This window comes from Meles meles, chromosome 16 (assembly GCF_922984935.1).
Source record: "Meles meles chromosome 16, mMelMel3.1 paternal haplotype, whole genome shotgun sequence".
NCBI lineage: Eukaryota > Metazoa > Chordata > Mammalia > Carnivora > Mustelidae > Meles > Meles meles.
This window is the reverse complement of record NC_060081.1, coordinates 35,568,301-36,145,016: the sequence shown is the minus strand read 5'-3', so window position 1 is coordinate 36,145,016 and position 576,716 is coordinate 35,568,301. Positions and strand designations below refer to the sequence as shown.

Below are 576,716 nucleotides of genomic sequence, written 5' to 3'. Positions count from 1 at the left end.
CAATGAATGAGTCCCTCACAGAACTGATGCCACAGTGGAGTGGGGAAACAGCCAGTAGCCCACAGAGAAATAAGCCACAACTACACTGTGAGACTGGCACAGTGGCAGAACCAGACAAGGTCATGGGACAGGGAGAAGTGGAGGTTCGGGGTGGCCCTAGCTTAGATAGAATGATCAGGAAAGACTTTTCGAAGGAGATGCCTCTGATATAAGTCTGGAAGGACCTAGAAGAGCCATCCTGAAGGAACAGTATTCTGAACTCTCTGAAGGAGGATGGAGCTTGCAGGTGTGAACAAGAGAGATGAGGCCAGGGAAGTTGGAAGGTAGTGCATGAAAGAGATGGTGTGGCCAGGTAGAGCAGGGGAAATGTGCGGGTGGTGATGCTGTGACCTTGGGGGCATGCTCAGGACTTTGGATGTTCTTCAAAGAGGATTCATGGGAAGCACTAAAGGACTGAAAGCTGGGCGACATGAGTTGACTTTGGGTTTTAAAAGACTCCTCCATCTTCAATCTAAGATGAAGAGCAGGGTAGGGAGTGGTCGTGGTGGGGAAACTTCCAATCCTGGAAGTCCTGTAGTGTCACTGATGATGGCAGTGGCGGGAACCCCAAGGGCGACAGAGGAGATGGAGTACAATACATGGTTTGGAAGTTCAACTGACAAGACTGGCTGGTGACGTCACCACAAGAGATGCCAGAAGGAAGGGTTTCAGGCTTAGCATCATGGCCAATGAGCAGGGTGTGAAATTTGGGTGAGGAAGGGATTTTAAAGATGAAGTGCCGGGGATTCATTTTAGAAATATTAATTTTGAGATATCATTTGGATATCCAGTCTGAGATTTCAAGCTAGCATATTAGATATGGGTGTATGATGCCTTATCCACAATTCAAGAATCCATAAATCTCTAAGAAATGAAAAAATTTTCATCACTCTTTGACAGTAAAATCTGACTAAAACCACTCTGTGTCTCCTGACAGTCCTGGTTTAATCCACTGAGAATGTTCATACATTTGAAGCACAGCTATTGATATATTTAATTACAAGGTGATTTCCCGCACCCCACTGGGAATACAATGTGTCATGCACAGCAGATTAATTTTATAACATCCCTAATGTTGAAACCCCTTTTTCTCTCCTTGCCATGCCTCTGAATTTTTTATACATCTGAGGATTTCTATAGAATTCTGTAAGTCAGTATAAAGGGCAAACATGGAGATATGTGTTTGGATCTGGATCCTCAAGGGACAAGGAAAAGGGGCTGAATTTGGAAAAGTCATGATCAATTTCTTAGAGTTTTTTTTTCCCAAGCTTATAAACCGAGTTTCAAGTATTTATTTAACATTATTCAAAGGTCTGGTTATTAGTGGCTTTTATTTTTACTTTTTTTTCCTGAAGTTTTTAAAGAGGTTTTTAGCAAGAAATCCCTGACTCCTTGAAAACTCCCATGTGCCCTGAAAAATTGGTGGGAGGATATCAGCTTTGCCTGGGATCTCTCTACAGAGTACCACCAGCCCTGGCAAACAGTCAGTTAAACTTAGTACCTATACTCTGATTTGGCAGTAGAAGGCATGTCTTCAGATTCCATGATCTCGATTTTAATGGTTCGGCCTATCCCTTCGACCAGAACTCTCAGGGAATGCTTTTTATGATATCTGGTTACTAATCCATGTCTCTCAATTATCACCCAGGGAAACATTTTGGGAAAAAAAAAAACTGAAATGATGTCACCAAGCTGGATAAATCATATGTGGTGTTTTGTTTTTAAAATATGTTTCCCCACCCACATTTAATTTCTACTAATTTTAGGGCAATTTGAAAATACAGAAAAGACTACACAGAATAAAACAAATATTGCCTACAATCCCATCATGGAGAAAACCTTTGTGATATTTTGATATTTTCCTTCTAGTTTTTGTCTTAAAATGTTGGCTCTGAATCTATGTAGTTCTGTATTCGCATAGCTGAGGTATTAGAGTATATTCAAGTTTGTGTTCTGTTTTTCTTTCAATATTCTCAGGTTGTCATGTTTCATTCTCAGGAAAGAAACCTAAAAATAAAATGAGGGTGCCGATCTATTAGTTCACACTGAGAACTGGATGAGCAGGCCTGTCTTCGCTGAGACAGTGCACACACCACACATGCTGCCAAGAAGCTCCGTGAGGATAAAAAAGACAGAATAGAACAGGAATATAAACATCATTTCACAGTGGCATCTGCGGGAACTATGCCTTCCTTAACCATTTCTCTCCCTTGGCTTTGTTTCTTACTTTCGTGTGTGTGTGTGTGTGTGTTTGTGCACGCGCGTGTGTGTGTGTGTCTGTGTGTGTGACTCTAATTCATGTCTGGCTATATATCTGATTTTTTCCCTTAGGATAAATAGTTTGAAGTCAAAGACCTAGGTCAGAGAACATGAACTTTTTTGCTTAAATTTTTTTTTTCGTTACGTCTTTCTCATGAAATGATACATTAGCATTATAAAATTTGGAAAACACAGAAAAAGGAAAATGAAAACATAAACCACAACTAGAGAAAGTGGTCACTCCTGTGTCATGTGCAGTCCCCTGTGATTTTGTGTGCCTGCGTTTCTGCTTCCTTCATTCATGTTATGTGCTGTCAGGTTGTTACATTGTGTTTTCCCCCTTTATCATTAGATATTATTTGAAAACACGATTTTTATGCTCCTCTCATTCTCCCAACTCATAATATATTTGGCCATTTCCCTTTGATTGGGTCTACTGAGCTGTTTTTAACTTTTTGCTATCTCAGATACTCTTGCCATAAACATCCCCACATTAAATCTTTGAACCTCTTCCAGCCAAATCCCACCATCAGGACCAAGGGCACTGAAACCAGGGGCAGGGAAAGGGGCTTCTTCAGGCCGCTGTCAGCACATTTGTGTTTGCTAGGCAATTACAACTGCAAAGAGATACTTCTCCGGGTGGATGGATCACAGATATGTTTCCTCTGAAAGAACTGACTATAAACCAGTGCGCCTTTCTTAGGGCTGACACAGCCTCACCACACACACAGCTGGATGAGCAGAGTATGGGCTAGATTTGTGGGCCCACCTTCTTGGCCATGTGCTTTTGTTGCAGTAGACAACCCGTCCAACCTTACATAACAGTTGTGATACATGTGACTTTTTATCCAAAGACACAGAACTAGTAAGTAAATGGCAGAGCTGATTGGCAGATCCAAAGCTGATCGACTCCAAATCTGTTGTTCCTTTAGCTGTGTTGTTCCTCCTGACCAGACGGAGAAGCCAGTGAGCTAGGGTTTCTCTACTTCCTTATGCGTGATATTCATGACATGGCACTGATCATAGTACATTTAGTTTTTGAAAAAGCGGTCACCACAGGATTATCTAAACATTCCATTCAGGCAATCACATGTATTATCTGGCTTCCTAATTTACCTAAACTTTGTAAAAGTCTGAAGTCTGAAGTTATGGACTTCAGTTAAAAAACATGTACACACACACACACACACACACAACATAAAAACAATTAAACTAACTGTGGTCTTTAGGATTCTTGGAAAATGTCCCCTCAACCAATTCAACTGGGGAAAATGTTAAAAAAAATACACATTTGAACACGACCTTAATATTCATAATACATAAAGTGAATAACCGTAAGTCAATTTCTTGAAGGATCACTGCTGTTTTTGACATTCCACCAGGATGTTCTGGAATTTTATCCTGACCTCGTCATAGTTTTCCTTTTAAAATTTGGAAAGCAGCTTCCACCCAAAGGCAGACCGAGGATGAGAAAATGACAGTGAAGTGAGAACTGAAGACTTAATGTGTCCATTTTATGTTCTTTAAACCAGTCCTCTCTGTTGTGTATTTTGGCATGGTTTTTAGACATATGTTAGTCGATCTTTGCAAAGTTAGAAGTTGATTCAAAGCCAGATGTTAAGAAATAGACTGAGAAGGCAATTGTAATTTTTCGTCCCTAAATTTTTGTACAGGAACTTCATTGTAAAAATTGTTCTAGATGGATGGATGTCATTGAAAACTGGGCAAAAAGCATGGCTCTGGTGGCGAATCCCTGGGATTATTTATTAAACAGTGCCTATGCAGCACCAGCGGGACACAGTCTGAAACATTCCTTTGGGTCTGGCACTGGTGTGAGGTGGACTTGCTCTGCATTCTCTTTGAAATTTTTATTTTGAAATAATCTTAGGCTTAGAGAAAAGTTGAGGAAACAGAGCAAAGAATGTCCTTATGTCTCCACCCATATTTTCCAAATTTGAACACATTTCCTAAATTGTTCTCTCTCTGTCTCTCTGACTTTTGTCTCTCTTCAAGTGAATGCTTTCTAAAACCAGGAATGTTCTCTCAGGTAGCCATGATATAATAACCAAAATCAGGGAAATATTGTGACTACAATGCTATTATTTAATCTGTTGTTCTTATTTTAATTTTGCCTGGTGGACACTACCCCAACAGGGGAGCAGAGTTAACATCACCCCTAATGAGGCATTCTGACAGCCTTAGTCTGTCATGTGATGCTCTGAGAGGGACACATCATCACATCTGTGATGTTCTTTCAAAAATGCATAAGCTGCATCCCTTCTTTTTTTTTTTTTTTTTTTGCTTCTTTTTTAATTTATTTATTTTTTCAACGTAACAGTATTCATTGTTCTTGCACAACACCCAGTGCTCCATGCAAAACGTGCCCTCCCTATTACCCACCACCTGGTTCCCCCAACCTCCCACCCCTGACCCTTCAAAACCCTCAGGTTGTTTTTCAAGAGTCCAAAGTCTCTTATGGTTCGCCTCCCCTTCCAAATTTTTTTTTTATAAACATATAATGTATTTTTATCCCCAGGGGTACAGGTCTGCGAATCGCCAGGTTTACACACTTCACAGCACTCACGATAGCACATACCCTCCCCAATGTCCATAACCCCCTCCCCCTCTCCCAACCCCACCTCCCCCCAGCAACCCCCAGTTTGTTCTGTGAGATTAAGAGTCATTTATGGTTTGTCTCCCTCCCAATCCCATCTTGTTTCATTTATTCTTCTCCTACCCCCTAACCCCCCATGTTGCTTCTCCATGTCCTCAAATAGCTGCATCCCTTCTTGAGGAAACATCAGCCAAACCCACAGTGAAGGGCGTCCTGTCACACTGCTGAGCAGGACTCGTCTCAAGAGCCCGTGTCACCAATACAAAACAAACAAGTAGCCACCTGCACAAAAACGAAAGGGAGAAGCTGTTCCAAATGAACAGCCACAGCAGTTCTATCATTAGTAATTAATTGCTTGAGCAGGTGATTAACCGAATGATTTAAAACTGGATGGGGTCCCAGGAAATCAAATCCTCTATTTCTTAAGGAACATGAACTGGCACTTAGCACAAACACACGCACACTTGGCCCCCCCGTGAGGCGGCGCAGACAGCTTTGACGCGCGTGTGGACAGTCCCATGTAAGCTGTCAGTCGGCGGGTTTGACCGGCAGACTCAGCCCTGCAGCCCGGGCGCAGGATCCCGCCGCCGTGGAGCCCAGCGCAGCGGCGGGCGGAGGCCAAGGGCTGGGGACTGGTGGCGCCGCAGCCCTAGGACGGAGGCTTCGCGCGCTGTGCAGCGCGTCCTGCCCCTGGCTCCGGAGCTGGAGCGAAACCATGCCCGACGACAGCGCACAACTCAGGCAGGAGAACTTCCCTTTTCCCTCACGGCGCTCTGAGAATGATCATATTTGTCCAGCACAATAACCAGGGAATTTAGGGGCATTTACAGAGCACTTGGTGAGATTTTCATGACATGTTCTTTATATTACACAATCATGATAAGAAAAATAAAATACGACCCTTTTAGAAAAATATTAAACATAATTTAGTATAAATCTTCCACATGAACTATTCCCCCCGCCCCCCAAGTCTTTAATGAGAAACTTGAACTTGCCCCTGTGATCTGACTTTAAATTTGTCAGGTTTATGCTTGATATGGCTTTATGAAATTCCTCATCAGCCTCAAAACCAGGTTCCTTGGGTCTGAAGCTTATACAATTTCAGAGAGTGGGGAGACTTTAAGAGAATAGAAAATAACAATGATCAAACCAGGTAAAAGAAAGTTAGTATTTACTTAGAATGAGAAAACAAGTCATAATAAATTCCTGGAAGCTTAGAGATAGTGGTCTCTCTCTCCTCTGTAATATATTTAGGCCTGTGTTGGAACTGCTCATACAGAAAGCTTTCTGTTTAGCACCTGGCTTCCCCTCCCAACCTAGAATATTCTATGACTCCCAGCAATTCTGCCAGCACTCAGGGGGGCTGGTGAAAACAAGGCACCCTGGACCTCAAACTCGAGTAGCTCCACAATAATTGTAGCATTTTATAGTCACTCCAAATAAGAGAGTTTGTTGACTCAAGTAGAGAATACAAAATGGCCATTGTACCTCCATTCAAAAATGTACAACAGTTGAACTATTAGACTCAAAAGCTCCTGCTTTTCTTTATTGGAAAAATGAACTGTTATAATTTCTTAGGATAATGAGTGTGGATTTCCAATCCGCTCAATTTCTATGTATCAGACAAGGACTTTGAAAGAATGGCAATGATTTGTAGGACCCACGTGTCTAGTTACAGGAGGCATCCAGCATCTGGTTTGGACAAAAAGGGTACTTCGGCCACTTCATTTCTGATGTACTAGAGCTGAAGTGACCTGGAGAGGACACCCCACAGGCCTCCCAGCTCCCAGCTCCAGGGCCAGCACTTCCAGCCCCAATGCCTCCTGGGGTACCTGTAATACAGCCTCTCCCACAACTCCTTGTTCTGTTCTTCTGGGCATAGCCTCAACCTGCACAAGGACCTGGCAGGTGAATGGGCATAGACTTGGCTCCAGCAAGGATGCCATTCATTGTGTGGGGACTCCAAGGAAAACCAAGTCCTACTTTTCCTGGGCTACTGTTCTACATGCCCTAATCAGGCTGTCTTGGGGTCAGATTCAACCAAGCACAACTTCACCTGAGGGGATAGAAGTACAACGGGGGGTGGGAATCTCTGGGAGAGCGGACAGCGTGCTTTGTAGTTGCAGAAGGCTAGGTAAAAAATCAGATAATGTATGTGAAAGGGTTTTTTCTAAAATGGTCAATTAGCCTCAGACAGATTTCTGGTCAAGATTTTTGGGATAGAAGCTCTTAGGAAGAAATGTCTCTGATGTAGAAAAAAAGGCAGAAGAGTAGCAACAGAGTGAAAAACTGAGGGTTTTGGAAAGGAGGGGGATAGGAGAAGGGGTGAGCTTGATCGTGGGTATTAAGGAGGTCAGGTATTACAGGGAGCACTGGGTGTGGTGCATAAACAATGAATCTTGGAACACCGAAGGGGGGGGGGGAGGAGGAGAAGAAGAAGAAGAAGAAGAAGAAGAAGAAGAAGAAGAAGAAGAAGAAGAAGAAGAAGAAGAAGAAGAAGAAGAAGAAGAAGAAGAAGAAGAAGAAGAAGAAGGAGAAGGGGAAGGGGAAGGGGAAGGGGAAGGGGAAGGGGAAGGGGAAGGAGAAGGAGAAGAAGAAGAGAAGAAGGAGAAGGAGAAGGAGAAGGAGAAGGAGAAGAAGAAGAAGAAGAAGAAGAAGAAGAAGAAGAAGAAGAAGAAGAAGAAGAAGAAGGAGAAGAAGTAACATTAAACAGATTGCCAAACTCTGAGAGTGAAAGAGAAATATATTTCCCAGCAGTTTCCATCCCGCTATTGCAGTATGGTGTAAAGGACAGTATGGGTATCTGCCAGTTTGGGCAAATCACTTAGGAAGTCTGTCGCATTATTTGTGAAACCAGCTTCCCAAGAATCCTATCTCAGCCGTTATGAAGATCAAATGTGAGACATTCTTTGTAAATGGGTAAGGAAGTTTTGTGTTTATTTTTTTTCTCTTTATGTGACCGTAGAAATGTCCGCTGTTCAAGTTCACCTATAGTAGACCATTGAGAAAAGCCACACATTTTTATTATTACAACTCATTTAATTCCAGAAATAAACACCTACCCGCGCTAAATCCCTTGAGAGATGCTGAGAGAATCATGTTCTGTCTCCACCTCTCCATTGTGATGATCATTTTCACACAGGTTTACCTGAGTATCCGGAACAGACTAAAAGGGGGGTGGGGTTTGGAATCACAACAATGGCACATAGTTGCAGCCTTAAGCAACATATAAGGATGAGAAGCTATTTGTGGAGAGGATGGTTGACTTCTTCACAGATTAATGGCACACATCTATGTACTATTTTGTTTTATTTTGGATGTATCTACTGTAACACTAGCTGGGGGAGTCATTTTTCCCTTTTCCTAACTTTCCTGGGTCTCAATCTAGCTCCTGCCCTACAGGCATCCTCACCCCCCAACCACATGCCCAAAATGGCTCCTCAATTTGCTGTTCCCAAGGGGGCGGCTCTGAGCTCGGTTCTCATTTCTTCTGAGTCAGCCTGGATTTATACAGCCTTCCTGTAGGGTTTCCTGCTGCACGCCGTTGCAGAGTGTTCTCAAACTTGCCACAGTTTAATGGCCAAACCTCATATTTAAAATATTACGGATACAAAGAGAGGAAAATAAATAATTCTCAATAATGGACCACTGAGACCTTGTGGTGGTGTCAGTTTGAAAGCGTGGACAGTTGAAGTATCGAATCTTTAAAATGGAACTTAAAGAGCAGGGTGGCTTTGCTTCGGGAAGGCCTCCGTGTGACTCTCCTGCCTCTTTTGGGTCTTGGGGTGAAGAAGACCTTCAGGCAGAATTTTATTTAGAAACCAGAAGCCAACAAGCAATAATGGCCTCCCAAGAGCATTTCTTTTGCCACAGGTGAAATGAAAGTGCAGGAACCCCACATTTTCAGAAATTTTGTTCATATAGGATCACTGATAACCATCTAAAATGAAAGAACAAATACAGTTGTCTTACTTCCCTGTCAGCATTTCAAGAATTTACTGGTAACTTAGCCAGATTTTTAACTGTCATGTTACAGTACACCACATACAAATGGGCAAAAGTGTGTTAAAAATTGGAATTTTAAAAGTTTTTAATTTGAGGGGAAAATGGTTTACACACACGAATGAAAAAGGAAAAGCGGTTTATCGTGAGTCAATATAAATTTTGTCTAGATACATTGGATATTTTCTTTCAAATTCTTAAATCCTATTGATATATGTTCATTTACTATTTCTGATCTAATTTGTGGCAGGGGTCCGTGTATATGCATTGTTAGAACAGGAAAAAATAATGTACTGATGGTAAACAGAATGCAGTTTTTTTTTTCTTCATTTTTTAACGTAATTTTTTTGGGAACTAACTCCTGCAACAATTTCCATCTGCAACTTTATCTTCAGAGGTTTTAATTAGTTTTTAATTTCACCACTTGATTTTGATGAGTGCTGTTGGCAATAGACTCAGATGGCAGGGGACAGGTTTAATCAATTGCAAGTGCCTCCTATAACCTTCGGTTTGGGAAGTAAATAAGAGGAGAACAGAAACTCAGTTGCACATTCTCTTCTCTTTCAAACATATGTTCTTATTTAATAAATTCTCTCTCAAATAAAATAAGCCTATAGTTATTGGCGGTCAGTTTCATGTAATAGGAGCTACTACAGTTTCCCATTAAAAAAAAAATAACAAGACTGCAATAAAACAAACAGTGAGTCACTTTATTGGGTATGAAGTAATAAACCAGTGGTTATAATGATAACTTCTATGACGTGCTTTAGAGGAAAACAACCTTGAGTGTTTTGTTCAGTTTGGGGCAGGACTTCTCAGCTTCGTGGTACAGAAATCCGGTAGGTGATCAGATTCTGTCACTGCTCTGTGTTCTCAGAGTGACTGGAGGTCTTGGCTCTCAGCAATTATCCCAGCCATAATTAATTCATAATGAAGTGTGTCGTGTGTTGCTTAACGTCTCAGTCTTCCATGAAACTCTGCAGAGGGGCAAGAACTAGTTGGCTTAGGTAGTTGAATTCCTGCCTGCACACATGAATGATTGGCATCTATGTGTGGGAGAGAGACAAGAAGAATGAGGGAAGAAAACAGAAGGAAAGAAAGAAGAAAGGAAAAGACAGAAAGCAACTGAAAAAAGAATGAAAGAAAGGCATGATAAAGGCAAAGAAGAAAAGAGAAAAAAATTAAAAGAAGAAAGAAGGCTCTAACTCATTAGCAACCTGCCATCTCAAGATTCTGCCAAGCTTAGTTTACTCTTCACAAGATCTGTATCAAATAGGTCTTTCTAACTTTACTTATCTTGTAAAGGCAACTAAACCACAGCACTAGTAAAGGGTTTCCAAAGCCTGCTTCCAAAGCCCCCTCTGCTGCACCTTGCCGCCAGCATTCCACAGCCTCCCACAATACAGAGGCAGTAAATGAAAGCAAAGGCATTTCAACCATGAAGTGTTGCTGAGTGCTGGGTGTTGGGACGCGCCTCATCCCTGCGAGTTCACACGGCTGGAAACTCACAGGGTGACCCATCCCGGGCATCAGTGTTGAAGACCGAACATCATTACTCCTGGCAGGAGCAATACTTTGCGGACAACCTGGGAACTGTTGCTGGATGCGGGTTCTAGTCCCCTGGAAATGATATTGAACGCCCAGAGAAGTTCTCTTAAAGAAGCAATAATTCGCGGCTGGATATTAACCAGATCTGTGACATACAGTACTGCCACATCATCTTCTCGTTTCGCTCGCTCTAACCCTGCAGAACGTTTCTAATACAGCAGGGGTGTTTGGTGAAATACGACTTTCTGATTGAATGAATGCCTGCAGGCCCCTGTGATAAACAGCAGTTCAAGCACACTGTGGCTTTTAATGAGGGACAAGTGCCGAAGCCTGCAGATGACTTTGTAGCACGCACGCCTTTGTTTGCAACCCCCTTCCCCTCCCTGGTCCCCCAACCTGATTTATCTGTTTATTTTTCATCACGTCTGACTGTGACCAATAGCTTTTGTATGGCGAACATCAGTGTTTTTGCCTGCTTGTAACATTCTGTTTTTTTCTCTGTCTCTTTGCTCTCAGATGACAAGCTATTTTTGCCTTTAAGGCAGTTTTATAGAAAAGAAGTTTTAAAGAAACATTTACTGTGTGGCAGGATTGATATAAACCCATTGGCACGGAATAGTTGAAGTTTATACACCTTATCGCTTTAGTTTCCCCCTTCTTTTTATTATCCTTTTTTTGGGTTCCTATTACTAACATATTTCATTTTCTTCCAGTGTATTTTTCCAGTACTAAAGCTATGCTTTTTTTAGGTCTACCTAGAAAATTTTCAGTTACATCATTTGCACAAATATGTTGATGTTAACATTGAAAAACCTCTTTGCTTGCAGTTGTATATTTTATTTGGCTAAAAATGGCTCATGTCTAATACATTACATGTCCTTTGGTGATACTATTTAAGCGAGAAATTCCAAAACTCACAAATACCGAATAGCCAAAAGTTCCAAAGCTGTGCATGAACACTAAACATGCAATATATCTCCTCCTTTTCCAAACAGAAATAGATTTCTCTCTGATTTGTTTGATAAATTTGACCCAAGATTTCCATTTGGAGTTATTGGAGTTCCTACTGTTTTTCTGTGTGTTGGTGGGCCAAGGCCTAATCACCCCGAAGCCCCACGGAGGCCATAAATTACAGCGATGAGGTGAAGCTTTGTATTCCTTCGGCTACAGAAGAAGGGCCATTTTGCTGCAGCCTATTTTGACAGGCATGAATTTAATTCATTGTTTTATGACAGATGGGAAAAGTGTACATGCTCATAGTACTGATTTATGGTCATTTGGGTCTGGAGGATTCTATAATTTGCAACTAATGTGAAAACAGATGGATAGGCAGACACCAAAGGTTAGGCTGACCCGTGGGTTCTCTCCCTTGGTTACAAATGGCGTCCATATGCGTCCAATCTCTCTGGGTGAGGTCTTCGTCGGGACGGCCAGACTGTAGAGCCCGCTGCACTTCTTTTTTCTTTTCCTGAGTAAGTCAGTGAAAGTGAAATTGGGGGAACATTTCTAAGCCTCAGTATTTCAAGAGTCGTTCTGTGCCTCTGGAACCTGTGGGATTCTTCTTTTTCTTTTGTTTCTTTTCAAATTAAAAAGCACTTTTCTAAGGTATACGCAATATGTTCATTATTATCCAAACAAGTAATACCATCTAAAGGCATCGGTGGCTGTTTTCATTCCAATTGACAAATTTATTTTAATAGAATGATTGATTGAAAACCAGCAGTTGGGGAGTTTCAAAGGAAATACCTTGAGCTCGGGACGGGCATGTATTTCTGTGAGAAATGAGTTTGTGCTTTGATAAATGAATTTCTACTTTACAAATGATTTTGCATTTTTAGAAAATAAGTGGATTATCAAGTGAAATTGTTTGGTTGATGCTAAAAGTATTTAATACATTTTTGACTATTAGATGATTTTGCCAAAGAAGAAACAACAGTGATTGTATCTCTTTTTGAAGAAAGAAGGAAATTTTAAACCTTCAGTAACAAGGTAAATCCACAGTTAATTTTAGTTGAATTGGTACTTGCAATCCATGTAAAGATATAACATTAAGAAGTCATGTATTATGTTGTTGCTTACCATCTTCAATTGGCATAACATTATTATTAGCTTCATTTTATAACATTTCAACATTAAAACTGAACAAGTTGTTAATTTTAGTTCTGGAGATGGAGTAAAGTTGTTTAATTCTGTTTCATTTTGAAAACTGGAAATATAGATTTCTATTCCCTAAACCAGGAATAGAAAATTTAGGTATAATTAAGAGCTGGCTTAGTCTTGACAAAATCAACATTTTGACAATAAAAGCCAGAAGACATAGTGATTTACAGTGTTAAAATATTGTTTTGTTTTATTCTGATTTAAAATTGCATGTTAGCCAGTCCAAGGGCTCCTCCTGAGGTTTAACCAACACAAAACTATCCGTTGGTCCAGTTAGCAGAACGTCGGCAACTTCATGGGGCTCTGTGAAGATGGCCATATTAACCTCACTTGACATACCCACCTTTGTACATTTACCCTGGGAAGGAAAAATTTAACTCGCTGGTAACTAATTTTAAGTGGCATCTAGAAAAAAATAAGCCAAGCAAACCAAATTAAGTGTTTTCTGACAGCTGTGGTCTACTTCACCATCAGGTCCTCTTTAATCACTGAAAGAAAATCATGTGCATGTACTTTTAAAATGCTTCACTTCCTGAAGGAGCTTCAGACTCGGGATGCCATTTCTGTTTCAAACAGTAGCTACCACCATCTCGTCAGATGTGGGTCAGATGTGGGTGGCCTCATCAGAAGATACTAAAAAGAATCATGTGAAAGCCAGAGAAATGAGAAAGGCCAAGGTCTGGCCTTAAAAAAACTTTCTCTTGGCCCACATGTTTAATATTTGTTGAGCTTTCAGATTGTCGATGTAAGAGCAACCTTATTTGCAATGTCACTTGACAGCAAAACAGGTACACCCTGGGTGTTATATGTAAGTGGAGAATCACTAAATTTTACCCCTGAAACTGGTATTACACTATATGTTAACTAACTAGAATTTAAATAAAAACTTGAAACATTTAAAAAAAAACAGGTAGGAGAGACATCTTTTTATTATGTACTTTTTAAAGTGACTGTGGTTAATTTCATGTATGTATTCATAACGGTTGCTTGGATAGGGCCCTATCTAAACCCCACCAGGGCTGGGAAATGTGGGAAGGTGGCCACTGAGCCATCTTGTTGAGGCATCACCCATCCCTGCTCCCAACCATCCTGCACCCACACCTGTCCCTGCCTGTACTTCATTTTCGTTCATCATCCAGAGCTTCCTCTCCTCCCCAACCTCTTCAATTACTCGGTGGCATCAGTGCTAGAGGTTGGATGGTGATCAAGAACTCCAGGAACCCTGATTTTGTGGAGTGCATGGTCTCCCTTGAAGAATTTTACTCTCCCTCTTGGCATTCCCCAAATTCCCAAGGCATATCTCTTTTAAGAACTTGCCCTCTCAGGTGGTTGGTTATTCCCATCTTTCTCTTTCACTAGGGACCTCATTTGATTATATTAATTTTTTGAAATCCATTACCTACCTCAGTGCCTGGGATGTTAACAGTTGTTCAATAAAAATTAATGGGAAGTTAGATATGTGAAAGAAAACCAAATTCATCTCCATAATGATCACAGTCAGGCCGCATGAAGTAAAGTAAAAATAAATCCATAACATATACATACTAATAAAATGATTTCAGTAATAACTACATATGAAGAAACCAATTTTATATTTATTGTACTTTTTGAACTTTTGCTTGCATTTGTTTTTTATTGCTCAAATAATGCATAGTTACATCCTTATTGGCAGCATTTCCTGCAATTCACACAAAGTAAAAGTTAACTTTTCTGACTTCCTCCTCTTCCCACATTTTGCTCCTGAGGACAGAATGGCTTATTTTGCCATTCCTGTATCCATGAATATTTAGAGTGAGTCCGATCTTTTATTATTATAAATTTAAACAAATATTCTTATATACTCTGTGCAAATGTGGCACTATTTCCAACTGATATACATAAAAGTAAAATGTGGGGCCAAGGGGAAATCTGTATTATATTTTAATAGATGCTGCTAAATTTCGATTCAAAAAGACCACTCTTACTTTCATTACAACATTATCTTGTTGTTTTTTTTTAATGTTGTGAGTGTGAGGGATCTAAAAGAGAGAGTTGATAATTCTAATTTGTATTGTCCTAATGGTATCAGGGTTTTTTTTTTCATTTTTATTGATTTATAGAGGTTCTTTATATATTATAGACACTGGACACTTTATATATTTTGGATACATTGACATATGTTGTTAATATATTTCCTCATTCTGTTACTTTCCCCTAAACTTTGTTGACTATTTATTGTTCACTGCTTTAAACATTTATGGGAAAAATACTTTCTGTGATTTTTACATGGCTTAAGAAATTCTCTTTTGCCAGATTATTTTAATTAGACATTTTATTATAATACAATTGTGTTGATATTTGTTTTGGTTTTTGTTTTCTTATTTACATGTAGATATTATTCTGGAATTTATTAATGTGTATTGTGTAAGTAGAGATTTTTTTTCCTACTCAATTTCCCTGGTATCATTGAATAATTCTTCTGTCTCTTACTGATCTGAAATGCTACTTTGCCATAAATTTAATAAACATTATTTTATTCTCATAATTGTAGTAAAATTAGCAAGTAAAAAGCATACAGATAAGAGGAAAATTACCAGTAATCACAATACTTTAAACTACTTGGAGGGACGCCTGGGTGGCTCAGTCAGTTAAGTGGTTGCCTTTGGCTCAGGTCATTATCTTGGGGTCCTGGGATCAAGCTCTGAGTCAGGCTGTCTGCTCAGTGAGGAGTCTGCTTCTTTCTTTCCCTGCCCATCTCTGCATGCTTTCTTTCTTTCTCTCAAATAAATAAATAAAATCTTTAAAAATAATAAAAAACAAAATACTGTGTAATACTTAGATGACTTCTCTCCATGCATAATATGTTTATACGGCTGATATTTTATCCATCCCCTTCTCAACATATGATATATATTTTAATATATCATTGTCTTAGTAATTTAAATAACAATAAAATATTATGTCTGGTATCAAGTTAACATATACTTCTGAAATGACAATATGCAAAAATAAAATAAAATAATAAAATAAAATAAATGACAATATGCAAAGTTAGTGATGTTGGAGTTTGATTGGAATGTTTACATTGCTACTGGTAGCAATTTTTTTTGTTTCTATTCAAATGCTCTGGAATAAACTCATAAAATAATTTAAGGGTACTATAAGGTTTTATGCTTTGATCTCTAGTTAATTTTTAAGATATATATGCAAAAGGAATAACCAGACATGAATTCAAAAATTAATATTTAATACATTGCAGGTACATTTTGTAAGACTTAAAAAAGCATGTGAACACTAAAATGTTCAACAATGAGGATGGTTGGATAAATGAGGGTACATTCCTGGGATGGAATACTATTGACTTAGTGCAATGGGGCTTTGTAAGCCTGGCTTGGCAGTCATTGGTGCTCTTTGCCAAATGTTCTCAGCTCCCTACCTCCTGGGCATGTGGGAGGCTCACACTTCCTGGACACCTTGCGTTTGGGTGGGGCTGTGGGACTGCCTGACAATGAGTCATGAGCAGAAGCGACACGCATCATTTCCAGGCCGGAACATTTAATTGCTAACGGGAAACACTTCAGGTTTAGCAAAAAGACCAACAATATTTGAAATGACATGGCTGACTGATGATAATAAGTAGAGATCTTCTGCTAACCAGAAATGGAAATATAGATTGGAGAGAAACAAACATGTGTTGTTTTAAGCCACTAAACACTACTCAGTAGCCATTGATTAATACAGATGAGAAAAGGTTCACAAAACAATACCAACTGGAAAAATAAGGTAAAAAACGTGTTGCATATATATGAAGTCAATTTTGTGTGTATATGTGTGTGTAAAATAATGTTACAAATAGCTGCACCAAATTATTGTTTTTACCTTTGAGTGTTGAAATTATTAGTTTTATTTTCTTATATTTTTTTCTATATATTTTTTTATATTTATAATATATTGTAATTTTAATTTAAATTAATTTTTTTTGTTTTTTTTTGTTTTTTTTTCCATTTTATTTATTTTTTCAGCGTAACAGTATTCATTGTTTTTGCACAACACCCAGTGCTCCATGCAATACGTGCCCTCCCTATTACCCACCACCTGTTCCCCCAACCTCCCACCCCTGACCCTTCAAAACCCTCAGGTTGTTTTTCAGAGTCCATAGTCTCTTATGGTTCGCCTCCCCTTCCAAATTTTTTTTTTTAATAAACATATAATGTATTTTTATCCCCAGGGGTACAGGTCTGTGAATCGCCAGGTTTACACACTTCACAGCACTCACCAGAGCACATACCCTCCCCAATGTCCATAGCCCCCTCCCCCTCTCCCAATCACACCTCCCCCCAGTAACCCTCAGTTTGTTTTGTGAGATTAAGAGTCATTTATGGTTTGTCTCCCTCCCAATCCCATCTTGTTTCATTTATTCTTTTCCTATCCCCCTAACCCGCCATGTTGCTTCTCCATGTCCTCATATCAGGGAGATCATATGATAGTTGTCTTTCTCCGATTGACTTATTTCACTAAGCATGATACGCTCTAGTTCCATCCACGTCGTCGCAAATGGCAAGATTTCATTTCTTTTGATGGCTGCATAGTATTCCATTGTGTATATATACCACTTCTTCTTTATCCATTCATCTGTTGATGGACATCTAGGTTCTTTCCATAGTTTGGCTATTGTAGACATTGCTGCTATTAACATTCGGATACACGTGCCCCTTCGGATCACTATGTTTGTATCTTTAGGGTAAATACCCAGTAGTGCAATTGCTGGGTCATAGGGTAGTTCTATTTTCAACATTTTGAGGAATCTCCATGCTGTTTTCCACCAACTTTGGCTTTCTTTTTCAATATTCCTTTGGCTATTCGAGGTCTTTTCTGGTTCCATATAAATTTTAGGATTATTTGTTCCATTTCTTTGAAAAAAATGGATGGTATTTTGATAAGGATTGCATTAAATGTGTAGATTGCTTTAGGTAGCATGGACATTTTCACAATATTTATTCTTCCAATCCAGGAGCATGGAACATTTTTCCATTTCTTTGTGTCTTCCTCAATTTCTTTCATGAGTACTTTATAATTTTCTGTGTATAGATTCTTAGTCTCTTTGGTTAGGTTTATTCCTAGGTATCTTATAGTTTTGGGTACAATTGTAAATGGGATTGACTCCTTAATTTCTCTTTCTTCTGTCTTGTTGTTGGTGTACAGAAATGCAACTGATTTCTGTGCATTGATTTTATATCCTGACACTTTACTGAATTCCTGTACAAGTTCTAGCAGTTTTGGAGTGGAGTCTTTTGGGTTTTCCACATATAGTATCATATCATCTGCGAAGAGTGATAGTTTGACTTCTTCTTTACGAATTTGGATGCCTTTAATTTCTTTTTGTTGTCTGATTGCTGAGGCTAGGACTTCTAGTACTATTTTTTTCTATATTTTACAAAACCAACACATATTATTTTGTTATTATAGAGTTGACCTTTAAAGCTTTATAAGCATATAAAATGGTTACATAGTGTTTCAACATGTGAATATATACATAAATTTGACTTCTTATCGATAGGAGTTTTAGTTATGGTTTCTACTATTTTCATAAGATAGTAATTGTTGTCCTGTGTATGTAATTCTTACTCAGCAGCTAAGGATTGTCTATGGGATTTGTAGTAGAATTAATTATTCAATGATTATAGATAATTTTAGGTCTATAGAAGTGGTATTTATTTGCTTTCATTAGCCGTTGTATCAACTACATTTTTATCTAGAAGTTTATCTATCATTCACAAAAATGTCAGTATAGAAGTCTTTCTTTCTTTCTTCTTTTTTTTTTTTTAAGTAAAACTTTATATATATTAGAGAGTGAGATAGTGTGGGGGAGGGGCAGAAGAAAAGGGAGAGAAAATCTTAAGCAGGCTACATGCTTCTGGTGCTTAACCAACTGAACCACATAAGCACCCCTGTAAAACTTTGTATTTTGACAAGGAAAATCTTCTAATCCTATTTTCTTAATTCAATGTGTCTTAAGACATCCAAGGCAAAGCACCAAAATTATATTTTACTTCCAATCTGTTGTGGACTATGATGTGAACCTACAGCACATAGCCAGGACCTACATGGAGCCACTTGTGTGTAAATCATGTGAGTCTGACATCACCTAAACTTGTCTTTGAATTCAACAAGTCCATTGATGACACTTATGAATATCAAGACAATGCCAAATTACTTGAAAAATTTTAAACATTTACACTCAATATCTGTATTTGTGTGATTTGATAATAAATAGCTCACTGACCAACACCAGCCATGATCAATACTTGAATAGCACTAATTTGTGTTTCTTTAATTTTAATTAAATGCAATTAAATTTAATTTTTACTCCATTTTTGGCAAGTTATTCTTTCATGATCTTTGTTCCTTTGTGTGTTGGATTCGTAGTTCTTGTCACTTGTGTGAGTTTGACATCTGCTAAGGCTTTTGACCCTTTTTGATGGTTGTACATATTATGTGTTTGTGGGCTCTTTGTTTATATCTTATCATATCAAGGAAAGAATTTGAGTGCCCATCTTTTCATCCTGAGTGTATGGAGAATAAATGCCATGCATTGTAATGAAAAGACAACCAAACTGGCTGTTCTAATTTCACACAAAATAATCTTTTTTTTTTTAAGATTTTATTTATTTATTTGAGAGACAGAAATCACAAGTAGGCAGAGAGGCAGGCAGAGAGAGAGGAGGAAGTAGGCTCCCTGCTGAGCAGAGCCTGATGCGGGGCTCGATCCCAGGACCCTGAGATCATGACCTGAGCCGAAGGCAGAGGCTTCAACCCACTGAGCCACCCAGGCACCCCGAAAAACTTTTTGACTTAAGATTATTTTGTGTGAGGGGCGCCTGGGTGGCTCAGTGGGTTAAAGCCTCTGCCTTCGGCTCGGGTCATGATCCCAGGGTCCTGGGATCGAGCCCCGCATCGGGCTCTCTGCTCTGCAGGGAGCCTGCTCCCTCCTCTCTCTGCCTGCCTCTCTGCCTAGTTGTGATTTCTCTCTGTCAAATAAATAAAATATTTAAAAAAAAAGGTTTCAAGAGACGAAGAAGAACACTATATATTATAAAAGGGTCAATTCATCAAGAAGATATGACAATTTTAAATTCATATGGATCTAACAACAGAGTCACAAAATACCTGAGGTAAAAATTGAAACAATCAAAGGGAGAAATGGAAAATTCAATAATAATGGTTGAAGACTTTAATAATGGATAGAACAATAAGATGGAATTAACGAGGAACTAGACAACTTGAATAACAACATAAACCAGTAAGACATAAGACTGAAAGAACATTCCAATCAACAACAGAAAAATACACATTCTTTTTTTTTTATTTTTTTTTTAAAGATTTTATTTATTTGAGAGAGAGACAGTGAGAGAGAGCATGAGAGGGGAGAAAGTCAGAGGGAGAAGCAGACTCTCCAAGGAGCAGGGAGCCTGATGTGGGACTCGATCCCAGGACTCTGGGATCATGACCTGAGCTGAAGGCAGTCGCTTAACCAACTGAGCCACCCAGGCACCCCGTACACATTCTTTTGAAGTACACATGGAACAATGTCCACAATAAACTGCTAGGCCCTAAAATAAGTCTCAGTAAATATAAAAGAATTAAAATAATACATTTTTTCTCATAATACAATGGAATATTAGAAACCAATAAAAGAAGGAAATTTGGGAAATGCACAAATATACGGAAATTAGAGAATACTCAAAAAATCAGTGAGTCAAAAGAAATCAAGGTGAATACAGAGCCAAGCATTTGTAACAAATACAAGAAACCAAATCCAACACCATATAAAGAAAGATTATACAGCATAACCAAGTGAGATCTATCTAAATGCAAGGTTAGTTCAACATACTAAAATCAATAAAAAATACACAGTGTTAATAGAATAAAACAAAACCACAAGATCATTTCAAGAAATGCAGAAAATATACTAAAAAAAAAAAAAAAAACCCAAACCCAACTCTTGATTTCAGCTCAGGTCATGACCTCAGCATTGTGATATCACAATGTGTGATAATAAACACAATGTGTTTTATTCTATTAATACTGTGTATTTAAAAAAAAAAACACACTCTTTCATAATACCCAAAAACCAAAAAATAGAAGGAAATTTCTTCAACTTGATAAAGGGCATCCATGACAAGACAGCTAGCATTGTATTTAATAGTAATAATCATAATTGGTTGATTACTACTTGTAATCTATTAGTACTTACTTAGCTTTTACTAAATTAGAATATTACTTGTTGTCTCCAGCAAGGTCTAATGGGAGTGGGGAGATGGGGGTAGGGGTGGGTAATCACTGTGACAAGTACAGAGAGCTAGGATTTGAGTCTTGTCTCTGCCTCTCACCAGCCAGTGAATTTGGGCATCACTTAAATTAGCTGAGCCTCAGGCTTCATACCCATAAAATAGGTCATACTGAGACTTTCCCTACAAGCTTCTAGGGATGACAGCATCATTTGAAGTATGCAAACTACCTGTTGGACTTGGCATAAGGTTATAAGAATGTTATTTTCCTTGAGAAGTTTCTCATTTAATTATAAAGAGAATGTGTAACTGGTTGAACCATTTCTATATTGGGTTGTTTGCCTTTTTTGCTATTGAGTTTTAGACATTCCTTTATTTACTCTGGACATTAAAACCCTAACATATATATGATTTCTATATATTATCTACCATTGTGTGGGTTTTTCTTTTTACTTTCTTTTAAATGTCCTTTGAATTGCAAAATCATTGATGGGGTCCAATGTATGTTTTCCTTTGGTTATTTGTGTTATGAGATCATGTACAAGACATCAGTGCCAAACCCAAATTCATAAAAGGTTTCCCCCATGAGCACCTGGATGGCACAGTCGGTTAAGCATCTGCCTTTGCCTCAGGTCATAATCCCAGAGTCCTGGGATTGAGCCCTGCATCCGGCTCCCTGCTCTGCGGGAAGCCTGCTTCTCCCTCTCCCACTTCCTCCTGCTTGTGTTTCCTCTCTCACTGTGTCTCTCTCTGTCAAATAAATAAATAAAATCTAAAAAAAAAAAGAAAGAAAATTAAAAAAAAGAGATTTCCCCTATGTGTTCTTCTAAATTTTAAATTGTTTTAATTTTTATATTCAGATTATTGATCTAATCTGAGTGAATTTTTGTATATGGTATAAAGGAGGGTTCAACTTAATTTTTTTGTTTGAATATTCAGCTCCAGTACCATTTGTTGTAGAGATCATCCTTTACCTCCAGCACATGGTCTGTATACCCTAGTTGAAAACCAGTTGGCTGTATAAGTATGGTTTTATTTTGGACTCTCAATTCTAGTCCATTGATCTATGTATCTATATCAAGGAAGTACCACACTGTTTTCCATACTATATCTTTGTAGTTAAGTTTTGAATTCAGGAAGTGTGAGACCACCAATTTTATTCTTTATTTTCTTTCTTTTTAATTTTATATTTTTAAAGATTTTATTTATTTGAAAGAGCACATGTGCACACACAAAGGAGTAAGCTGGGCAAAGGGCAGAAGGGGAGGGAGAGAAATAAGCAGACTCCACACTGAGTACAGAGCCCCACCCGGGGCTTGATATCACAATGCTGAGGTCATGACCTGAGCTGAAATCAAGAGTTGGGCATTCAACTGATTGAGCCACCCAGGCACCCCATATTCTTCATTTTCAGTATTTCTTTGTCTATTCAAGGCCCCTTGAAATTCCATAAGAATTTAAGAATCAGTGTCATTTGCAAATAACTTCTCTCATTCCGTGGATTGCCTCTTTGTTTTATCGACTGTTCTTTTTTGCTGTGCAGAAGCTTTTTATCTTGACAAAGTCCCAAAAGTTCATTTTTGCTTTTGTTTCCTTTGCCTTTGGAGACATATTTTTAAAGAAGTTGCTGTGGCCAATGTCGAAGAGGTTATTGCCTATGTTCTCCTCTTGGGTTTTGATGGATTCCTGTCTCACATTGAGGACTTCCAACCATTGTGAGTTTATCTTTGTGTATGGTGTAAGAGAGTGGTCGAGTTTCATACTTCTATATATAGCTGCTCAATTTTTCCCAGCACCATTTATTGAAGAGACTATCTTTTTTTCCACTGGATATTTTTCCCTGCTTTGTCAAAGATTATTTGACCAAAGAGTTTAGGGTCCATATCTGGACTCTCTACTCTGTTCCACTGGTCTATGTGTCTGTTTTTGTGCCAGTACCATGCTGTCTTGGTGATCATGGCTTTGTAACAAAGCTTGAAATCAGTCAATGTGATGCCTCCAGGTTTATTTTTCTTTTTCAACATTTCCTTAAGGATTCAGCATCTTTTCTAATTGCATACCACATTCCATCCAAATTTTAGAATTGTTTGTTCCAGCACTTTGAAAAATGCCAGTGGAATTTTGATTGGGATGGCATTGAAAGTTTAAATTGCTCTGGGCAGTATAGGCATTTTAACAATGTTTATTCTTCCAATCCATGAGCATGGAATGCTCTTCTATCTTTTTGTGTCTTCTTCAATTTCTTTCATGAGTGTTCTGCAGTTCCTTGAGTACAGATCCTTTACCTCTTCGGTTAGATTTATTCCAAGGTATCTTATGGCTTTTGGTGTTATAGTAAATGGAATCAATTCTCTAATTTCCCTTTTTATATTTTCTTTATTAGTGTATAAGAAAGCAACTGATTTCTGTGCATTGACTTTGTATCCTGCCACATTACTGAATTGCTGTATGAGTTATAGGAATTTGGGTTTTCCATATAAAGTATCATGTTATCTGGGAAGAGAAAAAGTTTGACTTCTTCTTTGCAAATTTGACTACCTTTTCTTTTTGTTGTCTGATTGCTGTTGCTAGGACTTCTAGTACTATGTTGAACAACAGTGGCGAGAGTGAGCATCTTTTTCATGTTCCTGATCTCAGTGGGAAGGCTATCAGTTTTTGCTATTGAGAATGATATTCACTGAGGGTTTTTCATAGATGGATTTTATGGAGTTGAGGAATATTCCTTCTATCCCTATACTTTGAAGACTTTTAATCAGGAAAGGAGGCTGTGTTCTGTCAAATGTTTTTTTCTGCATCAATGGAGAGGACCATGTGGTTCTTCTCTCTTCTTGATTTGACAAAGGGCTGATATCCAAGATCTACAAAGAACTCCTCAAACTCAATACCCCCACAAAATAAACCCCAAAAACCTACCAGATAATCATGTCAAAAAATGGGCAGAAGACATGAACAGACACTTCTCCAAAGAAGACAGACAAATGGCTAGCAGACACATGAAAACATGTTCATCATCATTAGCCATCAGGGACATTCAAATCAAAATCACATTGAGATATCACCTTACACCAGTTAGAATGGCAAAGATTAACAAGTCAGTAAACAACAAGTGTTGGAGAGGATATGGAGAAAGGGGAACACTCTTATCCTGTTGATGGACATGCAAGTCGGTGCAGCCGCTTTGGAAAACAGTGTGGAGATTCATTTAAAAATTAAAAATAGAGCTACCCTATGACCCACAATTGCACTGTTGGGTACTTACCCCAAAGATACAGATGTAGTGAAAAGAAGGGCCCTCTCTACCCCAATGTTCATAGCAGCAATGGCCACAGTCACCAAACTGTGGAAAGAGCCTAGATGCCCTTCAACAGATAAATGGATAAAGAAGATATGGTCCATATATACAATATTATGCCTCCATCAGAAATACTGAATACTCAACTTTTGTATTAACATGGGTGGGACTGAAGGAGGTTATGCTGAGTGAAATAAGTCAAGCAGAGAGAGCCAATTATCATATGGTTTCACTTAACTTGTGGAGCATAAGGAATAACATGGAGGACATTAGGAGAAAGAAAGGAAAAGTGAATTGGGGGAAATCAGAGGGAGAGATGAACTATGAGAGACTATGGACTCTGAGAAACAAACAGGATTTTGAAGGGGAGGTTGGTGGGGGGGATGAGTGAGCCTGGTTGTGGGTATTAAGGAGAGCTCATATTGCATGGAGCACAGGGTGTGGTGCATAAACAATGAATCTTGGAACACTGAAAAAATAAATTAAAAAAAAAAAGAAATCAGTCAAGCAAACAAACAAACAAAGAATTTAAGGATCAGCTTTCCCATTTCTGCTCCAAAAGATCATTGGAATTTTGGTAAGAATTGCTTTAATTCTGTAAATCACTTTGTGTAGCATTGCCATCTTAAGAATATTGTATATTCCAACCCACAAATATAGATGTTTTCTCATTTATTTAGATCCTCTTTAGTTTCTTTCAGCAATGTTTAAAGTTTTCAGTTAACAAGTCATTTGGCTCCTTAAATTTATTCCTAGATACTTTATTATTTTGGATCCTATGATAAATGGAATTGTTTTCTTAATTTCCTTTTTGGATTGTTCATTGCTGGTGTGAAGAAACACATCTGACTTTTGCATTCTGATCCTATACTCCAAAACTTGCTAAAATTATTTGTTAGCTACAGTAAAGCGTGTGTGTGTGTGTGTGTGTGTGTGTGTGTGTGTGTGTGTGTGTTTTGATCTTTTCATTTTGTTTTTACATTGTTTCTCTGTTTTTTTCTAGTCTTTGATTCTGTTTAAGGCAGTTGATTTAAAATCTTTGCCTAGTAAGTCCTGGGTTTCTTCAAGTATGGTTTCTGTTGATCTGTTTTTTCCTATAAATGGACCATACTTTCTTCTTTGTTTGAATGTCTTATAAATTTTTTTGTTGAAAACTAGACCTCTTAATATTATAAGGTGGTGGGGCACCTGGGTGGCTCAGTGGGTTAAAGCTTCTGCCTTCGGCTCAGGTCATGATCTCAGGGTCCTGGGATCAAGCCCCACATCGGGCTCTCTGCTCAGTGGGGAGCCTGCTTCCTCCTCTCTCTCTGCCTGCCTCTCTGACTACTTGTGATCTCTCTCTGTCAAATAAATAAATAAAATATTTAAAAAATATATTATAAGGTGGTAACTCTAGAAATCAGTTTCTCCTCTTCCCCCAGAATTTGCTGGTGCTGATTGTTGTGCTTTTTTAAAGCGGTTTATTAAAGAGTTATGTGTTTATTGTCTTTTCCAAACTATTTTCACAAAGATTTTATTTTTGATTGTAAGTGGTGTCTGAAGTCTCTGATTTATTGTCTTGGCTGTCAACCAGTGACCTGACAGAGACTCCCTTAAATGCCGGCAGCCATAAAGAGGAGGGTGGAGGGAGAGAGAAGAAGAAAAGAACAAAGAGAGAAAGAGAAAGCAAAAGAAAAAAAAAGAGAAAGACTTCTTTCCTGGTCTTTGTGGCTTAGTACTCCTTTATGACTAACCTAGGTCATCCATAACTCTGCCTTATCCTTCAGGCAACCTGGTTTTGCAGAGCCTGTTGATCTGCAACATGAGTTCTTCAACTTTGAAGAAGCTTGTTCTTCTTTTCACATATTGTGTTGCTTAGGCTTTTGCTTGTTTAAAAGGTTCATTTGCAACTCTGATCACAGCAGCCTTGTCCACAGATCCACTCCGCTCCTTATTAAGCCAGTTGTTCTTCACAGCTTGGCAAAGAAAATCTACTCTAATGAATGTAGCAGGCTGGTACTTCATTTTTCTCTAAACTTTGGTGTATGGAGATAATAGTGTAAATTCCTAGCCTACTAAGTGTAATGGATGATCAGGCCAAGTGTTGGATAGCCAGAAAGGGGAAGTAATTTCAGGACCCGTTAATGGCACAGCTACAACTTAGATTCTGAGTTCTGACTGTGGCTGTGTAAAAACACAAGCCCAATGTACCAGGTATGATAGATTATACTTCGTAGAAATGATCATAACAGTGTTCCCAATCCAGATGCTCTTCAAGAGCTTTGCCTTTCCCCATTAGGAAGTGGAGTCTATAACTCCTCCTTTTCAAACCTTGGGGGAGATATTCTACAAATAGAGTATGGCAGAAGTGATATGTATGATGTCCATGGTTAGGTCAAAAAAGGCAATCTAACTTCTGTTTGGCTCTCTCTTGGGACATTCATCCTCGAGAGATTAAGACTACTATGAGTAAGCCTAGAACCTATGGGGCCCATGTCAAGAGAAAGACTGAGGCCCAAAACCCTGAGTCAGCCATGAGACAAAGCCATTTCAGAAGCGGATCTTCCAGCTTCCAGTGAGCTACTATTGGGCGGGGAATATGATGTGATTTGAATGAATGACTTTTCCACACTGAGCTCTGCCCAAACTGCAGATTTGTGGACAAAAAGAATGATTTTTTTAAGTCATTAGGTTTTGTAGTGATTTGTTAGACAGCTATAGAAAACCAAAACAGCAGGTCTTCCACATTTTTAAGAAAAAAACCTAAAATCTAAATGTTCAAGTGAAATTTCTAAATTTTATATATTAGTAACTATTCTAAATTTAACGTACTATCTGCAAGTCACAAAAAAACATTTTTAGATCATTTTAAGGCCTCTGGCCACAATTGACAGTTTACACAGTATCTCAGTTAATTGTCACAGTAGTAATAAAGATGCCTGATAATTGCTATTACATTCATTTTTCAGATAACCTAAGAATCACTGAATAAACCAGTTCAAAGTGACACAGCTGGTAAGAAGTATAGTCATGATATGAACTCAGCAAAATCTATCTGCTTTTCCTTATACCATACCACATTTTTAAGCTTAATATAGAAAATAGATTATTTCCTGCTCCATTTAATCCTTGCATATCTAACTTATTTAGAAATAGTCCCAAGGTGATTTAATTTCTTTCACTCTTTATCCTATTGGAGCTGTTTTCTTTTTCTTATACTTCATTTCCCCCAAAACCCTCACCTCCAGCTTCAATCTTTCTCTTGGTTTCAAGAAAGAAAATGATTAAGCCAAGGAAGATGTCGATGACTCTTCATTGATTTACAATGAGATAGGGTCATGGTGTGGGAGCGTCATGCAACCAGCACCGGCCAAGTTAGAATAGCATACCTCCTAGCTATCACTGGGAAGAGTTTTTCATGCCTTCAGGATTGCTGTCTCATGATTTTAAAATTTATTCTTTATAACCAATTATCATTTCCCAGATCCCTTTTGCTATATGAGTTTAATCAAAATGTGACCCAAGATTCAATATCTGGAAGTCTGTGTCAGTATATCTATTTACGTATAGGTGAAAGACACAAAAAGAGGTAGAGATTATTGTTGTTCGGTTATTTTTGGGGCGTCAACTTTGAAAGATAAAAGAGGGAAGACAGTGAGAGCCACCATTATTTCCTTGGTGATTATAAACCAAGAAAAAGGAAGAAATGCCTATCATTATTTTTTGGACAAAAGCTTTATCTTGGGACAAACTCAACTGGATCAAGAAAAACTTTTATACCTCAAATATAGTGTGATAAATTGGCTTTCATGATAATGGTCTTCTTTTCTTTTTTTTTTTTTTTTCTGTCTCATGTATGTTATTTTATTTTCTGTTTTATTTGATTTTATTTCTTTTCAGTGTTCCAGAATTCATTGTTCATGCACCACACCCAATGCTCCACACAATACGTCCCCCCCCCCCATAATACCACCAACAGGCTTACCCAACCCCCCACGCACCTCTCCTCGAAAACCTTAGTTTGTTTCTTTTTAACTGTCTAGATACTTCGTTGGTTCTTCCTTAGTGCATTTTATTCTGGTTAGTATAGGTCCGAAACACATTTTAAATAAACTCCTCAAAAAGTTGATCTTGTAACTTCTAAAACTACTTAGTGCAACTTACATCATTTTGGTACAATTGAACTCACAGATCATGGGACATGGTTTTTTGAACTGACTGCGGGTATGGAACCCAGGATTTGGGACTGGTACTACTGCTTTAACTTGGAAAATTCCCAATATCTATGGGATTTTCTACTTGTAATAAATGGATTATAACAGTTTATCCACAGGCTGTTTTGAGAATAGAAAAAAAAATATGTCACTGTGTCAGTCAATAAAATTATTTGAAGTAGAGTCTTTACAAATTCAAAGTGTTATTATGCTTAATTATTTTCTTTGGAAAAAGCCTGACATCAGAGGCTATTTTATATTTCTGTTCATTAAAATATAGTACTTCAATGTGAAGTGATGGGTATGTTTATTTTTTTTTTATTTTTTTAAAGATTTTTATTTATTTATTTGACAGAGAGAGAGATCACAAGTAGGCAGAGAGGCGGGCAGAGAGAGAGGAGGAAGCAGGCTCCCCGCGGAGCAGAGAGCCCGATGCGGGGCTCGATCCCAGGACCCTGAGATCATGACCTGAGCCGAAGGTAGCGGCTTAATCCACTGAGCCACCCAGGCACCCCGATGGGTATGTTTATTAACCTGATTGTGGCAACCATTTCATAACATATATGTATATCAAATTATCATATTGTATACTTTAAATATATGCACTTTTATTTGCCAGTAAAACTTCAATAAAGCTGAAGAAAAATAACAACAACAACAAAAAAATCATACTACTTCACAAATAAGAGATTTTTTTTGGCAACCCATCTCAAATTCTGCTCAGGGAAAAATTTGGTCTTGAGATTTGGAGAAAACCAAGATTTTTGGTTTTTTGTTTTGTTGAGAAAATTATTGTGTGATAACATAAGTTTGTGAATTATCTGATCATATAGCATCAGTGTGGAATGTATTAATGTTAAGTAAATATACACATCTTCCCTCCCTGCTCCATGGGAAGACCTGTCTCCCCCCTACTACATTGTTTTTTTTTTTTTTTTTTCCCTGAAGAGTGAAGAGCTTTGTTTCTTTATTTATTTTTTTTTTCAGCGTAACAGTATTCATTCTTTTTGCACAACACCCAGTGCTCCATGCAAAACGTGCCCTCTCCATTACCCACCACCTGTTCCCCCAACCTCCCACCCCTGACCCTTCAAAACCCTCAGGTTGTTTTTCAGAGTCCGTAGTCTCTTATGGTTCGCCTCCCCTCCCCAATGTCCATAGCCCGCTCCCCCTCTCCCAATCCCACCTCCCCCCAGCAACCCCCAGTTTGTTTTGTGAGATTAAGAGTCATTTATGGTTTGTCTCCCTCCCAATCCCATCTTGTTTCATTTATTCTTCTCCTATCCCCCTACCCCCCCATGTTGCTTCTCCATGTCCTCATATCAGGGAGATCATATGATAGTTGTCTTTCTCCGATTGACTTATTTCACTAAGCATGATACGCTCTAGTTCCATCCACGTCGTCGCAAATGGCAAGATTTCATTTCTTTTGATGGCTGCATAGTATTCCATTGTGTATATATACCACATCTTCTTGATCCATTCATCTCTTGATGGACATCTAGGTTCTTTCCATAGTCTGGCTATTGTAGACATTGCTGCTATAAACATTCGGGTAGACGTGCCCCTTCGGATCACTATGTTTGTATCTTTAGGGTAAATACCCAGTAGTGCAATTGCTGGGTCATAGGGTAGTTCTATTTTCAACATTTTGAGGAACCTCCATGCTGTTTTCCAGAGTGGTTGGACCAGCTTGCATTCCCACCAACAGTGGAGGAGGGTTCCCCTTTCTCCACATCCTCGCCAGCATCTGTCATTTCCTGACTTGTTAATTTTAGCCATTCTGACTGGTGTGAGGTGATATCTCATTGTGGTTTTGATTTGTATTTCCCTGATGCCGAGTGACGTGGAGCACTTTTTCATGTGTCTGTTGGCCATCTGGATGTCTTCTTTGCAGAAATGTCTGTTCATGTCCTCTGCCCATTTCTTGATTGGATTGTTTGTTCTTTGGGTGTTGAGTTTGCTAAGTTCCTTATAGATGTTGGATACTAGCCCTTTATCTGATATGTCGTTTGCAAATATCTTCTCCCATTCTGTCAGTTGTCTTTTGGTTTTGTTAACTGTTTCCTTTGCTGTGCAAAAGCTTTTGATCTTGATGAAATCCCAATAGTTCATTTTCGCCCTTGCTTCCCTTGCCTTTGCCGTTGTTCCTAGGAAGATGTTGCTGCGGCTGAGGTCGAAGAGGTTGCTGCCTGCATTCTCCTCAAGGATTTTGATGGATTCCTTTCTCACATTGAGGTCCTTCATCCATTTGGAGTCTATTTTCGTGTGTGGTGTAAGGAAGTGGTCCAATTTCATTTTTCTGCATGTGGCTGTCCAATTTTCCCAGCACCATTTATTGAAGAGGCTGTCTTTTTTCCATTGGACATTCTTTCCTGCTTTGTCGAAGATGAGTTGGCCATAGAGTTGAGGGTCGATTTCTGGGCTCTCTATTCTGTTCCACTGATCTATGTGTCTGTTTTTGTGCCAGTACCATGCTCTCTTGATGATGACAGCTTTGTAATAGAGCTTGAAGTCCGGAATTGTGATGCCACCAACTTTGGCTTTGTTCTTCAATATTCCTTTGGCTATTCGAGGTCTTTTCTGGTTCCATATAAATTTTAGGATTATTTGTTCCATTTCTTTGAAAAAAATGGATGGTATTTTATAGGGATTGCATTAAATGTGTAGATTGCTTTAGGTAGCATAGACATTTTCACAATATTTATTCTTCCAATCCAGGAGCATGGAACATTTTTCCATTTTTTTGTGTCTTCCTCAATTTCTTTCATGAGTACTTTATAATTTTCTGTGTATAGATTCTTGGTCTCTTTGGTTAGGTTTATTCCTAGGTATCTTATAGTTTTGGGTACAATTGTGAATGGGATTGACTCCTTAATTTCTCTTTCTTCAGTCTTGTTGTTGGTGTACAGAAATGCAACTGATTTCTGTGCATTGATTTTATATCCTGACACTTTACTGAATTCCTGTACAAGTTCTAGCAGTTTTGGAGTGGAGTCTTTTGGGTTTTCCACATATAGTATCATATCATCTGCGAAGAGTGATAGTTTGACTTCTTCTTTACCAATTTGGATGCCTTTAATTTCTTTTTGTTGTCTGATTGCTGAGGCTAGGACTTCTAATACTATGTTGAATAGCAGTGGTGATAATGGACATCCCTGCCATTTTCCTGACCTTAACGGAAAAGCTTTCAGTTTTTCTCCATTGAGAATGATATTTGCGGTGGGTTTTTCATAGATGGCTTTGATAATATTGAGGTATGTGCCCTCTATCCCCACACTTTGAAGAGTTTTGATCAGGAAGGGATGCTGTACTTTGTCAAATGCTTTTTCAGCATCTATTGAGAGTATCATATGGTTCTTGTTCTTTCTTTTATTAATGTGTTCTATCACATTGATTGATTTGCGGATGTTGAACCAACCCTGCAGCCCTGGAATAAATCCCACTTGATCGTGGTGAATAATCCTTTTAATGTACTGTTGAATCCTATTGGCTAGTATTTTGGCGAGAATTTTTGCGTCTGTGTTCATCAAGGATATTGGTCTGTAGTTCTCTTTTTTGGTGGGATCCTTGTCTGGTTTTGGGATCAAGGTGATGCTGGCCTCATAGAATGAGTTTGGAAATTTTCCTTCCATTTCTATTTTTTGGAACAGTTTCAGGAGAATAGGAATGAGTTCTTCTTTAAATGTTTGGTAGAATTCCCCTGGGAAGCCATCTGGCCCTGGGCTTTTGTTTGTTTGGAGATTTTTGATGACTGTTTCAATCTCCTTACTGGTTATGGGCCTGTTCAGGTTTTCTATTTCTTCCTGGTTCAGTTGTGGTAGTTTATATGTCTCTAGGAATGCATCCATTTCTTCCAGATTGTCCAATTTGTTGGCGTAGAGTTGCTCATAGTATGTTCTTATAATTGTCTGTATTTCTTTGGTGTTAGTTGTGATCTCTCCTCTTTCATTCATGATTTTATTGATTTGGGTCCTTTCTCTTTTCTTTTTGATGAGTCTGGCCAGGGGTTTATCAATCCTATTGATTCTTTCAAAGAACCAGCTCCTAGTTTCATTGATTTTTTCTATTGTTTTTTTGGTTTCTATTTCATTGATTTCTGCTCTGATCTTTATGATTTCTCTTCTCCTGCTGGGTTTAGGGTTTCTTTCTTGTTCTTTCTCCAGCTCCTTTACGCGTACTACATTGTTTTTGAGCTTGGTCATGTGACTTGCTTAGACCAATGGGATGGTGAGTGGACATGATACATGTTACGTCCAATCAGAAGATTTAAATTCAAATCATGTGTGTGGTTTGACTTAGTCTCTTGCACTTCTGCCCACCATCGTGGGAAAAGCCTTCTCCAGGTAAGCACTGCTCCTTCAGCTTGGTTTACAGAAAGATGTGCATATGCACCAGATCTATGCATGACCTTCAGTTTCTATCTGAACCAACACAGCTGACCTGCAGACTTGCAAGAAATACTTAATCATAAGCTACTAAGATTGGGGAGGGGGGGAGGTTGTTATGCAACATTTTTGTAGTAAAAGCTGATTAATTCACACATTAAACACCTTTTTATTTACAAGATTTCTCAGGGCATATGTTATGTTAATGATAATTGTGGATCTCAAAATTAATTGGCCCTATACTAGATTTATGGGTTCCAAGGAAACACTATTTTAAAATACAATTTTTAGCATGGCTTCCCCCCCCCCCCCCCCGCCCTCCAGCATTCTGTCTTTTCAAAAGTGGAAAGGTTTAAGGTTATAAATCCTATTTTGGTACAATTCAGTGTTAGCCATGACTTTATTGTATGGTAACATCCCCTAGTATAGACTAGTAATCTAATATAGGGGTCAAGAGCAGTAGCTTTGTAATAAGACAAGCCTTGCATTTAAATCCCAGTTTCATCACTTAGGAGTTAAGGAACCTTGGGGAATTCATGTTCATTCTCTGAAACTTAATGTCCTTATTGGTAAGCTTGAGATCATAATAGTGACTACATCATGAAATTGTAGTGAGAATTAATTGAAATAATAGATTTTGCACAGTGCCTAACCCAGTGCATGAACTTAATAAATAGTAGCTAATGCCACTATTTTTTAAAGCCCGATTGTATAAAATTCTGTTTAGATAAATTGGAAGTAGAAAAATAGTAAGACTAAAGAATATAGAACAAGTTGATTTTTTTTTATCAAAGAATAGATTATTCAGGAAAAATTATCCTCTATATCATTTGAGAGTCCATTTTTTTCCCATTTTATTTATTTTTTCAGCGTAACAGTATTCATTGTTTTTGCACAACACCCAGTGCTCCATGCAAAACGTGCCCTCCCTATTACCCACCACCTGTTCCCCCAACCTCCCACCCCTGACCCTTCAAGAGAGTCCATTTTTTGACTGAATTCATCTGTCTGGTTTCCAAGATACACTTTCATATTATGGAATTCAGGTTTTCCTAATGTTCACCCTCCTCCACAGACAGTCCCCTGTTCCCTCAATGCAGGGCAAAAGTCGGGCAAGACAGTGACAGTTGGTATTCTGCCCACCTTTACTTACATGAATGGAATAAGCACCCTGCCTGTAGCACCCCAGGTGGTTCCCAGAACTCACCATTCCTACAAACCACCTGCCCAGGCCAAATTAGCAATTTCTCCTCCTATTAAAATCCAAAGATGGAATTTGGAATCACATGAAAAGTTCCAACATTCCAAAGATTGAAATAGAGCTTCTTAACCCCTGCTATGATTACTCTGCTTTAAGCGTTAAGAGGAAATGATCTTTTAAAAGGTGGAATAAGCAAAAGGGGCAAACAGTCTCTTCTGGTCTTTCTTGGGGATTTTTAAGGCATTTCCCCAAAGAGCCCTGCAGGCCCTCTAACTTTCCAAAGCTTGTTCATTGTGCCAGAGAGGCATATGTACCTAGAATTGCTCATTGGGGTAATATTTAAGTCAAGGCTAGATTTCAAGCTCAGTTTAAGCACAACATTTAATTTTTTTAAGAAGAAAAATTTGCCTGTAAAAATGCTGCTTTTCTTATAGAGAGATCCATAAGCATGCCTTGACCTTCACAATGAGGAAAAAAAAAAGAAGTAGACTTTTATTTCTAAATGTAGATGCCCTGAGTCAGGGTGAGTAAGCTAAGCGAATCTATTCATTTTACTGTATTTATAACTCTTCTTACCATACACTGAAATTCTCCATAATTTCCAGTGATTCTTTCTCATATTTGGCACCATTTAAATCATTCCCCTCCTACAAACAAACAAATGTTAAACTCAAAATGGCATGAGTAAATGGCCTTGGGAATTTTATAAATTTAATATATATAACATACTGAAGTTTAAAAAATAGTTCTGAAAGCAGACACACTAATCAACCAAATTAGTTAAGGTAATGAGTAGCGATATGAGGGTAACTTCAACTCTTAGGGATGATTTGTTAACACATTTCTCAATAACTGAAAGTGATGTCCCTTTCAACTCTTCTTGCTGGGAGGAAAATTTATAATGTCCGTGTCTACATGAAGACAATGGAACATTTATAAGACAGTTAAGCAGGTGGCAGCTGGGATGTGTCATAGTACAGAGAATTTTTATGTGTGATAAAACATACATAATACAGAATTGACCATTTTGATCATTTTTTAGGGTACAGTTCAGTGGTATTAAGTGCATTCACATTGTTCTGTACAATCACCACCATTCATCTCCAGAACCTTTTCGTTATCCTAAACTAAATCTCTATACCTATTAAAGAGCAACTCTCATAGCCCCATTCCCCCCGCCTCTGAAAACCAGCATTCCACTTCTGTTTCCATGAGTTTGCATATTCTAGGTACCTTAAATAAATGATACAAATACCATACAATATGTGACCTCTTGTGTCTGGCTTATTTCACTTAGGATAATGTTTTCAAAGTTCATCCATGTCATAGCACACATCAAAACTTCTTTTCTTAAAAAAAGCTGAATTATCCATTGTATACGATACCACATTTTGTTCGTCCATTTATCAGTCAATGGACACTCTGATTCCTTCTACCTTTTAACAGTTGTGAGTAATGTTGTCATAAACATTGGTATATAAATACCTCTTGAAGTCCCTGCTTTCAATTTTTGGGGGTGTGTACCAAGAAGTGGAGTTGCTGGATTATATGGCAAATCTTCATTCAATTTTTTTCAGGAACCTTACTGTTTTCCATAGCAGATGCCTCATTTTACATTCCCAAAAGTATGCACCAGGGCTCCAATTTCTGCATGGTCTTGTCACCACTTGCTATTTTGATTTTTGTTTTTGTTTTCTTTTGTAATAGCCATCCTAATATCTGTGAAGAGTTATCAAACTTTTGATTTGCATTTCCCTTATGATTAGTGATACTGAGCATCATTTTAAGTGTTAATTGTCCATTTGAATATCTTCTTTGTAGAAGTGTCTATTCAGCTTCTTGGACCATTTGATTGTTGTCAAGTTAGCAAAATTTAGATGAATAGCCTAGTTGTGGTGGATTTGTCATCTCAGAAATTGTAATAAAAATGGAGATAAATATTGTAATGGGTCATATTTTACTTCATTGTTGAAATGATTGTTGAATAAATATAATACATTTTTAGTCAGTGAAGGGAGATTTATTTTTCATGGAACTCATTCCGTACAAATCATGTACTTCTATATTTAGCGGAATTCTCCCCTTCCACAGGTATTTCTTTTGGACTCCTATAATCAGAGAACACAGTCAAGAGAAGTGTTTTCTTGTGGTATTTCTCCTCTCATCTCTTTCCTACCTTCTGTTTGCTCATTTCTTCTTGCTGTGAAACAGCAATGTTACCGGCAGCAGGATCGTTTCTGTTTGTGTTGGAAGCAGACCTCCCAGCCCAGTTGGGGTGCAATGGAGCCACATTCAGTATCCTCCTGGCCACACAGAATTTTGTCAGCATGCCCTGTACCATGCCTTCACCTGACTGCTTGTTCATCTGGGCCTTGGACAGGTCTCCTCATCACTTCAAACCCCTTTCCCCGTGTGGGTAAATCTGTATCTGACATCACCTCACAGAACTGTGTGCTGATGACCTAAGGAAACTCCTGCAACTGCCTAGACTCCTGGTCCTTCTCTGTTGCACCCTCACCATTACCTGCACAAAATGGACCATCTGAACCTCTGTCCAGCACACTAACTCTCTACAGCATCCAACAGCCTCACTGGAAATTTTAACAGACACATAAAACACTTACCCTGAGTCAGGCACTTTCCTTGGCAGGTAATAGTAACTCATTGAAATCTTATAATAACCCTATGTATCCTATTATTATTCCCATTTCACAAACGTGGAAACTATGGCAAGGAGAAGAGAAGCAAATTGCCTGGGGACACACAGCCAGTAAGAGGTGGAAGCCAGGCAGTAGCTCCTATGACTTCTTAACCACCACTACAGGCTGCCTTTGGGATTTGCTTGACCTCAAAGGAAACTTGTCCAGGTCCTTCTCCCTCCCGGTCTCAACACCTGCCACTCACCAATCCTCCCCCCACCCACTTTAAAGCAAGTCACCAGGAGGAATTATTGCAACTTTGAATCTTTTTATCGAAGAATACACTTTAAGGCTGAAACATAGAACTTGGCATTAAGGATATTATTATATCCTTCTCTCAGCTTCATCCAATCTGCTGTCATCCCTCTTCCTCATATTCTTGATTGATGGACTGATGAGCCATTGAGGAATTGCTAAATTGAAACAAAACGCGATCAGGGTTGAGTTAATCTTACAGCTGATTTCTATGTAACTCTTGTTTCTCATGAGATGAGACTCACAAAGATGAACCATGAGGATGGCCATATGTGGCCACAGACCAAGACAAAAATGCTCCAATTGTGATTTATCTTCTTTTTTTTGGAGAGAAATTATTAGGAAGGGCAAACATTTTAAAATAATACAGTGATTATAGTCTGTGGTCAGGGATCTAGAATATTAATATGTGACAGCATCATAACTGAAAATCCCCTGCTAATTCATCACAACTTCTATTTGAAGTTCCCTCAAATCACTGAATCCAAAGCCAAACCATGTTGTCCCAGATTCTCCTGCATTGAAGATCTTTGCAGGATGCCACAGTCTGAATTTATCAAACCACAAAGGGATTTCAGTTCTTTCTTCCAACCCCCAGCTTGGAACTGAATCTCAAGAGAAGGCTCCCAGCCCAACAGTGTGGACAGGTCACACCTGTCCTCTGGTGAGAGAGGAAAAAAATGAACAGTTTCAGAGAGATGGTAAAAACCTGGCCCCAGCCCGTAGCCCGCTCCCCCTCTCCCAATCCCACCTCCCCCCAGCAACCCCCAGTTTGTTTTGTGAGATTAAGAGTCATTTATGGTTTGTCTCCCTCCCAATCCCATCTTGTTTCATTTACTCTTCTCCTATGGACATTGGGGAGGGGAGGCGAACCATAAGAGACTATGTACTCTGAAAAACAACCTGAGGGTTTTGAAGGGTCAGGGGTGGGAGGTTGGGGCAACCTGAGGGTTTTGAAGGGTCAGGGGTGGGAGGTTGGGGAAACAGGTGGTGGGTAATGGGGAGGGCACGTTTTGCATGGAGCACTGGGTGTTGTGCAAAAAGAATGAATACTGTTACACTGAAAAAATAAATAAAATGAAAAAAAAAAAAAAACCTGGCCCCAGGAATAATGGCCATCTGAGGGACCAGCTGTAAAAAAGAGGGAAGGAGTCCAGATGGAAGGAAAATGTCAAATGAGGAAAGAGAGAAGGAAGGAGAGCAAGTATGGACAGAGGCCATAATGAATGACAGAAAGGACTGTCAGACCTTTCTGACATGACAAAAACTCATGTCAGCACCCTGCCATGAGTTACCTCTTAGTTAAATGCTTAAACCAATGTAGAAACTGAGGCACAGAGAAGAGTGGATGGAAGATTGCTCAGCACCGAGGCAGAGAGAGAAGTAAAGAAAGGGCTACTCTGCTCTGCAGAATGACTTCTGATGCTACAGTTTGCAGTGTTGTTCTGGGTGTTGTAGCAGATTCTCCAGGGTACATAACAGAGGAGAGGCGTTAACTGAAGAGAAGGGATGGCATAGTTATTATTGACAGATGATATAACTGGATTTTTAGAAAACCTGAAAAATTAGTTACAGTTTTAGAATACCCAAATAAGGTGATGTTGCCAGATACAAAGCAAATACACCAAAACTAAATAGCTTTCCAAATATAAGCAACCTTTATTCAAAAAGGATAAGAAACTATATGAATCACATGAGCAAAAATACACACACACAAAAAAAAGACACAAAAGAATGGCTTTAAGAATAAATGTGCAAAAGTAAAACAGAAACACCACCACAAAATTTGCCTGAAGATCATAAAATCTTAGTAATTGGAAAACACAGTGTGAGACAGAGGATGAGTAGATTATGGCACAATGTCAGTTTTTCCCAAATGAGTGCATCAGATGAACAACTTCCATTAAAATCTTGATGGAATTTCTTTTGAATATGTTAGAGAAATTTTTCTGAAAATATAACGAGACCAGAATAGCCAGGACTTAAAAAAAGGAAAACAAACAAACAAACAACACTGGGCGTGGCTCCTCTTAGCAGATACAAAATGCAACACATAACAGTAGCTACCATGCATAACCCATCTGTGATAAATACCATGCCGTGACTTCCCTGAACTACCACATTTCCCTTCCCCCAACAACCTTATGCAGAGGGACCACAAGTACTCCCTCCTAACCGGAGCCAGGGAGTTTGTGTACCACTTCACAAAGGCACACGATTAATGTTGTATAGCACCCTCTAATTCAGTACCCACCTGCCATGCTTTGAGCTACAAAAGTTGCCATGCTTTGAGCTACAAAAAGTCAAGCCAGGTGGCATCAGTGCCTAATCAACAATGAGTCAATGGACCAGAAATGAGTAGCCTGGATTCACTGTTAAAAGAACCACCCCACCCCACCCCCCAAGCAAAGAATATCTTTAAGAGGTGTTGAGCAATTTCTTGTTTATTTTAGAAAAAGAAAAGAAAACATTCTCACATTATGTGACCTACTAAAACAAAGTCTAAGTGGATTAAGGAGCGAAATGGGTAAAAAATGTGGGGCGCCTGAGTGGCTCAGTGGGTTAAAGCCTCTGCCTTCGGGTTGGGTCATGGTGCCAGGGTCCTGGGATCGAGCCCCGCATCAGGCTCTCTGCTCAGCAGGGAGCCTGCTTCCTCCTCTCTCTCTGCCTGCCTCTCTGCCTACTTGTTGTGATCTCTCTCTGTGTGTGAAATAAATAAAAAACTTAAAAAAAAAAGAAAGAAATGGGAAAAAACGAAAACAAGTACAAAAGAATCTCCAACACAAAAAAATATGTGAGTCTAGCCGCTCTCGTGTTGGAGAAATGCTTTCTATGAAAGAAGTCTGAAGGGAAAACTAAGAAGAAGATCTAATGATTCAAAATGTCAAAGATATCTTAACCAAATATCTTAAATTGGTTAAAATTGTAATCAAATATACATACTGGATGTAGAAAGTCCCCCTATAGCCTAATAATATGTATCAAGCTGATTGAAAGCTCTTGTCCTGTGATTCCCTATTCTTGTTCAAAGACTTCACTCTTAGTGAAGCCATCAGCAATGAGGCCAAAGATGAGAAGGTCTGCCCAGCAACAAACTTGGTAAAAGTTGCTAAATAGTCTGACTGGAGAAACAAATTCAATAGGAAAAAAGATTAACTAATTCTGGTGCATTTCTCTGATACATAAGTTGCCATTAGCATGGTGTTTTCAAGGAACATGTAATGACATAGGAAGCTTTCAGGACAAAAGTTTGAGTATATGTACATCCGGAAAAGAGAAAAATAATTGTCAGATTACACACTGAAGGGTCAAAGATGGTGATGGGAGGGGATGGGGATTACCAGAAAGTCTTCTTTTTTTTTTTTAATTTTATTTAAATTCTAGTTAGTTAACATACAGGGTAATAGTTTCATATGCACAATTTTGTAATTCAACACCCCCATACCATGCCTAGGGTTCACCACAGATGCTCTCCTTAGTCCCCGTCAGCTGTTTATCCCATCCCCCACCCACCTTCCTTCTAATGACCACCAGTTTGTTTTTTCAGTCTGTTTCCTGGTTTGTCTCTTTTTTGTCCCTCTGCTCATTTGTTTTGTTTCTTAAATTCCATATACGTGTGAAATCATGCGGTATTTGTCTTTCTCTGAATGACTTATTTCACTTTGCATAATACTTTTTAGTTGCAGCCATGTTGTTGCAAATAGCAAGATTTCATTCTGTTTTTATGGCTGAATAATATCCCATTGTCTTAATCTTCTTTATCTCCTTTATCCATTCATCTGTCAGTGGACACTTGGACTGTTTCCATAACTTGACTATTGTAGATAATACTGTTATAAACATAGGGGTGCATGCATCTCTTTGAATTAATATTTTTATGTTCTTTGGATAAATACCCAGTAGTGCAATTGCTGGATTACAGGGTAGTTCTATTTTTATCTTCTTGAGAAACTTCTATCCTGTTTTCCAGAGTGCTGCACCAGTTTGCATTGTCACCAACAGTGCAGAAACTTTCCCCGTTGTCCATATCCCTGCCAGCACCTGTTGTAGAAAGTCTTACTTTTATGTTCTTTTTTTAATTTCTGTAATATTTTAGTTCTGCACACTAAAAATAATCCACATTTGTAATTGGAAAAGGGGTAGAAATTTAAAACTAAAACACTAGATTCAAAATTGCATATCAAATATGACTTAAATTTTGGTTATTCATACATAAGTGCAAATATATTTTTATTTTATGTATTTATTTTTAAAAGATTTTATTTATTTATCTGACACAGAGAGAGAGAGATCACAAGTAGGCAGAGAGGCAGGAAGAGGTGGGGGAAGCAGGCTCCCTGCTGAGCAGAGAGCCCGGTGTGGGTCTTGATCCCATGACCTTGGGATCATGACCTGAGCCGAAGGCAGAGGCTTTAACCCACTGAGCCACCCAGGCAGGTGCCCTTATTTTTAAAAAAATCATAGTGATTATCAGAAAGGAGCATGATTGGTAGCTATTTCTTTTCTTTTTTTTTTAAGATTTTATATATTTATTTGACAGAGAGCACGTGCACAAGCAAGGGGAGCCACAGCAGAGGGAGAACCAGGTTCCCTGCTGAACAGAGAGCCTGACATGGGGTTTGATCCAGATCATAACAGGAGCTGAAGGCAGACACTTAACCAACTGAGCCACCCAGGAGCCCACTTTCTATTTCTTTTTTACTAATTTTTGTACTTTCAAAATCTGATGTGTATTATCTTATTGTTTTAATATGAAAAAATAAGTAATGTGCTAATGTAAATACAAATTTCAAAATTGTTCAGCTTTTCCACTTCCTGCAAAGCAGATTTTTGTGTGTTGTTTTATGGCATGCATGAACAAGCCATTTCACATGCTTGTGTCTCTGGTTTAAGTTATACAAAAGCCATCCCATTTTCCTTTGTAAGGGTGTCATTTAAATGTTCAGGTGTAGGTGGGTACAGTATGGGTGGGGAGGAGAAGGCCCCTTTCCCCAGCATCACATTCAGGAGTAGTGGTGGCAGGTGGGTGGTTAGGAAGCCAGTGGGACAGAGCAGAGACCTTCACAGCTCAGGAGGACATCAGCAGAAGAATGTGGCAACTGGATATTACAAGAGCTTGACCCAAGGAAAACTTTCTGGACAGAGACTGTGTAGAATTTTCCCTTCTCCTGCACTAGGGAGAGGGCAGCATTGCTGGCAGCGTCTGGAGCTGCAGGTGAGACAGATTTGAACACCAACGGGATGCGAAACCCTTTACTGAATTTTTTTACAGTAATGTTCGTATTTGAAAACACAACTTCCTGCTGTAAGTTCTCTTCATCCCACCTGACGCAGTCAGAGTGAAATGAGAGAGGGCTGTGGGGTTCTGTAAACAGTGAGAGATGCAGAGAAGGTAGGAGTAACTATTCAGAAGAAGAGAGGAATGTCGATCTGCCCAGCACTTGTCTCTCCGTGTATCAACATCCCTTTCCCTGCAGAACATGTTTTCCTACCTCCTCACACCCCGGACTCTTTTTACCGACTTTTCTTTTCACACCATGCTAATTCATGCCTTGCCTGCCTTTTTTTTTCCTGCTGTGTGGCTGAGAAACCTCAAAGTCAGTAGGTGGTCATGGAATTGTGCCCCAGATCCTGTAAGGGAAGTAGGTGCGGAGTTGACATGACTCAGGACAGGATCTTTCAACACCGGTTCTGGGAGCTTCCAGATTATAGAACACACATCTTATCAGCCGCGAACACACAGGGGCACCTCGTTTGGGCCCCAGGCAGGCACAAAGGCCAGACAGCACCTGTGTTCCACAAGGCGGCCTTCCTCCCCTACCCACGATCAGCAGAGACGTGTCTGCAGGCTTGGCAGCCTAAACAGGCAGGACGTTTCCAAACATAACTTGCCATTGAAGAGATCAGCGTTATTTCGTCTGCACGGGGGGTGTCACTGGCAGCCAGTCTCTCTGACTTCAGCTGACACACTGCTGTGGCAGGCAGCCAGGCCAGGTTTGGCCAACTCAGAAGTCTGGCTGGGGTTTCCTTGCCTCTTGAACACCATCAGGAAAGAGCTGTTCTCGCAGATTGCTCATTAATTGGCCAAACAAACATTTTGTTCTCTAGTGCGATCTGGGTACCAATTTCAAGGCACAGATGCATATTTTTAGATCTTCTTATGTGACACTTGGATCTTCTTGTCATGCAAATTCTTTTTCTTTTCTTATATCCCCTGGTGAAATATTTTTCTCACAAAACACTAACCTCATGTAGCCAGTCTGGCGGGGAAACTGAACGACGAGGATGGGATTCGAACCCACGCGTGCAGAGCACAACGGATTAGCAGTCCATCGCCTTAACCACTCGGCCACCTCGTCACTTACATTTGTGTCCTCTTTTATATATGATTTAAAGAGCAGTCAGAAGAGCTGTTTATTACCCCAGTCCCGGGAGACTAGAGGCCCAGCGGTCGATCTGGGGAGATGAAAGATTGAATAGCTGATTATTCAGGCAGTGTTCCCCTCAATACATAGAGTATTCCAAGTGCTTTTACCCTTTGTAAATCTGTCCAACATGCCTGCAAACGTGAAAGTATAAGCCTTTTTGCTTTCCATGAAAAAAGCAGGGAAATTAAAAGGGAGAAGGGAATAAACAATCCTTAACTTTGGCACAGTTGAAAATAGATGTCTTCTTGGGTAATATTCTCATTCTTTCCTGGGTTATGGGGGAGGGTGCTTTTAAACACCCGTAGGCCCAGGCCATACCAAAGAACAATGAAATCACAATTTCAGGAATTTGAGCTTGCAGATAGCCACGGTGAGCAACCAAGTCCGAGAACTATCATTTTGTTAACCTTTCAGGTGCCCTGGACTCTCTGTGTATATGAGTGTTTGGAGGAGAAGTCACCTCAAGCTGGCATCTGATTTGGTCCTTGGAGGAGGAGAGGGAAGCTAGTGGTGTAGAAGGGCAGGGTCCATTCCAGCCCAGCAAGGCACAGCAGCACAAGCATGGGGACCAGAATTCTGCTTTGTCACAGCACAGCAATCTCATTCACTGGTAACTCCAGAGTATCTGCAGACCCTCAGGAGACTTCCAGGAGCCCCTCATGGGGCTCTGCTTGCATCACTGCCTATGAGGAGTCTCTAAACGGCTCTGGGTGCATAGTGACATGGGTCATATTTGATCACTTCTCACTCACCCCTCACCTCCTAGAGAATGTCATGGCTGTCAAGGACTGCATCTTTCCTGTACATTCTCTACATCACCTATGTTTTAGGATCCGCTAAATATTTTTAAGGGAATGGGTAGATGAATTAATCAATTGATGTAAATATTTCCTTGGTTTGTCGTCAATTCATTTCAATTCATTATATGTTTATTAAGTGCCTTCTATGGAACTGGCCCCTTGGTGTAGACTCTGGAGCTATAATTCCAAATAGGAGGGAGCCCCTGCAAATCTTTGGTGTCTGAAGTTTCCCCCAGGACCCCTCCACCACAAGGCTTCTCTGTCCTGTAACGTGTATGTTAATTCCCATTCTTCCTTTGATTTTTCTCACACCCCTCCTTCTCCATGGAAGGTTTTGGACAGAGAGAAAAAAGTGTATTTGGGATTGAATCAGCTTCTGCAAATGGGTGCTGAAAGCCCTGCTTATTTTAGTGCACATGTTTTACACCAGGGCTACCTTCAGGAGTCTCTCTACAACCGGCGGGGGTTGGGGAGTGAGTACTTATTCAGAAAGGAATAGAATTTAATATAAACATTCCTTGCCCTCCCTCCCACCCTCACCCTCCAAAATTACCTGACACTGAGGGCAAGAACCTGGTCTCAGATTGTCTATAAAACCAGCTGTTCCAATATCTGAACTCACAGAACTGCCCTACAGTTAATTTGGAATTTGGACTGAAATCATGTTCCAAGTTTTGCCCTAATTCAGTCAGCCAACAGGTATTTCTGGGTCCTTCTTGGAGGCCCTGGTACTGTACCCTTAGGTTTTATTTCTCTGGGATCCAAAAAGGTGAAATCTACAAAATTAATTCACAGGTTACAGCAAAATGTACAGATTGATGTATTCCCTTGCCCTGTGAAGACTCTGTGTACCTTCTCCTGCAGGATACACGTGTTGTCTTTCCTTAACAGAACTTTGCACCCATCCAACATAGGTGCTTTCTTTGGCAGTAAATGGATTCTTGTTTGAGAAAGTATTGCTAAAAGATCTTGTTACGAGGGTGATATTTGAAGCCTACATGGAAGTCAAAGATTCACCTGGCCATGACTTGGAAGGAAATGCCTTTGTCTGAAATCTCTGAAGACTGTTTATGCCCTGACCTGTTGGAAGAGATTTCCAGAGAGCTAAATGTCATGAACTTTAAGGTCCAGGAAATAGAATCTTGTTAGCAAAGGCTTGTGTTTAATTTTGTCTTACCTCCTATAATGAGGAAAAAGTCACCTAAGGTTACATAAAGACTCCCCTATGTTATTAGAGATCTTAGAGCCTGTCTTAAAACAGTCCCATCCAGGAAATTCCAAGTCAGGCATAAAAGTGGTGGGGACCGGCCTGAAGTGTGATGAACTTGTGTATAACAGGTGTTTCATTTCTAAGAAAACTGACCAGTTGAAAGCACAGTAGGTTATTGATAAAGTAATGATAGAGGGGCGCCTGGGAGGCTCAGTGGGTTAAGCCTCTGACTTCAGCTCAGGTCATGCTCTCAGGGTCTTGGGATTGAGCCCCATCGGGCTCTCTGCTCGGCGGGGATCCTTCTTCCCCCCTCACCCCCGCCTGCTTCTCTGCCTACTTGTGATCTCTCTCTGTCAAATAAATAAATAAAATCCTTAAAAAGAAAAGTAATGATAGAACTTGAAGATTGAGTGCCTATGATGACATTTTGACAACATATATATAACATGTATGCACTTTATAATATGAGTTGTTAGAATAGTTGTGGTTTCTGCAAATTTTACATGGAAAAACGGGGATGCTTGGTCTTGGCTAATTCACCATGCAGGCCTCTGAAGAAGAGGCGAGCCACATAGCAAGTGCCCACAAGTGTAGGTGATTCAAAGACAGTGAGTGTGTCTTTCATAACTGTCCCATAATAATTTATATTTACTTAACAATTGTGGGAGTCGATCTCAAAGTTTAGGCATACTGTTTTTTTAAACGCATGGTTTGTTTCAATACTTATGAGCCATAATTAGAAATAATATATGGGGGTGTATTTTGCTTTCTTTATTACTCTCTTTTGTTTCCTAAAATTTAAGCTGGGCCCATAAGAACAAAATGGGAAATTTTCTTGGTGGAATATCATAGTGACAGAACTACCACGACAAAAAAAGGACTCTTAGGATAGTATTTGGATAATTAAATTCTAATGTAAATGATGCTGTCTTCAACCCTCTGTTCCAGCACTGAGAGTCCCTCTTCTCTATGTAGCAAGTAGACAGTACACTAGTATGTAACCAACCCTGGTAATTTTCCCCCCAAACAGTATGCCATAGGGGCATCTGGGTGGCTCAGTTGGTTAAACATCTGCCTTAGGCTCAGATCATGATCCCAGGGTCCTGGGATTGAGCCTCACATTGGTCTCTCTGTTCACTGGGGAGCCTGCTTTTCCTCTCCCTCTGCCTACTGCTCCCACTGCTTGCGCACTCGCTCTCTCTGTCAAATAAATAAAATCTTAAAAAAAAAACCAAACAGTATGCCATAGCTCATCATAAATATTCATTAGCTTTTAACTATCTGGTGAAATACAATTTAAAAATACTATAATATCCTAAAAGCACAAAGAAAATACTTTTCATTTGAGAAAAGCAAACAAAGCAACCATTTCCTTAATCCCTTTTAAATTTTCTGTAGTTTACATTTTTGAGAATGCATTTCCTTCTAGATTTTAAAAATAATGTAAATATTTATGCAGCTAGCAAGATATGTTAAATTGAATATATATTATATTTGTATTTCTTTTTTGGTGGTTCTGGACTCACTTTATGGACAGCATAATTTTGCGAGACTCACACAAACTACATGAAAATGCTTTTAAATTTATCCTATTTTGATTTCATTAAAAATGAATTTTTCAATGTAAACAACAACAACAAAAAGATATGGCATATCTCCTATATGCACCAATCTAGGGTTAATGTAATTTCTGTAACCAAGTTCTGCAGGTTTGATTCCCAAAACTATGTTTTAAAATCCTTTTCCCATGCCCCAAAGTCCATGTCCACATTCTTGCTGCAAACGCACCAACCCTGCACGGTGCTGTATGTCTTGAAGTGAAAGTTTGAAACACCAAAGGAAAGTTCATTAGAACGACTTTGTAATCGTGAAAAAAATCAAATATAGGAAATGTTCAAAGTATTTCTATTTGTCTAGCAAGAGAATGTTAGAAAGCAAACCGTGATTCTGAATCATCACCAGTTTGATTAAAGTTTCTACCTCTTCAGGTTTGAGAATTTTTTTTTCCCTCGGTCTCAGAAAGCTTCCTAACATAAAATGTATCTATGCCAAGGTGACACTTAACACTGTGTTTTTTTTTTTAAAGATTTTATTTATTTATTTGACATACACAGATCACAGTAGGTGGAGGCAGGCAGAGAGAGAAGAAGGGAAGCAGGCTCCCTGCTGAGCGGAGAGCCCAATTCGGGGCTTGATCCCAGGATCCTGGGATCATGACCTGAGCCGAAGGCAGAGGCTTTAACCCACTGAGCCACCCAGGTGCCCCTACATTGTGGTTTTTGAAAGGTGGTGGAGGAGTTCCTGGAGGAGAAAGAGGCTGACACAAAATACAAGTGTCATTTTCCCTGGGAAAAGAGTGTCACAGTTGTCCCTGTGATTTTTAGCAGTGACAGCGTTTCAAAAGATTACCTTAAAACTGAAATGGGACTTCTGAGTTTAGAACTGCCTGTGTAAATCTGGGGCTGCATTGCGCAGTTTTTCACTTTCCTGTGTAAACCGACACATCGAAGAGACTGTATATTCTCTCCACCGCCTGCCACCCTTGCCCATGACACGGGCTTCAGAAAACAGAAAGGTGGCCCCCAGGCTGACTCAAGCTCTGGTGTCTGAGAATCACTTGGGGCCCATCCATGTTTTTTTTTTTTCTTTCTTTATTACATGTTCTATATTTCCAGGTGGATAAACACCCAGTTCAACCTTTTGTTTACTTCAGGAGGGAGGTATCAGAACCACAACAAATAGAAAGAACTTCCCTCCACCTGCTTGGCAGGACGAAATAATCCATAGCGAATTCCCTGTGTTTCATTTTCTTTGTTTTGCCTTAAGAACTGTGCCCCCTCCCCAACCCCGCCATGAAAGTACTAAGTGAACTAATTGTTGCATTGTTTTTCTTGGCGTGATTTTTGTGTTTTATTAGTTTCTCCACTTCACATCGCTAGTGATTTAACTTCACCCCAGCATCTGAAATGTTGCAGTTCGATAAAATAAGTAAATTAATAAAGTATAAAGTGCTTCCAAGCCGGGCAGACACCTTTTTGTATGCTGTGATTTTACTGCTCTTCCCAGCTGATATTTATAACTCGGCCATATGTGGTTATAAAGATTTATTATGAGCCTGTGGAATAAGTTCTGTTAATGTGTACAGAAAACGTCCAAGTTTTGACTCTGTAAGCCTTGGGGATTTCTAATAAGATGAAGCCATTTTGATCGCCAGCCAAGCAGTGTGCAGTTGGAGTGAGGCCTCGGACTGACAAAGGGCTTAACTATGCATCCTAGACTATACTTGCCCTGTGTGTGGGTTTGCTCAAAATGTTTGCAGAGCTCAGGTAGGTATTTTTCTTCCTCATCACCATCCTCATCTGAGAAGAGTTAAAGTTTGAGAGTCTGTTGACTAAAAGTCAGAATGGAAAATTTTAAGACGATAAATAAAGGCTGAACTAAAAATGCAGGGTAGAGCCATCAGAAGTATAATGAATAGGGCATCTGTACCTGACCCCCCCACCCCCTCCCCACCACCCTTGTCTGGCCAGAAGCTGGTGACTCTGAGTTCATCAGGAGACAGAAAATTGCAGACATTGGCGGGTACTAACCACCCCCGCCACCTCCTCTTCCATGGCCAGTAGAAAAGAAGGACTGGGCCTTTCCTTTCATGCCTTCCTTCATTTTCTGAAACTTCTCTTGCCCTTAATGTATATGTGTATTTTCCAAGGAAATTCATGCCATGTGGAAAAGAGAAAGATCTCAAAATGAAACAACAGAGTGAGACAGTTCAAAAAGTGTGCAGTAATTTTCTCAAGCTTGACTGCATTAGAAACACCTGGGGAAGGCTTTAAAGATAATAAAATGTCCAGTTCATATTTTTCCCCCCAGAATGCTGCCTGGGAATTTTTTTTTTTTCTTAGAAGATCCCCAGGTGAAGAAAGAGAAGGAGAAGGAGAAGGTCTCCAGGTGAAGAAGAAGAAGGAGGAGAAGGAGAAGGAGAAGGAAGGAGAAGGTCTCCAGGTGATTCTAAGGTGAAGCCCAAGTCATGGCCCACTGGTTTAAACCCTAATTCTAAGTGAATTTTCACAGAAGTCTTGAAAATAAGTAATATTTTTCTATTGCCAGAACTTGACAATCTCCGAAGATTGCTTGGGAAGCAATATTTATTAACAAGGAAGAGCTCAGGTGCTGGAAAAAATCTGCTCTGACAAAAGAAAGCCTAACACCTGAGAGAAAAGATAGGACCTGAGCTTACCAGAGTGGGAGTCTTGAAGTTTCTGGAGGGTGTTGTGAAATTTCTGCACAGCACCATGTGTTTTAAAGATTTTATTTATTTATTTGAGAGAGGGAGACAGCATGAGTAGTGGGCAGAAGTACAGGGAAAAGCCAACTCCCTGCTGAGCAGGGAGCATGACTCGGGACTTGATCCCAGGACCCTGGGGTCATGACCTGAGCCAAAGGCTGATGCTTAACCAACTGAGCTACCCAGGTGCTCCTACCCTTTCTTTGATTAGTGTGGTATATCATGTGGATAGGCAATTATTTAAAAATAAAATCTTTAAAACATAAGAATAAGAATACAATGGATTTCCCAGGGTTGTTAAGGATTAAATAAGACACCTATGAGGTGGTAAACATGGTGCCTGGCACGGAAGGAGTCCTCAATGAATGGTTTGATGTGCAGGGAAAGTGGTAGCAGCAACAAGAGCCATCCAGCGCCCTTTTGCACAACACCATTTCCCCTTTATTCATCTCCTCCTCGGGTGCCCAGAAAGTTCTAGATCTTTTCCCAGTTTTAGCTTACAACTGAATTATTCCCCTCTAGCTCTTTTTTCTAGCAGATCTGTGAAGTGCCATATTAGATTGTGCTTAATTAATTAACCCTCAAATATCTGTATATGATGATTTAATATATGATTCCATTATCATCAACATTAAGATGATTTTGATATTTATCCTAAATAAGCAATGAATATAGACTTTTGGGTATTCAGTAATCCTAGACTGACAGTACACAAATTCTTAGTACCTCCCTTCTGTATACTTCTGACCAAACAACATTCTCCAAAGCTTATCCATCCTTTATATAGGGAGCTCTGGACATTAGCGGGTTCATGATTGGACCATGTGATCTTTCCTATCAATTTCCTTTCCAAAACATTCTGAAATCCATCTGTCCTCCCAATTTCCACTGCTACCACCCCTTCCCGGGCCACTGTTGTTTCCAGAGTTAGTCACCACAAGCTTCTACTTTGTCTTCCTCCAAATCCAGTTTCTGCCTGAGTTGTCACCCCCCTCACACTGCCCTCCACGCAAAGCTTCCCAATGCCTTTCCACTGCCCTGAAAATAAAATCCAAACCCCTCACCTTCCATGGGCAATGTTGGGTCTTCTTAACCCCACTTGCCGTGCTCTCTGACGTCAGTGTGGATGTTCCGCTCCCTGGCCAGCTCAGGCTCTTTGCTACTGGGAGCCTTTGCTCTGCTGTTCCTTCCACCAGGCATGCTTTCTGCCTGTTTCAGCCTATAAGTCTCTGATTAACTGGAACTCTTCGCACAGAAAGGACCTGCTCTTTCAGATTGCTCATTACTTGGCAAAACAAACATTTTGTTCTCTAGTGCGATTTGGGTACCAATTCCAAGACACAGATGTATATTTTTAGATCTTCTTATGTGACATTTGAATATTTTTGTCAGATGAGTTCTTTTTTTTTTTTTAAAGATTTTATTTATTTATTTGACAGAGAGAGATCACAAGTAGGCAGAGAGGCAGGCAGAGAGAGTGAGAGGGAAGCAGGCTCCCCGCCGAGCAGAGAGCCCAATGCGGGATTCTATCCCAGGACACTGAGATCATGACCTGAGACGAAGGCAGCGGCCTAAACCACTGAGCCACCCAGGCGCCCCATGAGTTCTTTTTCTTTTCTCACATCTACTGGTGAAATATTTTTCTCACAATGTCCTAAAACCTCACATAACCAGTCCAACAGGAAACTGAATGATGGGGATGGGATTCGAACCCATGCTTGCAGAGGACAATGGATTAGCAATCCAGAGCCTTAACCACTTGGCCAATGTCTAAAGCAGACCATCCCTTTATTATTTTCTATCTCAGCCTGCCATTCACCCCTTCATAACAATTAAAATTTACAGTCATCTTGTTCATTTTGTCTATTTGTATATTTAGCTGTTCTTTGTCTGCCCCTTCCATGAGAAGGGAAGTCCTTCGATTACATGGACCAAGACATTTACTATTTTATTCACAGTGTCTGCAATGTGCCTGGCATCTATTGAGCAGTCAAGAAATATTTGTTAAATGCTAGCAGAAATAAAAGGAAATACTCTCTAGAGGTGCCTGGGTGGCTCAGCGCGTTGAGCCTCTGCTTTTGGCTCAGGTCATGATCTCAGGGTCCTGGGATCGAGCTCCATATCGGGAATCTCTCCTCAACAGGAACCCTGCTTCCCCTCCCCCTCTGCCTGCCACTCTGCCTACTTGTGATCTCTCTCTCTCTTTCTGTCAAATAAATAAATAAAATATTTTAAAAAAAGAAAAGAAAAGAATCTCTCTTCTTTCCTGTCTTTTAACTTACCAGTCTTTGTTCTGCTGTTAGTGCAGCTGAGATGGAATCCAGGTGACAACCTCTGCTTTACCTTCTTCTAGAAGTAACTCAGGGCCATTTTTAATTCTCAATGTTTGGACTTGGGAATTAGGAAATAAACTCCAGATAGTATAATAGCACCAGTGGACACATGCTGAGCTCTATGTGACATGCATCATGTTAGACATTTTCCTCTTTAGTTCTTATAAGACAGTGAATCAGGAACTGATTCTTCCCATTCTATAGCTTAATTAGTACACTGGGGCTCAAAAAGGAGAAAGACAACCCAAGATCATGTAACTGATGTGCTGGAAGTAAGTATTTTGACAGCAGATCTTCTATCCTGATCCACTTCCATTCACTCCTCAGGAGGCACTACAGTTTTATGAGTATACTTTGCAAATTGGCTCAATGACACCAAATTTTACATGATGGTGAAATGGTGGTTACATTAAGAATGCTAGTTCCTTCAATCTTCCCAATCCTGCATCTGCACAGTTGTACATTTTTAAACCAAAGTAAGGGTTTTTACATTTATTTCCTTTGAATAGCATCACATTTATTTCAGTGAATCAGTCTGCAAGTTTTTTTTTTTTTTTTAAATTTCAGTGAATGTTTAGAATGAAAACGACATAAATTCCAGAGCCACACAGGCGTGAACTCAGACCCTGGTCCACAGTGGAGGGTGTGTGGTTTGGACAAGTTAATTAAACTTTTTGAACGTTGGTTTGCTCCTTAGTAAGATGAGAGTGCCAAGGTGTAGCTTTATGTGAGAGCTAAAAAGATGGTATCTGTAAAGCACATGGCCATGCACTTTACACGCAGGCCCTCCATCAATGTCAGCCCCTGCTCCTCGGCCTGTGCATCAACTACCTCCTCCAGCTGTGTTATCCGGACTTTGCAGACAGTAGACTCTTTTTCTATAGATTTTATGTCATCCATCAAACAAACAGGCTTTTAAGAGAAGCTGTCTCTTCCCCTCAACACTGCCCTTCATCCCAGGGATCAACCCACACACAGTTGTGATCAGAATTGCCTTGATTTGCAAGGAACCTGAGCAACATTACCCTACTGCAGCTGTGAATTTTTTCCTCTTGATCGTGTTAATATCATTACACTCTATCTTAAGCCGCTTGGATGTCTGAATAAATGTTGGGATAAAGTGTGGTAAAATGAATCCTGAAAATGAATGTGTCTATCAATGTGACTAGGAATTCAATCCAGGAGAAGTGAAAATTTGTAAACTCCCTTTCCATGTCCAGAAGTGACTTCATACATAGGACAGTCATCTGTCTATTGATCCTGACTTGGAAAAGCACAAAAATGTCTCTTGTAATACATGGGAAAGCTCCCTAGCAGTTTGCCTACTATTTCGAAACTTTACTAGGATTTGACAATTACTGAAGGGTAAGGCCATAAACGTAGAAGGCTTTGCCATTTGCACTGAATAATTTGTCTGATTAATTCATAATTACTCACTGTCATCTAGCTGAAGTCAGGATTGATAAGTCATCCTAGGGAGAAAGCAATCAGTGAATCACAAAAGCAAAGGAAAAAGAAGTTTGGGTTTATAAAACCAGAACAAGTCTCAGTAAGAAAGGATGGCACAAAGGAGCTATAGAAACACTCGGTGATGAAGAACTAGGGGAGGAAGGAGTCAGGGAACATGGTAGACCAGGGCCAGGGCTGTGGCAGGGGAGGAGAGACCCAAAGCTAAGTAGTTGGTTTGGAGAACCCATGAGAACTCTAACACATTGCTCGAGGGGAGGATAAGCTCATACAACCACTTCGGAAACCAGTTGGTAAGTATCTACTTACAATGAACATAGGTAGTCCTATGGGACATAGCAGTTCCACTCCTGAGTTTATTTCTAGCAAAAATCAGTACAAATTTTTCTTTCACTAGAAGACAGATACAAAGTGCTCACAGCAGCACTATTTGTAATAGTTCTATATCAGTTTGCTAGGGCAGTTGAACAAAATACCATAGATTGGGTGGCCTAAACAACAGAAAGTTGTTTTGTCACAATTCTGGGGCTAGAAGTCTGAGAACAATTGTTTCCAGGGTTGGTTTCTCCTGAGACCTCTCTGCTTGACTTGCAGATGGCTGTCTCCTCCTTGTGTCTTCACATGATTTTTCTTCTGTGTGTGTCTGTCCTTTTTCTTAGAAAAGGGAAAATCATATAGGATTAGGGCCCACCCTAAGGACCTTATTTTTCCTGACTTACCCCTTTAAAGTCCCTGTGTGTGTGTGTGTGTGTCTGTGTGTGTGTGTGTGTATAAATATATATAGTCAGATTGTAAGGTCCTGGAAGTTAGGATCAATACATGAAATTGGGGGGGGGGGTGTTGGGGACACAATTCAGCCAAGTTTCAAACTGAAGCAACCCAAATATCCAACAACAGTAGAATAAAGATACACATTCACACAACTGAACACTATACCACATGGAGAATGAATGGATTACAATTATAGGCAACAATATGGTTGACTCAAAAGTAATGTTGAATGAGGGGAATCAGACACAAAAGTGTATACTGTAGCAGCAATGGCCACAGTTACCAAACTGTGGAAAGAATCAAGATGCCCTTCAACAGACGAATGGATAAGGAAGATGTGGTCCATATACACGATGGAGTATTATGCCTCCATCAGAAAGGATGAATACCCAACTTTTGTAGCAACATGGATGGGACTGGAAGAGATTATGCTGAGTGAAATAAGTCAAGCAGAGAGAGTCAATTATCATACAGTTTCACTTATTTGTGGAGCATAAGAAATAACAAGGAGGACATGGGGAGATGGAGAGGAGAAGGGAGTTGGGGGAGATTGGAAGAGGAGATGAACCATGAGAGACTGTGGACTCTGAAAAACAATCTGAGGGTGGGAGGTGAGAGGTTGGGTGAGCCTGGTGGTGGGTATTGTGGAGGGCACATTTTGCATGGAACACTGGGTGTGGTGCATAAACAGTGGATTCTGGTACACTGAAAAGATGCTAAAAAAATAAAAAATAAAAAAGTATATGCTGTATGCTCCATGTATATTAATGTACACATACATCTACATGGCCTAGACAAGCAAAACTAATCTTCAGTGCTTAGAAATCAGAAGAGCTGTTCTTTGGGAGGTCAGGGGAGGCCTACTGGGAAAAAGAAGACAGCTTCAGGTGTGCTGATATCTCTGTCTTGAGCCAGATGTACATTACACAGGTGTGTTCACTCTGGGATGAAGTTTCAAGTTGCACACTTATGATCTGTGCATTTTTCAGTGTGATGACACCTCAGCAGAATGGGTAGAAGAAAGAGGACTAAACAGTTGCAAACAGAGGCAAAACATCCAAAATGTGTCTTCCAAACTGGTCAAGTCAATCACTCAAAGTGGGTTTTGGAGTACTTTCCTCATCCTTTCCAAATTGGGATCTTCCAAAAGGGCAGGTGTCTGTCCTAATGTAAAGACCTTTTGAAACAGTCTTCCTAGGACCAAGACTCTTTCTTAAGATGTTATAAGACACCAAGGTGCCTTGGCAGGTCAGTTGGTTAAATGTCTGACTCTTGATTTCAGTTCAGGGTCATGAGATCGAGCCTTATGTCAGGCTCCATGTTGGGTGCAAAGCCTGCTTAGGATGCTCTCTCCTGACTTTAGAAGAAGGAAGGGGAAAATGAAGGGGGGGGCAATAGCGGAAGGGGGAGACAAACTGTGAGAGACTGGACTCCAAGAAGCAAACTGAGGGTTTTAGAAGGGAGGGGGATGGAGGGATGATTTGGCCTGGTGATGGGATCAAGGAGGGCACGTATTGCATGGAGCACTGGGTGTTATACATAATCAGTGAATCTTGGAACACTACATCAAAAACTAATGAGTACTTACTATATGGTGACTAACATGACAGAATAAAAAAAAAATTCTCTCTTCTTCTCCCTTTGCTCATCCCTCTGATCGCAATTTTGCTCTCTCTAAACAAATAAATAGACATTATAGGACATCAAGAATAGAAGGATTAAAAGTCACTGGCAAGAGACAAAAACCAAGACTGGAATGACTTCTCATTGGCCACATGAAATACTAGACAAAATTGGAGCAAAGCACTGAATATTGTAAAGGAAAATCATTTTGGATATGGAATTCTATGTTCAGAAAAACTATCAGACAAGTGAATAGGAAAATGAAGTTAACTAGCCATGAGAATCTCCAAAGTTTATCTTACATGCAACTTCCTTAGGAAGTTAATAAAAGTGTACCCCAGCAAAATAAAGAAGAAATTTGGGCACCTGGGTGGCTTAGTCGGTTAAGCTCTGCCTTCAGCTCAGGTCATGATCCCAGGGTCCTGGGATCGAGATCCGCATTGGGCTCCCTGTTCAGCAGGAGCCTCCTTCTCCCTCTCCCTCTGCCTGCTGCTCCCTCTGCTTGTGCTCTCTCTGTCAAATAAATAAAATCTTTAAATAAATAAATAGGAAATGTGGGGAATAGTGGAAATAGTGGGCTCTAGCAGAGAGAAGTGGAGTCATAGGATTATAACTGTGTCTGTAAATCTGGGGGAAATCTTTCCAGGTTGGATCTGAAGGAAGCAGGCTCTGAGAGGAAGCATCTGAGGGATGAAACGTATTAGAAAATCACCATGTAATGGACCTTTTGACTGAGAAGGTGAGACGATGGAGCAACTTAAAAATATGATGGACACGTGACTCTTTTGTCAACAAGAAATACAAAAAAACCAATTAAAAACTCTAGGAAAAACAAATAATAATTAAATAATAAAGTCCTGTTCTTAACAGAAAGCAAAATAAAAAAGTGGCATGATTTTGAACTACCAATGGAATGTATGAAAAGAGAAACCATTTGGCTTTGATCTTAGAAAAAATTTTATTTAACTGGCACTGGACCCATGTTGAAGAAATCGTAATATTAGAACAGTACCCGGTTTGGTGGCAAATGGTATTTTTATAATCATAAAATGCTTATTATACCTACTGGCTTTCCAATTATGGATCCAGACCATGAGCAATTCATGGAAAGTTCATTGTTATTACAAAATAGGAGGCAAATGTGAATAATCGTGATGATGTTGTGAAATCAGAGAACTGGTAGAAGTTTGGGGGCTGGTGTGAGAGGAAACAGCAAGGAATAGCTTTTGTTTGGATAAAAGCAGTATGTGTCAAATAACTACGGCAAAATCATGGCTTAACTGACTAAAAGTAAGAATAAAAGCATAAGGATATTTTAAAAAATCGTAATGGAACAAAAGGGAAAAAAAACCTAAAAGCTAAGACTGTATCAATCATTGTGAGAAAAAGCAAGGAGAAAGAAGGTACTAAACTAGCTCTCATATTGAAGAATCAACATGTTTTTGTTTAACTTTGTTAAATGTTAAGGCATTTAATGAGTCAGTTGTCACACCACTAGAAGCTTGAAATTGGCCAGGGTGAGAATATTTACATACAATACAGGAAGTGGCAAAAGTTAGAAATTAGGAAGCAACCATGATAGGAACTAAAATCTGTATTAGTCAAAAGAAATTGCTTCCAGGGCACCTGGATAGCTCACTCTGACTCTGGATCTCAGCTCAGGCCTTGATCTCAGCATTATGAGTTCAATCCCCTTGTTGGGCTCCATGTTGGGTTTAGAACCTACTTAAAAAATTGTTTTTAATTAAAAAAAAATTAAAAATTACCTTCGGGAAAGTTAAGTTTGAAGGGGTTAGCAGAACATGACTATTTACTCATTGGTTTCTATAAGTATTATTTTATATGTATATATATTTATTACATATTATTTATTTCTATCATATATTACTTATATTTATTATATCATTGTATACATTTATTTTTAATATGTATTTTTTAATCTTTTTTTAAAAGATTTTATTTATTTATTTGACAGACAGAGACCACAAGTAGCCAGAGAGGCAGACAGAGAGAGAGAGAGAGAGGAGGAAGCAGGCTCCCTGCTGAACAGAGAGCCCGATGCTGGGCTCGATCCCAGGGTCCTGGGATCATGACCTGAGCCAAAGGCAGAGGCTTTAACCCACGGAACCATCCAGGCACCCCGATTTTTAATATGTATTTAAAACAAGTATTTCTTTTTAAACCACCAGGTACTGGATTAGGAGTGGGACTCAAGGGGCAGGTAACCAGAGTTAGTGACTAATTAGTACAGGGAAGCCTATGGAATTATCAGAGTCAGAGGTGCGGGGCGGGGGAGAGAAGGACACTCCCTAGCAAAAGAAAGCATGGGCAGAGGCCCAGAGGCTAGAAATAAATAGCTAAGCGAAAAGTTGGGGAACAGATCATGAGGATAATGAAAGGTAAAGTTGAGGGACTCAATCTCAGAGAAAAACAAGGCTCTGGTTATTTTTAGGGCACTTGATTTTTTCAGATATTATGTAGAAAGGCTTTGCTGTGTTGTGTACATTCCTGCCTGCTGTGTGAATGCTTTTATTTATTTATTTATTTTTTTAAATCTTCCACCCTGAAATTGAAATGCATTTTACAATTCTGGTCAGCCTGGCAGTAGTAAGAGCTTGTAGAATAAACGTATGAATGTCTTCAGCTTGGAAGAAGATATTGAAGGCAATAGGGGAACATCCTTTTAAGAAAGGCTGTGTCTTCAATGTTCTCAGTGGTATTGGGGATGATATTGTGTGGAAAACAAACAAACAAACAAAACCTATAAGAATATCAAAGTCTCCCAGGTTGAAAAGTGATCCAAAACTCAAATGAACAAGTCTTAGTAAAACATCATCCCATTTACTTAACCGATGTTGCCTACTTTCCGTACATTAAAGAGTGATATACAATAAAAAAATCTATGTGTAAAAGTCTTTTAATGAAAAATCTGTGTAAAAAGTCTTTCAATAAAAAAAAATCTATGTGGGGGTGCCTGGGTGGCTCAGTGGGTTAAAGCCTCTGCCTTTGGCTCAGGTCATGATCTCAGGGTCCTGGGATCGAGCCCCGCATCGGGCTCTCTGCTCAGCGGGGAGCCTGCTTCCCTTCCTCTCTCTCTGCCTGCTTCTCTGCCTACTTGTGATCTCTGTCAAATAAATAAAATCTTAAAAAAAAATCTATGTGTAAAAAGTCTTTAAATCTCATTAAATTAAATTAAACATAATTAAAATTAAAATACCGAGGAATAAGAAATACTTGTATCAAATTTAATTGATAATATTTTCCTTTGGTGGAACATAAAATTATATTACTAAGAATTATAGCATTTTATAGTCAGTGAAATTATACACACACACACACACACACACACACACACATATATATATATTTTTCTTCTTTGTTAAAGTAGAATTATCTCTTTCCAAACTTGCATTTTTTTTTTACACTAAGTACTTGTTTGACTGAATCAAATTAACAACAGTTGTTAAAACAGAAGCAAAATGTTCCTGGCTAAATTCACTCACAAGAATGCTCTGCTCTCCAGGACACTTTATTCCCTCATCCTCCACTTTCTCTGTTGTGAGTTACTACAAACCCTTCTCAAGTGGGGAGTCAGAGAAAAATTGACAAAACGGGTGTCTGAAGAGTCCCATTACCTGTTAGTGCGTAGGAGGGTGTAGTGGGGGGTGAGTATTCTATCCCAGCTTTCTGTGTGTGAAGTGATCCTGGGACTTTGCTCTCCTTCTGCTTGCTTCCCAAACCAAACAAACCCCAAATAGCAGCCACTCCTGCTGGCTTAGTAGTAGACTGAGCATTCAGAGCTGCTCCCTCCGGCAAGGGGGACATGAGGTTTGCACTCAGAGCATGGGACTTGCTGGAGGAATTCCCCAAAGGTGGGGGCTTGTCAAAGCCCTAAGTACATCAACTGCCTGAGGCACGTTAGGAAAATAAATGATCTCGGGGTCTTGGCTTTGGAATGTCATTTTTCCCCCCGATACCTGTTTTTGAAAGGCAGAGGGTGGCAGTAAAGCCAAGTGGGTAGGAACACTGGGCTCAGGCTTCAATTCTGTCTGCCCTTTTCACTTATGGACTATATAAGTTAGAGCGCTCAACTTCATTTTCTCTGAGACTCAGTTTCCCCATTCAGAGACAGGGTCAACAATGCCTCTTTTGCAGGATAAGATTGAAGAGTAAATGGGGTTCTGCACATGGGACACACAGCGCAGTTCTCTGCGTGCACAGTGCCCCCCAAGCGGCTCTTGCTGTTGATCATCAGAAGGAGGGAAGCAAAGAAGCTGAGTAGTGATAGTAAAGGATTAATAATGAAGCGTTATTCCTTTTAGAGATTGAAAAGACCTGAGAAATAATCTAGTCCAAACCTCTCATTCTATAAACAAGGAAAGTGAAATGCTGACCCAGACTATGACCTTCACAAGACCCAAGGAAAAGTTCAGTGGCAAAGCTGGGCCACCTCTGTACACTTGGGAGAAATTTCCTACAAGTAAATGGCAACCACATAGGGACTTGGACCAGCTGGATTTTTAAATTTTATTTTAATATCACAGATCAAAAGAATGTGGCTCAATCTTTTTGTGTTTCTGGTGTAGGCTATTTTAGTCAAAGTCACTTTAAAAAGCTTAAGCTTTCTTCCTTTTTAAAATTGGAAATTTTTTTTAAGATTTTATTTATTTACTTGACAGAGAGAAAGTGTGAGTGCCCACGAGCAGGGCGAGCAGCTGTAGAGAGAGAAGCAGGGAGGCCGGTGCGGGGCTCAATCTCAGGACCCGAGGATCATAACCTGAGCTGAAGACAGACGCTTAGCTGACTGAGCCACCCAGGCACCCCTTAAATTAGAATTTTAAATACAAAACTCAGGTGAAGACAGGAATTCAATTTTAAAAGGCCAAGACAAAGACTACCAAAGAACTAGAAGATAAACATTTTGTCTTTCACAGGAAAAGAATTCTTCATTCTGTTGTACAGCCAACCATCAGCCAACTGACGAATGATACTGTCATTGGCATGGTTTTCCAGTGACATGAAACCCTGACTCTGCGGGACGGGCTCTGGTGGAGAAGCCATGGTCTGCCTCTGGGACTGAATCTGTTGCATAATATTCTGAACCTTCACGGCTTCTCTTGTCCTCTCCGTGCAACCTGCTCAGGTTTCTTTCCGAGGATTTTGGTTTTGAGATCCTGGCTTCAGAAACAAACAAACGAACACCTGATAGGATTCAGCACCAAATAAGGACTTTCCCCTATGTAATGTTAACCTGAAATTTGTTTTCTTTTGACTTTATATCCAGAGTCACACATTTGACGGGTGCATCAATAAACAGACAAATGGATTACTTAGGAAATGATATTCTGAGGCAGGGGATACCCAGCCCGCCTCATTTGCTGGTTTCACTGGCAAGAACAAAGGCTGTCCCTCTGTTTGTTCCTGTTTGGGCACATGGATAGGGGGCCTCTGGGCTACACTGCACTAGACATCTTCCTGGACCTAGATCCCTGCAGCACTCACTCTACCTGCTGAAGGTGGGGCTCCTCTCACCTGGGAGTCTCTGCCTTGAGGTTTGTCCTGCCCACACAGCAAGCCACAAACAACCACAGGCTGAAAGTGTGTGGATAAAAATCATTATCGAGGGTGGTCTACACCAACCCCTGCAGCTCTGCGGAGGGACTGAGAGGCACTGCCCAGGGTGCATAAAACCAGGCCTATAACTTCTTTCCCACCTCACAATCCCTCACTCCTATAAGGGATTCTTGAGTTCACCTTACAACTAAACTCCTTGCACTTAAATCCTGGTTTCAGGGTGTGCTCCTGGGGGAGCCCAGCTCAAGGCATAGCTATGCGCACTTACCCCCCCCACACACACATGCGCACACACACACACGGGCACACGTGCACACATGTGAACATGCTTGCTCTCTTGAGCACGGTCTTCATGCTTTCTCATGCCTGAGTCCCATTCTCCTGTCACTTGCCATATTTAAAAGGGCGTCACAAGTGCTATGATACACCACTCAAGATGCCTGTCTGTCTGGGATGTGTCCTCTTTTCTTCCTGCTTAAATGAAATAGTGCAGATGACAATGGTATAAACAGACCCTTGTGGTTAAAAAGAGTCCAAATATTGGTGTCTGTAAGCACAGCATGTAAATGGATCTAGCTTTCTTTCCAAAACACCTGACGCTTTGCTTTAAATGTAATGTTAACCACTAGTTTCTATCTCATTGATCTCTGCTCTAATCTTGATTATTTCCCTTCTTGTGCATGGGGTTGCCTTCATTTGCTGTTGATTTTCCAGTTCTTTAAGGTGTAACGAGAGCTGGTGTATTCTGCATTGTTCAATTTTTTTGAGTGAGGCTTGGACGGCTATGTATTTCCCCCTTAGGACAGCCTTTACCATATCCCATAGGTTTTGGACTGATATGTCTTCATTCTCATTGGTTTCCTTGATTGTTTAAGTTCTTCCTTGATTTCCTGGTTGATCCAAACATTCTTGAGCAGGATGGTCTTTAGCTTCCAAGTGTTTGAATTCCTTCCAAACTTTTTCTTGTGATTGGGTTCCAGTTTCAAAGCATTGTGGTCTGAAAATATGCAGTCTTTTGGTATCAGTTGAGACCTGATTTGTGACCCAGTATGTGGTCCCATTCTAGACAAAGTTCCATGTGCACTTGAGAAGAATGAGTATTCTGTTGGTTTAGGGTGGAATGTTCTGTATATATCTATGAGGTCCATCTGGTCCAATGTGTCATTCAATGCTCTTGTTTCTTTATTGATTTTCTGCTTAGATGATCTGTCTATTGCTGAGAGTGGCACGTTAAGATCCTCTACATTTAAAGTATTCTTATAAATATGACTCTATTTTGATTAACAGTTGTCTTATGACTTTGAACCCAAAATATTTGCATCTTGCAGTTTCTGTCTACAGTCTCTGAAACAGCTGATGGGGCAACATTCTTCATTTAAGGTGGTGAAAGGTGGGGTAGAGAGTGCTGAGGTAAAAGGCAGGAGGTGAAAGGGAACAAAGGGGAAATCAGTGGATTGCCTATAATGCTATGAGAGACATCTCTTTTCATCTACTGTGACGGCTCCAGGGTGGGATCCAGGGAAAGAAGAATGGCAGATTGCAGACCACTCCCACCTCCCCAGAATGACTCTTCTTTGAACTATGATCTCAGAATGGCTGTTTGTAATAAAAAACATTACCAGGAAACATTGGATCCTCCTTGCCTGCTGGTATTAACAACCATATCAGGATTCAAAAACGCTGCTACATATCGCATTGGCTCTTCCCTATTTGAAACTGCTGAGCATTTACTGAGGGTTTACCACATGCCAAGCAGTGGGATAAAGTCCTCTTAAAAGGCTGATTCAAATAATCCTCCTCAGAGCTCTCCAGGGGCTCTGCTAAGGTGATCCAATCTGGATGAGAAGGCTGAGGCTCAGAGAGGTGAGATAATTTGACCAAAGCCACCAGAAAAGCCTGATGGAGATGCAATTTGAACTCAGTCTTTCCCGTTTAAGTCAGAATGCCAGCTGCTCCTTGCAAAACAACTCCATACCCCTCCCTATCTGACCTGATGGCTGTATGGAATACACACTCTTGAAAGGACCTCATGCCTCTTGAGAAGGGGTGCATGTGGACTAGGGGGGAAGTGAAGCTACAGTTATAGACAAGGCACAATTTCCGGAAAAGTCACATAGTTGATGGTTGAAATGTTACTTTTACATTAAAGCAAATGCACTGTGGTTGCCAATACCAGGACTCAAGACTTTTGACAGCATGTTGAGCTTGTGTTGAGGGCGCATGTCCAGCAGGTGACCCAGCCTCCAGGTTCTACTCATTTGAGCCCCTCTTCCCTTCCCTTCCCCTCACCCCCACTCCAGTGTCACGAAGTACCCACGAATAGTCACACCACCTGGAGCCCATGACCGACCTTAGCCCACTGTCGGTCATTTGGAAAGATGCACAGCTGCATGTCCACAGAGTGACCCAACAGCCTCTGGTATCCAGGACAGGGCTGCAACTTGATGCGGTCATTCCTTCAGTCAGTTCACACTGAAATCCCTACCTTGTGTCTGGCACTTCACCAGCCCTAGAAGACTGAGCACTGAACAAGGTGGGTATGGCCCCTGATGCTTGGGCTCGGTGGCAGAGACAGATATCAGCCAAAAAATTACATTTGTAAATAGAATACACAATTGCACATTCTGAGAATAGGAATGCGGGTAAAGATTCTGTTGCGAGACTGAAACTTAGAAATGGATTTGACTGGGGTGCCTGGGTGGCTCAGTGGGTTAAACCACTGCCTTCGGCTCAGGTCATGATCTCAGGGTCCTGGGATCTAGCCCCGCATCAGGCTCTCTGCTCAGCAGGGAGCCTGCTTCCTCCTCTCTCTCTCTCTCTCTGCCTGCCTCTCTGCTTACTTGTGATCTCTGTCTCTCAAATAAGTAAAATAAAAAAAAAAAGAAATGGATTTGACTTGGTGGACCTGGAATGCTTCTTAGAGGAATTAACATTGAATAAGGTTCTAGAGGCTTGGTTGGTGAAGAATACACCAACTGAAGGCTGGGATATGTGGTTCTCAACCCTGGCTGCACATTTCAATCACCAGGAGGACATTAAAGACATATTTCTGCCCAGGCTGCACCCAAGACTGATTTAGATCAGAATCACTAGGAATGGATATGGGCACCTGGATTTTTAAGCTTCCCAGGTGACCCTGATGTTCAGTCAAGCTTAAGAGACTGCAGACCAGAGCAGGCTCAGGTGCAGAGGCTTAATGCCAGCGTGTGTCTATAGGGTACATGTGATGGTGGGGTGGAGAGGTGGGTAGAAGAGGTCAAATGAGCATGGGCAAACTGGGCAGGAGGCCGTTCCTGTGTCCAGCCTCAGGACAAAAGTGGTGTCAGTGTCAGAGCTAAAGAGAAGCCAACTCCATGGGGAAACAGTTCGGATGGGATCTATCCATCTAGGACTTGACATGCACTGGGTGAGAAGCTGAGGGAGTGATGGGCCAGTCACGACGCCTGCTAGATTCTCAGCATGAGTAACAGGCATGATTTGCGTTCTGTTTGCTAATTGATTTAGTGTCATCCATGATGAAAACCGAGAGGGCCGTCAGCAGGAAGCTCACCTGCAGTAGCAATAAATAGCCTTGCTCCTGTTGGGCCAGCTCTCTGTGGGACTGGCTGGGCAGCAGGGAAGAGGGCTGGCTTGCCTGTAATGACCTCCAATGTGGAAAGAAAAAGAACTTTCACATCCTGACTCTAAAACTCTCTCTTCACCCCGTGAGTCAGTACATAAACTTTAATTCAGACATTGGCAGTGCTGTCAACAGCTCGTATGTCATTAGCAGAGAGCTGCTGAGGCTCCGTGTGCCAGGGAGCAGGCTGCTCCTGCTGCCTTCCCTGGAGGTCAGAACCTCCTTTTTTTGTGGAAACCTCAAAGACAAGGTCTTTCTGGACTGTGGGAAAGAAGCTGAGATATAGAGCTGGTCTCTGTCCAGTGGCTGACCCGTCCAGGCCAGAGCTCACCCTCTCTGAGTGACACAGATGTCACTCCGCACACCTGGTGAATGTAACCATGGTGCTGGAGGCCTGGGATAGATCTCAGGGGGTCACCACTCATAGCCCAGGAGCTAAGCAGGTCATGCTGGGAGAAGGCAGAGTATTAGCCCTGACAAGTGAGGGTACAGGTGCTACCTGCAGTAACAGCACAGGTAGGAAAATGAGCAATAGCCGCTCCTAATGTGGTTGTTCTCAAAAACTATATCTGCCAACTCCTCAGAACTGCTGGAGGTAGGGGTTGGCAAAGCCTGTTATCCGTAGGAGAAACTGAACTCTGCAGCCCGATTCTACTTGATAGGGAAATTTTAAAGAAACTTCCAAAGCCCTTGACATGAAAATAAAGCTCAGCACAGGTTGTTAATGAATTGAACCCATTGCACACAATATGAGTCTTTATAAGCTAACACCAGACCAGGCAAGTCCCAAGTTGTCCATGGGTGAAGGGAGGGAGAGCATGAACTGTAATTTAAATTGTAACACTAACTGCATATCCTAGCTGAAGAAATCACCCAACAAAACCACCCTGAAAGGTTTCTAAAGTAGAAGGTGGTGTAGCTATTATAAAATGATGCTGAGGAAAACCAGAAGCATTTCGAAGGTTTTGAAGTCTCATTATTTTTGAAACAGCCTAGGCTTGCTGCTATATAGTTTATGAGCCTGAAAATGAAATTACAGGACGTAAAATATAAAAAAAACCCTAATCAATATCATATAACCAGGAAGCTTGGAAATTTAAAGGACTTCTCATGTGCTATAGTTGAGGCCCCAAATGCCAGAAGAGAGCATATAGAGAGGAAGTTGGAGGTCAGATTACACCCCCGTTACCTTGTCCAAGTGTAACGGTTTTCCATCAGTTCGATTTTGAGGCCTGACGTCCAAGACATGGATGACTTCAGCTGCTTCACCTCCCCGTTCTCGTTTGTATTCTTTCTCATTGCAGGAGACTCAGTGTGAAATGATCAGTTACTTTATCATTCAGAATTTGTAAGGCTTCTTGATCTTACTTCCACATGAGTAATAAATTGTTAAGAGATGTTCTCTGAAGACAAAGAGAGGATAAAGTTTTCCCTTTCTTCCACCACAAGAGATGATTGAAGCTCTTCATACCTGCTCCCTTCCACCCTCCAAGGGTTCAGGACAGCTTTTCCAAGGTGGGGCTTTGGTGGAAAATGTTGGCAACAAATTACAGCTATCACAGTTCCTAGATGTGTGACCTGGGACAAGTCACTTCTTGAACCTTTCTTTTCTCAACTAATAACAGAGATAGTTCTCTATTCAGATATTACCCCTCAGAGACATCTGACTCAGCCATCTGATCAATAATGGCCCCATCCCTCCATTTAAAAAAATACCCTTAACCTGTTTTATTATTTTTTAAATTTTTATTATGTTATGTTAGTCACCATACAGTATATCAGTTTTTGATGTAGTGTTCCATGATTCATTGTTTATGTAAAACACTCAGTGTTCCACGTAGTACATGCCCTCCTTAATACCCAACTGGGCTAGCCCATCCCCTCACACCCCTTCCCTCTAAAATCCTGTTTGTTTCTTGGAGTCCACAGTCTCTCACGGTTCATCTCCCTTTCTGATTCCCCCTCCCTTCATTTTTCCCTTCCTTCTCCTAATGTCTTCCATGGTATTCCTTACATTCCACATATGAGTGAAACCATATGATAATTGTCTTTCTCTAATTGACTTATTTCACTTAGCATAATCCTCTCCAGTTCCATCCATGTCGATGCAAATGGTGGGTATTCATCCTTTCTGATGACTGAGTAATATTGCAATGTATATATGGACCAACATCTTCATTCACTCTTCTGTTGAAGGACATCTCGGCTCCTTCCACAGTTTGGGTATTGTGGAAATTGTTGCTAACCTGTTTTATCTTTAATCACTGACATTCGACTGTATTTCTCTTTCTTGATGTGTTAACAATAGAAGGCAAACCCTGTGTTCCCTCCCCTGGAACAAGGCCTCATCTTAGAAACAGCAAATGTTATCATGAATAATAAGGTCAGGTAATAGATACATGTAGAGTAGGAAAGCTGTAGGATAAATGCAAGAAATGACAACATGTATAGGAAGAGAAGGAGAATACAAAAGTCACAGTGAAGAAGTAAGAAGTGTGGTCAGAGTGTCAGGAGGTAACTCAGCAGAAGACGGTACCATGGGAGCGGGGAGACTGAAGGAGGAGGGCAGTGATAATGCGGCAGAGTCCAGATACTGCAGATGTGGGAGGCCTATTCCAGTCCCTCAATGTCCAGTTGTGAATAGTAGCAAGGACATACATTGGTCTCTCTTTCTAGTTCTGTATCCAGAGCTCCTAAAATCCTTGTACCTCCTTGGTGATAAGAGTAGTTTTGTTCTCTAGGCAGGCTCTCAGATGGGGGCTGGTCACCAGAAAAATCAAGCCATGATTGGAAAAGGGAGACAGATTGAAAGTAGAGTTAATTATTGACCGTGCTGGTGCAATGGACCCTCTATTTAAAAAAAATGGGGGATTTGGAAAACTGGATCAATGGACACATTAATATCCTGGGAAGGTGGTGCACTCTAACTCCACAGAGACAGAAGCTCCCTGCTCAGGACTCTTCCAGACCCCTCACTCCATGTACCTCTTCATGGGTGTTCATTCATTTCCTTCATTGTGTACTTTATAATAAACCAGTAGATATTCCCTGAGTTCTGTGAGCCATCCTAGCAAGTTTTAAAACCCAGTGACGGGGTTGTGGGGACCCTGATTTTAAACCGTAAGCACAGGTGACACCTGGAATTGTGACTGACATCTAAAGGGGGGGGGAGGCAGTCTTGTGGGGCTGAGGCCTTAATCTGTAGGGCCTGCACTAACTCTGGTTAGTATCAGAATTGAATTGAATTGTAGGACACCCGGATGATATCATGGAATTGCTTAGTGTGGTGTCATTGCACATCTGGTCACAGAAGTGTTCTGTATGAGTGTGTAAAGGACAACAAAACAAGAGTGTTTTCTCGGGCATTATTCAACATCAATGAGTATTTGTGCATTGCCATTATGTGCAATACCAAGTACATGGGGCACATAGAAAGAATGGTTTAACTGTTTATCATCAGGTGGGGAGAGGAGTGGACACTGCAGATGTCCCACCCTGTGCCCTTCCCACCATCCCTTGAATCCAACTGCTCTGTGGTCCACAATCCCAGGGATACTGGTGGCTTCCTACCACAAGCACCCTCTTGTGTCCTTTGTCTGAGGGTTTGCCCTCACTAGTTTCTTCATAGCCATGTGTGACTTCACTGTTCATGAAAGCCAATGCTCCTGGGAACAACAGGGTCATCCCTCAAGGCAGATAGGAGTCACCAGGTCAAGGCTCTAGGCTCCCTGACCTTCAGTGGACAACTCTGGGATGGTCTGTGAAGTTCCTCAGAGGTTCCTGGTTGGGCCTGAGCCCCAAGTGCCCATGTAGTACTAGCTCACTAACACACATATCATACAGTTTTCTCCCTGTTCTGTCTCATTTTCCTCACTCCTCCCCCAAATCGTTGGGATCCCCTCCAAATAGACAACCTGCCCCCAAGTCTTTATCTCAGGACTTTCTTTCAGGGACACCCAAACTAAGCATGTAAAGAGTAGTTGATAACCTAGAATACATGACATTATTCTGAATAAATAGAATTAATGTCGCCTAAAATAAAAATTGACATTTCTGGGAAGATGACAATAGTCTCATCTATGACCATCAGTGGAAGAAAGTTTTTTATGGCAGAACCTTGAAGGGTTCATAGAATTTTTGTAGTAGAATGGGTGGAGGTGGATAAGAAGGTATGGAACAACGTGAGAAAGGAGAGAAGATGAGGGAAAGTAGGCTTTGAGAACAGAAAGTTGATATTGTGATGAACAAGTTTGATATAATAAATAGGAGAAAATCCCAGAAGTACTGATTGGGGCTGGATTATAAAAGATCTTGGAGCTTTAATCATCAAGACAGTATAGTACTGGCACAAAAACAGACACATAGACTAATGAAACAAAATAGAGAACCCAGAAATGGACACTCAACTCTGGTCAACTAATCTTTGACAAAGCAAGAAAGAATATCCAGTGGAAACAAGACAGTCTCTTCAACAAATGGTGCTGGGGGCTGAAGAAGTTTGACAGACACATGCAGATGAAGGAAAATGGACCACTTTTTTTTTTTACACCATACACAAAAATAAATTCAAAATGGGTGAAAGACTTAAATGTAAGTCAGGAATCCATCAAAATCCTAGAAGAGAACATAGGCAACAAATTCTTTGGCCTCAGTTGCAGCAATTTCTTGCTATACATGTCCCCAAATGTAAGGGAAACAAAAGCAAAAATAAACTATTGGGACTTCATCAGGGTAAAGAGCTTTTGCACAGCAAAGGAAACAATCAACAAAACTAAAGGGCAACCTACAAAATGGGAGAAAATATTGACAATGACATATCAGATGAAGGCCTAGTATCCAAAATCTATAAAGAACTTATCAAATTCACCCCCCAAACCCCAGGAAATCAGTCAAGAAATGGGGAGAAGATATAAATGTTGTCTCCAAGGAAGCATACAAATGGCTAACAGACACATGAAAAAATGCTCAACATCACTGACCGTCAGGGAAATACAAATCAAAACCACAATGAGATACCACCACAGACCAGTCAGAATAGCTAAAGTTAACAACTCAGGAAAAAACAGATGTTGACAGGGATGTGGAGAAAGGGAAACCCTCTTATACTGTTGGTGGGAATGCAAGCTGATGCAGCCACTCTGGAAAACAGTATGGAGGGTCCTCAAAAAGTTAAAAAATAGAGGTAACCTATGACCTAGCAATTGCATTACTTGGTATTTATTTCAAAGATATAGATGTAGTGAGAAGAAGGGGCACATGCACCCCAATGTTCATAGCAGCAATATCTACAATAGCCAAAATATGGAAGAGCCCAGATGTCCATTAACAGATGAATGGATAAAGAAGATGGGATGTGCGCACGCACACACACACACACGCACGCACACACACTGGAATATTACTCAACCACCCAAAACAATGAAATCTTGCCGTTTGCCATGATATGGATGGGTATCATGCTAAGCAAAATAAGTCAGTCAGAGAAAGACAAATACCACATGATTTCAGTCATATGTGGAATTTAAGACACAAAACAGATGGAAATAGGGGAAGGGAAGGAAAAATAAAATAACAGAGAGGGAGGCAAACCATAAGAGACTCTTAATTATAGGAAACAAACTGAGGGTTGCTGGAGGGGAGGTGGGTAGGGAGATGGGGTAATTGATGATGGGCACTAAGGAAAGCATATAACGTAATGAGCAATGGGTATTGTATGCAACTGATAAATGACTAAATTCTACCCCTGAAACTAATAATACACTACACCTTAACTGAATTTACATTAAAAAATAAAATGAAAACAAAAACAAAGGAACAAACAAGAGAGACAAAAACAAAACAAAAGAAACAAACAAACAAAAGATCTCAGAATTTAGCTTAGATTTTAAAAAGTTGAAACCATAGGAAATTGGGAGCCATGAAGAGTTTTTGAACAGTGGTTTGACTGTAATAACGGAAGAGATTTTGTATTTTACTGGGATGGAAGGATCCCGGTATAGAAGAGTGAAGAATCAGATCATAAGGACCTGCACTAGGGTGGTCTTTCTGGGAATGTATGGGAGGGATAAATGTGAGGGAATAAATGTGAGGGACCATAGCATACCATCTTGTTAGAGAAGATCTCATAGCTCCAGGTGCTGGGAGCACTGTGGACAGAAACCCTTCAGATCTCAGTGGTTTCAGGGGGACCGAGAGAACCATATCACTCAAAGCCACCTGTTTCAGTGGTTCATGCATAGTCTAGGAACATAAAAGACTGGTCACCTCAATCCACCTGGATGAACTCTGATGGGCCATTTTTGCTCCAGGGCTGCCCATCCCATTGACTAAGGTTGACATTGTTTTAAACTATTTTAAACTATTGACATAGTTTTAAACTATCCGTCTGCCCACTCCTCTTCCTTTCCCTCTTCCCCTAGGTGTCAGTCCCAAAGGTATTTCTTAATAATAAACACCTTGACTCCCAAACTACACCTCAAAATCTGCCTCTAGTGAACCCAACCTGTATCAGGAAGAATACAAAAGGATGGGGGTAGTGAGGACAAAGTTGGTGATTGCATTTGGAGGGCAAAGAAAACATACGTTGGCTTCCAGAATAACTGGGAGGATTTGGTAACGAATGATACCATCAGCCAAACCCAAGGACTGAGTGTAAGGAATTGATTTCAAGAGGATTTGGTATGTTTGGTTTTAGATATGTTGAGTTTATCTGTAAGGGATTTAAAGAATCCGGGTGATTTAGTGTCCCCTAACATGGAGTCAATGGTTTTACCCTACTTCCTGCAACAGTTCTGGCCCCATGGCCACAGACTGGGCCAGTCCTGGTTCCTAGCCCCAGGAATGGTCATCTGAGCTGATCAGAATCCTTCAGTAGGATTTCCTAATTGGGAAGAAAGTGTCATTATCTCCTCTGGTCCTGAAGCTGCTGATTAAACCCCAGATACCCAGGGGCCATTATGTCACTTGTCACCAGAACAAGCCCTTCATGGGAATAAGAGTAAAGATGGCTAATTCTGGGACTGCATTACATTGTATAAAACTCCATCTTAGCAGACTGAAAAGTCGTACGTTCACCTCAAAGAAACACATGGCCATATTATGCAGAGAGTCACTGGAAAGTGGCCTGGAAATGGTCCTGGTGTGCAGCCCTTAAGAAAACATGGACTTCAGTCCCTCTACCACATGGAACCAAGTTTTTCCAATGACGTGAATGAGACTAGAAAGAGGACGGGGAGCGGTAGATGAGAATGCAGCCCAGCTGATACATTGACATCAGTCTTGTGGGACCCTGAGCAGAGGACCCAGCAAGTTTTGCCCAGACGCCTAGCCCACAGACACTGTAAGTTAACCAAAGTATGTTTCCCTAAGCACTAAGTTTATGGTGTTTGTTATACAGTAGTAAAAAAACCGTTATGCTGTCCTTCCCACATCTATAACTGGGAAATCCCACTTTCTCCATTAAATTTATACAAGTCAATTTTCTTCTCTTCCAACCAAGGGACTTTGAGAGATGAGTGGATCATAGATGTCTACAAAACTAAGCCACCTAACAAAGAAGGGAGTTATGAACTCCAGGAAGACAGAATATTTGAGATGCATTGTATTTTGGCTCAAATATATTTGATGACCTGCTCTGCAGGAGGAGATATATATATATATCTATATATATATATATATCCAGACAGCCCGGGTCTCTAGAATATCCGGGCCAAAACAAACACAATCTTGTTATTGTAAGCCATAAAACAATGCATATCTGTACTAATTGAGTGCAAAGGGGAGATAACTTCATTCAATTACTATTTCCTGAACATGGACAGTGACAGGCACAGTGCTAGGGTGAGGAGACCATGGAGGGTGTGCTAAGTTTCTTTCTTGCTCAGTTTATGGATTGATCTCCTGCTGTCTTTGTATTAGATGCTCTCGCTGCAGCACACTGGGCCTTTTGCTGCATATATGGCATAAGGGGTAGTCTGTGTCTCAGACAGCTTGGGCCCTGTGCTTCAACAGCTGTCTTATGGAGCTATGCTTTATTATACTAATTTCTAACTTGACTCAAAACCCCAATACAAAAGATGAGGAGAGGAGAGTTTTAAACTATCTTGGGGGAAAATGTTAGGTGGGAAGGTGTGGCACTTGTAAAATTCTTTATAGTACTGTAAGGACCTGGAGTTGAAGAGGATTGGGGGCAATAGGGGATTTTCCTAACCTATCGCTTCCTATTTGGACTTTGTTCTGAGAAGGAAAGAACAAACTTCGGAGCATCTTTAGTGTGGCTCTCTACATTACCATACACCAGAACTTCTTGTGGATTTATTTAAAAATAATGATTATTATTTAATGAGTCAGGATAGAGTTTTAATTCTTACCGATATTTTTGAAAATCTCCTTATAACAAGACCTCTGGTCTTGCCCAGAGGATCCTTCACAAAGCTGATCACATATTTGGATCCAGCTGCCGGTTTGTTGGAAATTTGAGGAACACATTGGGGGGTGCAGACTGCAAGATCCAGACTCTGGAAACTCTTCAGATCAGACAGACTGCTTCTTTGGTGGCTAAATTAAAAGGGAAAAAAAGGATGAAGAAAGATCTTATAAATCAAAAAGCATTTAAACAACATTTCAAGTTTAGAAAATGCAGGGAAGGAATTACTGTCAAAGAAGGTTGAAGTGGACCTTTAGAGGGGAGGTGGTGCTGCGGCTGGGATAGACACATGGAAGGCTCTGGCCAAGTTCTCTTTTTTTACCTGAGTAGCAGTTACAAGAATGTTCCCTAAATTATATGTGCTTTTTGTGTAATTTTCTGTATTTCTGTTTTATTTGATACTAACAAAGTAAAAAGAAAAAAAATCTCTCCTCAGGTGAGTTTGATTTAGAGGTAGGGATGACTTGACTTGCTATATTCCAGCCATAGTACATACCACAGGATTAATTTGAGTTGATTTTGGGTGGTATATTGGGTTATTTTCATTTTATAATTTAGGAAACTGAAACTCAGCAAATTTGCCTGATGTGTTATAATATAGTTAAATAGCTTTGAAAATTCCAGGTTTCTTCAGACTCTTAATTATAGAGAACAAACTGCTGGTTACCAGAGGGGAGGTAGGTGGGGGATGGGTAAGATAGGGGATGGGGATTAAGGATGCACCTGTCATGATGAGCACCAGGTGATTTACGGATGTGTTGAATCACTAAATTATACACCTGAAACTAATATAACACTGTATCTTAACTAACTGGAATTAAAATAAGAACTTTAAAAAAAAGGAACATTCCAGTTTTCTTGTGGGGACCAGATGAAGAAGCTCGGGTTAAACTCCTTCCTTTGGTTTCACAGAACCCTAAAACATAAGAACTGGAGGGCACATTACAGGTAACATACCATAAACACCTCTGCACTTTTCAATGAACATACACAAGTCCAGAGAGAAAAGACCCCACACCTAGCTAATTATTGAGAGGGCATGTGTCCAGGTTTTCAGAAGTGTGCCTCACACTTTACTGACATTAATTCATTTAACCCTCTGCCACTTTGTAGATGAGTAGTAAATGGAGACCAAGGAGGTGAAAGAACTTCGAGTCATGGCTTGAAAGTGACAGAGTTTGTTCTTGATCCATGCTGGGGTTCCCAGGTCCAAGCACAGGATTCTTAAGCATATTCCAAGAGGATGTATTCTGCCAATGACAACCTAGAAAACCACCTTGGTGAAAGTGTTGGTCTGTGCTGGGCTGATAATTCTCTCTTCCCCTTGACGCTACCCCAAATCTCTTGTCTACTTCTCTACTCTGCCCAGGGCCTGACCCCCAGACATTGTCCAGTCATCAGGTTTCCTTTCGGCTCTGCATGGGTTCAGCCAATGTGAGGCTCTGGCAAGAGACCAGAGACTGGGAAAAGAATGGATGGGGTATTTCTCTGCCTGCCATCCCCCTGCTTCCAATCAGGTTGTGTGGCAATGGGCCAAGTCCTCTATCATGCAGTTCCCTCCCTTATGCCACCTCTCACAGGATCTTGCAAACACCAACCCATCTCCTCGCTCCTTTAGGCCAGAGGTAGTAATGACTCCCCCACGCTGCTCATCTCTGGATGCCTCAACCTTCTTCTTGGTTCCCTTAACTGTGCACACACTTTCACAAAGAATCTTAACATTAAATCTTTTTTATTTAAAACTTTCTGAGTAGAAGTCAGTTTCTTACCAAGACCGAGAGACCAACCACATGTAGATGTGTGGTAAGCATGAATCTTAGTCCACAAACTTGGGAATGAAAATCATATCATGTTACTTCATTTTCTTTTGTTGAGTTAAATTCAATCTGACTCCAGGATATCTGAGATTGGCGGGTAGGGCACCCAATGTAAGGCATCCCCAGATCTCTATGAAGATTGCAGGCGTCTCAAGTTCAGCAAAATATTCTGTAAGACCTCTCTATCTTCAGGATATGAAGGTCACCTCTGTGATTCCACTGTCCAGTGCACACAGTCCCTTGAAGTCTGGAGGTCCTGCTGTGCTGTGGCACAGCCATGCTGAGCCTCGGGGCCTAGGTGCAGCCTCCTCAGATGGGCCCACAATCATACTCTGGCCTCCAGTGGTCCTGGCACTCCCTCAGGGCCCTGTGGAGCAGTGGACAAGTCCTTGGAGTCCCTGAAACCCTAGGTGTCTTTCTGTTCTCTGTCTCAATTTGCACACCCAATTTTGGCCTAGCCTCCGCACCTCCTCTTGAATCAGGAATGATCAAAGATTTGGGCTGTCTTCTTGACTAGGAGAAGAGAGGAATATACAGAAAGAACAAAATACAAAGGTAATTGGAGATCAGGCTTGCAATGCACCATAAAGACAATGTTTAGTGTACTCCATCTCTTCCTTAATAAGCTCTTGTGGAACCAGACACTGTTCTCACTCTCTTGGAAATAAGTATTAAAGGAGAGCAATAGCTGATTAGCCCTACAAACCTGCCATGTGTCAGGGCTTGTGGGAATTTCTCTGCCTGCCTGATAGAAAGAAACCCAGGAGAGCTCATGAGCAAGCCAAAAGTATTTCCCTCATTGTCTTCAAGAAAGGATTAATTCAAGATATGATTTCAGAATCATTTAGTGGCACCAACTGAAGATAAGCTTATTTTATTTAATTCCTTTTTTCTTCTTTTTGTGAGGGGGCTACTCAGTTTATTTCATGCTCCCTGAAGGGGAAAAATTAAGAAATGAATGATATTTCAAAAGTAAATACCCACTTTTTAAAATACATGATGGGTATAAGTTTCTCCCCTTAGTTCTGGAGAAGGAAAAGCACTATTGAATTCTCATAAAAATCTTTGTTAAATACCATCATAAAGGAATTTGACAGTGTCTCTCTATTAGGTGCCATTATTGAGAATTTTAATAAAATGTGAATAAATTCATGGACATAGTAAACATTCCATACATGTACATTCAAAGACTTTGTCATCTCAGGGAGGCTGTTGGTTAGACAAGCATAATTATGAGACTTAATTTCCAAAGCTAAAGAAAGTTACCTGTTTAAAAACAAGTTTCTAAAGTAAAATAATAATTCAAATCAAAGTTTTATTGTTTCTAATGCCTGTTATATTAATGTACTTTTTTGAATTGAAAAAAAAATCTGAATTTTTATTTGCTCTTCCAATAACACTGTTATGTGTATGTGTGTGTGTGTGTATATATATATATATATATATATATATATATATATATATATAATTTTCTTGTGTTTGAAGAGTTTCTCAAGAGAACAGATAACAAACTTACAAGGGAAAGGCAGAGAAGTTCCACACTGAATTTTTCCTTCCTTGTTCTTGTCCCTTTGCTTGGGGCCAGTCCTATATTTTGCCTTTGTGGAGAGCAAAGTAGAATAGTCTGGGCAAGCCATTGCACTTCTCACTTGGCATCTGGTAGAGGAGGAACAGTGGCATGGAGAATCTTGGGAATATTTTGAATTGATTTAATCTACTTGGGTATGGAAGAAAATTAGCTTTAGAAGACCTAGCCATGGCATCACGTTACCTGATTTCAAGCTTTACTACAAAGCTGTGATCACCAAGACAGTGTGGTACTGGCATAAAAACAGACACATAGGCCAGTGGAACAGAGTGGAGAGCCCAGATATGGACCCTCAACTCTATGGTGAAATAATCTTCGACAAAACAGGAAAAAATATACAATGGGAAAAAAACAGTCTCTTCAATAAATGGTGCTGGGAAAACTGGACAGCTATATGTAGAAGAATGAAACTCGACCATTCTCTTATACTGTACACAAAGATAAACTCAAAATGGAAAAAAGACCTCAATGGAGACAGGAATCCATCAGAATCCTAGAGGAGAACATAGGCAGTAACCTCTTCGATATCAGCCACAGCAACTTCTTTTAAGATATGTCTCCAAAGGCCAAGGAAACAAAAGCAAAAATGAACTTTTGGGACTTCATCAAGATCAAAAGCTTCTGCACAGCAAAGGATACAGTCAACAAAACAAAAAGGCAACCCACGGAATGGGAGAAGATATTTGCAAATGACAGTACAAACGAAAGGTTGATATCCAGGATCTATAAAGAACTTCTCAAACTCAACACACACAAAACAGATAATCATACCAAAAAATGGGCAGAAGATATGAACAGACACTTCTCTGAAGAAGACATACAAATGGCTATCAGACACATGAAAAAATGTTCATCATCACTAGCCATAAGGGAAATTCAAATTAAAACCACATTGAGATACCACCTCACACCAGTTAGAATGGCCAAAATTAGCAAGACAGGAAACAACATGTGTTGGAGAGGTTGTGGAGAAAGGGGGAACCCTCTTCCACTGTTGCTTACACTGTTGTTGGGAATGCAAGTTGGTGCAGCCACTTTGGAGAACAGTGTGGAGATTCCTCAATAAATAAAAAAATAGAGCTTCCCTATGATCCTGCAATTGCACTGCTGGGTATTTACCCCAAAGATACAGATGTAGTGAAAAGAAGAGCCATCTGTACCCGAATGTTTATTGCAGCAATAGCCACGGTCACCAAACTGTGGAAAGAACCAAGATGCCCTTCAACGGATGAATGGATAAGGAAGATGTGTTCCATATACATGATGGAGTATTATGCCTCCATCAGAAAGGATGAATACCCAACTTTTGTAGCAACATGGATGGGACTGGAAGAGATTATGCTGAGTGAAATAAGTCAAGCAGAGAGAGTCAAGTATCATATGGTTTCACTTATTTGTGGAGCATAACAAAGAACATGGAGGACATGGGGAGATGGAGAGGAGAAGGTAGTTGAGGGAAATTGGAAGGGGAGATGAACCATGAGAGACTATGGACTCTGAAAAACAACCAGAGGGTTTTGATGGAGATTGGGGAACCAGGTGGTGGGTAATAGGGAGGGCACGTACTGCATGGAGCACTGGGTGTGATGCAAAAATAATGAATACTGTTACGCTGAAAATAAATTAAAAAGAAAAAAAAGAAGACCTAGCCACGTGACTTTGGACAAGTCACTAAATTCTCTGGAACTTCATGTCCTCATCTTTAGTTCTAAAGACTTTTGTGAATCTGCCTTTCAAAAAACATAAACATAGTGGAAAAGTTCAAAGGCTTTGAAGTCAGATAGGCTGTTCAAATCCCAAAACCAGCTTTTTTAAAAAGATTTTATTTACGAGGGGGGTCAAGATGGCGGGGAAGTAGGAGGAGGCACCATTTCAACCTGTACCCTAAAGTGAGCTGATTACCTACCAAAGGTAGGCACCATTTCAACCTGTACCCTAAAGTGAGCTGATTACCTACCAAAGAACTCCGACCACCCATGAAATCATCCTGAGATCAGCCTGGATCTCTACAGGAGCAGAAGACGCCAATGGCAGGTAAAGCAGACTGGGAGCGTCGGACTGATATCGGAAGATAAACAAAAGGGGGAGGGAGCCACCAGAGGTGACCGATTGGAAAGTAATACCCCAACACAAGAATGCTCTGCGTCTGGGGACCAGCATTAACTTGGAGTCTGGTTGAAAGCACTCAAAAAACAAAGAGCAAAGGATTGCGGGGGGTAATAGTGGGAACCTGGGCGGTTAGGGTCAAGGACCTAAGTCCCCCGACCCAAGACAGCCTCCCCTGGCGCTGAGCGAGAGAGAGTGCGGTGGAGAAATCAGGTCTCTGTCCCTGAGCCGCCAGTGCGCCTGAACGCCAGCGCGCCCGAGAACAAGCGGGGTCTGGCTCCCGGGAGGGGCTGGGAGCCTGGCCAGACAGCAATCCTGAAACACGCGCGTCCCACACCCTCCCTTGGGATACATGCTCATAGGCGCCAACCTGGAGCTCTGGCATCCGGAAAAACCAGACATTCCCAGCCCAGGACAGCGGGAACATCTCAGTGTGCGATCTCTGCTCGGAACCTCTCTGGCAGTCTGGAGCTGCCTAGACAGCCACCGCTGCCCTGGTTTTGGGTACAACGAGGAGCTCCTGCATCCCCAGGGACAGTGACTCAGAAACGACTCTGCCAGCAGCTCTTGCAGAACATTCTGAGGCTTCTCTCTGAGAGGGAGGTCGGGGTGCAGTTTGCTCTCCTCTAAACCTCCAAAAACCATCAAAAGCTGTCAAGGCGAGAGAAAGCAGATGAAAGAACATAAAAACCCCCAGAGAACAAAAGCCTGAAAAAAACAGTTTCCTCAGAGCTCACCCCCTTGAGGGGAGCGGGAGGACCTAACTCAGGGAACATCATTGTCTGAAAATCCACGTGGCAGGCCCCTCCCCCAGAAAACCAACAAGGAAGGAAGAAGAAGAAAAAAAAAAAGACTACAAGAGAACAACCACCACTACTTCATAAATACAACTTTTATTTTTAACTCTTTACCAATATTCTGATTCTTTTTTTTATACATACAGATAATTTTTTAACCTATTTACCACCACACAGATGTCCAGTACATCAAATTATTTAATAACCTTCTAACCTGAACTTTTTGATGCATACACCCGTGTTTTTCTTTTGCTTTTCTATTTTTTTAATTCTGTTTTAACTTAGTTTAGTATAGTTTATTCTTTTTTAATTTTTATTTTCTACTATACATATAGAGTTAAACTTCAAGGTAATCCCCTTTCCCCAATCAATGCTACCCCTATAGGCAAACCAGTTTCTAATCCCCCTGTAACTTAGGAAAGTTGAGTCCCTTAACAAAAACATCAAGATACCTTCAGGAAGAATCAAAATAACCTTCCTCACCCACACTGAGAATTTATAACCACTCTCCCAATTTTTCCTTCTGTCAGTGTTTCTGTGAATTTGTGTTTGTCCTGATAATATATAAATCTTATACTTGGGGTTCTTTCTGATGAGGTTCTTCACTTTTTTTTGCTTATATATATATATTTTTTTTTCTCTTGTCATATACTTTTATCAGTCTTTTTGTTTGTCTGTTGTATACTTCATAAATCTTACCTTGTGGCCCATTTGGGCTGAGCCTTCTCTTTTATCTTCCCTTTTTTTCCCTATCTCTCTCTCTCTCTCTCTCTTTTTTCCTTTTTTCTTTCCCCTTTTTTTCTTTCTTCTTCTCTATTTCTTTTTCTTTTCCTTTTTTTCTCATTTGGGTGGGGAATCCTGATTGCACAGAAGCGTTCCAGGGTGCACATTGACTGCACCACAATCGATAAGTCCAGCTGCATCTGTTCAGTCATCTCTTTCCAAAATGACTAGGAGGAGGAATACCCAACAGAAGAAAAATACAGAGGATGGGCCTTCTGCAACAGAGCTAATGGCTATCGACATAGACAATATGTCAGAAAAGGAATTCAGACTAACAATTATCCAGGCAATATCTAGGTTGGAGAAAGCCATGGATGACCAAACAGAATTGATTAGGGCAGAACTGAAAGCCACCAGGGATGATGTTCACAATGTTAGGGCAGAACTGAAAGCCACCAGGGATGATGTTCAAAATGCTCTCAATGAGTTCCAATCTAATCTAAATTCCCTAAAAGCTAGGGTAACTGAGACAGAAGATAGAATTAGTGATCTGGAGGACAAACAGATAGAGAGAAAGGATCAGGAGGAAGCCTGGAACAAACAGCTCAGAAGCCAGGAAAACAGAATCAGGGAAATAAACGATGCCATGAAATGTTCCAATGTCAGAATTATTGGAATCCCTGAAGGGGAGGAAAAAGAAAGAAGTCTAGAAGATATAGTGGAAGAAGTTGTCTATGAAAATTTTCCCAATCTCACGAATAGAAACAACGTTCATGTACTAGAGGCAGAGAGATTTCCTCCCAAGATTTTAAATTCTCGAAAGTCCTCACGACACCTTATAGTTAGAATGAGGAATTATGTTTCAAGAGAGACCCTCTTAAAAGCAGCTAGGACAAAAAAGCTCCTTATGTACAGAGGAGAGCCCATTAGAATAACGTCACACCTTTCCACAGAGACCTGGCAAGCCAGGAAGGGCTGGCAAAATATATTCAGAGTACTAAATGAGAAGAACATGCAACCAAGAATACTCTATCCAGCAAGACTGACATTTAAAATGGATGGAGAGATAAAGAGCTTCCAAGACCAGCAAGGCTTAAAAGACTATGCAACCACCAAGCCGACACTGCAGGAAATATTAAGGGGGGTCCTATAAAAGAGAAAAAATCCTAAGAATATCATTGAACAGAAATATAGAAACTTAAAGGGACTATCCGCCAAGATGATCTAACAATTGTTAATATCTATGCCCCCAATATGGGAGCACCCAATTACATAAGAAAACTATTAATCAAGATAAAGAGTCATATTGATATGAATACAATAATAGTAGGAGATCTTAATACGCCTCTCTCAGAAATAGACAGATCATTGAAGCAGAAAATTAATAAAGAAATAAGAGCATTGAATGAAACATTGGACCAGATGGACCTCATCGACGTATACAGAACATTCCACCCTAAAACAACAGAATACTCATTCTTCTCAAGTGCACATGGAACCTTCTCCAGAATAGACCACATACTGGGTCACAAAGCAGGACTCAACCGATACCAAAAGACTGACATTATTCCCTGCATATTCTCAGATCACAATGCTTTGAAACTGGAACTCAATCACAAGGAAAAGTTCAGAAGGAACTCAAACACCTGGAAGCTAAAGACCACCTTGCTTAAGAATGCCTGGATCAACCAGGAGATCAAAGATGAACTTAAACAATTCATGGAAACCAATGAGAATGAAGACACTTCAGTCCAAAACCTAGGGGATACAGTAAAGGCGGTTCTAAGGGGGAAATACATAGCCATCCAAGCCTCTCTCAAAAACTTTGGAAAATCCAGAATACACCAGCTGTCTCTACACCTTAAAGAACTGGAGAATCAACAACAAATCAAACCAACTCCACATGCAAGAAGGGAAATAATCAAGATTAGAGCAGAGATCAATGAGGTAGAAACGAGAGATACAGTAGAACGTATCAATGAAACTAGAAGCTGGTTTTTTGAAAGAATCAATAAGATCAATAAACCATTGGCCACACTAATCCAAAAGAAAAGAGAGAAAGCCCAAATTAATAAAATGATGAATGAAAAGGGAGAGATCACAACGAACACCAAGGAAATAGAAACAATCATCAGAAATTATTACCAACAGTTATATGCCAATAAGCTAAGCAACCTAAATGAAATGGATGCATTCCTGGAAAACTACAAACTCCCAAAATTGAACCAGGAAGAAATTGACAACCTGAATAGACCAATATCTAGTAATGAGATTGAAGCAGTGATCAAAAACCTCCGAAAAAACAAGAGCCCAGGACCTGACGGATTCCCTGGGGAATTCTACCAAACTTTCAAAGAAGAAATAACACCAATTCTCCTGAAGCAGTTCCAAAAAATTGAAGCAGAAGGAAAACTTCCAGACTCTTTTTATGAAGCCAGCATTACCCTGATCCCCAAACCAGGCAAAGACCCTACCAAAGAGAATTTCAGACCAATATCACTGATGAATATGGATGCAAAGATTCTCAACAAGATCCTAGCAAACAGGATCCAACAGTACATTAAAAAGATTATCCACCATGACCAGGTGGGATTCATCCCCGGGTTGCAAGGCTGGTTCAACATTCGCAAATCAATTAATGTGATAGAACAAATCAATAAGAGAAGAGAGAAGAACCACATGGTCCTCTCAATTGATGCAGAAAAAGCATTTGACAAAATCCAGCATCCGTTCCTGATGAAAACGCTTCAAAGTATAGGGATAGAGGGAACATTCCTGAACTTCATAAAATCTATCTATGAAAGACCCACAGCAAATATCATCCTCAATGGGAAAAAGCTTGCAGCCTTCCCGTTGAGATCAGGAACATGACAAGGATACCCACTCTCACCACTCTTGTTCAACATAGTATTAGAAGTTCTAGCAACGGCAATCAGACAACAAAGAGAAATAAAATGTATCCAAATTGGCAAGGAAGAAATCAAACTCTCTCTCTTTGCAGATGACATGATTCTCTATATGGAAAACCCCAAAGACTCCACCCCCAAACTACTAGAACTCATACAGCAATTCAGTAACGTGACAGGATACAAAGTCAATGTACAGAAATCAGTGGCTTTCTTATATACTAACAATGAAAATACAGAAAGGGAAATTAGAGAATCGATTCCATTTACTATAGCACCAAGAACCATAAGATACCTGGACATAAACCTAACCAAAGAAGTAAAGGACCTGTACTCGAGGAACTACAGAACACTCATGAAAGAAATTGAAGAAGACACAAAAAGATGGAAGACTGTTCCATGCTCTTGGATTGGAAGAATAAACATTGTTAAAATGTCTATACTGCCTAGAGCAATCTATACTTTTAATGCCATTCCGATCAAAATTCCACCAGTATTTTTCAAAGAGCTGGAGCAAATAATCCTAAAATTTGTATGGAATCAGAAGAGACCCTGAATTGCTAAGGAAATGTTGAAAAACAAAAACAAAACTGGCGGCATCACGTTACCCGATTTCAAGCTTTACTACGAAGCTGTGATCACCAAGACAGCGTGGTACTGGCATAAAAACAGAAACATAGACCAGTGGAACAGAGTAGAGAGCCCAGATATGGACCCTCAACTCTATGGTCAAATAATCTTCGACAAAACAGGAAAAAATATTCAATGGAAAAAAGACAATCTCTTCAATAAATGGTGCTGGGAAAACTGGACAGCGATATGTAGAAGAATGAATCTTGACCATTCTCTTACACCGTACACAAAGATAAACTCGAAATGGATAAAAGACCTCAACGTGAGACAGGAATCTATCAGAATCCTAGAGGAGAACATAGGCAGTAACCTCTTCGATATCAGCCACAGCAACTTCTTTCAAGATATGTCTCCAAAGGCCAAGGAAACAAAAGCAAAAATGAACTTTTGGGACTTCATCAAGATCAAAAGATTTCTGCACAGCAAAGGAAACAGTCAACAAAACAAAAAGGCAACACACGGAATGGGAGAAGATATTTGCAAATGACAGTACAGACAAAAGGTTGATATCCATGCATGGAGCACTGGGTGTTGTGCAAAAAGAATGAATACTGTTACGCTGAAAAAATAAATAAAATGGAAAAAAAAAAGGTTGATATCCAGGATCTATAAAGAACTTCTCAAACTCAACACACACAAAACATATAATCATATCAAAAAATGGGCAGAAGATATGAACAGACAATTCTCTGAAGAAGACATACAAATGGCTATCAGACACATGAAAAAATGTTCATCATCACTAGCCATCAGGGAGATTCAAATGAAAACAACATTGAGATACCACCTGACACCAGTTAGAATGGCCAAAATTAGCAAGACAGGAAACAACGTGTGTTGGAGAGGATATGGAGAACGGGGAACCCTCCTACACTGTTGTTGGGAATGCAAGTTAGTGCATCCACTTTGGAGAACAGTGTGGAGATTCCTGAAGAAATTAAGAATAGAGCTTCCCTATGACCCTGCAATTGCACTGCTGGGTATTTACCCCAAAGATACAGATGTAGTGAAAAGAAGGGCCATCTGTACCCCAATGTTTATTGCAGCAATGGCTATGGTGGCCAAACTGTGGAAAGAACCAAGATGCCCTTCAACGGATGAATGGATAAGGAAGATGTGGTCCATATACACGATGGAGTATTATGCCTCCATCAGAAAGGATGAATACCCAACTTTTTTTTTTTTCCATTTTATTTATTTTTTCAGCATAACAGTATTCATTCTTTTTGCACAACACCCAGTGCTCCATGCAAAACGTGCCCTCCCCATTACCCACCACCTGTTCCCCCAACCTCCCACCCTTGACCCTTCAAAACCCTCAGGTTGCCCCAACCTCCCACCCCTGACCCTTCAAAACCCTCAGGTTGTTTTTCAGAGTCCATAGTCTCTTATGGTTCGCCTCTCCACCCCAATGTTCATAGCCCGCTCCCCCTCTCCCAATACCCCCTCCCCCCAGGAACCCGCAGTTTGTTTTGTGAGATTAAGAGTCATTTATGGTTTGTCTCCCTCCCAATCCCATCTTGTTTCATTTATTCTTCTCCTATCCCCCTACCCCCCCATGTTGCTTCTCCATGTCCTCATATCAGGGAGATCATATGATAGTTGTCTTTCTCCGATTGACTTATTTCACTAAGCATGATACGCTCTAGTTCCATCCACGTCGTCGCAAATGGCAAGATTTCATTTCTTTTGATGGCTGCATAGTATTCCATTGTCTATATATACCACATCTTCTTGATCCATTCATCTGTTGATGGACATCTAGGTTCTTTCCATAGTCTGGCTATTGTAGACATTGCTGCTATAAACATTCGGGTACATGTGCCCCTTCGGATCACTATGTTTGTATCTTTAGGGTAAATACCCAGTAGTGCAATTGCTGGGTCATAGGGTAGTTCTATTTTCAACATTTTGAGGAACCTCCATGCTGTTTTCCAGAGTGGTTGGACCAGCTTGCATTCCCACCAACAGTGGAGGAGGGTTCCCCTTTCTCCACATCCTCGCCAGCATCTGTCATTTCCTGACTTGTTAATTTGAGCCATTCTGACTGGTGTGAGGTGATATCTCATTGTGGTTTTGATTTGTATTTCCCTGATGCCGAGTGACGTGGAGCACTTTTTCATGTGTCTGTTGGCCATCTGGATGTCTTCTTTGCAGAAATGTCTGTTCATGTCCTCTGCCCATTTCTTGATTGGATTGTTTGTTCTTTGGGTGTTGAGTTTGCTAAGTTCCTTATAGATTTTGGATACTAGCCCTTTATCTGATATGTCGTTTGCAAATATCTTCTCCCATTCTGTCAGTTGTCTTTTGGTTTTTTTAACTGTTTCCTTTGCTGTGCAAAAGCTTTTGATCTTGATGAAATCCCAATAGTTCATTTTTGCCCTTGCTTCCCTTGCCTTTGCCGTTGTTCCTAGGAAGATGTTGCTACGGCTGAGGTCGAAGAGGTTGCTGCCTGCATTCTCCTCAAGGATTTGGATGGATTCCTTTCTCACATTGAGGTCCTTCATCCATTTGGAGTCTATTTTCGTGTGTGGTGTAAGGAAGTGGTCCAATTTCATTTTTCTGCATGTGGCTGTCCAATTTTCCCAGCACCATTTATTGAAGAGGCTGTCTTTGTTCCATTGGACATTCTTTCCTGCTTTGTCGAAGATTAGTTGACCATAGAGTTGAGGGTCGATTTCTGGGCTCTCTATTCTGTTCCACTGATCTATGTGTCTGTTTTTGTGCCAGTACCATGCTGTCTTGATGATGACAGCTTTGTAATAGAGCTTGAAGTCCGGAATTGTGATGCCACCAACTTTGGCTTTGTTCTTCAATATTCCTTTGGCTATTCGAGGTCTTTTCTGGTTCCATATAAATTTTAGGATTATGTGTTCCATTTCTTTGAAAAAAATGGATGGTATTTTGATAGGGATTGCATTAAATGTGTAGATTGCTTTAGGTAGCATAGACATTTTCACAATATTTATTCTTCCAATCCAGGAGCATGGAACATTTTTCCATTTTTTTGTGTCTTCCTCAATTTCTTTCATGAGTACTTTATAATTTTCTGTGTATAGATTCTTAGTCTCTTTGGTTAGGGTTATTCCTAGGTATCTTATAGTTTTGGGTACAATTGTAAATGGGATTGACTCCTTAATTTCTCTTTCTTCAGTCTTGTTGTTGGTGTACAGAAATGCAACTGATTTCTGTGCATTGATTTTATATCCTGACACTTTACTGAATTCCTGGACAAGTTCTAGCAGTTTTGGAGTGGAGTCTTTTGGGTTTTCCACATATAGTATCATATCATCTGCGAAGAGTGATAGTTTGACTTCTTCTTTACCAATTTGGATGCCTTTAATTTCTTTTTGTTGTCTGATTGCTGAGGCTAGGACTTCTAATACTATGTTGAATAGCAGTGGTGATAATGGACATCCCTGCCATTTTCCTGACCTTAACGGAAAAGCTTTCAGTTTTTCTCCATTGAGAATGATATTTGCGGTGGGTTTTTCATAGATGGCTTTGATAATATTGAGGTATGTGCCCTCTATCCCCACACTTTGAAAAGTTTTGATCAGGAAGGGATGCTGTACTTTGTCAAATGCTTTTTCAGCATCTATGGAGAGTATCATATGGTTCTTGTTCTTTCTTTTATTAATGTGTTGTATCACATTGATTGATTTGTGGATGTTGAACCAACCCTGCAGCCCTGGAATAAATCCCACTTGATCGTGGTGAATAATCCTTTTAATGTACTGTTGAATCCTATTGGCTAGTATTTTGGCGAGAATTTTTGCGTCTGTGTTCATCAAGGATATTGGTCTGTAGTTCTCTTTTTTGGTGGGATCCTTGTCTGGTTTGGGGATCAAGGTGATGCTGGCCTCATAAAATGAGTTTGGAAGTTTTCCTTCCGTTTCTATTTTTTGGAACAGTTTCAGGAGAATAGGAATTAATTCTTCTTTAAATGTTTGGTAGAATTCCCCTGGGAAGCCATCTGGCCCTGGGCTTTTGTTTGTTTGGAGATTTTTGATGACTGTTTCAATCTCCTTACTGGTTATGGGCCTGTTCAGGTTTTCTATTTCTTCCTGGTTCAGTTGTGGTAGTTTATATGTCTCTAGGAATGCATCCATTTCTTCCAGATTGTCCAATTTGTTGGCGTAGAGTTGCTCATAGTATGTTCTTATAATTGTCTGTATTTCTTTGGTGTTAGTTGTGATCTCTCCTCTTTCATTCATGATTTTATTGATTTGGGTCCTTTCTCTTTTCTTTCTGGCCAGGGGTTTATCAATCTTATTGATTCTTTCAAAGAACCAGCTCCTAGTTTCATTGATTTTTTCTATTGTTTTTTTGGTTTCTATTTCATTGATTTCTGCTCTGATCTTTATGATTTCTCTTCTCCTGCTGGGTTTAGGGTTTCTTTCTTGTTCTTTCTCCAGCTCCTTTACACGTAGGGTTAGGTTGTGTACTTGGGACCTTTCTTGTTTCTTGAGAAAGGCTTGTACCGCTATATATTTTCCTCTCAGGACTGCCTTTGCTGTGTCCCACAGATTTTGAATTGTTGTGTTTTCATTATCATTTGTTTCCATGATTTTTTTCAATTCTTCTTTAATTTCCTGTTTAACCCATTCATTCTTTAGAAGGATGCTGTTTAGTCTCCATGTATTTGGGTTCTTTCCAGCTTTCCTCTTGTGATTGAGTTCTAGCTTCAGAGCATTGTGGTCTGAAAATATGCAGGGAATAATCCTAATCTTTTGATACTGGTTGAGACCTGATTTGTGACCCAGGATGTGATCTATTCTGGAGAAGGTTCCATGTGCACTAGAGAAGAATGTTGAATACCCAACTTTTGTAGCAACATGGACGGGACTGGAAGAAATTATGCTGAGCGAAATAAGTCAAGCAGAGAGAGTCAAGTATCATATGGTCTCACTTATTTGTGGAGCATAACAAATAACATGGAGGACATGGGGAGATGGAGAGGAGAGGGAGTTGAGGGAAACTGGAAGGGGAGATGAACCATGAGAGACTATGGACTCTGAAAAACAACCAGAGGGTTTTGATGGAGATTGGGGAACCAGGTGGTGGGTAATAGGGAGGGCACGTACTGCATGGAGCACTGGGTGTGATGCCAAAACAATGAACACTGTTATGCTGTAAATAAATAAAAAATGAATAAAAAAATAGATGCATACATTAAAAAAAAAGATTTTATTTACTTTTTTGACAGACAGAGATCACAAGTAGGCAGAGAGGCAGGCAGAAAGAGAGGAGGAAGCAGGCTTCCGATGCTGGCAGAGAACCCGATCACAAGACCGTGGCATAATGACCTGAGCTGAAGGCAAAGGCTTTAACCCACTGATCCACCCTGGTGCCCCCTAACGCCAGCTTTTGAGTGTTGTGTGACCTTGGATAAGCTATGGAACCTCTCTGTACCTCAGTGTCTTCACCTTTTAAATGAGAACAAATGGATTATGATGATTGAGACAATGCATGAAAAGACTTAGTACAGTGTCTGGCATTTAGTAAGAGCACAGGTGAGTTTTCTTCTTCTTATCATTAGGGGCTAAAGCAATAATGCTTTTAGTTGCAATGGGTTATTGGCTGCCAAGTAAATTGTTACACATAGACCCTGAAGATGAGATGTGGAAAAAGCCACATCTCATGTGGGCAATAGATTCTGATGGTCACCTATTTTTATATTGCCTGTGGAGGCACAAGATTCATGGCAATCCTAAAAAGATCACCTCACCTGAATGATTCAGTGGTCTGAAATTACACCCCAGGATGTCCTTGAGTTAGTATTGTTCCGTTTCTCAACCTGAGAACTCCAAATATTTAACCAGTTGAGTCATCCCCCAATAGAGTGAAATCAGGCATCTTCAGCAACATTAAAAATCCAGTTTAACTCTTTAGCTAAGATTCACAGGGCTGGAGCCAAATCAGAATTAAGATACAAAAAAGAACATCTGAACAGAAAGCTGCAGTTGAAGCTATAGAAGACACAAGATAGAAATGCCACTGGGGCACCCTGGTGGTCCAGTATGCTGAGTCGGTGGCTTTTGGTTTCAGCTCAGGTCATGATCTCAGAGTTCTGGTTCGAGCTCCATGTCAAGCTCCCCACTAGTGGGGAGTTTGCTTGAGATTCTCTCTCTTCCTCTGCCCTTCCTCCCTCACTTTATGCTCCCCACCATTGCTTGTATGTGGGCTCTCTCTATAAAATAAATAAATTAATCTTAAAAGAGAGAAAGAGAAATGCGATTTGAGCTTGTATGCATTTGGTGGTCCTGGTCCCCCTGCCAATCACCTACACCTGTCACTAAGGAAGCTTTGGGGCAGAACTTACTCCCCTACTGGGAAGATAGAAGGAGAAGGATTCTGGTAGCTTTACGTGTATCTGTTGAGAAATAAATGGACAAGCTCATCTATGCACAAACTTCCTATACACTTTGTAAGAGGGAGGTGATCCCTGAAGGCTGACTCTGAACATGACAACCTGAGCATGGACTGCCCTTGAGACAGTTTCAGTTTCAGAAGGTCATCTCTCCCCGGGGACAGGATACCCTGACGGTATCACCTCTGCTTTTGTTTGTTTCTTTGTTTGCTTGTTTATTTACTTATTTCCAACTTTATTGAGATATAATTGACATACAGGTTTATATAAGTTTAAGGTGTACAATACACGTGCCTGATGCACTTATAGACTGCAAAATCTGCTTCAACCAAAGAGTGGCACCCTTAATAGGATAATTGCATCTTGGCGTGAATTTTTTATCTTATTTTCTTCTAGGTCCTGAGGTAGGACTCAGAGAAAGATACAGGTGAGGAGAGGGCAGAAATCCTGGCCATCAGAGGACAGCTGTGTTGGGGTCCACCCTGAAGGTAACATCCAGCTTCCCCCCAACTTTGATAAAACCCCTGACCAGATCTGAACTATTTATGGAAACCCAATCTCTGACTGGTTGCTCCAATTGCCTTCATACGGCAGTCTGTTACACATTTCTAATGGTCTTCGGTGGGTTGATCTGGTGCAGGTAAGCTCCACCTCCTTAAGGAAACCAGGTAAACAACTAGAATAAAAGCAGCATACCGCCTTTGGGGTGTCCATGGTGGACGTTTTGACAGCAGGCTGAGTGCCCCAGACCGCCTCCCATGGAAGCCTGAACCGGCCATGCAGCTTTCTCCTTTTTCTCATAACCATGTCCACTAACGAGAATGCTAATTCACCAGCTGCCTGCCTTAACAGATTTAAGAACAAAGGGAAAAACAGTACAGAAATGAAGTGGCGTCAAATAGAGGTTAATGTGGAGCTCAGGAAGGCTAAGAAGGATGACCAGATGATGAAAAGGAGAAACATAAGCTCGTTTCCTGATGATGCTATCTCTCCACTGAAGGAAAACCACAACAACCAGGGCACCATAAATTGGTCTATTGATGACATTCTTAAAGGTCAATTTGGAGCAACAATTTGGAAAGCCAGCTCCAGGCTACTCAAGCTGCTAAGAAACCAGGCCCCATCTGTACCTCAGTGTTTATTGCAGCAATGGCCACGGTCACCAAACTGTGGAAAGAACCAAGATGCCCTTCAACGGATGAATGGATAAGGAAGATGTGGTCCATATACACAATGGAGTATTATGCCTCCATCAGAAAGGATGTAACAACATGAACAGAACTCGAAGAGATTATGCTGAGTGAACTTTTGTAGCAACATGAACAGAACTCAAAGAGATTATGCTGAGCGAAATAAGTCAAGCAGAGAGAGTCAAGTATCATATGGTCTCACTGATTTGTGGAACATAACAAAGAACACGGAGGACATGGGGAGATGGAGAGGAGAGGGAGTTGAGGGAAACTGGAAGGGGAGATGAACCATGAGAGACTATGGACCCTGAAAAACAACCTGAGGGTTTTGAAGGGGCGGGGAGTGGGAGGTTGAGGAACCAGGTGGTGGGTAATAGGGAGGGCACGTACTGCATGGAGCACTGGGTGTGGTGCAAAAACAATGAACATGTTACGCTGAAAATAAACAAATAAAAAAAAAAAGAAAGGAAACCAGGCCCCCATAGACAACATAATCTGGGCTGGTTTGATTCCAAAATCAATTCCTTCTTGGGCAGAACTGATTGTAGTCCCATTCAGTTTGAATCTGCTTGGGCTCTCACTAACACTGTTTTTTGGACATCAGAACAGACCAAGGCTGTGGTAGATGGAGGTGCTAGGCCAGCATCCATTTCTCTGTTGACATCTTCCCATGCCCACATCAGCGAACAAGCTGTATGGGCTCTAAGAAACACTGCAGGTGATGGTTCAGTTTTTCAAGACTTGGTTATCAAGTATGGTGCAGTTGATCCGCTATTGGCTCTCCTTGCAGTTCCCGATATGTCATCTTTAGCATGTGATTGCTTATGTAACCTTACTTAGATACTTTCAACCTTTTTCGCAACAAGAATCCTGCACCCCCGTTAGATGCTGTTAAACAGATTCTTCCTACCTCAGCTCATCTCCTGCATCACAATGATCCAGAAATCATGGAAGATACTGGCTGGGCCATCTCCTACCTTACTGATGGTCCAAATGAATGGATTGAAATGATTGCGAAAACAGGAGTTGTGTCCCAGCTTGTGAAGCTTCTAGGAGCTACAGTGAAATTGTCTACTGTGACTCCTGTGCTAAGAGCCATAGGAAATATTGTCATTGGGACAGATGAACAGACTCAGGTTGTAATAGATGCAGGAGCCCTTGCTGTCTTTCCCAGCCTGCTAACGAACCCCAAAATTAATATTCAGAAGGAAGCCACATGGACAATGTCAAACATCACAGCTGGCTGCCAGGACCAGATCCAACAAGTTGTGAGTCATGGATTAGTCCCATTCTTCATTGATGTTCTCTCTAATGCAGACTTTAAGACACCAAAGTCAGGGCTGTGACCAACTATACAAGAGACAGGACAGCTGAACACATTTTGTACCTTGTTCATTGTGGCATCATAGAACCATTGATGAACCTCTTAACTGCAAAGGATACCAGAATTATTCTGGTTATTCTGGATGCCATTTCAAACATCTTTCAGGCTGCTGAGAAACTAGGTGAAACTGAGAAACTTAGCATAATGATTGAAGAATGTGGAGGTTTGGACAAAATTGAAGCTCTACAAAACCATGAAAATTAGTCTGTGTACAAAGCTTCATTAAACTTGATTGAGAAATATTTCTCTGTAGAGGAAGAGGAAGATCAGAATGTTGTCCAGAAGGTACCAAGTCCAGGATCACACTCCTGGGACTTTTAACTTTTAGATGAACTGTTGAGGCAGAAAGTTGTTTGTTATATACTCTGCTTGGTAGAAGTCTGTCTTGCTGTTTCTCTACTGAGAACTCATTTTAAATGGGTTTTGTTATTTCAGGTCTTTTTACAACAGAACTCTACTTGACCAGTTCCAAACTGTACAAACTGCATGAAGCTCCTCTTCTCAGTGGATTTCTTATTTCTGTGTGGAATCTCCTATCTTGTAGAGTCCTGTAAATAAAGATTAAATTCCTCTCTTTTCTAAAACAACAACAACAACAACAACAAAACCACACTAGAATAAAAGCAAATGGCAGAATATTTAACAAAATGACAGAGGAAAGACCACAGTAACTTTCCGTTTATATCAAAGTACAGAATGCCCAATATTTTAAATTAGTGTCCAAATGAGGCAAAAATAGTCATCAATTCTCTATGAATTATCAGTCCATGGATGGCTTTCAAAGCACACAGGTTTTGATAGAATGTTGGGTTTGATTTCTAGACCAATGAGTTAACATTTTTGGAAAGATCCCTTTATGTTAACTATAGATAATAATAATAATAATAATAATAATAATAATAATAATAATAATTCACTTTTTAAAAAAAGGTTTTATTTATTCATTTGACAAAGAGAGACAGATCACAAGTAGGCAGACCAGAAGGTGGCAGGGGGTGGGGGGAGGAGGGGAAGCAGGCTCCCTGCTGAGCAGAGAGCCCGATGCTAGGCTCGATCCCAGGACCCTGAGATCATGATCTGACCTGAAGGCAGAGGCTTAACCCACTGAGCCACTCAGTTACCCCAATAATTCAGTTTTATAAGGCAAATTTCAACTCTTATGGCAATACTAGTGATCTCAAGTTCAAGTAGCCATGCTTGAATTTTTCCTCTCAATGTCTATGCTTTTTGGCACTGATGTAGACCTCCCTCATCCAGCCCCAGTTTTTAATCCCCTCCATCCAGACACTTTCCTTGAAGTCACTCTAACCCCTGTGACTCTTTAGCCCTCTCTCTTGTCAGTAAGATGGATAATAGCTCACAAATGCTCACAAATGCTTCAAGATCTCACAAGAATGTAGTTGGCATCTTCTCTCTTCTCTGACCTCTGGCAACCAGAATTGCTTTGATATGAAGCAAAAACCACTTCTGTACCCAGTGTGGCTCTTCTTCATGTCCTGCCCTTTCTACCATTGCTTTGTGTACTTAGCATCTCTAAGCCCCCAGCATTTAAATCCATGAAAGGGAGCACTGGAGCCTTCTGTGTCCAGGGCATGGTGCTGGAGACACTCAAGGACACTCTTGTTCCCACATGCCTAGCAATCCACAGGCTGGAAAATGCACTTCCAGGCAAGCTGATTCTCTGGGAAAATCAGGAATGATCTGTTTTTCCCTTGGCTCTTCGCCCTATCAGCTATTAAAGGACCTGAGAGAGAGATCCACATGGAAGTATTTCCTTTTCTTTCACTCTTCAGAAAATAACATTCTGAATTCTAGAGAGGAAGAGTCTGGAGAGCAGAATCCTTAATGGTGGAAACCCAGACTGGGAGGAGGTAGAACAAAAATAAAGCAGGTGAAGAGAATGCTGAGGGCATGGCCTCCTGGCTGGTGAGTGGTGTGTGTCAGTAACATTTGGTGTATGCACTGGGCCCATGCATGTGTGTTGCTGAAGTCAACTTCAGCCCTGCAGAGTTTTGTCTTTGGTGGGGAGGGAGTGGCACAGGGCTCAACCCAGAGGTCAGGCAATGGACCCCAAAAGTACCTAGGTTCCTACACAGGACCAGGAGCTTCTCTTCACCCCATCTCATGCTGATAAACACCTTTTCCACTCATTGTAATTATTCTTGTATCCAGAGGGAAACCAGCTCCAGAAAGGTGATGTTCACTTCTGTTCCCATGTCACTCAGACAAAACTGAAATTTGAATTCACATCTGATTTTCGTTTCAAAGCCTTCTCAACTCTTTCTGTCATTCTGGTGGTTCTCAAATTGTTCCGGTGTCAGAGAAATTGGAAGGCGTGCACTTTTTCTGCGTTCTGTAGATCACTTTGAAAAGACTGATAGGTCAAACTTACCAGAGCTCAATATGCTCAATGTGCAATTTCCATGCCACCTCTTATAGATTGCAATTCGCAAGCGTTAAATGGTTATTTAATATTTACAGTAGAAAAACAGACTGGTATGATCCATCCTTCCTTCCTTCCTCCCTTTCTCTCTCTTTCTTTTTCTCTTTCTTTCTTTACTAACACAGGGCTTGAACTCATGATCCTGCAATGAAGGCCCGAGCTGAGATTAAGAGTTGGATGCTTACCTGACTGTGCCACTCAGGTGTCCCTCGATTGGTATGGTTTTTATATGACCCAAGAAAAGAGGTCACCACTGAAAATGAGAAAGAACAGAAGCCCCATGACCAGCTTGGGGACCCCTAGTTCTTAGGGAGAGGATTCTGGGAGACCACTCCCTTCAGGCCTGGCTCTTGCTCACCGCTGGACAGAAGCAAAGAGAGAGAGAATCCCAAAGGCTATCCTTCAGTCCCCTACTGCTGACCTCACACCCCATCACCACAGTGGTTCCACTGGCCCAGCTTTACATGCCCATCTGAGAAGCAGGTCTGTGCCTTTTGTTTTAGATTTTCTCATTTCCTTTTTATACAAGTCACTCACAATTTTTGTTAGAAATTTAGAAAACCCAGGTAAACAACAAAATATAAAGAAATAAGTTGTAAACATCCTCCACCAATATATCACCACAATAAACATTTGGTAATTTTCTGTGCATATACATTCTGTGGGTTTTTGTTTGCATTTCTGCCTTTCTATGCCAATGAACACATAACTGCATCTGTGTTCCTCAAAGACAGGTTCCCACCATATGTGCAGCGAATTGCCAGAAGTATATTTTAAAAATGCATATTCCCAGACTTTTCATTCTACTGAATCAAAATCTTGCCCAGCATGGGAGCCAAGAATCTGTTTCTAACAGAATTTTGGAGTGATCGTTATATGCTGACAGCCATCGTCTGCGTCATGTGCCAGAGTACTCCAACTTATATGCCAGAGCCCGATTTATTTAGTCAGTGCCCTACTGATAGACACTTGATGATTTCAGATTTTTCCCAATGATCCAGTCTACACCGACGCACACATATCTTTACACATTGCTTTCTTTAGACACATTCTGAAAGCGAGGTTGGTGGATCCTGAGGTTATAAGATACACTTTAGCTTCCTGTGCCTGTTGCCTGTGCCTGGAGCAGAAGTATTGATGTACGGTGTTCCACACCCACTTTCACCCTGAAGGCACCACAATGTTTAAACCCCCACAATGCCCAGAAGAAAGCCTGCTGAAAGTTGGAGGCTGCAGAGCTGAGAACACCAGTCTGTCAAAGCTGCGGAGCCCAGAGAGGAACCTCTGGTTATATCCTACTTTGTCTTAGACTGTGTCTTGCCCAGGAGCTGTCACTCCCCATGGCTCCTGCACCTGCTGCCCAGAGATGGCCCCAGGCTGACCACTCCCACAGATCATCTGATGGGCACTGAATGAGTATATCTCCAATGGGGGGACCTGGCGAGGGGGTCTTTTGGATCCTGCACCCAATTCCAATGTGTGTGTCTTCCCCCACACCAGCAAGCAATTCTTGGGACACCAGCTGGGTATCTTATAATTTAACTCAATTCTGACACTACCTACCTTGAGATAGCCACAGATTCCACAGGCTAAGGGTTTAGACCTATGAGACTGTACCTCACTCCCTTCAGACATCATCTGCAAGCAAGTTCAGACTATCTATCCCATATACTTCTGACCAACCAGTTATAAATCAGAGGTTCCCAAGACTACTACCTCAGGTTTAATTAACTTGCTATACAACTCACAGAACTCAAAGAAACTTCCTGCTTACTAGAGCATCCATTTATTACAAAAGGATTTAACTCAGAACAGCCAGATGGGAGAGAAGCACAGGGAGAGATGTGGGGGAAGGTGAGGAGCTTCCAAGCCATCTCTGAGTATGCCACTCTCCCCAAATCACCCGTGTTCACCAAGCCCAGAAACTCTCCAAACCCAGTCCATTCTGGGTTTTTTTTTTTTTTAATGGTTGATTAAATCATTGGTTTTTGGCTATTTGATCTCTCTCTGTGGAGGTCAGATGTGGGACTAAAAGTTCTAACCCTGTAATCACCTGGCTGGGTCCCCTGACAACCAGCCCCCATCCTCAGGTGGGGTCCAAAAGTCACCTCACTAGCATGACAAGAGTCACATTTATGTCTCTCATCACTTAGGAAATTCCAAGAGTTTTAGGAGTCCTGTGCCAGAAATGGGGACAAAGATCAAATACACATTTCTTATTATAAATCACAATACCACAGGAGTAATGTGGAGAAGGAAAGTCACCCCCACTAGGAGTTCCCTGGTGGGCTCACACTCCAGACCTGGCACCTACACCTGCAGGACTTCTGCACACCTGCCTTCCATCCCTCCTTCTCTCAGCAGACATCATTATACTGTGTCTGCAGGACACAGCAGTGTCCACAGCTGTGCCTCTGGCCTGGAGTTTCTTGCACTCTAGCTGAGGAGACAAATTAGAAAACACCAGAATTCCATATGAGTGGAGGCCCAGCCAAAGTGTGGCTTATTATCCAGGGAATAGGAAGAAGCTGGGACCCCCTGTGAAGTCATCAAAGAGGTAGCCATTTCTCTGATATCTGAAAGGGAAAACTTCATTTTGAGAGGAATGTTACCAAAAATATGAACCACATGAAAGCATAGAGCATATATATAATGAAATCATACTTTACAGACTCTGGTAAAAACTGGTTTTCTCCCTCAACAGTATGGCATGGTCATCTCATGTCAATACATTTATGGCCTCCTTTTAAAATTGTTTTTATGGCTACTGAGTAGTCTATATTACAGGTGGTCCATGAGGTATTTAGGCTAGGGCTCACCCTTGTTTCAGATCAGTATTGTATTACAGGTTTTATGGCCAGACTCCCCTCCTGCTTTATCAGATATCCCACCTGGAGCTGCCCTTTTGGACACAAGTTCCCTTATCAGCACCAGTGTGTCTCCTAATGAAGACCTAGTATCTTAATAGACTGCTGGATCCTTGAATATATTTTCAAACCTGGAATGGAAATGCCAGGAAAATCAAGTTTACCCATAGCCCTTTTAATGTTATAGGTGAGGATACTAAAACCAAAGAAACATCTTTCTGAAGCATGTTCTAGACAAAAATATTGACCCAGTGGGAGCAGACTTTCAGGGTGCTGACTACTGCTGACCTCTAATGGCACAGTCAGGTACTACACCAAAAGACTCTTGGAAGGTTGTGAACTTGTTTGTGGTTGATCCAACTCCAGTTGTGAATTCTGAAGGTCTTTGAATAGGTGCCAAGTTTGCTCACCATTAGAAGGGGTTTAACCGAGTGGCATGGCATTGATTCAGTGAGTCATGCTTCAAATGGGACCACTAATTTTTTGGCTGGAGCAGATGATGATCATTGTCATAGATTTATAATGTTGCATATAGTGTAAAATACACAACATTGAACTGTTTGCATTGACTCACTGACTAGTTATAGATAAGGTGTTATCTTCATCCTATGGCTCTAAAGTCCCACTGTTTTCTAGCACATTTTCAGCTGCAGTCCAGAAATGCATGTGACCATTCATTGCCTGTCCAATTAATTTTCCATTCTGGTGGAGATGTCTGGCAGAGGCCTTTAGGTCCCCAGCAAATGCCAAACTGACATCTGAGGCCAGACATCCTTGGTGCCATATACCAAGGTTCAAATGCTCAAGGAAACCTCATATGATCAGGCAGTGTCCTTCCACTTGGAAGGAAACTGGCAACAAGGAGCTCATAGATGCCAAATGACAGCTGAAGTCAAAACCTGAACTTGGATGGAGCCAGAGTGCCTGCAAAGTCCTCAATGTGGGTAATTTGTCTGAAGATGCTGGGCAAGGGGAGATAGGCAAACTTTGGAACTGCATCATCTTCAGTGGAAGGGAGGAGCAGAGGAAAGATCAAGAAATAAGACTGAGACCATCACAGAAGTACAGCCAGTAGGAAATGCTCAGGTGGGAAAAGGAGGCATGCAGAGTACATTTTCATAAAATGTGATGGTGTTTTAGGGATGTAAGTACTCATCTTTTTAAATTAACATATAATGTGTTATTTGTTTCAGGAGTACAAGTCTGTGATTCATCAGTCTTACACAATTCACAGTGCTCACCATAGCCACATACCCTCCCCAATGTCAATCCCCCAGCCATCCCAAACTTCCCACTCCCCTCCCCTCCAGCAACCTTCAGTGTGTTTCCTGAGATTAAGAGTCTCTTATGTTTTAGTGATCCGAAGGGGCACGTGTACCCGAATGTTTATAGCAGCAATGTCTACAATAGCCAAACTATGGAAAGAACCTAGATGTCCATCAACAGATGAATGGATAAAGAAGATGTGGTATATATACACAATGGAATACTATGCAGCCATCAAAAGAAATGAAATCTTGCCATTTGCAACGACATGGATGGAACTAGAGGGCATCATGCTTAGTGAAATAAGTCAATCGGAGAAAGACAACTATCTTATGATCTCCCTGATATGAGGACGTGGAGAAGCAACATGGGGGGGTAGGGGGATAGGAGAAGAATAAATGAAACAAGATGGGATTGGGAGGGAGACAAACCATAAATGACTCTTAATCTCACAAAACAAACTGGGGGTTGCTGGGGGGAAGTGGGGTTGGGAGAGGGGGAGGGGGTTATGGACATTGGGGAGGGTATGTGCTATCATGAGTGCTGTGAAGTGTGTAAACCTGGCGATTCACAGACCTGTACCCCTGGGGATAAAAATACATTATATGTTTATAAAAAAAAAATTGGAAGGGGAGGCGAACCATAAGAGACTATGGACTCTGAAAAACAACCTGAGGGTTTTGAAGGGTCAGGGGTGGGAGGTTGGGGGAACAGGTGGTGGGTAATAGGGAGGGCACGTTTTGCATGGAGCACTGGGTGTTGTGCAAAAACAATGAATACTGTTTTGCTGAAAAAATAAAAAAAATTAAAAAAAGAGTCTCTTATGTTTTTGTGTCCCTCTCTGGTTCCATCTTGTTTCAGTTTTCCTTCTCCTCTCCTATGACCGTCTTGTTTCTCAAATTCCTTATATCAGTGAGATCATATGATAATTGTTTTTCTCTGATTGACTTACGTGAGCACTCATTTGAGTGTTCTGCTCTCAAACTTCAGGGTGAGACTACCTGAATTTGTGTTGAGTTTTTTTTTAATTAATTAATTTATTTTCAGCGTAACAGTACTCATTGTTTTTGCACCACACCCAGTGCTCCATGCAATACGTGCCCTCTCTATTACCCTCCACCTGGTTCCCCAACCTCCCACCCCCCAACCCCTTCAAACCCCTCAGGTTGTTTTTCAGAGTCCATAGTCTCTCATCATTAGTGGAGGGAAAGCACATGGATTTCACCAGGTAGCAGTTGTGTGCAGCATTTGGACTCCAGAGAGATACTCTGATCTTTATGTGCCTGAATAAGGCTCTGTCTGACAAGGAGATCTTTCCCTCAACTTTGATGAGTTCCCTTCACCCTTTGGCATAAGGGCATGGCTCTGGTGTAATCAAATAATTAAGACTGATTTTTGAAATAAACAAATCCTTAATGGGTTATGACTGCCATTTTTTCTATGTATTTTTAAATGACATATATGTGGGCTAGAATATGTACTCACTGTAAAAAAACTAAGGAATACTTCCTAAAAATATAAAGGAATAATTAAACCACTCAACCCTACTGCATGATAATGTTAACATCCAATATTTTGATATTTTGATGTATATTATTGCAGTTCTTTTTATTTGTTTAAGATTTATTTATTGGAGAGTGAGAGAGAGTGAACACAAGCAGGAGGGGCAGAGGGAGAGGAAGAGAGAATCTGAGGCAAATGAACATGCAGCCTGATACAGGGCTCAATCTCATGACCCTGGAATCATAACCTTGAGCTGAAGCCAAGTCAGACGGTTAATTGACTGTACCACCCTTGTTCCCCTTACAGTTCTTTTTAAATTATTTATATCTATTTCCAAATTTCTATCTATTTTTTTATTCACACGTGTATCTATGGAATTGGGAATCAAATCAACTATAGGATTTATTTTGGTAAATAAACTGGTTTAGATGCTTATTCTTTAATATGATTACATATGAATTTAAGAAATGTACAGTATTCCATCATGAGCTTATAACAATTTAACTATTATTCAGATATTTTCATCGTTCTATACTGAAAGGAATCCTGAGTTGAGCATCCAGTAAGTTTTCCTATGTTCAATGGCTTTATACTTTATTAATAATTCAGAATCATTGAATAAACAAAGAATAGCAGTTTTCTTGATCCCCTCAATCAGTGGATAAAGATGTTTTCATCAAAAGCAACGAGTGGTTTTCCTAAGGTGACATAGAAGAAGTCAGTCAGTGTTATCAAAAAATTGTTTCAAATGTAATCATGTAAGATGATCAATAGGGAGGTGAATAAGTGCCCTTCCACAGCTCATTTGCCTGGACCTGAACAAATACCCTCTGATTCTGGACCTGAATAAATACCCTCTGATTCTGAACCTGAGAGGAGTGTGTCCCATTGAAGGATGTGATGAAGTTCCAGGTGAACGGGGAGGGGGCCACATCATGTCTGGAGGCCATTCCATACTTCACTTCACTTCATCCTCACAGCACACCATGGAGGCTGCTCTTGATTTTTTATTTCACAGTAAGGAATCTGAGGACCAGTGGCAAAGAGAGGGTGCTCAGGAAGAGAACAAAAATGAGTACATGCATGTACATGCCAAACACTCAAAACCATGACATTATGAGAGGGCAGGATGTATTGGAGATCAGGAAGCCTTTTCATTCTCCCCCCTCTTTTTTTCCCCCAAGGATCCAAAGACACTTAGCTAATCAGGCCATAAATCCCAAAACAGTGCTAATAACAGAGAAGGACCTAGTGAAAACTAAAAATTGGGTTTTCTCCAGGAGATTATCTTCCATATCTGGCTCATTTGAATTTGCAAATTATGTCCCCACTCCCTTTATTTTCTTTAATGCATCTTCCTCAACCTTGACTTTATTTATAAATGCAAATAAGCTAACTAGATGTTAAAGATCTATTTAGACTAAAATGTGAATGACTACTCAAAACCAATGGGTATGCTCATTAAGAAAAAAAAAAATTTCCCATACTTTTAGAGAAAGACTATTTACCCAAGATAGTTGAAAAAGAACAGAGATAGTTGGGAACTATTCATTAATGGTGAGAATTTAACTATAACAAAAGGAGAAAAAACTCAATAAAGACTGAAAAACCAATAGGTGTAAACCAATAAGGAAAAATCATGAGTAGGAGAACAGAGCCAGATAGGGAAAGGGTGGAGTTTTTAATATGGACCAAACTGATAGGTAGCCAACTGGAAAGAGTAGCTATTCAACAGGAAATTCAAAGCACTACAAGATCATATTTGACATTTACCAGTCAAAATTCTTAAAAAATATTCAATAGGATTAAAACTTGCTTATAGGTTCTCCTAATGACAGAATTATCTTAATCACTGTGGTCCCAAATAGCTGTGATAATCCTTATATTTATGACCTATGACAACATGTACTTTATATTACCAATAAATATTGTCAATAAATATCCTCTGAATTGAAACTCAGATTCAGGCCTCTGCAACACAAGATTTATTTCATTAAAATGAATATATATGGCATATTTATATAAAATATAGCATAGTGAGAAAAATGCAGACTCTGAATTTAGATAGATTTGAGTTCAGCCTGAATCTAGTATTTATTAGCCAGAACTGTTGGCAAATTATGCCACTGCCATTAACTTCCATCTTGGATTGTGCAATATGGAAATAACAACATCTACTTTCAGGACTATTGTAAAAGTAATTGGTAGGTTGTATGACTGAGAGGAGACAATTCATTTTCTCTCATTGAATCTGCAGGAATTTGGAAGTATAATTCAACCCCGTATGTCCTGGTAGGTTTGAGAACACCCACATGGATAATCCAAAGTAGAATGGGTGGAGATCTGAGCATGGTAATTCTGGTAGCTCTGGAGCAACTGCGGTCAGCTATATGGTTTCTGTACAAGCCTCCAACTCAAGGAGTAAGGGAAGGATGGCCACATTTCTGGCTAGCCCTGGTCCCTGCACACTCCAGATACTGCCATGGTGTTTCATTCCTCATTTGCTGGAGCTGATGGGACTAATGAAGTTGTGGTTCTTTGGCTATTGATTCAAACAGAGACTTGTCTGTACTCATCAACCATTTCTCCTGGTGATGGAGGTGTATACTGTCCCTGTTCCAAGCCTCCTTTCAACCTGCCTAAAATTCTTCAAGATGAAGAACCATTTGGAAGAGAAGATACCAAATCTTGTGAGATATATATACATATATATATATATATATATATATATATATATATATATATATTTTAATGGAGAGTGAAGGTGAACATGCAAACGGATAGCATTCTGTCGGAAAAAGAAACCAGACCCTTACCCAATACTGTCAACAACAGAAGTGAATCAGCAGCAGTTAGCAACACAATTTATCCTCCCACTTAGTTTTGTTTCATTTCCAATAGTGAATGTATGTGGTAAAGGTAACTGGGTTTTTCTCCAAGCATCTCTGAGAATGAGGCCAGGTTTATGGATTGCCATCTCATCTTTTAAGTGGAGAGATTAAGCCAGAAAAAAAAAAATGTCCACATTCACACCTGGGTCAGAGCATTGGAACACACAACTAGAAACATTCATCAAGATTTAATCAAAATACTGTGGAAAAAACAAAATTCAACTGAGTAAATTTGAAGATTTAATTGGCTTTAGGAAGCAATTCACAAATCAAGTGTTATGCCAACCAACAAGTACAGAGATGCTCCCTTTTTACAAAATGGAAGATTTTTATAGGGAGGAGGGAGGGGCAAGAAGTTACTGGCAAAGAAAAGAAAGGATTGTTTCAGGCCAGGGCACCTTTTAGGGGGAAGAGAAGGTAGGATTTTTTTTCATCATGCAGATGAACTCAATGGTGCTGATCAAGAATTTCAGTAACTAAAATTTACCTGCCTGGGATAGGTTGAAATCCTAATTAAGTCTTAGTTTGCTGTCCTGGAGGACAAATGACTCCAATTTGGGCTTGTTTCTTCTGTTTTAACAATTCTATATAGTTGACTTAGTTAATCAATAAAAACTGGGCAAAGTGACATAACTGCTCCACAAATGGACTTAACACATGTCTGAAAATACATATTACATTCAGTGAAAAATTACTCAATTTTACTGTACATTAGGACTTGCTTGCTTTTTGAACTCTGCAAGTAGGATATGGAGTTTAATTTTCTGTTTACTATGTACCAGTTTCACTAAGACTCATGCAGTTATTAAGCATCTGATTTTATATTTTATACCTTCTATTTTTTATTATCTAAAATATATACTATTTCCCCTTAGCCAAAATGATAATTTTCCACTGAATTCCACCACGTAGTCTGTAAATGTATGAACAAAATTACATCTTTTTCCTTGATAATGAAAAGAACTTTCACTCCCTACCCCCTCACACAAATGCCTACATGGCAAAAATGAGCTTTCTGTATATATTAAACTGTTTGCAGTTTGTACAGAGCAAACCGTAAGCTGGTAAAAATCCTTCTAAAATTGTGAGTTAACGAAAACATTTTGCTTATTGGAAAAATCCAGTTGTGCTTTCTGGTGTCATCGAAGTAGTGACACCAGTGCCAGGCTTTGAGACAGCAAATAAACTTTGGTATGAAAAAAGTTAACTCCAATACAGGTGGTGGTGAGCTACAAAGCCAAAACTCTTCCTATCTTAGCACTGAATTCCTGGCTCTGCTTTGTAATAGCAAGTTGCAACAATCACAGGAAGTCTTTTTCTCCTTTCTCTCCCTGTCTGTCTCTGTCTTTTCTTCTTGCCTCCTTTCCTCTTTCTTTCCCCCTCCCTTCCTCCCTCTCTCCTTCTCCCTCTCCCCACCTTCCTCTTCCTCTCTCCTTCCCTCTTTTTATTTCCCCCTCCCCACACACAAAACTGATAATCATATCAAAAAATGGGCAGAAGATACGAACAGACACTTCTCTGAAGAAGACATACAAATGGCTATCAGACACATGAAAAAATGTTCATCATCACTAGCCATCAGGGAAATTCAAATTAAAACCACCTTGAGATACCACCTGACACCAGTTAGAATGGCCAAAATTAGCAAGACAGGAAACAACGTGTGTTGGAGAGGATGTGGAGAACGGGGAACCCTCCTACACTGTTGGTGGGAATGCAAGTTAGTGCAGCCACTTTGGAGAACAGTGTGGAGATTCTTGAAGAAATTAAGAATAGAGCTTCCCTATGACCCTGCAATTGCACTGCTGGGTATTTACCCCAAAGATACAGATGTAGTGAAAAGAAGGGCCATCTGTACCCCAATGTTTATTGCAGCAATGGCTACGGTCGCCAAACTGTGGAAAGAACCAAGATGCCCTTCAACGGATGAATGGATAAGGAAGATGTGGTCCATATACATGATGGAGTATTATGCCTCCATCAGAAAGGATGAATACCCAACTTTTGTAGCAACATGGACGGGACTGGAAGAAATTATGCTGAGCGAAATAAGTCAAGCAGAGAGAGTCAAGTATCATATGGTCTCACTTATTTGTGGAGCATAACAAATAACATGGAGGACATGGGGAGATGGAGAGGAGAGGGAGTTGAGGGAAACTGGAAGGGGAGATGAACCATGAGAGACTATGGACTCTGAAAAACAACCAGAGGGTTTTGAAGGGGCGGGGGGCGGGGTGGGAGGTTGAGGAACCAGGTGGTGGGTAATAGGGAGGGCACGTACTGCATGGAGCACGGGGTGTGATGCCAAAACAATGAACACTGTTATGCTGTAAATAAACAAATAAAAAAAAAAGAAGCATATAATATTTATTCTAGTGAATGTTTGAGATGGCCGGAGAGCTTGTTCAGGTGCTAACAGTCACACTTCTTGATTTGTTCAATGTTTTCCTCTCAAAATGGGTAGTCCCCAAAGCAAAGAGAATAACTCAAAAATACTATAAATTTCCAGAACCCACACTTATGCAAAAAGTGTGACCGATTCAGTCACACAACTGGTTAGAATGCAGAACAAACCCAGGGACGCCAATTATATGTTACCATGCAGATCATCCAAAAATACAGGCCACTATTGACTTTTTAGTTTGAATATTGTGATTTTGGAGACAGAAGGAAAAACGAAGATTCTCCTGGGAACCTGTTCTGCCCCCTGCTCAAAACCTGTATAGTGGACAACCTCATAAAGCAGGGACACCCAGGAGGCTGCTACCTTCGAAATGGAGAAGCAGGACACCATGTTGCATCCTTATAATTGGGCGAGCACAGTGAGAAGTGTGAGTTGGGTCATGAAATCTCAGACTCATTACAGCATGACCAAAAAACATTACAGGGATGGAGACTGTCTGAAAATCCTGGATTTGGATCCTAGATGGAAAGGTAGCAGAGAGCTTCATTTAAAAGTGGCCTTCATAAAAACAAAACCAAACAAAAACAGCACTTTTTGAGTACAAATGTAAAACACTCACCTGGGAGATGTTACCTTTGAACTTTATGTTCATGTTTTTGCTCCAAAGTACATACACAAAGATTCTGCCACGAAATGGGGGCTGCCACTGGTACAGTCGAAGGGTGGTACTGGAAATCCAGGGTCACGCTGGAGCTGGCCTGCCTTGCAAGGGCAATCACATCATTTCCCCCAGAAAGGCAAACAATACCTACCCATAGTTTTTCATGAATGTGCATAATAAAAAAAGAACTTAGAATCAAACAAAGAGGGAAATATATGGAGATGACTTGGACTTAAAAAAAAGGACCATATTTACATATATTGGTGCTATCATCATGATTAATCTAATAGGGAACTGTTCCTAAAGAATGAAGTTTTTTCGTCTCACAAAATTCTTAAACTGGTAGTATTTGTGAGCACTTCTAAAGCATATTAGGTTTGGCAATTTTCACTGTTGAACTGGCTGGCCACTCTACTGCTTATTGGGGCCTTGGTTCCTCCCATTAATGCATAGCCAGGCTAACAATAAAGAGAAAACTTCAATAATGGGAAGGAGTTTTACCCCAGATTGATGTTCAAATCCATCTGACCATGACTTTCTGGAGGCAAAATATACGACGTGACGTGACAATTCTGTTCTTGAAATCAGGGAGCATGGTGTACACCAGCCCACTCAAAACTGCATGAGTGACTGGGTCATCTACACTTTAATCGGTTTATATGAAATGCTTCCTGTTGCTTCTCCTTAATTCGAGCTTCCAGCAGGGTGTTGACAGTTATGCAGGCTTAGGTCCATGGGAAAGGAGATTGGTAGCACGTCACGTGCAAAGCATTTGTATGAAGACCTTCCCTCTCTCCCCACTCTCTCTTCCTCCCTCTCTCCCTCCCCCTATACCTCTCTCCCTTCCTCTCTCCCTCCCCCTATCCCTCTCTCTCTCTCTCTCTCTCTCTCTCTTCTTTGACTGTTGGTGACCACCCATGCTTGAGCCGTGCTTGGCTACTTTCCCACTGATGACTTTTCCAAACCCTGTCAGCGGTGGCTGGCAGTTAAATATTCTGCCGCCAACTTACAGAAAATGCAAGTTGGATTGCCTTCTTTTTTCCTTCAAGCTTGCATGTTTATCCTTCTTCACCTTGATTCCTGGAAGAGTCAAACATCTGATCCTCAGGTCAAGCCTGAAGGAAATGGTTGTCCCAGCTGAAAATAGCCTAGATCCCAATTTGCTCTTGAATGCTCTTGCTCAAGATCAATGTTTAATATTTTCTTTAAGTGAGGCAGTGTCTCTTAAAAAAAAAAAAAACAAAAAGAGGTGTTTGACCTGAACTTTAAAAAGTCCAGGCAGCACCGATGTTCAGTGGAGAGAATATTATTCCCTTTGCATGTGCCTAATGAAAGAAATAATTCTGACATTGAATATCTAAGTCCAGCTGAGACAGGAAGACAAGAGGAGAAATGAGGGATAAGTAAGCTCTTCACTCCAGCAAAACAACTCACCACTAGGCAGTTAATTCCAGATCATACCATGCTGCTATTCCCTCTCTCAGGAAAGATGCTTTGCATTATTTAATGAAGAAAGGTAGTACTTTGAACTCCAAGAAAATCAAAATGTTACAGCTTTGAGGTTTTTATTTATTTATTTTCGTGAATAAAGCTAGCTTTTTTTTTTTTAAACTAAAAAGCCAAGTTGTCTCATCTTTTAAGAAAGCAAGTTCAAACATTTGGTACAGATGAAGGCTGGTCTAGCATTTAAGCAAATAATCTCAGTGTCTAATGGTTATGTAATAAAAGGCATTTGATTCAAAACAGTATGCTGTGTTGGTCAGCAGTATATGCTTCCACTAAATAACTGAAATACACAAATTGAAATAAAGTGAAATTCTTTTTCCAGAGTTAATGAAAGGTTCCTGTTTGTGAATTTTAGGCTTTGAAGTCCAGACCTTCCCGACAGCAGCAGGAATTTACTTGTGATTTATCGCTATTTGGACAAGTGGCGAACAGAGCGTTACTCTATGGAAAGCTGACATTCCCTACCTGTCAAGGCGGCTTTCCTGAAACCTCTGACACTGGCTCCCTTGGCTACAGCTCCTCCTTGGGCTGTGCACCAGGCGGGGCCCGAGTAGGCTGTGTGGTTTGGCCTGGTATCAGCTCTCCTCCAGGGTGCTCCCCTTTCACTGCTGTCACTCTGTCTGCGCACCCTAGGCCCTGGCAAAGCCTGCTTCCTCTGTGTTGTCTCCTCTGACCCTTTCTTTGTGATAGTAAATACAGGAACTAATTCTCAGGCTAGTTTTGCCTGCATAAATAAGAGAGGTTTTTTCAGACCCTTCTAGAATTTTCCCAGGTGGCCAGTAGTCTACTCCAGTTACATAAATAATGGCTGAGTTTCCTTCCCCATCTTTAAGCCTATGATGTCTATCTGGGAGAGGACCATGCCCTGTATCTGTCCAGACAGCAGAAATTGATAGAGACCAAAGAGCTTGAGTGGGACAGGTGGTTTCTAGAAAAAGAGCATCTGATGTCCAGAGGACGTCCTGGGGCATTGACAGCCATTGCTGGGTAGGATCGAAGCCAGAGACTCAGGGTGAAGGTGAGGCTGTGTTTGGACACTCCTTGTGTTGTGGTGTCTGGCAACCCTCTTCTCATATTCTTCTACAATGTGCTTATAAAAGAACAACAACAATGACAACAAAACTGATCACAATACATTCATCAAAGCTCAAGTGTGTTACTGAGTTTTCCTTTCTTATTTTGATACTTGCCTGGAAGAAATACAATTTTAACAACCGTTAATATAAGTTAGTGTCAACAAGACATGGGATGATAAAATTTACTTTCCAGTTTTTTGAGTCTCTCGTTTTTATCTATCCCCACATCACATTTAACCTCAATCAGCTGACATTTCTGATATATTCCTGTACAAATCCTTTTAAGAGGTGGCATCCTGGATGCAGAGAAAGCCCAGGACAAGAACCATCATCAAAGCCTCCAGGGTCAAGATGGAGATAAAGGAATGAGTTAAAGGAATCATGAGTGATGTTGCTTTGGAGGAGAGAGGCACTGGAAGGAGGTGAAAAGCTGACTGCTGTTCAAGGGCATCATATCCTGGCTTTGTCCCTTACCAATTACATGGCCTTGACACACTGAGTGATGTCTGGAACCTCTGAGCCCTGGTTTACACGTCTAAAAAGTGAAGATAATGTGGTACCTACTGCACAAGTTGCAGGGAACCTTGAAAGTGACGATTGTGCTGGGCTTAGCAGTCTGTAAAACACATGGTAGGTGTCCACAGTCGTAATTGCTGGAGTATCCCAGAGTCATGCAGAAAAATTTCACTCATGAGAAAGGTGTGATTTTAGTTAGGAAGAGAGAATGAGTACAATGTGTTCACCTGACTTCATGTCCCAAAATTACAACTTGTTTTCCAGGTCTTTTGGAAACATTTTGCTCATTTAGGAGGAAAAAAATGAGCATATTCATGGTTTTAGTGGAATATTTAAAATAAGAGGTACCATGCACAGCTTTGTTACATACAAAAAGCCTAAAAGAGAAGAAGAGGAGGGCCAGAAATATGTTGTTTGTTTAATTTGAATGGAGAGTGAAGGAAAGGGTGATTGTCAAATAGTTTAGAGTCCTGTCATTTGGCTGAAATTCATTTCCAAATAAAACTCTCTACAGCATCACTCTGGCCCTTCTTCCCCTCCCTTCCTGCCCTAACTCATTCTTCCCCAGAATGACCATCACCTTTCCCAAAGCACAGCCAAAGAAAAACTGCACTTCTGTATTTCTAGCTGAATTCCTAACTAAAAACATATGAACCCTTAGAACTGAGCTCTGAGTGATAATTCCAAGCTCTAAGACATGTTCTGAAGGAATAAAACTCATCAATGACTTGTGAATGTGTTGATTATAACTCAACCATAGAATTAGATCAGGACCTTTGAATATGAAACTGGGACATTTAAATTTGAAATTTATGTTTCTGTGATGCCAAATATTTGGAAAGAAGGGCTTTTCTGGAAGAGATGTTTTTCATTCGTATTGGATGAGTTGGGAAAATTTTGAAGATTTCTTTAGATGTTGATTAAGACAGTAGAGTAGACATTTGATTCTACATGGAGATTTAGGCAAAGCAGAATGCATCTACAACGTGGAACTCAACCGTGGCTCTTGAGCAAATGTTGTATATGGCTTCACTTTGAATGCTAATGATGAATGCTTCCAAGAGTCTTAACACTAAATGAGATGAGCTAATGCCTCCAAATCACTGCTTACTCAGCTGCTTCTGCACAAGGTACCTGGAACTCTGAGCAGATTTTTTTTTCTCTTTATGTATCTATGTTGTCATTTTTAATGCCATTGCTGTGGATTATGCTAAGAGATAAAAAGTGTGGAGATTTTGAGTAGGAGGTACCTCAAGATACTCTTAATAGTTGTGCAGGCACCCAAGCCCGGCTTGATGAAAGGATAGAAGTTAACTCTGGGGTGGCATATTCCCCATCAGAGCATCCATCACTGGTGGCATTCCTATCCACTATTTTTCTCCCAGGATTCTGTTATTCCTCATTAGGACAAGACTTCCCAGGAATGTGGCTGGAACATCTGGTAGGACTAGAGACCAGCTTCACTGCAGAAAAATCTGTGCTGCCCTTGTAAAAAGATATGTTAAATTTAAGAAGACTGGAAAAGTGGAAATGAAATTTTGGCACTTAGAACAGAATTCCAGAAAGATTTGCATAGCTGATCATTGATGCCATGACTGTGCATGAGGTCACCTAAAGAAGGAACAGGGAAAGAGAGGAGGTATACAGGTAGAAAATACCAGAGTTGAAAAACTCCTAAGTGTCAGATATTGCACTACGTTTGTAATGGATCAGTAGAATAAGAACACTGGAGAGACTCCAGCAAGTCCAACATCAGATACTACGGAGGGGGGAGGGGGGAGTTCGGGGAAAAAATCTGAATTTGGATACCTGATGCCCATCACAGGTGTTGAGGTTAGTAATATTCTGCTGCCCAGTGTAGAGTCTCTTCAATTTGTGCTTGGTCATCTCCAGAACACAACTTGAGAGTTTGAAGCCATGTTTCACTTCCTGAAATGGCACACATTTCTAATCATCTTTAGGACCTCTTCAGAGAAGTCATTCAGAGCCTTTGGAGGTCAACTGCAGGAGGTTCATATTCCAGAAAATTCTAGCAGGTCATTCTCAGCCCGATTTAGTGCATTATCAAAAACACAAACCACAGTTTCTTCACCATGGCAATTTCACATTCTGCGACCATGTTTGTCTATTAAATGCCAGGTGTTTCTGAATCACAGTGGCCTTTTATTCTAGAACTATGTACCAAAAAGTTTAAAAAAGTAAAAAAAAAAAAAGTTTGCACAGATTAACTGGAGAAATTCCTGCTAGTATCCAAACTTCATGATATCCCAAAGACATTTTTCCTTGCATTTGTTCACAATTTGAGCCCTATTGCTTCTAAGGCATTGCCCTCTCAGTACTGCTGCTGATAATTCAGTGTTGCACTCTTATGGCTGTAGCTGATCCCTCACCTAGTCTACAAGCTTGGAAAACTATGCTGAAGCTGACAGCTGAAGCTGTCATTCCAGATGACACTCTGCTACTATCATTAAAGACTTCCATATTGACACAAATATTTAGCTACTTCTCTCTCAATGGTTAAGTTGCAAAATAAGTGACACATCATTCCATGTAGGCCTCGGTCTAGTGGGCAGAGAATAACTAGCTGGTGGGGGGATTGCTCGGTGGCTTCAGGTCACACGCTGGCATGAATCATCTGCTTTAAAAGATAACGCAGGGGAGCCTGGGTGGCTCAGTTGGTTGGGTGACTGCCTTCGGCTCAGGTCATGATCCTGGAGTCCCAGGATCGAGTCCCGCATCGGGGTCCCAGTTCCATGGGGAGTCTGCTCCTCTCTGTGACCTTCTTCCCCTCTCGTGCTCTCTCTTACTCTCCCTCTCTCAAATACATAAATAAAATCTCTAAAAGAAAAAAAAAGATAAGGCAGTTTCATGTCTCTTTCCAAATTCAGCTTCTGTTTTCTACATCAGAGCTCAAGCAAAATATTTGGGAAGACCTTCCTAGAAGAATTGTTTTCATCATTGATGCCTAAGCCTGGCTGTGTATCAGAATCACATGGAAAAGTTTGTTTAAAATTATGGAGCCTCTGGAGTTTCCAGTTCAAAAACATCTAGCCCAAAGCCTGGGAATCTGTATTTTTAACCAACGTTATTTGTGCATGGCTCTGGAATCACATCGAACATGTAAGGTTTTCTAGTATATAGGATCAACCCAGAGGAAGAATGCCTGTAGGCTCAAACATATGAGCCTTCTGTAAGTGATGCAGAGTTCCATCTCCTGGTTGGAGTTGAACTGGTTGTTGCATTAGTGACTGTCCTTTGCAAAGTCACGGGTCACACATAATTTCCTGGATGTGATCATTACTATAACTATCTCAGTTACATAAGGATCATAAAAAGGGCCCTGGAACTTTTTTCATTACTCTCCACAGCCTTCAAATAAATGCTTACTGGAAAAACTAGAGCAAGTACCTATGAGACCCATGGTCTCAGTATTTATAACCAACTAGCCCTTCAAGATTGCTCATTTCTTAGGCCACCACTTTGGACTCAAAAACTGAGTCCATCCTCTGGTCAAGTGATAACATCTTTGATGTCTCAAGGCTTATTTTAATCAACACTTCAAAACCGATGAGACCCAGAAGGATGTGTTCTAAGTGTTGGCTTGGCTTGCTCTAATCATCCTTCTTTCCAATAGGATCTGTTGCCTTTGCTAGTGGGATTGACTCATCTGAGCCAAGACCATGACATCTTTGACATGGGTGATCCAGGTGGGTTGGTTGATGTCACTGGGTCAATGTAGGAGAAGTGTGTTCTTTCCAGATTGTTTTTGATGACATCAAAACCATCAAGTGTGCCTCCTTCAAGATAGGGTTTTTCAGAATGTGGCTCATGGACTTCTTTGCATTAACATTCCCTGGGTGTTTGCTAAAAACCACTCCATTTTTGGATCTCTATCCTGGCCCACTGAATCAGAATTTCTGTTGCTCTCTGAAGTCTGTATTTTTAAACAATTTTTCTGGGTAAGTCAAATATACAATAATGTTTTGGAACTAGAGCTCTAATTACAGAGTCACAGAGTGAAGGAAGCGGCCATCCGCCACCTTTCACCGCGTCCGTCTCTGGAATAACACAGAGAAAGCCATGGAAAGAAGTGTTCCACTCAAGTGCTTAACTGTTAGCTTAAGGGTGTTATTGCCAAGTCCTAAACCTGCCACACCTTCCTGCTTAGTTGCCTCAGTAAAAGGCACTTCTACTCCTTACAGACCTCCTTAACTCTCACTCAGATCCAACGTCCAGAATTCACCCAAAAATTCTTCCAGTTTTACCACCTTCTCCTGCCCTGGCTATTGCAATAGCCTCTGATGGCCTTTCAAACAGCCAAAGTGTTCGTTTTAAAACACAAGTCGAGATATGTGGCGGCTCTGCCTAAACAATTAGATGATTCCCAGTATCTCTATAGAATAAAGTGTAAGATCCTTTCTGTGACCTCCAAGCTCCTACCTATTCTGGGCCACATCGACCACTCAGCCACAATCCCCTGCCTTTCCTGTTATTGCTGGAGTGCATGAAGCATGTTGCCATCAGGACCTTTGCAATTGTTGTTCCCTCTGCTGTAATGTTCTGTCCCCTCATATCATCCTGGCTCAGTCCCTTGTTTCATTCTGGTCTCTGTTCAAATGATATTGCATGGCCTCATCCCTGTTGACCCATCTGAGGAATATGAACCCTCCTTTCTCCTTACCTTGCTTTGCTTTCATTCATAGCAGTTGGTACTTTCTAACATGAAAATTTTATTTATCATCCTTTCTGTCATACTGGAGTGTAAAATCCATGGAAACAAGGTATTTTTCTACTTCTGCCACTGTTGATTCTTCTATGCCCCAAACAGTGACTGACAGATTATTGAGTAAATAAACACATGAATGGGTGTTTGGACACCATGTTTTGAAGTTGCGTTGCTGGAGGACTTAATGAAGGAGGCACTGAGTTTGGTGTTGTGCCTCAATTACCTTGCTGATGTGTGGTTCTTATTATAGTCTCCATAAGACAAAGTGATTGTGACCAAATACTGACCTGGAAACCCTCCCTCTCCCTTTTGCTTTGTGGTTGTTTCTGGAGTGGTGTGTAACAGTGATTGAGAGTTGAACCTATCCACAGTATATCATATAGCTCTAACCAGGCCCTGTTCACCTGAAGGCCTGCTCATCTTTCACCAGACTTATTTCCATCAACACCACAAATGACATTTCAGAAGCTTGCTCCACTCCTAAACTCATTTCTGTGACTCCCTTTCTCACATGACTCATTCCCACTCTGCATTCCTAACACTTTACACACCATATCATGAGTTCCTTGGTCAAAGTCATTCATGCTCCCTTTTCCCATTTGCTGGTCTCTTCTGTCGCTGGTCCTACTTCCACACACTTAGGCCCATTTGGTCAATTCCCCTACCAGCTTTCCAGGAACTGTTCTTTGCTAGGCTGGAGGTGCTCTGTGTCCACCTGCAAGGCCACCACTCACGAGCCATGAGCACGAGCCCTGGTTCTGGAGTGTGTAGCTTTACTGCAGATTAGCTTCTGGCAATGCATTTTAAATTCACTAACTTCAAGTGGCTTTGGGTGGCCTCAGGCATATTTTTCCACTTCTAAGTCAATTCAATACTCTTTCTAGCACAAGTTTCTGTGCAGCCTCTATCAATACACTTTGGGATATTTACACTGAATGTTTTATTAGGTTATGTAATTTGAACAGAAAAATCAAGGAAGTGTGTGAAGTGGCTTCCTATAGTTCCATCTGCTCTGATTTGTCAAGAAAGAGATAAGATCGGTTTCTTTTCCTCCTCTGTTCCTGGTGTTTGGCCCATGTTCTACACTCCCAACATGAAACGGACTCTGTTCTGCCTGTAGGAACCCAGAACCATGCCAAACGAGAAACACGAACGTGGTTGTGATGCCTGAGGTCCTAGTCTGTGATCTTTCCCACAGCTGGCATGTTCCCTCTGAGGCTCTGAGACATTCCCCATTAGCTCAGCAATGGGGACTGAAAGGCATATCTGATTAAAGAGAGGGATAAAAGTCCCTTGCTGATCCTTAAACTGAGTGCCAAAGAATAACCTTTGTACAGAGTGGGATGGGAGCTTATGGTAGGAGTCAACCCCAAGACTCTAGGGGGCCACACCCGCTGAGGCAATGTGGCAGGCCCAGCAACTTCTCTGTCCCCTCAGCACGCTGTCCCAGCATGGTGGCAGTAAGAAATCTGGAGCTAGAAACATGAGGAGCAGAAAAATCTAGGTGGGGCTGGCAGTCACTTCCTATCCCCACTTACCTGCTATGCCATGGGGTGCATGGATGAATTTGAAATAATGTGGCTGTGAATGTGTCTGGTGACAGTGGTGGTGGGAGCAGAAGTGCTACCACTGCAATTTCAGTCTTTTTATTTTGACTCAGACAAGCAGTGCAATGTTTAACTTTCGTTGGAAGGAGGACGGTAAAGTCATCAAATGAACATCAAGGCTTTCTGCCTTTTGAAAGTGAGGACTGAACCGGTACTCTTCATCTATCTCTGCCTCAACAGCATCCACCCATCCATCCCTTGGGCAGCCATTGATTCAGCATGTCTGTGTTTGCATGTGTACACATGTGTGTGTGTGCATGTATGTACACATAACATGTGTTTATGTGTCCCTGTGCACCAGTGCACCTGTGTGCCCATATGTGTTATCTACTATGTACCAGGACATGTTGCTGCTGGGATCCACTTCAGTCTCCTGTCTATAAATGCCCATAACACATGTAGATTCAAACTCATATACATAATCCCCATCAACACACATTCCTGCTGCCTCTAAATCCTCTTAATAGAGATTGCTTTGTTTTTGTCTTGTGTGTTGCTCAAATTATTTTTTTTAATTTATAATACATCTGTACTTTTTTTCATTTTATTTATGTTTTTTAGACTTATGCCAAGTGTCCTAGCAGGCAATACCACAACACACAGAAGCAAGTATCTTGTGGCTTCTTGTGTTACAATGTCCATTTGCAGCTTGATCTGACCACAGGGAAAATTAGTTTGCCACATTTAAGGTTTATACACTGCTTTGACATCTACAAGCATGAAGTTTGGCTGTCCTCATTATGCGATTATAAGGGTCTGGCCTAGGACTTTGGAGTCAGTGAGAAAGGAGACCAACTTCCTTGTTATTCTTCATTAATTCATTCTTTGCACAAATATTTATTGCGTGCCTACTACATGTCAGGCACTGTGCTTCCAGTAAGAAGGAAAAGCAAGAAATAACTACATATTCCTGCCTCCAGCAACACTAAGGGAACCACTATAGTGTTATGTATTCATCATCACTAACAGCCAATGAAATGAAAACCCCAATCCGAGGATATGCTTTTCACAATACCAAAGAGTTAAATACAGAGCGATGTTTTAGTTTAGTTGGTTTTTTTATATACATATCTTATACTGATGGCTTTTCTTTTCATTTCTTATCCCATCTTTCACTCAACAAATGTTTATTGCACATTCACTATATGCTCAATCTACTCCAGTATGGAACAAGTCACATATATATCTTCTATCTTTTGGAGTTGTCCAGACCAATGTTTAAATGTTAAAACACCACACAAGCAAAATCAAGGCAAGCACAAGAGCAAGTGTGGCCTATCTAGTGTTTAACATTTAGATCAGATTGTCTGAGTGGGGGATGGGGGCCAAGATTGGGAAATACGTAAGTGAATAATATACAGTATAAACTGTCAGAAAGGCTGAGCCTCAAAATGTGTTAGGACAGAAAGATTAGGGGAATATAAGACGGCAGGGGGAAGTCATATGGCAGAAAGAATCCTGCTTTCTGTCAAGAAGCACCATCTTCCATTGGTCAAGGAGAAGAATTAAAAAGAAAAATAAAGGTCGAAGAATAAATGGTGACAATGAACAGATTATAGTCCTCAGGAGGAAAGAAAACCGAATTCAAAGGCAAAAGATTCTCTTTGACGAGGCAAGAGATTGTTATTCCCTGAATGTGGCAAAAAAAGGAAGGGGTCAGTAATGATAGAAATAATTTGAACTGGAAATAAGGAAATATGAGAAAATTCAAAATAAAAAAATAAATTCCAGCCTTTCAAGAAGTAATAAGCTCACCTTCTGTGCAAAGGGCCTTAGAAATGGGGCCTTAAGGAGAAGGGAAAATCTGATGCATGGCAAACTTGTGAACTGATCTCACTAATGATCTCACAAAAGACTGGGCATTTACAAATTTCATAAACTAAAATGTCCATGACTCTGAATGTCATTCAGGTGGCCTTAGAAGCAGTTCACACAATGAAAAGACAGACACACCTAGAACAATCTGCAGAAATAAATGCACAACATTGGGGCGCCTGGATGGCTCACTGGGTTAAGCTTCTGCCTTCAGCTCAGGTCATGATCTAGGGTTCTGAGATGTATTGGACTCTGCTCAGCGGGGAGCCTGCTCCCCCCTTCCTCTCTGCCTGCCTCTCTGCCTACTTGTGATCCCTCTTTCTTGGTCAAATAAATAAATAAAATTTGTTTTTAAAGAAATAAATGAACATTATAGAAACATGTACATCATGGCCAATACCCACATATGATTCAGAAAAGTTAGATAAGCTTCAGTGTCCCCTTATTTGCAGGGAACCAGAAGCTCAGTGTAGTAGAGTGGAAAGACCATGGGCTTGGACTCACTCAGACTGGATTAGCACCAGCTCAGTCATTCACCAACTGAATGACCCTGATCAGAGGACTTAGTAACTGCCCATCTCCTCAATGAATATCACAGTGTTTACCACATGGACTTGTGGAAAGGTGAATGTAGAGGTGAAGCACTCAGCACCAAACAAGTCCATTATATTACTTCTTTGTCTATGATGTTTCAGATTTTGTTATAGGGCATAAGATGGCTTTTAGGTTCAGATTTATCATTGTTCACAGTAGCCTTGTGAAGATGATACATTTACTAATAATCTATGCTGTACATGTCTTAGATACAGTTGCTGCAAGCTGCTCTGCCTCAACTTACATTTGTTCAATAGGGTCTATTTTATCTATTCTTTCTATCTATCATCTATCTGTCCATCTATATATCTTTTTATCATCTATTATCTGTTGAGGGGGGACTTGTTAATGGTTATTTCCTTGGATTTGGTTACTGTTATGCTCTATCTTCTCACTTCCACTTAAAAACCTCTTTTTCCCCAGTTCTCAGCAATTATGTGAATGAATTGTTAAAAGCATAGATAGTAAGCATGCATTTATGAGCTTCCATGATGGTTGTATTACCTGTAATCTACTATATAATGCTTGAGTACAGAGAGAGAGAGAAAGACGTGAAATCATGTCCCTGTTACTTGGGTTGAGCTACAACTCGAGTACTCATGGTGCTCCAGTCAAACAGCCACACTTGTCTCCCATTAGAGATGCATTCAGTCTCCAGAGACAGTAATGGCAAGAGCTCCTATTATTTTTTACATTTTTTACATTTTACATTGCAAACACTATCTGAAGCTTGGTTATTAGCATGTGTACTTTCAATGAAGTTTGTAGCCTATTAGTAAGTGGATACACATTGAAAATATGTTCATATTTGGTGAAACTGAAGGTAAAAAAGGTATGTGGATAGGCAAAATATTGCAGAGACATTCTCCTGCATAAACAGGGACATGCAACCAGAGAATTGACAATTCTGAGGGTTGGCTTGATCTTTTCTTGTTCTACATGCGGCCAGGGATCAAGGGAGTTCTGTCTACCTGAAGTCAGTCACATTATTAGCAAAAGCCTGTCTGTGAAAGCATGGATGGCCACCTTAGCAAACATTCCAAGTGAGGCTGTGGTTGTAGTACCTACAAGGACAGAAAGTGAGAACTTCATTGATCCAGCAGAACGGCTTGTATCTTCTGGGCTCGTCTGACAAGAACTGTTTAATTTTACAAGTCTGTATATGTGTCAGAATTTTATCTGAAACTGGTGATCATTGTGGCCTAGGAGCCAGGTTGTAGGAGGAGAAGAAAAAAAAAACCAAAAACAAAACAAACAAACAACAACAACAACAATAACAACAAAAAGAAAACAAACACAAAACCCTGACTTCTGTGTAATCAAATCACCTAAGATCAGCTGGCAATACTCATAAAGCTAAGTAATAATAACAAAAATAAACATGAAAATACCACTAATCCTATTCAGGCAAAAATCCCCCTTGAATTCCAGATAGGAATTTTTCTGATAAGATCAATATTTTGGCCAATGTTCTAGATCCTTTCACATTCAGGTGTCCATGACTGTTGGGTGATTTCAAATTGTTACATTTCTGGTTATGTACATGCTACCTAAAATGTGCTTTTGCCTTTCCTTTCCAATCAGTTTTCAGGCTGGATGAAAACTGCCAGCTAAATGAGAGTCTTGGTTTGTTTTAATATTTGACATTCTCCACCCAAATCTTTGCTGCAGAGATGTTGGTTTGAGTTCTGTGGGGAAAACACAATAACTCTTTTGTTCACTCAGAACCATAAATGGTGCTCAGCAAATATTGGTCAAATGAATGAAAGAAACAGTGAATGAGTGAGTATTTTTCTCTCCTTCTCTTCATGCTCTTGAGTGGTTGGCTAAACATCTGTTCCATGGAAGTCTGTAGGGGAGGGGACTGGCAGATGGATACTGCAGCTGGATGCTGCAGGGATCCCATCTTGGGCAAGTCAGTGTTGATGAATCTTTTCTCCAGTTAGGGCTCCACAGATTCTTGGACAGAACTTCCCTGAGACTTACCCAAGTCACAGATTTAATGACTTTAAAGAAAGTGTGAAGTCTCTGGAAACAATAATGCACTACTTAAGGGGGAGAAACTGAAATTGTACAGATAAAGAGCTGCTTAAAATAAAAACAAATACAAGAAAATGCCTTATTCCACCAAGTTTTGGAAGTCAAAGATCTTATCCATATTAAACAAAGAACCAAGGTATGATTTATCTTGTGGCTTCTTCAAGGAAGGCACAGCTTGAAATTCTCCTCAGGATAGCTTATAAAATCCCTTGGAGAGTACTGTCTCCTAAATAAGAGGTGGCAAATTTATGGTGCTTGGCTGAACCCAGCTTGCTGTCTGCTTTTTTAAATAAAGTTTTATTGGCACACAACCATACCCATTCCTTTAAATTTTGTCTGTGGCTGCTTTCCTGCTGCAATACATCATCAAGTAGTTGCAACAGAGACTGTTTGGCAGGTGAAGCCTAAAATATTTGCTATCTGGACCTTTAAAGAAGAAGTTTGTTGACCTCATCCTAAATGTCTTCAAGATTTATCCTTTAGCCACAAGTAATAATGTCCTTCTCTATATAATTAAAGTGACCAAAATAATTATAGAAGGCATATAATATGCCTTAGAAGTACTGGGATTAATTATTTAGTTATGAAAAGGGCTGGAAGCTTTATTGGTTTGTTTGTTAATTTATTTATTTTAAAAGATTTTTATTTATTTATTTGAGAGAGAGAGCAAAAGAGAGAGAGCATAAGCCAGGGGAAAGGGAGGGGGAGAAGTAGACTCCCTGTTGAATAGACAGCCCGATGCAGGGCCTGAACCCAGGACCCCGGGATCATGACCTGAGCTGAAGGAAGACACTTAACTATCTGAGCCACCCAGGCACCCCATTATTTGTTTATTTAAATTTTGCCTCATCCTAAGAAGGATTTGAAGTGGTTTATGAAAACACATACAATATGATTACCAAATTGAAGTGTTCATAAAACCCTAAACATAGAAGATATAAATTAAAATAGAAGGTGGAAATAAAGTGGGAGTTTTGCTGTTTAGATTTTATCCTTGAATTCTGCACGATTTTATGTTACTATTAAACCCATTGTTTGTTTTTATTTGTTGTTCCAGCAGATCTTAGTTCTTTCAAGACCTTTTCAATTATCAAATACTTCAGTTTATTAAATAGTATCACAAGTACTCATGCACACATTACCCACATTTTTCAAAGTAGCATCAAAAAATGTTGCCATATTTGCATGGACCTTCTTAAAATAAGACATACAATGTTCATTGATACCATAAGTCGCCACTATCGCGTTGACTTCTTTCACCAAAGAAACTACTAGTCTGAAGGTGGTTCACATATCTCTGATCCATATCTTAAAAATAATTATATATATATATATATAATATATATACATATACATATATATATATACCCATGTGTCCTTTATTTTTTAATTTACATGAATGAAGTATTATTTGTATATAATATTTCTGCAATGTGCTTTATTTCTCAATGTTAGGCTTTACAAAGTTATCTATGCTGAAATAAGTAAATGCAGTTTACCGAACTGTGCAGTAATTAAAATTCACCTCCAATTTAGTTCATTGCCAATGAATAGATATTCAGATTATTTCAGTTTTAGAGTACTAAAATACAAAAAGTACTTCTGTTGAATCATTATTGTGTATACCTGAAAGTAATGTCACATTGTGTGTCAACTATACTCAAATAAAAAAAAAATCTAAGAAATGGCAAAAAAGAGAACAAAAGAAAGAAAGAAAAGAGGGGGGGAAATTGCTTCAGTGAACACTCTTCCTTATGCAACATGGGAGTTTCTTTAGGGTTTATACTTGGTACAGAAATAAGTAGATCATAGCCAAATTTTCCTTTGAACTGGTAATATGATTTTACACTTTGACTATTAGAGAAGTATCCCATTTCTCTGTATCCTAAAGGATAAATCCTCAAAAAGAGGAAAGAAATGAACAGAAACAAAAAGTAAGAAACAAAAAAGGAAGATGCAGCCGGAGATGTGTAAAAGCCCAAACCTGGAAGCTTTTCTGGTACCCCTGAGAGTTCTGACTGTACTGTGTAAGGAAAAAAAAGCCTTCAGAATCCCTGATTTTGGCTCCTGACTCAGACTCACAAGTGAATATTATCTTTTCTTCTTTTCTTTCTTGAATCTTAAACACATTGCTAAAGCAGGAGTCTTGAAAACTGGCAATAGCCTCAACTATTTATTGATTCTGATCTTGGGAATGCTAAGAGTCAGGTGTTTGTGGCCTCCTGCTGGCCTCAGTTACTAGGAGATAATTTGCTGAATATCCTCTTGCCTTCAACAGCTATCAGTCAAGAGTCCTATAAGATATACTACAAAAAATACTATGTACTGTACCTTCTAGGTTCATGGAGAAGCCACAACAGTAGACTAAAATCTGTTTTTAAAAATGATAAATGATTGTTCCACCAAGTTTGGATGCAGATGGGTTTGTCTAATCCAACACAATTCCTTGGTTTGGTATCTCTTGTCATCATTTCTTTCTTTTTATCCCAGGGGTCTCTCACCATGCTGGATAAAGGCAGTCTAACCTTCTTCTGAAGTTCTGATATTGTCCTTATCTTCTGAAAGCCACATAGGAGGATGGCTATTTGAATAAGGATGAAGTCACAACTCTTGGATACCTGAGCTGGTTCACCTTCCTTAGAGTATTCTGGAGATACTGTCCCCATAGGAAGAATGTTCAGCACCTTTCTCACAGTGGGCGAATCCACTTGTTTCTTCCAGTCTTCCTAGGTCAAATAGCCTCCACAGATGGAGCTAGAGGCGGAGCAATCTAGATCTGAGGGTAGCAATAAGTGGAAAGTTATTATTCCAGGACCTCTGAGAAGGTGTGTGCCTACGCATAGAGCAGGGATTCTTTCACTTGTGAATTATTTCATTTTGTATTTCTACATTTGCAACTTAAAGAAAGACACTTTAAAATAGGAGAGGGGGAAAAAGAACCCCAAACCTAAAGAAAGCAGTTGTAGAATAGGGGGTTGGAATTGGCCCTAGGGGTGACCGAAGACTGGAACTCTGTCTCCTGTCCTTGCTCTCTTTGTGTGCTTGCCTTTTCATCCCTGGCTGGTTGTCAGAGGAAGCTGGAGTTAACGGCTTCTCCGGAATGCTGGGACTTGCCTCCTTGCAATGCAGGTACCATGAAGGAACCAGGACCCTCCAAATCAATTCCAGTTAAAGGAATTTTCATAGAAGATTTGGATTGGTTCAGTTTAGGTAGTTGAGCCCACCAGTGTCCAGGATATCAGAGACTCATGACCGATAGTCTTACAGATTCAATGGCTGAATAGGAAAAATACATATTTCACCTGAAAGAAAGTGCTAGAAAGACAGACACAATCATGGATGTCTACTGCCTGTTATAGTACATCTTGATGGTGCCACAAGAACTTTATGCCACAGCATGCCAGAACTTCCAGATTCAGATAGCTTTGCCTTGATCAATGCGGCATAGAAAATAATTTCCACTATGCTTTGGTCTTCCAATTCTAATGACCACCTTCTTTGTGTTTTTGGTCATTTCCAATAACTGAATATGCTCTGGACTTTCTTCTTACCTAAGAGTCTCCTTAAGCAAAAATTTAATCCAGTTGTCACCCAAAGCATTAAGGTCCAAGGGCTTTGGTGAGGCCACAGTGCTTTGTCATCTCTTGTGGTCAGTGAAACAAATTTTCAAGTGCTTCCTTGCTCTATAGTAATGAGGGCCATGCTGCACGACTTATAGCCAAACAAGATGGGGGGAAACACAGCAGGGACACTCTTAGATAGTATATGCCATCCACGGGATATGCTTTCCATAACAAATTCAACTTTACATCTGAATTCATGGCTGAATTCAACCCATGTGGGTTTCACTAGCTGCTTCTTTCCTAGGCCAGATTTGTATTTTATGGTATTTCTTGGAAGAAACAGGGAAGACTTCATCTTGAGAATATCTCTCATTTTATAGATGAGAAAAGCATGGCCCAGAGATGTCATATGACATGGACAGAGCCATTTGGCCCAAAAAGAGTGGACCCAAGGTCTCCTGAGGAATCTCATAACAACCAACATCTATTAGATACCTGCTGTGTACATCATCTGGGCCTTTGGGTATGGGAAGGAGAATAAGAAGGCTAAAGCATGACCCTCTTTTCCTGTAAGCTTCCAGATTAGGGTCCCCATGCACATGAAAACTCTGAGAATACAAATATACAGTTGACATTTTTTCCTCTAATAGAGGACCTTACAATTAGTTAAATGAATTTCAACATGAAAATTATCACAACCATTTATCCTATATGTAGAACCTATCACATAGATTAAATAAATTCTTTGCAACACAGAGACCCCTCATAATACTTCTCACATATTACCTGGTGTGCTTTGGTCATGGCTCTGCACATAGAACATTGAATAAACGTTGCTGACTGCCTGACTTATGACCACCAGCCCCTCTTGACCACATATGGTGTCAGAGTTGGGAGCTGTAGTTTTCTAAGGGTTAACTGGGAAAGGAGTGTGGGATTCCAGGGCCTGCAGTTGATTTCCAAGGGTCCCTCCTTGCAGGGCGAATGCCAGCACAACATCTGGTGTGCACCTGAATAAATCCAAGAAGTTTCCTTTTCAATATTGTATAAATTCTGCACCTTGACTCATGGCTATTAAACCCACTGTGGTAAGATCTCCAGCAAGCATGGCAGTATTTCATTCATGAGGGAGGACCACTCCAAGAAGAGCAGCATGAAGCCATCTCTACCCACCCTGCACCCCAAGACTCTGGAGAAAGCTGTCATCTAGGCTCCTTATGCTAATAATCCCATTTAGCTTACTCATTTTTTAAGGCAATTTTTCCATTTAGAAATAAACCTTCTCTTATGCTCTCTTGCCCCCAGATTCCTTCTCTCTCTTTCCTCCAGACTCAGTTTCCTTACAAAAGTGACAGCCATGAACACCCTATCTAACACTTCTTCAGCATCCTGGTCAACTGAGACTCATCATCCAATGTGACTCAAAAGCAGGCCCTTTGGAGGGGTGCTGGCTATCTGCCCTTCTTCTTTCTGCTTTTCTGCTCCCTTGTGCTGCTAAACAAAATTCTTTGAAGGGCTCCTGGCAGAGTTGGTAGTCCACAATCCTGACCTCCAGTCACTTTTCCTGAATGAGAGTTAAAACTAGAATTATAGAATATTAGGGATCAACAGGTTCTAGAAGGTTATTTAGTCTCCTTCCCCCATTGTGCAGATGAAATAAATGAGGTCTCCAGTAAGATCTTACTCCTCCCCAGGCCAACAAGGGTCCTCATGCTTCATGGTCTTGCATCCTCTCCCCTCTACTTCCATGTACCTTTCTTATTGCTGCAACCATGTGGTGAACTCCAACTCACCATGTCTCACTAAGCTGTAGTGGTACCACTTCTGAGAAATTTAATTTTCTCCTTCTGCCCCCCATCTCACCACTCTGCCCTGGAATTCATTATTCTCTCTTTGGGTTTCCTAGTTTTGCATACACATCCATTACAGCTTCTCACAGTGCATGACAGATGCTGTCTTACTTCCCCACCCCACATGAACCGCCCCCCCCAAAAAAGGGGGGGGAAAACGGGCCCTGAGACAAGGATTCTAATGCTCAACATTTGACTTGGTACAAAACTTCAGGAGCCATTTAAAGAGATGGGAAGAAAGGAGGACCTCTAAAGGGTGAGGCATGAAGCAAGTTATGCCTGTGGACAGTGTAGTTCTTTGTAAGAACACACCTCAGAGAACTGTCCCACTAAAGAGCAAGGAAGCTGGTCCACTGATCTAGTGAACTAGGTGCCTCATTTTTAGGAGGTTGTTTCTGGAACATGAACTCCCTGGCATGTATAGCCCCCTTAAAATTTTGGGCGAAGAATACTCTCAACCAGAGAAAGTTCTTAGACACAAAGACCTCGAACTAAATACTGGGAACCTCAAGCATGGGCTAAGAGTCCAACAGTGTTTTCTGAGACACTTACTTGTTTGTGTGCCCAGAGGAGTAGAGCCTGGATGATATTATCTCAGCATCCCCAATATATGGCTCATAACAGGCATGCTTCTTATTTTAGTTGAACTCAAAAATGGATTTATAACCTTACAGAATGAAGAGACAGATGGAGATCCTGAAGCTGGGCTCTTGGCTCAATATTTTTCAGGAAAAGTTTTCAGAATTTTCAGCCAAATAACCCTCTTCTAACATCAGAGGATTTGGATATATATTCCTGGGAGTCTTGGGGCACTTAATCCAAAGTAGCCTGTCACCACCAAAGGGCTTCTTTGGGATATATATATATATATAATTTTATATATATTTTAATTTTTACAAATTATATTCTTTCTATAGCATATCCACATTTCTTTTAGTATTTTTAAGCATTTAAATTACTGGTTTAAGTTATTAGCTATTGTTTGTGCATTTTTGGTGAGAAATTAATGATCTAGTGTAATTTGCTTGGGCTTCATGTATCCCCCAGCTCATGACATCCCCAAGGGTGAGGGTCACAGTACTCTTTCATGGGGGAACTACATGTGATGACTGCCATGAACTCTGACACCTGGGACATTACCTGAGACATTACCAGGCCTCCTGCCCTCAGCCCTGGTCTCCATGCTGATAAGGGAAGCATTGACTGAGGTATTGTGCTATCCCACTGTTCCACTTCATTTTGTATAAAAGTGGCCCCATAAATGCAAACCTACTGTCCAAGCAGTTGAGAATCTAGGTAGTGCCAAAGTGGGGAGAGTGAGGAACATGTATATAAGGAGTAAGATCTAAAATGTCTTCTCAGAAGGGTTGCCTCCATAAAAACTACCATTCCCAGATCTCCCTTTTGGGTAATGGAAGAACTAGACCACTTTTCAAACATTTCTCCTTCCCCTAACACAGTGTCAAGCTTTCCAACTTCTGTCTTCCCTGCTCCACTCTTTACTCTGTTCCTTCCCCTCCCCCCTGCAGCAGTCTTGGGTTTCCCCATAGGCCTGGTCATATGTTGGTCACTATGTCCACCATATGGGGGACACTTGCTCCTGTTAAACCTTAAGGGACCCTGTGATTACAAGTACTCAATGTCCTTAGAAAGAATTGGGGGGTTATAAATATAAATGCTTCTTTTTCCCCATATAGTCCTTGTGACCAGAAGCAGAACCAGGAGAAGAAAACTCGAAATCCACTTTCATTTACCATAAAGCATCTGATATTTCATCTTTAGTTTGAATGTTTAATATGAGCTAAAATTAAAAATTAAAAGATAGCTTTAATAGTTAAAGTCTTATCAGATGCACGCACACCCATACCCGCTCTCACACATATGTGTATATGTACATCTATGCACATGTAAACATATATGCATTGTGTATTTCATACACGCACACACACACATGTATTCTATAAATAAGATTTGCTGAGAGGAAGCTCATGGAGCTGATTCTCTGCTTTATGTGCCTGACTTTTCTCATCTCCAAAACCTTCAGTGACCATTCTTCCCTCAACTCTGATGTCACCACATCCAGGAAGTCTTCCTTGAAACCCCTGCTAAGTGGAATTTAATGTTACTCTTTGTTCTTTCTGTCTTTCCTTGGTGCCTGAATGACGGCATATTAGAGGTAGATGCCATCTCAGATTGAATTCCCCCCAAAAAGAGACCATAAGACAAGGATTCCAGCGCAAGTAGTTTATTTGAGAAGAGAGTGGTCCCAGGCAAGTTTGCTCAACACTGTCATACATACTGTTCTGTTGTTTCAGTCCCTCTGAGAAGCAGACCCTAGGGCAGCTGTTCTACTCTCCAGGGCTTTGCTGCCCACAGGCTACTTCACCCAGCTTCACTGCTTCTAACCTCAGGTGTTGCAGGGAAAAATTGCTTTGCAAGTATGTTACTTGGCCTGTATAGGACTGCAGGTCACTTTGTTCTATAGATTTCTCTCAATATATTCCTATCTGCTCTTCATATTTCAGAACTGTCTCAGTCCTGGTGTGCCCAATGTCCCCTCGCGAATTCCAGAGCCAACATGTATTTTGTTGAGTGGACACTCACTATAAATTAGGTAGGGAAGCCATTGTGTTTGGGGAAAAAATGTGTCAAGAATAGTCCGTAGAAAAAATATACTAAGTTAATAAATTTAAACGAGAGCACGCAGGTAATGCAGACTTTGGGGATGACAGTCACTACTTGGTGAAGTATCAATGGTTTCACCTTCTTACAACCCTTAGTATTAAGAGAACCCAGCACCCAGTATTTTAATGAGTAGAATTAAAGTTTTGTAAAGTTTTTAAAAATAAAATCTTCACTGACTACACCCCTAGTTACTCTGATACTCTGTCCCTGCATTATACTTAGAAACAAACAAACAAACACGTAAAGAGTTAAGAGTCACTGGGCACAGGACAAAACTTGTTCTTGCTTTAAGAGAAAGCTCAGAGATTTGTGCAAGAAGAAACATGAAAACATAGGTGAAATAATGAAGAACAAACCTTTGGATTTTGTATAAATAAAAAATGAGGCTTTTCAGACTGGAGAGCATCTAGGTACAGGGCATGTCTCTGATTTCTCCACCTGAGTGGTGGCTACCAAGGCCAATCAAACACGTAGTTGAACTTTGGATTTCTCTCTCCTGTTCCCACCCATCTTTGCCAAGAGACTGCCCAAGAATAAAATTAACACAAATGAAGCAAGGCCAAGTAATGGAGGTGCACATCATAATGGTGTCATTTGAGAACTTGGATCTTGGTGATGACTTGTCATCGTCATCCCATTTCTATGCATCAGTACATTTGTCTCTTTGCTTAAGACTATTTAGGTTGGGATTTTTATTCTTTCTGTTGGAAGATTCTATCTAATATATTCTCAATTTGGATGAAAGTTCTGGAGGGAGAGTGATAGTTCTTCATAAATCCAGAGATTTCAGAAGAATGTGATGAAGAAAGCACAGGATCTGATGTAAAACACACAAATATTTAATAAATAGGAAGTCCCAGTTTTCTGTAAAGTACAGCATCTAGATCATAGCACTAGTTGAAAGTTAAGTAAGATAATACATATACACATATATTTATATACATATATGTGTACATACACGTGTGTGTGTGTATGTGGACCCAAGAAAATAATCCATGACCCCTATGGTTTACTGTGTACATGAGGGAAACTCAAGGAACCCCAGCCCAGTCAGTGCAGTGACCAGAGAGGAATCCCGTGGTTGTTTGTGTCTACCATTTTACCATTGAATGGGATCAAATTCAATACCCATGGCCACACTTGTCAAAATCTTCAGAAATTCCCTCAAAGTGCTCTAGAAGCCCACACCCCATACTTCAACACTAACCCTGGTCTGTGACTTTCCCCCTTTTTTCCCCCCTCTACCCTCACTGCTTTCTGGTCCAGAGTTATATTTGAGAGATAGTGTTTGTTTGTTGAGTGAACAAAGGCTCAAAATAGCAGACTTACTGGGTCATCTTAACAAGAACAGAAATGATGTCCTTTCCCTACATAAATGTTGTAATCTTAATAAGAACAGAAATGATGTCCTTTCCCTATGTAAATGTCAGTGGTTGTCATTGTTATTATTGGTATGGTGGGACTAAGAATTTCATCAAGAGCAGTGCCTTTCCAAGGAAAACAGAGAAAGCAGCCTCGAGGGCCTGGCACGATGCTGGAACCTCTCTGAGGAGCAGGCAAGAAATCAACATGGCAGTCTGCACTGAGACTGCAAGACAGGAATGGACGCCTTGCTAATTACACACCCAGCTGTTCCTCAATATAGATTTAGGCCATGTTGTCTCCATAAAATTAGTAATACTTGTCCCTAGAAGGTATGCTTTCTTTAATGCTGATCAAAGGGGGCCTAGCAGTGGAGTTGAGAAGACAATGAAAACAGAGGAGCAAAGGAAGCGCATTCCACCTCACTCACCGGAATAAACCATCCTTCCATCTCCCATGGTGGTGAGAGAGGAAGTACCCACAATGCTGCTCATGCTGGGCTTGGCCATGATGCACCACCCATGGCTCAGATTCAGATGTGAATGAAGAGGGAGATCACTTCCTGGGTGAAGGATCAGGTTTCCTGAGCAGAGAGTAGAATTTCAAAGACAGCTTTCAGTAGTAATATATACAGGGAGCCTCTCCTTCTCCTTTCTCCCATTCCCCGACTCCTGCCTGCCATCCTTGTGCCTCCATATCTCAGGGCTGCAGAGTCAAGTGAGATTCAAGGAGTCTCTACAGAAGAACCTGAAGCAGAGGCTGCCGGTGACTGACCCAGAGCCCCAGGGGTGTTTCACTGGCTGCCTGGGGGATCTGTTGGAAGGGCTCTCCACGGCCATGTTTCTGGGCATCTGTTCCTGTGCCGGCTTCCCAAAGAGCTACCTGGAGCCAGCGACAGACTGATGAGATATCTAAGAGCCCAGCTCACTGGGCTTCAGGCAGGACAGTCTTTCTGTACCACTTAATCCCAGCTCAGCTCCCCATGGGGACCAGAAAATGCAGGGTTTATGTTACAGAGAGCCCCAAACTAAAGTCATATATTTTTTGACACTTATACCTGCACATAGGTGCAGTCAAAAGTGGGATCTGTGAACTACCAGTTACAATGTGTCCCTCATTGCTTAGATAATGGGGCTGCAAAGTCAAAAAATTCATTTTTATTCTTGGTGGTTACACCATTTCCACAGCTCTTTGCACAATGTTAGTTGTGTTACCAGCCTTCATGGGAATCTGACGACAAAACATTGTTCAATGGCACAATCTCACTTGTATAAATTGGTTGGCACCAGTTACAGAGCGCTTGCTGATGTGGGCCTTCCCTCCACCCCCAGTGGAGACTCTGGTTTTACTTTTGCTTCCATGTTTTAGAGGTGCCTGGCCAGTCAGCCTTGTTTTCTTTGTATGATTCTAAAAATAACAACTATCTGCTTTTATGTTTTATTGAAAACGGCCCCACCAATTCACAAGGAGGCACCTCCTTTTAATGGGTGCTAATTCAGTTCCACAATAGCAAGAGCAGAAAAGATAAGTATTTTGACATATGTTATTTTAAAAGTCTTTGGATCTGAGAAGCCAAAGGCAAAATATGCTCAGAAATGAATGAAAACATGTGAAGCCAAAATACGCATTTTGGCCTCTGAGTCCGAGCCTGCTTCCCGGAATGCCCTGTCAAGTAGCCCCTTCACCAAAGGATTCTTCTACATCAAGTCTTCCAAGAAACACCATCTGGTCATTCCAATCCCACACATTCCTGCTATGCACAATCACATATTAATTACATTGCATATTTGCTATTTAATAATATCACATAGAGAAGTCACATGGAAGAGCTTCATAGAACTTGTTCAGAACCTAGCCCCAGGGTACACTGTGATTCTGAGCCTCTGTTTCTTCTTCAGTTATGTGATCCTGATATTTCACAGGGCTGTGTGTAGGATTATGTGAAACACTGTCTTGGAAATCCAACAGAGTAGACCCTCAGTATGTATTTTCCCTCCTCTCGTCACTGCCTTCTTTGTGGGTTTTTTTGTTTTCTTTGGTTTTGGTTTTGAGAATGTGTGTGTGCAGTGGGAAGGGGTAGAGGGAGAGGGAGAGAGAGCTTCAAGCTGGCTCCATGCCCAACATGGAGACTGATGTCGGGTTCAGTTTCACTACCCGGAGATTATGACCTGAGCCGAAATCAAGGGTTGGATGCTTAACACACTGAGCCACCCAGGAGCCCCTTTCCTTCTTCATGTTACTCCTTATTTTGTAGATGAGGATATGTGTATTGTGGTTTTCAACTGTATAGCAAGCTACTTATGAGTAGGGGATCTGAGCACAAGTGTTTATTTGAGAGGTGATCCCAGGAGGGAAATGAGAAGGGAAGGAAGGATCTATAAGGGAGCTATCAAGCAAGTTCGTACTTTGTTTGGGTAATTGGCCCCTAATGCTGCAAATAAACTCTGGAAAGTGACAGAAAACATGCATCTTGGTTTTTCAATCCCAGGGGCAGGGGGCTGGAGTATTAGCGCACCAATCTCCATCAGCCTTTTGGTTAAAGTCTGTCCCAGGATCCTTCCAGCCTTCTCTGTTCTCATACAGAGGCAACTTCCAAGGCTCCAGAGAAAGAGTAAAGTAAGTTACTCTTTACTTAAGAGGAAAGAGGAAAGAGGCAGCACTTCTGCCCTCAGGTGGTCAGGCCAGGAGGAAATGGGCTGGTACTGCCAGTATCTGCTAGAGTGACTTTGAGAAAAAAAGTTTATGATTATGACTGGCTCCAAAAGAAAAGTTGGAATATAAATATGGACCTTTATGCAATGCATGGGGTTAGTTGTGGACTACTTTTGCTGGCAAGGAGGGGGAGATTTCAATCCTGCAACAAAGATCTTACTTAAATCTGACTGGAGGACTTCTTGGAAGGCCCAGTTATCTTCACTATATACAATAGAGAAGTTAAAAGGCACATATGTATGTGTGTTTATATGTGTATATATGTATCCATGTAAGAAGCTGATTGCAAAAGCTCCTCATAAAAGTTTAGCCAAGAAACCAATCAGGCTACCCAGAATTATTATAAGGAGATGGATAAGTACACACTGAAAAAGATGACAAAGGGTGAAATGGTGAGTCCTGACCCATGCAAAGGGGAATCCTCAGGGAAAGAAACATGGACGTGAGCATGGAGGGCTGCATGGCAGTTAACTAGGTGAAAGGTGGAGGTGGAGATGGGGTCAGGGGACCATATATATCTTAAGAAGAGAGGTCATGGTGTGAGAAGCCCCATGGCAGGAGGGAATGTGGGAGGAAGCCAACATGAGAAATGACTCCAGGAGTTTTGACTCCGAGTCCCAAAGTAACATGCATTAGCAATGTGACCTTGGCTAAATTATTTACCATGTCTGCATCGAATCTTCTGCATCTGAACAATGAAAAAAAAAATCCTACTTTAGGGCAGTACCAATAGCAACTTCTGGAATGATGTTCTAAATCTGTGTTCTATATCTGTGCTGTTCAGCATAGTAGCCACTGGCCATCTGTGGCCGTTGAGCCCATGAAATCTGTCTACTGAGCCTGAGAAACTGGTTTTTATATTTTATTTAATTTCAATTAATAGAAACTTAAATAGCCACAGATGACCAATGGCTGTCGTATTGGATAGTGTTGCTTTAGAGCATGGTTTCAGGGACGAAATAAAATTCTTCCTTATACCTGAAGCATCTGGCACAGAACAGTGCTCCATCCACCTTGGTACCCCACTTGTGGTGAGATCCTGGTTTCATAAGCCAGGTTTCTGTATCCAATGCTAATTTAAAATTGCCCCTTAAACAAAAATGCATTTGGTTCCAATGTGGCTGCTGCCAGTAATCCCCACTGGTAGTAATGACGATCCTGGCGCTGTTCCAGCAGCATGATTGACTTGGCCAGTTGAAGACAAAATTCAAATGCCAACCACTAAACAGTATGAAATATCTCAATTTTAACCAAAACTGAGGGGCAAGAACTGTCTCCAAGGCTGCAGAAGCAGGGCTCAGCAGATGACCCAAAAGACAAGAAGAAAAGCTCTGTTTAAAGAATAACAATCAGTGGCTGAAAGCTATTAAGTTCGCTCTTCTAGTTCAAAGGGATTTGAAATGGCAATTTGTCAGGCAACTGTTGTCACTTTAGATGCCCCTAGTTGCTTTCTTTGAAGCCCTTGATTGACTACAGGAGGCTACACTAGATTCTTCTAAGGACAGGATTTCCATAGTTGAACACATTTATGTCACAGTAATTATGACTCTTCCCAAATTTAATCAACAAAAGGCAAAAGAGTGCAAGTTTGAGAAAATATGCATGTGTTCTGCAGAGTTCAGGGGATGGTTGGGGTGACTGTGCACAGACTCGGACAACCAGCTAGACAGTTTCAGGCACTCACTTGTGCTGATCAGATGCTATAGAAAGTTTCTTTGTAGGCGAGGGATTGACATGAATAATTTCTGGGAGAAACAGCCAACTGAGAAAGAAGCAATTTAACAGTATTATCTCTCTAGCTAGCAGAGGTAGGCGTTTAGAAGGTAGGAGTTTAGAACAGAGTTTTGGAAAGTAGATGCAAAGGAAATGTGCCCCTGTGAAACAGCGGAGCTATAAGTGGAAATGGGTACAAAGGGAAATGAGCAAGTGTGAAAGGGAAGGGTAGCTAGTGCCTTCCTGACTCAGACTTATTTCTGGAAATCTGCAGAACTGACAGAGAATGGGATAGACCTCAGAAGCCTTGTTGCATTAGAAAGAACTATTTGCAAGTTAATTTACTAGTGGTGAAGCTTTCAGTAACTTACTCATCAGCAATGGGAAGTGTGTCCAGGGGTGTGTGTGGTGAGAACTGCCAGACTGACAGTCCAGCCTAAGCATCACAAGGAAGGTCACACCAAAAGGACGGAAGCTCAAGGGAGGCAAGCTGTCCTCATAGTCCAACCTCTTTCTAAACATCTATAAGCTCTTTAACTCAGGCAACCGCAGTGTCCTAGACAGGAAGAGGGAGAGGGATACAGACAGTAAAGATGGGATCTCAGGGGCCCTGAAGAGAGGGCCAGCAAGGTGGACTCCTGCCCAGCAGCTGTGTGCCAGATGTCCCTGCTATGCAGCCTTGGGGACACATTCATGGCAGATAACTAAAGAGAAACTCTGGCAGAAAATAAACCTATGATATCTGCATACGAAATGTGGGGACAGAGCCAGGAGCAAGGTCAAAAAAGAAACTCACCAAAGGTAAGGATGAACAGATGCAAGATAAGCGAAGCAAGGAGGGTTCTGGAAAGCTGGGATGGGAGAAAGTCACGCTTCTAGATGCTTTACAGGTGTGCTGTCCCAGGTGTGGGGAGCCAAGCCACAACATTTGCAATGAGAAAGCACAAGAGCACACAGTAGGAGGCTCAGAGGTCAACACCCCCAGCCCAGCCCCCAACATTCAGCCCTTCACACATGTAATGTGTTCATGCCATCTGCATAAGGAGTGTGCCCAGCAGTGTGATGCCAAATGGGCCATGTGAGTGACCTGAGGACTGCTGAGCAGTGAATCTCAGGTGTCTGAACAGTACCTACTCTCCCTGAGCAAACCAAGAAGAAATTAACCTCAACATGAGATTCTCCCTAAATTACCCAGGTGAAAAAAATAACAAATGACTATATACATAGTAGAAGTCATGTGATCTCAACATTTAATCCAATTAGCTGGCTGTAAAGATAGTTAGAAGAAGAAATGTAAGACTTTCATGTTGACAAGCTAATTGGTTTTCGTTCTGGAAAAAAAAAATGTGTCTTCCAAATAAGAAAAGGTGATGGGAAAACATTTTTCCTGGAGTTTCTATCATCAATTTCCTAGGCAAGAAAGTTTCCAAGAACCTGAACTGGTAGGCCAATGGCAGCCTTGTGCAGGATTTTGAAAAAGCTGAGTGTGAGATGCTAAGAATCTCGCAGATGAGCATTGTCTCCTGAGACATTTGCACGTGGCCCCTGGTTAACAAAGAAAGTGGTAGCTTTGTTCAAATTAAAAAACAAATAAGTCAATCGGAGAAAGACAACTATCATATGATCTCCCTGATGTGAGGACATGGAGAAGCAACATGGGGGGTTAGGGGGATAGGAGAAGAATAAATGAAACAAGATGGGATTGGGAGGGAGACAAACCATAAATGACTCTTAATCTCACAAAACAAACTGGGGGTTGCTGGGGGGAGGTGGGATTGGGAGAGGGGGAGGGGGCTATGGACATTGGGGAGGGGAGGCGAACCATAAGAGACTATGGACTCTGAAAAACAACCTGAGGGTTTTGAAGGGTCAGGGGTGGGAGGTTGGGGGAACAGGTGGTGGGTGATGGGGAGGGCACGTTTTGCATGGAGCACTGGGTGTTGTGCAAAAAGAATGAATACTGTTACGCTGAAAAAATAAATAAAAAAAAAATGAAAATACATAATATTTAAATTTTTTCTCTGAAAGAAACTTTGACCATTTTTGAGATTTGAGATATAGCTTTTTCACTGTAATTTTTATGTAAATACAATCTAAATATAAAATTAAAATGTTGAATTTTTATTTGAAAAAAAAAAAAAACAAAAAAAAACAAATGTAAAGCCTCACCGGCTCACGAAGGGGGTATATTCTATTATAATAATAATCATTATTTTTATTATTTTAATTGAGATAAAATACACACACAAACACATAAAATACACATGAAGCACACCATCTTAACATACCATTTTAAGTGTGTGGTTCAGTGGCAGTAAATACATTCTCATTGTTGGGCAAACATCACCCCTATACATCTCCAGAGCTCTTTTCATCTTGTAAAACCGAAACTTCAGACCCCTCAAACTACAAAACTCCCCATTCCTTCCTCCTCTCAGACTCCAGAAACCACCATTTTGCTTCCTGTCTCTATGAATTCAACGACCCTAGGTGCTTCAAGTAAGTGTTTAGTATCGTGTGGTATGTGTCGTTTTGTGACTGCCTTGTTTCATTTAGCATAACATCCTCAAGGTTCATCCCTGTTGTAGCGGGTGTCAGAACTTCTTTCCTTCGCAAGGCTGAATAATAATCCATTGATGTAGATATCATATGTTTATCTGTTTATCTGTCCGTGAGACACTTGGTTTGCTGCCACTTCTTGGCTATTGTGAGTTATGCTGCTATGATCATCAGAGTGCGAATATCTTTCCAAGACTCTGCTTTCAACATTTTTGGGTATACACCCAGAAGTGGAATTTCTGGATCAGATGGTAATCTTATTCTTAATTTTTTGAGGATCCTTTTTACTGTTTTCCATAGCAGCTGCTCATTTGACATTCCCATCAGCAGTGTACGAGGGCTTCAATTTCTCTGCAACTTCTCCAGCATTTGTCATTTTCTGGTTTATTTCATTTAATTTGGGTTTTTCGGTTTGGTTGTTTTAAATAGTTGTCATTCTAATGGATGCAAAGTGATACAAAGGCAGTGTATTTAATCATATGAAACTTCCAGAATTTGCTTCTTCCTTCATTGATTTATTCATTCTTTTACTCAACTATGTATTTATTTTAGGGTCTCATCTACTGCTTATAGCCCTTCAACCAGTTACTACTTCAAAAATTGCATAGATTTTATGCATCAAGATATGGTGCAGAAGAAGAAAAGAGAAAATAAAAAGTAAATAAATTTTACATATCTGATGGAGATAAGAACTGATAAGTAATGGGTTAGGATAACATCACAGAAAAGGGGAAAATTAGGGGATGTTTTAAATTAGGAGGTCAGGACAGACCTCTCTGATGAGGAGCCTATCTTGGAAATGGCCCACAGAAAAGGGTTCCAGGAAAGGGAGCAGCAAATGCAAAACCTACAAGGAGGAAAAAACACTGGTGCCTTGAATTTCCGTAGTTAATAATGATTTTTACCAGGATTTTCTTGTTTAGGACATTTGTGTTCACAAGAATGTTGGATCATAACCAATGAAGGGCCTTGTGCTTACATATTCATATGTATTTATACATATATGTAAGTGTATGTGCACATGTATACATATATATCTTCCCCTTGATGTGAGCTGGTTCGTCTGTTTAATCGGTATACTCTTGTAGACAAGCTAGAGCTCGTCCCTATGCTGGAGAGCATGATGGCATAATGTGGCCTGGGAGCAAACTGGATGTCTGGGTTGAATTCCAGCTCTGCTGAATGCTGACTGTATGGTCATGGGCAAATTACTTTTTTTCTCTGTGCCTTAATTTCCTCATCTGTACAATGGGGATAATAGTAGTACCTCTGCCATTGGGTTATCATCCTGATTAAATGTGTGAATATATGCAAATGTGTAGAAAAATGCCAAACATAGAAAGCACAGTGCAAGATTTAGCTATTTTTTTATATGCTTATCATGCTACCAGGACACTTGCATGCAAGGACACAGGGATTAAAGACTTTAAAGGCAGTTTATTTTTATGCTGCTTGAATATCCACTTCCCCTAAGTGATCTTCTAGATTTTAGCACTCCAACAACACAGAGGTTGCTACAACCTGGGAAACCTTTATGTTTCTTGAGAAAATCTTTTGTATATTGAGTGGAAACCTATGTCTTCCTAGTTGTTTCTTCCTTATTTGGCTGTCCCTGGTGGCTACACCAAACAAAGCTAGTCTTACTTGGACAGGAGAATATTTCAAATACTTCAAGATGGCTGGCAAGGCCTCTGAATCTTGTCTTCTTCAGGTAACAACCTACAGCCTTTCTCTTGGCTTTGCTTGTCTTCCATTTCCTGGCCAGTGTCCTTGAAATGTGCTCCCACTGATATCCATACCAATTAAAATATGGTGCCCAGACTAAATGTAATTCTGTAGGTGTGATCTGAGCAAGGCACACTTATGACCTTCTTTATTTAAGACCCAATAGTTTTGGTAAGTTCATCAAATCAAATATTGAAGTCAAATATGTGGCCACCATGTCTCATGATTCCTCTGAGAGATCTTAGGATAGCAAGTACCACTGAGAATTCTTCACAAACACAGTTTCTGGGTCAACTCATCACCATTTTTTTTTTTAACTCAGGGTCATCACATTTGAGTCTCCAATACAAAAATGTAAAAAAAAAAAAGTGTTCATCACTCAAAACAAAACAAAACAAAAAATCTCTGCCAATTGTCTTCAGCAGTTTATCAGTGTTTTGAATCCTAATTTTGTTAGACAATGTCATCAATAACCTGTTGCATTATTACATAATCTGAGAGACACATCATGGGAATTTTCACCTAGGTTAGTAATAAAACACATAAATCAGCGAGGCAGAGTTCAGAGCTCTGGGTCACACTGTTGGACTCCTTCATATGGGTTGATGGTGCTCCCTTGGTATATAAGGTGCATAACCTGTCGGCTCATTACTGATCCAAAGGATTGTCGTAGGATTCTGCCTACATTTTCCCTTAGTTTCCAAAATGCATCATTGAACACCCTGCCAAATATCTGGCCACAGGGACTTCTTGGCCATTTATGTATCAGCTGAAAATGCCTTCTTCAGCAGTGGACAAAGGAGTGTTATTGAACTCTTGTTAACAGCAGAGTACAACAGGACCAGGCCATTCCACGGTACAAGGTAACTTACATAAATACCACGTGCTGTCCATGAGTATAGAGCTGTGGTTCTCTGACTCAGAGGATCAGAATCTGCTGGAGGGCTCACTGACATACAGATTGCAAGGCCTCTGCCCCGGAGTGTCTGACTCAGTAGGCCTGAGACAGGGCCTAGGAATCTGTATCTCTAACAGGTTGCCAGGTAATGCGGATGCTGTGGGTCTGGAGTCCACACTTTGAGAACCACTGACTTAAGTGAACTTTTTTTTTTCTTTCTTTCTTTTTTTTTTTCCTCCTGACACTCTTAGGATGGAAAGGAGTGAAGTCAATCCCAAGTTCTGTTCACACCTTTGAGATTCAAATAGGAAAATCTCTCTGGCAGAGGGCTGAGTATTTATTAACACCATCTTTAGATTTTATTGAAAAGGATGGTGATTTGTTGTCTCTTTTTTATTAGAATTGTGAATTTTAAAGTTTATTTTTTATTTACTCCTTCATAAATAAAGCTCATTGATTAAGTTCTGGCAAGAAAAGAGGGGTCTTCTCTGATCTTTGGCCAAAAGTTTCCTTAAAATATAATGACCCCTATATGGTTTAATCCAGTATTCCTTTAAAGAAACAGAAATAGGGGTTGGTGTGAAATTGCTATTTCTCAGTAAACTCATGCTAGCTTCTTGTGATCAGATTCCTTTTAAAGGGGAAGCAGAATGAATAATCTGTTCCAGAATCTTGCCTGCAACAGACATTTTAGATGTCTGCTCCCCTAACCAATGTTCACTCTGAAGCAAAATAAAATTTAAAGGCTTCTCTTTCCTCCAAACTGTCTATCAACTTTGCACCATCATTTCTGAGCAATGGGTTTCTTTCTTCGGTCATGCTTTTGCTCTTGTCCTGTCCTCAGACCCCTTGTTTACCCAGCATGCATGGTTCTCTGCTCTTTCAGGACAGCAGATCCACCCACCTTCACAAGAATCTTCTTTGTACTCTAGTCCATGTCCCAGTGGAAGGAAGCATTTCATGGCCAGGGAATCTCCATGGGCTCTGCTTCATTTCTCCACACTCTCAGGGAGTGTCACTCTTCAGAGCAAGCAGGCACAAAGAGTCACATCTCCCCAACTATCTCCATGACTGACAGGCACAGACGGACTCAAAGATGGGAAGACCTGTTGGACGGTCTTCTGACTGAGGTCCACCTGGCAATGGCAGTCTTGGTAAAACGCACTGCAAGATCCCAAAGTAAAAGGATGCTTCCCCAGAGGCCCTTCTCCTCCTTCCAGTGAGCTCCTCAATTAGACCCATGCTCGTCCCTGAATCCACACACGTTCTGCGCCTTCTCCCACGGGCAGTCTTATCCCAGAAATCTGCAGGCAGGCACCCTGCTTTCATTTGAGTCTTTACTCAAATGTCTCTCTCTCTTAGTGAGATGCATTTCCTGAATGTTTTATCTAAAATTGCAACTGCCCCTCCAATTCTTCCAATTCCCCTTCCCTGCCTCATTTTTCCTCCTTAGCATGTGTAACCATGGAAAAAGCTTATGATTCTACTGTTTTATCCTATTTATTGTCTACCTTATCACAGGGATTATTGTCTATTTGTTCCACTGTTGTGTCCTGAACATTTTTTTTAGATTTTTATTTATTTACGTATTTAGAGATAGTGAGAAGAGTGGCTGAGGAAAAGGAGAAAGAGAATCTCAAGCAGGCTCCACACTGCTCATGGAGCCCAATGTGGGGCTCGGTCTCAAGACCCTGAGATCATGACTCCAGCCAAAATCAAGAGTTGGATGTTTAACTAACTGAGCCATCCAGGTTCCTGAGCATTTAGAAAGTGCCTGAGGGCAAAGAGAGTACTCCTCAGTGGCTACTGAATGAATGAATGAATGAATGAATCTCCTCTGAAAGGAAATATGGGAATGGTAAGCACGGTGAGCCTACCAGCAGACCTGTTCTCAAACACACTTATTTTTAGCTGAGAGGTCGCTTGTAAATCAGGGATTCAACCTGGCTATCATAAAAGTCTCCATGTCCGTGTCCTCCACCAAAAGACACGGGGTACCCCTGGAATTACCACTACTCCAGTTTGAGGGCATTTAGTCTAGTTAGCCCCAAAAGGCCTTCTAGCTATTAAATTTCCTGAAGCACCAAGATGAGGACAATGCAATATGAGCCTGCCCTCAGAGAGGCCAATGTCCCTGTTTACCCCTCCCTCGTCAGACTGTGTAAACTAGAATCAGATCTTTCCCACTAAATACAAAAAGACTTCTTAAAATTCTGGTCAGAATCCACACAACACATGTGGTGTGTCCCTACAGTGTCAGACCATCAGTAAGAATGAAATTCTGTTAGCCCCGCTAGTTATCAGTAATTATTACTCAACAAGCTCTTGCTAAGATCTCTCAGCTGTCATCTCATTTAATTGGTTGGGTAGTGTAACATCCATTTTAAAGATGAAGACACTGAGGCTCAGGGAAGTCACATCACTTTCCCAAAGATGTGCAGTTAGTGGAAGGATGGAGTCATGTTAGTCTGTGTGGTATAAGCTCTGGGTCCAGAATTCAGCTCACCCATCTTAGGGGACAAGTCACTTCTGAGGTATTATTATTAAAGACATGGTTCTGCTGTGCTTCTGGGTTTGCACGTGGGGCTAATTTCAGGAAGATCCACCAGGCTTCTGTGATCTACATTGAGGCATCTGGTCCTTTCAGGAGCCCATTTATGGGCCAGTGATGGAAATTACTGGGGTCCAAGGAGAACATCTTCCCTTCCTCTCCATCAAGACTTGGCACCAGCACTTTTCACACTGAATATGGTCAGTGGACCCAAAGGCACATCTGTGTTTCTACGCAGCCTCCCCTTCATGTACACAAATAAAATAAGGGATTGCCAAGTAGACACCTGTATACACAGTCACCTTCTTTGACCAGACAGATATTTATTTGCTGTTGTATAAATGAGGGAAAGTTGCACTCAGCCCTGAAAATTTGGCTACCCTGGTCCATCCTTCCTCCTCCCCAGTGATTTCTTCACCGAGAAGGGCCACAGTCCGTGACACTTTACTGTACTCTGCTTAAAGCCCAGCTCGCGGTCCTGGGAAGATCTGTTTTGCACCTGTGCTTGAGTCTCCTAAGGTACTCAGGCTGCCAGGGAAATCCTGTGCCTCGGTGCTAAATCACGTCCTACATGACAGGGAGGAAGCGCTTTTAAAGGCAGGTGTTTTAATCCTGTCACACATTGTTTTATGGGATGGCCCTTTAAAATAGACCCTGTGTAATGGGGCTTACTTTAAAGGGGTGGGCCCATCTCACTGGACTGAGAGTGGGAAAGATGTAAAAACAAGGCAAGGATGTAAACCAGGAATGTCAAGTTCTACCCCTCACCCCATAGTTTTACCCCCCACACAGAAAGCAGCAGCATTGGAGAAGTGTTCATATTCTCCCTCAGCAAACTGTAAATGTTTGATTTGTGGGCTGTCATTAAAATGTTAGCAGAATATCCTAAAGGCATTGCAGAATATTTCAGAACGTTTCAAAACAACATTTCAGAATTGCTAGAAAGCAACTTATTTCTTCACAGGTGATATTTTAAAATGAAAACATTTTAATCGATTCCCATTTAAATGCATGACTTCTAAAATCGGTAGAAGAGATAGCATTTTTTTTAAGTATCTTTATTTGTATTATTTTATTTATTTATTTTTTTTAAAGGCTGACTGCCATATGCAGAACCTCACTTGGATGTGTCTGGAGTCTTGGAAGCTTGTCTACCCTAAGTCCTCTTACAAATCGACCTTGAGAACTTCTTTGGAGGTTCTAGCAGGGGAGCGCTGGTACTTGTATGCCCTTCACCAAAGAACAGTCCTCCTCTATCAGGAATGGTCATTCTCTTCAACTGAGTGCGCAGCTTTGGGTGGGACACATATGAAGCTGTGAAGGAGGAAGGGGACACTCGTCTAGCCAGCCAAATCAGCCAAATCAACCCTGACAGATGTCACAGCCAGATCACCCTCACATCTTAAAAGTATGGGTGGCTCAGTGGGTTAAAGCCTCTGCCTTTCACTCAGGTCGTGATCCCGGGGTCCTGGGATCGAGCCCCGCATCGGGCTCTCTTCTTGGCAGGGAGCCTGCTTCCTCCTCTCTCTCTCTCTGCCTGCCTCTCTCCCTACTTGTGATCTCTATCTGTCAAAATAAAAAAAAAAAGAAAAAAAGAACAAAAACAACAAAATACAAAACTCACTGTGTTTATAAATAACATTCACATACCATGTCATCAGTAACCCCCGGAATGACCGAGGGGCCGAGAGGGGAAGAAGGTACTGCTGGATGACTCTTGAACCCTTAAAGCAAAATAAGAAAAAAAAGCAAGAAAGCTCATGACATCAGGATTTGGGTTTAAGACCCCATCCTTTCTGGGGATATTGTCCACCATGTGGCTGCGTGCCATGTGTCGTGTAGACACTCTCATGCCATTGTTAAGGGACCCAGCATCTTGAGATGGCCCATACTATTTCTGGAACTCGGCTTGGGAATTAAATACTTATTCCTTGGGTTCATCTGTAGCTTACCTATAGCTTATCCCCCTCATTAAAAGATCATTTCCTTCTACTTAGCACAGGGATTGCTATTTTAGAAACACATCTAATGAACTTTTTCCTAACTTTCCAACCCCCTTCTTGCAAATTCTCCATTACTGTCAATCACGTGTTTAATTCATGCCTTTGCACTTTTTCTCCCACTAGCTTGTTTTATTATGCTGTGGACACACATCTGCTCACCACGTTTCTGCCCACATCACATCATTACCTTCTGAGCCATGCCTTTGCCCATTCAGAGCTGGGAGTGCTGGATTTTTCCATGCTCTAAGGAGTCTGCTGGTGCTTGCCTGCATAAGTGCCCGCAAGCAAGCCTGGGGTAAGGTAGACATGGGAGGGACTTTGCTTGTTTACCACTGGGTAAATAAGGATGACTCACCAGATGACACAGCAGGAATGGGTCACACTGCGTCTCACTCAAGACCTTTGTCTTCTTAGGTGTATCTGTCCTTTGAACTGTGACAGAGGGAAGCAAGGACCACATAATGGAGCCAATGAGACCAGGGTTCCCTATCTGTGGTGAGCCACTGGATTGTAAAGTAAGGACGCCTTTGTGTAGGTGAGATTTCCCAGGAGAGATAATAGATGATGCATTGAAAGGGCATCAAAGAAATCACTGGAGAGGCTAGATTTAATGACAATTGTCTGTGCTGCCATTTGCTTTTTACCTCAATACTCAATACCCTCCCAAGATTTATTCATGTTCACGCAGCTGCCATCCATCCCTTGACACTAGAGAGTGATTTTTCCTTTTTCTGCGTATCTCATAGATTATTTTTCCATTCTCCTTCCATGGGCATTTGAGCGGCTTCCTGTTTGTGTGTGAACGTATGCACATGCACAGTCACAGTCACAGCTGCTATGAATGTTCTCATATGGGCAGAAGAGCAAGCTTTTCTCCGAGAGATAGATGTAGACGGTGGGATTGCTGGGTCATGGGTGTTCACAGCCCAAACTTTCCTGGGAAATACCACATTGTTCAAGAAGTTGCAGTAAGCAACAGCCTGTTTGCAAATTGTTCCAATTTCTGTACACCTCCACCAACTTGGTCTTGTCAAGATTTTTCACTTTTTGAGTTTTGTGAGTGTGAAACGGTATTTCATCTGATTTTATGATTTGTAGTTTTTTGTTCCTAATTAGATTGAACATTTTTGATATGTTTATTAACCATTTGAGTTTTCTCTTCTATAAAGTTCCTCCTTAGATGTTTTGTCCAGTCATCTGTTAGGTTTTCTTTTTTCTTTTCTTTTCTTTTTCCCTTTTGCTTTTTTGTCAACATTTTCAGCATACTTTATATATACAAACTCTTTGTCTGTTTGTGTGCTGAAGGATTTTTTCCCACTCTTTTTATTGTCATTATTTCAATTTCTTATTAATACTACTTGGCAATTCAGTTATAATTGAATTTGTTTCTTTCTCATAGCTTGTGCCTCTTATGAACAAGAACTGCTATGTACTCCAAGGCCACAAAGATATCTCTTATATTATCTGCTAAAAGTACTGTGGTTTTGCATTTCACATTTAAGTCTTTAATCCACCTTTTAGGTTTAGTATGGTATGAGGTTGTTTTAACTTCATTTTTTCCTATGGATGACTATCACCCCCCCCTCATTTGTTGAAAGCCCTTCTATCGGCTCTGATCTGCAGAGCTGCTCTGCCTCAAATCAGGTTGCTTACATATGCGTAGGTATGTTTCTGGGACCTCATTCAGTGCTGAGTTGTTTTGCTTGTGTTTTTGTTTTTTTTTTTTTTTTTTTGTCTATCCCTGCACTGATACAATATTTTCTTAGTTACTGTGGCTTTAAGTAGGAATTACTTTCTGATGGGGCAGTTTTCCCACATAAGACCGTATAGCTTTTTTGTGTTTTTTATTAGATCTGCATGGATGTTAGAATCAGCTTTTCAAGTTCCTGTGGTAATTTTGAGTGGGACTGCATTGCACCAATAGGTTCTTAGAGGGTGTGATTGCTTTTTCGCAATCTAAATGATCTCCTGTTGTTTATGTACAACATGAACAATGAATCTTGGAACACTGCATCAAAAATTAATGATGTATTTTATGGCGATGAACATAACACAATAAAAATTTAAAAAATAATAATGAAATAAATTGATCTGCTGGTGAAGACTCTAAAGAAATGTTCCCTTAAAGTCGCCTTTGAAGCAAAAGTGAACAGTGGATCATATGAGAACAGCCATGGCTCCAAGTTATGCAGAAAACTTTGTACGCCTCAGATCCCAAATACCTAGAAGTGATTGTACAACAACCTCGAGTGTTTCTTGTATCAACCTGAGGCAAGCCTTCAGCAGCGTCAGTGCCTCATGTTTTGTAGAAATAGAGAAAAAATACAAGAAAAAGCCAATATTTAAAAGAGGATGATGTCAAGGAAAATGAGTAAAGGTAGATTATGAAAATTAAGATAGTTATCTTATTAATAGAAATTGTTTTATAAATCATGAATAGCAGATAAGTTTGTATTGAATTAAGCTCAATTTAATATTCCTTATGTATTTTTTTTCTGGAAACCATTTCCATAGGCCATATCACACAAAAATAATAATTAATTTTTCATATAAAATACCATTAAAAATGTTTGAGTAATATGCCTGACAATTGGGGATTATTGGAACTTCTATTGTCTGGCAGTAGAATGTATTTATTGTGTATGAAATTTAGTTTCCTCATTTGGAAAATGGGGTTTAATAATGCCCAACTCATGAAAGTGTGATACAAATAAAATAGATGATATATATTAATGGTTTCAAATGTTTCTTTTCAAGGAGGTTTTGTTGAAAGGGCCTCCCCCTGAGCTCCATTTATACATTAATGATGTAGTGATGCCTCTGTGTCCGGTTACTCAGCTCCCTCCTCCCCTCCCCCACCTGCTCTAGTGTCTGAGTCGCCCCAGAGCTCCTTGGAACTTGTCCATGTAGAAGAATCATAGTACTGAGTTGAGCTCAGAGCACAACAGAACAGCGGATGAGGCTAAGTAATTTAATGGGAACAGGATAAAATTACTGGTCAAAAAATAAAAGAAAGGATCAAAAAAGTAAGTGAGGCAGAAAAGAAAAGACATGAATCCACTTTGTGTCAGGAAAGACTTTTTATTTGACAAAAGAGAGCCTCTGGAGTAACTGTTGTTGAGGAAAGTGAGAAGGAAGGGAAAATAGGTGTTAAAGAAATATATTATATATATATATAATATATATTTCTAGTATACAGACAGTCCCTGACTTACAGTGGTTCAGCTTACCATTTTTCTGCTTTGCGATAGTGCAAAAGCAATACGCATTCAACAGAAAGTGTACTTCAATTTTTGAATGTGGATCATTTCCCAGGCTAATACTAAGTTATTTGGTACTCTCTCATGATGCCAGGCAATGGCAGTGAGCTCCAGCTCCCAGTAAGCCCTGCCATCACGAGGGTCAACAACCAATATACTTAACGACTGTTCTGAACCCATATAACCATTCTGTTTTTCACTCTAGGTACAGTATTCAAGTCAATTACATGAGATAGTCAACACTTTGTTATAAACTAGGATTTGTGTCAAGTGATTTTACCCCACTGAAGGCTAATGTATGTGTTCTGAGCACATTTAAACTATTCTAGGCCAAACCATAATGTTCACTAGATTAGTTGTATTGAGTGTATTTTGGCTGAGGTAATATTTTCAATCTACAATGAGTTTATCAAGATGTAATCCCACCGAAAGTTGAGGAAGATCTCTGCTTCCTTAGGGCACTGTTTAAGAAAATGAAGTAGAGATTTAAATTGTTTTATAACTGGATTATTTTCCTTTGGTTGTGATTCTCTGCTGTAACTGGACCTCAAGGTGATTGATTCTTATATGGGTTATGTATGAAACTCAAAAAGGCAGGGCTATTCTTTCTAACAAGTGAGTGAAAATTGGAGGACAGGTCTCCTCAGAAATTGCTCTAAATCCTTGCGACTCCTTAAAAGGCTCGATTTATACTTGAAAATACTTTGTAAACTTGAAAGTGACATGTCCACAAGGCATGATCAATTATAAGAAATGACTACTGCTCATAATGCATTCTTATTTTATTTTTTTTATTTATTTGACAGAGAGATATCACAACTAGGCAGAGAGGCAGGCAGAGAGAGAGGAGGAAGCAGGTTCCCCGCAGAGCAGAGAGCCCGATGTGGGGCTCGATCCCAGGACCGTTGGATCATGACCTGAGCCGAAGGCAGAGGCTTTAACCCACTGAGCCACCCAGGTGCCCCCAGAATGCATTCTTCTTAAAGCAAAGTCCACATCTCCTTGTATTGCTTACTAAAATGCAGCTTCCTGAGCCTGTCCATCCCAAACAACACAATCAGACTCTACCTTTTCAGCAGGTTCTTTTTATAATTCTTATATGCTTTAACCTTTGAGAAACACAATATTTGTGGAATTGAGGATTTGGAAGCAGACGGGACTTGCAAAAGCCTATTCACCCTAACAGAGAGCAAGGCTTGTGGCTTTTATACCTTGACATAACAAGTGTTGACCTATTGCCAAGTGAAAAATTATATTCTTAGTCCTCAATATCCTTTGTGAAGCAAAAGTTATTGGTGGAATTGCAAATCCATTTGTGCATGGGGTTCTGTCTTAATCCTTGGGTTTGCACATATATGTACTATCATTTGTCAAATATAAAAGGATTTTATTGTTACTCATCTAGAAATTATCAAAATATTTATAGCTATTTATAATAGTGGAACCAAAAGTTTTTGGTTCAATTACAATAATGTGAGGTTTTTATTTCATTAATTTTTTTCTATTTCTTCTTTTCTTTCTTTTTTTTTTTTTCCTAAGCTACCGGCCAAGGGAAAACCTCTGACATTGCCCAGAACATTGCTCCCTAGTGTCAGAACAGCTGAAGAGACATTGTCATTGGGCCTGCAAAGTGTTCCATGGATTTGTATGGAATTGCCTGATCATGTGGTCTTGGCAGAGAGATTCATGTTACCCCACTGCTTCTAGTCTCTTTCTGTATGCACTTCAAAGTTGCAGTGGGTGACATACCACAGAAATTCCGAGAACCACTTACTTGCCTATTTAAGTGATTCCTATGAAATCATCAGAAAACAATCAGGAATATGAGAAGGACTCAACAAACACACCATAGTTTGCTTTGTACCTTGCTTTGTACATTATATAGGAGGTTTCTAGTACTTTTGAACTTTGAGCAAGCATTAAATGACATTTATAAAAAATCCAGCTTGTTAAGTACTACAGTGAAATCATAGGAAAAGATTTGACCTGGATTTTTACAATTTTCAGTGTGCTAAAAGCAAAAAGCAGACAAAAAGCATCAGGCAAGGGAGTCCTGCCACTTTTATTGGAAGAAAATTCAGTTTGCCAACTTTTAATAGGTTAACAGTTAGTTATTCATACCCACAACACAAATCATTACAGATTAAAAGCTTAAAGCTTCCATGAAACTTTAGTGTGGATGGGAATGGGATTTTGAAAAGACTTTCTTTTCTCCTCTCCCCTCCTGTAAGTACCCTCTCGCCCCCAATGCTAGTGCTCAGTCCTACCCAGGAGTTTCAAGGGTTTCTGGGCTTCTTTTCTCTTTGAATTTCTTTACCTCCAAAACAGAGGCAAAATATCTCCAAGGGGCACCTGGGTGGCTCAGTGGGTTGAAGCCTCTGCCTTCGGCTCAGGTCATGATCCCAGGGTCCTGGGATCGAGCCCTGCATCGGGCTCTCTGCTCAGCAGAGAACCTGCTTCCTCCTCTCTCTGCCTGCCTCTCTGCCTACTTGTGATCTCTGAATGTTAAATAAATAAATAAAAAATCTTTTTAAAAAATCTCCAAAATACTTAAACACTATGTTTTCAGTGTGTTGCAGATAATCTTTTCCCCTCTTTTTAATCATTCACCTAAACATTTGCATTTTCTAAAATTGGAATCAGAATGTGAGGATGAGGGAACCATTCTCATGGTAAGGAATCCAACCCTTGCTGAAAATGTATGCTATGAGAGGTTCTCCCAAACCAATTATTCTCTTTAGATTCAGAGAGCTACCTTCTTTTTTTTTTTTTTTTTTTGCTGAGAGAGCTACCTTCTTAAGCAACTAGCATTTTGTAGTTAGCAAGAGAATTTCCCAGAGGGAGCTATGCTGCTAAAACTACTGGAGCCAGTGTGCCACCTAGTGGTCTTTTTACACATTGCAGCTTCCTAGGAAAAGGGATTGGGGGGACGGTTTGAAGAAACCTTGGAAATCACCTTCAGCAAATCCACTGTACTTGCGTCAGGTTAGATTCTCACAGAATATTAAAATTTGCTGTGTATTGTAAATATTCATCCACTTAAAAAAAATAAAACCATTGTATATGGCCTTCAAATCCGGTCTTTTATTATACCATCTATATAATCTGTCAAGAAACAGTCAGTGGATCTGGTTTGTTATTCGTTTTTATTTTTCTTCTTTAGTTACTAATAAATATTTGAGTGGTGTATATCAAGGGCAAAGGGCATCATTCAGTAGTATTCCTAACCCTCAAAGTAAACTCCTGAGATTAGGTCAGGGAATCCCCAATCAGCCTTCTAAATGTGGGAGCTGCACAAGGTCATTTCATAGAATATGAACCACACAGTCATTGAGCTCAAAGTTAATACCATCACTCCTGAGCAGATGGACATCGTGTGTGTCCTAGCAAGATGCCTCGAGAAGGACACAAGTTTGCTTCTGTGATTTTCCTGCCCGAAATGAAAGGCATTAGAGGAATCCAAATTAAGTAACATTCCACAAAATAGGTGGCTTTATTCATCAAAAACATCAAGGTCAAGAGACACAGAGGCTGAGGGACTCTACCACATTAAAGATGTCTTAAGAAAGATGACAAGTGGACCCAAGTATAGTTAGATCCTGGACTGGGGGAAATAGCTTAGAAGAACGTTATTTGGACAGGTGTTGACCTTTGAAGGTGGACTCCAGACTGCATAATAGCAAATTAAATTTTGTATCCATATTAAGTTTTCCTACTTTGATAGTAACATTGTGGTTATGTAGGAGAATGTTCTTGGTCATAGGAAATATGCACCTTAAGAAAACCTGTGAGAATGGAATCAAAACTTGGACCCAGAGCAGGGAGGTGAATTTGCTTGTAAGTGGTGTCTTGGATCCGCAGTTCATTCTTCCTGCCCTGGTCTAGGGCTGCCTGGCCTGGGGCCTGAAGCCCTTGTGCCTTGACTTCCTTATCTGACACAAGAGGAGACAAATTTTCTTCAACTTGTTCTATTTAACTTCTCTCCTAGGGATGCCCTGGAGACTAAATTAGATCACAGTCTAAGAGTGAGTTAAGAATGTGCTGGGGGCGCCTGCGTGGCTCAGTGGGTTAAAGCCTCTCCCTTCAGCTCAAGTCATGATCCCAGGGTCCTGGGATCGAGCCCCACATCAAGCTCTCTGCTCAGCAGAGAGTCTGCCTCCTCCTCTTTCTTTCTGCCTGACTCTCCGCCTACCTGTGATCTCTGTCTGTCAAATAATAAATAAAATCTTTAAAAAAAAAATAAGAATGTGTTGGGGCCCTGCCTGCAGAAAGGGGTACAGAGCCCCTCTGATGGTGAGGGTGTGAGTAGCCAATAGAAAGAACATGTCCAAGTGTCTTCACAGAATGAAGTCAGATGATGAGACAGACCTGGTTATCAGTTATTTCCGTCATGTACACCAACAAGGTTCTCAGTCCCTGCGCATTTCCCTCCACGCTATCTCATCAGACCTGCGCAGGACTTTGCGAAACATGGGGATGAGCTGTTATAAATGGCATGTCATTAATGGGGAAAGTAGGGCTCACATATGAATAGTGATGTCTCAGTTTTGTTTTATAAGTTAGTTCTGAGCAGAGCCGGTGCGGGTTCACAGGCCAGTTCTCTCATGGGTGTTCACTGCTCCTTGGTTTGATGCAAGATACCCACTTACACAGTCACCAAGGTACTGCAGAAAGGCCCTGTCTTTGAAATGTTCCAGGAGCTGGTTGCCCTCTTGACTTCAGCCTGAGTGAGTTGCTTTACCTCTCCAAGCCTCATTTTTTATGCTTAACCACATAAGCATGTCCGTCAATGATACATAGTATCAGTTAGTGTATTTATTCATTACAATGTACTATAAGTGTAATACAAATGCGGAAAAGTGCCCTATACCAAGTACCTTCACAAATGGAGCACACTCGTGTAACCACCACTAGATCATGAAAATGAAAGCACCCGAATGCCCCTTCACGTGTTTTTAATTCCTTAAATGGTATTCTTGTGTTTGCCTCCTTTTACAGCTTGCTCTTTTCTTTCTTTTAAAAAAATATTTTATTTATTTATTTATTTGAGAAAAAGAGAGAGAGAGCACACACATGTATGTGTGCACGTGGGCACAGAGAGGGGAGAGACAGAAGGACAAGCAGACTCCTTGCTGAGTGGGAAGCTGAACCTGGGGTTGGGTCCCAGGACCCTGAGGTCATGACTTGAGCTGAAGGCAGATGCTTAACTGACTGAGCCACCCAGGCAGCTCTACAGCTTCCTCTTTTCAAAGAGCATCACATTTCTGAGTTTCAACGGCTCCATTGAATTTAGTGTAAACTGAGAATAACAATTTTCTATCGTTTTTATTTAGCAATTTGTCATTTGATGAAATAAGATCATGCCCAGAGGAGAGAAGGAGTGAGGGAGAGAAGAAATGAGGGAGAAGCCGTGATGGGTGGGCATGGGTATCTCAAGGCATTTCCCTCCAGGCCAGCACAGTGAGTGACCAAACTCAGGAATGACGTGACGCATGACCACCTCCACCTTCATGGTTCTGTATTCCTGTACTTTGTTGGCGTGACAGGGAAAATTCTGGAATGTTCATGCACATGAGCATTCTCCAGCAGGTCATTTTTAGTACTTGAAACCACCAAGAAGAAATATTCATTCCCTATCTTTTCATCATAACTCATTTTCAGATTCCAGGGGATACTTGTCAAGCATTTTATTATATTTATTTTCCTTTCTGGCTAATCTTGTCCCTTGTGGCTTTCTCAGACAATGTGGAATAGGTAAAATTTCTGCCAGTGGTCCTAGCCACTCATGCTGGAGGGCAGTGGGGGTCACTCAATTGTAGCTGAGGTAGAAATTTGACCCCCTTCTCTATGTCATAGTGAATATAAGACCCTCATGAAGACATTCTGCCTAAAGCCATATCCAAAGCAAACAACATTGGATATTCCTGGTCACCACTTGAATTTTCTCCTGTCTGAAAGCTCAGCTGCAATGATTCCAGTTTCCCCCATCCTTTCTTTGGTCGCTTGAGGTCCTGGATAAGCCAGGAGAGGCAATCTAGAGCCTATGGGATGTGTTTGGTCTGTTGTCCCCTAACGAAGCACACAAACTTCTGTCTGCCTATTCCTGGGTTCCTCTTCCCCTTCCTCTCCTTCTTGGAATGTGTGCTAGAAAAAGTCCAGGGGGCTTGGAGCCAGAACAGATAAGGATCAAATCATGGGTGTCCTCATACCCAGATGACTTTGAGATGTTAGTACAGAAACCAAGGAGTTATTTCCTCAACTATTCCCATCTTGTTTGAGAATTCAATGACATCTTGTTTGAGAATTCAATGAAATAAAGAACAGAAAATCCAGATCCTAGAGCCTGACCCATGCTAGTTACCAAGAGATGTTATTTCCTTTCTTACCTTTAAAATTTTCACCTGCCTTCCCCTACCTCTCTCCCTCTTTTCTTCCTTTCTTCTTTTTTTATTCTAAAGCAAAGTATTATGTCACTAAATCTAGGTGACAGGTTGATGGATATATGCTATATATTAACCACATCTCTCTATATATTTGAAATATTTCATAATTAAAAAATAAAATATGAAAACAATACCCACTGGGGGGAAAAATACCTAAAGGCCCATACCCAGGAAACTGAGGCAGCATCTCTGAAACTGGTACATTGACCTTTTTTCAGAAGCTCACAGATTATTCCATTAGGTAGCCGAAGTTGTAGATCACTGGTCAGTCCCTCCATCACAACGGCTGATTTTTTTTTTAAAAGATTTTATTTATTTATTTGAAAGACAGAAATTACAAGTAGGCGAAGAGGCAGGCAGAGAGAGAGAGAGAGGAGGAAGCAGGTTCCCTACCGAGCAGAGAGCCCCATGCGGGGCTCGATCCCAGGACCCTGGGATCATGACCCGAGCCGAAGGCAGAGGCTTTAACCCACTGAGCCACCCAGGTGCCCCACAACGGCTGATTTTTGAGGAGAGCGATTCTGTTTGGTCCAGCTTGGGTTAGGGAAATGTGTCCAGGTCAGCATAGGTAGGTTACACAGGCACATGTCAGAGGAATCACTGGGACATATCTTTGAAGATCCCCATGGTAGCATAAGTAGAAGATGTCCATTTGTCTGGGTCAGAGAAAAGGGGAGGATTTGCCCTGAAGAACACAAAAACAAGTAAGTTCAGTTTACGTCTCCACTCAACCCTCAAGTGCAGGTAAGGGGACCAGAAGTCTGGAAAAAAAAACATGGGCAAAATTTCATGCTGGGTGTCCTGTGAATGAACAGAGGTTTGGAGATCAGCTTCAGCGCCAAAGTATCCTGTGTTCTGCTCTAGTACAGACCTAAAATCCCGGATCAGGTACACAACTCCCCAGACCTCAGCTTGGTCATGTGCCACATGCTGGGGCCCAAGATGCTACTTTTTACCGTTTCTGGACCCCCCAGAGTCAGAAAATGTTGGAGACACTGGGAGATGACTCAGAGAGTGAGAGGTGAGGTAGCATTTTATTTTCTGTACCATGGACTTCCAGAGAAAAACAAACAGCAGTTCCACGTGTGTTCAGCAAAAAATATCAGTGCTAAAGGCAGACTTGATTTAGCAAAATCATGAAGGAGTGGTCTGTTGCCTGCAGCCCCACTACCGCCACGACAGGGGTTGTTATAGAACAGCTGCAGCCAAGTTCAGGAATGACAGGGTCCAGGTGATGCAGAAGGGAAGAATTTTAAGCACAGTCTTAGAGGTGGAGAATGATGACTATAATGTGCTGGTTGTCTCAATTCAAACCAACCAGAACATTGTAGAATATTGTTACCAAAAATATAAGGGTCATTAAAATACAGGAGTTGTTCACAATGGTTTTTGGTTTTTATTCTTGGGTCTGGACATTTTGAGAACCAATCTGTGTGCCTTTGCATGGTATTGGTGAGAGTGGTGACCACGTTCAAACACAGCACAGAGAGAAGCCGTGTATGGGAGGCACCTGGGTGGCTCAGTTGGTTAAGTGCCTGACTCTTGATTTTGGCTCAGGTATTGATCTCAGGGTTGTGAGATTGAGGCTTATGTTGGGCTCCACGCTGGGCTTGGAGTCTGCTTGAGATTCTCTCTTTCCTTCTCCCTCTGTCCCTACTACCGTCCAACCTCCAACCCCTCCAAAAAAAAAAAAAAAAAAAAAAAAACTGTGTATGTCTTTGTGTTTTCATATGCATGGTTTTGGGGGAAGACACCACATTTTTCCAAAGGCCCTGCCTTTCTCTTCAACAGAAAAGTGATAAAAATAAGTCGCCAATCCTTTGTTTCTGCTATTATTAGTTCCCAGGTAATTGGCCCCTGATACTCTTGGCTAGAGGCCAACGGGTAACTTCAGGTGTGCTCCAAGAACTAAAGAATGTCTGATCCCAGTAGCTGTCAGGTCAAGTTCCTCGTGGCCCTCCCTGTACGTGGTATCTTCTCAAGACAAAGCCAAACCCTGGAAGTTATCCCTTTCTAAGCCAAGTCTGCCAATGTGGAGAATTTAAGCATTTTGAGACTTCATTTCTTTCCCACTCCCAGATTGGATTTCCTTGTGTTCCTATTCTCATAAGATCCTTCTCTGTTTTTGTGCCTATTTCAACAACATTTAAATCTGTCAGCATTTGACCATGCCCCGTCCCCCACTAGTGTGTGGTATTTGGATTTTTAAAGGTAGAGGGGATGTTTTAGTCAAAAGTAAATAAATAAATTCCCCACTGCCTCTCCAACTGGATTTGTGTGATTGTGTCAGACAAAATTGAGGGTGTATTTAAGTGCATAGCATGTATGTGTGTTGAGAGATGGTCTCTGTACACACTGAAAATAAGGATTGAACTCTTTATGGTCTGATAAGTGAGAAATTAGCAGAACCAACTATCTGAGGAGCCAGCACCTCATACTATACTGTAAGAAAGTAGAATTGAGAAGATGTAAGCATTAATAAGGAGATCTTCATTTGAGAGAGCACAGATTTGCCCTAGCTCTGTTCATTGAGAAGGTCTTAAGGCAATGGATTTCCCATAGTATTAGACAAATCAGCACCCAGATCTCAGATACTAACCACCATTCACCACTAAAAGGAATCCAGACTCTTTGGAGGAATGATTTGGGTGAAAGAAAGGTCAAAATGAGCCTGAAACATGAGCTAGAAGGTAAGGAAGTACTCAAAGAATGATGGGGGCAGGTTGGGTTAGTCTGCTCTGACTGCCATCACAAATTACCACAGACCGTGTAGGTAAAACAATAGAACTCTATTTTCCCACAGTTCTGGATGATAGGAAGTCCAAAATGAAGGTGCCAACAGAGCTAGTTTCCAGTAAAAGGTCTTTTTCCTTGGGGAGCAGATGATCACCTTCTTGGTTCACCCTCACATGACCTTTTCTCTGTGTTTGCATGGAGAGAAAAAGAGAGAGAGAGCACACTCTGTAGTCTCTCCTTCCTCTTACAAGGACACTAGTCCTCTCAGATTAGGGCTCGACGCTCACAAGTTCATTTAACTGTTAACTAACCCCTTAAAGGTCTTGTGTCCAAATAGAGTCACAATGGGGCTTAGAGCTTCACCATATGAATTTTGGGAGGACACTGTTCAGTCTATAACATATGCCAAAAGTACACAGGATTCAGTATGAAGGGGTTCCCAGTGGCCAAGTATCATACTGCTTGACTATCAAAATTAATATTGACAGCAATGAGGTAAAACTGAATAAAATAAGAATCCACACTCTCATACAGAAATAACTAAATTAATGAATTTTCTTAAAAAACTGAGAGAGAAGAGAGAGGTCTTCTTTGCAATAGAAAAGCAGCTAATAAATGTATAAAGAATGATGGAATTAGACAATTATAGCTAGCTTTTATCAATCATCTCAGAAATACTTAATACAGGCAAAAGTGTCAATGGCTGGTAAAAGTAGTGAATAACATTTTGAGGAGCAGAATATTCACATGATCTCAAAACACCTCTCCTAAGATATATATACCTTACAAAGGCAAAAATTTTACTTGGCAGGGGAGAAACATGTTAAGTCAGTGATCAGAGCTAACTGACACGGGGAAAAACTGTATCATGTGCCTCCTGATACGATGCACTTAGAGCAAGACATCATTTCTGGGATACTCCTGTCAAAATATGTACTGGAAACAATTAATAGACTATACATTAATTAAAAAGTAATAAATAAGTAAACAAATAAATGAAATATGCACATCTTGATTCTCCTCATGAGGAACGATCAGACAAACCTAAACTGAGCAACATTTTATGAAACAACTTGACTGGGTAATTCCAAAATGACAAGATCATGAAAGACAAAGACAAGACTGAAAAACCATTCCAGATTTTAAAAGAGTCAAGAGACGTAACAGCTGCATGCAGTGTGTGATCTTTGATTAGGTTCTGGAGCCCTGAGCACACACACGTGCATGTACACAGGCACACACACAGATACTATAAAGGAGATTAGGACAGCTGATGAAACTTGAGTGTGGACATTGGGGGTAGAGAACAGTGATATCTAACTCAATATCCTAATTTTAATCATCATACTGTGGTTATGTAAGAAAACGCCATTGTTCTTAGAAAATATATCTTATACGATTTAGGGGGTAAAAGGAAACAATGCCTATAACTTACTCCCAGAAGACTTAGGAAAAAATGTATGTATGTTTAAATAGATACATGGGTAAATAGGGAGATATATGGATGGATGAATGGATGGGTGGATGGATGGTTGGATAGATAATGTAAACAGAACCAAATATGAACTACCAGTGGACTTGACTAAAAGGTATGTGAGAGTTCTTTGCACTATTCTTACAACCTTTTGTAAATTTGGAATGATATCAATTTCTTTTATAAGAAATTGAGTCCCAAGAAGTGGAGTGACTTAGGATCAGATAACTGAAAGAGGCAAAAGGGGGCTGGAACTGAGATGACATGCCTTTGGGTTTCCCAACCTCATTCCTTGCTTGGGTGAAATGAGTCTGCCAAAATCTGATATCTGGTTCCATGTCTTCCCCATTTCTACCACCCAGTAACTCTGAGGTCAGTCTGAAATATTTATCCTTTCCACTTTGGGAATCAAAACACTAAACAAAAATAATTTTTTATGCAAACTTACTTCTTTCATGAGAATCACACTCACCCAGGGGCTCCTTGATGCAGCCTCAAACACCAGTTTCTCCTGAAGTGGGTTCAGTGATGCCCCACCTTCCAATATATCCCACTTCATAGCAGTCGGTCTGTACCACAACTTCATGAATATTGTCACTCTGATCCGATTTCAGACTGAAATTTTCAGAGAAGTAAAATTCTAACGTACAGAATCTCATCAGGAGAGATGGGGGTTTTCTCCAACTTAGGTGTGTAGTCAAACAACTCATTCCACACCCAGGGTGTAACAAGCATCATCTCCCTAAAATGAAATGAAGCCAGGAAGTTAAGATAGCCAAACACTAGTGTTTGTTATCATTATAAAATAGAGAGGGATTTGGGTGAGTTTTGTCAAAAATTTTGGTTATCAACAGCAACCATTCCACCATTATTGCTTTATACTTTTAGTTGTGTGGGTCTTAAATGTCTCCTTTAAACTGCAATCCTTAGACAACCCCCTCACAAATCTCTTTCTCCAGAACATAGCTTAGTTAATAACTTCATGATAAGTTAATACCAAACCAGTAAGGATGGAATAACAGTTAGTTGACAATAAGTAGGAAAGATGGAGTTAAGGCAGAGGAGAAAACTGATCTCTGGTCACCAGGGTGGGAAGTCTAGATAAGCCAATTCTTTGGATTTTCACAATTTCATTTAGGCCAGGATTAGGATGCGCTGAAACAAATACATGTGTTCTCAAGTGAGCATATTTGTCAAATTTCAATAAGTGATCCACTTAGGATTTGTGCTTTTTATTCTATGTAAACTTTCCTCAAAGGAGGAGGAGGAGGAAGAAGAGGAGGAAGGAAAAGAAAGAAGAGGGAGGAGAAGAAGGAGGAAAAATGTTAGGAAGAGCGGAAAGAGAATTGTGAACAGATAGGCTCCATATGCATGATATAAATGCTGAAATGTTTAGGGGTGTCTGAAAATCACTTGAATCATACAAAAAAAAATGATGGACTAATGGAGCAACAGAGAGAGATATGATACAGCAAGCAGCTCTATCAAAATGTTAATTATAGAATGTATGTAGTCGGTAGATCTGTATACTATTATAACTATAATATTTTTAACTATAATATCTAATAATTAATATTGAAAATTTTTAATTATGTTTAAAATTTCCATCTTGAGGAAAATATAGGTGTTCTACTAAGATACTAAAAATACTAAAAGTTTATAGCTTTAGGATATTCCAACATCAAGCAATATGTGTGCCATTTGTCCAGAAGCAATCAGTCCACACAGGATTTTTTCCCTAACATCAAATCTTTCTTTCTCTGTTTAGTTGTAGAATGTTTTATGGTATGTTGACTCTAATTGGAACCAGGTGAAGTCATGTCCCTTTATCCAATAAACTTCATTTCTAGTATAAATAACACCCCATTAAAATGACTGTACCAACGACAAGATGACCTGTTTTGTTCCAGCTGGATCCCTCATGCCTAGAACAAAACCTGGAACCCAGTAGACCCTGAGTAAATACTTCTTGGGAAGATGAATTGAAACTTAGAAAATAGATGAAAGCATTAAAATGTGATTCTTTTATTTTTTTAAGATTTTATTTATTTATTTGACAGAGAGAGAGAGATCACAAGTAGGCAGAGAGGCAGGCAGAGAGAGAGGGGGCAGCAGGTTCCCCGCTGAGCAGAGAGCCTGATGCAGGGCTCGATCCCAGGACCATGAGATCATGACCTGAGCCGAAGGCAGAGGCTTAACCCACTGAGCCACCCAGGTGCCCCAAAATGTGATTCTTGATAGTACCTGCATGACATTTGTTAAACTAGAGTGAAGTAACAATCATAAGTTTGCCTGGCTGAAGTGTCATGACCAGGGATAATTGAAACTTAACACTGAGCCTGTAAAAGTTCATTATAGAAATCATACTGGTAGCTATGCTATTGTGCACAAGGCAACTCCTGTGGTTCACTGCCATGAAATGGGTCTGGATTTAAGCTTTTATCCAGTTATTCACTGTGTGTTCTTGGGTAAGATGATTAACCTCTCTGTGCAGGAGTTTCTTCATCTACATAATGGATACAGCTGGAACTACCTTAAAGAGTTGTTTTAAAGATCCATGAGTTATTTCTGAGAACTTGGCAAAACCAGACAGAACAGGAGTTCAAAACCAGTAGCTTTTCTTAGGTAATGAACATAAATCAGAGTTTGGACCTATGGACGTGAATACATGGTCCCCAAGATCAGCCTGGGTGAATCATTCAGATGGACATTTGTAATTAGATAGCTTTGGGAAAGGGCCTGCACAGTGTGTTTAGCCAACCCTGGCAGCAGAATTCCAAGAGCTCCAGGCAAGAGCCACATGCCACAGCCAGCTTGTCATCACAGTATCATCATCAGGAGCCTCCATCAGGCAGTGTGAAAGGGCTGCTGGTTATCATCAAACCTTGGCTCAGCTCCACCACATTCTTAGAAATCACTATTTCAAATATCAGATTCACAAATGAACAATCATCAGTAGAACAACTCAAGTTCCTCTGTGTCATTTCCCATCTTCCTGTTCATTTCTGCTTTCTGTTTCTCTTCACACTCCTTGCCCTGTGGACCAAACTCATCAATGGAGAATACGGGTTTTCCCAAGCACAAACCCTGGAGCAATGGTGTCGTGCACTCTACAGAAATGATCTTCAAACTGAGATGCTCAAAGTCCTGGAGGAATCTGAACACTTTCCTACAGGTGTTCAGGCAAGGGTTGTGTAAGAAAATCTGTGTATGTCTTAACTCCCAGCACAGTATTTCCCAAAATTGATCTACATTCTCATTTCACTAGCATGCATATCTCACTCTTCAGGGAAGCTGGCCCCTCCCCAACCTTCATCAATCTGTGCTGCACTTCTCCAAGGTGAGAAACTCTGAGGGCATCCTGCAGAAGGGAAATGCTCCTTAATGGTTAACACAGCTCTTAAAAAAAATCAAGGAGGAGCCCTGTCTTGGACTAGCTTCTCTTAAGAGTGAAACATGTCATTAAAACACACACATTTGTATCCGAGTTGGGATATTCTGAATTACATGTGACAGATAAATATAACACACTAATGGAAGAGACCTGATGGTACAGATATTTAATACAAGTGGGTCATAATACCATTTGTGTTGCCAAACTTAACAATTCCTAATGAAAAGTCCTTTCCCCACAGAGACTGGTTGTATTATTTGCTCGGATCCTTTCAACTATAGCTTCAAGTGCCATATCTCTTATAAAGACTGGCATCCCAGGAAAGGTCTACTTCTCCTCTTTACTACTGATGTTACTAACTGCTTGACACAGTTATCATAACTACAAAACCTATTGATTTGCCACTCTAATTTGATTGACAAAAGAGGTAGACCAGTTGTTTATGCACATGTACTTTTAAGTTTGGACCGAATGGTTTGTGCTAATTAGACACAGAACAAAACAAACTCCAAGTCCCTTGAAAGAATGATTTGTTTTATTTAACTTGGTTCCTGTCCCCTTGCTTGGCCTTCAATATGCTGTTGTAAATGGAATGAATATATTACCAAGTGGTGTGGCTGAGTCACCATCACGCAACCCAGCTGTAAAGAGAGTAACTGAAATATTCTTTCAGTTCAGTCTCATTGGCTTAACGTAAGACACCACCCCCCTCCGGCTTTTACTACCAGCTTAGTGCTCCCTGTTCATTTTGTTGCGTATACTCTGTTCTATTTCTGCTAAACAGGTATTATTGACCTATTGTTTGATTTCCAGTGGCCAAAGCTTTGCTGGAAAATGTACCTGCTCCTCATCTCTTGCTGCTACATCATCTCTTAGTTGAAATGTCTTGGAGACAAATTGAGAGTAACTGCCAGTAGGGAACATTGCCAGTGTGAGGCACAAACCACTGTCCAGACAAGAACTGGGAGGGGATGATGAAGGGGGGGTGGGGGTTAAAATAGCAGTTCTCTGACACCTACTGGGCCACAGCACTCTGCTGGGTTCATTTTGGGGTTTTTGAAATAACAGTGTGTTTGTTTTCTTCTGTGCTTTTTTAAACAAGCCCCCATGAAGCAGTGGGAAAAGTATGGATTTTAAAGCCCTTAAATCTCTACCTGAAAATCACCCCAGACTACTAGGGAACTAGTGGAGTGGTTAGAGGAAGGTGAGATGTGGGTCTAGAAATCCTCAACCTCAACCACCTAAATTCCTTTGTGAGCCTGGGTGTGTTTCTAAACCTTTCCAGTTCCTGGTTTCCTCATCTGTAAAGTGGAGGTAAATGGCACAGGCTCTCAAAACCCTTGGTTGTTACTACTAAACTTAATAGTACACTTGAGTATTATTATTAGTCTTAACAATAGTTTTAATGATACTAGCTTTAATTTAAAAAAAAAAAAGTAAAAGAAAAGATGCAGTCAATACCCTGACTCAGTCCTGAAAAGTGAATATCAAAAGCACATTTTATTATTTTGCATTTTTTAAATCAAATGGATATCTCTTCCAACTCTAACCTCTTCCGTTCTCTTTTCTGCCCTTTGGAGGCCATTAATCTCCTATTTTCAGATTGATTTAAAAAAGCAAGCCACAGCACCGGGGCCTGCCCTCATTCCTCAGCTGAAGTGATTTCAGTTTCCTCTAAAATATTAAATTTTTCCTTTGCTCGTATTTACTATGCACAGATGCAGAAGGAGAATTACTCAAGTTTTGCAATAAAAATAAGTTTAGCTTTGCGAGCACCTGCTTTCTGCCGTTTAATAATGCCGAGCTCCCTTCTTCTGTGTGCTTCTGTTTACTCTTCTGCAAATTATTTTTGTTCTCAGTTGACAAAGATAAATGATGGGATTAATATATATTGAAGAAGTCTCTGTGAACAGTATGCCGGCCCAGAGGAAGGGTGGGTATTATTTCCCTCAGGTAAGGCAACACAGCAAACTGGATTAAGAGTAATTTGCTGTGGGGTTTATAGATGATCACGATCCATTAGTGGTACACCATTTATGAAAATTGCTTTTTCTTAAATAAAAATTAGAATGACTTTCATTACCTTGTCAGCACTGAGCCATGCCAATGGCGTTTCCTCCAAGGAAAAACAAAACACCGATGACAAGGTTTAGATTTTTTATTTAACCTCAAAGCAATCTTCAAACTGTTGAAAGTAACAGCGGGTGGGAAAAATTTGTGGTAAGGAAATTTTGTTTATAAGGTTCAGGGATACTGTTCAGTTAAAGTTGAAAGCTGTAAAAGAAATGACTTCTAAGGAAAATGAGTGGAGTGAATCCAACATTGTATCTTTTGATGATTTTTTTTTAAATTATACAAATCTATGTGATTTAAGCAGAGATTTTGCAAAATGATATCAGGGCTTTCGGTGTATGGTGTTTTTATTCAATATTACAGAATCTTTTTGAGTAAGAAAAGTAATATTTTCAACCGATTGATTCAAATTTTATCTAAACATCCCCTTATTTTGGCACCCTCCAGAATGCATCCCAGCAACTCACACAATTGCTATGATGTATAATAAACCTTTATTTACATTCTTGGCTGTCCTATGATAGAATATTTTTCCCTTGTTAAAAATCTACTCCTTTATTGTTGTGCCTAAAATAATTGTTAAAGACATTTTGACATTTGAACAGTTCTTTTTAAAAATTGCTTTAATAATGATAATAAAAATATGAAAGTGCTCATTATTTATGACTAAGTTTGGGATTTGTTGTTGTTGTTATTTACCTTTCCTGTTTCAGTGTGTGAGGAAAATAATTTTACTCTTTTTGTTTTATACTTCCAGTTTGCATGTTGGGGTGGGAGTTGCTATCAGGCCAACACCTTCAAAGAGAAACAAAAAGAATCTAGGGACCAGCCATGTCCCTACATTGTGCTTATACCAACCTCAGTCTTGCCAAGATCAAAGGCAGCTATGGGGGGCACCTGGGTGGCTCAGTGGGTTAAGCCTCTGCCTTCGGCTCAGGTCATGATCTCAGGGTCCTGGGATCGAGCCCCGCATCGGGCTCTCTGCTCAGCGGGGAGCCTGCTTCCTCCTTCCTCTCTCTCTGCCTACTTGTGATCTCTGTCTGTCAAATAAATAAATAAAATCTTTAAAAAAAAAGAAAGAAAGAAAGAAACGAATGTGGATTGGCCTATGCCACACTAGTTTAAAAAAAAAAAAAAGGCAGCTATGGATTTGGTACAAGATTATGTCATGGGTGGTTGCAAAGTCATGGATTCCTTACAAGAGAATTGGGGTGTGGATCACGAGCATGATTCAGAAAAGAGAAAGGGAGACTTATGTGTTCAGGGCATTTGGGTGAGGTTAAAACAACACACATTTCTGCCTTAAGTTAACCAACTAAACACTGGACTTCTCTTGAGGCTGGAGAAGTTATCAACAATATCCATTTTAAAAATAGAGACTCTAGGGGCGTCTGGGTGGCTCAGTGGGTTCAGGTTCGGCTCAGGTCATGATCTCGGGGTCCTGGGATCGAGTCCCGCATCGGGCTCTCTGCTCAGCATGAAGCCTGCTTCCCTCTCTCTCTCTCTCTGCCTGCCTCTCTATCTACTTGTGATCTCTCTCTGTCAAATAAATAAATAAAATCTTTAAAAAAAAAAATAAAAATAGAGACTCTAAAGGTTTCACTGTATCTGACACCACCTTGGGCCAGAATTGATCTGGTATGACCTTAGTAGTTCTCTTGAGTAGATGGTACTGGTCTGCAAGCATCTGCTGAGGAATGGTGATGAAGCCTCCTAGTGCAATGCCTTGTTCCCACCTCTCTCTATTTATCCAGATCTTGGGCACACGAACCCCAATGTCACCAACACCTGCCCTGTCACTTGGGCCTGAGTTAGCACAAATAATATAGACACTGGGTGAGAGACTCAATCAACAAGAGGAACAGAATGGAAGGATTAAGCAGATTATAAAATCCCAGGCCGCTGCCTTCGGCTCGGGTCATGATCTCAGGGTCCTGGGATCGAGCCCCGCATTGGGCTCTCTGCTCTGCAGGGAGCCTGCTTCCTCCTCTCTCTCTGCCTGCCTCTCTGCCTACTTGTGATCTCTCTCTGTCAAATAAATAAATAAAATCTTTAAAAAAAATTGGCTTTATTAATTCAGTAACTTTTACTGCATCCAAAGGAACAAAATTTTGGCCAGAGCCTTAAGAATATCATACCAAAGGAAATTCCACATGGGCCTACAATGTAATCCGTCTTCTCAAACCAAAATGTCCGCAACTGAACTTTCCAAGGCTGCGCTAGGAGATCTGGTCAACGCCCAAGTGAGTCAGGAGATCCGGTCAACACCCAAGAGATCTGGTCAACACCAAGTGAACTTTCCTGCTCACTGCAGGCTGAATGATGACTGATAATAGAACTCACGAACAATCAGGTGGTGTTAAGTCTCATACCCACTTGTCCCCTCCCCCATGAAGTCACAAAGGTAGGTCATTCAGTGCTGCATGTATACAACATCTGAGGAGAGACCGGCATGAATGAACAAGGCCTTGTTTAGTGCAAAAACATGGAGTGGTTTTCTGTACTAGCCTCTCACAGAGGAACAAGATGGAAACCACAGCCTTAAACCAATTCAGGAGTTCCCCTCAAGAAACTGGGAGGGCCTTGCTGGGCTGAGCTGGGGAAGCAGCATTCTGAACAGGGAACATGAGACTCATAAAAGACATTAGGTCCCTTGAAGCCCTAGATTTCCTAAGATGGTCACTCAGTGGCTGACATGGTGGTAGAAATATGGGTTATGGATCCTGGGAGCACTTTTATTGTCACTACTCCTTTCAATGTTGGGGTTAAAGTTCCTGGTGAAACTTGCCTCCAAGAACCCTATAAATATTGATTGAGGGAATGAGGGATTAATCATGCCATCTTGCACAGCTGGGATTCAGGTCAATGGAGCCACAAAACCTGGATGACAGGCATCAAAAAGGGCCCTGTCAAAATAAAAGCAAAAAAACAAGAAACACAAAAATCCCATACCTCTGAGAGGGTGGGAGAACAATGAGGCACAAACCATGGAAGGCCATGGTCGTAAGAACAGGAAAAGGAGCCAGTTTTAAAAATCCCTTTGCCAGGACAACTCAAGAGGTAGAGTCTGAATATCTTATAGCTTAGATCATCTTCAATATTGTCTTCAATTTATTTTGCATAAAATAAAAATGCATACCAATAGGTGTTCTGAATCAAACTACATGCACAAAAAATAATTTTGTTCAGGACAAAGAAATCCAGTTGCCACCAAATTCTCATTTTTTTTTTTCTATTTTAATTTCTGTCCTATCATCTACCTTTTTGTGTCTTACTTAAAAAGGCACATCATTAAAAAGTAAAGTATGTGGAGGAGTCAAGATGGGGGAGAAGTAGCAGGCTGAGACTACATCAGGTAGCAGGAGATCAGCTCGATAGCTTATCTAAACATTGCAAACACCTACATATCCAACGGGAGATCGAAGAGAAGAAGAACAGCAACTCTAGAAACAGAAATCAACCACTTTCTGAAAGGTAGGACTGGCGGAGAAGTGAATCCAAAATGACGGGAAGATAGACCGCGGGGGGAGGGGCCGGCTCCCGGCAAGCGGCGGAGCAACGGAGCACAAAATCAGGACTTTTAAAAGTCTTTTCCACTGAGGGACATTGCTCCAGAGGCTAAACCAGGGTGAAGCCCACATGGGGTCAGCGTGGCCCCAGGTCCCGCAGGGTCACAGAAGGATCGGGGGTGTCGGAGTGTCGGAGAGCTTGCAGGTATTAGAACGGAGAAGCCGGCTGCAGAGACAGAGCCGAGGACTGAACTCTCAGCTCAGGGTTACCTGGAACTGGTCGCGGGCTGGGTGAGCTCAGAGCGTGGCTAGAGGCTGGGGATACGGGAGTGATTGGGTGCTGTCCTCTGGGGGCGCACTGAGGAGTGGGGCCCCAGGCTCACGGCTCCTCTGGGCCGGAGACTAGGAGGCCGCCATTTTCATTCTGGTCCTCCGGAACTCTAGGGAAAGCGTTCAGGGAACAGAAGCTCCCAAAAGCGAACCCGAGCCGATTACTTAGTCCAGCCGCCGGTAAGGGCGGTGCAATCCTGCCTTGGGCAAAGACACTTGAGAGTCACTACAACAGGCCCCTCCCCCAGAAGATCAACAAAATATCCAGCCAGGACGAAGTTCATCTATCAAGGAAAAGTAGGTTCAATTCCTAAGACAGCAGCGCAATTCCAGAGGAGGAGAAAGCAAAGCACGGAACTCATGGCTCTCTCCCCATGATTCTTTAGTCTTGCAGCTACTTCAATTTTTTTTTCTTTTTTCAATTTTTTTTCTTTTTTCTTCTTCTGCTAAATTTTTTAAAACTTTTACCCTTTTCTTTTTTAACGTTTTTTGACTAGTTTATCTAAATATATATATTTTTTCTTTTTTATATTTTTTATTTGTTTTATTTTTTAAATTTTTTTTCTTTTTTCTTTCTGAACCTCTTTTTATCCCCTTTCTCCCCCCCACAATTAGGGGTCTCTTCTCATTTAGTTACAGCGCATTTTTCTGGGGTCTTTGCCACCCTTTTAGTATTTTATTTGCTAGTTCATATCCTCTTATCTGGACAAAATGACAAGGCGGAAAAAATCACCACAAACAACAGAACAAGAGACAGTACCGAAGGCTAGGGATCTAATCAACACAGACATTGGTAATATGTCAGATCAAGAGTTCAGAATGACGATTCTGAACATTCTAGCCGGGCTCGAAAAAGGCATGGAAGATATTAGAGAAACCCTCTCTGGAGATATTAAAGCCCTTTCTGGAGAAATTAAAGAACTAAAATCTAACCAAGTTGAAATCAAAAAAGCTATTAATGAGGTGCAATCAAAAATGGAGGCTCTCACTGCTAGGATCAATGAGGCAGAAGAAAGAATTAGTGATATAGAAGACCAAATGACAGAGAATAAAGAAGCCGAACAAAAGAGGGACAAACAGCTACTGGACCATGAGGGGAGAATTCGAGAGATAAGTGACACCATAAAACGAAACAACATTAGAATAATTGGGATTCCAGAAGAAGAAGAAACAGAGAGGGGAGCAGAAGGTCTATTGGGGAAAATTATTGGAGAGAATTTCCCTAATATGGCAAAGGGAACAAGCATCAAAATCCAGGAGATGCAGAGAACCCCCCTCAAAGTCAACAAGAATAGGTCCACACCCCGTCACCTAATAGTAAAATTTACAAGTCTTAGTGACAAAGAGAAAATCCTGAAAGCAGCCCGAGAAAAGAAGTCTGTAACATACAATGGTAAAAATATTAGATTGGCAGCAGACTTATCCACAGAGACCTGGCAGGCCAGGAAGAGCTGGCATGATATATTCAGAGCACTCAACGAGAAAAACATACAGCCAAGAATACTCTATCCAGCTAGGCTATCATTGAAAATAGAAGGAGAGATCAAAAGCTTCCAGGACAAACAAAAACTGAAAGAATTTTCAAACACCAAACCAGCTCTACAGGAAATATTGAAAGGGGTCCTCTAAGCAAAGAGAGAGCCTAAAAGTAGTAGATCAGAAAGGTACAGAGACAATATACAGTAACAGTCACCTTACAGGCTAATAATGGCACTAAATTCATAACTCTCAATAGTTACCCTGAATGTTAATGGGCTAAATGCCCCAATCAAAAGACACAGGGTATCAGAATGGATAAAAAAACAAAGCCCATCAGTATGTTGCCTACAAGAAACTCATTTTAGACGCGAAGACACCTCCAGATTTAAAGTGAGGGGGTGGAAAACAATTTACCATGCTAATGGGCATCAGAAGAAAGCAGGGGTGGCAATCCTTATATCAGATCAATTAGATTTTAAGCCAAAGACTATAATAAGAGATGAGGAAGGACACTATATCCTACTCAAAGGGTCTGTCCAACAAGAAGATCTAGCAATTTTAAGTATCTATGCCCCTAACGTGGGAGCAGCCAACTATATCAACCAATTAATAACAAAATCAAAGAAACACATCAATAATAATACAATAATAGTAGGGGACTTGAACACTCCCCTCACTGAAATGGACAGATCATCCAAGCAAAAGATCAACAAGGAAATAAAGGCCTTAAATGACACACTGGACCAGATGGACATCACAGATATATTCAGAACATTTCATCCCAAAGCAACAGAATACACATTCTTCTCTAGTGCACATGGAACCTTCTCCAGAATAGATCACATCCTGGGTCACAAATCAGGTCTCAACCGGTATCAAAAGATTGGGATCATTCCCTGCATATTTTCAGACCACAATGCTCTGAAGCTAGAACTCAATCACAAGAGGAAAGCTGGAAAGAGCCCAAATACATGGAGACTAAACAGCATCCTTCTAAAGAATGAATGGGTCAACCAGGAAATTAAAGAAGAATTGAAAAAATTCATGGAAACAAATGATAATGAAAACACAACAGTTCAAAATCTGTGGGACACAGCAAAGGCAGTCCTGAGAGGAAAATATATAGCGGTACAAGCCTTTCTCAAGAAACAAGAAAGGTCTCAAGTACACAACCTAACCCTACACGTAAAGGAGCTGGAGAATGAACAAGAAAGAAACCCTAAACCCAGCAGGAGAAGAGAAATTATAAAGATCAGAGCAGAAATCAATGAAATAGAAACCAAAAAAACAATAGAAAAAATAAATGAAGCTAGGAGCTGGTTCTTTGAAAGAATCAATAAGATTGATAAACCCCTGGCCAGACTCATCAAAGAGAAAAGAGAAAGGACCCAAATCAATAAAATCATGAATGAAAGAGGAGAGATCACAACTAACACCAAAGAAATACAGACAATTAAAAGAACATACTATGAGCAACTCTACGCCAACAAATTGGACAATCTGGAAGAAATGGATGCATTCCTAGAGACATATAAACTACCACAACTAAACCAGGAAGAAATAGAAAACCTGAACAGGCCCATAACCAGTAAGGAGATTGAAACAGTCATCAAAAATCTCCAAACAAACAAAAGCCCAGGGCCAGACGGCTTCCCAGGGGAATTCTACCAAACATTTAAAGAAGAACTCATTCCTATTCTCCTGAAACTGTTCCAAAAAATAGAAATGGAAGGAAAACTTCCAAACTCATTTTATGAGGCCAGCATCACCTTGATCCCAAAACCAGACAAGGATCGCACCAAAAGAGAGAACTACAGAAAAATATCCTTGATGAACACAGACGCAAAAATTCTCGTCAAAATACTAGCCAATAGGATTCAACAGTACATTAAAAGGATTATTCACCACGATCAAGTGGGATTTATTCCAGGGCTGCAGGGTTGGTTCAACATCCGCAAATCAATCAATGTGATAGAACACATTAATAAAAGAAAGAACAAGAACCATATGATACTCTCAATAGATGCTGAAAAAGCATTTGACAAAGTACAGCATCCCTTCCTGATCAAAACTTTTCAAAGTGTGGGGATAGAGGGCACATACCTCAATATTATCAAAGCCATCTATGAAAAACCCACCGCAAATATCATTCTCAATGGAGAAAAACTGAAAGCTTTTCCGCTAAGGTCAGGAACACAGCAGGGATGTCCATTATCACCACTGCTATTCAACATAGTACTAGAAGTCCTAGCCTCAGCAATCAGACAACAAAAAGAAATTAAAGGCATCCAAATTGCCAAAGAAGTCAAACTATCACTCTTCGCAGATGATATGATACTATATGTGGAAAACCCAAAAGACTCCACTCCAAAACTGCTAGAACTTGTACAGGAATTCAGTAAAGTGTCAGGATATAAAATCAATGCACAGAAATCAGTTGCATTTCTGTACACCAACAACAAGACAGAAGAAAGAGAAATTAAGGAGTCAATCCCATTTACAATTGTACCCAAAACTATAAGATACCTAGGAATAAACCTAACCAAAGAGGCTAAGAATCTATACACAGAAAATTATAAAGTACTCATGAAAGAAATTGAGGAAGACACAAAGAAATGGAAAAATGTTCCATGCTCCTGGATTGGAAGAATAAATATTGTGAAAATGTCCATGCTACCTAAAGCAATCTACACATTTAATGCAATCCCTATCAAAATACCATCCATTTTTTTCAAAGAAAAAACAAATAATCCTCAAATATATATGGAACCAGAAAAGACCTCGAATAGCCAAAGGAATATTGAAAAAGAAAGCCAAAGTTGGTGGCATCACAATTCCGGACTTCAAGCTCTATTACAAAGCTGTCATTATCAAGACAACATGGTACTGGCACAAAAACAGACACATCAATCAGTGGAACAGAACAGAGAGCCCAGAAATCGACCCTCAACTCTATGGTCACCTAAACTTCGACAAAGCAGGAAAGAATGTCCAATGGAAAAAAGACAGCCTCTTCAATAAATGGTGCTGGGAAAATTGGACAGCCACATGCAGAAAAATGAAATGGGACCACTTCCTTACGCCACACACGAAAATAGACTCCAAATGGATGAAGGACCTCAATGTGAGAAAGGAATCCATCAAAATCCTTGAGGAGAACGCAGGCAGCAACCTCTTCGACCTCAGCCGCAGCAACATCTTCCTGGGAACAACGGCAAAGGCAAGGGAAGCAAGGGCAAAAATGAACTATTGGGATTTCATCAAGATCAAAAGCTTTTGCACAGCAAAGGAAACAGTTAACAAAACCAAAAGACAACTGACAGAATGGGAGAAGATATTTGCAAATGGCATATCAGATAAAGGGCTAGTATCCAAAATCTATAAGGAACTTAGCAAACTCAACACCCAAAGAGCAAACAATCCAATCAAGAAATGGGCAGAGGACATGAACAGACATTTCTGCAAAGAAGACATCCAGATGGCCAACAGACACATGAAAAAGTGCTCCACGTCACTCGGCATCAGGGAAATACAAATCAAAACCACAGTGAGATATCACCTCACACCAGTCAGAATGGCTAAAATTAACAAGTCAGGAAATGACAGATGCTGGCGAGGATGCGGAGAAAGGGGAACCCTCCTCCACTGTTGGTGGGAATGCAAGCTGGTGCAACCACTCTGGAAAACAGCATGGAGGTTCCTCAAAATGTTGAAAATAGAACTACCCTATGACCCAGCAATTGCACTACTGGATATTTACCCTAAAGATACAAACATAGTGATCCGAAGGGGCACGTGTACCCGAATGTTTATAGCAGCAATGTCTACAATAGCCAAACTATGGAAAGAACCTAGATGTCCATCAACAGATGAATGGATAAAGAAGATGTGGTATATATACACAACGGAATACTATGCAGCCATCAAAAGAAATGAAATCTTGCCATTTGCGACGGCGTGGATGGAACTAGTGCGTATCATGCTTAGTGAAATAAGTCAATCGGAGAGAGACAACTATCATATGATCTCCCTGATATGAGGACATGGAGAAGCAACATGGGGGGTTAGGGGGATAGGAGAAGAATAAATGAAACAAGATGGGATTGGGGGGGAGATGAACCATAAGTGACTCTTAATCTCACAAAACAAACTGGGGGTTGCTGGGGGGAGGTGGGATTGGGAGAGGGGGAGGGGGCTATGGACATTGGGGAGGGGAGGCGAACCATAAGAGACTATGTACTCTGAAAAACAACCTGAGGGTTTTGAAGGGTCAGGGGTGGGAGGTTGGGGGAACAGGTGGTGGGTAATAGGGAGGGCACGTTTTGCATGGAGCACTGGGTGTTGTGCAAAAACAATGAATACTGTTACGCTGAAAAAAATAAATAAAATGGAAAAAAAAAAGTAAAGTATGCTGGGGCATCTGGGTGGCTTAGTTTGTTAAGCATCTGCCTTTGGCTCAGGTCATGATCTCAGGGTCCTGGGATTAAGGCCCGTGTAGGGCTCCATGCTGGATAGGAAGACTGCTTTTCCTTCTCCTCCCCACTTGTGCTCCCTCTTGCTCTCTCTCTCTCTCACTCAAATAAATTAAAAAATCTTTTAAAAACTGTATTGAGCTTGGATTATGGTAATTAACATATATTAAAGCAGACAGTACTAAATGTTTTATTTTTTTTTTTAATTTTAAAAAATTTAAAAAATTTTTAAAAGTGTTTTCATATGTTGAAATCCATGACTACTCTCTTATATAGTCTAGGTCTCCTCTTCTGGTAAAAGAGCTCCCTTTGTCCTTTAGGGAAGGACTTGTGATTTGACTGGTACTGGCTCACCTACCAGGGCTTAGCACCCTTTCCAGGCCTGGCCATTGTCAGTCCATGGTCCGTAGTCTTCTGCTGGAAAGAAATTTGTTCTCCTGGGTAACAAGGCAGGAAAACCAAGCCTCAGGATATTGATATTCATCCTTCCAATAATGTGAAAAAAACCTGTCTAATAAATCCAGTAGTGTAAAAGTAGAGAGGAATGATGGGGGAAGAGAATGGCATCCTTGGGCAGCTGGCTCCTTCTATGATTGAATTCCCCATTTATGTGAACCGAAAAATTTCCCTTTCTGCTTCAGCAAACTTAAACTGAGTTTCCTTTCCAAATGAAAGAGTCCTAATTAAGGCATAATTTGATAGCCACTTATTAAGCCTACTTACACACCACACACACAGTCCTAGATGTTTTGGTATAAGAATCATCTTATTTATATTATCTTAAAGTGGATGCTTTATTGTTATTATCAACAACCCTTTGAAAAGAAGCACCCTGGGCCTCCAGAGAGTAATTCGCTCCATTTTATAGAGGAGGAAACTGAGGCTCAGTATGATTTAGCAACTTTCCCAGCATCTCACAGCTCAGTCTCCTAGTCCAATGCCTTTATACGCCCAAGCCCTGTAGACATAAGACACACTAGGGCTTCGAAGGAGCTCTCCATCTTTTTCTGTACTAACAACTTTATGTATAGTAGAAACCCATTTACAGTTAAGTGCTTGGTTGGGTGACAGAGAATATGAGAGGAAGGGCTTGCCCAGGCTGTGACAGCAAGGAAGGCTGGACAAGGCTTGGCTTTTCATCAGGCCTGATTGCCCAGAAAGGCAATGCCCAGAGGAGCTGCTCTCAGAAAGAGGAAGGCAGAGGTGAAGCCTGGAAATGGGCATCTGGGGTGCCTAACACCACTGCAGGTGGTACTCTCTCAAATGATCCACGTCATCTGAACCTCCACTTCCTTAATGACACACCTGGAAAGATACACTCTCCCTCTGCTACCCTCTACTCCTGCCTCTCCCCACTCCCATTTTCCCCTCTCCTTTCCCTTTTTCCTCCCCTCTGTCTTTGCCCCTCACCTCTCTTTGTCCTCCAGTGTTCTAGTGCTTCTGGATCCTGAGGATTACCAGCTCCAACAGAGGACACTGGATTTACAATCAGTACACTTGGTTCCCAATCCTGTCTCCACTTACAAATGTAAGTGATCTGTATCGAGCTGTTTAGCCGCTTTTAACTCAGTTTCCCTGTAAAATGGACAGAATTTCTTCCTCAATGATTTTTCAAACGAGGATTAAAATTTCCTCCCACATTAATTTTTGGCCCATCCAGCTCATGTTCTTTCTACTTTTTGCTTTGAATGAAGTTTCCAGCACAGTCTAATTATTTAGCACCAATCTCAAACCTTGCATTCCTTCCACTGATGAAAATTGCCTCCATGATCTGAGTTCTTATCTCCTGCTTGTTTCCCAAATTATGCATGCTGTGTGGGTTCCTCACTGCTCCTATGGTCTCCACATCACCTGGATCATCTGGGAGTTTGTTAGAAATGCATACTCTCAGGTCCCACCCTGGGCCTTCTGAACCAGAGTTTGCATTTTAACTGGGCCTGGAGAGGCAGATTTGTGTGTAAAATTTGAGAACATCTGGGGGCACCTGGGTGACTCAGTAGGTTAAGCCTCTGCCTTCAGCTCAGGTTATGATCTCAGGGTCCTGGAATCAAGTCCCACATCAGGCTCTCTGCCCAGCAAGGAACCTGCTTCCCCTTCTCTCTCTCTGCCTGCTTGTGATCTCTCTCTCTGTGTGTCAAACAAATAAATAAAATCTTTAAAAAAAATTTTTGAAACATTTGTCAGAGGCTGCAGCTTTCTCCCCATTCAGATCCCACAAACCCACTGTCTGCTCATGGCTGCCCTTAGCTGATCCTTCCCCCACTCCCATTAATCCTACTCACTCTTCCATTTACTGCAAACTCCTCTTCCAGGAAGCCTGCCCGGTTACCTGCCCCTGTGACACATTGCACTTGTCCTGGTGACATTTAGCAGAGTTATAATAAATAATTATTAGAGTCACCTCTGTGGTGATAAAATTCTGGCGTATGTTATTCATCATATAACCTCTATATCTCAGGTTCCCAATAAATACTTCTTTAATAAACTAATGGTGAATGAAGGAATGTGGAATAAAGTTTACTGTTTATCTAAATAGCTGACAGGTAAGACCTGAGTAAATGTATGTTTTCATTTTTCCCCATGTCCCACAGTGTAGCAGGTATATACACTCTGTGTATGTGTCAGTCAGCATTAGTTGGGTGCCGTGTAACATCAAAGCCACACACACAGTCCAGGTGCTGCCCTCTGGAGCTCACAGAAGCGTTTCTTACATCAGTTTGCTCTTCCATCATTCCAATGAAGAATCACAGCCTCCCCACCTATGCTCAAGAGCACATTTGTGGGGCATGTCTTCCAGCGAGGGCTCGTCACCCCAGAGGGTGATAAAGAAAGTGCATGCATTTGACCTGACCACATGTGTGGTGTGTACTGCTTGTCACTAGGTACAACTCAGAGGTAGGAGACATGAGACCACTAGGTTAGTCCCCAAAATCCTTCTCAGGGTTGAAACAAGGTATCATGTCTCCAGAGGATGTTTTGTAAGTGTCCTTTTAGGTAAAGATCCACATAGACTGGAAACAGTTTGGAAAGTTGTAATTATGATTTATCAGCAGGGCAAAAATTCTGTATTTTCTAAGAGAAGCTCTCAACTTAAGTCAAGCAGATCTTTAAAAAAAATTGATATATCCTTTCTTGCAGTAGAACTACATTTAAATCATGATAGATAAATTAAAGGCTTGAAATGGAAAAATGTTCCATGCTCCTGGATTGGAAGAATAAATATTGTGAAAATGTCTATGCTACCTAAAGCAATCTACACATTTAATGCAATCCCTATCAAAATACCATCATTTTTTTCAAGGAAAAAACAAATAATCCTCAAATTTATATGGAACCAGAAAAGACCTCGAATAGCCAAAGGAATATTGAAAAAAGAAAGCCAAAGTTGGTGGATCACAATTCCGGACTTCAAGCTCTATTACAAAGCTGTCATCATCAAGACAGCATGGTACTGGCACAAAAACAGACACATAGATCAGTGGAACAGAATAGAGAGCCCAGAAATAGACCCTCAACTCTATGGTCACCTAATCTTTGACAAAGCAGGAAAGAATGTCCAATGGAAAAAAGACAGCCTCTTCAATAAATGGTGCTGGGAAAATTGGACAGCCACATGCAGAAAAATGAAATTGGACCACTTCCTTATGCCACACACGAAAATAGACTCCAAATGGATGAAGGACCTCAATGTGAGAAAGGAATCCATCAAAATCCTTGAGGAGAATGCAGGCAGCAACCTCTTCGACCTCAGCTGCAGCAACATCTTCCTGGGAACAACGGCAAAGGCAAGGGAAGCAAGGGCAAAAATGAACTATTGGGATTTCATCAAGATCAAAAGCTTTTGCACAGCAAAGGAAACAGTTACCAAAACCAAAAGACAACTGACAGAATGGGAGAAGATATTTGCAAACGGCATATCAGATAAAGGGCTAGTATCCAAAATCTATAAGGAACTTAGCAAACTCAACACCCAAAGAGCAAACAATCCAATCAGGAAATGGGCAGAGGACATGAACAGACATTTCTGCAAAGAAGACATCCAGATGGCCAACAGACACATGAAAAAGTGCTCCACGTCACTCGGCATCAGGGAAATACAAATCAAAACCACAATGAGATATCACCTCACACCAGTCAGAATGGCTAAAATTAACAAGTCAGGAAATGACAGATGCTGGCGAGGATGCGGAGAAAGGGGAACCCTCCTCCACTGTTGGTGGGAATGCAAGCTGGTGCAACCACTCTGGAAAACAGCATGGAGGTTCCTCAAAATGTTGAAAATAGAACTACCCTATGACCCAGCAATTGCACTACTGGGTATTTACCCTAAAGATACAAACATAGTGATCCGAAGGGGCACGTGTACCCGAATGTTTATAGCAGCAATGTCTACAATAGCCAAACTATGGAAAGAACCTAGATGTCCATCAACAGATGAATGGATAAAGAAGAAGTGGTATATATACACAATGGAATACTATGCAGCCATCAAAAGAAATGAAATCTTGCCATTTGCGACAACATGGATGGAACTAGAGGGTATCATGTTTAGTGAAATAAGTCAATTGGAGAAAGACAACTATCATATGATCTCCATGATATGAGGACGTGGAGATGCAACATGGGGGGTTGGGGGATAGGAGAAGAATAAATGAAACAAGATGGGATTGGGAGGGAGACAAACCATAAGTGACTCTTAATCTCACAAAACAAACTGGGGGTTGCTGAGGGGACGTGGGGTTGGGAGAGGGGGAAGGGGGTTATGGACATTGGGGAGGTTATGTGCTATGGTGAGTGCTGTGAAGTTTGTAAACCTGGTGATTCACAGACCTGTACCCCTGGGGATAAAAATACATTATATGTTTATAAAAAAAATAAGAAATAAATTAAAGGCTTGAGTTACTTCATTCAAGAGAAGCCCTACTCCACCCAATCCCATCACCAGGTTATTCTTCCTTGTGTGTGACCCTGGATCTTTTCTCCTGCTGTGTAATTACACTTCCTCCCATGGCCTTAATAAAGACGGAGTCTGGCTGATGGATAATCATAGCCACATTGAAGATACTTTCTGATTGTACCCTTTTTGCAGTTCTTCCATTCCATTCTTAGAGTTTTTCAATCCCATTCTGTATCACATTATCTCCAATATTAGGTCAAACTGAACCATGGCTTTGTCATTATCATTTTGGACTTTATTCAGATCTTGCAACCTTCAGGAGTTCATTAAATATTCTATGTCCTTGTAAGCTTTCAGTATAATTCTACTGTGTTTCTGACAATGGTAACTGACTTAGCATTGAAGTCTGCATGCTTGGGAAGGAAAAAAGAGCACTAAATGGTGAGCAAGGGTCCCCTCACAATTCCTGCCTCCACAATCATTGCTGTGAGAAGCAATGATTAGCTTAGCTTAGCTTCTTGGGCTTTTGTGACACTATATGTAAAATGAGGACATGAAAAGCCCTGAGGTTTCCAAAGGTGGAGAATCATCAGAGTTACCCAAGTGTGAATTACACCACAGACTCAAGAGCCAGTCTCAGGAGATGTGATTCAGTAGGTCTGCGTGGGGTTCAGCTGGACTGGGTGTAATTTATTTATTTATTTAAAGGTTTTATTTATTTATTTTTCAGAGAGAGAGAGAGAGAGGAAGAGCGCACAAGCAGGGGGAACTGCAGGCAGAGGGAGAAGCAGGCTTCAGGCTCATCAAGAAGCCTGATGTGGGACTTGATCCTAGGATCCTGGAATCACGACTTGAGGCAAAAGCAGATGTTTAACCAACTGGGCTCAGGTACCCCATGGACTGGATGTTATTTAAAGACACGCAGCTAAGAGCTCAAAAAATTAAGGACGGTGAGGATTAGTATCAATTTCTATAGAAGAGGTTGATATAAATTGTGCCTAATAATGTAGGCAAGATTTCAGTAGGTAAAAATGAGGTGAGACTCTTTGGGGCAGAAATAAGGAAAGCAGACAATGTGTGAGGGTGGGAAAGTGAAATTTCACAGAAGAAGTTTGACGTGGGTTGACCAGCCAGTTCTGTATTTTTCTGGAGTAGAGGGTTTCCAGGGAGTAAGGGACACAATAGGAAGGCTTAACAGATTGGGCAACTTATTTTATGAATTTCATAATTCTCCAGTAAAGGTAGTCTCACCTCACCCGTTTCTACCTTCGATGGCTTTCTATATAGTGTCATTCAATATCCGTGCTCTCTTTGCCCAGATTTCTCCTTTCTTTTTATCTTATTATCCTGGGGATATTTTATAAGCCATCTGAAAAAAAAAAACTCCTTGGAGAAGATATAACTTAAAGATGTGTGCATCTACAGGCTTGGTAAATTTAGGGAGAGGTTGAGAATTGGGGTCAACTTTGTGGATGAGGGATGAAGTGACCTAAGTTGACCCTTGAAAAGTCAGCGAGATTTCAATAGGTAGAAACTCATTTTAACTTGCTTGTCCTACCTTTGCAGTAGCCATGAGCCCCGAGGGGCATGGAGAATTGCATTAACCTCTGAGTTGCGTCTCCACAAGCAGAACAGCATTAAGCACCTGACTACAAGCCACAAAGGCTGGCGGACAGTGGGTAACATGCAGAAATATCAACCCAGGTGAAACACGTTCTCCATCTGGGGTGATGGAAATGGTCTATACTTTCATCAGGGTGCTGGTTCCAGGTGGATACATTTGTCAAACCTCATCAAACTATTCCTTTAGGGGCACCTGGGTGGCTTAGTTGGTTAAGCATCTGGCTCTTGGTTTTGGCTGAGGTCATGACGTCAGGGTCCTAGGATTGAGGCCCACATGGGGCTCCAACCTCAGTGTGGTCCTCTTCCTCTGCTCCTTCCCCTGCTCTTTCTCTCTCTAAAATAATAAGATCTTCTTTCAAAAAAACCCTATTCTTTTAGATTGGGTATAACTTGTTGTATGTGAACTATGCCTCAGAGTAGCAGGCTTTAAAGGTGAGCACCCACTTTTGGTCCTTTATGTGTCTGTCCTCACTCAAGTTAGAGGTAAGTAACAGTGTTGGTAACTCTTAGAAGGTAAGTGAGGTGGTAGAAGAGGGAGGGTCTCTTTCTATGACTGAACTTTGGAAACTGAGAAGCATTAATAAGACACAACAATTATAAAATATTTTAGGGGTCTGAAGGGCTATTGAAAGACAGTGCTCTGGGGCTCCTGGGTGGCTCAGTGGGTTAAGCCGCTGCCTTCGGCTCAGGTCATGATCTCAGGGTCCTGGGATAGAGTCCCGCATCGGGCTCTCTGCTCAGCAGCAAGCCTGCTTCCCTCTCTCTCTCTCTCTGCCTGCCTCTCCGCCTACTTGTGATCTCTCTCTCTGTCAAATAAATAAATAAATAATCTTTAAAAAAAGAAAGCGCTCTGACTTACGTGTGTAGCTGGCAGGAAGTAGCAGGACACCAGGTCAAGAAGGTGATGGTGCTGCCTCAGTAGTCCAGTCTGAGGTGAAGGATCCGTGCTGTGGAAAGTGGGAGAAGGATGCACAAACCTGAGGGGACAAAAAGAGACCGATGGCTGGCAGAGGAAGCAGAGATCCGCACTGACAGTGCCTTTTGGAAAATGGTTTTGAAGTCAGTTGCTTCCTCAGGCACCGAGGATATGGACTGCCCCTTGGCAGGGACATGGCCTGAAGAAGTTTTACCTAATGCAAATGCTAGGACCCTTCCCATTCAGCTGGTCTGGAGGGGGACCAGGAACTGGTGTTTTTTTGAAGCTTCCCAGATGACTTTAGTGGGCAGACACTAACACCAACTCTCACTCTGTGTTCTTAGGTGGGGAGAAGCTCGGTAGAGGGGGCCTGAGGTCCGGAGAGGTTAAGTCACTGACTCAGAGGTTACACAGGTTAACTGGGCCCTGAGCCCAGACTGGCACCATGATGTTGGTTCTTCACCCCGCTGCTGCACGGTGGACTCCCTCTGCTCCCCGTCTCTCCCTTTCCCCGCTGTTGACAACTCAGACACCCAGGGGTTAAGCATCAACCCTCTATCCTGGGGGCTTCCTCAGACACATGTAGGAATTTCAGCACCGCAAAGTTAAAACCAAGGTTCTGGGCCTGGGTCGTCATGTCGGCTGCCGGGAGCTGGTTTCCTCAGTGCAGTGCTCTCGGGTCTCCCCGGTCCTGCTGAGGCACCTGAAACGTCACAGGGAACCATACATGATTCATTTTACCAGACACGGACTGTCGATTAAACTTGGAGATTGCAAAATTAAGAGAAAAACAAGCTTCCATTTTCTGTCCCTCCCAACCCAACCTAAACAGTGCTGCAAAGGGAGGCTTCCAAAACTCACTCTCAACTGCCTTTGCGCTGGCTCTCCATTGCCTCTGGGACAAAACCCAAACTCCTGGCCAAATGTCAATGGCTGTCCTTTGAGCCGTAATGCTGGGTTGTCACTGCACAAGGATACATGCCACAAACCTTTGGTACCTCCCCGACTGGTCTCTTAATTATTCCCTCAGGATCCTAGGCCTTTTCTCACATGATTTCTCAGGATTGAGAAAACTTAATCTCTAGTCAGCAATTCTCAGTCCATCTTCATTCAATGGCCCTTACGAAAGACTACGGTCTCCACCGAACACCCTGCTCTTGAGAGCTCTTCCGGCTCCCGATTCCTATGTGATTATTGGTCAGCTTCTGTCCCAGGGTCTCTGCATTTGCTTTTCTGTTCAGTCTTCCTAGTTCTTCCTCCTGACCAGCTCTTCTAAAGTCTCACTCCCCAACCCAACCCGTGGCACCGTTACATCAGCCTATTTTATCTTCTTCCAGGGCACAGGGCCCTCTGAAATCATCTTGACTGTCTATTTGTGTGTCCTCTGCCTTGCCCTACTTAAATGTAGCCTCCGTGGGATGCGGCCTTTCTTCCGTAGGGCCCACGGCTGTACTTCCAGCGCCAGTGTAAGCACAGAATAGAGTTTCATTCACAGGTAGAGCAATGAGGTAATGCCGGAATGCAGTCATTCCCAGACACAGTATGCCAGATGCTCTTCTTGTCCGAGGCACGGCTTCCTGAGCTTGTAGTGCAGCCCACTTTCGGCCTCTGCTCACTGTCTGGACTACCACGTGTTTGTCATCTCCTCAGACGAGCCCTTCTTTTCACCAGTTGGATGGCAGGTGTTCTCAAAGATAGATAGACATCTGACTTCAGGGGTGAGCAGCAACTGCTCAGGAGACAAGGCAAGCTGATACGCCCCCCCTTCCCATGGTCTAGGAGGTAAAAAAACAACCCCTATCTTACCCCAGTATGAAGATGGACTATTTTGAAAACAAAACAAAAACCTGCCATGTTTGTAATGACATAGAGGCACAAAATTTTACATATTAATCTGCAAAATAAGTCGTAATCACTGGCAGGGTTCAGAAAACTATGACCCATGGGCCAAATCCAGCCAGCCATTGGTTTTCTTTTTTTTTTTTTTTAAAGATTTTATTTATTTATTTATTTTTTTAAACATTTTCCATTTTATTTATTTTTTCAGCGTAACAGTATTCATTCTTTTTGCACAACACCCAGTGCTCCATGCAAAACGTGCCCTCCCCATTACCCACCACCTGTTCCCCCAACCTCCCACCCCTGACCCTTCAAAACCCTCAGGTTGTTTTTCAGAGTCCATAGTCTCTTATGGTTCGCCTCCCCTTCCAAACTTTTTTTTGATAAACATATAGATTAACATATAATGTATTTTTATCCCCAGGGGTGCAGGTCTGTGAATCGCCAGGTTTACACACTTCACAGCACTCACGATAGCACTTACCCTCCCCAATGTCCATAGCCCCCTCCCCCTCTCCCAATCCCACCTCCCCCCAGCAACCCCCAGTTTGTTTTGTGAGATTAAGAGTCATTTATGGTTTGTCTCCCTCCCAATCCCATCTTGTTTCATTTATTCTTCTCCTATCCCCCTAACCGCCCATGTTGTTTCTCCATGTCCTCATATCAGGGAGATCATATGATAGTTGTCTTTCTCTGATTGACTTATTTCACTAAGCATGATACGCTCTAGTTCCATCCATGTCGTCGCAAATGGCATGATTTCATTTCTTTTGATGGCTGCATAGTATTCCATTGTGTATATATACCACTTCTTCTTTATCCATTCATCTGTTGATGGACATCTAGGTTCTTTCCATAGTCTGGCTATTGTAGACATTGCTGCTATAAACATTCGGGTACACGTGCCCCTTCGGATCACTATGTTTGTATCTTTAGGGTAAATACCCAGTAGTGCAATTGCTGGGTCATAGGGTAGTTCTATTTTCAACATTTTGAGGAACCTCCATGCTGTTTTCCAGAGTGGTTGCACCAGCTTGCATTCCCACCAACAGTGGAGGAGGGTTCCCCTTTCTCCGCATCCTCGCCAGCATCTGTCATTTCCTGACTTGTTAATTTTAGCCATTCTGACTGGTGTGAGGTGATATCTCATTGTGGTTTTGATTTGTATTTCCCTGATGCCGAGTGACGTGGAGCACTTTTTCATGTGTCTGTTGGCCATCTGGATGTCTTCTTTGCAGAAATGTCTGTTCATGTCCTCTACCCATTTCCTGATTGGATTGTTTGTTCTTTGGGTGTTGAGTTTGCTAAGTTCCTTATAGATTTTGGATACTAGCCCTTTATCTGATATGTCGTTTGCAAATATCTTCTCCCATTCTGTCAGTTGTCTTTTGGTTTTGTTAACTGTTTCCTTTGCTGTGCAAAAGCTTTTGATCTTGATGAAATCCCAATAGTTCATTTTTGCCCTTGCTTCCCTTGCCTTTGCCATTGTTCCCAGGAAGATGTTGCTACGGCTGAGGTTGAAGAGGTTGCTGCCTGCATTCTCCTCAAGGATTTTGATGGATTCCTTTCTCACATTGAGGTCCTTCATCCATTTGGAGTCTATTTTCGTGTGTGGCGTAAGGAAGTGGTCCAATTTCATTTTTCTGCATGTGGCTGTCCAATTTTACCAGCACCATTTATTGAAGAGGCTGTCTTTTTCCCATTGGACATTCTTTCCTGCTTTGTCGAAGATTAGTTGACCATAGAGTTGAGGGTCTATTTCTGGGCTCTCTATTCTGTTCCACTGATCGATGTGTCTGTTTTTGTGCCAGTACCATGCTGTCTTGATGATGACAGCTTTGTAATAGAGCTTGAAGTCCGGAATTGTGGTGCCACCAACTTTGGCTTTGTTCTTCAATATTCCTTTGGCTATTCGAGGTCTTTTCTGGTTCCATATAAATTTGAGGATTATTTGTTCCATTTCTTTGAAAAAAATGGATGGGATTTTGATAGGGATTGCATTAAATGTGTAGATTGCTTTAGGTAGCATGGACATTTTCACAATATTTATTCTTCCAATCCAGGAGCATGGAACATTTTTCCATTTCTTTGTGTCTTCCTCAATTTCTTTCATGAGTACTTTATAATTTTCTGTGTATAGATTCTTAGTCTCTTTGGTTAGGTTTATTCCTAGGTATCTTATAGTTTTGGGTACAATTGTAAATGGGATTGACTCCTTAATTTCTCTTTCTTCTGTCTTGTTGTTGGTGTACAGAAATGCAACTGATTTCTGTGCATTGATTTTATATCCTGACACTTTACTGAATTCCTGGACAAGTTCTAGCAGTTTTGGAGTGGAGTCTTTTGGGTTTTCCACATATAGTATCATATCATCTGCGAAGAGTGATAGTTTGACTTCTTCTTTACCAATTTGGATGCCTTTAATTTCTTTTTGTTGTCTGATTGCTGAGGCTAGGACTTCTAGTACTATGTTGAATAGCAGTGGTGATAATGGACATCCCTGCCGTGTTCCTGACCTTAACGGAAAAGCTTTCAGTTTTTCTCCATTGAGAATGATATTTGCGGTGGGTTTTTCATAGATGGCTTTGATAATATTGAGGTATGTGCCCTCTATCCCCACACTTTGAAGAGTTTTGATCAGGAAGGGATGCTGTACTTTGTCAAATGCTTTTTCAGCATCTATTGAGAGTATCATATGGTTCTTGTTCTTTCTTTTATTAATGTGTTCTATCACATTGATTGATTTGCGGATGTTGAACCAACCCTGCAGCCCTGGAATAAATCCCACTTGATCGTGGTGAATAATCCTTTTAATGTACTGTTGAATCCTATTGGCTAGTATTTTGGCGAGAATTTTTGCGTCTGTGTTCATCAAGGATATTGGTCTGTAGTTCTCTTTTTTGGTGGGATCCTTGTCTGGTTTTGGGATCAAGGTGATGCTGGCCTCATAAAATGAGTTTGGAAGTTTTCCTTCCATTTCTATTTTTTGGAACAGTTTCATGAGAATAGGAATGAGTTCTTCTTTAAATGTTTGGTAGAATTCCCCTGGGAAGCCGTCTGGCCCTGGGCTTTTGTTTGTTTGGAGATTTTTGATGACTGTTTCAATCTCCTTACTGGTTATGGGCCTGTTCAGGTTTTCTATTTCTTCCTGGTTCAGTTGTGGTAGTTTATATGTCTCTAGGAATGCATCCATTTCTTCCAGATTGTCCAATTTGTTGGCGTAGAGTTGCTCATAGTATGTTCTTATAATTGTCTGTATTTCTTGGGTGTTAGTTGTGATCTCTCCTCTTTCATTCATGATTTTATTGATTTGGGTCCTTTCTCTTTTCTTTTTGATGAGTCTGGCCAGGGGTTTATCAATCTTATTGATTCTTTCAAAGAACCAGCTCCTAGTTTCATTGATTTTTTCTATTGTTTTTTTGGTTTCTATTTCACTGATTTCTGCTCTGATCTTTATGATTTCTCTTCTCCTGCTGGGTTTAGGGTTTCTTTCTTGTTCTTTCTCCAGCTCCTTTACGTGTAGGGTTAGGTTGTGTACTTGAGACCTTTCTTGTTTCTTGAGAAAGGCTTGTACCGCTATATATTTTCCTCTCAGGACTGCCTTTGCTGTGTCCCACAGATTTTGAACTGTTGTGTTTTCATTATCATTTGTTTCCATGAATTTTTTCAATTCTTCTTTAATTTCCCGGTTAACCCATTCATTCTTTAGAAGGATGCTGTTTAGTCTCCATGTATTTGGGTTCTTTCCAGCTTTCCTCTTGTGATTGAGTTCTAGCTTCAGAGCATTGTGGTCTGAAAATATGCAGAGAATAATCCTAATCTTTTGATACTGGTTGAGACCTGATTTGTGACCCAGGATGTGATCTATTCTGGAGAAGGTTCCATGTGCACTAGAGAAGAATGTGTATTCTGTTGCTTTGGGATGAAATGTTCTGAATATATCTGTGATGTCCATCTGGTCCAGTGTGTCATTTAAGGCCTTTATTTCCTTGTTGATCTTTTGCTTGGATGATCTGTCCATTTCAGTGAGGGGAGTGTTCAAGTCCCCTACTATTATTGTATTATTATTGATGTGTTTCTTTGATTTTGTTATTAATTGGTTGATATAGTTGGCTGCTCCCACGTTAGGGGCATAGATATTTAAAATGGTTAGATCTTCTTGTTGGACAGACCCTTTGAGTAGGATATAGTGTCCTTCCTCATCTCTTATTATAGTCTTTGGCTTGAAATCTAATTGATCTGATATAAGGATTGCCACCCCTGCTTTCTTCTGATGCCCATTAGCATGGTAAATTGTTTTCCACCCCCTCACTTTAAATCTGGAGGTGTCTTCGCTTCTAAAATGAGTTTCTTGTAGGCAACATACTGATGGGTTTTGTTTTTTTATCCATTCTGATACCCTGTGTCTTTTGATTGGGGCATTTAGCCCATTAACATTCAGGGTAACTCTTGAGAGATATGAATTTAGTGCCATTATTAGCCTGTAAGGTGACTGTTACTGTATGTTGTCTCTGTACCTTTCTGATCTACTACTTTTAGGCTCTCTCTTTGCTTAGAGGACCCCTTTCAATATTTCCTGTAGAGCTGGTTTGGTGTTTGCAAATTCTTTCAGTTTTTGTTTGTCCTGGAAGCTTTTGATCTCTCCTTCTATTTTCAATGATAGCCTAGCTGGATAGAGTATTCTTGGCTGCATGTTTTTCTCGTTTAGTGCTCTGAATATATCATGCCAGCTCTTTCTGGCCTGCCAGGTCTCTGTGGATAAGTCTGCTGCCAATCTAATATTTTTACCATTGTATGTTACAGACTTCTTTTCTCGGGCTGCTTTCAGGATTTTCTCTTTGTCACTAAGACTTGTCAATTTTACTATTAGGTGACGGGGTGTGGACCTATTCTTGTTGACTTTGAGGGGGGTTCTCTGCATCTCCTGGATTTTGATGCTTGTTCCCTTTGCCATATTAGGGAATTTCTCTCCAATGATTCTCTCCAATAGACCTTCTGCTCCCCTCTCTGTTTCTTCTTCTTCTGGAATCCCAATTATTCTAATGTTGTTTTGTCTTATGGTGTCACTTATCTCTCGAATTCTCCCCTCATGGTCCAGTAGCTGTTTGTCCCTCTTTTGCTCGGCTTCCTTATTCTCTGTCATTTGGTCTTCTATATCACTAATTCTTTCTTCTGCCTCATTGATCCTAGCAGTGAGAGCCTCCATTTTTGATTGCACCTCATTAATAGCTTTTTTGATTTCAACTTGGTTAGATTTTAGTTCTTTAATTTCTCCAGAAAAGGCTTTAATATCTCCAGAGAGGGTTTCTCTAATATCTTCCATGCCTTTTTCGAGCCCGGCTAGGATGTTCAGAATCGTCATTCTGAACTCTTGATCTGACATATTACCAATGTCTGTGTTGATTAGGTCCCTAGCCTTCAGTACTGTCTCTTGTTCTTTTGTTTGTGGTGATTTTTTCCGCCTTGTCATTTTGTCCAGATAAGAGGATATGAAGGAGCAAATAGACTACTAAAAGGGTGGCAAAGACCCCAGAAAAATGCACTGTAACCAAATCAGAAGAGACCCCTAATTGTGGGGGGGAGAAAGGGGATAAAAACAGGTTCTGAAAAAAAAAAGGAAAAAAAAAGGAAAAAAAAGAAAAAATTTAAAAAATAAAACAAATAAAAAAATATAAAAAAGAAAGAAAAAAATATATATATATTTAGATGAACTAGTCAAAAAACATTAAAAAAGAAAAGGGTAAAAGTTTTTTTTTTTTTTTTTTTTTTTTTTTTTTTCTCATTTTATTTATTTTTTCAGCGTAACAGTATTCATTCTTTTTGCACAACACCCAGTGCTCCATGCAAAACGTGCCTTCTCCATTACCCACCACCTGTTCCCCCAACCTCCCACCCCTGACCCTTCAAAACCCTCAGGTTGCCCCAACCTCCCACCCCTGACCCTTCAAAACCCTCAGGTTGTTTTTCGGAGTCCATAGTCTCTTATGGTTCGCTTCCCCTCCCCAATGTCCATAGCCCGCTCCCCCTCCCCCAATCCCACCTCCCCGCAGCAACCCCCAGTTTGTTTTGTGAGATTAAGAGTCATTTATGGTTTGTCTCCCTCCCAATCCCATCTTGTTTCATTTATTCTTCTCCTATCTCCTACCCCCCCATGTTGCTTCTCCATGTCCTCATATCAGGGAGATCATATGATAGTTGTCTTTCTCCGATTGACTTATTTCACTAAGCATGATACGCTCTAGTTCCATCCACGTCGTCGCAAATGGCAAGATTTCATTTCTTTTGATGGCTGCATAGTATTCCATTGTGTATATATACCACATCTTCTTGATCCATTCATCTGTTGATGGACATCTAGGTTCTTTCCATAGTCTGGCTATTGTAGACATTGCTGCTATAAACATTCGGGTACACGTGCCCCTTCGGATCACTATGTTTGTATCTTTAGGGTAAATACCCAGTAGTGCAATTGCTGGGTCATAGGGTAGTTCTATTTTCAACATTTTGAGGAACCTCCATGCTGTTTTCCAGAGTGGTTGCACCAGCTTGCATTCCCACCAACAGTGGAGGAGGGTTCCCCTTTCTCCACATCCTCTCCAGCATCTGTCATTTCCTGACTTGTTAATTTTAGCCATTCTGACTGGTGTGAGGTGATATCTCATTGTGGTTTGAAAAGGGTAAAAGTTTTAAAAAATTTAGCAGAAGAAGAAAAAAGAAAAAAAAAATTGAAAAAAGAAAAAAAAAATTGAAGTAGCTACAAGACTAAAGAATCATGGGGAGAAAGCCATGAGTTCCGTGCTTTGCTTTCTCCTCCTCTGGAATTGCTCTGCTGTCTTAGGAATTGAACCTGTTTTCTCCTTGATAGATGAACTTCGTCCTGGCTGGATATTTTGTTGATCTTCTGGGGGAGGGACCTGTTGTAGTGACTCTCAAGTGTCTTTGCCCGAGGCGGGATTGCACCGCCCTTACCGGCGGCCGGACTAAGTAATCGGCTCGGGTTCGCTTTTGGGAGCTTCTGTTCCCTGAACGCTTTCCGTAGAGTTCCGGAGGACCAGAATGAAAATGGCGGCCTCCCAGTCTCCGGCCCGGAGGAGCCGTGAGCCTGGGGCCCCACTCCTCAGTGCGCCCCCAGAGGACAGCACCCAATCACTCCCGTATCCCCAGCCTCTAGCCGCGCTCCGAGCTCACCCAGCCCGCGACCAGTTCAAGGTAACCCCGAGCTGAGAGTTTAGTCCTCGGCTCTGTCTCTGCAGCCGGCTTCACCGTTCTAATACCTGCGAGCTCTCCGACACTCCGACACCCCCGATCCTTCTGTGACCCTGCGGGGCCTGTGGCCACGCTGACCCTGCGTGGGCTTCACCCTGGTTTAGCCTCTGGAGCAATGTCCCTCAGTGGAACAGACTTTTAAAAGTCCTGATTTTGTGCTCCGTTGCTCCGCCGCTTGCCGGGAGCCGGCCCCTCCCCCCGCGGTCTATCTTCCCGTCATTTTGGATTCACTTCTCCGCCAGTCCTACCTTTCAGAAAGTGGTTGATTTTCTGTTTCTAGAGTTGCTGTTCTTCTTCTCTTCGCTCTCCCGTTGGATTTGTAGGTGTTTGCAATGTTTAGATAAGCTATCGAGCTGATCTCCTGCTACCTGATGTAGTCTCAGGCTGCTACTTCTCCGCCATCTTGACTCCTCCTCCAGCCATTGGTTTTCTTATAGCTCAGGAGTTAAGAGTGGTTTTTGTGTTTTTAAATGGTAACATTTTAGAAGACTAGATAAGCAGTCAGATGATATGCTTGAATTTTCCCTCTTAACCTTCAAGTCTAAAATATTTACTGTTGTCTTCTTTAATGAGAGTTTGCCATCATCTGATGTAGAGGAAACTTTTAATTATCTTCCCAAAACCTTACAAAACAACAAATCGATGTTAATACTGTTGTTCAGAAGATCAAAAGGGCACAGGGTGAAGTGAACACGTATATAAGTTACTTTTGCCAGGAGAGAGACTCTTGATGTCATAGAAGAATCTGGTCGAGATATAGACTATTGCATGACATGAACAAGCTGGTCATGGTCAGGAAGCAAGTTCACCAGTCAGAACATGACCAGTTAGGAATGTAAAACTGTGTAAGGAATCTGCCATGGAAAAATGTATTCAGTGGTGAGTATGAATTCATGGGTGAAAATAACAACTTGGCGTTGTTTCGACTCATTTTTATCCATCACTGTTAACACTGACCCCTTACAGTTTTGCTTTTAAGTGTGACATCCACATTACAATTCTTTCCATTAGTGCATGATACATATTTGTTCTTATTGGTTGCATAGACTGTCCTCAAACAGACTGAAAACCCACTTCTCCTTTCTAACCTGCCCAATGTTGTTCTGCAGAGTGGACATACCTACACATGTCCACTTGGGGGCTCCATAGAACAATGTCTGTGTTCCAAAGTAGCTTAAAAAAAGAAAAAAAAAAAAAAAAAAACCCATCTCGGCGGCCACTTCAGGCCAAATCTAACACATATCTGCATCACCTGCTCAAACTCATAATTTTTGCTAATATGATAGCAAAAATTACCTGATAATTTCATTACTGAAATTAAAAAAAAAAAAAGTGAGGTGAGATTTTTCCAGCTAGAGAAGACAATCTAGGAGTCCCCATTAAGGTAAGGGGACTGCACCAATGGCCACCTGAGTTAAAGAATCAGTGGGGTGTGCAGGGGCCACCCCACCACCCTGCTGGACCCCCTCATAGCACCATGCACCAGGAAGCAGGCATTCCATTCTAGACTCTCACTGTCAAAAATCCACTGTCTCAGCCGAACGCATGCCAGGTCTGAAGAAAGAAAACATTCTACGTGGCCCTAATTTCACAGGAAGTAACATGCAAATAGTATCCTATTGATAAGAGAACTATTCCTGTCATCAGGACCTCTTTATGGCCTGGAAAACATTTAGTAATGATTATGACCCTATTTTTTTTTACAGCTTTTTATCACATTTATGGACTTATGAGTGTATATCTCATTTTATCTCCTAAAATACACATGGACTAGTAATTGATTGAAGTGACTACCCCAGAATTAAATGACTCATTTTCATAATAATATCTGGTCCAATACTTACAGTTCCTTGATGATTCTTCAGAGGGTTGAATTAGTTTACTTTAAACATCTGTATGCCCTCCTTTTCAACAGTAGGGCCTTTCTGAAATATACAAAGCGTAAGCATGTGATGCAAACAGATACATCTGAGCTGCTTTGAGACATTAGTCATTCAGTACCTACGTTTGTAAAAACTTTTACCCGATACACCTGGTTCTGAGAAGTTACCCAAGAGCTAAGGCGGAGCCCTTTCACTGGGGTCCTCGTGCATTTTTCTGAAATAAAAACAAGCATTCCCAACTCCATTTAAACTATATCCTGCTATTAAAGGTACATATGCTCTGTCTTGGTCTTCTCTTTCTCCTCCCCATTTTGAACAAATGTTACCAGTTTCAGGGCTTCTGGAATTATTACCAGCTAATAATTTCACCAGCCCTCTGGGTTTAGAAAACAATACTTGAAGTAAGCTGTTTCTGATCTCCTGCTAATCCAAGATAATTGCTTTCGGGCTTCATGGGGAATCTGAAATTCTTAATGCTGGCTTCACTGAATGGGTCTACTGGAAAGGGGCTTTAGGGGGAACTTTCTGCCTCTCTTAGCAACCCAGGCTTTAGCAGAGGTTCTATCACAAAAGAAGCCTTTACTTTGATGGCTGCCAACTCCCAACTCCCTGTAAAAATCAGATACACCTATTGAGGGACTCTATGATATTCTTTCATAAATTCCTGGCTTCCTTCCTCCCATCCTCCCTCCCTCTCTTTGTCTCCTTTCTTTCTATCTTTCTTTCTTCCTGTTTGTTTTTTTCGAATGTTTAATGGACCTCTGGTAAACCCCTAGAAAGTGGCCATCCAGGAGGACTCCCTGCTGTTTGGAGGATTTAGAGCAGGTTTGAGTGGTAGAGGGTACCCCTGGGTTTGGCTTCTCAGTTCCTAGGAGAGAACATCAGGATTATGTTGGTCCCACTGAGACTGCTGGATCTAAATCCTCAGAAGCCCCAACAGTTTGGTTTGAATTCTCTAATTTGTCACTTAGTAGTTTGTTCTGATAATTTAAACTTAGACTTTATAACTTTAAAACAGGAATGCTAGGGGGCAGGGCTTGCTGACCAGTTGCCCATAAATTATGCTTTCAGGAATAAGGGAAGAGGACCTAGAAATCTAAAGTATAAGTCTCATTGTAGAAAGCATAACAACACAGGATGTGTTTTTTGTTTTTTGTTTGTTTTTTTTTGTTTGGTTTTTTTTTGGAAAGATAAACCCATGGGACTGTCTGTGTGGCTCAGTCAGTTAAGCTGAATCTTGATTTTGGCTCAGGTCATGATCTCAGGTCCTGATATGGGGGGTCATGATCTCGGGTTTGTGAGATCAGGCTCCACACCCAGCATGGAGTCCTTTAGAGATGCTCTGCCTCCACCCCACCCAAATAAATACATAAATAAATAAATAAATAAATAAATAAATAAATAAATCTTTAAAAGACAAACCCAACAGTTGCACGGGTCCTGGAATTCTCCTGAACACAGATGGCTTCAAATTCAGGAATGGTTCCTCACACCTCATGTTGTAGGAGAATTAAATGTCATTTCCAAGGGTTCTGTTGACCAAATCACCCTGTACGCTTCATTTTCCTGGGGACATTCAGATTCATAACTCGCTCCCAATCTTCTTTAGGCTTCAGAATGTTTCCACCTACATGAATTTATTTACATTTGCCTGTTCACTCCCTGAGCACTGTGAAGGCTCAGGTGTCTGCTCCCAGGTTGGCTATAAATTAACCTGGAATTAGCTTTAGATCTTTGGAGGTCTCCTCATAATAAAACTTCTGGGACAACTAAGAAAGCCAAAGGTCACCAAAATGGCAGGACTTCCTTCACAGCCTTGTGAGTTAGACACACCCCAAAGTAGAAAATTCATTTTGAGGAAGAGCAGCCATGACTGAGAGTGCATCTATGATTTTGCTTCTTTGCTCCTCATAAGAAATATATAAGGAGGGAACAACCACTGACGCTCACTTTTCAGAGAAGGAGCTAAACTTTGGAGACTTTAGGTAAATTTCCCAAGGTCATAGAGCTGGCAGGTCATCAAAGTAGAGCCCATATAAGCTCTCTCTCCTGATCTGAAATTTTAGGAATGCAGGGGCACCAAAGCTCACCAGGAATTACTGGGAGTTATACATGTTCACTGTTGAGTGCCCACACGTACCACCAGGAACACCTTGTTGACCCAGCAAAACTAAGCTCATTACAGGTACCACAGTAGAGGAAGATGGGACCTGAAAGCAGGTCTCAAAGAGATCATCAAGAAATGGTATTTATCAGGTTTGGGGGCTGGAGTCGTTTTTGGCAGGTGGAGATTGATTGGGGTTGGGTTTTTTGTTTGTTTGTTTGTTTTGTTTTGTTTTTTTTTGTTGTTGTTTTCTTTTTTTACCTTAGCAGCTATATATTGGTGGACACAGGAAGGAGGGAGATTTGAAATGGGCTTCAAAAAGCCAGAGCTGCTCTTGATAAGTAAGCCGTGTAGTTGGTTCAGATACTATTTTCTCGGAGCCAAAAATTCCTGGAGCACACACATGAGTTCCTTTTGCTTGTTCTCCATATTAACAGAGCAAGTTGGTTCTAGCTCCCAACAGTAAGGACAGAGTGTGGCTACAAATAGGTAGAATTTCTGCTCTCGGGGGAGCTGTGTCCCTTCTGAAGTAGCCACTGTTCTTATCAGACAGCTGAGAAAAGAAAGTCTCAGAAAGGTGCATAAAAGTACATTTCACAGGTGGGTGAGGACTGGACCTTCTTGAATCAGGGCTAGCATTTTGGCTGAGCTCCCAACCTCTGGAACATTTGCACTCAGTTGGGGGCATTTCTCCCTTAGGCAGCTGATATACTCAGGGTCAGCAGGGGGCAGCAGCAGGACAAGAAAATGCTTTTAGGAGAATTTATTCAGAGATCATTTCAGAAAAGTCCTGTATCATAGAATAACCTGAAGATACCAGTCACCTGTCTTTTCTCTCAAGTCTTGAAACCTGTGGGAATTTTGATAGGCTATATTAATTTGTAGATCACTGAATTTTAATCTTATAAATTATAAATATCTGGCGCTCCTGGGTGGCTCAATCAGTTAAGCATCTAAATAAAATCTTTAAAAGAGACTATTAAAAATAGATAAATAAATTATAAAATATTTGAAGTTGGGATGTGAGTTAGGCTTGTTGAACAATAAAGAGCACTTGTTTTATATCAAGCTATAGGTCACTAAAGGCCTGTTGCTTTTTCTTTAAAGATATGAAATGAACCCTCAGTGGCCTTCTGATTTGTCTCAGCACCCCGAGCTTATGGTAGGAGTGGAATATCACAGAAGGGAGCCTGAAAGTTGAGGTGTTAATAAAAAAGAACAAGAAATAAGTGAAAAATCTAATTTTTAAAAAATGGAGTGGAAGGATTTTTTTTTTTTTTTAACAGAGATGACGTTTACCCCATAGGCATGGTGTCATTTCTACTCCCCCCCCCCCATATTTTAGCTTTATACTCTTTAAGTCCCTAAAGCAGCAGTAAGATGCGCGTGGATGGTTCCGGCCACCAGGGGGCGTGTTAGACCAGCAAATTGACACAATCTCCGTGGCCTGTTGGGTCCAGCATTGCACACTAAATAAAGATGAAGGTGAGTGTGATTAGATGTAACCCCTGGGGGACAAAAAGGGAAGAGGGAACTCTGAGATCCTCTTACTCAATTTCTCCTTGGCTAGGTCCTGGCTTCTTCCCTCTTTCCTTTACTCTCCCCCATCTCCTTGTGAGTTCCACGGGAAGAGAGGAGGAAGGGGGCCTTCTCCTGAAAGTTGTGAACACTTTTCTGCCTAAAGGGGGAAATGATTTAAAAGGAAAATGACCCAGGGCTATGATTTGTGCCAGGCTGCTCTCGGCTCCAGCAAATCCAGCTTTCTCAAGGCTCAGCCTCCTCAGGATAATCCAAGAAAGACTGAAGTTAGGGGACAAGATAGAAAGTTACCCACTTTTTCTGAGTCCGGCTGTTCTAGGTCCAGTTTTCTGAGTCCAGCAAGGAGGCAATCTTAGATCAGAAAAGTAACTGTGGCACCTGGGTGGCTCAGTCAGTTAAATGTCTGCCTTTGGCTCAGGTCAAGATCCCGGTGTCCTGGGATTGAGCCCTGCGTCAGGCTTCCTGCTCAGCTGGGCGTCTTGTTCTCACTCTGCATCTACCCCAACTTGGATTTTCTCTCTCTCTCTCTCTGTCTCACATAAATAAAATCTTAAAAAAAAAAAAAAAGTAACTGCCTTTTGTCCGGTGGCACAGGGGCCAAATCTAGTCTTGCTGCTCCAGTAGGAGCTAGAATAAGGTTGGGACTTATCACAGCAGGGGTTGAGAGGGATTCCAGAACTAACACCTGCCTTTTGACGAGAGGCTGGGACTCTGCAAACCACAATTTGGTTTGGTCAGCTGCTCTCTGGTGGGCCAGGCCGGAGAGGGCTCAGGGAAGGGGAGCAGTGCCTCTTCACCCCAGGAGCAACAGGTTAGGCCCCTTGTGTTCCAGAACTCCCAGAACCTGCCATGTCATGCCCCTAGGAGCCGCCAGGCCAGAGCCCAGGCCTGTGGGACTCAGCCACCGAACTCCCTGGGGTTGAGTATTGTGATCTCTTCCTGTTCAACCCCACACCCAGAAACCTACTGTTTCTGCTTTACTGCCTTTGTGATATATTAGGGGCCTCTTTGCCCCTTCAGTTCTGCAATAATGGTAACAATTTGGGGGGGGGGCGGGGGAAGGAGGGAGGGGCAGAGGAAGAGGGAGAGACTCTCAAACAGATTCACCCTGATCTGATCTGAAATCACGAGTCTGACACTCAGCTGACTGAGCTACCCAGGCTCCCCATGGTAACATGGTAACAATTCTTTACATGAAATCCTCTGTTATAACAACTGTAGTGGTTTCTTTCTCTGATTGATAGACATTCCAGGCATAACCCAACAGATCATCAGTATTGCAGATTATTTGAGCTTCAGGTATGAATTGGAGGAAATGTAAAAAAAGCCAAGGCCAGGGCAGGAAGCAGGGTGGCAGAGTTCTGTTATAGTTAGCAAGGTCAAAACCTTCAGGACAAGAGGCAACTTGTGCAGATGGGGCTTCAACCACCAAGAGTGACCCTGCCTTCTTCCATAGGCCAGACAAACCGTGCTGATTCTCATGGCCACAGCCTTCCCTTTCTGGGTCTTTTCTTCATCAGTTTTAATCAGCTGTGTTTCCCTGGTAAAACCACCCTAGCAGATCATCTGTGGGTCACATTCACATCAAATATAAATGCCTGATAAAACTTTAACATATCGTAGAGAAACTTGCATTTTAAAAACTACCTCCATGGCTAAAATCGCAAACATTGTCGGCACCAAATGCTGGCGAGGACGTGGAGCAACTAGAATTCTCATCCATTGCTGGTGGGAATGCAAAATGGTACAGCTGCCTTAGAAGAGAGTTTGGATGTTTCTTAAAAAACTAATTATACTCTCACTATATGATCTAGCAAATTGTGTTCATTGGTATTTACCCAGTGAGTTGAAAACATGTCCACACTTTTGTGTGGTTTTTACCTGCCCATGCATGTCTATAGCAGCTTAATTCACAATTACTAAAATTTGGAGGCAACTAAGATGTCCTTTAATGGATGGATAAACAGACTGTGATTTATCAGTATGACAGAAAATGATTCAGTGCTAAAAAGAAATAATAAAACAATGGAAAGACATGGGGGAACCTTAAATACATATCACTAAAGAAAAAAAGTCAGTCTGAAAAAAAGCTACATACTGCATTATTCTAACTATATGACAATCTGGAAAAGGCAAAAATATGGAGACAGTAAAAAAAAAAAAAAATCAGTGGTGGGGGGTGAGGGGAAGGAGGAGTGACCAGGTGAAGCACAGGGATTTTCATGGCAATGAAACTACTGTGTGTGATACTACAGTGATGAGTACACGATATTGTACATTTGTCTAAACCCACAGAATATACAACACCAGTATTAAGCCCCAGTGTAACCTATGGATTTTAGTTAATAATGTATCGACATTGGCTCATCAGTTGTAACAAATGTACTACATTAATACAAAAGAAAAACAGAGTAGAGGAGGACAGGGGGCATATGGAAACTCTCTGTGCTGTCCGTACAATTCTCTTTAAACTAAAACTGCTCAAGGAAAGACTTTCTCAAAGAAAGTCTGTGATTGAAAAAAAAATCAAAACTCACAAATAACTTTGGCAATGTTTTACCACCATACGTGCCACTGGGTGGTGGTCCAGCACTGGGCAAAACCAAGGTTCCCTGGTCAGCTCTCAGTGTCTTCATGTTGATTACGGGAGACCCATGTTAACTTCATGGATCACTTTCCAGACTTCCTCCCTGCCTACCATCTCCAACATTTTCCAGTTCTTTGGAGCTTCCCATTTTGGCTTTCTGATGACTAAGTTGAGACTTTAGTTGCCGTGCTCTGATGTGCACTTCTGCCACTGTGCCTAGAGCCAGAGCCAGGCAGATGAAGGTACAGAAATTTTGGAATGATGGTAAATTCACCTCCTGTTCATGGTACTTTACATTCTGGTGCCCTTCCATGATTTACTTCTCAAAAGCTTCCCTGTGAGTTTGTCCCATTCCATGGGAGAGAAGGAGCTGCCCCACCCCTATCTTACCTGGAATCAGAGCCTCTCACTATTTGTTTAGATACTCAAATGTTCAAACCCAAATGGATAAATATTCAGTCAGTGAACTGGCTGGCACTTCTCAAAAATGCCAAGGTCAAGTCACACACAAAACCATGGAGATGTCCAAAATAAAGAAGACTAAAGGGGTAAGCCTAGCTATAAAGGGCATTACTATATGGAGGAGCTGATAAAAATAAAAATATCATCTGTGGATTGAACAATGGTATTGTATTGACATTAAATTTTCTAATTTTGGTACTGTGTTATGGTTATGTAAAGGAATATCCTTTCTCTTTGTAAATATACACCAAAGTATTTATTGGGCACACGGGCATGTTATCTCCAATTTATTTTCAAATGGTTTGAATATGCACATGAACACACACACTTTCTCACACACTCACACACATATTCTTCACACACACAATACTGCACCCTCACGCACACTCATATTCTCACAAACTGTCTCAACCCCATTGTCACCCACCAACAAACTCTCACACACTCACTCAAACACACATTTCACACACATTATGCACACACTCTTACACTCTCATACTCTCTCTCTCTCTCACACACACGCATACCACACACCTGCATATCACTGAGGCTGAGGCTGGAGGGTGTGGAGAAAGAACACTGATGGGAGGACCAGGCGCTTGAGATCTGGTCCTGAGTCATCTGCTCACCTGCACATGGAGCCATTGACCTTGAGGCACCTCACTCACTTCTTGATGAAGTATGGGTATGGGCAGGACTTCCAAGACCACCTCTGCCTCCAACATGCTGAACAAGGTCTATGAGGTGTAAAGGAAACCTCTCTCTCATGCAGCCCATGTAAGTATGAGGCTTCTGATAGTAAAATAATATTTTCTTTGGAGAAGAATGTAACAGAGCCGTGTTAACACTGAGTGCAGGAAAGGTGGAGGTGAATGGCATCACACACTATGACTTTAGCCTTGGTTTCTCCATCCCATTCTCCATCAGGCTGGAAGAAGTCTGTACAGGCTGACTGGATGCGGTTTGAGTACTTTACTGCTGCTCTTTCAATGTTAAAGGCAGAAGTAAAGTTAAGCCTTCAGAAATTCTGAAACCTAAGATTTTATAAATATATATATATTTATATATATATATATTTCATTTATAATCATTAACTTCGAAGTTTAAGAAATGGAAATTTAACTTTAAAAGTAGTATAGAAATACACTTATATTCTGGGAAGTCTCTTTAACCTCATTATAGGAAACAGTGAGCAAATGGGTTATAAGCCTGGACTGTGAAAGACCATCCACTTGAACTCACTCGTGTGTTCCTCAGAGGTGTGGTTTTTCTTGGCTCTTTTTCAGGACAAGACAAATGAAAATAGAAAGGCTAAACAATTTTGTAGAACACGGCAGAGCTGGGATTTGAACCCAAGGCAGTCTCACCCCAAACCTTGAGCCTCAGGCCAAAAGTAAGTAAGGATGAAATGAAAGAGCTGGACATCTGGGCCTGGAACCCGGATGGCTGAACCTCACGTGGGACCACTTGGTTCATGGCATTCCTTCAAAGGGACCCTTCCTCCAATGGGAGAAATGGGAAAGGAAAGATTGAGGTTTTACAAACTGGAGTTCAAGTAATGGTTTTGAGTCCTGGGCAAGTCACTTAACTGCTCTGACCCTCAGTTTCCTGTTCTGTACAATGAGAATCCAAGAACCTCTTTTGTAGGGTTGACTGCTGAGAGCACACTCAGTAATGGAACTTAGAACACCTGACATAGTATATTAATCAGATTCCTCTAAGAAACAGAATCAATAGGAGATAGATTAAACAGAAAAGGACAATTATGACGGGAATTGGCTCAGCTGACTACAGAGACCAAGAAGTCCCAGTCACCTGTAACCTGGAAAAAGAAGAATACCAGTGGTATAACTCACTCTGAGGTCAGAGATTTAAAAAACCTAGAGTCTCCTCGTACGAGATAAGAGAAGATAACATCCTAGCTCAAAAAGACGACTGCCACTTCCTTCCACTAAGGCCCTCAACCAGTTGGATGATGCCATCCATATTGGTGAGGGTGAATCTCTTCACCCAGTCACTGAATCAAACCCTACTGTCATCCAGAACCACCCTCACAGACACACCCAGAAATAATGTCTTGCCAGTTATATGGATGTCCTTTAAGCCAGTCAAGCCGACACATAAAATTAACCATCACAGTGGCCCTAGGTAAATGATTAATCTATGGTAATGACCTTGAGAGCATGAACGTCTAACTTTACAGCTAATTTTGGGGTCTAACACGGCACTCATTCTTACTTCCCACACAAACAAAAAGCAGGAAACTTCCTGCTTCAATCCAGAGGAAACTTCCTAATAAACATGCTCTGTGGTGGGGACAAGGCCATCCTGATGTTCTCTCAGCACCTCACAGCAAGGCAGCCTCACGCAGACCCTATAGCAGCGCTGTCTCAGAAATACAACACAGTCACAAAGGCAGTGTCAACTTTTTCAGCAGCCACGTTGAAAAAAAAAAAAAAAGCAAAACAGATGAAATTCATTTATAATATATGTAACTCAGTATTCCCCCCAAGCTATCATTTCAACATGTAATCAACCTCCTAAATTATTAATATTTTGCATTCTTGTATTCTTGTTCTCATACCGATTCTTGGAAATCTAGTATGTCATTTAGAATTACAGCTCATCTTCATTAGGACGACAAAGTCTCATTTGAAATATTTACTTTAGATGTCATAGTTTTCAGTCAAAAGGTAAATTCACATACCCACATTGTTCTGAAACTACTTAAGAGTTTTCTAATAACTGAACCAATCATCCATTCTTGAAGTTAAATTTAGAAATTACTAAAATTAAGCAACCATATTACCTCCATCACACTACATCTCAACTGCTCCAAGCCATATGTGGCTAAAGGCCAATGTAGCAGGCAGTGTCTTTACTATGAAGATTCAAGGGCTCTCAAAACCTACAGTGTGGATTCTATTATATTCCTCTGAAGTGATCTTTAAGGATCCATATATGATAAACAGAAAGTCAAGTATCTCTTTTGACAACAATCCATGCCAGAAATACGTCTAACTTGAGACAAAATCAACAAACATTCCCTTACTCAATCTACTAATTATTCACTAATTTATTATTCATTAATATAATGCTTGGTAAAAACTATTTTTATGCCCAGCATTGCACTTCTGGGAGGATGCCTGGTGTGTCTTTCAAAATGAGAAGGAGAATGCCGACCCAGCAATGACAGAGGAGTAGGATTGAGATAGGTTATCCTTCAGGTTGACCCTGAGAGCGTCTAGGTCACAAATCTGGGGTGTCATCACTGCATAAGGTAACCCCATCCAGAAACATCTATGAGGAAAACTACCCTTTTGTGAGTATCAGCATTTCTCAGCCTGACCCCTTGCCAACAGCAAACAGCCCCCAACCACATGGCAGCATTCCAGCGACTCAGGGTCTGTGCAGAGCTGTCTGGGTCAACCTGAAAGGAAGTTCTCTTCTTCAGTGAAAAGTAGGGCAGTTCACCAGCCCGATCCATGCAACACACACACACACACACACACACACACTCTCTCTCTCTCTCTCTCTCTCTCTCTCTCTCTCTCCACTTCATGAATCACTGTAAGGGAAAAGCACATCCTTAAAATCTGTAGAACACAACAAAGAACAATGAAGAATTTGGGTGGTGGACTCAGTCTCATTATGCCTGTGGTCCTGTGGCGTTCATTCCTTCATTTGTTATGTGTACATTCATTCATCTGACAAACGTTCACTGAGCCAGCAATGCGAGGCAATGCTGACAATATTCCTGTTAAGAAAATGTAGCCCCTCGGGATGCCTGGGTGGCTCAGTTGGTTAAGCGGCGGCCTTAGGCTCAGGTCATGATTCCAGCTTCCTGGGATCGAGTCCCACATCGGGCTCCTTGCTCGGCAGGAAGCCTGCTTCTCCCTCTGCTTCTGCCTGCCACTCTGTCTGCCTGTGCTCACTCTCTCTCTCTCTCTCTCTGACAAATAAATAAATAAAATCTTAAAAAAAAAAGAAGAAAGAAAGAAAGAAAGAAAGAAAGAAAGAAAGAAAGAAAGAAAGGAAGAAAGAAAGAAAATGTAGCCCTTGCTCTCCAGAAAATCAAGATCTGCTAGGGAGAAGAATTAGCAGGACAACACCTGGGGAACTCAGGTAGAAATAGAGAAACTTGGCAGAGGGCTGGAAAATGTTGCAGAGAAGAAAGCCAGAGAAATTCTGTTGAATACTGTCAAGCTAGCACAGGCTTGTCCCTAGGATGGGGTGGTTTGGGTTATCCCAAGCAGGGGGAGGAGTTGGGCTGTTGTTCAGTGCAGCTAAAAATTAATGGGCTTGTGGAGGATGGCAGAGAGGGGTTATCAGATCTTCAAGGATTCTGTGTATCTGCTAAGGACTTTGGATTTCTAATTAGGAGATCTAATGTTTTTTAGACCAGACTATATGGAATGGTAGTTCTCAATACTGGCTATGCAACAGAATGGGAACTGTTCTGCTTTCTGCTCATTTTTTCCCTATAAACCTAAAACTGATTTGAAAGGTCTATAAAATATGCAGTATATATGTGTAAAAGTCTATAGTCTACTAGTTATAAGAAAACCGCTCCAGACCAGTGGCCTAGAAAACATGGTCCGGACAACTCTGGAATCCTAAGGGTTGTTTCAGGAGAGCCAGGAGGTCAAAACTATTTTCATGATCCTGGGTTCCTAAGATACTATTTACTTTTTTTCCTGATGATTTTCTCATGCATGTACAGTGGCATTTGCCAGAGGCTATGTGACAGGTGGTGTCACAACAGATCGAATGCAGAAGTGGACATGAGAATCCAGTTATCTTTTTTTACTCCAGTCTTTAGAGAAAAAGCAAAGATGTAAAGCAGCATTGCTGTTTTTACTCATTTTTTTCTCTCTTGTAACATATGTTTGAGAAAAATATTCCTTTTAGATTACATTCATGAGTTTATTGTTCTTTCAAATGAGTTAATAAATATCTTTAAATGTCTCACTTTTGATTTCTAATTCATTAAGTATTAGTAGATGTGACCCACACAAATCAAAGGTCTTGAAGTCCTGAATAATTTTTTTTCCCATTTTATTTTTTTTCAGCATAACAGTATTCATTTTTTGCACAACATCCAGTGCTCCATGCAAAACGTGCCCTCCCTATTACCCACCACCTGTTCCCCCAACCTCCCACCCCTGACCCTTCAAAACCCTCAGGTTGTTTTTCAGAGTCCATAGTCTCTTATGGTTCGCCTCCCCTCCCCAATGTCCATAGCCCCCTCCCCCTCTCCCAGTCCCACCTCCCCCCAGCAACCCCCAGTTTGTTTTGTGAGATTAAGAGTCATTTATGGTTTGTCTCCCTCCCAATCCCATCTTGTTTCATTTACTCTTCTCCTATCCCCCTACCCCCCCATGTTGCTTCTCCATGTCCTCATATCAGGGAGATCATATGATAGTTGTCTTTCTCCGATTGACTTATTTCACTAAGCATGATACGCTCTAGTTCCATCCACGTCGTCGCAAATGGCAAGATTTCATTTCTTTTGATGGCTGCATAGTATTCCATTGTGTATATATACCACTTCTTCTTTATCCATTCATCTGTTGATGGACATCTAGGTTCTTTCCATAGTTTGGCTATTGTAGACATTGCTGCTATAAACATTCGGGTACACGTACCCCTTCGGATCACTACGTCTGTATCTTTAGGGTAAATACCCAGTAGTGCAATTGCTGGGTCATAGGGTAGTTCTATTTTCAACATTTTGAGGAACCTCCATGCTGTTTTCCAGAGTGGTTGCACCAGCTTGCATTCCCACCAACAGTGGAGGAGGGTTCCCCTTTCTCCACATCCTCGCCAGCATCTGTCATTTCCTGACTTGTTAATTTTAGCCATTCTGACTGGTGTGAGGTGATATCTCATTGTGGTTTTGATTTGTATTTCCCTGATGCCGAGTGACGTGGAGCACTTTTTCATGTGTCTGTTGGCCATCTGGATGTCTTCTTTGCAGAAATATCTGTTCATGTCCTCTGCCCATTTCTTGATTGGATTGTTTGTTCTTTGGGTGTTGAGTTTGCTAAGTTCCTTATAGATTTTGGACACTAGCCCTTTATCTGATATGTCGTTTGCAAATATCTTCTCCCATTCTGTTGGTTGTCTTTTGGTTTTGTTAACTGTTTCCTTTGCTGTGCAAAAGCTTTTGATCTTGATGAAATCCCAATAGTTCATTTTTGCCCTTGCTTCCCTTGCCTTTGCCGTTGTTCCTAGGAAGATGTTGCTGCGGCTGAGGTCGAAGAGGTTGCTGCCTGCATTCTCCCCAAGGATTTTGATGGATTCCTTTCTCACATTGAGGTCCTTCATCCATTTGGAGTCTATTTTCGTGTGTGGCATAAGGAAGTGGTCCAATTTCATTTTTCTGCATGTGGTTGTCCAATTTTCCCAGCACCATTTATTGAAGAAGCTGTCTTTTTTCCATTGGACATTCTTTCCTGCTTTGTCGAAGATTAGTTGACCATAGAGTTGAGGGTCGATTTCTGGGCTCTCTATTCTGTTCCACTGATCGATGTATCTGTTTTTGTGCCAGTACCATGCTGCCTTGATGATGACAGCTTTGTAATAGAGCTTGAAGTCCGGAATTGTGATGCCACCAACTTTGGCTTTCTTTTTCAATATTCCTTTGGCTATTCGAGGTCTTTTCTGGTTCCATATAAATTTTAGGATTATTTGTTCCATTTCTTTGAAAAAAATGGATGGTATTTTGATAGGGATTGCATTAAATGTGTAGATTGCTTTAGGTAGCATGGACATTTTCACAATATTTATTCTTCCAATCCAGGAGCATGGAACATTTTTCCATTTCTTTGTGTCTTCCTCAATTTCTTTCATGAGTACTTTATAATTTTCTGTGTATAGATTCTTAGTCTCTTTGGTTAGGTTTATTCCTAGGTATCTTATAGTTTTGGGTACAATTGTAAATGGGATTGACTCCTTAATTTCTCCTTCTTCAGTCTTGTTTTTGGTGTACAGAAATGCTACTGATTTCTGTGCATTGATTTTATATCCTGACACTTTACTGAATTCCTGGACAAGTTCTAGCAGTTTTGGAGTGGAGTCTTTTGGGTTTTCCACATATAGTATCATATCATCTGCGAAGAGTGATAGTTTGACTTCTTCTTTACCAATTTGGATGCCTTTAATTTCTTTTTGTTGTCTGATTGCTGAGGCTAGGGAAGTCCTGAATAATTTTTAAAAGTGTAAAAGGGGGGCGCCTGGGTGGCTCAGTGGTTTAGGCCGCTGCCTTCGGCTCAGGTCATGAACTCAGGGTCCTCGGATCGAGTCCCGCATCGGGCTCTCTGCTCGGCAGGGAGCCTGCTTCCCTCTGACTCTCTCTGCCTGCCTCTCTGCCTACTTGTGATCTCTGTCAAATAAATAAATAAAATCTTAAAAAATGTAAAAGGATCCTGAGAACACAAAGTTTGAGAAATTCTGGTCTAGACTCTGAGACTAAAATATAGAGAGTAGGCTTAGAGATTAGCCAACAATAGAATTGATAGGAGGGGTTAGTTTTTCCTTTTCCTTTTTCTTTTTTTCCCTCATTTACAAAAGTTTGGGCCTGAATGGAATCTTAACATGCAAGCAGGCCCGGTCCATAAAGGGCATATTTCCAGTCTCCTGGACACTCCCTCCTCCTTCCTCATCTATTCTCATCAACCAGCTTAGAGTTGGCATAGAATGCTGACCCCTTAATTCTAGGTAGAGTTTATATGCCTGTCCTTTGTACCAGCTGAATTAATGACAAAGAGCGAGGAGGGTTTCTTCGGAAGTGGAAGATCACGAAGATCTCTCTGGAAGGCTGGTATTAATTCTCCTTTCTTATCACCTAGATTAATTTTCCTAAGACGTTTGCCAATCCATATGTGCCATTTTTCTTTTGCTTACAGCTTAATAAGAGGTCAAGTTGAGCCATATTCAATTACGATGTCTGTAGATTGAAGAAACATACCTGGATATTGGTGATTTCAATATCTAATTGATTTCAATGTCTAATAATTTCCATAGCAGTAATTGCCATTTTGTGTCTCCTTTAACTCAGCTAAGAAATGTGTTTCTCATGCTTGGACATATACAGAACAGCTGCTAAAACAAACAAACAAACAAACAAACAAAACTACTATCCTGACAGTGGCAATATGTCTTTACATGCATAGTAGCCCTTGTTTTTTGGCTTTATTTTTGGGACCTAGCTGAATGATGTGTGGCTGGGTATAGTTGAGCTTGAGAGCAAACTAAGATCTACTGATTCCCAAGTGTGCACTCTTGGACCATTGTGGCCACACACTGTATTGACCAACACTCTCTAGTACCTGGCACATGTCTGTTTCCCAGTGTAATGTTACCCTCTATCTCTTTTCTTTTTAAGATTTATGTGTTTCAGACAGAGAGAGGGACAGTGTGCACATGTACATGAATAGGTGGTGGGGCAGAGCTAGAGGGAGAGAAAGAATCTCGAGCAGACTCCCTGCTGAGCACAGAGCCTAATGCGGGGCTCCATCCCCCTACCCTGAGATTATGACCTGAGCTGAAATCAAGAGTCAGACCCTCAACCAACTAAGCCACCCAGGAGCCCTTAACCTCTATTTCTAATTCAATTCATTTCTGGATCCTTACAGTGCTGTCTGAATCATCTAGAGAAATTCAGATTATATCTGCTATGACTCCTGAAATCAATGTATCATATTGCACATTGATAATCTGTATTATCTAACTCAAATATTAAATGAAAACACCATCTCATTCTCTGATATCAGATTGGTGCATTTCTGCACACTCACCTTCCTTTGCTACAGGTTTTATCATCTGGAAGTGGTGGATAATATCTACCTGGAATGTGTACTGGTTAAGGGCAATAATTTATAGAAGTTTTGGCTCAGTGCTAGGTACACGGTTGGATCTCAGTATCTATTATTTTTTACCTTTCCCACCCCAAACATACTCATATATACGCTTATGTAGATGCACAAACTCATGCACAGGCACACACTTGCATCCCAAACACCCTTGCACACACATGCACACCCACAACACAGACACACAGTCACTGTACACTCACTGTGTTCATATGCATGAATGCTTGGAAATGTTGGGACTGAAGACAAACAAAGGTGGTGGCCTCTTATACTCCTCTGCGCACAGAAGTACTTTAGAGATGGCACTGTGAAGAAACATGTATCCGGAAAGCAAAAACCCGGTTCTTACTCCACCGGGTTTTTCTTCAGTGCATTATGTTCTCTGACAAATCCTTAATCCACTGGGCCAAGCTTCCTCACTGGCAATTTGAAGGCGTGGAAGATGACTGCAGCCTCTTATGACTGAAACATGTTTCTTTGACAAACATGAGCAAAGGCTTTGGATTCTGGACAGCACAAATTCAAACTCCAACTTCATCCCTTGGTAGTTCATTCATTTGGAAACCCTGCTTCCTCCTGGTTCTTTGGAGGACTGCCAGCCTTGTGGGTCATTGTGAGGATTAAATGAAATACAGAAATACATCTAGTCATTCTTAGGATCCCACAGAAAGATAGTTGGCACCCAGCAGGTGACCAGATCCTGTGTCTGTCCCAGAGTCCCAGGCAGAGGACTCACTCTCTCCCCTGACAGTGAAGCAGAAAATCTTCCCTGCCTCCTCTGAATGAACTTAACACTATGTTCAAACATCCCATAAGGAAAAAAAAAAAAAGAAGAAGGAAACCCCTCACACCCACTCTGGTACACCTTGGTGTTTGCCATTATTAGAACAGCAAACTGAATACTATTGATTCAGAGGGTTTGTGGTTTACCAACCTGGTGCAGTTAAGTTTCTCTTCCTACCCCTGTGACTCATGAATACACATCAAATCCTAAATAGTTTGTTTACTGTTTGAACAGATTTTTGCTGCTTGTTCCATTTCCCTTTGGACCAATAACCCAGGATGCTTCCTTTTGTCACAAAAGAAAATGTCAAACAACAAAAAAATACTGTTTTGGGAATAAAGGAAGATGTAAGACCATGAATTTTATTGGGGGTGGGGGGAAGCTTCAGTAGAGAGACTTTTTTGGAAAAAATCTCAGTCCAATATGTCTCAACATAATAATGCTCCTTTCCAACCCAAAAGTGTCCTAGATTTGATAAGAAATTATACAGCAAGTTTACTTAGAAAGAGAACACTTAACTTAAATGGGGTTGAGGCAAGGAAAGGACTGGGGCAGAATTTGATTCCACTTGGGGAAAGAAAGGACTGATCATGAACCCCTCTGAAATTGCATGACTTTTAAAACCTTGCTCCTTGAGGTGGGGTCCTGGACCAACAGCACCAAGTGACTTGAATGATTGTTACCAAAGTAGATCTCAGATCCCATCTTCTGAACCTACTGAACCCAAATCTGCATTTTACCAGGACCCCAGGTTATCCCTGTGTGCACTTAAGCTGGGGAGCTGTGCCTTGGCAAACCTTGCCAGAGACAACAGGCCTTGCAAGCCTTAAGACTTTATCTGACCTTCGCTGAGAGTTAGGGATAACTTTTCCAAAATCTTAGAGGGTTTCCAAGTTGGAAAGACCTTCTTCCCTCAACCTTAGTTAACGCATGAATTCTTTCTGAAAGGCCTCACTGGGGGTGTCCCATTGTGTGCTCGGGAGCTCTCACTCCTAGGGAGAGCTTTTCAAAAGTACTTCCCCATGGCAAGTTGCAACTCGCTTCCCTAGAGCTACCACTCACTGGCCCATTGTTTACATTACCTAACCACTTAGAGAAAAGATTACCTCCCTTTCAGTGTAAAGAATTTTTGCAACTCCAAGACACTTCCCATAAATAAGATTCTATATCCAGTTCCTTTTGACGTCTGTCTGGTAGGTTCTGGAAGAACAACATCCTTCCGTGCCCTGGACCCACACCTCTGCTCTCAGGGCCACATGAAGCCACATCAGCAAGATGGCATAAGGTTCCCTTCACTTATTTCTGATGTTCCAGCACGTTATTAAACTACAGTTATCTGCTTTATTTCCCAGGAAGTTCAGTGGAGAGCAGTAGTTAGTAGAACCGTGGGACAGGTCATTTTTGTAGGTCATCAGCAAGCGCTTGAAGGCAGGCATCCATCTGACAGGCAGGGCTAGAGAGAACTCTCAATCAACAGCAACAATAAATCCTCATGAAACAACACTCAATTCTAGAGACACCAACTACAGAACAGAGAAGGAAGTCTAAATGATCTCCAGGCAGCCAATACCTAATACCTAATCTAATATCTGCCCCTAGTGGATACTTCCTGTAAACTGGAACCAGAGCTGTCTGCTTCTTAGCCATCTTCTTAACCATGGGATGACACTGCGTTGTTGGTTAAGTTTTACCTTAAATACAAGCCTGTCTGTTGGGGTGGAGGATGGGGGCAAAACATGAAATCGTGCCCCCCCCAAAATATATATATATATATATATATATATATATATATATATGATTAATTCCTTTTTATTCCACCAGAGTAGGGTGGACCCAGGATTCCAACAACAGTTGCTAATGATTTATTGGGATATTGTAGATTCAAATTCTTCTACAGCACAATAAGATTTATCGTAATAGTTATGATGTTGAGTCACCCTCAAGAGAGTAGCTAAGTGAGATGGCAGAGAAATGTGTAAAATGTTTTACAAATATTTCCATCACAATGGTTAACATAAGTTATTCTTTATTACTTCATAGTGTACTGCAGATAAAGTCCTTTTTGTAGGACATCGCTGGGAGTAAGGCTGACCTGGCTTTTAATTCTGGCTCTGCCAGTTTATTAGCTCTGTGAACTTGAGCAAATAACCTAACTTCTCTGAACCTCAGGTTGTCGTCTGTAGAGTGGGCTTAGTAACACCAACTTCCAAATGCTGTTAAAGGCATGGAATGGTTAACTGTGTTTAGAGCATAAGGCACCCAGTAATGCAATTAGCATGTGACAAGAAAATAAATTTATGAGATAAAAATTTAAAGGTGTACCAATCTGGAAGAGATATTTCAAGGCAGGTATATGTACAACTATATATTGTTATATCCTTTGGGCAAGAGAATATGGCAAGTGTGGAGCTAGGGTTGCAACTGGCGGTGATTTGTACTACTTCCTTCACTACAGATGCATCAAGAAGTTGAATTTGAAGCTTGGGACAGACAGTCAATAATCAGTGGGGAGAAGCAGGTGCTTTATGTTTAGAATACCATGGGCCAAAGCTAGAGAATGAACAAGAAAGAGCTGGAAAGAACAGTAAACCTGTGCTGAACTCTGAATGATAATGACAGTGGGACGTTGATAGATAATGGGAAGTTGGGTTTTTATGCCTTACAACAGGAGTCAACAAACGTTTTCTGTAGAGGGCTAGAAAGCAAATACATTAGGCTTGTGGATCATGCAGTCTATGTTCTGACAACTCAACTCTGCTGTTGCAGTGAGAAAATAGCCACCAGCGGTCTTTAACTTAATAGGTATGGTTGTGTTCCAATAAAACTTTATTACAAAAACAGGTGGTAAGAAGGACTTGGCCCCAGAGGTCGTAGTTTTCCGACTACATCAGATCTGTTGGAATCTCATCATCACGAAATTTCCTAAATGCAAAGCATCCAAAGAAAACTATTAAAATCCTGAAGTTCAGTCCAAGAAAATTTATAGGAAGAGATGACTTCTGCCATGAAAAATAAACTCTCTTCCTATCTTAGAAATGGCTCCCAGGAGAATATCCTGGGTAGGGGAGTGTTTTCTCTGTGTCTGAAAATATACCTCCAACAGAAAATTCAAATGTGCTAAAATGTAATTTCATCCAACAAGAGATGATAGTTTGGAGAAATAAAAAGACTCAGGAGCCAGAAGTTGCTACTGAACAGAGAGGTTTATGTTTCAGGGGAGTGGAAGTCATGCCATACCCTCTATGTCGGCTTGGGCTGGCAGTGGATTGCCCATTTCACCAGGAGCTGGGCTTCCCAAGGCAGAAGCACACACAAGGAGACCTTCTTTCCCTCTGCAAAGGAGGAAGCTGGACGCCTGAGGGAGTTCATGATTCTATGACTGACTTATTGAGAATTTATTGGACGAGTTGCACACACAGAGATTCTCTTAAGGAATTCTAAGGAACTGCTAAATAAAGGTCAAAAGGAGAAAACGGCTCAGTTTCTAGAAAAGTCCATGATTGCTATTAGCAAACCAAACAATGAGCTGGAAAAAGAGGCTTTTTTTTTTTTTCCTATGAAGTTCATGAGGGGAGGGCCAACGACTGCCTCACTCACCTTGGCATCTCCATCACAAGGCACAGGGACACAAACTGTAGGTGCTCACTTAGTAATGTTTACTGCATGTAAGGAAGTTGTTTTTCACTCTCCTCTGATATTTCTGACCCTATGCACAGCTGGCAAAAGGACTGGGCTATTGGCTGTTGATTGAAAGGATAGATGAACTTAGTAAATCTGACTATTTCTGCTCCCTGCATTCTCAGGGAAGACATGCTGTCTGATGGCAAATAAGGCAGTCGCAGAGTCCTGAGTTCACTTACCACCAAACCAGGGGAAGAGGAGAAGGGAGCCTAGCTGGCTTTCAGTATTTGGAACCCTTCTACACAGAGTCTGTTTGAAAACTTCCCATGAGGTCCTGCTCCTTGAGAAGAGGTTGTATAGTCTTAGATCTACCCAGAAATCTCAGAACTTTCAGAAATAAAATTCATAGGAACAGGTTGACCCCATGCATTGTCCTACCCACTCTCAAGGATAAATAGAAGGGCCCCGTGTTCAAAATGGGGAGAAATAGAAAGCTCCATTTCTGAAATTCAGAGCTAGTTCTTGATTCTATAAGTTGACCTTAGTCAACTAGTTTACTAGTTTACTCTAGTTTTAATCTATTTTTAACTGGAGTTAAAATGTGCTTTGGATATCAGGAGATATCTAAATAAATTTTGAGATTTTGATCTCTATTTAAATGTTTGCTTCCCCCCAAAATGAACAAGTAAACAAAAAAATGTTTGCTTCTCACAAATGTGATACAATGGTTATGACATAAAATCAAGGTATTTCTTTGTTCTACAGTGAAATTTCCCAAATTTGTATTTTTTTAAAATATTTTATTTATTTATTTGACAGACACAGATCACAGGTAGGCAGAGAGGCAGACAGAGAGAGAGGAAGGGAAGCAGGCTCCCTGCCGAGCAAGGAGCCCGATGCGGGGCTCGATCCTAGGACTCTGGGATCATGACCTGAGCCGAAGGCAGAGGCTTTAACCCACTGAGCCACCCAGGCACCCTAAATCTGTATTTCTTCACTGAATCATCCCTTATGTTTCACTAGATGTTTAGCCTATGAAGAGAAAATTTTTATAAAGGAAAAATATTCATTATTTCCTTTTTATAGTGTATTTTTCTATGTCTTTTAACTTTATTTTTTTTTTTTTTTACTTAAGGAAGTATAAGTTATTTCCTTCTGGGTCCATAATTATGTTATTTTCCAAACAGAATCAAAGGATTTAAAAATAACTACCGAAATTGATTTGTACCTGTATAACGTATTTTCTGTATATTTGGACTATGAATCAACTTGAAAGCAGTAATTTAAAACTAGGTTAGCCTAAACAACAACTACAACATAAGAACAAATCTACAATCAAATTAGTAGTCAAATAACCAACGGCAAGTGGAAAATTGGTCAATGTATTATTTCATCTATACCTAATTCAAAATGCGACATTTAAAAATGTAAATCTCTCTTTTCAATGTTAAAGAAGCATCGATGAATATTTCTATGAGTAGGAAAATATTTATTAAAATAGTGTCCACCTATTGGTATTGATCTTATTCTTTTAACCGTCAACTCTTTAAAGAAACATCTGGGCCAGATGGAACCCAAGGGCAATGGAAAATAGAACACAAAATACCACCCACCTGTGATGGCCCACACAAAGTGGGAAAACCACAGCTCCAACGCCTACTTACAAATCTAGAGAGCAAGTAATAAATCATTCTTTCATTGGAGAAAAATTGTCTCAAATACATTAATTGGATGAAGAATAGCTTCTTTGATAATCACAGTTTGGTCTTCTCTCTCTCTCTCTCTCTTTCCCTCTCTTCCTTCTTTCCTCCTCCCTCTTTCTCTTTATCTCTCTTTCTCTTTGGTGGTGTTGGTCTTGTAGAGCTCTAGTTCTTTTTCCAACAACAACAAAAAAAAATGGATAAAAGTTAAAACTGCCTACTTTCCCAGCTCTTCTCTTCTTTTCTGTTGTCCATTTTCATCCCCAGAATTCTAGAACTGTTCACTTTGTGTTTACATGTCCATGTTAATATCAAAATTCACAGATGAATTCGTAACTCTATGGATTTAAAGAAGCCTTGCAAAACAGAGCAAATGAGTCAAGGATGACCTAGTACTTCTATTTAAGGTTAAGGTTTGGTCTTATGGCCAGGAATCTACCTGCTCTACTTTAAGAACCTAGTAAACCAAACTCCTAAATCGAAGGTCCAATCATATCAGTGGGAAAAACATTAAATTGAGGATCAGAAGTCCTACCTCTGAATCCACATCTTTCACACCAAACTTTGTAAAACTTGACAAGTGGCTTGATTTCTTTTAAGGCACAGATCCCTTCCTTGTCATATGAGTGTTTAACCAACATTACTAGGTCAGTTCTAATATGAATGTTCTATGATTCTAAGGCTTATTCCTAACTGGGCTATAGGTGACCAAATGTGTTCTACTGAAGTTCTATCAATTCAGGAGACTATGTGAATTCCTTTTTAAAATGGTGAAGTCTGCGTTATTGACTATGATCCTCATTCATTTCTTCCATCACCTACTTTGATAGCTGAATTTGTTTATAACTTGAGACAACTTTTTTCATGCAAAATTCTTTGCCTTAGGTAGCTAGAGGTAAAGCATATGTCCTTTAACATGAGAAGCAACTCTCTGGGGTTTTGTCTTTTTAACCAGACAGCAGTCTCTCTAGGAGCCACACTTTTCAGGACTAGAGTGATTATCTCTTTTTCTCAAACTACATCTGCACTATTTGTAAACACCTGACATCACATTTCAGATGGCTGTTTTTAGAAAGATGTCTATGGCACATGAAACACATCTCTATTTATATAAAGTCAAGATGGAAAAGAAAATGTGGAAAATGATGATCTACAAATATACTCATTTCTGAATTGCATTTATTCTCAGCTTTCATGCCCACATCTATATTATAAAAATAATAATCTTTTTCTTCATGGTTTTGGGGTATTGAATGAGCTAATGCATGTGTTATGCATGTGAGAGACTTGAAAATGTAAAATACCACTCAGAAATTCCTAGTTGTCATCATGTAGTAAGCCCAGAACTGATGACCAGGACAGCAGTTCTCCCTCTGCATTTTTTTTTAAATGTCTGTAAGGCAGGAGAAAGCTATTTACAGTGTATGTACAGAATGCAATTACAAATTTAGAAATCAGACTTACTTTATGGTATCAGGAAGTAGACCAACCTTCGAAGTAGTTAAGAGATGTTTTAAAATCTGAATCATAACCTATATTTTAACAAGATTTCCATATGACTCATCTGCATACTCACATGTAAGAAGCACTAATGTTAGTGCTGGTTGAGAGAACCAAGGCTACCCTACCTGGAGTGTGGACTTCTGATTGGTGCTTTTCAAAAAGTTAATTACCAAAAAAAAAAAAAAAAAAGTATATATATATAAAAGTATATGTGTATATATATATATATATATATTTACCAGAGGAGGTTTAGAAGTAAGCGCCTTGGTGAAAGTGACAACTCTGGTGACAGTATTAGCAATTTATACCTAGCCTAGACCTCCAGAATTGGTGGTCTTAACTTTCCCATGCATGTCTTCGTCAATGACACATTTAGAAGAAAAATTACAGAAGCAAGAGTCAGATTCTAGAATGATGCTTCTCAGTAAGCTATTATTCTCTCACTTCCTGTATTTCTTCACAAGAACTTCAGAAAACTTCTCATTAGGAATTGGAAATTTGATGTAAGACTCTTTAAGATTTCCTAGCTGAGACCCCTAGCATCCTATTCCTGACATTTAGACTTGGGGCAAATGTTTTATCACCTCTCATGTACTTCTAAATGGATCAGCAGTGAACATAAGAAATCTAGGTGAGTATAGGTAGTTTTGATCTTTACCCTGAGTCAGATTGTGAACATTTAAATGCCAGGATCTGGATACACACAAAAAACATAGTTAGCTTTTTTGAAAGACCCCAACCAGAAGTCTACACTCCAGCTAGGGTAGCCTTGGTTCTCTCAACCAGCATTAACATTGATGATTTTCAAATTTGAATGTGCAGGTGAATCACCTGGAAATAATGTTAAAATGTAGGTGATGACTCAGTAGGTCAGAGATCAGGCCTGAAATTTTGTATTTCTATCACATCTCGGGTGGCTTGTGGCATCGGGTGGCTCGGGTGGCATCTCAGGGCTACAATTTGAGTTGCATTTGCAGATATGCTATTTATCATAGAGCTATCATAAGTAAGGTTTCATTGGGGAAAATAAATGGAGTTCAGTGAACACCTTCTAGTGTTTCTTACTAGGGTATAAACATCTGGCAAGCCCTCAAATCAAATTCCCCTAATGGACCTGGAATTTCAGTTTTAGTGGAGAGCTGAGTTTGGCCACAGGATGTAGGATTCCTGCAGAACACAGGAAGATGTGGAAAGGAAGCCTCCTTAGTGAGATATATCTATTATTATTGATAATCTAACAATAAAAATAACTTCAGCTTGTTGAGACTTACCAAGTGCTAAGCAATATTAACTTGCTTTATACAATATCTGAGACACAGATGTTTTCTCCCTTCTCATTCCTTTACTGTTCCACAATAATAGACCACTCTGTTTTAACTGGCACATGGCCACTGGCCTCCCATATAGAAAGGCTAGTCATGTGATTGTGTCCCAGCTGAGGGACTAAAAGAGCAAGGGATGGTACAACTTCTAGGTTGTGACTTTTCAGGAAAAGTCACAATGGTAGCCACTGTCTCTTTGACCTCCATTCCTTGACACTGGGTAGAATTTGGACAGTCTAGAGGTAGTTTCCAACAGACGGAAGCTGCATATTGAGAATGGAACATACCAGGACCCAAGGGGATATGGGTAGGGCAAAGAACACTTTTGCTATATATTTAATAATTATAAGTGTTTTAAAAAGTAAACATTTTATCTGCTCTTATTTGGGCCTTATAATGGCTATGAGGGTTAGAGAGATATGTTCCAATTTCACAGATGACAATATTGAGGCTTGGAAAGTTTGAATAATTAAGCTAAGAAAAACCTGGACTTGAACTTGGTGCTTTGCCTATAAATCCTGTTTAGTTTCTATTTCCTTGTACTTACCTGAGTTTATGAAGACTTGGAAAGCACCCTATAGAAGAGAGGTTAGCAAGCCAGAGTCCATGACTATAATATTAAAATGCAAGGAGGAAAAAACTCTTTCACCTGTGGGTGCAGGGTTGGACAAACCAGCACTGGGCTCAGGAAGGTTTCCACTCAAGTATGTCTTATATTTTCTTTAAAGGAATGAAACAAAACACTATACGGTCAAATGCTCTACCCCAAACAAAACATGATAAATGTCAAATTTAAAGATTTTTTTTTTATTTGACAGAGAGAGAGAACACAAGCGGCTTAATCCACTGAGCCACCCAGGTACCCCAGATAAATGTCAAATTTAAAGAAAGACATGGTTCTACAAATCTAAGAAGTTTAACAAACTTCAGGTTGTATAAACCCAGAGACCCACACTAGATGCATTATAATCAAACTCTAGAAAGCCAAAGGCAAAGAGAGAATCTTGAAAACAATGCAGCTTGTTATGTACAAGTTATCCTCAATAAGATTGTCATGATATTTCTCAGCAGAAATCCTGGAAGCCAAAAGACAGTGGAATGATATATTTAAAATACTAAACAATAAAAAGAACAAAAAAAAAGCCTGTCAACTAAGGATTCCATATCTGGCAAACTGTCCTTCAAAAATTAGAGAGCAAAAAAAAAAAAAAAATTAGAGAGCAGTCAAGACATTTTCAGATAAACAAAAACTAAGGGATTACCACTATACCAGCCCTACAATATTGGCTAAAGATAGTACTTTAAGTGGAAATGAAAGGACACTAGACAGTAACTGAAATCCATGTGAAGGAACAAATATCTCCTATTGGATACATATACAAATACAAAACAAATACATGGACAAATATGAAAACCAGTATTATAATTTTGGCTTATAACTTCACTTTTAGATTCCTACAAGAAATAAAGACAAATGCACAAAAAATTTTAAATATATGTTAATGGATATGTAAGATATATATAAAGATGTGACATCAGTATTTGTGATAAAATCGGCAACATAAAGAACATCGGTAACATAAAGAACATTACTGTAAAAGAGTAGAGTTTTTGTTTGATTGAAATTAAGTTGGTATAAATTTATAGATTTTTTAAACTTTAGGATGTTATATGTAATCCCCATGGTAAACAAAGAAAACATTTATAGAATATACACAAAAACAAATGAGATGGAAATCAATATATGCCAGTACAAAAAGTCAACTAAACACAAAGGAAAGCAGTAACATAGGAAATGAGGGACAAAAAAGCTTTAAGACATATTTTGCCCCACCTAAAAAAAGGAAGAAAGAAGTCCTTTCTGATACAGTAATTACTTTAAGTGTAGATGGATTCAATTCCCCAGTCAGAAGACAAAGTCATAGAATAACAGAATGGATTAAAAACAAAACAAAACAGTATCCAACTGCATGTTGTCTACCTATTGATACACCTACCTACCTACTGACACACACTGGTTGCAAGTGGAAGGATGGGAAAAGATAGCCCATGCAGATAGTAACCAAAAGAAAGCAGGAGTACTTATACCAACATCAGGCAAGGTAATCTTTAAGTTAAAAAAAAAAAAAGCAAGCCATTATGAGAGACAAAGAACTTTATATAATGATAAAAGGGTCAATTAGAAGATATAACAATTATAAACATACATTCACCAAACATCAGAGCTCCAAAACATATGAAGAACAAAATTGAAAAGAAAAATAGATCTATAATAATAGTAGGAGATTTTCATACCACACTTTTAATAATGAATAGAACAACCAGACAGAAGAAACAAAGGACTTGAACTACACTAGGGCCCAACTGGATCTGATACACAGTTACAGAACACATTACCCCAAAACAGAAAAATACATATTTTTATTTAATGCACATTGAATGTTATCCAGGATAAAGTATATGTTTGACCATAAAACAAATCTGATTACACTGAAAGAGTTTGAAATTACATACTGTGTCTTTTTGATAACAGTGGAATGAAATCAGAAATCAGTAATAGAAGAAAAACAGAAAAATTCATAAATATGTGAAATTAAACAATGTGCTCTTAAATGATCAATGGTCCAAGATGAAAGACAAGAGAAATTAGAAACTATCTTAAGATAAATGAAAATGGAAACACAACATATCAAATATAAGAGATGCAGCAAAAGCAGTGTGCTAAGAGGCAAATCTATAGTTGTGAATTAAAAAAGAAGAAAGAAAGACTCGAAATTAAAAACTTAGCTTTATACCTTAAGGAACTAGAAGAAGCAGCAGCTAAACCCAAAACTAAGAGAAGGGAAAAAAAATAATAAAGATTAGAGCAATGGTAAATAAAATACAGAAGAAAAAGGCAATAGATAATATCAACAAAACCAAGAGCTGGTCATTCAACAAGATCAACAAATATGAGAAAATTTTAGCTAGACTGACTAAAAAGAAAAAAATGAGAAGACCCAAATAACTAAAATTGGAAAAGAGAGTGGGCCCATTACTACTTGATTTTTCAGAAGTAAAAGTATTATGAGAGAATACTATGAAAAATTGTATGCCAAAAAATTAGGTCATCTAGATGTGATGGGAAAAGTTCTAGAAACAAATAATCTAGTAAGACAGAATCATGAAGAAATAGATAATAAGGAATACAATTAATTTATTATATAGTAAATAAATGATTAATTATAATTAATAAGAAAATTAAATCAGCAATCAAAAAATTTCCAACAAGGAAAGCCCTGAATAAGACTGCTTCTATGTGATGAATTCTACCAAACATTTTTTTTTTGGTATTTCAGAAAATAATTTATTTTAATGTCTCTGTGAATGGAGTTGGGCATGGCATTTGTATACATTATTATGTTATGTTAGTCAACATACAGTAATAGTACATCATTAATTTTTGATGTAGTGCTCCATGATTCATTGTTTGAGGTGGGTTAGTCTGGTTATTGGTATTAAGGAGGGCACATATTGCATGGAGCACTGGGTGTTATATGCAATCAACCAAACATTTAAAAATTTAACACTGATCCATATCAAACTCTTCCAAAAACATTGAAAAGGACACTTCCTAACTCATTATGTGAGACTAGCACTACCTGATACCAAACCCAAAGACAATTAGTGAAAAAACTACAAACCAATATCCCTTTTGAATATTGATGCAAGAACTCTCAACAAAATACTACTACTGAATTCAATAGCGTATTAAAGGGTTCATACACCATAACCAAGTGGAATTTATTCCTTAAATTCAAGGATGGTTCAATGTATGAAAATTGATAAAGGTAATACATTAAATTGACAGAATAAATGGGGGAAACATAGAATTAACTCAATTGATACAGAAAAAAACTATTTGACAAAATCCAACACCTATGCACCTTCAAAAACTCTTAACAAGCTATGGGTATAAGGAAATTATCTTAATGCAATAAAGACTGTATATGAAAATCTGATAATTTACATCACATACAGTGGTGAAAGACTGAAAGTATTTCCTCTAAGACTGAGAACAAGACAAGGATGTCTGTTTCATCATTTGTATTCAATATATAGAGGAATTTTTAGCCCAAAGCAGTCAGGCAAGATAAGGAAGTACACGTCATCCGAATCAGACAGGAAGAAATGAAATTATCTCTGTTAACAGATGACATGATCTTGTATGTAGAAAACCCTAAAGATTCCACAAAAAATAACTGTTAGAAATGATAACTGAATTCAGCAAAATTGCAAGATATAAAACCAACACATAAAAATCAATTGCATTTCTATAAACTGATAATGAACAATCTGAAAAAGAAATGAAGAAAATAATTCCACTTACAACAGCATCAAAAGGAGTAAACTACTTAGGAATAAACTTATCCCAGAAGGTGAAAGACTAGTACACTGAGAACTACAGTGTTTTCAATTGTTGTTAAAAGAAATTTTAAAAGACAGGAATAAATGAAAAGATATGCATGTTCTTGGATTAGAAGACTTAATATTCTGAAATACCAATACTGCCCAAAGTGATCTACAGATTCAGTGCCATCCCTATCAAAATTCTATTGTCTTTTTTCAGAAATAGAAAAATCCATTCTAAAATTTATGTGAAATCTCAAGGAATCCTGAATATCCTAAACAATCTTCAAAGAGAACAAAACTGAAGGATTCACACTTTCTGATTTCAAACTTACTGCAAAGCTATAGGAATCCAAACAGTGTGGAACTGGTAAAAAATGCAGGCATAAAGAACAAATGGATAGAATAGAGATCCTAGAGGTAAACCCTTTCATATACAGTCAAATTATTTTTTAATAAGTTTCCAAGACTATTCAATGTGAGAAAGAACAGCTTTTTCAACAAATGGTGGAAAATTGGTTATCTACATACAAATGAATGAAGTTGGACAATTACTTTATTTTTTTTTAATTTTTAATTTATTTATTTGAGAGAGAGAGAGAGATCACAAGTAGACTGAGAGGCAGGCAGAGAGAGAGGGGAAGCAGGCTCCCCGCTGAGCAGAGAGCCCGATGCAGGTCTTGATCCCAGGACCCTGAGATCATGACCTGGGCTGAAGGCAGAGGCTTAACCCACTGAGCCACCCAGGTGCCCCTGGACAATTACTTTAAACCATATACAAAAATTAGTTCAAAATGATCAAAGACCTAAGTGCGATACCTGAGACTCCTAAATTCTTAGAAGAAAACATAGGAGTCTGAGAAACAAACTGAGGGTTTTGGAGGGGAGGGGGGTGGGAGTTGGGTAAGTCTGGTGATGGGTATTAAGGAGGGCACATAATGCGTGGAGAACTGGGTGTGATGCCTAAACAATGAATCCTGGAACACTGAAAAAATAAAGTTTAAAAAGGAAAAAGAAGAAAAAGAAAACAGGAGACAAGCTTCATGATGTTGGATTCAGCAGTGATTTCTTGGGTATGACACCAAAAGCACTGGCAACAAAAGAAAAAGTAGATAAATTAGACCTCATCAGAATTAGATTTTTAAAAAGTGGTGTACCTCAAAGGACACTATCAACAGAGTGAAATGGCAACCATAGAATGGGATAAAATATTTGCAAATCATATGCCTGACAAAGGATTAATTTTTAGAATACATAATGAACTCCTATCACTAAACAAGAACAAAACAGCCAAAGAACTCAATTTTTTAAATGTGCAAAAGGGGGGTGCCTGGCTAGCTCATTCGATTTAGCATGCAACTCTTGATGTCAGGGTCATGAGTTCAAGCCCCATGTTGTGCATAGAGCTTACCTAAATTTTGTTTTAATTAAAAATAATAATAAAAAATAAAAGTGGGCAAAGGACTTGAACAGACATTTCTCCAAAGCGGGTTTAGAGGCGACCAATAAGTACATGAAAAGATGCTCAATTTTTCCTAATCACTGGGGAAATGCAAATCAAATCCATAATGAGGTACCACTTCACACCCATTCACATTGCCATCATCAAAAAACAAAACAAAAAAAGAATAAGCAACATAATTTTATGACTAAGGGAATTTAAAAAAATAGACAAAAGTTAGGAAAAAATAATAAGAAAAAAACAAAACAGAAAATAGCAAGTGTCTACAAGGATGTGGAGACACTGGGCCCCTTGGGCACTGCTGGTAAGAATGTAAAATGGTGTCAGCACCAGAAAAAAAACAGAACTGGCAGTTCCTCAAAAAATTAAATATAGTAGTACTGTGATTCAGAAATCCCACTTCTGAGTATATACCTAAATTAACCAAAAGCAGGGACTCCAACAGATATTTGTGCCTCCATGTTCATAGCAGCCTTACTGACAATAGCTAATAGGTGGAAACAATATGTTTCCATCAATGGGTGAATGGAATATTCTTCAGTATAGTGGGATATTCTTCAGTCTTAAAAGGAAGGAAATTCTGGCACATATTATGACATGGATGAATCTTGAAAACACTATGCTGAGTGAAGTGGTTTTCCCCCTGTTGCAATTTTTCTAAAAAAGATTTATTTGTTTTAGAGAGAGAGAGAATACAAGAGTAGGGGGAAGGGCAAAGAGAGAGGGTGAGAGAATCTTGAGCAGGCTCCCCACTGATGCAGAAACCTACACAGGCCTCCATCTCATGACCCTGAAATCATGACCTGAGTCAAAATCAAGAGTAGATCTCTCAACGGACTGAGCCACCCAGGAACCCCTCCCCCTGTTGCAAATTTAAAATCATTTTCCAGTCTCTGTAATTTCTACTTTTGAAAATAAATTTGGGAGTAAAGGGTCAGGCAAATCACATGTAGGTAGAACATCTGAAAAGTTCTAGAAAGTTCTGAATGTGTTAACTTTTTGTATTTTTTTCCACGAGATAAATATATGGAGTAAATTTAAAATAGTATGTATTGCTTACTTCTATCAAGTTGCTCCTCTTCTTCCCTTTGCCTCTTGCCTCCCCTCTGTGTTCCTGTTGAGGATTCCCTCCTCTACCTATCTCTGTACCTGAGACTAGGATCAACTGATCTCATGTATGTGAACCCCAGTAATACAAAAATAAATGGCCCCAGACATCTAAGTGTACCACTGTGAAGTAATAAAGCTGATTCCTCAAGCCATTCATCAAATCCGTGTGATGACTTCATAATATGCAGCATACCCATAGTTCCTTGCAATCACATTTTTATATCCATCTTCACACACACACATGTGATCTACGGAGAAGAGGAAGTTGTATTTACTTGAGGTTAGCTATGTGCAAGGCATGTTAATATGTAATTCTGAGTTGTCTTATTGAATCCTCCTAATATCACCATGTGGTCCTGATTGTCATCCTCATTTTGGAGGTGAGGAGCTCAGAGAGGTGAAGAAATGGTCGCACCTGCTTCTTCCATTGGACCTGACCCCAGCACCTTAGTCCCAACCTCCATTACTATGGAGTTCCACTGAACCCCAAATAATAAAATCCTGAACTGAAGTGTACAGGTTTCTTTTTTTTTTTTTTTTTAAAGATTTTATTTATTTATTTGACAGAGAGATGACAAGTAGACAGAGAGGCAGGCAGAGTGAGAGGGGTGAAGCAGGCTCGCTGCCAAGCAGAGAGCCCGATGTGGGGCTCGATCCCGGGATCCGGGATCATGACCTGAGCCGAAGGCAGAGGCTTTAACCCACTGAGCCACCCAGGCGCCCCAGAAGTGTACAGGTTTCTATGCTAGTTTTACTTTTCTAGGTTCTGTTTTGTCTTGTTTTTCCTTTCAGATTCTACTGGTGAAGTTGTTCACACTTACAGCATGGGGAGAAAAACAACCTTGGTCTCCCTCCTCCAATCACAGTGTTATTATTACAAATAATGTGCTCTCTAGGATTCCAGCTTCCAGAAAATTCACCTATAGGGAACTTTCCAGAAAAAAAAAAAAAATGAGATCACATTTTGGAAACAGAGCTATGCAAAGGATGTCTTTTCTGGAATGAATTCAACAAAATGTCAGCCCTTGGCTTCATTTTACAGCAGGAAACAGCCTGTTTAGTATTGGTTTTTCCGAAGGCCCCTGGCCTTTCCTTTGTCTACAGAGGGTCATAAAGGCAGGTGCAAGCAGGGAGTCAGAGAGCAGACAAAACTGACCTTTAAAGTTTTGTTTCAGGCCAGTGTGTATGACTCCCAAAAGCACACTGACTAACACAAATAACTTTCGACCTCTGCCCTCCTCACTTGTGTCCTGCCATTGTGGGTGAGGCATTCGTCTTCTGCCATGACACATCTTTTTAAGACGGAGAGACTGTGTATTGAGTTATTATGATGATTGTGACCTTCTTCTGTGACCTGTTATTTTTCTCTACACAATGAACATACTGAATAGATGCAGATTTTGAAAATAATATATATTGTTATTTACTCTGATGAAGTCTGTAGCGTCGCTTTCTCACTTTACCTCCTGTGTCTTTACTGAGCTGGGTTTTACCTTTACATTTTATTTAGTTCCTTAGAACCTAGATATGGGGCTGGAGGTGGGATGAGGGAGATGAATACGTAATTGCTGGGACGGTCAGTATTTATGAGATACTAACCACGTGCTCACTGCTGTCATAGGCACTGGAGACAGGTGGAAAGAATGTGTGGCCGAGCACTTGGCCTGTGAGGATTTTGCTTCTGAGAGAGAAAAGCCTTGCTCACACACAGATTCTTGCTTTGTCCACTCCAGCTTTGCTGTGATAACAAAACACCCCTAAATCTCGGTGGTTTACGCACTGCTTGCTGTGGGCTGTGGTTCTGCTCCATGTGCCCTCTCATTCTAAACCCAGGCTGAAGGAGTTCCTCCCATTCAGCTCATGCCATTCTTTTGACAAAGTGCAAAACAGCTGGAGGAATCTCCAGATTCTTCTCAAAACCTCTGCTTGAACGCAGAATACTCTATGTCATTGCTTCATATTTCACTGGACAAGCATGTCACACGCTGAGCCCGAAGTCATGGGGGACTCGTGTTCCCTACTGACTGGAGCCTGTGCTTCACGAAGAATAGAGCCATGTGGGAAAGGAGGCAATAAAAAAGTGTGAGGAATATAATCTAATACATCCAGAAAATTCTCATTATGTCTGTGGAGTATAGCAGACGGCGTTGACGATAAACACACTAGAGGTAGTGAGACTTCTATAATGGCAGGTGGGAGCAAGGAGAAACTGGAATGGCAGGACAAACTAGAAGACAGAGAAAACAGAGGAAGAGGGCGATGAAACTTGGATTTTCTTCTGTTAAGCAGAGTGTTGTGAATGGAGGGATGAGGAAGAAGTTCATGTGGACATATCTTTTTTTTTTTTTTTTTGCTACCTAGCATCTATTCCCCTTTCCTGATATCGCTTGAACTTGCATTTGGGAAATATCTTTTAGTTTGGGGATCATAAGAAAGAACGGTCAGAAGTTTTCTGGAGTTTTCTGCACCCACCCACTTCCTTTTATAGCTGAAAAGTTAGATGATCACCTACTTTTGACCCAATAGACTCTTTCTTGAGGGTTTAAATGATGAGTAGATTGCTTCCAGGACATGACAAGGAGGAATGGCGGAAGCTTACTCCCTGCACTGAGGCCATGCTATCAGACACAGAAAGCTCCTTCTCTCAGTTCCTGTCCTTTTTCCTGTCCTGGTCCCCACCCTTCCCACAGAGTTTGGGAGGTTCCCCTTTACATTGAAGTTAACCAGAATGGTTTCTGCAGCATGTGGTCAAAAGGTTCTAATTGATATGGAGCCACAAAGGTCATGGGAAACAAAAATTCTATTCCTTTATAGGATTCGACTTTGAAAATGAAACAAAACAAAACAAAACATTTACTGCAGCAAAGCAATATATGAGTGAAGGTATCGAGTGGCTTCTCCCAGGTCACTTGGTGGAAAAACCACACCTGTTGAGACAACCCCCCCACCCTGCCACTGTGCCAGAGCTCCTTCCCCATCACTATGAGTGGGCCTGAGCCTACACCAGTAATCAAAGAGGCTGTGTAGAAGGGAGGTATTCTGGAATGGTGCAGGATGGTTCTGGAAAGAGTGGAGACCATGCTAAGCAGAATGGGAAAAGGGGATCAATCAGTGCAGGGTGATGAATGACATGGGTTAGAGAAATTCAGGGAAAATTTGTAATGATGCTTAAAAAGGAATTAGAATAACATGGATACTAATTATGCTAGAATGTTAAATGAGAGAGAAACAAAGACATTTACTCTGACAAGTTTTATTCTAATTGAAAGAATTCTGTATACAAGAGTTTGGAAAGACTTGGATAAAAATATGAGTGGCTGCCTTTGTCTTTGTTCTACTTTTATGTGGTATCTTATTCTTCTACAATGGGCATGAATATCCGTTATAAAGGAGGATAAATTCTTTGAAAATTACAATTGCTCAAGAGTAAACAACAGAAATCCAGGGATGTGACACATTTATAAACAAAATGCTTTGTGCAGTTCACTTTCTGATGGTTTACCTGTCGGCCATTTCTCTCAGAGAGAGGAGTGGCCCAAGTCTGCTTAAGATCAACTCTTCCACTTGGTGCAAAGCTTTGGTTAATCTCTGCTAGAACTGGGATAGGTTTTAAGAAATTCACCTGGAAAAAGAAAAAAAAGATACCGCCTGGATATCTTCAGCCGTCTCCATACAATACTTTATTTATGTGTGTCAGTAGGAGCTTGTAGCATCTTCATAATAGCCCGTGAGAGATACAGCTGTTCCTCAGTTTAAAAATGGAGAGACACAAAGGCTTCTGAAGCCTGTACTGTGGTCTCCCTTTGACTAGAAAGAATACAGGGGAACAATGTGTGTGTTGGCAGAGAGAAGTATTATGAAACAGCTGCTGGAAAGCTGAGCTGAGACAACCTTCCCTTGCTCCTTATCACTTGCAAAAAAATCTCTAAGAGCTGCTATAGAAAAGGAGGCAGGGCCATTTAGGAGGATAGCCAAACACCTGCAGATTTTTGAGATTATACCACATTCTGTGGTTGTAGAAGAAAGTTTGGCCACCTTGCTTTCATTTTTTTTTTCTGTGTCATTCTGAGAGTGCTTTGAATTTCTACTGACTTGCAAATGAGTATTTCACCTGAGATTAATACTGCATCTTTTTGACAGCTATAGACTCCTTTCTTCAAGGACTTTTATACCCTTTGGAAATTGATGGATTATACCAAGGAAAGCAACCTAGGAACATAAAAGTAGGAGGATGTTAGTATATATAAAGTGACCACATTTCTCATATTCCCTGTGAAACAAGGTGCTATAAATCATCCCCTAAGCCCCATGCAGGGGATATCTAGCATGTGCTGTGTGTAGGTCTCTCCAATCCCAGACCACGGCAGGCACTGTGACACATTACAACTCTTCGCTCTTCAGCCAGAACCCGCCTCATAATGAAAAGGTTCTAGGGTTTCAGTACCAAGAGATCAGAGTTATCCAAGAAGTGAAACCTCTTTGACGGACCTGCTTTCTCCACAGTTTGTTAAAACTACCAGCAAAGGGGAGGCTCCAAGTGGCAGAAGCTGCCCGTTGTTTGTCGGTTTCCATCCTTCCTTAGTCAGAGGTGCAAACATGGTTCCAACTCCCTTGCAAGTTCTGTAACTAAAGTCTGTCCAGTGGGATGCAAGCAGAAAGAATGTGATCATTCTTCTGGAGGAGCAGGAGGGAGAGTTTTCCTCCTTCTCACTGGCCAAGAGCTATAGAGTAAAGCATCTCCTACGCTCCCAGAGACAGTAGCCAGGATTGATGATGGGAAACAGCCTACCTGGATAGTATGTTTTATTCTGGATCATTAAGTTAAATAGTAATAAGCTTCCACCTCACATGGACCATTGTATTTGTGATCTCTTTGTTACAGTGCCTTAGTGGCATCTCTACTATTGCCTGTGGCCAACAGGAGAGCCCTCTTCCCTGTTTTCCCTGTCCTGTGCTCTGTTCTAGACAGACTTCCAGGATCTCAAGGCTGGAGAAAATAAAATGCAGCTATTTCTTATGAAAATATGCAGGGTGCTGCTTTGGAATGAAGAGCTAAAAATAAGTGAGTGTAAGCAAGTAATAATTCAGGAAAAGAGGAAAATGTCGACTCGGTTCCTGCCTTTGACCTGCGTGTGGTCCAGGAGTTTGAAGGAAAACCACAGTTTCCATTGGAGAAAGAAGCAGGGAGCCCAGATACTTGGAGTACCTGCAAGTCTGTGTTTGCACAAGATTTTGCAGATAATTTATTTTCCTGATTAAATGGCATCTAGCCAGAAGTTACTTTTTAACACAAACCTTTGTTATTTGACTATTTTTATTCCTGCCCTGGTAATTTTGTTTACCAACCCTCATTGTAACTTTCTTTGATATTGGAGAATGTCAGTGTTTCAAAGTCCTCACTCTGATGGACACTGGAAGATGGATATAGGGCTGAGTTCATCACTCATGGAAAAAGTATTTTTTTTTTTTTTTTTTGGTTTTCCAATATCTTTTTGTTGTTATTTATTTATTTTTTTTTCTCTTTTTTTTTTCTCATTTTATTTTTTTCAGCGTAACAGTATTCATTCTTTTTGCACAACACCCAGTGCTCCATGCAAAACGTGCCCTCTCCATTACCCACCACCTGTTCCCCCAACCTCCCACCCCTGACCCTTCAAAACCCTCAGGTTGCCCCAACCTCCCACCCCTGACCCTTCAAAACCCTCAGGTTGTTTTTCAGAGTCCATAGTCTCTTATGGTTCGCTTCCCCTCCCCAATGTCCATAGCCCGCTCCCCCTCCCCCAATCCCACCTCCCCGCAGCAACCCCCAGTTTGTTTTGTGAGATTTAAATCCACTTATATCCCACCAAAGTTTTCCTAATATTCCTTTTTCTAAGGGGAAGAAGAACAGAATGCACAGACTGGGATGAAAACTTGCCGTTCGCCAAATGGGAGGAGGGAAATGGGACTTTTATCTAAATGTAAAAAGTGTTCCTTTTACCATTATCCTTTTCTTTCTTTCTTTCTTTCTTTCTTTCTTTCTTTCTTTCTTCTTCTTCTTTTTTTTTTTTTTTTTGTCAACAAGACAAAGATCTGCACAAATTTCTCAAGTTTTCTAATACCTGCTTTTTTGGACAACAAAGAATTGTCCACATTTTTTCTTAAGCCCAGTTGGGAAAGAAACAATGGGAAATGACTATAAGATGATCACATCACTTCTCCTAATCACCACTGCTTCCCTCACCAGGGACCCCATGGGACCAGAAGCTTCTGTTGTTTTCTGCTTTTGAGCCAATGACCCATTGGTGATGCCAGAGAAAGTCTCACTGTCCATCTGGTGAAGCACAATTCTTGTTGAATGAGAGAGAAAGAGTTGGTTGCCTTTGCCCCCAACCTTCCATTTGTGCTAAATATGTAAGAAGCTGGAAAGTCTTACGCAGAGTCTGACATCTGAATAGGGACCTCAAAAGTCAATAATGTGACCCAAACCTGAACCTTCACAAACAAGTTTCCAAAGCCCAGCTGAGAAGAAAGAGCAGGTGTGCTATTTGATTGCATTTCTCTTTGCCACAAAAGATCCTACTTGTTTCAAGTTACTCTATTTGAAGTACACTTTTCCTGTTGTTTTAATTTGCGTGTGAGTGCGAACCTCCCAAGAACAAGGGCTCCCATTTGCTTCGCTCTTGGGGCATTCCTCTCCCAGAGCCTTGATGTTGATGCCCCAGCCCGTACTCCTTCCTTCCTCCATCCCACCCCCTACTGGTGTTTCCAGGGATCATCTTCCAGATCAATTCCTGCTCTCAAAATTCTCATCACAGGTCCACTTCTGGGGCAACCTTAACTAAGATCTCAATCTCTTTCTGTCTTGTACATATTGAACGAACTCAGGGCATAAGAGCAGGTATATTAAAAAAATGCGATTTTCTTTATTTTTATTGACAACTTAACTATTACTTTCAGCCTCCATTCCACTGGATGTCTCAAGAAAATGGGGCATGCTTGTGAGTGCTATCATTTAGGCCACTTGCTGAAGATTTCTTCTACCATTGGCTCTCTGGGGGTTCGTTCTTGGGCATTCTCTTCTGGTCCTCATGTTCACTGGCTCAACGTGCCATTTTCTGTGCAGGTCGGAGGCTAATGAGGTACATTCTACTGCTCCCACATCATGTTGTGGGAAAGTTTACATTAATAAGAACTTGAATTTCTGTAAAGGTGGGTGCATCAGATTGTAAAGTTTGTGGCTCCTGCCATGTGGTCGCGGAAGTTGTCTCAGAGGTCAAGTCTGTGTTTTTATCCCAGTGCATACCGTTTATTCCCCTTGAGAACTGAAATCAGGAGAATTGATTTCCTGACATCTGTTAAACAATACTGAGCCTAATGCGTTTTCTGTTCCTAAAAGATGAGACCTTACACCAACTAACTAGTGTATTAATTAAGACTAATACTTGGTCATTGAGACTCACTTCAGGACCCTTCCTTTGTTGTGCCCACCAATTCAAAGCTGTTATGTTATAAACTGCCCAGACCCTCAAACCCTCTAGGTGTTCTCCTGTGACTTCATCATTCTGAGACACGGCCAGGACTCCCAAGGCCGTGTTCTTGGGAACACGTGTTCGAGTAAACTGAACTTTGCTGGGTCAGCAGATTTTTTTTAGATGATCTCCTGGGGAGTCAATAGTAAACTATCTTCTTGCCGCAAGGCCCTGAGTCAATGAGCAGCCTTATCTGTTGCAAATAATCGTCTCCATACAGAAGTCAGTAATTTATAAAAGGACAAAAGACAGAAGTAAGAAGGGCAAAGGCCTCGGCTGAAGAAAGACACTTAATGGACAAAAAGGAATAATTAACAAAAGCACTACAGGCAACCCCAACTTCAGAGTCTCTAAAGCCCATCTGTCGGTTACCCTCTTGCCACGTGCTGACACCAGGCTGGTTAGAAAGTCTGGTGAGCAAGAGGGGAGGGAGAGGTCTGCAGGCATGTCTGAGATACTAAGTCAGTGGAAACAGAGAGTCATTTCAGAGCTGGCAAGTCCTAAGGCCGGAAGTCATTTTGTGCTAAGGTGGGTCTGCTAGGAATTGGTACCTGGGCCTCTGTGGGAGCCATGACAAAAGACATGGGAGAGCACTGTGCGGCAGTGACCTTCTGAAGAGGATCCTTCCCACCCTCCACTCCAAATCTAACAACACGTCAGCATACACACATCCCATTTCGTACATTTAACACCAGGACACCAAGCATTCATCTCGGCCAGAGCCAATAGGATGTGACTATTTTATAATTAAAAGCCACATAGTTGGGGCGCCTGGGTGGCTCAGTGGATTAGGCCGCTGCCTTCGGCTCAGGTCATGATCTCAGGGTCCTGGGATCGAGCCCCGCATCGGGCTCTCTGCTCTGCAGGGAGACTGCTTCCTCCTCTCTCTCTGCCTGCCTCTCTGCCTACTTGTGATCTCTCTCTCTGTCAAATAAATAAATAAAAAAAATCTTTAAAAAAAAAAAGAAAGAAAAAAAAAAGCCACATAGTTCTAGCCAACAAAGCAGTAGTTAGGATGTCACCTACATTCCGTGATTTCCCCACCCCTGATTCTTCAGTGTTGGTGGGCAGAAAAATCTCTTGGCATTTCCAGACTCCCCTGTTGGGGATCAGATGAGTCCCTCTAGAATGGGGCTCAGGAATCTGTATGTTTAACAGTTCCCTGGTCAAGGAGCTCATGGGAAGAACACAACTGAGGCTAAAGTAATATGTTTCTGATCAGGCCAACCTTACATCCCCACTCTGATCCTGGCTGGTTGTGTGACCCTGGGCGAGAAACTCAGTCTTTTCTGTTCTTCATCCACCAAGTGGGGATCAGGACGCCCACTCTCACATTTATTAGAGCTAGTATCAGTGAGGCACTTGTGACATTTGTGCATTCGTGTGGATTCATCTTCCAGGAGCTCGGGGATAGGCTCTGAGCAGGGCTCTGGCTACAAGGAGCAAATAAGGCACTCCAAATCCTCAGGGCACCTGGGGGTGGCAGATGGTAAGTAGTTGTGGCTTCGGGAGGAGAACTACAAGAGGGCTGGTCTTGAGGCCCTTGGCCTTTCGAGTCAGCCCCACTTCTCAGGAGAGGCATCTGGCATCTTGAAATTACTGATGAACAACCAAGCACCGTGCACTGGGTTGAGTTCTGTTACATAAGCAGTACCAGCCCGGTACAACCTTGATTCAGCCTCTCTGAGCAGCAGATCCTAAACCTAGGGTCCTGGTGGAAGCAGCTGATCAAGAATGTGCTCCCAGAAGAACCGGGGAAGGATTGGGGAGTGGACCAGGAAGGGAAGGGAGCCAAGCTCAGGTGTGCTCTCAGGCGGAACCCCAACCTCAGCCTGATCTCCCTGGAACCCCGGATTATAAATGACAGTTCAGAGTTTTTTGGCCAAGTAGGTGAAAGGGCCATGTCTCTCTGCCTTCAAGGACATTCCAGTGCTAGTAAAAGGGATCCACGGGGCTCTGGCCAGGTGCCAAGACTGACCATCCACTACCAATGCTCTGGAACTCTGTGTCTACAACCCAGGCCTCTTCCCCATTGCCAGCCATGGATTCTGACTACCTAAGTGGATGGTCCAGCTTCATCTTTGAAATGGGAGCTAGGACAGGGACCCATAATTCTTAAGTTCATGTGAACAATAAAAAATACTTGCAGTGTAAAAACCATTTTGAATTATTATATTACTATACCCGCTTTGGAGCTAATAAGCAGACTCAGTCAGTTTCATCTGTCTGAACTTGCAGTTAAAAAACAATAGTCACCACTGGCTGAAGGATTGCCATGTGCCAGGCTGGCCTCCAGGTACTTCACATTAATAACCCACTTAATCCTCAAACAACCAATGACTTAACATTATCATCAGCCCTGCTGAGGAGATCTCATCAATAATAATTAGTAACCTGCCCAAGATCACAAAACTTAACCTTTCAACTCAAGTTCAATCCCAGAAGCTGGGATTTCAACCTAAGTCTGTCTCACAGACCTGGTCAGGTCTACCATGCTGCTCTCAGTATTTGGTTATTTCTATGACTCCGGGAGCCCCAAGAGCAGCTCCCCTTTCCTGTATCCCCAGCATCTGGCAGAGAAGCTAGACATTCATACATATTTGGAAGAGGAAAAGAATCATTTCAAAACACCTTGAAGCACTTTGGTCTATAGTTTCACTTGGACTAGAACACATCCAAGAACAACAATAGCAAATTATAAACCCAGCCTTATTAACTCATTCAGTCAAAAGGTTCTGAGTGTCCATAGCATGCCTGGCATCATGCTAGGTCCTGGAGGAACAATGGGGATCAGATAATTTTTTTCCAGCTGAGATTAGGCTTAACAAGCTGAGCAGGGCTGTCCATTCTGAAGGCTCCTGTTCTCTCCTTTTGCACGAGCCTTGCTATGGTGTGCCAGGAGCCCTGATATTACCCAAGAAGGAACCTGAGTCCCTTCTCTGACCTTTAGCATATTAACAAGGGAGCTCTGTACCTCCTTGGGTCCCTGCTCCCTCTCCTTTTCTTCCCCTGTAATTATAACAGGTAAATATCTCAGAGTTATGGTGCAAAGAAACTGAGCTGGCAGAGATAGTGTTTCAGAACTCATTGTGAGTCATTGGATCAGATTTCTAAAAGTTGAACATACCTTGAAAATATTCTACCACCAAGAATTACAATCACTTCCTGCAACTCCTCTGTGACTTATAACTTGTGACTTAACTATTTCTAAGGGAGAGAATTTTAGTCAAATTCTTTCCCTTTTTTCCATATTTTCATTGTCCAATGTATTGGCAAAAACCTGTGGTGTGTTTTAATTTAAGAGAAAATAATGTAAAAACGTTCTCTTCTGTCCCCCTCTGAGGTCTGGTGAATAATTATGGGGATGGATAATTTTTCATTCTAGGTCAAAGTTGAAAAGGAGTCTCTCCTTCACTTCCTCACCTTCTGCCCCCACAAAAATAGGGCTGTAGCCCCTCTAGAGCCAGCAGGGAGTAAGTGGGGTTTCAGAATTCCCAGGGGCAGAGACAACCAGTCTCTGGGTCAAAACCTTCAGTCCTTGGCCTCCATTCCTCATCTGTGATATCTCCCAAGCTGAGACATTTCTCAGAGTGAATAGGACACTCTTAGAATTACCCTTGGCTCTCTAGAAGCTGGATTGTCTCCGGTAAATATTTACTGTGATGTCACCTGTGTCCTAGGGGGCTCCGAGATCCCTCCCAGCTGAACCATCCTAAATTATGGACATTTGGACCCTTATTGTGTGTTCCACGAGGGCCTGAGTAAGCTCTATGAGCCATCATGAGACACCAACCTTTAGCTATAAAGGGGAAATGAACTCAGTAGGGGACATATCCAATTCCGATTTAAACTTAATCTGTGTGGTCAATTATTTGTATAATAATGGAGGAAAATAAAGACTATTTCACCAAAGTCAACTCTGTAATTTTAGAACCTTTAAGACATTTGAAAATGCCTTGTGCAATTATGTGGCGCTTAATACTCAGATAATGGAACAATGAAAGATGTATGTTTGCATTTTGTAAAATTAAACTGTATGCAGTTATTTATCTTTTACCTTAATTGTTTGAGCTTGTTTCTAATGTAAACTGTTGTAATTTTAAATAAATACAATAGAAAAAACTTTCATAGGTATCAAGAATCCAGAGTAAATTTACTTTGCAAATAGGCTTTGTAGGTATGTTTTATGCTGAGGATCTTAAACTGACACTTTCATTCAAAAATCTTTTGAATTACACACTGTTTGCCTCTCTGAGGTCAGATGGATTTTGAGGAGGCTGGGTTTCACAGTGGAGTTTGGGTGACTTCATCTTATCCCAAATCTTGAAATATGGGAAAGGTACAATGTCGGTGTACTAAAGGGTTGGTAGTATATTTTGGACTGACTTATGTGAAATGTACTAACTTCATGCTTTCATTTTTATGTTCCTCCTTCATTCCTGGACCCAATTTGGTTTCCTTTCTAGTCATATCTCTCATCTACTGACACTTTGTTAGCTTAATGTATTTATTATAAGAAGGTTTATGTATCTGGGAGGATAAGGTAAGTTATAATATATGAATATATTGCTAATACTTAAAATCATCAAGAAAAGCCAAACATACTGTTGGTTAAATTCCAATGTTATGAGTCTTTCTGATGTGATAGTCATACCATGACTACAAACACTTGCATGATAAATAAAAACAGAAGGTAAGGCAGAAATGATTCCCCATGGATTTCAGAGGATTGCACGATTATCCTCAAGCACATTCACCTTGTCCCATGGCTTAATTGGTATTTTATTTCTTCAGTGACACTGAGTCCCTACAGCACAAGGCTTAGGAGTATAAACTTTGGAACGAGATGTGCATTCCAGCTCTGCCTTTTATTAGCTGTGTGACCTCAGACATGTTACCTGAATCCTCTGAGCCTGTTTTCTTACCTAAAAAAAAACAAAAAAAAAAAAAACAAAAAAAAACCAAGAATCCTAATAATACCTAAGTGTAGGAGGAAGTTGTTTTCTTTAATAAGATTCAACGCATTGATATATTTTAAAATATTTTAAATAGTACCTGGTACATAGTAAGCCTTCTAGGAGTTACATCTTGGGTAAAGTTTAATTTTGGAAAAATTTCAGATTTATAGACAAGTTGTAAAAATGTACAGAGAGCTTCTATAAATTCTTCTCTGTTTGTTAATACTTTGTCATATTTGTTTAGATATCATTATTAGTTTTCTAGTGTTGTGTAACTACCTGTCATCAATTTAGCAACCCTCAGGCCCAGACACTAGTCTACTAGTAGGTCCTCTACTTGGAGTCTTGCCATGCTGAAATCAAGCTGTCAGTGGGGCTATAATCTCCTCTCGTTTTCGGGGTCCTCTTCCAAGCTTGCTGGTCACTGGTAGAATGCAGTTCATTATCTTCATAAGACTAAGGTTTCTGTTTTCTTACAGATATCAGATGGGTTCATGCTTAGAATATTAGCCTTCCCACAGTATGTCAGTCTGCCCTCCTACAAGAGGGCATTTCTCTGACAGTTCACCTTTAGTTAAAGAGTTCACTTGATTAGGTCAGGCCCACCCAGGGGAATCTTCCTTTTGATTAACTCAGAGTTAACTGATGCATTGTCTAATCATGAGAGTGGTATTCCATCATTGTCACAGGCTCTGCCAAGACTTATGGGAAGGTTATTATACAGGCATGTACAACAGAGTATGAAAATCTTGGGGATTATTTTAAAATTCTGCCATATGTGTATTTTTTCCTTGAGTACTTGAAGAGTAGTAGATGTAATGGCTCATCACCCTAAATACTTGAGAATGCTTTTTCTGTGATAAAGCACATTATTTTACAGAACCACAATATAATTCTTAAAATCAGAAAATTAAAATTGACACAATTATCCATTTTAGAGAACTTATTCATCTCAATTACAAATTGCCCCAAAATTGTCCTCATATGAGACAAACAACAACAAAAAAATCTGGTCCAAGATACAAGCCACATGTTGCATTTAGTTGTCATGGTTCTTTAGTCTCATTTAATCTGGAATATTTCTTTAGTCTATATTTGTTTTTTTAATAACCTTGGCACTTTCGAAGAGGGCAACCTAGCTCTTTGGGGAAGTGTTTGATACTTTTTCATAATTGGATTTAACTGATGCACTTTTGCCAGGAGAATGACAGCACTGATGTTATGTCCTGCTCAGGGCATCATATCAAGAGGCACCTGTGTTGGTTGGTCCAATTATTGGTGGTGTTAATTTTGATCATATGGTTAAAGTGGCATCTGCCAGGTTAGTTACTGTAAAGTTAGTTTCCACATAATTATGACTAAGGATGAGCATTGTCCAGGACTAAAAAGTTAATAGGAATAAAGAAAAATAATAAGCTTTCAACATTTTTATCAGGCCTCAAAGCACTTGGACCCATAATCCTTTAGTGTTAGCCAGGGAACAAGTCTGAGTTTGGCTAGCTGTCTGCTGAGCTCCCAAATCCTTGTTTTTCAAGGGTTCTGCTCTGTTGTCAGGCAACATTTTCTTACATCAAAATTGACTCTCTCTGGGAATGATTCTCAACACAACATCATCACTTCTTACTTTGTTTCATCAGAGATATGTTTATGGTCTTATTCTCCTCACTCCCTCTTGGAACAGCTCTATCCTGGCCTCTGTCCTCATCACACCACTAAGAATGAGACAAAGAATGTCAGGGTCACCACCCAGTTTCGTGACATTAAATCAAATGGATGTTTCTCTGTCTCCACAACTTTTGAGTTTTGAGTTCAATGCAGTCAACACTGTCAGCCACAATCGTCTTGAAACGTACCCCACTTCTGCCCCAGCCTTCTCTGAAAGCACATACTGTGGGTTGCCTCTTGTCTTGCTGGCTGTCGCTAAGGAGTGTCTTGAAGTCTTAAATATTATCTGTGGGGACCGCTGAGCTGACATGGTTCCACACCATGTGGTCACTCATCCTCCAGCAAGTGAGCCCAAGTATGTGCCCATGGCGGTTGCTGGGTCCCAAAAGAGTGAGTCACAGCATACAGTGCCTTAAGGTCTAGGCTCAGTTCTGACCCTCCGACATTTCTCCCACATTCTTTAGGTCACAGTAAGTCACAGGGCTAGCCTTGATTTAAGAGGAAGGGAAGAAAATTTCACATCCTGGTAGGAAGAGCTTCAAAGTCTCATTGCACAGCATGTAAACCCAGGGAGCTGGGGAGAATTGGAGCCGTTTTGCAATTAGTCACTAAATCCACTAAAAATAGTCCTGGATGAGAATGGTGTTAGTTGCCGTCTGTAAGTGTATTTTGGGTCCGATATAGTTCTGTGCTTCCTACAGATTTTGACACACTCATGACACACTCAGATATTCTCGTACCCTTTTTTTTTTTCCACCATTTGTTCTCCCCAACCCCAGGTTCATTGTCAATTTATATAATTGACACATAGCATTATATGAGATCCTGGTGTATAACATAATGATTTGTTATTTATGTATTTTGGGAAATAATCATCACAATAAATCTAGCTACTATCCATCACTGCAACATAATTACAATTTTTTTGGTGATGAGAACATTTATAATCTATTCTCTTAGCAACTTTCAAATATATAATAGTGTATTGTAAACTATAGTCATCATGCTGTTCATGACATCCCCATGACTTATTTAGCTTATAACTGTAAGTGCCTACCTTTTGATCACCTTTACCCAGTTCCCTCACCTCCTGTCCTGGCCTCGGGCAACCACCAATCTATGAGTTCTGTGAGTTCAGTGCTCTTCAACTCCACATACAAGATCATACAGTATTTGTCCCTCTCTGTCTTTTCACTCTCATGTGTCTTCTGATAAAGACCTTGACCTTTCTCACATCTGTCTGTGGAAATTTCCTCCTGACCCTGACCTCTGTGGATTTCTGTTTTTGCTGGCTCTGCATTACATCAGGTTCTAAGGTTACCAAACGATATGAGGAGTGAACTTAGAAGGACGCCTTGCTGGTACCCAGCAGAGCTGTAATGATTGGTCATAGAGTTCAGCTTCTCCCACATCTGGATTTTCTTCCTGATTTCTTCTTATTAGCTTCAGCTCAAGCTATTCACTTCCTCTGTCATATTCATCGATCCTAATACAAATAACAACAACAACATTGGAGTGTTTTTCTATTGGTTGGAAAACACTCTGACCCTCTATTGTTTCAATTTCTCTCTCCTCCATTTCTAGGTAATACATTTCCAAAGACACATTCACATTTACAAATCCCAGGAGTTTAGAAATGAAGACTATTTTCTTCAAAGTTGTACTGAAAGGATGTTCAAATAAGCTGGACACATATTTGGAGAAAGGCTTACTTGCCATGTCTTTCCTATTTATCATGACATCCCTGAAGGCTGTGAGACTTACCCGAGCATCTTTTTCTTTCGTATGTCACTGGAATCACCTGGGTTGCTTAGACATAATCATGCCTTGTCATATCACCCTGAGGGACTCCAACGGTCAGAGTCACCCTGGGTCTGACTAGAACCCAACTGTCTGTACTTTTCAAAAGCTCTGCAGCCACTAGTACTTTGATGATCAGCAGGATTTGAATGAATGCTTCTTGAGCTCTCCCTCAACCAAGGGCCACCTAAATATCCTATAGGTAGAATGGTTCCTTGTTCCTTTTAAATCAGCCAGAGAGTAATTTCCAGAGTATCAAGCATGAGGTCTAAGATTCTGCATCATGTATTCTCAGTGTAATCTTTTAGTCCAGCTCACCTGGACTAGTTTAGAACAGTAACTGGGAATGCATTGGCAACCATCTGCCCTAGTGGAACTGAGAAAGGGCTCAGCTTAGAGATGGGCTCCTCTATAGGTTCTGAGATTCAGGATAATCTGGTATCTTGTCATTGCACAGGAGACAGATGGAAGTAGTCTACCCTTGAAAGCAGATGGTACAGACAGTCACAAATAAATGATGGAGCCTTGGTCCCATGCATCACCAGAAGTGTTCTGTGGGCATCTGTGAAAAGGGGAAGAAGAAACAAGTGAGGTATGATACATAAGACCAAGCACTCTGTTAATAGTACAAGATTCAGAGAGCTTTTGGCATTATGAGTCGGTCTATATGAGGGTGAAGAAGTCTCCTCCAACACATAGAAAAAAAACTAGTACAGTTGTACCAGACTTAAAAATAAAAATAAAAGATCATTTAAAATATGTTACCTACTTGATCAGAACAGAAGCTTACATTTTAATGTGCTTTTGTGTTTTCTACAAAAAACCTGAAAGTTTGCATAAGAAACTAAGAATAAATATTATCCAGCCAGAGGTGTGGTGACTCCGGTCAGAGTCTTGATAGGGTTGGACAAGAATCTTTTTTTCTATCTTTTGTGACATTTTCTTGTTTTTTTAATTATGATTTTATTGCTTAATCAAAAATTTTATAATACCAGCTCCAGTCTTATCTACTGAGAAAATACCTAAAGAAGAGGCGATTCCTGTGAATTCAACAAAATGTTTATATTAATTATGTTTTATCAATCACAACAGCATTTATATATGTTTGAAACAGAATAATCAAGATTAGCTCAAGACACATTATTTACCTGGGTAAATTTACTATGGATGATGGTTGGAGGGCATAAGGATTCTTGGGCCTCTTGTAATGACTCCTTCCCATGTCATGCTCCTGGGAAACGGTGGTCTCTGGCAAGCCCAGCCCACCTGATATTCTTGGGTCACTCTTCTTTCCATAAAGCCAAGTGCTGGACAACGTCCATAAAGCCAGTTGTTGGACAACTTGCATAAAACCAATTGTTAGACAAGTTAATGTCCCTAATGTTTAAACTTCATAATACTTGTAACAGAGCTAGTGAGATTATTTTAAAAGAGCTCAGAATATTTGTTTCCTCCTTTCTCCCCCTGAGCATGGTGGCTAGCTTGCCTCCCTTCAATGCCATACTGCGCATGTTGGGAGAATAGATGCCTTTCTTTCTTTCCTTGTGTTGGTGTGCACCGTGCTCTCTGTTATGCTAATATCGCCACAAAAAAGCATTTTGTAGCTCATTGTTGTGGGCAAATATCATCCCATCAACAGCCTTCAAGCCCCTAGCTGGCCACATGAGCCCTTTGCCCCACCATCATACCTCCTTAGCACCCACACATGGCAGTGCTGCGTGTTAGATGTGAAGGCAGCAGATAGGAGAAGGAAGTTGAGGGAAACTGGAAGGGGAGATGAACCATGAGAGACTATGGACTCTGAAAAACAACCTGAGGGTTTTGAAGGGGCGGGGGGTGGGAGGTTGGGGGAGCCTGGTCGTGGGTATTATGGAGGGTATGTATTGCATGGAGCACTGGGTGTGGTGCATAAGCAATGAATTCTGTTACTCTGAAAAGAAATTAAATTAAAAAAAAAATGTGAAGGCTGCCCTTACTCAGAGACCCACCTGGAATGTCATAGGCACCTTCACAGATTAAAGACTCTAAAAACTCTTATGGTAAAATGACCTTTTTAGCTTCGTTTAAGCAATTATCTTCCAAATTCGTTTACTACTAAACTCGTTTTCAAAGAAGACCTGTAAGTATTCTGAGATTTTCTGACCTAAATATTATTAACATCTTTAAAGGAAACAGGGCAGGGGCTCCTTATCTCCCATGGACCCTCAAATCCCAGGAGTGCCAGGCTTTCTCTGCAATAAGAAATGCATTCCTAGCTCTGTAACTATCCCCTTCCTTTCTTCCTCTCTGGTGCACTTTGTATAATGTACAGGTGGTGGATTGTACTTGAATAACACGGACAGAGGCAAACTTTTATTTTTTAATTTGAATTTTACTCAGTTAACATACACTGTGATACTAGTTTCTAGAGTAGAAGTCAATGATTTGTCACTGACATAAAATACTTAGTGTTCATGAGGCAAATTTTTTAAGCCAAAACCTCCCCTCAAAGCAATCAGTGAAAGAAATAGAAATCACTTCAGTTGCCTCTAAAGGCTCCAAAGAGCTTTCTTCTGTTTGAAGGAAAAGCTCAAGTCTTGCTAAGAGTCTATGACATGTCAATATACGTTTTCAAAAGAAACCACTTTACTTTTGACTTGAATCACTTCCATCTTGACTGCGCAAAAAGCCAAAAGTGATATCCTTTTTTTTTTTTTTAACTTCTCCTAAACCAATGGGAGACATTCCAGCTGGGCCCCCTTGCTCTGACCTCTGGGAAGGGCAAGCAGTCCTGCCCCAGTCACCCGTGTCTGTAACTGACGGGGTGAAAACCCCAGGCCTGCTCAATACAAGTGAGCCAGCGGGGGAATATGCACTGCAGACTATCTTAGTGAAGAAACAGTGCGTTCTCCCACCTGAGCTTCTGTGGTGCGTCAATCTGGTTGTTAAAATGACTGAAATTATTCCGTCGCCCCTGTTCCGGTTGTATAAAAATGCCCTCCCTTCAAGGAATGTACTGTGTGGTTTTCCACATTTGGGATTCTGAGCCTCTTTGGATACGCTATCTTTAGCCTCAAACCCCACATCCATTCAGTGCTGTTAACCAGATCTCCAGGGTGTAGGTGACAGCTCAAGCAAGGGTATTTTCAGATCTATTAATACCTCTTGGTCACCAAGTGGCATTTGTTTCCCACATATTTCCATGAAACTGAACAGCAAGGGCCAAGTTTTCTCTGGCTTATGAAAAGGGGCTCATTCTACTGAGACTGTTTGTCTAAGTTAAAGTTAAAAACCCAATGGGTTTCTCAGCCCTGCTGTCCTCAGATGAATTTTTGATGCGCTGAGAAATCCCACTGTCAAGTCAGGGAAGTAGGTGAAGCGAGAATTTAAACCGGAACTTTGTGTATGAGGTGGATGCTCCTGTGAGGATGTGAAGCTGTGTGTGTTTTGTTTCTCTGGGTCTCTCTAACTGGGTAGGCTTAATGGGGAGGCAGAAGGACAGGATTAAGCCTTCCAGTGGATCCTGATTTTACATGAGAATCATCACACAAATGCATAGGCACTTGTGTGCACCTTCCCAAGACCAGCCACCACATTACTCCATTCATGACCCTGTGCTTCTAGAAATGCCACGGTCCTGGAAGCAGGTAGACTTGCTCTGTTGCGTGCTGATGGCATACTTTATTTTACCTCTGTTTCACTTCCCGTGTGTGCACAAATGAGACAGCTTGTGAAGACTGAGCGCTAAATTTTATATTGTCCCTCTGAAAGCAAAATATCTGCTACAAAATGACCTTTCCATACCTCTTCTCTCCTTTTCTTTCTCATCTCTCCTTCCACCAGCCCCCTTTGTCCCCTTCCCTCCTTTTCCCCTTCCTCCTTCCTTCTTCCCTCCCTTCTTCCTGGGTTCTGGCCTGCCCAATCCTACCACTTCTCTGTAGTCTGTCAGATGAGAAGTCCATTATGGAGGGGATTTCAGAAAAAAACTGATAGGATCTGCCCCATCCATGACTCCATTGAGTGTCCAGCTATCTTTGAAACACAGTAGAATTCAGTTTGGTTTTTTGAGTTAAAAATCTAGATGAAATCCAGCTGTCCAGGGACTGGATGAGGGATCCTGCTGTTCCTTTGAGAAATGCCACCCCTGTGGCTTTGCTCTCCTCTCCTTTAGATGGCACCATTTTACTGCAGTGCAGCCAGGAAAGACAAACACCATCCCTCCCAGCCCCCGCCCCCCAGCCCTGCTTCAATTAGTATTCCTTGTGCAAAAATAAGAAAATTCCTTCATTATGCTGGTGCCCGGTGGCATCTGATATTTAAGGTGGTGCATCAGCATTTCCATTATAAACCCCATTTCTCACATAGAGTCGTAGCTCAGCAATGAAAACTTGCTAACGAGGTCCTAACCTTAGGACATTTTAAAATAAACATTGCTTTTAGCTTTTAGAGGGTCTGTCTTCATCCTAATTATATATGTCAAGTCTTGTCCAAAGAAATTTTTTTTTCTCCATGTACCCACAAAGAAATTAGGACTTTACCTAGGATTTTTATAATCTCAGCAAGATATCAGTTTGCTTAAAATAAAATGCAAAATGTGGAAGATGTTTCAATTGAAAATTGAGAGCAATATAAACTTTTGAATTTGGGGGTTTTGGTTTCCCCGAGATGGGTGTGCTTTGTCATTTCTGTCACCTTCTTGTTTCTGTCTCTGGGCAAACCTAACAGGCAAACCTAACTTCTGAGAAGTCAGAACTTCATCCAAAGCACATTCTTTTGGGAATTACCTAAATAATCCCTCCATTTCCTTGCTCCACTTTTTCAGTAATAACGTGATCCTGGAATTAATGCAGAGGTGACTTCACAATCTTGGCCACTCCAAGGCGGGTGGGGGGCGGGGTGAGTGGGAGTCACACTTCACAAGCACCCAAGGCAAGATTTCTGGGTATTTCAGAGCAATCCCCATTTCAAATATTCTGTCCATTTATCACGCATGGTAGCAAATCATGCATTCTCTCTTTTGGCCACAAAAATATTTGGTCAGGTAAATATCTGGTCGGAGAAGGGTTTCCAATCTCTTAAACAATACCTGTACTTTTTCAGACCCTGCTTCTACACCCAAAATAAAATCTCTGACCAATAATGGCTTTCTACCTTCCTTTAATACGATTGACAATTAGAAGTTACTTAAATGGTTTCTGTTTAACTCTCTGAGAGAGCCCCATTAAAATTGGAAATTGTGAATTAACATAAAACAGTAAAATTCTAGGTTTTAAACATCGATAAGGTTTATCTGCTCTATATGCACTTTGTGATCACAATAATGGGTCACAAAGCAGGACTCAACCGATACCAAAAGACTGACATTATTCCCTGCATATTCTCCGATCACAATGCTTTGAAACTGGAGCTCAATCACAAGGAAAAGTTCAGAAGGAACTCAAACACCTGGAAGCTGAAGACCACCTTGCTTAAGAATGCTTGGATCAACCAGGAGATCAAAGATGAACTTAAACAATTCATGGAAACCAATGAGAATGAAGACACCTCGGTCCAAAATCTATGGGATACAGCAAAGGCGGTTCTAAGGGGGAAATACATAGCCATCCAAGCCTCCCTCAAAAACATTGAAAAATCCAGAATACACCAGCTGTCTCTACACCTTAAAGAACTGTAGAATCAACAACAAATCAAACCAACTCCACATGCAAGAAGGGAAATAATCAAGATTAGAGCAGAGATCAATGAGGTAGAAACGAGAGATACAGTAGAACGTATCAATGAAACTAGAAGCTGGTTTTTTGAGAGAATCAATAAGATCGATAAACCAGTGGCCACACTAATCCAAAAGAAAAGAGAGAAAGCCCAAATTAATAAAATTATGAATGAAAAGGGAGAGATCACAACGAACACCAAGGAAATAGAAACAATCATCAGAAATTATTACCAACAGTTATATGCCAATAAGCTAAGCAACCTAGATGAAATGGATGCATTCCTGGAAAGCTACAAACTCCCAAAATTGAACCAGGAAGAAATTGACAACCTGAATAGACCAATATCTAGTAATGAGATTGAAGCAGTGATCAAAAACCTCCCAAAAAACAAGAGCCCAGGACCTGACGGATTCCCTGGGGAATTCTACCAAACTTTCAAAGAAGAAATAACACCAATTCTTCTGAAGCTGTGATCACAATAAAATGTTTCAGGGCACCTGGCTGGGTCAGTTGGTACAGCATGTGACTTTTAATCTCGGGGTTGTTAGTTAGAGACCCATGTTAAGCATAGAATTTACTTAAAATAAAATTTTTTTAAAATTAACATATAAAATTCATTTTAAAAAGGAATAGAATGTTTCAGGTACACATTTGAACGGATTCACATTGACCTGAATGTTTGTTACCAACCTTCCTGTTTGCTTTTAGTTGTTATCTATGTTAAATGACAACAGTTTTGCTTGACTGAAGAGACTCAGACTTGGAACTAGAATAAAGCGGTCACAGTTATAAGAAGAAATGTTCCAGAATTTGTGTCTCTGAGGAACCCCAGTGGGTTGGTTCCAGGAGAGGTTGTGCATCCTCGTCTTGGAGGTGAGACCAGAAGAGAGACTGTGAAGTGTCACTGAGAGACTGAGGGTGAGTGGGCAGAGCACAAAGCCTTTTGTGTCCTGATGGGCTGTTCCTAAACCAATCTCACCTCTTCTTTTTTCACTTCCTGTCAAATAATAAGTTTGGCTTTGCTTTTTAAAATTTTTTCAGTCCCAAAGTTTGATCTGGGTTTGAACTGCAGATAACTCATAGAGAAAGACATTGACATTGTGGGGAGCAGGGGGGACTACTCTGGGTAACAAGAAGACCCCAAAACCTTGCAGTGGGAATCAGAGCATTAGGGACTCCTTAAGATGAGCAAGGAGGCTGTCTATGGCTGAGTGGCCTTTACTTGAGGGACAGGCTAAAGTTTTACACACCTTGTGACCACAAGAAATAGTTATTTCCTACATCCCCTATCTCAGACCAATAATGTGTCTGGTTGACTCTGAATTTTCCATGATAATCAGACAGAAGGATCAATCAATGACTATAACTCCCAGAGTATAAAAGATTTGAACTTGTACCTTCTGGTAGTATCAATCCCTGCTGCAAGCCAGAGTGAATTAATTGCTTTTCGCTCCTGTGCATCTTCTGGTAGATGTACCAATGAGGAGAACCAAGGATGAAAGAGAGGAGAAGAACCGGAAGAAAGTCATACACATACAAATCATTGTCTCTGCTATTCTCTGTAATTACACTGATGCCTCTAAAAAAAAAGTTCACTGAAAAAAGTTCACAAAAATTTCACTGATGCCTCTAAAAAAAAGTTCACAGACTCACAAGAATGAGCATAGGATTACTTTTGTGTAACTAATACAGAATATGGAGAACAATTCTCTTCTCCCTCTGGTGTTGGCTTTAGACCACATGCCTATTTCCCAACACAAGAGAATGAGAAAAAGAAAGAGAGAGAGAGAAATATTTTGAAATGTTAACTTTATTGAAAATCAGGATGGATGACTAGGAAGGTTCAACTGGGTAAGACTCACCATAAGGGAGGTGGGAACAAAGAAGGAGAATTGTAGTGACAGAGATGTCTAGAGAAATTGGGGATTGTTATATAAAAAGGATGGTTGAGTCCAGACTGTTGCCCTTCAGTGAATGGCTAGAAAGAGCATGGCAAAATCCTGAGAGAGGGGAAAAAAAATGAATTGTTAAAAGGGTTTTTGGGAGAAACTGTTATTGCATGGAGCAAACTGAAATAGAAACTGGGAGACCTACTGACATTTCAGAGTTTAAGGTAATTCTCACCAGAAAACATCAATGTGAAAAAAGTGTAACCATTGTTGCAAACTGTAACAGGTGACTTCTTTTTTAAAGATTTCATTCATTTATTTTGGACAGAGAGAGTGCATGCAATCTGGGGAAGGGGCAGAGGGAGAGGGAGAGACAGAATCTCAAGCAGACTCCCTGCTGAGCAGGTAGCTTGACCTGGGGCTGGATCCCATGACCCTGAGATCACGACCTGAGCTGAAATCAAGAGTCAGATGCTCAATGAACTGAGCCACTCAGGCACCCCCAAAAGGTGATTTTATAACCAAACAATGTCTGTTACTACATTTTGCCTATAGTCTTAACTTTCTTGAGGATAAAACAAAATGAATTATGCCCAACTGCTCAGTGGAGAAATGATCTCAAATAGCAGTAACAAAAAAGGTTGTAGTCCAGAAATGAACTTGACCCCTTCTTTGCCAAACTCCCATTCATCTCTCAGGACCCAACTCTACGTATCTCACTCTTTTGGTGAGAACATATCCAATTCTCCTCTTAGACCCAAATCTTCCTTCTGCAGCTTTTTATTTATACTCCTTCTGCCCTGAAATGTACTCCTGAAGAACACTTACTAGATTAGAAAGCCATTCTTCCTGTTAGACTGAGTTCATCAAGATGAGAACTTACCCATCTTTGTCCTTGGCACAAACCTTACATAAGACTAGATAACATAGCTGGATATCAGCTAACAGATTATGAATATATACATGGATGCTGGAAAGGTCTTGCTTTTTGGTTAGTGTTTTATAGTTGAGTGGTTACAAAGAAATCACCAATGGCAAAAAGTCAGAAAGATGTCATTGTGGCTGTTGCAGGCACTTTTGGCTAGTTTCTAGTAACCTAATTTGAGGAGAATGCCCAGAAACCAACCTAGAATTCCAAAATGAATGCTGAGAATTTCTTTGGGTGGTGGGAATCAACCTGGTTGAGGATTTCATTCCATCATTAGCTCCAGGACTCAAGCCAACCCTGCTACTCTTAGAATAAAATGACTGCTCACTTATAGGAAGCATTTGGTGGCTGGAGATGTGGTCAACCAGCAATGAATTGTTTAGATACCTGCTCACTGTTTCCTAGGAGACCACACGTCAAGTACTTGCTGAATCATGAGCTTCTGTTGGGTAATGATAGGCTTCTCTGACAAGACGTGGGAGGTTGGGCTGGAGCAGATACCTGGCACACACCTGACTGCCCAATCTAAGATAGAGAGGAGGAAAAGGGAAATGTGTAGCTTGACTCACTGAGAATGTATTGTCATAGGTTTTCTTCCAGGAGAATTATGTGTTCTCAGGTCAGAAAGAGCCAGTCAAACTTCTTACTTCAGTCATTTTTAATAGGTGTTCTTCCATTCTCCTAGTTAACTCCTTTTAAATTCTTGCTGCATAGACATAGTGACCTGCTTATGAGTGGAAAATAAGTGCAGTGCCATATCTTCTAAATGAGGGGGAATTTTATAACACTCCACCTTAAAAAGGAGGTTAGAGGTCAATTGTGACAAATAGTAAATCATGGGCCAGTTTCAATGAAATGGGGAAAATTTTCAATATGGCAGAGAAAATAAAATGGGAGATTGTCAAGGATAAAGTTTTATGATTGAAGTTTAAATATAAACCCAGATTCTGTTTTCCAATTGTTCTTCATTCTCCCCTTAAATAATCATGATAATCTTCTGCGATGCTTGGTATCATTAACATTCCAATACCCTGCAAACTATAAAGGCAAGAACCAACAAAGATTTGGGGAGTTACACCTATGAAAAAATGCTTAAGCCTTCATTTGAAATTCATTTCTGCATCCTAGAATAGGCAAGAATCATTTTGGTAGGAGATATTTTAAAGGCAGGAGTAACAAATTGGCCAACTCAAAGGAGAAAAAACCATAAAGGACTCTTCTAGAATTCTGATTGTTGGTAGAACTATAATGATTGGTTTGGGACAACTAGGTTGGAACTTAACTACTTAGGAAAATAAAACTAGTAGAAACTATAAATCAATGGTTTCTTCAGAAAAAAAAAATATCCTTATCCAGCTATCCCACCAAGGAACTATTTACTTTTCTTTCTGGGTCTTTCTTCTCATGTCCTAAAATTTCATACCCTCCATGAAGCTCCTGAGAAATTCAGTTATCACAATGCTCCAAAGCATAATGCCATCAATATTTATGTCTGTGCTCTGCCTTTTTGCACTTGAACTCAACTTAAAATGAAACATGGTGGTCAGTGGACTCTTGCAGAAGGACGCCGGTGGCCCCCAGATGTACTGCAAGTATATATTTCAATGGCAGTTGAAAACCCCTACCATTGGGCTAATTACATAGTTGTTAGTTCAATACAAAATATGTTATTTTCCCCACAAAATTGGCTGGTTTCATGAAATTAACCTTTTTCCAACAAACCGAGTAGACACTGTTGTAAAGGGCATGTTTTCAGAAATATTTAATGTCATGAGGAGGTGCTCCCAATACACTATTTAAAGGAGAAATAAGGCAAAAATCTACATACACTATGACCCTGAATCTGTAAAAATGTATATACATACATTTATATTTATGTATCAAAGTGTTAACACTGATGACATCTAAGCTGTATTTGCAAATCACCATGTATTAATTGTATAAATAGAAAAGAAGGAAGAAAAACAACATTCCCTAATTTTAAGGAGCTATAAGGAAATTATGACATGGAACTTTCTAAAGCTCTGCTTATATTAAAGAAGCCTAATGGCTCATTGTGTTACAACATTCAATTATGAATATTTGCTTTACTAAAACATAAGAAATTCTGCCTGTGTTGAACATAAATTTGCTCCAACACATCCAGGTGTAACAGGAGATCACCTGCACAAAAATATAAGGATAAAATGAAAAGAATGTTAAACACCTCAGGAAATTTTATAATGTGGTCCTTCCTCAAACTTCATTCAGAATATGAAATTTCAGAAAGAATTTTTGAGTAAGAAACTGTTTGACTTATCAAGGAAAAAAAAATCTGCAGAAAACCTGTTAGCTTGGTGAGATCAAATGAATGTCAATTCCATAAAACCACAAATGCAGTCTATCCATAAAATAAATCATACTACGATATTGGAAAGTTAAAATTTTTCTTGAGAGTAGTCCTGTTTTCCTATGAATGAGAAGTAGGAATTATTTCTTTTTAACAAATCTTCCAGGAGCCATAACCTACATGACCTCATTTCTTTGGAAGATGGTTTCATCTTCCCCAGCCACCGAATCCTACATATGAAAATGCGACCTTCCCCATGGTGAATAAAACCTCATTCGAATGGGTGCACACTCGCGCTCACATTTTGAAATATGTTTGCATAAGAATTTAGTTATGACTGAAAAGGTCCATGAGGTTTTCCTCTCCTCTTTTACCCTCTCAGGGATTTGTGATGGCGTTTCTGCACAGATTCTATCACATAAGCTCATACTCGGGCAGACGCCTCTGTGTCCTGTGCCTTTACTTCCCCATTATACAAAGTGATCATCCTCATTCTCTCTCCTTCCTAAGAGAAATGGGGATAACAAGGCAAAAGACCTGTGACTTATGGAAACATTTTATATGGTTGGTTTATACTTGCAGATTTAACATTTACAGGGGGCCATGCATTAATCATTCATTTGGCAGAGGGACAAATTTGGATAGGACAAATTAAGAGATGGACATATAGAAGCAAACACCGAAACTACTGAATCAAGGCAGCTGTGCACCAGACACCCCCCTGGCTGTTAGTATAATCTGGGTGCTTGTTCCAAAAATCTCCAGAAATACAGTGGTGACCTCACAAGTCTAGAGAAGGAGACAGGATTGCTCGTTACAGAATGATTACAGAGTTAATGAGAATCACTTTCTCATTTAAGTTATGTAGCACTTGATTGTAACATTATTTGCTATGGTGGTTTTTTCATATTTAGGGATGCATGACAATCTCAGGACACATTTCTCTCAGATATAAAGAACCCATGACAAATGAATCCATGATATGCATAGGAAATAAATGTACTTCTTTCCCCCCTTCCCCCAAAATTGCTACCTATATAGAATTCTTACTGGAAGAAAACAACCACCTTTAAATGTGCAGCCCCATTCTTTTGTTGATTTGCAAGACTTCTGCTAATTGAGGCAGAACTAAACTAAACTTTGCTGAAATCATACTATCAGATGCTATGGAAAGCCGGACTTCTAGCCCCACCTGCATACAGAGGAACACCTGAAAGACCAAACCTTAAAGATAAGTTGAACTTGGGTCTGTTTAATAAGTGATGTACTAGGCAGAGCAGCAACTAAGCACATTGCTGGAAACCAGAAATATGGCCATCTCATGTTTTCCTACTGGCTCTGGATTTCCCTGGCTAAGGAGCTCCTCGGGGCACCCCTGGAGGTCTGAGCTAGCCTTGGAAGTGTTTGATCAGAGCACCCCCCTGCAATCTTCTGGCTTCCATTTCTTGACAAGTGGAGGCAAAATAATCCTATTCCATCAAAAGGAACCTCTAATGATTAGTTCCTCTCCAGCTCTGCCTCACCTATTCTGACCACCCTGCTGCCTAGTCTGACCAGACCTCAGCTATAGGGAAAACAGAGCTGGAAGCCAAAGAAAAAGGAAACTTGCATCGGTGCATGGAAAGCTCAGCCACCTGTTTAAATGGATGCTTCCGCCAGCCTGAGGTAGAGAGACAATGCCTCCAGGTGCCCAGGTGGGAACCCCATCCTGGTTCAAGGGAAGGTCTTACTGGTGTTGGGGGTGGGCTAGGCTGTGCATCAGCTCTGGGACTGCCCCTGGAGAGGTGGTGTTGCCTTGAAGTCCTGCCTCCTAGGGGCAGACCCTGCTGGCAGAATAAACAAGGAGGGGGTTGTTTGTGTGGACAAATAGAACGCAGCCGGAGGTCTGAGTGTGGGAAGAGCCCTATTTTCTTTCATCCTGGGTGGGATGGAGGACTTGAAACTGATGGGACTACTTGAGAGGGAGAAGATTCCCATACTTCTTGGAGCGGTAAACACCTTTCAGTTTCTTTCCCAAGGGTAGACCACCTGTGGGCTTTCCCATCTATTCATCCTTTCTGTCACCGTTCACTGGGTGCTTGCTGCACAGTGCTAGATGCTGGGGGCAGGCAGGAAGGGAAGGACAGCACAGCTTGACCTCTGCAGGGCACAGAGCTCATACTCAACTCCAAAGCTTAATAAACCGTGTCTGCTCCACCTGGTTTTCTTTTCCTGAGATGTGATTCCCAAACTTGGGCGAGCAGATGATGAATACTGATCTGGTACGGCGTTAGGGAATCAGGTGTTGACTATTACGAAGTCGTAGGAAACCAGCCGGGGAGATAACTGCAGCTAAGCCGGCCAACGCCCTTGTTTTCAAGTGGAGAAACTGAAACCGAGGTATGCAGAAAGTTCAAGGCAAGTGAGATCAGACCCTGCATCTCCCTGACTCCTGACCCAGTGCTCCCTGCCCTGTGCCTGGTGCACTCCACCTCCAGGAGCCATCTCCCCACTGGCCCATTGTGGCTGGACATTTTTATCCAAATACCAACACAGGGGAAGTAGTCATTTAGGCAAAAACTTCTTACTGCATCTACTATCCATTAAGTAGTTTTGGAAGGTACAGCCTTTTCCTGAAATAGCTCTGCAGCTAGCGAATCTACTAACTCAGTAGTAGCTGAATCTCCCTCATGACGATGCCAAATGCCACGCATGCTTTCAGTATGAAGATTTGTCTTGAAATAGTCTTTTGCTCCTGAGACCAAGAAACAAATATGCCCCAAGATTTTTTTTTTCCTCTGAAGCATTTATGCATTTATTTCTTTAAAAAGCAGGTCCTATGGTGACATGGCAAATGCTAATGATGATTCTCCTGAATTATTAGTTACAGTTGAAAACTTAACCTGGGGGCGCCTGGGTGGCTCAGTGGATTAGGCCGCTGCCTTCGGCTCAGGTCATGATCTCAGGGTCCTGGGATCGAGCCCCGCATCGGGATCTCCGCTCCGCGGGGAGCCTGCTTCCTCCTCTCTCTCTGCCTGCTTGTGATCTCTCTGTCAAATAAATAAATAAATAAAATCTTTAAAAAAAAAAAAAAAAAAAAAGAAAACTTAACCTGTAACGCTCCTTCTCCCCTCTTTCAAACCAGGGATACTCATTTTTAAAAACAGTGTTACAAAATCTGCAGCCTTTCTTACTCTGTCATGGGAAGGAAAAACAATTTCATTAACAACATTTGAGGAGCGCCTGGGTGGCTCAGTGGGTTAAGCCTCTGCCTTCGGCTCAGGTCATGATCGCAGGCTCCTGGGATCGAGTCCCGCATCAGGCTCTCTGCTCGGCAGGGAGCCTGCTTTCCTCTCTCTCTCTGCCTGCCTCTCTGCCTACTTGCAATCTCTATCTCTCTATCAAATAAATAAATAAATAAATCTTAAAAAAAGAAAGAAAGAAAACCATTTGATCACAACAACCACCAATCGCTCTTGATTCTAAGGAAGTTATGAGATGGGTAAGAGAGGTGTTATAACCCTAATTTTAGGTGTACCAGTACCCATTTTTAAAAGAAGAAATATATTTGGGGCGCCTGGGTGGCTCAGTGGGTTAAGCCTCTGCCTTCGGCTCAGGTCATGATCCCAGACTCCTGGGATCGAGCCCCGCATCGGGCTCTCTGCTCAGCAGCGAGCCTGCTTCCCTCTCTCTCTCTCTGCCTGCCTCTCTGTCTACTTGTGATTTCTCTCTGTCAAATAAATAAATAAAATCTTAAAAAAAAAAAGAAGAAGAAATATATTTAAAATTTTAGGAGATGCTGTATCACCCAGCAAAGTGGTGGCAATGCCTGCATTAGAAAGTGGGTCTTTTGATACTTAGTTGAGACCTTGCTGCCAGGCCACATTAATTGTATTGCTATTATCTTGCCATTGGTCTCCTCTGAAGATACCGCTGTGTAAAGCTGACATACCACTACAACAGTATGATATGAACATAAGAGTAGACTGTTTAACGGAACAGGACAGAAACTTAGAGAGTCCAGCATGTATAAGACATGGTAAGAGTAGGTTTCAAAATAATGGAGAAAGAGAAAAATAGAAGCTAATGAGATAATTAGTCAAAGATGGGGTAAATCAAAATTAAAATCCTAAAATAGCAAATATAATACCTACACTCACATACATTCCAGATGAATTGTGATTTCTTAAAAAAAAAGATAAACATTGTCATATAACAGAATTAGAATAAAAACCAAGGGGACAGAGGAGTAGATAATTTCAGGACAAGAAAGTGTTGGGTAAGCATAACAGCAAACAGAGATAACTACCAAGTAAATGAGTGGTGTATTTGATTATGTAAAATATCAAATTTCAAAATACACACACATACCACAATATACAGAGCAGATAGAAGACTAATATCTTCACTCTACAAAATATTTTATATATATATTTTTTCAAAATAGAAAAGGGAGCCCGAGGGCACTGTTGGTGGGAACCCAAACTAGTGCAATCACTATGGAAAACAATATGGAGTTTCTTCAAAAATTTAAAATAAAACTACTGTATGATCCAGTAGTTCCACTGCTGGGTATTTACCCAAAGAATATTAAAACATTAATTTGAAAAGATACATGCACCCTTATGTTGATTGCAGCGTTATTTACAACGGCCAAAATATGAAGGCAGCCCAAGTGTCCACTGACCAATGAATGGATAAAGAAGATGTGATAAATATGTGTGTGTGTGTGTGTGTGTGTGTCTGTAAATGTATATGTGTTTATATAGATGTATAATGGAATATTATTCATTCATAAAAAACAATGAAATCTTGCCATTTGCAACAGCATAGAGGGATCTAGAGATTTACAATGTTAAGTGGAATAAGCCAGAGAAAGACACATAGAATATGATTCTGATCACTTGAGGAACTTAAGAAATAAAACAATGAACAAAGGAAAAAAGAGACAAATTAAGAAATGGACTCAAACTATAGAAACAAACTGATGATTATCAGATGAGAAGTGGTTGGGGTGATCAGTGAAATAGTGATGGGGATTAAAGAATGCAATTAACCTGATGAGCACTGAGTAATGCAAAAAATTGTTGAATCACTATAACACACACCTGAAACTAATATAACACTGTATGTTAACTATACTGGATTTAAAATAGAAAATAAATAGATAAATAGATGAGCATGCCAATAGATTAGTAGAAGGTTTTTTAATTAATTATTTTTTTAATTTTTTTTTATTTTTTATTAAGATATAATGTATTATTAGCCCCAGGGGTACAGGTCTGTGAATCGCCAGGTTTACACACTTCACAGCACTCACCATAGGACATACCCTCCCCAATGTCCATAACCCACCACCCTCTCCCTACCCCCACCCTCTGGGCAACCCTCAGTTTTTGTGAGATTAAGAGTCTCTTATGGTTTGTCTCCCTCCCAGTCCCATCTTGTTTCACTTTTTTCCTTCCTTACCTCCCAAACCCCCCATGTTGCCTCTCAAGATTAGTAGAAGATTTGGCAAAAGATATGAATGGGCAACTCACTGAAGAAGAGATAGAAATGAATGATAGATATATGAGAAAAAGTATCTCATTTGCAATCGAATTTCAATAATCTCAAAACTTTACCATATAGATGCAGATATTCAACATTTATCCTATAAAAATTGGTCAACTTTTTAAATGAATATTCCAAGCCCTTTGTAAAAGTGCAAAAAAAAAAAGAGCATTTGTATCAGCTCATGGAAATGTAAACTGGAATAACCATTCTTCAGGTACTTTTACAATAAATACAAGAGCCTGAAGAATGCATTTTTTATAATCCTAGAGTAGCCAGGTGGGCCCAATGTACTCACTAGGGTCCTTACAAGAGGGAGACATGAGAGTTAGAATCGAGAAGGAGATGTGAAGAAGGAAGAGATATTTGAAAATGGCGTAAAGAGCCACAAGAGAAGGAATGCAGGTGGACTCTAGAAACTGGAAAAGGCCTGGCACAAATCCTTCCCTAAAGCTTCCAGTAGGGATACAGTCCTGGTGACATCTTAATTTTAGAACTCTGACCTCCAAAATTATAAGAAAAGAAATTTGTTTTGTTTTAAGACACGTAAAAAAAAATAGCTTTCTCTCTTAAGTAGGATATATGATGTTAGGATATCAGACTATCCTAAGGATTCAAACAGGTTGAAGCAGAGATGTTCACTGTGGCATTAGTTATAATTGGAAAAAAAGGGAAAACAACCTAAGTATTCAGTAATAAAAATGTCTAAGCAAATCGTGGTGTGTGTGCACAGGATTGGAATCACATGAAGATAGTAAAAGTCATGTAATCGACAAATGTATTTAATTATGGGAACAATTTATCATCTATTTCTAGGTGAAAAATTATCAGAGCATATGTATTCTTTCATTTATCCAACACATTAAATGCTAGGCTTCATTACATAAATAATAATAATTTATGCCTATATACAAAGAAGATACAGAAAAGACAAGGATAATGACAATGGTTACTTTCAATGTTGAAATCATAAAGAAGAAAATGGAAATCATTCATAATCCTACCAATGTTCACTTTAATAAACATGATACTTTGGAAGTCAGAGAGTAATAACGAAGATTTAAGGTGTCATGCTTTAATATGTCATGCTTTTTTGAAACCACATGTTATGCTCTCTTAATATGGCATGCTTTAACATCGTGCTTTTTTCCCTAAGTTATAACATGCCACGGTTTTTATTTTGCAAAATGGCCTTCCCCTGGATTTGATAAGAATACAGTTGCATGATAGTATAGTTTCCGTGCCTTCTCTCCCCTCCCCTCCTCTCCACTCCCCTTCCCTCCCCTCTTCTCTTCTCTTTCCTTTTCTCTCCTTGTCTCTTTTCTTTTCTCTAATTGCCATGAGCCAGTTTAAATTTCTGAGCTCATTACCTCTAGCTTCTGACCAGCTATTAGTCCATAACCTATGGATCTGACTTCTATCCTTCTCCACCAATAATCCACTGGAAGTGGTCTTCTAAAGATCAGCAACTACTGACCACTGTGAGCTTCATCAACTTCACCTCCAACCTCCACCTGCATTTCCTCCTGAAACATGCCCCCCTGCTGATTACCCACAAGCTGCAGAAAATCTCCCCTGGTTTCCTTACCAGCTACTGAATTTGCATACTGCTCAGGGTTATGATGCAATCCTTATCCTTTCTTGTTCCTTGTTACTCTCACATAAACTTACTGGTTCTTTTAGTTACAGCTATCTTTTCATACATGTAACTCCTAAATTTAGGTCTCTTCTGAGTGGATACAAATTTGAAATAGGTCCCCAGTCCCCACCATTTCCTCATCCCCATCACTTGTCCTCACCATGTATCTCTGAGCAATTGCCATAACATCCTAACTTGTCTTTTCGTCTCTGCCTTCATGTCCCTCCATCCTCCTCTACTGTTATCTTTCTAAATCAGGTGCTGTCAGAGCGCCTAAAGGCCCAGTTGGAAACCTGGGGCATGTAAGAAATAACTCCAGTCCCTTAAAACTCTGTACAAACACCTTCAGGAAAACTAAGATATCTTTTTAGAGTCTTAAGAAATACTCAAATCTGTAATGCCTGTGAATGTGAAATGTGTCCCCTTCCTCAGAGTTGTGCAGTGCCCAACCTAAACAACCATATGCAGGTATCCAGTTCTGTTCATACATTCCATAGTTACCACATGAGACTAACTAGATTGAAAGAACCCATAAAAGTCATTTGATCCCAGTACTTTAGACCATCCACATTTCCAATAAACAGTCTTTGGCCCTTGTGTACCCTCTCCAGTGACTGAGAACACACTATTTCTGAAAGTATCTTTCATTCTTCCTTATTGAGTACAAAAAATGAACTTGCTGTCTCTTGACACTTGTATTTATTGGTAAGTTGGACATACTTTAGGACCATTTGGAACAAGAAAGTAGAGTAGTGCTATATCAAAGTGGTTTTGTTATTTAATAATTGACCTTAGACAAATTCCTTAGTTTCTCTATTCTTTAGTTTATTCATCTGTAAAATGGGGATAATAACATCATTGCTTATTATCTCCTCTCAGGATTCTGAGAATTAATGAGGCAATCCCCATAGCAAGGATGTTATAAGGTGAGACACTGTCAGGCACCCATTTGCTCCTGCTCATGTGGATTTATTATTGTTATTATTAAAGTATAATTGACATCCAATGTTATATTAGTTTCAGGTGTACCACATATCAATTTAATAATTCTATGCTTTACTCAACACTCGCTATGGTAAGTGTAGTCAATTTTTCACATTTTCTTCAACTTCCCTGTATCTTATGTGATTTGTAGCTCTTCCCAGGTCTTGAACCCATTCTTCTAAATGTGGTCCTGGGCACCTGGGTGGCTCAGTTGGTTAAGCGCCTGCGTTCAGCTCAGGTTGTGATCCCAGAGTCCTGGGATTGATCTGGCATCAGCTTCCCTGCTCAGCAGGGAGTCTGCTCCTCCCCTACACCTCCCCCTGCTTGTAATCTCTCTCTCTGTCTCTCTGTCTCTCTGACTCTCTCTCTCTCTCTCTCTCATGCTCTGTGCTGGGACCCATGATTTTCAAGTCTGCTGTTAATAGAATACACGGTTATCCAGCATGTGGCCAAGCTAATGTGTATATTTGCCTCTCTCCTTCTAGACCTTGAGTTCCTCAAGGTGTCTTATTCTCCCCTGGTGACCCACCATGCCTGGCACATCACAGATAACCCACAAATCTTTATCACATTTAAGTTCAGCTTTGATTCTAACGTTTACTCCCCTCATGGGCAGAAATAATCTGAGATGGGGAATGACCTGCTTTGAATTAATGTTCATGTGTTTCCATTTGTCCTGGGAGTCTTACACAAATCTTCCTAAAACTTGTCCTTGGCTCTATAACAGTCTTGGCTGTTAGTTTTTCTTTTCCTTTTTTTTTTCTTTTTTCTTTTCTTTTTTTTTTTTAAAGAAAGAGCTTTATTAAAATATAATTCACTTGTGATGAGCAGTGGGTGTTGTATGGAAGTGCTGAATCACTAAATTGTACACCTAAAACTAATATTACATTGTATGTTAATTATACTGGAATTAGAATAATTTTTTTTAAAAAGACAACTCACATACTGTAAAATTGATGCAAAATGTAATGTTCAATGGCTTAAGTATATTCAAGGAATCGTGCAACTATCACCACAATCTACTTTTATAGCATTTTGGTCCCTCCCCAAACCTCCCACCCATTAGGAGTCATTCTTCATTCTGCCCCCTGCCCCAAGATCCTGGCCACCGCTAGACTTCCTTATTCTGGATATTTCACAGAAATGGAATAATATACTGTGTGGCCTTTTGTGACTGACTTTCTCTTAACATAATGTTTTCAAGATTCACCTTTTTTTCCCCCAAGTAATAATCTCTTGTATGAATATACCACTTGTTTATTCATCATGGTTTCCACTTTTCTAGCTATCACTTTCAGTGCTGTGTGGATTTAGTTTAAGGAGGTTCCCAGGAAGACAAGTAGAGGGGGATTGTCATACTTGAGTAAATGACATATTCACAGACACACTGAGGTCAGAGATGGCTCATGGTTTGTGGTGGTGCCCCAGCCGCATGCCACACCCGTGTCCTCATCTGGAACTTGCATCTCTGTCCTTTGGTAATTATTCCTTCATTTCTTAGTTATTATTTTTAGACTAAATGTCAATATTCTATGTGTTGCAAACACACTTTGCTTTCTGGAAGCTCTGTAAAACTCAGGTTTGAACATCTCCCAGAGTTGTAGGAAAGAATGGGCCTATTGAGTTTGTGAGATCCTTTACTCAAACATAAACCTCCATTTTTTTGGTGTTTTACAACCACTTCAGACCAGAAACAATGCTGTGTTCAGTACTCTAGGTTTCTATGTATATGAGTACAGGATACCGAAAGAGAGATTCTTAACTGTCTTATTTCTTCAAATATATACTCCCCTCTCCCAATATTTTTTATTTTTTTCTTTTTCCAGTGTAGGCAACATGTCAATTTCCTTTCAAACACTGGAAAACCTGGCCATAATTTTGGTAGTAATGAGGTGCTTTCTCTTTATTTATATGAGTTTCTCAAAATCCCATTCAAAAAACAGCTTAACTCTGACCAAAGAAGTTGCTAAAAATCTTAATTATTTGTAATTAAGATGCAAACTATACTCAGATATGAAGTTCCTATAGGGTCTTCTGATAAAGTTTTGCATTTTTTTTTTAAAGATTGTATATATATATTTTTTTTTCTTTTTTTTGCGGGGAAGGGAGGGAGAGATGGGCACGGGAGGAGGGGAGGGAACCACCTCAGGGGACCCCCCCCACCCCGCTCCAGCTTCAAGAAGGGCAGTCCTGAAGACGAGAGGAGAGCCCCCCGCCCAGCAGCCGCAGTGCGGGGCCGGCACTGAAGATTTTATATATTTATTTGAGAGACAGCAGAGAGAGAGAGCGAGCGAGTGCATGAGTGGCAGGGAAGGGCAGAGGAAGAGAGAGAAGTAGGCTCCTAGCTGAGAAGGAGCCTGATGCAGGGCTCCATCCCAGGACCCTGGGATCATGACCTGAGCCAAAGGCAGACGCTCAACCAACTGAGCCACCTAATTGCCCCAAGCTTTGCATTATTCTATGTGGATATATTATTTATTTGAAAAATAGTTATTTTGTGGGCTACAAAAGTGAATGTATAAATGTGTCCCATAAGAATATCCTTTGATTTTCTAATTAAAAAGTATTTGTATATGTCAAATATTTTTCATTTTTCTTTTCTCTGACTTAAGATATTTTTCTGCTGTACTGTGGGAAAAATCTCCAGACCAGCTCACATGAAAAATAAATATCTTTTAAAATATGTTAATATATCATCTATATCATATATAACAATATAATATATATATATACATATATACAAAATCTCCATCATCTTACTATATATTATGTCATAAGAGACAGTAATCTCATTCTGCTCCTTAATTTTCAACGATGAATTTTTGGGTGTGAGCAAGTGGAGGTAAAATATCAACACAGATGCCTGTAATTGTCTCTAAATATTTTTCTGCACACTCAAAAGCCTCATTGTGAACAGAAGTCTTATGTTCCTTCACATGCTGATGAATGTTGACTTAGCTTGAGAAAAAAACTAATTAAAAATATTGTGGAAAATGCAAACGTGGTTGATTCAAACAGCCAAAAGGAATTATCTATCCCCCTGTAATGTAAACTACCTATGGAGTGTGGAAGTTCCTCAAATCAATTATAGTTTCTAGAAACCAAATAAATGATGATCTTCTTGGGCCCCAACAATGAAACAAAGATTTAGTGGAAGCATACTTCCCATTAAGTGTTAACGCTGGTTTTCAAGATTTTACACCTGTTAACTTTTAGGTAACTAAATACTAAAACTACTAGCTAAAGAGGCTATTTCAATTCACGGTAATTGAATAAGATTCGTGAAGTAGGGTTTTTTTGGGTGTTGTTGCCCCCCCCCATTCTTTCTTATTCACCAACCCCTCATTCCAGAATTTCATTTTGGAGTTTATCAGAGCAAAGTGCTTCCCCAGCCCAGCTCCCAGTAGGCAGCCCTGTTTGCTGAGCACCTCAGGGTTTGCCCACAAGTTCTACTTGAGGGAATCGTATTTGGACAACCATATATTTCATGTAGGTCTTTGGCAATGACTGGGCCAAGGTCAGTTTTTTTCTACTGAAATCATAAAGTGACACTTGAGATAAACAGAATGTTTACTCTCTCCATGTGAGCTGAGGCTGATATGTAAATGTATCCCTATTCTTTCATCAAATTTGCATTTCCCCTCTTAGCCAAACACTACAGGGCTCCAAATCAAACAGTTTTAATGATGGTCAACTCTTTATGACCGATGGCCATATCAGAGGAAAAGAAACAGCAATTTAGATTAAAATGAAAAGCACAGCCGCAACATAACCCTCCTTTCTAGGTTAGTGGTAATTGGATGAACTTTCCATACAAGAGGTGTTTTGATGCTTCACTGCTTAGCGGTAATTACCACAGTCTTCCGGCTTTGTGCATGCCTGTTCAGCCCCTTGTTATCTGCTAGGAACACACAGCACTCACCTAGCATCGGTGATTTTTTTTTTCCTTTTTTTCTGGCCAAATAAACCAAGTACCTTTAAGCAGTTTCTTTTTATTAAAAAAGAGGTGGGGGGAGGAGGCTATCAAGAGAAGACTTGATCCTCTGCAAACTGAATACTTCTTGGCTAACGCTAGCAAGGAAGAGACAAAATAAATAATGACAATACCCAGAGTGGAACATGAAAATCAAAACCCTGGTTTTTGTGGGCAAGTGCTGTCTTCCTCTGAGTCTTTCCAGCATGTACTTCTAGACAGGCCAATGGACCCCCCCCCCCACTCCTCCCCACCCCACCCCACCCCACCTACCCCCCAGGGCAGGAGCCTGTGTTACTCACTTACTCCAAGGTGAGCAGGAATCTCATAGGTTAAGAAGCCCAGAGTATCCAAATAGCCTCTGGCCCCATGAAAAGCCACTGCCAGGGGCTTAAATCTCTCTGATGCAGTTAAACAAGGGTGAGCCTCTGAGAACGTGAGGGATAAAATTAGTACCTGTGTTTGCTCTCCATTCTTTCTAAACAAAAGGAACTATTTCTGTGTTATGAGTTTGCAGAACACAGAGGGGATTAAGCAAGGGGACCACACAACTCATTCCTCTCCAGCTGGGGGCTGGGTTAAAGACTCGAGCCCAGCCCCCACCCCCCGGAGGAGTTAGAGCCCATGGAGCTGTTGTTCCCTCCTGAAATTTGGGTGCTTTGGGCCTTGCTGAGCGAGGAACGGGGCTGGCTGGCTGCTGCATCGCCCTTCCCGTGCTGTATTTTTGTTTCTGCACCAAATGCAATGTTAGCAAGTTCAAAGCAAAGGGCCTCAGAGATGGGCTGCACAAAGAAGAAGTGACATTCTTTCGGGGGCTCCCGGATTCTGCTTCCTGTAAGGAATAAAAAATGAAGACTTTTGGCTCCGAGCCTTGCTAGGCTACTGAAGATCTCCCACTTGGAATGTCAGACACATCAGTAAACGGCTTGATCCAGCAACAGAACTAACATAATTCACGCCATCGATACAACAAGACGAGTGTCTCTGCCCAACTCCAGTGCTTGTCCTATGAAGAAGAAGACGAAGAAAAAGAAAGAAAGGAAAAGAGAAAGCAAAGAGGCAAGGGGGTGTGGGGAAAGGCGGGGGACACAGTTTCCTTTTCAGTGTGGCTGTCAAATGGCGATCTAATTGTGGCCGGGCTGCAGGAGAGCAGATAGCTTTCTGAAGCTCGCAAGTATTTCTGCCATTCACGAGGCCGAAGGATGCCACACACAGTCTGTTTGTTCAACATAAGCAAACAGATTGTAAACTGGCTGATAATTTTTGTACTGACAATGTCATTTACAGCTGTCAGCCTTTCGTCTGCCTTGTTTGCTTTATTCAAATATGAACCAAGTGGACCTCCCTTCCAGCGCTTTCTTCTGCATTAAAATCACATCCATTCCCTTCCAAGCTGTCTTATCTAAAATTCATTGGAGGCCAATCAGTTGGCTGAATGCTTTGTTGTTTCCATGGAGGCAAGAAGTCTAGTGTGGACTTTTGGGGATTAGGAAGTTTCAGATTTATAGCCTTGAAGTGCACATTTCTTTCAGTTGGGTTGGCTTCTTTTGATTGCACAGAGGCAGGAAATTTAAATATAATTTTATGTCTGAGCCGAGAAGAGGTGCTTAAAAAATGTCATCATGCTAGCCTGCAGTTATGAGGCATCAACACTTGGGCCCCCCTCCTCTCCTCCTCTGATTTAGTGCTTGGAATGTGCCACCTTTGGGACGCGTATTGGTGTTGGCCTTCTTGCCGCCCCCGACCCCCACTCCCCCACTCCCCCGGTCACAACTGACACTGCAAAGTCTCACCTCTTCTCCAATGCAGCCTGGGTTTGGTGCCTGCCTGCTAGGGTGTCACCCCCAAACCTGGAGCCTCCTCTATTGTTAAGGGAGGTCCTAGTACTTTCTGTTAATAATTCACATCAGACCAGCTGTCTGGCAGCAGGCAGGTGGCTGCAGATATGGCCACTTTGCTCAGAGGGTGCGGCACATCAAAGGAAGGAAAGAAGGAAGGCAGGAAAGAAGGAAGGGAGGAAGGAAGGAAGAAAAAAACAGGGGAGCAGCAGTGTTGCCTACCTCAGCCCATCTGGTGCTGGGAATCTGGCTATTGAGCGCTCCCACATCCAGGATGCACTCAGGTCTTTGTGTCTCCAGCTCATGTCTTAAGGGCAGCATCAACCTAAAAGTACTTTTCTGAGAGAGACAGTTTGCTGCCTTCTTTGGGAAAAGAGTGATATTTCAGAAAACCTGTGATTTCTGGTCTCTTCACCTAGTGAGTCGGATCCCAAGTGCCACGGCCATGTACTGTGTGATCCACTACTTAAGTCTGGGACCTATAAAACAAAACAAAACAAAACATAGATGCACTCTGATTTGACTTATGACTGTGGCAATGTGCTTAACCTCTCATTTTCTTAGTCTTTAAAATGGGCATAATGTTAGGTGACCTCAGTAAATGAATACTGAGAATAAATTGTATGTATCAAGAAATGAATCACAAAAACTTTTGCATATCCAGAAAGAATGTTCAAGGCCAGCCCACCTCAAATCTGCAATTTTTCCTTTGAGTTCAGTGCAACCAACCTCAAATACTTGTTTAGTACCAACACTTTGCGTCAGAAACAAAAATTCTAGTGGATGTTCCAAGTGAGGAAGATGCATGAAATCATTTGAGAAGAGTTTGAGATAGTGTCCAGTCCCATGCTGGATGAAATACACCAGAATTAAAATTTCAGAGAAAAAACCTCTCAGTGGAGGCTGCTAACTGTATAGTAAGAGGCATCTATTTTATGAGAGGCATGCAATACATTTGAAAAGCTTTTTATTTAAACTGATAGCCAGTGTGCTATCATAAAATAAATTATGTATATAATTATAATTATAAAACTATATTATTATATTGTTTCCTACTATGTGAACTAAGGACTGTGATGCTGTATACAGACCTGTGCATTCTTTAATATAAAATTTTATTACCATTGTATGGTCCCATAGGTTATGATGGGTCCTTGCCATCTTAGAAGGCCACTATCTTCCTTGCAACTGAGTTCTCAATTCCCTAGGACTTCAAAAGACCCATCCTCGGTAAGAAAGCATTGGTCTTTGCTTATCACCTTCAAGACTTAAATTTTACTCTGGGGTGTGTGTGTGTGTATGTGTGTGTGTGTGTAAGAGGGTATTTGGTAGTATGTTGTCAATAATCTATTTATTTTTTTTAAGATTTAATTTATTTATTTACTTGAGAGAGAGAGAGAGCGTTGGGGGGGGGGAGGGTCAGAGGGAGAAGCAGACTCTGCTGAGCAGGGACCCCCCCACAACACAGGACTCGATCCCAGGACCCCGGGATCATGACCTGAGTCAAGGGCAGATGCTTCACCGACTGAACCACCCAGGTGCCCCAACATCCTACTATTTAAAGTATCACTGAGATTATTACAATTTTTAATACCGTTAATTAAAATAAAGCTGACCTATTTACTAAATTTTCCATGCAAGGTAAATGGTGCAGAGTCGAACAATTACTAAAATATATATCTACCACCTATCCTTTATCATATAAAAAGTACAGTTCTACCCTCTTTACATGGAGCCCAGAAAGCAAAGAGCTCTGAATACTGAAATTTCAACACCAAAACTCAATTGGTGACTCAGACTGACATGAACTGAACTGAGAAGATGTAAAGTCTTTGTTTATTCTGAATGTATTTGCTGCAGAAACATTTGTGTTTGGTTACAGGATTGCTTGCCTAGACTTCATTGGGAATGTCTTTAAATACATGCAGCATTTCCCATCTTACCTTGTACAATTCTTGAATTGCTGGATGTTGAAACACATTTGGATCCATGGGTGTTGGACAGCATAGTGCATGCCTATCTAAGGTGGGGTCCACAGAACTCCATGGAAAGCAAGGCAATGCTCATACAAGCCATTAAACCCTGTGGCTAATGGGGCTTTGCTGTGAACAGACAAAGAGGGACATCATAATTAGAAAAGGAAGGTGTTATCCAGTTCATCTACAAGAATGTAGTGAGAAACGGAGGAAAGAAGCTGCTGTTCCAGCCTCATCTTGGCCTGGGCAGTGGAGAGCGTTGGCTTGATGTCTGGCGCACAGTAGGTAGGTGGAAGGGAGAGAGAAGGGTTAATAAAGCAAATCAGACAAAATTGAAACAAATGTATAACCTAAATACAGGGTGTGAGGTATTTCTTTGTACCATTATTGCAACACTTCTATAAGCTTGAAGTTAAATAATTTTTTTAAGTCAATAAAACCTCAAACGGAACAGCAAAGAAAGAGAAAAAAAGAAGACTCTTGTTTGATGTTTCCTCTCCCTGTTTCAGGTGGCCGGAGCTGGAGGGAGGACAGAGAAGAAGCACTACAAGAAGGGAAAATAAGGGAGAATGGAAGGACACAGAAGGACAAATGGATGATGGGAAAAGGAGAGAAGAGAATCACATCCAAGGAACATGTTTTCATGTCATCTAACACTTTAGTAGTAGCTGATTAAGTATTCACCTCTTAACCTGTGGATCCCTCCATTTCTTCATCGTAACATGGGAGTAACACAGAACCCACTAAGCAGGATTCCCGTGAGGAGTAAACAAAGAGAGTTCAGAACACACACGTCCGGTGTGTGGCAGGCTCTCAACAGACATTTGGCATATTTACTGTTGTGGTGCTTGCTATTATCATTGCTGTGTCCAAGGCTGGTATGCCAACAGCTGCACATGCTTTTCCCCTTTTTCCTTACAACAGCCTGAAGAGAAACATTATGGGCAGATGAGCAGGTGAACAGCTAAGCTAATCAGTCCTTCCTTCTCCTCATCCCTCTACGGGACATTTGCCCACAGGTAGTCATGTTCTGGTAAATGTGTAACAATGGCTTTCTGAAAAAAAAAAAAAAAAGAAAGAAAGAAAGAAAGAAAAAAGTCATGTTCTGGTAAATGTGTAACAATGGCTTTCTGAAAAAAAAAGAAAGAAAGAAAGAAATGCATGTGTGTGCGTGTGTGTGCACACGTGTGTCTTTATTTGCTTGTTGTAGATTCTACTGAATGGGTAATACACAATTTACAAACAATAATAAAATATAAAATACTCTTGTACCTGTAGCCAATTGATTCTAACAGAATGCTTTTGTTGACTTTTGCTGAACTCTTGTATTTACAGTCAACCTATGGTTGTGATTCAACTATGATTTTTAAAAATCAGACTACAAATCAATTCTTGATTACTATTAGATTTAGTAAAGAAGTTGCTCATCACCTTTATGAACACATGTGGTTCCAACATGAATGTCGGTCGATATATTTTTGTTGACAGTAACTACTAAAATGAAAGAGAAACAATGAAACCATGTGTTGGAACTTCAAGTTATCCCTCAATGGTCTGAGTGTCTTCTTTACTGAACTGGAGAATCATTTTCAAATCCTGGGGGAACATTGTCTCAAATGTGTGAGTTTTTGTAATAGAACATCTACAAACATAGCACACTTTGAGGTTTAATCAGCTGTATTAACATCCTCTCCACTGCTTTCTTAAATCTTGTCAACGAAACAATAAATCCAGCTCTGGTTTGTAGCATTCGTCAGTTGCCATTGTTAAATACTCTCATCAGCGCAGACTGCAAGCTGCCGACATAATGTCACTGAACAGGGATTCGGGAAGAGGCACCAACAGTCCACACTTAGCTACAGGCTGCACAGAGGAGGTGACAGTGGAACCTGAAGTTTGAAAAATGGGCACAATTTTATAAACAGAAGTAGAGGAAAGGGCATTCCAGGCAAAAGGTACATCTTAAATAAAAGCAAAATAGAAAAAACATTTTGACCTAGAAAGGCACCGAAGGGCCTAGAGAGGATGCTAAGACCAGGTGGGAACAGGGAAAGGAAATCTACAGTCAGACTTGGAGGGATTCTGAATGTCTATCTTACCCTAAGGATTTTCCTTTTATCTCAGAGGTTTTGTTTTGTTTTTGTTTGGTGGAGGATCATTTGCATGTACGTGGAGTTCTGGTGTATCATTTTGTGGAATGGAGGCTAGCAGGAAACAAAGGGGAGCGTGTAAAATGATCAGATTTGCTCTTTAAGCAGCAGGTCCTAGAAGGGTTGGGAGCTTGGCTACAGGTACAAGAGGGATTTACAAAGCCGGAGCAGGAGGGGAGGAGACCCTGCACGGGTCTCCCAATAACCAGTCTGCCAGGCTGTCATTCCAGTTCCAGTCCGCCTGGATCAGACCTGACTTAGCAGGGTTTGGCATGTGGAAGGTGCACAAAGACATTTGTTAACGAATGAACAGCTAAAAGGAAGAGCAGGGAGTGAGGGGGCGAGATCTCAAGTGAATCAGCTTCCAATAACACCGAGTTCTGTGGAAACGCAATATATTCTTGATCACAGTAGGTAAGCAAAGATATTGTCTGTTCAGACCAGTTCTGATGAGAAGTTGCAAGTATTGATTGCAATCAGTCTTTATAGGAATGTCTTGAAGTCAGGTGGCTGTGGAGAGGGTTTTTTGTTTTGTTTTGTTTTTAATCCGGGTTCCATTTTTTTTTCACAATAACTATATTTCATATTTGTCATTATAGCACTTACTTTCATTCTCTGTCACTGCTCCCCTCTCAAGGAGATAATAATCTATAAAAAATCTGTAAGATATAATTATGAAAATTCCCATTTAAGAAATTCTTCTTAGGAATCCATCTGGGAGGGGCGCCTGGGTGGCTTTAAAGCCTCTGCGGTCCGCTCAGGTCATGGTCTCAGAGTCCTGGGATCGAGCCCCGCATCCGGCTGTCTGCTTGGCAGGGAGCCTGCTTCCTCCTCTCTCCCTGCCTGCCTCTCTACTTGTAATCTCCGTCTTTCAAATAAATAAATAAAATCTTAAAAACAACAAAAAAAAGGAATCCATCTGGGAGCAATTTGGGCCTTTTTTTTTTTTTTCTTTTTTTTTAATTCAAATCTTTCTTTTCCTCCAGGTGGGGAAGTTGGGAAGGGTTCTAGTGAGTTACAAGAATTCACACTGAATCCAGATCTTGAAGCATATTAAATGCTGTGAACTTCCCTGTCTGAACATGAGGCATGACTCAGTAGGAAAGTACTGAGCTCCTTGATGATAAGAAGTCTGTGTCTGTGGGTCACTATTGTATGTACAAGGCCGGTTAATCATTACAGGTTTCTCTCTGCTAATCTCTGCAGCAGGGCTGACCACCGAGGAAGGCGAGGAATGATGGATTTCTACCCAAGCCTTGGCAGGAACTGAGCTCCACTGGTTTTGTTCTGAAGCTGCTAAGAGATAGTGCACCCCTCTTCCTGCCCTGCAGCCCCTGCCAGGCAGCATATTGGCCTTATCAGATTTTATTCTTTTGCTTCCGACAATGACTCGGTTGTTTGCCTCTTGGTATTACTGCTTGTGATTGCCTGTTTCCAGGCCTGTGGTTTTGATTCGACACTCCAAGTCTTCACCTGAGGTGTGGGGTTGCAGAGGTTGGGGGCGGTTGGTGGCACACTGGAACTGGGGGATGCCAGGTTTCGTTGCATGATACAGAATGGTAGTTTTTAATTTTCTCAGAATCAGGGAAACATGGCCTTGATTAACCCATTTTATATTCAGAGTTAAGGGATGAAATTTTGAAGACCACATATTAGATCTCTAACCCCCTTCCTTACAGTGAGATCTCCAAAACAAGGTGTATCATGCTGTGAGTAGTTTAATCAAAGTTTAACATAAAGAAAAGTGCTTAGTCACAAATGTGTTTCCCAGTGAATTTTCACAAACCAAGCGCATCCCATAACTGTCGCCCAGATCAAGAAACAGCGCAGGACCAGCTCCTTGGAAGACCAAGCTGTGTACCTTCTACCCATTTTGCCTTCTCCAAGGGCCCCCACTGTCTGTCCAGCAGCATAGATTTGTTTTTGAATTCTAAAAAAGTGGACTCACACCATTTTTACTCTCTTTTGGCTTGTTCCTTTTACTCAACCTTATCTTTAGAAAATTTAACCATATTTTTGTGCTTATGTGTATCTTACTTTTTCTTGTTGCTATATACTATTCCTTTGTATATACTCTGTATATATATGTATATATTTGTATATATATGTATATATATATATGCATGCATATATATATGTATATATTTGTATATATATGTAGCTACTTATTCATTCTAAATATATCATTTTTTGCCTTTAGAGTTCTGAGGCAGGCATTTTCACCATGCCTTAACACATTCAGGCTTTGAATCACCATTTTTGTAATCCTCTTTTTATTATCTTCCCACTCTCCCAATCTAATTATTCCAATAAAACTTTTTTTTTAAGATTTTATTTATTTATTTGAGAGAGAGAGATCACAGAGGCAGAAGGAGAGGGAGAAGCAGACTCACCACTGAGCAGAAAGCCCAACATGGGACTCAATCCCAGGACCCTGAGATCATGACCCATGCCAAAGGCAGATGCTTAACCAGCTGAGCCACCCGGGTGCCCCTATTCCAATGAACTTCTATTGATTTTGTGCCTTCATCCTCCTTCTCCTCAGATTCACCTTACAAATGTCATCTGAAAGGACTGATCTGACCACATCTCTCTTCCCTCAAAACCTTTGCTGCTGCAATCTCTCTATCCAGGCACCAAGAGCCCTCCCCATCTTGGCCTTTCTTTAAAAGCACAGAATCTCCCATCCAAGTACTAACCAGGCCTGACCCTGCTTAGCTTCCGAGATCAGACGAGATCGGGCGCGTTCAGGGTGGTATGGCCGTAGACCATCAAAACCACAATGAGATATCACCTCACACCAGTCAGAATGGCTAAAATTAACAAGTCAGGAAATGACAGATGCTGGAGAGGATGTGGAGAAAGGGGAACCCTCCTCCACTGTTGGTGGGAATGCAAGCTGGTCCAACCACTCTGGAAAACAGCATGGAGGTTCCTCAAAATGTTGAAAATAGAACTACCCTATGACCCAGCAATTGCACTACTGGGTATTTACCCTAAAGATACAAACATAGTGATCCGAAGGGGCACGTGTACCCGAATGTTTATAGCAGCAATGTCTACAATAGCCAGACTATGGAAAGAACCTAGATGTCCATCAACAGATGAATGGATCAAGAAGATGTGGTATATATACACAATGGAATACTATGCAGCCATCAAAAGAAATGAAATCTTGCCATTTGCGACGACGTGGATGGAACTAGAGCGTATCATGCTTAGTGAAATAAGTCAATCGGAGAAAGACAACTATCATATGATCTCCCTGATATGAGGACATGGAGAAGCAACATGGGGGGGTAGGGGGATAGGAGAAGAATAAATGAAACAAGATGGGATTGGGAGGGAGACAAACCATAAATGACTCTTAATCTCACAAAACAAACTGGGGGTTGCTGGGGGGAGGTGGGATTGGGAGAGGGGGAGCGGGCTATGGACATTGGGGAGGGGAGGCGAACCATAAGAGACTATGGACTCTGAAAAACAACCTGAGGGTTTTGAAGGGTCAGGGGTGGGAGGTTGGGGGAACAGGTGGTGGGTGATGGGGAGGGCACGTTTTGCATGGAGCACTGGGTGTTGTGCAAAAAGAATGAATACTGTTACGCTGAAAAAATAAATAAATAAATAAAAAGGAAAAAAAAAAAAAAGCACAGAATCTACTTTTCCTTCTGGGACTCTGGCAGCACTTTCCTGCCTAAGGGGACTTGCTCAAGGATTTCCTCAGCCTGTATGTCATTTACACGATTGTCAGAAACTGCCGGCCCATCCTTGAACACCCAGGTCCTATTCCCAACCCCAATCCCCAGGTTGCCTTATATTAAAGTTGGTTCTATAAGGATCTGTCTCTCCTGCTTGACTATGACCTTTTGAGGAGCTAAGATCCTCAGATTTCTTTCCAGGTTCTCTGTTTCGTTCAGGTTTCTGCTCAGTGGCAACAGCCGGGATATTCTGGAGGTTCATCCCATCACCCCAGCTTCTTTCCACACTCCCTGGTGACCATCCATCTCTTTTCCAGAACAATGCTTATGGGAGGGCATGCCTTTCAAGGGCTGTGGGTCATAGAGAGATGAGAGAGGAGTGGAAAGCTATTCTGTTGACCAGTTATAGAAGATTCATGTCCAGGCTTGTTTTCTGAAAACCCCGCTGACTATATGTTCTCAGGACTGTTCTCCAGGAAGAATGAAGAGCAGAACAGTGTGTACATAAGCAGTTAAAATGCCAAAATGCCATCAAAATCCTGCATTTTGAATGTGCTTGAGGTGGCCAAGGAAAGTGAGGAAGAATATATACAGGAAAGGAAAGAGTATGAAGCAAAGCAGGACAAGCTTTTTATCGTCATTGTTCTACATATGCATAATAGTCCTTGGTGTAAGAAGTTTGTCTTTATATACACTGCAGTTTCACAGGAACTTGATTTTTTTATCTGACACTCCTAGCACTTTGTGTTACAGATAACTTTTCTTTCCCCTAGATATGTCTCCTGAGGCAAGAAAAACAAAAGTAAAAATAAACTATAGGGACTATGTGTGACAGAAAACTTTTTCTGACTTGTAAATTTATGTGAAAAGTCTATAATCCTAGAAAGTTTAAGTTATATGTACTTATACATTCAATAAATTGCTTTTTCTCAATATGATCATGTAAAATCAGGATTACCCAGAAAAACGTACTCTCAGTCCTGTTGTTAATGATTGTGGAGTCCATTTCATATCTATTGATTAGATTTTCTTTATGATCTTGGAAAAGAATTTCACCAAGAAGCTCTTAAACCGTGTTCAGAAGGAATCAGAGTGAATTCCCTTGAAACTAAGATATTTGCTGAAAGGAAAAAAAAAATAGTCTAGAGAAGAAAAATGAAACAATGAATCCAAGTTAAAAAGTTAAAAATTGGCCTGTTATATCATTGATATGTCAGCTCCCAACACATCTCATCCCTTGGCATGTGACCTCAAGATTATAACCTTAAGAAAATGAGTTCTAGGAAAATAAAAGTAATCAAGAGTTGGCTGGGATGTCTATTGCATTTTAAACAGCTCATTCATATTCTCCTTGTACCCTGAAAGACCAGCTCAGAAGCAGTGAAGAGCATAAAGCAAGAGGCATCTGAAAAAAGACAAAAAAAAAAGTCTTGAAATGATAAATGTAATGTTTCATGTCAGCAACTGGAATTTTTTTGCAGTGTTACTGTCTTGGCCTGCTGACAACATGATTTAATGGCCCGGTTGCTCCATGAGTTGACATGGCAACCATGGAAAATGCCATAAATATCTCAGTTGTAGACGTGAATGGTATGTTTACATTGTGTGTGGTGTATTGTATGACATGTGGTGGCTGTTGTCCTATCCGGTTGGAAACGTCTGGAATTGACAGCTATTTCTTAGCATCATTTGGGCTAAAATGACTCTCATGATAGATACTTTACTGCAAGTCCAGAGCTGTGCATTTTTGTCTGTATTTGAGAAATTAAACTCAGTGTTTAATGGGTCATAGGGCCTTAACATAGTTTTTTGTGTACTATGAGCCCTCTCTATGCCGGAGTTGAGACAATGTGAGATTCTTTATACATTCAACACAGTCACAAGCAATTAGGATATTTATTCAAAATAGAATCTAAGGAGCACCTCAATAGACTTACAGAAACCTCCATCCTAAAGTTGGAAAGATTTTGGAAATAACTTAGAGCCCAATTATCTTATTCCTTGGACAAAGTAACACAGACAATACCTTATTTGATACCTGTTCCAAATTCTCTAGGAAAAACAAAATCCATATTTCTCTGTGCTTAGTAAATTTTGTACATTAAAAAAAGTGGAAACATGTTTTGAAAAGGAGAAAATAGCCTGAAATGGGTTGTTTTATATTGTCAATTACTCTCAAATACCCCCAGGAAAACCTACTTGTCAAGAAAACTGTGTGCGTAAGGCCCATATGGTCTTATAGAAAGAGGAAAATATTGTCAGTGAGTAACAGTCAAGTTTGCCACATCTGTAGTAAGGAAAAATATCACCTTGATGGGTCTTCATAGTGACTTAAAATAAAAGTTAGGGTAGGGAATCAGTAGCATCTTTAGGATCAGGGGTAAATGATTTTTAAGGTGGTTCTTCCCATTTGGGGAACTTGCTTGTATTGTACAGAGTTTATGATATTATAGCTTTGAGTTAGTGGACATGGCAAAGAGCATCTTGAAGAGAGTCTTCCTAAGATAACTGTCAGTCTTGATAAGTAAATTGTTTAGTTGGTTTATAGTCTTGTTTTCCAGAAACAGATTCATGGAACAAGCAGCTAAACTACTCTTATTTGATCTCAGGATTATTTAACATAAGGACATGAAAGAATGATTAATTTTTAACACAGGGTCAAGAAGTGGCATTGGTTTCTGTTCTTAGTAGTTTCTGAATCTTAATCTCTTTGGATCTTGTTATGCCATTCATTTACTCATTCATTAACCCTTTCACTAATCACATATTGAGAATTTGCTGAATGCACATACTTAAGGTATAAAAGTAAGACTTGATATCTGCCCTTGAGGAACCCACAGTATATATTCTTGGACCCTGTTAATAGGTTTCTATTCTGTTAGGTTCTTCTAAGCTGATGAAACTAAGGCCTGTTCAGGTAACCAATCATGTGCAATTTTTATCATAAGGGCTCTCCAAGAAATTAGAAAACACAGAAAACTATCTCAGCAGCCCCAAAGGGAGGTTTCATGGAGACCAAAAACTTGTCATTGTCTTCTTTTTCTTCTTATTGTTACTGTTGTTGTTATCGTTATTATTATTTTGAGAGAGAGAGAGAGTGAACGAGCAGGTGGGGAAAGGGGCAGAGGGAGAGGGGGAGAGAGAGAAGACTTTTTTAGGGTTTTGTGTATTTATTTGACAGAGAGAGAGTGAGTGTACAAGCAGGGGGAGTGGGAGAAGGAAAACTCAGTGGGGAGCCAGATGCAAGGCTCAGTTCCAGGACCCTGGGATCATAACCTGATCTGAAAGCAGATACTTAACTGACTGAGCCACTCGGGTGCCCCAAGGGAGAGAGAGAAGCTTAAGCAGGCTCCATGCTCAGCACAGAGCCCGATGCAGGGCTTGATCTCCTGACCCAGAGACATGACCTAAGCTGAAATCAAGAGTTGGATGCTTAACTAACTGAGCCATCCAGGTGTCCCTAGAGACTCAAACACTTTTGACCACAGTTCAGGCTATTACAGGGGCTCTGGTGATCCTACAGCCACTCTGGGAGGTCCCATCTCATTTCCCAGAGAAGAAGAGTGATTAGTTGATTAGCCAAAATCCAGGATGGAATACCACTGTTTTCCCAGATTTTCATACTGAGCCAACTCATCAACAAGCTCACAAACAATGATGTTCCTAGATCAGTGTCAGGATCCAGTTTTGGGTCACTGGGATCATGACTGAGTTCTGGGCCAATCAACTGCTCATGAAACAGGTTACATGACAAGGTGTAGGAAATCACTTGGAGTGTCTTTGCCCTCAAAGCCCCTCACTTGGAAGGCCCTCAAAGACCCAGGGTGACTATATGCTAGTTAATAGAATTACAAAATGTAGAGCTTAATAACAGAAGGGATATCCACTGCATGCATTTTTTTTTCCTTTGTAGGTAATGTCTCTTCAAGCCCCACTTCCTTTAGTTGAAATCCAACTCATCACTAAGGTCAAACTTCGTTCTCTTTGCTAATGTTACTTTGTTGCCCTGTTTTGTTTTATTCTGTGCCACTGTATCTTATTAGATCCATAACAATTATGGAGACTATCTCAATGAACAAACAGAAATAACCAGAGAATTGAAATAGGAATTTCTTCAAAGCTTAGTCTTTCCCTTTTTTTTCTTTCACTTTAATCTTGGTTTTGCAGAAGAAGCAAAATATTGTCAGTGAAGAATAGACAAATTTGTCACGTCTTAATTTGAAGGTAAAGAATTGCCTTCAATCGTTGACCTTTATTTCTTTGTTTTGGGATCAAATTGTAACTATAGAGCCTGGTTTAACACGATGCCTGAGAGAAAGGGTTTAACCTCATTGAAGGTAACGAGCGTTGTCCTTCTCACGCCCATCAGGTATTGATGTGTTTGGTTTAGGGACTCATTCATCACAGTGTTGTGAGCAGTCATCCGTCACATCAGGATGGGGCCTTCGTCCCCCAGACTTCCAATTTACTTGTTCGAAACTCAGAATTAGCACTGAAAAAAGTGAAAAGTTCTCTGGTTTTCCATGTATTAACACATGGAGATCATTTTTAATGTTTTGGAGGTATAGCACACAGACGACTCTTTTTGGTTAAACTGTTCATGCCCTGTGGGATACCTTCCTTGTGGGAGACCAAGTTTTAGGTCCCTGTCTCCACAGCTCACTTCCATGACCTCTGAACTGACACCCTTGTGGGAAGGATAGAAGGACATTCACAGGTAAAAGAGTTAAGTACAGTACTCAGATGCAAAGAAGAAATGCCACTAGAAGTAAGGACACCCTAGTGGCAACAGGCACACCTAGCACCCAGGTCCTGACTTCTGATTACCATTCTACAGTATAAGAAACCAGGGTCTCTTGGAGAAATGGCTGATTCTCACACGGAGGCAGCAGAAAATACGCAAGATGAGCCTGGAATGTCTTGCAGTGCCAGGAAGCAAGGAAGCGCTGAATAAAAAGGAAGCATACAATGATGGAAGGATATCAAAGGGACACAGGAGCCCATGGAAAGAGCTCCCAATGGCCAAAGCTAGACCACAGTGAGCAATAAAATATATAAAATAATATTGGACTATAATACAAAATACAAAATAAATATGAATGAGTCTACATTGGTATAAAATAATAAATCAATAAATGAAATAAAATAGACAAAGCTTCCATGTAAAAAAATGAGTAACTTGATGGTGGGGAAAACTGACAGACACTACGTCATCCAAGTGCTCACAGTTTACAATGACAGTGATACCATTTCAATGGCATGAACCCTTGATATCATGTGATGAAAACGGCACTTTGCTTCTGTGGTCTTCTACCGCAAAACTCAAAAAAACTCCCCACTTGAATCCCATATAAAACATTAGATAATTCCTAGTAAGGGACATTTTACAAAATGTGTGACCAGTACTCCTCTGATGTGTCAAGGTCATCAAAAGCAAGGAAAGTCAGAGAAGCTGCCCCAGCCAAGAGGAGCCTCAAGAGTCATGGCGACTAACATAATGTGGCATCGTGGATGGGGAAATGCCATTAGGTGTAGACGAAGGAGGCCTGAATAAAGTACGGACTTTTTAATTAATAGTGTGTCAATGCTTCAAGTTTATCAGAAGGGCAAAAAAAAAAATGTGTTTTAAATCTTCCAATTTATATGATCCCACAGTGCTTCACCTGAAAACGAAGCTAGCATAGCTCCCAGTCATGGTCTTAAAACAGCATCAGCTACTCTTTTGTGGCTCTGCGTGAAGCTTTGTTAGGGCCAAGCAGAAATAACTTACCTGCTTGTTCCAGGAATATCTGATCCTCAGAACTAAGAGGGTGAGTCAACTCAAATAGTTCACTTAACCAGCAGCTTACTCATCAAGAGATTTGCTTCAAGAGGCTCACCAATCCAAAGCTGCTAAGTCATAAAGTCAGCCTCATCCCAAACTGCCCCTTCACCCCGTGAAAACTTCTGTAAGATCATCCCGTGCAGACCCTGACTTCCACCTTCAGAGACGCTGCTAAGACTACTGGGACAGCCCAGGTCCCCTACTATTGCAAATTGGAAAACTGGGGTTTATTTCATCAACAGGTTTTCTTTGGGTCTTCTGGAAGTTGGCAGTCCACAGTAACAAGATGCAAATAGTAAGATGGGGACAAGAGAACTTTATCTTTAATGTTTTAGTATCCTCCAATTTAACACAATCACCTTTCAGATAAATACTCAGTTGAATCAAAGTTCAGCTCCTCTAGGGGTAGCTCCTAGTCCTTTCACTTCTCCTGACCCAAGATGGCGACTGTGGGTGGTGCTGGCTTTGGATGCGTGGCAGAAGAGGGGGTAGCTGATCCTCCAGATCCTCGTGGGCTTGTGCTAGCCAAATCTGCAGCTTGTGGATATGTGTCTATCCTCCTGTTAAGCTGGCTGAGTGGTTCTCCCTCTCTAGCCCCACAGACTCCTCACGTTCCAGCTTTATCTGCCAATTAGTTCTACAGTCAAGGTATTAGTCTAAACTGGAGAGCATTTTGCCACCACCACAGTGGTGCTGCCCCATAGACCTGACAGCCAGCATGCCAGCTGCCCCACACTTGGCTGTGAAGCAGGTAAGGACCTCTGTATCCTTCTTAAACTACACATCAACTCAGGTAGGCTCAGGGGGCTAATTAAGGCCTCACTTCCACCTAATCAGGCTGATGTGAGATTGTCACTCAACTGTGGACAGGCCTCATGAACACAGGGCCTCCTTCTGAGTGCTCTCCAGTCAGGGTTTCCAGTTTTTGGTTTTCTCAACTTAACCCTTCCTCCACAAAAATTTTCAGCCCCACAGGGAGATGGTGTCATAGGTCACTGACCACTCACTTCCTTTTGCTTTGACTCTCTTCCCTCCACACGGACCCTGCCACTCAGAGAGAAACTGTTTCCCTTCCCTGTCTATCTGGAACTTTTCTGTATCACAACCTCCTCTGCTGAGATGGCACAGTGATATTCGTGGCATCAGTGGCAGACGCAAAGAGGTACCACTCAGATGCCCCTTCAAGAAAGAACTGTTTGGGGCGCCTGGGTGGCTCAGTGGTTTAAGCCGCTGCCTTCGGCTCAGGTCATGATCTAGGGGTCCTGGGATCGAGTCCCGCATCGGGCTCTCTGCTCGGCAGGGAGCCTGCTTCCCTCTCACTCTCTCTGCCTGCCTCTCTGCCTACTTGTATCTCTCTCTGTCAAATAAATAAATAAAATCTTTAAAAAAAAAAAAAAAAGAAAAAGAAAAAACTGTTTGCCCAGCCTCAGGGAACATGGTGAACTGACAGCCTCCAGCTGTTTCCTCCCTTAAGTCTGCCATTGCCCTCCAGCTGTGACACTTCTTCTAAGGGTGGCCCCCAAACAGAGACTACACAGTTGTACCAGGCCTTGGACATTTCCTCCCAACAAGAGACCACTCTGTAATCAATCTTTGTGCCAGAGCTCCTTGTTGGTCTGAAAGGAAATTTCTCAGAGCTGTGTTGCTATCTGGAGCTCTTCTTTTTCAGGCCTCCTTTCATCCCCCCTCATTTCACAGGTGACAGACCTGCATCATGGTCTGCAGGCTCTCACAGACAATGCCTGCTTCCTCTCCACTTTGTCCTTCACAGACGTAAACCACAGTAAACTGCTTGGTCTTCTAACTTCTTTTCGACATCTTCCTGGAGGACCCAACAACCAAGTTCCCAGTCAGCAGGAACACAACGGTGCATGGATGAGGGTGAATGCAATTTAGGAAGACATGGATGAAAAGTCTCCTGTTTTCACACTATGTCCACACCCAGGGATATACAATTAGCTCTTCTAAGAAAAAAAAGCTATGTTGGATATTTTCCTTTTGCCTTCCAGATGCAATACCCACTTTTCCCCACCCTACCCTGCTAGGGAACCTGATTACCTTCTGGCTTCTGGTTGGGCTCAGCCAATGGGAACCACCAGGAGGAGACTGGAGGTAATCTCCAGAGCTCTCTCCCCACTGAGTGACCATGCTTTTGCTATGTGCCACTGCTGAAGGTCTGAGCACCTGCCAGGGGCTGGTACCTCCCTGTGTCCTATCAGGCCTGGGGCCCTAACAGCTCCCCACTATGGTGGTCCAGTGGAACTGCACCCTCCCTGTGATTTCCCAACACCTTTCACTATTGGGTGCTCCTGCCAGAACCCAGACTGACTAAAGCAGAGGCCAAACACAGTTTTATTGGATTATCCAGATTCACTTGGCCCAAGTTCATTTATTTTTACAAGAAAATTCTGAATTTTTAGGTTTGGAGATCCTACTATTTCTCAAATAGTAAGAAGGAGAAACATGAATAAAAGCAGATTCAGATTCTGTTCAGTGAATATGTTGAGATAACTATTGAAATAAAACCCATATGAACCTTATTATGGTTATTCCATTTACCATAATAAGTAACATAGAAGCTGTCAGAGGTAATAAACGGTCATATTAAATATGAGCTTATTAAAATTCAGAGCTTATTAGAATTCAACATACTACATGAAATAAAACGTCCAGTCTGGATCAAAATCTCTCAGGATTAAAAAAATGGGATCTTTCACTCAGCATACTCTCCTCCAGTCCTGTCCATGTTGATATGAAGTTGGGTATTCATCCTTTCTGATGGAGGCATAATATTCCATTGTATATATGGACCATATCTTTTTTATCCATTCATCTGCTGAAGGGCATCTTGGTTCTTTCCATGGTTTGGTGACTGTGGCCATTGCTACTATGAACATTGGGGTAGAGATGGTCCTTCTTTTCACTACAGCTGTATCTTTGGGGTAAATACCCAGTCGTGCAATTGCAAGGTCATAGGGTAGCTCTATTTTTTAATTTCTGAAGGAATTTCCAAACTGTTTTCTAAAGTGGCTGCACCAACTTGCATTCTCATCAACAGTGTAAGAGGGTTCCCCTTTCTCCACATCTTCTCCAACACTTGTTGTTTACTGTCTTGTTAATTTTGGCCATTTTAACTGGTGTATGGTGGTATGTCAATGTGGTGTTGGTTTGAATCTCCCTGATGGCTAATGATGATGATCATTTTTTCATGTGTTTGTTAACCATTTGTATGTCTTCTTTGGAGAAGGGTCTGTTCATGTCTTCTGCCCATTTTTTGATATGATTATCTGTTTTGTGAGTGTTGAGTTTGAGGAGTTCTTTATAGGTCTTGGATATCAGCCCTTTGCCTATCTATAGTGTCCTTTGCAAATATCTTCTCCCATTCCGTGGGTTGCCTTTTGGTTTTGTTGACTGTTTCCTTTGCTGTGCAGAAGTTTTTGATCTTGATGAAGTCCCAAAAGTTCATGTTCGCTTTTGTTTCCTTTGCCTTTGGAGACATGTGTTGAAAGAAGTTGCTGTGGCCTATGTCAAAGAGGTTACTGCCTATGTTCTCCTCTAGGATTTTGATAGATTCCTGCCTCACATTGAAGTCTTTTAACCAAGGAGAGAGAGTCAATTATCATATGGTTTCACTTACTTGTGGAGCATAAGGAATAACACGGAGGACATTGGGAGTTGGAGAAGAGAGGTGAGTTGGGGGAAATCGGAGAGGGAGATGAATCATGAGAGACTGTGGACTCTGAGAAACAAATTGAGGGTTTTAGAGGGGAGGCGGGTGGGGGGATGGGTGATCATAGTGGTGGGTATTATGGAGGGCACATATTGATGAAGCACTGGGTGTGACGCATAAACAATGAATCTTGGAATACTGAAAAAAATAAAATAAAATTTTAAAAAATGGGATCTTTCTGGTTAATACAATTGTTTTCTGTCTTGAGCACGTATCTCCACCCCCAGTGGGACTCTGGTTTCTCCCATACATTGTAGGGTGAATTGAAGAAACTCATTTAGGACAGTGTTTCTAAAATTCTGTATTTCTTTATATTTTTTTCATGTTTCTTTGTTTTTCAACTTCTCCTTTGCGAAGTTAAGAAAGCTTTGAACTTTCTCCTCAGACACCATAGGAACATAATCATACTTAGATAATAATGGCTATGGTTTCAGAGAAACCCGGACAAGCTTGTATCCTATAGTTCTTGAGCTTCAATTTATGAAATTTTGAACCACAGGCAGGTAAGAAAAGAGCACAATGCTACAGGACTGGGTTCGTGGGCACCAAACTGGTGTAGACACTGGCACACACAGCACAGCTACACACATGCAGGCACACACAATACCCACAATTCAACAACAGAACCCTGAATATGAGTCCAGGAAACAAGACACCAAATACACATTGATATAGGCGTGTGTGTGTGTGTGTGTGTTTACATTCAACACATCCACATGTGATTTTTAAGTAAATATTTTCAGAAAATCTGTTTTTATTACACAGATTTATAGCTAGTAAAACTCGTTCCTAGTTTCTAACAGACTCTTGGCTTGTTCTAATGCTTACTCAATTCACAGAGATGATGTCAGGAAATAAGAGTGTTTCCACAGGAACGTACCATGTGCCTCTTAAAGTCTAATATTGGAATTAAAATAATAATCTTCACCCTTTTCTGATGTTCATCCCATCTCAACCTAGGATAACCTTTCTCAGCTTTTGGGCAACCATCGACAGATTGCCTGCACTGGACACATAAGTGGTTTTGATGATTTGTCTCCCTTATCAACAAATCCTAACAATTATGTCTCAAAGCCATCTCACATGTGTTCTTCCTTCCTCCCCCTTCCAGGTCATTCATTATTCAGACCCTCACGCATAACATAAAGTGATTCTATTTGCCCACTTCATTTCATCCCCACACTGTTGGTTATCTTACTGAAATGCACAGCTGAGCTGGACATTGGCTACTCCTGCCTAGAACAATGGAAAGGTCCTTTCTTTATCTCTACTAGTAAGAATGTCTAAGCTTTTCATCTCCTGGGATGTCAAGAAGCCTGTCACTTCTGGATTTATAATCAACAACAACCCCTTTTCCCCTGCCTGCCCCCTGTTTATACACCAAATCACTGCCCTTTCTCAATGCTGCATGGCTTTTTCAAGCCTACATGTCTTTCTACCCTATGCTTTGACTTCCATAAGGCCTTCTCATCTCTGAAATGTCTTCCTAGATGCCATGTCTTCAGTAGCCCTCACTGACCAGGCCAGGCCAACTAATCACTCTCCTTCTTGCTACTGGGTCACACCTGGACCCTCTGATAGCACCAGTTAAAAGTGGGGTGGTGTTTGTCTACACCTCTCTGTGTCCCCAAGATAAGGTCTGCTCCTGGAGGTGGGGCCAGATATTCAACTAATTCATCTATGTTTTTCTGACGCCCAAAATATTTAGTCACCCCAAATTTATTGATTGATTGAATAAAGGAATGAATTTCTACACCCCCTTCTTGAGAAGTACTATCTCATTTATTACCCTAATATTCACATTGAGACAACGTGCCAAGTAATCTTATTGAATATCTTTTATACATTCCTAATATTTCTATGAATTAGGTTATGGATTTCCTGTTCTGATCAGAGACAAATGAAGAGGTGATGGAAGTTCTATTCTGTTCTATCTCTAAGGCTTTCCTAAAACTCAAATCGTTGACAGCTTCAGTGTTGCCTGTGTCCTATGCACATATATCTAGACAAGCATACCTGCCTGCACACATATATGGACAAACGTGTGCACATGCAAGCACACTTGTGTATGCATGTGTGTGCACATATGAATGCATGCTTACACCCAGGTGGGCATCCATGCGTGCATATGCCTGCCTATAGAAGCAGCTAGAGGAACCTCTGCATAAACACACTTATGGAGTGCTTGGTTTACTCTAGATGCTAAACTATTTCCCATATATCCTCAGATTTAATATCATCACAACCTTGAAGATAGACATTATGTAACATGTGAGTGTGTTCTATAAATACAGTGAGATCTAAAATGGTTGACTAGCTTGCCCCCAGCCAAAGGGCCATTACAGGGCTGCACTGAGTTTCCTGATGGTGAGGTAGAAACCCAGTTGTTCTCCACCTAGATGCTTCCCTCTAATGCATTCCATCCCCTGTACACATCCTTTTCTAACTCTCCAGGCAACTGATACAAGTTGGCTTCTAAGTGGGTCTGTGTCTCCCACAGCAGGTTTACTGTTTGGTGAAAAGTAGCTAGGGGAAATGAGGACAATCAGGTAAACAGAATTTGTGGCCTTTGGGGCAGAGGCTAAGGCCACACTCTATCAGGAGAACGTAAATGTGCACCACGATTGGGGTTATCAGGAGCTGAGACAGCAGTTTATTGTTACATGAAATGCCAGGATGATGCTTGAGCATCAGGCAAGGTGAGTGTTAACAATTAACAGACCTGAAATTCCCTTGCAGATAAACTCCAGAACGTGCTGAAAAATCAACATGCATTTATTTCATGTTTTTATATTTCATACATATATGTATATAAATTTTATGTATTTTGTACAAAAAAACAAAAACACCTACATCTGTAGATGTATAAGCACACCCACCCACTCCCACCCCCCTACACACACTTCCCCTTATATTCACACATTCATCCCTAAATTACATTTTACAGAAAAAAGTCCTACTTTATTATCACCTTTTTTTTAATTGGGGTGTAATCACATATAACATTATATTAGTTTCAAGTGTCCAACATAATGAGTCAATATTTTTATATATTGAAAAATGATCACCACAGTAAGTCCAAATTGATAATAAACCTAATAATGAACCTATTTGCTAATAAACCTAATAATGCTAGTAAACCTGATAAAAAACTCTTCTTCTTTCATAGATCAAATACTACGTGCTTCTCTGCAGATCACACTGTTTTCAACTAAAACAAATCAGAAGCACAAAGCAACTTCACTGTTCTACCAACCCACTCTATAATACCAAAGGACGTCTAAATTTTGCTGTGGTTACTAATCTGCCCATACATCTAGTGAGGGACCCAACAACCTGCTGCAGCAGTGAGAAGAAAAAACAAGATTTTAGAAGGCATTTCTTTATTTTCTAAAAGAAATAAATAATGTAAAGCAAAGCAAAACCAAAAACAAAATGAAGGGCCCTGGAGTAAATCCAAGTCAACTTTGAGATCTGGGAACATCATGCTATTTGAAGAATTTAGGAAATGTATTTAAATTGACTGTTGGTCTAAAATGTGCATTTGCAAGTTAATCACTGACAGAGCTTGAGATACTGGCAAAGCCTCTGTGAATTGCCTTCAAATCCCTCCCTCACTGACAGGGAGCACAGCCCTTCCAGCCTGCTCTGTCTACCACTAGTGATAAAAGAGCAGGTTGAGGATGCATAGTCCACTCAGGTGAAAAACGGGTAGATAGCACAAGGCAGATAACAAACAATACTCTTCAAAAAAGGAAGAGCCATTTCATGCATTCCTTTATCTCCATAACTTCTAGCTTCTGTTCTTAGCTCAATGTGCCATAAGTATGCAGAGAAAACATTTTATTTCTGTCACTGGCCCTGAGACTCACACAAAAGAAAGAGCACTGCACTTTCTTTGTGGGGAGCCTTGCACCCACAGTTCCAGCTCTGCCCTGCGAGGAACCAGCCCTTTGATCTTGTTCCAGACCCTGAATTTCTATGTATCTTGGTTTTCCTTACTGGTATGGGATAGACTAGACGGCTGAAGAATACCTAAGCCCCATCTGCTTTAAAAGCTTTACCCTATGGCCTTCTACCAACCGCTTCCCTCAGTGGTACCATCCAGAAAGGAAACCGAATGTTTCTCGGGCTCTTGGGTTTGGATGACTTCTCATTCTGAGCCCAAGAGACGCATCACCAAACAGAGAGTCCTGACAGATATTGGAGAACAAGTCACATGGTAACGAGAACTCCAGTGGCTCTTCCTTACTAGCGTCTGGAGGTAACGGCCTGGAGAACTCATTTCAAGACCACTTTAGTTCAAGAAACTAAAAGTTTCCCCTTTTAGACTGTAGGAAGTTAAGAACTTATAACAATTTGGGGTGGAGATCTTTCTGAAGGCTTAATCTCTACTCTGCCTTTTTAAACAGAGTACTTCAAATCTGGATTGATTTTTAATGGCACCTCAGGACCATCTCCATGAAAAATGTGTAATTACGGTCAGGCATGTTATGCTTGGAATGTTTCTGTCCACTTAAAATCCATATGTTGAAGCCCCTAAGCCACAGTGAGATGGGGTCATGAGGGTGGGGCCCCCATGAGGGGATGGGATTAGCACCCTTATAAGAGGAAGAAGAGACATCAAGTCTTCTTCCCTCCACCAGACGAGGGATGCAGTGGGAAGGCGGCCATCCTTCGAGCCCGACCACGCTGGTACATTGATCTTGGACTTTTACCCTCCAGAACCATGAGCCACAGATGTCTGTTTGTAAAGCCAGCCAATCTATGGCATTCTGTCATAGCAGCCCAAACAGACTAAGACAAGAGTGTTAGTAAAAGTTTTCCAGCGGTGAGTTGCAGCAGCCTCTGCCTACATTTGGGAATATGGTATTTCCAACAAGGCCCAGGACCTCAGCAACCTGAATTAGGACAACTATGTGTAAAATAGAAAAAGCAGGCTCTAGCAAGTGCCCATCAGCATCCTCACTGAACTGAGTACACGTGCTGAGTCTGTGGATGAGCCACCTTTTTTTTCCTTTTTTTTTTTTTTTCAAGATTTATTTATTTGAGAGAGAGAGAGTGAGCACACGGGCTGGGAATGGGCAGAGGGACAGGGAGAGAGAAATTCATGCTGAGTCTCCCCTGAGAGCAGAGGCTGACCTGCAGCTGGATCCCATGACTCTGAGACGATGGACTGAAGTGAAACCAGGAGTCAGATGCTTAATGGACTGTGCCACCCAGATGCGCCTGGATGGGCCATCTTTTTACCTACTGGTTAGCTGGTGTTGCAGTTCTTGGATATTCTCTGGCAGATAAGACAAGTCTTCAGGGAACTGGGGTGTACATGGACAGAGGCCTGGTCCTGGTTTCTTAAATGTTTGCTTGTCCGCAGTGGGGACTGTCAGAGAAATCTCATGAATACTATTGGGCTTTGCTCTGTCTGGATGGTTTTAGAATTATTTTGTTTTCTTCTAAATGATTTCTATGTATCACGTTAAAATCTGTCATGAATAAGGATGAGTCTCTGATTTAACCACCCAAATTCATCCATTGTCGTGTAGCAAACACCCCAATGTTAGTATAAAACCATAGAAATTGTGGTGATCTTGCATGGTTCTGGAACATGACTGAGCACTACCTGAAGGTCTCACTTGGGATCTTTGTGAAGTAGCATTCAGGCAGCAGCTAGGGCTGGAATCAGACTCAAACAGCTAGGGATCCTTCGGCCTCTGTCTCTGTCCCTATGTGGTCTCCCCTTATGATTTTGACCTGGGGGCTCAGGGCTTCTGAGGTGCGTATCCTGAGAAAGAGCTCCAGGTACAAGGCACTTCGGGGGCTAAGTTGCTTAAGCATCTGTCTTCAACTTAGGTCTAAAGGACCTTTAGCTCAGGTCCCAGCATCCTGGGTGGGAGTCTTGCGTCAAACTCCCTGCTCCCTGGGGAGTCTGCTTCTCCCTCCCTGCTCCATTCATGCTCACTCTCTCTCACACACACACAAATAAACAAAATCTTTAAAAAAAAAAGAGCACCAGGTGGAAGCTGTCCCACCTTTTCCCACTAGCCGGAGATGGCACGCACACACCTTTCTGCCCCATCCTATTCATTAAAAGTGAGTCACTAAGGCCAGTCCTGTTCACGGGAAGGGAGTTTCCATGCCACCTCTTGACAGGAGGTTTCAAAGAATGTGGGAACATGTGTCAACCATCCCACAAGTCAAAATTGGACCACTGACCCAGTCTCTGACACATTCCTTCCTTCTCATCCTCCCTTTTCTTACCATGGGTCACAAAATGTAGAACCAGGAAAAAAGGTAGGAGAGAGAGTATTGTAGTCCCATTCAATCTTTGAAATGCCTCTAACATCCTGTCCTTCTTTATAGGGCAGCCAGCAGTAGGAGCCCAGAATTCTTTGATTTCTTATGGAAAACAAGAATTAAGTGATCCACAATGCCATGGTGGCTCAGGGGGACAGGATCTGACACTGACGGGTTACCTGCCTCTGGCACAGCCATGTTGAGGCCAAGGCCCACTTGTCTGTGAGATTAGTGATGTTATGGTGAGTTTATGGTGGGTTGAGTGTTGGAGAAGAATGGTGGTTTCCAGACCATCCAGCATTCCCCAAACTACTATCGGAGGTAGCACTTTCCCTCTGCAATGGAGATTCGTGTATAGGATATTTAGTAAAGAGAAGCTTTGGGACCAGGACCTGTGGAAGGAGCCTTTAGCGGAATCTAGAGGGTGTTCAGAGTGGTCCCGAAAAGGTCTTTGCAGACATTCATATGCTGTCCTGAAAGGGGCATGAGTTGAGCTCTCGATGGTCATTCCGCCAAGGCAGTCTGTCGGTGACACTCCCAGCAGCTGGGATTCCTTCCTTAAAGGGATGCAGCTTATCATACTGATTTATTGTGGATCACAAATGACGGGGTCCTGGCCCTTGGAGATTCTGATTCAGTAGGTCTGGGGTGGGGCCTGGGAATCCACATTTCTAACATTCCTGAGGCTTCTAACTCACAGCTGGGTTTCTCCATGCACTGCCCTCTTCCGCACCCCACGAAGGTGCCTGAGGCCAACAGACGTACCAGGATGACAAGTCGGAAGGTGTTCCCTGGTTTAAGTGTTAGAATGCAGTGGACATCAGGAAGTCACACGCAGCAAAGGTGAAAATCAGCCCTCAGATTATCCAGATGCCCCCATGTCCACCAGTGAATTGTCTGAGTCAGGATGTGTGCCACTCCCACAAAACCAAGAATTGGTAGAGGGTCCTGCTTCTTCCTTCTACTGCTGGCACGTTCCCACCAGCCTTATCATTCCCGACGGCAAGCTCTCAAGGAGGGCCCACTGAATTGAACTTTCAGCTCACTGAATTGGCTCATTCCCCAGCCGGAGAAAACAGCCCTATTATAAACACACAAAACTTGAGTTGGAGCGGGAGGAGGAGTTATAGCCTCTTGCCTAAATCCATCCTGCAAAATTGACTTTTCTGTCAGTGAGAACACAGCTCTGCTTTTACTTCTCCTGTGTGCTTTGGCAGTTTCAGCGCGGCTGTAAAATTTATCCAAGGAAAACTGGCATTTATCTTGGGTTCACTTGCACCCGGCAAAACTGATAAACAGATGGGGGCTCGCCAGGCCACGGTTAATTTGGTTAGCACTTTACAAAATACAAATGTCACCCTTTATTTCTACGGGGATTATTTATGGCTAACTGGGAAGTTATCGGCCTGTTATGTTCTAACAGGATCATTCACACCATTTAAAGGATCTACTTCCCAATTTGGGGGAGGTGCTGTCCATTATAAAGTTGGGGGGGGGGGGAGAGTATCCAGGTTAGAAAGGGGCTTTCTGGCATTGTTGGCAATAAAGGAATATAATCGCCCTGCTGTGTTTGCATATGCACACGCAGCGCACTTATCTGTAAGGGTCATGGAGTAAAAGAGAGACAGAGAGGGAGAAAGAGAGAGAGAGAGAAGGAAAGAAAGAAAGAAATCAACAAGCTCCGATGGGAAGCTTGCAAAGGGGGATCAGAATTCAGACCAAATATCCCACCCTGGTGTCTCAGGGTTTTTTTTTTCCTTTTGTGTCCCAGCTAAAGGCACTGGGAGGATCAGAGACCTCATCCCAGCTCTGTTTACTTTGGGAACAATTGCTGATGTATGAATAATAATGCCTCCCTGTGACCAAGACTAATTGAATTGCAGCAGGCTGGCTCGGCGAGGGGGCTTCCCCCGCCAGTCCATCAGGGCCGCTTCTCAAGTAGCCGCCAACAGTGATTGATGCCACAGAGCTGCGAGCTTCGCAACGAGCACCCTTGAACACCTAAGAGCAGGAGTATGAACCTGCATTCTGAGTTTCTATTAACCAGGGCCTCCCAGGAAGGAAGTGAACGTCAGGAGTCAAAGACGGGCTTGACAATGACAAGGGATAGGGGGACAGACGGGTCCCCAATCTCTTATTTCTCACCTGATTTTAAGTGAGTTGTAGTGGTGGGTGTGACTGAGCCCGGTGACCGAGCGGGCTCTGGTCCGGCCTCCTCTGCTGAAGCCCGGCCCATTGAAAGTATTTGGCTCTGTTGGAGTGCAGTGGCAGTCCCCACCGGGAAAACAAAATGGGCTAAACCACCAAAGATTTGTTCCCTAAGAGGATGTTTTGATGCTCACAAGTAAGATAGAGGGGAGGCAGAAGACAAGAGAGAAAGGGAGCAATGGAAGACAGAGTCTATGGCTGTGTCTATATTCTAACAATGGATCACACGCGGACCCTAACATTTGGCCATCCTGGTTGTCTGTGCTGTGTTTACACAGCAGAACCGTGCAGCTGGGACCCTTGGCTCAGTCGGACTTTGTTCTCACAGCAAGAAGCTGACCCCTGGTGAACTGCAATCGGGAAGCTTACGCTGCCCACCAGTCTCTCCGGTGGTCTAGACACAGTGGAAGTCCTGCAATTACAGGGTCACTGGATTCCATGTCCGTTGGATTTAGCCAGGCAAAACCCCGGACTGGCACTTTGCGTGAGAGCTGTGCACGCCGCCCTGGCTGTTCTCAGTGGCAGAGGCTAGCTGGCAGGGGGCTGGCCTTTCCCTGCTTCCTTGCTCCAGCTCATTGAATCTGTCCCGGTGGGGTTGATATTCAAAATCTCAACATTTTAAACCCCCCAAAAAACATTTCCTTATTTTTTCATCAGCTTACTGTACTTTAAAAATGAATCATATGGTTGATTTTCTAAAATTGTTGTGAATATTAGGCTGACATAGGATTACAAAAACAAAAGAAATCTAGGTGATCTGATTGAGATGAATTATCACTTTTTTTTTTTAATGTAACCAAACTCTTTTCTATGTTCATGCGCCCTCTGCAACAAAAGAATGGACCCAAATGGTCTGGGTAGGAATAAAGTTGCTTGTTTATTTATTTATTTATTTTTAAAATAGAACTTTTATTTTTTTTAAGATTTTATTTATTTATTTAGGCAGAGAGGCAGGCAGAGAGAGAGGAGGAAGCAGGCTCCCTGCTGAGCAGAGAGCCCTATGCGGGGCTGGATCCCAGGACACTGGGATCATGACCTGAGCCAAAGGCAGAGGCTTTAACCCACTGAGCCACCCAGGCACCCCAAAGTTGCTCATTTAAAAAAAAAAATAGCCATATGCATCACTACCAATAATTACTTTATTGTGCAGGAGCTTCCTAGCCCTATTTTCCTATTTAAGAATGAGGCATAAACAGTGAATCTTGGAGCACTTAAAAAAAAAGGATGAGACCTTTGGGGTGCCTGGGTGGCTCAGTAATTAAGTGTCTGCCTTCTGCTCAGGTCATGATCCCAGGGTCCTGGGATCGAGGCCCACATTGACTCCTTGCTCAGCAGAAAGCCTGCTTCTTTCTCCCTCTCCCTCCTCCTCTGCTTATGTTCCCGCTCTGGATGTGTCTCTTTCTGTCAAATAAATAAAATTTCTAAAAAAAAAAAAAAAAAAAGAATGAGACCCTCTGCCCACTCTGACTTCACAGAAATAACTTCTAAACTATTCTGTTTTATCTGTTTATCATCTATCTATCTATCCATCTATCTATCTATCTACATTTATTTATCTTGGCAAACAATATAAGACCAGGAGAGGAATTTCTGACAGGTGTGCTCAGGGAGAAGTTTCTAGCTCGGGTGCAGACTGTTTCACACAGCCAGTCGGCTTCAGGTAATTCTGAATCTATGCAGGAAAAAAAAAATCTTTCCGGTATATCCTAACCCCACTTGACCAAACAGGCAAGAAGACAGTCAAGGAAAATGGTAATGTCCCGGGGCTTGTACCAAACATGCAATATTGTCAATCCCTCAAATCCAGACTGTTTCAGTCTCTGGCTGCCAATCCCCAGCCCAGCCTAGTAAACAAACAGTATGACCACCCCGGCGTAGGCCACACTCCTGGGGTTAAAATATTCCACCTAGAATCCCTTCACTCTTTCTTAGCTGATATTCAAGGCCGCTATTCTTGCGCCTTGAATACCAAACAAAAGAGACAGAGCTGGCTTAGCGGCTGCACAAGTGAAGGGAAGGGTGGGTAAGGAGGAGCATTTACCCCTGCAAATTATATTTAGAAAATAAATATTCCAAACCCTGGCCAGGAAGCCAGGTTCTTCCCTTTGTTATGAAGCAGCAGGATTTATCATGAAAGATGGCAAAAACCGATCTAATTTCTAGAAAGACTGCCGAAGACAGCCTGCCTGGGCCTGAGACCGTGTCCAAACCCTGGTAACTGCACTCCCTTTGGCTCAGATGCTCAGAGGCAAGTGGCTTCTGATGCTTGAGGAGCTTGGGCTGGGACCACCTTGCAGTTCTTTCATCATCCTGCCATGACCCTATGACACTTCCCATTTCGGATCTAGGTGTCAGCCACATACCAATGCTCCTCCATCCTGATAAAATACGGCTTGAATGGTTATTTAAGGAGAAGATGGTCAGGGTCTAGAGGAGAGCTGCAGGTAGGACAGAGAAGGTTTCCAAAAGGAGACAAGAGAATAAGTGAAAGAAAAGGCAGAATGGAAATCAGAAGGACATTCCTATCACTGGGTCCTGCGCCTGAGACAACCTGGCTTTGCTACACCTCCTAGGTTGTGAGCACAGCCAGGGTTTCTCCTGCCAACTCTTACCAGTCTGGCACGTGAACCCTCATTAGAAATAGGAAGATTTATTTTCTGTGAAAAACAGTTGCATCAATTATTTGAAACTATAGAGAAGCAATGGTGCTTTGTTATGGTTTCAGTGGGCTGTGTGCTGAGTACTTCTTGCCTTCCAAGTTCATTCGAATCCTCCTGCTACTCTAGGAGGTAGATGTCATTCTTCCCACTTTGAGATGAGGCAATGGAAGTGTAGACAGGCCAAATCAATGCCAGCTAGTCCCACCCAGATCTAACTGGGTCTAACTGCCCACCCAGTTAGTCGTCTAACTGCCCACCCACAGCATCCCCTGGGCTCATCCCTAACAGAGGCATTCTGCACCTTCATCCCTGGGATAAGTGGAGTTTCTGAGCAGCATTTAACTCTCAGACTTGAACAAGAGAGGGATCATTTAATGACTAGCAGAATTTGAATACAGCAGATTACAAGGCATGCTGGGAGGTCCAGAAGGCCCTTTGCTTTCTTGGAGTATGAGGCAATGTGTAACAAAGACAAGATTCAGGCCTGCAAATGACAAGTCACCTTTCTATACTCCATGAGAGTGAGGACATTTCTGGCTGCTAATGTGACAGCTTTTCAAACTGCCTCAATCAGTTAGCTATCATGATACAAATTGCTCCAGCCTTTTTCAGACTTTATTAAAATGTAAATGGACATATCCTTTTTACTTAGTAATTCTGCTTCTGTGTATTTGTTCAATAGAAAAACAGAATTTTGCAAAGATCCATCCAAGCATGGTCACTGTGGATTTTTCTGAAATAACGGAGTTTCAAACACCAGAAATGTCCTTCCAGTGGAGACTATCAAAGTAAACTACATTTTATATAGTACACCTCTGCTAAAGCAGTAAGTTGCAGCTGTATAACCTACAATGGAAAATTATCCTAGATATTTTACTAAGTGAATGAAGTACATAAACAGAAACACCCACATTTTATGAAATGATTGTTTAATGAAAATATAAACACACACAGATATCCATGGAAAATGCTCTGGAATCAAATTCTCCAATCAGTGAAGAGTTAGTTACCTTTGAGGTTGAGATCAGAAATTATGTCCACTGTCTATGCTATGTTGACCTGCATTCTTTAAATCTTTATGTTTTAATGAGTGCATATATTTTAACAGGAAATGAAGAGATCAAAAGTTACTGTGTCTTTCAGAAAATACTCAGTAATCACCACCATCATCCAGCAATCCCATTTTAAAACATACGCACTGTGAAGTCATCTAAGCTAATTCTTCTTAAAAATTAGGATATTTCAAGGGCACCTGGGTGGCTCAGTTGGTTAAGTGTCCAACTCCTGATTTTGGCTCAGGTCATGATCTCAGGGTCATGAGATGGAGCCCCACATTGGCTCCACACTGGCCATGGAGCCTGCTTGGGATTCTCTCTCTCCCTCTGTCCCTCCCCCACCTGTGTTCACATGTCCTTTTTCTCTCTTAAGAAAATAAAATATTTCATTACGCAGTGGGTAATTATATGTGTTACTATGTACTCTCATGCTGTTTCTAAGCCCCTTTTCCCTACTGCTCTGAAGTCTATAATTACATTAATAAAGTCAATTCTCATTATTCAGTTTCCATGTTTGTGAATTGACCTACAAGCTAAATTTATTTGTTATCCCCAAATCAGTGCTCCCAGAACTTCGGGGCCATTTGAAGACATGCACAGTGGGCAACAATTTTAAGTTGCCCCATGTGCACATCTCCAGCTAAGGTCAAATGAGGCAATGCTTTGCTTTCTTCTCTCAGCTCTAAGCTATAAACAAACATCTTTTCCAGAGTCTGCTTAGTTTGTTCTGTTGTTGGCATTTTGTGCTTTTTTTGGTGATTTCCCTTTTTAAATGACCCCCAAGCATAAAGCCAGAGTGCTGCCTTACTGTCCCTATGCACAAGAAGACTGTGATATGCCTCATGGAGAAAATATGTAGGTTAGCTAAGCTTTGTTCAGGCATGAATTTTATATATATATATAAATTTATATATATATGATTTTGGCCATGAATGCAATGTTAATGAGTCAACAATATATATAAAAGATGGTGTCTTCTTATTTAATTAAACAGAAACGCTCATTATATATATATATATAATATAAATTTATATATATATATATATATATGTTTTTGGCCATGAATGCAATGTTAATGAGTCAACAATATATATAAAAGATGGTGTCTTCTTATTTAATTAAACAGAAACGCTCATAAAATGAAGCTATGTGTCTATCGGTTGTTGGAATTATGACCAAATCCTGTCAGTAACCTGTCTCTGTGTGTCTCCAGGAGCAAGGGTTCAGTTTTCTCTCATTCAGTATTTGCTACAACCTTTGAACATAACTACCACAAATGACAGGAGTTGACTCTACTTCAGTTTGGACAGTGTAGTCCCACGCAGGGCCTCTGAAGATACGTGGGCTGGGTAAATGAATTTGGAGAAGCCTCCCCATCCCTCCCACCATGGGCAGGATCCAAGTCCAGCCAAGCCCACCCCTCTGCTCTCAGGGGCGCCCTCTAGCTGGGGTGGTTCCCAGGCATCAAGGGGAGGATTTTCCAGGGAGCTGGGCTGACTCTTGGAAGCCTCTGGGAGCACCATGATGTCTGCCTTGAGTCCCTTCCTGTGAAATGTGGAGGTGGAAGCATCCATGAGGGTAGTGAGCTGTGACGTCACGGAGCACCTGCAGGGGAGGCAGCAGGAATTGTCTTGTGGCTGCTCACTAATCAGGAAAAACAAATGGTAGCAAATGCCTGCACTGGAGAATTTGCTCTGAGACTCATTCTCAGGATAACTTGGCAGCTAACCTTCACCACATCTAACTTCTCAGGAGATCCATAAGAGTTCAGGGAAAGCAAATTGGTTTTAGTCATTTGGCAACCTCCACTGGGGTCCCTGGCTAAACCATACTCATTGTGGCCTTGGTAATTGCCTTCCCATCCCCAGGGCAATCAACTTAGTGGAAAAAAAAAAATCAAAATGGCACGAAGTTGTTTTCTGAAAGTACCAAAAGAGGTGTATCTGCTTCACCAGAGAAAGTCTGGAATTCTGATGAAGGAGTAGGGGTGAGTTTGCAGGATTATAGAGCACATTTCTCTTGCCCACATCCTAATGTGACAGCACGTGCTTTCGTCTGCCACAATAGAAACATATATATTAATTTAGAGACAACTTATGTGCATCTACATAGGATTGCTGTATTCATATATTTAAAATCAAATAGACCAATCTTTTTTTTTTTCTTTTTAAAGATTTCATTTATTTATTTGACAGAAAGAGGTCACAAGCAGGGAGAGAGGCAAGCAGGGGGGTGGGGGAAGCAAGCTTCCCTCTGAGCAGAGAGCCAAATAGACTAATCTTAATTAATTTCTTCTTTTCCTTTAAAAACATTGCTACTGGGGTGCCCAGGTGGCTCATTCGATTAAGCATCCAACTCTTGATTTCAGCTCAGGTCATGATCTCAGGGCATAAGATCGAGCCACCTAGGGTCTGGCTTCACACTCAGTAGGGAGTCTGCTTGAAATTACCTCTCCCTCTGCCCACTCATGCTTTCTCTTTCTAAAATAAATAAATAAATCTTTAAAAAAATAAATAATTGTTCCTAAGTGAAAATGCAAATTATAATACCCATTTCTGATTACAGACTGGAGTAGCCTGAATACAGAGACTTGAATGGATTGTCAGCTATCCTCACTGGCTTCCTTTTCCTTTCCTCTCTCCTCTCTCTTACCTCTAAGGAAAATCCAGCCTCTTTTTTCATAAAATGTCATCACTTAGCTTCTGCTCTGGCTCCATTTTAGGATCCATCAGATCAGGTTTTAATGTGCAGACAGTCAATGGGGATGCCGTGATGCTCTGTCCTCGTCCCACTTCAAAGTAGGACCTGTAGCTCTGGCTGCTGGGAGGGCTCCTCCAGGGATATCAGAGCTGCCCAGAGCTCCTGGCCTCAGGCCATGCCCTGCCCACATCCCATTACTAACCATCTCCGAGACTCAGGGTGATCCCTCTTCAGGACGACACCCGGCTTTTGTCAGACTTTCTATGTTCATATTCTTCAGTTATTTCTTCTATTCCCCATTATTTACAAAAGAGACGAATATTTAAGTCATTTGTGCATGGTGAAGAACCCAAGTTGTGGTGATTTTTTTCGTGCCTCTTGTAGCAAGTCATATGCAATGAATGTCTGATGGCGTCCTCTTCCCTGTACTGTCTTTGGGGAAGTGGCGAAGTCCTTCAGAGGTGAGATATTTCCAACAAGAATGGCATGCCCCTCTGTTGGATGTTTGCGTCACATGGCCACCACCTGATTTGGCAAAAATGTACATTCGGCTTAATGTAATCCTTGGGTCTTTTTTCTTCAGCCTGGCTGGCATAGAAATTGAGGAGAAATGCACACGCTGCTCTGCAGGTGAAAAACCTGGGTTAGACTTGGCCCAGAACAGTAGTTCTGATGCTTTTTCCTTCCTGCCTTCCTGCCATTTTATCTTCCTCAAAACTTGAATACTTTTCTTTCACTTTTTCTTCTAATATCTGATAGATTGATTTTATTTTTCTGACTCCAATATCTTTAAATGATTTTTTTTTCATCTCTTGGGATAATTTTGTAGTAGTGAAACATTTCACCCTGCAATTTTTGACATTTTGAAAAAATTTCTAAGTTTATATTTCACTAAATTTAAACATCAATTATTTTTCTACTGTGTGAATTTTCCATAACAGCATACAGAATTTTGATCAAACATTCATTTCCTAATTACATTATGGATTATTAATGATAAGCAGGCATTAGTTATCACACAATGATTCATGTTGTAATGAGGGTAATTGTCGATTTAAACTGGAGACTCGGCAATCTTGTCTTGGTACCTTCAAAAACAATGGATGTTCTGGACATCATATGAATAAGAAATGTTGGCACTAAGCCACTGATGATAAGGTTTTTAAATAGTTTTACATTTAAAGATCCTCACTAATGAGTTCATTACTTACAGAATCTTTATTTAGAAACATTAATCATTTCAGGTGTTAGATTAACACAATCATTTGGTTATTATCCTAATGCCTTAGGTGAAAAAGAAGAGTTACTTTACTTCCATTGTCAAAGTGTTGTGATACTCAAACTTCATTAGATCATGACATCTTATTGCCATCTGCTGGAACATTCTCGTAACAAATATATCATTCACCTGTCTGGGGAGTCTAACAACGGTATGATAAAAATAGGAAAAAATGAAAATATGTCAGTGAAGTAAAGTGGTGTCCCATGGGTGGATGTTTTGTTTGGGCCCCAGTTTCACATGATGCCTGACATGTGGCAGCCCTTGAGGTCACTGACAATGTCACTGATCAGATTAAGACAGTGCCCTTTTCCCACTTGTGAAATGTGGCAGCATTCGTAAGACTACACTCAATAAGGGTTAGTCTCTTCCTTTGACTTTTCATCTTAGAGGGGAAAACCCTTTTCTAAAGTTGGAAAATAGCAAAAGTTTAAAAAAAGAGTGTCATATATGGAACAGTACTTGTTTGACAAATCCTAATATGTGGGTTTTAAAGCCAGCCACTAATGGGCAAGATCTGATTTTCATTCATCTTTTCATTCATTTACAAACACTTGCAGGGCCCCTAGGTTGCTCAGTGGGTTAAGCCTCTGCCTCCAGCTCAGGTCATGATCCCAGGGTCCTGGGATGGAGCCCTATGTCAGGGTCCCTGCTCAGCGGGCAGTTTGCTTCTCCCTCTGCCTGCTGCTACCGCTACTGGTGCACTCTCTCTCTCAAATAAATAAATAAGATCAAAAATAAATAAATAAAGATAAAAATAAAAACCCTCGCATTTGCAATCCATGTGTCCATCAATGGATGAATGGATAGACAAAACACAGAACTACACATAATGGAATATCATTCACCCGTAAAAAAGAAGGGAATTCTGACACACGCTGCAATGTGAGTGAAACCTGAGGACATTATGCTGAGTGAAAGAAGCCGGACACAAAAGAAAAAATACTACATGATTCTACTTACATGAGGTACTTGAAGTAGTCAAACTCATAGGGACAGAAAGTGGAGTCATGCCTGCCAGGGGCTAGGGGCTGGGTGGAAGAGGAGTTTGTGTCTAATGGGCACAGTTTCAGTTTTGCAAGACGAAAATGTTCTGGAAGTTGGTACACGATGAGGTGAACGTACTTAACACTACTGAACTGTGCACTTAAAAACAATTAAGATGGTAAATTTTACGTTGTTATTTGTAATAGACCCACAATTAAATTTTTCTAAATAACAGAAAGTTAAGGAATACACCCAAGTTGTTCTTAAGAAAATGGAAAGGCCCATAAGGTGGAGCAGAGTTGGAAGCCGGAATTAAAGAGAAATAAAAATACTTCCATGTATTTTCATATTTACTTTTTTTCTAAAAGGTTAAAAAAAAAAAGAAAGAAAGCCAACACCAACACCACCAACAACAAAAAAACAAGCATTTACTAAGTACCACTACATGCCAAACCCAGAGCATAAGACTACCATCGGGAGGGCAAAACATAAATGTGACTGGAACAAGAAACATGCAATAGCAGTGTTAATCATTCCAATAACCACATCAGGGAATAGTTTTGGAATAAGGAGGGCTACTCAAAGCTCATTCTTGGATACCAATCAATAAACCCTTTTCCACTCCGTTTCAGCCTAAATGACTCTCTTCCCCTGGGCCACCATCTTTTTTTTTTTTTTAATTTGTTTATTTACAGCATAACAGTGTTCATTGTTTTGGCATCACACCCAGTGCTCCATGCAGTACGTGCCCTCCCTATTACCCACCACCTGGTTCCTCAACCTCCCACCCCCCGCCCCTTCAAAACCCTCTGGTTGTTTTTCAGAGTCCATAGTCTCTCATGGTTCATCTCCCCTTCCAGTTTCCCTCAACTCCCTCTCCTCTCCATCTCCCCATGTCCTCCATGTTATTTGTTATGCTCCACAAATAAGTGAGACCATATGATACTTGACTCTCTCTGCTTGACTTTTTTCGCTCAGCATAATTTCTTCCAGTCCCGTCCATGTTGCTACAAAAGTTGGGTATTCATCCTTTCTGATGGAGGCATAATACTCCATTGTGTATATGGACCACATCTTCCTTATCCATTCATCCGTTGAAGGGCATCTTGGTTCTTTCCACAGTTTGGCGACCATAGCCATTGCTGCAATAAACATTGGGGTACAAATGGCCCTTCTTTTCACTACATCTGTATCTTTGGGGTAAATACCCAGCAGTGCAATTGCAGGGTCATAGGGAAGCTCTATTTTTAATTTCTTCAGGAATTTCCACACTGTTCTCCAAAGTGGCTGCACCAACTTGCATTCCCACCAACAGTGTAAGAGGGTTCCCCTTTCTCCACATCCTCTCCAACACGCTGTTTCCTGTCTTGCTAATTTTTGGGCCACCATCTTTAGTGGAGATGTACTGCAGGTCAGAGCCAAAAGACACTAAGAGAATGTGAAAGCCATGCAGCACGTTCACTTCAGCTGTGAGAAGGCAGAGGCTGGGCCAAGCCATTCTCACAGTAACCCAGGGAGCACCACGTCGGGCACCTCACTCCCCATCCCATACACTTTCTGCTACTTTACCCACTTTCTTACACCTCTTCAAAGATCAAACACCCTCATTTTCCTCTGTTCCTAAAGTTTACTTTTAAAACAGAATTTTTAAGCAGTTACAGAGTTTATTGAATGATGATTTAAGTTGAACAGTTGAAACGTGTGACTCTGCCTTTCCTTAGTTGGGCATCAGCATTTCAGAGGACAAATCCATAAGCAATGGATGATTGGTTTGTTTTGTTTTTCCTGCCATTTTGCAAATAATGGTAAAAATTAGTCTGAAGGAGGGGAAAACAAAACAATACAAAAAAACCTATATGTTGTTACATCATTCCCATAATCCTGGGTTTTTTTACCGGCCTGACTTCAGGGAGAGCCCCCATGTTGCTTTGCCCAAGGTCTGTCCCTGGGCTCTGCAGCCTGCCTCCAGCATGGCACAGCCGACCAAATTCCTGGAATTTGACGCCAACTTGAAGCAGTCCTGAGCCAATGACTGACAGGATTTGGTGAATAAATACCCCTACTCCCTCACTCCTCAGGTGGAATAGGCCTGAAGTATGTGTTTCATGCTGTCCCCAGAGGTCCCTCGTGGAATGAGGCCAGGTGGGCCACTGCGGTAATTTATATCCTAACATTTCCTGAATTGGCTGTCTTCCTTTTCTCACTCAGCTCTGCTTCCTGGAATTACCTGCCGAAGGAAATACTTGCCTGGAATTCTCATCTCAGGATATTTACTCCTCAGACTCAGATACCCTTAATAATCACTTTCATTAGTGGCTTGTAAATGTCTCTTGTTTAAAGCAAAAGCAACCAAACATGATGGCAGCATACAAAGTGAAGGGAACATATCACCTCGAACTTTTCAGCTGCTTCCATTCAAATATCTAGCCAAAGTCTCAGGGTCTCCTTATGTGAACTGGTTTACTCAACCCACGTATAGACACTGAAATCCCTGACAACCCAGTTTGCATGACAATTTCAGGTCTGTGTACTCTCCATAACTTAACTCCCCTGTAAAATTTCCACAGGGAAATCAACGTCTGCCTGTATATTTATTTGTTTGTTTTCTGAAGTCAGGTGGGCTGTCTGTGTTTATCAACTTGGTCTGGCTTGCATATATATTACAGATAAGGACAAATCAGGATACTACTCAGAATGCTTTCTCTTTAGATCGCTTCTTGTTCTTAATATTTTCATGACTGGGAGGGAAGCATAGCAGAGAGACAAAGGCGGGAGGAATATGTTATTTAAATTTTCAGCAGATATTTTTACCCCTAAAAGGAAGCTGTTATATAAGAAGAACAATTTGTTTTTTTTTTTCTTAAAGGACAATAAAGCATCCCTGCCCTTTATTTTAGATAATGGAAATTGAATGGAATAAGAGGGAGAGGATATAAGGCTGGATTGTACACTTAAAATAGACTGACAAATTCCCATGATCTCAGACTGCTAAGCAGTCTCTGCATGGGGCCATTCATGACACCAAGCAAATGCCCGCTTGCCCCTAGCCTGGGTGATAGGAAGAGAGAGTGTCAACCCCCTCAGATTTAGATTTAATAGATACATATTGAATATGCCCTCTGTGGTAGTATAAAGAAAACAAAGATGATTAGGATGTTATATTCTTACTCAAGAAACACATGATCTAGTACCCAAAAAAATACCAAACGTGCAAATAAATGAATTAGAAAAGGATGGAGTGAACATATACACATACATAAAAATAAAGAAATATGTATGTTATATATCAAAGTAGCAGAGTCAAGAGGTTGAATCAGCCTGGAGAAATTAAGAAAGGTTTTCTAGACAGCTTCTCCTGAGATGACTCTTGGAGGATGAGAAGAGTGAAGAAAGTGAGGAAGGGCATTTCAGGCTGAGGGAATGGCATGTGCAAAAGAGTGCTGCAGTGTGGGAACCGTATCAGGATGGCTGACAAAGAACATGGTCCAGTAGCCAAGTTCTGCCCCAAATCTAAAAATGACAGGATACGCAGTGTTTGGGAAAATCCATTAACAGTGCTAGGAAACAAGAGGTAGCGCTCAGTGACCTGAAACTTTGAGGAATCTTCGTAAGATGGATGACCAATAAAATTGGATGAAAGGGGGATAGCCTTACCCCAAGGCAGAAAGAAGCTCTTTTTAAGATTCCAAGCTCTGAGGCTGCTGACAGAGAAGATTGATATAGTCCCAAGTCCACCCAAGGATAGCAGTTCGGAAAACTGAGTAAGAGCGGCCCCATCACTCCTGGTTCAGTTGTAATGCACAATAGCTAGCAAAATGGCCCCTCAAATGTGGGAGGAATGAGGACAGAGCCCTGTTCAAGATATGGGTAAGTAGTGGGGATGTGCTGATACAGACGGGGAGCCCAGGTCCTCCTGCCTGAGGATAGCTCCATCCCAGTCTGGCCAGCAGGATGTTCCCCACACTCCAGCATTAAAAAAGGATGGGGCAGGTGACTCCTTAAAACATAGGTTAATAGGGATATCAGTTTGAGAAAAAAGTGCAACCAAGAATTATCCAACATGTAAGGGTAAATAATAGAGTAAACATGAAGCCCCTGTTTAAAAAACAAAAACAAAAACAAAACAACAACACCAAAAAACCTTGCTTGAAATGTGTTAACCCTACAACACTTACACACTGCCTAAAGAACTCAGTATTGTTATGGCCAGCAGACACATGGAAAAAATGCTGAACATCTCCTGGCATCAGGGAAATACAAATCAAAACCACAATGAGATACCACCTAACACCCGTCAGAATGGCTAACATTAACAACTCAGATGATGATAGATGTTGATGAGGATGAAGAGAAAGGGGAACCCTCTTACACTGTTGGTGGGAATGCAAACTGGTGCAGTCAGTGTGAAAACAGTACGAAGGTTCCTCAAAAAGTTAAAAATAGAACTACCCTATGACTCAGAAATTGTACTACTAGGTATTTATCTGAAGGATGCAAACATAGTGATTTGAAGGGCCACACATGTCCATTATTTATAGCAGCCATGTGTCTATAATAGCCAAAATGTGAAAAGAGTCCAGGTGTTCATTGATGGATGAATTGATAAAGGAGAAGTGATACACACACACACACACACACACACACACACACACACACAATGGAACATTACTCAGCCATCAAAAAGAATGAAATCTTGCCATTTGCAATGACAGGGATAGAACTGGAGGGTATCATGTAAAGTGAAATAAGTCAGTTGCAGAAAAATAAATACCATATGATTTCACTCCTATGTGGAATTTTGAAACAAAACATGAACATAGGGGAAAGAAGGAAAAATAAAATAAGATGAAAACAGAGAGGACGCAAACCATGAGAGACTCTTAACTGTAGGAAACAAACTGAGGGTTGCTGGAGGGGAGGGGGGTGAGGGCATGGGGTAACTGGGTGATGGGCATTAAAGAGGGCACATGATTTAATGAGCACTGGGGTTATATGCAACTGATGAATCACTAAACTCCACTCCTGAAAATTACAAAAAAAAAAAAAAGAAAGAAAGGAAGGAAGGAAGGACGAACGAACTCAATATTATCTAAAAGAGTGGAGTTAAGGAAAGAAAGGTATAAGAATTTAAGAATTAACATTAACCCTGCTATGGTCTGGGCAAGACTGCTCAGAATATGTGGACTAAATGATTTTCAAAAAATAAGTAGTTTTGTCTCTGGAGCACATAAATCCCAGTTGTGCATATAAGTAACAATAACTGGCCTGTGATCCTATGAGCATATGTGCCTCATGAGCTGGGGTCAAACAATTTGAGAATCTGTGTTGTGGAACATGGCATGGCACAGTTTATCATCTTAAGAGTCCTGTGATTCTGGTCTCATTTCTCACAAGAGAAACACAAAATCCAGCCAAGAGGATCTGTAAGTAAAATCTGGCTTGTTTACAAGAAGGAAATTTAAAATCCTCCCAGGACTAGTAAGGAGATCACTCCTGCAACAGAAGAGTGAGCTATTATGGGGAAGAAAGTAAATCGAGACGTTTGAAATCAGAATCCAGTTCTTCCCCCACAGAGAATGTGCTGAATAGAGGATAGATGGAAGCAACCCCACAAATTAATGAGTCAGAAGCCAGAATGAAAGGAAAAAAGATGCACAAGTGGAATGCATAAAATAAAGTTTACAAAGTTTACATAAAATAAAGTTAATGGATCCAAAAGATGCAAATTCCTTGAAAGGGGAGATGCAAACAAAAGAAAAGACATTGAGGAAGGCATAAGACATGCAAAGAAATAGCGCAAGAAGTTTCCTCCGAGCTTAAGAAGACCAAAAATAAATAAATAAATAACCCTTCAAGAGTTTCATGAGCATGAAACATAAGGATGGACAAAAAGAAACACCTACATTTTGAGTGAAATTGGGGAACATCAAGAGGGGAGAGTAATTCCTAAGATCTAGAAAGAAAAATGACAGCAAGAAACAATGTAGCAGCAAGAAAAAATGTAGCAGCTGCACCTGGGTCCAGAATTCCATACTGGCCTAGAATTCTGTCCACTGTAATCTAAGGGCTGGATGGTGAAACAAGGAATAAGAGGGAAAGTGGTGGGGGAAGACAGAGAAAAATAAGGAGAAAAATCTCTTTACTGTTTAAAAATAGTAGCCCAGATCTAAAATCCTGTAACAGTTCTGCCCACTAGAAAGATAAGGGCAATATACTATGGGCCACATCTGGAATTCCAAATTTCCTTGTGAAGCCACATATCAAAAAGAGTAAAAGAGAAAAGGTAAAGTGAAATTTCACAATGTAACTTATTTAAACCAATATATTGAAAGTATTACCATTTCAGCATGAAATTGATATTCAAAGATGTTAATGAGATATTTTACATTCTTTCTGTTTAAGTCTTCAAATATAGCATGGATTTTAGCACTTCTTCATTCAGAGCAGGCATATTTCCGAAGCTCAGTTAGCCACATGTGGCTGGTGGCTACTCTACTGGGTAGCAATCCTAGATGATCTTGCCATGCTAGGAGGCAGGAGAAGGAGCAGGTAGAAAATGAAGCCCAAATAAAAATTAAATCCCAAGTAAAGTTGGCAGAGAAAACTAATGCTCAATATTGGTAAAAATAAAATTGTAATACACTTAAACACGGTATAATTGATTATAAAAATAATCATGATAGAATAGAAACAAAAGATATAGTTTCCAAAACATTGCAAAAAAAAACAACAAACAAACCCATAAAACAAAGAAAAATTGATAAATCCCATAAAAGTGTGCGCACAGTAAGCCCTGTGAAAAGAAAATTTAAAAGTGAGATGGCATGAACATGTCCAAATAAACCTATAATCACAACTAAGATGAAGCAATGAGATTCACCTGTTAAAAGACAAGAGATGCTCCAAACAAACAAACTATGTTCTATGACAAACACACTTGAAATAAAATGAAGAGAAATGCTGAAAATAAAGAAACAGAAAAATGAGCAAAACAAACACTAACAAGAAAAAAAGGCCCATGTAGCTAATGCCAGACAAAATTCAAGCAAAAAGCCTTTAAAGTGCAAATGATATTACATATCGATTAAAAAATGCACCAAGAGGATATATTATTTACAAAACTTTACAGATCTTGACAGTATAAAACATAAACTATGAAGATTAAAAGGAAATTTATAATTCTAAAAATATAGGTAAGAGATTTTAACACATTTTTCTTGGAATTCATATCAAACATGCAGAAATAAATAAAAATAAGAGATTTAAATTACACCATTAATATGCTTGATCTAAAAACTATGTATTAACCTTTCATATCTAAAAGTAGAAAATGAGCATCCCTTTTTCTTAATCAAACTATTAATTATAAAACACAAAGCAGTAATGTACCAACCTGCCTGGTCCACCCTTACTTCCAGCTGTTTGTCCCTCCACAGACCATTCTCCTCTCTGTGAGGTGGGTCCTCATGGACCTTGGCTTGCTTGCTCTCTGGCTCCTGGATGGATCTGCCCTTGGAGAGACCTGACAAGGGACCACAGCGGGTGGGGAAGAGAGTGAGATCAATGTTCTTCTCCCACACCCTCTCCCAGCTCCTGTTAACTTGCCTTTCACAGAGCTCTCTGCCTCTGGGGCCAGAAATCTGCCCTCTCTTATCCCCTCCAAGCCTAGGGATGTTGCCGTCTCTTGAGCAACCTTGACCAACGTCATCAGTATTTTGCCATTCTTGATTCAACTGCCCCCAACTCCAATGCACATAAGCTTTTATTTGGGGAGAGGGACTGTTTTAAAGAAAATCCCATGTACTTCTTTCACTCCTAATTGCTTAAGAGACATCTCAAATCTGAAAAAGGGGGGGGGGCAGAATTCTTTCGATATAATCACCATGCCATATGATCCTTAATCAAATAAAAAATTAAATTTTTAAAGAACACAACAAAAAAAGTCCTGATAATATCTAATATGCAAAAGTTTCCAAATTTCCTTAATTATCCATAGATGCCATTTCGCAGCAGGATTTTTAAAAGCCTATTAATTGTAAGTATTTGTTATCTCTCTTAAGTTTCTTTTCATATGAAATTGTCCCCTTTTCTCCCATGTTATTGTCTTGTTAAAATCACTGGGCCTATAGAGTATCCCATTCTGGGTTCGCCTGACTTTGCCCACGTGATGTCCTTCAACCTACTCCCCTATCCCCCACTCACTCATTCAGCTCATAGTTAAGACTGAATGCAAACAGTTCATTAAATGTATGTTACTCTTTTTTTTTTTTTTGCAAGAGTACTTCATACATCGTGCTGTGTGTTTCTTACTACAACATGCAGAGCTTTGACCCTTTCATACATCTTAATATTGATCAGTGTATTCACATGAGAGTTTATGTTTAGAGGGATTGGAGGTTTTTGTTGCTTTCTATTTTATGTATTTTTAAGACTGAAAATTCTTAAATTCTAAGAAAGATGAATTTTACCACATCAACATTTGAAATTTTGTAGCAACACATATCCCCCTGAATAAAAGTAAGGCAGATGACATACAGGGAGATGGTATTTTCAAAATATAAATGAAAATAATTTTCTAAACATAAATAATCACAAAGAAAGAAACACAGCTGATGACTAACAATTAAAAAGAAGGAAAAGCAGTTAGTAGGAAAGTAAGCAAAGAATGCCAACAGGGAATTCCTAGAAAAGGAAGGTGACCATGAATAAAAGCACAAAAAGTACTCCATCGCAGGAATAATTAGTGATCAAATTAAAATATTAAGATACTATCTTTACCTTATCTTATTGATAAATTTTCATAGTTTGAAAATAAACATTCATTCATTTTTTCCACACATATTTTTGCATACCAAAGGGGTGCCAAGCCTAATGCTAGGCATAACTGAAAAATCAAGTAGGTGCCCTAACCTTGAGAAACCTACATTATTGGGGCGCCTGGGTGGCTCAGTGGTTTAGGCCGCTGCCTTCGGCTCAGGTCATGATCTCAGGGACCTGGGATCGAGCCCCGCATTGGGCTCTCTGCTCGGCAGGGAGCCTGCTTCCCTCTCACTCTCTCTGCCTGCCTCTCTGCCTACTTGTGATCTCTCTCTGTCAAATAAATAAATAAAATCTTAAAAAAAAAATTAAAAAAAGAAACCTACATTATTGAGCAGTCAATAGGCAATAAATAAATAAATAAACAAATAAGGGACAACTTAAGTTTATATAATTACATCTTTGCCAATAAATGAACAACATCACTTTGTAGACTGGAGTCAGGAATTGGATGAGCTGTATAAGGAAGGCCTCCCAGGATGAAAGGTGGGTGATTGGGGTGTTTCTGCCCATGTGAGTATCTGGAAGTGAGGATAGTGTTGGGGGTAGAGGTCAAGTGGAGAGAGCTTTCCAGAATGAAGAGCCGGGCAAATATCCAATGACTGGAATGAGTCTGCCATTTTGGAGGCATAATAGGCCACTATGTCTAGAGCAATGTGACTGGTGCTGTATGTGTCCTACCACATCATGTCCGAATTTACATAATATACCCATTTGTCAAGAGCAAGGTGAAATTCCGAAGGTAGAATGAGACAATATTAAGAACGGATCAAAAGACCACTTCAAAAAGGTTGGCTGTGACTTAAAATGCTGTGAGAATCCCTGAAAAGTTTGAAACAGAGCAGAGATGAAATCTGATTTTTTTTTTTAAGTTTAACCTAGGAGTAGGTGGAGAAAATACTGAGGCTAGGAGAATGAAAGCAGGGAGAACACTTTGGAGCTGAAGAGGAGAGGGAATTGGCGGGTAGAGTCTCAGGTCTTGCCAGCAGACTGGACAAATAAAAAAGAGAAAAGGAGGAACCAAAGATGGCTCCAGGTTTTGTCTTGGGCACCTGAGTGAATATTGGTGCCATTGACTAAAATAGAGATGAGAGGAAACAGAGTTCCTTGTAGTAATTTCAACATAACTGCTGGCTAATAGGAGCCACTGAGAACAGCAGCAGCAGAAGGAAATAATCAGGTTGGCCCTTTATGAAGAATGATTTAAGGAAGGGTGATTCTAGAGTTTACCTAGACGTGAATATAGGGGTTCTTGTAACAGTTTAAGGAACTCAAATAGTAAGACTCAAAACCAAGGTCATGGGAACAGTGGAAAAAAGAGGACAGTTTCCAGAGAAATGAATAAGGCAGAACATAGAAGTCTATTGGATGGTTGGGGAGGAAGCCAGGAAGATAAATAAAGTCTCCATGAGGACTCCCAGGTTTTTGGCCTGAGTAAAGGTGTGAATAAAGAGGTAAAAAATAATGGAGAACAAATGTCTTTCTCTGGATAAAGCTGTATATTTTCAAGGATTAGGTCCAGACCCAAATAGTGGTGGGTTGAAATGGACAGATTAATACAACAACAATGGTCACAACAAGAACATTGAAAACACTGGATCATTCCCTGATAATAAACTTGATTAACTTACTACAACATTGGCACTTGCTCCTTGAGAAACAGTGACAAAGAAATTTGATTCATTGATGGTCAAGTATAAGATGTGAGAATAAGTAGGAGAATTGTTTTATTTTTATTCATAAACAATAATTTTGAAAATAAGGATAACTTTTCAAAGACCTGTTTAGAGTTATGTAGGATGATGAATAGAGAACTGGGCAAGTTACTTGCTCAGAAGGTAAAAGAGTTCTCCTTTACAAACAGCCCATCCTCAGCACTGTGTTGAAGACACATAGGTGAGTCCCAGTCAATTAAGCCTAGTTATTTATCAATAACATTAAAATAGCATCATTTACAGAAAGTATGAATTGAGCATATTCAAGCACAAAGGTATTCAACAAATTACTGAATTGAATCCAATTTTATATTCATTTGCCTTCTTTTTCAGCATTGCTAAAGGGATATTTTTAATAGGCAAATATCAAATTTATTTTGTTTCATACAGTTCTTATCCAAAACTAGGGAACTACTTAATTTCCTTTTACTCTAACAACTGGATGGATACAACTCAGATTAATGGTCATTTTTCACTAGTAATTATTCATTACAGATCGCTGATAAATATTTCAAAAAGTAATGCTTATACAATGTTGAATACCAACTTTAAAAATTAATTCAACAATTTCAAATAAACTTCCAGTCAAGAAGAACTAAAGCGATTTCATAATGTGTCTAAATATTGACTTTTGTTCTTCAACTTTTGGGTGTTTCAATAGCAAGATAAGGAAATACCAACCAGGGATTAAAATCCCAGCCATGTGACCCTTACACATTATGATTTGTGTGATGGTACAGATGGACACGGAAATAGTGAGCATTGGTTAATCTAGTCTGTAATACCTCATGTTTCTCTTACATCTCACCTGGAGAAATGTGTTTTACCATCTATCACTAATAAATATTTTTTCCTTCGCTCTGTTTCCACTCTAATTTTTACTCTGGTTACACGAAAAGTTATATATTACAATCCTTAGTGATATACCACATAACCCAGAGTGTCATAAAGTCCCAGAGAGACAGTTGACCAGATGCCAAACCACTGCTAGTGTGGCTTTCTTTCATTCCTAGAGAGGTTTAAAGGAGTTGTATTATTTCTTGAACTTACATTCCTACTTTCTACTGCTTGTGGGTATGAAAGAATTTACACAATAGTGTTTCTCCATGTTTTATTAAAGATAAGATATGACAGAATTACCTGGATTGCTGATTTGTTTTCTGCAGGACTTTCCAACTCCTAAAAGAACTAACAAACAAAACACCTGCTGTTTCTTTGCTTCTCTGATATTTAAAATTACAGGTTATAGCATTTCCCAAATGTGTTGCATGTTTTAACCTGGAATTTCATGTGATCACTACATGTTTTTTTTCCTTTAAAAAATGTTTTCTCTCATAGCTGACACATTCTGGGAAGCACACTTTTACCAACATGAATGAGATCTAGATAAGGAATAGCCCTGTCTGTATTTAACATGACTGACTTTTTAAAAGGTTATAATTTGACTCATTTTGCTTTCTAAAATGAAGAATGAATAATCAATCAATAGATACATCAATAGATATAGACAGACCCAAATTTCTTAAAATCATGTACCAGAAGTTCACTGATGCTCATGCCTGTATTTCCTGAGACAAGGCAAAGACAGAAGGAAGACCATTTTCTGAAGAGAGGAAATTAGTAGACAAAGCACTCCAGCAGAGTCAAACCTGTCTTCCTATCACAGTATTAAAGATATATATTAAGAAGGACAGTTAATAAGAATAAGCATTTTAAAAAACATTATCCAAAATAATACAACTTTTTTATCTGACTAAAAATGGGTAAAGAACATGAACAGGTATTTCTCCTAACAAGACATCCAGATGCTCAACAGATACATGAAAAGATGCTCAACATGACAAATCATCAGGGAAATGCAAATCAAAACCACAATGTGGTATCACCTTACATTTGTCAAAATGGCTAAAATAAAAAACCCAAGACTTAACTGTTGGTGAGGATGTAGAGAAAAGGGAATCCTCATGCACAGTTGATGGGATTGCAAATTGATGTGGCCTCTGTGGAAAACAGTAGGAAGTTTCTCAAAAAATAAAAATAGAGGGGAGGAGTCAAGATGGCGGAGAAGTAGCAGCCTGAGACTACATCAGGTAGCAGGAGATCAGCTCGATAGCTTATCTAAACATTGCAAACACCTACAAATCCAACGGGAGAGCAAAGAGAAGAAGAACAGCAACTCTAGAAACAGAAAATCAACCACTTTCTGAAAGGTAGGACTGGCGGAGAAGTGAATCTAAAACGACGGGAAGATAGACCGCGGGGGGAGGGGCCGGCTCCCGGCAAGCGGCGGAGGAACGGAGCACAAAATCAGGACTTTTAAAAGTCTGTTCCACTGAGGGACATTGCTCCAGGGGCTAAACCGGGGTGAAGCCCACGTGGGGCCAGCGAGCCCCAGGCCCCGCAGGGTCACAGAAGGATCGGGGGTGTCGGAGTGTCGGAGAGCTCGCAGGTATTAGAACGGAGAAGCCGGCTGCAGAGACAGAGCCGAGGACTGAACTCTCAGCTCGGGGTTACCTTGAACTGGTCGCGGACTGGGTGAGCTCGGAGCGCGGCTAGAGGCTGGGGATACGGGAGTGATTGGGTGCTGTCCTCTGGGGGCGCACTGAGGAGTGGGGCCCCAGGCTCTCGGCTCCTCCGGGCCGGAGACTGGGAGGCCGCCATTTTCATTCCCGTCCTCCGGAACTCTACGGAAAGCATTCAGGGAACAGAAGCTCCCAAAAGCGAACCCGAGCCGATTACTTAGTCCGGCCGCCGGTAAGGGCGGTGCAATCCCGCCTCGGGCAAAGACACTTGAGAGTCACTACAACAGGCCCCTCCCCCAGAAGATCAACAAAATATCCAGCCAGGACGAAGTTCATCTATCAAGGAGAAAGCAGATTCAATTCCTAAGACAGCAGAGCAATTCCAGAGGAGGAGAAAGCAAAGCACGGAACTCATGGCTTTCTCCCCATGATTCGTTAGTCTTGCGGCTACTTCAATTTTTTTTTCTTTTTTCTTTTTTCTTCTTCTGCTAAATTTTTTAAAACTTTTACCCTTTTTTTAAACGTTTTTTGACTAGTTCATCTAAATATATATATTTTTTCTTTCTTTTTTATATTTTTTATTTGTTTTATTTTTAAAATTATTTTTTCTTTTTTTTTCAGAACCTGTTTTTATCCCCTTTCTCCCCCCCACAATTTGGGGTCTCTTCTGATTTGGTTACAGCGCATTTTTCCGGGGTCTTTGCCACCCTTTTAGTAGTTTATTTGCTCCTTCATATCCTCTTATCTGGACAAAATGACAAGGCGGAAAAAATCACCACAGACAAAAGAACAAGAGACAGTACCGAAGGCTAGGGACCTAATCAACACAGACATGGGTAATATGTCAGATCAAGAGTTCAGAATGACGATTCTGAACATTCTAGCCGGGCTCGAAAAAGGCATGGAAGATATTAGAGAAACCCTCTCTGGAGATATTAAAGCCCTTTCTGGAGAAATTAAAGAACTAAAATCTAACCAAGTTGAAATCAAAAAAGCTATTAATGAGGTGCAATCAAAAATGGAGGCTCTCACTGCTAGGATAAATGAGGCAGAAGAAAGAATTAGTGATATAGAAGACCAAATGACAGAGAATAAGGAAGCCAAGCAAAAGAGGGACAAACAGCTACTGGACCATGAGGGGAGAATTCGAGAGATAAGTGACACCATAAGACGAAACAACATTAGAATAATTGGGATTCCAGAAGAAGAAGAAACAGAGAGGGGAGCAGAAGGTCTATTGGAGAGAATCATTGGAGAGAATTTCCCTAATATGGCAAAGGGAACAAGCATCAAAATCCAGGAGATGCAGAGAAACCCCCTCAAAGTCAACAAGAATAGGTCCACACCCCATCACCTAATAGTAAAATTGACAAGTCTTAGTGACAAAGAGAAAATCCTGAAAGCAGCCCGAGAAAAGAAGTCTGTAACATACAATGGTAAAAATATTAGATTGGCGGCAGACTTATCCACAGAGACCTGGCAGGCCAGAAAGAGCTGGCATGATATATTCAGAGCACTCAACGAGAAAAACATGCAGCCAAGAATACTCTATCCAGCTAGGCTATCATTGAAAATAGAAGGAGAGATCAAAAGCTTCCAGGACAAACAAAAACTGAAAGAATTTGCAAACACCAAACCAGCTCTACAGGAAATATTGAAAGGGGTCCTCTAAGCAAAGAGAGAGCCTAAAAGTAGTAGATCAGAAAGGTACAGAGACAATATACAGTAACAGTCACCTTACAGGCTAATAATGGCACTAAATTCATATCTCTCAAGAGTTACCCTGAATGTTAATGGGCTAAATGCCCCAATCAAAAGACACAGGGTATCAGAATGGATAAAAAAACAAAACCCATCAGTATGTTGCCTACAAGAAACTCATTTTAGACGCGAAGACACCTCCAGATTTAAAGTGAGGGGGTGGAAAACAATTTACCATGCTAATGGGCATCAGAAGAAAGCAGGGGTGGCAATCCTTATATCAGATCAATTAGATTTTAAGCCAAAGACTATAATAAGAGATGAGAAAGGACACTATATCCTACTCAAAGGGTCTGTCCAACAAGAAGATCTAACAATTTTAAGTATCTATGCCCCTAACGTGGGAGCAGCCAATTATATCAACCAATTAATAACAAAATCAAAGAAACACATCAATAATAATACAATAATAGTAGGGGACTTGAACACTCCCCTCACTGAAATGGACAGATCATCCAAGCAAAAGATCAACAAAGAAATAAAGGCCTTAAATGACACACTGGACCAGATGGACATCACAGATATATTCAGAACATTTCATCCCAAAGCAGCAGAATACACATTCTTCTCTAGTGCACATGGAACCTTCTCCAGAATAGATCACATCCTGGGTCACAAATCAGGTCTCAACCGGTATCAAAAGATTAGGATCATTCCCTGCATATTTTCAGACCACAATGCTCTGAAGCTAGAACTCAATCACAAGAGGAAAGCTAGAATGAACCCAAATACATGGAGACTAAACAGCATCCTTCTAAAGAATGAATGGGTTAACCAGGAAATTAAAGAAGAATTGAAAAAATTCATGGAAACAAATGATAATGAAAACACAACAGTTCAAAATCTGTGGGACACAGCAAAGGCAGTCCTGAGAGGAAAATATATAGCGGTACAAGCCTTTCTCAAGAAACAAGAAAGGTCTCAAGTACACAACCTAACCCTACGCGTAAAGGAGCTGGAGAAAGAACAAGAAAGAAACCCTAAACCCAGCAGGAGAAGAGAAATCATAAAGATCAGAGCAGAAATCAACGAAATAGAAACCAAAAAAACAATAGAAAAAATCAATGAAGCTAGGAGCTGGTTCTTTGAAAGAATCAATAAGATTGATAAACCCCTGGCCAGACTCATCAAAAAGAAAAGAGAAAGGACCCAAATCAATAAAATCATGAATGAAAGAGGAGAGATCACAACTAACACCAAAGAAATACAGACAATTAAAAGAACATACTATGAGCAACTCTACGCCAACAAATTGGACAATCTGGAAGAAATGGATGCATTCCTAGAGACTTATAAACTACCACAACTGAACCAGGAAGAAATAGAAAACCTGAACAGGCCCATAACCAGTAAGGAGATTGAAACAGTCATCAAAAATCTCCAAACAAACAAAAGCCCAGGGCCAGACGGCTTCCCAGGGGAATTCTACCAAACATTTAAAGAAGAACTCATTCCTATTCTCCTGAAACTGTTCCAAAAAATAGAAATGGAAGGAAAACTTCCAAACTCATTTGATGAGGCCAGCATCACCTTGATCCTAAAACCAGACAAGGATCCCACCAAAAAAGAGAACTACAGACCAATATCCTTGATGAACACAGACGCAAAAATTCTCGCCAAAATACTAGCCAATAGGATTCAACAGTACATTAAAAGGATTATTCACCACGATCAAGTGGGATTTATTCCAGGGCTGCAGGGTTGGTTCAACATCCGCAAATCAATCAATGTGATAGAACACATTAATAAAAGAAAGAACAAGAACCATATGATACTCTCAATAGATGCTGAAAAAGCATTTGACAAAGTACAGCATCCCTTCCTGATCAAAACTCTTCAAAGTGTGGGGATAGAGGGCACATACCTCAATATTATCAAAGCCATCTATGAAAAACCCACAGCAAATATCATTCTGAATGGAGAAAAACTGAAAGCTTTTCCGTTAAGGTCAGGAACACGGCAGGGATGTCCATTATCACCACTGCTATTTAACATAGTGCTAGAAGTCCTAGCCTCAGCAATCAGACAACAAAAAGAAATTAAAGGCATCCAAATTGGTAAAGAAGAAGTCAAACTATCACTCTTCGCAGATGATATGATACTATATGTGGAAAACCCAAAAGACTCCACTCCAAAACTGCTAGAACTTGTCCAGGAATTCAGTAAAGTGTCAGGATATAAAATCAATGCACAGAAATCAGTTGCATTTCTGTACACCAACAACAAGACAGAAGAAAGAGAAATTAAGGAGTCAATCCCATTTACAATTGTACCCAAAACTATAAGATACCTAGGAATAAACCTAACCAAAGAGGCTAAGAATCTATACACAGAAAATTATAAAGTACTCATGAAAGAAATTGAGGAAGACACAAAGAAATGGAAAAATGTTCCATGCTCCTGGATTGGAAGAATAAATATTGTGAAAATGTCTATGCTACCTAAAGCAATCTACACATTTAATGCAATCCCTATCAAAATACCATCCATTTTTTTCAAAGAAATGGAACAAATAATCCTAAAATTTGTATGGAACCAGAAAAGACCTCGAATAGCCAAAGGAATATTGAAGAACAAAGCCAAAGTTGGTGGCATCACAATTCCGGACTTCAAGCTCTATTACAAAGCTGTCATCATCAAGACAGCATGGTACTGGCACAAAAACAGACACATAGATCAGTGGAACAGAATAGAGAGCCCAGAAATCGACCCTCAACTCTATGGTCAACTAATCTTCGACAAAGCAGGATAGAATGTCCAATGGAAAAAAGACAGCCTCTTCAATAAATGGTGCTGGTAAAATTGGACAGCCACATGCAGAAAAATGAAATGGGACCACTTCCTTACACCACACATGAAAATAGACTCCAAATGGATGAAGGACCTCAATGTGAGAAAGGAATCCATCAAAATCCTTGAGGAGAACGCAGGCAGCAACTTCTTCGACCTCAGCATAGCAACATCTTCCTAGGAACAACGGCAAAGGCAAGGGAAGCAAGGGCAAAAATGAACTATTGGGATTTCATCAAGATCAAAAGCTTTTGCACAGCAAAGGAAACAGTTCACAAAACCAAAAGACAACCAACAGAATGGGAGAAGATATTTGCAAACGACATATCAGATAAAGGGCTAGTATCCAAAATCTATAAGGAACTTAGCAAACTCAACACCCAAAGAACAAACAATCCAATCAAGAAATGGGCAGAGGACATGAACAGACATTTCTGCAAAGAAGACATCCAGATGGCCAACAGACACATGAAAAAGTGCTCCACGTCACTCGGCATCAGGGAAATACAAATCAAAACCACAATGAGATATCACCTCACACCAGTCAGAATGGCTAAAATTAACAAGTCAGGAAATGACAGATGCTGGCGAGGATGTGGAGAAAGGGGAACCCTCCTCCACTGTTGGTGGGAATGCAACCTGGTGCAACCACTCTGGAAAACAGCATGGAGGTTCCTCAAAATGTTGAAAATAGAACTACCCTATGACCCAGCAATTGCACTACTGGGTATTTACCCTAAAGATACAAACATAGTGATCCGAAGGGGCACGTGTACCCGAATGTTTATAGCAGCAATGTCTACAATAGCCAGACTATGGAAAGAACCTAGATGTCCATCAACAGATGAATGGATCAAGAAGATGTGGTATATATACACAATGGAATACTATGCAGCCATCAAAAGAAATGAAATCTTGCCATTTGCGACGACGTGGATGGAACTAGAGCGTATCATGCTTAGTGAAATAAGTCAATCAGAGAAAGACAACTATCATATGATCTCCCTGATATGAGGACATGGAGAAGCAACATGGGGGGGTAGGGGGATAGGAGAAGAATAAATGAAACAAGATGGGATTGGGAGGGAGACAAACCATAAATGACTCTTAATCTCACAAAACAAACTGGGGGTTGCTGGGGGGAGGTGGGATTGGGAGAGGGGGAGCGGGCTATGGACATTGGGGAGGGGAGGCGAACTATAAGAGACTATGGACTCTGAAAAACAACCTGAGGGTTTTGAAGGGTCAGGGGTGGGAGGTTGGGGCAACCTGGGGGTTTTGAAGGGTCAGGGGTGGGAGGTTGGGGGAACAGGTGGTGGGTAATAGGGAGGGCACGTTTTGCATGGAGCACTGGGTGTTGTGCAAAAAGAATGAATACTGTTATGCTGAAAAAATAAATAAAATGGGAAAAAATAAATAAATAAACTTCCTTTCATAGCTGAAAAAAAAAATAAAAATAAAAATAGAAATCCCAGAGGATCCAGTAATTCTACTGTTGAGTATTTACCCAAAGAAAACAAAAAGACTAATTTGAAAAGACATATGCACACTTATGTTTATTTCAGCATTATTTATAACAGCCAAGATATGGAAATAGCCCATATGTTCACTGATAGATGAATGCATAAAGAAGATGTGGTATATACACACAATGGAATATTACTCAGCCATAATAAAGGAATGAGAGCTTGCCAGTTGCAACAAAAGGGATGGATTTACTTGATATAATGCTTAGTGAAATAAGACAGTCAGGGAAAGACAAATAACATGTGGTTTCACTAATATGTGGAATTCAAGAAACAAACCAAATGAACAAACAAAGAATACAGACAAAAAATCAAACTCTTAAATACAGAAAACAAACAGGTGGTTACCAGAGGGGAGGTGGGTGTGGAGATAGGCAATATAGGTGAAGGGGATTAAGAGTATATTTATCTTGATGAGCACTGAATTATATATAGAATTGTTGATTCATTGTATTGCATACCTGAAACTAATAAAACATTGCATGTTAATTATATTTCAATTTTTTAAAGGAAATACAAAATAAATTATCCAAAATCATGCAATTTTTTAGCAATCCCATCCAACTCCCACTTTAAAGATGAAGGAACCAAGGGTAGGAGCAAACAAAACTAGTTAGTGGCATTCCCGAGACTAGAACCCAAGGGTCCTAATGTCTAGTTCACTGTTCTTCCTACCCAAGGATCTTCCTCATTTGCAGTTTGAGTAAAGGTGACCCTCATTCAAAAACAAAAGTTTTAGTATCAAGGCAAAGCAGTGAATCTGACTTCAAAGGCAGTATTCAGAGCAGAAGAAGGGAATGAATAACTATAAGGCTCATAAGATTTGGCCAAGAGTAAATGGAAGTGAGAGTGAAGTTACCTGAGATGAACCCAGCAGCAACTATAAGGGAGTGGTGTACATCACAAGTGAGAGATCTGTCTTTATGATGCCACAGGCTTACAGATCATTTAATCACTTTTTCAAATGATTGGACTATTTAGCCATGCACCCTATTTCTCATTTCTTCTTCAGTACCTGGCTATACACTTATTTTGGCAAAAGGATTTATTCCTGACTTGGAAATAAATCAAGGACATTTTAGACTCCGAAGTCCAATGGCAGGTAGATAATTTACATAGATTTGCATCTAGGTATTCCTCATTTATTGATGTGAAGACAGAAAATGTACACTCTTTGTCACATAGAGCTATGATTACAGTTTTAGAATGGTTTGTAATGCCATTTGTTGGATCAAAATGATTTCTGGATAAATATGATGATTGACTCAAAGAAAATTCTTTGTGTGTGATAGAAATTATGGTAAGGTGTTTGTACTTCCAGTCAACATGTATGAACCACATAAAGGTTGAAACGAGAAGTCACAGAAAAAATAGGGATATAATAGAGCTTGTTTTGTGTCTGGTCTAAGACCATGTTGCTGCCCAATCCCTACCAATTCAGTGAATGTTCCTCCACTCCCAACTGCCGATCCCTGCATCTCTTTGCTTGAGGACCTTGGTTGTTGGAGTCTGTTCTTCCTGAAGGTGCTACTGGCTGGAATTTCTGGAAAATCAATACCCCTAGGATCAGATCTTGATCAATCACTGAGTTAGTAGGAAATGGCTCAGTCCCCCAGCTTCTTGGTTGGGATGACAGAGACTAGTCTTGTATACTGGCTCCTGGAGGTCCCCTTGAGGACTGAGCTCCAGTTGCTCACAGTGTTAACTGGGTTGATGACACACTCTTTACTAACTGCCTTCCTGTCTCACTTTCTTACTCCCTAAACAATGTTTTCTGGGACCACCCCCTAAATAAACTACTTGCACTTGAATCCTTGATTTTGGTCTGCTTCTAAGGGTGCACAACTCAAGACAGTAAGACTTGACTCACATTCCTCCTTAGATTAGTTTGGCAAGGGTTAGTAGCAAGTGGTGGGGGTGTACCATGAAGGCCAACATCTTGCTGATTGCTCTCTTGCTAATGAGTTTTCCAAGTTTTAGTTGGGTGAATGCAACCCACTTCTGCATCCCTTCCAACTCGGCCCATCAGATGCCAGGAGCAGAAAGCGTTGGGGTAAACATGACATTTTCCCCCGCTCAGCAAGACAGGAAGTTCATTAAATTTGGTATAAATCTTTGCCTTTCAAGTGCCAGTTGGTGATTTATTTTCTCCTTCTTGTTTAGATTTTTTAGAGCGTAGGTGCCAACCTCTGGAATCTAATCCAAAACCCCAAGCGAAGTCCTGTTGATAAATCAACAAAAGCCCTGTTTGCACAACGCAAGCCAAATGCAAATCCGTTATCCTTGAGAGCGAGTCTAATGACCATTTTTCAATGTTATAAAAGGTGCCATGTCAAAGCATCTTACTAATTCTCACCTTGGCTTCTAAAAAACATCCTCTGGCTGCCTTCTTTCAAAGAAAATCCACAGATAAATAAAACCTCCAAAGGAACACCATGGCGGCAAATCCATCTGAGCAGAAAGAAAATTGCTTCAGGATGCAGTTGCCGGGCATATTTCCACTTATCGCTATATTGCATTTGGGCAACACAGTTCATTGGTGTGTGTGTCCTCCTCTACTTATCACACAGGATATAAGAGGAACCTAAATAGCATTGTAAGACATTGTTAACTTCTACTTGCTACCAACTAAGGCTTGAGCATGGGACAGTATCCATCTAACCTTCTATTTCTTCATCTTAGGATTACTGAAAGGATGAAATGCATTCACTTTTCTGCTCCTTCAACCAAGAAACCTTACTGAGTGTTCACTCTGTGCCAGAGTTGGGTCAGGCTTGGGGATACACAGTTGGGCCAATGGAAGGTCAGTGGCAATGAAGCAGCAAAAAGAGAGAGACAAAAAATGAGGCTGGGAATGTAAGTATGAGACAAAGCATGCCAGATCTCAAAGGCTGTGATGAGAAGTTTGTGCAAATAACCATGGAAAACCATTAAAAGGCATTAAGCAAGGGGATAAGCAGCATGGAAATAAGAGAGAGGGCAAGATAAGAATGAATGAGGTAAGAAATTAAAGTAGGAGTCACCTAGACTGGGGTCTGGTGCAGCAAAGGCAATTGAGAAACGGAAATTCTTGCCACTCTGCTCTGCCTCCTTCCCCTCAGAAGCAAGAGTTATCAGCCTGCCCTTAACCACCTCCTCTAAGGCGGTATTACCTGGTAACTGTTAAGCTGTCACCTACCTCCATGATCCCATTATCCACATGGGGGCAAAGATCATTTATTCTTTGAGAGGAGGAAATTGGGAATTAAGTTTTATGAGCCAACACAGAAAAGGCTTCTGTTGGACAAGAATCATCATAAAATTGTTATACATTTCGTATCAATGCATGTAGTGAGGCACAAGTGAGGTCATGGGATTCTGGAAGTCATTATATGGTAAAAAAACAAAAACAAAAACAAAAAACCAAAAAACAGCTCAAATGGTTGGGTAAGAGTGAAAGAGATATGCCTTCATAAACAGAAGGTGTGCATCCCTGAAAAGTTCTTGGCAAGTTAGCTAAATCCATTGTTGGCAAATAGAATAAGTATTTGAAAGAACAAAGATAGCTAATTAGGTATAGTATTATTCATGAAATTTTGTAATTAGGTAAGAGATAAAAATTGTTGATTATAAGACTTTAGCTTGGAAAATGTTGGAATATGGAGATTTGCAAAGGTAAAGACATCTAAACAATTGAATGTGACTAAATGAAAAGATTTCTGTTGAGCTCATATCCTTAAAATACACGAAAGACGGACAGACAAAAACACAGTGTTGTGTCACCATCAAAAGCTTTAAGGAAACCAGAAGATTAATATTAATGATGCTTTCAAATCCACAAATTCTAAGAACCTCCAGAAAGCTTTATTTTGCTATATTTACATCAACAAGAGCAAGAAAGGGATGAGCCCATTACTGGGTATAGATATATTAATCCATCAAGAAAAATGATCTTACAACTGAAAATCTGAAAGAGAAAATCAAAATTCAGCATTGAGGAAATGCTAAGTGCCAGATTTTAAAATGGGAACTGAAAGAGCTGGTTGATGAAACCACAGAGCTACCCTTGGTAATTAAAAAAAAATAATAAAATCGAAAACAAACCAAAAATCCAAAAACACCAATCAAGAAAATTGTTAGAAGTCTGAAGAGAAGCAATTGTTGCTATATTTTTCAAAGACTCATTAGGCTGTATTCTGGGCATGATAAACAAGGGAATTTGTGGTTGATCCTCCAAAAAATTCTAAAATGAAAATTTAAACATGGTTTCTGAGCTCTTAATAAGGACTGAGCATCAGAAACCAAAATAGTTTACTACAAAACTAATCTTTCCATATGACTGTTGATTTTGTTTCTCATTGTGTTGCGAAAGTGGGAGATTGGGACCACATGATAGAGCTACTTAGGTTTATTTCTGGAGGACTTGGGCAAAAACTTAGTAAAAGACGTTTATGCCAGGTACCTCTAAATCAGAAAGGTCCATTGCTGATATAAAATGAAGATGAATTCCTACTGGACACTCCATCTGCTTTGGATTCAGGTTTTCATCCTGGACTTTCTTTGAGTGTGGGTGTAGAAATCTACATATAAAGTCCTTCCTACAAAGTAGATAATGCACAGTGAAGAGTTAGTAACCTGTGAATTGTTGGACAATGTCATTTCATATCATAATTCTTATTAATTTTTAATGCTATTCTTTCTGGCAGGTGGACACTAAGTTACTCTCATTTCTGGGTAAAAGTGAAGCTTTAGCGATTTGTAGAAAAGCAATTGTATTTGGGATTAGCTAAGGGATAATCATCCTATAGTCCCAGACTGATATGATCAAGGAAATGAAGTTAAAATTCTCTGATGAACATGGAGCAAAGTGCTCACCGCTTCTGCAGGAGTTTTAGCTTGGCAAGGAAACAGGCAAGTTTTGCTTTAACATGGACAGTGGTGCCTGCATTCTGATCCAGCTAGCTCCATTCCAACATGGCCCCGGAGAAGCTCTGCACGGCAGAGCCCTTACATCATCTGCACTATATGTACACTTGGTCAGGCTGTGTAAACTTTGACATGTGGGTGTCAATCTTTCTCATATTTGCAGATGGCTTTATCAGAGCATGATTAGTTTCCAGAACAAATTTGAGCAAAAGAAAACATTACCTACAGTATGTAAGCCAACAGAGCAGCTAGTTTTCAGATTTGTCTATTTACATGGGCACTGGATGTTTTGCTAAGGCTCTCTAAAACTGATGGTAATTGAACAGTGCCAGTGTGTTAGTGGAGGCTGATGAGTTGTAAAGGTTTTATAAACAACCAGGGTGGATTTGGCCACAGCCTTTCTAGTAATGTTTGTTAATCTCCCTGAGCAAGTGTGCACCTAACACAATGTAAATACTCCAGAATTTGGAGGTGTCAATAGTGTAACTTTTACTGTTTGTAAAATCATTCTTTGATATCATCAGTAAGTTTACTGAATGTCCCATGGCCAAATATAATAAAACCTTAAGTAAGCGCTTGCAGAGAAATAAGGGAAAACATGTGTTTTATTTTTACCCCATTGCATGTTTGTTAAAGGATCACCGTAGACTGATAAATACAGTCGTGGCTGTGCTGGGTGTAGATTTCTGTTTGGCACCCAGTGAAGGAGAGTTTTATTCCACATTTGAGAAGGGAAAGTATCTGTTTACAATTATTCCATGGCTTAGTTTACATATTTTGCTGAGAAAGACTATAGAATTTCCAGGGAAAAAATCTGTATTGTTCCCGAATTATCAGTGTCTAAGACAAAGTTTCGTTAATATTTATGTCAATTAGAATTGAAGGGATGAGTGTATCCTCTAGTAGCTTTGTGCAGGTCCTGAAATTCCTATGCATACACCTGTTTGTGGGTGTGGCTGTGCTTTCAAATGATGTCAAGTAATGTCTGATGAGACCTCCCCTTCCGTCTGAGCACCCTTGTAAACCACTAGAGGGCCTATCCATTTGTAAATTTCTCCAGACAAGGAGAAAAATCCTTCTAAATATCAGACAAAAATCTTTGAAAGTTTTTGGGGTTTTTTTGTTTGTTTGTTTGTTTGTTTTGTTTTCATTTTGTTTTTGTTTTTGGTGAAGAGCTTACTGACCATACACCGCACCCATGCCGTCCTTGTTGCTGGTATCTGAAAACTTTGGGAATCTGCTATGCCCAGGATACACTGGACAAGATGACCGCCCTTGGGGTTAAAGACCAGCCCCTCTGGCCGCAGTATTGATGGATGGCAGAGGAAATGAAGCTGCGGTGACATTTTCAAGGGGAATTTGTGAACCATAGATATGAGCATGACCAGCACAGCGTAGCGGCACATAAAATCAATACAAATAACCCATACCTTAATACCTTGATCCGGGAAGAGGCTGGCTTCATCAGACCCTCAGAGGGGAGCAGCCCGAGGCCAACTGCTCTGGGCAAGCATGCTATTGACTTGTTCTGCAGAGGCATTAAGCCAACCACAATTAGGAGGCTTTCTTTTTCTTTTCTTTCTTTCTTGCTTTCCATTTCCGTTTTAGTTTATTTTTATTTTTATTTATTTATTTGTTTGCTTTTTTTTTATAAGGCATTTCTTTCCCCCAGAAATAATTTTCTGGAGAAATGTGTGCCAGAAAACATCTTTGAAAAACACCCTTGCAGTGACATTGATCATATGATGTTATCATTGCAAAAACAAAGGCACTGTGTTTTTTCTCTCTCCACATTTTACAAGTTGTCTTGTTTTTGAATCTGCTAAAATAATCCAAACGATGTACACTGCCTTCTGAAGGTGGGGAATGAGCCTTCCATTTCGTGAGCTCATAGGTATGCTCTTATTTTTCACTGAGGGAAGGAAGTCACTTTCTCTTCTTTGTGGCATGAGATTCTTACATGCATAACTAAGTTTGTGCAGCTAGCCAAAAAAATCAATGGGTACTAAGACCCTGTATTATAAAAGGGGGGACTCTATTGATTGCAATATTAAATTTTCTCTTTTTTCATAATCACATTTAAGGAGATGGGTTACAAAGACCCCGTGGTCAATGTATTTTTGAAAAATGTTCTTCCTATTTCTTGTTTTACCTCCTCTTGATATGTGATCCAATAAATGACTTCATTTTACAAAAATGAGGAAACAGAGTTAACGCTGTTTCAGAATGATAAGGTGAGTAGGATGAACACATGGAAAAAGGTAGGCAGAGCACAGTGTTTTCAAGCACATCTTTCTTGTGTGTTCCTTGTTTGGCTCTATTTGGAAGGAATTGGAAGGCACAGTGAGCACCAGACACATTAGTATGTGAGTGACTCCTAATGTCGGTGTGGTAAATGGAATATTCTCTGAAATCATTCAATATCCTGTTTCCAGCTAAACATCTGAGTAACCAGACAGCCTTGTTTATAATAAACAAAGACTTGGCTGATTAAACAGGGCAATCTTTAAGTAGCATCAGACTAAATCTCTCAAAAAACGGAGAAGAATGAAATCATGAGAATTTATTTTTTCAATCATAATAGTCAATGCTTGGAAGGAAAGCAAATAGATGACATTTCCAGGCCCGTGTGAGTTCAAGGATAAGGTGGTAGAGTCCTTTCCCATTATTAATTATTTACTTTTTTAAAGGGTAACCCCCTGACTTTTAATTATGCGGGATGTGGGACATCGGGGGCACAAGAGGCATCTGTCTCCCTAAAATGCAAGAAGATGGCAAGAATGCTCCACATCCCCAAACGGTTTGGTTTCGGGGCCAAATGCAGCCCCAGCCGGGATGGGAGTTTCTCCCCCTGCCTCGTCTGCCCCAGACAAGCCGGGCGTGAAATTTCTGACACCGAAGGCTCTCAGGAGATGAAGCACTGGGTTCTGAAACCTGTGGAGTCCTTTGCAAATTCCTGCATGAACCTGAGGCTCTGCAAGGTGAAAGTCACGGCGGCACAGAGTTGTGTGTGTTAATGTGTGTACAGAGTAACTCTGTTTGTTTGTAGGTCCTTAGTAGAAGGGTGTCTAATGTTGACTTTTTGAGGCTAAAATTGTTTGAATTTTCTATCCCGACTCTAAGCCACCTTACAGAGTACTCTTTTTTCCTTGCTGTTTGTACATTCATTACCTTTTAAAATGTCTTGAAGTAGTAAACAATCCAGCAGTTCTCCCTCTGTCCACCCCATTGTCAAGAAGAATGGGGGCCGGACCGCCAAGGGCACGTCAGAGGCTGTGTCTTGCAGCTTGCCCTGGTAATAAATATTTGGAGCTTTCGGGCAATTATTCCCACACACTGTGCAGCCCTCCCAATTCTTCGTTAAAGCCAAATCAGATACTTGAAGAAAAACACGGAGCACAAGATGTGTTTGTAAGAATGCATTTCTAGTAATATAATTAACACAAGGCTCTGGGTTTTGGATTGGTAAATTGTTGCAAAGGAAAAAATAAGTATAAGAAAGAGAGCCTCTCTGCATTTGCATGAATGTGCCTGTGTACACATATTTTCTGTAACTTGAACAAAACTCCTAAAAAACACACTGCATTTTGTTTTCATTTGAACCGCAGTGACACATTTGCCATTTTCTTCTCAGAGGGAAAGGAAAATCATTTTATTCCAGCCACCTCATTCCCAGTCTTGGTGCATGAAAATATGAACCCATATCTCTATGTCTTTTGCTTACGATGGGGGTGGGGAAAGCACAGGGACAGGGAGATCTTTCCATCTGCCTCCTTGACATTCTTGGTGGGAGAATTTCCCTTTCTTCATGCAGGCCAGCAAGTTAGAGAAGGCTTGTAATGACTACATTGTCAGGTTAAATTAAACGCCATGGCCTCGTGGTAGCGGTCAGCTCAAGGAGCGCCCTCTCTCTCAGGGCTCCTGCAGAGACTCCCACAAGCCCCTTACTGTCTCAGTTAAAAGGCCAGGCACGTCAGCCTATTCCCGTACCTCTTCCTATTCTGGAACAAGGTCCCAGTGCATGTCAGCCTTGGTTTTGTGCGTGAGATCGTGCATCTTTCAGGGTGGGAGTGCAGAGATCCCGTTTGAAACAAGACGGTGCTGAATTTACGCTGTCTCCATGCAGAAGTATGTCTGACAGAGCAACGGCTGCTCTGTGGGGGATGGAGGGAGGCAGCCCCTACTGGTAAATGGAGAAGGGTCCTTGTGCCCTGGCCTGAGGCCAATTAGAGCACATGTGTGAGATGTGTGAGTCAGTCTGAGTGGCATCCAACAGCGGCCTCCAGGAAGAAGGGAAACCCAAGGCCATCACTAGGTACCCTTTCCTTCATAATAATGAAGGGGCTAAAGCACATTTTCCAGAGGAGGAGCAGCTCTGTTTTGACCAGAAGCTGCTGTAGGCTCACTCGTCTCAGGCCTCAGCTCAGCCTTACAGTATTCCGTGCAAGATCCAAAGGACTCGTGTAGACAAAGACTTTGGTTTGGCGTTGAAAGAACCACGTTCAGATCCCCGTCTTCAGACATCTATGAGCAGGGACTTGGATGAGTCTCTTGAGCTCTGAGACTCTCCTCCTGTGAACTTCCGAGGAATCAGTGAACTCATGAGTGGGAAAGCAAATGATAACTTGCCAAGACTGAGAAAACACATAAAAACATAAAAATGGGATATTTAGGAAAGAAGACAGGATATAAAAATATGTTATCCGCAACTGGAAAGAGTTCAAAGGAAAATGCCCAGTCAAGAGAAGGAACAAGGTAAAAAGGGTGTAAGTCATTTTCCCACGAGGTGTTATTGAGTCTCGTTAGGGAGTTTGTAAGTGAGAAGTGTCATCCTGTGGCCCGACAGAACTGCTGGCGCTTACTGCAGTTTATAAATAGGCAAGTCCCTAAAACTTGGGGTCATAGGGACCACCTCCCACCCATTCCTCGTAAATGATATTAGGAATTAGTGTCACTCTTTCAGGTTAGGCTCTCTGGGAAGCAGACATGCAGTGGAAGTCAGGGGTGCAAAACGTTTATCAGGGGAGAACCATGAATAAAGGAAACAGGAGGCAGCAAGTTTGGGGGCCATCCAACCATAGCACGACCTGGCAAAGTCTATGCCTGTTTGAAGACAGCACAGTGAGTGGAAGCCGTAAGGCCTTCGCACCACTGGGCTGCCCTCCAAGGGCTCAGAAGTTGAGGCATGTGTGAGGCTGTGAATTAACCCCAGTCATCTTAGCTGGACAGAGGACCCTCACTAGAAGGGGAGGCTGAGACCTGCATCCCAGTACCTGGCACGCTGACCCACGACCCCTGCCCCTTCATCCCCCCATGGGATGCCCAGAGTCTGCTGAAAAGAACTTCTGCCGTGAACTTGATTCATTACAATGTTTTCACTGTCCTGTGTTTAGAGATGTGCACAAAAGAACATTTTTAAAGAACTGGGTCAGATAAAACTGATGAACTCTTGAAAAACTGTCATGATTCCTTTTTACCACTTGAGAAGTATGGAATACTTGTACAGTTTCTTCCTTCACAGTGGCTGCCAGGAGTCAGGGAACTATAGGGAATTTTAGCCTAGTTTGTTTTTTTCCCAATGTTTACGCTTTTAATATCGGAAGTGTTTATCTAATGATTGCTGAAGCCAAAATTGTTTCCAAGTTTAGCTTAGTTATTGGTAAAGAGTATCCATGACCTCTTTATTCTGCATATTTTTAACTTGTGTTTAACTGTATTATTCCTTATATTTTACATTTAACTTCCATAACTGTTCTTTTGAGAGTATGGTGATACAAAACACTGATACAGATATGGTTATAGATATCTATCATTTCAGGGAATCATCCTTGTAATTCAGGGGTTTTTGGTGTTTTTAATTGCGATAAGATGGTTTTATTTTATTTTTTTATTTTATATTTCCAGTGTAGTTAATAGACAGTGTTATATTAGCTTCAAGTGTGCAATACAGTTATTCTATATATTACTCAGTGTTCATCAAGTCATGGACACTCTTAATCCCCTTCACATGCTTCACCTGTCCCTGCATCCTCCTCCCTTCTGGTAACCATGTGTTTGTTCTCTATAGTTAAGAGTCCATTTTTTGTTTGTTTGTTTCTCTCTCTCTCTCTCTCTCTCTTTTTCTTTGTTCACCCTTTTGTTTCTTAAATTCCACATAGGAGTGAAATCATGTGGTATTTGTCTTTCTCTGACTAACTTAGTTTGCTTAACATAATACTCTCTAGCTCTATCCATGTCATTGCAAATGGCAAGATTTCATTCTTCTTATAGCTGAGTAATATTCCACTGTGTGTGTGTGTGTTTATACACCACATCTTCTTTATCCATTCTTCAGTCGATAGACACTTAGACTTGCTTCCATAACTTGGCTATTGTAAATTATGCTGCTGTGTAAACTTGAGGTGCCTATAGCCTTTTGAATTGGTGGTTTCCTATTCTAGGAGTAAAGTCTCAGTAGTGTGATTACTAGATCCTCTGGTAGACCTGGTTTTAATTTTTTGAGGAACCTCTGTACTGTCTTCCACAATGGCTGCCCCAATTTGCATTCCCTCCAGTACTGCACAAGGATCCCTTTATCTCCACATCCTCACCAACACCTGTTATTACTTGTGTTTTTTATTTTAGTCATTCTGACCTAAGTGTGAGACCTGAAATGATAAAAATCCTGGAAGAGAGGACAGACAGTCATTTTTCTGACATTGGCTGTAGCCTCATCTTTCTAGATACGTCTCCTGAGGCAAGCGAAACAAAAGTAAAAATAAAATATTGAGACTCTATTGAAATAAAATCTTCTTCACAGTAATTCTGTTTTTATTTGAATATATTTTCTAGTCCAGTCAGGTCTGCCTTTTGTTTTGCTTTTCCCCTCTTACCCAACCTTTTCCAGGCAGTCCCTCATGATGTCTGCATCCTTACCATCACGATACACCAACTGCTGCACTAAATTTAGCTCAATCTTGGATGTATTGACACCCAAAGAAACACAACTCCTTCCTGGCATATCACTGCTTATGAGCTGGTCCTCAGGGATGTCATGGAACTGCTCTGAGCCTCCATTTCTCTTCTGTGAATTAAGCCTGAGAACACCCTCCTCTCAGTGTGGTTCGGAGAGTGAAATAAGAGAGCCGAAGACATGCAGAGTACACTGTGCCCAGGAGACCCTGAAGGCCTCCCTTCCCATTCTCAGGGTCTCCATAGTAATTACAACCACATTACAACAGAAAGCGCTTAATCAAAGTCTACAGAGTGTTCCTAAAGAGATCAGGCCCACAGGTATGGGCCGTTTCCTCTATCTGGACTCCTCGAACAATGGGCAGTGCTTTCTATCACTGTTCTTATACGTCGCATGGCCGCTGGCAGTGCTAGGGAGATCATTATTGATCATAATGATGCTCAAACCCCATACCGGCTCCGATGACAGATCCTGTGGTTCCCTAGGATATTCTAAGTGATGCCCTCTCCCTAGGAAGCAGCAGCAGATCTACAGGTGCGGGAAGACAATATTAAAATTTATATTCATGAGTATTTTTATTTCATTTTTAAAAAAATCAAATTTATATATGCTCTGTACTATTTATGATATAATAATATACAATAGGTAAACAAATCCATTTGCATGTGTTAGGGTACATGCCTTTCCTGTAACTTATGGGGATTTGGCCAAAAAAATGTTTGGGACAGCCACCATACCAAAGACTTCCTCCAGACACAAATTCTCGTCATTCACTTATGCCCAAACACAGTGATTCTTAGACTTGAACTTTGAAAAGAGGCAAATAACGCTGCTGCTTTGCAAAGTGCAAAGCTAGTCTTAAATCACCAGCTTGATATAATCAAAGCTGACTTTCACTTCACTCTGTGTGCATTTGGGTTTCTTCCCCATCTCTGCTTTCCCTACACAAATAACACCAGTTTGGCTGAGGCATGGATATTGATTTTAATACCGAGGAGCAGCACATTTCACTCTTCATCAATTACCTGCTACCTAGAGTGACTGCACAGGTTAATGTCAGGTAGTATCTCTGGAACACAAGTCAAATCACCCTGTCTTTATCTCAGACCCCAGGGAAATCCAAAGCCTTCCTGATATTTCTGTATATTCCTGAAGGACTTCTCCCAAGGGCAACTCTGTCCCCAGGCTCCAGCTCCGACTCCTCATGTGTGTTTCCAAAATTCACCCCAATATTGTGACACATACCCTTTGTCCGTGTCCATTTTTTAAAAACCTACCGCATGAAGCACTTCATAATGCCTTATACTTCTGTGAATATTTGGACACTAAACTGGGGGGTGCCATATTATGCCCCAAAAGTAAGAAGGTGAAAATATTTTTTACTGCTCCTCTCATAGTATAACTGATTCTCATGGTCTTGTCCCCCATGTGGCAGCCAACTTTCTGCCATCTTAGTTCATTTTTTCTTCCTTGTATGTTGTCCCAGAAATCCACATTCTCTCCATTCTGGTGAATAAGGAAATCCAATGGTTTCCAGGTCTGAACCCGCACACACCATCCACCCAGTTTGGTAGAGCAGAACCAGTAGAATTTTCCAGTGATCCAATGGATTTTATAGAAGGTAGTTGTGGGATAAATGACCATCTTTCCTGTAACATGAGTATATAACATAGATAACTACACAATCTGACTTGAAATCTCTTCTTGCCCTGAAATATGCCCCATCTACCACTCCCTGGCGGAGTTAGCTAATATGCAAATTCAGCATGTGTTTAGGTGCCAGTGATAGTAGAGTACCAACATTTAAGAAAATAATTTGATATTTGACAGTGTTTGAAAGTACCCTTGGATGATTTCCTAGACCTGGAGGTTGGAATTGCACATCTTTGTGCTATCACACAGGGGCTCTTTGAGTTGCCAAATACCCACTCCCACATTCCCAGGCCAAAGGAAGCTTGATGGAACCTGTGGTCACAGAATGTCCACGAGCAGGTGGACAGGGATGAAGTCCAGGGACCCATCTCTGCTCAGGTGTGTCCTGTCCTCCCTCCCCATACCCCTCACTTGCCCCTTCCTCTTTTTCACTGAAGCTAGCTTGTCCTTCTACATTCTCCTCCACTTTGCCATCCACCCTTGACACAGCTTTGGGTGATTTGTTCTGCAAATGTAAAAAACTGATGACTGTCCCTGCCCCATTCTGATACCTTCTGCAACAATCAAATAAGAATCCACAACAAGGGGATGCATGGTAGTGTTTCCATGTGAGATTGGTGCCACTGACTCTAAGAAGGTGGTTTTCCTTTAAGTGTGAGATCTACAGGAGATTTTGTTGTATTCTATTTTTGCCTGCACATTCTATGAGAATTTTCTATGAGAACATTACTTTTCTTGATCAAAAAGAAAGTGAAACAGTAAGTCATACTAGAAGCAAGACTCCACTGAGAGGTCACACAACAGGCTTTACAAGGTCAGGGGCTGGAGGCCTGCTGATGTGTCTGTGAGCCTGTAGAAGGCTTTTAAAATTTGAATTAATTGTTACATTTAGCAATCAAGATAGTCTGCCCATGAAGCTGACTTGTCTGTTTCTCATGAAAACCCCTGTGAGGCCTGTCACCACACCCAGGTACCCTGTCTCAACTGTCATCAGGCATGGGGGCATTTCAGTTACTTAACAAAGGCTGGGGGGGATGTCCATCTGATTGTCTACTTCCTTAGGGCAGAGGACCATGCTGCCCCTTCACAAGACACCTCAGATGGGAAGCGAGGGGAGAGGCTCACAGTGGACCTGCCAGGTGATGTGCTTTCTAGTGGGCAGGGGACAGTTTTCAGGGAGGAGCTGGCTGGGCCAGTGAGAGGTGAAGCGACGGTAAGTGAGCTTTACCACATCCCTTAGAAGAGAAAGGAACAGGCCAGGTGGGTGGGCCCAACCCGTTTCAGTAAGAATCCAACGTCTCAGTGCTTATCAAAAGCAAACCAAGCCTCCAGGCCCTTTTCGGGTCTGTGAATCTCCAGTCCGAATCCAGGACCTTTCCTCAGGATTAGGTGAAACTTCAGCCTGCTAAATAAACACAGGCACACAAAATCACTGGGAGTTGTTCATTTGGCATCAATCAACACTGCCCAGTGTGTGTGTGTCTCATCTTGACAGCTTACTGGAGGGAGGGAGCCCTGAGTGCTCTGGAACAAAGGCAAGGGGAGAAAGAAAGGAAAGCTGCAAGAGAAAAGGAAATCTTTCCCTTGCAAGCTCAGGAAGGAAATTAAATGAAGGGATGCCATTATCGATAGGAAGACAAAACCAAAATCAGGCAAGAGGTGGCCTTTTTTTTTTTTTTTTTTTTTTGTGGTGGTGGCCTTTACAATGGACAGAAAGCAGGAGCCATCACTGAAGGATCTGGGGCTGGATGGAGGAAAGGACAAACCTGAGGTGGATCACCACTTGGCAAATTCAAAAGGGAGGTAGGAGGCCAGGGGCTGACCTGCCTACGGAATTCTACCCATTAAAATCTAGTGACCAGGCGCGTCCAGTGGTCAGAAACGCCAAGCCTCCATCTGAAGCCAGGATACTGCTTTGTTCTAGAAGAAAGGACAGCTGGTTTTAAAGCCAAGTTCCTGTTGCTCCTAAAATCCCATCAGTTTTTCCAGGCATCTGACATAGATATATAAAGTCCAAGACAGAGACAAATACACTGATGGGAGGTGCTAAAGAAATCCTGGGGTAAGTTCTTACCTGGGACTGGTTATAGAGATTTCCCCAGGAATTCTAAGAGCTGCGGCAGGAAACTTGCATTCAGGAAGACTACCAGGTGGCACTCAGGTCTCCAAGGGGGATCCATCCAGCGTGGTTGTTGCTAGCTCAACTAGCCATCTGAGTTCCTTAAGCCCACCATCTCTGGGCAGCTTTCTCTGCAAGGAACGGTCTGTGGCCTGTGTCCCCTGAGTCCCTTCTGGAGATGCCCATCTGTCCTGGGAGAGCAAGTGGCCATTCCTGCATATGCTTGTGTCACATCTTCCAACAGCACCAACCTGCGAGGCTCGGGTGCTCCGAGTTCAGGCCCACCCACAGAGTCTGTCTGAGTCCCTGGAAATTAGTGCCTAGAAAATCATCTCAAGGATGGCTGATGGGTGCTGGCAGATAGGCACCCACCTCCATCTCCCCAGTGGAGGAGCCTCTCTACTCAGGACTCTGAGGTATGCTCCCCACGCTCTCCTAAAGGCCTTCAGCAGGATGGTGCTCTCCAAACCTGATGCACTGTTGGCTGCTTGCCCTTCCTTTCACTGTCTCATTTCCCCACCCCCACCACACCCATGGTCCTTCCCAGGATCACCTCCCAAATAAAAACACCGTGTCCTCATTTCCTTGTTTCAGAGTCTGCTTTTGGGGAAACCAAACCCCAGGCACCTCTGAAAGTGCTAGCCAACATTCATTCTTTAGAACTCAACTTGGAAGTTATCACTTCCTGAATCTTTCCTTGACCTCCTCGCCCCCATCCCTTCCCCACAACACAAGAGTTTGGGACAGAAATATTTTCTCAGCCTCTCTTAACACAGAGGAGATGCTCAGGGTTGCTTATTAAGAAACTAAAATGATGTATGTCTAGATAACAGGCAAATGCTAGGAGGGAGATCTTAGACTCCCTATGTTCCCGCGGAGCCCCCTGTGGAAGCATCTCTCCAGCTCCCATCAGCCCTGGGCTCACCTTCTGATCAGGAGTGTCCCTCCTTTGGAGGACATATTGATTAGTGTTCTCTGGGGACAGTTCTATTGGCCATTTGGCTCTTTTCAGAAAAGTGCAGCAAAAAACAACCTTTCAGACAACCTTTTAGGCCAGCCTACATTGCTCAATATTACCTGTTTTTCTTGTAAATATCTGTAGGGGAGAGGATGTTAATTACCAACAGGGATCATTTCCCAAACAACAGCGGACAGGTGGACCCCAGCATAAAATGGACATTGAACTCTAACCTTTAAAAGTCAAGACTTGCGTTTTGCCATTTGGCCCTGTCCACCAGGGAGCTATTTATTTCCTTTCCCTCAGGGACTTTCATTGGCAAAGTGGCTTCCTCAAGTTTAAAGTATCCAAGCAAAGCAGCACTAAGTCACATCTCTACAGTTCAAAGAACAAAAGTACTTAAAATAGGTCTTCATTTGTCTGAACTTGAAGTTACTTCACCTGCAAATAAGTCAGATTAATTTCTTGGCCCAAACCCAAAATAAATGGGCTTGTGTTCATTGCATTTTAAGGTAAGTGTGTCTCTTGCAAATCTGCACTAGTTTGGTGGTAGCAAAGAGCTGATAAGCCCTTCAGGGGTTCATTAGTCATTTTCAGAAATCCTCTCTACCAGGAGGTCCACCTACTGGACAGTGCAAACATGTTCCCCAGGAACTAAACCCATATAAGCAGACATGTATTTCCTAGAAACAAACCAGATCAAGAAAAAAATACTCTGCAATGAAAAATCAAAAAGTATAGTTTCTGGAGTCCTTGGAAAAAGAAAGATGTCCTGATCACCTGTATTGGTCAAAACCACAGGAAAAAGCACTGTAAGAGCTCTAAGTGTTGAAGGGGGTTCAGGCACTGTGGGTAGAAAAAGAGCTGGAAAAGTCATTTGCCAAATCCTTTCAATGAGAATTGACTCTGTATGAGACTTCTCGCCCAGATGAAAATGTGAGATCAAGCCAATGGGAGCCCGAGTGTGCCGAGGTTGTTTGTTTCCTAGGACATGTGGATGCGTGAAATGAGACACTGGTGTTCTGAGGAAGGACAGATGGACCACTCACGAATTTCTTTTCTTTTCAGCTTCATGATACTGCTTCAAACAAATCTCAATAGTGCGGCCAGTAATTGAGCTCACAGCCCTGGTGAGCACATAGATCTACACATGGTAACAAGGGTGGGAAACAATAGTCCAAACATAAGAGGGAGAGGAAATGTAAAGGAAGGGAGTGGGAATATAGTTCCAGTCCCCATTGTGTGAAGCAGCTTCCAGGCAAAAGCTGGAGACTGTTGTAAATGAGAGTCCTGGGCAGGTGCTCAAGGGACAGCTGTCTCACACACAAAGAGAGCTCATATTAAAACCACTGTGTTTACTGTACAATTACACGTACCTTTAATGTCTTCTGACCATTATTCACATGCTCCATTTTTACCCAGTGAACATTTTATTTGATGTAACAAGGGGTTGGTTCTTCATTCTGTCCCAACCGAACATCAGTAACCTCATGCAGAATTAGGGAAGCCAGTGCAGTCACCTGGTTGACTCTGAAAGACTTTGCCCTGACATTTTATAAACTGTTGTATAAATGAGATGAGAAGGCTGGCAAGGCTTGGGTTCTTTCCCATCTGACTCCACATCACGTTTTAGTCAACGAAGCACTTAACAGAATTCAAGGTTGGTGAGGAAGAGGGAGAGACTGAGCCAAGCGGTGGTAGACAGGGTCTTCATGACACAGAGTACCAATCCAACTAACTCCCACCCCTTAAAATTAATCACAATAGAATAAGCTCCCCTCCTTTATTTAATTAGGACATTTTGTAAGTGTCAAAATAGGACAAGTATTTTGGAAATTACATTGCAACTAACTTCTCAGAAACTACCTTTTACTGGGCATTGCTGTGGCATCAAAAAAGCACAAATATCCACAGTTATCTGAAAAGGCTATTAAAATACCTCTTCCTTACTCAACAACCATTTGTATGAAGTTAGATTTTCTTTATATACTTCAACCCAAGTAACACATCACAGATCAAATGCAGAAGCAGATATGAGAATCCAGTTGTCTTTATCAACCCAGTCATTAAGAAGATCCATAAAAATGTTAAAAAAAAAACACTTTTTGCTCTCTTTTTGATTAGGAAAATATAATTATTTTTATTAAAATATATTAGCTATGTTAATATTCAATGGCTTTACAGTATTGTTCTTTCAAGATAATATTTTTATTTTTCTGTTTCAATTCTAACATGGTAGATATCAACATCAATAGAAATAGCCAGCATAAATTAAGACTCTTTGGTGTCTTTGGTAATTTTTAAGAATATGATGAGGCTCCAGGACCAAAAAGTTTGTGAAGTGCTACCTAAGATCTCATCAACTTAGTTTTATAGTGAAAGGTGGAACCTTTGATCTACCTAGATCTATTCATCAATTTCAATCACAAGAAAGTCAAGATGTTGAAGGAATTTTTCAGGAATTCTGGAAGGAATTCAATACCAGTGTGTCAGTCAAGATCAAGCTAAACCCTTGATCAAAAGCTCTTCCATGGACTCCACCAAGTCTGTAAAGTAGGACAGTGACTTAGTCTTACTAACTTCTCTCCTAAGGACTCCTTACTCTTTCAAGGAAGGGACTTCTAAGATTAGGTGATTGCATCAGGGAAGGGCAGACACATGTCAGGTCCCAAGGACATGCTTCATTTGGGGTCCGTCTCCTCACACAGTATTTCTTGGTCACCACACACATCTTGGAACTTCCAAAGAGAGCAGATACAAAGTAAATCAAAGTCCCCAGCCCTGCTCTGCAGGAAATTATGAATAAACAAAACCATGCCAGGAGATACCTCTTAGACACATACGGGATCTGTTCAGATACCTTGGGGTGGATGAGTTGGAGATGAAGGATGGACAGGCAAGACACTGCCTGTACCCCGCTCTTGAGCCCTGCAAGTAGGAGCACCCCACCTGTTTGCTCCTATATATCGGTCTCTAGGAATAATATGGCTAAGACTCAAAGGCTCTCGAGAGGTCCCCAATTGTGGAAGAGAACCTCAAACTTAGAAATTTCAGAGCAGTTAATGATCATAATCTGAAAACACAGTGTTGTCTATGGTGGTCATTGTTGTTGGTCAACTGTCAATCAAATTCTCAAACTTAAAAAGGCCAAGAAGCTGCTTCCCTTAGGCAGTCTTGCTTCAGAACACTCACCAGGAGAATAGTTAACACAGGTTACGCAGAGTACAAGAGGACACCCATCTTCTCTTATAATTCCTGAAGAATACCCTGTTATCTCTTTGGCATAAGATGATTAAAAAAACATGTTTAGGTCATTTTGTTACTTTTATTTTCTTTTTTTTTTTTTTAAAGATTTTATTTATTTATTTGACAGATAGAGATCACAAGTAGGGAGAGAGGCAGGCAGAGAGAGAGAGAGAGAGAGAGGAGGAAGCAGGCTCCCCGCCAAGCAGAGAGCCCGACGCAGGACTCGATCCCAGGACCCCGAGATCATGACCTGAGCTGAAGGCAGCAGCTTAAACCACTGAGCCACCCAGGCGCCCCATGTTACTTTTATTTTCAACTAACCCTTGTGTGCCAATATCTATGTGGTGTCTTTTTATTGCAAGTTTATAAAGCACTTAAATTATATGTAAAATGATGTACATGATTTGTTGATTTAAAAAATAGCAGGTTTTTATATAAAGCTATTTCTATTCCTCATTAGAAGATAGGAGCCTATGTGTTCAGTTTCATATCTTGGGGTTACCATAATGCCTCATGCATCATAATTTAATTTTTTATAATTAATTCAAGTATTTATTTATTTGTTCAACAAAATTCCAAGTATATTCTAAGTAATGGGGTTGAAGAATTTCAAACAAATATTTCTCTTCTTTTAAATTGTATTTTATTTTTTCAGTGTTCAAAGATTCATTGTTTATGCACCACACCCAGTGCTCCATGCAAAACATGCCTTCCTTAATACACACCACCAGGCTCACCCAACCTCCCACCCTCTCCCCTCCAGAACCCTCAATTTGTTTCTCAGAGTCCACAGTCTCTCATGGCTCATCTCCCCCTCTGATTTCCCCAACTCACTTCTCCTCTCCTTCTCCCAATGTCTTCCATGTTATTCCTTATGCTCCACAAGTAAGTGAAACCATATGATAATTGACTCTCTCTGCTTGACTTATTTCACTCAGCATAGTCTCCTCCAGTATCATCCATGTTGATACAAAAGTTGGGTATTAATCCTTTCTGATGGAGGCATAATACTCCATTGTATATATGGACCATATCTTCTTTACCCATTCATCTGCTGAAGGGCATCTTGGCTCTTTCCACAGTTTGGAGACCGTGGCCATTGCTTTTGTGAACACTGGGGTATAGGTGGCCCTTCTTTTCACTACAACTGTATCTTTGGGGTAAATATCCAGTCATGCAATTGCAGGGCCATAGGGTAGCTCTATTTTTAATTTCTTAAGGAATCTCCAAACTGTTTTCCAAAGTGGTTGCACCAACTTGCATTCCCACCAACAGTGTAAGAGGGATCCCCTTTCTCCACATCCTCTCCAAAACTTGTTGTTTACTGTCTTGTTAATTTTGGCCATTCTACCTGGTGTAAGTTGGTATATCAATGTGGTTTGATTTGAATCTCCCTGATGGCTAATGATGATGAACATATTTTCATGTGTCTGCTAGCCATTTGTATGTCTTCTTCAGAGAAGTGTCTGTTCATGTGTTCTGACCATTTTTTGACATGATTATCTGTTTTTTTCAGTGTTGAATTTGAGGAGTTCTTTATAGATTTTGGAGATCAGCCCCTCGTCTATAGTGTCATTTGCGAATATCTTCTCCCATTCCATGGGTTGCCCCTTTGTTTTGTTGACTATTTCCTTTGCTGTGCAGAAGCTTTTGATCTTGATGAAGTCCCAAAAGTTCATGTTTGCTTTTGTTTCCTTTGCCTTTGGAGATATGTCTTGAAAGAAGGTGCTGTGGTCAATGTCCAAGAGGTTACTGCCTATGTTTTCCTCTAGGATTTTGATAGATTCCTGCCTCACGTTGAGGTCTTTTATCCATTTCGAGTTTATCTTTGTGTATGGTGTAAGAGAATGGTCAAGTTTCATTCTTCTATACATTGCTGTCCAATTTTCCCAGCACCATTTATTGAAGAGACTATCTTTTTTTCCACTGTATATTCTTTCCTGCTTTGTTGAAGATTATTTGACCATAGAGTTGCATGTCCATATCTGGACTCTCTACTCTGTTCCACTGGTCTATGTGTCTGTTTTTGTGCCAGTACCTTGCTGTCTTGGTGATCACAGCTTTGTAGAAAAGTTTGAAATCACACAATGTGATGCCCCCAGTTTTGTTTTTCTTTTTCAACATTTCCTTAGCAATTAGGGATCTCTTCTGGTCCATACAAATTTTAGAATTGTCAAACAAATAGTTCAAAATGCAAATCTTTGGAAATATGACCCCAAAAAGTCATAATCACCTAATAAATATGAAATCATGTAAAAATAAATAAATTTTAAAAATAAAATAATGCTACATGAGATAACTAGTTTTTTGGGCTTTTTTTAAGTGCATCTACCTCTCACAGATGATTTTTTAAAAAAGATATTCAGTAATTTGCCCAAAGTCACACTTAGTTTTTTCAAGAATCAAGAAAACATTAGGAGATTTCTGGTTCACTGCTGGTCCCCAAATAGATATTTTAAAAATATTAGCTTCTTTCCCTTTCCTCTGAATTCCAATCCCAGTCATTTTCCACTAACCCCCCCCCCTTTTTTTGTCCTTGGTCATCACCTTGAATTGAATGTGATGAAATAGATCCACTGACTTGTTCATGGAGGAAAAAGAACATGAACACTTCTGGCTCTGACTGAACACAGTTGATGGATGAATCCTAGCTCTTAGGGATTGTGCTTCAAGGGATACACCTGCCTAAGGTGGTTAAAGAGAGATCTATTTCTATAGCAAGAACAACCATAAATCAGAAAGAGATAAAAGCATTTAAAAACAACAAAGCAGGCAACATTTTTTTGAGTAATTGAGCCTAGTTTTAGAAAACAAGAAATGTCTGTGTCAGTCCTTGTCTTTCAAACATTATTCTCTGTTTGGATAAGCTATACAAACACCAGGACTCTGATGTAAGGAAGACTTTTCTTTTTGTATGTTGTACATAAATGTCTTTAATCTTTTGAGTTAGGAATTTATTGGTTGAGTCTTCATGGGTAAATTCAGCAAAGCTCTAAAATGGTTTTTCCTCCAAAAAGAAACAGCAGGGAGGAGACAGAGAAGGGTCAGTGAGGCTCAAACCAGAAAACCAATCCCCAAACCTCATCCCGCAAAGAAAAGTGTTTTCCTGGCACAAGAGAATAGGTGAAAGTCCAGCTGACCTTTAGCCAGCTTGACTCTGGGGTGTAGATCATGTAGGGGCAAAGGGGCTGCCATTGAGCTTAGCTGTTGCAAAGGAAGGTGCTTGGGATTTCAACAGCAGCTACAAACAAAATAAACCCACACCATAGTTTGAAACTCACAGCTGTGCTCTGGCCTCTTGCTCTGGTTCACTCTTTTTGCCCATTCTAGAATGCTTTGGTCAAGGCCACGTCACAGCCTGGCATCCCCCCCAAGGGTAGCTCATGAGCTGGGATTCAGCCAACTCTCCTCTCCTTCGTGGGCTGTTGAGAACAAGCAAGAAGTACTTCATGAGTTGGATGGGAAACAAGGAGAATGTATCAGAAGAAGCAAAGGCTGCTGCTTCTGGTTTCACTTCTGTTCCCTCTCCTACTATTCCTGCTCCCAGTCTCTGTCCCCACCTCTGCATTTGCAGCTCCATGAAAAGATTTTGCACAGAATAATGTCTACAGAAGGCAGCTGGGTGACAGTTTCGCTTGATTGTTTTAACAAGAAGGGTGACATTTTAATGCTTGAAATATATGAAAGAGGTCTTAATCTCAACTCCCAGGTATCTTGGAATTTGCATTTTTTTCCTGGTAATTCACAAAGGGTAACTATAAGATGTAAACCAAAGGACTCTTAGAAATTGGGTATATTCATCTGCCGGGGCTGTTGTGACAAGTGACACAAACTGTGTGGTTTAAAGAACATAAATCTAATGTCTCATAATTTGGAAGCTAGAAGTCTAAAATCAAGGTGTGGGAAGGGTTGGTTCCTTCTGACGGCCATGGGGAAAGGATCTGCTCCATGCCTCCCTCTTAGCTTCTGGTAGTTTGCTGGCAACCTTTGGCATTCTTTGTGGAGGAATTTGTAGAGACATCACTGCAATCCCTGCTGTCATATTCACATGGGTTGTCACAGATTGAATAACTGAGTAAGTGGAGGAATGAAAAAATGAGTGTGTGCATCCACAGGCTTGTTCAGAACACCAAAGTCTAATTTACCCGGATTGAACAACTTCAACTCTGAAGTTGGAAAACTTGGGTTCAAACTCTCCACAGAGGCCAACTGAGGCTCAGTTCCCTCAGGGCCCCTCAGTGTGCCGTATAGGGACAGAAGGGGGGTGGTCACCCACTGGCCCTCCCCTCTGTTGGACAAGAGCTGTTCCATACCTGTGTTAAGGTCACCTCTCCCTCTTCCATGCTCTGGATTCATGAATGACTGGACACTTCTCCAAAGCTCAGCCAGAGACAAGGACTTGTTGCCTACAGTTACTAGAGAGGTGATCTCAGGAAGCCGGAGCCAGAAAAGGAGGAAAAGTAGGACAGAGTGCCCCACTGCGTGGTTACTGCACTTCCACAGCCCTGATTCAAGATTGGACACCTCTGGGAGATGGCTGTGGACTGCCTCCCCCATTCCCCCACAATCCCCTGCAGACCCTCCAGCTCCTCTCCTTGCCTGTGTCTGAGCAGCCACCTCTGCTCAGTTTCCCATACAGCCCAGGTACCATGCTTCTCCCAGGATGATCCCCAACTCCTGCCTGTCCCCTGGAGCCCTTCACCACGTGGAGCCAGCTCTTCTCACTGACTCTCCAGCTCTTTCCCTGGCATCCTGTGGGTGCCTTCCAAGTTTGAGGCCTCTGGCAAACAGTCCCCCTGACTGGCACAGCCTTTCCCCACCAACTATGTCACTGAGAAATCCTACCTCTTTTTCAGGTTCCACCTCTCCCCTGAAGGCTGCCTCCCATCCCCCCAAAACACACAAAAACACATGTCACACACATACTGCATACACACACACCACACAAACCCTCCCCACACACACCACGCCCATACACACCTACACACCTCCCCTCCCCCACACAACATACCTCACACACGATAGACACCAAACCCACACACGCATCACCCATACCGCCACAACCTAAGCCTGTATACACCATACTACACAGGCACGTGTGCACGTGCACACTCACAGAGACACCACCACCAGCTCCCTCCTGCATGTTCTCGTACTGTTTCAGTTACAGCGCCGTTACTGGTCACCACACTTGAATTCATGTTACATTATTTATATCCCCTCCCACCTTTATCTTATTTGGCCCATAGAACCAGATTCTGTGGTTAATTTTTGTTCCCCAAAACAAACCAGCATCACAGGCACAGTGGTCTCAGTGAACATTGGGTGAAATAAACTGAATATGATAAAATTGGAGCTAATTTAACAGGCGGAGGATGTAGAACAAGTAAATACACAGTGGTGGGGACTCCACAGGCCCTGGAGGGAAGCTGAGGTGGGTATTGTCTTAAGTCCACAATGACAAGGACTCATCGCCTTCCAGACTGTATAACCACCATGGGCACATCCTGATCTGAGAGCCATGACAACAGGAAAGGAACCTCTGTGCCTGGGGTCCGGTGACTCCAAGGTCCCCTCTGTTGACACCAGTGAAGGACCCAGAGGGGATGTTCAGCCAAACCGAAGGGAGGCTGGGACTACTGAGGGCTGGCCAAGCCAGGCCAGGACTTGGATTTCTGTAAGAAGATGGCAGGGAGCTGCTTCAGGGCTTGGAGTTGAAGTGAAATGTGACTGAGGCTGCACTTTAATAACCAACCATTAGGTGTATTTATGTGGAAAAATCTTCACATTTTGCAAATAAGCCAGGTATGCGTTGTCTGCCTCATCGGGAATTCCACACACAGCTTGATGCGCTCACAAATTCACAATTCAGAATTAATTGGTTTTTAGGCCATGCATTTAGGTCAGATCACCCAGACACTCCATTTCATGTGGTGAAAAGAAATTAAGTCAATTTTCCCCCTGCCAGACCCTCAGCTCTCATCTTGCAGGCCTGGCGAGCCTTCCCTCTGCACGCACGGGAGGAGACAACCTTTAAAGGCATTCTCATTATTTCTCAGGGAGATGTCATTAAGTACTGTAAACATGTCCTGAATGAGTCCATGTCACAAAGACTGCAAAGTGTTTATAGAATAAAAACCTATAAGCACCAAAATGAGAAAAAACAGGGAGGGGAGAGAGTAAGAGGGAAAGAGAGTTTTGTTTTTTTTTTTTTAAAGGAAAAGGAAATGTCTTCGTGACCAAGACTTTAAGCTAAAGGTACAGACTAGAAGGTGTGTTTGCCCTGGGGTGGTTTGACCAGCTGAAAGCAAGAATGGAATCCAAGGGGTCCAAGAGCCCACCCTTCCTTTTCTCAAGCTCTTGGCAGACATCACTAATTGATCACACCCATTTTCTCTGAACTCACACCTGGCAGACATCGCTAATCCATCACACCCATCTTGCCCTCCAAATTCACATCTGGCCTCAGAATTCTTGGCAAGAAAACAATCCAATCAAGCAGTCTGAGTTGAGCTTAAACTTCCTGATGCTTCTGTTTGCAAGGGGTTCAGCTCGTCCCTGTTTCAAGTCTATGGCACTCCATTAGAACAAGGAGAATGATTGGCCAAGATGAGATGAGTGCACTGTCTTTTCGAACATCATAAAACAACACTTACGTGTTATTATTCTGCATTGTTGTTTACAATCAAGCTAAGGAGATATGAGGCTAAAAGTCTGCATTGACTTTAATCCCCCAGAGCTGATATAAGTGCACAGGCTCTAGATGATGTCTAGAATAGATGGTACAGGGAATTAAAGAGGATTGGTGTCTTCATTTCCAAGAAGGAATGGCAGCATCAAGGCTCTCTTTGGGGATCCACCTTCAGCTACCAGAAACCCTTTGCCTGCTCCCCTCAAGCACACAGAAATGCCTTGGAGTTTACACCCTCCCACTGGGGGCAGGCCAGCCACCGACAGTATTAAAGTAGCCACCATGCCTTGGGGTAGGAAAATTCTGAGGCACACATTATGCACCAGATTCCCCGTGGGCTGAGGCTAAGGCTGTCTTCTGCACAATTTTGAGATCACACACCTGTTTGGTTTCCTCCCCTCCTGCCCTACATTTTCCACCTGCTCACTGTCCCTGGGAATATTTGCTTAATACATTATAACTTGCACATGAACTGTCCTCTTGGACACTGCATACCTTCCCTGTGTTTTGTCACTATAAGGTAGGCCAGACCTGCTCCTGGGACCCCAAATGACATCATCTCACAGGGTATGCCTGGCCAGGGCTCAGTATTAGAGAACAGGGTCTAAGTTTCCTTCGGTGATGAGAACACCTGTCGTCTGCCCAACATGCCAGGAACTATGCAAGGGACTGCATGCCAGACAGCCCTGGACAAATGTCACCACATCAGGTAACACAAGACCACTAAAGATCACCAACATCTTCCCAGAAGAAAACATGAGAAGAAACTACAGGGGACACCAATCTCTGACAGAGAATTTTTGGAAAAAAATTTCAGGTGTATAAAAATATTTACTGAAGAAACTGAGAAATGATAAATAATAAAAATAACAAAATAAAAATCATACCAACACAGAGGAATGACTGCTATTCACATTTTGGCATACATTTTTAGACTTTTATATACACATATGCAAATTTAACTTTAAAATTAGAGTTGACTTTTTTTTATAATCTGCTTTCATTTAGTCATAAATGCTAACCACGGAGTGAGCCTTTGTGAAGCTATTAAGTAATTTCAGAGTAGTTTTACTCATTTTATTTATTGTATTTCGCAGGTACAATGATTTGTTCTGATTTTAAATAAACAGGGAAAATTTTGCAGTCAAAGGGTTGTTAGTTTCTGAAAAGCAACGACTTTAGAGGACTATTCTCTATTCAAATAAGGCCAATGTTATTCAAAACAATCTTTGTGGCAGGGAGCAGCTGGGTGGTTCAGTCAGTTAAGCATCTGACTTTTAGCTTCAGGCTCAGGTCATGATGCCAAGGTGATGAGACAGAGCTCCACATTGAGCCCCACATTCAGTGGGGAGTCTGCTTGAGATTCTCTCTCCCTTTCCCTCTGCCCTCCCCCCACTCCACCCCCTACTTGTGCACTCTTTCTCTCAAATAAATAAATAAATCTTGAAAAAAAATCCTTGTTTGTAAAATTTACCCTAGAGCCTATGATACTTCTTTTCACCAAAATGACAGGACTCTTCATATGTTTAAATGTTTAAAATCAATCAAAGCTGATTGTTTGATAAAGCAGAGGAGAAATAGTTAAAAGTTTCTCTAGTTTGATGTTGGTGAGGAGGCAGAGAAAGGGGAACGCTCCTACACTGTTGGTGGGAATGCAAGCTGGTGCAGCCACTTGGAAAACATCATGGAGGTTCCTCAAAAGGTTGAAAATAGAACTACCCTATGACCCAGCAATCGCACCAAAGATACTAATGTAGTGATCCGAAGGGGCACATGCACCCGAATGTTTATAGCAGCAAGTCCACAATAGCCAAACTATGGAAAGAACTAGATGTCCATCAACAGATGAATAGATAAAGAAGATGTAGTATATATATGCAATGCAATACTATGCAGCCATCAAAAGAAATGAAATCTTGCCATTTGCAACAACGTGGATGGAACTAGAGGGTATTATGCTGAGCAGAATAAGTCAGTTAGAAAAAGACAATTATCATAAGATCTCCATGATATGAGGGATTTGAGAGGCAGGGCAGGGAGTCGTGGAGGGCTGATATGGAAGAAAAAAATGAAACAAGATGGGATCAGGAAGGAGACAAACCATAAGAGACTCTTAATCTCAGGGAACAAACTGAGGGTTGCTGGAAGGGTGCAGGGTAGGGAGAGGGTGGCTGGGTTATGGACATTGGGGAGGGTATGTGCTATTGTGAGTGCTGTGAAATGTGTAAGCCTGATGATTCACAGACCTGTACCCTTGGGGCAAACAATACATTATATGTTAATAAAAATAATTTTTTAAAAGTTTCTGTAGTTAAAATTAAAACGTGGCAAGAAGACTACTGAGTTGGATGCTCAGAAACCGTACAGAGAGGAGATCCATGCCTCGTGGAAGGACCACACATGGGGTGAGTGAGCCTTCCACACACAGAAGAATGGAAGGGATATCATCTACTCCGATTTAAATTTCTATTTTGTCGCATTCTTTTTTTTTTTTTTAAATAGCGGTCGCATTACTTCCTGAATATATTCACAGGATATGATTTCAATTTTTGTTTCCTTTCTACTCTGGACCTCTGCTCCAACTCTGGCCTATGCTTGGATTATCCCATACCCCTGTTTGAGGCTTCTCAATCTACGCCTGAATCTATGTCTGAATCTACCCATTCTGGACAGAACGCAGAGCCCCTGTGGCGCTGGTCCCTATCAGAGTTCCAGACCAGGAGAAAACCCTCTCTGTCCCATCTTTGTTAGCCCCACTATGCCCAGCACAGCATTCTCCTCAGAGCTGAACCTTGGAATTCTAAATTGGAATATCCTGCCCCCATATCACACAGGAGAGAAACTGAAGCTTATACAGTTGGTCCCTTTCCCTTGCCAGCGCTTTGCTGCTGGAGCATGGCACCTCAAGACGGGGCACGTGGCATTCACCCCAGACTCTTGTCTTTTCAGAACTGTTTGTTTGCCCTTAAGCTTTGAGAGGCAGCCTCTTTGCCCATCTTCAAAGCCAGCAAAGCAAGAGGGGGGTTTTGAGTCCTTCCCCTGTGCCTGTCTTCTCTAGTCACATCTTCGGAACTCCCTATTTCTACTTTCCTCTTCCATTTTTAAGGACTCCTGTGATTATATTGAACACCCACAGAAATCTTCCTAGAGAAAACAGACCAAAAGGCACGCCATGAAATGTAATGGGTATTCATATATCAATACTTGATTGATCTTCCACTCGTCAAGTATCTATTAAGCATTTACTCTATGCCTATCAGCATGCTTAGATGGTAAGACACAGTTAGAAACAAAGGAGATCTCGGGTGACAGCTATCCTGATTTATCCAAAACAAAGGTTTCCGGGGACGCAGGATCTTCAGTGCTAAAACTGAGACAGTCCAGGGCAAACTGGGATAATGGCACACTCTAGGTACCATCTCTGCCCTGAAGAGTTTATAACCCAGCGCAGGACATGAACAAAATGCCATTGAGCATACTTCCTCAGTGGCCATATGCACTTTAAAGGGGAAAGGGAATCTTAAAAATAATAATAATAATAATAATAATAATAAAGGGAAAAGGGAAGGGTGAGATAGAGATGAGCAAAACGGTGGCATGCCTTCCTCTGTGAGCAACCCTTTTGGAGAACATTGATTATACTCAACCACATGCTAGCGGCAGGCTAAGCAATACACACGTGATCTTTAAAGCTCACAATAGCCCCATGAATGGAGGATATTTTTTGCCTACAGTTTGCAGATGATAGAAACCAAGGGAAATAACTTGTCCAAACATCACAAAACTACTGTTTTAGGTCAGGTTCCCCAGAAGCAGACCCTGACACAAGGAATCATGAGCAAGCAGTTTATGAAGGAAATGCTCCCAGGAGAAATGAGAAGTTAGCCAGAGTTAGGAAAAGCTCCAGAGAGCATGCTTTCTCTTGGTCTGGCATGGGAATTCCAAGGTGTAAGTTACCCCTCAGTTTCTCCCAAAAGGAAGTGGGTTCATTCTCCCACCCCTTGAGTTGGCTGGTTATAGACCGTTCTGGGAGCATGTAAAACTACCAGACATCGCCGGCTCTTTCTGCCATATGGGCAAAGTGGCTTCTGCTCAGGAATTGGCCACCAGACAAGAGTCACATATTTGGAGCTGTTGAAAATGGAAGCGCACCAAGGCTGGAAGAGAGAGGACACGGAAACAGAGAAGGTGGTCAAGGTGTTCTGCATGGAGAATCAGCATCCTCCCCATCTCTTTAGCCAGTAAGTGCTAAAGGAGAATGCGAAGTTCCAAAGCAAGGCTGTTAAGCTTCTCTTCCAATCCATCTACCTTCACATTCTTACAAATTTCCTTAAAACCTAAACTTTATGGTTTTTTTTTCTGATTTTTTTGTCTTTTGCAGGAGTACTTCTATTCACTAGGATCGCTGTCATAAATATTAAAACTCCAAGTGTGCTGCCATTTAACGTGGACTGTCGGAGCAGCACGGCATGTAGGTAATTTACCACAGTTTCCTTCTGACACTTGACTTGCTAATAACAGAGAACTAATTAGCATATCACTGATAAGATTATGAAGATTAAATACAAGTCTCTGGATCTCAGTGATTTGTCAAATGGCTTTTAGGCGTCAGAACCCACGTTAGAATTTCCTTATACACACAGGTTATAGTTATGCCAGTGCCTTTGTGTAAATGGAAAGGCAGTATTGTGTCTTTTCAGAATTATTATAGGAGTGGTAACTCCTAATTTCAAACATCAGAAGGCCTTCTTATTCACAGCAAATGTGATGTTACAGTGTGACCTTGGCTCTTTACTATCTCGGAGAACAGATCCTTTATGGGTTCCAGATGGGAAGTGTAAAGTTAATAACCCCTTGTAGACTAACACCCATATGTTTTCCATGCACTGCAGAGATGTACTTTGTTCATAGTGTCATTTATTTAAATGAAATTAACATATAAATGATGATAGATTGTTTTTTTCAAAATTTGTGCTAGACAGCAAAAAAAAAAAACCTATTTAATATGGGCATCAAAAGTCTGAAAGAAGGAATGGGTCATCCAAATGGTGATGATGATCAAAGATCATCAACCTCTCATAACTCTGTGTGTGCGTGTGTGTGCGCGCACTATGCGCGCACTCTTACTGTGTTTGGAACAAGCTGTTTTCATGCCCAAAAATAAACAAACACAAAAACCATGGTTCAGACCTGTCAAATATATATGTGCTTGTATTACTTAGGACTAGGTTTGACCACAGGTAATAGGGATTCACAATGGTGACTGGAACAAGAAAGAAATTCATTTTTCTCAGACATAAAATACAAATCTGCTCCATAAATTCCTTATAGCTCACTAATCAGCTGCGTCTAAGCTCTGCCCCTGGTCTTCATGATCAAAGATGGCAAACCATACTCCCTTTTCAGTCAAGAGGCTGGGTCAGTTGTCTTTGAAGGAAGGATCCACAAAGTGGGTCCTACACTTCTGCTTGTGTCTCATTGGCCTGACTTGGCCACAAGCCCATGCCCAACCACACAGGAGGATGGGGAATGTAGTCTTTTGCATGAGTAGCCAAGGGCCCTGCTAAAAACTGGGGGTATATTACTGTAGACAGGGGTGAATGGATCTCAGGGAATAAAAACAGTCTCTACCATAAGCATTTGCGGTAATTTCAAAGATATGAATATGGCTAATTTCAATAAGGGCTATTTCTGTTTCCTCTTTAAGTCCAGAAGGAATTGCTTTTATCCCTCAGCTCACTTATTCCAGAGTTAGAATCAAATCCGAGACTAAATCTTAATTACCATGTTGAGTTGAAGTCCTTTCAGAACATGTGAAATCAATCTGCGACAACACCAGGTCCTTTTGGCAGGACCCAATTCTGTAATGGATCATTTTCTTGCTTCAGGGACAGAGAGCCTCCTCATCCAAGGCCATGCCTTTTCTTCCAGGAACCCCACATGCATCAACTTATCCACGAGGGGCTGATGCCCATTTGGTGATTATAAACATTAAGGAGAATGTGCTATGTGGAGGAGAATGAGCTCCATCTTGGCTCTGTCATATTCAGGCAGTGTGGTGCTGGCGAGTAGATTTCCTCCTTATGAATATCAAGATAAAAACCCCTGCTTCACTCAGCGTAATCTCTTCCAGTCCCATCCATGGAGAGATGGAGAGAAGAAGGGAGTTGAGGGAAATCAGAAGGGGAGACAAACCATGAGAGACTGTGGACTCTGAAAAACAATCTGAGGGTTTTGGAGGGGCTGGGGGTGGGCGGTTGGGTGAGCCTGGTGGTGGGTATTACGGAGGGCACGTATTGCATGGAACACTGGCTGTGGTGCATAAACAATGAATTCTGGAACACTGAAAAGAAATTTAAAAAAATAAATAAAAATTTAAAAAAAACACAAAAACTCTGCTTCAAAGGTTGTTGAATTAAATAAACTAATGTGGGTTAAACTGCCAGTTTTTCAACGCCCCTCTGCCTACTTCATGTATGCCCCAGGCTAGGGTAGAATTTACTCCCAAATAAATGGTCAAGGACATGGCTTTGGCTTTCTTATTGAACTTCGCAAAGTTCAGGGAATTCTTAAATATTCTCAGGAATATTCAAAACAGCCCCATATACTGAGGGCTCTGATTTTTCTTGTAGTGGCCAACTTTTTTCTGTAGTTAATAGCCCCACTAACTATGTTTAGTTTTTGACCTTGGGTGGCTTACTCCAGTTGCTTCCAAGTAGTGGATCATTTTCCCACCTTTTCCTCTAGGCAAATTCTGCTCCGATAGCAAAGAACATGGAGGACATGAGGAGATGGAGAGGAGAGGAAGTTGAGGGAAACTGGAAGGGGAGATGAGCCATGAGAGACTATGGACTCTGAAAAACAGCCAGAGGGTTTTGAAGGGGGGGGGGGAGGGGGTGAGAGGTTGAGGAACCAGGTGGTGGGTAATAGGGAGGGCACGTACTGCATGGAGCACTGGGTGTGGTGCAAAAACAATGAACACTGTTATGCTGAAAATAAACAAATAAAAAAAAAAGAAAAGAAATTCTGCTCCGGTCGGGGGGGGGGGGGGGGGGGCGGGGGGGGAGGGCAAAAAACAAAAAAACTAGAAACTTAATGTACTTATTCTCAGAACATCAGTTAAATCACTGTTGCAAAATCTAAGGCTAGCAGTTTAGAGCCGTGGTCCTCAAAGTGAAGTTCATGGACCAGGAGCATCAGCGTCAGCAGGAAACTTGTCAGAAATGTAAATTTTGGGGCCCCAATACGAACATACTGAATTATAAACTCTGAGAACAGGATTCAACAATCTGTTTTTAACCAGCTGTCAACAGGAGTCCTGTAAAATTTGAGAATCACTGTTCAAGAGGAACCCAAAGGACATTGATAGGAGAGCCTTCCTTGAGAATCTTGCACTGGTCTTAAATCCGTCCCCCACCTATCCCACATACAGTCAGCATTTGGAGGCTTCCTTAACACAGGCAGGTTTTCCAGTGTTGGTCCTGTGCCTTTGGAAAATCAAAACAGCTAAACACTTGTGAAAATTTTTGAGTGCTTAAGTACTAGATTTGGCTAATCTTTCCCTACTTGTTCTCCAGTTTAAAAAAAAAAAAAAAGGTTGATAACTTTTAAGCCACGTGACCTGGAAAAGGCTCCAGCTGCTGACGGTGGATCTGACCACTCCGCAGGTAATAAAGGGTCGGCTAACCTGCCTTTATTTGCTTTCTGCTCAAGATAAACATTTATCACTGGGTGTATTGATTAACACCATATCACTTCCCTCCTTACACTTTCACAAAGGGAGCAAGCTCCCCTTGGGAACACAAACCTTTGAGGGGCTCCCACTTGTTCCTGTGGCTAGGAAGCACGGTGGGCCACAAGAAAGTGTGGGACCCCCCTCTGCCAAGGAGAAGACAGTCACCATATTCCAGAGCTGGTTTGAGTATCCGAGATGCTCTTGGGGGAGCCAATCAGCGAGCAAAATGGTTGCTACAGAGTGAGATGTGGAATCCACCGTAGGATGCGTAAAAGCTGTAGGAAATAGCATTTCCCAAGTGCAGAATCCCTACTGAAAATGTCTACATTTTTCATGGCCTGGAAAATAGGCTGCAAATAAACCTTACAATTTTTGAAGTTCTGCTTTGTTTTTGTGTTTTTTTGTTTGTTTGTTTTTCTATTTTTGCCAGTGATGGAAAGGCAGGGCTAGAGAGAAACCAACAATATCAACTTGACTTCCAATTTACAAAAGACATATTAATGAGTAGCTATGGTGTGAGAGTGTCTTAATATTTGAAGCTGCCTCAGTTCCTACCTAGAAGTCTGTGCAGTATAAATTATAAATAGATGGACAAATATGTATTGACTCTGCCACCAACTCTCTGATCTTTTGTTTTTATGTTTATATCCGATTCCTGTAACTAATAATGTGATTTTTGAGCCTATATAAGAGGTGAATTAAATTATCTCCTTTTTAAAACCACCATTATGCATCCTGAGAAGGATATTTTTTTTTTTAAGATTTTATTTATTTATTTGACAGAGAGAGATCACAAGTAGGCAGAGAGGTGGGGGGGGGGGGCGGTGGCCGGGAAGCAGGCTCCCTGCTGAGCGGAGAGCCTGATGCAGGGCTGGATCCCAGGACCCTGAGATCATGACCTGAGCCAAAGGCAGAGGCTCTAACCCACTGAGCCACCCAGGCGCCCCAAGAAGGATATTTTAAACATAGTCTAAAATGGTTAATTCATGACTAGTTACATACTGTGACTAATCTAACCTGACCTTCTTTTTTCCAGACAAATTATTGTGACATTAAATTTAACAGTTTCTTATTTTGCTATTTTGGTTCTGGAGAGAACCTTGGTAGTCCATCTATCCTTTAAGGGAACTAATATAGAAGGAAGGCTTTGGAGCTGTACCTGAGTCCCTGGAGAGCCAATGATTAGAATCACTGGCTACAATTGCTTCTTCATGTTTTTCTGCAGATGTATTCTGGTTTAAAAACTTAAAGTCGCCCTTGTTAAAAACTGGGTGCAGGTTTTGTTTTGCTTCATTGTTTTCTACCTTTAATTTTCCAATAATTATAGATTCATATGCGTTGTAAGAATTAATACAAAGAGATTCTGTGTATTCCTTAGCCAATGGTAGCACCTTGTAAAATTATTGGATAATATCACAGCTGATATTGACATTGAGAGCAATAAGATTAAAACATCTGCATCATCACAAGCCTCCCTCATGTTGTCCTTTACAGGTAAGCTTGTGTCTTTCTCATCTTACCCTTTCCTTCACTCCTGGCAACCACTAATTTGTCCTCTGCTTCTGTGATCTGTATTTTGTCATTTCAAGAATGTTTTGTAACCAGAATGACACATTATGCAATTTTTGGAGATTTAACTTTTTCCCTTTGATATAATTCTCTGGAATTCATCCAGGTTATTGCATGTATCAATATTTTGCTTCTTTTTATTGCTGAGTGGTATTCCATGACCTGGATATAGCACATTATATTTAACAATCCACTCACTGAAGGACATCAAAGTTGTTTCAGTTTGGGGCTGCTCTGAATACAGTGGCTATAACTATTTGTGCACAGATTTTTGTGTGAGCCTAAGTCTTTACTGCTCTGGGATAATGTTCAGGAGTGCAACTGCTGAGTCATACGGTAGTAACATCTTTTGTTCTGAAAGACACCAGTGAATTGTTTCCCACACTGGCTGTGGCATTTTACCTTCCCACCAGAAATACAAGAGGGATTCAGTTTCTTTGTATCCTATCCAGTTTTTGGTATTGTCACTATTCCTTATTGTGGTTTCAAATTTCATTTCTCTAATGGGTAATGATTTCCCTAATCCCTAATTAATTTCCATGTGATTATTTGCAATCTGTATATCCTCTTCCAAGAAATGTTTCTTTGTGCCTGTTTTTAACTAGGATTGTATGACTTTTGCCACCGAATTTTGAGAATTTTTAACATATTCTATACACTAGTCCTCTTTGGATAAGTGTTTTGCAAGTACTTCCTCCCAGTCTGTGGCTTGTCTCATCCTCTTAACAGGGTCTTCCACAAGGCAACATTTTAAATTTTGACAAAGTCCAATTTCTAAAAATTTTTCTTTTATGCATCATGTGTTTGATGCCAAATCTAAGAAACTTTATTTTGTCATAAATGTTTTCTTCTAAAAATTTTACAGTTTTACATTTGCATTTAGTCCATAATCCATTTTGAGTTAATTTTTGTCTAAGGTTTGAGACTTAGGTCAAAGTTCATATTTTGCCTATAGATATCCAGTTACCTTATTGAAAAGACTATCTTTGCTCCACTGAGGGACTTTTGCAACTTTGTCAAAACACTTTCGGGCAAATTTATGGTGGGTTTGTTTCACATTCTTGATTCTGTTCCATTGATCCATGTGTCTATCCTTCTGCCAGTTCCACACAGTAACTGATTACTGTAGCTATAATTAAGTCTTAAGATCCAATCAACTGTTTCCTTCCACTTTCTTTTCTTTTTCAAAATTACTTATTCATTCAAATGTCCATTCATTCATTCATAAATTCACTCACTCATTCACTGAACCAAACCTGTAAAGGGCCTATTACAAGCAGAACTTAGTATGTGAAGATGCATGAAATAACCTGAATTTTGACCTTGAGAAACTCTTTGCCCATCACTGTCCCATATGCTACCTGTCAGGAACCAAACCCAAGAGCACAGGCATTTGGTCCTTGATACATTATTACTCTTCATCCATATGCTATATGCTTAAGGTTGTCTGGACCACAAGGAATGAAAATAAGAGTCTTCTATTAAAAAAAACAACAAAAAAATAAAAAACAACTGATCAGAATACAACTATTTAAGTGAGCAGAGAATTCTTTAGAGCAGTCAGTTCATAAAGGTAAACTCTTCTTCTGTTGATGATCAGAGAGATTGGGAAATTTGTCCCCTCTGTCAGCCTTCCTTTTGTACCTTATTAGCTCACCCCAGGGGTCACATTACAAAGGATCCAAACATAACTGGAGGCTTTCACCTTCTCTCAGCCTGAAGGAATTCTCTGGCCACCAGAGTATGTGGGGATGTATTTGAGGCAGGCTGGAAACTCTGAGATTCCAACCACTAATCAAGCAGGGCAGGGAATTAGTGGATCAATACCCTTGGTAGGATGAGTCTGAGGCATGTCCTATAGGCGCTCTGAAACTCCCCAGCTTATTTGAACCCTAATTGCCCAGAGTTTCTGTTTTAAAATAATACACATATGTATGTATCTGTAGATATTTTTACATCCATATATTATTAACTAGTAAAATATCCTGGGGAACACTTGGGAATTGAGAGCAGAGGTGGGAAGAAGACTAACTTACCTTTTTTGGGAACTAGTCTGCCTAGATTTCAATCCCAACACCACAACCGGCTGTGTGTCCCTGGGCAAGTTGCTTAACCTCTGGGGATAAATGACTGCACAAATCTTACAGTTCATTGCAAGCATCATAGGAATAAATAGAACAGTGTCAGCACAGATAAGTATCACATAAAAGCTAAGTGTCATCATTGGCATCATTATTATTACCATGTATTTTGTTTCTTTGTGTAATTTTGTTCCATATTTTTTGTATCAAATTTTTTGAAAAATAATAACTTGAAAACATCTATAGACATATGAAAGAGTACTTTTCTGACAAAAAAATCAATCAGGAATTATCATTTAAGCCATAATTGCATTTTGTCAGAGGGTGCTATAGGATACTTTTCTGTACCTGTAACTTTAAAGAATTTAAGGAATGCAATGAGATCTGTTTAGAATATAAAATAACACAAAAGGGAAGATGAGTCTTTGGGGATATACCAGTATTTCAGTTCAACTCCATAAGAATGTTCCTATATTCCAGTTTCGTGGTTGTGCTCCTCATAATCACTTGTTTCTGGGTTGGCTACTAGACGATGCTTATTTAACTATGATTTCACGTACTTAGGGAACAGGGATATCACCTGTCTGCAAGCCTTTGCAAGGGAAAGCCAATTATGGGTCATCTAGAGAAAAAAAAAATTATCTGCTAACGTTGTTTGCTGACATTGGGTGCCTATACTGACTGGTGACCAAGTCCTCCTGGAGCTAGGACCTGCAATCATATCATCTTCATGGGGGGGGGGGGGGATATATATATATATATATAGGCTTAGGAATGATGGGGAAATGCACAGAATGAACACTTCCACAATTCCCCACCTCAAGCCCCACCCATAGAGGACAGAAGCCTTGATTGGCTGCGAGAGCTAGAGGCTGGTTCCGTCCATTCTTTGGTCGGCATCAGCTGGAATCCACACACCTCCGCTGTGTTTGACCTAACATTAACCAACTAGGAACTGCATCTGAGTAGAAACACCTCTCGCAAGGGGTGTGTTTTGTTTTGTCCTGTTCCCTTTCTTTAATAGGGAGTCGGGCAGAGCGCTATATTTAAATATCAAGCCCTGGTGATCATTTCAGCAGTACTATTAGTTTGAATAAAATGTCTTTCCTGTTGTGGCTAATTGCTGGAATATCTGCAAACTGATATACTCTTTGTAGACATTTATGCTAGCCTCTTTTTATAACTTTATTTCATTTTCTGTTCATTTCTGGTGTTGACTCAAAGGGCCTTTATCACCTGACCCTGATAATCTGTGCTTTATGGCTGCTGGTGTGACTGGGAGCAGTTGAAGCAGCAGCGAGCAATAATACACACATATAAATATTTGAACAGGAAAAAGAAAGTCTGTCTGATGTAGGCCATGGAAGAAATGCATTTAAACAAATAATGCCACTAGAGGGACCTTGACTCTCAACCAGGACCAAGCAAGGTCACCCTACCCTTGCGCTACTGTAGGTGGCCCCAAGTGCCAGGGCCAATTTCAAAGAGCCAGGGCATTCCCGAACCCACCTTAGGGCGCCCAGCCCAGGGTCCGCACTCTGGTGGGCTTATGACGTCATTATCATGGATCACTAAAATAACTCCCCCTGAGAAGAATAAATTTGCTGTGGCCAGGGGTTAAAGACCTGAGAGGTTTTAATTAGTTTACCCGGCCTTTGCATTTGGTCACCAGACGTTATTGCGGGGTTCAAAGAACATGACGCTGTGTGTCTCCCTCTCCCGTTTTCCGGGGGGCTTCTCCCCCCCCCTTTTCCGCACCTCTTGTGAATAGTCGAAAATGAGTGCAAAATGACATTCGACTTAGAAAGTGAGAGCACCAGGAAGCAAAACTGGAGGCAAACAGAGCAGCTAATTTGGCCAGGCATAGCTGGTGCTGTCCGCGGTTGTCCCTGACAGCGGGGCCGGCTCTGAACCACCTGTGTTTGCTCACTAGCTTTCCCCAATCTGCGAGAAAATGGCCCGGGCCGGTCACATGGCAGCCAGATAGGCCAGGCACCATGGGAATACAAAAGCCGGAGCTTTTAGCAGAGTTAATCATTAATGCGCCTTTTCTTTGTCCCATTCAGGAGTGCTGACAGGGCTTTGATAGCCTGTATTTGCCATGGGGCGGCTGCAGCCACAGCCAGGTACTAAATGAGCCCATTGGCTCCACGCTTCGCTCCAAGTGCCCGCAGAGCCAGATCTAGACCTGCACGCCGCCCTCCGCCTGAATCCTGCTCCCAGACACACCGCCTGGCCCCTGGGTGTGCTCCCACCGCTTTGGGGCTTGGTATGGAGCCTCCCCTCAGCTGGGTTCTGTATGATTCTGCGCGTTATTTTCCTGAGCGCTGAATAGCAAGGCTAGACGTGTCATTAGTGAGACTGGTGAACCTTCCCCAGGTGTTATCTTTCCCTAACCAGAAAAATTAAAGATAAAGTAGAAACAAAACAAAACAAACAACAAAACAAAACAAACCTAAACTAAATATGTTTTTTTTGTTCTCTTAAATGTGTAACAAAGGTGGACCATTTTGCTCTAACAGCAATGGGTTAGTCTCTTCCCAAATTTAGTTTTGAGTTTCACCCATTGGCAAAATATTCTGATATTTTTATCTCAGCAACTAAAATGTAGGTTTCCCCGACTTTTTTTTTTTTTTTTAATGGAAAAAACCCACCTTCACAGTATTGCTTGTGTGTCAACAGAGTGCATTCAGGGTAAATGAAAACCAAATTAAAACCCCCTTGCTACCTGTTCTTTTATCCGACTCTATGAAGCTGCTCCGGTATCCAAGACCTCCGCATTTATGCTTTGCCTCCAGCTTGCTGAAAATGTTCGGCACTGCCAGTCTGCTTGAACACACAAACTGGCTGTCAGGATACAAACCCCTGCCAGTCTGCTTGAACACACAAACTGGCTGTCAGGATACAAACCCTGAGGACCCCACTGTCCTTTAAGAGTAGTTGGAAACAAGCAAATTAAAAGTATGTCTTTGAAGCCTGGCTTATAAAAGGCAAACATTTAAAAATTTTGAGATATTTATTTATTTTTACTTTATATTTTTAAAGATTTTGTTTGTTTGACAGAGAGAGAGATCACAAGTAGGCAGAGAGGCAGGCAGAGAGAGAGGCGGAAGCAGGCTCCCTGCTGAGCAGAGAGCCCAATGCAGGGCTCCATCTCAGGACCCTGAGATCATGATCTGGGTGGAAGGCAGAGGCTTAACCCACTGAGCCACCCAGGTGCCCTAAACTCTTGAGCTCTTTAAAGAGAAGGGTTTTTCCTAGGCATTGAGCACAGGAACATTTGGCTGATGGCGGCTGATCGTGTAGGAAGACATTGTCAGTAAAGGTACTACATTCAAAACATGGTTGTATGTTCATAGATCTCCCGTTGAGCAGAGTCAAAAATACCTTTAAAGATTTAATCCAGTGCTCGCTTCGGCAGCACATATACTAAAGATTTAATCCAGTTGATCTTTACCACGACAAAAGCATACTGGATGATGACAAATTGTATTGTCTTTTTTTTTTTTTTTAACAGATGAGGAAGTAAAATTTGGCTGACTTGCTTCACCATCTTGGAACCGTTAGGTTTAGATTAGGATTAGATTGTGTGACCCGTGTTTTAGGATAGATGGACTGCTCATTGTTGAAAGCGGCATCCTGTACCTCCAAGCTTGGTTTTAGTCTTAAGAAAATTGCTTGTCCTCCTGAGTTTATTGGTCATCTACTATGTACTAGAGAGCACTCAGCTCTGGAGGGAATAAAGATGGAGACAATATGGTTCCTATCCCCGAGCAGTAGCTCAGGAGATAAGAAAGGTACCACAAATAAATATAGCACCCAAAGGAAATGTATTCCACATTTAACTATCACATGAAGAAACACTGTAGTATTTACAACCTGGTAGAGCTTTGTCCCAGATCTGAAAACTCTCCAGAGGGAGGAAAAGCTGATGATTTCAGAATGCTTAGATGTTAGAATGTGGAAAGCATCCAGTTCAAATAATGTTATCAGTTTTAACATAATGAGTACAGTCTGTGGTAAATCAGCCTCTACTTTTCAAAATGCTTTTCATACAGGAAGCATGACCAAAGTCTATACCCTGAATAGTTCATTTCATCTCGGGCTTATCCAGCACAGATTTGTGTTAAAAGTTAAAGTTGACTCTAGTGTAAAAAATCCATCTTTGTTTCTCTGCCACTTTTAGTTGGTCTAGAATATAAGCTTTGGCTTTGAAAGTGGGCAAAGCTGTTGACCTCATGCATTCAGATAAGTATATTTCCCTACATCCAAGGGACAGAAGAGAAAACTATTCTGTGATTTTTGGAGGAAAAATTATCTGAATTACACCTTCTTAAGATTAAACCAGCAATTAAAATGACAATTTGGGGCAGATAATGGAGGTCAAATTGATGCATTGATATTAATTGATATTGACATTCTCTTGAAATCGCTAAAGTAGATTGAATCAGGAGAGAAGTAGATTTGTGCTGTGCATAGTCTCATTTCCTGGGGCAAAAACAGAAGTCTTAGTTTGGGATGCCCCTAGTGTACTAAGTCAAGAATTTGAGTACAGATTGCTTATTTGGAACATGATTCCAGGAAACAGAGTGAGGGAGAGAAGGACTAAGAAGGGAGGAAGACCACCAAAGGGTGGGTTACTTATCAGGTTACCAGTGTGTATGACTGGAGCCTAACCTGCAGGGCACCCAATTGGAAACCATACAGAACCTCCTCCAGGACTGTCCCACTAGGCGAAGGGAACCTGGGCTATTTTCATAGCAACTCCTGTCCTTCGTGGATTGAGGGTTTCTTCTAGGGGTGTAAACTCTGCAGTACTCTGACCACTTAACTCCCTGGAGAATGCATTCCTCTGTTCAGAATACACCCTCTCAAAGATGAAGCATTCAGTATATAGGGAAACTATCTGCAGATGACCTCAGATGGACCAAGAAGATATGGGAAGGGCATCAGCAGCATCAGCAGCATCAGCCACAGCAGACTTTACTGAAGCAGACGTGGAGAGAAGAGCAAGAAGGCTAACACTTGTTTACAGAGCTCATAATGACACCATTAGACATGGAAACCTCTAAACATAAGATGCAGGTTTCTGCTTCTTGGACAACACAGTTCTTTCTGGAGTCTTCCATTTGCAATATGACCATACTCCAGCCTGGAGAAATAGGCTCCACCAGGGCCAGAGACTGCAGGTGTCCACTGGTTTTGTTGTAAAAGCATAAGAAAGCCGTCATGAGCTTGGGGAGGTTCCACAACAAAAGCTTTACAAATATCCCATGTATGCCATGAGGTTCCTCATGGGAGCTCATCTTCCCAATAGCCTGGGAAGCTTGGTGGGTTGGCTGTGGTCATATTGAAATAAAGAACCAGGAAGTGGACTAAATGCATTTATTCATACCTTTTGTAGCATGCTTGTCAGTTTTCTTTTTTCCCTTATTCATCAGGGATTTCTTTTAAGATTTGTTTATTTATTTTAGAGAGAGCTGCAGGGGGAGAGGGAGAGAGAGAATTTCAAGCAGATGACTCTCTGCTGAGCACAGAGCCAATCACGGGGCTCAATCTTCTGCCCCTGAGATCATGGCCTGAGCTGAAATCAAGAGCTGGACACCTAACCAATGGAGCCACCCACGTGCTCCTCCTTACTCCTCAGTTTTAAATAGAATTCATTTCAAGATACAATATCAAGTTAATAATGCTTTCCAGAAGGAGAGATCTCTTGATTGCATTGATGCATCTCAATTTTTTGCAAAGCATGCAAATAGGAAAGCATGCATGGGAAGCACAGAAACACAGGCACTTGGGATGCCCATCTCTGAATGTAACAAGAGCTAAGTCTTTAGAAACTGCCTTCGCCTCTAGGTCTATTACCGTCAGGATGGTATTTTCTTCCTTCTCTGTACCAATCTTGACCTCAGGAGAATAGTCGAGAAAAATCATTCCCCACATGGAGTGGCATGGAATCTGAGGGGCTTCAGCAACATGCTCGGCACGGCAAGGAAGGAGCTGGTGACAGAGTTGCAAGGCACAGACCCTGCTGTCCTTCCCCACTGACCGCAATCCACTGACCACACCCCAGGTGAGGGTGGGTGGGTGGCTGGGTGGGAAAGACCCTACCTTTTCCTGCTCACCCTCCCATTCCTGCATGCCTATGAGGACACTGGTATCCTCCCCTTGGTGCCTTTGTCTACACAGTGGCCCCAAAATGCAAACTCCATGCTTCTTTTGCCATTCCAGTTCAACTGAATGCCCCATTTTCTATCCTGGCCAAAGGGAATGCTGGCTCCTGATACCCACTGAAAGGAGCAATGCAAGTCTCTAGTGTGGTCCCTTTTGATAGGATTTTTAAGAATAAAATCTATATGTTGTGGATGGGTTTCACAGCAAGCAGACATGGAAGTGGAAACTAACAGGGTATTTAATCAGGGAATGAGATCTCCAGCTGGGAGAGGAAAGGGAAGGAAGCAGATTAGGCAGAAGGAGTTCCCCCAACCCCCTGCCAAAAAAAAAAAAAAAAAAAAAAAGGCCTAAGCTGTCCCCATAGGGAGTTCTGGAGCTGGGCTGGACTTTAGGGTGTTTCCTGTTTGAGACAAGGAAGCTGGGCTTTGACCTCAATGTTGATCAGGCTCTAGGTAGGAGATGCCCATGGAAGAGGGCATGGCCTTGGACCACTCAGTATTCTTCAGCCATCTGGAGAGTAAGGCCTTCAGCCCTGAAAGGGTGTCCCTGAGACACATCTCAATGTCTACTGCAGTAGAGTTTGCCTTCTCTGTCAACTTTGGGCCTGACCCTCACAGAAGATGGACCCTGCACTATTCTGACCTCCACTTACTATTTTGGATGGGCTATTGGAAAATCACCTGATTTTCTATATTTATAGCAAAAAAAAAAAAAAAAATCAGCCAAAAAGTAAGACTCCATTTCCCCTAGTTTTATAAAAAGCACAAAGTAAAATATGCTTTTGTCCTTTTGTTATTATAATTACCTTCCCCACAAAAGGATTTATTTCTTAAGACACTAATTTTTTCCCTCAATACTCAAGTAGGCGATAATTTCTCAGTCCCTATCCCACTCCATCCATAGAGTAATGTTTCAAACACAAAATATACATTATGGATAATTTCATGCCACATCCAGATTTGGAAATTTACCTCAAGTTTACTCAAAGTTTACTCAAATCCGATGGACTTGAGGGGTGACTGTCAACCATTTAGGAGTCTTATGATAAACCTGAAAAGGTTAACCCATTCAAACACCAAACTGAAAACAGCCCAAGTGTCCAACAGCTGGTGAAGGGATATACTGAGACATCTGAACAATGGAATGCTACTTAGCAATGAGAAAGGGTGAGCTTTTGATACATCTAGTAATGTGGGTGAATCTCAAAAACGTTTATGCTGGGTGAAAGAAATCAGTCGGAAAAGACTATGTGCTGTGTGATTAAATTTACATTAAGTTTCAAAACAATTAAAAATTAAACTATGGTAAAAAGGGAAGACACAACAAAACCAACTAAGAAGGGACAGAAGAGAATTTACCGGGTTAATAGAAATGTATAAGCTTGACAGGGACTTGGATTTCACAGGTATCTACATTTATCAAAATGCAGTGAATGCTAAATAAAACGTGAGTGCATTTTATTATACTTAAATTTTTACCTTGAAATACTGCAAACAATTATTGAACCCTAGTTAATCATAAGATGCATGCTGTTGTGTTCAGGGGTGAAATACATGGATATGTACAACTCCCTTTGAAATGTACCAGAAACAATGAGGGATGAGGAGGATGGTGTGGGAGAACACGAGTAATCGGAAATATTAAGGGTTATAGAATCTAGGTGGTTGTTTGTTTTTAAGATTTATTTATTTATTTGAGCAAGAGAGAGGAAGGGGTAGGAAAGGTCAGAGGAAGAAAGAATTCCAAGGCGACTCCCCACTGAGCTCAGAGCCCAGTGCAGAACTTGATCTCATGAACCATGAGATCATAACCTGAGCTGAAACCAAGAATCGGAGGCTTACCTGACTGAGCCACCCAGGCGCCTGTGGGTGTTGTTCAGTGAACAGTGCATCCATTTTTTCATGTGTTTGAAATTCTTCATTATGTGATTCTGAGGGAAAACCATTAAAGATATACTTACCCTTTCCCATTCCTGAATTTACCCTCTCTTCTTGGTGACCCCAGCCCCTAAACTATGATGGCAAAAATTAATTTCTTGAGCCAAAGTTGGTGGCATCACAATTCCGGACTTCAAGCTCTATTACAAAGCTGTCATCATCAAGACAGCATGGTACTGGCACAAAAACAGACACATAGATCAGTGGAACAGAATAGAGAGCCCAGAAATCGACCCTCAACTCTATGGTCAACTAATCTTCGACAAAGCAGGAAAGAATGTCCAATGGAAAAAAGACAGCCTCTTCAATAAATGGTGCTGGGAAAATTGGACAGCCACATGCAGAAAAATGAAATTGGACCACTTCCTTACACCACACACGAAAATAGACTCCAAATGGATGAAGGACCTCAATGTGAGAAAGGAATCCATCAAAATCCTTGAGGAGAATGCAGGTAGCAACCTCTTTGACCTCAGCCGTAGCAACATCTTCCTAGGAACAACGGCAAAGGCAAGGGAAGCAAGGGCAAAAATGAACTATTGGGATTTCATCAAGATCAAAATCTTTTGCACAGCAAAGGAAACAGTTAACAAAACCAAAAGACAACTGACAGAATGGGAGAAGATATTTGCAAACGGCATATCAGATAAAGGGCTAGTATCCAAAATCTATAAGGAACTTAGCAAACTCAACACCCAAAGAACAAACAATCCAATCAAGAAATGGGCAGAGGACATGAACAGACATTTCTGCAAAGAAGACATCCAGATGGCCAACAGACACATGAAAAAGTGTTCCACGTCACTCGGCATCAGGGAAATACAAATCAAAACCACAATGAGATATCATCTCACACCAGTCAGAATGGCTAAAATTAACAAGTCAGGAAATGACAGATGCTGGCGAGGATGCGGAGAAAGGGGAACCCTCCTCCACTGTTGGTGGGAATGCAAGCTGGTGCAACCACTCTGGAAAACAGCATGGAGGGTCCTCAAAATGTTGAAAATAGAACTACCCTATGACCCAGCAATTGCACTACTGGGTATTTACCCTAAAGATACAGACGTAGTGATCCGAAGGGGCATGTGTACCCGAATGTTTATAGCAGGAATGTGTACAATAGCCAAACTATGGAAAGAACCTAGATGTCCATCAACAGATGAATGGATAAAGAAGATGTGGTATATATACACAATGGAATACTATGCAGCCATCAAAAGAAATGAAATCTTGCCATTTGCGATGACGTGGATGGAACTAGAGCGTATCATGCTTAGTGAAATAAGTCAATCAGAGAAAGACAACTATCATATGATCTCCCTGATATGAGGACATGGAGAAGCAACATGGGGGGTTAGGGGGATAGGAGAAAAATAAATGAAACAAGATGGGATTGGGAGGGAGACAAACCATAAATGACTCTTAATCTCACAAAACAAACGGGGGGTTGCTGGGGGGAGGTGGGATTGGGAGAGGGGGAGGGGGCTATGGACATTGGGGAGGGGAGTTGAACCATAAGAGACTATGGACTCTGAAAAACAACCTGAGGGTTTTGAAGGGTCAGGGGTGGGAGGTTGGGGGAACAGGTGGTGGGTAATGGGGAGGGCACGTTTTGCATGGAGCACTGGGTGTTGTGCAAAAACAATGAATACTGTTATGCTGAAAAAAATAAATAAAATGGGAAAAAAATAACTTGAAAAAAAAATTAATTTCTTGGAAGTACTTGGCTGGCTTAGTCAGAGAAATGTGTGGGTCTTGATCTCGGGATCATGAGTTGGTGCCCCATATTAGGTGTACAGATTACTAAAAATGAACAAATAAACATGAAAAATTATTTTCTTGTACGCAAACCTCTTTGGAGACCTTTACATAAGCAAGAGAATTTCAGGAATATTTTGTAAGAATACAATTAAATAACACTGTTTAATTTGTACTAAGAACTAAGTTTTTTTGTTTTTGTTTTGTTTTGTTTTAAGATTTTATTTATTTAAGAGAGAGAGAACGAGCTCACCAAGCGGGGAGGTGGGGGAGGCAGAGGAGGAGAAGCAGACTCCCCACTGAGCAGGGAGCCCAGTGCAGGGCTTGATCCCAGACTCTGAGATCATGACCTGAGCTGAAGGCAGATGCTTAATCTACTGAGACACCCAGGTGCCCCCAGAACCAAGTTTTGCATCTATTTAGAACGTACTTGGTTACTCTTCAAGCTCAATCATTTTGAGCCCAGGTGCAAATAGGGACATCCTTCATAACCTGTGGGCATGTACAAAGTATGCATCACTCTGCCTCTAGTGATGAGAATGTTTAGTGAAGCAAGCTCATGGACTATTATTAAAATAAAATAGTTATCATTTATTATGGACTGAATATCCGTGTTTCTCCCAAATTCAGCCTAACTTTCAAAGGGATGGTATTTGCAGATGGGAGCTTTGGGATAATTAGGTTTAGACAAGGTTCTGAGGATAGAGCTCTCATGATGGAATTAGTGTCCTTACAAGAAGCGACCATAAAGTTTGCTTGCTCTTTCTGTCTCTCTTTGCCATGTCAGGATTCAAGCCAGGAAGACTGCCTTCATCAGACACAGAATCTGCCAGCACCTTGACCTTGGACTTCATAGCCTCAAGAACTGTGAGAAATAGGTGTCTGATATTTTGTTATAACAGCCCAAGTAGACTAATACATCATTGTTCTGAAAAAAACTTCAAGATTCACACTCCTTCTAAACACCAGCTTTAAGTGGCTTTAAAGTCTCTAACTATTTAGCCCCATTGCTAAGTCATTCAACATCTCCATTCTCTGTTTCTGTAAGGTGGTAGTGTGAACACATGCCCGAGGTGGCATCCACCATGGACAGGGCAGGGTCCAGGGGCAAAAGCGGGGAAGGACAAAAGATCTAGATCCAGTAACATGGAGGTGATACTGGCTGGACTGATAGCTAGAGATGCCATAGCAGTAACTTCCCAAAGTGCCTTAGACACAAGTTGATATATGTGAGAAGGGGTGGAGGCAGCCTGGTGGGGACAGTGTCCTTAGAAGAGAGAAGGAGAAGCTGAGAGTAAAGACTGCCAGTATTTCTTGAGCTCTTACTCGGTGTCGAGCGCTACTCCACAAACTTCCCACTCAATTGCGAAAACGTACCAAAAACTCTATGAAGTAAGTGCGATGATCAGCTCCATTTGAGACAAAGAAACTGAGACTCCCAGAAGTGAGAACTACCAAGTGTCACATAGCTGCCCTATGAACTGAGTGGAGCTCTAACTCCAGCCCTCTTGGCCATGCCACCCATGTGCCAACCTCAGTTTCTGGTCCATTCTGGAGTGCAGATGGGGGCTACTGAATAGAGGTGATGGGAAGATTCAGTGAAATGTGTAATGGACTTGAACCTGTTTTCGAAAATGAAAATCTCTCTACAAACATCAGAAACTATTGTAGTGGGGCGCCTGGGTGGCTCAGTGGGTTAAAGCCTCTGCCTTCGGCTCAGGTCATGATCTCAGGGTCCTGGGATCGACCCCCACATCGAGCGCTCTGCTCAGCGGGGAGCCTGCTTCCCTTCCTCTCTCTCTGCCTGCCTCTTGGCCTGCTTGTGATCTCCCTCTGTCAAATAAATAAATAAAATCTTAAAAAAAAAAAAAGAAAGAAAAGAAAAGAAACTATTGTAGTTATATTTCTCATCTGTTCTGGAGAAGAGAAGGTGTTTTTCTTCAGCCGAGAATATCCCCAGCAGGACACTGTGGAAGTTCCTCTATACCATTGGGTAATAGGTGGCTGTCAGTCACACCATGGAGTTAAAGCCTGAGATCTCTTGCTGGCATGAGTAATGATTCTACAGGCAGATGGCCCTGGCAATGAAATGCTGAGAGGATCTATGAGAAACACCTGCCTGCAAATAGACCGCTCCCCCCACCCCCACCACCACCAGCCCTGCTGATCCTCTTGCCCTATTTGTTCCCTCAGCTACAGGAAGCTCCCAGCCATGATGCTTAATAACCACAGGTGCTGTACTTGGGTAATCTGATGGGCACCTCACCCTCTTGACAGCAGCAGCTGCCTCTCCCACATGGCCTTCTTGTTCTCATCTAGAACGTGGGTTGGTATGAGTAGGGACAAGAGACAACATTGGCTGCTGGGGACACACCTGCTTCAGATCTTGTTTACAGATCTCCTCATCCCCCACCTCTACCAGGGACCAGGAGCCCTCTTTGTGCTCAGCAGATGCTTTGCCAATGCTGTATTCACAAGCATGGTGTTTTTCTTTCTTTGTCTTTTTCTTTTCCTTCTCTCTCTCTTTTTTTTTTTTTTTTGGATCAAGGACTTGAAACAGCTGTCCAATGGGCTGCTTGCTTCTAAGAACACATTTCTTCTTCAAACAACAGCTTGAATCTGGAATAGCCTTCAGACCTGATAACCCTCCCTTGGTGATCCATCCATTTTTTGCTTGCCAAAAGTTTCTCCAGCAGAACACCAGAGAAAATAAAGCTGAAAATGTGTTTTTGACAGTGATCAAGTTCTGCAGCCTCCTGCAGCTCGGCAGTAACCTTCGGGAAGCACAGCTCACCCAGCATGGGGAACCTCTGCCTTCCCCTCCACATTATGGTCCTGGTCCTGGTGCCTTCAAGGGTCATCCTTGCCATGGAAGGAAACTTAATGAAATTCCAGAAAATTTCAATTACCTCAATTTAACATTTTTGTCCTATATTTACAGTTGTCTATTTTATCCTGTAAATCCTGCTGTCTCTAAGGCTTTGATGTGGAAGGTGTTTCCTCTGTGATTAGAGAGGTCTGTAGAATAAGAGGACACAGGAGATCCAGATGAGACATATTTTGGAAGAGGAGGAATGTAAAGAGAGTGAAAAGGTGTGTAGGTGAGGAGCCCGAAACCATAACTCCTCTTACATTGTCCTTTGAAATGGCCGCCATTTTCCTCTTTCACTTGGAACAAGTCTTCCCCTCTATTCCCTCTTATTGCTTCTTTTCATCACTCTCTATCTTACACTGACCCAGGGACCCCTGGGCTTTCCACTTAGGCTCAGAGGACCCAGGAGATTGAGCTTGACAGCTTCCTGAAGACCATTCATCCCCAAAAGGCCTTCTGTTACTTGTGTGGATGCTATCATTGGCCAGTCTGTAATAGGCATTATGAGAAAAATATGGGTGAGATCACAATAATCCATCCTCAGCACTGGAAAACCAACTCCAGCATCATGCTCTCTATATGGAATGTCTATAGACTGTTGAATATATCTTGAATGTATTTTGTGGCTTTGGGATACAACAGACAGAACACAATTGCTATCTCCTTGTTACTTGGTGGTGAAATGAACAGAGCACTAGACTTAGAATCAGGACATGTGGGTTTAAGTTCCAGTTTTGCTAGTGGCCAATGTCTTGGGAAAGTCACAGACCTTTCCTCTTTAACCACCTCAAAAATGATAGACATAATCATAATAACCACCACCAATGCCACCTCTGCATTTTATTTGGAAGTTACGTGCTTGTGGTTCAGATGTGGAAACTGAGGATGCAAAGTTGGAGAGTAGAGGAATGGGATCATTAGGATCTGCTTATTCCTAGGGGTATCCTTCCATAGCCACACCCTCAAGAAATCAAGGATTTGCTCACTATAGCAACTACCTCTCGTCAGCTCAATGCACATGTCTTCAAGCTGTTGCCTGCATCACAGTGCTCAGCATGTTCCATTCTGAAACATAAAGACATATACTCATGGCCTTGGCTTTGCAGAGCTATCTCCCTCAGTCTCCCTCCCGTTTCCATCTGGCTTCCCTGTACTTTCAGTTGGTGCTCTGTACCACAGTCTCACCTTTTCCAGCGGCTCCTCTCAGCCGTGGCTGTTTTCCACTCCAGCTATGCTGTTTGGGGTTTTGAACCAGTGGTTGGTTCAATATACACCTGTGGTGGTTTATGCTGTGTCAACCTGTTTAACCTGGGAAATTTTTTCTCCAGAGTCCCCTTCCCTGTATTATTTTGCATTAGTGCTGACCAGCAGAGGAATTAGTACAAGTTTTGGGCTGTAGAAGCAAGGCAGTGACCATTACCCTCAAGGGATTGCCAAGGGGTTGGATACAATGATGGACAGGGGCAGAAGTACCTGGTTGGGGTCAGCTTGTCCTAGTTCGTCTCTGCTCTATGTCTAGACCATTTTCCAGACCCTCAGCCCTGCAGACCAAGAACTGAATTAGACACCAATAGTGGTAGCTACAGAGGAAACAGCTTTCCATAGATCTATGGAAAATAGATCGTCTTAAGTTATTTGTCATTGATTCCCCCCCCCCCAAATGGAGGAATCCTTTCCCCAAGCTGGCAGAGACATTTCTTGGGACCTTATTTTCTGAAACCTTAGGGGTGATCAACCATGCAAAACAGAACTGAGGGCTAAAACCTAAATCAGCGACTCTGATAAGGGGTTAGTGATTTCTGACACTCATGTGGGTCTCCATAAATGTCAAGCCATGTTGCAAAATTCTAAAATGATAATTACCATAAATCCACTCTAAACATAAAGGGTTGGAAAAATAGATGGCCAATGGGAAATGAAGCAAGTTGCAAAGTCAAATGATCAAGAAGATACCTTTCCTGCAAGGTTAAGAAGTGGGTTTTAAGAGGAGTGGGGGCTGCTCTCTGGAAATGTTGCTAGAAGCTACATCAAGAGTCTGGGTGGCCAGCGCCCAAGCTGTCATGGCTATAAAGATAGGGTGTCAGGTGACAGATGGGCTCCACACTCCTTGGTGACGTTACCTGGTGCCTGGGGAGGGACTTGTGCTGAGGGGCCTTGAGGAGCAAGGATCAGCAAACAGGAAGGAATTAAAATGTCTCCTACCAGCAGTGAAGATAAGCCTTTTATAGGGGGCAGCCTGATTAAGATTAAAAAAAAAAAAAAAAAAAGTTTGCCCCAGAGGAACAAAGAAGTCATTCTTTTCCTTTGTTATGCGGCGGGGTGGAAGTGGGGGTGGGGGCAGAGAGAGGAAACTTCTACTCAAAGCCTTTCAGGAAACTAAGGCAGCCTTTGAAATTCCCATTTTTTATTTCACAACCAACATCCCCTACGTGCTTGGTGTGCCAGCTGGGAGACAGAAGAACCCAAAAGGAGGCCTCTGTGGGTGTAGGATGGAGCCACCAGTCACCTGTTTGTAGCGGGGAGACTGACAGCAGATGCTGGGTGGGGATGGAACAAGGCTCTGAAGCCAGAGGAGGCACCAAGGCAGGGAAGGGAGCTCTGCGCAGCTGGAGAATGACACAGCGGAGGTGAGCATGTTTGGGGAAACAACAGTTTGGCTTGCCCAGTGCACACAGGAAAGTGATCAGAGATGACATGAATCTAGAAGGCAGGGCCACATGGTAAAGGACTTACAGGTCTTGTTAAGGAAGCCAGACTTGGTCCTCAGGGCACTGGGCTCTGTCCACAATTATCTCATCCCCAAGTTTTAAAGCACTAAATTAGGGGCACCTGTGTGGCTCAGTTAAGCATCTGCCTGAGCGTCTGCTCAGGTCATGATCTCAGGGTCCCGGGATGGAGCCCCACTTTGGGCTCTGTGCTCAGCAGGGTGTCTGCTCCTCCCTCTCCCTCTGTGATCCCTCTCACCCTCACTCTCTCTCAAATAAATGAAATCTTAAAAAAAAAAAATAAGACACTAAATTGTACCTGAACATCTTGAAGCTCAAAAGTTGTCTTTCCTCTTTAGAATTTGCTTGAGAGCAGAGGTTCAGGGTTCCATCCTCACAAAGGTAGGGGATGGTTCTCCCTGCAGGGTCCTACAGAGCAGATGCTGGGAGCACTGGGCCAACTCTGGAAGGTGAGTTTCCAGATTCAAAGAAACATGGGAATGCTGGCATAAATCAGAGTCCTAGTGTGAGTTAGAGATTGCCTGAGAACTCCGTGTTGGTGAAGAGATAGGAAATTTCAGATAAAGGTGATTATAAAACCCCACTGCAGAATACACTGGAGTTCAAGCCCACAAGTCGGTTCGTAACACAAGCTATGTGTCAGGTGCGCAGTGGCCACACATGACTAGAGGCTATGATACTGGACAGGGCAGACATAGAACGTTCCCATCATCACAGACCATTCTATTGACCTGCTCTAGACACTGACATTTTACATCATCATAAGCGATACTAAACACACAAGTGTTTGGAATCACCCTCCCACATTGCCTATTATTTTTCACTAAGCAGAAATTTAGGGATAGAGAATTCTAGAAAAATTCTTGTAACTAGTCAGTTTCATCCCTTTCTCTTACCTAGTTCGCGTATGTGTGTTAATGGTTTATAGGTGTCTTACATGGCATGTGCACATTCGTGTTTGTGCATGCATGCAATAAATCGGGGCTCTATTTCATGCTGCATCCCAGGCAAAACTAAACCATCTCTATTAAACCAGCTAAAAAAAGTTCTCGTAATCTCCATGAGGAGACAGAAAGCACACGAAGGCAGCACAAGGTATTGAAAATGTGGTGACTCTCCTTGTGACTCCTAGAGCCTCTTGGGCGTTGCCTTGCATCTGGTCTGAGCACAGGAGAGTCACAGCTTACGAATTCTAATGTCAGTATGTAGGACACAAATATGGCTGAAAGTAACCCCTGAAAAATCTCTGAAATTACCCAGAAAGATGATGCTATATTGCGTCTTGGTATGCCAAACTTCCAGCATCAGTTTCTCCTCCAGCAACAGAAGGAAAAAAAAAAAAAAAGGCTATTTCCTTACACAAGCAACTGGTGAAGTATTGGTTGGAATTCCAGTACTCATTTGTGAGAACACAAGAATATTACCAGTGGCTCATGCTAGGAGAAACAGATGGCATCCGAACCGAGGGAGCAGCAGAGTTCATAGGCAGTCCTTCTCAACCAGTGGGATGACAGTTAAGTGCAGGCAGGACCAGCTAGCTCTCTCTCGACCCACAGAGCAGGACCCATGGGCATTAAGTGCACCTATGATGTGACGCCAGAGTGTTGCCATGGCAACTATCTATGTATAAACATAATCACCCCCACACTGCACACCGCTGCCTCCCAGACCAAACTCTTGCCAGGCCACTGGGCCAGATTTCCATAGTTTGGTTGGCTTGGTTGTCCACATCGGCAACATTTGCAATGCAGAGGCAGCTCTGCCAGCTAATTCCTTTCTGCCTTCAGTCCCACCCCTTGCCAGGTGCAGAGAGGGTCTCTGTGACAAAGCAGGTAGAGCCCCTCATGGCTTCAAAACAAGATGATGCCCCTGATTTCAAATAACAGCAAATAGAAGTGTTAGCAAGTAGGTGTGACAGGGAGAAGAAAAGTGGCAACAGCTGAGTGTTCTGGGGGCCAGGCACATGGTTCTGAACATTCAGCGGTGAGTACCCAACAAAGCTATTTCACTAAGAGCTTTCTTTTCCTGGTGACGTGAGGGAGGAGACTGAACCTCCAAGAGCAAGATGACAGAAAACAAAATCACTTCTGTACTGATTTGTTACAGGCTCTGGGGGTCTCTTATCAAAAGTGGATCCACAGGACTACATTACATGATCCTAAAGAATGTGGAATTAAAAAAAAAAATCACTGTCCTAATGCTTTCTATGTAATGTAAAGAGAAAGTACCAATGTCAAAGTATTTCCATATTTCCACCCAGATGGTTGCTGTCTGAACCAGCTACTGAGGGCAGCTTAGGGGGCTTAAAATTTTTCTGTTTATCACACTTGCCTAACATGTGTTTTAGGGGCCAGGAAACATTTTCTTGGATTTTTTTTTTCTGTTGTTTTATATTTTGGAAGTGATTTTGAAATTGGATTTACAAATGCCAGACACACTCTACTGAGTTGAAGATCACTGGAGTCCTCACCCACTGAAGACATATTGCACCAGTCTTGCCCTTTCCTGTCACAGGAAGAGACATGGAGATTGCAGACAGATTGTGCTGGAAAGGGAGCACTTAGGGGCACCTGGATGGCTCAGTTGGTTAAGTGTCTGCATTCAGCTCAAGTCATGAGATCGGCCTGCTTCTCCCTCTCCCTGCCTCCCACTTGTGCTCTCTCAAAAAAAAAAAAAGAAATAAAATGTTTTTTAAAAATTAAAAAAAAAAGAAGAAAAGAAAAAAAAAGAAGAGAAGGAAAGGAAGGAAGTACTTACAATTGCTCGGTGCTGTGACTCAAAATTTTATGCAGGCCATGCAACCAATAAAATTGTTTTTAGGAGGAGTCAAGATGGCGGAGAAGTAGCAGCCTGAGACTACATCAGGTAGCAGGAGATCAGCTCGATAGCTTATCTAAACATTGCAAACACCTACAAATCCAACGGGAGAGAGAAGAGAAGAAGAACAGCAACTCTAGAAACAGAAAATCAACCACTTTCTGAAAGGTAGGACTGGCGGAGAAGTGAATCTAAAACGACGGGAAGATAGACCGCGGGGGGAGGGGCCGGCTCCCGGCAAGCGGCGGAGCAACGGAGCACAAAATCAGGACTTTTAAAAGTCTGTTCCACTGAGGGACATTGCTCCAGGGGCTAAACCGGGGTGAAGCCCACGCGGGGCCAGCGTGGCCCCAGGCCCCGCAGGGTCACAGAAGGATCGGGGGTGTCGGAGTGTCGGAGAGCTCGCAGGTATTAGAACGGAGAAGCCGGCTGGAGAGACAGAGCCGAGGACTAAACTCTCAGCTCGGGGTTACCTTGAACTGGTCGCGGGCTGGGTGAGCTCGGAGCGCGGCTAGAGGCTGGGGATACGGGAGTGATTGGGTGCTGTCCTCTGGGGGCACACTGAGGAGTGGGGCCCCAGGCTCTCGGCTCCTCCGGGCCGAAGACTGGGAGGCCGCCATTTTCATTCCCGTCCTCCGGAACTCTACGGAAAGCGTTCAGGGAACAAAAGCTCCCAAAAGCGAACCCGAGCCGATTACTTAGTCAGGCCGCAGGTAAGGGTGGTGCAATCCTGCCTCGGGCAAAGACACTTGAGAGTCACTACAACAGGTCCCTCCCCCAGAAGATCAACAAAATATCCAGCCAGGATGAAGTTCATCTATCAAGGAGAAAGCAGATTCAATTCCTAAGACAGCAGAGCAATTCCAGAGGAGGAGAAAGCAAAGCACGGAACTCATGGCTTTCTCCCCATGATTCTTTAGTCTTGCGGCTACTTCAATTTTTTTTTCTTTTTTCAATTTTTTTTTCTTTTTTCTTTTTTCTTCTTCTGCTAAATTTTTTTTAAACTTTTACCCTTTTCTTTTTTAACATTTTTTGACTAGTTCATCTAAATATATATATATTTTCTTTCTTTTTTATATTTTTTATTTGTTTTATTTTTTAAATTTTTTTCTTTCTTTTTTTTTTTTTCTTTTTTTTTTCAGAAGCTGTTTTTATCCCCTTTCTCCCCCCACAATTTGGGTTCTCTTCTGATTTGGTTACAGCGCATATTTCCAGGGTCTTTGCCACCCTTTTAGTAGTTTATTTGCTCCTTCATATTCTCTTATCTGGACAAAATGACAAGGCGGAAAAAATCACCACAAACAAAAGAACAAGAGACAGTACCGAAGGCTAGGGACCTAATCAACACAGACATGGGTAATATGTCAGATCAAGAGTTCAGAATGACGATTCTGAACATTCTAGCCGGGCTCGAAAAAGGCATGGAAGATATTAGAGAAACCCTCTCTGGAGATATTAAAGCCCTTTCTGGAGAAATTAAAGAACTAAAATCTAACCAAGTTGAAATCAAAAAAGCTATTAATGAGGTGCAGTCAAAAATGGAGGCTCTCACTGCTAGGATCAATGAGGCAGAAGAAAGAATTAGTGATATAGAAGACCAAATGACAGAGAATAAGGAAGCCGAGCAAAAGAGGGACAAACAGCTACTGGACCATGAGGGGAGAATTCGAGAGATAAGTGACACCATAAGACAAAACAACATTAGAATAATTGGGATTCCAGAAGAAGAAGAAACAGAGAGGGGAGCAGAAGGTCTATTGGAGAGAATCATTGGAGAGAAATTCCCTAATATGGCAAAGGGAACAAGCATCAAAATCCAGGAGATGCAGAGAACCCCCCTCAAAGTCAACAAGAATAGGTCCACACCCCGTCACCTAATAGTAAAATTGACAAGTCTTAGTGACAAAGAGAAAATCCTGAAAGCAGCCCGAGAAAAGAAGTCTGTAACATACAATGGTAAAAATATTAGATTGGCGGCAGACTTATCCACAGAGACCTGGCAGGCCAGAAAGAACTGGCATGATATATTCAGAGCACTAAACGAGAAAAACATGCAGCCAAGAATACTCTATCCAGCTAGGCTATCATTGAAAATAGAAGGAGAGATCAAAAGCTTCCAGGACAAACAAAAACTGAAAGAATTTGCAAACACCAAACCAGCTCTACAGGAAATATTGAAAGGGGTCCTCTAAGCAAAGAGAGAGCCTAAAAGTAGTAGATCAGAAAGGTACAGAGACAACATACAGTAACAGTCACCTTACAGGCTAATAATGGCACTAAATTCATATTTCTCAATAGTTACCCTGAATGTTAATGGGCTAAATGCCCCAATCAAAAGACACAGGGTATCAGAATGGATAAAAAAACAAAACCCATCAGTATGTTGCCTACAAGAAACTCATTTTAGACGTGAAGACACCTCCAGATTTAAAGTGAGGGGGTGGAAAACAATTTACCATGCTAATGGGCATCAGAAGAAAGCAGGGGTGGCAATCCTTATATCAGATCAATTAGATTTTAAGCCAAAGACTATAATAAGAGATGAGGAAGGACACTATATCCTATTCAAAGGGTCTGTCCAACAAGAAGATCTAACAATTTTAAATATCTATGCCCCTAACGTGGGAGCAGCCAACTATATCAACCAATTAATAACAAAATCAAAGAAACACATCAATAATAATACAATAATAGTAGGGGACTTGAACACTCCCCTCACTGAAATGGACAGATCATCCAAGCAAAAGATCAACAAGGAAATAAAGGCCTTAAATGACACACTGGACCAGATGGACATCACAGATATATTCAGAACATTTCATCCCAAAGCAACAGAATACACATTCTTCTCTAGTGCACATGGAACCTTCTCCAGAATAGATCACATCCTGGGTCACAAATCAGGTCTCAACCGGTATCAAAAGATTGGGATCATTCCCTGCATATTTTCAGACCACAATGCTCTGAAGCTAGAACTCAATCACAAGAGGAAAGCTGGAAAGAACCCAAATACATGGAGACTAAACAGCATCCTTCTAAAGAATGAATGGGTTAACCGGGAAATTAAAGAAGAATTGAAAAAATTCATGGAAACAAATGATAATGAAAACACAACAGTTCAAAATCTGTGGGACACAGCAAAGGCAGTCCTGAGAGGAAAATATATAGCAGTACAAGCCTTTCTCAAGAAACAAGAAAGGTCTCAAGTACACAACCTAACCCTACACGTAAAGGAGCTGGAGAAAGAACAAGAAAGAAACCCTAAACCCAGCAGGAGAAGAGAAATCATAAAGATCAGAGCAGAAATCAATGAAATAGAAACCAAAAAAACAATAGAAAAAATCAATGAAACTAGGAGCTGGTTCTTTGAAAGAATCAATAAGATTGATAAACCCCTGGCCAGACTCATCAAAAAGAAAAGAGAAAGGACCCAAATCAATAAAATCATGAATGAAAGAGGAGAGATCACAACTAACACCAAAGAAATACAGACAATTATAAGAACATACTATGAGCAACTCTACGCCAACAAATTGGACAATCTGGAAGAAATGGATGCATTCCTAGAGACATATAAACTACCACAACTGAACCAGGAAGAAATAGAAAACCTGAACAGGCCCATAACCAGTAAGGAGATTGAAACAGTCATCAAAAATCTCCAAACAAACAAAAGCCCAGCGCCAGACGGCTTCCCAGGGGAATTCTACCAAACATTTAAAGAAGAACTAATTCCTATTCTCTTGAAACTGTTCCAAAAAATAGAAACGGAAGGAAAACTTCCAAACTCATTTTATGAGGCCAGCATCACCTTGATCCCAAAACCAGACAAGGATCCCACCAAAAAAGAGAACTACAGACCAATATCCTTGATGAACACAGATGCAAAAATTCTCGCCAAAATACTAGCCAATAGGATTCAACAGTACATTAAAAGGATTATTCACCACGATCAAGTGGGATTTATTCCAGGGCTGCAGGGTTGGTTCAACATCCGCAAATCAATCAATGTGATAGAACACATTAATAAAAGAAAGAACAAGAACCATATGATACTCTCAATAGATGCTGAAAAAGCATTTGACAAAGTACAGCATCCCTTCCTGATCAAAACTCTTCAAAGTGTAGGGATAGAGGGCACATACCTCAATATTATCAAAGCCATCTATGAAAAACCCACCGCAAATATCATTCTCAATGGAGAAAAACTGAAAGCTTTTCTGTTAAGGTCAGGAACACGGCAGGGATGTCCATTATCACCACTGCTATTCAACATAGTACTAGAAGTCCTAGCCTCAGCAATCAGACAACAAAAAGAAATTAAAGGCATCCAAATTGGTAAAGAAGAAGTCAAACTATCACTCTTCGCAGATGATATGATACTATATGTGGAAAACCCAAAAGACTCCACTCCAAAACTGCTAGAACTTGTCCAGGAATTCAGTAAAGTGTCAGGATATAAAATCAATGCACAGAAATCAGTTGCATTTCTGTACACCAACAACAAGACTGAAGAAAGAGAAATTAAGGAGTCAATCCCATTACAATTGTACCCAAAACTATAAGATACCTAGGAATAAACCTAACCAAAGAGACTAAGAATCTATACACAGAAAATTATAAAGTACTCATGAAAGAAATTGAGGAAGACACAAAAAAATGGAAAAATGTTCCATGCTTCTGGATTGGAAGAATAAATATTGTGAAAATGTCTATGCTACCTAAAGCAATCTACACATTTAATGCAATCCCTATCAAAATACCATCCATTTTTTTCAAAGAAATGGAACAAATAATCCTCAAATTTATATGGAACCAGAAAAGACCTCGAATATCCAAAGGAATATTGAAGAACAAAGCCAAAGTTGGTGGCACCACAATTCCGGACTTCAAGCTCTATTACAAAGCTGTCATCATCAAGACAGCATGGTACTGGCACAAAAACAGACACATAGATCAGTGGAACAGAATAGAGAGCCCAGAAATCGACCCTCAACTCTATGGTCAACTAATCTTCGACAAAGCAGGAAAGAATGTCCAATGGAAAAAAGACAGCCTCTTCAATAAATGGTGCTGGGAAAATTGGACAGCCACATGCAGAAAAATGAAATTGGACCACTTCCTTACACCACACACGAAAATAGACTCCAAATGGATGAAGGACCTCAATGTGAGAAAGGAATCCATCAAAATCCTTGAGGAGAATGCAGGCAGCAACCTCTTCGACCTCAGCCGTAGCAACATCTTCCTAGGAACAACGGCAAAGGCAAGGGAAGCAAGGGCAAAAATGAACTATTGGGATTTCATCAAGATCAAAAGCTTTTGCACAGCAAAGGAAACAGTTACCAAAACCAAAAGACAACTGACAGAATGGGAGAAGATATTTGCAAACGACATATCAGATAAAGGGCTAGTATCCAAAATCTATAAGGAACTTAGCAAACTCAACACCCAAAGAACAAACAATCCAATCAAGAAATGGGCAGAGGACATGAACAGACATTTCTGCAAAGAAGACATCCAGATGGCCAACAGACACATGAAAAAGTGCTCCACGTCACTCGGCATCAGGGAAATACAAATCAAAACCACAATGAGATATCACCTCACACCAGTCAGAATGGCTAAAATTAACAAGTCAGGAAATGACAGATGCTGGCGAGGATGCAGAGAAAGGGGAACCCTCCTCCACTGTTGGTGGGAATGCAAGCTGGTGCAACCACTCTGGAAAACAGCATGGAGGTTCCTCAAAAGGTTGAAAATAGAACTACCCTATGACCCAGCAATTGCACTACTGGGTATTTACCCTAAAGATACAAACATAGTGATCCAAAGGGGCACGTGTACCCGAATGTTTATAGCAGCAATGTCTACAATAGCCAAACTATGGAAAGAACCTAGATGTCCATCAACAGATGAATGGATAAAGAAGAAGTGGTATATATACACAATGGAATACTATGCAGCCATCAAAAGAAATGAAATCATGCCATTTGCGACGACGTGGATGGAACTAGAGCGTATCATGCTTAGTGAAATAAGTCAATCGGAGAAAGACAACTATCATATGATCTCCCTGATATGAGGACATGGAGAAGCAACATGGGGGGGTAGGGGGATAGGAGAAGAGTAAATGAAACAAGATGGGATTGGGAGGGAGACAAACCATAAATGACTCTTAATCTCACAAAACAAACTGGGGGTTGCTGGGGGGAGGTGGGATTGGGAGAGGGGGAGCAGGCTATGGACATTGGGGAGGGGAGGTGAACCATAAGAGACTATGTACTCTGAAAAACAACCTGAGGGTTTTGAAGGGTCAGGGGTGGGAGATTGGGGCAACCTGAGGGTTTTGAAGGGTCAGGGGTGGGAGGTTGGGGGAACAGGTGGTGGGTAATGGGGAGGGCACGTTTTGCATGGAGCACTGGGTGTTGTGCAAAAACAATGAATACTGTTACACTGAAAAAATAAATAAAATGGAAAAAAAATAAAATTGTTTTTAAAAATAGGATGCTTCATCTGATATTATTTAACTTTTTATTTGATAAAAGTTATATGTTAACTATAAAATCATCATTGTTGACTTTAGGATAAGCAAATGTTACCAATTTAAACTAAGAATTAGTATGCCAGCTAGTTGTTAAACTAATAAAATGACTCCTTTTTGAATTTTATGGATTGAGGTCTGTGGCATACAAATTTATTTGAAAACAGGGCCAGTTATTTTTCTGAAGAAAACCTGAGAACCATAAGAATAGACCAAACTCCCCATTGTACAGAAGAGAAAAATGAGACCCAGAAAGGGTAATTAGTAAGTCATAGACCAGTTCATCAGCAGAGCAGAGCAAAGTGTGGTATCTTCTCTACTAGGTCCACTAAGGTTTTTATTTTACTTTACTGCTTCTCTCCAATAAGCTCAGGAATAAGTTGGAATTTCCAATTCATTTCTGAAGTGAAGGTACCCAGAGTAGCTCTGTGGCATGGCTAACCACCAGCAAATAAAATCTTAAATATATTAAAATCATTTCTTTAGAAACTGAAAGCAAACTGAGATTTCAGCTCTTCAAACAGCAGGTAGGCAAGCTGGCTGTGCTTGGACTCATACCAGCCTGACACTAGATGACCAGCACAGGTGAACTGCCTTGGGGACAGCCACCCAGCAGGTTCAGAGCACACATTTGTCAGTGCCCTCTGATAGAAGAAATCCAGGCTGGCAGGCAGTGGTCAGTGTCCCCAGTTTCCTCACCAGCTCACCTGTCACCTTACCCTTCCTGACCCTCTCCGGTCATCTAAGGCCACCCAAACATATTTTGATCTAGATTTATTAACAACAACAGCAACAAAGAGCAGAATGGGCCATGAGAGGAAAGGTCATTTTGTCTCTGAGTAGGAGAGGGGGTGCCTGGGAGTAATGGAGGGAAATAGGAGGAGAAATTAAAATACCAGCAGTGACTAATAAAGCTATGTGTGTAAGTGGTTTTTTGGCATCACTGTGGAAATTTAGTACCTACTGGTTCCTGGCACTGCCTACTTCCCATTGTGTGTGAAAGGTGGCGGGAGGGTTTGTGACCACAGCCCTGACACAGTCAGTACACCCAGCCTGTGGGCTGGCTCTGGGATAGAGGGACCTGTGGACCCTCAGCCCAGTAAGTAACAGGAGGCTGAGGACACCTAAGGATTATAAGTTGCCTTTTAGTGCAGGAATTCCATCTTGCTGAATGGGTACAGTTGCCAGGTAAGGAAAGTTGCTCGCTTTGTAAGTCAGAGAAGGTGTGGAACTTTGCTAAGGCCCTCTGAATGGTTGACAAGGGAAGCCCCCAGCTTTTCTGTGTCCTATTAGTGTTCTTTCCACCACAACCACCATTTCTGAGGAGGAAGCTTTAACTGACAAGGAGCTTGAGGGTTATCAACTTACTTAATTTATCTGTAGACCAGAGTGCTTGGGGAAATTTTATCAAACAAGCAAAAAGCAAACAATCAACAGAATATCTAATTCCACATGTGAGAGGCAGACTTTTCTCCACTCTCACGGACCTCGCTGTGACCACTCAGGTGGGCTCTGGGTACCACTGGCAACCTGCCTCACTGGCTTTTGCTCTGCTCCTGTTTACCTGTTTTATCAAGAAGGGAATAGTGTGTCAGTGCCTTGCAGGGCATTAATAAAGATAAGAGAGGCCCTAGCTACCAAACAGAGTTTTCAAAAACCTTCCCCTGGTTTCCCTGGCTGCAGGGCTGCGTGCACAGACACACAGAGCCACTGATGCAGGGACTATTATCGCCATCTGATTATTGTCATTATAATGTCTATTCAATTGCCCCTTTGTAAGTTCCTAGAGGGCAGTGACCATGTCTTAGGCTGCTTTTCATGAATTCATGCCTTTCTGCTTCCATTCACTCATCCTACAAACATTTATTGAGTGCAGCCCTCACTGTGCCCACACAGGGCCACGGACACAGAAAATACATCACATCCTGTGTGTTCCTCAGCAGTACAGCCCTGCCCTGGCTGTGAACTGTCGTTCACCGTTCTGGGAATGGAGACCCAAATAAGGCACAGGCAGTACCATCTATAGCAGCCTCAAGGCCACGGGGCGATGGGTGGCATCCTCCCCCAACATCTTTGCTCCATCCAAACTTCTATAATGTGCCCCTATTTCTTTTATAGTAAAAACAGCAATCTAATAAAGTCTATTTTTTAAACCTACTACTATTTTAAACCTAAAATTCTACTTTTCTCATCCTTGACTACCCATTTGAATCACCTGAGGAACATTGAAATCCTGGTGGTGGGTCCCCGGCACAGTGAGTCTGATTTCTTGGCTTGGGCATTGGGAGTTTACAAAGCTCTCCAGGTGATTCTAATGTGCAGCCAAATTGAGAACCACCATACAAACCCCAGAGAGGGGGAAGAAACCTGCAAGCTCATAAGCAGGGATTGCTCTTAGATTTGTTTCTCTGTGAAACTGCCATACACTTTGGACACCAAGATCCTGACTCTTCCTGTCCTGATCCCACATCACTCACCTGCCCCTCTGTACCTAAAATCTTACTGGCCTCTATGTTTTCCTGCCTGCTCTTGCATCAGGATGTGTCCCTCCACCCCCTTTGCCTGGGGACTCAGAACACACACGCTTCTGTGCTCTCTGGTTCAGCTAAGGCTCCAGCCTTCTGGTCCAACATGAAGTCGTCTGCCTTACAATATGCTCTGTCTTCTGACTTTAAAAAGCCTGCTCACCTCCATTCTATGCACATCAGGACTCCACTCTGTGGACACCAGGACCCCACTTCTTCTCAGCTTGGAGTGAAAACCTCTTTTCTATCCCCCTTGTTGTCAGGTACATGCCACTACCCCCCGTGGTGGCAATGATGTCCTTTGGGAAGGAGATCCTTGTTGAGATATGTGCACCTATTGAGGTATGTGCATCTATTCTTTTGGTGGTTTCGGGAGATGCCAGGTGGACCTGTGGAGGGCTCCAAAGATCATTCCAGATGACAAATACCAGAGGGTGCATAACCTTGTCCTTGAAGTCCTTCCAAAGGTCATGTGGACAAAGATGACTCCTGGAATGTGTAAATCAAAACCACAATGAATCATTTTTAGAAAAAAGAATAAAAACTTTGTCAAGGAGGTGGAGAAATTGCAGTTCTTGTACATGGCTGATGGGAAAATAAAACAGTATAGCTGCTCTGGAAGGTTGTTTTGTGACTCCTCAAAAATTTTAGCATAAAATTCCCCTAAGACTCAGCAATTTCACTCCAAGGCATATACCCCCCAAAACTGAAAACAGCTGCTCAAATATATGTACATCATGTCCATAGTAGCATTATTCATCACAACCAAAAGATGTCACTTGTCAGATAAATGGATACATTCATGAATGAAATTACATATATATATTTTAGATGAAATTATATATATGATATACATATTAGATATATATTATATGAAAAAAATTATATATATAGATTATTATATATTGAAAAATATAATTGTTTAGTGAATAATCTATATTATAATCAAGTATATTGATTCAACAGGTATTTACTGTTAGATTACCTTACAAAATACGGAACACACACCAAAATTGAAACTGAAGGATGAGGTTAAAAATATAAAGGAATTTCTCTTTCTTTGAGCCCCCGGGGAGACCACCAATGTGCTAGACTACTCCCACAATTGTTTCCTTTTGCCGCCATATTCCAGAAGTTAAAATCTGAAGAGATTTCCCAGCCTCTATATTTGCTTTCTTTTCTGGCTTCACTGATGATTTAGATTTAAGGACAAGATTTGTTGTGCTGCTGTTTTTAAGGTAATTGTTTTGTTTTCCAAATTTCCTCTGGATAGACAGCATGGGTATTTGGATTCCTTCAATTCGATCCGTCTGCTTAGAAGACAAAACTGTGTTTAGGATGTGCCCATGAAACAATGAAATAAAGGTGGGGAGCTCTGGTGCTAGAACATGCGTGCAGACACATAGGTTTGAAGACGTCCAAACACAGAGCTATTTTCAACTTCATACTCCATGCTTCTTGGAGCCCCCCATGCATCTAATACATTGATGCTTATCAAACCCAGTCCCCTTAATAGGTAAGAAGCATGCGTCCTGAGAGTCCAAGTGAGGGCTGGAGATAAGGCAGCTGGGTGGTGACTGGCATCCAGGTCTGAGGTCACACTGGCTGGTGTGAGGGCTTGAAGGGTGGATTTCAAGGACACCATCACCCTGAAGCTGACTTCTGTGGTTGCCATTGTGAAGACGTGAAGACATGCCTTAGATAGTTGTAGCTAAGAGCTGACCCTTGAACTACATGGGAGTTAAGGATGCCAGTCCCCCATTATAACTCTTGACTCCCCCAAAACTAAACTACTTATAGCCTCCTGTGACTGAAAGCCTTACTGATAACACAAACTATTGATTAACACATATTGTGCACATTGTGGGTATTTTGCATTGTCTTCTTAAAATAAACTAGAGACAAAAATATGTTATTAAGGAAATCATAAGAGAAATACATTTACAGTCCTATACTGTTTTTATTTTTTTAATCTGCATATAAGTTTATCTGCACAGTTCAAATCATGCTGTCCAGGGGTCAACTGTGTGTCTACCATGTGGACATATGGAAAACGAACACGGGGACACATTACTTCCGAGCAGGGCAAGGCAAAGCAGGAGAAATCAATTCTGAAAAGAGAAGTTCGCTTGATTAAAACATTTTGTTTGCAAAATAAAATCCATGAATTGCTTTAATCTATTCTAAAGCATAGTGGGCAAGTTGACAAGGAAATCTACATATTTTGAACCATATGCAGTGCTAGTACCTGACCTCTTCAGACCTACGAAACATAAAGTTCAAATAGTTCAACCTAACCCTTAGGTAACATAATCAGTAAAGTGTGACATTTCATCAGAAAATCTTTTACTGGGTATAAAAAGTATTGGGGGGGGGGCGCCTGGGTGGCTCAGTCATTAAGCATCTGCCCTCAGCTCGGGTCATGATCCCAGAATCCTGGGATTGAGCCCCGCATCCGGCTCCCTGCTCAGCGGGAAGTCTGCTTCCCCCTCTCCCATTCCCTCTGCTTCTGTTCCCTCTCTCGTTGTGTCTCTCTCTGTCAAATAAATAAATAAATAATCTAAAAAAAAAAAGGTATACCGAGTATATTGGGGAGGGTCTAATTTAAGAGCAATTATCCAAGAGAGAAAATTAAATCAGCAATAATTACATTTAAATGAATACAGAAATGCCTCCTAAAAGAAGAAAAACCAGGGAAATAGCAACAGGCAATTATATAATATATGTTTTACACACATAGTGATTTGGAAAGTAATGGATGGACAGACAGAAAATCCATATTCATTTCAAAACTGTTCTCTGGTAGCAGCCACTCTGTAGAAGGACAGACCATCGTCAAGAGCGTTGAGAAATTGATAGAATGCAATGAGAAGGTGCAGTGTCCCTTGTCGGTAAGCAGACAGCAGACATGCTGGATGGGACCAGGGTTCAGACAAAGGCTCCTGTTTGGTGGGAACAGGTACAAGACAGATGGTTGGTTAAACATTGCCAGCATACTTGAGCAGTGCCATTCGGTGGTCAGAGCCTGGATAATGGTCACAAGGACATTGTGTAGCAGCGCGCTGGCTAATTTCAACCCCGAGAAAGCTATTGCTTATCTTTGTTGGTTTTGCAAAGATTAAGGCTGTTTCTCCCCCTTTGAATGCACCACAGTTGCCCAGCAAAGCATTCCTAAAGTTTTGTCTAGATTCCGGCTGCTAAGAGGGGCCAAGTAAAACTTGGCACATGCAAAGACTTGTTCTGCTCGTCATTGGAGTTGCTTTCCCTCTAAAGACCCGGCTCAGTCTTTATACTTCTGTGGTACTAGAGGAGGGGGTAACTCTGGAATCACGGTGAAATCTCTTCAGTGAAATCTCCCCTGTGGGCTTCAAAATGCATCTGCAATGGATTTATATTTCCTATTAGGACTGATTCATTTGCTATTTTTGTGGAAAAGGGTAAACACCGTCGTAAATTCCATCCGGTGAATCATGGGGAGGCGGTGGTTCAAATTAAACGTGTTTGCTTTCGGAAGGGAGCCCTTGGCTTCTTATCTTTATGTACAGAAGAAAATAGAGCTCACTCTGGCCCCTACAGCCAATGGAAACGCACCTGGCCTGGTCAGCTGGCGAGGCTGGGCCTCCAACCTGCTGCTCCTTTATGTTGTTTGCAGACAAAGAGAGAGGATGTAATGCAGAGGGGCTGGCCCAGTGGCTGTGCCTACAGCCCCAGACCCAAGGGGTTACAGTCATTATCTGGGCATGTTAGGAAAAAGTGATGCCTTGATCAATGGGGTATTTCTGACAGCTCAGATGGCTTTATCTTCTTTTATAGGTGGTGTGTAGGAACCCAACCTCACTGAACAAGTGCTGTATTTACTTTAGGCAACCTCCTCAGACTAAATTAGATCAATTCTAGTTGTAAAATTGAGATATTGTCCCCAAGGGATAACCCTAAAATTAGCCTTTTTTACTGCATCTACAGAATCAAAGAAAAAGCCTATATATATAGATATAGATAGATAGATATATCCTCCCTATCTTTACACACACACACACACACTCAGCTAGGCCTCAATGTCTGCACTGAGTATCAGGTGTAGTCATGAAGAGTCAGCCACCAGTAGCAGAGCACTACTGCTTTTGTGATCGGGGTGATCAGGTACCCATTGCAGGACAGGAGATCCCACTAGGAAACAAGGTGCTAAATTTTGTGTTACCATATTTTTGGAATTCAAGAGAAGAGAAAAACGGGCTGGGAAGTGCACCCCAAAATTCTTTACAACATTTAAAAGTACTTTGTACATCTCAAGTGCAAAGAATTGAAATAATAATAACACTCATCATGGCACATCATGTTCACAAAAGGCCCCTCTGTTGATTTCTTTTGCTTTGTTATTTCCCCTTGACCCTCCCTCTGTATCCTGGGACCCAAACCACTTGGTCACAAAGGCACCACCCAAATGTATTTCATCCACAGTTTGGGGTCTGGGCAGACCCATGAAGGTTGTATGGGGCTGTCCGTTCTGACAGTGCTTGTTTGAGAGTGGAAGGACTTCTGCTGATTTCAGGTCAACTTCTCTGCTAGGATCCCAGTAAAGGATTGCTATTTTTCCCCATGCTATGTCTATTCAACCTGGTTTCAGTATGCGTTGGTGTATAGAGAGTCATACCCATCTTTTTGTCATCCATCTCATTTTTTTAAAAGATATATTTACTAGTTTGTTTTTTGTTTGTTTCAGAGAAAGAGAGAAGAGCAAGAGAGAGCACCGGGAGGGGCAGAGGAAGATGGAGAAAAGCAGACTGCTAAGTGCAGAGCCCAAGGCGGGGCTGATCCCACAAACAAGAGATCGTGACCTTAGCTGAAATCAAGAGTCAGACGCTCAATTTACTGAGCCATCCAGGTGCCCCTGTCATCTCACTTTTGAAAGAATCAGATTTTAGGGGCACCTGGGTGGCTCATTGGGTTAAGGGCTCCAGTAATTATCTCAGTCCTACATATGATATGGGGCCCTATATCAGACTCCCTGCTTCTCACTCTCCCTCTGTTCCTCCCCCTGCTCATGCTCTTTCTCTCTCAAATAAATAAATTAAATCTTTTTTTAAAAATCAGATTTTAATAGGGATTTGGGGCTGTCTTGTTGATTTCTTATCTTTCTTATGTTCTTCCTATCGCTTTGGCTTTATTGTATTGTATTTATTCTTTTCTCTTTTTTTCTAATATGTTTAGTGATGTCCTTAGGGCTTTGGTTTTTAATATATCTTGTTTGCTGTTAATGTATTCAAAATTATACAAAACTAAGTGCTATTTTAGCTGTGGGCGACATTTGACATTTGACACTGTCATTGTTGTTCCTTTCTAGATATGTTGTAATAACTTTTAAAATTTCCTCTTAATCAATCACTGTGTAGTATAGTTTTTTTTTTTTTTAGATTTTATTTATTTATTTGACAAAGAGAGAGATCACAAGTAGGCAGAGAGGCATACAGAGAGAGAGGGGAATCAGGCTTGCTACTGAGCAGAGAGCCTGATGCGGGGCTCAATCCCAGGACCCTGAGATCATGACCTGAGCCAAAGGCAGAGGCTTAACCCACTGAGCCACCCAGGCACCCCAGTATAGTTGTTTTATAGTCCAAGGAAGTGTTTGAAGTTTTCTTGTTGTTACTAATTTCTTATTTACCTCATTATAATCAGGCAGCATAATCTGTGTATACTGATTATATGATACTTATTGAAATTTCATTTTTTCTGTGAGAACTTAAAATGAATACTCTATGGATATATGTTTGATGTTTATCTATTAGATTGGTGCTTCCCAATAGAAATAAAATGCAGAAAAAAACAACACAGAGGACATGGGGAGATGGAGAGGAGAAGGGAATTGGGGGAAATTGGAGGGGGAGATGAACCAGGAGAGACTATGGACTCTGAAAAACAATCTGAGGGTTTTGGAGGGGCGGTGGGTGGGAGGTTGGGTGAGCCTGGTGGTGGGTATTATGGAGGGGACGTATCACATGGAGGACTGTGTGTAGTGCATAAACAATGAATTCTGGAACACTGAAAAGAAATTTAAAAAAATAAAATTTTTTAAAAAATTTTAAAAATTAAAAAGAGAACTAAAATGTATTGTATTCAAAATTATACAAAACTAAGTGCTACTTTAGCTGTAAACCAGCTAACAAACCAGCGCCTTTTCAAGGGACATCGATACAGCAGCCAAGTTCATTGGGGCTGGGGCTGCCACAGTAGGGGTGGCTGGCTCTGGGGCTGCCACGGTAGGGGTGGCTGCCTCTGGGGCTGGAATTGGGACTGTGTTTGGGAGCCTCATCATTGGTTATGCCAGGAATCCCTCTCTGAAGCAACAGCTCTCTCCTACGCCATTCTGGGCTTTGCCCTCTCAGATGCCATGGGGCTCTTTTGCCTGATGGTGGCCTTTCTCATCCTCTTCGCCATGTGAAGGAGCCATCTCCACCTCCCATAGGTCTTTCTCCCGTGTCTTGTCTGCCCTGTATATTCGTTTTCCTATACTTCCCCAGGTAGCCTGGGGAAAGTAGTTGGCTCAGGGTTTGACAGGGGAAGACAAATAAATACTGTATTAATAAGAAAAAAAAATTGTATTTATTTTTGTATTAAATACAAAAAATTGTATTTATTTTTAGCAGCCATATTAACAAAGTAAATGTATATAAATAAAATTAATTTAATTATATTAAATCCAAATATTAGATCCAAAATAGGATAATTTAAGCATATAATCAATATAAAAAGTATTAATGAAATATTTTACATTCTTTTTTCTGTATTAAGTGTTAGAAATCTGGAGTGAATTTTATGCTTAAGGTATATCTCAATATAAATACTAAATTCACATCAGATCCACTTGATTCATATTTAGATTTCAGTTTATAATTGGAAGAGTGGACTCACATACCCGAGTTTTTCCAAACATACTTTAAAGTTTTGTAATACTTGAATCAAATATTTTTTATTTAAATTGAAATTACTTAAAATTATGTGAGACCTGAAATCACAAAGCTCCTAAGAGAAAACATAGGCAGTAATCTCTTGAACACTGACCTTCACAACACATTTATGGACATATCTCCCAAGACAAGGGAAACAAAAGCAAAAATAAACTATCAGGACTACATCAAAATAAAGCATCTTTTGTATGGTGAAGAAAACCATCAACAAAATAAAAAGGCAATGGGAGTGAATGGGAGAAGATATTTGTAAATGATATACCTGCTAAAAGGTTAATATCCAAAATACATCAATAACTCTTACAATTCAACACCAAAATAAACAAACAATCTGATTTAAAGATGGGTAGAGGAACTGAATAGATGTGTTGTTTTTTTTTTCCAAAGAAGACATACAGATGATCAATGGACACACAAAAAAGTGCTCAACATCACTCATCATCAGGGAAATGCACATCAAAACCACAGTGAGATATCACCTTATACCTGTCAGAATGGCTAGTATCAAAAAGAAAAGAAACAACAGGTATTGGTGAGGATGTAGAGAAAAAGGATCCCTTGTGTGCAGCACAGTTGGTGGTACTGTGGTGCAGCCACTGAGGAAAACAGTACTGAGGTTCCTCAAAAAATTAAAGATGGAAATGCCATATGATCCAATAATTCCACTACTGACTATTTACTCAAAGACAATGAAACACTTATTCAAAAAGATATGTGGATCCCAATGTTTATTGTAGCATTATTGACAGTAACCAAGATGTGGAAGCAACCTAAGCATCCATTGGCAGACAGATGGATAAAAAAATATATGGTATATGTAGAGAATGGAATGATTTCAGTCATGAAAAAGAATGAAATTTTGCCATTTGAGACATGGATGGACCTAAAGGGTATTATGCTAAGTGAAGTAAGTCAAACAGAGAAAGACAAATACCATAGGATTTCACTTATATGTGGAATCTGAAAAGAAAACAAAAGAACAAACAAACAAAAAACAGGCTCAAATATAGAGAACAAACTGGTGGTTGCCAGTGGGGGGATGGGTGGACAGTTGGGAGAAATAGGTAAAGGGGATTAAGAGGTACAAACTTCCAGTTATAAAATAAATAAGGGACAGAGATGGAAAGTACAGCATAAAGAACATTGTCAATAATATCATAATAATGGTGTATGGTGACAGATAGTGACTACACTTACAATGGTGAGCCCTAAATAATGTATAGAACCGTTGAATCTATATATTATACATCTGAAACTAATATAACATTGTATGTCATTATACTTCAATAAAAAAAGATTTTAAGAAATAGTTAAAATTAAATAGAATTAAAATTCACTGCCTCACTCACATTACCCATTACCCACTTTTCAAATATTGAAGAGCTACCTGTTGTTCTCTGCTACCATATTGGATAACATACATTAAATTATGCTTATAACTGCTCTTCACACATTTCAAATCTTTGCTATTTTTTGTCTCTTGATCAGATAGTTTTTATTATTTTTTTAAAGATTTTATTTTTTATTTGAAAGAGGGAGAGAAAGCAGGAGGAGGCAGCAGGAAAGGGAGAAACAGTCTCCCTGCTGAGCAGGGAGCCTGATGTGGGGCTCCATCCCAGGACCCTGAAATCATGACCTGAGCCAAAGGCAGATGCTTAAAAACTGAGCTACCCAGGTACCCCCAGATGGTTTCTATTTGAAAGATATATTGGCAACTCCTGCCAAGCTATCTATGAGACCTTGGTATCTGAAGTTATATGTATTTCCACCCCTGTTTATTTTGTCTCTTTTAGGTGCTCTTGTTTTATGGATAGTGACACTTCCATTCTCCATATTCTTAACTTTTCTTTTGTATTTGTCATCTCTTTAACTCCCTGAGCTCTGCAGAAGTTGGTTTTTTTTTTTTAATTTATTTTATTTGACAGACAGAAATCACAAGTAGGCAGAGAGGCAGGCAAGGTTGTGGGGGGAAGCAGGCTCCCCCGTGAGCAGAGAGCCTGATGCGGGGCTCAATCCCAGGACTCTGAGATCATGACCTGAGCTGAAGGCAGAGGTTTAACCCACTGAGCCACCCAGGCACCCCAGTGTAGAAGTTCTTAATCTGATCTTCTGCTCCTTAATTTGTATTGTCCCTGTATCCACCCTGCTATTCAGTCCCTCTGCTGAGCTCTTTATTTCAACAATTGAAGTTTATGTTTGTGTGTTCCTGTTTTGTGCTTCCTGATCTCCTTGAGGATATTTATTAAGCTTCTGACCTACCAGTGCTGTGTTATCCAGTGGGAGTTTTTAAGAATGCTCCCAGTAAATCTTTTTATTTTCTTGTGAGCCCACCTACACTTGGGAGCACCAGCTTCCTTTGTGGGTCAGATGTCCCTTAAAGACGGAATAAGGCCCAGGCCAGGACTTTCCCTGCTTCCTGGTGAGAACACAAGTCAGAAATGGTGTCAAAGTGGAGGACTTAGATGCTTATAGTCAGCTAGAGCACATCCAGATTGACCCACCCTGTGGCAGGGGACTGAGCCCTCTAGAGAGCTCCTGGGACCCAATGCTTTTTCCACAGCTACCTCCTTTGAAATTATCACCCACGTGGCCCAGGTGGGAGCTGGGGTGGAGAGTGTGCTCAGGGACCAACCATGTGCTGCCTTCTGTTATGCCTTCTGCACCCCAGCTGGTGCTGGGCTGACAGGCTGGTGGGACTGGTTCCTCACCAAGGTGATGGAGTAAGAAGTTATCCTCCCCAGGGAAGTGTGGGGAAAGAAAACCAGATGATAGGGAAACCCCAGCCAACTTTTCTTTGATCCCTGGCCATTGCCCATCAAGTTGCTGCTTCCCTGATTCACTGAGAGAACCAACAACCTTCAGCATTCCATCTGTGGTTCACCATGTTTAAGATCGATCTCCATTTCATTACTTCTCATCAGAAAATGATGCTTAAAAAGGTACATAAAAGTGTTGGCAAGAATCATCAACTTGATATTATTGTTATCATTTTGCTGTATTTCCTTTCACTATGATTTTCAACAAATTCTGAGAGTTGAAGTGAGAATCAGAGAGATCTTGCTAAGTTCTTTAACCTTCCCAAACCTCATCAGCAAAATAGGGACATTAAGGGAATCTCATTCTTTGGACTTGGAAGAATCAATAAAATAATGCATACAGTAAGTCCTCATTAAATAAGGAAAAAGGGTCCCAACTGTCCAGGCCTCATACTCCTTTAACCCTTTAACTCCTTTGACTTGTTGAAAGGATTAAGGATTAAACGCCTAGCACCATGGTCAGTTTAGTAACATTTCTCTGAAAAAAAAAAAAAAAAAAAAAAAAAACAACCCTCAGGTAATCAATATATCAAGTTCTTAAAGCCATGATAACACATGACCTCTCATAGTTCAGGTATGTTGCTCACAATTTGACAATGAAGAGTAAATATGGAAAAGTGGTACAATTATTTGACCAAGGCTATCAGGAAATTTTCCAGGTTAATACCAGCAGTCCTTAATCAATGAACCATCCACACTTAGAAATGGGTAGGAGGAAAGAGTCATGGAGAAAAACCCTTCTCCTCTTACATTGCTTCTCAACTTTGAAATGATGTATGAGTCATTAACAAGACTTAATGGGCTGCTCTAAAAACTAACTCATTTATGGCACTAGAATTTAGGGTATATTTCCAGTCATTCGTTCAGTACAAAGGCAAGCAAACAAAGTCAATCTTTCAGACAAGACCTTTACATAATTGGGAATTGTTTAGGCCTACGGTGTTCGGTATGGTAGCTGTGACCCACGTGTGACTATTGAGCACTTGAAACATTCTGGTCCAAATTGAGATTTGCTCTGAGTGTAAAATACTCACTAGATTTTGGTGATTTAGTATGCAAAAAATAATGTAAAATATCTCATTAATATGTTTATATTGATTAACTGCTGACATAATGTTTGGTTATATTAGGTCAAATAAAATATTGTTAAAGTAAATTTTACCCATTTTTTTATTTTCTAAAGATTAATCATTATATTTTTAGAATTTAGCTGGTTGTATAAATCTCTTTATAATTATCAAATAAGTATCAAATATTTACATTTATTTGTTCAATGGAAATACCATTTTAACCAGGAATTTAACAAGGTACCATGTTTCTGAAACATATCATTTATGATCAGTTCTTAGAAATCTGGGGTGACATTCAAGTTATTTCAAAGAGATTGTACCCATTAATTGATTTATTCATTTGGTAAAAGCTACTGACTGCCTTCTGCCTGCCAGACACTGCTCCTGGTCCTCAGTTCTCTGCCACTTTGAGTTTCCTCCTCTCATGAGCAAAGGCAGTGAGTAAGCAATAAAAGTAAGAAATAAGTGAATTTTAGATCTTGCTTAAATCTAATGAGTACTACAGGGGAAAAAAAAAAGAGTGAGGGAAGGAAGGAGGAAGGTAAATGGATTATGATTGTAAATGTGGTGTTTTCAGTAAGCAAGTCCTATGAGCAGAGACATGAAGGGGGTTGAGGGTGTCAACCATGCCGGAAGAACATTCCAGATGGACTGTAGGCCTATGGAACAGGAGCAGGTGACCAAGGGGGAGAGTAGTAGATGTCTCAGTGAGGTGGTGGGCTGAGCATGTCAGAACTTTTACTTTAATCTCAGGGAGAAGGGTATGTCACCAGCAACTGTTGAGGTGGTATGTGGTTTAAATCACCTTCCATTTTTAGAGGATGATTCTTCTTGCTTTGTTGAAAATAGAATGTAGATGGGCACTACACTGCATCACTGAGGAAGTTCCGGCAATAACCCAGGGGCAGGGTTGTGGATGATCACATTGGTAACATTGCAAGTGGTGGGAAGTAGTAGGTTTCTCAATATACAGTCCTGCTCTTTTGAGGTGGGACTAACAGGATGTCTTAATGGATTGAATCTGTGGTATACAGAAGGAGAGAAGAATCAAGGATGAATCCCAGATTTGCCCTAAACACCTGGAAGGGCACAACTACTGAATATCCACTTTTTGTGCCAGATAGCAATTAATGCAAGGAATACGAGAATCCAAATGGTTCCTTGCACCAAAGGAACCCACAGCAGAGTAGCAAGACAGACTTGTCTAAAGTGTTGGTATATATGTGAAAGGAAAGAGAGATGACCATCTTAATGTGGTTGTCAGGGGCAGGCAAGTGAGGTTTCAACTTGGTTATCTGAGGTTGTATAAAAAATTCATTAAACCAAGAAAAGAAATCAACAGGCATTCTAAGGTCGGGAAATAGCACATGCAAAGCCCGATGTTGACAGAGAAGGTGGATTACTTGGGGACTTGCAAGTAGAATGTTGATGGTGGGCTAGCCATGGGAGGTGGACCAGCTAGAGGAGAGAAAGCTACAACAAGGTCTTGATTTTAAGGATGTGTGCAGAGCTGGGGAGCTTGGACCTTTCACAGGCAGGGATGAGAGATCAGAATTCTCAACATAGCATAGTATATAGGCAAATTTGTGCTTTCTGAGAATGGGTCATATGTCTATGAAGATACACAGAACAGTTAAAAAACTATTAAAATTGCTGAAAGGTTTTAACTGGAGAGAATTAGAAGTACAGGAGGGACTGACTGGGGAGATTTTTGGAGGTTTAATTCACAGATATCAGTTGCCCAATTAAAAGGTGGGCTTTCCATCCAATGAAGACATACAAATGGCTATCAGACACATGAAAAAATGCTCATCATCACTAGCCATCAGGGAGATTCAAATTAAAACCACATTGAGATATCACCTTACACCAGTTAGAAAGGCCAAAATTAGCAAGACAGGAAACAAGATGTGTTGGAGAGGATGTGGAGAAAGGGGAACCCTCTTACACTGTTGGTGGGAATGCAAGTTGGTGCAGCCACTTTGGAGAACAGTGTGGAGATTCCTCAAGAAATTAAAAATAGAGCTTCCCTATGACCCTGCAATTGCACTGCTGGGTATTTACCTCAAAGATACAGATGTAGTCAAAAGAACAGCCATCTGTACCCCAATGTTTATAACAGCAATGGCCACGGTCACCAAACTGTGGAAAGAACCAAGATGCCCTTCAACGGATGAATGGATAAGGAAGATGTGGTCCATATACACAATGGAGTATTATGCCTCCATCAGAAAGGATGAATACCCAACTTTTGTAGCAACATGGACAGGACTAGAGGAGATTATGCTGAGTGAAATAAGTCAAGCAGAGAGAGTCAAGTATCATATGGTCTCACTTATTTGTGGAGCATAACAAATAACATGGAAGAAATGGGAGATGGAGAGGAGAAGGGAGTTGAGAGAAATTGGAAGGGGAGGTGAACCATGAGAGACTATGGACTCTGAAAAACAACCTGAGGGTTTTGAAGGGGTGGGGGGTGGGAGGCTGGGGAACCAGATGGTGGGTAATAGGGAGGGCACGCACTGCATGGAGCACTGGGTGTGGTGCAAAAACAATGAATACTGTTACACTGAAAAGAAATTTTAAAAAAGTGGGGAAAAAAAAGTGGGCTTTCCAATATGGAAGACTGAGAATACAAATGAGCTCTTGAGGTGTTATTATTAACTGGGATGGGGAAAACACAAGGAAGAGAAACATGTTTCAAGCACGCCGGGCTCAAAGTATGTCTTAGTTTGTGTTCCCCCAGCCACTGACCTGAAGGAAGGATTCATTTGTAGGCAGCATATTTGGAAGGTGACATTGTGAAAAATTGTGGGGCAGTTGGGGAAGCAAGTCAGGAAAGGAATGGCACCAATACAAAGCTGTGGAGGTTCCAGCTGTGTCTGTGGGGCACTTGTCCTACTGGGCCCTTGGAGAGAAACAAAGAGCATGCATCAGAATCCACCTTGGGAAGAAGGAGCTAGTGTATTTATTCACCAATTCTCAGAGAAACCTTGATTCCTTACTTCCATGTGTTGCCAGAGGTTGAGAAAACCTTGAGGCAGAAAGGAAGGTGCTCTCCTCCCCGGAGGAAGCTCTGGTGCTTTGGGTCTATGAATGGGAAGGCAAGTGCTAAGAGGATGCTTGTGGGACACTGACAGCAGTAAAAAGGTGCCCCTTGAGATGTTGAGAGGGATCCATGAGGAGATGCCAACATCTACCACACAGAATATGAACACGAAGTTCCAATGAGAAGTCAAGCAAGAGACAGTGACTTGGAGACCTAATGTATTTGGCCACTTTCAATATAAGCTTTTTCAAAGTAGCTTCTTTTCCAAAAATCCCTTGCAGGGGAGACACCTGTATCTGTAAGACTTATCAGTGTGCACTCCATCTACCGGGCCCCAGCTGAAGCAACTTGGGTGAGACTAGATTGAATTTGTGCCTCAACTCCCCTCCTGTGATAAAATTTCACTTTGTTAGAGAAGAAGCCATGGGATTTTATTCCTAATTCTCTGAGAGGAATTGTTTTCTAAGATTTCATGTCTTAAAGGCAACTTCACTCTATTACACAAACAGGTGTTCCCATGATTGAGTCTAGCTACTGTCTCATGCATAAGTCTTATGAGTATTCCTGAATTTGAGTTGGAATTTTCATTTTAGAAGAAAAGCTACAGACTTGATTATAGAAAAACCAAGAATAAAGAAGAGTGGAAAACTTCTTTTATAATAAGACAGCAGTATTGAGTAGAAATGAACATGTCTGCACTTTCCTTTTGGGCCACCTTTATCCAGCCCCACCTATCAGCTCCTACCCTGGAGCAGAAAGCTTTCAAAGTGTTTGAAGCATACACATTGAATTCCCAGTCTGTCTTCCATAGCTGTGGGATCCAATATGTCTAAGAAATACCTTCTACAGATTATGAGTAGAACCTTGGGACCATCTTAGACTTTGGGCTAAGTTCAAATTCCATGTCTTTCCAGTTAATAGTGTGCCCATGAGTAGGGCATTTGTCTCAGCTTCCTCTTCTGTGCAGGGGCAACAGTCCCACCTCACAAATTTTTCAGGGTTGGATGGGATGGGGAATGGAAAATTCCCCAAAACACTGAAAAGCTTTCAATAGTATTAAAAATTTAGTCTAGAATGGCATTTACTATCATCATAGACCTGAATCATTTTTAGCCTTCCTGCAGTGCTGGTTGCAGAGTGCAGTCCATGGTCTAAAGCCCTCAAGTGTGAAAGCGGACATCCACCCTCGGGTTCCCACAGCACCTGGCTCAGAGTGATTCAAACACTAGAGGTCCCACTGGATTCTCTCTTTCATGGAAAGCACTGGACTATTGAGAGACCCTGAACTCTTGACCGACTTGGACCTCTCATTACAGTATAACTCTCGATGGATTACTCTGTCCCTCTGCATGAAGGAAAGGAATGAGTTGGATGGGACTAATTCCTCCAGCTTAAGGCTTCTAAGCCTACATTTAAGACTCTGCCTTGACTAACCCATACTTCCATTACTCTGGTTAACTAAGAAGCACAAGTGATGGGAGTTGCATGAGCTATTATTTTCCTAATAAGTGCTAAGTGCCCATTCTCAGAAACTTCTCAGTTTTCTCAGTCCCTGAGCATGTGACTCAATAATCCTTATCCTCAACCTTCCCCTTTAGGTTCTCCTTCCCAGGGGGACTATGACAGGGTTAGAAGGAAGGGGTGTCCTGTTAGATGCCACTTCCAAATCTCAACAGGAGATTTTTAAACTAGGGTTCTAAACTAGGGTTGACTTCATTTTCAGTTCAGGGTGAATTTGCAGATGCGTAAACAAAGGACATGAATTAGGAATGCAACGCTTTGATTCAGTTTACATCCCTGAGGATCTGCAATGGCCAGCATTGTGCTGGACCCTGGAAGAAGTGATCGGAGTAGAAAGCGGCTGAAAACAAAGCACATTTCAAAAATAAATGTCATTTAGGATATGACTAACAGATGCACACTTCCTATATATGGCTTTATGCTTTTAATCATTCTGCCTTCAACTGTAAGGCAAGTTTCCTCTGACCCACCCCCAACCTTGGCCCAAGAAAGCATATGTCATGTAGAATGATGGTGATTCCAGCAAGTACGATGAATCAGGGACATATGGTGTCCTCAAGGTCTCTGTTTACTCTTGTACCTGGGAAGATTAGTCAGCCAGAGGCACAGAATCAGCCTGAACACCATCTGGCTATTCCCTGGTGCAGGTTGAAGGTGACAAGTCAACCCTACATACCTGGATAGCTAGGTGAGGCCTTGGATCATTCCAAGTGGGAACTTGAAGCGGAAGCCCTGAACTGAAGGCGAGGCTGAGGTGTCATGCCCACCTTAGACCATTCTTGCTCACTGGGTAAGGAAAGAGCTGAATTCTGGAGAAGGAAGAATACCCCTCAGTGGTGGTTCCATTTTATCTGGGCCTCCGGTGTGGACTTCTACCCAGCCCCAAGACATTAGGTGACTGCCACCACTCTTTTCCCTACTTGTCTACAGGCCTTAGGTGTTGGTCTAAGAATTATAGGTATTCTGTATTCAACGATGGTGCTTTGTAAGCAGAAAGATTCTAGACTTTGGTCCTGTGTCTGCCTGCTTTTAAGCTCTGGTTTTGAGGTCTTGGGTAACTTTTTCAACCCCCTTAAATCTCTCTTTCTTTGTTGAATGACAATCCTTATAGGGCTGTTGCCTAGGGTGAACTTATCTGAGATAAACTATGTAAAGTACCTGGATTTAGGAGGATGCAATAAAAGTGAGTGCCCTCCCCCCTTCCCTGGATTATCGGGTTTTATTCCCCCCACCAGAGATTCCTTGGTGAGCAGAAAACGGTTCTGTTCTTTGCCTATAATCCTAACAAGAAATAAAATTCTCATCAAAATGATGTTGATGGCTCATTGACATGTCTGGGTCACAAAAATAATGATGTGGTGAAAACAAAGTCGAGGCCACTGGCTGAAGGAAGAGGTTAACAAGTCTAACAGATGCACAGTGTAAACAGAAATAGGCTGGTACTTGGAGTTCCTGGATCCTTCTCTGGGAAGGGTAAAATTGCACCTCACTCTCCAGGGAGGTGCTGGAATTTCTGTGGGCCTTCACAACACCTGTTTTGGTCAAAGTTCTCCCCAGTTCCTCGTACTTTGGATTTATTTCTTGGAGGTCTCCTCAAACCCATCAGAATTGATGGCACTTCCCAGCCTACCAGATCCAGAAGGAAGCCAGCTTGCCATGGATTTTATAATAGATCCCATTTAGAGAGCTTCTCCATCATTTAGCTTTGGACAAGATCATAAGTTACAAGTTATGAGGTTCCAAATCATGAAGGCCCTGCTGCTGGATTTCTACTGGCCTGGTGGCTTTTGTTTCAGGATTTGCATTTGTTTCTGAGAAGAGACATATTATCTTAAAAAAAAAAATCTGCCTGTAATAATTATCCCATCTGCAGCCACTCACTGCTGGTTCATAGAAGCTCCTGGGTACTGCTCTCATTGCTGAACTTCCCCAGTCCTGTTATGGGGAAATTGTGAAACATCTGGTCAACTTCAGAAAAATCAATGAGGGCCGGAAGGGTGGACTTTGCTCACTCGTGGTGTTCCAATGAATATTTTCAGGCTTAAGGAACTGACTGTCCAAAAATCAAATGCATTGATTTTTCCAAAGGGCAAGTGCAAGCAGATGGCCCCATTAAAAAAAGGTCTCCCCAATGGTTTTCCAGCACTTGCTCTTTATTCTTTACATTGAACAGATGCTCTTATGGAAGCTGAAAAGAAACACACACACACACACACACACACACACACACACCCTAAGTTTGGCTACTGTGGAATATGGAGAGGGCAGAGGGCAGAGGGCATTTTTCTATAGAAAAAGTTGACCAGTTATAGAAAGCCATTTCATAAAACTCATGCCCTGAGCGCAGTCTCTCTGTGCACTCCTATGCCTGGTGGATCTTCTGGCTCTGACTTCTGGTATGTATTTCTGCACCAACATCAGACCATTGCATCCAGGATAGCTCTGTCTCCATAAAATGAGGGCAGCCCCAGAGTCCAAAATAGCACATAAAGCTAGAGGAGAGCAAACTTCCTAGGCATAGCCTCTCCTCATGTGCACAGAATGGGACCTGTGACCCACTTCTAAAAGAAGAAAGGGTTTCAGAGCAAGAGGAGTGGGTTCTGGCCTGGCTAGACCACTTCTGAAATGAGTCAGTCTCTCCTGAGATGGTCACGTTTTTCATTTTTCCCAGGGTTGGTTTCTTCATCCGTAAAATGGATTAATGGTGCCTCTGGTGGCAATGGACTCACAATGTGGGTAAAAGGTGGTTCTCAAGCAAAGATAGAGCAGCCTGTGAGATTCTGTGAAGATTCATCCTGCTCCAACCCCAGGAGCACTTTGCCATGTCAGGTGGGAGCACTAGGTCCCCCCTCTGGTTGTGTTCTTAAATGCTGAAGCCTGTAACTCCAAGGTGGGAAATTAAGAGCATTGAGCTGTCCTGGAGAAACCCCCATTAATGGTGAAAATCTATATTTGAGCTGCAGGCCAGGATACTGATCTTTGCTAGTCTCTGGCATGAAACTGGGAAGGATGATACTGGTGGTTAATTCTCCAGAATGAACCCTTGGCCTCCCAAATGATCCAGATTCTTTTTGGATTTTTATTCAAGGGAGAAACACAGCATATGCATATACTTGCTTTTTGGGTCTAATTATTGTCTAAGTTAGCCCTACTTTTACAGACAAAGAGAAGTTGTGTCTTTAGAAAAGTGTTGGCATTAGGCATTAGGCAACCATGCCACAACAATTATGAACTCCCTTTATAGCTGTTCAGTAATTCTCATGTTGGCATTTCTGGTGGCTGGACTCATTTGCGTTCATGTACCTGCCTATATAGCCTAAAAATATCCAAAGTGAGCACCTGGGTAACTCAATCAGTTAAGCATCTGCCTTCTGCTCAAGTCATGGTGCCAGGGTCCTGGGATGGAGTCTTGCATTGGCCTCCCTGCTCAACGGGGGAGTCTGCTTCTCTCTTTCTCTCTGCCCTTCCCCTCCCCAGCTTGTGCTCTCTCTCGTTCTCTCTCAAATAAAAACATAAAATCTTTTAAAAAGTGAAATGAAAAGACCCAAAATCACAGACAAGCTGAATCAGGAAGCTGAAAGGACCATAGAAAAACTGTAATTAATTAATCTGTTAACTAATTAAAGAGAGACATTTCTATAGGAGTGTGGTTGGACTGAGAGCTCAGGACTGGTATTGCAGTAGCATCTCTCCTGCTGTGTAATGTTGGGCAGTCCCTCTAACCTCTCTGATCATGTGTTTCCTCATGTATCAATATACAAACAACACCTGATAACACTTACTTTGGCTATACCTTGAGGATGTCAAGAATCCAGCAAGAAAATAGACCTGATCATATTTTGAAAATACTAAAGACTATAAAATATTATAATAAATTGCCATTATTATTATGTCCAAGGACCACTAGCTGGAAGATGACACACATTTCTCTATCTACTGGATAATTTCTGAGCTTCTATCTACTGGTTAATTTCTGTTCATTATGTTCAAATTCATCTTTGTGCTCAAAAATCACCTGAATCAGTACATGTATATCCACTATAAAATTCTTTTAATTTTTCTGTATGTTTGAAAATTTTCATAATAAAATGTTGACAGAATAAAACATTTTTTAAAAACATTCTAACTGAAAGCTACAGTCTCATACATGTCTAAAGACAATGAATCTAGAGTTTCCATTTTTGAGGAAGAGAAAAGAAATGGAAGGAAGGAAGGAAGGAAAGAAAGGAGGGAGAAAGGGAGGAAGGGAGGGAGGGAGGAAAGAAAGGAGGGAGGAAAGGATGGGAGAAGGAAGGAAGAAAAAACTGGTGTCATTATTAAATGCAAAACAAAACAAAAAAGCCATAAATTCTGAGCCAGCAAAACATTCTATAGTTCTTGGATATTCATTACAATCTTATTTATAATAGCACATCATTCTCCAAAACAAGAAAAATGTTTGAATTTGTTACAGCATAGTATTTTGAGGGAATGCCCATCAAAACAATAAAAGATGATATGGTAGCTTTCTGTCTACCATAATGCTACGTAAAACAAGCAACAGAAAGACAAACTTTTACATGCTCATCCCCAACAGATGAAATAAAGAAAACAGAAAGATTAGTAGAGGCACCCAAAGGATTGCCGTGATTGGATAAAGGGGCCAAGAATTCCAGGAAGACTTTTTCTTTTACAATTTTTTTCCCTTTGATGTGGTGATACTACATTTAGAATAAAAGAAATGTTTTTATTAACATCATTTAGTGTAATTCTTTTGAAAAAAAAAAAAGAAAGAAATGGAGTCTTTTGTACCAGGGCCCTCCGCTTGGCACTGTTGGCAAGAGTACCTTTGTTTTGAAAGAAGACCTTGTTGGGTTGCCAAATGCATTGTTCACTTGTAGCTGCATCAATGACTTTGAACACAATAGTTGCCAGGTTAAGGGGCGCCCGCTGGGCAGCCCTACCCTGTCCTGGTTCAAGTCCATTGTTGTTTCCAGTACTTCTGCAAGGAGGCCATGTCACCAAGCTTTGAAGTTGGGTTCACAGAGCCTGTTTTCTCAGAGCTTGAAATTTATGTTGGAGCCAGATTTGGGGGTGGGGAACAAGAAGTTACAGAATGACCCCAAAATCAACACAGAAATGTGTCAGGAAATATTGGGGACCATGGACTGGGGTGTTACTGATTAGGACCTTTATTTCAGAAATGAGTCCATGATCAGGCCAGCCTTTGGTGAACCAGCCCCTTGGTTTCCACTTAAACTGCCTCTCACAAAAGAGCCATAATTGCCCTTTGTTCTTAGGCAGCAAGAATCAGGGTCACATCTCAGAAGATCCCATCTAAAGCTCCTGGTTTCCCAACCAGGGCTGGGCAAGGCTGAAAGGCCATAATTCAAGGGCAACATTGCGCTGTGCACTTTGTCTAGTCGCAGACCTGGAATTCCACCTCTGCCCTGCTCCTGGGTGCATTGCCAGTGGCCTCAAATACCCAGAGTCTTGGCTCTGTCCCCAGTCATTTTAGGGGAAGGTCCCAGGTGCCCATTTTGTTTTAGAGGAACTTGTATTTTTTTTCAGGCCATTCAGCTCAATGAGGCAACAATAATATTTCTTGAAGAACTTCTATATATAAGAAGCTAAAGTGGTAAATATAAATTGAATGCATTCTGGCCCTCAAGGAATTCAGAGATATATAGGCTATATACAGCTAATATCTTAAAAATAATAATTAATATTTGTTGGGCTTTACTACTGACCAAGCACTCTTCTAGGGAATTTGCCTGCATTAAGTCATTTAATCCCCACAGGAGCTCTGTGACAAGGTTACGACAGCTCCATGGTCTCATGATTACGTGCATTTGACAAAGAAGGAAACTGAAGCACAGGCAGTCTGGCTCCAGAGCCTGGGGTCCTAGCCACCTCTATCCCCAAGGCTGCCTCTCACTGACATGTCTCATTGACAGATGTCGCAGGTGTCATTAATTTTGGACAGGGAATTAAGTGTACCTTTCCAGGTGTTTGGGAAGTTTGCTACTCTAGTGTGAGAGCTTTTCAGTGTTGTCAGATCAGGGGTTCAGAGAGTAAAAGTCTTTATTTATTTATTTCAAAATTTCTGATTAAAGATACATATTTACATGTATGTTACTTTAAATATATATAAATATTTCTTCACTATTATAAAAACAATATAAACAAATGACAGAAAGTTTTTTAATTCAAGAAAAGACATCTTCCTATAACATCTGTGCCTGAACCTACTCAGAGTGATGTTTTGGATACTTTAACTTTGCCCTCTCCCCTCGCCCCCCCATTTTAGCAGTTGCAATAATACAACATACTATGATTTGCCCCCTTTGTGTTCATGTCACTTAAGTATGTAGCAGGTACAAAGTTGCTATATCATTTTTACATTTGTCACTTTAACATATTCCTTCCGGTGAATGGTAATTAATTGACCAGTATCTATTTTTTAGAACATTCTTTCCTATAAATACATGTGGTTGGCATCTCTAGGTCTAAAGCATATTTCACATATTATTCTTTCCATAGCCTGAGTTATCAGAGGTTGGAATATTTTTTTTTATTTTGATACAGACTGAATATTGTCTGCCAAGTTGTACTATAAGGCTGAATGTTTTGTTAGTATTTGATCACTTGTGAAGCAGAATTTTGAAGAATGAATCAAGTATATGTGTGGACAAGAATATAGTACAGTCCAGGCTGAAGGAAGGGGGATTTTGAAGTCCCTGGAAACACTGGCAGATGGTCAGGTTGACCTGGGAGAGGAAGAAAGGGGAGGAAGAAGTGGGCTTGATTCTGGCGATAATGGGGAACTCCTCCAAAGCCTGTAGAATTAGATTTGCAGGTGTGATGGTAGCAGCTGTTGGTAGCAGTGGGGAAGATGGGCAGAATGGTGGGTGATGAGAAAGCAGAGCTCGCAGAAGGTAGACAGAAGAGTGGGTGTGCTACCTAATAAAAGACAGGGGTGACTGGAGGACGGGTCTGGAAGGAGGTGATCAGTGTGGCTTGAGTGTGAGGCACTGAGTATCAAGGGAGGACTACTGAAGAAGAACTGTACACAGGAGCCTGAGCCCTGGGGACAGGCCTTGGGGAGGGACCTGGGTTTGAATGTTCCCACTGCTCAGAGTAAACTGAAGCCCTCTGAGTCAGGTGGTCACTCAGCGACAGGTGTCAAAGTGGGTGGAAGGGAGAAGACCGCAGAAATGCTGACATTCTGGGACAAGAAGGATGACAAGGATTCAGAAAAGGAAGAGGATGAGGAATGTTCTGGGAGAGAACATGACATGGTGCAACCGGGTCATAGGAGGATTTATTTTATTTTATTTTATTTTTATTTTATTTTATTTTTATTTTACTTTACTTTACTTTATTTTATTTTATTTTTAAAAGATTTATTTATTAATTTGAAAGAGAAAGAGAGCACAAGCAAGGGGCAGGAAATGAGAGTGCATTGAGCATGGACCCTTATGTGGGGCCCTATGTGGGCCTCATGACCCTGAGATCAAGACTTGAGCCAAAACCAAGAGTTGGATGCTTAACCGACTGCACCACCCATGTGTCCCTATTTTATTTTATTTTTAAATAATTTAAAAATATATATCTCCTCTGCTCCTGGGAGAAATAAAAAGCAAAAAGGAAGGAAGGAAAGGGAGAGGAGGGGAGGGGAGGAAGGAAGGAAGGAAGATTTGGTTAGCCACATCAAATATTGCAGAGATCAGCTACCACCCAAGGATAAGTATTATTTGATGATGATTTCACAATTCCCTGACCCTCAGTCTTCTTATCTGTAAATTGGAAAATGTTACTCTGTCGTTACAAAATTGTTGTGAGGTATGGTTGAAAAAAATCCAAGTGTGACAATTTCCTGTAAACCAGCACTTCCCAAGGTGTATTTTGTGGAATGTTCCTCAGGTTTTGAGCCATGAGACAGAAGTGTGTTCATGATCTGATGCGATAGGACACATGATGTCAAAAAACATTCAGCAGACTTCCCTGGCGCAATTCCTCTCTACCCTTAATGGACTCATGTTCATAGTGAGTTTTCAAGATGGGGCACAGTTTTCTCAAACATGGAATACTTTTCACAGAGCACCTTGAGGGATCACTGCCTGTAAAACCCACTGTGGGAAAACCAGTACCTTGGGTATAGGAACACCCACTCTACCATGCTGGGAGGATTGGGAGTGCTAACATGCGGTGAGTCCCCGGCAAGTCGGCAGTCAGTAAGTGTTAATTCCTTCCCTATATCAGGAAATGAAAGCAGGGGAATCATTCTAGAAAACCAGAGCTAAAATGGATAAAGGAAATCATAGAAAACAGTCTGGGACACTACATTCTGCAACCTCTTCTGTGAAGTAATGATGATGTGGGTTCAAGGACCAGGTCTACCACTTCCTAGCTTTGTGATCTGCCAGGTGTTACTTCACCTTTCTGAGAAATGATGCAAAGATGAAATCAGATAATCTGGTATGTGTTATTCCCTACCTCCTGCTGTGTAATGAATTATCCCAAAACTTAGTGGTTTAATCAACACACACTTATCTCACACTTTTGGCTGGTAGGAAAGCAGGCATGGTGTAGCTGGATTCTCTGCTTCAGGTTTCTCATAAAACTACAGTTGAGACGTTGGCTAAACTTGGGGTCTCATCTGAAAGTTCAGCTGGAAAAAGATCACCTTCCCAGTTCACATGTGTAGTGCTTGGTAAGATTCAGTTTCTTTAGAGTCTTGGTTCTTCTCTGGCTGGTGGCCCAGAAGCCACCCTCAGTTCCTTACCATTAGGTCCTCTCCAACATGGTAGCTTGCCCCACCAAAGCAACAACACAGAGAGACCACTGGCAAGATGGAGTCATAGTATGGTGTAATTTCATCAAGGAAGAGACATACCCTTACTGTGCCCACACTCTGTTTGTCAGAGGCAAGTTACTCAAGGGGAAAAGATTATACAGGGCCATGAATACCAGGAAGTGGGTCAATGGGGGTCATCATAGAGACTGCATGCTACATAGAGAGAAGCATCTGTATATTGTAAATTCCTATATAATGTTTGATTATTCTTATTCTTAAAAAAAATCCTGTCAAAATTGAGTAGTCAGTGATACTAGCTGACTCTCACCTTACAGAGATAAAACATCTTGGAAGCCTGTCAGTGGGGAAAGAAAAAGAAAAAACAAACAAAACAGAACATGAGATTCACATGTGGCCAGTTAATATGCTTAGCACCTTGAAATGACCTTCAACCACCTTCCCACTGCTGCTGTACAGTTTTTCCTGTCAGGGAACAAAGTTCTTGGAATTATACCACTAGCAACCTTTTAGTTTGTTTGCTTTTTAAAAGGCAAAGATAATGAAAATTTATAATCTTACACATTATACACTTAATAACTCACTTAATCCGCAGGACAACCATGCAAATTAGGTTCTTTTATCCCCATTTATAGATAAAGAATCTGAGGCACAAGGAGGTCACGGATGGAAACAATCATCCTGAAATCTGGTGAGTGGTAAATCGGAGCTTCCTATCTTTTGTGAGACCCCACACCTCCATCTTAACCTCCACAGTTTATAGCCTTGTAAGAATGGAGTATGGTGTCTCTGGTCACTCAGTGTAAATTAATTTAGGAGAAACCAGGCTCCAGACAAACACTAGGAATTTGGTGGAGGACGAGAGGTGAGTAGGCAACACTGCTGTGTGGGTTTGCCTAAGGTTCTTGCATCAGTTGACAAAGGCTGGCTGGGTTCCTGCCACAGATCATAGGGGATCAGGGTCCCAGTTACTCTGCTGTGAGCTCCGATGAATTTCTTGGCCTTCCTGAACCTCAAGGTAAGAAAGGATGATACTTAAACTAAACAATCTCTAAGAGTCTTTCCTATTATCAAGAATCCACAAATAAACAGACCTGGGTGACCTTCAGAGGTAGCTCTGGGGAAGGGGCCATGCCTCAGCTGGTAAAGATCACAATGGACATTTTTCAGACTGATGATTTGTGTGAGTGTAGCACAAAGCTTGGAAACCTGACAACATGAGTGAGTGTTCCTGCACTTGGACAAGCCCAGGCCCCACCACACCAGCTCTTGGGGACATTATGAAATAAAAAATGTTATCGTGGAGTATCATGCTGGCCTCCTCCCTCTTCTACCTCCGCAGAGAAAGGCAGTTTCTCTCCCAAGAAAAAAGAAAAAAAACAGAAAACAAAAAACAAACTTTGGCTTTCTCACAGGAGAATCCTGGTGGTCACAGGTACAGTCCATGTTTGTTCTGAGGATGTCACGGCACTAACAGGTACGTTTAGAAGGAGCAGTTAGCACACGATGTGACTAAGAAAATTGCTTGGAAGAGGGGCTGAGAATGTGAGACCACCCCTCCCCAACTGTAATTATCCATCATCTAAAAAATGAGAAGCCAGGGTCGGGGGAGGGGGGTATTGGTAGAAAGCACCAGTACCTCTGCCATTGTTCTCCTTAACTTTGGGACCTGCTAATCAACCACCGAGCCAAATTAGCTGGGCCAGGAACAAAGACCTATGGGGGCAGGGAGTAAAGAACAAAGCACTCATTCTCTAGGCCCGATGCCTGGAAAGCTAACCAGAAAGGTGCCTGCAGCCTGCAACACTGGCGTCCAGCTCCTTTGAGGATCCCGCCTTATGAGTCTCTCCAAACTCGTCCCAGGAGGAGTTCTCCCCAGCACCCTTTGAGAATAATGCAACCAACACACACACACACCAACATGTACACACACACATCACCTTTACCACCATCCCACAATTTTGAGACATGTTTCTCCCAATAATTCCTAACATTGATATGTGGGAGTGATTCCAATCATATCCAGATGCAGCGGAGTTATTAGAATCTGGAATCAAGAAACAAGATCTATTAGACAAAATCTTTCTTCCCCTCCAAATGAGTTCCCCTGCAACAAAAAGATTGCCTTGATTATAAATCAACGTCTTTTCTCTGGTATTGATATCACTAAAGAATCTGGGAATTTTAAGTTTTATGACCTAAGAAACCCTCTTCCCTCCTCCTACCCTTAGGAGGGCTTCATGCAATCTCCCCATTTCCTTGCTGTGTGATCCCAGACTAGATGTTCAACCTCTCAGCGCTTCCAATCATTTCCATGTAAGTCAGAATTATTGAACAGATTTGGTTTGTTGGCTGTGAGCACAGAGTCATATAATGTATAAGACAAGTCTTGTTTCTGACCCTTCATTTCCAAAGCATTTCTGAGATGATTCTCAAAGGCACTCCTGTCTTGTCTTGTCCAGGCAGATATGTAAAGTGTTTTTCACTTCCTTTTTAGCATCTCCAGGCAACTAGGACTTTGGGTCACTCAGGATTCTTGAGGGTAACTACATGGTCCAGGCCCTTGGAGTCCAAACCACTGACCAGCTTACCCTACAAAGCAGAGACTAAGAATTTGATTGATTCAAGGTCAACCATCCTCTGTGTACTGTGTACTGTGCCTCTGCTCCATATTGGGACCTGCTGTTAAGGTAGATGTTTCTAGTAAACCCTTTTTGTGCTGTATCTCTACTTCCCCCACCCACATTTCCCTCTGGCTTTTGTCCTTGAACTAGACTTCTGGATTTTGGTCCTTATCCTGTCCCTTCTTCTCTTGCTGGTGACTGCTTGGCTCCCATTCCCAGCCTCCAGTGCTCAAGGCTGACTCCCGTTGGAAATTTCATAATTGCAGCTCAGAGAATTCAGAGCCTTAGACCATGGAAGGGTCTCAGAGCACAGATATTGTGTCTAACCTTTTAGTATGAGAAGTCCATCTGAAGCCAGCTGCCTAGCAAACCTTACTGAGTTCCCATTATATCCCAGGCTTTATATCTTGTCAGGATATTTTTTTTAAATTAATAGAACCTCAAGAAACTCATCATCCAGTAAGGGATACAAGCACATGGACATATATGTACAGCATGAAGTGATCATTCCTCCTGGGGGCTATTCATCTAGGCTATGACTGAACATCCCTATGACAGGGGCCTCCCTTTATGATAGGGTTTAGTCTATCACCAAGTGTTTGTAATTCCTAAAATGTCCTTCCTAATTTTGAGCCATATGTCCTCCCTTCTACCACCCATTAGATTTAGAGTTTGAGCCCAAGTCAGTCCAAGATCAGACTCCATTGTGACCCTGAACAACTTTTTCAACCTCTCTGAGCCTCCGTTTTCCCAGCTATAAAGTGAGGATGTTGATACCCATCTGGATGTGCTATACCCCATGAGATGGCATGTTTTGCCCCATATCACTGTTTTAAATGGTTATCAGTACAGATGTCATCTTCTCTGTCTTGCCTAAGTGAAGCCTTCATTTGACTCTATTCCCTTAGTTCTCCCTCCCCCCTCCAGCTTCTGTCACCAGCCTTCCTCTCCCACCAAAGATGCTAATGGCTTCTTGGCTGTCTAATCCAGTGGACTCTTTTCACAGTTTCTCTCTGGAACTTTGGAAATGGTTCAGCACCTTCTCTTTCATCAAAGAGTCTGCTTGCATGGCTTCTATATCACCATGTTCTAGAGTCTCTCTCTCTCTCTCTCTCTCTTTTTCCTGGAAGACTCTTCTCAATATCTGTCATGTCATCTCTTCCTCAGCCCTTCCTTCATCACCTGGGGCTGCTCCCTGGTGCTTCCCTCAGCCCTCAGTCTTGTAAAAATGCAGTGAAGACTGTCAAATACTCTGTGTCAGATACTACTCTGGCACCTCGCATGCATGTATACATTTAATTCCCAAGTAAAGGCCACATGTACTTGACTTTTAGTTTGCAGATGAGGAAACTGAGGTTCAGAATAGTTAAGAAATGTGCCTAAGCCAGGTCAGTCTGAGAAAGCATGCTAACATAGATGGACTGGGTGTCTCTTGACTAGTCTGTCTCTGAGTGATTCTGTCCCTGTTGAAGATTCTGTCTGAGAATCTGTTGGCATCTGCCATGTAGGTGTCTCCGGGAAAGATCCTTCTTTTAGGCTCTAGACCCAAACGTTAACTCTTCGCAGGGTCGCTCTGGTTGTTGGCCTGCAGCTACCTCAAGACGTCTGTGAACTCATTTGCTTTCCCTACAAACCCATTCCATCCTGTCTTCTCTCATCTCACTCAAGTCAAACACTGGGAAGTCATCTGCCTCTTTCAGCCATCTAGGTGCTGGGACTGCCTCTTGAATCTCCTCACCTCTGCCCTTTACTCTATCCCCCTTGCCATTGCCTCACTTCCTGCAGCCTTCATTCCTTCCCTGGATTTCCGAAAATCTCCTAACTCCTCTCCCTGTCTCCAGCTGGACCTCCTGCAATTTGTTGTCCTGTCTGGTCTTCTAAAATTCCATACTCTAGGCTTACGACTCTTCCCTGGCTAATCATTACTTTAGAGATAACACCCACATTCTTTAGCATACAACCCTAGCCAATTTACCCTCTGTTCCTCTGCCTCCCCAGTCTCATCCTCCACCATCCCTGCCTCACCTTCTGTTCCGGATTACCTGGATAGCTTGAAGTATGAGGATAACTGTGAAAACTGTACAGAACAGCAGTGTTCACCAGGGGCTAATCCTTACAACTGCCTAGGATGAAGAAATTATTGATGTCTCACTAGTGAAGCAACTGGGGCTCAAGAAGGTTGTCACTTGCCCAGAATTTTCAAAATTAGGTCTGTCTAGGCTCCTCACCAACATGCTCTAGTGAACTGCCTGACTGCTCGGTGTAAACCCCTCTGTATTCGCCTCCACCCCCACTCTAGGTTGGCTAATTCCTTTAGGTCTTAATTCAAGGGTCAGCCTTCTGGAAATTCATGGTTGGCCTCTGGCCTCCATGCTGACTCATTATTCCTTTATGTATCATACTTCTTTCAAGTAAAGATTCCATCATTTATAGGACCCATCCCTGGCTTAGTATTATCTCTTCAAGAAGGCAAAAATCTCACCATGGTAAATATATACATCTTTAATCATATCTCACACAGTATACACCATATATACACACACAAGATAACTCCCATACAAACAACTAAGTTCATCTCTACTAGCCTGGCTGCATTGGTCCAATTTCTAAATCTACTAGGCTAAACCTCTTGAGGGCTTATTATCTCATTTTGATACCCCAATGATTGATACACAGTAGGAGCTCAATGAATGAAACTTGAGCAAATAAATAATGGGTGGCAAGAAAAATAGCTAGCATTTTCTGAACACATACAACACCGAACACTGAGCTAGGTGTTTGGCATGATTGTGTCATTTTATTTGCTCACAATAAAAACTATGAAATAGGGAGTTTTCTTATCTACATTTTACGTATGTGGAAACAAAAATCAGAGAAGTTAATCAAATCACTTGAAGTCCACAGCTAGAATGATAAAGGATAGAGATTTTAAACCAGTTTGACTGATGTCAGAGTTTGAGATCTGAACCCTGCCTTTCCAAAGACCAAAGATTCTTATAGCTCCTCAGAAATGATGTTCATTTAGTTTCTTGCTTCTCTCACCTTCCTGTCCCTCCCACCTGAGGCCAAACCGACCAAGATCTTGCTCATATTTATTCTTATATCAGTACTTCTCTTTTTAAAACTACACAAAAACTTAAAAGCAATGCAAATGTGGTATGGGCAGTATGGAAAACAATAGAACTGGTGCCTCCTTTAACCTGGATGTCATGATTTTGACCTATCCTAAGAGCTGAGATACACTGTCCATTTAGGGGAATATGTGGTCACCTTCACATCGAGGTCTTTCTCATGAAAACTAAGTTAGGCTGCCTTAGCCTTAGGCTGCCTTTCTTTCAGTTGAAGACTCTATTACATCAATATTATTTGTAATTATGATTTATAATATAATATTTATAGTATTTATTTATATTCGTTATATTAATTATTATATTAATAAAGTAATTAGATTTATTAAATAATTAAATATAAATTTAAATTAAGTATAAATTTAAAATATTCATTAATTAAATGTTAAATAATTACATTAATATTTATTTTATAATATAGTGATAAACTTATAGTATTTATAGGATTATAATTTATAATATTTAAAAAATATTTTATTTATTTGACAGAGAGAGAGAGTACAAGCAGGGGGAGCAGGAGAAGCAGACTATATAAAAAAATAGTATTTTTTAAAAGATTTTATTTATTTGACACAGAGAGAGAGAGTATAAGCAGGGGGAGCAGAAGAAGCAGACTCAGCTGAGCAGAGAGCCTGATGTGGGGTTCAATCCCACGACCCTGAGATCATGACCTGGTCCAAGTGATCACATTTTTGATGCTTTCAAACTGCTCAGAAGAACCTCAAAAGTCCTTAGAAGTGCTTTAGAGTGTGCAGAGTCTTGAACATGGGATCTCAGCAATAGACTTCTCTTCCATTCTGCACTTGGCTGCTTTTCCGGTTCAGTTTTTTCTGCTACAGAGTTTGAAATTCACTTAAATCTCCTAGAAGCACACCTTGGAAATACTGTACATAAATGTGAAGCGCAATCAGCCGGCACCAACAGACAGGATATTGTAATACAGTCTCAATAGAATTTTTGCAAAAAATCAAACGCACAGAAAAGTCACCATGGCAAATGTACACTTCAATCCATACCTCATGTCATATATAAAAATAAACTAAAAATGGATCATGGACCTAAATGTAAAATTATAACAGTTCTAGAAAAAAACACAGCAGAAAATCATTGTCACCTTGGATTAGACATGTATTTCTTGCCTATGACACTAAAAATACAACACATGAAAGAAAAAATTGATAAAGTGGACTTAACCAAAATGAAAACTGTTCTTAAAAGGTACTGTTAAGAAAATGAAGAGAAACCACAAACTGAGGGACAATATTTCCAAAACACATAAAGAACTTACTCAGAATATGTTTAAAAAATTCAAATTTAATAAAAAGAAAAAAAAACCAATCCATTAAAAAAATCTGAGCCCACATTTCACCAAAGAAGATGATTTATGGACAAATCAGCATTTGATAAGATGCCCAACATCATTTGTCACTAAAGAAATGCAAATATAAACCACCATGAGATACCAATATGCTTATATTCAAATTTGAACTGTTCTGTACGTTGATTTTGTCATCAGTTACATGACTATGTGTACTTGTTGAAACTCCTGGAATCATACAATAAGAAAGATAGATTTTAGTGTATGTGAATTATATCTCGAAGAAAATTTATTCCTGTATAGAGCAGCCAATGGTGGAGAAAACCCAGGTGGCAATTAGTTGGACCTTTATCTGCATACAGGTAGGCTTTCTGTTTACAATCCCCTTAACTATGACACAGCTAGCTGCCTTTGACATAGATTTTAGGGGCCACCTAAAGTTTAGAAACAATAAAAGGTAGAGAAAAGTCTCTTAGAACCCAGGAAGTAAGACAGTAGAAATATTGTGCTTATACAATGTACACTTTATTTTTTTTTAAGATTTTATTTATTTACTTGAGAGAGAGCACAGAGGGAGAGGGAGAAGCAGACTCCCTGCTAAGCAGGGAGTCTGACCAGGGATGGATCGCAGGACCCCAAGATCATGACCCAAGTGGAAGGCAGATGTTTAACTGACTGAGCCACCCAAGTGCCCCTATAACATAGATTTTATATTTAATTTGGTAAAGGTCCAGTTTATCAAGATCTTTTCTGACCCAGAAAATATGTTAGCCACCCATTCCCAGTCAGTATCCCTGAATGGGGTGGGGGTGGGGTGGCAAACATCCCTTCTATTTCATCACCGAAGCCAAACATGAAAATATTAGACAAGGCAGCACCTGTGGCAAGAGAGCAGATGTCTCTCCATGTGGGCATCTTTCAGCCAGCATTCCTCTCAGGAATATCCTAATTGCTGGAAAATAAACGCAGAACCTGGACTTCTATTTCCCAAAGCTTAGTGCCATAAATTGGGCATCACTCTGTGTCTCAGACCCCAGCTTGGAGTACATTTAGAAGGAAATAGGAAATATTTACGAGTAAAGAGCCATGACGTGTGCACCTGCCTTACTCTCAAAGGGCTCAGGAAATAAATATTACTTTTTGAAATGATCATTATTATTATCAAAATTGTTTCCAAATAAAAAGCTTCCTAAAATGTAATCCTTGAAGCATGTCATTTTAAATATACATTTAACACTGTGAGCATCATTTAATTACAGGAGATGGAGAGGAGGAAGAATGAAAAATGTGTTTTTCCAAGCCCTGCAAAAACCCTCCGTAGACTGGATCTTTATGAAAATGTCAGTTCTAAATATCACTTGACAGATGTTTTTTCCCAGGCTTTTTACTGGGAAGGACAGCAGGCACACCTTCTCCTCCAGACAGTCTTCCATGGTGTGGTAGGCCCCTGCAGACATCCACCTGTCCGTCATTTCCAACACAGCACTCTCCTTTTTCCTCAAGATTCCCCAAAGAAGGACTGAATATTTACTGTGTTCATGTTAACATTTCACCTTTTCCACTGTTTGGCTTGGCTAAGACCTTTTTGGACACAGTCAGTGATCCTGTTGTTCAATGATTTAGGCAGTCCATGACCTTCTTCTTCTTCCCAGTCATTTTACCTCACAATACAACTTGGAGTGGGGAGAGGTACACACATAACAAGGAAGAAGAAGAAACTAACCCCAGTTCCTTGCTTTCATCATAGATGTGTAGTCCTGATAGATGCTGATGAGACGGGAAGAAGAAACTAGTGGCTCAGATGAAGTTTGAGGATATGGAAAAAATTGTTGGAGCAATCACCAAACCTCAGAGAGTTAAGACACTGAATGTTCAGTTATCACACTTACAAAGGTTGATATGAGTCAGGTTGTCCTTGACTTTTGTGTCACTGTCATCTTCAAGATGTATCCTGCATAGCTGTCACTGCATAGGAAGAAAGAGTGGGTGGCATATGAATATGTATGCGTAGGTCCAGAAGTTGCTTACATCACGTCAGTCCACATGGTACAATCAACAATCAATCGCAGAGGTTGACATTTCTCTACTGAGAGATGGGGTTATTTGTCCTACCCCTTGAAACTGGGTGGACACTTCTAACTACTTTTACCACTGAAACATGGTAGAAGTGACACTGAAGGACTTCCAAGGCTGGGTTGTAAAGGGCAATATGGCTTTGGCTTGGTTCATTCTCTGTCTCTGAATGTGAATGCTTGGACTTCAGCCACCATGTTGTGAGGAAGCCCAAGCCACATGGATATGATACATGTGTTTGCTCCAGCTGATAGCCCCAAATGATTTCCCAGCTGAGAACCAGGAGCAGCTGCCAGACCTATAAGTGAGTGAGCCTTCAGGCTTCTAGGGAAGGCCTTAGACATAATAAGGTGGAAATAAACCATCTTACTGTAACTGGGTAAATTAAAGACCCACAAAAATTATAAGAAATAATAAATCATTGTTATTGCAATGTAGTGATCCAAAGGGGCACATGCACCTGAATGTTTATAGCAGCAATGTCCACAATAGCCAAACTATGGAAAGAACCTAGATGTCCATCAACAGATGAATGGATAAAGAAGATGAGATATATATACACAATGGAATACTATGCAGCCCATCAAAAGAAATGAAATCTTGCCATTTGCGATGACGTGGATGGAACTAGAGGGTATCATGCTTAGCGAAATAAGTTAATTGGAGAAAGACAGCTATCATATGATCTCCCTGATATGAGGAAGTGGAGATGCAACGTGGGGGGTTTTGGGGGTAGAAAAAGAATAAATGAAACAAGATGGGATTGGTGGGGGAGACAAACCATAAGAGACTCAATCTCACAAAACAAACTGAGGGTTGCTGGGGGGAGGGGGGTCGGGAGAGGGTGGTGGTGTTATGGACATTGGGGAGGGTATGTGCTATGGTGAGTGCTGTGAAGTGTGTAAACTTGATGATTCATAGACCTGTACTCCTGGGGCTAATAATACATTATCTGTTTATAAAAATTTTTTTTAATTATTAAATATAAAAAAAAATAATTGTTATTGCTTTAAGCCAACAAGTTTGGCAGTAACCTGTGAAGCAACACAGTGAACACTGTGCTAGTCTCTGCCACGATTCCCCAGCTTCTCTGCGAGCACTTGTTCATTAGGATTCTCAGACCACCAGCTTGGAGAAAAAACACCACAACCACTATTACTACTGCCATCCTCATCAGTTATCATGAGTCAGGGTCCTGACAAGAAGCACAAATGCCACACTGAAAAGAGGAAATTATGGAGAGTTTTTAAAGGTGGTTAGGGTAGGATTAAGCAAACTTATTAGTGACACACCCAGGTCTGACAACAATGGGGAGACACTACCATCCTAGGCCTCAAGAGGCCAGGTGGGGAGTGGTGACTAGAATCCAGCAGGAGCTCTAACTACAGGGTAGGGGGACTAGTCCAACAGAAGCTCTAATTACAAGTGGGAGAACTAGCTGAAAGGGACTTTGACCCCTAGAATGCAACCACTGTCAGACTGAAGCCCAGCGAAGACAGCTGATGGAATAAATGCCCCAAACGCTCCTCTCACTCTGATTTTCTACTCATAGTTCCTATTGGCCAAAAGCAAGAGAAGAGCAAAAGGCAAGGGAGTCTGGCTGATGAAATCCATAGGGACCAACTTCCCGGGGGGCAGAACGGGATAACAAAGGTGGAGAGTAGACTCAGAGAGGGAATGCAAATATCCTGCACATTCACAATCATCAACACCATCTTCATCATCATCATCTTTATACTATTCAAATGTATGTACTACTTCTGGGTTTACAGAATAATTCTTCATACTTTCTCTTGTATCACCCTCAGAAAGTCACTCTTCCAGTATCCCCTGACTCTGCCAGAGGGCTTGGTATATAACCGGTGCTGAGTTCAGTCCCAGACATATTTCAGAATACTTACTCTACTCAAGGCTCCAGGCCTCTGTACATGGGTACAGAGGAAACAATTCCAAGATAAATATGTTAAATATCATAAGAAGGACACAAAGCTTTAGGAAAGCTTGATCTGAAAAGACTCACAGATGTGGTGGTACTCAAGTTTGACCTTCGGCGATGGACAGATCTCAACAGGTGCACTGGGAAAGGAGAGTTTTCAGGTCCTGTTAAACACATGAAGAAAAAGTTTAAGGTGGAGAAATAGAAAGTGTGCTCTGGTGACAGAAGATATTTCCACTTTGCTAGGGCATAGAATTTATAGAGATTAAGATGCAAGCTATGAAATTGAAAGTGTTGAATTGTTATATTGAGGTAAGGCCAGAAAATGAGATGCATTGGTGCAGACACATTAGGCACAGGGGAGTCACTGATGGCTTTTGAGTAGAGAAAGAAAGTATTCTAACTGCTCTTCAGGAATACCAAGTTTATAGCAGTGGGTGGGATAAATGAAGGAGCACACACAAGCTGCAGAGAGATTAATTATGGAGCTACTGCCCTAATTACAGTAATGAGAAGCTTGCCCCAGGGGATGGTAGCAGAAGCAGAAAAAGAGGATGTGGCTTCAGGTTGACAATGTGAAAACCAAGAATAGACAATGGCTCTTCCTACAGTCAGTCCCAGCTGGGCACAAGGATGTCTTTTGCTCATCATTCACAAGTGTTTACTGAGTGACTACTTTGTGCCAAGCATGTTCTGGACTTTATGAACACAGCAGGAAGTAAGATGGTTAAACCAGTCTCACTGTCCACCTGGATTCAAGAAGAGAAGGTAGTGCCACCAATAAAAGCAGGACAAGTGTCCAGATATGTTTTGTAAAAACATGTAATGTTTTATAAAAAATGTTGGAGCGCTGAACGTTTTCTTTCAATTTCAATGTTTAGCATATAGATAAAGTAAGTTTAAAAATTATGTTTCAGCGGCACCTGGGTTACTCTGGCAATTGAGCAGCCAACTAGTGGTTTCTGCTCAGGATGTGATCTCGGGGTCGTGAGATCAGGCCTCCAGTCTGGCTCTGTGCCAACCACGCAGTCTGCTGGAGATTCTGTCTCATCCTCTCCTTCTGGCCCTCTCTCTGCTTGCTCACTCTCTCTTTTTCTCTCTCAAAATACATAAATAAATCTTTGAAAAAAGAAAAGAAAAAGGAAAAGAAAAGAAATTACCTTTCAGAGAACATTTGAAAAGGGGAAAGGGAGCTTAAGTGAGATGTGTTGGAGAAGTGAGGGGTAGAAGTTTTAGACTTGGGTGTTTGTATACAAAGATCCACACATCTTCTCAGCACCCACCCACTCAGTCCTCCCTATGGGCCTCCACACCCACCCCAAGTTGCCTAGGTCAGTCAGGGATGTCATCTAGACAGTTCCAGCGCATGCAAACCAAAAGTGTGTCCGACTTAGTGATATCTTTTAAACCAAGAAATACAAGGACATAGCACACAATAAGATGTTCAACATCACTAATTACCAGGGAAATGCCAATCAAACCGAAGTGAGATATCACTTCACAACGGTCATATAGGCTATTATCAAAAAGACAAAAGTATGACAAGTGTTGGTGAGGATGTAGAGAAAAGGGAGCCCTTGTGCCCTGCTGGTGGAAGTGTACATTGGTGCAGCAGCTATGGAAGATGATCTGGATGGCTCCTGAGATCAAGCCTGGCATTGGGCTCCCTGCTCAGCAGGGGAGTCTGCTTCTCCCTCTCCCACTCCCCCTGCTCATGTTACCTCTCTCATTGTATTTCTCTCTGTCAAATAAATAAATGAAATACTTTTTTTTAATTGAAAATAGCATTACCATACGATCTACCAATTCCATTTAAATGCCAATCTAAAGAGATATATGCACTCCTATAGCATAATTTACAAAAGCCAAGGTACAGAAACAATTCAAGTGTCCATCAATAGATAAATAGATAAAGGAGATATGGTGTATTTACCATGGAATATTACTCAGCCATAAAAAAAGAGGGGTTTAGGCTAAGTGAAATAAGTCAGACAGAGAAAGACAAATGCCATATGATTTCACCTTTATATGGAATCTGAAAACAAAACGAACAAACAAAACAAACAGAAAGAGATTTATAGATAAAAGGAACAAACAGGTGGTTACCAAAAGAGAGAAGGGGGGAGGGGCAGGTGAAGTAGGCAAAGGGCATTAGTAGGTACAAACTTCCAGTTATTAAGAAAAGAAAAGAAAGAAATACAAGTACATGATCTGACCAGTTGTACTTACTAGGGAAAAAAATGGCAGACCATTTAAAAGAGGGAAACAAGATGGGATTGGGAGGGAGACAAACCATAAATGACTCTTAATCTCACAAAACAAACTGGGGGTTGCTGGGGGGAGGTGGGATTGGGAGAGGGGGAGGGGGCTATGGACATTGGGGAGGGTATGTGCTATCGTGAGTGCTGTAAAGTGTGTACCCCTGGGGATAGAAATACATTATATGTTTATTAAAAAAAAAAAATTGGAAGGGGAGGCGAACCATAAGAGACTATGAACTCTGGAAAACAACCTGAGGGTTTTGAAGGGTCAGGGGTGGGAGGTTGGGGGAAGAGGTGGTGGGTAATGGGGAGGGCACGTTTTGCATGGAGCACTGGGTGTTGTGCAAAAACAATGAATACTGTTACGCTGAAAAAATAAATAAAATGGGAAAAAAAATAATACAATGTAAAAAAAAAAAAAAAGAGGGCATCTCTCAGAAAATTTGCTGACATGTGCAGGTATGTAGGCATCTTTAAACCGGTGCCTGTGAGGAGGGGTTTGGGTTTAGGACTGGATGAGGGGAAGAAGGTCATGAATGGTTCATTTACTCAACCTTCTTTATTGAATACTTTCTGGTCTCCACAGTGTGCTGAGAACTGAGAGCCATGAGATGAGTGAGATAGCCTCAACTCTAAAATGTTTGTATTCTTCTCCAAGAAAGGGAAAAATGCCTATGGATGAATTTAGCAAATTAGTTCTTATAAGTTCTCAGGCCCAGCACTGTGCTCAACTTTATTCAGGAAGGTGGGCATCCAAGTTCAGTTTATCTTCATTTTTAAATAGAGAGAGTTTGAACACTGGCTTAAGGCTGCAAACAGTAGAGGACTGGCCAGCTTAGAGTGGTCTTTCCATTACATGCCAAGTTAAGGTTGGATAAGCCAAGCTAACAATTTCAGACTATGGAGACCCCATCTATGGCTTCCAGTAAGCTGTCTTGAATCATAGGTGGATTCACCCTTCAGAAGTTCGGGTTCAGAACTGGGCAAAGACATTGTCTTTGAGGAGGTTAGTGTAGAGTCGTAATTGAACTAGCAATTGAGATCAGATAGAGGATATTGAAGAAATAAATTGAGAATTTCATCTTGTAAGAGACAGGATCACCCTGATGGTGAGCACAGGAACAGAGAGGCTTGGGAATATGTTCCAGATGTCAAGCCACAGAGTAAAAGATGCTGGGAAAACCCAGAAAGGAGGAAAAACAGAGGGGCCTGGACCTGAGTGTTGGAGGTGAGGATGGAAGAAGAGATGAACAGAGATGAGACATGACAAAGAAGAGCGAATGGTAAATATGGTACCTCAAGAAACATGGAAGGGGAGTAGGAGAGGAGGAATTCATTCTGTGGAAATGTTGGGTATGAGGGAATGATGTCTAGGGATAACAGAAGAAATGTCTGGCAAGCACCTGAAAAGGTGAGACTAAAGAACTCAGGAGGGAGGCAAGGCCAGAGTCTGGGTGGAGGGTCCCTCCACAAAGGTGATGGTGAGCGGGTGTGGCTTCTTAGATGGAAGAGTCAAGAGAAAAAACAAACAGAGAGCTGAATCCTGGAGCCACAGAGGGACTTCTGTGAACCAACAGCAGGATGATGAGCAGTGAGTTAAGGAAACCATTATAACAACATCAGAAGAAAATCAGTAGCAGCAGCATCATGGAAAGCGAGAAAAAGAGTTTCAAGGAGGACACACTGATGAATGGTGTCCATCACTGCCATGCTCACAGAGAGATGGCCGTTGGGTTTGTGATTCCAGAGTTGAAATGTGGTGTGTGTTCTGGTAGCAAACTAAAGAGTGGGGATTTGAAAAGGACATAAGGAGTAAGTTAGTCACAGCATTACCTAGACAACTTCTTGGACTAGGTTAGCAGTTATCAGTAGGAGGGGCCTTGACAAGAGTCTAGGAGAGGACCATCTGGCTTCAGTGGACAGGAAGATGGCCGCCCGGATTCCAGTCTATCTCTAATATGAAACTGCTGAGAGATTTAAGAGGAAAAGAGCTTAACAAATGTGAGCCCCAATTTTTTTTTCACTTTTTGTTTTGGAAATTTTCAAACACATCAGAGACAAAAGTATATCGCATCACTCCACTCCCAGAATTTCCAACCCATGGTTAATCCTGATTTACCTTCCTTCCACTTACTGTGTACCCTAGATGCTTCATTTGGAAGTTAACTCTACATTTTAAATCACTCCTTCTTTAAATAATTTTTTGAATGTTACTCTAAAGGATACAGACTTTAAAAAGTATAGTCACATGCCATTGCTACATCCTAAAAAGCTGACATTAATTCCTGAATAGTTCATACGTGTTTAGATTTCTCTAATTATCTAATACTATTACAGGGACTAGAGAAGTGGAAGGGGGAGCTTTATTGAAATCAAGACCCAGATAAAGTCCACACATGGCAACTGGCTAACATCCATTTTCTGTATGCTTGAATCTGTAAGTTCTCCCTGTCTCTTTTTTTTAATGATTATGTGTTGAAGAAACAAGGTGATATGTTTAGTATATCCTGTTTCCCACTATCTGGATTTTACTGATAATACCCAAATGATGCTATTCAGTTTCTTCAGTTCTCTATATTTCTGGGAGTTAGATCCAGAGGTTTTATGTGGTTCATATTTCATTTTTGTCAAAAAAAATGTGTGTTTTCTATTGTATCATATTGGTAGGTACAAATGTCTTATGACCTCTCTCTTTGTGATGTCCAGATCAATGTGTGGTCCAGAGACACCTACCCCATCCATCTATGGTGAATTCCCAATTCCTTTCACTATGTTGGTGGGGAAATACAAGTTCTTACTTTCTTACAGAAAATCTACTCTATTTTTGAACAGCAAAAAAATTCAAGATTCTATACATACTAGGTCCAGTATATATAAAAATTGATATTCCTTAAGTTAAAAAAATATGTACGTTCAGGGGCACCTGGGTGGCTCAGTGGGTTAAGCCTCTGCCTTCAGCTCAGATCATAATCTCAGGGTCCTGGGATCGAGCCCCACATCAGGCTTTCTGCTCATCAGGGTGCTTGCTTCTCCCTCTCCCTCTGCCTGCCTCTCTGCCTGCTTGTGATCTCTCTCTCTATCAAGTAAATAAATAAAATATTTTTTAAAAATGTACGTTCATATCCATGACAAACTATAGTTGATTTTTTTAAGATGAAAGCAATGTTCAGAATGTGGTCTGTCACTGACATTGAAATGATCGATTTAGAATGCCTCCTAAAAAGTGCAATGATGACTGTATATAAGCTGCTTGTTCAAACTCTCCTGCCCTGTGGGCCTGGACACAAACTTCCAGAAACCAACTATTGGTAATAACACAGGTGGTACAGGAAGCTGATTTTCCTTGTCCTAAAGGGCCAATATGAAGGTGCTGGCAGGGAGAATGGAAAAGCAGTGATAAATGTAACATTACGAAAGAAGAATTAACAGGATTTGGTAAATAATTAAAGAAAGGCAGAGTTGTGATGCTGCCAATACCTTGACCAACTGACTCCCAAGTAACAAAGGAATGTGATTTGGAAATTTCACAAGAGAGTGAAGACTGTTCTGCTGGTTTAGGCCAATGGACATCCCAATTTGTATTGCTCTAAATTCACAGATAACTGGTGTGCTCAGATAACCCCAGAAATTTCCCTAAGCCATCAGAATCCACCCTCTCATCTCAAGATATTTCTTAGAAAACTGCTAATAAACAACAAGTACACCCATGGCTCAGAGATATCCTAAAATGCTGAGTCATGTGCATTTTAAAGAAATAGAATATTAACCTCTTTATCTGGAAAATACTCCAGTGCTTCAGTCCCTATGTAATAAATTGGTTAAGCAAACACACAGGAGCTGGGGGAGCTGGCAACACCCCCATGCATATAAAGAATTCTGTAGAATGGGGCGCCTGGGTGGCTCAGTGGTTTAAAGCCTCTGCCTTCGGCTCAGGTCATGATCCTAGGGTCCTGGGATTGAGCCCCACATCGGGCTCTCTGCTCCGCAGGGAGCCAAATTCCTCCTCTCTCTCTGCCTGCCTCTCTGCCTAGTTGTGATTTCTCTCTGTCAAATAAACATAAAAAAAAAAAAAAAGAATTCTGTAGGATAAGTCAGAATTATGCTTTCTGCTATATGATCAATGTTATTAATGATCCAGTGCACAGCAGAGCCTGGGGGGGGGCGGAAACTTGAGCCCTGACAAGAGTCTAGAGACACACTAGGAACCCATACCTGAGTCCTGGAGGTGAGGAAGAAAGAAAGAGAAGAACAGAGAGTGTAACCTAGAAATTATATCTGAGAGACACCACTCGGGCCTGGAACTGGCCCCCAAAATGCTTATTAGAAGCAGTACACTGCAATAAATATCAGCAGTTTAGTTTAGACTTTCCATGGAGAATTCCCCCAGAATGTCAGTGGACATTCCCAGACCAAAAAAAGACTCTCTGCCAGCCCATTCATACCCACGGTGATGCAAAATTAACTCTGATGTGGGGCAAGGGTCTCACCCCTCCCGGCTACCTCACTAAGAAGTGACCCAATGCAAACACTGGCATTTGACAAGGAATAGTCCACACAAGCATGCAGAATTAGGCATCTATTGGGATGGCTGTCTAGGTCTCCTGGTACCTGGAAAGAACTTTCTACAGACAACCAGAGCCTCTCAGTGAATTGCCTTCCATGAAGGGGCACAGGGCTCCGTCCAGGGGGTCCCATGGAAAGAGCCAGTGTTTATTGGGAACGGAGACTGCTTTAAAGGTGATGAGAAGAACTTTGTCATCCCTTTTCGGTTTAAGAGGAAATCAGTGGAGGACTCTGGGCCCAGAATTACATGGCAAACTGTGGTTCTTATAAGAAAGCAAGTTTTGTGTGCCCGGAGGTGGCCTTTGGAGTGCAAGAGACAGGAAGGAAGAAAGTGGGGAATGTGTGCTGAGCTGAGTGTGATCTCAGCGCCTTACCCTGGCAATACTCGAGCCTCACTTGAGACAAATTCTTAAGATAATCATAAAAAACCATAGCAACCTTGTTGATGTTGGGATTTGCACTGGGATTCCAAATCGAGAGGTAGGGCAGGAGAAACAGGTTTGGATTTCTCTCACAGAGCAGGCAAAAGAATGTGAGTCCTTCTCAGTGAAGGTAGAGAGCGGACTGCTGACAGCCTGTTGGCCTTGCCACACCTAATTGTGCCCCATGTTTCCATAAAAAGAAATAAGGAGTCCAGAATGTACCACTGGCACCAGTTATGTCCAGGGAATTTTGTGAAGCCAATTTTTTTTTTTTTAACAATGGACTGTGAAATTGTTTTGTTTTATCCTCTGACAGACAGAGAGTGACAGGGGACAAAAGAGATGGGTTGGCATTTCTAAGCCTTCACCCATGTTACCTCCCAGGAGCTGAGGGTGAAATGCAACCACCCCAGTCAATTCTGCATCAATGCATCAGTGCAAAAAAGAATAAGATGCAGCCAAGAGTGTGTGACAAGTGAGTTCAGAGGCACGAAGTCTCCAGATTTACAGTTAGAAGAATAAAGTGAAGGGGATAGCGAAATGGTTCTCCCACATTGCTCCTCCCACATGGACTGACTGGCCAGTCCCAGCGAGCATGGGGAGATAAGTGGAGGACAACTCTTCCAGCAGGAAGCAGGAAATGTGTGCATGTGGCTTCCTGGGAACAGAACCTCAAGAAGCAGGAGTGAGAGACAGGGGAAGAGGGGGCAGGGAGGAGGAGAAGCACCATGGGGCTGCTCACTGCCATCCCCACTAAGGACTTATCAGAACTGTCCCCAGAGGAGCAGCACCTACCTCTGTCCCCCAAAGCTTGCAACTGCCATGAGATGTGACTTTGCCACATAAGCCAGGCAAGGTCATGCCTCCCAAGGGCAAAAATCAACATTCTGTGTCAACACCAAATGCATCATAGCCCTTAGGGACAGCACTCCACAGAGTAGACATCAAAGACGAGGTGAAGAGTCTGTGAATCAGAGCCCAGAAGGAACTCAATATATCCCCAAACCCAGGAGACCCCCATAGACATCGCCTAACAAATTATATTCCTTACATTATTCAGGAAGACACAGACATGCAGTGTTGGTCCTGCACACGTCTCTCCTCCCCTCCTACCGTCCCACTGTGATCTTTGCGGTTTCTCCTCTGGTCGAAGGGAGAAAGAGCCTGCAGGCTGCATGCCCAGTGTGTGAGCCTCAGCTTCTGAGCCACCTCCCAGCCCTTCTCCTCTCACCTCTCCACCTGAGCTCCCAACATCAGGATGCCAAAGAGTCTGTCTGTTTTGAACCCAGAGAATACAAACCCCGTTACCTTCGGAATCCCCATCTTTGCAGCTGTGATGCACACCGATGCATTTTCAGTCCCTTTACTCTGACTCCAGAGGGATGAAGATGATCAGAGGTCCCTTCCCCTCTTAAACATATTTGGAGGGAGGGAGTCTGAGCCTTCGGTATTCTTCAGGTGATGTACCTGAAGTGGAGTCTTCCTAAAGCAGCACTGACAGTCCACTCAACCACCACAGAGGAAGGAGTAGCCGAGAAACGGACACCGGCTTCTTTGCAATAGGACACGTCCCTTGTGGGGCTGAGGCCGACAATAGGGGACACTGCTCTGGGATCAGAGAGGGATAACCCTGCCCTTACTGTCCAGCTGACCTTAGAAGCATGATTTATTCACCACGTACAGGACCTGTTGCCATGCAAATGGGACCAGGATCAAAGTAAATACTCAGTTCTTCTCCCCAAAATTTGAGTCTCCAGTTTTCCCGTCACCTTTTGCCCTGGACTAAGTTCCATAAGGTGGGTGACCTTGAAAATTACTGCCAGGAACCTTTCAGAACACTTTACATTTAACACATTTTTTTCTACATTGTTTAGGGCCCTTTCTTTGGAATATTAAAAAAACACACCTCAGTACAAATTCTTCCCCAGAAGATACATCATTAACATGATCTGGAACAGTCAGATCACAACTTAGGTGCCTTCACCCTCCTACTCCATTGCCAACAGTAAAGTCCTGAGACCCTGGGATATTTTGTTTCTAGCCTTCACTGCTTTTTCCTTCCAGGAGCTGTGACAGAGTAAACTGCTGTTTTGTTTTGTTTCTGATACACCAGACCTCCCAGGCCCTGGAATGTGGGTGGCTGGCATTTTAATTAATGTTAATGCTGGACTGACCACCTTCCTCCCCAAATGATTTTTAGTAAGATAAATAAACCAGCAAACCGGAGAAAAGCCATATATGAGTATGTGGGTTCTTCCCGGAAAAGGTACCCTTCTGGGTAGGCAGGTCAGCTCCAGGTACCAGGCCTGCCTCCCTCCTCACCACCCCCAGTCAATTTGGAAAATTTCAGTTCAAGTACAAATCGGTTTTGGGGCCCATGGGGGATGATATTTCTCCTTTGAATAAATAAAATAAATACTTCTGGAGATTCAGAATCCGTTTGGAGTCTCCATTTCCTCATTAGCAGGATGATTTTTATTCTAAGATTAATAATACCAGAATGCATTAAGCCATAATTTCACAACAACAAAAAAGATACATGGCAAATGCCCTCAAATTCCTAGAATCCAGCCCTGGAATCAATCCGATATTTAAATCAACATGGATAACGCTCTGTTGGGTCAAAATATAGTCACAGTTTCCCCAGAGATATTGTGTTTCTTTTATCTTTTCTAGTAAATTTCTATTTTTCCCCCAACCTTCATGGTTAAGCATTTTATCCAGTTTAAACGATGGGGATTTAACTTGCTATTTTAGTGGAAGAGGCTTGATTAAAACCCGTGTCCTCATCAAATTATTGGACAGTGGTTCTCGGGCTCTGTTTACATTAGTGTCAACCTTAATTTAAATTCTGCATAACTGTATTTGCTTCACTAAATGCATTCACCAGGAACACACCACAAATTACTTTGCATTATGAGCAGAGTCTCTTTGTCTATTGCAAAGTGTTTTGAAATTAGCACCATAAGTAACTAGCTGTAAGTGTCACTCGATCTCCTTAATGCCTCATTAATCAAACCCCGTGGCAGTTGGTGTGATGTCCAAGCCCGTCTCATATAAGATCGGTATCACTTGCTCCTTGCTTCTGACCACAGTCTTTTAAACTTGATTCATTATTTGTGCCTTTGCCCTCCACTGTGGCATTCCTTCTCCCTCAGAGGCCTCTCAATGCATGCAGCTTTGTGCTGCATACCAGCCGTATGGGCATTCTTTGCAGAAATTGACAAAAAAACAAAAACAAAAACAAAAAAAACCCACAAAAAACAAACAAACAAAACCATTTCCCCTTTTGTGGAAATCCATGATCTCAAAAAGAGAAAAGTCATTTCCACAAAGGTTCAATACGATTTTCAGATCACTGTTAAAATGCCATGGGAGAAAAATTTCCTTGGACAAGTTTTTCTTCATGTCAAGAGTTAGGGAGGAGAAAAGAAATACATTTACCCAAGCAGACTACTATTATTCACCTGACCTCAGTTTTTTAAAGTGGTATACATTTAATCTAAGCACCTAATCAGGAAAGAAGATGGATGTGCTTGTCCTTTATTATGTGGTAGTATTTCTGTACTAAACACAAAATTTTAAAATCTATGCTTGCAAAACAAATATATAACATCTTGTACTTGATAGTTTTATTACAATTCTTATAGAGGAAAAAAAGTTATGCCATCTATATATGTTTACACAAAAGCATAGCAAAATTGACATATATGAAGGAATCTTTTTTCATGGTCCCATCACACATTTGCAAATGTCTAAATAGAACCACCACCACCCCTACTCAGCCGCCTCCAAGCCCCACATTCTCTCCCTTCTTCCCTGCAGGGCAGAACACACACCCACACACTCACACACCTTTTTAAAACAAATTGAATACTCACTGGCATTAAAACTACTTAGTAGCTCTACTGGACAATGACCACACGACATTTTGCAGGATGTCTTGAGCCCTGTGTGGGCACATGGGGTGGGCGTTTCCCGGCAGTGGGGCAGGGAGGGGGTTCGTGGGGAGGAAGTCTCTGTCCCCTGCCATGGGGGTGGTGCGTGGCTGCCCTCCCCGCGGCCCCCTGCGCAGAGCACACCAAGGAGTGGCCGAGACCCGACAGGTGCTCTCATCTCCTGCGGCAGCGGCACGTGAGGTCGGCTCTCGGTAGAGCGCTGTCTCAATGGGAGGCCTTTGGCTTCGTGGCCTTTCCTTCTGACCACCCAGCAGGAAAAATATACAGAAGGTTTTTTTGTGTTTTTTTTTTTCTCTCTCTCTCTCTTTTTTTTTTTTTTTCCTGTGAGTTTTGTCAGTGTAGGAAAAAAAACAAAAAACAAAAAACAAAAAAACAAAACAGCGTTGAAACTTTGTACTTCCCGCAGGTGGGTTTCTGGCCTGTGAACAATTAATAGAATCATAGTAAACCTTGAATTTTCTTCCATGTTCAACTTTTTTGCCTTTTCACCTTATAAAACCATTCAGGCTAAATAAACCTTATTACAATAGAATTAAGCATTGTGGCCTGGCTCCCAAAACCAACATTGGTGGCAAAACCCACTGAGTTGGAACACACACACGACTGCAAACCCATGTTAGATTCTGACTTTAAAATGAATTTATTGTAAACCGTAATTTGTGCTTGTTTTTGTATTTATTACCAAGTCTACTGTCTCTTACGGCATTTAAAATAGGCTCCAACTTTAAAAGAGCAAATGCGAAAGAACATTTGATTACATTTTAGGTGACATTTACTCTGATTAGTGGTATAATTTACAGCAATTACAAAAGTACATTTTATGTTTATCTCCAGATCATCCTAGTTTTAACTCTGATTCCAGCAACCTCTTTCCATTCCTATTCTGAACAAAAGAAGTTTGGAAAAGAGAGGAGTCCAAAATGATTTTCAGAAGTGACAGATCATCAATGAACACGGTTTTTAAATTGCCAGTTCACAACTTTCCCATGTTTCCAACAACCAGAGAAGCCTGATTGTTTAAACCAAAAGCTCTGCTCAAACCCCCCCCCCACTTCTCTTCACTATACACACACCTCTTTCTGCTTCTTTCCCCAAAAAACAACATATTGGTCCAGCAACCATTACAAATCACTGAACCCTTCTATTTAAATGCCCCACAAAGACTATATCTGATCACTGCCTGGATTTAAGAAAGAAAGGAAAAAAATCACGAATCAGATACAAACCATGTCACAGTCCTAGTCCCCCCCACCCTTCCCCCATTCCATTCTTCCATTCTCTCCCTTGCCATCCCCTTGTAAAATAAAAGGGAGCCAAGCCTAACCCATTACAGTAAGGACACCCCGAGATTTAGGGGGATAAGTACAGCCTTACTTAGCTGCAATGCTGCAGCTGTGCTCTTATCTGGCCAAAGGAGACAGGGGACAACAAAAGACCCCAAAGAAGGGACGGTGGATGCATGGGAAAACCACTACCCCAGCATTGTGGTGCCCTTCTGCTGAGCAAATAGTTCAAACTGTTCATTCCCATCTTCTATTCTCTCCCTGGTACATTGTTTGTGCCCTTGCATTTCATTCTGCAAGGAAGGTTGCTCTCTGGGCCTATAAGCAAACAGTCCAGAAAAGAGCTAGCCAGCCTCTTCTCTTCCCGGGAGAACTAGCATTTTTATTTCGGCTCCAAGCTGTCAAAGACCTGGAGAGTTTATGTCAGTGTCCTGAATTAATTGCTTTAAGCTGGAGCAAGCTCCACGGGCTACCAAATGTCCAGAAGATGTTTATTAATAACGTTTCCTCCAGGATTCTGGCTCCAAGCTGTCCCTTGGTGGTGGCCTTTATCCGGCTACCACCCTCTCGCCCCTGGTCTCTTGGTACTCCGGGGAGGGGCTCGCCTTTTTCAGTCATCGTGACAAAATTTAAAATTGCCTGGGGTGGAAAAAATATCCACTTATGGAAAAGGACATGTACAGTGAACATCTTTGTTCAGGCCCAGAAAAGGCCCCGGAGCTACAGAAACTGTGTGTGTGACCCTAAAGTGGGCGGGGGGGGGAGAGAATTTGCAAGGATACTCCTCTGTGGAAGCTCACTTAGCCAATACAATTAGAAAAGGGAGCCGAATAAATGGCTTCCCTCTGCTCCCCTTCTCTACCTCCTCCCCCAAAAGAAAATTCAATGAAACTGACAACATGATGCATTGTGAAGTTTTCCTGATATTAAAAAAAAAAAAAACCCTCTTTAATAGAATGAAATAATAAACCAATTTATATACCGATATAAGACTAGGATCGTAAGTGCCATTGTGTAATTTTCCACTTGACTTTTCATTATCTACCTGAACAAAATCAATCTATATGTATGGGATCAACATACAATTCCAGAGATAAAAGCTGAAAATAAATGTGCTTTGCATATCCCTCAGATAAAAGACACAGTCCTTCCTACTGCCTTTTCTTCTCCAGCAGATGCATTTATAAAATAAATTGTGTGTCAAGGGAAAAAATGAGACGTACGTAGTGGTGTATCTTGAGTGTTGACTCCTTTGCTGGAAATATTGATCCCACAAATGAGCAGTGGTTAATAAGTACCGAGCAGATGATATCAGGTCTTTTGCCCTAGTTTACCCAGAGTGCAGTCTGGGTCAATGTTTCTCCCAACCAATCTCCCCACCAAAAAAAAAAAAAAAAAAAAAAAAAAGACTTCCCCTATTAACATGGATTTAAGGCTGAGGACTTCAAGGGCTTTCTGAAGCCTCTCCACGGAGACAAAGCACACTAAAAAATCACATTATGTTAGAAACCCCCATGCAGCAAATGGTCAGCTTGTGAAAGACACTCAGTCTTCAAAAGGAAAGGAGAGGTGCTCTGTGGGCCTTGGGGTTGACATTTTTTCACTTGAAACAGGTTGAACTCTGTCCCTTCGATGCCCTACCTCACCCCAATAATGGAAAATGGCACTAAGAGGAATACAGCTGTCCCCAAGCTGACCATCCCTGAGACCTGAGATTCCCTTCCTTTCGGAATGTGTCATCACCAGTGTGCCATGTGTGTGCCGTGATGGGGAGATGGCAGAGGCCTTGGTGTGTGTGTCCTGGGCTGCTCATGGGTCCTCGGGGTCAGGGTTTCTTGGGGAAAGTGCGCCTGCTCTGCTACTCCAGGGAGCTCACAGGGCCTATGTATGCTAGCCCACTTTGCTTTCTATGAGACAGGGGCCACAAAATTTTATCAGCCAGCAAAGAAAGACCCACAAGGGATGAATACTGGAGCACCTTTCACCCCAAGCAATCACTCTGAGTCTGTGGATTTTTTTTCCCTGTCACTGGAAAGTAATGACATCTTAAGATAGTCCCTCACTTTTAGGCCAGGAATTTTTATAAAAATTGGCCACTCATCATTGTTTACTCACAGTAAGCTTTATTAGTCATGGTAGGAGACTTCATGGAAGGTTAAATGTCTACTTGGGCAACCTGACCATCACAACTTCAATTTGCACTGCAGGGCAAATCAACACTTTCATATTTTAACATCTTTTGTTGACATATTCTGATGCTTTATGGGTCTGGTAGTTTGGTCCAGGGAAGCAAGTCTCAATTTCCATGTGCCCCCTTCCTTTTATCTTGAGAGCTCCGGGTGCATACACAGCACCCATCTGGACTTGGGCCATCATCTCTCTATTAACAGTCTGCTTGAGTCTCATTCCTCAGTTGATACTCATTGAAAACTCAGAGGAAAGCATCCAGGAGCAATTCGAATCTGACAGCAAAAGTTTGGCCTGTTGGGAACACTCTTGTGATGGTCAAAGTTCAGCCTGGGGAGAAGCTCATGTGCTTTCCAACACGTGGGACTCTCAGAAAAACAGTAGCTTCCTCCATCTCATCTTTCTGTTCTGGTTGCTGGGAACAAGCAAATCTAGAGAAAACATAAGAATGCAGTCAAGGAGATTCAGGCAGTCATTCAAATTTTGTTTGAAAAGTGAACTATATCCCAATGGTATGTTTTGAAGAGTCTCTATATTCTCATTAGAAAATCGATGCCTTCCATGCCTAGAACATTCGGCCTCAGTGAAGATATATTTTATACATGCTTTATTACTCCATGAGTCAAACACTTAATTGGCATCATAGAGGACCAGTATAACACACGAGCTTCACCCATCCTATGGAAAATCTTTTCAGAGTTTTGTATGACTTCCTGAGCACCAGAACCAGATGTTCCTACTTCCACAGCCACACTTGCTTGTGCTGGAAAATGCTACTGCTGAGTGACTTTATAACCATTTTGTTAGTCATGGGCAACTTTCCATGCAATAGCAGAATCCTGACACAGAGTCAGACCACAATCCATGTTATTAGATAAATATTTATGAAACAGAAGAAATGGAGGTGTTTGAAAAGGTGTTTTTAGTAACCATGTCAGAGTTGAGCTATCTTGATGTTATTTCCCAGGGGAAGAAGAATGGATAGTCAGAAGTTCAATAAATATATATATAAGCACATACATTCAAATAAATAGAATAAGACAGAAAGTTATCATCAACTTTGGCTAGCTCTGGTGTTTTCCATACATCAACAGTTGAAAATCTTTAGAGGAGGAGACAAAGAGTATAAGCTAATTCAGGAATGGGGGTGGAAAATATGTGTACATTTGTCTTCCTGGCAGGGGGTAAAAATGGAAAAAGACAAGCACCCCAGGCTGTTGGCACACCACAGTTGTTGAAAGTCTAACGGGGCCTGGAAAACTGAAGAAATTACACGTGCATAAGGACAGGCTGGCTTGATAGTATATCTGCCTTGGTATCTTAAGCTCCCTTATTTTCCCCTGAATAATTGCCTCATTTTTCCCTTCCAGTGTGTGCACAGCATCTTGGAAAATAACCAAAGTGCACATTGTTGTTGATCTCCATTAATGCCAAGAGACAGAGTCACAAAGCCCCACTGTGTCCCTTCACTCCAGGCTTGACGGAGAAAGAAGGAACCCATTTTACAGATGAGGAACTAAAGTGCCATTCCTGCACCATGGGAAAGGCATCTCAGTTTACCCTTCATAAAAGCCAAACTGAGAATGCTTTTCAAAGCTGTTGCTTTTGCTTTTGCTTTTTGGCGGGCAGGGGGAGGTGAGGATGGGAACCGGGTGAAATAAGGCCCTCATTTAGAATCTCTTGCACAGGGATGCCTGGGTGGCTCAGTGGGTTAAAGCCTCCGTCTTCAGCTCCGGTCATGATCCCAGGGTTCTGGGATTGAGCCTCACATCAGGCTTTCTGCTCAGCAGGGAGCCTGCTTCCTCCTTTCTCTCTGCCTACCTGTGATCTCTATCTGTCAAATAAAAAAATAAAATAAAAAAAAGAAAGAATCTCTTGCACACCCCTCTAGAATCAACCACTAAGCTCAGTGAAGATAAAATTTCTCCTCCCAGCTCTCTGAATTGTCAACACAGAAATCCATTCTGAAGAGGAAGCAATCTAGAAAGAGAGTCAGGAGACAGCTTTGCTGTGCTCTAAAGATGCTATAAACTTTCCTTGGTACTTAAAATTTCCTTCAAGTGGTCCTAGATCAAGAACGTTGTTTTTTTTTTTATGATAAAAAAATCACTGTCATTTACACAAGGTGACAGTTTGGACGGTGAATCAGATTTTCATTTTGAACACATACGGTTACTGTGGAAAAATTACTGGATTATAATACTGTAGAATGCTAGACAGTGTCTAACACATGCTGTGAAAGACCCTCTAATTTCATCTCTGTCTTCTTATCTACCTTGAGCTGTTCAAAAAATTTTTAAATTTGGAGAACTAAATAAAATATCAGTAAGGTGAGGGGCGCCTGGGTGGCTCAGTGGATTAAGCCGCCTTCGGCTCAGGTCATGATCTCAGGGTCCTGGGATGGAGCCCCGCTTTGGGCTCTCTGCTCCGCAGGGAGCCTGCTTCCCTTCCTCTCTCTCTGCCTGCCTCTCTGCCTACTTGTGATCTCTCTGTCAAATGAATAAATAAAATCTTTAAAAAAAAAATATATCAGTAAGGTGAAATTAATATTTGACCCATCACATGCCACTTTTTGCACAGGAAACTTGCCAGGAAAAGGATCTTTGTTCATTATGTATCTGTTGCAACTTTTCTGGGTTTGAAAATGTTTCAAATTTTGTTCTTTAAGTATGTCCTTATTATTTGACAATAAGAAGTATATGTCCCTACTCCTTTTTTCTGCCATGTTACTGTACACAAAGAGGACATAATACCAAGGAAGGAAACAAGTTTCTTTTGAAGAAATATGAAAGCATTTGTTTTGTTATATAACGTGAGAGTTATAGTGGCTTTATGACAAAGTCCTTTAAAATAATATCCTTCCACAGATGGAGTGTCAGACACTCTGTTTTGCATAGGACTCCAAGCTGCAGTGGCAACAATCATGTAGAAGAGGTTGATGCAATGGAGGATCTATCAGAATCGAGTCAGGTGTTCAAATGTACTTTATTTTCTTTTCCACAAATTCTACAAAATGGAAACGTGGATTCGCACAGGCTCACAGAGAGAAGTTACTTAGTTCTCAATGAAGCCATGGTGTGGTTATTAAAAAGGAATTCTCTGTTCTCTGCCCAAATGATGATTCCTTGTTGAAAGCATCACTTAAAAGTTCAAAAGAAGTATTTGCAGCCCAGCCTGGGGAATGTGTTTTATTTCCCAATTTACTCACCCTTTTAAAATGCTTAACATTGGCTGTGGACTTACTAGATAGATCAGGAAAAGCATGGGAGCATCTTTGCACACTGTGAAATTACAAAGCCAAAGAACATTTTCTCTCTTTTTGCTTTTCTCGAGGAGTTAGGGAAAGAGTGAGAGGACAGTAGAAAATACACTAGGAGTCTTTTGACTTTGAGGACAGATAAGCATCCATTTTCAAGGAATTTGAAGAGTGAGAATGCTGGTCTTGAAGAATTTCAATATGAGCTTGGAAACTTAAGCCTGATTTAAATACTAAATACTGAGGTGCAATTTCTTAACAGTTGTGAGCTTCTTTTTCCTATTGAGTAAAAAAGAAAAAAAATGAAATTAAGAAAGGCCAGGGGGAAAGGGGGAAGCAGATTATTAGATATTTTGTTTGATATCACACCAGGTAGTTTCCCATTAATGAAGACACACTGGATTTCACAAATTCGAATGTTACTGTCTTAGCTAACAAGTCATGCCATACCTAAAAAACAAGCTTGAGTTGATGGCTGATTTTATAAAGATTTTAGGTGAGATAAGAAAACTTTCTGGGAAATTACATAATGACTTGGGGTGGAATTAAATAATGTGGTTAATTCCATGTCCATTTGGAGCTCATTTATGTTTATATCTTTCTTCTGTTTTTGCCGGCTTTCTGCAGCTCCTGTATGCACATACAGATGGTTACATTCTCATACTGGGCACCGAGAGAAGGTCACATGCTTTACATCCATGGCAATTAGTTCCCTTTTTAAAATGGAAAATGTCATTAAGTTCTTGAATAATTCAAGAGTAGAGGTCACAATACAGTGTCCCTTTTGGGGGTCTTTATGGTGCAAATGGCAAAACAAGGCGATCCTATCAGTAAGAGTAGATCTAAGGTTTACAATGTAGCTCTATTTAGTGTGACAGGAAAATTAAATTACAGGAGGCACTCATTCATTGTCACCCGTTAACAGGCTTGGGAAAATTGTGGATCCCTGGGGGCAAATCACTGACAACGTTGGAGGCAAATAAAAATATTTCATTTTAATTGGCTGCTGTTTCCTTTGCTTGATTTTGAAAATAACAAACATAAACATGCCCCCCCCCCACAACTCTCCTTGGAAATGGGATCCTGAATCTCCAAAACACGACCACAACTTATGGGTAGATTTAAAACTCTGGGGAACATGGGTTGTTTACTCAGCCATAGTTTAGCTAGTCTTGATCCAGGGCTTCCGGGAAAAGAAATAAAGGGGCAAGTTTCAAATAAAAATTGGCTTCCACTACTCCCCACACCTCCCCTATCAGGGTTCGTGGGACTGGACTTACTGCGTTTCTGGAGCAGGGTCTGCCCCTCAAATCTACAAGGATTGAGGAGGAATCCAGGAGGGAGGACGAAGTGACGCGGAGGCCACCAGTTGTCTCCCCTCCCCTGGGGACAAAATGTCAGACCGCCTTTGGCGATCCCCGGCCTGACCACGCTTGGGTGTTCGAACTGGGGGAAGCGCAGGCTGCGGGGCGAAATGCACATCCTTGGGGTCATCAAATGAGATGGAAGTTTTTCCAAGGCCACGCCAGCACCTCCAAGTCGTTGCTGGCATCCCCAGCCTCCCCACAGACCCAATTAACACTGCTGGGCGTGGCTCCCTGGGTCTTGCTCCCACCCCAGCTGGGTCCCGGGGCCACCCTTGACCCCAAGCCGGGTTCACGCAGAGCGCCGCCGGCGGTTCCACCTGCACGTCCTGCCGAGCTGCGCTGGCGGTGCGGGCTCTCTCCCAACGTGGCCGCACTTGGCACCTGCTGGAGAGCGGCGGGCGCGCTGGTTTTCTCCCAGGCTGCCGGGAGATGGGGGAGGGGCGGGAGAGGAATAAAGTTTGCAGGCTACTTGGGGTGGGATTGGCCCCATCTGGTGGGTTGGCCACTTAGGGTTTTTTCCCTGCACTTTAGAACTTGGAAAAAGGCGACACTGACCCGTCCCCGCTCCTTCTCGCCGCCGCCTATTGCTTTTTAGATCTCTTTCTCTTCTAAAAAATAGGTTTTTGACACTTCCCTTTTTCGGCCTCCTCCACCAAGACCCTGGGAAGTCCTGCGTTAACGAAGTGAGCACCGAGAGGGGGCCGAAGCAAAGCGCCACGTTTCCAGGTTCCCGGCTTCCCCGACGTGGGAAAGCGCGCCCGAAGCACCAGGAGGCTCCCGGGGCTTTGCCGGCTGCTCCGCGGACCCAGCGGTCTGGCAGTCCCGGCTGCGCAGACCCGGGGGTGCGGCCGGGAGCCCCAGCACCGCTGCTCACTATCCTTCCGGACCCGCGCCGCCCGGGTCAGGAGCGCACAGCTTGGTTGGCTTCCGCCGGGCAGCGACACAAGGTTTCCCCGCCGCTCACTAGCGGCAAAACCGTGCCTGACAGCCTATGACTTGGGACTCATTTCGGAATTGAGGAAAGATGGTACCGCTCGGTTTCTGAAGCACTCCCGACTTTAGTAACACGAAGTAAAGGGAGACAATTTTTAAGAAAAAGTTCTAGTCCAACGTGGTTGATGCCTAGGACGAACGATTGATGCCTGAGCCTCAATGTATTTCTAAGAGAATTAAGCAATAAATTTCATAACTGCGGGGGAGTGGGAGGTGGGAGACGGAGGGGAGTAATTTAGGGTTTTTCATTTTCTAAACGCTTCAATTTAAGCAAACACTTGGGGGCTCCAGGCCGCTGTAATTCCAAAGACAATTTTCCCGGTTTTAATTTGATTTGCATTTTTCAACTTTGATAATATTCAATTTCATGGCTGAATACACATGTAAACACTGCTAGGTCGTGTTTTTCGCCCCTTGCACCAAACAGAATATCGCTTATTTCAGAGAGCCATAGGAGGTTACAACCTACGTCCCAATATCTGCGAGTTTCTCCTGAATTATTTTTCAAAACTTAGCATGGCTTTGCCTGGGCTCCAGAGAAGGTGAACTATTACAAAATACCTAAACTACTCCCCAGGTGAGGGGAGATCTGCACAAACATTGCAAAAGGAAAGAGATAAATAGAACAAATTCCTCTTCTACATAGAATCTATTCCATTTTTACTTGGAGACATTTAAAAATATACTTTGTTCACGGGCTTAATCCAAAAATGATCAATGTATCTGCTACCCCAGAAATATTTTCAGGGTAAATTTCATAGCTAGAAAGACAAACCTTGAGAAATACAAAGAAATCATCATTGAAAAGAGAAATTTAATTAACATTATTGGGCTATTTTATCAAGCATAAAATTCAGATGCAAATATGAAGTGAAATTAGGTAATCAGCTTTAGTCATAGCCAAGCTGGTATGTAACAAAATAGCACTATCAATAACAATGAAGCTAGAATGCTGTGAGCTGCATGTGAACAGCTACACCCAAGACCATAACACAAGTGGTCGAGGGGAGGGCACTCTGTTATTCTTCCCTTTCTTCAGGACACAGCATAGACTGTACATGATGCAGAGAAATAGCTGAGTCTTGTCAAGTATGCAGATGGTTTGACACATAATAAATAAATCAAAACCCCAAGTGTATTTTATTCTCCTTCACAAATCTGTACTAGGAAAACGGAAGGGGTTCAAAGAAATGGCATACGTTATTGCTTTGTACCTTATATAATAAAATAGCAATTATTTGCAAAATATCCCTCATTAAAAAAATATTTGCTTAATGTGCATTATTGTGGAACACTCGATATTGTGAAATATATCTCTGTCTGAAGTCCTAAGAATTTACCCATTACAATATCTATTTTCGGGTTTTTTTGTTTGTTTGTGTTTTTGTTTTTTTCCTAAAAGTGGATGGCTCATGGACAAGATTGGGGACTTAACAAAATAAAAGATATTAGAGTTTTGGCATATTGGGAAGAATAAAACCAGGAATTAGATCTGTAAGACTTTTAAGAAGCTTTCTGCTGGAGGCTGGCTGGTATTGAAGAACTGTATGTGAAGCTGAAGTGATCTAATTTGAAAGATTTTTTCATGTGAAAGGAATTTAAACAAGCAAAAAGGAATTCCATGTGAAATAGGACCAACTTGGAAAAAGAAAGTTCCTTAATTTTTAAGAACACATTCGTTGCCGGCTGATTGTGTCTAACACCTTCAGAGAAACTGTGCTTTATTTATCATTTGATTCCTTTTTCTAAGAATTATTGAATTTTAAATGGTCATTGTTTAGGATTTGCACTAATCTTTTATATTGTGATGACTGGCAATTATGTCTTTCTATTTATTTTACACAAATAGATGGCAGAGTGCACACGTTCAACACAATCACTTCAGAGCAAACCTGTTCCTGCAGATAGAGCTAAATGAAGGGGACCTAATTAAAACAAATGGTCTATTCAGAGAATTGCAGATTGTGGACAAAAGGAAGCATCTTTGTCTTTTGCTACTAGTAATTGAGGAGTAAATGGGGCTCTTGCTAAGAACCTCAAAAGTTGGATCATGCGAGTAAGTTTGCCGATTTAATTTGCCTTTATGCCTGAAGAGATCTGTATCCTGGACCCTGCTGTCCAGTGCAGCATTGTAGACGGGGAATCCACCCCTCAACCCCCAACTTTGTTCAGCTGAGTCTGAGCTGCAACGAGCTTATCAAAGACAACCCAGAACCGGGAAGCACTGAGGGGGGGGAAGGGAGACCAAGGAGGAATAGCCCAAGGAAGTCCCTGGCAAATATTTTAGCCAGGTGGGAACTTTCATAGGTGGCAGCATGAGGAACCCAAAGGCACAACCCTTTCTCAAGAGCTTTCCCTACAGATTTAGGAACTTGGGAGGCTATGTCCTTTGGGAGAGATGTGAGTTCTTGCAGGATACGTATAGCCCCACCACCCTGAAAGACCCAGACACTGGGGGTGGGGAGAGAAGCTAGCTGGGGGTGTTTGTTATAAAGGGACAGTGATCTAACTGTCCTTTCCTGATTAACAAGAGTCTGAGGGAGGGGAGGAGTGTGTGCATGTGTGTGCACGCACACGCGCTCGATGTCTGGCGCGCACGCCTGTTTGAGAGAGAGAGAAAAAAAGAGAGGGATTCAGCTGAACGTAAGGAAGAAATCCCGCAGTTACTTTTAGTTGTTTACTGAGCAAGGACAAAATCTAAACAGCGCTTTCCACAATCAATGAAGGGATCGCCTCAGGTTCCAGAGTTGAGCTCCCTAAATGAGTCTGGCATTCTGATAACTGCAGGTTAGCACCTGAGATCAGCTCCTTCCCACGGCTCGATGCTGGCACGAGATAGGGAAGCATCTTGTTCCTGAGCTCTGGGAAGGGAGAGGCGAGAGGGGGATTTAATTGTTTGGCTGGGTGAATCGAAATGTCCTTTTAAAGCAAAGAAATCAAGAGAGATTGGCCTTTAATTGGCAAACTGCTGGTGGGAGGGGAGTGGTCATTAAATGGAGGGTGGACAAAATATAGATTGGATGTCTGCTCCCTGCGTATCCCCATAAACAGCCAGAAGATTGCATTCGCCCCTTTTCAGGCAGTCCTGAGGAGGCTAGCACTCAACCTGACTGAGCGACTGTCACTCTGGATGAATTCTCCCTACCTCAACCTAACAGCGCAAGTGTCCAATTTGGAGTGGAACATGGTTTAATCTAGAACTAATGCACTTCCCAGAGTCAGTTATTCCCATGCCCTAGACATCATTATGTGCGGCACTGGCCTCAGAACCCAGTTGTCCAGAGTCTCCCCTCAAATCCCAAAAGGGAAGATGATAAGTCTGCAGGAAACTGCACACCATTAAAAACCCTGGAAACCCAGGGGCCTTATCTTCCAGTAAGCTGAAAAGTAAAAAGGACACCTTTATTTCAAGCCTGTTTCAGGAGGACGCTGTTCATTCTATACTGTGTCCCCAGGACCTATCGCCAGCAAGTGTCAGCCACCAGTTCCTACACACCCATGGGCCCATGTGCAACTGCTACGTGGACACTCTCTTCTCTCAGACCGCAGGCCTACTGAGTGCTGGGCCACATCCCATCCTCCCTCCGTGGTGGAAGCAGGCCAGTCCTCCTGGGCCAACATCCTATTCAGGGGCAAACCTCTGAGGCCCCTGTTTACCCAGATCTGCATTTGTATATATGTGCTGGGGAGGCAAACTCTGGGGGCTGGGGCCTTGCTCTTCCTGCAGCTGGGGCGGGGGGGGGGGGGGGGGGGGGGGGGGGCGCAGCACAGGGAAGCCCAGCTGTGGGTGGTGCATTCCAGCTGTGCTGTCACCTGTGCCACCAGGCCACCAGGTGTGGGTCAGGGGGAGGTCAGAGGCAAGAGTCTTCCAGAGCATTCCTGGCCTCTACTCCAGAATCCCCAGCAAGGAATACCACCGGCAGGCTACATCTCAAGAAATAATTTGGCTCTGTGCATTGTTTAAGCCCATGTCAGGTTGTTTTTTCTGCCCCTGACTTTTTTTTTTTTTTTTTAACTCTTCCCTGGCATTTTCTCTTTCTGATCACACCATAGAGACCACCTAGCTGCCGATTCCCACCCCACCAACCCCCACCCCCCGCCGCCTCCACCCCTCCAGCAGAGCCCTTGCAGCTTCTGTGAGGTCCAGTCTTGATTGAACCTCTGGCTGCTTTGAGAAACCATGGTCACAGAGGAATACTGTGTTGCTCTGAGAGAGAAAATAAGAATCCAGCCTGATCCCAGACATAACACACCCTGATCCCTTCTAGGACAGCAGGTGGGGTCTCTGCCATCCTAGCAAGGAGGACCCAGACCTCATTCTTCTAGAGATCTTCCTGTTTCTTGCCAGCTTTCTCCTACCATTTCAGCCTTCCCCTCTACCAACAGCAGCTCACTGTATTCTAGAGAAGGCAGGTTTCCTACTACATTGGAAACATAGAGTTCTGTGCCCAGGTCAGAGGAGGCCACTAGAAGTTAAAAGAATATAAAGTTGAAGACTCGAGTTCAATGCCAAGCTCTGAAGTCGGAACAGGTTCCCTAGCTTCTCTGGCCCCAGGTCCATTACCCATAAGTTCTGGCATCTACTGGTGGGGCATGGGAAAACTTAAATGAGGTCATGTTCATGAAGACACATTGCCAGTGTCTGGCACAGGGGCGGCAGTACACATTGGTGGTTGAAGTGAATACAACTGTGATAAAGAAAAAAGAGGGGGGATGCGTGGTGGGTGGTGGGAGCTGAGAAACATTTAAGAAGGTAGATGAAAGGCACAAGTTTTGCCAAGAAGTTGACTCACTTTTCAGGATAGAGGGTGAATTTTCTCAGCTAATAAGCAGCTGAAGTTACAACTTCTTTTGTTTGTGAATGGCTCCGTTTAACATAATTCAGAGTTGCTGGCCAAAGGAAAATACATAATGGGTTGGTCTTTTTTGTTTTAAATTTCTTAGATAGGGTTTTAGAAGACAAAACTTAAGCTTGAGCGGAGGGTTGTGTGTATTATACCAAGGAGTCCACATGTTGACATCCTGATTTCTTTGCTAAAGATGCCTCTGGCCTCCATACAGAACTCCCTATGACCCAGGTCCTGTCCTAGCTGACACAGTACCCTGTCCCATCATGGAAATGACATATAAGCAACCTCTGTCCTTCCAGTTCTCCAGCCACCCACGTCCTGCTTTAAGTCCTCTCAAGCCTTCTCCTCCAAACACTTCTCGATATTATGTGTCCACTTCCAAGTAATGTGCTTTTAACAACTATCTTCAGATTAGCAATGTGTGTCTTTTTTTACGTGAGCAAAAATTTCCCAACAAAATTCATTATATAATTAGGTCTTCTTTGTGAAAGAAGAAGGGATAATGGGTTGAGATCATCTTTCTAATGAAACAACAAGTTGAAAATCACATGCACACTGTTTTGATTTGCTGGGGTCATTACCAACTCTGGTCCAAAAACATCCCTGCTTATTCTTGAACCCGGTGGCTTTATTCTTTTCAGATAAATGAAACAATAGAAAAGCTGATTTACCTATGCAGGCAGTCTAGTCCTTGATCATTTAAGCAAGCCGAAGCAGAATCCTTTCTTCAAAGAGAACTGAACCACAGCAAACAATTTCTCATTCTGAAGTTCCAATGGTAAGAAATACCCCAGTATTTCTTCCTCACACATGTTGGTGATGCTGAAATTTTCCCTCTCAGTTTATTTGATGTGTTAAATTTAAATAAATATGATGATGCTGACATGGTGTCCTAACATCAGAGAGAACGTTCCTGCCTCTAATTAGCTACAAGAGGGTGGGGGGGTTAAACCCCAGGCCCTTATTCCAATGAGAATGTGAGACCTCTAGTTTTGCATGAATGAAAACAACTTAATTTGTGTTGCTTCTTTTAGCAATCCAGCTCTCAGTTGTGTTATCTGACAGTAAAATATCGCCCTTTCTTTGGTGGGGAGGAGGGGAGACCTAAGAAAAGGAGGAGGAGGAAAAGAAAGAGGAGGAGGAGAAAGGGAAGAAGTGGAAGGGGAAGAGGAAGAAGGGAGAAGTGTAAAGGGTAAGTTGTCAAAGCATTTTAATGGGAACCTGGTGAGGAGGACGAGGCATGTGTTACTAGTCCAGGTCGCACTGGCAGTGAGCTCAGAGCTCTGAGGAACACCCACCCACTGATGTGAAAAACAAGCAAACTGTTGTGACGATGTGCTTGTGAAACACCCCTGCTCTCTCTACCTGGGAAGGAGATGGGCTTCGGTGGCAGCTTCTTCTGCAGAGGATTTACAAAGAATCCAGAATGAGCCCCTGGGTGCAGGGGCTAAAGGGGAGGGGAGAATAGGAATCACCTCCAATCTGGCAAAAGGGACCACGATGGAATGACAGCTTGTAAAATAAGCCTCCATCAGTCTCCCAGGAGACAGCCGGCCTCAACTTGGGTGTTCCCCGCTTGTTAGCCTCAATCATAATTGGTCTCTCCTCCCATCCCACGTTGTTGGTTTTCTGTGTGTGGCTTTTGGTGTGAGCGTGTTAGGTCATCAACAAATACAATGGCGGGAGGGGGCGAGGGGGGACACACATGATTGTTTTAAAGAAGAAAGGAGAAAAAGGATAAGAGAGTGGGCAGGAAGACTGTGAACAGAATGGGGAAGATGCCCCAGGATTTAGGCTTCCGAGGCAACCCCTGGAGAGCTCTGGGGTGGGGAGCTCCCTGGAAGTTTTGACAAAGGGAGAAGAAGCCCCCTGGAGGTGGGGACCCCGCTGAGCTCCATTGGAGATGAGCATCTATTCTGTGCAATTTTTGTTTGCTTGTCTCTGGAGGTGACTGCAACACCCTGCCCATATCCGAGGAATCTCATCAAAAAGGAGTTTTTCAAAAACACCCAATGGTTGAGGCATGCTCTAGGAAGGATGTAGTCTGAAGCCGAGGGCCTAAAGCTCAGCCCAAGGCCCTCCAGGGGCAAGCAGACACACAGGCATGTTTCTGTCACCCTTTCTCCATCTGTTTCTTTTTAAAGTTTCTCCCACTCTCCTCATGATTTTTTTTTTCTCCATCCCCGTTTCTCCTCTTTTTAGAGGAAAACTCATCCTGGGCAGGGGGCTATGAGAAATTTGTGATCTGAAGTCTGTAAAGCTGAGAGTGGTGAAGATACAGTACATTGGTTTTGCTCAAAGGGGCCATGGAAGGTTCTGAGAGCCTCAGATATTTCATTACTATAAGAATAACTTTGGAGGGGGGAAGGGAGCAGCAGAAATATAATGAAAATCAAGTCGCAACTTTGGGGAAGTTTTTTCTTGTGTTTGTGTTTCTGTTTTAATTTTGCTCCATCAATCCTTGGCAGGCTGGGGTTGCCATGGTGCTGTGGCCAAGGCTGGTTTCCACAGTGTCCCTGACCTAGCAAAGGCATTTGGGGTCTCAAATCTTGCTCTTCTGCTACAGCAGGGACAGCAAATTGGGGGTGGTGGCTCTGAGGGGTGTGTGTGTGTGTGTGTATGTGTGTGTGTGTGTGTGTGTCCTGGGGTCTTTTCTAGGCTGCAGGACTTGGTACCTACAGGTCTGCGGGCATTAGCTGGCACAGACTGTCCTGCAATGTCCACGCCCGTGGTGGGTGGGTGACTGCGAGAATGTTCCCTGTCTTATCGCCTCTGGCAGGGTGAAGATTCACAGCCAGAAAAGGCCCCGCCGCTTCCTCTGGACGGTTCTGGTTTATACACTCAGAACGACGTCTCTATGCACCTCACCTTCAAAGGCCACAGTACCTCCAGGCCCCACGCTTAGGAGAATGCGCTGTCCCTGAGAAAACCAGTTACCCCGAGGTACCTCCAGGTACCTTCTTGAACAAACACCTGTCCTATGCCCTATTAAACCTCATCTCTTGCTTCTCCCCACCCCACCCCTACGTTAAAAGACACCCCCCCCCCGCACTGAGGACCAGCTTTTCTTTATAAAGCCGGGGGAGAAGGCAGGCGATAAAGATCAGGCGTTTAAATTGGCCATTTGGAAGATTACATCTCCTCAGCGACGGTCTTTCTTTCAAAACTCGCACTGAATTGAGGGCCGCGGCTACTCCGCACCCCGCTCTCAAAGGCCGGACACCTTTTCATTCGGCCGTGAGTGGGCTGGGCTGGGTGACCTGCAGCCATCAAAGGCCCGAGGGAAGGCCGTTAGGCGACACTCGTCTAATGACAAGTAATTGACGGATTCGAGGCCGCGCATTACCAGCAGAACGGGGAAGCATTAATTATTTAAAAACGATTAGCCTAGCCGTATGTCCTGCAGGCGTTCCATCTTGTTTAGGGAAGATAACCGTCGCGAGCCGGAACCCTGGCTTTGGAGCGCGGCGGGCGCTCTCTTCAGCCCGCCGCGGGTGAGGTGGACAAAAATGCCAGGGCCTGGGCGCCAGGGAAGGCGAGGAGGGACGCCTGTGCTCCCCACACAGAGGTGCCCACATAACTGACCCTCAATCACAGGGACCTATTTCTGCCCTTTCGAGTTCGGGATCTGGTGATTCCGGGGCAGACGGGAAGAGCGCTTGTCTCTCCGCCTGGCGAAATACCTAGAAGTCTGCGCGGGCTTTAAAAAAGGCCGGATGTCTAGCTCTTTAAAGCAAACACCCTAGGGGAAATGCAAATTTCAGGGGACACCTGGTAGACCCCAGAGAAAAGATACCTTTTTCAGTACCCTATGCCCTGCCCTGGGAACCCGGGGTCCCTGCAGTTTCAACTGGCAGCTTTGGAACTTTTAGCTTTTCGGAGCCGGTGCCTTCCCGTCCGCGGCAGTTAAGATGCGATTGGTTCTGTTCGGCCCTCCAAAATCCTCCTCCCTCCTCCCTTACCGCAGCGCGCCCCTGCGCCCGGACAGCCTCTGGGAAAATGGAGATAAATGGCCTAGTGGCCTGTTTCTCTCTCCCCCTCCCCACCCGGGGTCCCGCTTGTAACCCCTGAGGCTTCCGAATCTGTCTGTAGTGGTGCGCGCCTGTGCGTAAAGGGCACCGGCCGCTTCTTGGAGCAAGAACGAAAGTTGACTCCTTTCTTGGAATGGCCCTGTCCCTCCTCCCCTGATGCCTCGCGGCGTCTACCCCCACTGCGCCCGGCTTAGGGACTTGGGGCAAACCCTTAGACCATACTGGAACCCAAACGCGCACGTTTTGGGGGAGGGCTTCGCCACTCTCCGGCCTCTGTCCCGCAGCGATCCCGTACCAGCCCTCCATTTTCCGCTGCACCCACCCCAGACTCGGAGGCCAAGGGTGTTCCACTCCCACCCTTTCACCGTCCTTGGGAAACGTGAGACCGTCGGATCGAATCCCCAGCCCAGAGGCGATGCAGAAGCCTGTCCTGGCTTCCACAGCTTCAGGGCCTCAAGAAACTCTGTATGCTCAGATCCCAGACTGAGTATGTTTGCAACTCTTCACCCCTTCATCCACCCATACCGTGCATTCTCAGAAATTCCCGAAAAAAAGGCCACCTCTCAAACCCCAGGTCTCTTCACCGAATTAGTTTCTCACTCCCGAGCCCCCAACCCCTTGCGTTGGAGCTTTTCGAAGGTTAAGGGACTGGCTGGGGGAGGGGAAGCCCGCGGACGGGAATGGGGGGCGGACGCTGCCCAGGGGACCTGATGGCCCCAGAGTGGGCGCGCTCCCTACCTGCGGTGCGACGGGCTGGCGGCGGAACGTCCAGCGCGCGGAGGGAGGCGGCCGACTGCTTCCAGCCGAGGCATCTCCGCATTTATTTGAGCTCAAACCGAGCGACTGTTGACTTTAGCACACAAAGCAAAGATTTCACTGCCCGCTAGTTTAAAAATGAATATTTTACCAAGATATCGATCAGCGTTATAAAATTCAGTTAAGTACAATGGGATCCTAGCAAAAAAAAAAAAAAAAAAAGAATAATAAAGGAGGGGGAGGCAATATAATATCTGTGCAAATTTGCTGAAGTGTGACGTGGCATGGAAAGTTTACCCTCCTGGAATTCGGATCTAGAATGTTTTTTTCGGTTGTTTACTGACTTTGTTTATTCACAGATCACGGTTGCTTAAACCGACGCGCGGACCGCGCGGGGAAAGGGAAGAAAAAGAGAGAGAGGGAGGGAAAAAAGAAACGCCGCACCCTACAATACTTAGAGTTGGGGAAAGCGGGAGGAGGACGAACTGTGAGCTAGAGAGCTTGGAGCCCGGCTGGGGGAGGGGTCTGAGGCGGGCGGGGTGGGGGCGGTGTGTGTGAAAGACACAAGAAGCGCAGAAAAGCCTCCGAAAGCGCCCCGCTCCCCGACATCCTTTTTATGTATTCGGACAGAACTATATCTTATCGGCCGGGATCAGTGGAGGGGGGAGCGCTAAGTAGTTTAAAACGACCCTCGCACAATGGGCGTGCGATACGAAACATAGCAGGTTAGGGCAGCGCTTTCAGCCTCCATTGTCCCCCACTCGGCCCCCGGCCCTGCCTCTCGGCTCCTTCGCCACGGGAGCCTTTTATGTGATAATGAAACACATTTCAGGCCGGGCTCACGACGTGTGTGTCCTTGCCAGGGGGAGAGACGGGCCTGATTGCTGGCTGTGGCCTCCGGATCCCCCCCACCCCTCCCCAATTTCTCTTCCTTGTGTTCCTGGGACAATGTGGCATGTTAAAAAGGGATTTGGAGCCTGGGTGGGGGGGATGGGGGGGAGAGGAGGGCAAACCCCCTCAAGCGCGTGGGAAGGCCAGGGCTTGAGGGTACAGAGACCTTGCAAGGTGGCAGAGGGCGAAGGGGGGGGCTGTCTCCAGAGTTGGGGCGAACCTGGGACACTCCAGGTTTGGGTGCTCAACAAGCCCCAAAATCTAGTCTCTGAAAACAGGGGTCCTGGGCTGTGAAACTTTGAGGCAAAAAGTCCTGCTTCAGAAGTCTGCAGAGGGTAATCGTCCACCTTAAAATAGCTGTGCATGGCACATCTCTAAGTCTGCGGGGACACTGGCTCCTGCCCTCATCCCTCCAGATTGTAGGCCCGAACATGCCCCCAGGCAAAGTCAAAATCGGGTCCGCTTTGCCCGCCCAGGCGGTGCTTCGCCTCTGGGGTAGTCAGTTCAGTCCGGTTGGCTGCCTACTTAGGAAGGCTACGCCATCTGTGGGGAGATAACAGCAAGATTTGTAAGAATCTATTCTGGTCTTTCTTTATACTTTTAGATTTTTCTTTTAAGGCTCACAAAACACCTCCTTATACCCTTGGCCCTGCATTCCTGGCTTCCCAGCCTGGGCTAATTGACTACTGTCCAAAGGCGGGGGGTGTTTGTGGAGAGGGCGGAGTAAGCAGATCTACAGACCCTGGGCTCTCACCATTGGCCAGGGGCACTTGACAACCTCATCCCCAAATATACCTTATTTTATAAAGGAGATTTGGACCATCACCTTGAGCGATCCCTTTAAACACCAATTCCAGGAGAAACCCTGTTTCTCTGAATCAGGTGCCACAGTAGGAGGAGGTGGTCCGGAAAATCTCACTGCTCTCTGGCTACAGCTAGGTCTACCCAGGCTGGGCAGAACACCTAAAGGTGGAGGAGGGTAAGATAGGGTGGTGGAGGCTAGTGGGAGACCTGAGGCTGTACGATCTACGCTGAGTTCCAGTTCTGTAGGGGGGTAAAGGGTGCCAGAGAAGCAGAGATGAAAGTGCTGCACCAGGAATTTGCAAATCCAATCTGGGCTCACTGACTTGAAGGGAGGCCTAAGACTGGAAATAGAGCAAAATACAGGCTTCGCCCCCAAGAGAAGTCAGCCTCCTGGGGCCCAAGAGACACCAACTACATTGTCCCTTCACATGACCCAGATGGGAAATTAAGATATATGTTTTCTCCCAACTTTAAAGGTAAACCTGCATCAAACCTGGGAATGGTCCACCTTGGATCTGTGTGAGTCAGTGTGTATAAAGATCAACTCAAAACTCCAAAAGCAATCATAAATAATATTGAGTTCTATTTAATGATGTGCTTGCTGAAGTGTTTAGGGGTAGGTGTACTGATGTCTGAAATTTACTTCGAAATGCATTTAGGTCTATGGCCATACCACTCTGAATGAGCTTGATCGCATCTGAAATGCATTTAGAAAAAAATAACCTGAATTGATCAGTGGAGGTGCAGATAGCGGGACAGATGTGTGATATAACAAGAATAGTGAAACAATAGCTGTTGGATCTGGGCAATGGGCACATGTGTGTTTTCTGTAAAATCTGTAAAATCTGTTGTGTCTGAAAGTTTTAATAATAAAATGTTAAAACAACAACCATCATGCCCCCCCCTCACCAAAATAAAATGAAATCTCCAACCAGACAGGATCCCCTTCCCCCCACTTTTATAATTTCTGGACCTGTTTATTTCTGAAGTCAGGCAAAAGGAAAAAAAAAAATCTTGAAGATTCAAGGGGTAAAACTGGCAATAACACTTTAATATAGATTCGTGGAACTCTGGCCCTTCCAGCCAGAACACACATTTATAAGCCATAAATAAAACACGCAGAAACCATAAATTAATCAGACCCGAGACCTGGATTTCACCGTGTCAAGAATGGGAATGCATTTTTTTTTCTTTTCTTGGTCATTTACAACAGACCCTTACATCTTTTTTTTTTCCTTTTTAAACAATAGTACAACTCTGCTTCTCTGTTAAAACTACATGGTTTTACACTGAGTCACTCACAAAAGTTTGTGGGTTTTGCTTTTGTTTTTTGTTTTTCGTTTTTTAATAAAGTAAGACATCCCTGCAACAGCAGCAATGGAGGAGAAAGACAACGACAAAAAAAATCAGAACTCGCAAATGCTTAAAGAAGCAGGTGTCTACACAGTAGTGGAAACCAGAGGCTTTTTGCTCTTTTCTTCCTCTTTTCTGCTTGTTTGTTTTTGACTATTTCTCTTTTTGCCTTCCCTCCTTATATAGAATAATAGATAATCAGTGTGGCCATCTGTTTGGGAGGGAGAGCTGCTGAGGGTGAGGGGAGGCTGCTGTCCTGGGGGTGAGGATGTAATGGATTTCTTCTCCCTTGGATCTCTCCAGTACCCCTTCCTCAAACTCTCCACCCCACTTCCTCTCTCTTGTCCTTGTCCCAAGCTAGCCGGCTCCAGCATCTTCTTAAGAGGAGTTCATTATGGGCCTTGAGTACACTCCCTGGTAGTAGGAGGTGTCTGCGGCCAGTGGTGAGGCATCCAGGCCTGCTTTGTTCGTGACAGGGCCCATGGCCAGGCTACCCGGCATAGGGGAACCGTAGCCAGGATAGTGCATCACCTGTTCATAGGCCTTGAGGTCCATTTTGTGGGGCTGGTGGTGATGGTGGCTGTGGTGGTGCTGCTGCTCCGAGGACATGAGGTTGTTGATGGAGAAGGGGTGGTTGAAGGCGTAGTGGTGCTCGGGCTTAAGGTGAGCCTCCGGCGGCAGGCCGGGGTGATGGGGAGGGCCAAGCAGGTGGGCCGCAGCCTGCTGCTGCTGCTGCCCCGGCGATGGCGCCGGCTCTGGAGGGCTCAGGGCTGCGGCCGGCGTCCCCTTCAGCTCCCCCAGGGCCCCTCGCTTGTGCTCCTGGCACGGAGAGGCGCTCGAGTGGGGCGACTCGGTGCCCGCTGGAGTCTCAGACGCCGGCCCGGCGGCCTCCCCTAGCTGACCCTGCGAGGCCTGGGCCCCGGCGGCGGCCTTCTTGCCACTGCCCGTGGCGCCTGAGGCTTCCTTCAGGGCCAGCTGCTTCTCACACTTGAAGCGCTTCTGGCGGCGCAAGTAGCAGCCATTCTCGAACATGTTGCCCGAGTCGGGGTGCAGGGTCCAAAAGGAGCCCTTGCCGGGCTTGTCGGGCGAGCGGGGCACCTTGAGGAAGCAGTCGTTGAAAGACAGAGAGTGGCGGATAGAGTTCTGCCAGCGCTGCTGGTTCTGCCGGTAGAAGGGGAAGAGGTCCATGATCCACTGGTAGATCTCGCTCAATGTCAGCATCTTGTTGGGGCTCTGCTGGATGGCCATGGTGATGAGCGAGATGTAGGAATAGGGCGGCTTGGCGTGGGTGTAGCTGCGCCGGTACGTCTTGGGGTCGCGCGCACGGCTCAGGCCCGCCTGCCCGTACATGGGGCTCATGGAGTTCATGTTGGCATAGGGGGTCAGGCCACCCATGGCCCCGGCCGCCTGTCCCCCGAGCGGGCTGAGGCTGGGACTCAGGTGCGGCCCCATGCCCGCCACACCGGCCGCCCCGGCTGAGCCACCCATGCTCGCCATGGCGCCCGCCCCGGGGGACATGCCGGCCAGGGATGGGCTCATGCCCGCGCCCACATACGAGGACATGTTCATGGAGCCGGCGCTCATGTTGCCGGAGCCGCTGCCCATGGCGGCCGCGGACATGCTCATGTAAGTGTTCATACCGTTCATCCCCAGGCCGGCGTTCATGTTGCTCACGGAGGAGTAGCCCTGCGGACAGAGCCCGGGGAGGGAGGCGCACAGGGTTAGCATCGAAACTAGAGCGTGCCCTGACCTCCCACCCACAGGGCTAGCCCAGGCCCCCGCCTGCGAGGAGGCCTCTGGGGAGTCCTTCCCTCGGCCGGCCGGCTCCCTGGGCCCCGGACACCCAGTCCGTTTCACCCAGAGAAAGCCGGGATCGCCCTGGAGGAGTTGGCCAGCAGGTTGTTGCTGTTTGCATGTGGCTGGATCCTAGCCCTTCTGCCCCTTGCTCAGATTCTAAAGCAAGGGCCCCCCGGAGCACCCCTAGATCAGGCACCCCAAATGCATCTCCTTTCCTCAACTCTCAGGCCAGCATACGGAAGCCGCGCTGCGGCCTCAATCGCTGCCTCCGACCTCACTGAACAACCTGTGGGTCACAGCCTAGGGAGCCCAGCGGCCTCAAGCGGAGATCGTCCTAGGCTCCTCCGTTCATCCTTCCTCTTGGGACCCCATCTTTGGCCCCAGGGGAACCGAAACCCAGTGCCTGCGCAGAGTCTGGAGCCAGCTGGAGGCACTGAGTTGAGGGGCAGAGAGGAGACCGAGAACTGAACTACACGCGGCTGGCTTTGCAGCCACAAACTTTCCTTCTCTTTGTCTCTAGTCTTTGAATCTGCCTCTACCTCAACCCCCAACTCCTACCCACCTTCTCTCCAGCTCCCCACCCCCTCGCCGGCCGACCTCCCACCCCTCCCCAGCCGCGCGCTGCCAAACATAACTCTGTTAGGATAGTGCGTGGCTCGGCCACGAAGAGGATTTGGAGGCGCCGCAAGTCAATATTTGATCACAAAGTTAATATTATCTCAAGGCTAACAGTGTGTCGTATAAAAAAGAGACCCATTTGAGTCGAAGGAGGGTGGAAAAGGCGGCTGCCCAGAGCGGCTAGGGGTGGGGGGCGGGTGCCGGCGAGGGAAACGGTCCTGAGGTTGGGGAACAGTGCGAACGCCACCACCCCACTTCCCCCTGGAAAAGGCGAGTGCCTACCTCCGGCTCGGCATAGTAGCTGCTCCAGTCGGACGGCTCGTGCCCTTCCATCTTCACCGCTCCCAGCATACTGGAAGCCGAGTGCATGGCAGTTTAAAATTTAACAGCCACAACAAACCACCAGCAATCACCCCCCACCCCCACCCTCTTAAAAAAAAAAAAAAAAGTCAGCCAAGGCACCGTCCCCTCCCTCCCTCTCTCGCACTCCCTCTCTCCCGTTCCACTCCCTCTCTTTCCCTTGGCCGGCCGGAGGCGGTAGTTGGAACAGGCGGGAGGGGTCAGCCACGGGAGGAGGGGGCCAAGGATGGGAGGAGGCCCGGACCTGAGCCCCGCTGTAGGGAGCGCCCGCCGCAGCCGCCGCCGGGCTTGCGGGCTGCCGGGCGGAGGCAGAGGTTGGCAGTGCGAGCTGCCGGGAGGCGGCGGGAAGCGCGCGGCGCGGGGGCGGGTGGGGGGGTGGAGAGAGGGAGGAGGAGGAGGAGAAGAGGAGGAGGAGGTGGAAAAGGAGGAGGAGGAGAGGAGGAGGAGGTGTGGACCGCGGAGCGGACAAGTGCCGCAGTGACGTGGGGGCTGGTGATATAGCGCGGCGCGCTGGCGCGGGCCTCCAATCCCCAGACCCCGGGCAGCCCATTTGAATAATCAGCTCACACCTAGGTGAGAGGGAGCCTCGGCAGGCGCCCGGCACCTGCCCCTCGGCTCCCGGCGCCCGCCCCACTGCCGCCGCGCCCCGCACCGGTACCAGGCCAGGCGAGCGGGGCGAGTGGGAGCGCAGGCTCCCTGCTCCAGCCCCCATTCCCCCCCGCGCCTGCGGGGAGTGCCGGTGGGAGGAGGGACCTGGGAGGAAGCCACCCCATTAGCGGCCCAAGGCTCTGAACCCCGCCCGGTCCCATAGCGCCCGGCGCCTGGTGAGCCTGTCGGAGGGCGAGCCCATCCTCCACGCACGGTTGCCTCTCCGCTGAGCCTTAGAAACGCCGCATTTACTCATCCCGGGTTTCTTCGCTCTCAGTGCTCATTCCCTGTCAAAACAAGACGGTGACAGAGCCAATTTGCAAAGCGCTGTCGTATTTAGAAAAACTGTGTACACACCTTGAACTCGCCTGCCGCTGCTCCTGGGACGCCCCTCCCTGTTACAGTTAAGACCCAGAGCGGCTCCGGAAGGCGTGCGGGGCGCGCCTGGTCCGGCCCGCCGCCGCGGCTTTCTCTTCCTCCGAGCCCAGCCTCCCGCGACCGGCAGGGGAGTGGCTGTCGGGCAAGAGCACTGTCCGGTCGCCGAGCGCAGGGCGCACACGGCCCCGCCAGCTGCAGTCGACGGTTGGGAGACTGCTATTTGTCTCTGACATTCAGGACGCTGTGTTTCAAGGTTACTTTGCAGTCACAACCGAGGTGCCCACAGCATTTCGTAACTAAAACAAACAGGGCAGGAGGTGGGGGGTGAGGCGGGAGGAGAGAGGGGAATAAAGGAATCAATAATGGGACACATGGAATTTACTTCAGGAGGGTCTCTGTTCTCTGCTTTCTCGAGGGGCTCTTCTATAAGAATTAGAAGCCCCGCAACCATATACTTCCTTTTTATTTTTGCTACCGCTTCTGGGTTCCGCTTATCATCTGTCCTGGGCCAGCTACCAACACCTTAGTGAGCCCAGATTGCAGGGTTTGGGGCTATTGCAGGTGTTTGATGTGGACTTCTTGGTTCTAAAAACAGGCTGGGCCATGAGGATTCAGCCCTATGCCCCCACCTATGCCGCCAGAGACAAAGAACAAATAGGAAAGAGTGGGTATCTGGTCCACCTGCCAAAGTGATGGGTAATGGTGTCAGAAGACAGGAGCTGAGCACCGAGAATGGAAGGACTGTATGAGGGTCAGTCTAGAAGGACAGCGAGGAAGAGCAGTCCATGCAAGAAGCCACCCTTTCCTTCTTCCCCACCTATCCCAGGCTGCATCCCTTTGAACCAGATGCAGTCGCTGGTACCACCTTTTTTGCTGAACCTCAAATGGTTCGACCCATTCATAGTGAGGGGGTTAGAGACTGCCAGGGTAGGATCCCTCAAAGTTGAAGTCTGAATGGCTTTCAAAGCCCTGCGCAGCCCGGAGGGCTCCCGGGAGAGGAAGGCCAGCCCAGGCACCTGGGAAGTGTGTTGTGGGGTATATGCACACTTAGTGTAGGTGCGTGCTAGGGAGCCCCAGAGACAGATTCCCAGCATCTCTCACCGGGTCTTAGAGCATGAGGGGAGCAATTTAACTGTTGTCCCCAGGGCTTGGGGAAGAAGGGTGCGCACTGGCACTCAAGAGGTAAGTTGTGTTTTTTTTGTTGTTGTTGTTTGTCTGTTTTTAAAGCTTTCTTCAGAGGCCCAGGGCAGAAACGGAGCTATACACATACACCCACACCTCAACACACTTTGTCAATTCCACCCCCCCGCCAGGGAGCGCTTCTCAAATTCAGTAAAAAAGAGACGCCCAGACAAACCTGCGAAACAACGACCAGACACATAGCTTTCTCGTGTGTATGGAGTTGAACCTTCTGGTTAACCTAATCTGTCCCCGTGTGTATGTATTCCATTTCCCTTTCTCTTTTTGGTCCCGATTGAAACTATGGTTCTAGAAATTATTCCACGAGCAAATGAGCGAAAGGGACCTGGAGAGGAGGTCCGCGGGAGGAAGGAGCGCTCCCTCCCTAAAGAGCGAACCTTTCAAGTTCTCGCAGGAACGGTGGTCGGGATTCCAGCGCACCCAGAGCGCTCGCCCCGGCTCCCGCAGTGACAGGACGCCCCCTATCGGCCGCGCGGTCCTCGGGCCCGACCCGAGCCCTCTTTACCCCTGTGCTCCTAACCCCGAAACCTAGGGGCCCGGCCACCTTTTCCTCGCCTCTCAGATGCGGGGTTGGCATTTGCTCAGAGACACCCGAAGTTTTGCACAAACCCGAACCGTCTCCTGCCTCCCCGGAGGCGCCCGGGGCTCTGGTAGGATCCGAGGCGCCGGTACGGGACGCTCCCGAGCGCACTCCGCTCGGAGGAAGGCGAGGGCGGCCTGCAGTGTGCTCTAGGCACCGGCTGCACCGAGCAAACACAGGAACGTTCACACAGCCTGGAGTACGCTTTCCGTCCCCGGCGCGGAGGTCTTTGGAGGCGCTACCTCCCCTGCACACTCCTGGTCCTCCCCGGCAGCCTCGGTTTCTAAAGGTTTATTCAGAGCGTCTGGCACGAAAGCCTCAGGCTGGAATGCTGTAAATTGCTCTGGGGAGCTTCTCTCCAGGAAAAAGTTCGCGGGCAAATTGGGTTGAAAAACAGATGTTTCCCTTGATACCTCCTTAGTTTAAACGCTACCTAGGACCGAGACCTACAAAGTTTTCCTTTGCCCATGTCCTCCCTGTTTTCCTTTCTTTTCTTTCGGCGCTGCCTCCTTGTCACTGACGGCTAAGCTTGGGGTAACACACCGTTTTTATTCTAGATGTTCCCCCAGCGGATTTGACTTGGGCTCAAATCTGGGCCTCCTCTACTCTTGCTGGGGAGAAGACGCTGCTACCCTGCATTTCCCTAGCAAAACCCCTTTCACCTAGGGGCTTTTTCTGTGCTCTAACACTAGCCTCTGGGGAAAGGGATACCAACTTCCCTATGAAATAACCTCTGAATTACCAAGGGTGGGGGTCGGGATGTGGGTGGCATTTGGCTCATCGATTCTATAATTCCTGAAGCCCTTTAGAGAATAAATGTCCAGGGCAGGCCTTGCTCTAGGACATTATCAGGCAGGTCTGCAGGTGAGATTAAAACAGAGGAGAAGGAAAGGTGACTGCACGGTTTTGTGGAAATACACTTTTTACTTTTAAATAAGTTTTTGACTTGGCAGAAATCAGATGCTTACAGCTCTTATTCACAAAATGGAATTTTCAGGGTGAATCTTGGACTTCATAAAGAAAAGGCATATAGTTATGCCAAAGCTTACAATCATCATTTCGCTTTCTGCGGGTAGGTTGTTATTTCTGAAATTTTATTTAAAGAAACCTGACCATCAAAATTAGTCTATTTGGTACCGAACACAGCCTCAGATACTCTTTTGCTGGCATTCATATTTCCTTAATGTCCCAAACACCAGTTGTTTATGGAGAGGTCAATCGGAAAGTTAATAAGCTAAAACTATGTTATCAAAGGAGATTTATGCGAAGATTGAAGAAAAGATTAAGCATGTCCTAGTCTTCAGAAACACATGCATACACACAGAGAAACACGCTGATAAAAGTGGGGAAAAAAGCATCAAGCAACAGTACAGGATCAATATGCAATGCCCCTGGATACAATGTAATCTTGCTCTCCTGGGCAAGATTCACAGGAAAAGATGGGAAAGAAGTAATAACAAATAAGGATAAAATAAAATGAAATAAATATGATGTTAATATGATTTTTGAGTGGTAGAGTCATACCTTCAATTTATATCTTTTCTGCAGTATAGCTGTATCATGTTATATTATTACTTATTATTTTATTATTAAAATGTTTAAATTATTTTAAGGTGAAATATGTAATAAAAATATTAGACCTGATGTCAAGGAAACTTTCGCAAACCAACCTAAAGCTATTCATTCAATTCTCACACTGAAAAGGAGATGGACGGAGCCACCATTCAAATGAACCAAAGGTTTGAGTTCCGAAAAGCAAAAGCAATATTATTTTTTCTTACCTGTCTCAGAAAGTGGGTTGTGCCCCTCCTTGAATTGAGGGAAGGAGAGAAGTAATAGTCATGCCAACCACAGATGGTGACTTCCTAGCATGGCACAAGAGAAGAAGGAAGACAGTCCTTGGGGTGCTACTAGAATGAACTTGGCACCTGGATTTCTCTCTCTCTCTGTACATGTAATTTGATTGCTGTTGGGAGGTTGGTGCAGTTATGGATTTTTCCTCTTTTATGGGCTTTCTCAGTGGTTGGGTTGAGCAGTTGTCAACTTTGCTTCCATCTGTGTGAGTCTGTGAAGGCCAGCATGCTGCCTTTTGGGTCCAGGGTTCGACAAATATTTCTGGTATATACTTAGCATCCTGTCCACTGTTCTTGAGTTTTGAGCACTTTTCTGGTATGTGAGACTACTATAGCAGGTAATTAACATAATTGGAAGACATAAAAATAAAGAAATGACAACTTTTAGTAGCAATAATAACATGTCAACGTGAGTGAGCATAAACTCTTCTTTGAGGGATGCCTAAATTAGATGCATCTGCATTTGTGGCCCTGGGAGCTATTTCATATATTTGAATGTTATTCTTGGAGGCTGTCTCTGTTATTCCTGCCAAAAAGGCAAGCAGTAAACTACACTGGGGACAGGCATCATGAAGAGTGGGTCACAGACCTGAAGAATCAGACCCTGGGCATTTCTTCTTGGGAATCCCTTGCTACATAGAGAGATAATTGTTTTTTTTTTTCCTTTTTAAAAAATTTTTAGGGGTTCCTGGGTGGCTCAGTGGGTTAAGAGTCTGCCTTCCGCTCAGGTCATGATCCCAGGGTCCTGGGATCGAGCCCCACATCAGGCTCTCTGCTCAGCAGGAACTCTGCTCCCCCAACCCCAACCACCTGCCTCTCTGCATACTTGTGATCTCTCTCTGTCAAATAAATAAATAAATTATTTTTTAAGTTTTTAATTCCAGTTAGTTAACATACAGTATTGTATGTTTCAAGTGTACAACTTAGTGATTCAACACTTCCATACATCAACCAGTGCTCATCAAGATGACAAGTGCCCTCCTTAATCCCCATCACGTATTTAACCCATCCCCCATCCACCTCCCCTCTACTAACCATCAGCGTATTCTCTGTAGTCAAGAGTCTGTTTCTTAGTTTGCCTCTCCCCTCCCCACTCTCCTCATTTGTTTTGTTTCTTAAATTCCACATATGAGTGAAATCATCATATTTGTCTTTCTTTGACTGATTTATTTCACTTAGCATTCACTCTAGCTCCATCCATGTTGCTGCAAATGGCAATATTTCATTTTTATAGCTAAATAATATTTCACTGTATTCAAATACCACATCTTCATCCATTCATCTATTGATGGACACTTGCACTGCTTCCATAATTAGGCTGCTGTAAATAATGCTGCTGTAAATATAGGGGTGCTTGTATCCCTTTGAATTAGTGTTCTTTTATTCTTTGGGTAAATACCCAATAGTGTAATCCAGGATAGTTCTACTTTTAACTTTTTGAGGAACCTCCATACTGTCTTCCAGAGTGACTGGACTAGTTTGCATTCCCACCAATAAGGCATGTGGGTTCCTTTTTGTCTACAACTTCATCAACACATGCTTATTGTTTTGTTTTGTGTTTAGTAATTCTGACAGGTGTGAGGTGATAGCTCATTGTATCTCTGATTTGCATTTCCCTGGTGATGAGTGATATTGAGCATAATTTCATGTGTTTGTTGGCCATCTGGATGTCTTCTTCGGAAAAATGTCTGTTCATGTCTTCTCCCATTTTATTTTTTTATTTTTTTTAATATTTTATTTAACAGAGAAAGAGGTCACAAGTAGGCAGAGAGGCAGGCAGAGAGAGAGGGAGAAACAGGCTCCTCACTGAGCAGAGAGCCTGATGCGAGGCTCGATCCCAGGACCCTGAGATCATGACCTGAGCCAAAGGCAGAGGCTTAAACCACTGAGCCACCCAGGCGCCCCTGTCTTCTCCCATTTTAATTGAATTATTCACTTTTTTGGCTGTTGAGATGTGCAAGTTCTTTATATATTTTGAATACTAATCCTTCCTTTATTGGTTATGTCATTTGCAAATATCTTCTCCTGTTCTGTAGGCTGCCTCTTAGTTTTGTTGATTGTGTCCTTCATGGTGCAGAAGCTGTTTATTTTGATGTCATTCTCATATTTATTTTTGCTCTTGTTTTCCTTGCTTCAGAAGACAGATCTAGAAAAAAGTTGCTAAAGCTGATGTCAAAGAATTTACTGTCTACACAGAGAGGTAATTAAGAATTAGATCTGTGAGCTACTGATTATTTTTTTTAAAGACTTTATTTATTTGACAGAGGGAGATCACAAGTAGGCAGAGAGGCAGGCAGAGAGACAGGGAAGCAGGGTCCCTGCTGAGCAGAGAGCCTGATGCGGGGCTTGATCCCAGGACCCTGAGATCATGACCGGAGCTGAAGGCAGAGGCTTTAACCCACTGAGCCACCCCGGCACTCCTGAACTACTGATTATTTATGTGGATTAACAAATACGTTTCCAGTAAGTATGAGAGGATGAAGCATATGACAGCATGTGACAGTCGTGGAGATGAGAAAGCGCTTAGTACTACCTGGAGTTTGAGTCTTATGGTTAGAAACCAATTGTTTGCTTTTTGTCTCCATCTCAAGATGATATAGGGGCTCTGCATAAAGATAAAAGAATTATACGGAACTTGCTCCAATATTAAGGAGAGACAATGAAGAGGTGTTTATATACTGTTGGCCCATCCAGCAACTATTTTAATAAGCACTTACTATATTCCAGAGGCGAGAATGTAGCCCTGAACAAGGTAGGCAACACCATGGGCTCATAGAGATTAAATGTTTCCTTCTACTCTCTCCTGCTGCTTCTGCCACAGATTCTAGCAGAACGTATTTTCCTTATGTTTTCATGTCTCCTTTCAGCCATGATGCAGAAATCGCCCAGCCCATTCCAAAGGGTAATCTACATTTCACCATTCAGAAATAGTCTATCTCCTGGCAGGGATGGACTAAAACTCAAGACAAAGTGTTCTGTCTGTGTTGACCCAGAACTGATGGCAAAATCAAGAGCTTAGTCCTCTGAAATAGTTGGTAAGGTGTCAGCAGAATGGATCTGGCCAGAAGGTAGCCAGACGGGAGCAATGTGTTGTTCAAATTACCTGTTATAAATCCACCTTTTACGATCCCTCTAGCATATGGGATACTAGGGGGCTATGGCTTTGGAAAGAAGGAGCAGGAAGCAGGGAGATGCTTCTGCTGGTGGTTGATGCTGGCTTGAGAACCGAGTCCTATGGGTGTGAGAATAGCAGTTGGCACAGAGAGCTCTCAGCCCTCAAGTGTTTGTTTTTTGGGTATTTTTTTTTTTTTTAGATTTTATTTATTTATTTGACAGACAGAGATCACAAGCAGGCAGAGAGAGGAGGAAGCAGGCTCCCTGCTGAGCAGAAAGCCCAATGCGGGGCTCAATCCCAGGACCCTAGAATCATGACCCAAGCCGAAGGCAGAGGCTTTAACCCACTGAGCCACCCAGGCGCCCCTCAGCCCTCAAGTGTTTGTAATATACACCTCTGTATCCATTGTCAATTTTGCTTCTGAAAGTAATTCCAGAAGGAGGATGGTGGAGCTTCCTGAAAAGTGGGAGCTTTATTTTACAGGGAGGGGTAGCATAACAGAGCAACAGAAATCCACTGAGACTGAGGTAATTCACCAGACCAAGGACCACCCCTCAAATTTTTATGTGTATGGGAATCTCCTGGGGAACTTGTTAAAATGCAGATTCTGATTCAGCAGGTCTGGAGAAGGACTCAGGACTCAGGAGTTTGCATTCCGACAAGCTTCCTGGCGAAGCCGTGCTGCGGGTCCTTGGCCACAGACAGACCAGCTCAGCCCTTCAAGGCCTGCAGTCTGCCCTGAGATGGATGGTGGCATGTGACTTGAAAAAATGACAAGTGCTACGTCCTTCTTCACCTTTGTCTGTTCTCCCCTCATTGGCCTGTGACAGTACTGACCCTCCCCTCAGCCTAGATTCCGCCTTCCTGGCTCACAGGAGTCAGAACTTAGTGCTGTAGCCCATGCTCCACCCAGAGCTCCCCCCACAGGTCTCATACCTCCTCTGCTCACACAAGTCTTCAGGAGACAGGGACCTCTCTGCTTGGCTAGGAGGGACAGGGGTCCTGTGGCTATGATCAGTTTGCAATGTGGAAACTGTCCTTTCCCAAACATGAAAAATGGCCTAAGCAAAATTTCCGTTGTTTTCACACTGCTTCAGAAAATGCCCACCAAGGCCCCTTAACTTTTTGTCTTAAAGAAGAGGTCCCATGGGACCCAGTCTGGTCTTGCCTCCCTGTGGACCTTTCCTAAATATCCCACAACCATTTTGCTGATTCCAACATGCATTTTGATTGAAGAAAAATGGAAAGATGATAGAGACAGAGAAAGAGCAAAAGTGAGAGAAAGACAAGGGATTCCTGTTTATTGAATTTCCAAATGGGTTTGCAGGTTTGCAGGTCCTCCTCCTGGAAAAGACATAGGCCTCTCGTGATGGTGATTGAGAGTGGGAATTTTCTTCCACAGACTTCGACCCGATGCTGGACCGGCCCTGCCCACCAGTGCATGAGAAAAACAACATCATCAGAAGTAATTAAAACTGAACTCACAGACAATACCAAAGTGAACCCCCTGTTAAGAGACACACTGTTTCCCTTGCCTTGCCACTCATGTATTTTTGTATAAAATAGAAAACGTTTATGAACTAAAATCTGAGTCTCAAAGGTGAGAGCAATTTAAAAATTCAGGATATTTCTTCAATGCTTATTCTATTTGCAGTATGCACTCATAATTAGTGCTTAGACCACCTTTCCCTTGTGGGAATTTAAATAAGGCATTCTTTCTGAAAAGGGCTCCTTCCTTCCAGGTAGGAATTGCTCAAAGGGAGGGTATGTATTTTTTTTTTTTTCCTGTAGAAGCACATGGAGAACTAATGTCAACACAGTGAGAATTTTAGACCAAGTGCTTAATCTGGGTTTGATTTTAAAGCAGCATGAGTTGTGATAGTGAGACTGGTGAGGGAATTGTATGAAGCTGCTTGGAACTGGATATAAAATACAAATTGGTTTTGCAGCTGTCTCTTCCAAACCCAGCTAGTCCGTCACCACATGGCTTGCCTCTTTCAGCTCAAAGGACAGCAATATGTGATACTGAACTCAGATGTATTGTTTAATATCATATAAATAAGTTCTTTTCTTTTTACAAAGATTTTTACATTTATTTATTTGGCAGAGAGAGACACAGTGAGAGAGAGAATACAAGCAGGGAGAGTGGGAGAGGGAGAAGCAGGCTTCCCACTGAGCAGGGAGCCCGAAGTGGGCCTCCATCCCAGGACTCTGGGATCATGACCTGAGCTGAAGGCAGCTGCTTAACTACTGAACCACCCAGGTGCCTTCATATAAAGAATTATAAAGTCTGCATAATATTCTCCAAAGTAGTATACATAAATGGGTCTATAGCTTTCACAATTATGACAGTTTAGCTCTCCCCTTAAAAGAGAAACCTGATGAATTCATTCCTCTAAGTCTTCAAAATAAAGTGCTAAGTAGATGCTAATGAAGGGAAACATCTGGTCTTGGTGGGAGTCCTGTGCTTCACCTCTGAGACCCACTCCCTGGCAGTTCCATAGATACTGGAAGGAGAAGCCTTCTCTCTTCTTCCTGGTTTTTCATTCTTTTCTCCCTCTTGACATGTTGAATTTCAGAATACAAAATTTTTTCTATGTTTCTCCCTGGATCTCCTAGTTGACACAGGTGAGGAAGAATAGAGAGGTTCTGGAAGGGCTAATATTTCACACGCAGGCCTGTCTGTGATGGGACCTCAAATTGTTGCTGTGGTCTTGGGAGTGAGAGATGCTAACAACCAGCCTCTGGCCTCTGGTCCTCCAGCCCTCCCATCCACACCCAGGCCCTCTGACCCAGATCTCTTCCCCTTCCCCACGGACCTTCCCTTAGTGAGATGGAACAGTTCTCAAAACCTTGGGAGGAAAGAAAATGCTCACGGGTATAGTGTCCATTTATTGGCACCATGTGTATGTGTGTGTGTTGTATCTACAACATGTCCAATATCAAAAGCCCAAAAGAATATGGTTAAATAAACATCAACCCAACTTTATTGTGGAATATTATGCAGCTATTATACAGAATGACCTCAATCTTTCTAATATAATGTAAAATATGTATACATTTATGATGGAGGGTTAAATAGTTGCAGGATAAGGTGACTTGATTTAGTTTTGATGAAAATAAACTTTGAGTCTGTCTGTGCATAAAAAAGATTTGAAGGTCACATGAAACTGTTAATAGTGACACCCCAGAAGTTGGGCCTTTGGGATGTTTGGGAGAAGACCTTCCCTTGTGTTTTATACATTCTTCATTTTTTACCATCATCTCTTTTGTCTTTGTCATTAGATACCATTTGATGACAAAGAATAAGACTTGAAAAGTCACTGGGTATCACTGGATAGCTGACAGACTGCACACATATATCTCTGATTCTTATAAAGCTTTTCTTATATGCTTTTCTGCATCTTATTTTGGAGAAAAAGAACAAGTCTGTTGGAAGAAAGTGATTGTATTTGCAAGAAGAGAATCAAATTGGGAACACCCACAGGACAAGAGAAGTTAGGTAACAAAAAAGAAACCACTAAGATTTGTTAGTCTGACCTAATTAAAAAAAAATTAAAAAGTGGATTCATAGGGTGGACTTAAAGAACCAGCTAGTACTTAAATGGCTGTGGGTCTTAATTGCTTATGGACCTCAGGAAGTGAAAGGATCGAAATGCAGGCGCTCTGTGGTTTAGTTTAATTAATATTTATGACTGTAGAAGAAAATTAAATAAGGCAAATGGTGTAATTTTAAACAGCCTGTGGTCATGGTTAGCAGGACTCACAACAAATTCAGAGGCAAGAATGAGGGATCTGTGGGAATGGTGTGATTTCAGTTTTCTTCATGTCACCGATCCGTGTTCCTTGCTATGTGAGACCTCCAACAGGGATGTCTCAGAATGTCACAGTGATTGTTTCCACTTACCTCCTTTGCACATTTTCATGCCTTTGTGACAGATTGTCCAAAGGAAGATTTTTCTTGTTTGGTGGGGGAGCAGTTATGCTTCAAGACATTAGCTCTGGGGCTATCTACAATTGTTGTATTGGGCATTTCTAGGGTGTGTATCTGCCATTTACTGATTCTTTGCATGGATTGATGATTTAAGTTTTTCCATCTGGGAGTTGAGTGTTGATTAGATAGCATCAGTTCCTGTGATGGAGAATCTGGAAATTGGTTCAACTTCTGCATGCTAGTAAATGTTTATTGGGTAGGTGAATGGATGACAGTTGGATGGATGGATGGATGGATTGACTGATGGATGGATGGATGGATGGATGGATGGAAGAGTAGAGGACAGATGCTATGCAACATTAAGTTAAGACTCATACTTTACCTACCTTTTGGAAGGATCAAATCAGATTACAACAAATCCTAGACGAGTGCTTTTCAAATTACAATTGAGGGCTCATTAATATGCTGTGACAGCAGTTTATTCCATTAAAACTATCATTAAATAAAGGAAAGGAATACCAAAGAATCTTTCAATGCATTTCATATAGCAAAGACATGTGTCCTTTTGAAAAAAAAAACCATTTCCATTATTAATGTGTGCGTATCTGTTTCAGGATAGAAAATGCATTTCTTACTGTGGGTTCTCATCCATGAACCTGAAAAAATTGGGTATACTGGAGACTGAGGACTCATTATCTCTCCCTTCAAAGAAGCTTCAGATTTCTCATCTGTAAAACTGGAAGAATAATAGAAGCTGCCTCCCTGGCCTAGGTGAGGATGAAATCAGTTGAGGCACACGATGATAGCTCAGTCCACTGCCTGGTATATCGGGAACATGGATCAGTGTTGTTTTCCTTCTTGTATTCTGTACAGTTTCTCAGCAACACACTGGAGGAAGAGCTCAGCATTTAACAATTTCTCCTCTCAACTCTAATCAAAAACAACCTTCTTAAAGGAAAACGGTATTTGTTCAAAATGATACTATAAATTTGAAATGATCACTCTGATATAAATGCTGTGCTTACCTCTGGGCCAAGGGCAACTGGGTTTAGTAAATGGGTTCTCCCACCTTGTGATTCTTCGTAGCAAAGAGCTAGAAGCTGAGGAGCCTGACTCAGCGGACAAGCAGTCTGAAGCTTCATTTGGCTTTTATTCCATGGCTTTTCCTCCCTTTGGAGGCTAAGTCAATTCAGCATTTCATTTTTTTGTGCAGATAATAACCCCAATCATTTCCAAGCCCTTTACCCCTTTTCCTTCCTGCTCTCTTCCTAAAGTCCAGAAAACCTTAGCTTCCATATGGTTTTTGCAACTCTCCTCTTTCCCTTCGCGGTAATATGTTGCTCACCATTCTTTCTTTCTTTTTTTTTTTTTTAAGATTTTATTTATTTATTTGACAGACAGAGATCATAAGCAGGCAGAGCAGCAGGCAGAGAGAGAGGAGAAAACAGGCTCCCTGCTGAGCAGAGACCCCGATGTGGGACTTGATCCCAAGACCCCAGGATCATGACCTGAGCCGAAGGCAGCGGCTTTAACCCACTGAGCCACCCAGGTGCCCCTCACCATTGTTTCTGACTCCCTTCCTATTCCTTTAATCTCTATACTATACTGTTCTCTCACCCACAAAGCTAACTTCCACCCAGGTGATGTTCTTCAGGTTACCCAAATCTGGCAGAAGCTTCCTTCATTTTTTTTTTTTTTTTTTTCCAGAAAGATCCTCAGCTATCACGGCCAGGCTGCTACTCCTTCCACTGGCTGTTTCAGCCCAGCCTGGAGAACTTGCTCTGGGAAAAAAACATTTGTCAACTTCCATCTTAGATAAAATACAAACCAAACCAAACCAAAACAAAAAAACCAAACACTTCTACTTGGATTCAGGTAACTTGAAAGAGCTCCCTCTCTTAAGCTGATCAACATAGCCACCTGTTTCATAAGAAAGTGAAAACCTTGCTCTTAGCAATGAAAAATTCTCCCCTTTTCCATGGGACCTGATTGGGTGCTGAGCAGGAACGGAAGTTCCCATAAGGAACCATAAGTTGCTGCTTTGCTGCAACTTGCTTTGCTTGGAAAAACAGAAAAAGTCAGGCTGGTAAAAGAAAGTGGGGCGGGGGGCAGTGGAGGGAAAAAAAGCAGGAGCACATGTGTGTGAGGGGAGAATTATGCCTTTGTTAACTTTTTAAAAAGGTTTTCTTTATTTATTTGAGAAAGAGAGAGAGGAAAAAGAGTGGGATAGAGGGAGAGGGAGAAGCAGACACCCCACAGAGCAGGGAGCCTGACTGGGGGCTTATTCCCAGGATCCCGAGATCCTGACCGCGCTGAAGACAGACGCTTAACCCACCGAGCCACCCAGGTGCCCCACTTGGTTATCTTTCTTATTAACATTGCTCAGAGTTATTCTTTTCCTGAAATGGTATTTTAGCACACAGATCCATATTACATTCCAATTAGCTTTTTCTACACAAAGGTATGTCTTGGGGATATGGGATTGTCCCATGTTAATACATGCACAATGACCTCTTATTTTTCACTACGGTATGATATGTACATTCCACCAGTATTTAGTCAGTTAACTGCTGCTTGTGTCTCAGATGAGCTCCCTAGAAGCATAGCCTGGAGGGCTGGAGCTCATTTGCTTGTGATTTACTAAGCTAGTCATCCCAGGTAAGGGATGGGGGAAGGAGGCAAAGACCAGCAAAGAACCGTCTTGGGCAAAGCCCTGCAGACAGGAGCTGTATGAGTTCTCATCCCTGTGCCCATCATTGGTTAAGGCACATCCTGGGGTCAGATTACACATTCTCGGGCACTTGGAACTCTCTGTGGGAGCACATGAAATGGCTCTTAGAGCCCAGAGCAGGATCTGATGGAGTAGCAGACACAAAAGCTTAGTGAAAACCCCACACCAAATGACAAAAATGGAAAGAGGGAAGCTGGCTAGTGTACCAATAGTATACATTATGGGACAACCGTACATTTTGCTAAATAGACAGTAGTGCAATGAGTATTTTTGTACATGTCTGTGTATGCATGTGACTGTGTTTCTCTAGTGCACGGAGGATCTGGAAAGATACACACCATACTTTTCTGGGGAGGAAAAACTGTGCACTGGGGTAAGGGGGGTGTTAAAGGGGACTTTGCCCTTATTTGTAATGTTTTTAATTTTTTGCAAGAAGAATATGTCTATGTGTTGTTTTTGTGTTTAACATATGCTAAAATATTTCCAAGAGCATCAACTAATTAAATGTTAACAATTCTGGTTAAGAGGCTTGCCAAGTGTCTCTGCTCTGAGCCTCTTCCTTTTGAGTTGGAGCCAGAGATAGCAGCGATGGAACTAATTCCTCCTCTCTTGATTGCAAGCTCAGGAATTAGGAATTCCAAGGCTCCTGAAGAGGCCCTCATTCTTTTCCTGCCCCAGCTGTGACAGGGGTGTGCATTAATCTTGGTCTTAGCTCCCACTTAAAGGCACATTTATCCGTGTTTTGGGAGAAGCTCTGCCAAAATGCATTAGACAAACATGTACTGAATCCCCAGTATGTCTGTGGATTCACAGCTCATGGGCACCATACATGTCTTCAAGGAGTTCACAGGGTTAGGAGCAGGCCAGGAACAAGCTGAACACAATGCAGTGTGTTGCTGCAACAGTAGGCCATGTTTCCCCCAGACAGGAGCAGTTTGCTTTCCTTGGCTGGGAAGGGTGAGGTGCCTCCTGTTTGATGGGGCAATATTTAAGTCAAATCCTGGGGGAAGAGGAAGAATTTGTTCCCCAAGCCAAAAGGAACTAAGGGCTCCTCTGGTGTCTCTCTAGTTGGAGAGAAACACCAATGCAGGGGTATGGCTCAACAGTGGGGGTTGGGAGCAACCTGGGAGAAACAGATTGCTAGTGGGAGATGGGAGGATTGCCAGAGAAGCTGAAGAATAAGGAATTGGACCTCTTTCCTTGAGGATGGGGGATCACTGAGGGTTTGGATTAGTTGTTCTCTCAGTAGTGTGGAAGAAGGGAGGTGGGATCCAGGATCACTACTAAACTGGTCCTTATCAAAGAAGGACAATTTAGTCAGCTGTCTGTTCTTTGGAGTCACCTCATCTGCAGAGATAACCTCTCTTGAGGTCACAGCCCTTCCTGGGTGGCCCACATCCAGTATGTATGGCCCAGTCATCTCAACCCAATTCCAGAAAAATCTGAGGGCCACACTAGCTCTGGGGCAGACCAAGACTGCTTTGGAACCAGTATCTATCCCCCCACCTCCACCACTCATGCCTCCTCTCCCCACACAAGTCATTGATCCCCCTGCTTCTTAACTATGGCTCATGCTAAGCTCTGACTTAAAAGCTGCCTTCAGGGAACTCAGCTATAATACAACCACTTAGGAGGCTACAGCACTAATCTGGGTGGAGAAGCTACACTTCTGAGACCAACATTGTCTCTGGCTTCTACTATGCAGTAATGGACATGGCCTGGTTCTGGAAGGAGAGATCTACCTCTGGCCTCTGACAGTCTCTCCAGAAAACTCCAAACTGTTGAGAAAGCCAGGAAAGCATCGGGTGAAATGAAAATATAGAACTGGAGTCAAAAGGTCTATGTTTCAATTTGGTTCCCCTAGAAGTATGTCTAAGCATTCTGTACAAAAAAGGATTTTGGCCAGGAAACATTTGGAAAGGGGTGCAAACTGAGATTGGGAAGGGAAGGTAGCCAATAAAGGGCATGCCATTGAGTTAGTTACTGCTAAGGGCAACTGAGGTTTAATCTTGCTGGGGACCCTGGAAGACACAACAGAACAAAGACCTCAGGGCTCTTCCTATCAAGGGGAGAGGGAACTGGGGTATTTGTATACCAAGTCGTGTCAGTCATTGATTGACAGTAGCTGCTGCTGGGCAGTCATAATTCTCTAGGCACTTCCAGTCCTCTGTGGGAAAGGTAGGATTCTGCGGACAGTATATGCTGGCAGATGGAGGGTGGGCTTAGGGGGATATGTTTGGGGCTCTGACATCATTTGTTTAAGTTCTACTGTCTCCATTTCCTAGTGCCAAGATTTTAGAAGACTTGTCCTTGTTATAAAACAAAGATAATGATAAGTGCCTCATCATCATTGTAAGTTTTCAATGTGACTTGGCTTTAGTTCTCAAAAGATATCTTTAAGAATGGCTGATAGAGAAGGGAGAGACAAGTAGACATATAATAATCACAGTTATCACAGGCTCTGGACCCCAGCACTGCATTCCCAAGAGTGGAGAGGCTAGGAGTCCCCTCCAACTCCTTCAAGGTAGGATTGACCTTCCAAATTTGATTTTCAGAAGCATGTAGAGTGAATCACCTGTATTCACCAGAAGTTATATTCTCCCAACAAGCACTGGAACTATGAACTGTGCTCCTCAGAAAAAGTGCCTCAGAACTCAGTAATGTGATTTTTTTCACTTTTTAGTTATAACATTTTCCACTTTCCACTTTTTAGGTATAACATTTAGGATCAGTGAGGTCGATGTCAACTAGAGAGTTAATAGGATTATGTCTCCACTGCAATGCTCCCTGAACCACAGGGTCTTTCATTACTTGAAGGAAGGCAGGCAGAAATGCCAAGTTTGAACACAAACATTCTAAAACTATGCATTTCCAACACTCAGTGGTATAAAAGTCAGGTGAAGTATTGAGTAATGGTGAACTTTGTTCCTTATTAAATAGAAGGTAAACTATTGCCTTGCTTCTCATTTCCTGGTGAGATGATTCATTTGTAGTAAATGGGGACTCAAGATAAAATTATCTCACTGTGAAAAATCTTCATAGTGAAGACTGGATCTCCAGCTGCTCCCTAAACCCTGAGGCTAGAAAGTACTATGTACTGGTGACTCAAATTAGACTATAGATCATAGAGGAAACCTCTTACGATTTGACCCTAAGCACTTTTGTGCAAAAACTGGGACTGCGATATTCCCACTATGTGTGAGAAGGGACATCCCATTTTCAGGGCCATTTCTACAAAGTACCGATGGAATTTCACCTGTCCTTGCAAGAACTCTCACTCCCTGAGTCTCAGATTTACTTTTAACAGAAAGCCTTTGATTAGATCCCCATGAGGTTAATGGGACCTTACATCAGTTACAAGACTCTTCAGAATTTATCTGGAAATTCCACCCTTCTTTATTTTTATCACTATCTCAATGGTCTTTCTTATAATTGAGTTTTATGTTCCAGACATTAATCATTTTAATTTTTAAATCTGGATAACATCTGAAGGACTAACTTCCCATTTCCTAATCTCCTTTTGGTCAGCTCTGAATAATAAGTAAAGTCTTAACTTCCTCTGGTTTAAAAAAAAAAAAATCCACACACATAAACTTGAGATGTTCCAGACTTTATGATCTGAGCATAAAAGGAAAAGGCTGAGCCTTTGATTCATATTCTATTCAGCCATGGGTACAGCAGTGCTGAAGGGATTTGCATGTTTAAAGGAGTATTCAGAAGAACAACCCACATAATGAATTCTCCTGGGGTCTTTGCAGAGGAATTGATATTCATCTCAATTGCTGGTATCTGCCGCAGGGTCTGCATTCTCTCCGTGAGCTGATTGGACGCCAGTGCTGATCAGTAGCCAATGGTAAGGCGCCAGAACAGAGACCTCCATCTTGGTGGACCTGGGAGGGCAGGAAAGGATGAGTTGAGTGGATGGTAGGTTACCCCAAGAGGGATGCGTGCGTGTGTGTGTGTAGGCATTGAGAGGTGGGTGGTGGGGTTGGTTCCTTCCCTTAAACAATTTATCACAGACCACCCTCTTTCGTAGGGTTCGAAAACCCAAAGGTATTTCTTTCCTGATTTTATGTAGGCGATTGCATGGATCACCACCTCTTTTACTTGTGTGAAAATGTGCTGGAAACTGAAACGGGAAAGGGACCTTTGGTCATCATATTGGTAGGAAACTCACATTAAAATGTTCCGTGGTCTGTGCTAAAACTGCAGCATATCCCCAGTACCTGGAATAGCTATGGTTGAGTTTATTTAAAATTTTACAAGAAAAGGTGAAAGCACACCACTAGTCCATATTGAAACCACTGTTTCTCAAAGGGGTGTGTGAGAAGGAGCTCTAATGGGGGCTGGGAAAAACCTCAACTTTGCTTTAGCTTAACCGTATTCATCAGCACCACCTTTTCTCTGCAACTGTGTCAACATGGTGGGCAGGACCTTCTCTGTTAGTCACCATCTTTGATGTCTGGGGATTCCTGGCTCTCTATCCCCACAGATCCCTCATCAGCCCCCTGCTGGGTGTTCTTTTCCCTCAGAGCTTTGTCAGTGACTGCTCCTCCCTGAGGCTTAGCACCCAATCTAACAGGTGGTCTAGATCAAAGTTTTCTTTGGTTGAGAAGTTAAATTGATGAATAGTAGTGGAAAAGAGCATGAGCTTTTTAGAACCAACACCTTGACTTGAGTCTGATTTTATCACTTATGAGGTGGATTACCTTGGACAGGTTACTTAGCATCCTGGAGACTCTGTTTCTTCATCTTTCAAGGAAGATAATAGTTATTATCAATAGTTATTATTACTTTCTCTAAGCATTGTGGAGATCATGGCTGTCATGTATCCAGTGATGGCTCACAGTGAGAACAATCTCTGTATTAATCATGATCTATAAAAATACAGTAATATTTCTCTATATGACGGCCATCACAGGTTGTGGAAACACCTGAATGGATTTTAAGTGAATTTGGAAGTGGTCTTACATACAATACAGGCTGCGTGGTGCCCAAAAAAACTCCCTTTGAGAAGTTCTAAGAGATGACATTATTCAAGGCAGCTGAAGGCCTCGCCTTCTGTGTCACATGCTACCTACCTGTTTAGCCAGGTGTCTATTACAGGAGGAGAAAAAAAATAGCAAGAATATATGCTTTTTAAGGATTGTCTGGTAAAACCGGACACTTAACTGGTTTTTATGTCCCCCTCCTCCTCTTCTTCCTCTTTCTCCTCCTTGTCATCATATGGACACAGGGATCCTAATGTTTGAGGTTGGTATCATGGAGGCAAATCCTACTCTCCCAAAGAAGGTAATATAGAAGACCCAATTGTTCTGATTCAAGACAGGCATTTTTTTTTTTTTTTTTTTGGCGCACGTGTGTGGTTATTTTTAAAACCAGAGAAAGAAGGTTTTTACTGTCTCTCTTCTTCTGAACAGCTAAATATTGGTTGTATGCCCAGCTGGAATTACCCAACTCCCCCCCCCCAACTCTTCTCTTAGGGGCTGGGTGACCCTGAGTGAATTGGGTAATTTCACTGAGCCTCTGGAGTTTAACCTTTAAAACAGGGTGAGGACACACATATGATCAGAGATCGTCAAGGTGATGTGAGATCACATAATACCATCTCTGCCCCACACACTGGTTCTCAGTGTGTGGCATTGGAAAGTTCAGGCTGAAAGGGTCTGAGAATGCCTCCCATTAACCAGTTACCATTTTTCAGGACATAGAAGGGGTTTGACTCTTGTCCAGGGTTTGCTTTCTTGCAAAGGTACCATCTATTCATGATGACTAAGAGTGGACGTTTATTAACAAAAATATTAAACCAGTGTCTTCTTGGTCCTTCTGTAAATTACATGCTCTTTCAATCCACCCACTATGAAAGTGAATCCATGAGGGAAGAGCCTTTCCTAGACCAATGTCATTCAAACTTTACTATGGACAGTAATCATTTGGGGGGCTCAAAGGTGATTCAAAGGCACATTCTGATTCAGAAGGTCCATGGGGGCCTGACCTTCTGCATTTCTGACAAGTTCCCAGGCAATGCTTATCTAGCATTCCAAGTACCAGTCTTAGAACATCAAAAGTAAAGTACAAAGTAGCCGTTAACCTGTTTTGAGGCTCAAAGCTCTCTTTCTTGAGTATTTCTTGAGCAAGGAACTTATTTTGAAAGGCAAGTTTTGGGGGAAAGAAGATACTTTAAACTCTAAAATCTTCATTTACATATCAAGAATGAGGATGGATAGATTAAGACCCTAAAGCTTTACCATAAGTTTTACCATAAGGCGAAGGGAGGTTGTAGAATGTAACGTAAAACCATTACCCAGCAAACAGCATGTGGTTCCCTAGATAGTCAGAAGGAGTGGAATTATAGGTGAATCTCAGGATGACAGCAGGTATGGAAACATCTAGAAGGTGTTTCTGAGACTCCTAAGACATCTGGGTACATGTACCTCTCTCTAACATGATAGGGCAGCTGTAAAGAGCAAGAAATGGAGTGAGTTTGGTGTAGCAGGTCCTGACCTGGTGTTTTGTGTCTTCCTCCCCAGCCTCCTGATGAGAAAGGGAGCCAGGCATTCCTGTGGGAGCCTTGGGAGGTTTTGCACCATGGCTGAGGCAGGAGATCCATCTTGCCTGCTGTGGGTTGGCAGGGAGAGGGCTGGCAGGCCCCCTGGAGGAAAAGACTGTCTGGTGAGGATTTCAAGCTGAACCTGAAGGTGAACATGGCTGAGACTCAAGATCTGTGACCCCCACAGGTGAGAGTCAGCCTGTGTGTAGACCCCCAGCCATGATCCAGGAGCATGCTCTGCAGACATTCCAGCACAGGGAACTCACACAGTTCCTTGACGAAGTGAACAGGACCAGCAGTCAGCAGTGGCACCAGGGCCTAATGTCTAGACCAAGTGAGAAGGGGTGTTCCCCACCTGGGAGCTAGTGAGACCTAGAAAACTTCCTGCAGGGGACCCCCATTACCTGAGGATATATGAACATTTCTTGAAACTGGAGGCATCTTGATGAGACAGAAAGAAAAGGATAAACAACTCTTGGGGGAAGGTAGCTTTAGAATAGATGGTGTAATTAGCTGATAGAGGCTGCTTACATAGAGAATATGGTGTGACTTTTAATTAGCAGGTTGCTCAGACTGCCCCTGGTCTGTAGAGGGTATACAGGTGGGAGCGACTTCAAGGTTGTGTTCAATTATAGGAAATAAGGAAACCAGTCTTTCCTTTCCACATGGGAATAATAATGTATAATGTCAGTCCTACTACAGTATCATTTAATCAATTCAGCAATAAAATAAATCTCACCACTCTGGAAAACCATTTAATTTCTATGTTCTTTCTTCTAGATTATATCTCATACATACATATTTTACCTAATAATGATAGAAAATTTGGTATTTCACCGTCTTTTAAAATTGGGCATTGTGTTAAACATATTTCCATGCTTTGCCTAGAATTCTTCATGTTCATTTTTGTGTATTCAACCTTCCTGCCATTTATTGAGAAAAATGGCAAATATGCATATATATAGACTTTAGTATATATGTAAATAATGTATATATATTAGGAATATATATAAATCTTCCTTTTATAATAAGTGATGCATCCAGATAGTAATCTAATAAGATGACTACAAGTTGAAAATTGTTCTTGTTCACCCATCCAACAAATACTTACTGCCTTCTGTATTTAAGATACAACAGATGTTATGAGGCACATAGATGACTATGATTATGAGCCAGTCCCCACCCTAAGGGCTATACACATATCTAAGCCCCCCCACCCCCAATACCTGGCATTTTGCGAATTCAAATAAGAAGTATAAAAGTTGCTGGAGTGGGGCGCCTGGGTGGCTCAGTGGGTTAAAGCCTCTGCCTTTTGCTCGGGTCATGGTCCCAGGGTCCTGGGATCGAGCCCCGCATCGGGCTCTCTGCTTGGCAGGGAGCCTGCTTCCTCCTCTCTCTCTCTCTCTCTCTGCCTGCCTCTCTCCCTACTTGTGATCTCTGTCTGTCAAATAAATAAATAAAATCTTTAAAAAAAAATTGCTGGAGTGTTCAAAGGGGAAAGTCAGGGAGGGAGGACATCTTGACTGGTTTGGGTGGGAAAGGTGGGAGAAGATTCTATTTGGGAGGAATGGAGTGAACAATAATGTGCAGAGAGGAAAGTCAAGACATTATCTGGAAATAGTGATTAAACAGTAGGATGGGAATATGGGCAGAGCATGGGCAGAGAGTTTAAATACTGGTTAGAATGTGCTGGGCAAAAACGCCTGGTCCAGAATCCCAGATTTTATTCAATGGGGAATGGGGAATAATTATTTATTTAATTTTATTTATTTTTAATTAATATATAATGTATTATTTCCTTCAGGGGTACAGATCAGTGAATCATCAATCTTACACAATTCGCAATGCTCACTGTACCAGAATAATTGTCTTTTCTTAAAAAGATTTTATTTATTTATTTGACAGAGAGAGACAGTGAGAGAGGGATACAAGCTGAGGGAGTGGGAGAGAAAGGGAAGCAGACTCCTCACTGTGCAGGGAACCCAATGCAGGGCTCAATCCCAGAACTCTGGGATCATGACCTGAGCTGAAGGTAAACACTTAATGACTGAGCCACCCAGGTCCCACAGTAATTGTCTTTTTTAAACAGACAACTCAAAAGATGAAAGTGATATGTTGACCCACTAGACACTCCAGGATATAGAGTGTCATATTAGAAATAGGAACATAGATGGGCATTGCAACACTCCAGGCACAAGGCAACAGAGAAGAGGACATGATGGAACCTGGAAAGAAAGGATGTACAGGATTTGGCAACTTGCTCCCCCCCCCTTTTTCTTCTATATACAGGTAAAGAAAATACTCTATATGGTTTGGAATCCTTCATCATACTACAACCTGCCATGTTTGGAAGGGTGAAAAGTTGGAGGTATCTGCCTTTTCTGAAGCTGGCTGGAATGAACCTCACTGGGTCTGCTGATTGTCAATCATTAGTATATTTATAATAGAACTCAGATTCAGATAGAGTTAAGAATCAAGATAGAGGAGTGCTTGGGTGGCTGAGTTGGTTAAGCATCTGGCTTAAGCTCAGGTCATGATCCTGGGGTCCTGGGATTGAGCCCTGTGTCAGACTCCCTGCTCAGCAGGGAGTCTGCTCTCCCTTTCCTGCTGTGCCTCTCCCCCACCTCACTTGTGCTTTTTTTCTCTCAAATCAATAAATAAAATCTTTTTTTTTTAAATGAATCAAAATAAAGTGTTTTGTTGGTATGAAATTTGTGGATCGGTGGAGGAGTAAGTCTTGGTGACTGTTATTAGCAGTGATACATTGGGGTTTAGTGATGGGCTCAGTGAATTCACACTGAAGTATCTCATCTTTCCATGGCTGAAATTCCATCATACAGAGAATGTGCTTTGGGTCTTGTGGTTCCTGAAAGGAGAATATCCTTTCTGAGGAATAAGAACTGGGATATCAGTACTGGTTTGAATTACGTAGCTCAACTCTGGCCTTGGTGTCCATTCAGATGAAAGCCCTGCCCTGAGCCTTCACTCTAGAGCCACTGTGAGAATGAGGTGTCCACCATGGTGGTACATGTTTCCCCGTGGAGCTTGTCCAGAAACATGATACAGATCTTTCATGGGAACAGAGCAGGGGAAGTAGGGCTCCACTTACTTACTTCTAATTGGTGTTTAGGCCATTGGGATTCACTAGGACATTCAAGATTTTTTTTTTTAATTTTTCAGCTGCAGATCACGTAATCCATAGGTCTGTGGGCTATGCTGGTTGTTGATAATACTGTACTTGGGTATAAATATTTGAGGAACTTTGTTTACTCTATTTCACTTTTTCCAGTAATTCCACACAATGACCCAATCCTTAATGCCATATAGTGAATTCAACTTGAACCACCTGAAAGCGACCTATTTGGTTATATTTGACACCGGTTCCAATTCCAATTGACCCACTGTTATAAGAGTGACTGCTAGTGAGCAGTGAGAAATATGAACCAGGGGCTATCATTGGGCACCTTCATAAGCCTTATTATTTCCACTGATTCAGGGGTGTGTTTTAAAAAAAGAGGAACATGCCCAAAAATCTCTCTGGAAGAGCCTGCATGGTGGAACACAAACACTAAATGCTTACAGATATCTGTCCATGGAAAGTATGTGCATACTCTGAGTTTTCCTCTAGATTCCCATATTTCATGGATACAGGGTAGCTTTCTCCCATTTTGGTATGTGATGCTGGCAGCTTCTATGAGAAACCCAGTAGATACACTGTATTTGGGGAGAGGGTAGCTGGAGTGAGAAAAAAGCAGACCAAGGGAGGCAGAACTCTAAAATAGCTCCCATGACTGCCACCCACTCGTGTTCATGGCCTGTACGGTCTGCTCCACTTGCATGTGGGAGGAACTTGTGTTTTGTTTCTAGCAAAAAGAATATAGCAAAGAAGAAAGGACTTCATAGATGAAACTAAGGTCACAAATCAATTGGGCTTGCGTTAATCCAAAGGAAGATGATCCCAAATGAGCCTGACTTCGTCAGGTGAGTCTGAAAAAACAGCCTAGGGCCTCACCGAGGCCAAAGGCTCCCCCTTGTTGGTTTGAAGAAGTAAGCTGCCATGTGGTGTGCTGGCCCATGCTGGGGGTCCCTTGCCAAGGTTCTGTGAACCACAACCTGATAGCATCTACATGCCCTTCGATCCTGGGGGCAGCTTGGGTCAAAGCTAGAGACAGGGTTGCTGGGTAGTTGGTCCAGGAGTGAACAAAGAAAGTGGGGGAGATTTCAGGAAGACTTCTTCTTGAAGTGGCTATACCTTCCCAGTAGCCCTAGAAGTTGGCTTGCTACTGTTGAGCCTACCCCGGTTTAGGGAACTATGAGAGTGTTAGAAGTCCTGGCCCACTCTGTGACTATTCAGGCTTATCCTTTCTAGATGAGTAGGCCCCACAACATCCATTACCTTGTCAACTCTTGGTAACTCTATATTGTAGGTTTTCATACCTATTCTGTGTGATCAGTACCTTTGGGGAAGCCAAGGTCTGTGTTTGGTCCTATCTTGGGGCTCAGGCCTGGGCTGATTAGTTCAATTTTACTTCCTGGCCATGGGTATAAGTTCAGGGGTGGGCTCTACACACCTGCTGAGTCTCAGGGGACATGTGCTTGGGGTATGTGGGATGGAGTGGGGGGAACCTGTTTTGTTCTTCTGAGAAGTGATCTCTGCTATCTGTCCTGGATGTGGCAGAAGAAAGTTATATTTGTAAGGTTCTGGGATCCATTTGCAGCCCTGCATGAACCTGACCACACAGAGGGAAGGCAAGAAGAACGGAAGGAATCCAGGGCCTTGACTTTCTTACTGTACCCTTGAATCAAACACTCGAATCCTTCCCTGCCTGGGGCCTCCAGTGATGTGATCTCTGAAGCTCATTCTGGTGTGAGCCAGAAGCATTCTAGCTTAGGGGTGGCCATTCCCAGTTAGGGCTTAGTTAGGTCAGCTAAAATGTTAGTAAAATAGAACCTTATTGGCAGAAAGAATCACCTTTTTCTATGTTTGCACCTTTCAAAGACCCCACAGCCCTCAGACCTCACAAGTGTTGGTTGATTTCCCTCCAAACATTGTCAAATAAAAATGCCCATTTCTAATTCACAAAGTGTCTCCATTCTAAAAGAACTTGGTGAGGCTTACACTAAAGCAACATTTTTCTTCTAAAAATATCTGCATCAGGATTACAATAACTACAAGGATTACTAAAAAGAAAAAGTCCTGAAACTTTTGGTATTGGAATTTGCATTTGCAAAATGATTTGCAACCAGACCTGCCAGGTAGCACTTCATGGAAATCAAGAAGTGGGTTTTGAATAGCTAGGTCATTTTTTTTCCCCAGCACCCAAATTCATAGTAAAATCAACTTTCTAGCTATCTAGAATCCATGGAGCTAAGTGCTCTCCTAACAAATACTGAGTAATTGTGATAAAAGTGGGTGTGGCTAAGACACAGTCATATTTAGTTGATTAACCTTAATTCTCTAAAGCAGGCTTTGTGTGTGTGTGTGTATGTGTGTGTGTGTGTGTGTGTGTATTAAAGAAGCTTCTCGATTCAGTTGTGCTCGTCTTGTGGCCACTCTAAATAGCTCTGAACCTGCAGCCTGGGAGTTTGGGTTGGTTTGAAATGGCAGTATTTTCCCACCCGTTTCTTCATTCAGGATTTCTTTCCTTCAAAGGATGCTTTGTGTTTTCTATGTTTCCTTCCCCAGCTTGTATGAATCTAAAATGAATCTGAACTAAAAGTACTTGTTGAGTGGTTATGCTCCCAACTGTAATTTGGAGTCAAGGTATGAATATTTTATACTCAAAGAGTCACTGAAGATTTGTAGGAGGTTTTTAAAAATAAATGAATACACTCATTTTTGTTGGCACAGGTAGTCTATAGCTGGGGGAAAACAAAAATATAGGACAAGCACTCAGTCATTCGTCTTTAAGAAATGAATCTGGATTTGTGTTTTGGGATGATCAGGAGTGAGTGTGGTGAGTACACAGTGTTCTTCGGAGGAAAGAAATACCAGGATGAAGGAAAACCAGGTAGGAAAAAACACAAAAGCTACCCAAATGCTCCGATCTCATTTTGAACCCACCCAAATTCCCGAGGTGCAGTTTTAGAAGGTGATCTTCATGCTCTGGCAGAAATTAGGTGTTGGACTAGGGAGCCAGTATCCAGATTCCTGTGGCTTCCTTTCACTGTAAAAATAGATTTAAAAAATAGTCCAGTCTCTGGCAAAGTCTCTTCCAGGATGGGGAGACCTGAGTAGCCCCTTTAATTTCACTGTGTTTACTGTTGCAGTGATCCCACAGCCTTGTGAGCTCATAGACTACTTCAAAGCTGTTGAACTCAGTTGAAACAGAATATTAATACATGTTAACTAAGCATCCCCCCTTTTTTTTCTTCTGTAAATCTGTGAGGTTTATTCTCTTAATAACTTCTATTGGCTTAAAGAGAGGGTCCTGTTAAGTAAGTTTGTTGGGTTCGAGCTTTAGCTTTAAAGAACTAGAAAGTGGAGAGAAAGTGTTTGGGTCTTTTTACCCTTCAAACATAACCACATCTAGGACAATTACCTAAGAAAGGCAAGCTCTCCTTTCCGGAAGATTTCTATAGAAGGACCTTCCAAATACAACTCACCTCTGACTTTCATTAAGTACTCAGTATGCGTTTTTGTTGTGTATGATGCATTTTTCTTATAATGACCTAATTTTACTCCAAGCCAAGCATGTGGGGGCTTGGAGTGAAAAAAGGAATTTTGATAGGGTGATTTCCTGTGGGGTGTTGCTGACACTACCTATAGTGAGTCTTTGTGGATGACACCTCTTTCTTCTTTCCATCCATCCCTAAGGATTCTTCTGGATCCTTTAAGTGGATTCAGCCTGTGAGGAGTTCGTAAAAATTCAGATGTATGTTTTAAAAAACAAAACAAAACAAAAACAAAGCAAAAACAAAACAAAACAAAACCAGAGAAACTAGATATCATTTTTATCTACTAAACTGGCAAAGATTTTTAAATTTGTTTAACATGTATCACTGACCAAAGTGTGGCTGAAAGTACAGCTTTTTAGATTGGGTGTGGAGTAAAGTGGATGCAGTCTTTGAGGATAGATTCGTAGCTCATCCTACCTAGTTATTTGTCCTTTAGTTATAGAACCAAGCAAAGATTTACATGTTGTATTTGTTGTGATAGCAAAAATATGAACACAACTTCTACGCTAATTGACATGGGACTATTTACATAAATTAAGGTAAATTCATTCAAATGAATATTACACAACCCTGTAAAGGAAGAGCTAATTAGAGTGTATAGACATTGAGAGGTCATTGAGACATAGTATTTGAAAAAAAAGCAAGGCATAAAACAGGAAAGGTGATTTTTTAACAACTCAGGGGTTAGGGGCGCTGACCTGTTGCATAATCAAAAATCCATATATAACTTTTGACTCTTCCAAAACTTAACTACTAACAGCCTCCTGTTTACTGGAAGCCTTACCCATAACATAAAGAGTCAATTACCACGTTTTTGCATATAATATGTATTACAAATTGTCTTCTTACCATAAAGTAAGCTAGATAAAAGAAAATGTTATTAAGAAAACCATAAGGAGGGGCACCTGGGTGGCTCAGTGGGTTGAGCCTCTGCCTTCAGCTCAGGTCGTGATCCCAGGGTCCTGGGATAGAGCCCCACATCGGGCTCTCTGCTCAGCAGAGAGCCTGCTTCCTCCTCTCTCCCTCTGCCTGCCTCTCTGCCTACTTGTGATCTCTGTCTGTCAAATAAATAAATAAAATATTTAAAAAAGAAAAGAAAACCATAAGGAAGAGAAAATACATTTATAGTCTTGTACCATAAAAAGTCTGTGTATAAGTCCATGAAAAAATGCTCAACATTACTCACCATCAAGGAAATACAAATCAAACCCACAATGATATATTGCCTCACACCAGTCAGAATGGCTAAAATTAATAACTCAGATAATGACAAATGTTGGCGAGGTTCAGAGAGAGGGGAACCCTCTTCCACTGTTGGTGGGAATCCAAGCTGGTGCAGCCACTCCAAGGAACAGTATGGAGGTTCCTCGGACTCTGAAAAACAACCTGAGGGTTTTGAAGGGTCAGGGGTGGGAGGTTGGGGGAACAGGTGGTGGGTGATGGGGAGGGCACGTTTTGCATGGAGCACTGGGTGTTGTGCAAAAAGAATGAATACTGTTACGCTGAAAAAATTAATAAAAAGGGAAAAAAAAAAAAAAAGTTAAAAATCAAACTACCCTGTGACCCAACAACTGTGCTCCTATATAGGTATTTATCCAAAGAATACAAACAAAATGATTCGAAGGGGCACATGCACCCAATGTTTAAAGCAGCAATGTCCATAAAGCCAAAATATGGAGAAAGCCCAGATGTTCATTGACGGATGAATGGATAAAGAAGATGTAATAAATATATGCAATGAAATAATACTCAGCCATCAAAAAGAATGAAATCTTGCCATTTGCAATGATGTGCATGGTACTGGAGAGTATTATACTAAACAAAATAGATCAGTCAGAGAAGGACATATACCATATGATTTCACTCATATGTGGAATTTAAAAAACAAAATGGATGGACATAAGGGAAGGGAGGGAAAAATAAAAACAAAATCAGAGAGGGAGACAAACCATAAGAGACTCTTAAACATAGGAAACAAACAGCATTGCTGGAAGGGAGGGGGTGGAAGGATAGGGTAACTGGGTGATGGGGATTAAGGAGGGCACCTGATGTAAGGAGAACTGGGTGCTGTATACAACTGATGAATCACTAAATCTACCCCTGAAACTAATAATACAATATATGTTAACCACATTGAATTTAAATAAAGAATTAAAAAAAATAGTCTGTGTATAAGTGGACCCGCAAAATTCAAACCCATGTTGTTTAACTGTGTATATAATTTAATCATATTTGTATAAAGAATGGTGTACATGGGCATTGTATATGTGCAGAAAATTTCTGAAAGGATAGATAAAAAATTGTATTGACTGATATTCTTCCGGGTATGAAACTGGGGATATAAGGAGAAAAGAGGGAGATTTTGCCTTTTATTTTGTACCTTTTTTCTTACCTTGGTTTTTGAAAAAAGCATTATGTATTATTTTACCATGCTCCAGCTTATTTTTTTAAATAAGCAACAAACTTCAGCTGTGTCTATGACTCCACATCTCCTAAATTAATCCAGACCACTTCCTGTTTACACCACTGATGGTCCACCCTCACCTCAGTTTCTCTGACAACTTCTTTTTGGCTCAGTTCCTTAAGCACAGAGGACAAGTCTTTGCTTTCAGAGTTCCCCTGCTCAAGTCTTACTTATCATATAAAATATTTTCAATAAATGTTCTGTGAAACCTCAGGGGCTGACTGTGATCCTGACTACTTCATTCCCAAGGGAGGTTCTCTTGGGTTCTTCAAACACTGGCGTGATCCTTCTGACCTTCATTCATGTCATTAGTTTTCTATTGCTTCATAATAAATTACCACAAACTTAGTGGCTTAACACACACATTTATTATCTCAGTTTCTATGGTCAGTAGTCCAGACACAGTAAGCTGATCTCTGCATTAGGATGGCTCACAAGGATAATTCAAGGTGTTGGCTGGGGCTGTGATCGGTCTCAATGGAAGGATCACCTTGTGAGCTCAGGATGTTGTTGGCAGCCTTTGGTTTCCTGTCACCTATTGGATTGAAGGCTTCCATTTCTAACTGATTGTTGGCCGGAGGCTGTCTCAGGCTCTACAGTTCACCAAAGTCAGCAGAGAGAATGTCTGCCAGATGTTGCAATCATAACATCATCATGGTGGTGACAACTCTCCACTTTTCTATCAGTTAGAAGCAAGTTACAGGTCCTGCACACACTCAAACGGAGGGAATCATTGTAAGGGCATGAATACCAGCAGGTGAGATCATTGGACCTTAGAGTCTACCACAGTTGTGAACTTATGTGTTTGACATTCTACAAGCCTAAAAGGAACTCCATCAGAAAAGTCTTGTAACCACAGATGATTTTTTCCTCAATGGTCTCCTTATTTTTCCAATTACTTACAACTTCCTTGCAGTCTTTCCAGACTACTTTCCACCTATCCTGTGTTCATTCCTGTATCTCCTTTCTGTCTGGACTTTGTCTTATGATGGTAACCCATATTGAAAGATTAATTCCATTATTTCCTCATTCGAATCCCCCACCACCAGTCCCAAGGGTTGAGGAAAACTGACTTGGGAGCAAGAAGAGATGGGACTATCCAGCAGTTAGTAAGTAATCCTGACTCCTCTGGGCTCTGGTTCCTAGCTCAAGTACCACTTTCCCGTCAGCAGTAGCAGCTGGCCCATTGCCTGTACCCCTGTCCTGCTACTCACTACACATCATATTTTCTCCATTTTCTTCCTAAGAGTAATCACCATCTGAAGGTCTCTGCTTTGATTGCTTTCTTGGTTATTACTGGCTGCCCCCCTAGAGGATGGGATGCAGGAATGCAGCAATCTTGTTTCCTCTTGTTCACTGCAGGGTCAGGAATGGTTCCTGGCACATGGTAAACACTTAACAAGTATGTGTAGAATACATAATTGGAGTAGTCAGTGCAGACTCTGTGCCCTGTGAATCTTCTACGTGGAGAAGCACCATTGCTGCCTTGGCCCTAATCATTTCTCACTGTGATTTCCTAGGTGCTCACTTGGGTATAAGTTTAAACTTTGCCATCCTAGTGTTATTGACTTTTGCTTTGGTAAGTTCTAAGCATTCCCCACTCCTCACTCTCTCCTCACTGTCACTGAGCATTATAAGGGCTGGACTAAGACATATTCCAGTAGACATCTGGAAGCTGCTTCCCATCTCCAGTCTGTGTTGGTGAATGGCTGCCATATGTTAGCCCTAGCCAAGAAATAGCAGCAAAATGTGGAGCATGACAACTGATCCTCTTTCTTTGCATATGTGTTGCCCTAGATGAGGTAATTATAGATGGAGATTGGTAATCACAATGATACTAAAAGTAAGAGCTAAGCTTCTAAAGTGTTTGCTGTGTGTCAGGCTCTCAGTTGTGTGCTTTCTCTGTAGTAGTGCCTCCTTTCTGCCTTACTGCAGCCCCATCAAGAATGGGAGACAGGATCCATTCCCACTGGGGCATGCCCACTTCTGAAAACAACTACCTGGTCAAATGTAAATGCAGTTGCTAAGCCAGCTTCTTAGGAGAATGTCAATGAAAATAATTTTAATAGCATTTTGCATTAGGAAGAAGCCTTAATGAAAACACAATTTTACCGTAATTAGATTGAAATAGTTCAGCACTGTATACATAATCTGAAATGATCTTACTTAAGCTCACCTAGTACATTGACAAGTCACTATTGTAAGCTTTTAAGAAATGAATTTCTAATATTTGATTTTTCATAGTGTTTATTCAAAATTTAATTTTACCATTAAAATTTGCATTATATGACTCATTAAGGCAACACCTTTCTCATTACTGTAACAAGACACGTTCAAACAAAGGAATTTCAGAGTGCGTAGGGCTTGCTGAAAGTCCACAGGCTTTCTTTGAGCTGGTCAGTACTTTTTGCTTTTGATCAGGGGTAGCTTTTCTCCCATTGATAGGAGTGGCCATTTTTAGAGAAAATTTTAAAGCCTGTTTTTCTATCATGTATTTTCATTGGCTTCTTCCCCAGAGTCTATCTCTGAACACCAATGTTCTCTTACATCTTTGTGTCTCTGTGCTGGACTGTTTGTGGCAGGAGATTGAAGGCAGAAGAAGCAGAGGCGGCAGTCTACTAGAAATCTTTTTATGAAGGAGAGAACATTACTGCCCAACACCATTCTCAAAGGGACTTGTTCCAGGGTGGCAGGGGACAGAGATGGTGAGTACACAGCAGGGATATTTTTGCCACTGCGTTGGAAAGTCCCAGATGATCATGTAGATGGGGTACTTAAATTCTGGTTCAGGTAATGTAACTGAAGCTTTCCCATGGTCTTGGAGGGGTCTTGGGGCAGTGAGTGATGTGTACTGGGTCAACGCGGACTCGAGTAATTTAAGACTGGCTTGCGTTTAAGGGTCATATCACAAAGGACTGCTTTCTTGAATACCAGTTTCCTTGTCTATGAATTGAGGGTGAGATTGCCATCTCATCTGGTCTTTGGAGACTTAATACTTAATGAAGGAATTCATACATAATATCACTCTTTGGCACAAGGGAAGAAATAAAGTTGTGTTGGGCACCTAGGTGGCTCAGTCAGTTAAGTGTCTGCCTTCTGCTTAGGTCATGATCCCAGGGTTCTGGGATCAAGCCTAAGATTGGGCTCCCTGCTTAGCAGGGGGCTCGAGCTTCTCCTTCTCCCTCTGCCCCTGTATATGTTCTTTCTCTGACTCTCTCTCTCAAATGAATAAATAAATACAATCTTTAAAAAAGAGAAATAAAGTTATTGTCCCTTCTTGTCCTGCCCTCATGACCTCCAACCAGTTTCTACCATGGACCAGTGTCTTTTCCTACAATTCAAATAAAGTTGGGGCTCTGTTAGCAAGGAAAAGAAGTGGGTACATTGCCCAATGTGTAAGCAACCATATCATCTCCTCAACTTGCAGAAACAAAGCAGAGATAAAGAATTCAGGTGGGTGGCTCGGTGGGTTAAAGCCTCTGCCTTCGGCTCAGGTCATGATCCCAGGGTCCTGGGATCGAGCCCCATGTCCAGCTCTCTGCTCTGCAGGGAGCCTGCTTCCTCCTCTCTCTCTGCCTGCCTCTCTGCCTAGTTGTGATTTCTCTCTGTCAAATAAATATTAAAAAAAAAAAAAAGAATTCAGGTTGGGAAAAGGCCTTATTCAAGGAAAAGAAAAGAAAATTTCCCATAGTGAGTCCTCCATGTCACGGTTCTCTCTCATTTGTGCTTAAGAGCTCCTGGTTTCCCATTCCACCCACCCCATGTCCAGTCGTCCTTCCTTCTAGTGTTCATTTTTACTAAATGTCTTCTCCATTGACATAGGTGCTCAGACACCAAACCTGAGTCTTCTTTTTTTTTTTTTTAAAGATTTTATTTACTTACTTGACAGATCACAAGTAGGCAGAGAGGCAGGCAGAGAGAGAGAAGGGAGGAAGCAGGCTCCCCGCCGAGCAGAGAGCCTGATGCGGGGCTTGATCCCAGGACCCTGAGATCATGACCTGAGCCGAAGACAGAGGCTTTAACCCACTGAGCCACCCAGGGGCCCCCTGAGTCTTCTTTTTTTAAGATTTTATTTATGTATTTGACAGAGAAAGATCACAAATAGGCAGAGAAGCAGGCAGAGAGTGGGGGGAAGCAGGCTCCCTGCTGAGCAGAGAGCCCAATGCAGGGCTCCATCCCAGGACCCTGAGATCATGACCCTAGTCAAAGGCAGAGGCTTAACCCACTGAGTCACCCCCAAACCTGAGTCTTATCCTTGCTTTTTTTTTTTTTTTTTTTTTTACTTTCCCACACAGTCCATGTTTAATCCACAAGCAAGATATTTTGGCTCTACCTTCAAATACCACCCATCACCTCCACTGTTGCTCCCATGGTCCAAACAACCACAATTTCTTTGTTAGTTCTCAAGACTATTTCAGGAGTTGCTAAGTGGGCTTTCCCTGTCTTTGCTTGTCCCCAACCCACAACAAGCGAGAAATTCTTTAAATATGTATAAATCTGATGCTACTCTTCTGTCCTTAAAGACTACAAATGACTTCACATTGAACTTAGAATACAAATTCTGTGGAAATGTAGATCAACTGCAACCCTCAGCCTGTAAATTGTAACTCAAAGGGAGGATTCAAATAAAAGTGGTAAAGAAGTCAAGGAAGTTAATTATATTGGGTCAGAGGAAGTAGAAAGCTTAGATAGAACCACTTACTTTAAACATAAGCAAAATTAAAATGACAAAAAACTATGCAAATTAACTTCAACAAAAAGGAAAAAAAAAAACAAGAGATATGATAGGCTTTGTCCATTAGGATATGTCCAGCTGCAATTAGCAGAACATTTGGCTAGAGATGTCTTAAACAAGTAGGGTTCCCTCCACCCCCATATAACAAGTGTGTAGGTAGGGATTTCTAGGCTTGGTTTATGGCTCATTGACTTCAGGGCTCTGGGTTAATAGCTTTGCAGTTCTGAGCCTTTTCCTCATGAATGCGAACTGACTGTCATTGCTCAAAGTATCATGTCCTCACAGTGCACTCAGAGGCAGGACATGGAGGGCAGTGCAGGGCATTGCTCTTCTCTGTATTTACCATCCTCTTATTACAGTGTCTTTCCTTCCCAGCATCCACCCAGAAGAGCCCAGACTTTACCCTAAGTCTCTTTGGCCAGAACTGTGTTATAAAGCCACTCCAGCCCACCAGTCTGGAACATCTTGTCTGAGATTGAGAATCTTTATTCAAGACTTAAACAAGGTTGGAGTTCTGTAAAAAAAATCTGAGAAAAAGGGAGGTATTGGGTGAGCAGCCACCATGTCTGCACAACATGCCAAAAAGTGAGATGAAGAATCCAGTTTGGAAGTAGGCATAATCCAAAGAGAAGAACATTTCCCAGAGGCGACTGTTTCCTATTATTGGAGGACTTATTAAAAACATGAATTAAGGACAAAAACAATAGCCAGTAACTAAATGCAGTGTGAGATCCTAGATTGGCTCCTAGACTAGATAAACTGTAGTAATGAGAAAAATGGTGAGCTTGGGAGGTTAGCTAACAGGATTGTGTTAATTTTGTGATTTTGGTTATTGTACTATGACTCTGTAAGACATTGACATTTGGGAAGCAGGGTGCAGGGTCTATGGAATTTTTTGTACTATTTTTATTATAATGTTTCATTAAGTCCAAAATTGTTTCGTGATGAAAATTGAAAAATTAAAAAAAATTTTTTTCAAAATTAAGAAAAGAAATAGAATAGTATAAATTGGAGTTTTTAAAGCTAAAACATAAATTGATAAAATACTCATGTTTATAACAAAATAGAAATGACAAGGAATCGAACTGACAGAGCTACAGTTATCTAAGTGACAAAGAAAAAAATCTTAATTAACTATAATTAGATGGTAGAAATGTTATAGAGGGCAAAATATACAAAAATTTTGCTATTTTCTTCACCTTTCATAGCAGGAGTCAGATATTACTTAAAGGGGAAATGTAATTACAAAATAATGTCTATAATCTCATAGTCATTTTTTATATTCCTCTTATTTTAACTTTTAGAAGGACTATTTAGAAATTTTCACTCCCTGCAGTGGGAAAATATCTGAATTTTAGCAATTCCTCAGATTGTACCTCACCATCTTTTTCTTTGGTTAAAGTATAAGTACTTTAATTATTCCAATTAAAATACCATAGATAATATGATGCAATCTCTCTTAAGTTATATGTCTGGCTATCTATCTTTCTGCCTGTCTACCTATCTATTTGCCTATGTGTCTATCTGCTTATTTGTCTATCTACCTGTCTGTCTGCCTATAGACAGAGATGAATGGCTTGAGTGATGTTTACCAACGTATAGCACTGAGTGTTTGAATTTGTACAATTTTGGCGGATTTCTCCTACCTTCTTTGTCCTGCTCTGAATTTTAAAAATTCAGAAATCTTAAAGCAAGTACATGTTTTAGTCCTAAAAAAAGTTAAAAGAGCAATCTTAAAAAAAATGATTTTACATATTTTGGGATGTGATAAGTAAGAACATTGTGTGTTGCATGTTTCCACATGAATAAAACCCTAGAATTTGAAATAATGATTCTTTCCATTGTCCCTGCTGTAAGTCCTCATGCCTACCACCATGCTTTGTACATAGTATAAGACCCATAACTGATAATGTCCTGGATTTGAACAGATGATCCAAAGCAGAGGGATGTCACTGAAGGGAAAAGATAGTGCAAAATGAGTTTGAAATGAAATACCCATAAATATAAATATTTGGAGTTTATGGGGTGCTTGTGACAGGAGGTGCCTCACATGTATTCACCTGGAGAATGGACTGGAACAAAGAAGTCTACAGACACACACCTTCAAAAACTGAAAGGGGTAACCATCCCAGTCCCCAGCATATGGTGGGGTTGATCAAATGTTGGTTTGTTTTCCTTGCAGTTTGTGGAAGCACCTTCCTAGGGGCACAACGTGATAGTCTGTTAAAGACGTGGGAGCGCATGCTAAATGGATTAACAGTCACATTCCAAGGGGGATCTCTGATACTACAGAGTGGTACTCAAAGGGCAGTGGCTACAAGGAACAAACCAGGGTTTAATACTTAGTTTCCTCACTTCCTGGTAGGCTGTCCTCCAATTTACATTGGAGGTAAATTGTTGTGACTCACCTTGTAGGCTTGTTGTGAAGACAAATATAAGGGAATGGCCTAGAGGTAACTCTTTCAAGTTCTGCCTTCAGTAACATCTAGTTACTGTTAATATCTTTGGAAAATTTTCAGGGGTGCCTGGGTGGCTCAGTTGGTTATGTGTTGGACTCTTGGTTCGGCTCAGGTACTGATCACAGGGTCATGAGATGGAGCTCTGTCTCTGCCCCGTGTTCAGTGGGGAGTCTGCTCCAGACTCTCTCCCTCCATCTCCCTCCACCCCCCCCACTTTCTCTCAAATAAATAAACAAATCTTTAAAAAAAAAAACAAAAAAAATTCCAGTTCAATACTTAATACCACTGACTTGTTCTTTATTGCTTTAACATTTCTTTTCTTTTTTCTTTCCTTTTTTTTTTTAAGAGAGAGAGCAAGAGAGAAGAGAGGTGAGTTGGAGAAGCAGATTCCCTGGCGAGCAGGCAGCCTGATGTGGGACTCAATCCTGGGACTCCAGCATCATGACCTGAGCTGAAGGCAGTCGCTTAACCAACTGAGCCACCCAGGTGCCCTCCCTCTTTTTTAAAAGATTTTATTTATTTATTTGACAGAGAGAGATCACAAGTAGGCATAGAGGCAGGCGGGGGCAGGGGGGAAGCAGGCTTCCCTGCAGGGGGGAAGCAGAGAGCCACATAAAGGGCTCCACCCCAGGACCCTGAGATCATGACCTAAGCCAAAGGCAGAGGCTTAACCCAACTGAGCCACCCAGGCGCCCTACCATTTCTTTTGATTTAGATTAAATTCATTAATCTTTTTGTGCCTCTGTTTCCCCAGTCATAGACTTGAGAAAATGACGCATTTTTGTAGGTAATCAAGTGCCAAGTGTGCACAAATAATTCGTACCAGGAAACTGAAGTCGGCTCTTGGGTCACTCAGCTGATACCAGGCAGGGTTGCTGACCTTCTCCCCTGTAGAGTTGTTTCCTTATCTTTCCAACAGGCACCACCGAGTTGGCCTTCCTTTCCAAAGCTGCTTCTTGGCAGAGCTCATAGCTGATGATAAAGCACTTGACAAACATGGCATGCTGAATGGTATCTGGTGGGGGCATTTGAACCAAAGGTGAGGTGTCGATAAGGAGGAGAATGCTGACATATTCTTATGAACAAAAGTGGGCTCTTATGAACAAAGCCCTTCTTGGATACCATTAAGCAGAGTTACACACTAATAAAATTAACCATGATAATAACTAGTATTATTAAGAGCTTATTACATTCCAGACAATGGAATAGTTGGTGGATTTGTACCACAAACAGCCCATTTTTCGACAATCCATCATATGATACAATTTTATTTCAGATACAATCTTGAGATAAAACAGTCCATCATATGATACAATTTTATTTCAGATACAATCTTGAAATAAAACAAGTGATACTAATGGTTAGAAAAGAGAAACATAGAAGACTTTTTTTAAAAAAAGATTTTATTTATTTATTTGAGAGAGAGAGAGCAAAAGAGAGTACAACCGGGGGACAGGGAGAGGGAAAATCAGGCTCCTGGCTGAGCCGGTAGCCCAATGTGTGGCTCAATCCCAGGACTCCAGGACCAAGACCTGAGTTGAAGGCAGAAGCTTAACTGACTGAGCCACCCAGGCACCCCTATTGAAAACTTTCTATTAAACTTTGCATATATAGTCATGCCAACAAAAATAATACTAAAAGCATTAACAACAACACAATGCAACACAATACTAAAAGCATTAACAACAATACAATGCAACAAGAAATGGATTGATACTTTTTAATTTCATTAATGTATTTTTGTGGAAAATACCAAAGAATAAATTGTACAAGTTTCAGGGAATGATTTATGCATAAACTGAAGTAATTCTACTTCTGTTTTTTTTTTTTTTTTCAACTTTATAATTATTTTGGTATTACCCTTCCTGCCTATATCCACTGTTTAAATGCAAGGGGCAGATTCAAAATGTACCTAAAGTAAGCTCAAACAATAGTGAACCCCAACAAGCTTACTCTAGAGATGAGTGCAGGTAGTGGAATCTAGGCATGTCTAGGTTCAACTGTCACATAGGCTGATTGTGTAATTTCTATGTAAAATAAAATGTTTAATAAAGAATGGATAATAAAAATGTGCTAATTGGAAAGTTACCTGTGTATAAGACTGTTAAAACTCAAGAATAATCATGATAATTATTCAAAACATGTTTAGACAGCAGGGTTTTTTTGTTTGTTTCCATTATTTAGGGCATAGTATTTGATTCCAGACAATGTTTAAAATTGTCAGTGCAGGGGCACCTGGGTGGCTCAGTGGGTTAAAGCCTCTGCCTTCAGCTCAGGTCATGATCCCAGGGTCCTGGGATCGAGCCCCACATCCGGCTCTCTGCTCTGCGGGAAGCCTGCTTCCTCCTCTCTCTCTCTGCCTGCCTCTCTGCCTACTTGTGATCTCTGTCTGTCAAAAAAATAAATAAAATATTTAAAAAAAAATTGTCAGTGCACTGGGATAATAATTTCAGGTTCTTGCTCTTCTTAAATTCTCTACACCCTCGCGGGCCCCTGGTGACTTATACCCTGGCCCCAGGTCTTGCTCTAAGTGCTTGGTATTCATTAACTCACTGAATTTTGGGACTCACCATTATCCCCATTTGACACATGAGATTTAGAAAGGGTAGGTACTTGTCCAAGGCCATACAGTTAGTGGCCGGTCAGTGTGGATTTGAATCCAGGCCATCTCTTCTCTGAGGCTGCACTCATAGTCAGGGTGGCTGACTCCAAAAAACACATGGTATGGTTATGTGGAAATAACTCACATTTTCACTGTGGTCTGTATAGCTGTTTTTCCCTCCTTTTTCTTTCTTCTTTTCTTGTTTAGTTCTGAATACATTTGGGGAAGCACAACGATCTGAATTCCTGGTCTCCGGGGAGCTGCTCTAAGAGCTGAGATTTGCAATCCGCTCAAACCACATTCGAGAAGATACATTTCAATAAAGAATCTGGGTGTATAAGACAAATGGGATTGGGGGGGGGGCAAGGGCTGTAAAAGATAGATTCTAAATTCTTCCTCTGAAAAGACTGTTCAAAGCTCAGAAAGCAGGGGATGCTAACAGAAAAGTTCCAGAAACTTTTAGCAGGACAACTCAGCAAAATACCCCATAAATGATTACTTTTGACTCTCTGGGGAAGTCTCTTGCAAGTAAGGGAGGCCATTGAGTTGTTCATATGTTTTTGTTTTTACTCCTGTAAACTAGTCATTAAAATTTCCAGAGAACCTTTCCTCAGGGGCACATTGGGTCGGGAGAAGAAAAGGGTCTTCTTGTCCGTCACCCACACATGTCATCTTTTGGGAGTTATAAATCAGGATGTTCAAAAAACTGCTCTTTCCCTGACATAATCCCAAATGTATCCATCACACAAATGAAATTAGCTTCCTATAATTTAGCACAGTTTTGCTCTCACATACCTCAAGACAAGCTTCTTCCAGGAAGCTATTCTTAAAAAAGTGTGAGGGTGGATGGTGGGACAGACTCAGTTTCACCTTCGTCCCTTGAAATTCATAACAGTCCTTGTCTGTTGACCAGGTGTTTAGTCCTTCTTTCTAGTTTAGATGTTAAGGGCATAATATGAGCTGTAGGAGTCTGTTGCATATACAATACACCAGTGACACACAACAGATCAGTTAAGTACGGCCACATAGAAATGAATGGAAAATCACTGATGTGTGGGTGTAATTTTGTTCCATTCATGCTGAATGATTCAGATACAAAATACATTTTTTTATACTGTGAAAAATAATAGGTTCCCCAGTTAGTAGATAATTGATAAATTTAATTTCACTTTTCAGCTGTTTTCCTGGGACTCTCTCTGTAGAGAGCCACAACCTCGTGACTTTTCAGCAAGGGTGACACATGGAACCATTACTCACTCAGTAAATAATCCTATCGCAGGACAGCAGAATTACCCTTCGTGTCTATAATCTCACAAGGCTGCCCAACCTTCCAAAGAAAAAAAGGAAAAGAGACCTAAATGCTGCATCAAAGGCATTAAGCATTAGTTTTTTGATAGAGGTTACTTGTTACATGTTAGTTTTTCACAATAAATGCCAAGTTGTGGCTTGAGTTGAAAACTCGGCAGGTAGTAAGTGCGCAGGGAGGTTAGAAAAAAAAAAAAACTGTACAGTGAAGAGCTACAGTTTATTTTGAATTAGTGACAAAATCCATTTTTTAAAGTCCCAAATTGGTGAATTAATGCGAGAGAGAGAAGAGAGAGAGAGTGTGTGTGTGTGTGTGTGGTTTCAGTCAGTCTGGATCCCAACAGAAGCACAGAGTATCAGATTCTCTTTATTTCTGTTAAACACAAAACAATAAGGAATTGACAAATCATTTCTCAAAGGATTAGGGTTCAACACAAAGGGGCCATCCTGACAGTGGGTATGGTGCAAATACTAGGAATGGTTACCTAGGAGAGTTGGGGAATTTCTCTTCGGGGGGAAGGGTTTAAGGGAATGGGAGTAAGGAGAGGGGGACTCACCTCCAGATGATTTCTGTGCGGTCTTGCCTTGAGTGGATGAGAAGTATCAATCTTCCAAGATCCATTTCATCTTAGGGTTCCAAGATAATAAAGACAGAACAAACCACTAGTGCCAAGATAGGTCACATTTTGGCCGAACTGTCTCAATAAGATAGTGTTTGTCTTTCCAGGAGACCTCTAGCTGATATTGTCATCGGGGCAGAGTTGAAGCAATATAAAGTTCTTTTCAAATGATGTTAAATTTAGTATTCACCTAGTGCCATTCTTCAGAGAAGCACATTTTGCCCTTGCAAAGGAGCTCATTCATCTTGACAACATTCTTGGTCAGCAGGTATTATTATGATAATACCTTGAGTTTATTTAGCACCCTTTCTCCTTTTCAGGCGCGGATGAAGCCAGTTGGGCAGTCAGTCAACAACATTTATTGAAGTCTCTTAGTTTGTAGAGCGTGTATTAAATCACTGTCAGACACCAGCCAGCCCTGTCCTCACCACACATGGAACGCACCTCTGGGCTGGCCATCAGGGAGCCCACACACTGGCCCTGCTCGGGGCTGCACCCCCGCCTGTCTGATTCTCACTCAATGGCTTTTATTTGCTTACATTTACTTAGGGTTATAGCAAACTTCTCTACATACAAACTTTTGGAGATTCCCCCCCCCTGCAGATTCTGTCTGGGCCTGGCAAGCCACAAATACCCTCTCCAGGGCTCAGGCTGCTTAAGCAACCCATGTAGTTAAAAGCAAGAAGCACAATGTTGTCCAGAAATGAAAAAGAGCAAAGCGACAAAATTAACTGAATGTTTCTAACCTAAGAAAAGGAGTAAGTGGCTTTCTGAGAGCTGGGAGTTGGTCCTCCCCAAACCTGTTTGCCTGCCCCAGTTGGAGTGGACACTGGACTTTGGCCAGGCAGCTCAACTCCCTGCATTTTTCCCAGGATAACAGGAAAGGGCCAGGACTCTAGGGGAAGGAATATATGTTGTGAAAGTTTTCAAATGCCAGAGGAAATATGATTGTCCAAAAAGTAGAAAATATACTGAGTCAAAAAGAAAATAAAAAGCATCACTAATAAGCACCTAACTGAGGGGGAATATCTATTTCATTTCAATGAATGCTCACTCAATCTAATTTTCTCCTCTCTGTGTGTTTCTTTGTGTACCTAAAGTGGCACTATTCAAAATATGACTATTTAGCATACGTAACATAGCATGAAGCAAATGGTCAAATTTTAGAGGACCCTTTGAACTTCTGTGTTTTCCCATACATAGCACGGATAGAATGCCCATTAGATTTCTAAACTGTGTGCCAAGAAACACTGGCCTTAACTGAACAAAATTCAAGTGCCATATTAAAAAAAAAAATCAGTTTTAAGACAAGCTAAGACATTCCAAAACATAAATTTATTTCTTTTCAAAGATGTACAGATTATCTCTTGTATCACTTTTATGATTAAATTTTCACTCACTTTTCATATAAAGATTTCTGTTTTCTGAGTTTCACCCCTTAGTAATTACCCTGAACCACGGGTAGCAAAGATTCCCCAAACAGTAACCTAGATACCAGTGATGCAAGTTTCTTGTGTAAAGCGATATGTGAATCCAGACAGTTCAAGGATGATATGAGAACTTTATAAAATCTTCCACGACCAAGGTTTCTTATAGCTGTCCATTTTACCAATATGAGGGGGTGGTCCTATCCTCATGGTTCCCCATGAGGTTCCCCATGTGAGTGTCTGCTCACAATTTATTAACCTGAAATTATTTCCCATCATTACTAGCTGTTAAGGAGTTCAGATCATGTGGCTTTGGGCTGAGTGACAAGTGACAAGGTAGACAAATGAAAACTGGGATATTTTCACTATGGAATTAGAGAAACAACTACATCAAGTATCCAAAAGCTTAAAAAACTTTGAGTTTGAATATCACCCAATTTTGTTCCTTGCCAGAAAATCAGGTTTAAAAATCATTACTGATTGAAATCTATAGAAAACTGGAAGACTTAATTTTAGTCCACCCATGTTTCTTTTCCTCTCTCCATTACCAGAATAATCACAGGTGGTGGTTCTCCAGTTCCATGTCTCAATTTTTCAAAGCTCATGGGTTAGAAAGGAAGCTCCATGGAAAATGGAGATGAGACACAAGCTATTGATTGGGGGCATCTGTTGTAAAAGCCTCAAAACTTAGACATCTATGAGCTCCCTTCCTAACACCCAGAATCAGGAAATGGTGTTTAAAGAATCGATGCTCTTTGTTTTGAACAGAAAGTCCTCTGGTCTGTGAAGTTATCTCCATAGCACTAACCATGTATGAGGAGGCATAATAGGGAATGATCACAATTACACTGGATAATATTGACTCAGCTATTTGAAGAACTCAATAGCTGAATCTTTGCTAATTAGATTCTCCACCTAATGGCTATTCTTAATTCATGGAAAATATTTTCAGAGGATTTAATGATCCGGATAAAACAGGAGTGCGGCGTGTTAGTCACATATTTAAATAATTCCTCAAAAATTGAAGGGTTTGAGACTGGAAAATTTATAAGACCCAAAACCCATTTGGCCCTATCAAAATCAGAGCCATGCCACTTCTGTATTTCTGACCTGTTCAGTGGTAGGGACTTCACTTGATAAAAATAATCTTGGGAAGAAACCAAACACTTCTCTATATTACTTTATATTATTTATTTTTTAAAAGATTTTATTTATTTATTTGACAGACAGAGATCACAAGCAGGCAGAGAGGCAGGCAGAGAAAGAGGGGGAAGCAGGCTCCCCACCAAGCAGAGAGCCCGATGTGGGGCTCCAGCCCAGGACCCCGGGATCATGACCCGAGTCGAAGGCAGAGGCTCCAACCCACTGAGCCACCCAGGCATCCCTCAATATTATTTTATATACCAGTTCTGCCAGCTCAAATTTTTAACTAGGTTTGCTGGAAAAAAAAAAAAAAAAGAAGGGGAAGGAATAGAGAAGAGATGGATTTTTCTATATAATATTTTCATTTTATTAAGTCAAGCTTTTTCTTCAACTTTTAGAAACCTACCTCTATTTGTTCTTATAGGGAATTTCAGACAAGGGCAAAAAATTGCTCTCCCTCCACCCGATGGTGGCCTCTGTGAGGTCAGCAGTTGTGACTTACTGGCTTCTGTCTCTAGAAACTGGACAGAGAGAGCAGAGAAGGGTCTGCTTCATCAGGGCTGTGCTGCATTCAGTGGCACTTGAATGCTCTGCAGAGGCAACGAAGTTTGTGTGTGTATCCAAAGAAAAATGAGCCCAGAGACATGGGTTTTAACTAGACAGAAAGAGCTTCTGATAGTACTAAAATTTTCCATATTTTTCCGGGGATGGAACAATGAAATGGGTAGGGGACTGAGCCGTAATTATTAAAACACGTGGGTTTTACAAAGTGGGAAAGCCTCTCTTTCCACTTGTGCAGAGGGTAGCAGAAAGGAGGCAAGATGTATAGGATTGTCTTGAATGGGGTGGCATGACTACCTGCTTTACTTCTTCTGGGCTTTCCAGGTTGTTTCATCTTATCGGGCATCTAAGAGAACGCTGTGTGGCTGGTAGGGGTGCTCTCTACTTATTTCATTTCCAGAACTGATACAATTTTTCTGTCCCTTGACCTTGCAAATACCATCAGTCTTCCACTTCTTATGCATTTATAAAATGTGTCATCCAAGGTATTTTTATGCTAATGCAGTTGTTAATGGTGCCAGACAGGAAATATTTCCTTCTTCTTCACAGACAATTTGAATTGGAAAGCTAACTCCAAGGTAAAAAGTTACTATTAGTTACACACACACAGACACAAAAGCACTAGTATCTATCTTTATTTTATATAACACGTGTGTGTGTGTGTATGTGGGTGTGTATATATGTAGTCTGTATTTATACCTCTCTCCACTTTTTTTTTTTTTAATTTCTAGGATTTCTGGAGTCGAGCTTGCAATTAATAGGCGGTCATTTAAGACACAATTGAGCTAAATATTATGATGGTCAGTTCAGGGTTTTTGTCCCTGGCTAGAAGATACTATGTCTTTTCTTCTATATGAGGTAGTTTGATGCCTCACACTGAATTAAGCTTGTCATCTAGATGACCATAATAATAAGTTAACCATTCATTCCAATCTTTTTATCAAGCCAAAGAAACTAAGGAAACAGCATTGTTTGATGATCTCATTGGCCACTTCTACAGGCTGAGATGCCTACAGGGCATAGCTGGAGACGAAGGTAAAGATAGCCTATTGTGGGATTTTCTTGGTTACTAATCTAGGTGAAGTTCTTTCATCTCGTGCTTCTATGTCTACATGTGTGAAGATGCAGAAGAAAAATAAAATGAAATAAATATTTGGAGTTGGGTTTTATGTGTTAATCGGGGTCCTCTTTAAGCTAAAATCACCAGGAAGGCAGCATGATGTGTTTCCAGCTCCTATCCGTGCAGACCTTCACCATAATTATTTCTTGTCCTTCAGTTCTACATACTGGAACCAGGGCTGGCATGGTAGGAGCAAATAAAGCACGGGTGCATTTGGCAAGGGCTGGGGTGTGAGTCACACATTGCAGAAAGGCCAGCTGGGCCCCGCCACCTGCCACTCTTGGTGCTGTTGTTTGCTTGGGTCACCCCCAACTTGGGGGGGTGATTGTATGTGGCTGGAGAGAAAATGGAGCCTGGTAAGAGTTTTGACATCCCAGAGGGTTTGTGAATTCACCCGGCTATTTTATTTCTTTTGTGACTTATTCACTCTTGAATATTTTTCCTTTCTCAAACATTCATTTTCAACCCACCGTAAACACTATAATTATATGTACATTATTAATGTTGTTGTAAAACATCCAACAAAAGGCTAGGAGTAGGTCTGGCCCCACTAGAACACAGGAACTATCAGATCGACAAATGGAAAGGCAAAAAATACTGAGCGTGTAATTTCTCATCCACTGTCCTCTCTTCTGTAAAACTTGCTCAATTTTTAATTATAGTAAAATTCATCCTGTGGACCTCTCCATTTTCTTTAGTCTACCTGGAAAGACCCTTATCAAAGAAAATTAAAACTAAAGGTTAGGTGGGGTGCCTGGGTGGCTCAGTTAGTTAAGCATCTGCCTTTGGCTCAGGTCATGATCCCAGGTCCTGGTATCAGAGTCCTGCGTCCATCCCCCCGCTCAGTGGGAAGCCTGCTTCTTCTTCTCCCTCTGCTGCTCTCCCTGCTTGTGCACTCTCTTTGACAATTAAATAAATCAAATCTTTAAAACAAAACAAAAAATTAAAGGCTAGGAAATAAGTCTTAAATGTTGGAGACATGAAAGTTCTAGTCTTACCTGACATGATTCATGCTAACAGCCAACTGGAAAACCAAGTACAAAAAAGTCAAAGGGAAGTTCAAATATGAGAACATGATGGCCTATGGCCTTGTTAACAATGCCCACCTTTGGTTTAGAGAATATGTACAATCAGAAACCAGAGTCTTCTTTTTGGAGGTCCAGATACCCAATATCATTTTCACAAGCCTTTTTTCCTTCTTCTTTTTAGAATTTTATTTATTTAAGTAATCTCTATATAGGAGGTTGAACTCATGACTCCAAGATCAAGAGTCACAACTGAGACAGCTGGGTGGCCTACAATCTTTTCTTTTTATATAAAATATATTTTAATCAATGTAACAATATGCTCTTTCCACATGAGTTTAGAAAAATAGTAAGCAGAGAAAAATCACTGATATTTTTGACTCTTAAAGGTTAAAATTAGAAATTTAGATGTATTTCCAATTGTCCCTTTTCTTTAGTCACTGATAAATTCTGGAGCTAAACCTTTTTCCTTCTTTTTCTGGGTAAAGCAAATGATTTTTAACATTTGCTGTTTTTATTTATCATCATTATTTGTTCCTAGAAAAACAAAACAAAACAAAACAGAAAACCAGAAAAGTGTCCTGTTCTGAACACAGATGCAGTAGTAGTCTGCATGTTGTGACTGTCCAAGGAATTTGTTTAAATGTATTAAGGAGAAAGCTTTAAGACCAGGAATCTTGAAGTATGTTTTTTAGAACACTCACTCCCTGAGATGTTAAAACCTATTACTTAAAAATAGGATTCCATGATCCAGAAAGTTGGCCATCTTGGTGTCAAAATTCAAAGGATTTCCTTCCTCATTATGACTGCTCCCATCCGGAATGAGCTCACCTGCCCTATGATCACCCAGAAGGTCTTGGGCTGCAATGTTCCCCACACACATGCAGCCAAGTAATTCGTATACCCCTTCTTCCCCTGGAGCACATTGTGTTACTACCATTTTAGAGAACATGCTTTTGGAGGAAATAAATATTTTTATGTATTTCTAAACTGTGATGCAAGCGTATTTGCAAGGATGATACTACTTTTTAAAAAAATTTTTGCATTTTTGCTCTGTCGTGGTTGTCCTTATGTGCAAAACTAGGTTTCCACAAGAGTGTCTAGGTTAGAGCAATTGCATTCTGGCTCAGTCAGTCCTACCTCTGCACTCAGGACCTCTAGGGCTGTAGGGCTGTGGAATGGCAAATGATGGGTTGGTGCACGGATCTGAAATTCTGAGCATGGAGAAACTCTCAACTTAATTTGAAATCAACACTTTCAAAACTAAAGAAACTTTCTTCTGGATGTTTTCATTAAATTACTTGTCTCCAATTCTGAGTCTTTGTATATACGTATTCTTCATTTGATATTATTCTTAGGCTTTGAGCAGAGACAAAGAAGAAAACAGATGCTACTTTAACTACAAGCGTGTGCGATTTTTTAAGCAAATAGTTTCATTTCCAGAGAAATTTCAGGAGTTAACAATGAGATGGTTTGGAGTTTTGGGGAGGACCGATGTAAGCCCCATGAAGCCCCATGAAGGCATCGTGCGTGCAGGACCCAGAACCAGTCCTCATCAGTGTACGTTGCTGTGGAAACACGTGACAGGTACCGATTCTTGCCTAGAGTCAGTGCCTTACAGACATCATAGTCAGTAACTTAGGAAACATGCCTCAGTGAAGATTAATCTAGGGTAACCTATAAGCAAAATGACTGTTGTGGTTTATGAAAAAATATGAAAAGACTAAAAAACAAAATAAATAGCATGCATCTGTTGACTGTTTGCTGTAGCTCACGTGATCTCCTCGGGTCTGATACCAGCGCCTCACACATTTAGTTAGGTAAACACGATTCGCAGAGGCTCAAAGACAGCTCCGGAACCAAACATTTGGCATTAAAAACCAAAGATCCCGTAATTACTAACGCGACCCCCCTCCGGCACTGGTTTTATTTTTAAGCACCAGCCTATTGTCTCTCAACAGTTTCACTGGGTATTTCGCAAACATTTAATCTCAACAGGTGGGGCTGTATGCCCAGAGCATCTCCAGGCAATGCTGTTAAAAGCACAGGCTGCCTCCTTCATGCAGATGTAAAGCCGACTCCCAGAAGTAGTGCCAGAGATAGATATTAAGATGTTTGGTATTTAATGGGAAAAAATTCTCAGGAGCAGGAAGTCAAGCAGGCTAAGGAAGGGAAGGAGCCAGAGGTGGATCTCGGATCCTGTCTGAGACAAAGAACAGAGCAGGCTGAAGGGATAGAGAGCAATGCACTAGGTGGAAGACATTTTAGATTAAGAAAGTCTTCCTGAGAAGGTGGTCTGTAAGCGGGGACCAGATGGTGTGAATGTCTGGGCAGAGAGCATTCCAGTAGAGGAGGCAGAATATGGAAAGGTCCTGAGGTGAGAGTCTGTTAGGTATGTTCAAGGGCCAGTAGCGGGACTGAAACAGAATGAGCCAGAGTTGGGGAGGAAACAGGACAAGAGCACAAGGTGCATGTGGTGCAGACCTGGTTAAGTGGTGGTGGAAAAGGGACGGAAGGTGGAATTCCATCCTTCCATCCTGGAGATGTAGAGGGTACCCTCTCCAGGTGCCAGTCTTGTCACTTGCAAAATAAGGTAGAGGACCAGATAGTCTCCCAAGACTTAAATTTCTGGGATTCTGAAATGATTAACCTGGTATGTCATACCTTATCTCTTCTCCTGGCTAACCAGGATGAATTGCCATTACACCTGAAGAACAATGGATAAGGCCCATGAACTCTCTCAGAAGAACCTTTAACACTGCAGAAGGACGGGGGGTTTGTTTTTAAGGAATCAACCCCTTTACGAAGCAAGATCTGAGAGCTCGCTCTCCCAGGGACTGTGCTAGCGTGCAAGGCAAGTCATAGGCGCTGTTTTTATTCCTACCTTTACATCTGATCTGCTTGTGGTTGCGTAAATGTAGGTTCACATCCAATTGTTTGATTTTAAAGTTAACATGGTAGCAGAAAGTATGAGAAGGCAGAGCATTGGAGGCTGCTTTGGGTAGAATTGTATGATGTAGTGAAAAGAATAGAAATCATTTATTATTGTTTTTTTAATGGTGTAAGACAAGGGAAGCTGCTGGAGGAATGAGTAACTGGATCCTCATGCAGAGTGCACTGGGATAGAATTTAAGAAGAAAGAAACAGGGACATCTGGGTGGCTCAGCTGGCTGAGTGACTGGCCCTTGATTTTGGCTTAGGTCATGAACCCCTGGTAGTGGGATCAGGCCCCACATCAGGCTCCAGACTCAGCGGGCAATCTGCTTGTTCCTTTCCCTCCTCCTTGCACTTGCTCTCTCCCTTTCTCTTAAATAAATAAATAAATAAATAAATAAATAAATAAATAAATAAAATAAATAATAAATAATTTTCAAAAAGAGGAAAGAAACATAAAACAGCTCTTAAAGTCCTCACCTTTTAACTCAAGATTATAGCTGAAGGTCAAGATTGGGATACTTCAAGTCCATTAAGTGTTTTTGTAGCATGGTCTTTTTTTATTGAGATATAATTCATTTTGTATAATCCCAAAACATTTCCATCACCATGAAAAGAAACATTTTGTCTATTAGTAATGTGTCCCCATTCTCCACCTCCATCCCTAGAAACCGGCAATCTGATTATGCTGAACATTGCATATGAGTAGAATCACACATTATGGAGTTTGTGCCTGGCTCTTCTTGCTTATCATTTTTTCCAAGGTACACACACCTGATAGCAAGTATCAGTATTTCATTACTTCTTAATGCTGGCTAATATGGCATTGTATAGATGTTTATCCCTTTATCAGTTGATGAGTATTTGTATTATTTCTCTCTTTTGGCTACTAGGAATAATTTTACAACACATGTTTATGTTCAAGTATTTGTATGGACATTATTTTCAGTTTTTTTCATGCGCACATAGGTCATTTGTATATCATATCTGGAAAAATGTCTATTCAAATACTTTGCTCATTTTTTTTATGTTGAGTTAACTCGCTTTTTATTATTGAGTTGCAAGAGTTCTGTAGAAATAAGCTCTTATCAGAGTTATGATTTGCAAATATTTTCTCCCATCTGTGGCTGTCTTTTCACTTTCTTGAGGGTGGTGCTTCAAGCAATCTTTTTTATTTTGATGGAGTGTGTATATTTATGTTTTTTTTAATTTTTTCATTTTTGCTTGTGATTTAAGTGTTATATTTAAGAAAGAAATAACTAATCCAGGGTCACAAAGTTTTTTTTGTTTTGTTTTGTTTTGTTTTTTAAGATTTTATTTATTTATTTGACAGAGAGAGAGAGATCACAAGAAGACAGAGAGGCAGGCAGAGAGAGAGAGAGAAGCAAGCTCCCTGCTGAGCAGAGAGCCCTATGTGGGACCCGATCCCAGGATCCCGAGATCATGACCTAAGCTGAAGGCAAAGGCTGAACCCTTTGAGCCACCCAGGTGTCCCTAGGGTCACAAAGTTTTATACCTATGTTTTCTTCTAGCATTTTTATACATTTAGTATTTGCCTTTGCTATGATAACCGCAGTGAATTGTGTAAGACTGATGAGTCACAGGTCCGTCCCCCTGAAACAAATAATACATTATATGTTAATTTAAAAATAAAATTAAATTTAAAAACTATTTGCCTTTGATCTATTTTGAGCTAACTTTTTTTTGTATATTAAGTGGGGGAAGGGACCAACTTCACTCTTTGCATGTGACTGCTGGCTATCCCATCACCATTTGTTGAAAATACTTTTTTCTTTCCCTATTGAATAGTCTTGCATTCTTGTTGAAAATCAGTGCACCATAGATATAAAGCTTTTTGGGGGGATTCTTTGTTCCATTCTGTGGATCTACATGTTCATCCTTTGCCAGTACCAGGTGACCTTGAATACTATAGTTTTTTGTTGTTGGGTTTTTTTTTTTTTTTTGGTCACTTTTGAAATTGGGAAACAAAAACTTTTCAGTTTTTCTTTTTCAAGATTGTTTCGGCCATTCTGAGTACTTTGCATTTTCATATGAAAATTTTCAGCTTGTTCGTTTTCACAAAAAATGAAAGCTGAATTTTAATGGGGATTATGCTAAATCTGTAAACCAGTTAGGGAAAATTGCTAACTAAATAATATTGAGGTCCAATCCATGAACACAGCGCGTCTTCCCATTTTTCTTCAACACTGTTTTCCAGTTTTGGGTGTACAAGGCTTGCACTTCTTTGTTAAATTTACTTCCCTGTGTTCTATTCTTTTTGGTGCTATTGTAAAAGGAATTGTTTTCTTAATTTTAGTTTTAGATTGTTCATTGAGGTGTATGAAAATATGATTGATTTCTGGATCTTGGTCTTAGAGCTTCCAAACTTGCTGAACTGATGTATTTGCTCCACTAGTATTTTTGTTAATTCCTTGGGATTTTTTTTTTTTTTCTATATACAAAGTCATGTCATCTTCAGATAGAAATGGTTGTATTTCTTCTTTTCCAAATGGGTTATTTTTTAAGGTCTTTCTTTTGCCTAATTTTCCTGGTCAAAACCTCCAGGACATTATTACTTAGGACTGGTGAAAGCAGGCACCCTTGTTGTGCTGTTGATCATAAGAGATCAGACGAGAGCGGGCGCGTTCAGGGTGGTATGGCCGTAGACTGTTGATCATAAGAGAAAATCTTCTAGTTCTTCATTTTTTTTTCTTAAGATTTTGTTTATTAATTTGACAGAGAGAGAGAGACAGCGAGAGAGGGAATACAGCACGGGGAGAGGCAGAAGGAGAAGCAGTCTTCCTGTTTAGCAGGGAGCTGATAAAGGGCTCAATCCCAGGACCCTGGGATCCTGACCTAAGCTGAAGGCAGATGCTTAACTACTGAGCCACCTTGGTGCCCCTAGTGTTTCATCTTAAATATAGCATTGTTTGGGTTTTTTTTGTAGATGTCCTTTATTATGTAGATGAATTTCCATTCCATCTCTAGTTTGTTCAGTGTTTTGTTAATCATAAAAAGGTGTTGGGATTTTTCAAAAAATTTTCTGCATCTATTGAAATGATATTATTTTTGTCTCTTATTCGGTTACTAAGGTGTATTATATCAATAGAAGTATTTTCTGTTGAACCATCTTTGCATCCCTAGGATAAAAGCCGATTGGTCATGATGTATAATTCTCTTTATTTGTTACTGGATTTGATTTACTATTTATTTATTTATAACATATACTTGCAAGTGGTGAGGGGCAGAGGGAGAGAGAATATCTTAAAATGGGGCTCAATCTAATGACCCTGAGATCATGATCTGAAAACAAATCAAGAGGTAGATTCTTTGGCCAAAATTAGCAAGACAGGAAACAATGTGTATTGGAGAGGATGTGGAGAAACGGGAACCCTCTTACACTGTTGGTGGGAATGCAAGTTGGTGCAGCCACTTTGGAGAACAGTGTGGAGATTCCTTAAGAAATTAAAAATAGAGCTTCCCTATGACTCTGCAATTGCACTACTGGGTATTTACCCCAAACATACAGATGTAGTGAAAAGAGGGCCATCTGTACCCCAAAGTTTATAGCAGCAATGGCCACGGTTGCCAAACTGTGGAAAGAACCAAGATGCCCTTCAACGGACGAATGGATAAGGAAGATGTGGTCCATATACACGATGGAGTATTATGCCTCCATCAGAAAGGATGAATACCCAACTTTGGTAGCAACATAGACAGGACTGGAAGAGATTATGCTGAGTGAAATAAGTCAAGCAGAGAGAGTCAAGTATCATATGGTTTCACTTATTTGTGGAGCATAACAAATAACATGGAGGACATGGGGAGATGGAGAGGAGAAGGGAGTTGAGGGAAATTGGAAGGGGAGATGAACCATGAGAGACTATGGACTCTGAAAAACAACCTGAGGGTTTTGAAGGGGTGAGGGGTGGGAGGTTGAGGGAGCCAGGTGGTGGGTATTATGGAGGGCACATATTGCATGGAGCACTGGGTGTGGTGCAAAAACGATGAATTGTTACGTTGAAATTAAAAAAAAAAAAGAGGTGGATTCTTAACCAACTGAGCCACCCAGGTGTTCCTACTAGGGTTTTTAAAAATATTTTTCATCTATATTCATAAAGCATATTAACCAGTATTATTCTTTTCTTGTGGTATCTTTGTCTGGCTTTGGGAATCAGGGTAATGATAACTTCTGGGATGAGGTAGGCAGTATCCCTCTTCATATCTTTTTAGAAGAGTTTGTGGAGAATTGGTACTAATTTTTCTTTAAACATTTCGTAGACTTTACCAGCAAAGAAGTTTTGTCCTGGGGTCTTTTTTGTGGATAGTTCATTTGATTGCTATTTCAATATTTCTCCTTTATATAGGTCTATTCAAATTTTCATTTCTCCTTGAGACATTTTTAGTTGTTTGTATCTTACAAGGAATTTGTCCATTTTATTTGTCATTTAATTTATTAGCATACAGTTACTCTCATAGTATTCTCTTATAATCCTTTTTAATTTCAGTGAGGTTTGGAGTAATCTCACTGTTTCATAATATTAATCTTCTCTTTTTTCCCCCATGATTAGTTTAAAAATTAGTCAATTTTGTTGATCTTCTAAGAGGATCAGTTTTTGATTTCATTATTTTTCGCTACTGAATTTTCTTCATTTCATTTATTTCTGCTTTACATTTCTTTTGTTTTGCTTGCTTTGAGTTTAATCTGTCAACTTCTTGTGTATTCTAAAGGTAGAAAGTTATTGATCTCGGGTATTTCTTCCTTCTCATTTTAGGTATTTATAGCTACACATTTTCTTTAAGAACTGCTTGAGCATCATCTTATGTTTTGGTTTTGTTTCATTCATCCCAAGAAATTTTCCAGTTTCCCTTGTGATTACATTTTCTTAGCCATTTGTTATTTAAAAGTGTGTTGCTTTGGGGTGCCTGGGTGGCTCAGTGGGTTAAAGCCTCTGCCTTTGGCTCAGGTCATGATCCCAGGGTCCTGGGATTGAGCCCAGAATCAGGTTCTCTGCTCAGCAGGGAGCCTGCTTCCCGCCCACCCCCAACTCTCTGTCTGCCTCTCTGCCTATTTGTGATCTCTGTCAAATAAATAAATAAAATCTTTTTTTAAAAAGTGTGTTGTTTAATTTTCACATTATTTGTGGATTTCCCAAGTTTTCTTTTATTATTAATTTCTAAGTTCATTCTATTGTGGTCAGATAACATACTTTCTGTTACTTCAGTCTCTTTAAATTATTGGGACTTATTTTATGGCTCAATACATAGTCTATCATAGAAAATGTTTCATGTGCACTTAGGAAGAAAGTGCATACTACCAGTGTTGGATGGAATGTTCTAAATATGCCTATTAGGTCTAGTTGGTTTACAGTGTTCTGAGTTTTCTATTTCCCTAATCTTTTAATTGTGGATAGAATCATTGCTATGTTATTGAAAATGAGGTATTGATGTCTCAAAATATTATTTTTGAATTGTCTGTTCTTCAGTTCTATCAGTTTCTGCTTCATTTATTTTGGGTCTCTATTGTTAGGTAAATATATGTTTATAATTATCGGATATTCTTGGATAATTGCCCTTTTTATCATTACAAAATGTCCTTTGTATCTATTAATGATTTTTGTTCTGAAACCTATTCCACTTGATATTAATATAGTTACTTCAGCTCTCTTTTGGTTATATCTTTTTCCATCTATTTACTTTTAAAAGTTTTTTTTGTTTTTTTTTGTTTTTTTTTTAAGTAATCTCTACACCCAAAGTGGGGCTTGAACTTATAACCCTAGGATCAAGAGTCACATGCTCCACCTACTGAGCCAGCCGGATGCCCCTCCATCCATTTACTTTTGATTTATGTTTTTGTTTTTTAATATAAAGTTTGTTTCTTTTACAGAGTACATTATTAGATCATTTTTAATCCACTCCTCCAGTATCTGCTTTTTGATCGCAATGTTAATCCATTCACATTTAATACTATCATTAATATAGTTGGATTTACATTTGCCATTCAAATTTCTTTCTTTCTTTTTTTTTTTTTTTTTTGTCTCAAGTCTTTTTTGTTCCTCCATTCTTCTATTACTGCTATCCTCCTTGTTAAATTATATTTTCTGGAGAACCATTTTAATTCTCTTACCATTTCTTTTTTTTTTTAAAGATCTTATTTTATTTATTTGACAGGGAGAGAGATCACAAGCAGGCAGAGAGGTAGGCAGAGAGAGAGGAGGAAGCAGGCTCCCTGCAGAGCAGAGAGCCCGACACAGGGCTCGATCCCAGGACCCTGGGATCATGACCTGAGCCGAAGGCAGCGGCTTAATTCACTGAGCCACCCAGTCTTACCATTTCTTTTACTATATTATTTTGAGCTGTTTTCTTGGGGCTGCCCTGGAGATTGCAATTAACAACTTATAACGACCTTGTTTAAATTAATAGTAACTTGGGGCAGCTGGGTGGCTCAGTGGGTTAAGCCTCTGCCTTCAGCTCAGGTCATGATCTCAGGGTCCTGGGATGGAGCCCCATGTAGGCTCTCTGCTCAGCAGGGAGCTTGCTTCTTTCTCTCTCTCTGCCTACTTGTGATCTCTCTCTGTCAAATAAATAAATAAAATCTTAAAAATAAAATAAAATTAATTAATAGTAACTTAGTTTCAATAGTATACAAAAACTTTGTCCCTTGACAGCTCCATTCTCCCCCCACTCCTTTATATTATTACTTATACAACTTCCATCTTTATACATTGTACATGACCGTCGACACACATTTATAATTAGTGTTTGCAGTAGTTGTCTTTTAAATTATACAGGAGAATAAAGTGCTACAATAAAAAATGTTTCTACTTTTATATTCACCCATGTAACTACCTTTTCTGGTGCTTTTTGTTTAGCCATGCAGATTTGTTTATTCATGTGGATTTGATGTATCCTTTTATATCAGACTTAAGGACTCCCTTTAGTAATTTCTTACAAGGCTAGAAGCAAATTAGGTTTTGTTTATCTAGGAATGCCTTCTTTTAGCCTTTATTTTTGAAAGATGGTTTTGTTGGATATAGAATTCTTGGTTTACAGTTTTTTCTCTTTCAGCCCTTTGAGTGTTACCACACTACCTTCCAATTTCCCTAGTTTCTGACAAGAAATTTGTTGTTAATCTCATGATGCTTCCTTATTCATAATGAATAGCTTCTCTTTTTCTGTTTGAAGAGTCTCTTTCTCTGGATTTTCACACTTTATTTTTATTTTTTTTTAAGATTTTATTTATTCATGAGAGACAAAAAGAGAGAAAGAGGGAGGCAGAGACAGAGGGAGAAGCAGTTTCTCTGTGGAGCAGGGACCCTGATGTGGGACTTGATTCTAGGAGCCTGGGATCATGACCTGAGTCAAGGCAGACACTTAACTGGCTGAGCCACCCAAGTGTGTGAATTTTGACAGTTTAATTATGCTGTGTCTAGTATCTGAGTTCAGATACACTTGTGTTCATTGAGCTTCTTCGAAGTATATATCAATATTTTTCATTAAATTTTGTAAGTTTTTGTCCACTACTTTTTCAAAGAGTCCTTCTGTACCTTTCTTTCTTTATCTTCTGAGACTCCCAATATACATATGTTGATAGACCTGATCATGCTCATGTTCAAGTCTCTGAGGCTCTGTTCATTTTTATTTCTTTTCTTTCTGTTTTTCTAACCAGATAATCTCAGCTCACTTGTTTTTATGTTTGTTGATTCTTTCCTCTACCAGCTCAAAATTGCCTGTATCTATTTAGTAAATTTTTCAAAATTATTTTACTTTACTTTTTTAAAAAATATTTTATTTACTTATCTGACAGAGAGAGAGAGTGTGTGTGTACAAGCAGGTGGAAGAGCAGAGGGAGAGGGAGAAGCAGGCTCTCCATCAAGTGGGAAACCCTATATGGGTCTGATCCCAGGACACTGGGATCATGACCCAAACCAAAGGCAGGCACTTAACCAACTGAGTCCCCCAGGTGCCCCAATTAATTTACTTTCAACCCAGAGTTTGTACTTGGTTCTTTTTGGTTTTTTTGTTTTCCCATTTCTTTTCCCTTTTTTTTTTAATTTTAAAGGATTTTATTTATTTATTTGACACAGAGAGAGATCAGAAGTAGGCAGAGAGGCAGGCAGAGAGGGAAGGAAGCAGGCTCCCTGCAGAGCAGAGAGCTGGACGTGGGGCTCGATCCCAGGACCCTGGAACCATGATCTGAGCCGAAGGCAGAGGCTTTAACCCACCGAGCCACCTAGGTGCCCCTTGTTTTCCTATTTCTTTATTGGCATTCTCTATGTAGTGAGACGACATTCTCATACTTTGCTTCGGTAGGAGACATACAGACACAGAGTTTCCTATAACTCTTTGAACATCTTTAAAATACTTGATTTAAAGGTTTTTTTGTTGTTGGTTTTGGGTTTTTTCATTTGTTTGTTTGTCTTGGTTTTTTGTTTTGTTTTGTTTTTTGGTATTTTTGTTTGTTTGTTTGCTTCTTGTTTGTTTGTTTTGGTCTAAGAAGTCTAACGTTAAATGTCTGGACCAAGAAACTTCCCAGCCTTTGTGAGGGGCTCTGTGTATGCTTTCAGGCATGTTTTCCATGCACAGAGAGGAAATTTACAGCTGTGGCTTAACCTCCATTTCCAACTTGTGTGGAGTCCCAAAGTTAGCCAAATATGAGAAATTAGGCCTTTCTCAAGTTCTTCCTGAACATGTGCTAATCCTTAAACATGCACATGCCTTCTGGATTCCCAGGTATGTATGAGTTTTCAGAACCCTTTCTGAGTACTCCATGATCCAGTTTTTACTTCTAAGTTTTTTGCCTCAACTTTTCTTATTGCCTCATTCAGCTTATCAATGTTTAGATAAATTGTCACTGATTGTTTTTGATAAATGCCTCCCGGGAAATAGTTTTTTCATTGGTAGGCTTCTGCGTCAGGGTTGATAAAGCCAAGCCTGTGAGCATGCTTTTCCAGAGAACTGCCAGGGAGATCAAATAATGATGATTTTCACAGAATGAATCTTTACAGGAGCTCCAACCCCATTCTGATTCCTCCAGTCTCTACTAGACTTCTGGTTTTCACTGTGGTTATGGGGTTGGAAAGATGGTAATAGGAAAGGATCAGTTAAAATGCCCCAAAGCTCTCTGTTTTTACTGAGATCAGCTATTTTACCTGACTCAATGCTCCTCACATTATTCCAAGCAATGGATTAATTTCAATAGTTCTGAAAAAGTTTATTCTGGTAAGTTTTGCCAGTGCTCTTGTTGCTTCTATGGAAGAGAGGGTTTTCAGCAGATCTTGCTCCTCTATTCCTGATAACACCACTTGTAAAATGTTTTATTAAAAGCGTGTTTCCAGACAGTTATCTTTTATCCAAAGGTTTTTCATTAGTGGGGAAGCCAGTTGCAGAGGTGGGTAAAGCAGAGGCAAATAACCCATTTATGGAAGTCACTCAGAGTCAATAAGGCTTAGCAAAGAAAAAAAATAACATAGCTAGTGTGTGCAACTATCATGTAGAAACATCAAGTCATTTGGGAAAAGAAATGCACAAAATTCCTTCAAGTAACTTGAAGTTTCTCATCTTGAAAGAAATGAGGATAATAATAATACCTATCTTATAGAATAACTAACATTTTGAAAAACTAATAGGGAACACGGGTAGAACTTTGTGGTAAATGTACTCAATAGATGTTAGTTTTCATTTTATAAGATGAAAAGATTAAATTTAAAAATTCATTAAAAAATGAAATGACAACAACAAAAATACTTCCTAATATTTGTCATTGCCTGACTATGAGTTAATTTTTTATGCTATGGGAGAAAATTATCTAATGGTCATGGGGAATATTTTTAAATTTGCCTCTCAAGATGGGCTGGAGCTTGAGATCTGGGTAGTGTTGGAGTTGCAGACTTGTCTGCATAGACATTATTTAAAGACTGCTGAGATGCTTCTAATAGACAAACCAGAAAACCATTCTGTCATCAGTAAAAAGTAGGGGTGGTGAGAGAAAGGATATTGTAGGAATCCCTGGTGGGGAGTTTGGGGTGATAAGCAATGCAGAGGTGATAAGGAAGGAACATTCAGAGTATGAAGATGGGTTGTCTGCCATCCAATGGAAGGTTAAGGTTTTAGAGTGGGTCAAGTTGTCCAATAGCTCTTTCTGCCTTATCCACAAGGTCTGGAGTGGTTACATGACTTCCAACTACCTATAAATCTTCTCAGGTATAATGTGGGATGCTTATAATACAATTAGTGCCCTGAACTGATTTTTATCAACATGGTGGAATTGGGGGTTTTGTTGATGTTCTTGTTGCCCTAAAGTGGTTGCTTTTTATGAATTTATAGAAAATAATAGTAACCTCTATTGAAATATTTCTTATTCTTATATTTCATTCTGAGAAGCCTTGGATAATTTTTTTTCATTAATTTACCACTTAAGATGAAAATATAATGATTTACCTAAATGAAAACATATTTGCTTACATAACTAATATTCAAACAGGATCACTCATACTCCAACTGCCTTTCACAGAACATTTGGGGGTATGTTCATGATGAGTTTCTTGCTTTCTCTTGGCTCTGGGCTAACAAATAGCAAAGTATTAATGTTCAGATGCTCACCTTCAAATGATATGGAATGTGTTAAATAAAAGTGAAGTGTGCCTTTCCTTCTCATCCTCCACTGTCTTAGTCTTCAGAGGAAATCCATCACCGGTTTCATAGCTGCTCAGCCTTTTTTTCTTCATCCATGCACTACAAAGTTTGTCGTTCGTACTACACACACATAGACAAACGCACAGACATAGACTCACACACACATTTTTACCCATATACCACACCCTATGTTTTGCTTCTTTAAAAAATATAATCATATTATACATTAACAATAACCTCAGAGACCTCCAGTTCCTCTCCATTTTACTCAAAATAAAAGTTGGAGTCCTTATCTAGCCTCATCTCTGTTATCATTGTTTCATTCATCGCTACACATGGTGGACTCTGTGCTATTCCTCAAACACACGGGGCATGCTGCTGCCCCGGGGTTTCCTGGGTTGGTCTGCTACTTTCTAACATGTGCCATTGGAGAACCAACATGCTGACATTTAGAAGCAAGTACCTGGATAGTATTTCTGGGTCAAAATTCTTCAGTTTCAGTTCAAATCTTTTAGGTGCTTCAGAGACTCCAAATTTCCCCTTTTCCAGAGACAGTACTGTTGTTCTTTTAAATAAGGCTGAATATTGACATAGACAAGGAAATTTAAGTTGCTATAGAGCCAACAGCTCCCATATTTATATGTAATGATCTGATCTCCTCACGTGCAGGTGAACCAGGCATAATTTCAAGTCTGATTTGAAAATTTCACCTACTTCAAAGATTATAAAATGGTTGAAAGATTGCTACTGAATAAATCATTCATTTCACATAGACAATTTGGCCAATGAAAAGCTGTTTAACAAATACATTTAAAGCAATAGTTTGCAACATGGTATCAGGGAGTAGGAACACTACAAGATATTCAGTCAAAAATTTTTTTTCTTTGTTGTATAGGTTTCTGAAACACTGAGCCCTTAATATCCATCTTGGGGGTTCTCAATAAACTTCAGTGTATCTATCTCGAAAGATTTGTACAAAAAAACTAGAAAAAATAGTTCAGAGAGCCAGTGTAGTCTAGAGAGCTAGATATAAGTCTTCACTTGCAAGTAGTTATTGGAGGAGGTGATGCCAGGAAGCACAGGGAGGAAGGGTGGGAAGGGAGAGCTGATAGATTATGGGCTATTGAGCAGGTTTCTGCCAAGGAGCCCAGGCTGGGTGGAGACCATCCCTGCAGTGAGTTAGGAGGGAGTGCTGGCTATCCTTCCCTCCCATTCATCTTTGACTGCAGGATATTCTTGTGGCTCTTCTGGCCTGCCCTGTGCAAGCTGAGAGAAAGTACATAGGCATTAGGTTGCGGGGCCCTGCAGCAGTGTGTTGTAACTATGCACTGGAGAGGTGGGTGGTATGGAGATGAAAGTGGACACCATCATCTCCATTACACTCGTTGACCATAAAGTATCCTTTCCCTCTCCATCTTTTATGGATTCCCCCCTTTCTTTTTATAACAACTGTTAACATCATTTTGAACAAAAATTTTGTAGAATACACTTGGAAATTTTAGATTTACACTTGGAAGTTTTAGATTATGGTTTTCCCCTCCTGTCCCTCTTCAGCTCTACATCATAACGAGGAAACAAAGGGTTCAAAAGATTTGCTTTTATAAAAGAATGTCTGATGGGAAAGAATAAACTTTGAAATTCTGTCACCAGGCTCCCATGGCTCAGAACCTTAGTTGAAATGCTTCCCACAGAAAACATTCTGAGGGAATGTTATTATTCCCTCTATTTATTCCACTATTCCTGATAACATCACTTGTAACATGTTTTATGTTATATACAAGTATATATGTTATGTACATGTATATAACATGTATATGTTATATATAAGGATATGAACATGTTATTATTATGCTATTGCCCGTTCCCATTATTGTGACTACATAACAAACCATTCCAAAACTTAGTAGCTCAAAACGATGACATAGATTAAATTCACAGAACCTGAGGATCAGGGACTCGAAAAGGGCATGGTAGAGATGATTCATCTCTGCTCCCTAATGTCGGGGTTCAGATGGAAGATCGAAGGCCTCTCACTCACATTTCTGGTATTTGGACACATCCGTAGCATAGCAAGGGTGTGTCTAGCTCCCAAAGACCTTTCAGCATGGCAGCCTCAAGGTAGACAGACTACCTACATGAAGGCTCAGGGCTTCCAAGGCTCAGATCCTGAAAGAAAGTCAGGTGGAATCGTATCACCCATTATGACCTTGCCTCAGAAGCCATGCAACCTCCCTTCTACCATATTTTGCTTGTTAAGATAGTTACACTGGTGTGCCCAAGTTTAGAGGGAGAGAACAGGGACCTCACCTCTCACAGAGAAGCGGCAGCCCTGCATTGGAGGAGCAGCAAATGGAGTGAGAGTTGCAAGAATCCAGCCTTCTCTGGAAAACACAACCCACCATACTACCCAGGAATCGCAGCAGGTGGCGAGGTACGCCTCCCTGGCACTGAGAGAAACCGCTCCACTCTCCCTGTCCCTGTGTTACATCAGATTCAATGCAACCCAAGGGGTATCATTCTGCTTCTTCGCTCCTAGAGTTGCCTCATCCCTTGCCTTATCTCCAGCACCCAGGGTAATGCTGTATCCAGCGTGTACTAAGTAATGTGTTTTGAATAAATGAGTACATTGCCTCTCATTTTATTTTGACATTGATCATTAGCAGAAGGGGGAAGAAAAAGCAACACAAGTGTCTGGCCCACGGGACTCAGTGGGAGATGTGATGCCACCAATTTTCCCTTCGTGTCTGTCATTCCTCATGACATTCCATGGAGCAGGGGCCAAAAGTATTCCCATTTTATGGATGCGGTGCTTATGGCCAAAGAGCTGTAAGCCATGGCCAAAAGCACACAGATGGTACAAAGGATGGGAAGACAAGTTTTCCTCCAGGCAGGTCCATACCTTCCCATCAGTCACCTATCCTTTAGAAAGACGAAGAAGCAGAGCATGATGGAGGTTTATTTCAAACCCTTGCCCTTTGGCACCCTCTGTGCACATAGTACAGAGGTGTCAGAGAGGCTGGTTGACTCCTTCCATGCCCCACTGGGTAGAAGGCTTCCGCCCTGGGGCACCTGGGTGGCTCAGTGGATTAAAGCCTCTGCCTTCAGCTCAGGTCATGATCTCAGGGTCCTGGGATCAAGCCCCGCATCAGGCTCTCTGCTTGTCAGGGAACCCGCTTCTCCCTCTCCCTCTGCCTGCCTCTCTGCCTACTTGTGATCTCTGTCTGTCAAATAAATAAATAAAATCTTTAAAAAATAAAAGAAAAAAAGAAAACTCCTGTCCTGTGAAGCCAATTCCTACCTTTACTCCACATGCCATATATTGGAGTCTTAACCAACCGTCCAGTCTAACATTCAGGAAGTTGGCTTCATTTTAGAGTTTTGCTCAGACAGCAAATTCATTTCCATGGAGCTGAAGCAACGTGCCCTGCCAAGGTATTTCAGGGCCCCAAGTACCAGGAAAAGAAAAGCCACTCTTTCACCGTGTGAATCGTAGCCTGTAAACAGCTGTTGGACATCTGGTTGCTCCTCACGGTTCGTGTCCCAGCCTGAAGACTTCATCTTCTCAATTTTTTTTTTTCTTTTTAAGATGGAAGGCGTTTTAGGAGATTTAAGAAGTTGATAGCTTTAGGTTAAGTAAGATCAAGCACTTAGAGTCCCATTTAATGTTTTCAAGAGAATCCTTAGACGGGGCTCATAAATTCTGGAACAAGGCAGCCACAGATTCCAGCAGAAATGATCTACTCGAAACTCCCTACGTAACATTCTCCCTGGTGAGCTTTGGAAAATATTTGCTGCCCACAGCCTGGGGTGACGGCAAACATTCCCGCACAGGCCTGGTGTCGGGGCGCCATGGTGTGGCACAGCTGCGACCACGCCGGTTGGTCTCCGGCTTGTGGCCTGTCACAGGGTGTTTACCTGAGAATGAATCTGAGAGCCACAGGGCCGGACTTGTGTCTCACGGGCAGAGGAAAATGTGCACGGCTATTTTAAAGCAGAGGGCCGTACATCTTGTCCACGGCCTGCCGCTCGCAAGGACAAACAGGGTTCACCTAACGAGGGGACATTCTCCAAACAAATCCCGTTACACTTCAAGAGTTGCTTTCAGACGGAAAAGAAAAGGGGACAAAAGGGTCTCACATGCCCCTACGGTAAAGAGAGCACACAATTACTGAGGCAGAGGCCAGCTGCCTGCACGTTCCTGTCACTGAGGGGACAGCCTCAGGAGAGAATCCTGTGGGGATATGCCAGTGCACAGTCGCATACATGTGCACATGCCCCTGCAGATGCGTTCACTCTCACATTCACACACGCACACAAATATATGCACAAAGTCACATACACTTATAAACCTACACTGTCACACACGTGCACAGAGATCTAAACACATGTACATGGTAGACAGACAGTCATAGAAATATACACACTTTCACACAGGCATACCCACAATCACACGCACAGACAACTCACCTACAACGGCACACTCACATTCACACACACTCACTCATGCCCACTTGCACACCCACATGCACGCATCTCTTCACTTACAATATACACTCCTGCACCATGTTCTTGCAAATGTGAGTGTACACACTCACAGACACAACCACCCAGCACACACAGTCACACATGCACAACTCCCAGTCAAATACACAAGTGTAGTGTCTCTGATTCTTCTGAACATTTTTGCACGGTGTGAAGACCTTTTACCGTTCCTAGTTTGGTGGGCAGCTTCGCCCTAGGAACCCTTCTTGGGCTCAGCTACCCTTGTGCATTTGCTGATGCTGACTGGAGTTTGGGTCAAAAGATTTTTTTCAAAGTATTTTTTATTTGACAGAGAGAGAGAGAGAGAGAGAGTGCACAAGCAGGGGGAGTGGCAGGCAGAGGGAGAGGGAGAAGCAGGCTGGAGCCCAATGTGGAGCTCGATCCCAGGACCCTGGGATCATGACCTCAGCCAGTGGCAGATACTTAGCAGACTGAGCCACCTAGGCACCCCTTGAAAAGGTTTCTACTTTCTCCCTCCTGTGTCCTCAGCATGAAGGACAATGACTTCTGTAGTATTTTTGAGCCCAGCTGGGTGCTGCGGGTGTTCTCCTAGGTTGGTTGAAATCTCAAGGCCAGCTTCACGGACTTGCAGAAGTTAATGAGCAATTTGCATTTTCCTGTTTGATTACCTGTATTTTGTCAGCTGAAGTTTATCTTATGCAAACTGGTCATCTATGTGTCCTTTCCCTCTTCCCAGGTGTTTTCTTGTGAAGCCCACAATGATGTGGTATGAAATAATTTATTGAATGAGTCACCAGCTCTTCTGTAACCTTGAGTTGTCCTGGAAAATGCAAGTCCATTAATAGCGCACAAGTCTGACCCCAGACAGCGCTGGTCCACCATATGGATCTTGGTATAGATGGTGACTTTTCTTCTATTATATGGAAAATGAATGTATTTCTGGACATTTAAATTATTGATACTGCACAGAATATTACAGTAATTTTATTAAAATATAAAAGCATTAACACCTCTTTTTCAACCAAATAATTTTAGTGTTCTCCTCATCCGTTTCAGTGTTTATTCTTATGGTCATATAATAAGGTACTTGGAATTTTATAAATAATCCACATTAAAATTCTCTGACTCTGAGTCCTAAAACTCATTCTCAGACACCCTTGTATGTAAATGATAGTGTCATCAGAGCAGGCAGTAAAACTGAAAAAAAAGATTAGAAAGGAGGAGTATGCAAAAATGAGTCTTGTGTGTGTGTGTGTGTGTGTTGTATGTGTGTTATGTGGTAAAATATAAGGAAAATAAATTTAGCATCGGGGGCGCTTGGGTGGCTCAGTGGGTTAAAGCCTCTGCCTTCAGCTCAGGTCATGATCCCAGGGTCCTGGGATCAAGACCCGAATTGGGCTCTCTGCTCGGCGAGGAGCCTGCTTCCTCCTCTCTCTCTGCCTGTTTCTCTGCCTACTTGTGATCTCCATCTGTCAAATAAATAAATAAAATCTTTTTAAAAAATTTAGCATCGTACTCATTTTTAAATGTACAGTTCAGTGGCATTAAATATATTCACAATCTTGTATAACCATTCATTTCTAGAACTTTTCATGTTGCAAAACTAAAACGAAAACTGTGTCCATTAAACAATAATTCCCTGTTTGTCCCTACCTCCAGCTTCAAAACCATGATTCCACCTTTCTAGATACCTTTATAAGTGGACTCATGCAATATTTGTTCTTTTGTGACTGGCTTATTTCATTTTCTATAATGTCTTTAAGGCTTTTCATGGTGTAGCATGTGTCAGAATTTCTTTCCCTCTTAATATTGAGTAATATTCCGATGTACATACATACCACATTTTGCTTGCCCACTCATCTGTGGATGGACACATGGGTTGCTTTCATTTTTTGGTTATTGTGAATATGCTGTGTGAATTGTGAGTCTTTTTAAAGTAAAATGACCCAATAACTGCAGATTTCTTGTCAGGTTGACCCTAACCTCAGAGTTGTAGTATCTAAGTGACTTCACCAAGGCCACGCGGTTAGTAAGGGGGGTGGCGGGGTGGCCATAATCCAGAACTCTGATACCAAGTTCTTTCTAAGCCTCGGGAAGAGCAGTTCAAAGCAGCCTACAGCAAGATACAGAGGCCCATGCCAGCTTATTCATGAGCATTTCTTCACTCTCAGTCCTTGCTCAGCTGGGAAGCCTTGGGACTCAGTGGGTTTTCTAAGTAGATTCCTAGAAAGAGGCAGATTCCATGAATTTATTCTCAGTGGGCCAATAGGTGTTGGTGTGAGTTGGGTGAATGTGGAATTTCTCCAACTGGAAATTCTCCAAGGAGTTCCTCAGCAGACAGACAGACACACACCGGCACAGACACACCCACCTCAACAACTGGGAGACCATTTTCTCCTCATAAGAGGCGACAAGGAGGCCGTAAAGACAGTGGAAGAGGAGCAGAATTAGACCATGTGCCACTTCTGATACGACCTAAGAGCTGGTGACTGCATTGCCATGGGGTGCCATGGAATAAATGAAGGGTCTAGTAAGTCAAGATCCTATCATAAATGGGGCGCCTGGGTGGCTCAGTGGGTTAAAGCCTCTGCTTTCGGCTCAGGTTGTGGTCCTAGGGTCCTGGGATCGAGCCCCACGTCGGCTCTCTGCTCAGCAGGGAGCCCGCTTCCTCCTCTCTCTCTGTCTACTTGTGATCTCTGTCTGTCAAATAAATAAAGATCTTAAAAAAAAAAAGATCTTATCATAACTGAGAACAGTTATTTCCTTTTTTGTCATGTTGATGGCTCTGACTTTACATATGGATATCGTATTTGGAAGAAGAAGTGTTTATTTCTAAAAGCATGAAATTAGGGAAGGAATGCGTTTAGAAAAATGTGAACATTAATACTTGCAAACATTAATGAAAACATTAATACTTGCTTTATTCTTCTCTCCCAAAAGGCAACGGAAAGGAAATAAGTTAACCTTTGGAGAAATGCAGAGGGCAACTTGCATACCCTCCTCTCATCTCCCTATCTAACTTCTGTTCCTTTCTTTAAGAACCTGGGAGGAAGGAGAAAGAAGGAGGGAAATTTCCATTCTTTTAGGAATTGAAAGATGGAAAATCAGGTTCCCACAGCTGAAGCAATGCAGCTGCTTTTCCTGTCTCAGGCATCCGTCCTTCTCTGCCACTGAGAAAGCTGGGAGAGAGAACCATGTAGGTGGAGTCCAAGAAGGGTGGCTTTGATCCCTGCCCTGCTAAATCTTGCCATCAGGGGCTATGATTACAATGCCTGGTCTCCTCTCAGCAATTCTGATATAATAGATTTGGGGTGGGGGGTCGAGCTGGACACATACATTTTAAAGAAGCTCCCCACTGTGATTTTAATGTGCAGCCATTAAGACCTATTTGCTAGAGAGAGGAAACCCAGGCTGCCCACTGGTGAAGGGCTCTTATACCTGGGAGATGGGGTGGGGAGAGGTTCTTGCCACATTTTGTAAGTTCAGCTCTTCCCCAACTCACAAAGGAACCAGGACTCACAGCCAAATTGATTCCTGTCCCCAGTGGACAAGATCTTGTGAAAGAAAACAAGGCTACTTACTGTGGAAGCAAACCTATGTACACTGGTGACCATATACTCTTACATCCATCCTTCCTTCCTTCCTTCTTCCTCTCCTTTTCCTTCCTTCCCCCCTTCCTTCCTTCCTGTCTTTCTTTCTTTCTTTGAAATGGGTAACAGTGAAGACCATGAAATTGTCACCTAGCATGAACGCATTAGCCTTGACTCCCAGGATGAGGGATATCTCATCCTCCTTGGTTGTTCTGGAGCCATATGTGAAGCATCAGTACCCTGGGTTCATTTGGTATCAGTAGAGTGTGTGGTGGTCGTTTGCAGTTCTATTTTCCCCCCGCTGTCCTCTCCACATGACTACCTACAAGACTGGTTACCAGCTCTGGAGTTCATGCCCATCTACTGGGATGAGAAATAAAGGAGCTCTGAGGTCTACCTACAAAAATCTTTTTTTTCCCCTCTGCCTCATTCTGAAGAGTCTCATTTCATACCTGGACCCAGACAGCGGGAAACAATTAGAGACTGAGTGAAAACCAACTCAGACAAGGAAAGACTGCTTGAGAGATACTTAGACTCAACCATTCTTGGCTGAGTTTTCTCAGTGCTGATTGGCCTAGAACCATGTCTGAAAGTGGTAGCAAAGACTAGAAGGGATTCATTGAGATAAGAGCATGTATTGCAAAGGGAACAAGGCAACATCTTCCAGAACTTTCAGGCTGGCTTTTTGAAAGCCCCTCAAGGACTAATTAGAGCAAGAACTACGAAACAACAATGGCAACAGAGATTATGTCTTGCTAATGGCTACCATTCCCAGGGACTGTGCTTTATTCTCATTATCTCATTTAAGATTTCAAGGAAGATAGGAAGACAACAATGTTGTCTGTACTTTACACTTGAGGAGGTTCAGAGAGGTTAACTCTTTTGTTCAATGTTACACAGCCACTACATGCCAGCTGTGCATTCCAATCCAAGTCTATGTGATTTGAAGCTATGTGACTGGCAACTACTGTCACTGATCATTTCTTCATTAAGGTATTTCCTATTACACACAAGCCCTGCGACCTCCTACCCGCTCTGACCACCTGTCCTTGTCACATTCATTTTGCACAGTGGTGTTAGATGCATTGTCCTCAAATACACATTTACTAGTAGAGTCTGTGATTCAATACCCTTCTCTCTGTCTAACGGATAAGGTCCTGGGTGTATCACCCACAGCCTTCTGCAGTAACTCCCCGGTAGAAACCGGTCCAAGTAAGCATACATTCTTGACCCTGGGCCTTTGTTTCCAACAGCCCCTTCTGCAATCCTTGCTCCCTGTTACTTATTGGGCTCCTGCCTGTCCTGCAGGGGGACTATATGAGATAACCACAATCCTGGACTCTGGAATCAGCCAGACCCTGAGTCATTCATTAGCTCTGTAATGGGAGAAATGTCATAGCTGTAAAATGGGGGTATGGGGTCAGGAATGTGACATTGTAAATGTAAAGGACCAGAAGATGGTTGATGTTCAATAAACCAGTGGTATTTAAATTGTGAGTCACAAAAAAAAAAAAAAAAAAAAAAAAAAAATTGTGAGTCACATCTGATTAGCGGGTTGGGGACAGAATTTTTTTAATGGTGATGTGGATTCTATCCTCCAAAGCCTAGCGCTAGCTCACTCACGCTTGTCTCCAATTAAGTTTTCTCCCTTTGCCTCTATCCTCTCACCTCTGCTCTGAAATCCCTGGAAACTTCTAGCTGGGACTTCACATTATAGCCTTCCCTTCTCCTTCAAATGTTGTAGCTGTGCAGCAAATGAACCATAAATTATTAAAAACAGTTTTCCTAACAGGTTTCATACATTGTCAGACATTGTGCTAGGTAACAGGGGGCCATGTAAAAACATTCTGGCCCCTGACTCATCGGTTGGAATTGAAAGAAGCTCTGGAGAGTGACTCTGGGCAGTGCTGCACTGAGTGAAGGAGAATGCTCAGATGCTCGGCACCCACACAACAGACTGCAAAGCCTTTCACACCAACAGTGAATGAGGACTGATCAAATGACATATGTTGGCGTGAAGGCAGAACTGTTCTCTTTGTTGCATTTTATACCAAAGATATACAAGTGATAGAATCCACCAAAGTAGTAATTTCCCAGCCTGGGGGTGGGGGTAGAAGATCCCTGGGGAGACGGAGAATTATTTCCAGGAGCCTGGAAATCACACAGACCATGGCCTTTGGGCTGAGTAAACACTGTGCTTCCTACCCAAGGTGCATTCCACCAGCTTTAGGATACCGAGGGTTGTAAAGCTCACGAGTATTTTATGTACTGCTAGAAAATAAACACTGGTATTAAATTATTAGCACAATGGCTAAGATGTTGTCCATTGTCAAAAATATGCCAACATTGTAGATACTCTGGTATAAAGGAAAAAAGCACGTTTTAAGATTGATGAACTATTGTATGCACTGTTTTTCAAGTTAAAATAGATATCTTGTTAGAGCAGATTAGTAAAGTTCAAATTTGTTTTAAAATGTTGCAGAACTCATGATAACATTTTCCTTTTTTCGATGGTTGCTAAAAATACAACTATCTGGTGTTTTGACCTTTCCAAAGGCCTTCATTCTCAACAATGTTGAAACTACTAGTTTCTCTCTCTCTCTTTGCCTCCTTTCAGGGGTTCCTGTGAAAAATCATTAACTCCTGGGGAGCAGATGAAAGTTCTGAAAAAGGTCACAGAGGAGCTGCTAATTATAGATAATTAGTGAAGGATCAGATCTGTTAGGAAGTGTGTAGCTCCTACCTGTTGGGCTCCAAAGAGGAACATGGTTTCCACAAAAATCACAGAATACAATAAAATGTACTTAGAAACATTACATCTGGGGAAGTGAAGTACCTATGATAAAAGTTCGCAGATATTAAACTATTTCCTTCAACATGCAGCCCTGACAGATTTCTTTCAAAGCAAGCCCTCACATTCATTATCATATTTAAATCCAACCAGACCAAGTCTGACCAGAAAATCCATTTGGGATACTTCTGCTTCTGTGACTATTCATGTGCGTGATGGACATTCAGAAAGTGCTTTCCAAAACAGGCCACCCAGGAGTCTTTGGAGTCAGGTGGATGCTTTTGGGAAGCCACCCAAAACTCTTAATGAGCATGACTTTTATTTTTACAGCCTACTTTTGGAGGTCTGAATGACTGGGTCTGAAACATTGATGTATCTGACAAACAGTGAAAGGTCAGAGCATTTACTAGTTGCAAGGTGACATGCCAGCCATCACATAAACATGTGAAAAAAAATCCGTGTTGGCTAATTACAGAGGATTTTATAGACCTCTTGGCATCATAGATTTAGTGATGTTTAAGATGCTGGTTCATGAGTTTACATTCTGGTTCTTTCAATAAGACGATGGGCATCTCCTTTTCCTATTCCACCTTTACATTTCTGCCATGGCCCTGCAGAGGCACCTCCTTCCTTGGTCAGACAGCCTCCCTTTCGCGAACCCAGAAGACATCTGCATTTTTGGAATAGCCTCCTGACTTTTCCTATAAGCTCGGGGTTGCAGAACTCAGAGGACCAACTCTGTTTTTCTCGTTACCAGATCTGTCCCCTTGTGTTTGTTCTGGACCGAAAAAGACAAGAAGTAAGACATCAGGAGTGGTGGCTGCTTACAATTTGTTGAGTACATTTGGACAGGTCTCTCTGGACCTCATCTGGAAAAAACCTTCAAAGGCCAGAGGAGAAAATAATTCTCTCTAATTTTTAGTCCTAACCATCTATTTCCATAGACTATTTTTCTGAAGGCTTTAATGGGCACCATAGACACACACATATCTCCTTTTTCATCCTAATGCCCCAGAATAATTAAAAGTAAAACTCGGTCTCTTGACATTTAGTGACCTCAGATGTTTCCTGAATTTGCCAGAAAGATGATTTAACTTGATGTATATTGGAACTTGCCAGAAGGATATGTGGTACAGTGTTGCTTGAACTGAACTTCTTGAAGGCAAAGCATTATTGAAGACACAAGTATGCTTCAGGATCCCTTGGCTAGAAGTCATCAGGCCCAGCAAAGCTAGTGGTTTGCCCCGTTAGGCACTCTAAGCACTGCTCCCCAACAATCAGGGAAAGCGAACTCACTTAAAACCAAGAGCAGTCTAAATGTGAACGTCCATTGACCAGAGTTTGTCAAATGCCTGCTACAAATACAGCTTGTGCCAGGCACCTGATCCTGAGGACTGGTCCTAACTCCTCTGATGGACTCAGAACCAACGCACTTGACAGCTTAGAGAATCGGTCAAGGGGTCCCAAGATTGTCTTGGATGAAGGAATGAGAGAGACTCTTATCCCAGGAGCTGTAACCAAAGAATCAACAAGAGGTACATACTCCTAGAGTATGCTAATTTTTGTAATTTTACCTTTTATTGGGAAATCTGAATTTTAGCTCAATAATTTCTTGGTTCACTAAATAATTATTGGGCTCTGGAATGCATAGTCTAAGCCAGTGTTAAAAGCAAAATGAATGTTGCCCCCAAATTGAGGCTATGGGAATGTCCAAGGTGTCAACTGAGAAGAACGTGTCACAACACAGATGTCTGCACATCTGGACTACATGATCCATTTTGAGGTGTAACCAATGTCAGCTTGCACATGGCTGGTCTCAGATTGAGACCTAAGGTCCCCCTGAGCCCACGCAGGATCACTTCATGTTCTCCTTCTCTGACCAGTTAGTTCAGGAGGAGCGCGAGGGGAGTGCTGTGCCTTCAGCCCAATGAGGGGTTGCCTACCCAGGTCCTGCCCGTCTCCTCTCTGCAGGGTGATGTTGCACCCCTTGTGAAACACCCCCATTTACCAGGGACAGTACCCTCACCTCCGATCTGGCTATGGTCACTTTCTTGTGTTAATATAGAAAATGCAATCGGCCTTGGTGTCTGTGATTTTGTTTTGCTTTACAAAATCTGAGTGAGTGTCCTTCCTTGCTTCTTCTCTGTTTTTAACCATCTCTGGACTGATATCGAAAGGTCAAATCCTCTTCCCTGTCTCCTCTGACTACAGAGGGAATTGAGCCCTATGCAAAGGATCTGCAGTGAAAGACACACACAGCACACATTCCTGATGAGTTCCCACATGTAGCACTTGGGGCTTCTTGGAAAAGAGGGACATTGTTTCATATGGAAACAGTCACCAGCTTATGAGCCACCTCTGGCTTTGGGGCTCAGGGCAGATCTCTAATTTGCACTGTTTACGAGGTTCCAGCATGACACATCAGTGAACCCCTGGCCACCAGCAGCTCCTGGCTCTGTGGTCAGACCCAGCTGGGATGGTGTTAGCCTGCCGTTCTCAGGGCAGGACAAGCGGCTCTGCAGCGGAGCCCAGAGGCTCCCAGAGTCCCTACATTATCACCTCATCTGCTCCCTGGGGTCTCAGACAAACACAGCCTTCCTAGTGAAGGAAATAATACTCCCCTTGTGATGCAAAGCCCCCCATGGGGACTGTGAAGAGCTTCCTGGCCTCACTTTGAGCGCAGCTGTCTGCAAGTCCTCCTGCAAAGCAGAGGCGAGCGGGCAGACCTGGCTGGGCTCAGGTGGGCAAACAGTCATTTTGAAGGGAGACACACATGGCCAGGGATGTGGATTCGCCCCCTCAGGAAGTGTCCAGGTTCCATGCTGCTCTGTGCGGCATAGTGATGCAGATTTCCTCTCAGCTTCCCGATTTCAAAGCCAGAGCTGGTTGGAGACTTTTCAGAGCTTCACACCTGGGAACAGCTCCTTCCAGAAGGAAAGATTTCCATGGACTCTTCGGGGAGCTTGGCTGAACTCTGGCTCTGAGTCTCTTCAAGGAAAGCATCACTTTGGGGGGGGGGGGGAGAATGGGAGGGTCTGATGCTTTTATGACCCCAGGGACTGTTCTTGACATTCAGGTGTACTTCCTGGTTTCCTCAGTGACTAGTTTGTGTTCAAAGAGTCTGGCCTCTGCTCTGTGCCCCTTTACTATACATACTTCTTCAAAACAAAACAAAACAGAAACGTTTACATCAAGCCACTATGATTCTCAAGATCCTGCTGTAGCTCCCTGTTATGTGAGAACCAAACAGAAACTGATTTCCCCCATAACACCTATTCAGCCTGCAGGTCCACCCCAAATGGCTCTTCTTCAAGGTCTCCTCACTGTCTGGTCCCAGTCGACATCCATTTCTTTCCACTCTTCAGATATGTGTGTATCACACAGAGAAGAGCCAGGTTGGGTTTGCCTACTTCTGGCTCCTGATGGCTAACTTAGTGCTACACATAGTAGGCCCTTTGTACTTGAATCCTCCTCTGCCTGTTACACATTTTTAAGACTCTCAACAGGAATTTTTCTGCTGCCAGGCTCACACACATCCGGTGTCCTGGTCCTCCTAGTCAACAATTATGCCCCCTGACCCTTGACCCCTGATTTCCACTTCAAAAGAGCCCTATCATCAAGGCCCTTGGAAACTCAACTTGCTTCTCCTCTTGCAAACTTTTCTATAAACTATAGACTATGATATCTTTTTCCATTTTCATATATCTTTTTCTTGGTTATTATGTTGTACAAATTAGCCCAAGTATCTATTTTTCAATCATTTGTTTCAAACAATTTTCTACTCTTATATCCTGGTAATGAATATTAGAAAAAATGTATAAACATCCACACATATATGACACCAAACACCACACAAGAAATAGATGCTGTGTTATCTCCAATTTTTTAGTGCATATGCCAAGTCTGTTCAATTGAAATGTAACTTACCAGTAGGGAGAAGTGGCAGTTTATTTTTCTTTTGTGACTGTTAGCTTTCAAACTTGTTTCAGGAATTTAATGTATCATAAACTAGTATTTTTGAATGTGTTTTTAAAACCAATATGAATTGGTTTTATATAGGAAGAGATTTTGGCATGTCATCAAATTTCCTACCAAAACTCCATATTGACTAGGTCCTCGATTCCCCACTCTGGATGTTACAAAATCTGTCCAATGTGATACTATTAATATGCTATTACTATGGAGGAGAGCTCATTCACTGGTGGCAATCTATGTGAAACTACATTTCCCAGATCCGCTTGCACTTAGATGTGACCATGTGACTTGAGCTCCACCAGTAAAATGCCAGCAGATTGGATGAACACCACTGCCTAGGCCAGCTGCTGTGACTTCCTCATCTCCCTTCCTCTGTTGGTTGGATGTCCACACTCAGGGTGACCTTAGAAGTTACATGTTGTCAATGACTGAGTCACTGTGTAGAGCAGAGCACTTTTTGTATTCAACTCCATATTTCCTCTATCACTTATAAGGATGGCTTGGTTAGGACTTCATGTGAATGATGATGACCTTCAGTGGCTTTTTACTAAGGTCACAACCACTGGTACTTGCCATAAGTAATATACTGTGGGGAACCTAATGGCACAGCCACTAAAGAAATCCTACCCTCTTCTAGGCTGTGATTTAGAATGTTCAAAATGTCCTTGTGTTCTACATTGTCCTGTAGAAATCTTTGCCTTTTGTTATCCATGGGTGGACAGCAACTCAGGATGTCAGAACTACGTATAGAATTTCATGTTTGCAGGATCTTGCTGATCATATTGTCCAATTTCTCATTTTCAGTCTTGAGACAAAACTCTTCTGTATAATTTAGTTTGGCTATCAAAAAGAAAAAAAAAAAAAGGAAAAGAGAGAGAGAAATTTTACTTCCTTATTTGATAGTTGAAATATTCTTATCTGTAGCTTATGTGATATTATTCCTAACCATTGCCACCTCAGTTCATTTGAACTACCCATTCCTCTCAGCCTCAAATTCTCTTCAGGGACTGAAGGACAGATCAGAGGGAAGAGGATGTGAGTCTGAAAGGGAAGTTCTATTTTGGCCCAATGGTTGGTGTCAAAGCTTATGAGCTGTTGGATTTTGCCCCCAAATAATTTCATGTGACAGGTTTGTTTTTTGCTAGTACTTGGGGATATAGATTGACTTCTAAAAGAATTAAAGTACTAACAGATCCTTGAAGCTCAGTGGAAACTCAAGACAAAATTGTCAATCAACAAACATGTACCCAGCGCCTTGAGAAATCAAGGCAGGATGCTAAGTTCTTCTTTTTTTTTTTTTAGATTTTTATTTTGTTTATTTGACAGACAGAGATCACAGGTAGGCAAAGAGGCAGCCAGAGAGAGAGGAAGGGAAGCAGGCTCTCTGCCGAGCAGAGAGCCCAATGCAGGGCTTGATCCCAGGACCTTGAGATCATGACCTGAGCCGAAGGCAGAGGCTTTAACCCACTGAGCCACCCAGGCGCTCCAGGATGCTAAGTTCTGATGGAGTTTCAGAGGCTGTCAGTCAGCCAATGTGATTTCTAGGTTGGGGACACTACAATCAGGCTGAACAACACGAAAGAGTAAATTAGGTGCTGTAACAGCCAGTGTCTGCTGTATAAGAAACCAAGCCAAATGTGCAGTTTTAAAGGAACAAACATTACTTATTTGTTGGGTTATGTCAGCTCCTGGGCAGGTTTTCCAGATTGGGTAAGCTCAGCTGGAGTTGGGTTTTCTAGGATGGTCTCACTCACATGTCTGGTTTAATGTCACTTGGAATAATAGCCATGTATCTCTCATTCTCCAGTAGGACAACCCAGTCTCATTCCTTTGGTGGCAGTATTCCGAGTATCAAAAGAGGAAAAGCTGCATAAAAGGGCACAGTTATCAGTGTGGAAATGCAATGTACAGAAAGGGAGGAAATATTTGCACATCATGTATCTGATAAGAGATTAATATCTGGGATATATAGAGAATTCTTACAACTAGACAACCCAAACAAACAACCCAATTAAAAACTGGATAAATGACTTAAATAGACACTTCTCCAAAAAAGATATACAAATGTCTAATAAGTATATAAAAAAAAGATGCTTAACATCATACATCATTAAAGAAATGCAAATGAAAAGTTCCATGAGGTATCACCTCACAACCATTAGGATGGCTACTATTAAAAAAAACAAAAAAACATAATGGGTATTGGCCAGGATGTAGAAAAATTGAAACCCATGTATACTGCTGATAGGAATGTAAAATGGTGCAGCTGCTATGGAAAACAATATGGTGGTTCTTCAAAAATTAAAAATCAAATTACCATATGATCCCACAATGCTACTACTTCTGTGTATAGTCCCCCAATAATTAAAAGCTGGATCTCAAAGAGATAGGTGTACACTAATGTTCACAAGAACCAAAAGATGGAAGCAACCCAAATGTCCATCAACAGGTGAGCAGATGAACAAAATGTGGTGTATATATATACAATGGAATATTATTCAACCTTAAAAAGAAATGATATTCTGACACCTGCCACAACTGGATGAACCTGAAAGACATTATGTGAAATGAGATAAGCTAGTCACAGAAGACAGTGTGTGAGTCAAACTCAGAGGGAAAAAAAAAGAGTAGAAGGATGATGGCTGGGGACTGGGGAGCTGGGAATAGAAATTACTGTGTAATGGATAAAGAACTGTAGTTCTGCAAAAGGAAAAAGTTCTGGAGATTGGAGGCACAGCAGTGAGAACGGGCTTAACATTACTGAACTGTACATTTTAAAACGGTCAAGACGGTTAAGTGTTAATGTGCATGTATTCTCTCATGATTTTTTTTTTTTTAAGAGTCCAGGCACAAGCCCTTCAAGTCTCTGCTTGTGTCACATTTTGCAATACCTCTTTCACAGAGCACGTTGACTGGTCTAGATTCAAGAGGAAGCAAATGGGTTCTGCCTTTTAATGGGAGAAGTTGGGTTCCAATGGGTCATATACCCTGGGTTGGGAATTATGGGGGCTGTCTTTTCAAACCATCAACCACCGTGATATGATCTGATGGAAGGGGGAGGGAGCAGGACAACACAGAGGAATATGAGCTTTGCAGAATTGTGGACTTTCCATGGAGAGAGATGGGGTGGAGTGAATGGTAGCGGGGCACACAGGTAGAGCTCAAGAAGCCACCTAGAAAAGAGATGTCTCTAGGCTGGAAAAGGAACAGCATCAGTGCCCTGACACAAAAGGATGGTATCAAGGAATGCGGAGCAAAGCAGAAAGAGGGGAAGGTAGGAAAACAGCCAACCTCAGCAGGTTTTCAACATCAGCATGAGGACATACAAACTATCTGTAAGACCAGCATTTCCCAAACTGCATGCTGTCTGATTTTATGAAGCATTTAAAAAAATTGTTTTGTGATCAACCACCTTTGGGTATGTGTAGTGGTTAAAGAGATTTCTTCACTGCAGGACTTTGCAAAGACTGTATTATTATAATTTGCTTTTGCATCTTCCCAAGGGAAGTCGATGCAACAGAAGGCATCTCCCAGACACACTGGCATGTGTTCCACTGAACACCACTGAGAGAACCCACAGCAGAATCCGGGCATCTGTGAGCCAGAGAATAAATGAATGTTTTAATATAATGCAAGTTTTTATAAGAGTCTCCTGAGGGCAGTCACTTCTCTGTGACATCTACCACTATAAGCCCAGGGCCAGCAATAAAACCTAGCACATAGTAGGTACTCATGAAAGAGGTCATAGAATGGTATTGAAAATCATCTCTAGGGTTATGTCAATGTCAGTGCTGACGACATCTATCTTTCTCTCAAGTTCAAGAGCAGCTAAAGAACCATTCCAGCACAATGTTATTGTCCTGCCACAGAGATGTGTTTTTCCCTTTCTCAGACTAGTGTTTAAGTGACTGGTGTCAGAGTAGCTTGCAGACTTAGTGCTGAACAGGACCTGAAGTGCAAAGTTCCTGCTTGGGTCCCTCTGATTAGACCCCCTTGAAATGGCATCAAAATGTCTTGTCCAGGGGAGTAATTCCTATTTTGGAGATTAGGAAACTTGATAAGGAACACTATGAGCATCAGGGAAATACTGATCATTATTACCAAAGTGAAATTTTGTACTGGCCAAGACATCAAAAATGAAATTTCAAACTCCTGAATCAGAAAGTGTTTGTTCTAATACCTAATATGTTTACATTTGTTCAGCTAAAACCTGAGCCTCACAAGGACTTGAGCAGGCGGTCTGGTGCCTTTGGCCTCATTCACCCTGGGTGGACAGCTGCCTGGAAATCTGTCCTTTCACCCCACGGATGGCAGAGGACCAAGGGAGGATAATGCCATCTAGGATTTCCAGATCTAGGAAATCCACTCCCAGAGTGGAGTTAGGAATGAGAACACGCCTGCAGGCCAGTGAGAGGGGTCTCCCTGTTGGAAGAGTGGCCCCCAGCTGTGCGGTAGCTTCAGGGCTATCTCATTGTGGTTTTGATTTACATTTCCCTGATGATAAGTGATTTTGAGCATGTTTTAATGTGTTTGTTGGACCTTTGTATGTCTTCTTTGGAGAAATGTCTGTTCATGTTTTCTTGACTGGGTGTTTACTGTTGTTGTTGTTGTTGTTACTTGTTTGTTCATTTGGGTGTTGAGTTTATTAAGTTCTTTATGGGTTTTGGATACTAGCCCTTTACCTGGTAAGACATTTCCCACTCCATCGGTTGCCTTTTAGTTTTGTTGATTGTTTCTTTTGTTATGCAAAAGCTTTTTACCCTGATGATGTCCCAATAGTTCATTTTTGCGTTTGTTTGCTTTGCCTCTGGAGAAGTGTCTAGCAAGGAGCTGTTGCCACCAAGGTCAAAGAGGTTGCTGCCTGTGTTCTCCTCCAGGATATTGATGGATATCCTGTCTCACACTGAGGTTTTTCATCTACTTTGAATTTATTTTTGTGTATTTTGTGTATGTATTTTAATGTATTTTTGTGAAAAAGTTGTACAGTTCCAGTCTTCTGCATGTGGCTGTCCAGTATCTCCAGCACCCTTTATTGAAGAGACTGTCTTTTTTCCATTGGATATTCTTTCGAATAAGCCAGTCTTCTTACGGATTTGGGGACAGGTAAGTGTAAACCCAGCAAGAGACAGGAACAGACAGTACACACGCAGGAGGGAATACAAAGAGTTACAGGGAAGAGTGTTTGACCCTTCCAGTTCTCAAGAAATACCAATAAAATCACGAGGAAACACTACACAAAATTTAGTTCCCGTAATGGGTGGCTAGGTCAAAGATGTTCACAGTTGTGATGTTTTGTCATAGAACAAAAGATCACATACAATCTAAACATCTTAAGTTCAGTTAAATTACGGAAACTATTAAGTAAGTTACGGCATTTTTAATCCAACTATGATAAATAATAAAGAATAAAGAACACTTTAACACAAGGCAATGTGTTAAATGTACTTCGAAATAGTGTTAAGAAAATAAAATAATGTTAAGGAGGCAGAATAGACGTTTATGTAAACAAAATGTCATAGATGACATGTATGTACACCCGAAGCTGGGATAAAACTAGAAATACAAGTCCGGATGCTGGGCCAAGGGGAATATGAGCAAATATCTTCTGCTTTCAGGGGTAGTGAAGAAACAAAAGAAAATTTTCTGAGCACCTTCTGTTTGTCAATTTCCCAGTAAGCCTCATTTAATCCTCCCAAAACTATGGATTAGGACTTTATAATGTTTCCTTTCATCTTATAAATTAACAACAATCATGACATGAGAGTTATTATGGATTGAATTATGTCCCACCCAAGTTCATATGTTGAAGTTGTATCTAACAAAGCCTCAAAATGTGACCTTATTTGGCAATAGGATCATTGCAGATATAATTGGTTAACTTAAGGTCAGTAGGGTGGGCCCCTAATCCAATATGACTGTTCTCCTTATAAAAAGAGGAGATTCCGATGCAGACATGCACACAGGAAGAATGGCTTGTGTGAATGAGGCAGAGGTCTCATTGATAACTCCTACAAGTGAAGGAATGTCAAAGTTGGCCAGCAAACTTCCAGAAGCTGGGGGAGAGGCTGGGACCAGATTCTCCTTCACAGCCCTCAGAAGGAACCAAACTTGCCAGTGCCCTGGTCTTGGACTTACAGGACACGACATCTCCGTTGCTTATGTCGTCCACTCTTTGGTACCTTGTTATGGCAGCTGTAGCAAACTAATACAATAATAGTCACAGTAATAGCGCCTAGTGTTTACTGAGTCGTCTGCAACATGAAGGGCCCCTCTCAAGGACATGCAGAGTGCTAACAGTGTCATCCTTGCAGACAGCCTGGGAGGGACCCTCTCAACCCTGCTGAGGGATGAGGAGCGCAGGGCATGCAGCTCATTGGTGGTAGAGGTATGATTTTAATGTGGCTTCAGAAACTGTGTAGGAATTTAAATGTTTCTGAATCTTGAAAAATGATAAGCTCATTGTGTCTGATTATGGATTTAGAAGCGACTCCTTTAGCCAGCTCTATCCTTCCTTCTGGTTGGGTTTCTTAGAAAGGGATGACCCAGGAGGACTGAAGGCTGCCTCCATGGAGCAAGGGGTGTGGTAAGTCTGGGGCTTTCTTGGTCCTGGCACTGCCTATAATTCTCTCTCATCTTTATTTCACTGAAACTCCCAGGCCTGTCCATCCTACTGAGAATGGTCTGCCATAGACAGACAGGTCATTGTGAGGGAAATCTGTGTTTGTTGAGAACCCAGCAAGTCACGACCCCTCTGGATTTCTTCTATTGTTTCTGTGTTCCTTCCTCCAGTGTCCTAGAGGTTTTCCTCATGGCATGGAAGCCCTTCCTCAGAGGACAACTCGGGCCACTGGAGCTGCGGCAACCACCACAAGACAGTTTGTGGGTCATGTATTCAGTGTATCTCTGTTGTGCTCGTCTAGACCACAATCCCAGGCCTACACAATATTCTGAACAAGGGTTTCGCCACAGAAGGAGAGGGGAACCAGGGCATCATGTCTCTGTGTTCTCCGTATTTATAAATGGTAAAATCAGGTTAAAAAAAAATGATCAAGGCCAACGTGGAGAGGATTAAAGCGGGGAGATCCACCACAGGGTAGCACCAGCCAGTGGCAAGGGAAGAGGGCATGGGAAGCAGTGGTGCCCGGCAGCCCACCCTGTCCCCTGTGTCACCTGCATCTAAAAGAGCTGCTGTCTGATCACCTCCCCATAGCCTCGCTCAGATATGCCCACCTGCCGAGAGCCTCCAATGGTTACCTCTGTGAAATCGTAAAGCCTGGGGGTTTCATTTTTATCATCAAAATCCTCTGTGGCCTCCACTTAGTTCAGCGTCCTCTTCCGTGGTTCTTTCTTACACACTGAGTTGTCCACTGCTTCCAATGTCCATTTGTCATACCCTCCACTATGCTTTTGCTCGTCTACTTCCTGTGCTCAGGAAATGAGTAAGAAGAGTGTATTAGTTAGCTAATGCTGTGGAACAAAATGGCCTAAACTCCATGGCTCAGTATAGCAATCACACACTCAAAGGTCTCTTGAATGTGTCTACCTTTCAGTTAGCTGATCCAGGTTGGGGTTGCCAGTTCTGCTCCAGACTGTCTTGGCGAAGAGGTGTTGTTTCTCGGTGCAGGTGTGTGGGTTGGCAGTGTCGCTCTTCCCCGTGTGTGTTCACTCCAGCTGAAGGGGCAGCAGCAACTTAGCCGCAACTTTCTGTCAGTGACAGAAACATGAGAGCGAAAATAGAAATGCAGAAGGACCCTTCATCCTAGGCTCCAAACTGGAAAACTGTCCCTTCTTTCATGTTCTTGGTTAAACCAAGTTGCACACTCAAGCGCAAAGTCAAGTGGCAAATGTTTCCCACCGCTCCCCATCCTGGCAAAGGGTGTGGATATGGGGTGGGGGCAGATTTAGGCAAGCAACGCAATCTCCCACAAGTGGTAAGATGGTAATAATAGCAGCAAAACAGTAATAGATGTTAGTGAGTACTTACCGCATGAGGACCCCTGGAATCACAGCGTTACGTAAATTGTTGATCCTCACTGCTGCCCTACAAGAGAGGAATTCCCATTTCCACAGAACTGTAGACTAGGCAATGTGTGGCCTTATGATTCCTAAACTCCCAGAAAGACCCATAGTTATTAAACGACAGGGTCTGGATCTGAGCCCAAGATTTGGCAAACTCAGTCTGTGGCCAAATCCTATATCCATTTCAAAAACCTTTTTCAGATGTTGACTTCTCCATGAGCCATTTCTTAATCCAGCATTGTGTTATACCTGCACACTACGCTGCATGACACTGTGGGCATAGATTTTCATATTAAACCATGCTCTCTCCATTTTGGGTGTTTTAAGGGAAGTCAGTCGAATAGAATTTCCCAATAGGCAGATGGGTGATACGTCAAAATCTACATGTGAAAACACAACGCCGAAAGTCCAGCAGAGATTCAGTTGCTTTTCCCATCAGATGTTGTCAAATGAAGAAATCCTTTTGCACGGTTAGAGTACACCCACCATTTTCATTGTCCCCATGTTATAGGAAAGGGCTGGGGATTGCTAAGCATGAAGTGTTTATCTAAGGTCACTGGGCAATCATCACAAGTACCAAACAATGCTGATGGTCAGCCAAGGGACTCTCCTGCACTCCTGGTCACCCGAAATAGAGAATACTTTCTCGCAAACAAGAGTACTGCTGCCTGTGGTTTAAGTGAGATCCAAGTCACACCCTTGGGAGAGGACTAGCACAGTCAAAATGTGTTGGGCCCACCTGGTGATCCTGAACATTCTATTTGGACAAGTTGCATACTTTTTGAACTTACGCTCTTGAAAAATTCTTTTAGAAATGTCAAGGTGACTGGTGTATTAAAAAAATGAGCCAGAGCAAACAAGGATGACATTCTTTTAATTCTTTTCCTGCTAGGTCATTTTCTCCTTGGCATCTAGCTCTGTGTGCCATCATCTTCCATAATAGACCGTCAGCCTACTCAGAGGTCCACCCTTGAGGGAAATTGTAAAGTAGGTGAAGATATTTTTTAATCACTTGACCCCAGTGCCCCTTCTCCTTCTCTCACCAAGCCTCCAGCTGATGCTCAGCCTTAAAGACTTAGAAAATGGGAAGATCATGCTGGCAGCTTACCTGTGCTGCACCTGCTAAACAACAAGAGCACAGACCCCTGACGCTGGCCTCATGCACTGGCCGCAGGGGTGGTGTCGTGGAGCTCCTCTCTTACATCTCACCGATAACCACCAGTTTAGCCTCACTCCATGCCCGCGTATTGCCAGATCTGCAGTGTGTTTGCTAACTAAGAAGGGCCACTTTGAGGAATCTGGTTTGGGCGGATCTTTTTCAGTGAGAGCGTCTGTGCATCACATCGATGAAGCTGGAGATCTCAGTGTTTTTTCATTAGGTTGAACCATGTACACTTGCCACTGTTTGATTGCTTTTGGTCTACAGAAATAATTACTCTGTAATGGTTTAACTTCAAGGATTTCTTGTTCAGAAAACTATTTGCTCCCTAGCTGTTATAAAATCGCAGTTAAGAGAGAATTTAACTTAAAAGAAGACTGGTAGAAAATCAGAATGCAAACTAGTCATCGTTTCTCAAACTGTGAACATGAAGTAGAATTTTTAGAAGTGGCAACATAAATGTCTAAGGAAAAACAATTATTGTTTAATTAAGAAAACCTGGTGCATAGAAATATCATCTTCCTACGTATTTATAGGACTAATTGAGGCCCGGGGTGTATTTTGGGGTGTCTTCAAATTCAAATGAGAATTTTAAAATTCCCCATTTTCATTTTCCTGATAACATGGAAAACACAAGCTGGCATTTCTCCACAATTTCTGAGCTCCACTGGTCATTAGTTCTCTGTCACTGAGTGTGGCCAGGAGCCAGGCTAGGTGGGGACAGGCTTTTATAGAGTCAGTGGGAGAAAAATGGCTAGAACTCAATCATACCAGCTTATCAATCCCAAAAGTGTTGGCAGTAGTCGAGACATATTTGTGGCACGTTTGTGTTTGTTGTTGTGTTGTTCTTGTGGTTTTAGCTAACAGCTTTCTCAGACTGTGGCTTTGTATGTATCAACTTGCTGTCATAATTACTATGCCAAGTAACAGAATATGAGTGAAAACTTGTTATTATATGGTATTTTCTGCTTTTGGGTACTACATTCTTCAGTATGTTGTTAGACTTGATTGATCCATCAAAATAAACTAAATAAATTAAATTCTTAAAAGAAGAAAAAAGTTGAAAGTGGCAATAATGGTGTAACAAAAGGCTGTTCTTAACTGCACACGAGACAGGAAAGCAAATAACAAATACATCTTTCTACTCTTAAGTTCAGCCTGGATAATTCTTTTCACCCAGAACACCATCTATCATGGTAAATTCATGTGGGTAATTTGAATATATTCCTCTTAAAATTTTGTTTGTAATAAATGTATGAATTTGCCTGTCATCCATTGTTTAGAAGCTATATTCATTACATGTTTATTCCTGTCTTATTTTTGTGCAGGGGTATGTAGTACAATAAGACAAATTCCATGAAAATTTTTTCTTTGCAAAGCGTTAGCGCTCTTTCCAGGTTTGGTGAGCACTATTGCAGAATTACAACCCTGAACTTAGCTCTGGTTTTCCCACCTGGGTCCTAACACTGAGGAAAGAGCTGGATTGGGGCAATTGGTATGCGTCACAGAGGAAGACACGGCTAGGATCCCTCCTCCAGCAGCAACAAGCAGGAGCCCATGTGGGGACACGGGAAGCAGCAAAAAGGGAGCACAGGCAGACTCTTTGGCCTCCGTGAGGGCGGAGAAACAGGTTCACAGCCAGCATTGCCTTTGTGGACACTAACATGTGCCGCTGGGGTCCTGCTGGTTGGGTTTCTGCGAGCTCAGGAAGGTTATTCATGAGTTTCAGTCTTCCAGAACTGGGAGAGGTGCTTTCCGCTGTATGGGCCACCTGTCATCTGTCCGGGATGGTCTACAGAAATAAATGCTCCATCTGGATGATCAGGGAGAGGTCAGAAGTCTTACTGTCTGGATGGCCCCTTCAGCACCAACTGGTTCTGACTTATACCACTTAGAAACATCTTCTTTGAAAAACTGAGCAACTTGTGTCCTTGACTACAGGGAGTCCATGTTGGAACCACAGTCCACATTTTGTGGGCCATTCGTTTGGCTTGACACAGTCGGGGATGGAACCCTTTGTGCAGGAAAATATAAATGGCAGAATTTCTGAGTAGGCCAGACCAAACCGTCAAGTACAAGTTCTGGATTCAGTAATGCGTTACATCACGGGTTGGTAAACTGTGACCGGGCAGGCCAGTTTCAGCCCACTGCCTGTTTTTTGTAACAAAAGTTTTATTGGCACATAGCCACACCCATTTGTCTTCATTTTGTCTGTGATTACCTTCCTGCTGTAATCACAATTGATCAGTTGCTATAGAGATCTATGGCCCACTTAGCCTAAACTATTTTCTTTACAGCCCCTTATAGAAAATGTTTGCTGGGCCCTGCATTACAGGCATAAAAAGAAAATCACCCCTTTCGAGGAGACACTGGGAGGGTCCACACATATAGCATTCCATTCCTGCTCTGGCTCTCAGGTTGTGAGGCAGTCAAAAGGTCTTTGAGGTCTCCTTGCAAAATAACTGCAGACTTTGCAAAAGGAATGAGAGCAACCAAGTGACCACTTTTCCCTTGAGGTTATGAGGTGGTCAACTATGAAGGTTACGGGTCCAGGAGGCCAAGCTCCAATGCCTCCTTCGTCCATTACCAGCTGAGTGAACCCAGGCGGTTTGCTGACCCTCCTGTTCTGTGCCTTGGTTTCCTTACATGTAAGATGAGGACAAGAAAAATGCCCATTTCATTGGGTTTTCATAAAGAGGAAATAAGAAGTTCAGGGTAAAGTGCTTAGAACCTGTCCTGACACATATTAAGAAGTGTTCAGTAGACAGGAACATTCCTGGATTGGAGGGACCTTGCAGGGGGCACTGGCATTACCGTCCATTGGAAGAGGAAGTCAAGATCCAGAAAGATAAGGTGACTCTCTCCATCTGTAAGATAAGAACTTTCTTACTCCCATTTTACAGATGGGGGAAACAGACAGATGAGACAACCTGGAGGTTCTGGAACTCAAGTTCATCCAGTCGCATGTCGAGCGCATGAAAGAGCCCAATGCACCCTCCTGCCCCCCCACCCCCAACCATTGTCACTCCACACATCTCCATGTATGGATCCGCTTGGGAGAAATGCAGCACTTTGGGGTCCTAGGACAGAAGAGTTCTGGAGGAACTCGCCCGGAAAACACCTCTGGCGCAAATTCTCCAACCAGATTAATTGGTGTAAGCTAGAGCTTCCCCAGCTTCTTTCGGTCTGGCATTGCAATGGGTCCATCTAGTGGTAAAAGGCAAGAATTGCCAGCCATCAAGCTTCTGGAAAGCAGCACAGCCAGACAGCCCTTCTAGTTAGTGTCCAGTCTTGCTGACCACCATTTCACCAGGTCAAGGGACAGGCAAACTGGCAGAAAAAGCACATTTGTAGTGGACAGTGCTCCCTCCTTAGCCAGGTGCTCATCCTTTCAGAGCCTCTGTATCCCAGTTCAACCAGAGGCAATTTTGCCCCCAAGGGGACATTTGACCAAGTCTGGAGATGTCTTTGATTGTCATGAATGGGAGATGCTGCTGGCATCCTGTGGAGAGGCCAGGGATAATGCTTACACCCTGCAGTGCACAGGGCAGCCCCACTATAACAGCAGATGTCAACAGTATCATCTGCTGTTAAAAATCCATCCGTGCCCTCCTCATAAATGAATCCCAAGTCGGTAGGCAGGAAGATTGAGTGAGGCTGTACATGCTGAGTCTTTGCATGTGTTATTCCTTCTGCCCAGATGCTCTTCCATCTTCCTTACACGCTTATCTCATATTTACCTTCAAATCTCAGCTCAAGTGCACATGTGCAGGGAGGCTCATCTGGTCACCTTTGCCTCTTTGTTTCTTTTTGGTCTCCCCACAAGCAGACCCGAGACAAGGAATTGGTGGAAAATGTTTATTAAAGAGGTGATCCTGGGACACACCGGGAGGGGATGGGAAAGAGACAGCAGTGGTGAGGGGTCGCTGAAGGGCAAGTTAGGGAGCAGTTATTACCTGAGCAGCTGAGGTTTTATCTCCAGGGAGGGGAGTGCAGACTCGTATTAAGTGGTCCTCAGAACTGTCCCCTCCGGGAGGAGGAAGCCAGGGTATTCGTCCCCCAACTTCCATCTCTAATGGGGGCAGGACTGACACTGTGCTCTGCCCCACACTGTAGCCCCCTGTCTGTGTGCTGACGAGGAATGACAGATGCAGCCTAGACATCGCCTGGTCTATAGGCAGTCAAGTTTCACATTCTCATCCTGGTCCTCAAAAGCGGATGGTTCACTTCTCTCAGTTGAAGCTCTCAAGACCAGCAACCAGTGGCCTGGCACAGGTGAGCACCCAGCAGGGTTTGGGAGCTGTGACATCACCCCGGAGGCGATTCTAGCTCCTTGCTCTCTGTGGCCATGTTGTTAGGGCTCTGCAAATCTAAAATTGTTACATCACATCCCCGGCTGGACTGGCCTTAGTTTGCTTAGTACGAAAAGGAATATTTCTGTTGAATTTCATATTTTCTACCAAGTAATGAATTAACCTTTTTGAAATCACAAAGGGGATCACAGTAAGAAAATGAAGCCGTAGCCTGTCCGAGATAGTTACAGCACATACACCGTCAGAGGGCTGGAGGGGGAAACCGGAAAGAGATGGAACATAGACGATAAAAGCATTCAGTACTGATTCCAAACATGGGATAACCAACTAGTCATAAAATGGGTCAACTCACATCTCATGTGGACAGATTCTGTTGTGCACGAAATTAGTTCTGACTTAATGAGCAGGATTCTAGGAGACTTGGGCCTACCCTCGTCCTGTTGCTAAGGGGGATACCTCCCGACTTTTAGCTACAGAGGTCTGTGCACACTGTCTATATACAAGTGGCTGAGCCAAGTTGGCGAGAGGCTTACAAGTCTCTATGTTTAGTGACACAAACACACTTTGGATTCACCAGGAAAACATAGTAAATGATGAGTTAGGGCTGGCTGAGGGTGTAGAAAACATACTGATGTCAGGTGGGATGACTAATGTCCCTGACATCGTTTGCTCAGGTTTCTCCCATTTTGTGACAAGTGGACCACCCGATAAACATTTATTAAGCGACCTGCTGTGGCCATGCCTCCAGGGCTGAACGTCTTGACTTCAGCAGGGAGCACAGACGTCTGGCACATGTGTTACACCTCCCTTGTTCACCTCTCCTCTCCTCCGCACTACGGGGAACTGAATTTTCCAGGATCCCCTGCCTTCCTGATAGGTTCAGCCAAGGGAGGCACTGGCAAAAACTGGCTGATGGAGAAGACAAGTCTCGCTATCTCTTCCTGCATTGTGTACCCTCTCAGCCATGACTTCTGCTCCTACAAAAGGCAGTCCCTCCCTTTGTGCTCCCTGCTCTGTCCAGCCAAGAACATGGACTCTGATAGCCCTACATTCTCCCTCTGACCCTCTGGCAAGGGATAGTATCAGCTTCTTGGTGTTGTTAATACCTCGATTTGTCACTGTTTCTTATTTGCATCCTCAGGTCTCTCAACCCTGTGTAACAAATTTCCCATATTAAATTCTCTCTGCTTAAAACAGCCAGCATGGTCTCTGTTTTCTTGAAGACCTTGTATTACCTTCTAAATGTGTTTCATATCTTGTTCATCTCTCACTAGGTTTCAGACTCCCCAGCATCCTTGAGGGTCCAAGATGTCTATTTCCTTATCCCAGGGCCTTTGCACTTGCTTTCCCTCTGTGTTGTGTTCTTGCTCTGGATCTCTCGGTGACTGGTGCCTTCTCATTCTTCAAATTTCAGCTAAAATGCTACCTTCTCAGAGGCCTTGACTGACACCTTATCTGAAGCAGTCCTCTCACCACACCCCCACAGCAAGTTACTCAACTTTATCTCAGGTGGCCCTGTTTATTTCTTTCAAATCATGTACCCCTGTGTGTAATGATTGTATTTACTTTTCTCTACAGTTATTCATTATCCATCCTCTGTGCTGGAACATAAGCTCCCTGTTTCCAACATCTAGCCCTGTGCTTGACACAGAGTAGACATTGAAAAATAAAAGTTGAATGAATGCATGACTAAATGACTGCTCTGAGACAGTTTGAATAGTCTGACAAAGCCTGAACTCAGTTCAAACCCAGTTTGAATCAAAAGTGAACACGTTTCAAAAGTGGTGTATTTCTTTATCAGTTTTGGAAATAAGTCCGGGGCAAGGAGGCGTAAGTGTTACAGTCTGTGAATTCAACTACGTCGAGTGGAAAGGATCCTCACAGATACTCTTTCTCTTGAATTGGGCCAGGCCCATGTTGAAATGGGGGAGGGCAGTGTCTCACTGCCTTTTAGAGCATGGTTTTCTCTGGGCCAGAATCCAGGATAGCCACGTCTGGATGACAGTAGCTCCCTTCCTGTCCGTGCTTCAGGGGTTACAAACATCTCACAGCAAAGCAAGGACCTGCTTCTTGTCACTTGGTTGGTCGATCAAGTATTATCCTCTTAGCCTGCCCGAGTTCACCTTCACCCAGGAAATATTCTTCCAGTCCACCTTCCCACCTCCAGTCCCTGTTCCGCTCTTCTTCTCTGCCTGGGGTCTTTCTTTGCCACTGGAGCTTGCATCATGGCCAAGGGTTTGCGTGGGACCGGTGAGGTGGGGTGAGGTAGGACTGGGTGACAAAATGACATGGCTCCAAGTCTTCAGTGGGATGATTCCCACGTGTGGTCACCTGCACAGAACACCTGGTCCTGCTATCCCTCCCATGTCTCATCTCACTTCCCTTCTCCCTCAGTGCTTTCTGGACCACACCTCACATCACCTCCCTGCACCCAGTGCCTTGTCTCCAAAGTGAGCAGAGAATCCAGTTCCCATTTTCGGAGCAGCTTTTCCTCTTTGCTCCCTGTAAGGATCTGCTTCTGTGGAAAAGGTGGGTGGACAGTGAGTGCTTAGCTCTCCCGGCCCCTCCTGCTCAGTACCTTCCTGTTCAGGAGGAAGAATTGGCCCCTGGAGAGTTTGTCCGTGTCTGGACGTCTAACGCAGTGGCTCTGCAGACATATGTGGGACCTGCCCCAGCCGCAGTGGTACCCAGGACCCAGTGAAAGATGCAGTACTCGGGTCTCATCCAGAGCTGAACATCAGAGACTTGGGGGGTTGTTAGCATGGGGTGCTGACCGGCCCCTGCGTGCTCCCATAGCTCACTGCAAGCTGGAAAGCGGTGCTTTAAAGCCCACTTATCAGAGCTGGATGTATCATTCACAGGCAGCTCGTTCTGCTTCTAGCAACTGGGGGAGGGCTTGTGTCACTGATTAGTATGTGTGGATGATGATCCTTATCAGTTATAATACATGTCCCTGCCCACACTGATTTCTTCATACTAGATGGCCAAAGTGACTCTCAATGTCCCCAAGCAGATACTGGGAAGAATGGGGGCTTGGCAGAAACACCAGAGTGATACCCAGCCCCAATGGAGTGAGTGGCAACCCCATCGATCCTCTGTGTATCCTTAGGATACTTCGCCATTCTGGGCATGCTGTTTCCAGGTGCTTCCACTCCCAATGCCAGCACCTGTGTCTCCTTGGCTTGTCTTGCTTGCATGGGGAGCTGGGACAGCCCTAACCTAGTGCAGATCTGTGCAAGGATTAATGAGTCTCTAGAAGGACTCCCGGGACTCAGAAAAACCATGATAATTCAGGGTTACATTTTGTTACAGTGCAAGGATACAGATTAGGATCAGCTCCCAGCTGGATGCAGGGGTGTAGGAGAGCTCCAGGTGACTGTCCCGTTGGCACTGCAGGAATGGTGCTTATGCTCCCAGCGATGACGTGTGCAGTATTTGCTGACAAGGGAGGCTCACCTGAGCCTTGGGGTCTAAGGTCTTTAGTGGGGGTGGCTCACACAGACATAAGTGGTTGCCCACATGGCTGACCTTAATCTCCAGCCTCCCGGAGGTCAAGCTGATACTGTGTGGCCCAAGGTCCCCACCATAAATCACATTGTTAGCACAGACTGTCTGGCGTGGACCGAGGCCTCAGGTAAACAAAGGCACTCTTACCAGGTAGGACATTCCAGGGCTGAAAGCTTACTTTTTGTTGCTGACCAAGGGCCAAATCTTTCTCCAGGCAAGCTCAAGCCTCTACTGCACATCAGGCATAAAGACTCCAGCCCCTGCTCAGGGCGTGTCTGGAGGCATCACCAGCATGACCCTGTCTCCAGAGTTTCCTGCAGGCCTGAGCCAACAGTATCCTCAGAGACCCAAGTAAGTAAGGCCGCTGGCTCGGCTCCTTCCCTTCTGGTCTCTCCTGTCCTCACTCTCCCCCTTTCTGAGCTCTGGGAACATTTCCTAACAACACCCCCCCCCATACAATTCCACTTCTGGGGGCCCCAAATAAGATCCTGTAAGAATCTGCCAAGTTCTAAACTTCCCTCATTTTCTGTATTTCATGAATCTTCTTGTGTACTCACCAAGGCTTTGAAAGCTGCAGGGACACTCTCTCTACACCTCACCCCTGAAGGTATAACTCAGTCGTATTCATAGTGATGATGCTTTTTGCTGGCTCTCAACGCTGCCCTGCTCACACAAGCCACTGGTTCCAGTAGTCTCTCCATACCAGTATCTTTCTGGGAGTCTCCAGGAGCGGCTCAGTCCCATATAGACCCCAGCATCCTTTGTACCAGGCTCTTTCTCCTGGGTGCCACATCCGTTTCTCCGCACCTGTTGTCCTGGGCCTGCAGCCTCCACTGGGAGCCACGGCCCTCATGACAGTATCCCCCACAATTGAAGTTGAGCCAGCTATGGAGTATTGAAGGCTGCCTCTGTCTGCTTTGATGCGCATCACCCTCCTACAGTCAACACCAGTTCCAAGGTCTTGCCCAGCTTGTGAACTGGCTCTCACAGATCTTCTCTTCAAAACCAGCCGTGCCTGCCATTCACACGCTAATGGTAGCCTCTCTCATTTTCACCCTCCTGCCAAAAATGTCTTCAAAGGCCCAGTGTGGACCAGGTCGTGTCTGGAACTGAGATTTTCACAACATATGGTGGGCACAACTCTCTGCCCTCCTCCTGATGTCATGTTTTCCTCTCCCTCTGACCCATCTGCCTGAGTGAGGTGGTGTGCACCTGCTGCCTGCCTGCTCCTTCCAGCAGTGAGGTCTTCCTCGTACAGCTTCTGCTCACAGAGGATCCCTTCCTGTCTTCTTTCAGAAGACACACCTCGTGTGTGTGCTGCTTCATCGTCAAACTCTTTCCTACTCCTTTCAAATGTATGGGGCAGGACCATCTCTGACTTAGGAAAACCCAGGTTGGGCAGGCAAGTGTCCTGCTGTAGGCACTTCCTAGGGCTATTGTAACAAGTACCACAAATAGGGTGGCTTAAAATAGCAGAAACGTATTGACTCACCCTTCTGGAGCCCTAAAGTTCAAATTCAAGATGTTGGCAGGGTCATGCTTCCTCTGAAACTTGTGGGGGAGAATCCGTCCTTGCCTCTTCCTGGCTTTTGGTGGTTACCATCAGTCTATGGCGTCTCTTGGCTTCTAGATGCATTGCTCCAGCCCCCGTCTTCGTTTTCACATGCTGTTCTTCCTGTACTTTGGTCCTCACATGGCCATCTTCTTTTAATCAAGACACCAGTCGTGTTGGATTGGGGCCCACTCTACTCCGGCAGGAGTGCGTCTTAACTAATGATGACCTCCCTTCCAAATTAAGTCACAGTCTGAGGTTTTGTTGATTGGAAAGTCAACACACCTTTTTTAGGGAGACACAATTCAACCCATAACACTTGTCTAAGGTTATAAGGCTGGTGAGGGGAGTTGAACTGAAGGAATGAGTCCGAAAGTGTGCATCGTCTGGTGCTGGGATGGTTTGGTGCCCATGGCCTCTGAGGTATCCAAATACCAAGAAGTAACTCTTCTTGATGTCCAAAAATGTATGCCACAGTCATATGTTGCCTCAATAAAGCTCAGTCAAGAAAGCAGCTAACACCAGGTGATTGCAGAAGGAATTTGATACAGGAACTAGTTACAACATGTTGGAAGGGCCAATAGGCCAGCCAGTCAGCATCCCAGAAATCAATGGCTCATCAGGCTAGACCTGGAGGAGCCACGGCACAAGGTACTGTGACCAGAACCAGGGCCAGGGTCTCCCAGGAGCTACAGGACCAAGATGGGGCCACCCTGGTCTCTATCAGAGGTCAGAGGTCAGGAGTTGAGAATAGGGGAGAAATGTCTGGGCTAGTCCCTTGCTCTCAGCTTATCTCTTGGCAGAGCTTCCTGTTGGCAAAACCAAAATGGAAGCCAGTTGGCAAGATAAACTGAGAAATATGGTTCCCAGGCAAAAACTGTGAAATGGATCTGAGAATATACATCTATATTTTGTAACCACTGACAGGAAAAAGGCAAAAAATTAAAAAAAAAACTAATATGAACTTAGTTTCATTTTGGATGATTAAAAAAAACACAGAGAGCTACATACATTTACAAAGCATAGTAAAATGTGTGAGGGGCATGTTATTTGTACAATTCACTATCAAAGGCTTGGTAGGCATTAATTCTGGGTCCCTCTATTCCTCCTCAGGTGGGCAGTTAACAGTTTGGTGCTTTCTTGACTGGGAGAGTAAACAGTCAGAACACCTCACCCTAACAGCTTAAGATGACACCTAAAACAGAAAGTATAACCCCAGGATGCTTGGGTGGCTCAGTCAGTTAAACGGCTGCCTTCGGCTCAGGTCATGATCCCAGGGTGTGGGGATCGAGCCCTCCATCATGCTCCTTGCTCAGCGGGGAGCCTGCTTCTCCCTCAGCCTCTGTCTGCCATTTTCCCTGCTTCTGCAGTTTGCTCCCTCTCTCTGACAAATAAATAAATAAAATCTTAAAAAGAAGGAAAGAAAGTATAACCCCCTTCTGTGTATCTGGTGTTTATGCCCTTTGAACAGCTGACGAGCCCTTTTAATTACCACAGACTCTTTTAGCACTAAGCTGGTAAATAGCTAAGTCTAATTAATCTTCCCTGCATGTCTGGGAAATAGTACTCCTTCCATTATCTACCCTTTGGGGACAGTGGAGGCAGGGCTGAGCATCATGTGAGTCCCATGCCTGCCACCTTTGTGCTGCCCCTTCTTTTGACTGTAACGTGTCACCACCTGGGAGGAATGCGGAAGTGTACTGGATTTTGTAACCCAGCGCAGAGCACAGGGGAGGCAGACAAGGATACCTCTCTTAGACTGTCCCTAGTGAGTACTTTGGATGTAGGCATAGTTCTCTCTCTAGTTAAACCACATAACTTCCAGGCTGTCAGGTAGCTCTGTGTTTCCACCAACCATCTGAAGAGCTGGTGAAATGTAAACGAAACCCCCTCACATTTTGTCCGTTTTGAATACTATCTTATCCTCAGCATCGGGAGGGAAGCCCTGCACATAGTAGGACTGCAATATGACCTTGGGGATAGGATGAACCTGGTGTCTGGCCCAAGCAGCCAGATGATTGGCTCATTCTCCCGTGTAGGGACAGACTTTGCAGTCAGGTGCTGGCTCAGTGTCTGCCTCCTGATGATTCAGTGGAGAGAGAGTGACTGACAGAGCCCCCCGGAAAAAAGCTCCCAGACTTAAGAGCTTATTATGCAACTGGCAGAGAGGTTTACAAGCTCCCAACTTTGATTTCCTGGAGTCCCACATGATCAGCCCAGAGCCCCCGCACGGAGAGCTGGAAGGCTGTAGAGAAGACATTTGTTCAGACAAGTGCTAACCTCTTTTCTTACTCTACCTACCATGTGACCTCCTATTGCATAGATCAGACCATGTGTCCCACACTTACTAACATGTCAGCAAGAACTTCATAGAGCACAGTTAGCCAAAATGGCTGCTGCCATCCCTCTATCTGTCACTCACCAGGCAGGAGGTCATGACTCAGGTCAAAAGTAATCCTGGTGGTGGGTAATAGGGAGGGCACGTACTGCATGGAGCACTGGGTGTGATGCCAAAACAATGAACACTGTTATGCTGTAAATAAACAAATAAACAAAACAAAACAAATAAACAAACACAAAAATAATCCTGCCTTTTATTCCTCATTGGTCCGGAAGTCCCAGCTTCTAGAGAATGTCACTGAGGTCTGCTTCATGCAAGGTATTGTCATTCAGTCAATGTCAGTTGTCAGTGTCAATTCATTATTGCCAGTAAAGCAATGCTAAATGTACAGAAGCAGGTTGAAGATAAATTATGCTTAAGGCAGAATGCTTTTGTAAGCTCCACGCAGCATGAGCTGCTTGCACCACTTGCAATGAAGCAGTGTGAGCAGCAGAGGGCAGCAGAGGATGCAGTTGTGTGGAGCAGCTGGGACCAGACCCCTGCTCCCCATCAGACTAGGACAGAAAGCGCACAGAACTCGCTTGGGCCAGTTCTGACAAGATGCAAACCTTACCTCTCCAACTGGTCCACTGGGCTTTTGATTGGCAAACCACGGGTCAGGCCTGATAAAGATGTTCCCTGTGTGGAACAGCCTCTAACCCAGACTAAGGGGAGACAACTTGGAAGTGTTCCCTTAGCCCACCCACCTGTCCAGGGAGTAGAGCAGCTGCCTGATGACTACAGCTGGGGCTATCTTGGTGGACAGGCTTCCCTGTCCCTCCTGCACCTGCTAAGAGTGCCTTGGGTCCTCAGGTAGTTGTTTGTTTTTTGAAGACGGATCTCATCTTAAATTTCCCTGTATCTTTAAATTGCTTACCTAGAAGAGCAGGGTCCTTCATGCACCTGCTCTCCTGGTGCCCTCTGTGATTCTGGATGGCTGGGTAGGATCAGACTGACCTCCTTTCTTCCTCACCCCCATCATCGGCACCGGGATAAGCACTGTGAAAGTGCCCCCAGCATGGAGAGAACAGAAGATGGAGCCGAGGTACAAGCCTTTGGAAAGAAGAGGGGTACATAGCAGCCTAGGGAGAATGTGAACCACATTTTGAACAGCCTTCACTGGGTTTTTCTCCAGCTTTATTGAGTTATAATTGACAAAAATGGATGTATTTAATATATAATATGATGACATTATATACACATACATTGTATGAAATGATTATCAGAAGCAAGTTAATTAGCACACCCATCATCTCACATAGTTACCTTTTTCTTTTTTCATAATGAGAATGCTTGAGATCTATTTTCTTAGCAAATTTCTACTTTCTTAGCAACTGTCAAGTACACAATCCAGTATTGTTAACCAAAATCACCAGAACTTACTCATCTGATAACTGAAAGTCTGAACCCTTTGACTGACATTTCTCCAATCTCCCCAACCCCCAGTTCTTGGTAGCAACCATTCTATGCCCTGTTTCTATGGGATTGGCTCTTTAAAAATCGATCTCACTTTAAAAGTGAGATCATACTGTATGTGTCTTTCTCTGCCTGACTTATTTCACTTAGCATAATGCCTGAAGTCATCCATGTTGTCACAAATGTCAGGATTTCCTTCTTCTTTAATAGATGAATAATATTCCATTGTACATATGTATATATGCCATATCTTTTTTATCCATTCATCTGTAGGTGGATGTTTAAGCTATTTCCATATTTCAGCTCCTGTGAGTAAAGGCTTCACTGTTTTGTACTTTCTTTCTTTTTTTTTTTAATTTTTTGTTTGTTTTTGTTTAGTAATCTCTACATCCAACATGGGGTTTGAATTCATGACCCAGAGGTCAAGAGTTCCTTACTCTTCCAACTGAGCGAGCCAGCAATGTCCCCCCCCCCCCCGCATTGTTTTTTATTTCTGAAGATGCTGTTGCCCTTGATATTGGGTATCAGTGTTCCTAATGACCCACAAGTATCAGTGGGACCCTGGTTCCTTCCGGAAACCCATGATTCACTGTTTCTCTTCTACACTTAGTAATTTTTCCATGCTGACACCCTTTCCTCAACTTGCCCAGGCTTCCTCTCTGCCTAGAAGGAGGGTCTGCCTGGTCCTCACTTCCATGACCCTCTTTTGGTGGCCAAACTGCCATCCTGATGCTTTCCTCTTCTTTGCAGCCTTTCCCAGGCACTGTGGCCACCCTGTGTCAGGGCTGCAAGATGGTGAACCCGAAGCTCATTGACTTAAAGTAAGATGGGCCTTGGTGTTGGTCTTGTGCCCTGGAAGAGGCTTGCACACCCATTTCCAGGTTTGGATGTCCCTATTTTTGTCTGGAGTCCTCACTCTTACTGGTTCCATTCTTCCCATGTTATAGGTAATGCCCCTTGATGCCTGGGCCCAGGATATGCTTCTACTTCCCAAGGTGCTCTATTTGCAGAACTAACGTGGGTACTGGCTGAGGAGGAGGGCAGCTTCAATTCTCCTTCTGTGACTTCTACTTCCTGGGAATTCACAGAATGTCTTGAGCCAAGGTCTCTGCAGCAGAGGCCAGTTGATGGTGGGCCCTAGATCCAGGCAGAAGGATGCCAGTGGAGGCATGAGTGGGAAGTGGGGATTCCAATATTCCACACTGAACACCTCTGTCTGACAGCAACACTGGTCTATATTTTCTCTGGAAAGTAATTCCAAAATCATCTCTAGGCCCCCCATCTGCAGTCTTCAAGAAAAGATACTCAAGTTAAATTATTCAGATTAGTTTTCTATCTTTGATCCCCTAATTCACCTTTTGGACAAAAGCAATCCTAAACATTACTCTGTAGGTTCTATGTCATCATAATGCACATGGTGCAGCTTGAGGATTGTCTCAACTCTTCCAGTAAATGCAGGAATTATCTATCAAATGCTCACTCCCTCCTAAACAGTGGGGGATAACAATGCTGGTTCAAGAGTGCACCAGAAATGCAGAGCAATTGAGACGCTTCGAGATATGAAAGCCAGGAAATATTCCATTAAAAATGGCACACTCTAAGGCAGAGCAAGCTCAAAATAAATGAAAAGTTCAGGCTGGGATAATCCCACCAAGATATTCGAGAAGAGAGTTATTTCCAGATCAACCACACCTGACATCCAGCTTTGTTTCTCACTGCTGCAGGGAACAGCTGGGCACAGTGAAGAAAGTGGAGGGTCTGATGGCATTTAAGCCTAAGTCCTCTACCCACATTGTTCCCAAAGCAAGAACCTCCACTGTCCTCCAGGTCACTTCCCTTTGCTTTAGGCCAGTGCTGTGTAACAGAGCTTTCTGCCATGGTAGAAACAATCCTGGTCTGCCTTGTGCAATATGGTAGCCATCTGCCACCTGTAGTTATTTAGCACTTGAAATGTGGTGACTGCAACTAAGGAAGTGATTTTTAAACTTTATTTAACGGTAATTAATTTAAATTTAAAAACTTAAATTTTTAATTTATATTTTTGTGCTATACTGTCACAATGGAGGGCTCTGTAGTAGGCCCTTACAGATCCTGATTTTCTGTCATTATCTCCAGTATTACATCTGCTTTAATCCTTGATGATTCAGTGCACTCGTTTGTGATCCTTTCCACAAGCTGGTGTTTCGGTTCTTCCCCTTCCCCAGCTTTATTAAGATATAATTGACATGTAACAGTGTGTAAGTTCAAGGTATACAAAGTGTTGATTTGATTCGTTTTTATCTTGCATCATGATCACCACTGTAGCACTTCCTGACACCTCCATCCTATCACATAATTATCATTTCTTTCCTGTGGTAAGAACATTTAAGATCGATGGAAATTCACAGTGCCTGGTTAGACAAAATCTGACTCTTATATGTCTCCCTGGATAGGACTAATTGGAAAGCAAAGGAGGAGTACCCCGAATGCTGGGCCTCCTTTGAAGTTTCTTGGCTGAAAGTGGCCAGATTCTTCCTGTGGCTCAAGGTTCTCATCTAGGGAGTAAATGTTTAAATTTTGAAGAGAACCAGGCACCTGCGGTGTCACGTACTTCACGAATTCCTTGCCTCATTGCTCTTAACTTATCACACTCTGCCCCATATATTGTTGTCCTGACCATTAAGGTTAGACTTTCCTTCTTGTTTTGAGCTGGGGCTTGGTGGTTTGGTATGAGCCCAATGAAAGTGGGGACAAAGCTTGGCTCCAGGCCTTTCTCCACTAGAGCATCTGGTCCCCAGACTTCTCCCTTCTCCTACTAAGATGTGTGAGGTAAAATCTTTTAATTTGCCGTCTTAGGGTTTGCTGGCAAAGCCCGACAAAGATCTACTCTCTAACACTTGAATGCTATAATCACTATACTTTATGTTATAATAATATAATAATATATTATATTATATTATATATTATAATTATATATATTATAATTATAATATATAATATAATATAATAATAATTATGTTATAATAATCACTATATTATAATCAGAATTCTGTACATTAGATGCCCAGAACCTATTAATCTTATAAATGACAATCCACTTGTCCCCATTTCTGCTCCTCCCGCCAGCCTCTGGTAACCACCTCTATACTCTCCGTTTCTTTGAGTTTAATTCTTTTAGATTCCACATATAAGTGACATCATATAATACTTGTCTGCGTCTGACTTATCTCACTTAGCCCATCAAGATCCATCCAAGTTGTCATGAATGACAGGATGTCATCATTTTCATAGCTGAATAATATTTCATTCCAATATATATTCAATTAACTATACAATTATATATTATCTACTAAACAATTTATATATTTATAATATAATATATTATATAACACAAGTAATATAAAATATTCCACAATACTCCATCCCATTCATATATGTGTGTGTGTGTGTATCTCACATCTTCTTTATCCTTTCATCCGTCAGTGGGTACTGATATTTTTTTTCCCATGTCTGGACTATTGTGAATAATGCTGCAATGAACATGGGGGTACACATATCTCTTTGAGAGCCTGATCTAATTTTCTTCAGAAAAATATAGATTGGAATTGCTGGATCATATGATAGCTCTATTTTTAATTTTTTGAGAAACTTCCACTGTTTTCCTCAGTGGCTACACCATTTGCGTTCCCATCAACAGTGCACTAGAGTTCCCTTTTCTCCACACCCTTGCCAACACTTGTTTTTTGATGAACTTGGCCTTTTGGTTCTTGAACTCCTCTCCAGCATTGGCCGTGCCCTCCACTTATTTTCAGAGGTTTGCTCAAGACATTGCTTCATTAGCAATAACTACGGCTCTGCCATCATCTTATTTCCAAACACTCCAATTTTGATGACCATATCCTATACTCCTATTGTCTCTAGAAGTCCAAGCCAACAATCTTTCAGGACCACTGGGACATTATTTCCATTGATCCTACCATGTTGTTGGTACCCGGTTTTACGTTGTTGGTATTGAGTATTCTTCCAATTATTATACTCTTCTTGAGCTTTGTTCTGGGATATGGGTAAGTTAAGACAGAGCCTGATCCCTTAGGGTCTTGCTTTCAAGTGAGGCCAGAGCAGCCTAACTTTACCCCATTATTGAGGCAACACCCTTCTGAGCCCTTGAGCAGTGCCCTGTGTGTTATGAAACTTTCTACTCTGGGGTATTCTCCTCAACCTCAAGTACACTCAGCTGAAGACTTAAGGGGACCCTCTGCATCTCTCTAGAATTCTCTCTCAGCAGTTATCCTCTCTGGGACTCTGTTCTACAGATGCCAGCTGCTGTGGCCTCCCCAGACTCGCTGCACCATCTCCTCCTCTCTGGGAAGTTGTGAAGTTCTGTCCAGGGCCTCCCTTCTTGCACTGCCACCTGGACTCTCTCCAGGCTGTATGCTGGGCAATTATAAACTCAGTCTGTTTGTTTCTCATATCTTAGGAATTCCTGCCAATGCTGCCTGTTTTCCAGTGTCTAAACAGCATTGTTTGAGAGTATATATATATATATATATTTTTTTTTTTTTTTCATTCATACACTGGAAGGGAGGAGGGCCACTGTTTTAGTTATTTAAGATGGGAGGGTGAATCTTGACTTCAGGCAGAAATCTTCACTTTCCCTCTTCCCCACACCTGTCCTTACTCCGCTCAGACCTCATGCTCAATCATTGTAGACATCACTTTGCTCTTCTCTTCTAGCTCAGCAAACCTCAGCCCTGGGTAAATCCAGATCTCTGCCAGTCACTAGTCTGCCTCTGCAGATGAGCATGCCTGAATAGAAACATCTACATGGCAGCAGCTTTTTCTTTAAATTTATGGCCATGGACCCCTGTAGACCATTCATGCTGCCTAACAAACACATTTTCTATCTCCAGTCCAATGTCTAAATGGCCATGCCAAGCCTTCTCCTCAAAGCCCAAATATCTCCACCACCATCCTCTTTCTCTCAGCTTCCAACTTTACTAGAAAATTTAAGCCATCAGAGACTTTCAAAGACAGTCCCTGCCAGCTTCGTTGACCCACTCTCTCTGGCATTCAACCTACTTTCTGACCTATTCCAGAGATGACCACACTCCCTTCATTAACCGGTCTCTTCCTCTGTGCATGAGGTCCCATGTTTCTCATTTCAAAGGACTTTGCTGCAGGCATTCTACTTTTTATTTTCCATATCATCAGACATTTGATTTCCATTGAATCATTCCCATTACTCAGTATTTCTCTCTTCTTAAAGGAACTCATGACTTTGCTTCCTCCTCATTCTGCACCACTTCTTTCTTACCTATTTGAAGCAATACTCAGTGAAAAACCTCACTCCCTCTCATTAATCCATCTCTGCCCACTTTCTCTTGATTACATTCTTATCAGGCGTTCGCTGCCAATATGCACCTAAAAATGCTCTCATTGAGGTTGCTGTGACCTCCCTGTTGATAAGCCGAAGGTCAATTCTCAGTTCTCATGCTACTAACCCATCAGCAGCATTGATTTAACAAGTACTCTATCTTTGAGACATTTTCTGCCTTTGGCTTCTAAGACATTGTGTGTATCTGCCTTTTTTTCTCAGTCATCCGCTGGTTTCTCCTCTTGCCCATGACTGTGTCATGGAGAATGCCTCAGATTCAATCCATTACCCTCTTCTTTACTGATAAACTAATAAACTTTTTTACCCTTTTGATGATCTTATCCTGTCCTGTGTCCTTATACACCATCCATGTGCTGTGACACCCTTCCCCTGATTACATCTTTAACCCAGACTGTTCTTCCAAACTCAAGACTCATACACCTAACTGCTTGGATGCCTAAGGGACATCTCCATCTCATCATGGATGAACTAGAACTCATTCCCACTCATCCAGTGCCTCCCTAATTGGTTTCCTTTCCTTTATCCCTGTTCCCCCATAATCTTCTCAATATGGCAGCTGGAATAAGCAATCCTTTAAAAATTTAGGTCAAAAGCATCCCTCCTTTGCCAACAACCTCAGTGCCTCCATTGTATTCCGATTAAAGAACAAAGCCCTTGCAGTGGCCTGCAACATGCTTATTTGGGTCTTGTGACTTCTTAACTGTCTCCCCTATGCCTTTCTTTCGTTTATTTTGTATGGTTGCACTGGCCTTTGTGCTCTCTGAAACATTTTAGCTGTACTCCCTGCTAAGACCATTGTATGAGCTATTCTCTCCCTAGAATTTTCCCCCTTATTTATCAGCTTGGCTCATTTCTTCATATCCTTCAAGTCTTTGCTCAAATACTACCTTCTCAATGAGGTGGTCTGATGGTTCCACTTAACTGCATAACTAGTCTTCCCTTCTGCTCTGACCCAGTTCCACTCTCCACTCTGCCCCTTGCAATTTCCTTCCTTCTCTCCCCTCCATCCCTTCCCCCTCCCCCCCACTACCTCCCTCACTTCTTCCCTCCCTCCTTCCTTCCCTTCCTTCCCTCCTTCCTTCCTTCCTCTTTCTTCCTTCTTTTTTTTTTTTTTCTGTAAGTGCTCCTTGCCATTTTCTAGTTAATTCACTTGCTCATTATGTCTCTGATGGCTAAGATAGAAGCTCAGTGAGGCTCCAGAACCTGGTTTCCTTCACCGATGTCTCCATGAGCATAGAACGCTGTCAGCACATGCAAGTACTTGATATATATTTGTGTTAAGTAATTCTTGGTTGAAATCCCTAATTTCTTTTGTCTGAATGTTTGTGTTTCTATTGTTTATAGTTTTCTGTTATTCATTTTCATCCGATTTGACCACCTGGACCAAAGTATTGAGGTGAAGAGAAAGATAAAAGCCATTTCAATGATTTTGGACCATTAACCTGAAAGATGTTCATCTTGAAAATCATAATGCCAAAGAGTCTGGGTTTAAGACCAATGACGACAATATCCTACCTTCCCTGAGCCAAAATATCACTAATTCCCCTTGCATCAGGATGGCAAGTGTTGGATGTGAGATCCAGGGGGCTCTGCACTCAGCACAGTCTGCTTGGGATTCTCTCTCTCCCTCTCCCTCCTCCCTGTCCCTACCTTTGCTTGTACTCTCATGCTCTCTTTCTCTCAAATAAATAAATAAATAAATAAAACTTTTTTTTTTAACAGTGACAAGAGTGTACTGCTCTTCCTATAAAGGTGATCAGTGAGCACTGATTGTCTATCCCCTTTCTGCCTTTTGGACCATGGAACAGTCATTGTCTTTCCCAATATGACCACTGCACAGACACATCACTTGAACCCCAGTCTAACTATCTTTCAGCTTTTGATTTATAAGCTCAGTCTCCTACCCCTCTGCTCAGCTTTCACTAGAGGGTTAATGAAAATGAGTTGTGTTTCCTGGTGTAGACTATACATTATGCTTTGAGTGTTTCCCACCTTTATTGGCTTAACACAGGTAGATCATTAGATAGTTCAACTCGGTGCTTCACACATGAGACCTGTGCATTCAAGGGTATCACCTCTTCCACTTTACTCCAGTTACCAGAGATGCAATATGTGTGTGCACATGCACCTGCCCCACAAGACTGAGAGCAGCCTTGGCACAAGATTCTTTGAGGCAAGTTTGTAGCAACTAGACCAGCACATTCCTGTTCCAGTCCAAGTGAGAAACTATCACATAATGAACTGGACAATATATTAGCAGTGGTAACATCAATACTTTAATATAAACTACACACAGTTAGGAAAACAATGCCCCATAACTACATTAGCTTCTTTGCCCCAACTATTTCTCTGGTTATTCCCCTTTCTAGATTTCTTTCTTCCCATCATATGAATTAGAGAATTCAGTTTGTTCTCCCCCTGCCAGAAGGAATTCAGAGCCCTTCTAAACTTAAATAGCCATGTAGCTTACCCACAAGTCAGGTTCTCTTTTGGAGTGTTTTAATTCCACTATAGTTAACACAACATTATATTAGTTTTGGATGTACAATATGGCAATTCAATACTACCATACTTCACTTGATACTTACCACAACAAATGTCCCATCACCTGTTTCACCCATGTCCCACACACCTCTCCTCTGGTAACCATTAGTTTGTTCTCCACAGTTAAGAGTTTTTCTTGGTTTTTCTCTCTCTCTCTCTTCTTTGCTCATTTGTTTTGTTTCTTAAACTCATATGGTACTTGTCTTTCTCTGAATGATTTATTTCACTTAGCATTATACTCTTTAGCTCCATGCAATGCATGCCATTGCAAATGACAAGATTTCATTCCTTTTTAGGGCTGAATAATATTCCATTGTATACATATACCACATTTCTTTATCCATTCATCAGTTGATGGACACTTGGGTTGCTTCCAGAGTGTGGCTGTTGTAAATAAAGTTACAATAAACGCAGGGGTGTTTGTAGAGGTGTATGCATACCTTTTAATTAGAGTTCTTACATTTTTTGGGTAAATACCCAATAGTGGGATTCCTGGATTGGGAGGTAGTTCTATTTTTAACTTTTTGAGGGATCTCCATACTGTTTTCCACACTGCCTGCACCAGTTTGCATTCCCACCAACAGTGCATAAGGTTTCCTTTTCCTCCACATCCTCACCAACACGCAGTGTTTCTGTGTTGCTGACTTTAGCCATTCCGATAGGTGTGAGGTGGCATAACATTTTAGTTTTGATTTGCATTTCCTTAAGATGAGGGATGTTGAGCATCTTTTCATCTGGATATCTTCTTTGGAGAAATGTCAGTTCATTTCTTCTGCCCATTTTTAAATTGGATTATTTTGTTTTGGGGTGTTGAGCTGTATTATTTCTTTACATATTTTGTCTTCCGGAGTCTTAAAGGTCAATATCCTAAATATTTTCTCTCTGTGGTGAAGACTGGACCCCAAGGTGTCCAGACAAGGACAGAGAAGGAACAGCTGCAGGAGGAGGGGATCTGCCTCTGTGCAGGGTGGGGTGCAGTGGGAAAAGTAGGACATCTGGTCCATGCAGACTGTGCTTTTGATAGGCACATTAGAGCATGCGTGTGTGTGTGTGTGTGTGTGTGTGTGTGTGTTCAGGTACTTGAAAAGAGCAAAGGTATAATTACAACTGAAGAACTAGGCAGGGCCCCCTTGCTTTCGGAGAGAGACTGTCACTTGAGACAAGTATGTAGGGGTAGGGGTGGGGAATTCTAGGACCAGCCGCTGCTTTTAAAAATGCCGCTCACGTCTGCTGATTAATATGCTTGTCAAAATAAAAGGGAAATGGAAATGCCCCCCAGCGTTGGGAGTAGGATTGGTTGAGCAGTCCAGCCTCAGATTAATTACTAGTGCTCTCATCTCCTGTCTTGGGCTCCAGATACAATACAATAATGGAGGAGACACACACACACAGATCTGTCTTGTCCCTTCTATATACAGCTGCGCCCAGAGCCAGCTATGCTCTGCCGGCATTCATTTCCCAAGATGGTTGGATCCTGGCTCATTCCTGGCCAAAACTCCCCAAAGGCATCAGCAGTTTACAGAAAAGTGGGCAAGCTCTGCGAGCTCCATCAAGAAGGGCACCGGAGACCAAAGTTTTCCACCTCCAAACAAAAGCAAGTGGAACCTGGGGTGGGTTTGAGTTTGCTCTATGTAGAAGGAAGGTGCCCAAGTTGGCTCAAGAAAGAGATTGTCCAAAGCTCAGAGAATGGATGGGGCCTTGGAGGTGGGGGGGTGGGGGGTTGGCACACTGAAGTGATTCGGATGCTTTGGTCTGCATAGGTGAGTGTTGAATTGGCGCTAAGTTGTACATGATATGGATAATGGAAATAGCTATTCTTATCACACCCCAGAACAACAGAATCAGGAATTACCTCAGGAATTACCTCAGGAAGTTTCAAAAGAGCTCTTTTCTTTCAGTTCCAACAACAGTTTTCGAATTTTGGGGCAGAGGCAATTCAATGCAGTGTTTTTACAAACAAACAAACAACAACAAAAAACCCCTTCCTTTTTCTCCCAGGTGTATAGTTGGGGACACATGACTAGTGAGATGTGGATGCAAGTGATGTAACTTGATCCGCAAACTTGCTGTGAGGGCTCCGTGTCCTCTCTCCTATCACTGCAGACAGTCTTGTGCCGCTGCTTCAGTAGGGTAGAGATGCAAAGGACTCTGGGTCTTTAAATGACTTTGTTCAACAGAGCTATTGCTCCCTTTCCAAACACCCTACTGACCCAGACTGGGTTACAGACAAGACTGTTTCCTAGTGCGTGAAGCCTAGGGCAGCCATAACAAGATACCACAAACTGGGTTTGCTTAAAACAACAGAAATACATTGTCTCACATTTCTGGAAACTGATCTGGGCCAAGTTATTGTCTGTGAAGGCTCTAGGGGAGGACATTTCTTTGCCCCTTTCTGGCCTCCACTGGTTGTGGCAATCCTTGGCATTCCTGGGTTTGTAGCTGGCCACTGTAACCTCTGTCTGTCCATCACATTATACTCTCCTTATGTGTCTTTCGAGGAGTTCAAATTTCCATCTTCTCCCAGATACCAGTCATGGAATAGAATCCACCTTACTCCAGTATGATTTCACCTTAATTTGATTTGTATCTGCAAGGAACTATTTCCAAATAAGGTCATAGTCACAGGTACAGGAGTTAAGACTTGAACATATTTTTGTGCGGGACTCAATTCAACCTACTGTAGCATCTGAAATTTGGAGTTTGTTTTTTATAGCAGCTGGTATTAGTTTCTCTGACAAGTCTGGTATTGGTCCCAGCTGAGAAGAACTTTCTCCAGGAAGTCCTTTCTAGCCTCCTACCCTAAATGTAGACCATGTGCTACTTTCACAGGGGACTCTCCACATTGCCTTAAATTTCCCTTATTATTGCAATTATGGTGCTGACCAATGATGTCATATTTACTTAGATAAGCATGCTTTTTTTCTCCTCTGTGACACTGTTCATGTCCCAGAGGCAGGACTTTCTTGTTCTTCATTGTATCTCCTGTGCATAACATATTCCTTAATAAATTGTTTTCAGGTAAACAAATGAATGATGCTGGGATGGCTGGATGCTCTGGCACAAGCAACATTAGGCTGACTTTCTGCCTTTAGGATTGTTGCAGTCCTTGATGACTTCCTTGTTGCCACATTCACAGGCTTACTCACCGTTCCCTTGTCTTTCCTGTTTTATGTACCACAGCTGATGCTCTTGAACATCCTCACATATTAATGATGCTTTAAGAATCTGGTTCCCTTGGGTTCTGGCTCTCAGCTTACCATCAGTTCCTTCTTTTATTTATTTATTTATTTGTTTGTTTGTTTGTTTGTTTGTTTATAATGTATTATTTGTTTCAGGGGTACATGTCTGTGATTCATCAGTCTTACACATTCACAGCACTCACTATAGTACATACCCTTTCCAAAGTCCATTACCCAGCCATTCCATCCCTCCCTTCCAGCAACCCTCAGTTTGTTGGCTGAGTTTAAGAGTCTCTTACGGTTTGTCTCTTTCTCTGGCTCCACCTTGTTTCACTTTTCCCTCCCTTCCCCTATAATCCTCTGTTATGTTTCTCAAATTCCTTATATCAGTGAGATCATGTGATAACCGTCTTTCTCTGACTGACTTATTTCGCACAGCAAATGACCTCTAGTTCCATCCACATCACTGTAAATGGCAAGATTTGGGGGTTTTCTGATGGCTGCATAGTATTCCATTGTGAATACACACACACACACACACACACACACACACACACATGTATATATATATATACTGCATAGTATTCCATTGTGAATATGTGATAAAAAGAAGATGTGATATTTATCACATCTTCTTTATCCATTCATCTGTTGATGGAAATCTAGGTTCTTTCTATAGTTTGGCTATTGCGGACATTGCTGCTATAAACATTAAGGTTCACATGCCACTTCAATCACTACATTTGTATCTTTAGTGTAAATACCCAATAGTATGATTGCTGGGTCATAGGGTAGCTCTATTTTCAACTTTTTGAGGAAACTCCGCACTGTTTTTCAGAGTGGCTGCACCAGCTTGCATTCTCACCAACAGTGTGGGAGGGTTCCCCTTTCTCCACATCCTCACCAACATCTGTCATTTCCTGACTCGTTAATTTTAGTCATTCTAACTGGTGTGAAATGGTATCTCATTGTGGTTTTGATTTGTATTTCCCTGATGCCGAGTGATGTGGAGTATTTTTTCATGTGTCTGTTGGCCATTTGGATGCCTTCTTTGCAGAAATGTCTGTTCATGTCTTCTGACCATTTCTTGATTGGATTATTTGTTCTTTGGGTGTTGAGTTTGATAAGTTCTTTATAGATTTTGGATACTAGCCCTTTATTAGTTCCTTCTTTAAAACTTCTTGTTTCTCATTTCTATTTGGACCCCTGTTTATTACTTCAAACTCCACACCTCTAACAGAAAGTGTTTCTTTCACTCACTCCATGGTAGACATAGTTGCCTGAATTGAGTTGAATTCCTTCTTAATCCATCTCCCAGTCCAGAACCTGCTTCAGAGTGGCCACTCCTCACAACTGAATCTCCCCACATGGGCTTGAGACCTGACTGTTCCTCCCTATCTTTTCCAAGAGTTATCACATCTCAGAATGTTAGCTAGGAGATGTTCCCTACAGAACATCAGGAGCCCTCAGGGATGACAAGACTCTAAAGGTAACCTTGTCCACTAAGCCCTGCTTATTCAACAAAACAAAACAAAACAAAACAAACTTAAAGAAGTAGGCTTTATTTTTTAGAGCCGTTTTAGGTTAACAGCAAAACTGAACTGAAAGTACAGAGAGTTCCCATACACCTTCTGCCTTCACACATGTACAGAACCCCCCCCCCCCCACTGTTATGGATTGAATGGTTGCGACTCCCTAGAATTCTCTTGTTGAAACCCTATTTTCTGATTTGATAGTAATAGGAAATGGTGCCTTTGGAAGTAATTAAGATTTCATGAGGTCATGAAGGTGGACCTCACAAATGGGAGTGCTTTTAGAAGCAGTCACTAGGAAGTCACACGCTTCCTCTCTCTGCTTTCTTCCAGGTGAGGATATAATAAAGTCAGCATTCTGTACCCCAGAAGAGAACCTTCATCAGAAATCAGCCATACTGGCACCTTGATCTTGGACTTCTGACTTGGAAAACTATAAGAAATAAATTTCTATTGTTTATAAGTCACTAGTCTATGGCAATTTTTTGTTATGGCAACCAAAATGGACAAAGACACCCCCTATCAATCTGCCACTAATGGTGGTCCGTTTGTTAGAATGAATTTACACTGATACTTCATCATCACCCAAAATCCATAGTTTACATTATCTTTTACAGGTTATGACAACTGTATAGTTACATTTATCCACTATTATAGTATCATACAGAAGGGTTTCCCTGCCCTAAAAATTCTCTGCACTCTGCCTATTTCTCCCTCCCATCCATTTTAACTTCTGGAAACTGCTGAAATTTTCACCTCCTCCATAGTGTTGTCTTCCAGAATGTCATATGGTTGGAGTTGTATATTATGTACCCTTTTCAGATTGGCTTCTTTCACTTAATAATGTAAATTTGGTCTCTCCCATGTCTTTTCATGGCTCAGTGGTTTGTTTTTCTCTAGTGCTGAACACTATTCCCTTGTCTAGATGTACCACAATTTGTTTATCCATTCACCTACCAAACATATCTTGATCACTTAAAGTTTGACAATTATGAATAAAGTTTTCTTTTTTTTTTCATTTTTTTATTTTATCTTTTTAGAGAGGAAGAGAGAGAGGGAGAGAGAAAGCGAGAGAGAGAGAGAATCTTAAGCAGGCTCCATGCCCAGTGCATGAGGACAATATGGGCTCAGTCAGAACCCTGAGATCATAACTGAGCTGAAATCAAGAGTCGGACATCTAGCTGACTGACTAACATAGTGGTTTGACAATTTTGTGCGTTACTCAGTGCTTATCATGGTAAGTGTAGTCACCATACAATGGTGATACTATTATAGTATTATTGAGTATATTCCCTAGGCTATACTTTTCATTTCTGTGACTTATGTATTTTATAACTGAAGTTAGTACCTCTTAATCCCCTTTCATGTATTTTATCTATTTCACACCTCTCCTCCCCTCTGGGAAGGGTTCATTTGTTCTCTGTATTTAGGAGTCTGTTTTTTGTTTGTTTTGTTTTGTTTAGATTTCACATATAAGTGAACATATATGTGAAAAGTAGCATGGAGTTTCCCCAAAAAATTAAAAATAGAAATACTATATGATCTAGTAATTCCATTATGGGGTATTTACCCAAAGAAAATGGAAACACTAATTTCAAAAGATACATACACCCCTATGTTTACCGCTGCATAATTTATAATAGCCAAGATATGGAGATAAACCCATTTCCATCAAGAGATGTATGAATAAAGAAGATGCAAAATGGTAATTACTCAGCCATAGGAAAGAAGGAAACCTGACCATTTGCAACAACACAGATGGATCTAGAAGGCATTATGCTAAGTGAAATAAGTCAGACAAAGATGAATACTGCATGATTTCATTAAATGTCTTTAATAAAGACTTATTAAGATTTTCCATTTCTTCTTGTGTAAGTTTGGCATATTGTGTGGTTAAAGGAACTGGTCCTAGATTATGAATGTGAGCATAGAGCTGTTTATAGTTTGTTTGTTTGTTTGTTTTTTGAGAGAGGCACAGGCTGAGGAAGCTGGGGAAAGCAGAGGGAAGAAAGAGTCTTAACCAGGTTTCACAGCCAGTGCAGAGCATGACATGGGACTTGATCTCAAAACCCTGAGATCATGATCTGGGCTGATAAGAGTTGGACACTTAACCAACTGAGCCACAACCCAATTTTTTTTTTTAAATATAGCTTTCAATGCTATACATTCCCCTTCCTACACTCAATGCTATAAATTCTCCTTCCAGCACTTCCCCTTCCCCTTTTTTGTAATATAGCACTCAAGGCTGTAAATTCCCCTTCCAGCATTCAATGCCAGAAATTCTCCTTTCAGCACTGTTTTTGCTATATCCCACAGATACTAAGTTGTATCTAAGTTTCATTTAAGTCAAAATATTTCTAAACTTCTCTTGAGATGTCTTCTTTGACCCATGTGTTATTTACAAGTGTATTGTTTAACTTCCTTATATTTTGGAATTTTCCAGTTATCTGTCTGTTATTGATTTCTAGTTTAAGGCCTTGCACATAGTATTTAGGGTAATGTAGTAGGGGATTAAGGTAGATGGTAAGAAATTAAGCCTCTTGACCTTGAGCACAGCTTCTTTGAATGATACTAGGAAAAAACTTCTGAATATGGTAACTCTACTAGATATCTATTGTTGCATAACCAATTACTCCAAAGCTAGTTTGATTAAAACAACAACAAAAAAATATTATCTCTGCAGGCCAGGTATGCAGGTATGGCTCAGCTGGGTGCCTCTGACTCAGAGCCTGTCATGAAGCTGCAGTTAAATTATGGGCCAGGGCTGTGTCTCATCTGAAAGTGCAATAAATTGGGTGTGGGTTGTTGGCAGGCTTGACACCTTGCTACATGAGTGTCCCCACAGGGCTGCCTCAATATATGTTGCTGGCTCACCCAGGTGAATCATCCAAGAGAGAACGTGTGAGAACACCCAACAAGGGAGTCATAGTCTTTTACATCTTACTTACGAAAGTGATACCCCACCACTCTTGCTGTATTCTATTCATTAGAAGTAAGTCACCAAGTCCGGCTATACTCATTAGGATGTTATTGCCAGGGATGAGAATGTCAATGAGAGCCTTTTAAAGGTTGCTAGCCACAAAGACCATGTGCTACTTCCACAGGCACTTCTCAGTCTATATCTATAAGTATCTGTCCTGATTTGGATCCTCCTCTTCCTCTTTTGTCTTGTTCCCTTCCCTCTAGTGTCTGTACAATGCAATCCAAAAACCATCTGTTGGGGCCAAGAAAGTCCAATAAAAAATTGTTGAGATACATGTTATTTACATGGTCAAAAATCCTCCCCTCATTATACATATATAGTACAACAGGGAAAACAAGTAATTTTATAATGGAGAAGTCTGGCAGACAACACCTCAATTAGTTGAATAAAGTTAACATTGCCAGGAATAGGACAAGTTAAAATCACATTCCACTTGATAGGAGGCAATGAGAACACAGCATCACTTATGAAATGTTCCTGCCAAAGATGGGTACCCTGCATGTAATTACGAGAGAGCAATAGACTTCTTTTTTTTTATCTTTTTTTTTTAAGATTTTTATTTATTTATTTGACAGAGAGAGATCACAAGTAGACAGAGAGGCAGGCAGAGAGAGAGAGAGAGAGAGGGAAGCAGGCTCCCTGCCGAGCAGAGAGCCCAATGCGGGACTCGATCCCAGGACCCTGAGATCATGACCTGAGCCGAAGGCAGTGGCTTAACCCACTGAGCCACCCAGGTGCCCGAGAGCAATAGACTTCTATACAAATTGGTGAATATTCTATAGTCTGTGTTCTTCAAAATGTCAGAATCATAAAAGTCAAGGAGAGACCAAGGAACTTCTCCAGATTGCAGGCAACTAGAACAACATAATGACTAAATGCAACATGTGATTCTGAACTGGATCCTGTTTCTATAAAAACCATTATGGGGACAATTGGTGAGGCCTGAATGGAAGTTAATGACTAGATGGGGCAAAGTACCAATGTTAATTTCCTGATTTTGATGGTTCTACTGTGGCTAGTTAAGAGACTGTCTTTGGTTATAGGAGAGCCACATTATGATATTCAGGAGTGATGGGGATCACATCAGCAACTTACTCTTAAATGGTTTCAGGGAGAAAAAAGAGCCCTTTGTACAGTACTTGTAGCTTTTCTGTAAGTTTGAAGTTTCTTTAAAATGTAATGTTTGAATGCCCCAATTAAGATGGAAAATTATATGATTGCCTCAGTTATAGATATAGGAGTTCTTCTAAAAACTCCTTCCCAGTACCTATTATTCCGATAAACACTTAAATCATCATTTTGGTCATGTATTTTCTTTTTTTAAAGATTTTATTTATTTATTTGATGGAGAGAGATCACAAGTAGATAGAGAGGCAGGCAAAGAGAGAGAGAAGGAAGCAGGCTCCCTGCTGAGCAGAGAGCCCGATGCGGGACTTGATCCCAGGACCCCGCGATCATGACCTGAGCCAAAGGCAGCGGCTTAACCCACTGAGCCACCCAGGCGCCCCCTGGTCATGTATTTTCTTCTGGAGAAAAATCTTCTCCAAAGCAACACAGAGGACACAGACCTAGGACTAAGCTTGGAAATGCCAAATATAATTAAGCTCTCCTAAGCACAGGAATTAGTGGAGCAAAAATAAATTCCACATTTGAAAACTGAATGTATATCAAGGAGAAGGTGGAAAAGATTATACGGCCCACCAAATCCTTAAGATTCTGCTTCAGTTTAAAAGTAGAAATCCATGGGGCTCCTGGGTGGCTCAGTGGGTTAAGCCTCTGCTTTCAGCTCAGGCATCGTCTCAGGGTCCTGGAATCAAGCCCCGCCTCAGGATATCTGCTCAGCAAGGAGCTGAGCTCCCCCCTCTCTCTGCCTACTTGTGATTTCTCTCTCTCTCTCTGCCAAATAAATACATAAAATCTTTTTAAAAAAATAGTAGAAATCTCGGGGCACCTGGTTGGATGGATTTGTAGAGGGTGGGACTCTTGATCTCAGGGTCCTGAGTTTGAGCCCCATGTGGGGCATAGATTACTTAAAAACAAACAAACAAACAAAAATAAATAAATAAAGCAAAAGTAGAAATCTTGATCTTTTGTGAGACTTTACAAATTAAATTGCGCTCATGTACTTCCATATTTAGACTATAAAATGGAAACAAAAAAGCTTTTGTACATACTACCAAACAACATGCCAACTATCATCAATAAAACCTCTTAATTGATATGAATAGGTGTCATAGTCAGTGAAGATTCAAGGGGGAACAAGAAGGAGAGCTAAAGAATCATGGACCTTGAAATAAGGATTCTCCGGAACGACAGAAATACTGAAACCCAGATACATGGAAATGGATGGAAGTATGTAAGGAATTTAAGAAATGAATAAAAATTTGCATTTCTGTGAAACTACTATAAAAACTACCCAATACTTCTATAAATGTGACTAGCTTGGAAAAATAATTATAAAGAATATAAAGATTTGGGAGTTTTGGGGAAGTGAAGTTTATAACCACTGGATTCTCTTGGGTTTAAGGCCAGAAGGCACTCGAGGACTTTAGAGCGGGTGGTAGGGTGTTGTGCTTCTACTCTTCTATGCGGCCAGGACTTCTGGCTCTCTGCCTCTCTTACTGCATCTGGCATTCTCCCTTCCTACTGACTTCCACATATCCAAGGAGACCATTTTTAGTCTTCACGAGTAAGAAGCATGAAGGTCAAATGCAACATTCCCCCATTTGATAGAATCAAACACATACCCTCCTCAGATCTAAAGTATTTAACATACTCTACAGCCTAGGCTTTGTTGATTCTGGAATCTACACCAAACACAGGGTTAAGACATGAGATATTTCTTCTCTATTTAGGGTCTCTCTTTGTTCTTTTCATATTTTCCCCTGAAGCTGTTGAATTTATTTCTAAGCTCTGTAACCTTGTCTGGGATGATTCATGTCCTAAGTAATTTTTCTTTTCTCATACATTCCTTAAGTTATATTTTCAAGGAATTTGTCTATATCCACTGAGTTGTGAAATCTGTCAGCACAGCATTAACCATCATATTGCCTGATGATTCTTTTGGTATCTACAGGATTTACATGTCTGCAGTTTCCTCTTTCGTTCCTGATGTCAGGAATTAGAGTTGTCTCCTTCTTTTCCTGATCAGTTGACCAGCTATGGGCTCGTCCTATAACATTTTAAGTTCATGTTTAACTCAATCTCTGTCCTTTTGCTTCTCTTGAAATGCAAGTTAGTTAAGAGCTGGTGAATTCATAGGACTAGCTGAAGTCAGATTTATAGCGGAGTTGTGGGTGCAAGCAAGGTCAGAGGCAGGATCTATGGAAGGTGGGGAGTCTGATAAGGAGGGAGTTCAAATGACTCAGAAACTGGGTGGGTGCAGAACGGCAGTACAAAACAGCCACGGCTATCCACCCTTCCGTAGTTATTACAAGGATACTTCCTGGTAATGTATTGTCAAGGACCATTTCCCAGCAAACTCTGCTGAGACCTGAGGAACTGACCACTTGCGTTCTCTAGCTGTGCATTTAACTCACAGAAGCGTCCGGAACGTGGGACTATATATAGAGAATGTATGTTTCTCTTTAACATGGGAAGGAAGGGACATACAGCAAGACTTCAGAGAGGGTGAGAAGGCCGTATTTATCCACCTCTATTTATGTAAACCAAAGTTCCATCTGACATGTTTGCATGATGGGTGATCCTTGGTTTCCAATTCCCCGCAGCACATAGTATTTATTATTTAATAAGAAAAAGACATATTTTCTTACTATATATGCTACAGAACTAGATAGAAAGTGGTAAACAGTAAAGAAAAATGCCAATAAAATGAGGTATTGACAATAAAAATTAATTAAGTAATAAAAAATTAAGGCCATGCTGAAAACCAATGAAAGCAAAATATGAAAGCCTAACCTTCTTTTTATAAGATACTAAGCACCTCCCTTTGGCCTCAGGTCAGACCCAGAATAGAACTTGGTCTGTACTCTTTTGAGTATCAACAAAGAGTTTTAAGAAGTAGCTCTGTTATCAATAGGATTGATAAACCCCTGGCCAGACTCATCAAAAAGAAAAGAGAAAGGACCCAAATCAATAAAATCATGAATGAAAGAGGAGAGATCACAACTAACACCAAAGAAATACAGACAATTATAAGAACATACTATGAGCAACTCTACGCCAACAAATTGGACAATCTGGAAGAAATGGATGCATTCCTAGAGACATATAAACTACCACAACTGAACCAGGAAGAAATAGAAAACCTGAACAGGCCCATAACCAGTAAGGAGATTGAAACAGTCATCAAAAATCTCCAAACAAACAAAAGCCCAGGGCCAGACGGCTTCCCAGGGGAATTCTACCAAACATTTAAAGAACTCATTCCTATTCTCCTGAAACTGTTCCAAAAAATAGAAATGGAAGGAAAACTTCCAAACTCATTCTATGAGGCCAGCATCACCTTGATCCCAAAACCAGACAAGGATCCCACCAAAAAAGAGAACTACAGACCAATATCCTTGATGAACACAGACGCAAAAATTCTTGCCAAAATACTAGCCAATAGGATTCAACAGTACATTAAAAGGATTATTCACCACGATCAAGTGGGATTTATTCCAGGGCTGCAGGGTTGGTTCAACATCCGCAAATCAATCAATGTGATAGAACACATTAATAAAAGAAAGAACAAGAACCATATGATACTCTCAATAGATGCTGAAAAAGCATTTGACAAAGTACAGCATCCCTTCCTGATCAAAACTCTTCAAAGTGTAGGGATAGAGGGCACATACCTCAATATTATCAAAGCCATCTATGAAAAACCCACCGCAAATATCATTCTCAATGCAGAAAAACTGAAAGCTTTTCCATTAAGGTCAGGAACACGGCAGGGATGTCCATTATCACCACTGCTATTCAACATAGTATTAGAAGTCCTAGCCTCAGCAATCAGACAACAAAAAGAAATTAAAGGCATCCAAATTGGTAAAGAAGAAGTCAAACTGTCACTCGTCGCAGATGATATGATACTATATGTGGAAAACCCAAAAGACTCCACTCCAAAACTGCTAGAACTTGTACAGGAATTCAGTAAAGTGTCAGGATATAAAATCAATGCACAGAAATCAGTTGCATTTCTGTACACCAACAACAAGACTGAAGAAAGAGAAATTAAGGAGTCAATCCCATTCACAATTGTACCCAAAACTATAAGATACCTAGGAATAAACCTAACCAAAGAGACTAAGAATCTATACACAGAAAATTATAAAGTACTCATGAAAGAAATTGAGGAAGACACAAAAAAATGGAAAAATGTTCCATGCTCCTGGATTGGAAGAATAAATATTGTGAAAATGTCTATGCTACCTAAAGCAATCTACACATTTAATGCAATCCCTATCAAAATACCATCCATTTTTTTCAAAGAAATGGAACAAATAATCCTAAAATTTATATGGAACCAGAAAAGACCTCGAATAGCCAAAGGAATATTGAAGAACAAAGCCAAAGTTGGTGGCATCACAATTCCGGACTTCAAGCTCTATTACAAAGCTGTCATCATCAAGACAGCATGGTACTGGCACAAAAACAGACACATAGATCAGTGGAACAGAATAGAGAGCCCAGAAATCGACCCTCAACTCTATGGCCAACTCATCTTCGACAAAGCAGGAAAGAATGTCCAATGGAAAAAAGACAGCCTCTTCAATAAATGGTGCTGGGAACATTGGACAGCCACATGCAGAAAAATGAAATTGGACCACTTCCTTACACCACACACGAAAATAGACTCCAAATGGATGAAGGACCTCAATGTGAGAAAGGAATCCATCCAAATCCTTGAGGAGAATGCAGGCAGCAACCTCTTCGACCTCAGCCGCAGCAACATCTTCCTAGGAACAACGGCAAAGGCAAGGGAAGCAAGGGCAAAAATGAACTATTGGGATTTCATCAAGATCAAAAGCTTTTGCACAGCAAAGGAAACAGTTAACAAAACCAAAAGACAACTGACAGAATGGGAGAAGATATTTGCAAACGACATATCAGATAAAGGACTAGTATCCAAAATCTATAAGGAACTTAGCAAACTCAACACCCAAAGAACAAACAATCCAATCAAGAAATGGGCAGAGGACATGAACAGACATTTCTGCAAAGAAGACATCCAGATGGCCAACAGACACATGAAAAAGTGCTCCACGTCACTCGGCATCAGGGAAATACAAATCAAAACCACAATGAGATACCACCTCACACCAGTCAGAATGGCTAAAATTAACAAGTCAGGAAATGACAGATGCTGGAGAGGATGTGGAGAAAGGGGAACCCTCCTCCACTGTTGGTGGGAATGCAAGCTGGTCCAACCACTCTGGAAAACAGCATGGAGGTTCCTCAAAATGTTGAAAATAGAACTACCCTATGACCCAGCAATTGCACTACTGGGTATTTACCCTAAAGATACAAACATAGTGATCCGAAGGGGCACGTGTACCCGAATGTTTATAGCAGCAATGTCTACAATAGCCAGACTATGGAAAGAACCTAGATGTCCATCAACAGATGAATGGATAAAGAAGAAGTGGTATATATACACAATGGAATACTATGCAGCCATCAAAAGAAATGAAATCTTGCCATTTGCGACGACGTGGATGGAGCTAGAGCGTATCATGCTTAGTGAAATAAGTCAATCGGAGAAAGACAACTATCATATGATCTCCCTGATATGAGGACATGGAGAAGCAACATGGGGGGGTAGGGGGATAGGAGAAGAATCAATGAAACAAGATGGGATTGGGAGGGAGACAAACCATAAATGACTCTTAATCTCACAAAACAAACTGGGGGTTGCTGGGGGGAGGTGGGATTGGGAGAGGGGGAGCGGGCTATGGACATTGGGGAGGGGAGGCGAACCATAAGAGACTATGGACTCTGAAAAACAACCTGAGGGTTTTGAAGGGTCAGGGGTGGGAGGTTGGGGGAACAGGTGGTGGGTAATGGGGAGGGCACGTTTTGCATGGAGCACTGGGTGTTGTGCAAAAAGAATGAATACTGTTACGCTGAAAAAATAAATAAAATGGAAGAAATTAAAAAAAAAAAAAAAAAAAAAAAAGAAGTAGCTCTGTTTTTCCAATGACCACGTCCTTACCTGGATTATGCAGTTGACAGCGCATCACTACAATATGGAGTTACTAGCAGATCTTTAGTGGAGATACATGGTGGAACATAGCACGTTTGTTTAAAAATGGGAATCCTAAAATTTTTTTAAAAAAATGAGAATTCTGAATAGATAAAAGAATACATGGAATATTTACCCAAAGTGATTCACAAAAGGCTCAAGCTTCTTCAGCTTAGCAAGATGGGTATAGAAGTACCACCCACTCCATTCCCCCTGGTGTTTTTGATTTGGCCACTTGGGTTTCAATAATCCTTGTTCCTGGTTTTAAGATAGGAATCTAGTTTGTCTCACTTTTGTAAGACAAGATCTTCAAGTGATGGACCATCTTGTATTGAAATAATCTTACACATTCAAATTTAACACCGTCACTTGGAAAATTTCATTGAGTGCAGTGGTTTTCCTTCTTCTTAGGGCTCTGGACTCTTTAGTGAACTAATGATGGCAGGGACACTTGCTTCATAAGAAGGCACAACCAAGCATACAAACTGTGACTTCAGGTTGCTCGCCAATCCACTGAACCCAGGTATAGATCCTCTGAACAGATACTCTGAAGTATCTGTTCCAAGGGGCAGGCTTCTGGGCAATGTTCCCAAAATGGGAATTCTGAAGAAGATTTGAGGGGTGCTCCAAGGCACTCCATCATTAACTGCTCTGTGCTAACCTGTGTTCAGGGGTAAAGTTATTTGTTTTACTACATTTTACTTACTCTAGATTTTCTCAGAGCCTTCTATAGGTTAATATTCATGCAGAATCTTGTCTCCCCCTCCCCATCTTTCCTCCATTCATGGAAGTGTGGTCTATGGCCACACCTCCCATGAAGACCCACAGCTTCCTGGCTCATAGCAGAAGCCATGTAAATATCTTCATCTGGAAAAAGCATAGAGCAGAGATGCCCAGGGGAATGGGAAGGTATAGGGATGGTGAACTAATAATATCCTGTTGCGTCCTGTTCAAGGACAAGGGAAGCCAGGGTGGAGACTATGATAAGCCAAGGTGAATATGGAACAATCCCAGGGCTGTCCCTTGGAGGAAGATTTAACTCCTGGGACCCCTGCCAGCCTTGGGGAGCACACTACAGAGAGGGGAAGCAATCTCTGCTTGCTTCTGGCCCTGCAGGTGATCGGATATGCCGGGAGGGATGGGCAGATTGGGGAGGCAGTATCATACCCAGTCACATCATTTCATATACCTGCTGAACAGTTCACAGCTTGATGGGGGCAAAAGTAGATTTTTGTTTTAAAATCAAATTTAATTTAATTTTTTAATTGTTGCTTTAACTCTTTTGGACCTTTCCAAAAGCAAACTTTTTTTTTTAATTAAATTTTTTTAAATTTTTAAATTAAAGAAAAATTTCCCAACGAATACTGAATTGAAAGCAATGGTGCTATGAATCTTTGTAGTCATTGTCAATGTGGCCCCAAACTGTGCCCTCTATACCAGCCATGCCCCTGCTTGCAGACTCCACTGAGTCATGAAGCAAGGCCCAAAATATCATATCCTTTCAGCCTTCAAGATGAATTTAAACAGATGAAGGCATAAACAACACATCCTGAGATGCCATTTACATATATAAAACATAATAATTACTTAACATTACATAGTATCAAGTCAGTGTTACCATTTCATGATTGTTTCATGAATGCCTTTTTATAGCAAATTTGTTCAAAACAGTATCCAAACAAATCCTGCATATTACATTCAACTGATATATCACTTC

The 576,716-nt window shown here is 41.6% G+C and overlaps 1 protein-coding gene, 1 non-coding gene and 1 pseudogene across 3 annotated transcripts; 1 reads left to right on the top strand and 2 right to left on the bottom strand.

Annotated features, from left to right (window-relative positions):
• Positions 1–43,194: 43,194 nt before the first annotated feature.
• Positions 43,195–43,276, bottom strand: TRNAS-GCU. Its single transcript has one exon. It is a non-coding gene; the product is annotated as a tRNA-Ser (tRNA).
• A 47,924-nt stretch (positions 43,277–91,200) lies between these two features.
• Positions 91,201–95,429, top strand: LOC123926602 (annotated as a pseudogene).
• A 355,769-nt stretch (positions 95,430–451,198) lies between these two features.
• FOXA2 (forkhead box A2) lies at positions 451,199–455,431 on the bottom strand. 2 transcript variants are annotated; one of them, XM_045981075.1, is made up of 3 exons: positions 455,302–455,431; positions 454,219–454,288; positions 451,199–453,207 (listed from the first exon to the last, which is right to left on the bottom strand). In XM_045981075.1, the coding sequence occupies exons 2-3, from the start codon at positions 454,285–454,287 to the stop codon at positions 451,900–451,902; spliced, it is 1,377 nt and encodes a 458-aa protein (XP_045837031.1). In that variant the 5' UTR covers position 454,288; positions 455,302–455,431; the 3' UTR covers positions 451,199–451,899. The 2 variants fall into 2 exon arrangements, with proteins under 2 accessions (XP_045837031.1, XP_045837030.1); XM_045981074.1 differs by lacking the exon at positions 455,302–455,431 and having other exon boundaries at positions 454,219–454,407.
• Positions 455,432–576,716: the final 121,285 nt, after the last annotated feature.

Bases quoted from the DNA above. Each gene is read 5' to 3' on its own strand.
- FOXA2 (XM_045981074.1), bottom strand. From the start codon at position 454,305: ATGCACTCGGCTTCCAGTATGCTGGGAGCGGTGAAGATGGAAGGGCAC. The intron at 453,208-454,218 runs GTAGGCACTCGC...CTCTGTCCGCAG, and splicing joins GCTACTATGCCGAGCCGGAG to GGCTACTCCTCCGTGAGCAA.